We start from the raw sequence: 487,587 nt of genomic DNA, 5'->3' as shown, positions 1-487,587 counted from the left end.
TTGTCATTACCTGTCAACATGGCCAGCAGTATGTGTCAAGCCAGAAGACTGTGCCAGTCCTCCAGGTAGCTGCTGGCTATTCCATCACGTGCTACTTGTGGTCACCACGTAGAGCACCAAAGGAAAACAACCAGCAGCTGTCATTGTAGTAGAACCTCAGCAGCTCCAGTCACTTGGCCAACACAGCTCAGTCAGTGATTGACAGCTTTGGAGTCCGGAGACCACTTCCCAGCTCTCCAGCTTGCAGTCCATCGAACAATGTCACCCACAGAGCAGAGGCTGGCCACATCCCTGCTCTCCACACTTGTACAGAACTAAGTTTTCGACCTACCTTGCGACAGCTGCAGTGTGCTGTACAGTGGAGCTTGCCGGTTGATTCAGCGGGCTGGCTAACCACCAAAATTCATCACCAGGTAGTATTCGTGGTTGGCCTGCAATGTACAAATTATTGTCCTCTCCATTTCCAGACATGCACAGAATAGCAACATGACTGCGTGCCTTGAACCTCTGGGCTCCCTTACTTATACTGCTTTTCCTACACCTCTGGTGTATCCCCTCCACAGGGGATGACAAGAACAATCCTTTATAATAATAACATCAGCTTCTTCTAATCTGCTTCAGCCCGCACACATAGGTTGCTAGGTGGTGTTGTAATTCCAATGTATGGGTTTTTCATAGCACATCAGTGCCCTGTGTTGCACCTGATTTCTCCACACCCATCTCCACACTTATTTACAATGCCTGCCAGGCCATGCTTCCTCACCTGAGATCAGTGCCGTAAACCTGCTTTTCAGAACCGTTTTCTTAATATCAGTATTTCCAGTGCCCTCTTCCCAATGTGTCCATTGGTCCCTTAACTTCTACCTTCTGGCCATATCTGTGCAAAATTTTTCAAGGATTCCCCAAAACCTTGCCTATACTTATTCAAGGTGCAGCATACCTCCTCTGTCCCAAGAAGATTCACCATGAATCTTTCATATCGGGCTCTCACTAAACTACCTTTTAATTCTAATAATTTATATATCGAGGACAATCACCTCAATTCACAATAAAGTGCTTCCACATGGAACATCTCCTCACACTTGCATTGCCCCCTTAACTAATTACTATGTACCCCTATTGTACTCTAAATACTAATTAATACCTCAAAATTAATTGCTTCCCCAGCAAATGCTGGTCAACCATTCTACTGGTAATTGGTGTGTTGGCATATCTGCAGCCTGTGGCTGCTTGCATTTTTCCCAGAAACACAGTACGCAGAAGCCTGCTAAAAACATGCCACAATTGGTTGCCGATACTCTGTGCGCTGCTGTTGTTCCTGGAAATGGTGTACATACTGCCACATTTGTTTCATCGAAATTCTTATTTGTTGGGGCTCTATTAATTTGTCCTGAGAGCTCCTAACTTTTAGACTGAGTGCGTTGTTCAAGTAGGTTAAATTTTGAATGGGTAACACCCTCAGAGATCCTTCCAACCAATTCTACATATTCTGCGCAAGTGTCACAAAAGTTGAACCCCCGAGCATAACCAGATGATGAAAGTATTCCTGATCCTGGCAATAAGAACACACACTTCCTGATGCACTAGCCCCCCCCCCCCCCCCCCCCCACACACACACAAAAACACCAAAAAAATTACAGTCCTACAACTTACTTATGTGACCTTTACCCATAAGGCATATGATATGCCTTACGTTGTTCACCAATCTCGGGTCCCTTGTTTATATCCCTTGTAACCTTCTCCTCCTGGTTGGCTGCCGATGACTATGGTCTCCCTTCTATCATTTGTTTAAACAGCTTTATGCAACTGACATGTATAGCAGATGTTTTTGTGGGGAGCTGTATCTTCACATTGACTGATGGTATCATTTTCATAACTTGGTAACATCCCTGGTATGTAGTTACAAATTTCTTTGTTGTCCCATTTGTTGTATAGGGATTTGTGATAACCACCCACCATCCTACACAGTGCTGAGGCAGCTTGCCCATGCATTTGTTTGGCTGTTTCTGCTGTTGTAGCATCTTTATGTTTGCCTTCTTTATGTTCCTCCAAACTTCCCTTATTCATCTGGCAAACTTCCTTGTAAGCCTCACCATCCAGCCTTAATTTAGAGTCAAGATGTCACAAAAGGAGATGGCATTTTCCTGCCGTACACCACCTGAAATGGCGACAAGCCCAGTGCAATATGCATCTTCGAATTATAGGTGCCCATGACATAGAGGAGATAGGTATTCCAGTCATCGTACCTGGAATTAATGTACTGACTCAATAATTTTGCAGTTATCTTGTGCACATATTAGGTTTTCCTGTTGGTCTGTGGATGAAGTGGACTCATCTGCAACTTCTGTGAACACAACATGCAGCATGGTTGTTTCATTAAATCCAAGGCATACTTCATACCCTGATCCATAACCGATTTCAATATACAGTTGTTTACTAATGCCCACACCACAGTTCTAGCCCAGTCGTCTGTCATCAGTACCATCGCCAAAAATCCAGAAATAGGATTAGTGATCATGAGACCATACCTATTCCCTACAGGTGTTTCATTAAACAACATGAGGACATCCAACCTCAAAATAGAACTGGTAATCTCTGCAATGGCACTTTCTGATGCACAACGTCGGCCCTTTGTATGCATGCCACACAATTCCTAACACACTGCTCCATGTTCAACTTTCTGTTCCTCCACCTAAACTTCTCTGCTACATATCTATCCATCACATGTCATCCTCCATGATCTGACAACATGTGGTCATGAGTTTGCTGCAAAATTTCCTCCTGAAGAACTGCTTGAACCACCACATGTAGTCCACATCTCATGGTTCTACACAACAAACTGTCATACATAACAAAATGTGGCTGTGACTTAAATGCCTGGTGCTCCTTATCCTTTGCCTGTCCACATGTCATTCTTCCATGCTCTTCCATAAAATACTCAATGTTGCTGCCCTATGACTTAATGGATTTGCATTTGCTTGTTATCTTCCTGGCTTCTGGATTACCTCATACTCAAAAACACTAAGTTCACATGCCCTTTGAGTTAATCTACTAGATGGATCTTTAAACCAAGCAATCATTTCAATGAAGCAAGGTCTGTCATAACCTTAAACTTCCAACACCAAAAATACATAACACTATATATGACTACCATTGAATAATTACACTCTGCCTTATTTAACTGCCTCAAAGAGTGAGCTACTGAATGTTCTTGACCAACACTTTATCTGAAACTAATATTGCTTTTATGACATCCTGAGACCAATTGAATTTCGCCTTGTTTTTCAGTAGCTTGTACAAGGGTTTGGCTATTTTTACAAAGTCCCTCACAAACCGCCTATAATAATTACCAAGGCCGATGAACAACTCTACCTGGTTAGTTGTTTGTAGTGTCAGAAAATTTTGAGCTGTGTCAATTAGATAAGGATCGATCTGTACACCACTTTCACTAATCACATGCCTCATGTAGTTTACCTGAGTTTGTGCAAAATGTCATTTGTCCATAGTTAACATCAAATGTCTACTAAAGACATCCTCCAAATGTCTCACATGCTCTGGTAAATCCTTGGACTAGATAATTATGTCATCCAGATATGCGATAGAAGGTTTCAGTTTTAATCTTCTCGTTACCCTATTTATCAACCGCTAAAAAGTTGCCAGTGTGCTCTTTGCTCCAGACAGCATGTGCTTGTAATGAGAATGCCACCCAGTACTGTAAATGGTGTTTTTGGCCAATCCTCAGGAACCATTTCCAATAGATGGTGCCTACTGCATAGATCCATAGTTGTAAAGAACTAATGCTGACCCAGACTATCCACAGTTTTTGTGATGTTTGAATCTGAATAAGCATCCAAAATGGTTCCTGCATTTAGATATCTGTAGCCACAGCAAATTCTCTATTTCCTTGTTCCATCCTCCAATTTCTTTGGCACCACTACCATTTTCTCTCTCCTGGGACTAGTTCCCTTGCTATGTGGTATGGCTTCCTATAAATTGGTGTGCTATCCTCTGCCAGTATATGATGATGTGTTACTGAGGTTATTGGTAAACCTCCCTCTGTATAAAATAAAATAAAACTCTAAACATCAACAACAAGCTTTCCGTAACCCTTTAATCACTGCCTTCAAGTGATCCGCTTTCATTCATAACACTTCCTCTAGACTTGACCTATTGAAGGTCTCAACTTCCAAAACTTCGATGAGTGGCTATTGCTTCACTCTTTGACACAGCCACCTCCCCTCTGTGAAAGTTATCCAGACTAACTGGAATCATCCATTCCCTATTAATGTCACTCACACGTTCCTGCAGACAAAACAATGTGAAATATCCACCTTTTCATCACTTAAGAGATGTTCAAGCACACATGCTGTTTCTCTTGGCAATTCGGGATTCACTGAAACCCTCGTATCTTCCCTGCACCTGTTGGTATTTTATACTGCTGATTGATCTTTACTGAAAACGTACAGAGTTCACTTGGTTTCACCACCATGATCGGTGAACATTGTGCCATTGCCTCACTTGCAACTGTTTTCCCCAACCCGAATAAAGTCCCACTGAGAGGTTCTACTATGCATAGCATAAAGATCAGCCTCTGCATGATGTTTGTCAAGAAAGTCTATCCTGAGAATCACTGATACCTTCATCTACACATGGCAATACCTCCATGCTTTCACTGAACTTAGTTTTCCCATCTGAAGACTCCAGTACTGCCATACCCAATAATTCCACACAACTGTCGTAAATATCACGTAACCTATATGGTGGTGGCCCCAGTCAGATCTTTCCCATGAGGTCCAGGTTAACAACAGACACATGCGCCCCTGCATCTGCTTCCTGCCACTCACCAAGCCCACTAACCAGCAGGCCATCTGCGCACTAAACTGTGCTGCCTTTTAGCAGTTGAAACACTCCTGTTCAATGGCTGCTTCCCTTGCCACTGCTTCCCATCTTTCCTACTTCCACAATCAGAAGCCCGGTAGCCCACTCTGAGACATGCATGGCACACTGGTTGCCTTCACTGCATCCTTATATGTCCCTTGTGGCCATATCTGTAACACTTGATTTCAGAAGTGAACACCTGGTGGTCCAGTCTTTGCTTTTTTGCAACATCCACCTCCTCTATATGGGTTGCAATCCTCAGAAGTGAGAATAAGTGCTCCAGATTTTCCATTCATACCCTCTGTGAAATCACTGCCAGTATACCAAACAACAAATGTTCATGCTCTTTTTTCTGCCTCTGCAATGACATCCTATTAGCTTCTGCATTCTGGGTCTGTATGCATGTCTATGCATTCAGTTAATGGATTCTATCCTAGAATGCCCCCACAGACTTCTTGTGCTGCATTGATAAAGTACTTGTCCCCCCCCTCAAAAAAAAAAAAAAAAAAAAAAAAAAATAAATAAATAAATAAATAAATAAATAAAGAGCACACACTATTTTGCTTTTCGTGCTGCTGGCACAGTCCAGCGACCCACTCCTTTATGCTTTACTCAAGATCTCATGATTTGGTGTTCCCTGCCAAATGGATGTTAGTACCATGCAGGTTATTTCGAAGACCATCCGTGCACTTCTGCAACATCCTTAACACCCTTCATAAAAATTGGCACGTACTCTGTTACCTTTCCTGAGAAGGGATTAATTAATGCAACTACTGCCAGGCCGTATGGAAGAGAAAGCACTCTCAATCGATGCTTATTTTCGTCTGACTCCAACTGCAGCTTGACCTGACTCCCTTTCCCAGCTTCTACCTCACAATTAAGTTCAAAATTTCTCTGCCTTACAGGCTCCAATTATTCTGTTAATGTGTACACTTGCTAAGTTAAAGCAGCAACTAATGCCGCAGTAGTAGCAGCACGTGCTTCCACTGTTTTGCACACTCTATCTCTACTTGAATTCAACTGTTTAAAAAAAAGAACACCACACTCCTGTTTAATCACCCCACAGACAAAAAGTAACCAAACATTAATTCTTCTGATGAATCATCAAACACCTGCACTCAGTACAGATAGCCAGATGATCAGTTCACCTACACACAGAACAAGTAGCTGCCACAGCTCTGGTACATGGCAAGTCGTGTCCAGACAAATTACAAAATGGACACCTCACTAGCACTAAATTATCATGTCCACTATTACTTCTAACCAAAGATAAGTAACTCTAAAAATCCTGTACCCTGGCTCACACAGTTAACTCTGACATTGAGAGCAAAAACCAAACTTGACATAAATAAAACCAGATTCACCATATCACATTGTGCTGAGCTGATGTCACGAAACCCATGTCAAGTGCCACTGCCTCACTCACCGTTCACAGAAACCTGCTCTCTTACCAAACTGTAGTGCTGGATATGGATGAAGACTTTCTGACACAACATGTGTTGGGACGCACAAAGGATACTCTGACAAGAAATTGTTACAACCCCCTGGCCTCCGAATGACTGAGATGTATGGTTTGGAAGAGAGGAGTGAATCACACCAGGGCATGCAGAATTCCACAAGCAAGTTTGATGTTGACTTTATTCCATCAAAGAATACATAGTGGCTCTGCTGATGCAGACGAAGGTGGTGTGGCATGTGTCATTGCAAATGCTGCTTCGGAATCTGGCCACTCCATCCCTGTGATGTAACAGTTCCTGTCATCGCCTGGTGGTGTGGTGAGCAATGTGTGTCAGTTGAACCGGAAGTCCTGTGCCTGCCTCCGGTGTGTGGCTGGCTATTACCTCTAGCGCTGCTCGTGTTCACCATGTAGAGCACTGAAGTGAAGCAGTCAGTAGCTGTCATTGTAGTAGAGCCTCAGCAGCTCTAGTCACCCACCCAGGGCTAGCCCCAAGGTGGCTTGGTCGGTGAAGGACAGCCTTGAACTCCAGAGGCCGTGAGATCGTGCCCTGGCTCTGCCCTTGCAGACACCATCTTGCAGTCTGTCCGAGGCTGCACCCCTGCTCTGTACAACTGTGCATTGCCAAGTTTTGCACTGCCTTTCCATGGCTGTGGCACATCTGTACAGCACAGCTTGGCAGCTGATTCAATGGGCCAGCTGCCCAACAAACTTCATCATCAGATGGTTGTCATGGCTGGTCTGCAACTTAAAAAATCGTCATTCCTTCTGGTTCTAGATGCTGACATAGTGGTGACACAACTCCTTCCTTGAGACTCTGGCTCCCTTGTTTATACTACTTTTCCTATACCTCTGACATAGTCCCTCTGGAGGGTACAACTGGTGTGCTCCTTAATAATTATAATGTCAGCTTTTTCTAGCCTGCTTCAGCCCCCGCCTACAGGTTGCTGGGTGTTTTTGTAACTAAAAAGTACAAGTTTTTCATAGCATGCCAGTGCTCTGTGTTGCTCCACACACAGCTCAACTCTTGTTTAGAGCCCACCATACGTGCAAGTGGTGCCATAACTATGTCTCGCAGAAATGTTTACTTGATATTAACATTGCCAATGCCTGCTACCCTAAGTGTCCATTGATTCCTAACATCTACCTTCTCACCCTAGCTGCACAAAATTTTCAAGAAATACACAAATCCATATCTCTGAGAGACTCACACAAACTTCAGGTTCTTTCAATCTATCCAGATCCCACCTCCTTAATTTCCTACATTTATTTTGTTTTAGTCTGGTTTTCATAGCCAATAAATTGTGATCAGAGTTTATATCTGCTCCTGGAAATGTCTTACAGTTTAAAATCTGGTTTTGAAATCTCTGTCTTGGCATTATAGAATTAACCTGAAATCTTCAGGTGTTCTCTGTACTCTTCTACATATACAACCTTCTTTTGTGATTCTTAAACCAAGTGTTAGCAATGATTAAATTATACCTTGTGCAAAATTTTACCTGGCAGCTTTCCGTTTCACCCCTTCCTCCAGTCCATGTTCTCCTACTATTTTCCTTTCTCTTCTTTTTCCTACTACAGAATTCCAGTCACCCAACACAATTAAATTTTCATCTCCCTTAACTCTGTGAATCATTTCCTTTACCTCATCATACATTCTTTCGATCTCTCCTTTATCTGCTTTGCTGGGGGCATATTAACTTTAACTACTATTGTGGAAGTTCACTCTGTGTCTATTGTCTACGATAATGCATTCACTAGCTGTTCATATTTACTTACCTGCATTCCTATTTTATTATTCATTACTATTCCTATTCCGGCATTACTGGTATTTGATTTTGTGCTCATATCCCTGTACTCACTTGACCAGGTGGCCTGTTTTTCCTGCTGTTACACTTGTAAGAAACTGGTGTGGGGGAATAAATACTGAACAGTTAATTACCAAATGTAGTGGTACATGTTGCTAAAGCATAGCAACACATCTCACTTTCCTTTTACTGGATCGATGAAAGATGTGCATGTGAAAAATGTGACTTTAATTAGTAACAGCATAAAGAGCATCTACTGTGCCCAGGTTTGTTGGAATTTAGGAGCAAACATGAGAAAGAAAGATGCAGTCACAGTGCAGGAAGTGCTATGGACTCCAAAGAAGAAAGGAGCCTGACGACAATGGTCAAGCTTTACATAAAAATGAATGTTGTTATACAAAGTCTATGCCATGCAATCTGGAGTTAAGTACTAACTTACGGTTTTAATAAAGCACTGAAGCATCATGTATGAACATATTGCCTGAAAAGCTTTTGTTAATTATCAATTGTTGCAAGTTTATAACTTATTTGAATATAGAAGCATTATGGAACCAGTGTTTTGTGATTTCATAGTGAGTTATTTAAATGTAGAAGCTCTCTTGTAGCCCTTGCCCATTTACAGTCAGAAATGAAGCCTGTGGTTAAATACATGGCACTGCATAGCAGGACCACAGCTTCAAGAGAAAACAAGACAGCGACCGCAAAATTCAGAAAAGAATAGCATAGTATTATTATATGGGAACGAGCAAGACTTGGAATCTTGTAATATATAGATCACTTAAAGACAACCCACAAAAAGAAAAACGCCTCACACGTCACTAAATATGTTGGTCATTTGTAGAAGAAAATATGTCTATTCTCATACCACAGTTAGAGCAAATACAATTTATTGTCCTGAAACTTGTTCTTTACCACACAATGAATACAAACACACACTATTTCTGCTACTTCATTTAGTGTATGGATTCCTGTTTTAGCTTCTAACAATGACGGCATTTTATGTAGTTGCTAGTCACTGAAACAGGGTGACAACTAACTCTGAACACAGCCTCATTACCATACAGCTATACTTCCCTACTTACTAGTTCAGCACTCATACTATTCTAATACTTCAGAACTATTTGGCATGCTAGCCACAACCCCATATGACATCAGACACCATTTGACTACCACCAAACGTCACTGTAAGGCAAAGATGTCTTACACACTTCAGTAATTGCCACTGTATCTAACTTTAGCCTATCCATTTCCCAACTCCCCTGACCAGTACGATCTCCAGACTTGACCCCAATTGAGCACATGTGGAGTACGGTGGGATGAGAAATGACTCAGAAATGACTCATGTGACGTGTCAACCGACAACTCTTACAGAACTTCATGAGCGGGTTGACCAGGCATGGCATAATGTATCCCAGCACAGTAATAACCATCTGTATGATTGACTGGATGCCAGAGTCATCACCTACATAGCTGCCTATGGAGGCTACACCAGTAGCCAATATGAATGATTCAGTGTGGGTCAATACCTGGTACCTCAGAACTGCTTTGATATCTGTTCAGGTAATCATTTCATGTACTACATACATACTGTTGCAACAATAAAACCTGAGTAAACTGGAAATTTCTAAAATGGTGTACTAATTTTTTTCCAGCAGTGTACACGAAATGTATTTGCAGTTGCACTTGCGCGACCACCATCAGCTTTATAAGGAAATGATGACAATGAAAATTTTTGCTGGAGCAGAACTCAAACTTGGATTTCCCACTTCACGTGAGCGGTTGTCTTGACCGCTTAGGCTATCTATGCATGATCGATAACCAGTCCCAATCTCCCATATACTGTCGTTTAACACATTATGTAGTTCCCATACAGGGGAGGACATTTTAATTGAAAGTCACCACCCATTATCAGCAGATATAACTGTAAGTAGAGGGATATTAGCTAGAAAAGAAACATGGCTACACATACATATAAATAACTTTAAGTTCAAACAAACTCTGTTAGTAGTTAAAAATGTTACTTTACAAATACTATTAGGCATTGATTGGTTACTGACATATAATTTAAAATCACACTTTGATGTTTAAGTATTATACTGAAACAGTGGAATTTTTAAAATATGTGGTGCCATTTAAGATAAGTCATTTAGTAAATAACTCCACACATTACTTGATAAAATGCATTTAGTTGCTACTACCCAGATAGTGAGTAAAGAGGGATCCACAATGGGTGTTGATGAATTAAGTGAACAAATAAGGACTAAAGCTTACAAATCTAATCTGCTGACTGAAGAACAATGGCTTGATTTCTATATCATCTCACTGAAGTATAGAAGTGTGCTTTCTGATAAACCAGGACTGATTGGTGAGTATGTCTCTCAATTTAAAATAAAGGATAGTGTACTGTTCTTTTGTATGCCATATCCTATTCCAATAAGTTTAAGATCTGCAGTAAATGAAGAAATAAACAAAATAGCAGAAAATAACTTAATAGAAAGAAGTTTAAGCCTTTGTAACAATCCTGTACTAGTTGTAAAGCAAGCTGCAGGTGTCAATAGGCAGAAGAACACTTAATACATATACAGAAATGGAAAGAGACAGACCTACATGTGTAGACAAATTACTAGCTAAGTTTGAGCAAGGGAAGTATTTTAGCTCAACTGATTTGACTCCCATGTAGATGAAAATTCATGGAAGTATGCACCATTTTCATTTGATGGCAAGACATATCAGTTTAGGGTATTCCCCTTTGGACTGAATATTCCAGTCTCAGTGTTTATACAGACACTAGATGAAGCTTTAGATAAAGAGTTATTACAAGAGTAAATTATCGATATAGATGATATTTTACTAGTGTCCACGACATGGGAAGAAGACTGCATTTTCTTAACCAAAACAATACACAAGATTTGTGAAAAAGGCATTCCAATTAAGTTACCAAAATCATATTTTGGAAGAGGACAATTCAAGTCTTAGAACATCTAGTAAGAATTCATCAATAAGCTGATAATCATTCATCAATAACCTGATCTTTGGTGTGACGTCATACGCGCTTGACTGCGTGTGAGATCGCTCTCTAAGTTTTCATCTATTTTTAGGTTGCAGATATATATTTTAACGGTTTTTGTGTTACTATATAAGTGACTTATTAGTGGTTTCTTCATTCACCTCTGCCTTTCTTGTGTTGTGACCTGATATTTGTGAGTGTTTCGTATCGAGCAACTTAGCCTCTCACCCGTGTTTACATTTCGCGCTGACCAGTTGCAGCTGTAGTGGCGCATCGAAAGCTAAGTACTAATTAATTGTTTGTGTATAGTAGTTTATTTAGGAACTTTAGTAGTCTTCAACCGGTGTTCTTGGTGTTTTCCGGTGAAATAACTTCAGAAGAAATTTTTGCGAACTGCTTTCAGTTTCGTTACTGTCATTAGACGTTTGATTTTCTTTCTGTGTTAGTATTTTGTTATATTCTCATTTGTTGTTGATTAATACTGTCAATAATAGTAGTTACTTTCCTTGTGGAGCAAGTTTGTGATTATTGTAGTCAGTTTTTAACATCTTCTTATTGTAGTAGCGGAACTTAGATAAAGTTGTTTTCGTGTTTCAATAACTGTAAAATTTTACCATGAGTGAGAAGTGTGGGCTTTGCCGTAGGTTCGTGAGTAGTGGATTGTGGTGTGAGACTTGTTCGAAATATTTTCACTGGGGGGGGGGGGGGGGGGGGGGGGGATGCAGTGGGGAAGCCAGTGGGCATTCTGGTGAGATCCTCTCCTGGAACTGCAGGTTATGTAGCAAGAGTAAGTTGATAGAGGAGCAGGAGCGTAAGATCTGTGCCCTTCAGGTGCAGTTGAAAAACGCACTGGAGGAGCTTGATAGGATGAGGAGGGAGAAGGGGGTTGGGGAATGGGAGCTGGCTGTTGGCAAGAGATCTGCTAGGAGAAGGAGATTTTCAGTTAGTTTTACTATTGGTGTTTGTAATAGATTTGACCAACTGTCAGAGTCTAGTGGAGAGGAATCTCTAGTAGCTGTAGATGTAGGAAGTATGCAGCAGACCTCAGCAGTTACGGTGGCTAGGACAGTTGCAAAGTCTAAGAGAAAGGAGAAGGTTCTGCTGTTAGGTAGTTCTCATGGTAGAGGTGTAGGCCAGCAGTTGCAGGAACTTTTGGGGAGTGAGTACCAGGTCACCAGCATTGTGAAGCCTAATGCAGGATTGGCTCAGGTGACTTTTAACATAGGGGGGTTATGTAGGGATTTTACAAAAGAGGATCAGGTAGTGATTGTGGGTGGGGCTGGTAATAGTATTGATAGGGATGAGGAGTATGACATAGATGGTGACCTGGAAAAGATAGCCACTCAGACTGGCAACACGAATGTGCATTTCGTGGAACTGTTTCAGCGTCACGATCGGCCTCATCTTAATACAGCCGTCAGGCGTAATAACATGAGACTTGGGGGTGCGCTAATGAAAGAAGGCATGAGTCACATTTCAGTGGTGTCGGTGGAGTGTATCAGCAGGACGGGTTTCACTAGACATGGCCTGCACCTCAACAGGTATGGGATGGGGAGGTTGGCAAAGCTTATAGGTGACAGCATAGGTGGGGGTGGTGGGATCACTCATGGGAAAATTCCAGTAGTTGTGGGTGTTAGAGCTGTACCTTTTTTAGATTGAAGTCAGCTGACAGGTATTTCTGCTTAAGGGAAGTCTCTCTAACAAAGAAACCACTTTCGACAAAGCTTAGGTATCCGATTAATGAGGGAATTAGTATATTTCACCAAAACATACAAGGCATTAGAGATAAAGTTAGTGAACTACTTATAGATGTTGACTCTGAAATTATTGGTATATCTGAACACTTCTTAAATAAGGAGATAATTCAGAGGCTTCCTTTACCAGGATACAGGTTGGCTGGCAGCTTTTCTAGGAGCTCTTTGCGGTGTAGCCATGTATGTGAAAAACGGTATCCCATTTGAGTCAATTGATGTTTCAAAGTACTGCACTGAAAAGGTGTTTGAATGTTGTGCAGGTGTGGTTAAATTTAAAGGAGCTAAACTTCTTACTGTTGTTATTTATAGATTCCCAGACTCCGATTTCACAACGTTTTTGCTAAAGCTAGAGGAGGTTCTTGGTTCACTTTATAGGAAATACAAAAAGTTTGTTATATGTGGTGACTTCAATATAAATTGTATAAGTGATTGTGCAAGGAAAAGGATGCTGGTAGACCTCCTTAATTCATATAATCTTATGCAAACCGTATTCTTTCCAACGAGAGTGCAAGGGAACAGTAGAACAACCATAGACAATATTTTTGTTCATTTGTCATTACTAGAAGGGCATTCTGTTAGCAAAATGGTGAATGGCCTTTCAGATCATGATGCACAAATTTTAAGTCTAAAAGATTTTTGTGCTGCAACACAGGTTAAATATAGTTACCAACTTTTTAGGAAAGCTGATCCAGTTGCTGTAGAGACTTTTGTAAACCTTATCAAGGAACTAGAGTGGCAAGATGTTTATAGTGCTGATACAGTAGACGATAAATATAATGCTTTCCTCAAGACTTTTTTCGTGCTCTTTGAAAGTTGCTTTCCGTTAGAACGTTCAAAACAGGGTACTAGCACAAACAGGCAGCCTGGGTGGCTGACTAAAGGTATAGGAATATCTTGTAGAACAAAGTGGCAATTATGTTAAAACGTTAGAAACAGTCACAATCTACATGCAGTAGCCCATTACAAACAGTTTTGTAAGGTGCTTAAAAAAGTTATTAGGAAGGCAAAAAGTATGTGGTATGCAGATAGAATAGCTAAGTCTCAGGATAAAATTAAAACCATATGGTCAGTCGTAAAGGAAGTGGCTGGTCTGCAGAGACAGGTCGAGGATATAGAATCAGTGCGTTGTGGGAATGTCCGTGTTACTGGTAAGTCGCATATATGTACAGTATTTAATAATCACTTTCTGAATATAGCAGGTGAACTAAATAGAAACCTAGTCCCAACAGTGAATCATATAGCGCTTGTAGAAAAAAGTGTTCCGAGACTGTTACCTGAAATGCTCCTCCATGATACTGACAAGAGGGAGATTGAGTTAATACTTAAATCACTAAAGACCAAGAACTCTCATGGATATGACGGGGTATCTAGCAGAATACTGAAGTATTGTTCCATGTATGTTAGCCCAGTACTTAGCCATATCTGTAACTTTTCCTTTAGGAGTGGTCGGTTTCCTGACCGATTAAAGTACTCGGTAGTGAAGCCACTTTATAAAAAGGGAGACAGGGATAATGTTGATAATTATAGACCTATTTCTATGCCATCGGTGTTTGCTAAAGTTATCGAGAGGGTTGTATATACAAGGTTACTGCAGCATTTAAATTCACATAATTTGTTGTCAAATGTACAGTTTGGTTTTAGAAATGGCGTAACAACTGAAAATGCTATAGTCTCTTTTCTCTGTGAGGTTTTGGACGGATTAAATAAAAGGTTGCGAACGTTAGGTGTTTTCTCTGATTTAACGAAGGCTTTTGACTGTGTTGACCACAAAATATTACTGCAGAAGTTGGAACATTATGGAGTAAAGGGAGTAGCTTACAATTGGTTCGCCTCTTACTTTAAGAACAGAAAGCAGAAGGTAATTCTCCACAATATTGAGAGTGGTAATGATGTTCAGTCCCAATGGGGCACTGTTAAGTGGGGCGTTCCCCAAGGATCGGTGCTGGGGCCATTGCTGTTTCTTATTTATATAAATGATATGTCTTCAAGTATTACAGGTGATTCAAAAATATTTCTGTTTGCTGATGACACCAGCTTGGTAGTGAAGGATCTTGTGTGTAATATTGAAACATTATCAAATAATGTAGTTCATGAAATAAGTTCGTGGCTTGTGGAAAATAATTTGATGCTAAATCACAGTAAGACTCAGTTTTTACAGTTTCTAACTCACAATTCAACAAGAACTGATATTTTAATCAGACAGAATGGGCATGTTATAAGCGAGACGGAACAGTTCAAGTTCCTAGGCGTATGGATAGATAGTAAGCTGTTGTGGAAAGCCCATGTTCAGGATCTTGTTCAGAAACTAAATGCCGCTTTATTTACCATTAGAACAGTATCTGAAATAAGTGACATTTCAACACGAAAAGTAGTCTACTTCGCATATTTTCATATGCTTATGTCATATGGTATTATTTTTTAGGGTAATTCTTCTGATTCAAAAAGGGTATTTTTGGCTCAAAAACGGGCTGTTCGAGCTATGTGTGGTGTAAGTTCGAGAACCTCTTGTCGACCCCTATTCAATAGTCTGGGAATTCTGACATTGCCCTCACAGTATATATTTTCTTTAATGTTGTTTGCTGTTAGCAATATTAGCTTATTCCCAAGAGTTAGCAGCTTTCACTCAGTTAATACTAGGCAGAAATCAAATCTGCATGTGGAATGCACTTCCTTGACTCTTGTGCAGAAAGGAATGCAGTATTCTGCTGCATCCATTTTCAATAAGCTACCACAAGAACTCAAAAATCTTAGCAGTAGCCCAAACGCTTTTAAGTCTAAACTGAAGAGTTTCCTCATGGTTCACTTCTTCTATTCTGTCGAGGAGCTCCTGGAAGAGCTAAAAAATTAAGCAAATTCCAGTGTTACATTCTTGATTTTCTTTATTTAAACTAATGACGTGTTGCCTAAATATGTTTCTTATATTTCATTTTATCTGTTTCTACAATCGTGTTATAATTTCATGTATTGACTCGTTCCATGACCATGGAGACTTCTCCTTAATGTGGTCTCACGGAACAATAAATAAATAAATAAATAAATAAACACCAGATCCAGAAAGGATAAGAGCGATTACATACTGTCCTGAACTGAAAAATTTAAAACAATTATGCTCTTTCCTATGATTAGCTGGATTTTACCATTGCTACATACAGCATAACTTATGAACGCTACCAGAGTATTGTCATTATTAAAACAAAGAGCCAAAAGGATATGGAGTGAAGGAACATCTGAGGCTTTTAAAACATTAAGCTGGCTTTAGTGGATGCACCCATATTAAAACACCTTGTAATGAATGAAACACATAAATTAGCAACAAACACTTCTGAATATGATGTAGCTTGTGAACTGTTCCAAGTTGAATTGAATCCCGTGAGAGGGGAACATAACACCATAGCCTTCACTAGTAGTAGTTTAATATAAATGTTAACATAAATGTGTTCTCACCTATACAGCTACAGAAAAATAATTATTAGCTACTGCATGGAGCAAACAAAAGTTTGAAATGCTGATTTGGGGCTCTAAAATTATCATACATACACATCATTACACTTTAACGTCCCTTGTAGAAAGTAGGTTGCTACATAGCCAATTAATGTGATGGATATTGTCAAGTAGAATCGAATAGAAATTAACTATATAAAAGGTTCAGAAAATTAAATACCAGATGCACTGTCACGAATACTGCAAGGCATAAATGAAATGATGAGAATTGGGTGACAAGAGTTATTTTTTCCATCCATTTCTTAGCTTTAAGTATACCAATGAAGAAGTAAGGAGATTAGCCGCAAGAATAAAACAAGTTGTAAAGATAGATGAATATTTTAAAGAAAAGCAACAAAAATAAGAGCAGGCAGTAGTATTATCAGGAGAAAAGTCTATGTGGATGATAGGTAAAGGTGCTTATTTTGGAAGTTGTGAGAGGACAAAATCAAAGGGAAGTTACGTATGCCACAAAGAGTAGAATATCATTTAGAATTTCACATAGTTCATACCAAAAAGCCATGGGCATTTTGGTATATGCAAAAGATAAGTAAATTTTATTATTTTAAAAATTTATGTACAAAAGTAAGGAAGGTATTAAGACTGTGTGCAGAAGCATGTCAAACAGTTAAAAGAAGATATCACCCATACACCATACAAGCTGTACCCTATAATCTCAAAAGCTTGACTTTTTTGGCCAACTACCAAAAGGAAAAGAAGGGGTACCATATGATTTTTCCTTGTGGAATATTGATCTAAATATGTGGAACTATATCCAATCAAACAAGCAAATACGACCACCCTAATACACTGTTTAAGAAAATACTTTGTAAATATACGTAAGGCCCAAAAATTATTAACAAATAATGGAACACTATTAACAATTAACAGTTTCAAAAAATTGCCATGCTGCAAGTTCTGATTGCATCATTTAAAGTGATTAAACTGATGTCACTCCTGTGATCACAATCCTTCAAGCAACACTTCACGAGCCCGCAGGTGGAAAAACACTGTACTAATCTATTACAAGCTTCTATGCTGGAAAATAGGCTTGTCTTTGCTTTTCCTCATTTTTGTTTGTTGTAAGTATTTTTATTTTTTGTATATTTGTACAGTAAATAAAATATGTCCGAGTGGGTAAATGCTACCATAAGTTACTGTTAGAGGCTACAAAGAAAATATATTATTATTACTGAGTGAAGCTTTTACAGCTGATGTAACACTATGTGGAAATTGTTTGTTTCATATCTGCCACTGACGTTAACTAAATGTGAACTGATAGAAAATTGTGGACCATGCATATATGATCAGTCGGTTCTACCATGTTGGAACTGTGATGATACAAGGAGAATATGATCCTCATTTTGCAGAGCTCTTTTACGTTATGGATATTATCCAAAATTGATGTTTTTTTTTCAGTTTTCTCTCTGGGAAATTGCCAAATTACATTAAATTTTACATTACTTGCAAAAGAATCATCTGCATCAAGAAGACTCAATAGTTTCACTGCCATTCACATAATGTTATAAAAAGACTTTAATGTAAGCATAAAAATACCTCATATGTACAAAACCATACTTCTGTATGTACGGTGAAATCAATTACAGTTACATACACACACAAAAGTTCTGCCCCTACACTCCCTGCATTTACACTACATAAAATAGCCTTTAAAAATATATACAAAAGGAGTAAACTAACAAAGGAATCAATATTTTCTTTGAAAGATTAACTTTGGTTTTCATGTTACAAGAGCACTTGCCGTCAAATACCACTTACACACGCATGCATACACTGAACTTTCATTAATAAGCACTAGATGGCAAAGGATCATAATCTTCCTCTGTTGTCCTCTTTTTTCTGCCAACATTTTGTGACTGCGATGCAGTTACGCCTTTCCTCCTCTGACGCGATTTGTTAGGTCCCGCTGCAGTGCGATATGTGATACACTAAAGATAAAAATGACCAAAATAAGACATCTGTAAAAACAAAGATTATGCTTAAAAGATTAATAAATACATTTGGAAATTAATGGTGTTGGTAAAATGTCACTCAATTTAAAAAAACCCAACCATAAAGAATCACTGGAGCACAGTGAACATAACTGAATAAGATTATAAGTTTATGCCGTAAAACTGTCTTCATACAAACCTGAGAAGGATTAACAGAATCTTGAAATATGCCCTTATGTAAGTAATTGGGAAACATGATACTGTACTACTAAAACAGAAATTCAAAGCAGCAAAGAGTGGGAGAAGGAAAGAGACAAAACACTTGAAAGAATCTAATGTGGAAGATGAAGGAGAAACACTAGGGTGATGCTGAGTCACAGATATGCACAACAAAAAGACTGTCACAACTAAAGCTTTCAGCCAGTAAGGCCATCGTCAAAAATAGATGACATTCACACCCATGTGCTCACACACACACACACACACACACACACACACACACACACACACACACACACCCATGACTACACTCTCAGGCAACTTAAGCTTCAGTTGCCTGGGACTGCAGTCATGTGTGTGAGTTGCATTTGCGTGATTGCGTATGTGTGTGTTGTCGGCCTTACTGGTCAAAAGATATATTTGTGACAGTCTGTTTGCAATTCAGAATCTCTGCTATATGGCGAGTAACAATTTTCCTTTTCACAATATAGTTATATTCTATCCTGGATTCTCCATTGTTTGAAACAATAGGGTGACCTTTATACTTTGGAATAAAAAGGGGATAAAGGAATAAAGACAGTAAAGATTAGGTTTTGAAAGCACCTGAACAAAAACTTGATATAGAAAAACAATTTAACACTTATAATTTAACTTCAGTTGTGAAGTTTCTCATCAGAATTTTTTAGGTCAGTAACACGTAACCAAACATTTTAGTATGTGAGAACAAAATCAACAAAGTAATGTCAAGATAAACAAAAATATGCAACTCCTTTCATGTTATACTAAGTTTTGTTCTTTATTTCAAAAAAAGCCCTCAACCTTTACATATTGCTTCACTTTCTCAAGGATCTTTCCAGACAGACTAAAGTACACCACTGTTAGACCCTTCTTTAAAGAACAGTATTAGAGCAGGTATTAACCATTGACCATCACTATTAGTTTCCTTCTCAAAAGTTTTGTAAAGGGTAATATAGTTAAGAACGGTTGAGCACCCATGCAAATATGAGATTCTGAGCCAGTCACAATGTGGATTTCAGAAGAGGCTCTTCACTGAACATGTCGCCTAACATTTAATCAACTGTGTTTGAAAATATGCGAATGACAAAATTTCACCAACCTATGTTTTGTGCTCTATTTAAGGTATTAATATTTTTTGGGGAATATATAGAAAGGTGATTATTTGTCAAATTTTTCATGTTTTAACATTAGAAGATGACACACAATCAAACAATTGAAAATCCAGGATGGAATAATGACAATATAATGAAAAGGACAGATTGCTACACATCATATAGTGGAGATGCAGACAGGCACAACAAATAACTGCTAAACAAGTAAGCTTTCAGCCAAAAGGTCTTCTTCTGAATTACACACACACACACACACACACACACACACAGATATTCATATGAACGCAACTGATACACATATGACCACCGTCTCAGGTAGATGCATGTTTCTGCACGAAGGTGTGATGTCACTTGTTCTGAGCACAATTGGCTGTTGTTGGGTCTGTTGTTTCTATTATCCCATGGATGTAAATTTGATACACATCTTCTTCAGAAGCAAAACCCACTTACAGTTGGTGAAAACCATTAACTGACAGATTGTTGATTTTTGCATTTTTTCAGGTGATGCCCTTGACTCTCAGCACATCTGCTCTTGCTGCCAGAATGCTAAATTTTTAATTTCGAATTATTTACAAAGGAATTGAAATAAAACAAAACCACATACGAAATAAAGAAAAAAAATATAGATGGAAATAGCACATATGTATAAAACTAATGTGTTTTGGATATGGTATCCAATACTATATAAAAACAAAAGTGTGCACAATCACAGAACTTCATTATTGCTTACAAAAGTGGTTCCTTGGTTATCGCCTCAGTTCATGACAATGCACAGCATTTTACAATATGTCTTTTTATTGAGGAAGAAACCGGTTCTCTGTTGAAATTAGCATATTAAGTCAGTGATTTGTTTCGGAGAGTTATTGACTGTGGTAAGGAAGTTGTTTTATTATTTACCCTGCATTAAAAGCAATCCGCTAAAATTATAAAACTTAGCAGTACTGTGATGCGACAAATCAGTTGCATGAATGTGTGGTGTCTTTTCTTTCGGAAATGTCCAAAAAAAACAGACACCGCAGGATCCGCAGTTGTGATACAGAAAAAACACCACAAATTCATATAGTTGATTTGCCTCGATGGGCAATGAATCCAAAACCTTCAGTGCAGGTGCGCATTTACATACACCATCTAGTGTGAAACTAAAATTAGTGTGTATGGAGGACATTGATGGGAACTGCAGACAGATGGCGCTAGAGGTGGGAATTTGAGTCAGCTGGAGAAAGTGCCGAGATAGTCCACACTTTTGCGATAAACATTGTGTCCAAGTGTTACAGTGGTTAGTGCAACTGCCTTGTAAGCAGGAGATACTGGGTTCGAGGCGTTATCCAGCACACATTTTGCACTTGTCAGTGCTGATTCTTTACAACGTCCTGATGCACCTGATATAATTAGTTCCTTTCCTTTCTCCCTTCCCCTCCCCTTGAATTTACATAATACTTAATGTATGCTCTCCTGTAAATACAGAATGAGCAACAAGCAAGAACAATATTGAAACTTCCTGGCAGATTAAAACTGTGTGCCCGACTGACACTCGAACTCGGGACCTTTGCCTTTCCTGGGCAAGTGCTCTACCATCTGAGCTACCGAAGCACGACTCACGCCCGGTACTCACAGCTTTACTTCTGCCAGTACCTCGTCTCCTACCTTCCAAACTTTAGGTCCCGAGTTCAAGTCTCGGTCGGGCACACAGTTTCAATCTGCCAGGAAGTTTCATATCAGCGCACACTCCGCTGCAGAGTGAAAATCTCATTCAAGAACAATATTATGAGAAGGAAGCACAACAAAAAGACTCTCACAATTTTTTGTTGTGCCTACCTGCGACTCAGCATCTCCACTATATGGTGAGTAGCCATCATCATCATCATCATCATCATCATGAATACATTAATTTGAGCATCGCTTTGATCTTCTTAAACTGATTTAAAAATATTTTGTATCCAGAAACTTTGCTACTTCTCTGCAAGAATGCTAAAAAAATACAGCAGTCCAGTTGCCACAGGAACAACAGTACTTCTTCACACACTTGCCACACAATGGTTCTGATTGCTTACCAGAACACTCAGATAAATTATTGGAAGATGACAGAAGCAAGGATGTTGGATGCGATGGTCAACAAGTTTATGGTGGCCTACACACTGACAAGAAAAGGTAGTTTAAAGCCTGAGCCAATAATTGAAATAACAGCTTCAATAAAATTCTGAGAATACATGGACAAGCATATATTGAATATAAAAAATGTTAAAGTGGCAAAATTACTCATAACACTCCAAAAGAGATACGAACATTAGGCTCGACACACACTTTGAAGACATGTCAGAAATCCATTCAAAAAAAGTGTCATCAGTTTTCTGCTGGTGATGGGCACGCAGTATTTAACACAATCTGAGAAACTAAGTCATGAGATCAGAGCAGAATTTACATAATGAGTCTTGTGGACACAATTTCTACAAAACATCTAAGGAAGCTCTCTGGCAAATCCAGGATAAAAGGCACACTGATTTCTCTTTTGAGAAATGAGATGAAAAAACATTTCTCATTAGTCTTGGGATTCAAGAATGGACTGTATGATATTGGCTGGATAATTCCACCATGTTATGAGCCCTGATTCAGAATCAAAATGTTCTCCAGTAATACAAATGAAGAAAAAAGATGACAGAACCTTCATAAAAGAATTCATGGACTGCTTTCTGAAACTGGCATTGCATTACTGCATGAAATCCCCTCCAAACTATACCTTGAGCATATTCTATAATGCAAACAACAGGACTATGGACTTTCAAGGTAAAATGTAATGTGGAGAAGGTTGTGCCATTAAGTTAGGCCACCTTCAACTTGATTTCTTGATTTTCAGTGAGGGTACCTTAACTTACTTTCCCACCATAAAGACCAGTGTGATTTGTGTTGTATACATACAGGCAGCCGCAGCACACAGAATGGAAAGTGCATGCAAAGCTGCAAAATTATCTAGATGAGAAAGATCCCCAGCAGAAGTTCTGCTCAGTGTACACCATGGACTTGCAGGCCATGAAAGTAGCTCCATTTTTACATGCAAGGACATTTTACTGTAAAACTATACTGGCTGTTCGTAACTTTACAATGTCCAGTTTATAAAGTTGGCATGCCATGTGTTACTGGTTTGATGAAATGCAAGGTGAATTGGTTGTATCAACTTTTTCCTCACGTACCATGAACGCACTGTCAAAAGTGATGAAAGAAAATCCTGTCCAAGTCATTTTGCATTCCAATAGCTGCAAACAAAACATGATATTATCAAATGCTCTTTTAAGATTACCTTTAACACAGGAGTATTAATTACACTAAAGTTTTTGGAGAAAGGTCATACTTGGATGGAATGTGACTCAGTTCACAGTTCCATCGAGTGAATGTTTCCTAGCCAATACACTTTGATGTCTAAAGTGCCGAGACCTTTCTAAGTTGATTACTTAGATTGGTCCTATTGGAGCAACTATGCAGTAAAAAGTTTTTGTGGCTGTGTGACTCAATTAGGCCTGGAGAGCTGTAAATAGACAATAATATCTGATTTTGTTTGACTACACTTGACGCAATTAGTCACTGTACTCAGTCACAGCCAGCAAGTATTTGAAGTATCTATTCCCCAACAATTGAAGATGGAACAACAGCGTAAATCTAACTGTGGAAACAGAAGCCAGACATAATCTTTTGAAGAACCCTACCAAACTGTAATTCACTCGTAAAGGAAGCAAATTACAAAACCCTCATTTAATCATTTCTTGCTTACTGGCCAAGACAATTACTATGTCAGATGAATGGAGCAGATTGAGAAAATTTAGAGAACACATGTGGAATTTACTACAAGTGTGTTTAGTTAGTGCAAGAGCACTACAGAAATACTACAGTGGGATATATTACAAGAAGGCCATTGTGTTACTCGCAGTGTTACTGCACGGAGTGTTACTCGCAAGAGCCTATGTTCTTATGTAAAATAGGAAATATGTTTCTTCCTCCAAAGCTTGCATAATTTCCAAGAGAAACACATTTTTAAGATTCATGCATATGCAAAGAGATACAGATAATGTTTCTTTTTGTGAATCACTCACCTAACTTACAGGAAATCAAGTGAATGAAACAGATGGAAATTAAAATTGCATGAAGAATTCAGAGACAAGTAAGTTATTATCTCTTTTCTCTAATTAATGGGAATGTGAGACTTATTCAAACATTACATATGTCACGAGTAGCTTAAACTTCACACTGAATACCTCTACAGGAAGTGAATATCTCAGCAGATGAGTTTAGGCTACTCAACCACATTCCTGTGAATTATTCAAAAGATTAAAATTCATGAGCCCCCTTGACCACCTATGGTATAGAGATAGATTCTCTGATTAGTAAGCAAAACATCCTGAATCCCAAGTACGATCCCAGCCACTTCTTAAATTTTGAATAAAATCATCAACAATGGCAACTGAAGACTTCCGGTGTAAGGAGCCACTCTCATTCTACAAATGACCTTATCAAAGAAGGTGGAGGAGCAGACAGAGTTTCAGGGCAACCTCTTGCCCTTGGAGTGGGAAACTTCCCACAAAAGAGGTGGAAGAATCAGCAATGATCAACAGCACGAGGATGCAGAAGGCAATTAAAACTACTGCATTAAAGACAAACAGTGTACATCTACAGAACATATGGCCAATAATTTAAAAAAGTATCATAATGATCTATCCACTGGCAAAATAGTCTGGATTAATCCCCTGCTCAGATCTCCAAGAGCGGACTGCCGAGGGGGAGATGACCACCACCAAAAGATTGAATAAACAATGAAAGGGTAACGTTCTATAAGTTGGCACAGGAAATGTCGGAAGCCTTAATTGGGTAAGTAAGCTAATAAATCTGAAAACAGTAATGCAAAGTCCCAATCTAAATATTGCAGGGGCCAGTGGAATTAAATGGAAATAAGATAGGAGTTTCTAGTCAGATGGATATAACGTAATATTAACAGCAGCAGAACATGATATAATGGATACAGGATTCATTTTGAATAGGAAGGTTGGCCAGAGAATGAAAGTTAGTGTGAACAGTTCAGTGGCATGGTTGCACTCGTCAGAATCGACATCAAACCAACACTGACAACACCAGTTCAGGTATAATGCTAATGTCACAAGCAGAAAATGAAGAGAGAGAGAAAGTACCCGAGGATATTGAAAGGGTAATTCAGTACATAAGACATTTCCAGGGGCAGATGTGGACTCTGACCACAATCTATTGGTTAGGAACTGTAGATTAAAACTGAAGAGACTGCAAAAAGGTGGGAAATTAAGGAGATGGGATCTGGATAAACTGACTAAACCAGAGGATGTACAGAGTTTCAGGGATAGCATAAGGGAACAATTGAAAGGAAATGGGGGAAAGAAATACAATATACGAAGAATGGGTAGCTTTGAGGGATGAAATAGTGAAGGCAGCAGAGGATCAAATACGTAAAAAGACGAGGGTTAGTAGAAACCCTTGGGTAACAGAAGAAATATTGAATTTAATTGATGAAAGGAGAAAATACAAAAATGCAGTAAATGAAGCAGGCAAAAAGGAATACAAACGTCTCAAAAATGATATTGACAGGAAGTGCAAAATGGCCAAGCAGGGATGGCTAGAGGACAAATGTAAGGATGTAGACGCTTATCTCACTGGGGTTAAGATAGATACTGCCTACAGGAAAATTAAAGAGCCCTTTGGAGAAAGGAGAACCACTTGCATGAATATCAAGAGCTTTGAAGGAAACCCAGTTCTAAGCAAAAAAGGGTAAGCAGAAAGGTGGAAGGAGTATATAGAGGGTCTATACAAGAGCGATGTACTTGAGGACAATATTATGGAAATAGAAGAGGATGTAGATGAAGACGAAATGGAAGACATGATACTGCGTGAAGAGTTTGAAAGAGCACTGAAAGACCTGAGTCGAAACAAGGCCCCCCGGAGTAGACAACATTCCATTAGAACTACTGACAGCCTTGGGAGAGCCAGTCCTGACAAAACTCTACCATTTGGTGAGCAAGATGTATGAGACAGGTGAAATTCCCTCAGACTTCAAGAAGAATATAATAATTCCAATCCCAAAGAAACCAGGTGTCGACAGATGTGAAAATTACCGAACTATCAGTTTAATAAGTCACAGCTGCAAAATACTGCCGCGAATTCTTTACAGATGAATGGAAAAACTGATAGAAGCCGACCTTGGGGAAGATCAGTTTGGATTCCGTAGAAATGTTGGAACACGTGAGGCAATACTGACCTTACGACTTATCTTAGAAGAAAGATTAAGGAAAGGCAAACCTACGTTTCTAGCATTTGTAGACTTAGAGAAAGCTTTTGACAATGTTGATTAGAATACTCTCTTTCAAATTCTGAAGGTGGCAGGTGTAAAATACAGGGAGTGAAAGGCTATTTACAATTTGTACAGAAAGCAGATGGCAGTTATAAGAGTCGAGGGGTACGAAAGGGAAGCAGTGGTTGGGAAGGGAGTGAGACAGGGTTGTAGCAATCTGTATATTGAGCAAGCAATAAAGGAAACAAAAGAAAAGTTTGGAGTAGGTATTAAACTCCATGGAGAAGAAATAAAAACTTTGAGGTTCGCCAATGCCATTGTAATTCTGTCAGAGACAGCAAAGGACTTGGAAGAGCAGTTGAACGGAATGGACAGTGTCTTGAAAAGAGGGTATAAGATGAACATCAACAAAAGCAAAACAAGGATAATGGAATGTAGTCGAATTAAGTCGGGTGATGCTGAGGGAATTAGATTAGGAAATGAGACACTTAAAATAGTAAAGGAGTTTTGCTATTTGGGGAGCAAAATAACTGATGATGGTCAAAGTAGAGAGGATATAAAATGTAGACTGCCAATGGCAAGGGAAGTGTTTCTGAAGAAGAAAAATTTGTTAACATCGAGTATAGATTCAAATGTCAGGAAGTCGTTTCTGAAAGTATTTGTATGGAGTGTGGCCACATATGGAAGTGAAACATGGACGATAAATAGTTTAGACAAGAAGAAAATATAAGCTTTCGAAATGTGGTGCTACATAAGAATGCTGAAGATCAGTGAGTAGATCACATAACTAATGAGGAGGTATTGAACAGAACTGGGGAGAAGAGGAGCTTGTGGCACAACTTGACTAGAAGAAGGGATCGGTTGGTAGGACATGTCTGAGACATCGAGGGAGCACCAATTTATATTGGAGAGCAGCGTCGAGGGTAAAAATCGTAGAGGGAGACCAAGAGATGAATACACTAAACAGATTCAGTCAGTACTGGGAGATGAAAAAGCTTGCACAGGATAGAGAGTAGCATGGAGAGCTGTATCAAACCAGTCTCAGGACTGAAGACCACAATAACAACAACAATTCAGTACATAAAAGGAGATAATAATCTAATAATCACGGAAAATTGGGATACAGTAGTAGGGGAAAAAGTAGAAAAAAAGAGTTCAGAGAGAACATAGGCTTGGTAGCAGGAATGAGAGAGGAGAAAGGCTAATTGAGTTCTGCAAAAAAATTTTTGCTAGTAATAATGAATGCGCTGTCCAAAACAACACAAGAGGAGGTTGGAAAAGGCCTGAAGCCTTGAGAAGAATCCAGATGAATTAGATGGTCAGATAGATTCCGAAATCAGATAGTGGATTGTAAGGCATCGCCAGAAGAAATGAACTCAGATCACAATTTATTAATTATGAATAGCGGACTGAAGTTTAAGAGAACTGTCCAGAAGAATCAATGTGGAATACTGAAGTAATGAGGAATGATGAGATGTATTTGAAGTTGTCTAAGGCCATAGACACTGTGATAAAGGATGTCACACAATGCAGTTCAGTTGAAGAGGAATGGACAACATCCAAAAAAGGCAATTTTGCAAGTTGGACAGACAGACAAAGGCAAAAGGAGGGTAGAGATGAAGATATTTTGAGTAACAGAAGAAGTACTTCAACTGATCAACAAAAGGAGGACATTCTTGGAAAGACAGGAATACAACAATATAAGTCACTTAGAAATGAAGTAAACAGAAAGTGCAGGGAAACCAAGATGAAATGGCTGCTAGAAAAATGCGAAGAAACTGGAAAAGAAGTGGTCATTGAAAGGAGGGATTCAGCATACACAAAAGTCAAATACAATCTTAGTTGAAATTTAAAGCAAGGGTGGCAACATCAAGGGTGCAATGGGTATTCTGTTATTAAATATAGAGGAGAGACAGCAAACAGATGGAAAGAGCACATTCAAGGCCTCTACAAGGGTAAGGGCTGGTCTGATATGATAGAAGAAGAAACGGGGTGTATACAGAGTCTCCTGGAATGAATGGTCAGTTTTAAGGGATACAACAGCAAAAAAGCCTAGTAAACATGGGCTCTAAAACACACCTTAAGAGCTGTAAATGCTTGTTCAGTAGAAGAAATGTTTCTCAGTTACTTGTAGCTCTTAAGGTATGCATTTTAGAGCTGATGTTTACTAGATTCTTTTGCTCTGGATAATCATTCTTGTCACATTCCTGAATATTGACCATTCCTCCTGGAACACCCAGTGTGGAAGACATATAAGATCCAGTATCAGAGTCAGAGTTTAACACAATGTTGGAAGAGTTGCTGTTAAATACGTCAGGAGGGACAGATAACATTTCTTCAGAACTTCTAAAATCACTGAGGGAGGCAACAAACAACTATTCAAGTTGGTCTGTACAATCTATGAGACTGGAAACGTAACATCAGACTTCTGGGAAAATATTTTCCACAAAATCACAAAGATAGCAAGAGCATGTAAGTGTTAGAACTAGAGCAAGTCAGCTTAATAGCTCATGTATCCAAGTTGCTGATAAAAACAAAAAACAGGAAATGAGAGTTGAGGATCTTGAGATAATATTGTTACATTCCATCCTGGATGTTCCATTGTTAGAACTGAGGATAAGTTAGATGATGACCAGTTTAGCCTTCAGAAAGATAAATGAACCAGAGAGACAGTTCCAAAAATGCATTTCATAAAGGAAGAAAGACTTACAAATGATCACAACCAATTCACAAGATATCACAACCCAGAAAAAGCATTTATCAATGTAAAAATGGTGCAAAATGTTTGAAATTCTGACAAAAAAAGAGTAAGCTATAGGGAAAGATGTGTAACACACAATATGTACAAGAACAAAGGGGAAATAATAATAATGGAAGACCAAAAGTGCTCAGATTAAGAAGAGTTTAAGTCTTTCACCACTATAGTCCAATCTGTGTCTCAAAGAAGCAATGACAGAAATAAAAGAAACATTCGCATTTAACCAAATCAAAGAGATCAGTAATGTGTCAACTCCTATTAATCTTAAACAGTTGGAGTCATTACTGTGCCAAATCATGTACTAAGAGATGTTTATTCCACAAGTGGCAGCAAACTGCACATCTAAATCAGTTGTGCAATAAGGGTGACCAAATTTTCGTAGTCGGCTGCCTATCAACGTGTGTCTGCAGCACTCATCATTACTTTTATGTAAGTACCACTAGGAAATCCACTTTCATTCCACTGCCCAGCACACCAATGTAGTTGGCGAGTCCTGCCTTTCTACTGGCTGTGATGCACTAGGAATCGGTTAGTTTTGCCCTGGACCAACATCTAAAATAAACTGTGGACAAACTCCTGCAGACCTTACATGAGGTAGGCCAGGATATTGTCCCATGACCCGGCCCTGCAGAAAATTTTGTCTGTGATACAGAAGGGGTGAAAAGAGCATGCTTCCAGCCAACCTGACTTGGCCTTTTTCAATTATTTTGCATTGTGGTACTGGCTTAATGTCACAGAGTGTCTTAAAGTCAGCTACGGAGGTCTCTGAATGCCGGGTTGTTATTCCTCCCCCATTCCAGTCCTGCACCCTCCAGCTCCTTCATGCTTCCCAACGGAGAATGATGGGCATGAACACTTTGACATTGCGGCATGTCTACTGGCCTAGCAAAGATGCCAACATCGAATGCATGTGCATTCCTACTGTGCCTGCTCCTTCAATTAGGCAGACCCTGCACATTTCTCAACATGGCTCCACTCTGACGACTCATGGGAGAGGATCCGCATTGATTTTTCTGGGTCATTTCTGGAAGCTATGTATCTGCTAGAGGTTGATGCCCTCTTAAACTTCCCTTATGTGGTGTGGCTGCCATCCACTGTCACACCTGCTACCATCTGTGTACTCCTGACGATATTTGCCACTGAGAGCAGGTCATGCAACCTGATGTCAGAAAACGGTCCCCAATTCATGTCGTCATATTTTCAAGCCTTCTGTCACCACAACAATATCAAACACCTGACCAACACCCCATTTTGCCCCACCTACAAGGCGGAGCCCAAGGGGATGATCCATACTTTTAAAACACAGATGCAGAAGGCCTTGCAGACCTCATGTAGTAGGAGCCACTCCACAGCTCCCTCACCCCATATTGGGCCCCTCTTGTCAACCGAGTCTGTAAGGGTGAATTAGTGCATGGGCACGGGCATCATTCCCCGTTAGATCTCCTGCATTTCTTGCAGCATACCAAGCCTGTGTATAGGCCAGCCTATGTGTCTTGTCGGGCACATCTGACCAGTGTCTGGGGTGTACCCAAGGGGATCGTAGATCACAGGGAGGGCATCAGCTGTTTGATGTATTTCCTCCCCCCCTTCCCCCCCCCCTCCCTCCCGCTGCCTCTGACCATCGAACCAAACACCAGAGCCACCATTAGCCATGCCCCTCATCCTTCCACCACATTCTGGGAAACCTAAGCCCCCCGTAATCCTTGCCCTGGCCATCTGGGTTGTACAAACCAGAAACTGAGTCCATCCAGCTTAATCCATCAGCAGAAAAGTTCTAACACCCCTCCCATCTGCTTCTTAAAGGAACAGGCAGAAGCTTGGACATTTCCAGCCCTGTGTGCTGATTTCAGGGGGAAGGGATTATTTATCGATAATTCAGAGTCACCTAAAGATATTATTATCTAGACTGGACGCAGAGTATGCCACTCAATTCAGTGCCAAGAGACCACAATCAATTTTGAGGGCTATTTTGCAGATTTTGAGCTTCACTTCTCTGCCAGTCACTGGTATGATCTAAGTATGACCTCGGAGCTCAGATGACAGGCACCATTCATTCCACCTAAACCATAAAATACAGTTGGTTGCACCCTGTTCCTACAACAGCTCTCAAAACCGTTTCTTCGACACGCTGAATGAAGCCTACAAGAATATACACTGAGTGCACAAGATGATCCTTTCTATCCCTTGCTACCATTTTCCTAATGAGACAATGACCAATGTGAAGTATTTGAGACACATTGTGTTATTTTCCATTATTTTAATTACTAGAAAAGCAGATGACAATAACTTCTACAAGTTTCATTTCCCAAGCCTTATTACAAAAGAGAGAAGAAGAAGAAGAAGAAGAAGAAGAAGAAGAAGAAGATGATGATGATGATGATGATGACGACGATGATGATGATGATGATGGGATGATGGTGCTGGTGCTGCTAATGATGATGACTGGTTTGTGGGGCACTCAACTGCGCGATAATCAGTGTCCATATAAATTCCCAAACATTGCTTGGTCCAATCTCACTACTTTCATGAATGATGATGAAATGATGAGGACAACACAAACACCCAGTCATATCGAGGCAGGTGAAAATCCCTGAACCCGCTGGGAATTGGACCCGAGACCCCATGCAGGGGAAGCGAGAACGCGACTGTGAGACCACAAGCTGCGAACAAAAGGGAGAAGAGCTGTTTCTACCTAAGTGACACTCATTGTCAGTATGGAGCTGGGAAAACAGCACTTCTGTGCAACACCTTTTTATGACTTATCAAAAATCAGTTGCTATAAAGAACCTTTACTGCTGCTACTAATTTTGTCGAAGATCATCAGCCACCTGGGATATGTAAATGATCTGACCTTTGCAAAAGCATGAGACAAAAAGCTGTGCAATCTTCAAACTCAATAATGTACCTACAAGACCATTTGCAATGGCAGTATCTGAATGAACACATGCGTAATGTTCAGTCTCACTCTACATAATCCATAATGAACATAGGAACTTAGTACACAAAATTTCAACATTGTTCAGAAGAATCAATGTGTTGATATTACAATGTACACATCCAACTTTTTGATACTTATAAAATGTTGAACAACTTCACTGTTAAGACATCTGAAATGTTCGTGTTTAATAATTATGAATAATAATTATAGTTATTTATGGTTATGTACAATAATTATGTATTATTTATGGTTGTTCAAAGCAGAGATCCAACAGAAAAATATGTAAAGACTTATTATAGGTTAAGTGAACATTTTAGTGACTTTGACACGTTGAGCCACAATATTCAGAAGTGGCAGCAGTCGAACAAGCAGGCCGATGACCAGCAGACTGTGAGAAGCAGCAGTCAGCATTTCAACAGGTCAGTGAACAAGCAGATGGGCAATGCTTCCAAGGAGAACAATGAACAGCACAGTTTGTACATCAGCGGTCAATGCTCCAGGAACGGTTATTATACTGAACTCATGTGCTTGATGTATCTGGCGATGCGGAGGAGTACAACAGGGCCTTGTCCGACCATGCCAGCGTAGAGGTAAAACAAGGAAAACCGGCATAAGTGTCAACATTGGTCATGTTTCTGCCCAACATGAGAAGCAAAGATCAACGATCGAAGGGTCAGTCACCGCCCTAGAAACTTCGCAACATTGGCAAAAACACTGAATAAATACCTCCAACAAACGGGCACAAGGTGATCCTTTGAGGGGAGAAAGAAGAGATGAAGAAATGTCTTGGACCGATGGTTAGTCAGCGGACGTCATACTTTGCTGCAGGGACTTAGCCGCTACGCTGCTCGACAGAATAAAATGTCGGTACCATACCAATAGGTCAACAAGTAACATGCCATCCCAGATGTTACCAGAAAGAAGTTCATATGGTACTTACCCAGACGGCTGGTGAGGACAAAGGGACTGCGGCCTCACCAAATGGGTCACCTGTGAACCTAGACGTTAATGAACTCCGGCAGAATACACTAAATGTGAGGGTCACTGGCTAAATTCTGGGACAGAGCACTGCACCATACCATAGCCATTTGTTAATAATGCAAAGAGCGAGTTCACAAGGAAAGAACCCATTCCAACCACCCACAAAGTGTCGCTTCCCTCCCGCCATCCCTGCCAAAAAATTACCTTTACTCTCCTCTGTCACTGATGCTCAATATCTAGTGCCACAAAACCCTGACTTACTACAGAACTATAACCGACAGCACATGAACAGCTGTGCTTCATCATAATAAGTTCAATCTTTCATCTCAATACTGATAGTTATCAAACAAATAACCAATGCACAATAATACTATTTGTATTAACAATCTTGAAAACTGTACACATAACTTAGTTACAAGACCAAATCATCCAGCAGTATCTTTCACATTTAGTGCAATTTAAGTCGTCATATGGACAAACATACAAGATAATGTGTACATCTTATATCATGCAAATTGTGTTGTAACACATCACTTTGGCAAAGTATGCTGTTGCCCAAAATCTGCCTAACCAACGAATGATGACTGTGACAGTTAAAAGTATTTTTATTAGTTAAGTAATTTAGAATCCTAAACATTTTGGAAATTATTGTTATTGTTTGTGGGTGTAAAATGGTATGGATGGGTGCAGCATATCTTCAAGGTGGGATGTTGTTGTTGATGATGATGATGATGGCAGTTTTACTGAACACTGTGGTACTTGCTGATCTGGCAATCATTCCATACAGCAGTGTCCTAGCTTGGAGAAGCAGAGGGCGCCATCAAGTAAAGAGTGTACTGAGAATGAAGATGACATCATGTTAAAAACAAGATATACTATCATTCTCGATCAAATAAACGGTAGCATTTGGTGATTGTACCTCAAGCTGTCTGTGTGAGATTTCACACTGACCTACAAAGCGACAATACTATAAAGAATCACTGTATTTGAGAACATGAATACACATCACATTAACATGAGAAGTGTTGTACTTATGAGATATGCTCAAAAAATTTTGGAACATTTATAATTTTGTGCCAATGTTGTGTTGGAGCAGAATGCGGTTGGCATCCCTGCACACACCTGTGTTTAATGTATAACTGCCAGAAGTTCCATCATTGTATGTCTGTTAGCTATTGTTCAGTGCTGTACTGAGTAGAGCATTATCTCACACCGTTTGCAAATTTCGAAATAGTGGAGTTAGAGTAGCAATGTGTCTGCATTAAATTTTGGGTGAAATTCAAGAAGACCTTTACAGAGGCACTCCAAATGATGCAGGAAGCCCATGATGACAAAAGGTTAACCCATACTCGATGTTACAAATTGTTCATATGGTTTAGAAATGGCTGGACAAAAGTTAAAGATGACCCTTGTTCAGGACGTCCTTCAATGTCTACCGACAATGCTCCTCACAGGAATTTCTACGAAAGGGTGCGTGCCAATAGAGGTCAGGTCAAATGTCACAGCAATGCTGATAGTTTTCTTTGACTTTGAACAATTAGTTCATCATGAACTTGTGCCACAGGGACAAACTGTTAACCAATGTTATTATTAGGGTATGTTATGATGCGTGTGAGGAAATGTGAGAAGGAAACAGCCCGAAATGTGGTGAGACAATTCATGACTTTTGCATCAGTATAACGCACCCACAAATTCACCCCTTTTGGTGCGTGACTATTGCACAAAAAACGAAATCACTGTGCTGCCTCATCCTCCTACTCTCCAGACCTTGCCCCTGCAGACTTTTTTTTATTTCCAAAGTTGAAAACCCCAATGAAAGGACGAAGATTTGCAAAGATAGACGAGATAAAAGAAAATTTGTAGACAGTGCTTCGTGCTATCCAGCAAGAGGTGTACCAAGACTGCTTCCAGAAGTGGAAATGGCATTGGAAGCAGTGTATCAATTATGGAGGACAGTATTTTGAAGGAGACCATGCTCAATAAGTAAAAGGTAAGCGTAGAAAAAAACTGTGGAGAAAGTTCCGGAATTTTTTGTACAGACCTCTATTTCAAAATTAGATACTTGAATGTACTCTTGACCTCCTGTGACTAATGAAGTCCAAGCTTTTCAAAATAAGCAGTCATGAAGAAATAACATCAGCAAATTAACAGCCTGAAGTTAATAGCTCACAAACAGAATAGCTGGCTAAAACCAATGAGCGCTGCAAAAGACAGTGAGTACCTACCAAAATTTAAATTAAGAAGCTCAGTCCAAGTTGAATATAATATCTTCAACAAATAGATTAGGCCATGTTACAGAACAGATGAATGAAAAGGCAATAAAGTAGTTGGAAAGTATTCCATATGATACTACAGTCTGTTGCTGTGCTGTGATCTTCAGTTCGAATATGGGTTGACACAGCTCTTCAAGGTAATCTGTACTGTGCGAGTCTCTTTGTATAATTACTGCAATCTCCATCCATTTGAATGAGCTTACTATTATTGAGCCTTGGTTCCCCACCATAATTTTTACCATCCACAATGCTCTCCTGCACCCAGTTAACTAGCCTTTAAACATGGAGTATTAAGAATTATGCATGAAGAAATTATTTTCATATTGTTAAACAAAAACACACACAATAACAATGAGCTCTCTCAAATAGCCACACATGAATAAACCATGAAATCATTCCAATAATACAGGGATAAATAAAAGCAATCAAACTACAGTAGATGCAATTCCATTACACACATTTCATGTGTTTTTCATCACTTTCAGTGAAACATAACTAAAATAATGTTCAAAAGTCCATTACCACATAATTTGTGAGATTACTAGCCAGGAATTCACAGTTACATGAGAAGTTTTCACACGCATGTTACATTCCCTTTCACTCACAATCAAAATGAAAAATGAACCTGGAAACTGAGAACCCATTGACGGAGATTCCTGAGGTTAGTGAGCTCACCAGAGATAGCCACAACTGAGCAACAATCATAACAACAATAATTCAATCCACTTCTTCACCTTTCATTAACCAACTCATGATTGACTGTTTCTGAAGCAGAATCTCAGAGAGATTTGTAACAAAATGACACAGAACATTTATTTCCATCAACTAACAGTTCTATAGTTCCATTCCTCCTAATCTCTAAGACTGCCCTAAGATTACCCCGACTTTTCCAATACATTAAAGTTGAGAATCCCAATTTTTCAAGCTTCCTCACAAAATATATTAATTTGAAAAATGCCGAATTGTCCTGTGGCTGAGAGGCCACACTGAGCTATAGGTTCCCCTTTAACTGGCAGGGTAGGTCAGTTCAAAAGTTACAGAGAGCCAAGGCAATATCTTCTCCCATAGTACCATACCTAATAAAGACTGTGGTTTTCAAACCAATCTTCTTCTCAATGACAACTTTCTTTATCTTTGCTATTTAATACAATTAATCACCAATTAAATATTTACTTACCTGCTCATCCAAATAGTCCATTAAGTCATTCAACTTGAATTTAATTTTGTTAGCTTTCAGACCATTTTTGAGGTCATTTAACCATACTGGTTCATACATTAAAATCTTTTCATGAATTTCTGGATTATTTATTATGAAATTTTGAACAGCTGTTTGCAAGTCCACTGTAGAATAAAAACCACCAATGTTACCATCCAAATTCTATACCAATAAAATTGCTATGCTTTACATTTCATTAAGAAAATTTAAGGATCATACCTTCGTGCGAAGCTTCACTTCTATTTTCACTAGTAGCACTCTGTTCTTGAAATATTTCATCATCATCTACTAGAATACTATAATCCTTGGAATTGTGGTTGCTGTAAACATAAGGTAGTTGACAATATATGGTAAACTATCACTCATCTTCAGTTATCATTAGTTATTACTGAATAAAACAACTAATTTACAACAAACTAAATGAAGAAATTATTAAAGACTCAGTGCTTAAGTATGAATAATGATGGCGATGATGATGATGATGATGATGATGATGATGATGATTAGAAAGCAGAAGGGAACATTGTAAAACTATCACGTTTCACCTTTCTTTTGTAGACTGTCATGCACAAATCAATTAATTGCATGGCTTAAAGAGAAGCACACTTTGTTTGGCTTTCTAGTGACCCTGGTATCTTACATGAATCTCGCATAGATCAAAATTTCCTCTCTATCCTAGCTCAACTTCCAGTATTGCAAGTGTCTCTATGTTTGTACAGAAGGTCAACCACATATGACAGCATAGATTTCATGTGATGTTACAACCTCTTACAGCTTTGTGGGCACCCTGCTCAGTCTGCACGGATGCAGGGACGGGCATTATTTGAATAAATTTCTATCTAGGCAATTATATGAATAATCACATAACTATAAAAAAATTTATTTATGAATAAATTGTTTGCAAGTAGAGGAACTATTCCTCTCTGTGAATACAAGGAATTGTTATCCATTACTTCTAATTAATAAGAGCATAACTACACTTTTTGTTCAATTATTAATCAGTCTTCACTTATGTACAACCAGAGTTCCTGTGGTACAGATTAGTTTCTCTCTGATAAATAATTCATTAGTACTTTACACAGGAAGAGTTCAGGGGATAAATTCCAGACTAAAGCTCTAAATGTCTGTGGTTCAGTTTCCCAGTGATTCTAGGATTTTTTCCTTGTCACTTATAAATTCCAAGAATGATTTGTTAATTGGTACATACCACGACCAATATGGCCACACCTTGTAAAGAACTGCAGCATTCAAACTAACCTTTGAGTTGAGGACAGTTTTGCTTATTTAGTTTATAAATGCTTTATAGTCAAACAGCCACAGAACCTGAACTACCAACAGACCAATTCAACCGATTTTGCACTTCTCAATAATTCTGTTCTTCCTTCCTTCCTTCTTTCCTCCCACTGCCAACATCAAGCGGAAGCACTGTGCATAATAAGGTAAGCATAAGAAAGCAGCCAATAGAAATTTAAAGTCTTCAATACCTTTCTCAATTGTACCAAGATTGCTAATGTTATGGGATGTATGTCTTGATATAATTGTGCAGATAGATATTTGTATTGCTATAAAATAAATTAACAAACTAAGGGGTCAGTGGTTGGTAATAATCAACATCAACAGATTTTAATCTAAAGTCTCCTTAAACTACGACATCAAATGGCCTGTATGAATGTAGCTCACTTGAAAACGAGACACCATACTCACTCATTCTTACTGACAGCAAGTTTTTCACACTTTTCAAGTTCAACGAGGAAATTTTTTGTGTATAACCAGTCAGTCCAGAACATTTTGAAACTCGACTGATGGAAAATACAGAAAAATTGGTGGCTTCAATGCTTCATGTGTTCTCTTGCACACAATACACAGAACATTCATAAAATGGGAAATCCAGGATGGAGTAATGACAATGTTATGAAAACGATAGATTGCTACTCACCATATAGTAGAGATGCTGAGTCATGCAAACAGGCACAACAAAAAGACTACTAAACAAGTAAGCTTTTGGCCAAAAGGCCTTCTGCTTGAATACAGGGTAATATGCAAGACAGAGATTACTGCTAAAACATTGTGCATAAGTTAATAACAGTGAAAAGCTAAGTGCACTGTACGTAATAGAGGTGGGAGGCGGGTGACGAAAAATAGACAGGCCAGAAAATGAAAGTTGTAGAAAACTAAAATGGAGTGAAGAAATGCTGAGCTGGAAGAAATTAACATAAATTAATGCCAGGTGGGTGGCGAGAACCAAGGACTTCTTGTAGCACTAGTTCCCACCTGCAGAGTTCTGAGAAACTGGTGTCAGGGAAGTTCCTCATTTGTTTTATTTTGAAAGCAACTGTCCGTTCATTTAGGAAGCCAGTCGGTCAGGCTATAGCTCTCAGCTGATATATGAGTATGAGTAAACAACAGTGTTTATCCTTTCCTGTGTTTTCCTCTTACAATATATATTAAATTTTGTGCGTGTTTTGTGTAAGAGGTTTACTCTCATGTTTTTGCAAGTGTAAATTCATTCAGTCTGTAATGCAATAGCTGCTCACTGAACATACAGCTACATAGCTCGTTAACACATCAGCATCCATTCGTGACACATCAGGAGGGTAGCAAGTTGCGTATCTAGAATGCTGTCCACTTTTAGTGTTTGCTTCTTCAGTTAGTCTTGTTCGGATGGCTATGATGTGTGCATGCTGTGTGTGGAAGCATGAGGAGATGGCCTCAGTTCGCAAACAGCTAAATGTGTTTCTGGCTACAGTCAATCACCTTCATGCTGCTGCCTCGGGATGCAGCGGTGGAAAAGAATCTGGCGTGTCACATGGAACGTCTCAGGTGTCACATGTTTTGCTCACGAGTTCTGCTTCTGAGGCACTTTCTACTGTACTCAATGCGGTGGATCCACCCTCACAGCAGGGTGAGTGGCGGGTGGTAATGCGTTTGCATTGATTGAGGCAGAGGGTCAATGTGGAGACTGGCAACCTGGCCTTGCCCACTGTGAGTGGACAAGGTGGCTACTCCTTCAGCAGGGTCCGAGCAGGCACACAGGGAGAAGGGTTTACTAGTTATTGGGAGGTCCAATGTTAGTCACGTTAGGCCCCTTAGGCGGACAGCATACAGGGCTGGAAAAAAAGCCAATGTGCATTCGGTACATCTGCCGGCGGGCGTCATCTGAGATGTGGAGGCGGCCTTACCACAGGCTACCGAGCATGCAGGGTGCTGTTATCCGCAAGTTGTGGCTCATGTCTTCACCAACAACACCTGTCAATGGGTTCTGATGTGATCCTCAGTCCGTACAGATGGCTAGCGGAGGTGGTGAAGACTATGGGCCTTGCGTGCGGGGTGCAAACACAGCTCACAATTTGCAGCATCATTCCCAGAGTTGATCAAGGTCCTTTGGTTTGGAGCCGAGTGGAGGGTCTCAACCAAAGGCTTCATTTACACTGTGATGGTCTTGGCTGCAGATTTCTAGACCTGCATCATCGTGTGGAGACTTATAGGCTCCCCTTGTAGGTCAGGGTTCTACACAAAGGAAGCAACTTCTCAGGTAGCAGAGTACTTGTGGAGTACATATGAGGGTCTTTAGGCCAGGCAATAGTTTCAGGTCCTCTGATGAGCTGGAAAGTCAACTGAGTCGCCTTCTTAAATGAAGTATTAAAAGCAGTGGATGATAAACAACACGTATCTGGGATATTTCTGGATCTAAGTAAAGCCTTTGATGGAACTGAGCATGGCATTCTCTTGTGTAAATTAAGTAATTATGGACTCAGAGGACAGTCTAGAAAGTGGATCCAGTCGTACCTCAGTAGTCATCAGCAGATTTCAGAAATAAAACACAAAGATAATAAAACACAAAAAATTTTTAGTTTTTACAGTGATGAGCAGAATGTCAAGTATGAAGTCTCACAAGGGTCAGTTCTAGGACCTGTCCTATTTCTGCTGTATGTAAATGACTTGGTAAGTAAAATACATGATGGAACCACTGTACTGTTTGCAGATGAGACTAGGGTCATTCCATGTCAGTTCAATGAGGGGCTCCAGCTCATAGTCTCAGATTTGACTGAAATTCAGTACACTAATTCTACCATCCCCCCCCATGAACCAAGGACCTTGCCGTTGGTGGGGAGGCTTGCGTGCCTCAGCAATACAGATGGCCATAACGTAAGTGCAACCACAATGGAGGGGTATCTGTTGAGAGGCCAGAAAAACGTGTGGTTCCTGAAGAGGGGCAGCAGCCTTTTCAGTAGTTGCAGGGGCAACAGTCTGGATGATTGACTGATCTGGCCTGGTAACACTAACCAAAACGGCCTTGCTGTGCTAGTACTGTGAACGGCTGAAAGCAAGGGGATACTACAGCCATAATTTTTCCCGAGGGCATGCAGCTTTATTGTATGGTTAAATGGTGATAGTGTCCTCTTGGGTAAAATATTCCGGAGGTAAAATAATCCCCCATTCGGATCTCCAGGTGGGGACTACTCAAGAGGACACTGTTATTAGGAGAAAGAAAACTGGCATTCTACGGATCGGAGTGTGGAATGTCAGAGCTCTTAATTGGGCAGGTAGGTTAGAAAATTTAAAAAGGGAAATGGATAGGTTAAAGTTAGATATAGTGGGAATTAGTGAAGTTCGGTGGCACGAGGAACAAGACTTTTGGTCAGGTGAATACAGGGTTATAAATACAAAATCAAATAGTGGTAATGCAGGAGTAGGTTTAATAATGAATAATAAAATAGGAGTGTGGGTAAGCTACTACAAACAGCATAGTGAACGCATTATTATGGCCAAGATAGACATGAAGCCCATGCCTACTACAGTAGTACAAGTTTATATGCCAACTAGCTCTGCAGATGATGAAGAAATTGATGAAATGTATGATGAGATAAAAGAAAATATTCAGGTAGTGAAGGGAGATGAAAATTTAACAGTCATGGGTGACTGGAATTCAAGAGTAAGAAAAGGGAGAGAAGGAAACATAGTAGGTGAATATGGATTGGGGCTAAGATTAGATTAGATTAGATTAGATTTACTTTCATTCCAATTGATCCGTAGTGAGGAGGTCCTTCAGGATGTGGAACATGTCAGAAAAACAACAATACATGACAAATATTTACAACTAAAACAAATAAGCTAATGTACCATTCCACAGGTCCCAAGTGGAATGATCGTCATTTTTTAATGAACACTAAAAGTCATTTTACAAATACTAATGCACTGAATTTAAAATAAAAAAGTTTTTCATTTATTTATAAGGTAATAAACATGTAATACAACTACTGTAATACTTATTTACAATGAACACATTACTGCACTGAAATGGTGCAGAAGTTAGATTATACTTACACACACACACACAAATTTTCAATGAACACATTACTGCACTGAAATTGTGCAGAAGTTATGTTGTACTTATATACAAATCAGTTGGTTTTACTAAGAAATTCATCAATGGAGTAGAAGGAGTTGGCCACCAATAAATCCTTTAGGCTTCTCTTAAACTGAATTTCATTGGTTGTTAAGCTTTTTATGGCTGCTGGCAAGTTAGTGAAAATGTGTGTTCCTGAATAATGCACACCTTTTTGTACAAGACTAAGTGACTTTAAATCCTTGTGAAGATTATTCTTATTTCTAGTATTGATTCCATGAATTGAGCTGTTGGTTTGAAAAAGTGATATATTTTTAAAGACAAATTTCATTAAGGAATAAATATATTGAGAAGCTGTAGTTAGTATCCCTAGTTCCCTAAACAGGCTTCTGCAGGATGTTCTTGAGTTCACACCACATATAATTCTTACTGCACGTTTTTGTGCCCGGAAAACTTTAGCTTGGCTTGATGAATTACCCCAAAAAATAATCCCATATGACATTATGGAATGAAAGTAAGCATAGTATGCCAGCTTTTTCATTTTTATATCCCCTATGTCTGACAAAATTCGCATTGCAAACAGAGATTTGTTAAGACGCTTCAGCAGTTCTGTGGTGTGCTCCTCCCAGTTGAATTTATTATCAAGCTGTAATCCCAAGAATTTAACACTGTCCACTTCTTCTATCTTCTTGTCATCGTATGTTAGACATATACTCTTGGGACACCCCTTACAAGTTCTGAACTGCATGTAGTGTGTTTTTTCAAAGTTTAGTGACAAAGAATTGGCTAGGAACCAGTGATTAATGTCCACAAAGATTTTATTGGCTGATCTTTCTAAGACTACACTTGATTTGCTATTTATTGCAATGTTTGTGTCATCGGCAAACAAAACAAACTTGGCATCTGGTAATGTTACTGATGAGAGGTCATTGATACACACAAGAAAAAGTAAGGGCCCCAAAATGGAACCTTGTGGGACCCCACATGTAATTAGTTCCTAGTTGGATGATGCCTGATAGCTTGATACATGTCTCTTTCCTAATAACACCCTTTGTTTCCTGCCAGAGATATAAGATTTGAACCATTTTGCAGCATTTCCTGTTACACTATAATATTCTAGTTTACTTAAAAGGATATTGTGATTTACACAGTCAAATGCCTTTGACAGATCACAAAATATACCAGTTGCCTGCAATTTTTTGTCTAATGAATTAAGCACAGTTTCACTGTAAGTGAAGATAGCCTTCTCAATATCAGAATCTTTTAGAAATCCAAACTGTGACTTTGACAGTATGTTATTTGAGATAAGATGGTTATAAAGACGACTGTACATTACTTTTTCGAAAATTTTTGAGAATGCTGGCAGAAATGAAAGAGGAAGCCGCCTGGTAGAATTATGCGCAGAGCATAACTTAATCATAGCTAACACTTGGTTTAAGAATCATGAAAGAAGGTTGTAAACATGGAAGAACCCTGGAGGTACTAAAAGGTATCAGATAGATTATATAATAGTAAGACAGAGATTTAGGAACCAGGTTTTAAATTGTAAGACATTTCCAGGGGCAGATGTGGACTCTGACCACTATCTATTGGTTATGAACTGTAGATTAAAACTGAAGAAACTGCAAAAAGGTGGGAAATTAAGGAGATGGGACCTGGATAAACTGACTAAACCAGAGGTTGTACAGAGTTTCAGGGAGAGCATGAGGGAACAACTGACAGGAATGGGGGAAAGAAATACAGTAGAAGAAGAATGGGTAGCTCTGAGGGATGAAGTAGCGAAGGCAGCAGAGGATCAAGTAGGTAAAAAGACGAGGGCTAGTAGAAATCCTTGGGTAACAGAAGAAATATTGAATTTAATTGATGAAAGGAGGAAATATAAAAACGCAGTAAATGAAGCAGGCAAAAAGGAATACAAACGTCTCAAAAATGAGATCAACAGAAAGTGCAAAATGGCTAATCAGGGATGGCTAGCGGACAAATGTAAGGATGCAGAGGCTTATCTCATGAGGGGCAAGATAGATACTACCTACAGGAAAATTAAAGAGACCTTTGGAGAAAAGAGAGCCACTTGTATGAATACCAAGAGCTCAGATGGAAACCCAGTTCAAAGGGAAGAAGGGAAAGCAGAAAGGTGGAAGGAGTATATAGAGGGTCTATAAAAGTGTGATGTACTTGAGGACAATATTATGGAAATAGAAGAGGATGTAGATGAAGATGAAATGGGAGATACGATACTGCGTGAAGAGTTTGACAGAGCACTGGAAGACCTGAGTCGAAACAAGGCCCCGGGAGTAGACAACATTCCATTAGAACTACTGATGGCCTTGGGAGAGCCAATCCTGACAAAACTCTACCATCTGGTGGGCAAGATGTATGAGACAGGCGAAATACCCTCAGACTTCAAAAAGAATATAATAATTTCAATCCCAAAGACAGCAGGTGTTGACAGATGTGAAAATTACCGAACTATCAGTTTAATAAGTCACAGCTGCAAAATACTAACACGAATTCTTTACAGATGAATGGAAAAACTGGTAGAAGCTGACCTCGGGGAAGATCAGTTTGGATTCCGTAGAAATGTTGGAATATGTGAGGCAATACTGACCTTACGACTTATCTTAGAAGAAAGATTAAGGAAAGGCAAACCTACATTTCTAGCATTTGTAGACTTAGAGAAAGCTTTTGACAGAGTTGACTGGAACACTCTCTTTCAAATTCTAAAGGTGTCAGAGATAAGATACAGGGAGGAAAGGCTATTTACAATTTGTACAGAAACTAGATGGCAGTTGTAAGAGTCGAGGGGCACGAAAGGGAAACAGCGGTTGGGAAGGGAGTGAGACAGGGTTGTAGCCTCTCCCCGATGTTATTCAAACTGTATATTGAGCAAGCAGTAAAGGAAACAAAAGAAAAATTCGGAGTAGGTATTAAAATCCATGGAGAAGAAATAAAAATTTTGAGGTTCGCCAATGACATTGTAATTCTGTCAGAGACAGCAAAGGACTTGGAAGAGCAGTTGAATGGAATGGACAGTGTCTTGAAAGGAGGATATAAGATGAACAACAACAAAAGCAAAACGAGGATAATGGAATGTAGTCGAATTAAGTCGGGTGATGCTGAGAGAATTAGATTAGGAAATGAGACACTTAAAGAAGTAAAGGAGTTTTGCTATTTGGGGAGCAAAATAACTGATGATGGTCGAAGTAGAGAGGATATAAAATGTAGACTGGCAATGGGAAGGAAAGCATTTCTGAAGAAGAGTACTATGTTAACACCGAGTACAGATTTAAGTGTCAGGAAGTCGTTTCTGAAAGTATTTGTATGGAGTGTAGCCATGTATGGAAGTGAAACATGGATGATAAATAGTTTGGACAAGAAGAAAATAGAAGCTTTCAAAATGTGGTGCTACAGAAGAATGCTGAAGATTATATGGGTAGGTCACATAACTATTGAGGAGGTATTGAATAGAATTGGGGAGAAGAGGAGTTTGTGGCACAACTTGACAAGAAGAAGGGACCGGTGTGTAGGATATGTTCTGAGGCATCAGGGGATCACAAATTTAGCACTGGAGGGCAGCATGGAGGGTAAAAATCATAGAGGGAGATCAATAGATGAATACACTAAGCAGATTCAGAAGGATGTAGGTTGCAATAAGTACTGGGAGATGAGAAGGCTTCCACAGGATAGAGTAGCATGGAGAGCTGCATCAAACCAGTCTCCGGACTGAAGACCACAACAACAACAACAACAACAACAACAACAACAACAACAATTCTACCATGTGTGGAACACTTGTTTACAAAGTATTAGTTTCCCCTGCCAATTAGTTCCAGAATTATGACTTGTGAACGAAGGTGGCGTGACCTGGAAATTGCAACCCGCATATGGCAATCTATCTTCAGACCCAACCTCAGGTCTTAACTTTGGAACTATTCCGCACAGTCCAGTGAAATTTTTACAACCCAGTAACATCCATTTAGAGAACACATTCCATGAATCAAAACACCAACAACATATTTCTGAGGGAAAATAAAAAATTCCAAAATTTGATTAAAAAAATGTAATACGTTAAAAGGTACATATTGTAGGTGCCCTCTATGCCAAATATAATTCACTCAAAAAGGGTATAAATTTTTTTGTGGTAAGCTTAATGTGGCCTAAACACACACAGAACTCATCATGCCCATATCAGTCACAAAAACGGAGTTACATGCACATGAAAATTCAAAAATTTGAAAAATTACCTGAAAAACATAGATTTTCGAAGTGTGGAAGCACAAAAGGGACAAGTGGTATCCAAGCCAAATTTCACACACTGCATAAGTAGACCATAATGATATATATCTCAAAATTTCAGCACGTTACTGGAAGACATTTGTGTACAATGGAAGTTGACAGATGTATTTGGTGATGTGGCCATTGTTCCACAACACAATTTTGTAAAAACATTTCGTAAACTGTTCTGCCTCTTCTTATCCTCTCCCACAACTGTTTAATCACTAAGCAACAACATACACACAGATTAAAACAACCTAACATTAATGTTTACTGCACCTTAACTGCTAAAAACCAGTTGACTGTGCTTCGAACGGAAGTTCTCCCACTCTTTAGCTACTGTACTCTGTGCATTGAGTGGCAAATTGTACTGTCTTCCTGACACTGTGGTAGGAACTGTAACTGTCGTAAGAATATGTTCAAAAGGAATCCAACACCTGTCTGCCAAATGTGGCCAATGCTGGTCCTGCTGGTGCCATGAAGTTCACACATACATCACCTTCTGCTTCACAGCACTCTGCAACACATCCTAAGTACCATTTGTCATCATAAACAGCAATAACATAGCAACCTGGTTGTGTGTTGCTGCTTTTGCTTCTGAATCCTGAGTCAGACATACTGTGAAGACACATGTTGTGCAAGAACCTATAGTTATAACCGGACAGTGTGCTCACCTGCACATTGACAGAGTCCGCTGGAGAGAAGTGATGATGGCTCCTTGTGTCTGAAACAGTTTTAACATGTTCTAGTCTGCTTTTTAGCAACTCTTTGACTGATTTCACCTCATCTTTTGAAACATAAAATGATTGTATGCCAGAGATATTTTTCTGTACCCAGGTAAATAATTGAAGAGGTGTTAGAATGTGACCTTCTGTAGGTTGCTGCAGACTAGCTCGTGATGCCATGCGCTTAATGGTAGCACCAATACCATTACATACATTTTTACCATGACTTGTTGTGAAAAAATTCCATTCTGCGTGACTCTGAAAATCATGGTAATGCATGCATAAATTTTTGAGATTTTTACAGTTTTTGTACTGACTAGCTGCCCCATCACTGAAGTATTTCGCAAAATGTATATGAGGCAGCTTGTTTTTCACATATGCCATGACAGTGTGAATGTGGGCATGAACTGTAATGGCATCATGAATTAAACAGTCACTAAAAACGCACAGGTTCATGACAGACACATCACCTGATTCACCTCTATAGTAAATCGCAAATTGCTGGAGAGTTGCTTGACTGTTGTTCCTATGATATCCTTGGATGGCATCTTGAACTATAAATGCATAATTTTTGGAAAAGCCTAGTATTACTATAATTTCATCTTGTTTCAAATTATACTTACAAAACTGCAGATAAGCCGATTGTGCTGTTGCTGTGAAGCTGTGTGTGGTCAGTTTGTCCATTTTTTGACAACACATTTCAACAAAATCTTCCACTGTACTTCGCTTTGTTTCAGACTTGTGCGATCCATTGTTTACAAGAAACAAGTTCATCCTCATCCATAAGGAGTTCACCATACAGTTTGTTATTCATGTGTTCTGCAAGATTTGCCTTACCAGGACACTTTTTACACCTGTGTATCGTGCACTGATAGGAACTGATGTCACACACTAGCAGCTTCATTGCACCTTTGTAATACAGACCAGAGTCCTTTATAGCAGCAAACATCAGCTTAGCATTTTGATGGGTCTCACATACACAAACATTGTGTTTGCCCTTGCACTTACAGGCACAACCCATTTTGTCTGAAGATTGGAAAAAGATGATAAACCTACTTTGGTATTGAGATACTTTTCCTTGAATTCTACATATAGTTCTGATATGTTGCATAGCAACTTTTTGCATCTGTACACCAACATTTCCCATTTTCACCGTTACATAGTATTTTTTTTTTTTTCCAGGCATTATTCGGCTGTAGTCATTATTTTCATAAAACTCTGACATTAGCACCTGTATTTCTGAACTCAATTGCTTACCCTGAGCCTGTTGAAGTTGTGGAAGCACTCCTTGGGTTGCTTTTATTTTCCTAGCTTGCTTTACCATGTATGTAGAAACATTGAATTCCTTTGCAGTGTAGTCAATAGACCAGCTGGAAGGTGCAAGGGTAAGAATAGCTACTTTTTTCTGGCTTGTGGATATGGCACATTTTTCTTTCAAATCATGCACAATTTTGTCCAAATCAGAGCATTTCTGGCATGATTTCTGTTCCTTTGGAGCAGATAGTTCTTCCTCTTCCACCATTAGTGTGTCAGCTATTTTGTGTTTTAATTCCATTTGAGCTTCTTGCAGTTTTCTTCTATCATAGCTCAGCCTGTCCCTTTTCCCAACTTTGTGTGTCTTCGTGGGAGACAAACCAAGAGCAGTCACTCAAGTATTTCATTGCTCATCTGCTGTGGTTGTAGGTGGCTGATACTCATTGTCACTGTCATGTACATTATCACAATATTCTTCATTTTTTAGCAGTGTAACACACCTGGAACATAACTTTTGTCCTAGTTTTATGTTAAGTCCCATGCACTGATTCACTTTCAATACTGATTTTATATCAGTTTCTCTGCGACTACACTTCACTGTCTTCTTATGAATCCGAAATGGATCAAAACAACTTCTTTGTAGGAAAGAATACTTATCCAGAAACACTTTCATATGATGATAACAAACACTAAAGTTTCCTGGAACTGTACTTCTTGTGCCCACAGGGTGAACCCCGGATTTCCATAGCAACAAACCTTGGTCCGATTCATCCAGATCATACAGTACAAAGCGAATACCACATTTTGTTCCATATGTTGTTTTATGACAATCAGATGCTTGTGCTCTACCAATACTGCAACTTGTTTGAACAAAAGCACCACTAGTACACTTTTTTGCCTCCATACTGACTTTCCACAACAGTACTGACCAGTCTGAACTAGAATCTTAAAAACATGAGTAACCCGTAATTGTTGCTTGTTTCCTTTGTTGTTCCTGCCTAACAATGACTCATTCTGTCCCTGAAAACTACCATTGTTTAACTTTCTGTTGCCTAATGGTTCCCAACAATTGTTGCAGCTTTATCTGAAACAAGCTGTCTGCATCATCACTATTACTTGCTAAATCGTGTTAAAAGAAACATAACCAAATGCATCTCCGTCACCTTTTATTGTACACAAATGCCTGGCAACAACAAGTTGAAATTTTGCCACATATTATATTATGGTCTACTTATGCAGTGTTTGAAATTTGGCTTGGATATCACTTGTTCCTTTTGTGCTACCACATTTAGAAAATCCATGTTTTTCAGGTAATTTTTCAAATTTTTGTATTTTCGTGTGCATGTAACTCTGTTTGTGTGACTGATATGGGCAAGATGAGTTCTGTGTGTGTTTAGGCCACATTAAGCTTACCACAAAAAATTTATACCCTTTTTGAGTGAATTATATTTGGCATAGAGGGCACCTACAATATGTACCTTTTAACGTATTACATTTTTTTAATCACAATTTGGAATTTTTTATTTTCCCTCAGAAATATGTTGTTGGTGTTTTGATTCTCTAAGTGGATGTTACTAGGTTGTAAAAATTTCACTGGACTGTGCGGAATAGTTCCAAAGTAATTAAGACCTAAAGTTGGGTCTGAAGATAGATTGACGGATGTGGGTTGCAATTTCCGGGTCACGCCACCTTCTTTCAAAAGGCATAATTCTGGAACTAATTGGCAGGGGAACTTAAAATTTTGTACATGAGTGTTTCACACTTGGTAGCATTGGTGTGCTAAATTTCCGCCAAATCTGAGACTATCAGCTGGAACATTTTCTCAAATTGGTTGAATTGATATGGAATGACCCACTAATATACTAATTAAATCACAGAATGAGGAAAATCTGCAGGAGGCTGCAGTATCAGTTATGCGTACCTTAACACACTGGTTCACGACCAATAGGCTCATCATAAATTCTGAAAAAACTGTGGCAGTTATCTTCATACCACACACAACCTCCATCCTGCAAACCCTGTTTTCACTATCGAAGGAAAAAATGTGTTGAAGGTCAGTCATACAAAATTTCTAGGTGTACATGTACAGGCAGATCTGAAGTGGGAGGTACACCTGAACAATTTAAATAAGAGACTGAATTCACTAGCATATGCTGTCACTCAAAATACAAGCTGCTCAACAGTGCTGACAATGTATCACTGCAGTGATACAGTCGCTACTTATGTACGGAATAATTTTTTGGGGGAATTCCACAAATACTACAAAAACATTTAAAATACAGAAAAAGATTATCAGGGTGATAAAAAAAGCTAAATGTAAGAATTCCTGTAGACCCCTTTTTAAAACTATGAAAATATTGCCACTGCCTTGTTTGTATATATACAAAATACTAATTTTCACAAAAGGGAGCATCTTAAAAAAGGGAAAAATCTCTTCAAACACAACTATGATATACGCACATAATAAACTAGACGCAAGATGAGCCTACACAGGAACACAGTAAATACAAACTTATGCAAAAGAGGAGTGTATCATTCTGGAGCTATGTTATATAACGATATGCCTTCTTACCTAAAATGCATACAAACATTAAATGCATTTAAAATAAAGTTAAAACAGTTCTTGCTTGACCACTGCTTCTATTCTTTGTCTGAGTTTATGGAACAGCATAATAAGTAAACATCACGTACCAAATTTCACTAACTGTCAATTCATAATATAGTTTACATTGGGCTTATCATGTCATCTCACTTAATAACTGCTATCATCACATGTAGAAGCAATGTAGTACACCAACCTACATTATTACGCATTTTTATTATGTCAACAATGTAGTCAAAATGACTACTGTATTGTAAACTAACTAGGTTTACCACTGTCCTATATCACATGTACAAACAATGTACGAAACTGACTCTTGGACCAATAAATAAATAACACTCACCAGTCAATAGGCAGCAAGGGAAGTCAAATGGCGTTCACAATAAACACACTTCGATTGTCACAATTTTATCAGTAAACTGTCACAGTATTCGTAATAAAGTTCCTGAATTCACTGCCCTGCAGGAAAGATGTAGTGCTCAAACTGTTCCTGGGAGCGAAAGCTGGCTGAAATCCAAAGCAGACAGCTCTGAGATGGTTAGCGAGTTGTAGAACGTATACTGGAAGACTGATCAGAGGCCGCAGGAGGGGAGTGTTCATCACAGCTGACTAAAATATTGTCTCTTTTGAGATCGAAGTTGAGTGTGACAGTGAAGTCATCTGGTCGCATACAACAGGTGTAGGTGAAGCCAAGTTAATTGTTGGATGTTTTTACCAGCCACCCAATTCTGCTGTGACAGTTCTAGAGCCATTCAAAGAAAATCTACAGACAATAGCACGTAAACACCCAGATCATGCGATACTCATTGGAGGCGACTTTAACCTACCGAGTATAGATTTTGGGGGTCGGATGGGAGGGGAAGGGGGGGAGTACAGAGAGACAGTCAACTAGTGAAATACTTTTGAACATGTTTTCTGAAAACTCTTGAGCAGCTAGCTCGGCAGCCCACACACAATGGAAATATCTTAGATCTTGTAGTTACAAATAGGTCGGACCTAATCGACAATGTCAGTATAGAAATGGGTATTAGCGATCATGATGTCATTATAGTTAACTATGATTACAAAAATTAATAAATCAGTCACGAAGGCTAGGAGAGTGTTTCTGCTAGACAGAGCAGAAACGTAGTTATTAGCATCACACTTACACCATGAATTGGCATCACTTAGTTCCAGTAAGATGGATGTATTGGAATTAGGGGCAAAGTTTAATCAGATTGTAAATCGTGCCCTGGAGAGTTGTCCACCTAGTAAGTGGGTAGAGGACAGAAAAGACTTGCCACGGTTTAGTAACCAAATTTGGAGGTCGCTGAGGAAGCAGAATATGTTGAATTCTCGGTTCAAAAGGAAATGCACAGACGACGACAAGTGAAGGTGAGACAAGATTCACGCGTCTGTAAAAAGATCTATGCGTGAAGCATACAACATCTACTACTGTCACACCTTAGCAAAAGACATGGCAGAGAACTCGAGAAAATTCTGGTCTTAAGTAAAATCACTACGTGGATCTAAGGCTCCTATTCAGTTCTTTGTTGACCAGTCTCATGTGGCAGTTGAAGACACCATAATGAAAGCCGGAGTTTAAATTTCAGATTCAAGAAATCATTCACACAGGAGAATCATACAAATATACCCTCATTTGACCATCAGACGGACTTCCATATGGGCAACATAGTAATAAGCATCCCTGGAACAGAGAAACAACTGAAAGATTTGAAAGCAAATAAATCATCAGGTCCAGATGGAATCCCTGTTTGATTTAACAAAGAGTACTCAACAACACTGGCCCCATACCTAGCTTGCATTTATCAGGAATCCCTCTCCCATGACTGCAAAAGAGTGCATGTGACTCCAGTATATAAGAAGGGTAAAGGAACAGACCTGCAAAATTACAGACCAATATTCTTAACTTCTGTTTGCTGCAGAATCCTTGAGCATATTCTCAGTTCGAATATAATAAACTTTCTTGAGACAGAAAAACTAATGTCCATGAATCAGAATGGTTTAGAAAGTGTTTCTCATGCAAAACTCAACATGCCCTTTTGTCACATGATATACTGCGAACTCTGGATGAGAGGCAAGAGGCAGATTTCATTTTTCTAGATTTCCGATAAGCATTTGACATGCTGCCCCACTGCAGGCTGTTAACAAAGCATATGGAATAAATTAACAGGTAAGTGAGTGGCTCAATGACTTCTTAAACAACAAAACCCAGAATGTTGTCCTCAACAGCGAGCATGCATTAGAGACAAGGGTATCGTCAGAAGTGCCCCAGGGAAGTGTGATAGGATCACTGTTGTTCCCTTTGTACATAAATGATTTGGCGGACAGGGTGGACAGCAATCGCCAGTTGTTTGCTGCTGATAATGTGGTTCATGGTGAAGTGTTGAAGCTGAATTACTGTAGGAAGATACAAGATGACGTAGACAAAATTTCCAGTTGAAGTGATGAATGGCAGCTAGCCCTAAATGTGGAAAAATTTAAGTTGATGCAGATCAATAGGAAGATCAAACCTGTAATGTTCGGATACAGTATTACTAGTGTCCCGCCTGACATAGTTACATTGTTTAAATATCTGGACGTAATGTTGAAAAGTGATAAGAGATGGAACGGGCATGTGAGAACTGTGTTAGGGAAGGCAACTGCTTGATTTTGATTTATTGAGGGATTTTAGGAAAGATTGGTTCACCTGTAAAGGAGACTGTATATAGGACACCGATGCAACCTGTTCTTGAGTACTGCTCAGGTGTTTGGGATCCACACTAGGTCAGACTGAAAGAAGACATCGAAGCAATTCAGAAACGGGCAACTAGATTTGTTACCAGTATGTTCGAACAACACATAAGTGTTACAGAGATGCTTTGGGAACTCAAATGGGAATCCCTGGAAGGAAGGCAACATTCTTTTTGAGCAACTCCCTTGAGAACATTTAGTGATCCGGCATGTGAAAGTGACTGCTGACCAATTGTGCTGCCACCAACATACATTGCACGTAAGGACCCTGAAGATAAGATATAAGAAATTAAAGCTCATATGGTGGCATACAGACAGTCATTTTTCCCTCGCTCTATTTGCGTGTAAAACAGGAAACGAAATGACTAGTAGTGGTACAGGGTACCTTCCGCCACGCACTGTACACTGGCTCGCAGAATATCTCTGTAGATATAGATGTAGGTGTAGATGCAGATGTAGAATCCAGATGGTATTTGTGGTGAAGCAGGCACTGAGGTTACGACCATCATGTTGTACAGCATGTTCTGAAATGAGATATTTTGTGTCACCTGGGTATACACCCTCTGCCTACGGCCATTCATCCTATCTGATAACTTAGTGGTGGTCACGCAGATGTAAGAGATCAAACAGTGTTTACATAACAGCTGGTATATGAAATGTGTCTCTTCACAGGTGGCTCTCCCTTTGATAGTATAAGGTTTGCCTGTTACATGACTCATACAGATGGTGGTAGGAGGTTGCATAGAGCAAGTCTTGTGGTGTGGAAAGTCGCACGGGTAGGAGCCATGGGGCAGAGAGACAGGTGCAGAAAGTGCATAGGGTGTGACAAGGATATTGTGGAGACTGTAAAGTCAAAGAAAAGCTATTCTCCGTGCAGTGGGCAAAATCTCAGACAGAATGGATCTCATGTCAGAGCGTGGTTTTAGGTAGTCATGGTGGCCTTGTTGAAGTAGTCGATTAATACATTCAAGACCAGGATAATACTAAGTGACAAGTGTCGTGCTCCAAAATTGTTTTTTGAAGGGATCAACAGTACCAGGATTGGATACGATGACCTGGGAAATTTACTTTTGAACTAAGCTGGTTGGGAAATTATGTCCAATGAAGGGTGAGGTGAGAATGGTGGTGTTAGATTAGATTCAGTTTTTGTTCCATAGACCCAAAAAATGAGATGATTCTCGTGGGTGCGGAAAATGTCAGAAAGTATGACATAAAAACATAAAACATTTGAATATAATACTTACTACCCTGATCATTTGTCAGGAGACAGTCGAAAATAAACTAATACGATGCAGTAACCTGGGACAGCTAAAATTTACAGAATTAACACACTGTTATCCACTATTAATAAATTTATCATACGCAAAATACCTAATCTTGACTGTTGTGATGAAGTGTTATCAAAACTGAAATCTAACATATATTTACTTAAGCTGACTTAACAGTCTCTGTTAAGTATTCATCTATGGAGTAGAAGGAGTTGCCTATCAAAAAGTCTTTCAAACTCTGTTTAAACTGTGCTTTATCTGACACCAAGTTTTTAATGGTTGCTGGCAATTTATTAAAAATGTATGTTCCTGAATATTGGACCACTTTTTGGATCAAGGTAAGTGATTTTAGGCCTTTATATAGATTCTTCTTATTCCTAGTATTGATACTGTGTACTGGGCTATTGGGTGGAAATAGAGATGTAATACTTGCAACAAATTTCATTAAGGAATAAATATACTGAGAAGCAGTGGTTAGAATACAAAGTTCCTTGAGCCAACTTTTACAAGGTTTCATTTGACATTATTCTCATGGCAAATACAGACTTGTTTAGGCGCTTAAGCAATTCTGTGTTGTGCCCTTCCCAACTGAATTTATTATTGAGTTGTAATACCAGAAATTTAACACTGTCAACCTCTTCAATCTGCATGTCTTCATACGTTATACTTATGTTGGAAGGAAATCTCTTACAGGTTGTGAACTGCATATAGTCGGTCTTCTCAAAGTTTAATGACAAAGAATTAGCTTTAAACCACTTATTAATGTCAGTGAAAATTTGATTAGCAACTATTTCTAAATCTGTACTTGACTTTTTACTTAGTGCAATGTTTGTATCACCTGCAAACAAAACAAACTTAGAGTCTGGAAATGTAACAGATGAGAAGTCGTTAATATACACAACAAAAAGCAATGGATCCAAAATGGAACCTTGATGAACACCACATGTAATTAATTCCGTCAGATGAATACAGACTGTTTACTGCACAGGTATTTCACAACAATGCCCTTTGTTTCCTGTTAGATAGATAAGACTCAAACCATTTCGTAGCATTGCCAATGACACCATAATACTCTAATTTACTTAGGAGAATGCTGTGGTTCACACAGTCAAACGCTTTTGACAGGTCATAGAAAATGCCAGTAGCCTGTAATTTATTATCTAATGAATTAAGTACATTCTCACTGTAAGAGTAAATAGCTTTCTCTATATCAGAACCGTTCAGAAATCCAAACTGTGACTTGGACAATATATCATTTGCAGTCAGATGCTTAAGGAGACGCTTGAACACAACCTTTTCAAATATTTTTGAGAAAGCCAGCAAAAGTGAAATTGGTTGATAGTTTGATGGTATCTCTTTATCCCCCTTCTTGTAAAGAGGCTTAACTTCAGCATATTTTAGCCAGTCCGGAAATGTTTCGCTGATAAGAGATTGATTACACAATTAACTTAAGATAGAACTCAACTCGCATGAGCACTCTTTGATTAACTTTTTTGATATGTAATCACACCCACTGAAATACTTAAATTTTAAGGATTTTATGATGGATGTTACTTCCTTGGGAGATGGGAGTGTCATTTCCATTTCACTGAAGTTATTTTTAAAGACTGGTCTCAGATACTCCATTGCACTGTTCACCGAACCTGATAACCCCAAGCTGTCAGTAACAGAAATGAAGTAGTTGATTAAGAGGTTTGCAACACTAACTGTACTTGTTACAAAAGTTTCATTTATTTTTAGAGCTATCTGTTCATCTTCCTTTTTGGCCCCACCTGTCTCTATCTTCACAACATCCCACGCAGTTTTTATTTTGTTACCTGATGCAATTATCTTTTTCTCATAATAAAGCTGCTTCGATTTCTGGAGTACTTGCTTCAATATTTTGCAGTATTCTTTGTAATGTGTTACAATTCTAACCTCAGAGCTGTTCCTAGATAGTAGATCGAGTCTCCTTTTTGTCCCACATTATATCTTTACTCCTTGTGTAATCCACTGTTTATTTTTTGACTTGTGGGTGAGTTGAGTTACCTTTAGAGGAAAACAATTCTCAAAAGTAGAGGCAACTTTATTAATGAATGCTTTGCATTTGCCATTTGAGTCAGATGTGTTGTAAACAACTATCCAATCCATGTCTTTGAGCAATTTCCTGAATTTCTCAATTTTTGACTTATTTATTTATTTATTTATTATCCTCCTGTCTTGCTATAAAGAGACTGCAACCGGACCAACACATTTGTCTCGAATGCCAAGGCTGTATGGGAGGGAACTTTTGACATGGAATGGATGGTATCCATCAGAATGTAGGTACTGTTGTTTGTTAGTAGGTTTAATGTGGACAGAAGTGTGTAGTTGGCTGTCAGCGACGATGAGATCAACATCAATGAAAGTTGTTTGGGATTCAGAACAGGACCACAGTTGCTGGCTTCAATGCATACACCGAACATATATCTGCCTTAGTTGATCAATACATGCAACCCCTAGTACAAAACTTCCCTCCCATATTAAAGTCACCAACCATTTCCCAGATCATCTGAAATCCGTGCCTGTCCCACTCTCACCACACCTTGCTTGTCACCATCGATGCCGCCTCCCTCTAAACCAGCATCCCAAAGTACACAGGCTGTGTGCTGCTGAACATTTCCTCAGTCAGTGCCCACCTGATTCCAAACCTATGACATCTTTCCTGCACACCTTAATCAACTTCATACTTACCAACAACTGCTTAATCTTGGAGGGGCAGACATAGAAACAGATCAGTGACACAGCCATGGGATCAATGACAGCTCCTTCCTATGCCAACCTTTTTCTGGGTTGCTTGGAGAGGGCTTTCCAGGGATCCATAAGCCTTCAGCCCCTGTTTGGTTTAGATACATTGGCAACATCTTGCCATTGGACTTATGGTGAGGTGGACCCATTAAAATTCCTGGAATCTTTAAATACCTTCTCCCAGTTAAATTTCACATGGTCCTATTCCAAATCCCATGCCACTTTCCTTGATGTTGATGTCATCCTCGCCGAAGGCCAGCTACACATTTCCGTCCACATTAAATGTAATAACAAACAACTGTACTTACACTTCGACAGCTGCCATCCATTCCATGTCAAACGTTCCCTCCCATACAGCTTTGGCATTTGAGGCAAATGTATTTGTTCAGATCCAGACTCTTTACAGCAATACACCACCATTCTCACCTCAGCCTCCACTGGATGTAATTGTCCCACCAGACTAGTTTAAAAGTAGATTTCCAGGGCCATCACATCCACTCTTGGTATTGCTGATCCCTCCAAAAAATAACTTCGGAGCACACTACTTGTCACTCAGTATTATAATGGTCTTGGATGTATTAATCAGCTACTTCAACAAAGCCTTGCCTTCCAAAAATCACGCCCTGAAATGAGATCCATTCTGTCTGAGATTTTGCCTACCACACATATAACAGCTTTTTGTCACCATCCCAATCTCCAAAATATCCTTGTCAAGCGCTATGCTCCTTCTACACCCTATGGCTCCTACCCCTGTGACTGTCCCTCCTGCAAGACTTGTATATGCACCCTCCTACCACCATCTGTATCTGCCATGTAATTGGCAAAACACATACTGTCAAAGGGAGACTGTGAAACAGAATGTGTCATACAACAGCTGTTATGTAGACACTTTTTGGTCTTTTACATCAGTATCACCACCACTAAGTTAACATGAGGATGAATGGTTGTAGGCAGAGGGTGTATACCAGTAACACACAATATCCTGTTGCAAAGTATTCTCTACAACATAACAGTCGTGATCTACATGCCTGTTTCACCACACACACCATCTGGATTCTTCCCCCAGACACAAGTTTCTCAGAACTCTACAGGTGGGTACTAGTGCTAGAGCATGTCTTTGGTTCTCGCCACCCCCTGGCCTTAATTTATCTTAATTTCTTCCATCTCAACATTTCTTCACAGTAGGTACACCTTGCTTCACTCTATTCTAGTTTTCTACAGCTTTCATTTTCTGACCTGTCTATCTTTTGCTGCCCCACTCCCATCTCTGTTACATACAATGCACTTAGCTTTTCACTCTTATTAATTCATGCATGATGTTTTAACAGTAATCCTTGTCTTGTGTATTACTCTTTCTTTCACCTTTCAGCCCTCAAGTTTCCAAATCTCATCCGGTGTAGTCCCCAACATGCATTCTTTCCTTCTCATCTCGTCTCGTAAGTCTCCCCTGCCCCAGGGTTCAGGACAACTTTTCTGGACTGTACCTCTTTTCCTAAACCTCTCGAGTCCTTTTCCTTCCCCTTCAACCCTTCTGCCGGATGAAGGAGCCACTGGCTCCAAAAGCTTTCATATGTAAAACCTGTTTTATATGTGTGTTCTCCTGCCAATGCTTGAGGGATAGATTTTTTATCCATCCAATTATATTATATTGTCAAAAATTGATCATTTTCATTGTTACATGGACTTGGCCATTGTTTATATCATCGAAGTGTTGACCTTTCATGTGAAATTCTGCATTTTGTCATTTCATTGTAGGTTCATACTGATCACCAAGTCTTGTCACCCATAATACTTCTTTTTTTTCCAGAGGACAATTGTCCACATTTTGCATTTCAATCAAGTCGTGGCAGAAGCCCATTTGTGTCATTTTTGTTTGGAAGCTACAGTGTGTGTGACAAGGTTTGCTCTCATTTTTCTCTTCTTCAAAACAATCTGACAATGTCTTGAACACTTGACTCAGAGAGCTGCTCTATTGTGACTTGTTAAACTACAGTACTGACACACAATGGTCACACGTCCACTAGTCAACACTGTCTGCTCGCAACTGAATCTTACTTACATGCCAGGAATAAAATCAGTCTTGGATATCTTTGGATGGATGGTGTATGTATATGAGTTCCTCACCCAATATTATTTGAGTTAATAGAATTCCTACTTCAACATCAAACTTTTGAGTCACTTAAAATTAAAAGATGGCAAATGACTTGTTGAAGAATATCATGCATACATGAAGCAAAAGACACAAGGACAAGAAGATTTGGAACTGCCACAGTAAAAAATAAAGACAAACCGTCTTAAGAATGTTTTGCAACATACATTTGACAATGATACTGTTAAGTTTTCATCCAATTCATGATTCCACTGAATGAAGTTTAAGACTCAAATTTTATTGAAATGCTGAACAACAATCTAAACACATCAGATTACAGTACAAATGTAATTAGCCTTTTCAACATGAATAAGTTTCAGAAATAATATAATTACTGCCTGAAGTAAAGTGCATATGTATTATTGCGGATGTGTAGGCAATCTGGCAAAGGAGGGTTTTGTCTCATCGCATGTCAGATTTTCTGGAAGACATACTTAAAGGTCTATAGCTACAATGATACATGAAATTCATAGAGAATTCAGTTTAGATTGCAACTAATAACAGAGCCAATTTCATGAAAGTTTCAAGGACTTTTGTGTGACTATCAGTAGCTCAATGTAGTCAAAGAGTGAGGTAATAGTCAAGAGTGAGGTGAAGACATTACTCCAGAAGAAAACATAATGCTGATGACTATGACAAAGATGACTATTTAGAAGTGATACAGAATTTTCCAATCAGTGACAAACTGGACATCACAGATCATGCTATCAAGTTATTATCAGACTTTCAATCTGCCGCAAACACATTTTGTGCATTACGAGTGATGCTAATCATGTCCTCCAAAATCTTGTTGAAACTGGAGAATACACAGCACCAGCCAAAGATCACTACAAGTTATTTAGGAATAAAGGAGACGACTCACCGAAAGACAGAAGTGCTGTGTCATCGATAGGTACACAAAAAACAAGGTACAGAGCTTTGCTAGATTTCAGAATGAACTTCCTTTTTCAAGCTTGTAGGAAAAACATGCCCCACACACACACACACACACACACACACACACACACACACACCTGCCTGTCTCTCTACAATATGCTCAGTCAACTGCCAGCTCTTTCCTGGCCTACAGTAAATGTACTAGGGATAGGTAGGGATGTAGAGTGGCGTGGGGTGAGGGATGGAGAGAGGTGGGAGGCAGGGAAGGGATTGGGGGAAAGCATCTAGTGGCTCGTGGGAGAGTGGGAAACTGTCTGTGCACTAGTTAGGGGTGCAAGTAGAGGGGCAGGTGGCAGACGGCTAGGCACACAATATCACAGACTATCACAACAGTACTACACAAAAAGGCAGTGCTTTGCAGAATGCTACTGGACATCTAAATTCAATAAAAATAATTGAAAGTGTTAGAGGACAGACTCTGAATAAGTCTTGTGTTACAAAATTGGATAGTTTATTAAAAGGAGAACTGAGTTTGAATGGACAACAGAGTTTATAATGTGTTTTGGTCTTGCTGTTGAAACACAAAATATGCTGCATAGTGATAAAATTAAGTATTACAGATGTTTAACACAGTGATTGATGGTTCTACATAAAATGATGATAAAAACTAGAGGACAGTGCCCTTAAATACTGCAGCACACTGGTAACTTACTATCAAGAAAGAGTCAAGAGAGGATTTGGTTGATTCCTATCTGCTGGGGAAAGGCATTCATGAGCTGGCATAGTATACTCGTCCATTATTTTCTTGAAAAGCGAATCCATTGCCACAAGTTGGCATTTGGAGCAATGAACGGGTTGGATGTTGCCATCCCAGTACTGTACGCGACATCAACTCAGCCAATGAACACACCCATCAACTCCTATCCTTAATAAAAGTCCTCAATCTTTCCTCTCCCACATCCACACCGGCTGTTCAGAGCTTCCTTCTACAGGCCAACCGCAAATTAGAACAGCATGCCACCCTCCACCTCAAAAAACTATCCAATCTCCAGGTTTCCCACCTCTGGAAAGTCAACTCACTCACCCTTCACAACCTTTCCAGCAAACCTCAACCTCCTCGCATTGCACACAGACCCAGTCTCTCCCATCTACTCAATCTCCCACTTCCAGCTCCACTCCCCCCAAAACCTCAAAATTCTAATCAACACAATCTGGAACCAATACACCATAATTCAGTAGTTAACCTTTCCTCCAAACCTCTCTCCCAATCCGAAACCTCTGTCCTATCCAAAGGCCTCACCTTCAGCCCCACTCCCAGATTCAACCAAACAGCCCTCGTCAAAGATTTACTGTCCTACACTCGTACTCTCTGCTGGAAATATCACTTTGCCACAAAGAAAAATGATGCTAATCCTACTCCTAATGATCCAAATCCCCAAGACACTATCCAAATTGAACCCTGCCTGGAACAGTTCCGTCCTCCGTCACAGTGGGACCCACCTCCTCTTCCTCAAAATCACCCTCTCCAAACCTTCCAGGAATTTCTGACTTCCAGCCTTGCCTCTAAATCCTTCAAAAAAAACCTTAATCCTACTCCAAACATCACCACTGCTGATGCTCAGGCTATCCGTGATCTGAAGGCTGACCAATCCATCGTCATTCTTCCGGCAGACAAGGGTTCCATGACCGTGGTACTTGATCGTAGGGAGTATGTTGCTGAGGGACTGCGCCAGCTTTCAGACAACACTACATACAAAGTTTGCCAAGGTAATCCCATTCCTGATGTCCAGGTGGAGCTTCAAGGAATCCTCAGAACCTTAGGCCCCCTACAAAACCTTTCACCTGACTCCATCAACCTCCTGACCCCACCGACACCCCGCACCCCTACCTTCTACCTTCTTCCTAAAATTCACAAACCCAATCATCCCGGCCGCCCCATTGTAGCTGGTTACCAAGCCCCCACAGAACGTATCTCTGCCTACGTAGATCAACACCTTCAACCCATTACATGCAGTCTCCCATCCTTCATCAAAGACACCAACCACTTTCTCGAATGCCTGGAATCCTTACCCAATCTGTTATCCCTGGAAACCATCCTTGTAACCATTGATGCCACTTCCTTATATACAAATATTCCGCACATCCAGGGCCTCGCTGCGATGGAGCACTTCCTTTCACGCCGATCACCTGCCACCCTACCTAAAACCTCTTTCCTCTTTAGCTTAGCCAGCTTCCTCCTTACCCACAACTTCTTCACTTTTGAAGGCCAGACATACCAACAATTAAAGGGCACAGCCATGGGTACCAGGATGACCCCCTCATACGCCAACCTATTCATGGGTCGCTTAGTGGAAGCCTTCTTGGTTACCCAGGCCTGCCAACCCTAAGTTTGGTACAGATTTATTGATGACATCTTAACTGATGATGGTCAAAGTAGAGAGGATATAAAATGTAGACTGGCAATGGCAAGGAAAGCGTTTCTGAAGAAGAGAAATTTGTTAACATCGAGTATAGATTTAAGTGTCAGGAAGTCATTTCTGAAAGTATTTGTATGGAGTATAGCCATGTATGGAAGTGAAGCATGGACGGTAAATAGTTTAGACAAGAAGAGAATAGAAGCTTTCGAAATATGGTGCTACAAAAGAATGCTGAAGATTAGATGGGTAGATCACATAACTAATGAGGAAATATTGAATAGGATTGGGGAGAAGAGAAGTCTGTGGCACAACTTGACCAGAAGAAGGGATCGGTTGGTAGGACATGTTCTGAGGCATCAAGGGATCACCAATTTAGTATTGGAGGGCAGTGTGGAGGGTAAAAATCGTAGGGGGAGACCAAGAGATGAATACACTAAGCAGATTCAGAAGGATGTAGGTTGCAGTAGGTACTGGGAGATGAAGAAGCTTGCACAGGATGGAGTAGCATGGAGAGCTGCATCAAACCAGTCTCAGGACTGAAGACCACAACAACAACAACAACAACTTCTTCATGATCTGGACTCACAGTGAAGAAGAACTCCAGAATTTCCTCTCCAACCTCAACTCCTTTGGTTCCATCAAATTCACCTGGTCCTACTCCAAATCCCATGCCACTTTCCTTGACGCTGACCTCCATCTGTCCAATGGCCAGCTTCACACATCCGTCCACATCAAACCCACCAACAAACAACAGTACTTCTATTATGACAGCTGCCACCCATTCCACATCAAATGGTCCCTTCCCTACAGCCTAGGCCTTCGTGGCAAACGAATCTGCTCCAGTCCGGAATCCCTGAACCATTACACCAACAACCTGAAAACAGCTTTCGGATCCTACAAAACCCTCCCGACCTGGTACAAAAGCAAATAACCAGAACCACTTCCTCATCTGCTCAAACCCAGAACCTCCCACAGAAGAACCACAAAAGTGCCCCACTTGTGACAGGATACTTTCCGGGACTGGATCAGAGTCTGAATATGGCTCTCCAGCAGGGATACGACTTCCTCAAATCCTGCCCTGAAATGATATCCATCTTTCATGAAATCCTCCCCACTCCACCAAGAGTGTCTTTCCGCCGTCCACCTAACCTTCGTAACCTCTTAGTTCATCCCTATGAAATCCCCAAACCACCTTCCCTACCCTCTGGCTCCTACCCTTGTAACCTCCCCCGATGTAAAACCTGTCCCATGCACGCTCCCACCACCACCTACTCCAGTCCTGCAACCCGGAAGGTGTACACGATCAAAGGCAGAGCCACGTGTGAAAGCACCCACGTGATTTACCAACTGACCTGCCTACACTGTGAAGCGTTCTATGTGGGAATGACCAGCAACAAACTGTCCATTCGCATGAATGGACACAGGCAGACAGTGTTTGTTGGTAATGAGGATCACCCTGTGGCTAAACAAGCCTTGGTGCATGGCCAGCACATCTTGGCACAGTGTTACACCGTCCGGGTTATCTGGATACTTCCCACTAACACCAACCTGTCAGAACTCCGGAGATGGGAACTTGCCCTTCAGTATATCCTCTCTTCTCGTTATCCGCCAGGCCTCAATCTCCGCTAATTTCAAGTTGCCGCCACTCATAACTCACCTGTCTTTCAACATCTTTGCCTTTGTACTTTCGCCTTGACTGACATCTCTGCCCAAACTCTTTGCCTTTACAAATGTCTGCTTGTGTCTGTGTATGTGCAGATGGATGTGTGTGTGTGCGCGCGAGTGTATACCTGTCCTTTTTTTTCCCCCTAAGGTAAGTCTTTCTGCTCCCGGGATTGGAATGACTCCTTACCCTCTCCCTTAAAACCCACATCCTTTCATCTTTCCCTCTCCTTCCCTCTTTCCTGACGAAGCAACCAGGGGTTTGCTAAAGCTCGAATTTTGTGTGTATGTTTGTGTTTGTTTGTGTGTCTATCGACCTGCCAGCACTTTTGTTTGGTAAGTCTCATCATCTTTGTTTTTAGATATAGTTTTCCTACGTGGAATGTTTCCCTCTTGAGACTGGTTTGATGCAGCTCTCCATGCTACTCTATCCTGTGCAAGCTTCTTCATCTCCCAGTACCTACTGCAACCTACATCCTTCTTAATCTGCTTGGTGTATTCATCTCTTGGTCTCCCTCTACGAATTTTATCCTCCACGCTGCCCTCCAATACTAAACTGGTGATCCCTTGATGCCTTAGAACATGTCCTACCAACCGATCCCTTCTTCTTGTCAAGTTGTGCCACAAACTTCTCTTCTCCTCAATCCTATTCAACACCTCCTCATTAGTTATGTGATCTACGCATCTAATCTTCAGCATTCTTCTGTAGCACCATATTTCGCAAGGTTCTATTCTCTTCTCGTCCAAACTATTTACCGTCCATGTTTCACTGCCATACATGGCTACACTCCATACAAAGACTTTCAGAAACGGCTTCCTGACACTTAAATCTATACTCGATGTTAACAAATTTCTCTTCTTCAGAAACACTTTCCTTGCCATTGCCAGTCTACATTTTATATCCTCTCTACTTTGACCATCATCAGTTATTTTGCTCCCCAAATAGCAAAACTCCTTTACTACTTTAAGTGTCTCATTTCCTAATCTAATACCCTCAGCATCACCCGACTTAATTCGACTACATTCCATTATCGTCGTTTTGCTTCTGTTGATGTTCATCTTATATCATCCTCCTTTCAAGACACTGTCCATTCCATTCAACTGCTCTTCCAAGTCCTTTGCTGTCTCTGACAGAATTACAATGTCATCAGCGAACCTCAAAGTTTTTATTTCTTCTCCATGGATTTTAATACCTACTCCGAAATTTTCTTTTGTTTCCTTCACTGCTTGCTCAATATAAAGATTGAATAACATCGGGGAGAGGCTACAACCCTGTCTCACTCCCTTCCCAACCACTGCTTCCCTTTCGTGCCTCTCGACTCATATAACTGCCATCTGGTTTCTGTACAAATTGTAAATAGCCTTTCGCTCCCTGTATTTTACCCCTACCACCTTCAGAATTTGAAAGAGAGTATTCCAGTCAACATTGTCAAAAGCTTTCTCTAAGTCTACAAATGCTAGAAAGGTAGGTTTGCCTTTCCTTAATCTTTCTTCTAAGATAGGTCGTAGGGTCAGTATTGCCTCACGTGTTCCAACAGTTCTACGGAATCCAAACAGATCTTCCCCTGAGGTCGGCTTCTATCAGTTTTTCCATTCGTCTGTAAAGAATTCGCGTCAGTTTTTTGCGGCTGTGACTTATTAAACTGATAGTTCGGTAATTTTCACATCTGTCAACACCTGCTTTCTTTGGGATTGGGATTATTATATTCTTCTTGAAGTCTGAGGGTATTTCGCCTGTCTCATACATCTTGCTCACCAGATGGTAGAGTTTTGTCAGGACTGGCTCTCCCAAGGCCGTCAGTAGTTCTAATGGAATGTTGTCTACTCCTGGGGCCTTGTTTCGACTCAGGTCTTTCAGTGCTCTGTCAAACTCTCTATGCAGTATCATATCTCCCATTTCATCTTCATCTACATCCTCTTATACTTTGCATATGTCTGCTTGTGTCTGTATATGTGCAGATGGATGTGTGTGTGTGTGTGTGTGTGTGTGTGTGTGTGTGTGTGTGTGTGTGTGTGTGTGTGTGTGTGTACCTGTCCTTTTCTCCCCCTAAGGTAAGTCTTTACGCTCCCGGGATTGGAATGACTCCTTACCCTCTCCCTTAAAACCCACATCCTTTCGTCTTTCCCTCCCCTTCCCTCTTTCCTGATGAAGCTCGAATTTTGTGTTGTGTTTGTATTTGTTTGAGTGTCTGTCAACATACCAACGCTTTCGTTTGGTAAGTTACATCATCTTCGTTTTTAGATATATTTTTCCTACGTGGAATGTTTCCTGCTATGACCACTCTGTATAATGATGCCTATGACTGAAATTTTGTGTGACACACTTTACACAACTTTTAAATAACAGCAATTTTTAGACAGCTGCTCTAGGGAAAAAAAATGTACTACATATTTTATATAGCAATGTTTCACACTACTTCAACTACAAAATTTTATGGGAGTCGTGCCCAGAAGTGCCTTGCACATGAAGTTTCAACAAAGCTCACAGTCTGCAGAATTGTCCCCAGAACTGGTCGTAGCCCTCTGGTTCTAAGTCAAGTGGAAGGACTGAACCAGAGACTTTGAAGTTTCTGTGACAAGCTAGGTTGTGACCTCCTGGATTTGTGCCATAAGATTGAGAACTGTAGGGTCCCCATAAATGTGTCAGGTGTGCACTACACATCAGAGGCGCATATGTATGGGGCGCACAAAAGGATTTTTTCGATTAGACAGCTCTCCATCCAATCTAGATAACAATAGCTGTAGGAAACTCAGAGGTGTCAGTGTAAGCTCAAAACAAATGCCTCCCACAGTTGAGAGTATCAAAATCCTAATGGTAAACTGCTGAAGCAATTGCAACAATGTGCCAGAGTTTGAAGTACTCATAAAAAGCAGTGAAGCTCACATATAATACTAGGTACAGAAAGCTGGTTGAAACGAGAGATGGACAGCAGTGAGATTTTTGGGGAAAATTTAAGTGTATATCAAAAGGATAGGCAAATGGGAAACGGAGGTGCAGTATTTGTTGCAATACACAAGAAACTCAAATCCACCGAAATAGAAATTGAAGGTACATGTGAGATTGTTTGGGAAGGACTCAGTATAAGGGGTGGGCATAAAATGATAACCGGATCCTTCTATATACTGGACCTAATGGCAACAAAAAGACCTGACCTCTCTAAGGATGTCAACATCAAAACTGGTGTCAATGACCAAGACACAGTTGTGGCAACAATGATTATCAAAGTACAAAGGACAACTAAACAAAGTAGAAAGAAATATGTGTTCAGTAAACTAGATAAAAAATCGGTAGTGTCATGCCTCAACAAGGAACTTGAAACTTTCATCACAGGGCAGGTGCATGTAGAGGAACTATGGCTCTCAAGTTTAAAAAGAATAGCTGACCATGCACTGGTTAGATATGTACCCAGTAGAACAGTTCATAATGGGAGGAAACTTCCAAGGTATACAGTCACTGTAAAGAAACTTCTAAAGAAATAGAGATTATTGCATAATAGGTGTAAAACAAAGTGTAGAGCCTTACATAGAGAGGTACTGAATGAAATTCATTTGGCTGTCAAGAGAGCAATGCATGATGCCTTCAATGACTACTATAGCAGAATGATGCCCAATGATCTTTCACAAAACACAAAGAAATTCTGATCATATGTAAAGGCTGTTAGTGGCACCAAAGTTAGTGTTCAGTCCCTTGCAAATGAGAGAGGAACTGAAACTGAGGGTAGCAAAGCAAAAACTATGTTTTAAAACCCAGGACAATTGTCCCACTCTAATCCTCATACCACTGAAAAGATGAATGAAATAAGTATTAGTGTCAGTGGTGTTGAAAAACAGCTGAAATCATCAGAACTGAATAAAGCTCCAGGGCCCGATGCAATCCCTGTGCAACTCTATGCTGAATTTGTGGCTGAGTTAGCCCCTCTTGTAACTATAATCTATCGTAGATCTCTTGAACAAAAATCCATGCCCAGTTCTTGGAAAAAAAACACAGGTTATACCCGTCTACAAGAAGGGTCGTAGAATTGATCCACGAAACTACTGTCCAGTCTCCTTGACATCGATTTCTTCTAGAATCTTAGATACATTTTGAGCTCAAACATAATGAGGTACTTTTGAACAGAATGACCTCCTAAATGTCAACCAGCATGATTTTGAAAACACTGACCATGTGAAAATCAGCTCACGCTTTTCTCACACTACATATTGAAAGCTTTGGATTAAGGCAATCAGGTAGACGCAGTATTTTTTGATTTCCTAAAGGTGTTTGACTCAGAACCGAACATACGCTTGTTGTCAAAAGTATGATCATATGGTCTATCAAGTAAAATTTGTGACTGGATTGGGGACTTTTTGGTAGGGAGGACACAGCACGTTATCTTGGATGGTGGGTCATCATCAGATGTAGAAGTAACTTCGGATGTGCCCCTGGGAAGTGTGTTGGGATACTTGCTGTTCATGTTGTATATTAGTGACCTAGCAGACAATATTAACAATAAAATGAGGCTTTTTGCTGATGATGCAGTTATCTATAATGAAGTACTATCTGAAAGAAGCTGCATAAATACCTATTCTGTCGGATCTTGATAAGATTTCAAAGTGGTACAAAGATTGGCAACTTGGTTTAAATGTCCAGAAATGTAAAGTTGTGCACTTCACAAAACGAAAATACATAATATCCTGTGACTCATATCAATGAGTCACTGTTGGAATCAGTCAACTCATACAAATATCTAGATGTAACACTTTCTAGGGATATGATATGGAATGATCACTTAAAAGCTGGGAAAGTGCAGTCAGACTACAAAGGAGATTGCTTACTAATCACTTGTGCGAATGGTTCTAGAATATTACTCAAGTGTGTGGGACATGTACCAAATAGGATTAACAGGGGATACTGAATGTATGCAGAGAAGGGCAGCACGAATGATCACACATTTGTTTAATCCATTGGAGAGCATCACAGAGATTATGAAGGAACTGAACTGAACTGAAAGACCATTGAAGATGGGTGTAAACTGTGCCGAGAGGTCTATTAACAAAATTTCAAGAACTGGCTTTAAATTATGACTCTAGGAATATATTACAGTCCCCTATGTACAGCTCACATAGGGTTCAGGAGAACAAAATTACAATAATTACTGCGTGCACAGACACATTCAAACAACATTCTTCCTGAGCTCCATACATGAATGGAACAATAAGAAACCCTATTAAATGGCATAATGGGACATACCCACTGCCATGCATCTCTCGGTGGTTTCCAGAATACAGATGTGGACGTAGATGTAGTGCAGCTATTTTGTTGAAATTCACTGTTATGCATAAACTTGGGCTACAATGATTATTTTTGTCAATATTTCTGTAAACCATTACAAAATAGGTAACAGATATAGTAATTATCAGGAACTGAATGTGTGGATTTTTTAATTGCAAAAATTTAACACATCTCTACCACTGATGTTCAGCTCAGAGCCCAAAAAACACATCTCTACCACTGATGTTCAGCTCATAGCCCAAAACTAGTTTGATATTATTGATATATGATCAATATTCGAATTTGAAATGCGCTCTGCAATTGAAAATCCCACCAGTTGTGAGGTGCAGTCTGTGATACTGTTTTTGTTGGCAAAAAACCTAAAACCTATAGAAATTTATTATGAACTGTGTGAAATGTACGGAAACAACATAAATGTTGTGAATGTTCTGAATGTTGTGAATGTTCTGTCCGGCAATGGTACATTCGGTTTAAAAATGGCCGAACCAACATTCATGATAAAGAGAAGAGTGGACACCTGAGCATAGTGACTGACGATCTTGTTGCTAAAGTTGATGAAATGATTCGTGAAAACCATCGTTTTACAGTAATGGAACTTTTGCTTTCTTTTCCACAAGTTTCACAGACTTTGTTGTTTGAAATTTTCACTCAAATGCTAGGATACCACAATTTTGTGCACGATGGATGTCCAAAATGTTTACAGAGCACCACAAAGAACAGCAAAGGGAGCAATGTTGACATTTCTGGTGGCCTACCACAAACATGGTGATTCATTACTGGATCGAATCGTAACTGGTGACAAGACTTGGGTGAAACATCAATTGTGAGACAAAATTATAGTCCATGGAGTGGGGGCACACACACAAGGTCATCCCAAAAACCAAGAAATTGTTTGCAAACCTTGTCAGCAAGGAAGCTGATGGTGACAGTGTTTTGGGATAGGCAAGGTGTGCTTCTTATTGATTTTCTCAAACGTGGAGCAACCATAAATTCTGCCCAGTACTGTCAAACTTTGCACAGCCTTAGAAGAGCAGTTCAAAACAAATGCTGAGGAAAGCTGATGTACAAAATTTTGTTTTTGCACTACAATGCCCGAACTCACATGGCAAACCGCACTAAAGAACTCCTTAATTAATTCAAATGGTAAATTTTCCCTCATCCACCCTACAGCCCTGATTTTGCACCAAGCGACTTCGACTTGTTTCCCCAAGATGAAGAATTGGCTTGCAACGCAGCGCTTTGATGACGACGTGTAACTCCAGGCGGGCGCGACTCACTGGCTGAAGTCTCAGGCGGCAGAATTTTACGACAAAGGTCCTTCAAAGCTCAATGTGTTTGGTAACTGGAAAAGTAGTGTCGGTTGCTCTTTCGGATGTATATAATAAAATGTATTTCTTGTACTTAGTTTTTATTTTTTTAATACCAAAATGTTCCCTACTCTCTGAATAGCCCTCATAGCTCAATCATGCACTGTTACTGTTGTAGTATTTCTCGCAACTTTGACTGTGAGAGTAAGCCCTCCTTTTTGATCGCATAGTGGTGTTGTACTAATTTGTGTGTACACCAACATAAAACATGCAGCTGACTCACTAAACTTAAAATACTATGCTTGTTTAGTAGCATAATGAACCATGGACCTTGCTGTTGGGGGGGAGGCTTGCCTGCCTCAATGATACAGATAGCCGTACCGTAGGTGCAACCACAACGGAGGGGTATCTGTTGAGAGGCCAGACAAACGTGTGGTTCCTGAAGAGGGGCAGCAGCCTTTTCAGTAGTTACAAGGGCAACAGTCTGGATGATTGACTGATCTGGCCTTGTAACACTAACCAAAACGGCCTTTCTGTGCTGGTACTGCGAACGGCTGAAAGCAAGGGGAAACTACGGCCGTAATTTTTCCCAAGGGCATGCAGCTTTACTGTATGATTAAATGATGATGGCGTCCTCTTGGGTAAAATATTCCAGAGGTAAAATAGTCTCCCATATGGATCTCTGGGCGGGGACTACTCAAGAGGATGTCGTTATCTGGAGAAAGAAAACTGGCGTTCTACGGATCGGAGCGTGGAATGTCAGATCATTTAATCGGGCAGGTAGGTTAGAAAATTTAAAAAGGGAAATGGATAGGTTAAAGTTAGATATAGTGGGAATTAGTGAAGTTCGGTGGCAGGAGGAACAAGACTTCTGGTCAGGTGACTACAGGGATATAAACACAAAATCAAATAGGGGTAATGCAGGAGTAGGTTTAATAATGAATAGGAAAATAGGAATGCGGGTAAGCTACTACAAACAGCATAGTGAACGCATTATTGTGGCCAAGATAGATACGAAGCCCACACCTACTACAGTAGTACAAGTTTATATGCCAACTAGCTCTGCATATGGCGAAGAAATTGAAGAAATGTATGATGAAATAAAAGAAATTATTCAGATAGTGAAAGGTGACGAAAATTTAATAATCATGGGTGACTGGAATTCGGTAGTAGGAAAACGGAGAGAAGGAAACGTAGTAGGTGAATATGGATTGGGGCTAAGAAATGAAAGAGGAAGCTGCCTGGTAGAATTTTGCACAGAGCACAACTTAATCATGGCTAACACTTGGTTTAAGAATCATGAAAGAAGGTTGTATACATGGATAAATCCTGGAGATACTAGAAGGTATCAGATAGATTATATAATGGTAAGACAGAGATTTAGGAACCAGGTTTTAAATTGTAAGACATTTCCAGGGGCAGATGTGGACTCTGACCACAATCTATTGGTTATGAACTGTAGATTAAAACTGAAGAAACTCCAAAAAGGTGGGAATTTAAGGAGATGGGACCTGAATAAACTGAAAGAACCAGAGGTTGTACAGAGTTTCAGGGAGAGCATTAGGGAACAATTGACAGGAATGGGGGAAAGAAGTTCAGTATAAGAAGAATGGGTAGCTCTGAGGGATGAAGTAGTGAAGGCAGCAGAGTATCAAGTAGGTAAAAAGACGAGGGCTAGTAGAAATCCTTGGGTAACAGAAGAAATATTGAATTTAATTGATGAAAGGAGAAAATATAAAAATGCAGTAAATGAAGCAGGCAAAAACGAAAACAAACGTCTTAAAAATGAAATCGACAGGAAGTGCAAAATGGGTAGAGGACAAATGTAAGGATGTAGAGGCTTATCTCACTAGGGGTAAGATAGATACTGCCTACAGGAAAATTAAAGAGACCTTTGGAGAAAAGAGAGCCACTTGTATAAATATCAAGAGCTCAGATGGAAACCCAGTTCTAAGCAAAGAGGGGAACGCAGAAAGGTGGAAGGAGTATATAGAGGGTCTATACAAGGACGATGTACTTGAGGACAATATTATGGAAATGGAAGAGGATGTAGATGAAGATGAAATGGGAGATATGATACTGCGTGAAGAGTATGACAGAGCACTGGAAGACCTGAGTTGAAAAAAGGCCCCGGGAGTAGACATCATTCCATTAGAACTACTGACAGCCTTGGGAGAGCCAGTCCTGACAAAACTCTACCGCCTGATGAGCAAGATGTATGAGACAGGCGAAATACCCTCAGACTTCAAGAAGAATATAATAATTCCAATCTGTTGACAGATGTGAAAATTACCGAACTATCAGTTTAATAAGTCACAGCTGCAAAATACTAACACGAATTCTTTACAGAAGAATGAAAAAACTGGTAGAAGCCGACCTCGGGGAAGATCAGTTTGGATTCCGTAGAAATGTTGGAACACGTGAGGCGATACTGACCCTACGACTTATCTTAGAAGAAAGATTAAGGAAAGGCAAACCTACATTTCTAGCATTTGTAGACTTAGAGAAAGCTTTTGACAATGTTGATTGGAATACTCTCTTTCAAATTCTAAAGGTGGCAGGGGTAAAATACAGGGAGCGAAAGGCTTTTACAATTTGTAAGGAAAGCAGATGGCAGCTATAAGAATCGAGGGGTATGAAAGGGAAGCAGTGGTTGGGAAGGGAGTGAGACAGGGTTGTAGCCAATCCCCGATGTTATTCAATCTGTATATTGAGCAAGCAATAAAGGAAACAATAGAAAAGTTCGGAGTAGGTATTAAAATCCATGGAGAAGAAATAAAAACTTTGAGGTTCGCTGATGACATTGTAATTCTGTCAGAGACAGCAAAGGACTTGGAAGAGCAGTTGAATGGAATGGACAGTGTCTTGAAAGGAGGATGATATAAGATGAACATCAACAGAAGCAAAACGACGATAATGGAATGTAGTCGAATTAAGTCGGGTGATGCTGAGGGTATTAGATTAGGAAATGAGACACTTAAAGTAGTAAAGGAGTTTTGCTATTTGGGGAGCAAAATAACTGATGATGGTCAAAGTAGAGAGGATATAAAATGTAGACTGGCAATGGCAAGGAAAGTGTTTCTGAAGAAGAGAAATTTGTTAACATCGAGTATAGATTTAAGTGTCAGGAAGTCGTTTCTGAAAGTCTTTGTATGGAGTGTAGCCATGTATGGCAGTGAAACATGCACAGTAAATAGTTTGAACGAGAAGAGAATAGAACCTTGCGAAATATGGTGCTACAGAAGAATGCTGAAGATTAGATGCGTAGATCACATAACTAATGAGGAGGTGTTGAATAGGACTGAGGAGAAGAGAAGTTTGTGGCACAACTTGACAAGAAGAAGGGATCGGTTGGTAGGACATGTTCTAAGGCATCAAGGGATCACCAGTTTAGTATTGGAGGGCAGCGTGGAGGGTAAAAATCATAGAGGGAGACCAAGAGATGAATACACTAAGCAGATTCAGAAGGATGTAGGCTGCAGTAGGTACTGGGAGATGAAGAAGCTTGCACATGATAGAGTAGCATGGCGAGCTGCATCAAACCAGTCTCAGGATTGAAGACCACAACAACATCATCCACTAATTACATATGTGAATGGAACACGAACAGTTCTATCTTAGAACTACACTATTTACTTCTGTTGATTCTTCTGTCAGCATGATATACATGCTACAAATCTAGAAGTTATCAATAATTACAAATTTTGGCTTTTGGTTTGCCAGATTGTAACAAAAGTCTACCAGAGAATATGAGCTCATTAGCTACCTGAGTACCGACACGTGTGTGTGTGTGTGTGTGTGTGTGTGTGTGTGTGTGTGTGTGTGTGGTGTCTTAATTCTGATGAAGGCCTTTCTGGCTTAAAGCTTACTTGTTTGACAGTCTTTTTGTGGTGCCTGTCTGTGATTCACGCCCATCTCTGCTATATAGTGAGTAGTAATCTATCCTTTTCGTAATATGTTGTTAAAATCAAGTCCTAATATATTAAATAAATTGGCCAGTGGAATCTAATGCAAACACCTTGAGAAGTACAGCAGAAGCACTTGTGTATCCTGATGCTGAATATTGTTTGGACCAGAAGTAGTCATTTCAACAAAACAGACATCCATTCAAATGATGTAATGAGGATCATGGCAGGAACTCTTAAGGAGAGCTGGAATGATGAAAATGACAAAATTAACCTTTTTTGTTCTTTCATTATAAAATTATTTGGAGTTTTCTGAATAAAACAAATCAAGTTTCACCCTTCTAAGTGAATTCTAAGTGTGTTTTTTATCGCTGCAAAGTTGACGCACCGCGTGAACGGTTGTAGCGACTTAGTGTGTCACCTCTGACGGCGCCGCTCACTGGCTGCAAGCAAGGTATCTTTGCGGAATTAGACAGTGTTTTGTTTTCCAATGTTGTATGGCTTTATCTCTGTGACAAGTGACAGTTCATATCGGTAAACATGAACGCTATGCCGTGTGTGTTGACTTGTGGAGTTTGCTTTGTGTTGTTTAGCTGTTCAATTTTGCATATTTGACGAATTTTATTCGTACCTGTTTTACGTATATGGTTTGTGGATATCAGTATGCCCTGTTTCAGCAATCATGCGTTTAAGAACAGGCACAATGAGTGGAAGAAGAAATGTTTTGTTGTTTTGAAGGGAGATGCTGCTCAGACTGCTTCACCAACTACTCCAAATGAATGTGATAGAACTTCTTCCAGCAAGAAACTTTGTGACAGCAAAGAAAAATTTGAAAACTATGAAAGTGACAGTAATGATGTGAATGAAATAATTAACATTTCCCTGCTCTCTAATATTTTGAAACATAACTTATTATGCCAAGTTTGCAAAGAAGGAGGACTGCAATTGAAAATAACTTCACACATTGGTTTGGCATGTAAAATGTTATTGAAGTGTAACAAATGTGCTGCAGAAGTTTCGTTTTCTAATTCTAACAGTATTCCTCGTAGTGGTAATAGGGGAAAGAAGGTGTATGATATAAATGTTAGGCTAGTGTATGGCTTGTGTTGCATTGGAAAGGGCAGTGCTGCAGGGACAATGTTATGTGGAATTATGAACTTGCCAAAACCACCAACCAAGTTTGGATTTTATAATGAATTGGTGGTATCTCCTGCTGAAGATACTGCTCAAGCAACAATGAAGAAAGCAGTTGAAAAAGCTGTGACAGATAATGGGAACTGTAGAGATTTAACTGTTGCTTTAGGTGCATCATGGCAACGTAGAGGTCATTAATCTCTAAATGGAGTTGTGACAGCTACCAGTGAAGACAGTTGCAAAGTAATTGATGTTTCTGTTCTCTCAAAACAATGTAGATGTAAGGGCAATACCAAGGGCGAACATAGTGAAAGTTGCGAAGCAAATTTTCATGGCACAAGTGGAGCGATGGAAGTAGAGGGAGTAAAAGCAATTTTTTCCAGGTGACAGGAGTCGTATAATGTACAATATACTAACTATCTAGGAGATAGTGATTGTAAGGGATATAAAGCTGTAGAGGAACTCAAACCTTATGGCAATGAAATCCACATTAAAAAAAAACAGGAGTACATTGGACATGTGCAGAAGCACATGGGGGCTCACTTGCGCAAATTAAAGCAGACATTAGGATCCCAGAAGCTTAGTGATGGTAAGACCCTTGGAGGAAGAGGAAGATTGACAGATGAAGCAATTGATAGATTGCAGAGGTATTATGGGTGTGCAATTAGGCAAAATGCAAGAAGTATTGGGCATATGAGGAGAGCAGTATGGGCATTATTTTTTCATACTGCATCAACAAATGAGCACCCACAACATGGACTGTGCCCCACAGGTGATGACTCATGGTGTAAGTACCAATTAGGATAGGAATATGCCCATAAAAACAGTTTGCCAAATGCTGTAATTGATGTAATGAAGCCCATACTCAGAGATTTATCACAGCCAAGTTTATTGGAAAAGTGTTTACATGGGAAAACCCAAAATCCAAATGAAAGTGTAAATAATTTAATTTGGATTAGGATTCCCAAAAGTGTGTTTGTACAGATAAAAATATTGCATTTTGGAGTGTATGATGCAGTGGCAACATACAATGAAGGAAACATTATCAAATGTGATGTGCTGAAAAGTTTAGGTTTCCAACCAGGACACAACACCATTTCCACAATGTGCCTAATTGATGAAGAAAGACTAAGAGGTGCAGGAAGAAGAGGCAAAAGCCTACAACATGCAGCAAAAGGGAAGAAAAGACCAGTGAAAAGGAAACTAACACTGGAAAAAGAACAGGATGCTGATAATCCATCATATGGGGCAGGAATGCATTAAAAAACATTTCCCGTAACTTTAAAATTTTCATTTTTGAGGAACATTTTCTCAAAAACTGCAAATAGTATATCAATGAAATTTATAAACAATATTGTTTACTTCTTTTCCTTCATTTTTATAACAAACTGTAAAAAAATATTGTATAATTCAAGAGTTATAGAAGAAAAAGTGCAAAATTTTAGAGAAAAAAATAAGCATCTGTTTAAAAAAATTGTAAAACAAAAACCAATAAATATTTCTTAACATGGCATTATAACTTTGTAGAGAAATATTCACTGAACATGTTGTACAAATTTCTGAGCAATGTGTTTAATGGTTTTAGAAAAAATGTTCCTTCTATTTGCTAAAATTAACATGGAGGAGATGGATCATTCCGGCTCCCCTTAAATCCTCACCAGTACCCTGGCTGTCAGTATTCACCAATTTTGCTCAACCAAATCTCTGATGACAACAAGCAATGAAAAATGTATGACGAAACTCAAAAGATCACAAACTTGCCAATTCATGAAACACTGAACAGTTTATCATGCACCTGACTAAAATCTGGAGGAGCAATATGGGTAAACAATGGTGAACTTGCTCCAGAAAGTTATGATCTAAAAGAAGAATGAAGAAACCAGAGGATGCCCCATGAACAGTCATTAGAAGATATGTAAACTAGATTAGACCATCGAACTCTCAGGAGCGAACAGATCAACAAAAATATGAAGCTCTCTTAACTGTGTCAGATTTGTCCAAGACATGACTAAAGCAACACTACATAACTAGGAATGATTGATGATGACAAATGGGACTGCAGGACATCGGACCACATTTTGCATGACTGCTCAAAAAGAAAATTCATGAGTACCCAAAAAAAAAAAACTTTGCTAACACAAAACCTACACACCGATCAACTGGCTAGAGTCTTTGGATATTCAACCATGATGGGAAATGGCTATCTCAACCTCTTATAGCTATTCCCTGCTCTGCAGATTTCATTGTTTATATTTCCGATCATTATATACTGTAGCAGTTTAATGTATGTCCTTGTAAACTATAATTCTGTCAGCTAAACACTACATACATAATAAATACCCTTAAGAAGAAAAGAGGAAGGAAAGTTAGTGTTAAGTATACTACATACGCTATGATTGGGGAAGTATACAGAAGGAAATCAGTCATGTTCTTTTAATCTGAACCCTCTGAGCATTTCCTTAAACAATTTGGAGAAACCATAAAACACTTAAATCTGGATTATGTCCAGATGTGGATTTGAACCACCAGCCTCTTGAATGTAAGTCCAGTACTTTAATCACTGTTCCAACTTGTTTATTCCTGTTAGGGTATAAATGCATTGACATATGAGTGTAAGAATCTCAATGTGCCTGAAGATGCTTCTGCAGTATGTTCTGTCATCAACTTTACATAATATTATTACAGAATACTTCTGTAACATAAATACTTTCCAACCTTAGCTGCATTAGGCTAGATGAACTACATGATTTGCCAAAGGTTCTTTAGTTCAATTAACACTAATGAAAGTTGCTAAATGAAAAATATTGTATTTCAGGAAAATTATTAGTCTCAAAACTCCAACAGTCACAATTGCCAGTGGAGGCACTGAGTATTAGTAGCTCCTACAAATACACTGTGAAATAGTCATATGGTAAAAAATCAGATTCCTGTTATTTAAATTTTGCAAGTGGTATAGAACTAGTGATATTGATGGGGCTTGGAAATTTACATACGTGCAACATATAAAAACACTGTACATATTTAAGGAGAGTAACTTCATTTGTACCTTCCAAAAACCATTTCACTGTCACAGTCATCTTCACTGTTTTCTTTATCATGACTGGAACTTGCCTTTGCTGAATCTGACAAACTTTTTAATATATTTCTTTTTCGAGGACTTCTCATTGTAGGTACAAGTGGGTCACAATTTTTTAATTGTTTAGCAATATTTTCCCTTCCTTTTCTGCCCTCCAATACCAGTGATGATGTTGGTGATGATACTGCTTGTGTGGTTACAGTGTCGTTTGCTGGAACCCATGGATGTAGTTCATTGTATATATGCCTCAGAATTAATTTTGCTTGCTTTCTTTTCAATGGTTTCAATCCATATTTTTGCAGTTCTTTCTGAAACAACAAGTACACAATAAAATCAACATTACATGGGAGTCAATCATATTGTGAGAGCATTAAGAGCTATGGTGTATCCCATAGGACGACATTTAAATTTAGAAGTAAATTAAGAAATTATACCAATTAAATATTTCCATATTTTTAATATTTAATAAGTAAAACACCTGTGTGGTACAGTTATAAAGGGAATTTAAAAAATCTTATTATTATTGACAGTAAAAATATTGATTGGATATTTTTAGATTGAAAAAGAATAAACGTATTTACACTTTGGATTCATTAGTATGTTTATGATACACATACTACATATTTGTATAGTTGAAGCTCATGTAATTTTTCTAATACACATTTATGTAATATAAAGGAAAGACACCACTAATCTATAGCAGATATATGTGTGGAACATAGATACATATAACAGAAAACAGTAGTCACATTAGCGTTCAAGATCTTCCTATTTTTTAAGCAGAAGTACACACATTACACACACCATGCAAATGTACACCACCACAAGTCATCAACGATCAAAATTCACACAGTAGTATTTGACAAAAAGGGGATTCTAGAAAGTCATGCCATTTTTCAATGCAGTTTCTGTTTTAGTACAGTCAAATGATAATCTCTTGTCCCAGAGGCACATTCAGGGCTCTTCATGACATGTCTTATCTGAAAGACATCACTAATTCTATCATGACTGGTTCATATTCTTCCAGGAAGCAACCCAACTTCATGGCTTACTGAGTTTCAGCTGCTATTGCGCTTTATCTAATACTTTTTTTGTGTATGTACAAGTGAAGTCATAAGTGCCCATGTCATAACCTTAGAATACTACTAACAAGAGAACTCCCCTTTGCACTCCTTTCAGATTTAGTGGTCGGTTGGTTTAAAGAAGGGGAGGCCGGGGGGGGGGGGGGGGGGGGGGGGCGGCGGAAATGGACCAAACTGCGAGGTCATCGGACCCTTGTTCCCAGTAAAATAATTACACAAGGGAAAGAAGAAAAGAAAGGATACATACAGCACAATAACAGGAGAATGGAAGAACCAGAACAACAGATGGACAACCAACAATACTATGGACAAAACAGGAAAAGAAAATCACAGAGAGAAGCAAGAAAAAGATAGAAGGGATGACCGTGGCTGGCCGACCACGAGAATAAAAAGGAAACGCCAGCCACTCTGTGACACATTAAACCATCCAGCTTAAAAGCATTAGACTGGAGAACACAAAGGAGCAAAGGACATGCACGAAAACCTATAAAACGTAAAACTAAATTAGCCGATGAGGCATTGTCAGCTAAAATCAATGGTAACAAGTCTGGTAACTGGAGAGTCCATCGCAGGGCAGACAAAGATGGACAGCTCAGCTCAACAAGATATGGGCCACTGTCAGCCGGAAGCTGCATCAACACTAAGGTGGGTCATCACGATGCAGGAGGTAGCCGTGTGTCACCTAAGTGTGGCCAATGCGGAGCCGCTGCATCAACACTAAGGTGGGTCATCACGACGCAGGAGGTAGCCGTGTGTCACCTAAGTGTGGCCAATGCGGAGCCAACAGAGAACCACAGAGCCCGTGTGAGAGGCCCACATGAAGGTCTTCCACACATTCATAGTCTCCTTAATGGCATGTAGTTTGTTGTGCATACTGAGATTATGCCATTCTGTCTGCCATAGCTGCAAAACCTTGCAGCGAAGTACTGAACACAGGTCAGTTGCAGAGAAGACGATTTCCATAAGCGGTTTCCGTGTAGCCTGTTTTGGCCAGCCTGTCGGCACGTTCGTTACCTGGGGTTCCAATGTGATCTGGGGTCCAGACAAACACCACTGAACAACTAGGACCATTTCAGGGCATAGGTGGACTACTGGATAGTCGCTACCAAAGGATGACAAGGATAGCACTGGTTGATAGCTTGTAGGCTGCTCAAGGAGTCAGTTCACAGAAGAAATTACTCCCCAGGGCATGAACGCATGTGCTCAAGAGCATGAGATACAGCCACCAGCTCGGCAGTGAAAACACTGCAGCCATCGGGCGAGGAATGCTGTTCAATATGTCCTCCATGGACATACGCAAAGCCAACGTGATCATCAGCCATTGAGTCATCAGTGTAAACCACTTCATGGCCTTGGTACATGTCAAGAATCAACAGGAAGTGGCAGCAGAGAGCCGCAGGATTAACTGAATCCTTAGGTCCATGTGAAAGGTCCAGGCAAAGCCGCAGCCTAGGTGTACCCCATGGAGATGTATGTGAATGGTCCTCAAGTATAGGTGGTATAGGTATCACTCCAGTTCGGAAAGAAGGGATTGGACATGAACTGCAACTGGAAGCCCTGACCTGAGCCACCGATGCAGGAGATGAACCACCGTGGGTGGGAAAAGGAGACGGTAATTCGGAGAACTACAAAAATGCGCAATGTAACTGGTCAGCAGTTGTGCACGCCTACCCTGTAATGAAGGGACTCCGGCCTACACCAGGACACTGGTCACTGGACTCGTCCAAAAACTCCTGTCGCTAGGCGAATGCCACAATAAACGCAATGCTGAGGGTGTCGCTGAATCATAAACCAGACTCCCACAGTCAAGGCTGGATGAACAAGGGCTCTGTACAGCTGCAGCAACGTAGAGTGATCTGCACCCCAGTTAATGTTGCTCAGGCAGCGGAGGGCATTGAGATGCTGCCAGCACTTTCACTTAAGCTGATGAAGGTCAGGCAGCCATGTTAATCAGGCGTCAAAAACCAGTCCTAAGAATCGATATGTCTCCACTACAGTGAGTGGATCGTCATTAAGGTAAAGTTCTGGTTCTGGATGAGTGGTACGATGCCGACAGAAGTGCATAACAAATGACTTTGTGGCCGAAAACTGGTAACTGTGGGCTAGAGCCCATGACTGTGCCTTGTGGACGGCTCCCTGTAGGTGCTGCTCAGCAACACCAGTACTGGTGGAGCAGTACAAAATGCAGAAGCCATCTGCATACAGAGAAGGTGAGACAGATGGCCCTACAGCTGCTGCTAGACCATTAATGGCCACTAAAAATAGAGATACAGTCAATAAAGAGCCCTGCCGGACCCCATTCTCCTGGATATGGGGGGAACTATGAGAGGCACCAACTTGGACATGGAAAGTACCAATCAACAGGAAATTTTGGATAAAAATTGGGAGTGGGCCTTGGAGACCCCACTCATATAATGTGGCAAGGATATGATGTCACCAGGTCATGTCATACACTTTTTGTAAATCACAAAAGATGGTAACCAGGTGTTGGTGTCTGGAAAAGGCTGTTCGGATGGCAGACTCGAGGGACACAAGATTATCAGTGGTAGAGTGACCCTGGCAGAAGCCACCCTGACATGGAGCCAGTAGGCCACATGACTCCAGGACCCAACCCAACCACCTACACACCATACATTCCAGCAGCTTACAAAGAACGTTGGTGAGGCTGATGGGCTGATAGCTATCCACATCAAGTGGGTTTTTACTGGGTTTGAGCACCAAAATGATGGTGCTCTTCTGCCACTGGGATGGAAAGACGCCATTGCACCAGATCCAGTTGAAGATGATGAGAAGATGTCGCTTGTAGTCAGATGAGATATGTTTAATCATCTGACAGTGCATCCGATCTGGCCCAGGAGCACCAGCCGCCGTTTGAGAGTGCGAAAGGCTGGGAGGTAATTCTCCGATGCACAGGCACTAGCATAGTGCTCAGCAAAGTGCTCAGCAATCACAATTGCTTTGGTAGATAACGCGGCATTTATGTTAACACTGGGAACACCTGTTGGGGTCTGGTACCCGAAAACACGTTTGATCCTTGCCCAGACTTGGGAAGGTGACGTATGGCACCCAATGGTCAATGTATCTCTCCCAACACTCCTGCTTCCGGTGTTTGATAAGTTGGCGAACACAGGCACAGAGCCGTTTAAAGGCTATGAGGTGCTCCAGCGAAAGGTGCCGCTTATGCCGCTGTAGAGCTTGACGGCACTCCTTAATTGCTTCAGGGACTTCCGGCAACCATCAGAAAGGATTGTTGTAGTCACCTGCTCAACCATCATATCGATGTTCTCGTATTGGGGAGATTCAATGGTGACAGCAGAGGTGAAAGTTTCCCAGTCCACCTTGTTTAACCCTAGGATGCATATACAGGGCCTCCGAGGCCCTAGTATGTCTTCATTTTTAAAAAAAATTCTGTAATTTTTTGTTTGATTTCAAACTGCTTTCCAGTATCTTTCACTAACACTGTGACATTCCTCCTACCAAGTCTGAATGAGATACCTTTTTACGTTTTTTGTATAATTCAATACATTTACCTATACACCGTTAATGCATCAGCAGGGCTTCAGAAGCCCTCACACATTTATAAATGTTCTTTAGCCTATATTGTCTTCAACATTTGTTTGGGAGCAGTTATTAATTCAACAGTAACTGTAGTGGTATTTCCAGCAACAAGAGTGCCAACAGCAGCAGTAGGTGTAGTAGTAATAGTACAACTAAAAAGTATATCTAAAAACAAAGATGATGTGACTTACCAAACGAAAGCGTTAGCACGTCGATAGACACACAAACAAACACAAACATAAACACAAAATTCTAGCTTTCGCAACCAGTGGTTGCTTCGTCAGGAAAGAGGGAAGGAGAGGGAAAGACGAAAGGATGTGGGTTTTAAGGGAGAGGGTAAGGAGTCATTCCAATCCCGGGAGCGGAAAGACTTACCTTAGGGGGAAAAAAGGACGGGTATACACTCGCACACACACACATATCCATCCACACATATACAGACACAAGCAGACATATACAGAGGCAAAGAGTTTGGGTCTCCCTCTACGATTTTTATACTCCACGCTGCCCTCCAATACTAAATTGGTGATCCCTTGATGCCTTAGAACATGTCCTACCAACCGATCCCTTCTTGTTGTCAAGTTGTGCCACAAACTTCTCTTCTACTCAATCCTATTCAACACCTCCTCATTAGCTATGTGATCTGCCCAAACTCTTTGCCTCTGTATATGTCTGCTTGTGTCTGTATATGTGTGGATGGATATGTGTGTGTGTGTGCGCGAGTGTATACCCGTCCTTTTTTCCCCCTAAGGTAAGTCTTTCCGCTCCCGGGATTGGAATGACTCCTTACCCTCTCCCTTAAAACCCACATCCTTTCGTCTTTCCCTCTCCTTCCCTCTTTCCTGACGAAGCAGCCGTTGGTTGCGAAAGCTAGAATTTTGTGTGTATGTTTGTGTTTGTTTGTGTGTCTATCGATGTGCCAGCGCTTTTGTTTGGTAAGTCACATCATCTTTGTTTTTAGATATATTTTTCCCACGTGGAATGTTTCCCTCTATTATATTCATATAACTAAAAAGTAATACACACTACTTTCACACATTGGTGATGTCGGTGTATTATTGATCTTTTTGCTATCAGATGTTTTATTATTGCATAGTATTGTTATCCTGTGCTGGTTTTGTCAGCCTCGTTGTTACTGTAGTTTGTTTGTTGCTGCAAGGCCCATATTGTTACGAGTATGATTCGTTTAGTGCTGCACAAGCTGTTGTTCGAGAGACACGCCTTTTGCTATGGCTTCGACACGCAAAGAAAGAGAGTCAGTACTTGCAAATGCAGCTAATTTTGAAAGTTTTGTGGCTCAGTGGTTTGAAAAAGATGATTCTTGCGAGGAAGGAAATATTTTTGAAGATGCAAGTAGTGAAGAATCAGCCAATGAACCTGCAGATGTGAATATTGAGGCAGATGACAGTCCTTCCGATAATATTACTTCATCAGACTCTGAAAATGAAGAACCACCACAATAAGGTATAGAAGACGATACATACATTAGTCGGAATGGAACTATTTGGAAATTAGACCCTCCTGCAACTTTTCGTACGCCTGTCCATAATATCGTAAAGAAGGCACCTGGTCCAGCCCGTGGTTTGAAAACCTGTAAACCTAAGGATGCCTGGTACTATTTCATCTCCAAGGAAATACTAGAGGAAATCATCAACTGCACAAATATTGAAGGCAGAATAGTGGCTGCTTTACGTGGTAAAACGTGGAAAAACATTTCGCTTGCTGAAATGGAGGGTTTTCTTGGTCTTTTACTGCATTCTGGTGTTGAGAAGAGTTTGGATGTCCCTTTAGAGAATTATTCTTGGATGAAAAGGCAAATCTTATGTATAAGGCCACCATGTCAGTAAATAGATTCGAGGATATAAGGAGAATGATTAGATTTGATGACAGGCATACCCGTGAAGCTCAATCTGCAGATGACAAACTTGCAGCTGTTCGCTATGTATGAGAACTATTTCTTGACAAGTGTAGAAATAGAATGATTCCCAATGATTTGCTCACAGTTGACGAACAGCTAGTCCCTTTACGTGGAAGATGCAGCTTCACCCAGTATTTGCCCTATAAACCAGCCAAGTATGGCATAAAAATATTTTGGTTATGTGATGCTACATCTGCATATGCTTTATACGGAATTATTTACATGGGAAGGAAGCCCCATGAACCTATTCAGAAAAATCTTGGATTGAATGTGGTGAAAGATCTTGCTAAAAACATTGAAGGATCATCAAAAAATATTACTGTTGACAACTTCTTTACTAATGTGCAGCTGGCAGAAGAGATGCTTCAGAAGAAAATTACAGTGGTGGAAACAATCAAACAAAATAAACCAGAAATTCCTAATGAGATGAAACCATCTGCCTCAAGAGCGATTCATTCCTCTTTGTTTGCATTTAGAGGTGACATTACAATGGTGAGTTATGTTCCAAACAGAAAATGTCTGTAGTTCTCATTAGCACAATGTATCACGGCACAAACAATGGTGAAAATCATGCAAAAAAGAAACCAGATATAATACAGTTCTATAACTCTACGAAGGGTGGAGTAGATCAAATGGACCAGAAAATTTGTTATTAAACTTGCAAGAGACAAACAAGAAGATGGCCATTTGCATTATGGATGAATATGATGGACGTCGCAGCAATGAACAGTGAAATTTTATTTTCTGCCCGACAACTGACATACCATAGTGGAAGAAGTGATAAAAGGCGTTTGTTCCTAAGAGATTTATCAGAGGAAATGGTAAGACCACTAACAGTACTTCGTATTCAGATCCCTAATTTTCCAAAGAAAATCGTTGATGCCACGCAAAGGTGTGGTGTTTAAAAAGATGTCATATTGCCGAACCAACTACCTGTTTCAGGATAAAGAAGAAGATGCAATTATTGTCCATATAATAAACACAGGAAAAGTGCTATGACATGCATTAAGTGTAAAACCAACATTTGTAAGGAACATAGTGGCGTTCTTTGTGCTTCTCGTTTGTCACATGTTGAAAACTAAGAAAAATGCAAATTTGTGTGAACAATGAATAATAACTTTTTGTCAAAATATTGCCTATGTACATAATATTGTGAATAATGAGTATGTTTTAATTGAAGAAATTGGTTGTAATAAATGTTATAAAATGTAAACTGCAACTTATAAGTGAATTAATAAAATTATTTGTATGTGTTGTATGTAAATGGATGTAACTAATAAAAACTCACTCTTAGAGTTTTTTTAAAAAATTAATAAAATGTTAATCAGGCCCACCAGATCCTGTTACTGTATCTTAGGAATCTTTTAATATGACAGTAAATTTGACAGAAATAAATTTAACTTCAAAGAATGATTATATGAAAAGAGGAAAATTTTAAATTAGGGCAGGGCCTTGGAGGCCCTGCATACGCATTCATGTGTTTTCGGCACCATGCATCCTAGGGTTAAAGTGCATCTGGACAGGTGTCCGTGGGCCTGACACTGGGGCAGTGACAGGAAGATGGGGAAGTGGCCACTACCACACAGGTCGTCATGTGCTCTCCAGTAGATAGATGGGAGAAGTCCTGGGCTGCAAATTCATAAATCAATGGCTGAGTAAATACCATGAGCCACACTGAAATGTGTGGCGGCCCCAGTATTTAAGAGGCAGAGTTCGAACTGAGACAGTAAAGTTTCGACATCTCTGCCTCAGCCAGTAAGCACGGTGCCACCCCACAAGAGGTTATGGGTGTTAAAATCTCCCAAAAGTAGGAAAGGTTTAGGGAGTTGATCAATCAGTGCAGCTAATACATTCCAGAGTACTGCACCATCTGAAGGAAGATATACATTGCAGACAGTTATTTCCTGCGTCGTCCTTACTCTGACATCCACAGCTTCAAGGGGGGTTTGAAAGGGCACAGTTTCACTACAGATTGAATTTAGGACATAAACGCAAACTCCACCCGACACTCGATTATAGTCACTACGGTTCCTGTAACATATATCCATTGTGTCTGAGGGTCCGGTAAGATCTAGGTCCTCAGCGGACGCCAGAATCTACACCTCATCTGCAGACGTACAGCTTGTAGGTAGCGGTGGTGTGGGTGCCACCGCAATTCCCTTGGTCTTGGAAATCTTCTTTTTGGATTTCTCTCACTGTTCCTTGGGTTTCCCTGGCTGGGAGGACTTCACTGATTCAGTCTCCGGGGACTGAGGACGAGCGTGAAGCCCTACGACCAGCTGCTTTTGGGCTCTTCAGCCACTGGCGGGTGTCATCTTTCCCACTAACAGAAACCTGGGAATGGAGTGATCCAAGGGACCCTTCCTAGTGAGAGGAGCTGAAGAAGACTTACGCTTCTCCAGCATGGAAGTGGGGACTGATATCCCCGATGGTTGGGGGGGAGGGGGTGGGGGTGTTGCTCCTGAAGTAGGTGGTGCAGGAGCCACAGGGAGGGAAGTTCCCCCCACCATCAAGGGCACAGGTGTAGTTGTCAGGCTCTGAGAGGTGACTGGGGTTGGCGGAGCTGGTGGGGCTAGAACTGTTGTAGCAGCGGCTTAAGACGGTGTCATATGTACAGGATGTAGGCATTCAAATTTCCTCTTAGCCTCAGCACGGATCAATTGATCCAGGGTCTTGTATTCCATGATTTTCCTTTCTTTCTGGAGAATCCTGCAGTTAGGCGAGCAAGGCGAATGGTGCTCTCCACATTTGACATAGATGGGAGGTGGGGCACATGAAGTATTGGGATGTGACGGGTGTCCGCAATCTCGACATGTGACGCTGGAAGTACAGAAGGAAGATATATGGCCGAACTTCCAGCATTTAAAGCACCACATTGAGGGAGGGATATAGAGCTTTACATCACAGCGGTAGACCATCACCTTGACCTTCTCGGGTAATTTATCCCCCTCAAAGGTCAAAATGAAGGACCCATGGCAACCTGATTATCCCTCGGACCCTGGTGGACATGCCGTATGAAATGTACACCTAGCCACTCTAAATTGGGGCGCAGCTCATCGTCAGACTGCAAAAGAAGGCCCCTATGAAATAAGATACCCTGGACCATATTTAAGCTCTTATGGGGCGTGATGGTTACAGAGACATCTCCCAGCTTGTCACAAGCGAGTAACACCCATGACTGGGCAGAGGATGCTGTTTTGATCAAGACTGACCCAGATCTCAGTTTGGACAAGACCTCCACCTCCCCAGACTTGTCCTCTAAATGCTCAACAAAAAACTGAGACTTCATCATCATAAAAGATTCCCCATCAGCGAATAAGAGCTGCTGCTACCCTTAGCCCGACGTTTCTGCCATGGTGTGGCCAGGGAGGGGAATGATTTGGAGTCATACTTCTGTGCACTGAATTGAGCCCTTGAACACTTAGAGCCTGCTGGTGTTTGAACACCAGCAAGAGATGATGTACTATGCTTCATTGCATGTCATCCACCCTGATGCCACCCACTTCGACCAGAGGCCCTCCCCACGGGTGCCACCCAGCCGCAGCAAAGGCCACCTGGCAGGATGACCATTGCCGGGAGTCCAGGTGCCCCAGGGTGACGGGCATCTGCTCCTTGACATACATGGGGAGTTAACGGTGCATGCATCAGCAGAGCGATCCCTGTGTGGTAAGGGGGCTACAACCAACAGGGTACATGGCAGCCCCACCACAATGGACTGGCTACTGTGCTGGACATCAGGTGCAACCAAGCAAACAAGTCCATTATCATCATCTGCGTAGAAAATGATACTGCACAGTTGATGGAAAAATACACACCCAGGAGGGTGCCCTAGCCAAACAATTGGAGAATGCACAGAAGTGTAGATTCACATCGATGAAGGATGCGATAGGTCTCAGCGCATGATGGCCACGATGCACCATGTAAGGCGCCCTTCCCCAACTGGCTCTCTCTTCAGGAAAATTTTGAAAAATGGAGGTCAAACCCTACAGGTGACCATTACATAAATGCTGAAACATGTGAGACTACTTTTAGTTGCCTCTTACGACAGGTAGGAATACCTCAGACCTATTCTATCCCCCAGACCCGCAGGGGGACAGATTTAATGGTAAGATGGCCCAGTGGATAGCCCATAAAATACTGAACATATAGCTCAAGCATGAAAACAGGAAGAAGGCCTACAGAACTGTGAAAAAAAGCAAAATAGAAACAGATCATGGTCCAAGATTAACAAGTACAACATCGAACAACGTGAAAGATCTACGGTGTCGGGGTTACGTGGTCACAGTGTGGACGTGCCATGTCCAAAACTCTCCTCTCTTGTGCCATTTCTTCTTCTGTTGTTCCCCCCCCCCCCCCCCCCCCCCCCCCCCCCCCCCCCCCCCCCCCCCCCACATTACGAACTGTCCATCCGGTCACTGAAATGTAGTCTTGGTGGCTGTCATACTATACACTTGTTATAGAATATGAGTCATGTGGTGAGAATACATTGCTGTCACAAAGTAAATGTGATGAACAGTGAGAGCAGACGAGATCCACATAAACGTCTCAAAAAAAAAAAAAATAAAAATAAAAGGGTAAATGGGTGTGAACTATGTTACAACAGAGGCATTCAAGAGTCAAAACTTCCAAAACAGAATGCAAATTCAAAAATGTTAAAAACATATGTTTTGACAGAGCACAGAGAAACTCTGTGATTGTGAAACTCTTGCATTCATTTGTTGCAGCTTATGTGGAAGCTACGTTTTCATCAGTTCCTTGTGAATGATCACATTCAGATTCACACACACACACTTAACTCAGTCAAGGAGGCACCTCTCACTCACCAGGCGTACAAATTAGGTGTGTCAATAAGAGATTTCTATCATTATGACACACCAGACGTGTTTTCCGGTGGAGGATTCAATTGACTTGTCCCCTTGTCATCAAAAATTTGTGGTTACCATTTGAAAGCCATTTCCTTTCAACACAGACACAAATCTGAATACAATAAACAGTGGGAGGGTGGGTGGGGGGGGGGGGGGGGGGGGGGGGGGGGGACACGACACAAGACAGCTCTGAACAGGGCTCGCCTGCTTTGCAGTCCAACACTAAAACTACTTAACCCCAACACCATGGCTCTTCCATGGTGCTCTATATCGCTTTTCTTGTGCTTGAACTGTTCATTATTTCTATTTTGCTTTTTTTCCCCCCACAGTTCAGTACACATTCTTCCTGTTTTGATGTTTGATCTGTGTTCAGTTTTTGATGGGCTGCCCATGCCCTCTTACCATTAAATCTGAGGGGAATGCAATGGGAAGTTTTCCTTGTAAGTAATGTAAGTTAAAAGCAACTATGGATTTAGCCCAATCAATGGAAGGAAAGAGCTAAAAACAAGGACTTCTCCTAGGAGAAAGGTCCACAAAATATGCCTTAGAGATAGCGGTGCTCCCAAACCAAAGATTAAATGTCCTTCGCCATGTTGCTATGACAGATAAAAAGTAAAAGGCGATCAATAGCCCACACATCATTTGCTAAAACGGCCACTAACTCAGACAGCAAACATACACTGGAACATAAGTGGCTAAAAAAGGGCATTGGCTCAGGAAATGGTGAAATCTCAAAGGTTGATGACAATGAGCACAATGTGGTGAGGGATCACCGTGTAACAAATGGTGATGAGTAAAACGACAGTGTCCAATATGCAACCTAGCTAAAATGATCTCTTGACGAGAGGGCTGAGAGGAAGTCGGTCAAGTCACTGGGAAAAGTTTAATTCCCTCAAGTTCATTCCTGTGAAGAGATGACTAGTGGTGATGCCTAGTGACACCATCTGCCAACAGATGACAACTCAGAAATCACCCAAAGGAATGGAAGAGCTAGCAGGCCGAGGTAGGAGGATGACAGCCTTGGCAGTATCATTAGCGGCCTCATTTCTCGTCAGACTGACATGACCAGGAACCCACATGAACATCACAGTGGCTCCCTCAACAGTGAACAAGTGGAAGCTTTCTTGGACCTGTTGCGCCAAGGGATTGACTGTGTACAGCACAAAGAGGCTCTGAAGAGCACAGAGAGAATCACAGTATATGTTTAAATGAAAAAGCCTGTGTCGCGAGATGTACTGGGTGGCCCAACAGAGGTCGAAGAGCTCTACTATAAAAAAGAGCAGTGTTCTGGAAGACGATGCCAAAAATGGTCATTCGCCAATGACGAAGGCACACCCCACAGAGCAATCAGTGTACACAAAGGTGCTATCAATAAGACATGAGCGAAGATCGATAAACTTACAGTGATAGATCCACACTGGAGTAGTATCCTTAGGAAGCAAATTAAATACAAGATGGACACTGTACATTGCATGAAGCAAATGTGGTGAAGGGCTCACCCACCACCCCCAATCAGGAATGCGGCAGGTAGTGTGGATTTAAGCTGCCAGAGCAGTAACCAAAAGCAAACTCCAGGAGGTAACAGAGAAGCAGGGCGTGCGCCATACTGGCAGTCAAGGGAGTCATCAAAAAGGAGGGCATAGAATGGGTAACCGGGTTTGGCAGACAAATGGCATGCATATCCACTGAAGAGGACATACGCTGGTCATACAAGTGGTAGATCAGCAGCTTCTGCATACACACTCTCAAGCGGGCTAGTGTAAAATGTGTCAATACCGAAATGTCTTCCATGGTGGTAGATAGTGTTAAGACAGCGTATGATGGAAGGACATGCAGAGGAATAAATAAAGCACCCATAGTCTAGTTTTGAATGGACAGGGGATTGGTAAAAACAGAGGAGGTTGGTCCGATCTGCTCTCCAGGAAGTACTGCTTAGGACATGTAGGACAATGAGAACACTTATCTGCGGCTAGATAAAACACGTGGGAGGATGGAGAAAGTTTCCTATGAAGCGAGAGCCAAAGGAATTTCAATGTGTCAATGAACGGAAGAGCAACAAGCTCAAGATGTAAAGACAGTGGAAGAAATTCATACAAATGGTTTTGTCAGTGGAAAAGCAAAAGCCATTGTCAATTCTCCACAAACAAATATGATCAAGATATCGCTGAAGACACCACTCCACAAGTGCATGGAGAACTGCAACAGATCACAAAGGCGTTGACAAAAAGGGAGTCAGAGATGCCTTGCAGGAGACAGTCCATAATAGGGTTAATGGCTATAGCAAAGAGGACGACACTTAGGACAGGCATCCTGTTCTCTTGGAAAAAGGCCTGAAAACTCTGTCTTTTAAAAATTGCTGAAGGGAGTGGGGCAGGCAGCTTCGGAGGCCCCACATATATAGATACGGAGGATACTAGTCCTCCTGCAGGTGTTGTAGGCTTTCTCCAAATCAAAAAACATGGTCACAGTCTGGTATATCCGCAGAAAACTGTTCATAACTTGATTTGACAAAGTGACAAAATAGTCAACTGCAGAATGTTGCATTCAAAATCCACATTGTGCAGTGGTTAGTACATTGCAAGACTCGAGCTAACATACCAGCCGGCCATGTATCATATGTTCCATCACCTTACAAACACAGCTAGTGAAAGAAATGGGGCGGCAGCTACACAGCCTAGGTATAGGTAAAACAGTTACTTCATGCCAGCGTCTGGGAAACATGACATCTGTCCAAAGGCGACTGTATGTATGGTGGAGAAAGTACTTGCCACAAGAGAAAGATGGTGCAACATCTAAAATAAACATGTCCGGCCCTGGGGCAGATCAAGACACTGTGAGAGTATGGTCTATCTCCCTCATAGTAAAGGCGGAATTGTAGCATTCACAATCCTGAGAAGAGGAAGGTGGGATGATAGGGGGTGGAGCTCAAATTTTGCACAAAATAATGGCCCAAGGTGTTGGAGATAGCAATAGGGTCCATAATGACACTGTCTGCTATTGTCAGGCTGGAAATTGGAGAACGGACCTTCGTTCCAGAGAGGCGACAGGTTTCCCCACATGACGGAAGAGGTAGTGAAACTATGAAGAGAACTAGAAAATGAAATCCAGATAGTCCTTTTGCTATCCCAAAGAATGCTGCAACACTATGCATGCAACTGTTTATAATGAATACAGTTCGTCATCAGAGGACGATGGTAAAACGCAGAGAGCATTTGCCTCCACATGCAAATTGCACCACGGCACAACTCAATCCACCAGGGGACCGGGCCATGGCATGGTAAAGATGAAATGCAAGGTATGAAAGGTTCTGTGGCAGTAACGATAACGTTTGTAAGATACTTTACCTGGTCATCACAACAGGGAAAATATTGTTTTGTCGAAAGGGTCACCAGGGAGGAGTAAAACCTTCGGTTGGCCTTAGAATGCTGCCAATTGGGTTTACACTCAGATGGGATAGGAGTCAGCAAACGGATAGTGCACAGGAAATGGTCACTCAAGTATGTATCAGAGAGAATGGACCACTTGAGACAACAAGCAAGCTGGCAGTGCAGAATGAGAGGTCCAGATGGGAACAGGTATCTGAAAGGAATGTGGGTGCTCCAGTGTTAAGACAGATGAAGTTGAGTTGACTGAGAAAGTCAGTCAAGAGGTAACCTCTCAGACAAGTTCTCAAAGAGCCCCAAAGTGGATGGTGAGCACTAAAGACACCAAGCAACAGGGAGAGGTGAAGGAGCTGGAGTAAGTCTGTGCTGGTGACAGTAAATGCCAGAGGGACATAGACATTTCAAAGAGAAAATGTGAAATAAGGAAGAAAAGTGTGACTGCAATAGCTCGCAGCTGGGTGTTCAGCTGGATGGTTTGTCTATGAACAACATTCTGGATGAGCAGCATGACTCTCCCATAAGATGGAATATCTACCTTGGAGGGAAGGTCAAAGCAGACTGGAAGGAAACCTGAGATGTCAAAGTGGTAATAAGAACACAGTTTTGTTTCTTGGTGGCAGAAAACAAGTGTACACAGTTGTTCCACAAACAGTCTAATGTCTCCTTGTTGGGGATCTAATGCCACAAATGTTCCATTGGAGAAGACTCATAATGGGGACTGGGAAGGAGGGAATAAATGAAGGACAATCACCTCAGCGGCTGCCAAGTGCCAGGCTTTGAAGACTCACTGCTACAGGGTGTGGAGCCTGGAGGATCTTGTTCCATGACATGTCCAGAGGCGTCAACATTCTTCCTGGGTTGGCCTCTAGATTCCAAGGCAGAAAAATGGTACGAGGCACGCACTGGCAAAATAGAGGTTGGCTGGGTGTGGTATTATGCAGCGTCACTGTTGAAGAGGATTTTTGAGTCAGGGAAGGAGAAGACTGTTTGCCTTTGTTTAATTTCTTAGAGCCTTTACAGTTGCAGATGAAGACTCAGATGTTTGTTCACTGAAGGGACATAAAAAGTCTTCACAGAAGCATTCTTTTTGTCCTTCCTGGCCTGCCAGTTGTGTAGCAGATGATTTTCTCACTGGGTGTGAAGATCTGGCAACTTGTTGCACAGCTGTAGGAGAAGGGAATGGGCGATTTCAAACTGCAGTACTGAACTGGAGATCACAGGTCTACATGACCATGTTCTTCTTGGAGAGAGGCATAGCAAGAACTGTACTATATGTGCTGGATGGTAAAATGCAGGGCTTTCAACCAGCCAACAACTTAAAGAGTGACAGAGTAGGGTACCTTTTCCTTCACCCAAATCTTCTGGATGGTCTACTCATTGAGATACATGTGACTTTCATGGAATGAGGTGGCATGGTTGCCATTACAATTGATACAGCAGGAGGCAGGCAATCACCCTCGTGAGCAACTCCACCATAAGTAACACACTTGGCCGAGTTTTGAAAAGACATGCAAATCTGGTTATAGCAATGACACTGGTAGCAACACATCAGGTTTAGAATGTACGGTCAGACCATGCCTTAATCTTCAACGGGTGCACTATTCGATCAATGTGAGAAGAAGAGTGTGTGCAGGCACTAAGTTTGCATCAACCTTTTTCATTACCACATGGACCGCAGTGACACCCTGATCAGAGAGATAAGCTGGGCTTTACCCCTCAGTCACACCATCAAGCAGCTGAGTGTAAATAACACCATGTGAGGAATTCAGTGTACAATGGGCCTCAATACGAACATGATAGCTGTGGAGGAGTAAAGATGTAAGCAGTTGCTGGGCTTGAAAATCACAAAGTCCCATTATGTAATACTTTTCTGAATAATAAACGGATTAACCACAGAAAAGGATTGACCTTCAGTATGTGATACCAGAGCACGGCCTGTACCAGGCAGTACGTGTGAACTCTATCTGTCGACTCCTCATTGGAAATTGTGCATTACCCTGTCACCTGTTGTGTCGAATGCATGGGCCAGCCTTCAGGAATGCACAGGGCGGAAGAAGAAACAAAGAGAGAAATCATATGCCAAAGTGGAGGGAGAGGAGGAGATGGTGAATGAAGAAAGAAAGAAAAAACAGATGAGGGTCTGCTCCGATGCTGGGCTACCAAAACTTTAGCACAAATCCCCAAAACTATCCCAAGGTGCTCCAAAGGCTGGGGCCCCGTGGTAGCCAATCACGAACTCACCAAAGAGTGGTTATCCAATTGGGGATGGGGGTTATCATACTTCCATCTCCCTTTCCCTGTTTCCTCCTGGACATATGATTTCCACTCCCTGTGATAACTGAACTGAACTGTCCAGAATTTTATGGGTTGCCATTAAGGGATCACTAATTTTGTACCAGGCTCTAATGCTTCCTCCTCACTACCTCAGTTCTGGTGAACCATTGTTTGATAATGCATGGAGTCACAATAATGATGTGTGTTTTAAAAATCTAGTGACAGTTGCTGTCTGCTCTGTCAATTATCTGGCTACTCATAACATAAATCATTGTAAACAAGTACTGTGCTGGAGTTCAGAAAGAATGACTTGGAGCAGGGCCACCATACTGTTCTTGCCACTTTCCATATGATGATGATGATCTTATTTTGAGCCTTTGCCCAATGAACTGTGGCATGTATGATAAGGCCCGAGTTCACACAGTATGAGTGACACCAATATACTTTGAACAGTCACTGAACAGTTGATAAGAGACTGTTGAATATCATTTGCTACCCTTAGTATCTCACTGATTTTTTTTCTTCTGTGGTTGAACTGAATATCTCAAAGCATGCAATTTGTTGTTGGTTCACTCTGGCATATGCCCCTTGAACTAAGTCATCTCCAAAAATATTTCTGGAGAATAGCTACATCACAGCCTGGTATCGCAGGCTATTTCTGTTGATACATGTAGGAAAAACACCACCAAAGGAGAGAACAATAAACTTGGGTTTTCGTCTTTCTGTGGCACAATGTTTGGAAAGATTAGTTGGTTTCTGAAGAGAGACAACATCTCATCAGTTTTCAGGCCCCCAGAAAAAATATGACAGCTCAGGGGGCCTGTGAAGGATAATGTTGAAATGGGCAACATACCATGTCAGTGTGGTTGCTATGCCTCGGCCAAACAGTAAACACCATGGAGCAACACCAGGCAGACCACAAGAGGTGCTTACACCTATGTTATCCTGAAAAATCAGCCATGGGACAAAATGATTTAGAAAATACATATTGATTTCTGTTCAATGAAACATCTATCATTATGAGAACAAGGGATTTTGCGATAGCATTATAAAAGAAGCTGTAGAAATAAAATAGCTGAAAACACTCTCAATAAGGATGGCAGTTTGTAGCTCGGCACAGCCTGGGACCTAGCCATTGCAGGTGTGACAGACACAAGATGAAAACATTACCACATTTGGCAAGGAAAAGAGCACCAGTGGCAACACAGCCAGCAGCACAGCTTTCTAATAGTGAGGCCACAGCAACATGGCAGTCATTTACCATCTGACAATGGCCAAGAAGAGCTCAATCAAAAGCTAGTGGGATTTTAATCACTGAATGAGAAATACGCTATCAATATCTCTGTTACTAAAAGTGAAAAGAAAATTTGCTGTAACTCCAGCCTTAAAAAAGGCGAACATGTAGGAACATTGGCAAATTAAATAAGAATGTTACTTCTGGATCTTCCCTGCAACCTTTCTTTAACCTCCAGCACGTGGCATTTCATCCCCCTCTTCCATCAGTATCATATATTTCACTTTCCCTGATAATATGGTAATAGCTGAAATTCCATAACTTTGTTTTTTAAGTTCATGTATTTGCATAGGTGTCTCTGTGGTAAGTAGATATTGCCAGCTATAAGAAAAGGATAGATTGCTAATCACATCAGAGAGTAGATGCTGAATGGCAGACAGCCACACTGAATAAGATTAAACTAAACAAAGCTCCTCCCAAACAGGCCATGAAGGCCCAATGATACCGACCAGCCGCTAAGTCATCCTCAGCCCACAGGCGTCACTGGATGCGGTCAGCATACCGCTCTCCTGACAATATGTCAGTTTCTGAGACTGGAGCCACTACTTCTCAATCAAGTAGCTCCTCAGTTTGCCTCACAAGGGCCGAGTGCACCCCGCTCGCCAACAGTGCTCGGCAGACTGGATGGTCATCCATCCAAGTGCTACCCCAGCCCAACAGCGCTTAACTTCAGTGATCCGACGGGAAACAGTGTTACCACTGCAGCAAGGCCGTTGGCATTGAATAAAGATAGTTAGATATTATTTAGCTATTGGACTAAATCCTTTGTCAAACATAGACAAAACATACATAATAGTTGTGAATTCAGAGAAATCCTCTATTACCAAGACTGTGAAATTAAGATCTTTAAAATTATAATCGTGATCTTCACTAATAAAGGATTTGTCTGAATCCACAACTTTTAACACACACACATCACTTACCTCCAATTTGATTATGTGAACTAACAACAAAAACACTGACATTCACACATGCATAACTAACACACATATGACCACCAGTGCCTCTGGGTGCCAAGGCCAGACTATGACTGGATGTGAGGTAGGCAGGAATGTCAGCTACTGGCAATACAGAAGAGGTGTGGGCTAGGAAGGGACAGAGGTGGGGGAAGTTACTAGTGCCTCCTGTGGGAGTACGCAGAGACGTGGTAAGGTAAGGATAATGGGCTGCAAGGTGTAACATTGTGGGACTGTGCTGGAAACGGGGAAAGGGGGAGGGGGGGGGGAAGCAAAGGGGAAAAGAGAGAGGAGAGAAGTACACAAGGGCAAAGGACTACGTAGGTGCACTGGTGGGATGAAGGGATATGTAGAGTTGTAGGGATAGTAGGGAAGAGGAGCAAAGCAGGTGGAGAAGAGAGGCTAGTGAAGGTTGTGGCCACGCAGGGGTAATGGGAACGAATGATATGTTGCAAGGAGAGTTCCCACCTGTGCAATTCAGAAAAGCAAGAGTTGTGGGAAGATTCCAGGTGGCACTGGCTGTGAAACAGTCAAAGTCAAGCATTCCATGCTGGGAGCCATGCTCAGTAATTGGATGGACCAGCTGTCTCTTCATTGTGCACCAAGCACATCATAATCCCTTTACATCTGTTTCTGCTGTCTGAGAACAGGTAATAGACTCCCTGCAACATGCTTGTCATCCTGCACCACTGGAACGAGACTAGTAGCAGCTGGACTATGGAATTACGGTCTCATGCTTAGGCTGTCATTAACACCCCAGGGCAAACTGCTGTGTCTTGAGTGGTGTTGTGGTGGTGAAGCTTGGAAATTTATGAATGATGTCACAATGCACTCAGTGATGAATTGTGGTTTTGCACAACCCAGAATGATCATCATCAGTGAGTATGGAGGCAACCTGGGGAGAGGCCACATTCTTCCGATGTTTAGAAAACACGTAGCAATGTTAATCCTGATGACATGGTGTGGGGAGGCATCAGGTATGGCTTCAGGTCAAGGTTAGTAGTAATCTACATCAGCATCCACATACATAGTCTATAACCCAGCACACGGTGTGTGGAAGAGGGTACTATGCACCACTATTAGTCATTCTCCTTCCCGTTCCACTTTCAAATAGAGCAAGGAAAAAAAGCCTGGCTACAAGTCTCCGTACAAGCACTAATTTCTCTCATCTTATCTTTGTGGTCCTTACACGAAATACACAATGGCAGCAGTAGGATCATTCTGCATTTGACCTCAAATGCTGGTTCTCTAAATTTTTGCAACAGTGTCTTGCAAAAAGTGTCTCAACTGAGTTGCTGAAGCATCTGTGAAGTACTTGTGTGGTGATCGAAGCCACCAGTAACTAATCTAGCATCTCACCTCTGTACTGCTTATTTGTCTTCCTTTAACCTGATCTGGTGAGGACCCCAAACACAGGAGCAGTACTCAAGAATGGATCACATTAGTGTTCTATATGCTAACTCCTCCATAAATGAGCTACATTTTCTCAAAAACTGTCTCCATAAAACGAAATTGAGCATTCCCCTTCCCTGCTGCCAACCTGACAAGCTTATTCCATTTCTCATCACTATGCAAATTTACACCTAGATATTTAATCAATGTGACAGCAGCACACTACTAATACTGTATTTGAATGTTACAGGAATAAGCAAACAGCCATAAATTGCTGCTCATCCTATCAGTCAGATCATTTATGTATATAGAGAAGAAGAGCAGTCCTGTCACACTTCTCTGGGGCACTCCTGATGATACCCCTGTCTCTGATAAACACTCATTGTCAAGGACAATGTACTGAGTTATATTACTGTCTTTGAGCCACTCGCATATTTGGGAACCCAATCCATAACATGGACCTTCTTCAATAGTCTGCAGTGGAGCACCGTGTCAAACGCTTTCCAGAAATCTAAGAACATGGAAGCTACCTGTTGCCCTCCATCCATGGTTTGTAGGACATCGGTTTCGCATGAGTGATGCTTTCTAAAACTATGCTGTTTTGTGGACAGAAAATTTTCAGTCGCAAGGACATTTATTATATTCGAACTAAGAATGTGTTTATGAATCCTGAAGCACATCGATGTTAAGGATATTGGTCTATAATTCTGTGGGTCTGTCCTGTTATCTTTCCTATACACAGGAGTCACCTGCATTTTTTTCCAGCTGCTTGGGACTTTTTGCTGGGTGAGAGATTCATGATAATTGCAAGCTATGTAAGGGCCAATGTCGCAAGGTACTCTCTGTAAAACTGAATTGGTATTCCATCTGCACCTGGAGACTTATTTACCGTATTTACTCGAATCTAAGCCACACTCGAATCTAAGCTGCACCTGAAAAATGAGATTCGAAATAAAGGAAAAAAAAAAATCCCGAATCTAAGCCGCACCTGAAATCTGAGACTCGAAATTCAAGGGGAGAGAAAAGTTTTATGCCGCACCTCCAAATCGAAACAAAGTTGGTCCATTCTAATATGAGACACAATTTAGGTATAATGAATGACGATACAGCTACAGTAGCTTGGTTTGAGTCGTAAGCTTAGCAGTTAAGCTTTACCAGGTAGCCATTGCTATGCGTCAGGCGCTCCGTCCGTATTTATACGGGTACCCTTCCTTTTTCACGTGCTTCGTCTGGTTTGGATCGATTGCTTATTTTGCTTTGATCTGATAAGTACCGTTTTCTTTGTTATAGGTGTTTACGTCACTCTAAGCTGAAAATGCATTACTGTGCTGTGTCATACATTGTTTGTCGCATTCTGATAGTGCGTGTTTACGGCCTGTCGCCGCTCGCGGCATGGCTTGCTTTTGTGCACACTACCGCCGCTTACAATTAAAAAACGAGAGGAATCGTCTCATTAGCGAAACAATGTCAAAAGACTGCTATTTGTTGTTATTTACACTGCTGCTTTCTTTGATAATGATCAACAAGAACCAAATAATAGACTGCGTATGATAAAACATGTTCTGAACGAGAGTTAGGCAAAAATTTTTCTCCGTTTGAAAATCTTTGCGGCCGCTTCTTTAGTACGTCAAATTCTGCACAGAAATTAGAGTCGTCTTAGATTTTAAAATCTAGTCAGTTGCCGTGCTTCATTTCTGACTGTATCACTATTAGGCATAAGAATAATACAAATATAAACATGACACGATATGTATATTCTTCTGCGTTTGCTGTTGTCTCTAGTTTCGTAGTTTATTAGGTAGACAGGATTTAAATCAGATAGCAGGAAACACGAAAGAATACCTGGCAAAATGTTTATATTCGTATTACGCTTATGGTGAAGAGAATATTGCATGTGATTCACATTTCATCAGGTTCCTATTAGCAACCATCTCTTCTCACAGGTAGGAAAAAATTCAGAACGTAGAGTTGGCCATATTGACAAACATCCCAAACAGTCTTGCCAGTCGGATTTTCGTAGTACATTGAAATTGTGCATACCTTCGAAGATGAACAATACAGAATTTGTATTATTTTGTTGGATAATGTATGAAAATGCAGTGGTCGAAACTCGGGGCGGAGAAAAAAAGCTCGTCTTCCATCTTTTTAATTTATTTACTGACGCATTGGTTTTGGCGCCAGTATTTATCTTTGTGCCTATAAAGCATGCCTGTGTAGCGCTACATATATTCTACTGCAGAAGTTAGTAGTGGTGGCACCTACCAACATTTTTCAGAACTTCCGCTTGCTTTGCACTCGATTCTAAGCCGCAGGCGGTTTTTTGGATTACAAAAACTGGAAAAAAAGTGCGGCTTAGATTCGAGTAAATACGGTATTTATTTATTTATTTTCCAACTATTTCAGTTGCTTCTCTGTTCCAGGGAAGATTATTCCTATGTCCTCCACGCAGGAGTCTATGCGACAGACCACCGACAGTATTTTTGCACGATCCGTCTGCATGATTTCTTAAACATTAAATTTAAAACTTCTTCAGCTTTCCTTTTGCTGTGTTCTATTGCCACCCCAGACTCATTGATGAGTTAACTGGATAGAAGCCTTCGACACTCTTAATGATTTTACGTACGATCAGAATTTTCTCATGTTCTTGTAAACATCTTTCGCTATGGTACTATGGTGGAAGTAGTTGTATGCTTTGCTGACAGATCTTCTTACGGGCACATGAAGTTCTACTAACTTCTGCCTGTCGAAATTTGTGCTTTCTTTTGTGAAGCAGGAGTGCAATACCTCTGTGTCTTCAGCATTTTCTGAATTTGATTATTGAACTATGTAGGCTCTTTTCCATCCGTAATCCACTTACTTGGCGCATGTGTCCAGAGCATAATTTAAAATAAATTTAAACTTTTCCCATAACTCCTCATAAGTCCCTCCCCACCCAATAATTCAGGTACAGAAATCTGCAGCCATGATCATCACAGAATCAATGGAGCCTCTGGTTGAGAACCTCCTCTTGTCTCCAAACCAAAGGACACCGATCAATTCTGGGTGCGATGCTGCAAATTGTGAGCTCTGTTTGCACCCTGCGAGCGAGGCCAGCAGTCATCACCACTTCTGCCATCTGCCCATGAGAACTGAGGATGGGCTCAGAAACCAAGTGACAGTCATCACTGATGCCTACAGCAGCAACAACCTGCAGACTACTATAGCATGCACCCTCGTTACCAGCAGGCAGGGAGGGCTACCTCCACAGCTTGGATGACGCCCCCTCTGACAGCCATACCAAGCACACATTGGAATTCCTTTCAGCCAATGATGCTATTTCCTTCAGGTGCTCCATATGATGCATAACACTGAAGTGCCTGCTCAGACCCTGCTAAAGGAGTGGCCATCTGCCAACTCACAGAGTATATGAGCGAGGCCAATGGCCAGCCTCCATCACACTGATTCTCCATCTTCAGAAACACAACATTGTAACAACCTCCCACTATCCCGGCAGTAGGCATGGATCCCCCACTTCGGGTACACTGGAAGGTGCCTCTTTAGCAGAGCACATGTGTGAAACAAGCGACACCTGACATGTCCCATACAATGCACTGCTGCCACACCCTGGGACAGCAGCCTGCAGGCGGCTGACCACAGCCACAAGCACCTTTAGCTGTTTGCGAACTGCATCCAGCCCCTCCCACATCTGCACACACCCTATCCATCCTAGCATCACTAACTTAAGAATTACACAGACAACAATGAAAATAACAGAAAGAGCTAAATATATGACTTGCTAGTCTCCTGGTGCTTACCAACAAACGCTGATGGCTGACTGAGCTGGTTACAACTGACCTGACTTGATATCAGCATCCTCTCTGGCAAATTTCAAACTGTATAAAATCCAGTACTGCTTCATAGACTTCCCTGACCCAGAAATTCACAAATATGTCTGTCCTCATTCACTAAAAATATTTTTTCTGCCTATAGTGGATGATAAGGCAGTAATTGCAGATGGAACGAGAAATAGTTCATAAAGGGAATGGCACTGTGGTGTACTTGGTGACCTGGACATAATAGCCTCCTTGATTTGTGTCGCCAACATGCACTATGTTGAGCTGTTCTGGTGTCATGTGAGGCTGGAGATGGCAGTGGGAGGCTGGAGAAGGCAGTGATGGCAGCTGACTTTGTGCATATAACAGAAGTGTATCAGGACTATTAATAAGGTGTGTTAGGGTGTGTTAGTAAGGCAGAGTTAACGTAAAAGGGAATGCCATTAAAGTCAGATATGACCTTAACAGATACAGTGATGCTAAATATTTGGAAACATCGTACAATGAACTAGCAGAGCCCAGCATTTACAAGAAAATAAATTATGCATATCATTCTTCTACCAATCTCCCTGCAATATATTCCAACACGAAATGTGGTTACCTTTTCAGTAACTGTTGTTGGGAGCCCAGAGTGACACTCATCTTCAAGATTATTTATTTGATTAACTGAATCAAAGATAGATAGTGGCCATGGAAAAAGAATATTTTCCAAATCTCAAACACTGATTTAAAAAGGTAATTATTTTTAAATTGTATCATATTGTGTATAAAACTTTCCACAGTTATGATTTAGGATGATACTCAGCACAACAGAAATCCACCATTTCTAATATTCATTCTCTGTTGTTCACTTCTAACAATAGACTACACTAGCAGCTCCCCCTATGAAGACCAACTTTCATTGGTGTGGAAAAACTGAAGGTCATGTAAATCTTTACATGACGTGAGTGACAACCACATTGCTGTACATTACTTTTGTTTACATAAGGTAGATTTAATATAATAAGGAAACAGACACTCTCTCACACACACACACACACACACACACACACACACACACACACACACACAAAGCTAAGGAGCTGTAATAAAACAGATTGACAATACCCACCTTCAGCTGTGGTGTCTTCATTGTACTGTAGTCAGGCAAAGGTGTTAATTCTTCAGATATACTTGATTTGTTGACTGGAGTTATTGATTGGTATTCTGGATTTCCAGAATTCTCATCATTTATCTTGTTGTCATGTGTTTCAGTTCTATGAGATCCAGACGGGCTGTTTACGAATTCCTCCCTGAAAAATGAGTTATCTCGGATTTGGTCAACAAAAGAATCTTCCAGCATCATTTTTAAGGAATCCATACCTGTTTTCTTAAGTGTTTTTGGTGTGTCAGAATCATGAGTACTAGTGACATCTGAGGAAATCTGGTTGCATTCTACTTCATCATGTGCCAAAATAAGTGACTGTGTATCTTTGTCAACTAAATGAGACATCATCCGAGATAAACTACGCCTCATAGTTGCATCTGGAAACTGAGACAAACAACGAAGAGCCAGTGGGGTTCCAGATAATGGAGAATTGGCATGTGTTTCTTCTGTTATTTGATCTATAGGTTTCAATGTACTTTTTGGTGAAGCAAATGTCGTGATTCCATAATCTGGACTTTCTTCTGTTCTGCAAGACTCCAATGGACTAGTCAGCAATGAAGTATTTTCATGATTTTCTGGAACAGCAGTGGAATTGTCAGAACAATATGCATCATTTCCTTTACTAGTTTCTTCAGAACAGTTATTCAAATTATACTGAATTTCTTTATCTGATTTTCCTATTTCAAAAGAATGAATCTTTGAAGCTGCCAGACGGAGAGTCTCACATGAACTGCCATTAGTTCCTACAGCTCCACTATCTGATTGATTATTTTCTTCCATATTAGAGCTTATTGCACAATTTGGTTGATATGCTTCATTTTCATATGATCCATCACTCTTTTGTGTTAAATCTATTGTATCAATGAAAGAATCAGTTGGAATGCTCAAACCTTTAGTTGGATTTATGCTTTCTAATTGCAAGGGTGAACTGTCTCTCTCTTTGCAGATTTTTTTTGCTGGAGAATCACATTTGGATGGTGTCAAGATAGCGTCAGATAGTTTTCTCTTTGCAGGTGTTGGAGTGGTTGTTAATACACCAGCAAAATTAATGGAATGATACTCCTCAGGAGTTCCTGGTGCTAAATTACAAGAAACATTTTCATCTTCAGGCATCTCTGTTAAAGACTCATCTGGTACTTCTACTACTTTTGCTGGCTCACAGTCTGAAGTAAGATAGTCTTCTGGACTTCCTTGAGTTAAATCACAAACAGAATCTGCATCTTCATGCACATCTGTTACGGAATCATCTATATTTGTTGGCTCATGACCTGATGTAAGCTTACAAAGCATACTTGAGAGAATGTCAATATTATCACGCTGAATATCATTAGTTTTAATAGGTGTGTGTGATTCTGAAAATATATCTGGAGACGATCTATCACTTTTATCATCATTTTCGTTTATTTGTGACTTACTCAATATTTCCTCAAATCTTTGTGGGTTAGAGCTATATTCTGTGTAGTCAATATCACAGAAGTTATCAGCAGCAGAATCTTCACATTTACCAATTTCCTTACAATGCTGTAGGTTTCGTTGCTGAGGAAGATCAGCTGAATCTTCAATATCAAGTTCAGAATGTGACTGAAATGTATCGGACATTCTGCTTGTTCTTTCTGGTTTACTACTGTTATATTTCTCTCCTATTCTGCTATTCAAACATTCATCATGTAAGTGCTTCAAAGAACTACTACCCATGTTCTTCAACTTGTCAAGGTGGTTCAAAAGTTCAGACTTATTATATCTTACAGCTAATGATCGAATATCATTCACATCCTCTTGTAGTGAGCAAATTTCCTCTACACTCCCACAATAAATGTAATGCAGAAATGCTAAAGCTGAGCTGAATGACACATCTTTCCACTGCAGATGACCTTGTTCTCCTGGTTTTTCCGAAATATCACATAATATCGAAGGAGCCTGAGCAAAAAACACTAGTCTGTGTGCTGCAATTTCCACGTTGCCCTTGACATGAATTGTAACATCACTCATGGTTTTGTTATTAACCTGCAGTTTCCAGTTCTTTAGAATGCAGTCTTTTCTGAAAGAAAGTAATGATTCAGTTGGCAAGGGAGGTGAAGATGTAGAACAACTCAAAACATCTTGCTTTTCATTATCGTCATATGAAAAGTCAGTTTCTTCTTGGTTATCTAATGAATCAGAAGGTCCTTCAGGGATATACTTCACAGGTTTCAAATCAGACTGTTGATAATAGTCTTCTTGGTTGGTATCTGCTTTACTCTATAAGAAAAAGACAAAGAATGATGTAATAAGGTACACAATTGAGTACTATAAATATTATAAACCAAACAAACATACAATTAGATTTTTCTTTCATGAACTCTTACCACGGACCCCCTCACTGGTGTTTTTTCTCGGCATGGAATCTTCGATATATCTTTCAACTGACTACCAGTAACTACAGCAGAAGGAGTAATAAAAGTGTCCAAGTAACTGACGTAATAGGAATTTCTGTGGATGCCTTCAGGAGGTATCTGTGCCTTCATCCATAAGTAACACTCCTGTGAAATCATTTACACTACATATTAAAAATGGGTATCACATACTATTTCAAGAAAAACTTCATAAACAGGTGGCTATATAAGAGTAATTAAATGCTCTTAACTTCAGTAAAAGACCATTAGTATAAGTTAATTTCATTTTCTAAGACAAATATGCCTTACATTTTGTTCTGCATAATACTAAATAGAATAATACTGAAAATAATAATCAGATAATAAATATAAAAATAAAATTGCGTGCAGAACAAAGGATGAAAGTAACTTTAGCATAATGTATCAATGCCAGGTAACAGCTTGATGAAACTTGTACCATACATAGAAAAAAGTGCTACATTATAGTACAGAAGATAAAAAAGAAATATGCAATGAGACAAACACGTATGACAGCTTTATTCACAGTTAATAGCTACGTCATCAAAATTTATGCTGTGCTCCCGGACTTTACAAAATTTGGGACATGGTTCTTTATAGGATGTGTGATCACCACAGGCAACAGCGCCTACTCTGCCATGTGCTGCAATGCTAGCCACAAAGCTGACAAGAAGTTCCTGTGGTAAGGCATTCCATTCCTCCACCACCATGATTGACAACTGCTAGATGGTTATTGGTGCATGTGGATATACTGCAATATGTCTCCCGACCACATTCCAATGTGCCAGATGGGATTTAACTTGTGCAAACAGACAGGCCAATCCATTTGCAGAATATCCTCTTGTTCCAAGAGCTCCTCCACCTGTGCTGTTCGATGTGGCCACACACTGTCATCCATAAAAATTATGTCAGTGTTGAATTTGGTCAGTATGCCGATCCAACTTTATATACCACCTACATCATAACACCTGGACCAACAAAACAATCCTGTTTGATAATGCTGGATGTACCCTTATATGGTGAGAGGAGGGAATCTGTAATGCACCCAGCCTCTGGAAATGTAACAGATGAGAGGTCTTTAATGTACAAGAAAAAGCAATGGACCCAAGGAGGAACCTTGACAAACACCACATGTAATTAATTCCCAATCAGATGAAGACTGAGTGTTTACTGCACATGAGAGCTCACCAAGTCAACTTTTGCAGAAGACCTAATGAACAAAAACCATAACCCCAGTAATATTGAAAACAATCTACACATTCTGAAAAACAGCAACAGTCTATACCGACAACTAACAATAGAAGAAAATTAATACAAACAAAAGCTATAGTCAAAGGGAAAAATGTAATAAACAGAAACACAACACTTTGCAATAACACATTTACCGCTCTGAGAAAGCTGACACACAACAGAAAGCACACACAGGCAAAATAACCATTTCTCCACCAACACAAAGACATAAATAAGGAACAGAAGTAGTCATAACTCGTGCTACAGTTTTCACAGCCTTCTCGCAACATGTGATACACCTCTCGCAACACACGCGAACAGCAAGATGGAATAATATTCTTGATCATAACCAAAGTGCGAAAGTTTTGTTTTTCTGTGTATAGAATCAGCTACATACCATCCAACAAATGTGAGTACACGAATAACTAAGCAACAGCCCAGTACACACGAAATAACTGGATTCCACAACACTACTGAAACCCCAAGTGTATATTGCTGACGTACGAAGTTCACCCTCTAGTATTTCGTTTACTAACAGCCGCCCACCAGTTGCAGATGACATGATGTTCGCTGAGAAAAAACCGCAACAGAAAAAAAGCATAGAAAATATGTTGCAAACAGCGACAATAATTCTCAAAAAACATGCTACAATATACAATAAATAAGGTAGTATGAAAGTATCCATTTAAAAATATATTTCAAAAAATGAATAGTAAAAATGTAATAATGTGTCCCTGTGTTTGTATAACTATGCTATTTTCTGAATGTTTTAGATTTTAAAAAACACTGATGATCGTGATATTTGTCACTGAAACTAGTTTGGGAAAATAAACAAGTTAATAAACAATGTATTTTGCATCAAGGCAGACTCAATATCTGATATTGTTGTACTGCACAGGTATTTCCCATACTGCACAGGTATTTACCAACGACAACCTTTATTTCCTGTTAGTTAGATAAGACTCAAACCATTTTGCAACACTACTGCTGACACCACAAAATTCTAATTTACTCAAGAGAATGCTGTTTTTTTTTGTGGTTTTAGGGAGCAAAACTGCTAAGGTCATTAGCGCCCAGCCCGTGACTTAAGACAGTAAAAAACCGAATTTTAAAACCAGCAGCAATGGGAACAAAGTCAGAAAATTTGAGAAACTAAAAATAGAAGAATGCTTAAAAATCCACTACAGAAAGGGGGTGATTGTCCCCAAAAAAGGGTTCAAATGACTGACGCCATTTCACTGTCACTAATAAACTGGAGAACGCGGTCGGCGGAGCGCGTGTCATCTGCTAAAATCGACGATAGATCAGGCGATAGCTGTAGACGGGAGCGTAACTGATTAAAATAGGGGCATTCAATTAAAAGGTGTCTTACCGTCCACAGCTGAGAGCAGTGGGGACAGAGTGGGGGAGGATCGCCGCTTAAAAGATGTTGATGGCTAAAACGACAGTGCCCTATCCGGAGTCTAGCTAAAATTACCTCCTCCCGACGACGCGGTCGGGAGGAAGAGGTCCAAGCGCAAGGAAGGGCTTTCACTTCCCGCAATTTATTACAGGGAAGTGCCGACCAATGCGCATGCCATAAATGAGCAACTTGGCGACATAAACCGCTCCGTAGATCGGTGAAGGGAAGCGACCGAATAGCTGGCCGAGGAAGAGAGACTGCGGCCTTGGCCGCTATATCAGCCGCCTCATTCCCACAGATACCAGCGTGTCCCGGGAGCCAGAGGAACGCCACCGAGACGCCCCTCAGGTGGAGCAAGCGCAGACAGTCCTGAATCCGGTGGACCAGAGGGTGCACAGGGTAAAGAGCTTGGAGACTGAGGAGAGAGCTGAGAGAATCTGAGCAGATTACGTACTGTATCCGCTGATGGCGGCGGATGTAGTGGACAGCCTGGAGAACAGCGTAAAGCTCTGCAGTATAAACCGAACACTGGTCGGGAAGCCGAAATTGATTTGGGGTGTCGCCAACAATATAAGCACTCCCTACACCTAACGATGTTTTCGAGCCGTCGGTGTAAATAAATGTGGCCTCCGTCATTGCTGCACATAGAGCAGCAAATGCCCGACGATAAACAAGTGTAGGGGTACCATCCTTGGGAAATTGACAAAGGTCACGGAGCAGGCAGATCCGGGGACGGAGCCAAGGCGGTGCTGTACCCCAAGTTGTCCAGAAGGTTTTAGGAAAGCGGAAGGAAAGAGAATGGAGCAGTTGACGGAAGCGGACTCCCGGGGGTAGTAGGGAAGAGGAGCGGCCTGCATACCCTACATCAAAGGAGGCGTCGAAAAAAAGGTCATGGGCTGGATTAGTAGGCATGGAAGACAGATGGCTAGCATAACGACTCAGGAGTACTGCCCGCCGATTGGACAGCGGAGGTTCAGCAGTCTCAGCATAAAGGCTTTCCAGAGGGCTAGTGTAAAAAGCTCCAGACACTAAACGTAATCCACGGTGGTGGATAGAGTCGAGACGCCGAAGAATAGACGGCCGAGCAGAGGAGTAGACTATGCTTCCATAATCCAATTTCGAGCGCACTAAGGCGCGATAGAGGCGGAGAAGGACCACTCGGTCCGCTCCCCAGGAGGTACCATTCAGGACACGGAGGGTGTTAAGCGATCGCAGACAGCGAGCCGAAAGATAGGAAACGTGGGAGGACCAGCTTAGTTTTCTGTCAAAAATAAGACCCAAGAATTTAGCGACGTCTGAAAACGGAAGGTTGACAGGACCTAGATGTAAGGAGGGCGGAAGAAACTCCTTACGTCGCCAAAAATTGACACAAACGGTCTTACTGGGTGAGAAACGGAAGCCAGTTTCGATGCTCCACGAGTGGAGGCGATCGAGACATCCTTGAAGACGTCGTTCAAGAAGGCTGGTCCGTTGAGAGCTGTAGTAGATCGCAAAATCGTCCACAAAGAGGGAGCCCGAGACATCAGGAGGGAGACAATCCATAATTGGATTTATGGCGATGGCAAATAGTACAACACTCAGCACAGATCCCTGGGGTACCCCGTTTTCTTGGGAGAAAGTACGGGAGAGAGTAGTGTTCACCCGCACCCTAAAAGTGCGCTCTGCCATAAATTCGCGAAGAAAAAGGGGCAGCCGGCCTCGAAAGCCCCAAGAGAACAGTGTGCGGAGGATGCCTGTCCTCCAACAGGTATCGTATGCTCTCTCCAGATCAAAAAATATTGCTACCGTTTGGCGTTTCCGGAGAAAATTGTTCATGATATAAGTGGAGAGAGCAACAAGATGGTCAACGGCAGAACGATGCTTCCGAAATCCGCATTGGGCTGGTGTTAAAAGACTGCGGGATTCTAGCCACCAAGCTAAACGGTAATTCACCATACGCTCCAAAACCTTACAGACACTACTCGTGAGAGAAATGGGGCGATAGCTAGAGGGGAGATGTTTGTCCTTTCCAGGTTTCGGAACGGGAACGACAATAGCTTCCCGCCACCGTTTGGGAAAGGTACTGTCGGTCCAAATTCGATTATAAAGGCGAAGGAGGTAACGCAGACTAGGGGTTGATAAATGCAGCAACATTTGGACATGGATACCATCCGGTCCCGGGGCGGAGGAGCGAGAAGATGAGAGGGCATGTTGGAGTTCCCGCATGGAGAAAACAGTATTGTAGCTTTCGTGATTTGGAGAGGAGAAAGCAAGATGTCGCACTTCTGCTGCACGTTTCTTCGGGAGAAACGCTGGCGGGTAATTGGAAGAGCTCGAAATCTCAGCAAAGTGCTGACCCAACGAGTTAGAAATTGCGACGGGGTCCACTAAGGTATCATGCGCGACAGTGAGCCCAGAGACCGGGGAGAAACTAGGCGCGCCTGAGAACCGTCGAAGCCGACTCCAAACTTCCGAGGAGGGAGTGAAGGTGTTAAATGAGCTAATAAAGAATTTCCAGCTTGCCTTCTTGCTATCGCGGATGACGCGACGGCATCGCGCACGGAGCTGCTTATAGCGGATACAGTTGGCCAAAGTAGGATGGTGACGGAAAATGCGAAGAGCACGTCGCCGCTCACGTATTGCATCACGGCATGCCTCGTTCCACCAAGGAACTGGGGGGCGCCGGGGCAATTCGGAGGTGCGTGGTATTGAACGTTCCGCAGCTGTAAGGATAACGTCGGTAATATGTGTGACCTCATCGTCGACGCTGGGAAAGCGACGGTCATCGAATGTCGCGAGAGACGAAAAAAGTGTCCAATCGGCTTGGGCAAACTTCCAGCGTCGCGGGTGCATATATGGCAGTTGAGGCTGCAGTCTGAGGACACATGGAAAGTGGTCACTCGAGTGTGTATCATCAAGGGCGAACCATTCGAAGCGCCGAGCTAGCGGAACAGTACCGACCGCAAGGTCCAAATGAGATAAGGTTGTCGTGGAGGCAGACAAAAATGTGGGGACCCCAGTGTTGAGGCAAACTAGATCCGCTTGGTGGAAGACGTCTAGCAATATGGAGCCACGTGGACAAGGATGAGGAGATCCCCAAAGCGGGTGGTGGGCATTGAAGTCCCCAACCAGCAAATAGGGGGGTGGAAGCTGACCAAGAAGATGAAGGAGATCAGCTCGTGCCATTGGTGTGGATGATGGAATGTATACAGTACAAAGAGAGAACGTGTATCCAGAAAGGGAAAGACGGACGGCGACAGCTTGGAAGGAACTGTTTAAGGGGATTGGGTGATAATGGAGAGTATCATGGAGAAGAATCATGAGTCCTCCATGGGCTGGAGTGCCTTCAACAGAGGGGAGGTCATATCGGACGGACTGAAAGTGAGGGAGAACAAAGCGGTCATGGGGACGCAGCTTTGTTTCCTGAAGACAGAAGATGACCGGCGAGTAGGAGCGTAAGAGGACCGACAATTCATCCCGATTGGCTCGAATGCCGCGGATATTCCAGTGGATAATGGACATGGGGTGAAAGGAAAATGGAGGAATGTGACCAAAGTTGCTGTCAACTCAGAGACTGCTCGGAGCTAGCAACCGACAGCATGGAATGGCATTCAGCCGAAGGCAGAAGATCCTGATCCATAGGTTGGTCAGGAGCAGTCCCTGCCACCAGCGATCGGCCGGTTGACCGGCCACCAGCAGTGCGCCTCGGCGACACAGAAGATGGCCGAGGGCGATTTCCGCCAGGTGGTGCTGTAGAGGGGGCACGCCTTGGCGGAGAAGGAGAGGAACTGGGTTTCTTTGTAGCCTTCTTGGAAGAATGTGGTTTAGATGAAGAAGGAACCGATGGTTGTGAAGTTGCGGTACGTAAAAACTCTTCACGAGTATGCTCTTTTTTCGAAGACTTGGCGTCCGACTTTTGGGCTCGAGATGTAGCAGAACTCGACGAAGGGTGAGCCACAGAGTGGGCAGGCGAAAGTGGTGAGGTTGAACGAGCGATCTTTGCGCTGGCCGATCTGACGACCGTGGTACTAAAGGTGAGGTCGCAAGTCTGCGTGGCCGCCTCCTTTGTTGGCCGAGGAGAAGCAAGGACAGTGCTGTATTTTCCTGTCTGAGGCACGGTGGGCTTGCGACTGGCGAATAATTTTCGAGCAGCAAAGGTCGACACCTTTTCCTTCACCCTTATTTCCTGGATGAGCTTCTCGTCCTTAAAAACGGGGCAATCTCGAGAGGAAGCAGCGTGGTCACCCATACAGTTGATGCAGCGAGGGGATGGAGGTGGACAAGCACCCTCATGGGCATCCTTGCCACACGTAACACATTTGGCTGGATTGGAACAGGACTGGCTGGTGTGATTGAACCGCTGACATCGATAGCAACGCGTAGGGTTTGGGACGTAAGGGCGAACGGAAATTATCTCATAGCCTGCTTTGATTTGCGATGGGAGTTGAACTGTGTCAAATGTCAAGAAGACAGTGCGGGTTGGAATGATGTTCGTGTCAACCCGTTTCATTACTCTATGAACTGCCGTTACGCCCTGGTCAGACAGATAGTGCTGAATTTCTTTGTCAGACAATCCATCGAGGGAGCGTGTATAAACGACTCCACGCAAGGAATTTAAGGTACGGTGCGGTTCCACCCGGACAGGGAAGGTGTGGAGCAGAGAAGTACGCAGCAATTTTTGTGCCTGGAGGGCACTGTGTGTTTCTAACAACAGGGTGCCATTCCGTAATCTGGAACAAGACTTTACAGGACCTGCTATTGCGTCGACACCTTTCTGAATAATGAAAGGGTTGACCGTGGAGAAGTCGTGACCTTCATCAGACCGAGAAACAACAAGGAACTGTGGCAACGACGGAAGAATCGTCTGTGGCTGAGACTCAGTATACTTACGTTTGTGAGCAGACTTAGTGGAAGGTGAGGAAACCATTGCGGAAGAATCCCCCATGATTACCGGCGTCTCCGATGGCGCGTTCCTCCCTTGTGGGGGCCCTCTCTGAAGGCACTCCCGCCTTAGGTGATTGTTCACACCTCAGGTCACACCTCCCGACAAACGGACGGAGGGACCAATCGGCATTTTCGGAAGGTATCAGCTCGGGTAATCACCCCTCCCTGGGCCTGGCCGTTACCAGGGGGTACGTACGTGTCCTACCTGTCTACCCGGGGCGGGGAATTACGCGTTACCCCGTCACCGGCTACGCACGAAGGGCGTGGGTCGGCCTTCAGACACGCACAGGGAGGAAGAAAGAGAAAGGGAAAGGAAGGAAGAGAGGTCTCAAACGCCGCAGCGGAGAAAAGGGAAACAGAAGAGGTAAGGAAAAGAGAAGGACAAAGGAAGGAAGAAGACAAAAGCAAGGAAGGCGAAGAATGCAGTACATTTACGAGCGTCCGTCTCCGGACGTAGGCACAAACCATACTCCCAGATGGGGAGAAAGGGAAGGAAAGAGCCAGAGGTGAGGGGAGGAGGGGCGAAGATAGGGATGGGGAAGGATGCGGAAAGGGAAGGTATGCAGCCCGGAAAGGAAGGAAGGCCACATTAGCTCGGGGTCCCGTGCTCGCTACGCACGTATCCACAAAAGAGTTGTGGACCCCCTGGGGGGAAGAGAATGCTGTGATTCACAGTCAAATGCTTATGACAAGTCATAAAAAAAGCCATTATCCATGATATGTTTATTCCTTGTGTAATCCATGGTTTATTTTTAGACTTATGTTTGATTTAATTTACCTATAGGAGAAAATAATTTTCAAAAGAGGAAGTAACTTTATTAATGAATGCTTTGTATTTTCCATTTGAGTCAGAAGTATTATAAACATCTATCCAGTTCATGTCTTTGAGCAATCTCCTAAAATTCTCAATTTTTGACTGATTTATTACCAACCTGAACTCAAGATTTAATAGATTTTTTATTGTGACAAGTTTCAACATTTAACACAAGGTGTTGCTTGTCATGAATCAGATAGCTCATTTACTATCGTTTTTGTGGTATGACTTTTTTCCCTAGATTTGTCTACAAAGATATTGTCAAGAGCAGTCTCAGAGCATTTACATACCCTAAGTGCAAAAAAATATTACACCACTATTGTGGTTTTTTTTTTCATTCATAACGTATAACATATTTCACCAAGAACAAAGTACTTGGCTTATATTCAATCTACATCGAGCATACAATAAAATAAAATAAAATAAAATAAAAATATATACAGCTAGATTGAAAAAACCTGATGACCAGTAACAACAATTGAATTAATAAAGATGAACAAACATTATATAGTGGAAGAGTAAAGTGATGACTAGGCATGCAGGCAAGAACTTTAACATTTTAATTTTGCTTATGTGGCCACACAGTTCTTCAGAAAACACAGAGAAGACATAAAAGACACAGTGTCCCCACTGTACGACCTGAGTGGTGTGTAGTGTTTTTCCATGCAGAGTCTCTGAATTTGTTCAGCATCTGCTGTCATGCCTACTCAGTGGCTCTCTATGGTGCAACAGTACTCTAGAATTTATCACTTTTGCATATTGTATGTGATTTCGTTTAAGGATGCACCATGCTTTCCCAGATCTCTTCCAATAAATCTAAGTTTTTTTTCCATTTACCTACCTTGCTACATATTTTAAGTGTTTGTCCTATTTCAAGTCACTTCTTAGTACTACCCCCAAACATGTTTGCAGAGTGACATGTTTAAAATGTTCTTTAGTCATATCACGATCTACTACTTACTCCCCTCTTTGTTACAGGAGTTATCTGGCATTTATCATCATTTAAAAAGACCTCTCATTTATTACACAAAGTGAACATTTTTTAGAAGTCTTTCTGAACTTCTTCATAATAATACTTTCCTGTAGACAACAGCATGATCAGTGAAAAGTCTAATTATGCTTCTGCTCATATGTGATAAACTTTTTATTTGCACGGAGAACACTGAAGATCCTATTACACTTTACTGAGCCATACTCAACATTTCTTTCACCTCTGTTTAAACATTTGCCATTGAATACAACAAACTGCATTCTAGTGATCAAATATTCATCAAGCTATTTGCATATCTGTGAAGGTACTCTATATTACTGTATCTTGGTCATTAGTCAAAACTATGGTACAGGGTCAAGGAGTGCCTTTCAGAAATCTAAGAAGATGGAATAACGGCTTGTCGGAATGTAATACTTGTAAGATACCATGAGTGAATAAAGCAAGCTATGTTCCACATGAAGGGTTTATTCCTGAATCAATGCTGAGTTTTTAGTGAAGGTTCTTTTCTTCTAAGGCAACATCAAGATGTTGCAGCTTAGAATATGCTCTAAAAGCTTCAACAAGCATACATTAGCAAAATTGGCGTGCAATTCTCTGCACCCTCTTTTTGTAAACAGAAGCGAGGTATGCTATTTTCCAGTGGAGTGGGACTATTTTCAACATGAGAGATTACTCGTAAGTATAATATACACTCTCAAACAAAGAAAGATGCACTACAAAGAAAGTATTCGAACGGGACGAAAATTGGTAATGTGATGTACATATACAGACAAACAAATGATTACAATTTCAGAAAAATTGTACAATTCATTCAAGAGAAAAAGCTTCACAAATAGAGAAAGTCAATAATGCTTCGGTTCACCTCTGGCCCTAATGTAAGCAATTATTCGGCATGGCACTGATTGTCTGAGTTGCTGGATGTCCTCCTGTGGGATTACTGTGCCAAATTCTGTCTGATTGGTGAGTTAGATTGTCAAAATCTTGAGCTGGTTGGATGGCCCTGCCCATGATACTCCAAAAGTTCACAGTTGGGGAGAGAAACAGCAACCTTGCTGGACAAGGTACAGTTTGATAAGCAGGAAGACAAACAGCAGATGGCTGCTGAAATGTAACTGTTACAACTTCAAGTTTAACACATATATTTCCGAACGACACAACAACGCATATAAGTCACAGAGTAAGTTGACAAGTAAGACATGTGTACTCGTTAGCATTCGAATGAGCCCTGCGTCCCAGTCTAGCGGCCGCTGCTCAGCTGGCCGCTTAGGTGGCGCAGCTGCTGCATGGCTGGCAGACAGCACCGCACGTAGAGGACGCGCGTAATTGCGCGGCGGCACTTTGAATGATCGGCGAGTCGCAACACTTTTCCCCCCTTTGAAATTGTTGCATTGTTGTTTGACTCGCCGTAAAGTCTCGAGGAGGAGGCTTCCTGTACAGACGGAAGTGTCCCCGATGATAACGGTTCGAGATGACAGGAGACGTAGGGGTCGAATCTGCTGGGGCCCCATGCACCAATCTGCCCGTTGCAGCAAGTCCAGTTGATATGACAGGAGACATGGGCGATGTGTCGGCGTCCGTTGGAGGAGGAGGCGAGTAGATTTGCTCTGACAGAGGATGGCCCTCCGGTTCCTGCATGGGCACGTCTCCTGGTGGCGTCCGTTCTGATGCTGGCATCGCGATGACGGTGAGAGGGCTGCATTGTGAGTATTGAGAGATGCCAAGATCCCGAGCGTCAGGTAGAGCCAAAGGTGGTGTGGCAGCATTCGGAACAGGCGTTGCTGGCACCCGAGGCCGAAGCTGGTCCGAATGACTCACTGCAACACCCGTGTCCGTCTGGATTTCATACAGGCGTCTGCCACGGTGTCTTAATATGCGGCCCGGGCTCCATTTTGGCCGCCTGCCATATCCCCGTACCCAGACGAGGTCGTTGGCGGTGAACCGGCCAAGTGAAGGCACCTGCAACCGTGAGGTGGGAGGCCGCAGAAGATGAAGTAACGTGCGGGGCTGTCGGCCATGTAAGAGCTCAGCTGGGCTGTGGTCGCCCATGGGGGTGAAACGGTAAGACGCCAGAAACTGGAGAAGCGCATCATCAGCAGCAGAAGAAGTCAGAAGCTTCCGCATCTGAGCCTTAAATGTGCGGACCAGTCGTTCAGCCTCACCGTTGGATTGTGGATGGAATGGCGGGGCCGTGACATGCGTAACGCCGTGACGAGTACAAAAATCCGGAAATTCGGAAGAGACAAATTGCGGACCATTATCAGTAACAAGAGTAGAAGGGAGGCCTTCCAAAGAAAAAATGCGGGCGAGAGCACTGGTGGTTGCCGCGGTGGTAGGTGACGTTCAACGGACAATGAAAGTAAAGTTAGAGTAGGTGTCAATTACGAGGAGCCAGTAAGTACCTAAAAAGGGTCCCGCAAAGTCAGCATGAATGCGCTCCCAGGGCTTCTCAGGTGAAGGCCACGGTGACAAAGATGACTTCGGGGCAGCGGCCTGTGACGCACAAGGGCCGCAGGCAGCGACCATGTGTGCTATTTCAGAGTCGATGCCAGGCCAGTACACATGACAGCGCACCAGAGATTTTGTGCGAGACACACCCCAGTGCCCTTGGTGAAGGAGGCACAAGACCGAAGCACACAAAGACGCAGGTACCACAACACGCGGCGAAGCATTGTCAGTGGAGAGGAGGATAACACCATCCCCAGCCGTGAGGCGGCAGCGCAAAGTGTAGTAGTTCCGCAACGGATCAGAAGTCTTAGCAGACGGGCGATCTGGCCAACCCTTGTGAATACAGCGTAAAACCCGGGAGAGGGTAGGGTCAGAAACCGTAGCAGCCGCCAGCCTGTCCCCAGTGATGGGGAACCCGTCAACAACCCGCTGCTCGGCAACATCCAGGTGGAAACACAAAAGTTCGTCCCTATCGAATGCCTGATCAGGACCCATGGGAAGGCGAGACAGAGCATCAGCATTCGCAAGTTGAGCCGTTGGCCGGAAATGAATCTCATAATTGAAACTGGACAAGTAAAGAGCCCAACGCTGGAGGCTGTGTGCAGCCTTGTCGGGAAGTGACGTTGATGGATGAAACAAGGAAACAAGTGGTTTGTGATCCATAACAAGATGTAATTTTGAGCCATAGAGAAAAACACCAAACTTATGAAGAGCATAAATGATGGCCAAAGCTTCTTTCTCAATTTGAGAATACTTTTGTTGGGCATCCGTGAGCGTTTTGGAGGCATAAGCAATGGGTTGTTCCGAACCGTCAGAAAAACGGTGCGCAAGGACTGCACCGACCCCGTATTGAGAGGCGTCTGTGGCAAGAACAAGATGTTGGCCAGGTTGATAAGTAGCCAGGCACGGGGCCTGTTTCAGCATAGTCTTCAACTTCTGGAAAGCCGATTCACATGGTGCGGACCAGTGAAAAGGCACGTTTTTATGCTACAGGTGATGCAACGGCTGAGCCACCGAAGCCGCAGACGGTAAAAACTAGTGATAGTATGCTATTTTCCCCAAGAAGGCCTGCAGTTCCTTAACAGATGTAGGGCGAGGAAGGGCATCGATCGCAGCGACAGTTTGTTGAAGCGGACGAATACCATTCCGAGAGAGTTGAAAGCCCAAGTACGTGACAGATGCCTGAAAAAATTGTGATTTCTGAAGATTACACTTAAGACCGGCAGTTTGTAAGACATGAAAAAGTGTGCGGAGATTTTAAAGATGTTCTTCAGTGGTGGAGTCAGTGACAACAATGTCGTCCATGTAATTGATACACCCAGGGACAGGGAGCAATAATTGTTCCAAGAATCGCTGAAAGAGAGCAGGGGCGCTAGCAACCCTGAATGGCAAGCGTTGGTATTGATAGAGGCCGAAAGGCGTGTTAAGGACCAGAAACTGCCGGGAAGCAGCGTCGAAAGGAAGTTGTTGATAAGCTTCTGACAGGTCAATTTTAGAAAAATACTGGCCTCCAGCAAGTTTAGTGAACAGTTCTTCAGGACAGGGCACAGGGTAAGTGTCGATGAGGTATTGAGCATTTACTGTGGCTTTGAAATCGCCACAGAGACGGATATCACCATTTGGCTTAGCAACTACAACGACAGGAGAGGACCACTCACTGGAAGTGACAGGAAGCAAGACCCCTGAAGCAGTGAGACGATCCAACTCCCGTTTTACCCGATCACGAAGAGCCACAGGAATGGGCCGAGCCTGAAAAAAACTTTGGCCGAGCATTGGGTTTGAGCATGATATGAGCTTCAAAGTCGATTTGCACGGCCTAACCCAGGAGAAAAAAGGGACGAAAATGTCGTCAACAAGGAATCCAGTTGAGCATAAGGAATAGCATCAGAGACAATATTGACAGAGTCATCTATGGAGAACCCAAAAACGCGAAAGGCATCGAAACCAAAAAGATTTTCTGCATTGCTCTGGTCGACCACAAATATGGGAACAGTGCGATCGACGGATTTGTAAGATACCTCAGCATTAAACTGTCCCAATAGAGAAACCTTCTGTTTATTGTACGTCCGTAATTGCCGAGTGACGGGACAGGAGTGGAGAACCCAGCTGAAGATACATCTGAGAATTAATTATAGTGGCAGCAGAACTGGTATCCACTTGCATGCGAACATCTCGACCAAGGATTTGGTCAGTGAGGAATAACTTCCCTGAAAGGGAAGAAGTGCAATTGACAGACAACACAGAATCAGAATCAGTGTCATGTTCATGAACATCATGTATGCGGTCGGATTTGCAAACGGAAGACACATGACCTTTCTTTTTGCAATTGTGACACACAGCCCAACGTTGGGGGCAATCCTCGCGTGAATGTTTCGTAAAACACCGCGGACATGAAGGAAGTTGCCGGGGGTTTTGCTGCAGTTTCTTAGCGGGTTGTTTACGGCTAGGCCGAGGCTGCGCGTGGGAGCGCACTGCAGCCACGTCGGCCAGCGGGGACACGCTGCACGCGTCGTCTACAGCACACAGAAGTTGTATTTCCCCGACATCACCCCACGCCTCTATTTGTGCCCCAGCGGCGCAAGATAAGGATCCTTCAAAGGAGCCAATTGCGACAACAACCGATACATTTGAGGTGAAATCCAGGAAAGGAACAGAGACTTACATGGTTGTTCGTCCATGACATGAAATGCCAAGAAGTGCTGTCGAAGACGTTTTTCATAATCAGACCAGTCTTCCGCGGTCTCGTCGTAAGGAGGAAAGGGAGGTACAGCCAATGACGAGAAACGCCCCGCATTTGATGCCGTGACGAAATCACGAATCGCCGCTGTTAGAAGCATTTGCTGTTCAAGGAGATTTTCAATAGTTGCTCGACAGTAGCCATGGAACCCTGTGAGTCAATGGTGAAAAGGAAAAATCCACTACCTCATCGCCAGTTGTTAGAACTTCAAGTTTAACACATATATTTCGAAATGACACAACAACACATATAAGTCACAGAGCAAGTTGACAAGTAAGACATGTGTACTCGTTAGCATTTGAATGAGCCCTGCATCCCAGTCCAGCGGCCGCTGCTCGGCTGGCCGCTTAGGTGGCGCAGCTGCTGCAAGGCTGTCAGACAGCGTCGCATGTAGAGGACGCGCGTAATTGCGCGGCGGCACTTTGAATGATCGGCGAGTCACAACAGTAACAAAATGGGATATAGAATATTGTTGACATACTCATAGTAAAGTCTTCAAAAGAAGCACTTGAGAATTTATGACGTCCACAAACAGATGGCCCCAGTATGCCAATACTAATTATTTTTGAGAGGTGCATTGTGACCTGAAGATGGCATACTGAATTGCCGAAACTGGTAGTGAAAACAAAATAAAATAACTTCTCAAGTTCTAGAGTGAGACCAACTCCATGCCAATGTGCATTTAGTTGTCAGTTATAGGACTCTGTACTTCAACAGTTATTAGTTGTGTAATGTTCTTGTCATTACTTGTGTGCAGTTACCAGCCAACATAATTTTAATGTACATAGCGGTTGTCAAAAAAAGTGCAGATACAGCAGTTTTAGTGACAAGAATGGTACGTGGAGTTCACAGAAGTGCATAGTGTAAAGCCAGTCCTCTGCCACCAGCTCAACACTCCAGCAAGAGTTATATCATGCTGTTAATTCCGCAGCAACATTCCATTTTCAGGTTGACACTGGTCCTCTGTGCCCTTGTGAGCCTGGAAACATACCATCGAATGGCTCAACCTGCTCTCTCCTCCACAAATTGTCATTTGGTCTGTTATGGAAACCAGCCCATTCCTGTTCAAGGAGAAATCACGACTGATGTCGAGTATCAACTCATCACAAGGGCAATCATATCTTTGGCAGTAGTCAGAACAACTTTGATGAACATTTCTGGTCTCAATGCATTCATGGTCTTTGGGTTTCAAGACATGGTAGATTTTCTTTCTGACTCTGTTACATTCCAGGAACTGGATTATCTCTGCCATGAGTTTGGTGTCATGTTTTGGGCGCACATCACCCCCAAACCAAGAGCCATACCTACATTTTGTCATGTTCAATCTATTCCCTTCGCCCTGGGATCAGCTGTCAAGGAGGAACTTGATGGGTTGCATGGCCTGGTCATCGCTGCACTGGTCACCTCTAGCCATGGTCTATGCCACTGGTTGTCATTCACAAACCATCAATGGCACTTCATTCATGTGGAGATTTCAAATCCACCATTAATGCTAAGTCATTAGTGGATGCTTAACTGATCCCACAAACTGATGAAATCCTTGCGAAATTGGCAGATGGTAAGTGTTTATCAAAAATTGATTTGGCGGGGGCCATATTTACAGCTTTGTTTGGATTCCACTTCCCAACAGATTATTGTTACCAACACCTGTTCCCCAGAATTTTATAAAACAGAAGTTGTGTTTTCAGACTGATAATCAATTGCAGTATATGTTGTGTATGCTTCCAGTCAGAGCAAAGTGCGTACAGAAAGCCACTCAGTAAGAGCCAGTGTTCTGCAGGTGTCTCAATGTGAGTCGAAAGACTGTCCACAATTGCTGCCTGCTAAGGTGTCAGGCCTGCTTTGCAATTTTTTTCCTTTTTCATAATCAGCTGGCAGTGGTTGATGGAAAACTCCTCAGTAAGGACTTGGATGAAGTCTGTGTTCTCATCCCACCAGTCCTGCAGTTCCAGACTCTTGTGCTTCTCCACTAGGGCATATCCAACATGATAATGCTAGTGAGATATTTTGTTCACTGGCCTGACATTGATGCAGCAATTGAGAAGCTTGTCCACAGGTGCAAACAGTGTGCCGAGCATCACAGACAGCCCCCCCCCCCCCCCCCCTCACTCACTCACTAACTTTTGCTCTGAAGCTCACTCCCAATCAGCTGTGGCACTGCATCCACATTGATATTTTGTGGGTTCTTCACGTCATTCCATGTGGTTAATAGTGGTGGAGACACTGTCAAATTATCCATGTCAGGCTAATACGCTCCACTTTGGCAGAAGCTACTGTGAGTGCTTTATCGCAGATTTTTGAGATCAAAGAATTGACATGGACAATCATCTCCAATAACGGCCCACAACGGCCTCGTCATTGTTCCATAATTTAAGCATCCTGAACAGTATTACTCACCTCACATCCAAACCATTTCACTCCCAATGAAATGATGAGATGGAACACATGTTGTTTACATTTAAGACACAGTCAGCAAAGAGCTTAGCTGACTCGGCTGTTGATGCAACATTGCCTCTGTTCCTATATGTGTATAGGACATGAAACTTCCTGGCAGATTAAAACTGTGTGCCGGACCGAGACTCGAACTCGGGACCTTTGCCTTTCGCAGGCAAGTGCTCTACCAACTGAGCTACCCAAGCACGACTCACGCCCTGTCCTCACAGCTTTAATTCCGCCAGTACCTCGCGTCCTATCTTCCAAACTTCACAGAAGCTCTCCTGTGAACCTTGCAGAACTAGCACTCCTGGAAGAAAGGATATTGCGGAGACATGGCTTTGCCACAGCCTGATGGTTGTTTCTACATATAGGACATGTTGAATGGTCGCAGCACAGCCCATCAGAGGTTCTCCATGGCTAACCCCAGATGCTGTTACACCTGCTCCGGACTGTGACAAGGCCTCTGGCATGGCCGTGTCCTTCACAATATGCTGTGGGTGAATCAGCCTGGGCGTGAACCTCCATTTGGCAGTTGAGATGGGCCCAGCTAAGGTTTCGGAGATGCAAAGCCAGCAAACGTTCACCGTGGACACCGGTGGAGCATTACTCTACAGCCATTGAAATCAACTTCACCCTCAATGGGGCAATGACCCACTGCAGCTGCAGCAGTGCAGCAGACACTGGCGCAGAGGGCCCTCCTGCAGGCACTGCCCCCTCCCAGGGGCCATGCGACATGGGGGCTCCCCTTACCTGGATGTGGCGGTGGGCATCAACAACATCAAGATGGAACCATTGCCCATCCCAGCCCATCGACTGGCATCTGATGGTGGCTTCCCAGATACCGCCAGTTTATCGGAGCATCAGGCAGATGTTGCCCTGTTGTCACTGCCTCTGTCTCTTGCCACCACATAGGGTACAGAGCCCCCACATGTGAGAACACCACTGCAGCCAGTGCCCCACTAACCAGCTCATTTCAGCCTGTACACCCTGCTAGGCCAGAGACAGCTGATGGCCAATCCATGTGAAGGCGATGCCTCTTCAGATGCTATTGTGTTGCGGTGCGGCTTCTGTTGTGCTGCTGCTATCATTGCTGTTGTCACCACCAGGTCACCTGGGTGTATCAGACGGCTTCCTCACCTGCAACGATCTGACCAGTGTGATCTGCTTTTTTCACATGCCAGTGCCTGTGGCACTGGCTCCAAAGAACAGGGAAGGGATATGGCGGCGTGCCCATGCAATCTATCCAATGTTAGCAGTGGCTGGGCAAGGTAAGCATGCCACCGTCACCCACAGCCAGGGCCCCTGCCAAAAAATACGAACCCGTCAGACCGCTGCCAGTGGGGCCTCGTCCACTTGCACCTTCTCTGCCGCACGGAAATGTTCTTGAGAGAGACCTACTCCGTGCTGATGTGCACTTAGTTGTCAGTGATAGCACTCTGTATTTGGACAGTTAATAGTTGTGTTAATGTTCTTGTCATTAGTTCACATACAGTTATCAGCCATCGTAATTTGTGTGTATGTAGTGGCTGTCAATCAAAAGTGTAGGTACAGCACTTGGTGTACCTTATAAGTTTGCAACAGTAATGCCTACACTATTTGCAGAAAGACAGTACACTTCACAAACACACACACTTTAAGAACATGCATAGTCACTACTGATACATGTGTGTACTTTCAATACTAATGATGATTTTTTTTTCTAACATTTTAATGTCAATATTTGACAAATAGCTAAAAGAGCTAGATGTCCGTGTAAAAACAGAACATGTAACATAGTCTGTTGTCATTTTTGCTTTGCGCACAGAATAAAGGCCTATTTATCATTTTTAAGATATTTAATACAAACTGTGTAACAAAAGGGTTACATAGGACTTTTGGTTAAAAAATAATGACTTAATCTACAAGAAAGTTATGGTTTTGAAACTTAGCCACTTGATATTTTGTATCATCACTATCTGATTCATAAAAACTACCACAAACCTTATTCAAAAACTTGAGTAGGTATTTTGAGCTCAATGTTTGCTTTCTACATTTTGAATCAGATGATTTTTCAGATATTTGACAAGTTTCTGTTTCATCTTCTTTGCCCATCAATATAATTGCCACCTTTTCTGTTATTAATCTCTCACGTTCTTCTCTGCTTCTAGTCATAAGTATAGGGACACTGCATTTGGTTTTTTTTGGACCTGTTGGCAGAAAATTATGTTACAGGAAGACTGTTTACAAAAAAAAAAAAAAAACATAAATTTTGAACACTTCTTATAACTTTAAAGCTAGTGACCACTGTTTTCTGTTATACGTGCGTATGCATCACACATAAGTCTGCTACATGGGAGTCATTGCCTTTCCCTTTTTTACGCAATGCTAGGCACAGTTGGAAGTGGTATGTCTAGACCTGCCAAGTATAGACTTGGCTGTCTATGGATTCATTGTGGGGGTACAGATAGACGGTCATGCGAAATACTTTTGAACAATTTTTCTGAAAATTGTCTTGAGCTAGCTCGGCAGCCCACACATAATGCAAATATCTTAGACCTTGCAGCTACAAATAGGCCAGACCTTATCGACAATGTCAGTACAGAAGCGGGGATTAGCGATCACGATGTCATTATAGCAACTATGATAACAAAAGTCAATAAAACAGTCAAGAAGGCTAGGAGAGTGTTTGTGCTAGATAGAGCAGATGAACATCTCACTTAGATGGTGAATTGGCATCACATAGATCCAGTAAGATATATGGAGAGGAATTATGGGCAAAGTTTAAGCAGACTGTAAATTGTGGTCTGGAGAAGTATGTGCCTAGTAAGTGGTTAAAGGATGGAAAAGACCCACCATGGGTTAATAACGAAATTTAGCAGATGCTGAGGAAGCAGAGTCTGTTGCACTCTTGGTTTAAAAGGGAATGCATAAATGAAGACAAGCGAAGATAAGAGGAGATTCATGCGTCTGAAAATCTCTATGCACGATGCATACAACTACCGCCGCTGTCCCACCATAGCAAAAGATCTGGCAGAGAACCTGAGAAAATTCTGGTTGTATGTAAAATTGCTAAGCGGGTCTAAGGCTACCATTCAGTCCCTTGTTGACCAGTCTGGTGTGGCAGTTGAAGATAGCAAAACAAAAGTAGAAGTTTCAAATTTCCAAGTTCAAGAAATCATTCACACAGGACAATCCTACAAACATATCATCATTTGACCATCGGACAGATTCCCATATGGACGACATAGTAATAAGTGTACCTGGCATAGGGAAACAACTGAAAGATTTGAAAGCAAATAAATCACTAAGTCCAGATGGAATCCCAGTTCGATTTTACAAAGAGTACTCTATGGCACTGGCCCTTTACTTAGCTTGCATTTATCATGAATCTCTCACCCAGCACAAAGTCCCAAGCGATTGGACCAAAGCACAGGAGACTCTGGAATAACTTTCTTGAGACTGAGAAGCTTAGTTCATGATTCAGCATGGTTTCAGAAAGTGCCGCTCATGCGAATCTCAGCTTGTCCTTTTCTCACATGATAACTGAGAACTATGGATGAAGGGCAATGGGTGCATTCCATATTTCTGGAATTTGACACAGTGCCCCATTGCAGGCTGTTAATGAAGGTACGAGGATACAGAATAAGTTCACAGATATGTGAGTGACTCGAAGACTTCTTAAATAATAAGAACCCAGTATGTTGTCCTCAACGGTGAGTGTTCATCAGAGACAAGGGTACCATCAGGAGTGCCCCAGGGAAGTAGATAGGACCACTGTTCTTCTGTAAATACATAAATGATTTCACTGACAGGGTGGGTAGAAGTCTGTGGCTGTTTGCTGACGATGCCATGGTGTACAGTAAGGTGTCATAGTTGAGTGACTGTAGGAAGAGACAAGATGAGTTTGACAAAATTTCCAGTTGGTGTGATGAGTGGCAGCTAGCCCTACATATGGAAGTTAATGTAGATGAGTAGTAGATCAAACCCGTAATGTTCGGATACAATATTACTTGTGTCCTGCTTGGCACAGTCAAGTCATTCAAATATCTGGGCTTAATGATGTAAAGCGATATGAGATGGAGCGAGCACATGGGAACTGTGGTAGGGAAGGCAAATAGTCAACTTCAGTTTGTTGGGAGAATCGTAGGAAAGAGTGGTTCACCTGTAAAGGAGACCACATATAGGATGCTGGTGCGATCTATTCTTGAGTACTGCTTGAAAGTCTGGGATCCATATCAGGTCGGATTGAAGTAAGACATCGAAGCAATTCAGAGGACAGCTGCTAGCTTTGTTACCTGTAGGTTTGAAAAACACATGTTAAGGAGATGCTTCAGGAACTAAAATGGGAATTCCTGGAAGGAAGGCGACATTCTTTCGAGAAACACTATTTAGGAAATTTAGAGAACCGGCATTTGAAGCTGATTGCCAAATGATTCTACTGGCACCAACACACATTGCTCGTAAGGATCATGAAGAAAAAGATATGAGAAATTAGGGCTCACACGGAGGCATAGAGACAGTCATTTTTTCACTTGCTCTGTTTGTGAGTGGAATAGGAAATCAAATGACAAATAGTAGTACAGGATACCCTCTACCACATGCCATATGGTGGCTTGCGAAGTATCGATGTAGATGTAGATGTAGATGTAGAGCTATGTGAAATTAGCAAATAAACCTTGAAAATTTAGCATTTTGAAATTCTAATTAGCGTTTATATTTTTGACGTCTTTATACACTTAAACAATCCAACCAAATTTCTTATCATAAAATTTGATTTTTTCTTTTGCATTGTTCACTTATCGCGAATTAACAAAACATTACATCATATTGGTTAATTAACAGTGTGAATTTCCAGCTATCTGCCTGGTGAAAATACTCAAAAAGTAGCTTTACTTATATTTTAGAAAATCTTGGTCAATAATTATGAAAAATAAAGAGTAAAGAATACAGCAGATAACAGAAAAAACAGCCGTTTCAAAATTCAAGTAACCAACGCATATTTGTCACTATCATAACAAACATTTCTGTGTTTAGCGCAAGGATACTGTATTTATGTCTGTATAGGGAATCAGGCGAATAATAAAGGAGCAAAAAATTTATAGGCAGCAAATTAAAAAATTTTACACTACTATAATTCCACATGCAACAAAGAAAAAAAATGTACTGCCCTATTTTAAATCTAGTAAAGTTCTGTAATCCACAGATGGTGATTTTCTACTGTGTATCTCAGCTTCGATGCTTTTTTCTTGCCTCACTTTCATTTCTTCATTATTCTATCAGGTCTGAATAAAACGTTTGTGATTTAGTGTTCTCTTTTCAATGACGTGGATTATGACACAGGCATACTTGTTTTATATAATCCGTGGTAAATCAGTAGAGCGTAAATATATATTTGTTGGACAGGTTAGCAGAACATCCTATCTAGCACACATGTACAGTAGTTATGCAACATTTATTTGTTACAGTCATAATTTTTGCCCTTTTGTCATCTATATGTGGTCCCCCCCTGAACCAGGGACCTTGCCATTGGGGGGGGGGAGGCTTGCGTGCCTCAATGATACAGATAGCTGTACCATAGGTGCAACCACAACGGAGGGGTATCTGTTGAGAGGCCAGACAAACATGTGGTTCCTGAAGAGGGGCAGCAGCCTTTTCAGTAGTTGCAGGGGTAACAGTCTGGATGATTGACTGATCTGGCCTTGTAACACTAACCAAAATGGCCTTGCTGTGCTGGTACTGCGAACAGCTGAAAGCAAGGGGAAACTACGGTCGTAATTTTTCCCGAGGGCATGCAGCTTTACTGTATGGTTAAATGATGGCGTCCTCTGGGTAAAATATTCCGGAGGTAAAATAGTCACCCATTCGGATCTACGGGCAGGGACTGGTCAGAAGGACGTTATTATCAGGAGAAAGAAAACTGGCGTTCTACATAACGGAGTGTGGAATGTCAGATCCCTTAATTGGGAAGGCAGGTTAAAAAATTTAAAAAGGGAAATGGATTGGTTAAAGTTAGATATAGTGGGAATTAGCGCAGTTCGGTGGCTGGTCAGGTGAATACAAGGTTATAAATACAAAATCAAATAGGGGGAATGCAGGGGTAGGTTTAATAATGAATAAAAAAATAGGAGTGCGGGTAAGCTACAACAAACAGCATAGTGAACGCATTATTGTATCCAAGATAGACACAAAGCCCATGCCCACCACAGTAGCACAAGTTTATACACCAACTACCTCCACATATGACGAAGAGATTGATGAAATGTATGATGAGATAAAAGAAACTATTCAGATAGTGAAGGGAAATGAAAATGTAATAGTCACAGGTGACTGGAATTCGACAGTAGGAAAAGGAAGAAAAGGAAAAGTAGTAGGTGAATATGGAATGGGGGTAAGGAATGAAAGAGGAAGTCGCCTGGTAGAATTTTGCACAGAGCATAACTTAATCATAGCTAACACTTGGTTCAAGAATAATAAAAGAAGGTTGTATACATGAAGGAGGCCTGGCAACACTGGAAAGTTTCCGATAGATTATATAATGGTAAGACAGAGATTTAGGAACCAGGTTTTAAATAGTAAGACATTTCTAGGGGCAGATGTGGACTATGACCACAATCTATTGGTTATGATCTGTAGGTTAAAACTGAAGGAACTGCAAAAAGGTGGGAATTTAAGGAGATGGGACTTGAATAAACTGAAAGGACCAGAGGTTGTAGAGAGTTTCATAGAGAGCATTAGGGAACAATTGACAAGAAAGGAGGAAAGAAATACAGTAGAAGAAGAATGGGTAGCTTTGAGAGATGAAATGGCGAAGACAGCAGAAGACCAAGTAGGTAAAAAGACGAGGGCTAGTAGAAATCCTTGGGTAATAGAAGACATATTGAATTTAATTGATGAAAGGAGAAAATATAAAAATGCAGTAAATGAAGCAGGCAAAAAGGAATACAAATGTCTCACAAATGAGATCGACAGGATGTGCAAAATGGCTAAGCAGGGATGGCTAGAGGACAAATGTAAGGATGTAGAGGCTTATCTCACTAGGGGTAAGATAGATACTGCCTATACGAAAATTAAAGAGACCTTTGGAGAAAAGAGAAGCACTTGTATGAATATCTTGAGCTCAGATGGAAACCCTGTTCTAAGCAAAGAAGGGAAAGCAGAGAGGTGGAAGGAGTGCACTGAGGGTCTATACAAGGGCGATGTACTTGAGGATAATATCATGGAAATGGAAGGGGACATAGATGAAGATGAAATGGGGGATATGACACTGCGTGAGGAGTCTGACAGAGCACTGAAAGACCTCAGTCAAAACAAGGCCCCGGGAGTAGACAACATTCCATTAGAAATACTGATAGCCTTGGGAGAGCCAGTCCTGACAAAACTCTACCATCTGGTGAGCAAGATGTATGAGACAGGTGAAATACCCTCATACTTCAAGAAGAATATAATAATTCCAATCCCAAAGAAAGCAGGTGTTGACAGATGTGAAAATTACCGAACTATCAGTTTAATAAGTCACAGCTGCAAAATACTAACGCAAATTCTTTACAGATGAATGGAAAAACTGGTAGAAGCCGACCTCATGGAAGATCAGTTTGGATTCCGTAGAAATGTTGGAACACGTGAGGTAATACTGACCTTACAACTTATCTTAGAAGAAAGATTAGGGAAAGGCAAACCTACGTTTCTAGCATTCGTAGACTTAGAGAAAGCTAATGACAATGTTGACTGGAATACCCTCTTTCAAATTCTAAAGGTGGCAGGGGTCAATTACAAGGAGCAAAAGGCTATTTACAATTTGTACAGAAACCAGATGGCAGTTATAAGAGTCGAGGGACATGAGAGGGAAGCAGTGGTTGGGAAGGGAGTGAGACAGGGTTGTAGCCTCTCCCCAATGTTATTCAATCTGTATATTGGGCAAGCAGTAAAGTAAACAAAAGAAAATTTTGGAGTAGGAATTAAAATCAATGGAGACAGCAAAGGACCTGGAAGAGCAGTTGAATGGAACGGAATGTGTCTTGAAAGGAGGATATAAGATGAACATCAACAAAAGCAAGATGAGGAAAATAGAATGTAGTCAAATTAAATTGGGTGATGCTGAGGGAATTAGATTAGGACATGAGACACTTAAAGTAGTAGATGAGTTCTGTTATTTGGGGAGCAAATAACCTGATGATGGTCGAAGTAGAGAGGATATAAAATGTAGACTGGCAATGGCAAGGAAAGCGTTTCTGAATAAGAGATATTTGTTAACATCAAGTATAGGTTTAAGGGTCAGGAAGCCATTTCTGAAAGTATTTGTATGGAGTGTAACAAAGTATGGAAGTGAAACATGGACGATGAATAGTTTGGACAAGAAGAGAATAGAAGCTTTCGAAATGTGGTGCTACAGAAGAATGCTGAAGATTATATGGGTAGATCTTATAACTAATGAGGAGGTACTGAACAGAATAGGGGAGAAGAGGAATTTGTGGCACAACTTGACAAGAAGAAGGGATCAGTTGGTAGGACATGCTCTGAGGCATCAAGGGATCACCAATTTAGTATTGGAAGGCAGTGTGGAGGATAAAAATCATACAGGGAGACCAAAAGACGAATACACTAAGCAGATACAGAAGGATGTAGGTTGCAGTAGGTACTGGCAGATGAAGAAACTTGCACAGGATAGAGTAGCATGGAGAGCTGCATCAAACCAGTCTCTGGACTGAAGACCACCACCACCACCACCACCACCACCACAACAACAACGGTGAATTATACTAATTTTAGTATATTTAGCTGCACTATACCATTTGCATTTTATTGCACTTTGAAATTGCTCAAAAACTTGATGCATTATACCCAAGTAGCACTAGAGTAACCATGGTTTTTTCCTTCCAAACCACTTCACATTTATAGCATATGCAAATTTCACGTAGCTCTAGGAATGTCACTCCCTTCTTCCAACCTTCTAACTAACTTATCTAGCTAGATGTAGGGGGACCGATAGTTTAATGGGGACTCTGAACCTCCTTCCAACTCAGCATCAGTGATTAAAGAAAAAAAGAGAGAGAAATAACAGATTGATACAATAATTTTTATTAGTAATTATTGCTCCACTAACTGGGTATCTCTCATCCATTTCCCACATCTACTCCTTCCACTCTAGAAAATCACAAGGTGCTTTATTACACTTGTAAAATTATTCCTTGTTCAAAGTGCTGTCGACTCCAAAATTCACTGGTGTATTGATAGTGAGATATCCACTAACCCAGGTACCTACATGTCACACAACTGATGAAGAGCAAAACATAGTCAACAGGATGTAACAGTATTTTGTACTAGATATTACTATAAATAGTCTAGCACAACACACAGTTTTAAGTGGTACACTGGAAAACTACTGACTATAAAATCTGACAATGAGTCCAATTTCCAACAAACTAATTATTACATGTACATGCTGATGAGTTCTTGGACTCTGACTCAAATATAATAATTTCTTCAACTACCTCAACATCCACACTTTGCAAACCACTGTGAAGTGCATAGCAGAGTGTATGTCCCACTGCACTACAATTAGGACTTGCTCAAAATACATTCATGTATGGAGGGCGGAAATAATGACTGTTTGAATGTCTCTGTGTGTGCTATAACTACTCTAATCTTGTCCTCCTGATCCTTCCAGAAGTAACATGTAGGGGGTTGTACCATAATTATTCCAAGATTCATCATTTAGAGCTGGTAGGATTTCTCAGGATAGTTAGTGTCTATCTTCAAGGGTCTGCCTGTTCAGTTTATTCAGCATTAACTGTGAAAGACTCCCACGAGTCAAGCAAATCTGTGACCATTCATGCTGCCCTTCTCTGTATATAGTCAATATCCCCTGTTAGTCCTATCTAGATCCCACACACTTGAGCAATATTGTAGGATGGGTTACAGAGATTCGTAAGCAATCTCCTTCGTAAACTGACTGCATTTCCCTGGTACTTACCAATAAATCGAACTCTGCCACCTGCTTTACCTACAACTGAGCCTATGTGACTGTTCCATTTTGAATCTAAACAAAGTGTTAAGCCAAAATATGAGCACAAGTTGACTGAGTCCAACTATTAGTCACTGATGCTGTAGTCATAGGATACTAAATTTTCTTGTTTTGTGAAGTGGACAATTTTACACATTTTTTAACATTTAAAGCAAGTTGGCTATCTCCACACCACCATGAAATCTTATCAAAACCTAACAGAATATCTGTGCAGCTTCATTCAGACAGCACTTCATTGTAAGTAACTGCATCATCTGCAAAATGTCTCAGGTTACTATTAATATTACCTGCAAGGTCAGTAACATATAACATGAACAACAAGTGTCCCAAAACACTTCCCCGAGACACATCCAATGTTACTTCTACATCTGTCAATCACTCTCCATCCAAGATAACATGCTGCGTTCTCCCTACCAAAAACTCTTCAATTCAGATGCTAACTTCATTTGATACCCCACACAATCGTACTTTTGACAATAAGCATTATGTGGTATTGAGTCAAATGCTTTTTGGAAATTAAGAAATACTGCATCTACCTGACTACAAAGATCCATGGTTTTCAGGATGTCATGTGAGAATAGTGCAAGATGGGTTACATATGATCACATTTTCAGAACCGATGCTGCTTGGCATGGAACTCCGTTTGAGATATTTAATTACATTTGAGCTCAGAGTATGTTGGAAGATTCTGGAGGAAATGGGTGTCAGGGACACTGGATGGTAGTTTTGTGGATCACTTCTGCTACTCTTCTTCTAAATGTGCATGACCTGTGCTCTCTTCCAACTACCGGGCCTAGTTTTTGTTCACGTGATCTATGTTAGTATACAGTTGAAAGAGGGGCCTAACTCAGCCACAAATGTTGTGTAGAATCTGATATGAATTGCAATGGCCCATGGACCTTTGTCCAGTTTTAACGATATTAACCATTTCTCAACGCCAGTGGCATTAATACTTACATTATGTGACCAAAAGTATCCAGACACCCCTCAAAAACACACATTTTTCATATTAGTTGCAGTGTGATGCCACCTACTGCCAGGTACTCCATATCAGCGACCTCAGAAGTCATTAAACATTGTGAGAGAGCAGAATGGGGTGCTCCGCGGAACTCCTGGACTTCGAACATGGTCAGATGATTGGGTGTCACTTGTGTCATACAACTGGAAGTGAGATTTCCACACTCCTAAGCATCCCTAGGTCCATTGTTTCTGATGTGATAATGAAGTGGAAACATGAAGGGACACATACAGCACAAAAGCGTACAGGCTGACCTTGTCTGTTGACTGATAGAGACCGCCGACAGTTGAAGAGGGTCATAATGTGTAATAGGCAGACATCTATCCAGACCATCACACAGGAATTTCAAACTGCATCAGGATCCACTTCAAGTACTATGACAGTTAGGCAGGAGGTGAGAAAACTTGGATTTCATGGTCGAGTGGCTGCTCATAAGTCACACATCATGCCAGTAAATTCCAAACAACGCCTCACTTGCTGTAAGGAGCGTAAACATTGGACGACTGAACAGTGGAACAACGTTGTGTGGAGTGATGAATCATGGTACACAATGTGGCAATGCAATGGCAGGGAGTGGGTATGGCGAATGCCCAGTGAACGTCATCTGCTAGCGTGTGTAGTGTCAACATTAAAATTCAGAGGCGGGGTTGTTACGGTGTGGTTGTGTTTTTCAAGGAAGGGGCTTGCACCCCTTGTTGTTTTGCACGGCACTATCACAGCACAGGCCCACATTGATGTTTTAAGCACCTTCTTGCTTCCCACTGTTGAAGAGCAATTTGGGGATGGCGATTGCATCTTTCAACACGATCGAGCACTTGTTCATAATGCACGGCCTATGGCAGAGTGGTTTTTGTATGTAAATGGTCATCTGAAATCTGAGTTCACTGTCTCTGCATTTGCTTTGCCACTGTCAATTTATTTAAGTCTCTGCCTAGTCCATGATTATCTGGACACTAACTTTGCTACCACAAACAGCACCTATTTCTTTTAAAATGTTAATTGTGTTTGCATTCAGTGCTTATTTATTATGTATGTATTAAAATGTTCATATGTAATAATACAAAAAATTAGCTGTTACATATGTAAACGTAGACTTCCACAACCACTGTCACGGTCAATAAAATTCTTCTGGGTTTAAGGCCACATTGTATTGTTAGCAATACACCATAAGGAAGGCATCTTGCAATAGTCGCCGAATTTTATAGTTGACAATGCGGCCTCAAACCCAGAAGAATGTTATTGACAGCTGTTACATATGAGCAGAATATCTTTAGGTTTAGCGAAAGGTCCTTTGATAATATTCTGCTACCATGGCCACTGAAGGAACGGTGAGGGGACCGCAGCACCGGCTGCTTGCCACAGTGCCAGCAAGGTTACTCTTAACAATGTACACAGTAATACTTTGCATCTAGGGGCAAGTTAACATTGGCATCACACAGAGATAAATGAATATCTTTCAAATAGTGTTGATTTTCTCCGCTTTTGGCAGCATCAGTAAAATCGTCATGTTATTGCGAACAATTCATACATGCTCTTCTCCAGAGGTAAATACTTCGAGTTCCTTTTTGATATTCAACACTGATGGCTCTTTATATAGTTTGCTGAAAATATAAATCCTTCTACTTGTTTTAGTTGCCTTTTGCACTAAGGTAATCATTGTTGTTACAACTGTCTCATGGTCACTGGTACCAGTTTCTATGTGGATAAGAATGAAAGAGGTCAAGTCTATTGGCTGCTATTAAGTCCAATACATTTCCATCATGAGCAGGTTTCAGAACAATCTGTTTGATGTAGTTCTCAGAGAACACATTTAGAAAAGTTTTGCAGAACAAAACTGTAATCCTTCCAACTGATTATTAGATGACTGAAGTCTCCTTCAATGATGACAATTTAATTGGGGAATGTACATCTTAGTGAATTTACATTTTCTCTAAAGTTTTTAGTCACATCTGGATGTAACTCTGGGGGTCCATGGAAGTACCTGATTGAAGTTTATGGCCACCTTTCATACTGAGTCTTGCTAAGACTATCTCGCACGCAACTTCATTCTCTATCTCAGTGCATTTGAGTTTCTTGTCTACTGTGACAAATCCACCACCTCCATTTATCACTAGCCCACCATTTCGATATACGCTTAAATTTACCACAAAAATCTCACTGCCGTCAGTTCTGGGCTTTAACCAGCTTTATACTGAATGTCAAGCATTAGCTTTAACCAGCTTTCTGAACTTAGTGTAATGTGAGTTTTCAGCTTTTCAGGATGGGTTCTATTTATGCATGTATTTGAAAATGCCTCAATAGCAAAAACTGTACAACAATGGAATGAAAGTACAGTGAAAGTTAGTTCATCTAATGTAGAAAAATGTGATGGCTGTGGACCCTGTTGTAACCAAAATAATGATCACAATTTGTGTACCAGTCACCCAAACATCTGCACACACAGCTCACTACACTTGTGAGCAATAAATAAGAGGAGGTATCCCTTCCACATTATCTGCATGACTCCCCACACTTGTTATATGCTTCACAAAATGGCTAACCTTAAGCACATTGCCATCAGCAGTAAATATAATCCCAACATCATAGATGATTTGTATCAACAAAAAATCAATCCTGATGAATCAAACCTTCCATTACGTCTGTTACCCAAGAAAACCAGAGTTGTTAAAATACCTTTTGTAGGCACCTTATTGTATGGCCTTACAAATATATTTAGAAATAATGGTGTGGATGTCACCTTTTCATTGACAAACCAAGTCCAGCATCGAAACATCCATAATGAAATAGCTACTACAGACAAATACGCCGGATCCAGGGTTTACAGAAAAGAGTGCATCGATTGTGAAGTTTCATATGTGGGCCAGACTGGTATGAAGTTTCAAATCAGATTCAGTGAACTATTGCTTAACGAGTATGGACAAATTAAACATAAGTCGGTCTTTGCAGAGCACCTAAAATCTAGTGGGTACCGCTCCCTGACACTGAGCAATTTACATTTACTCCATACCACCAGTAAAGGGAAAAGGCTAAATCTTTTAGAGGAAATTGAAATTCTGAAACACTCCGGTACAGGGAAATGTATTTTGTTGAATGATCAACTGGTTAGCAGAAACCAGTCTTATTATGATATTATGGAACCCAATTTTCCAGCACACCAGTAGCTTTTACTGTGAATGCCACATGACTTTTTCACTTCTTACTCATCCTTTTACTGATTTTATTGGTTTGATCAATGTTTTAGTGTCTTTTATGATCTACTGCTTGACAGTTTTAAAAAATTTTATAGTTAATAGATTTCTTTTTACCATACCAATTTTGTGTTTTGGGTCTATTTCATTAATATTCTTGCACTAAATTCAATTTTAATAAGTCACTGTTTTACCTAATTTGTCTTCCGCAGATGTCATTTAGTTATGACAACGATGTTTGGTTTGTGGGGCACTCAACTGCGCGGTCATCATCAGCGCCCGTACAAAGTCCCAATTTTTACAAAGTCCCAATTTTTACAAAGTCCCAATTTTTACAAAGTCCCAATTTTTACAAAGTCCCAATTTTTACACAGTCCCAATTTTTTTTACCCAATCCAATCTAGCCACTGTCACAAACAATGATGATAACACAAACACCCTGTCCCCAGGCAGAGAAAATCCCCAACCCAGCCGGGAATCGAACTCAGGACCCCTGATCCAGAGTGATGCAGTCACTTTTTGTTAGCACGTCGGTTAGCCAACGCAATCTGCCTTTAATGTCTAGTATTATGGTCATAATGTTGACTCTACAGCTCTGTGTTTGTGTGGCCGGCTTGGAGGGCTGACATATCATGTTCTTGACCACATTGTCCGCTATTTGTCAGCTGTATGCAATGGTCCATGCTGTGTTTGCCGGAACGCAATTGGTTCCACGTTACATAATATTTCTTCATTTTTCTTGGTTTGTCACAGTTTTCCTGTCCAGCAGACAATGTAGTAATACTTGGCATTGTATTCCCAGTTCCACGTTCTGTAGTTATTTTGCTCATCCCATGACAATAAGGCGATGGTTCCTTACAAAATTAACTGTAGAGACGACTGCAAAGCCTGGAACTGTGTCTCTTTTTTGTTTTTGTTTTTATATTAATTCTATTTACCCATTTAGTGTCTCTTTTTTATATATATATTAACTGTATTTACCCATTTAATCTGCATATGCCTCACTATTGTCATGTTCACATTTACATTAATATGATGATGCCCCAAAAGCGTGAAACGTGTCATTTCCTGTAATTAAAAGAGATTCTGCAACTGAGGCTGTTTCATTTCAAGAAAATTTAATTTAAAGATATGCTTTAGACGTCAGTTAAGAGCAGCAGAAAAATCTTTACACAAATACTATTTTTACTTTAGCCCTCGCCAACCTCTGCGATCAAACAATATTATAGCAGCCATTGTTTCATTATTAACCTATTTTATTTTTAACATCATATTTGTGTGATAACTTATGTAAATTGCAGTAAACTATACCAATACCACACAGCCAATTTGTAAAGTGACGTCAACTTCAATGATATGAAACATATAGCAGTCACTAGCTTCCAACATCAGTTTGATCTCTGTATGAAGCATAAAACATGGGTTCCATTTCATTTGTTGGCAATATGAGTTATTTATGCCAGCAGCAGCAATGCTAATCCGATAGACTGTTGCTATATGAATCATGTCAATAAGAGACACCTGTCTGATAATATCTGTTCTTTATTATGTGGCTCGAACAGGAACAGCAGCAAAAATGACACCATGACAATGAAGAGATTATGTTTCTCCTTGGAAGTTACATCAGTAGGGAACAGGAGTCTTGGAACTTGCATTCCATCCCAACCACCACTTTGGATGCTCCACTGTTTAATAAAACAGCCTCCCAGTCCTTTTCCTTCCCCCTCAACCCTTCTGCTTGAAGAAGGAGCCACTGGCTGCAAAATCTTGCCAATCATAACAGTCTTTTGTGTGTGTGTTCTGGCGCCACTTGGTGAGTAGATTTTTTTTATCTACCCAAATAAATAATTTTACCACTGCGTAATAAGTATGATCCCACCCATGCAATTGTAGCTGAAAGCAATTTTGATGAGTCAGCAACAGAAATTTCATTTCTTTTTGCTGAATATGATAAAACATTTAGAAAGACCATTTACTTTATCTAGCAAGTAACTTACATCGGTCTGTACAACAAGAAGCAGAGAAGAGAGTGACACACAGTACTGATACTGAAGCAAATACACAGATGTGGAAAAAAAAACGCTGCACTGTTACTAATTATGAACTTTGTGCTGTTTATGTACAGAACATTGTCAGAGACGATATTGTTCATCAACAGTACTGCACGTTTAAAAGTAAAGGAAAGTGTTCATGATGATAAAGGGGTTAGCTGCCCACATAATACTTTACCAAACAAGTACAAAACTTATACATGTTAGTGTAACTATTCAGTGACAACCTCAAGCAAAACAAGGCAAGAAAATGGTTACATAAGTAGAAATATCTTGAAACATCAAGAATACCTCATTTTACTATATCAAACAAAGGCAAATCCAGGATGGAGTACTGACAATATTATGAAAAGGACAGATTGCTACTCACCATATATTCCTGCCATATGGTGAATAGCAATCTATCCTTTCCATAATATTGTCATTTTATTATATACGAGATGAAGTAATAGAATACAGATTTCAGGGTGCATGTGCAGTGAGAAATGGAAATGAGGTGGAATGATTATTTCCTACAAATAACACCTGTTGCAAGAGCTTCAGCAGGTACTACAAGTTAAACTGGCTAGAAGACTTGTTGATGTTCCAGCCAACTCACGAATAGTGGCTTCAGTCATGGGATTTACAATATGATAATAGTTATCCAGAATAATACTAACCACAGCTGACGAATTTTGCGCCAAAATAAAAATACCAGTTGAGAGGATCTAAACAAAGGAATGCAGTTCGACACTGATTTCTTCGCAAATGCACAGTATAAGAACTTGTTCAACAATGTTAGAAAATAGTGCGAAACATTTCAAGGGAGCCGATGGGAAGAGTTTACTCTAAGGAAAGGTAAGTACATAATTACTGAAGGAGGTACGGAAAATAATCAGGAGAGAAGATTGGTAGGGAGAAACTAGAGATGACTTGGGGGCAGCAAAGAACTAGCATAGGCTTGGAGCAGTGAGTAGTCATATGGTCAACAAACGGCACGACACTGGCCATTTCATCTATCTTAAATAAATGTGGGGGAAACACTGAATGTTCTGCGGTCAAGAGGGAAGTAGTAATAAGGACTCCAATAGCAGAGTTCAGTAGAATTAGGCTGTTAAGTTTCTGACAGCAGACTTGAGAAAGGCATGCTACTACTTAAATATTTTTCCTGTGGTAGGATAGCAATCGCAAATATGTCAAAAATTTAATGAACAATTTTTTTCTAACTGAAGATGCATTCTGTTTAACCGACACTGAATAAATGTTATTTTGCAGAATATTTATGTTCATATGTTCCCCTCTCATTAGTTAGCCAATCCTTGTGATTGGTTTACATGAGTATGTATATTTTGTTAAAATGTAAAAAATCTTATTTCAAAAATCGTATAATTGCTTAGGTGACGTACACATACAAAAATTAAAATATGATGACATACACATACAAAAATTAAAATATGATGACTAGACTAGTTTCAGATGTCAATGTAACCATTCTCAGATCACATTCATTTTAGACACAGTTTGAACAAAATCTGGATATACTAATAATAATCATATGCAATAACTTGCACTTGCATGAGGCAAGCTCAGTGAAACAAAGTTTAGTTGTAACAGCACAATAAAAATAAGACTGGGTCTACACTACGGGTAATAAAATTGTAGTGAAACATGAAATATAAAATGGCCAGGATTGACAAGTTTCAATACTTCCATAGTGTGGCCTCATGGAGAAAATAAATTAATGGAGTTCTTCATCGCCTCAATTCCATTCGTAACTGTTGAGACTCGCCGATCATTCAAGTGCCGCCGAGCAATTACGCACGTCCTCTACATGCGGCGCTGTCTGCCAGCCATGCAGCAGCTGTGCCACCTACGCGGCCAGCAGAGCAGATACCTCTAGACTGGGACTCAGTGCTCATTCGAATGCTGACGTGTACACATGTCTTACTTGTCAACTTACTCTGTGACTTATAAGTGTTGTATCGTTCTGAAATATATGTGTTAAACTTGAAGTTCTAACAATTGGCGACGAGGTAGTGGATTTTTCCTTTTCACCGTTGACTCACAGGGTCCCATGGCTACTGTCGAGCAACTATTGCAAAATCTCCTTGAACAGCAAACGCTTCTAACAGCGGCGATTCGCGATTTCGATGCGGCGTCAAATGCGGGGCGTTTCTCGTCGTTGGCTATACCTCCTTTTCCTCCTTATGACGAGACGGCGGAAGACTGGTCAAATTATGAAAAACGTCTTCGACAGCACTTCTTGGTATTTCATGTCACGGACGAACAACCATGTAAGTCTCTGTTCCATTCCTGGATTTCACCTCAAATGTATCGGTTGTTGTCCCAATTGGCTCCTTTGAAGGATCCTGCGTCTTTGTCCTTTGCTGAAATGTGCTCACTTCTGTCTGTCTATTTTCAAAAGCAAACGCATGTGGTAGCCTCTCGTGTTGCCTTTTATCGTTGTCAAAAACAGCCACATCAATCCTATCGCACTTGGGCTGCTGAACTTCATGGCCTCAGTCGAAAGCGTCAATTTGTTACTGACATTCACAAAGAATCCTATTCTGATTCCATGGTATGGGATGCTATTATCCGGTCGGCGCCCGACAAAGAAGTTCGGCAACGTGCCCTTCAGTTGGCGAATACGACTCTAGATGAAGTTCTCTTCATTGCGCAGTCTTTTGAAATTTCTCGCGCCGCTGGGGCACAAATAGAGGCGTGGGGTGATGTCGGGGAAATACAACCTCTGTGTGCTGTAGACGACGCGTGCAGCGCGTCCCCGCCGACCGACGTGGCTGCAGTGCGCTCCCATACGCAGCCTCGGCCTAGCCGTAAACAACCCACTAAGAAACTGCAGCAAAACCCCCGGCAACTTCCTTCATGTCCGCGGTGTTTTACAAAACATTCACGTGAGGATTGCCCCCAACGTTGGGCTGTGTGTCACAATTGCACATGACACTGATTCTGATTCTGTGTTGTCTGTCAATTGCACTTCTTCCCTTTCAGGGAAGTTATTCCTCACTGACCAAATCCTTGGTCGAGATGTTCGCATGCAAGTGGATATCGGTTCTGCTGCCACTATAATTAATTCTCAGACGTATCTTCAGTTGGGTTCTCCACTCCTGTCACCTGTCACTCGGCAATTAAGGACGTACAATAAACAGAAGATTTCTCTCTTGGGACAGTTTAATGCTGAGGTATCTTACAAATCCGTCGTTCGCACTGTTCCCATATTTGTGGTCGACCAGAGCAATGCAGAAAATCTTTTTGGTTTCGATGCCTTTCGCGTTTTTGGGTTCTCCATAGATGACTCTGTCAATATTGTCTCTGATGCTATTCCTTATGCTCAACTGGATTCCTTGTTGACGACATTTTCGTCCCTTTTTTCTCCTGGGTTAGGCCATGCAAATGACTTTGAAGCTCATATCACGTTCAAACCCAATGCTCGGCCTAAGTTTTTTCAGGCTCGGCCCATTCCTGTGGCCCTTCATGATCGGGTAAAACGGGAGTTGGATCGTCTCACTACTTCAGGGGTCTTGCTTCCTGTCATTTCCAGTGAGTGGTCCTCTCCTGTCGTTGTCATTGCTAAGCCAAACAGTGATATTCGTCTCTGTGGCGATTTCAAAGCCACTGTAAATGCTCAATGCCTCATCAACACTTACCCTATGCTCCGTCCTGAAGAACCGTTCACTAAACTTGCTGGAGGCCAGTATTTTTCTAAAATTGACCTGTCAGAAGCTTATCATCAACTTCCTCTCGACACTGCTTCCCGGCAGTTTCTGGTCCTTAACACGCCTTTCGGCCTCTATCAATACCAACGCTTGCCATTCAGGGTTGCTAGCGCCCCTGCTCTCTTTCAGCGATTCTTGGAACAATTATTGCTCCCTGTCCCTGGGTGTATCAATGACATGGAAGACATTGTTGTCACTGACTCCACCACTGAAGAACATCTTCAAAATCTCCGCACACTTTTTCATGTCTTACAAACTGCCGGTCTTAAGTGTAATCTTCAGAAATCACAATTTTTTCAGGCATCTATCACGTACCTGGGGTTTCAACTCTCTCGGAATGGTATTCGTCCGCTTCAACAAACTGTCGCTGCGATCGATGCCCTTCCTCGCCCTACATCTGTTAAGGAACTGCAGGCCTTCTTGGGGAAAATAGCATACTATCACTAGTTTTTACCGTCTGCGGCTTCAGTGGCCCAGCCGTTGCATCGCCTGTTGCATAAAAACGTGCCTTTTCACTGGTCCGCACCGTGTGAAGCGGCTTTCCAGAAGTTGAAGACTATGCTGAAACAGGCCCCGTGCCTGGCTACTTATCCACCTGGCCAACATCTTGTTCTTGCCACAGACGCCTCTCAATACGGGGTCGGTGCAGTCCTTGCGCACCGTTTTTCTGACAGTTCGGAACAACCCATTGCTTATGCCTCCAAAACGCTCACGGATGGCCAACAAAAGTATTCTCAAATTGAGAAAGAAGCTTTGGCTTTTTCTCTATGGCTCAAAATTTCATCTTGTTACGGATCACAAACCACTTGTTTCCTTGTTTCATCCATCAACATCACTTCCCGACAAGGCTGCACACAGCCTCCAGCGTTGGGCTCTTTACTTGTCCAGTTTCAATTATGAGATTCATTTCCGGCCAACGGCTCAACTTGTGAATGCTGATGCTCTGTCTCGCCTTCCCATGGGTCCTAATCAGGCATTCGATAGGGACAACTTTTGTGTTTCCACCTGGATGTTGCCGAGCAGCGGGTTGTGGACGGGTTCCCCATCATTGGGGATAGGCTGGCGGCTGCTACAGGTTCTGACCCTACCCTCTCCCGGGTTTTACGCTGTATTCAGAAGGGTTGGCCAGATCGCCCGTCCGCTAAGACTTCTGATCCATTGCGGAACTACTACACTTTGCGCTACCGCCTCACGGCTAGGGACGGTATTATCCTTTTTAGGTACTTATTGGCTCCTTGTAATTGACGCCTACTCTAACTTTCCTTTCATTGTCCGTTGCACGTCACCTACCACTGCGGCAACCACCAGTGCTCTCGCCCGCATTTTTTCTTTGAAAGGCCTCCCCTCTACTCTTGTTACTGATAATGGTCCGCAATTTGTCTCTTCCGAATTTCCGGATTTTTGTGCTCGTCACGGCGTTACGCATGTCACGGCCCCGCCATTCCATCCACAATCCAATGGTGAGGCTGAACGACTGGTTCGCACATTTAAGGCTCAGATGCGGAAACTTCTGACTTCTTCTGCTGCTGATGATGCGCTTCTCCAGTTTCTGGCGTCTTACCGTTTCACCCCCATGGGCGATCACAGCCCGGCTGAGCTCTTACATGGCCGACAGCCCTGCACGCTACTTCATCTTCTGTGGCCTTCCACCTCACGGCCACGGATGCCTTCATTTGGCCGGTTCACCGCCGACGACCTCATCTGGGTACGGGGATATGGCAGGCGGCCAAAATGGAGCCCGGGCCGCATCTTAAGACACCGTGGCAGACGCCTGTATGAAATCCAGATGGACACGGGTGTTGCAGTGCGCCATTCAGACCAGCTTCAGCCTCGGGTGCCAGCAACGCCTGTTCTGAATGCCGCCACACCACCCTTGGCTCTACCTGACGCTCGGGATCTTGGCATCTCTCAATGCTCACAACGCAGCCCTCTCACCGCTATCGCGATGCCAGCACAAGAACGGACTCCACCAGGAGACGTGCCCATGCAGGAACTGGAGGACCATCCTCTGTCAGAGCAAATCTACTCGCCTCCTCCTCCAACGGATGCCGACACATCGCCCATGTCTCCTGTCATATCAACTGGACTGGCCGCAACGGGCAGATTGGTGCATGGGGCCCCAGCAGATTTGACCCCTATGTCTCCTGTCATCTCGACCCGTTATCATCGGGGACACTTCCGTCCGTACGGGAAGCCTCCTCCTCGAGACTTTAGGGCGAGTCAAACAACGCCTATGGACGTTAGCCATCTCCAGGACACCTCCATCAAGACCAATGCAACAATTTCAAAGCGGAGAAAAGTGTTGTGACTCGCCGATCATTCAAAGTGCCGCCGCGCAATTACGCGCGTCCTTTACGTGCGGCGCTGTCTGCCAGCCATGCAGCAGCTGCGCCACCTAAGCGGCCAGCCGAGCAGCGGCCTTTAGACTGGGACTCAGTGCTCATTCGAATGCTAACGTGTACACATGTCTTACTTGTCAACTTCCTCTGTGACTTATATGTGTTGTGTCGTTCCAAAATATATGTGTTAGACTTGAAGTTCTAACAATAACAACATTCAGTTCACTATGGAAATAGAGGAAGATGATTAATTGTCTTTCTTGGATGTTCTAGTTGGATGGAAGAATGACGGTCCTCTGGGGTATTCAATTTATCATAAGCCTACTCATACTGATTTGTATTTGCAAGTATCAAATTGTCATCACCCGTTGCAAACTACGAGTGTGCGTAACACACTTGTATGCAGAGCTCACATAGTTTCAGATCTAGATAGTTTGCCTTAAGAGCTCACCCACTTAAAGACAGAATTCAGGCAAATTGGATATTCTACCCGGCAGATTAACAGGTCACTATCAATTAAAACCAAAAACCAGGAAGTGGATAAAGAGGAGAACATGCTGACAAAATCTTTAGCTTTTGTTCCTTCTATGTGCAACATTTTGTTTAAAATAGCAAGAATACTCCATAAATTTCAGGTGATAGTGGTTTTCTGTCCCCCACCTAAGACTGCAGACCTGGGATCACTGAATGACAGCTTGTTATTATGGAAGGCTGGAATTTACAAAATACTTTGCCAATGTGGTATGGCTTACGTAGGTCAGAACACACACAATGTGGAAGAACACTGCACTGAACACCAATGATGCAATCAACTTTTGCAACCAAGTAAGTCCACTATTGCTAAAAACTGTATTTCTTGTGGACATTTAACAGGGTATGAGAAAACAATGATCCTGACCAAAGCAACACCTTTCGGGACTCCATTGTTAAAGAATCCCTACGAGTCCACCTAGTGGAAAATTTGATGAACTGTGACAGCAATTAGCACTTAGACAGTGCGTGAAACTCCAACATCTCCATGATTTGCTCTAATCGAAGATGACAGAGTGAATCAATGGCTACAGTGATCGGTAAACCAGAGGACAGCTGAGTTCTGCAGTGTCACTAGCGAGAGGACTGCAATCGGGAAATGTGGTCTGTTTGTCAACTTGATTTTGACGCATGAACAGAATAGCCGCAGCATGCCATATATTGTGGATTGGAGGACATCTTGTCAGTCTTTGATGGCTCACATAAGGATAACTGGCAGGTGCCCAGTCAAAATGTCGTGGGATGTACTGAATGGCAACCAGCTGCAAGCCTGAAATTTGTTTAAACATTCAATTCAGTAGGAAAATTTTAAAATTTTCAACATGAATGGGCTCAAGAGGAATTTATAGTACTAACTGTTGGCTTTCACTAGTCACATAATGCTAAGAGCTACTGATTTCACTTCATGGAGTGCATTTTAAATTCCAATTCCCCCCCCCCCCCCCCCCCTAGACAAATTATACTTTTAATTTTTGTTGCATAAGAGAAACAAAATATTGTCTCATTCCCACTACAGCTGTAGTTTCTTTTACGGCACCAAGTTTAATTTTCTTTCCAGTAAATTTTTAAAGTTCTTGTGTGACAACTGTTTCCATATACTGCTGATACATCCATCTTTTACCTTCTTCTGCCTATAAATATACAAATTAAAGTCATCTGATGTGGTTTATGTCTGTATATTTGGGCTAATCTCAGGAACAACTTCAGAATTCCGATATGATTTTCACTAACAGACTGATTTCAGAGGAAGATTCGTGTGTATAATTTATAAACATTTTGTGCAAACTGGCTGAACTATGATGAATTAAAGTCCACTACTACTGTGAAAATTATGTCATTGTCATCCAGTGCTGAATGGCATAAATGCTAGGAATAACATAAAGCTACACGACTGCAGCACCAGGCCAGCAAAAACTACTGTTACCTGGAGGCAGTGCGAGCTTCTGCTACCAAGAGTCAGCGCAGGTTACCAATACTGGGAGGCCAGTGCAGCTTCCTACTGACTTCCAAATTGACCCGTAATGCAGGACGTATCAGATATTAAGCTGATAAGAGCAGTTTTAATGACCGTTACACCAGACAAGTTGTCCAGCTGTAGATACTTGGAGTTACCTATGTCAAGCCAGTATGGGTCACTAGTTTATTCACAACTGCACATCACAATCTCCACTTGCACTATTTAGCTAAAGTGCATTTTTTATATTAGTTTTGATTTCTTTGAGATACATATTTTACTTTAAGTTCATATTGTTTATCAATGTATCCACTACAGCTGTACGGCTTTTAAATGAGACACTCAACCTGTTTTCTTTCAAAGTAGCTTATATTTGAAGCTGTGTACAACAGTCTCCAGCTTCAATTTATTTATGACAAATATTTTTCTAGGTAGGAATACCAAAAATGTAGGAAAAGACAGGTTGTTACTTCCCCCCCCCCCCCCCCCCCCAGACACACACAAAAGCAATCACACCTCATGCACACACAGCTGCCAACGCCAGCTTCTCTGGCCAGAATGCATAGAGATGCTGGAGTTGGCGGGCGTGTGTGCTTGAGATGGGCTTGCTTTTGTGTGTGTGTGTGTGTGTGTGTGTGTGTGTGTGTGTGTGTGTGTGTGTGTGTGCGGGCACGCGTGTGTGTGTGTGTGCGCCTCTTTTACTGATGTAGGCCGAGACCAATAGCTTTATGTGAGCGTCTTTTAATTGTGCCTGTCTGCAGTTTGATGTGTGTTCTTTACGGTAAGTAGCAATCTGTCTTTTCCTACATTGTTGATATTCCTACCTGGAGTTTCCATGTTTGAAATATTTTTCTAGTTCACACTGTGTATTGTGATCTCCATTACGGCTGCATTTTTTTTTTGTTTTTTTGTTTTTTTGTTTTACGCCACTAAATTTGTTTCCTTGCAACAAATAGTTGTTCTCTATGTCAAGTCCTTTTTGGTTTACTAATAAAAACTACATCTGTGTAGCACAGTCTTTACTTGAGTTATATACATTTCTTCCCAATTCTAGCTATAATTTACTTATGATCAATATTTTTTTAGTTCAAACTGTGAGTCATGATGTCCATTACAGCTGCAGAACTTGTTTTTATGACACTCAATGTGCATTTACTTCCAAGAAACATTTATCTTATTTATATATATTTGATCATAATATTTGCAATTGAACTATTTTTTCCCAGTGTAGTAAATTTTCAACAATATGATGCCTTAGTTGCTGTGTTGTTTTCCATATCTGTCATATGTTCTTTTTGAGTGCTCTACCCTATTCAACAAATTTACTAAAATACTAACAAAGAGATAGAGGGGCTGGCCAGTACTTACCTCAGCTAAGTACAGCCGATAGATAAACATAAAACAGAACCGAAAATTTACGTTCCTAGCTTTCGGAACAAATGTTCCTTCATCGGGGAGGAGAGAGGGGAAGAAAGGGAAGAAGGGAAAGGAGATTCAGTTACTCACAACCCAGGTTATGAAGCAACAGGGAAAGGAAAATAGGGAGGGTAGCAAGGATGGAGGCATGGTTGTCAGAGGGAAGCCAAAGATATTCTACTGTAAGTACTGTGCCAGCTTCAAACCAAAGAGGATGCATACAGAAGTAAAGAGGTATATAGTATAAAGATAAACACAACTACGTAGGATGAAAAGATGTGTGAATGGCTAAAGAGGAAAGGAAAAGAGGAGAAGACTGAAGAGTGAATGGAAGTGAGGTTGTTTAATGTAGGTTCAGTCCAGGGGGATAGCGGGATGAAAGGATGTGTTGGAGTGCAAGTTCCCATCTCCGCAGTTCAGAGGGACTGGTGTTGGGTGGGAGAAGCCAAATGGCACATACGGTGTAGCAGGTTCCTAGGTCCCTAGAATTATGCTGGAGGGCATGCTCCGCTACTGGGTATTGGGCATCTCCTAGGCAGACAGTTCGTCTGTGTCCGTTCATGCGCTCAGCCAGTTTAGTTGTTGTCATGCCGATGTAAAAGGCTGTGCAGTGCAGGCATGTCAGTTGATAAATGACATGTGTAGTTTCACAGGTAGCCCTGCCTTGAATTGTGTATGTTTTACCAGTAGCGGGGCTGAAGTAGGTGGTTGTGGGGCCAGCTGCAAACTTGAGTTCCATGCCACACACCACCTGAAAAAACTATCCACAGTGCTAGTGCAACACCTAAGAAGTGGGGTCCCTCTCCCTATCCCTCACAAACACCAACCACAACAGAACCTTCAACAAACCCCCCTCATAGCCAACAAACCTAGCCTAGCCACCCTACTCAATCTCCCCATCCCAGCACATACCCCACACAGACCAAATCTCAACTATAACCACAGTCAAATCCCACATATCACCAGTCCCAATCTGTCCTAAACCTCTCATCCAGATCCCTCTCTCCTCCAGAGACATCTGTTCTATCAAAAGGCTTAACCTTTAGCCCCACACCTAAATTCAACCACACTGCCCTGGTTAAAGATCTCCTCTCATTCACCTGGAACCTCAACTGGAAATATCACTTCACTACCCAAACACAGCCCCCAAATACTAGACCCAGTGTTGAACCCTGTCTAGAACAGTTCCGACTGCCTTCTCAAAGGGATCCTCCTCCCCTCCCCCAAAACCATCCCTTGCAGACATTTCAGGAATTCCTCACATCCAGTGTTGCCTCCCAGTCCTCCTTGAAGAACATCCCGACAACCCCCAACATCACCCCAGCTGAATCCCGTGCCATTAAGGAGCTGAAAATAGACCGCTCTATTGTCATCCTCCCGGCGGATAAAGGCTCCACAACTGTCGTACTTGACCGTGTGGAGTATGTGGCAGAAGGACTGCGTCAACTCTCCGACACCTCAACCTACAAAGCTGTTACCCAGGACCCCATTCCCTCCATCCAGACTGAGCTGCAAAAAATCCTAAAAATCCAAAGTCCCTCACAAGGCCTCACAACGGCTTCCATAGACTTACTCACTCCACCTGAGCCATGTACCCCTACCTTCTACCTATTACCCAAAATCCACAAAGAGAACCATCCTGGCCGTCCCATTGTAGCAGGCTTCAAAGCCCCAACTGAACGTATCTCAGCTCTGGTAGACCAGCACCTACAACCTATCACCCGCAGACTCCCATCCTACATCAAAGACACAAACCACTTCCTAGAACGCCTCAAATCCATTCCCACTCCTCTCCCACCTGAAACCTTTCTTGTCACCATAGATGCTACATCCCTTTACACAAACATCCCACATACCCATGGTCTCTCTGCCCTTGAGCACTACCTCTCCCAACGCCCACCCGAAGATCTTCCAAAAACCTCGTTCCTTATCACACTTACAAACTTCATCCTCACCCATAATTACTTCACTTTTGAAGGCCAGACCTACAAACAAATCAGGGGAACGGCCATGGGAACCAGGATGGCTCCGTCCTATGCCAACCTCTTCATGGGCCGCTTGGAGGAGGCTTTCCTGAAGACCCAACAGCTGCTTCCCCTGGCCTGGTTTATAGATGACATCTTTGTGGTCCGGACTCATGGTGAAGAAACACTCCTTAATTTCCTCCATAACCTCAACTCCTTTTCGAATCTGAATTTCACCTGGTCCTTCTCCAAAACCCAAGCCACCTTCCTGGATGTTGACCTTCATCTTGTTGAAGCTCACATCCACACCTCTGTCCATATCAAACCCACAAACAAACAACAGTACCTTCACTTTGATAGCTGCCATCCTTTCCACAGCAAACGCTCCCTTCCCTACAGCCTAGGTATTCGTGGCAAACGTATCTGCTCCAGTGACGAATCCCTCAACAATTACACCAATAACCTGACCAGTGCTTTCCTCTCCCGCAACTATCCTGCAGACCTTGTCCACAAACAGATTTCCCGAGCAATACATTCCTCCCCATCCAACAACAATGTTCCTACACCCAGACCACACAGAAGCATCCCCCTTGTCACCCAATATTATCCTGGCCTCGAAAACATCAACAAATTACTCCACCAGGGATATGACTTTCTCAAGTCAACCCCTGAAATGAGATCATCCCTTGACAAAATTCTCCCCGCACCACCCAGAGTTGCCTTTCGTCGCCCCCCTAACCTCCGTAACATCCTTGTTAAACCCTACAATTTCCCCAGACTACCTTCTCTACCCAGCGGTTCATACCCCTGTAACCGACCCCACTGCAAAACCTGCCCCATGCATCCCCCCACAACCACCTACTCCAGCCCCGCTACTGGTAAAACATACACAATTCAAGGCAGGGCTACCTGTGAAGCTACACATGTCATTTATCAACTGACATGCCTGCACTGCACAGCCTTTTACATCGGCATGACAACAACTAAACTGGCTGAGCGCATGAACGGACACAGACGAACTGTCCGCCTAGGAGATGCCCAATACCCAGTAGCGGAGCATGCCCTCCAGCATAATTCTAGGGACCTAGGAACCTGCTTCACCGTATGTGCCATTTGGCTTCTCCCACCCAACACCAGTCCCTCTGAACTGCGGAGATGGGAACTTGCACTCCAACACATCCTTTCATCCCGCCATCCCCCTGGACTGAACCTACATTAAACAACCTCACTTCCATTCACTCTTCAGTCTTCTCCTCTTTCCCTTTCCTCTTTAGCCATTCACACATCTTTTCATCCTACGTAGTTGTGTTTATCTTTATACTATATACCTCTTTACTTCTGTATGCATCCTCTTTGGTTTGAAGCTGGCGCAGTACTTACAGTAGAATATCTTTGGCTTCTCTCTGACAACCATGCCTCCATCCTTGCTATCCTCCCTATTTTCCTTTCCCTGTTGCTTCATAACCTGGGTTGTGAGTAACTGAATCTCCTTTCCCTTCTTCCCTTTCTTCCCCTCTCCCCTCCCCGATGAAGGAACATTTGTTCCGAAAGCTAGGAACGTAAATTTTCGGTTCTGTTTTATGTTTATCTATCGGCTGTACTTAGCTGAGGTAAGTACTGGCCAGCCCCTCTATCTCTTTGTTAGTATTTGTTTCACATCTTTATATGAGATTTTCCATTAATCATTTAAATTTACTAAAATGTATAATATACAAAATATATAATACATTAAAACAAAATATGTCATACTTTGAGTGCTGTACATACAAGACAACAATTCTGACAGTGTTAGAACCCCAACACGAACTGTCTTAAGTTTCAACAAATAACTGAACAGAGTGCTAATAAGACTTAGTAAAAACATACAAAAAGTGGCATATTTTAGGTTTACAACAACACAACTTATTTTCAATGTTGTTATGTTTTGAATCTCTTTAAGTACTTCAGTGATTTAGTCTGAGTTGGACGGCTATAAGCACATCTGAAGATGAAATTGAATAATTTCAAAACAATAATGTGAACAATATACAGTACGCCTATAAAACAGCTGACTGGATTATCCAGTAACAATCTGCTCAACACAAATGAATACTCCAAAGATTCCATACATGAATATGAATCACATCAAAACAAAGTCACCTCTGTGGTAACCAGTATTAAGAAGTAATAATATTATAACGTTGAAGATAAGGCTTCCTGCCACTTTAGTTTTTCTATTGCACTTTAATTTTAATACAGTATTAATAACAAAGCTATACCATAAGATGCTACTGATGTATCGTACCTGCTCTGGGATTTGCAAGATCCAATGATGGTGGTTTTGAGCTTGTGAAACCAAATTTCTCTAATAAGCTTTTCTGCCTCTCCATTACTTCTTCTCCCAAACCAGCTTCAATTAATGCATCTTCTTCTTTCTCTAACTCTAATTGTTCTGCCTCTTTCATTGACACTGACAAAGCCAGTGCCAACTGTAGATTTTGATCCTTAGGCACACCAGTGCCCTAAGAAACAGAAACTCAAATTAAGCTTTAGAAACACACAGAAGCAATATATACCAGTGTCATATAAAACATAATGTACAGACATCCAAAGTCATGATGCCACCAGACTGCACATCGTAACAGCAACAGTTGATATGTCACTGAAGAATCGTGTTATCTGTGTTCTTATGGTGACACAACGTGAAAGTGAAAACCATGTGTAATTGAATCTGCATCAAAACAGTTTACAGTAAAATAAGTTTTAATGGAAAAAATGACTGAAAGTTACAGTACTTGCGAAAGCCTGTTGAGTATGAGTGGACCAAGTTCAAAGCCATCGTACAATATGCATTAGATGAGTATGTGCCAAGCAAGATCGTAAGAGATGGAAAAGAGCCACCGTGGTACAACAACCGAGTTAGAAAACTGCTGTGTAAGCAAAGAGAACTTCAAAGCAAACATGTTGTTTTTGTGGTCTTCAGTCCTGAGACTGGTTTGATGCAGCTCGCCATGCTACTCTATCCTGTGCAAGCTTCTTCATCTCCCAGTACCTACTGCATCCTACATCCTTCTGAATCTGCTTAGTGTATTCATCTCTTGGTCTCCCTGTATGATTTTTACCCTCCACGCTGCCCTCCAATACTAAATTGGTGATCCCTTGATGCCTCAGAACATGTCCTACCAACCGATCCCTTCTTCTAGTCAAGTTGTGTCACAAGCTCCTCTTCTCCCCAATTCTATTCAATACCTGCTCATTAGTTACGTGATCTACCCATCCAATCTTCAGCATTATTCTGTAGCACCACATTTCCAAAGCTTCTATTCTCTTCTTGTCTAAACTATTTATCGTCCACGTTTCACTTCCATACATGGCTACACTCCATACAAATACTTTCAGAAATGGCTTCCTGACACTTAAACCTATACTTGATGTTAACAAATATCTCTTATTCAGAAACGCTTTCCTTGCCATTGCCAGTCTACATTTTATATCCTCTCTACTTCGACCATCATCAGTTATTTTGCTCCCCAAATAGCAAAACTCCTTTACTACTTTAAGTGTCTCATTTCCTAATCTAATTCCCTCAGCATCACCCGACTTAATTCGACTACATTCCATTATCCTCATTTTCCTTTTGTTGATGTTCATCTTATACCCTCCTTTCAAGACACTGTCCATTCCGTTCAGCTGCTCTTCCAAGTCCTTTGCTATCTCTGACAGAATTACAATGTCATCGGCAAACCTCAAAGTTTTTATTTCTTCTCCATGGATTTTAATACCTACTCCGAACTTTTCTTTTGTTTCCTTTATTGCTTGCTCAATATACAGATTGAATAACATCGGGGATAGGCTACAACCCTGTATCACTCCCTTCCCAACCACTGCTTCCCTATCATGCCCCTCGACTCTTATAATTGCCATCTGGTTTCTGTACAAATTGTAAATAGCCTTTCGCTCCCTGTATTTTACCCCTGTCACCTTCAGAATTTGAGAGAGAGTATTCCAGTCAACATCGTCAAAAGCTTTCTCTAAGTCTACAAATGCTAGAAACGTAGGTTTGCCTTTCCTTAATCTTTCTTCTAAGATATGTCGTAGGGTCAGTATTGCCTCACGTGTTCCAACATTTCTACGGAATTCAAACTGATCTTCCCCGAGGTCGGCTTCTATCAGTTTTTCCATTAGTCTGTAAAGAATTCACGTTAGTATTTTGCAGCTGTGACTTAGTAAACTGATAGTTCGGTAATTTTCACATCTGTCAACACCTGCTTTCTTTGGGATTGGAATTATTCTATTCTTCTTGAAGTCTGAGGGTATTTCACCTGTCTCATACATCTTGCTCACCAGATGGTAGAGTTTTGTCAGGACTGGCTCACCCAAGGATGTCAGTAGTTCTAGTGGAATGTTGTCTACTCCCGGGGCCTTGTTTCGACTCAGGTCTTTCAGTGCTCTGTCAAACTCTCTATGCAGTATCATATCTCCCATTTCATCTTCATCTACATCCTCTTCCACTTCCATAATATTGTCCTCAAGTACGTTGCCCTTGTATAGACCCTCTATATACTTCTTCCATCTTTCTGCTTTCCCTTCTTTGCTTAGAACTGGGTTTCCATCTGAGATCTTGATATTCATGCAAGTGGTTCTCCTTTCTCCAAAGGTCTCTTTAATTTTCCTGTAAGCAGTATCTATTTTACCCCTAGTGAGATAAGCCTCTACATCCTTATATTTGTCCTCTAGCCATCCCTGCTTAGCCATTTTGCACTTCTTGTCGATCTCATTTTTGAGGCGTTTGTATTCCTTTTTGCCTGCTTCATTTACTGCATTTTTATATTTTCTCCTTTCATCAATTAAATTCAATATTTCTTCTGTTACCCAAGGGTTTCTACTAGCCCACATCTTTTTACCTACTTGGTCTTCTGCTGTCTTCGCCATTTCATCTCTCAAAGCTACCCATTCTTCTTCTACTGTATTTCTTTCCTCCTTTCTTGTCAATTGTTCCCTAATGCTCTCTATGAAACTCTCTACAACCTCTGGTCCTTTCAGTTTATTCAAGTCCCATCTCCTTAAATTCCCACCTTTTTGCTGTTTCTTCAGTTTTAATCTACAGTTCATAACCAATAGATTGTGCTCAGAATCCACATCTGCCCCTGGAAATGTCTTATAATTTAAAACCTGGTTCCTAAATCTCTGTCTTACCATTATATAATCTATCTGATACTTTTTAGTATCTCCAGGGTTCTTCCATGTATACAACTTTCTTTCATGATTCTTAAACCAAGTGTTAGCTATGATTAAGTTACGCTCTGCGCAAAATTCTACCAGACAGCTTCCTCTTTCACTTCTTAGCCCCAATCCATATTCACCTACTACGTTTCCTTCTCTCCCTTTTCCTACTGACGAATTCCAGTCACCCATGACTATTAAATTTTCGTCTTCCTTCACTACCTGAATAATTTCTTTTATCTCATCATACATTTCATAAATTTCTTCGTCATCTGCAGAGCTAGTTGGCATATAAACTTGTACTACTGTAGTAGGCGTTGGCTTTGTGTCTATCTTGGCCAAAATAATGTGTTCACTATGCTGTTTGTAGTAGCTTACCCGTACTCCTATTTTTTATTCATTATTAAACCTACTCCTGCATTACCCCTATTTGATTTTGTATTTATAACCTTGTATTCACCTGACCAAAAGTCTTGTTCCTCCTGCCACCGAACTTCACTAATTCCCACTATACCTAACTTTAACCTATCCAGTTCCCTTTTTAAATTTTCTACCCTACCTGCCCAATTAAGGGATCTGACATTCCATGCTCCGATCCGTAGAACGCCAGTTTTCTTTCTCCTGGTAACGACGTCCTCTTGAGTAGTCCCCGCCCGGAGATCCGAATGGGGGACTATTTTACCTCCGCAATATTTTACCCAAGAGGACGCCATCATCATTTAATCATACAGTAAAGCTGCATGCCCTCGGGAAAAATTACGGCTGTAGTTTCCCCTTGCTTTCAGCCGTTTGCAGTACCAGAACAGAAAGGCCATTTTGGTTAGTGTTACAAGGCCAGATCAGTCAATCATCCAGACTGTTACCCCTGCAACTACTGAAAAGGCTGCTGCCCCTCTTCAGGAACCACACGTTTGTCCGGTCTCTCAACAGATACCCCTCCGTTGTGGTTGCACCTACGGTACGGCTATCTGTATCGCTGAGGCACGCAAGCCTCTCCACCAACGGCAAGGTCCATGGTTCATGGGGGGGGGGGGCGGGGGGGGGGGGGGGGGGGGGGCAGCAAACATAAACATAGCCAAAGCCTTGCAGACAAACAAAAATTACGCGAAGCGAAATGTAGTGTAGTGTGAGGAGGGCTATGCGAGAGGCGTTCAATGAATTCGAAAGTAAAGTTCTATGTACTGACTTGGCAGAAAATCCTAAGAAATTCTGGTCGTATGTCAAACTGGTAGGTGGATCAAAACAAAATGTCCAAACATTCTGTGACCAAAATGGTACTGAAATAGAGGATGACAGACAAAAGGCTGAAATACTAAATGTCTTTTTTGAAAGCTGTTTCACAGAGGAAGACTGCACTGTAGTTCCTTCTCTAGATTGTCGCACAGGTGACAAAATGGTAGATATCGAAATAGATGACAGAGGGATAGAAAAACAATTAAAATCGCTCAAAAGAGGAAAGGCCGCTGGACCTGATGGGATACCAGTTCCATTTTACACAGAGTACGCGAAGGAACTTGCCCCCCCCTTCTCGCAGCAGTGAACTGTAGGTCTCTAGAAGAGTGTAGCGTACCAAAGGATTGGAAAAGGGCACAGGTCATCCCCGTTTTCAAGAAGGGACGTCGAACAGATGTGCAGAACTATAGACCTATATCTCTAATGTCAATCAGTTGTAGAATTTTGGAACATGTATTATGTTAGAGTATAATGACTTTTCTGGAGACTAGAAATCTACTCTGTAGGAATCAGCATGGGTTTTGAAAAAGACGATCATGTGAAACCCAGCTCGTGCTATTCGTCCACGAGACTCAGAGGGCCATAGACACGGGTTCCCAGGTAGATGCCATGTTTCTTGACTTCTGCAAGGCGTTCGATACAGTTCCCCACAGTTGTTTAATGAACAAAGTAAGAGCATATGGACTGTCAGACGAATTGTGTGATTGGATTGAAGAGTTCCTAGATAACAGAACGCAGCATGTCATTCTCAATGGAGAGAAGTCTTCCGAAGTAAGAGTGATTTCAGGTGTGCTGCAGGGGAGTGTCGTACAACCGTTGTTATTCACAATATACATAAACGATCTTGTGGAGAACATCAGTAGTTCACTGAGGCTTTTTGCAGATGACGCTGTAGTCCATCAAGAGGTTTGTAACAATGGAAAACTGTACTGAAATGCAGGAGGACCTGCAACAAATTGACGCATGGTGCAGGGAATGGCAATTGAATATCAATGTAGACAAGTGTAATGTGCTGCGAATACATAGAAAGAAAGATCCTTTAACATTTAGCTACAATATAGCAGGTCAGCAACTGGAAGCAGTTAATTCCATAAATTATCTTGGAGTAGGCATTAGGAGTGATTTAAAATGGAATGATCATATAAAGTTGATCGTCGGTAAAGCAGATGCCAGACTGAGATTCACTGGAAGAATCCTAAGGAAATGCAATCCGAAAACAAAGGAAGTAGGTTAGAGTACACTTGTTCACCCACGACTTGAATATTGCTCACCAGTGGGGGATCCGTACCGGATAGGGTTGATAGAAGAGAGAGAGAAGATCCAACGGAGAGCAGCGCGCTTCATTACAGGATCATTTAGTAATCGTGAAAGCGTTACGGAGATGACAGATAAAGTCCAGTGGAAGACTCTGCAGGAGAGACGCTAGTAGCTTGGTATGGGCTTTTGTTGAAGTTTCGAGAACATATCTTCACTGAGGAGTCAAGCAGTATATTGCTCCCTCCTACGTATATCTCGCGAAGAGACCATGAGGATAAAATCAAAGAGATTAGAGCCCACACAGAGGCATACCGACAATCTTTCTTTCCACGAACAATACAAGACTGGAATAGAATGGAGAATCGATAGAGGTACTCAAAGTACCCTCCGCCACACACCATCAGGTGGCTTGCGGAGTATGGATGTAGATGTAGTTATAACTAGACCAGAGACTGCGGTATATATCCCACTGGAAGCAATCTGTCTCAAGGGCGGAGCAAGTTAGCGCAAAGAATGCACTGAAAATAGGTAGCAGCATATATGCAGCAGTAGCTGGTGAAGGAGAAATATATGTTAGTAAGACATATATGTTAGTAAGACATATATGTTAGTAAGACATGCCAAAATTTCAACAGTGCACATACTCCACGTCTAGCAGCATATTACCTGGTAGCAGCTGCAAGTTGCCTGACTAACAGCTTCCAGGAGAAACAAAAATTTGATTTTCAATATTTCACTTGATTACTGATGAAATTAAAAAATTAAATTGCCATGATAATCTATTCATAGCTCATTATGAAGTATGATACTATGCTAAAAGTTTAACACATAAGTCGACTACTATGGTTAGAAATTGTAAACAATGTAACTGACGATGCACAAATATCAGCACTTTATTCATATCCAATATTTGAAAATGAGAGCCCTTAGATGCTTCCAGCAACCTTTACACATAATTTCAAACCCTTAGGAAACTTTTTCTCACTGACCACCCTCCCCCCTCGCCCCAACACATACAAACTCTTTTGTGCCTGGTTTTTGAGGATGGTGGAGGATTGGGGGAGGGGGGGGGGGGGGGGAATGGCATGGGAGATCTGCTTGCGGACTAGATCTCGGGGGGATAGTGTCTATCTGTGAAGACCTTGGTGAGACCCTCAGCATACTGAGCAAGACAGTTCTTGTCATTGCAGATATGCCGTCTCCTGTTGTCCAGGCTGTATGGGAAGGATTTTTTGGCGTAGAAGTAATGACAGCTGTTGAAATGCATGTACTGTTGGTGGTTGGTGGATTTAATGTGGACAGAGCTGCAGATGGAGCCATCAGAGAGGAGGTGGTCAACAATGCTCGGTTGGGGAGGACTACGTGAAGCGGATGGGAGAGACGATGTTGCGGTTGTGAATCAAAAAAGAAAGGCTTTCTTGGTCCTGAATCCAGATCATGAAGATATTGTCAATGAACCTGAACCAGACCGGAGTTTGGCATTGTGGGAGGCTAGGAATGTGTCCTCCAGATGGGCCATAAGAAGGTTGGCATACAAGGGTGCCATGCAGGTGCCCATGGCTGTGCTGTTGATCTGTTTGTATACCTTCCCTCAAAGAAGAAGTAGTTGTGAGTTAGGATAAAGTTAGTAAGCTGTATGAGGAATGAGTTCATGGGCTTGGATCCTGAAGGATGTAGGGAAAGGTATTGTTCAATGGTGGTAAGACCATGGACATGAGGGATGTTGGTGTATAGGGAGGTGGCGTCAACAGTGACAAGTAGGCTCCCCAAATCCACAAACCTGACAATCTTTGATGCCCCCTTTGTGGCTACTTATTGTGTCCCCACTGAAAGAGTTTTGTCTCTCATTGACCAACACCTCCAATCAATTGCTCGTTATCTAGCCTCCCATGTCAAAGACAACCCCACTTTCTTCACCGACTCTCCACCATCCCCACCCCTTCATCTCCTGGATCCCTACACATCACTGTTGATACCACCTCCCTATACACCAACATCCCTCATGCCTATCGTCTTACCGTCATTGAACACTAGCTTTCCCAACATCCTTCAGACTCCAAGCCCACTAACTCATTCCTCATATACCTTACTAACTTTATACTAACCCACAACTAATACTGCTTCAAGGCGGACCAGACAGAGTTCGTCTCTCTCCCCACCTGTGCATTACTATCCTTCCCCCTCCAAGCAGCTGCTTGCATCTCACATGATAGCTGCATTCCGGCCTGAGATGCTGGAGTTGGCGGTCATGTGTGCCTGAGGAGTGCTTTCTTGTGTGTATGAATGGTGCAAGTTTCTCTTTTGCTGATGAAGGCTGTGGCCAAAAGCTTTATGTAAGTGCCTTTTAATTGTGACTGTCTGCAACTTAGCATGTCTTCTTTATGGTAAGTAGCAATCTGTCTTTCCCTACATTATTACTTATCTTTAAGAAGTAGATTCAGAGGGTGGCTCATAGAGATGGGAGGAGAATCATTAATTCTGTCTCAGTAAGCATTAAGGAAACTGGCACAGTAATTCCCAATGTCCAAATCAGACATTCATACCACACTGTTGTTAGTAAGCATAAGGTAACTATTGATAAATTGTTCTACTGGAAAGAAATATGGATGGGCTGCTAATCAATCCACAATGCAGTCAGCGTGGTGAGGCATAGTTTGCTACCCTACAGTCTACGTGTACTATAAATTACACAAGGAATGACATACTCTTAAGTGACATAACAGAATTGATATCAGGCATGTGATTTGCTATGAAGCGTCATCTTTAATGTAAACAAATAAATTAAAAACAAAATTACATATACTGACATAATCTTGGGTAGAACAGCATGGCTTATTATAATAATAAATAAAAAATATTCCACTAGACTGATTCAAGTCTATTATTTCCGATGATGAGATAGACCTCTATAAATAAAAAAATAAAAAAAATTACAGATGACGACTAATGACAGAAAATCTCATTGCAAGTCAATAATCGCAGATTTCAAAGACAAAATATGATCAAAATTAAAAGAATGTTTCTTCAGTGGGAAACTTTTAATATGATATCAAGCGTAACAGGGGTCACATTTCAGCAGAATTTGCCAAGAAGGTCCATGTGTAAGAACTTAACATATAATGTCACAACAAAACAAACAGAAAATGGGCTTGGCAAGAACCAACAATTGGAACTAAAAATAAGACTCCCTATACATTATCAAACAAAACAGAAATTGTACAGGTTCTGACAGTCCTATGCCACTTTTAAAAAACAAGTAATTATGGACTCGTTCAATGAAGAGCTAAAATACATGAAATCAAAACGAAACAGATTCATCAGAAATGCAGAAAATATTTAAGAATGAGGAAGTGTATCACATTAAATTAAATAACAAGTTCAGCAGCTTAGAAAATGAAGTACAGACAAACAAAGGAACAATGGTCAATTCTTATGTAAAAAGTAAAAGATGTGACAGGTATGAATAAACTGAAAGAAATGAAATATCCAACAAAAAACCAGCAGTTATCAACGCGAAGGAAGGGTTTCAAGTAAACGATGATGGGAAGAAGTTAGATTATGCTGAATTGCATAACATTATTTGAGAGAAATCTGTGTTGGGGAGACATCACATTTCTACAGTTCAGATGTTGAGTGCCACAGTAACTTAAGAAAGTGATAAAACTTTACAAGCATTCCAAAATTTTTGTAAGCAGTGTAGTTCAAGTGATGAACAAGCTCTACTATATGGCTTATCCAGTTTACATTTTCGTCAATATGCACACCTAAGTTCTTCGAACTTTCTATCCTATTTATAACTGGCAAAGTACATTTATAGTAGAGGGAGTAGTTTTGCCAGTACAAATCTGTAAGACTTGAGCTTCATCAATGAAAAAGTGAGATGCCAAGAAGGGCTCCCCATCCAGCCGTAATCTGAGAAAAAACATCATTTCCTTGGTTTACAAATTGGAATAGAAGCAGGTGACTCATAACAACAATTACAACCATGCACCTAAATCATAGAATTTCCAAACCACCTGCTCTGAGTAGGTTTGAAGGAATAGGATTGAAGGAATCTACATTATGTGACATATGCAATGAAGGAGACATGAACCATTTACTACTATTGTGTACCAGATGCAAGACACAACAAAAATCTTTTATCCAAGCTATGGTTAATGTAAAGGTTCCCATACCAACAATGGCTGCAGTGTTGCTGTCGACCCGGAAGAGTGAACTATTATAAAATGTTGTTGTTGCTGGGTTCTTCAGTCCAGAGACTGGCTTGATGCAGCTCTCCATGCTACTCTATCCTGTGCAAGCTTCTTCATCTCCCAGTACCTACTGCAACCTACATCCTTCTGAATCTGTTTAGTGTATTGGTCTCCCTCTACAATTTTTCCCTCCACGCTGCCCTCCAATACTAAATTTATGATCCCTTGATGCCTCAGAATATGCCCTACCAACTGATGCCTTCTTCTAGTCAAATTGTGCAACAAATTTCTCTTCTCTACAATTCTATTCAATACCTCCTCATTAGTTGTCATCTACCCATCTAATCTTCAGCATTCTTCTGCAGCACCACATTTCGAAAGCTTCTATTCTCTTCTTGTCTAAACTATTTATCGTCCATGTTTCACTTCCATACATGGCTACACTCCATACAAATACTTTCAGAAACGACTTCCTGGCACTTAAAACTATACTCGATGTTAACAAATTTCTCTTCTTCAGAAACGCTTTCCTTGTCATTGCCAATATACATTTACATCCTCTTTACTTCGACCATCATCAGTTATTTTGCTCCCCAAATAGCAAAACTAATTTGCTACTTTAAGCCTCTCATTTCCTAATCTAATTCCCGCAGCATCACCCGATTTAATTCCACTACATTCCATTATCTTCGTTTTGCTTCTGTTGATGTTCATCTTATATCATCCTTCTTCAAAACACTGTCCATTCCGTTCGACTGCTCTTCCAGGTCCTTTGCTGTCTCAAACAGAATTACAATGTCATTGACGAACCTCAAAGTTTTTATTTCTTCTCCATGGATTTTAATTCCTACTCTGAATTTTTCTTTTGTTTCCTTTACTGCTTGCTCAATATACAGATTGAATAACATCAGGATAGGCTACAACCGTGTATCACTCCCTTACCCACCACTGCTTCCCTTTCATGTCCCTCGATTCTTATAACTGCCATCTGTTTCTGTACAAATTGTAAATAGCCTTTTGCTCCCTGTATTTTACCCCTGCCACCTTAGAATTTGAAAGAGAGTATTCCAGTCAACATTGTCAAAAGCTTTCTCAAGTCTACAAATGCTAGAAACGTAGGTTTGCCTTTCCTTAATCTTTCTTATTAGATGAGTCGTAAGGTCAGTATTGCCTCACGTGTTCCAATATTTCTTACAGAATCCAAACTGATCTTCCCTGAGGTCGGCTTCTATTAGTTTTTTCCATTAGTCTGTAAAGAATTTGTGTTAGTATTTTGCAGCTGTGGCTTATTAAACTGATAGTTCGGTAATTTTCACATCTGTCGACACCTGCTTTTTTCGGGATTGGAATTATTATGTATTATCAAATATGATGTTCAATCACTCAAATATGTGTGATCTAACTATCTAGGCAGACTGTATACAGGATATATAGTTTTTTTATTATGATTTGGTTTTCTTTTTTAATTATCATAGTATACTTACTTTGCGAGTAATCTCTAGTGGTGTCATTTATTCACGCCCTAATTTTTTTTGTAAATAGCAAATAAACGAAGTGCACAGCAGAATAACCACCAAGAATGAGACCATGTAAATGTGATGGATGGCTGTAGAGCGATGGCCCAAATGCCAGTAAAGAAAGGAAATAAAAACTGTATGGTGTATGTTTTTTCAGAGTTTAAAGCTAGTCCATTAATAACTTCAATAAAAAAAATTTCATTTACTATTTGCCTGTGGATGGTTCTTTTATCAGCTTGACAATAATGCCTTACCATCTTAAAAAGGATTAATTTTGCCTCCTGATTCAAATAAAATGTTAGATCATTAACAAAGTGCAACACTATTAGTATGTCCTGATTGTATTCTACAGAACAGCCCTCATGGTTTCTTCTCACATGGACAGGCACCAAAAAAATGTGTGCAGATAGTGCTAGTAAACTGGTGTATTTGAGATAAACCTCTCCATAATCAATACTACAACTGATCCTTCCATCACTTGCTTCAGCAGCTGCCTCTGGGATGTAATCTGTTCACTGGAACTGATTGTCATAAAAATACTCTTTTTATTAGGAAAAAAACAAACAATGAAAAATCCAGGATGGAATGTAACAATATTATGGAAAAGAAAGTTGCTACTCACCATACAGTGGAGGCGCTGAGTCGCAGAGAGGCACAACAAAGAGACTGTCAAAAATAAAGCTTTCGGCCATCAAGGCCTTCGTCAACAATAGATGACAGACACACGTCATCTATGACTGACGAAGGCCTTAATGGCCGAAAGCTTTATTTGTGACAGCTTTTTGTTGTGCCTATCTGCGACTAAGTATCTCCACTATATGGCGAGTAGCAACTTTCCCTTTCATAATATTAACAGAAAAAAAGTTCCATTCAATTCCTATTTATTTTTCATATCCTCCTACAGTTTCTGTATGTGTCTTGGGCAATATTACATTTGTTCTTAGTCATACAACATGTCATTCAATTTGTCATCCCTTTGAGTCTCATTCTTTAGCCCATCCTACAAAAAAATTACTTCCTCCACTCCTCCTTCAGCTTTGATCATATCCTAATGCTTTTTGAAGTATAAATCTCATAGTGTTTGATGGTTCTAAATATTCCATTTCACCACAGTTGATGCAGCACAAAGAATTCCAGTCCCACATTCTATCTTGTTTGTTGAAAAACACTCAGTGATGTTGGTGAATAATGAAATTAAATAAAAGAAAATCCAGGAAGAAAAATATGAATTAGAACAGTTGCCACCCACTACATACAGGATCCCGGCAGGCACATTTAAAAGTAGACTGTTGAATAAGTTACAAAATCCTTCAACAGATGAAAAAACACACACACATTCATACATACACAGCTCACATACACATGTCCACTGTCGTCTGGGTGCTTAGATGTTACTAGTGTGAGTAGTATTCTCAGCACGGATTGGTAGTGGGGATACAGAAGAGGCAATGGCCTGGAAGAGGGAGGGATAGTAGGGTAGGGGTTCGGGAAGATGATGGGAGTGTGCAAGGATGAGATGGGAACAGGTTGGTGGGTTGCTGGATGCAGCATAGGGAGGTCATGCTGAATGTAATAAAGAAGGAAAGCAGAGAAGGGTAAAGGACTGTGCAGGTGCATTGTGGGGTAAGTGTGTGTGAGGCTGAAGTGAAAGCAGGGAAGGGGATATGGCAAGTGAGGATAGGAACTAGGTTGTGAGAATAAAGGATATGTTGTAAGAACAGTTATTTTAAGTGAATTCAGAAAAGCTGAAGATACTGGGAAGAATCTGAATGGGATGGACCATGGAGCAGTCACTGAAGTCAATCAAATCTTGTTGGGCAGCATGCTCAGCAACTGGGTGGTCTGTCTGTCTCTTGGGCACAGTTCAGCAGTGTTCATTCATGTGGACAGACAGCTTGTCGGAGGTCGTGCCGATGCAGAATGCCATAAAGTGGTTGCAGCTCAGTTAGTAGACCACATAGCTTCTTTCACAGGTGGCCCTGCCTTTCAAGGGACAGGAAATGGCAGTGACAGGCCTGGAGTAGCTGACAGTGGTAGGATATGTGTGACAGAGCTTGCATCTAGGTCTTTTGCAGGATTGTAACAATATTGTGGAAAGGATAGTTGCTACTCACCATATAGCAGAGATGATGAGTCGCAGATAGACACGACAAAAAGACTGTCACAAATTAAGCTTTTGGTAAACAATGGCTTTTGTCAAAAATAGACACCCCCCCCCCCCCCCCACACACACACACACACACACAAGCAAACACAACTCTCACAGTTGCGTTTGCGTGAGTGTGTGTGTATCTGTCTGTCCACTATTAACTCAGCATCTCCGCTGTATGGTGAGTAGCAACTATCCTTTTCATAATATTGTTACATTCCATCCTGGATTTTCTACTGTTTGATTTTTTTTTTTTTTTTGGTGGAAATATGAGACATTTTGTAGCTGGGTTGGAATAGGGACAGAAAAGGATATTTTGTAGACTGGGTGGGCCACGAAGTATGACAGAGAGAGAGATGAGAAGGACAGTGGGGATTACATTTCTTATTTCCAAGCATGACGAGAGGAAGTCGAAACCCTGACAGATTCTATTTTTAGGTCCGCTGCTCAACACCTCCTACTCTATGTGGTGACTAGCTGTCTATCCTAATTTATACCATTATGTAATGCCAAATTATGTGTATAAATCCATTTAGGGGGGGGGGGGGGGGGGGGCAAGAAAGGAAAAACACTAGGACGTAATAGCATTTCAACAGAAAATCTATTCACAAATGTGGCAATGCATGCTTGTTCTACATCCTAAGAAAAGAAGAAGGCAACATACACTAAATTACGGACCTGGTAGCCTCCTCTCTACAAAGTAAAAAATCTTCTGAAGTAAAAAATATTTACTACAATTATCTTCTACCACAAAGTAAAGTTGTGATTTTGATTCGGCAATGAAGACAACTGGCTTTCAAACAGAATATACCAGAGTGGAACACTTTTAAGTCACAAATGAAATTACAGAATGGAGTAATGTGTTTACACTGATTTCGAGTCACTTTTATCTGCACTAACAGCTCTTGAGAAACAAGGCACTGGTACAACCTATATAAGTGTGCATAACAATATATTCCCTTTGTCAGAAAAGTTCCATGACAGACATTTTTATTTATGAGTTTGCAAGGAACAAACGTTGTTTTCATGTTACCTAGTATGTGTGTGTGTCCTTGAAATGACCTTTTTCATGTTTCTGCGCAGACTCACTAGGTGGCAGGGCTGGATTTAGCAACACACTATTTGGATTCTTGGCGCATTAGTTACGCTGATACAAAGGACGCTGATTGAGTGCAATGAGTAATATTAAGTTCTGTATTAAGCTCAGAAAAAGCCCCTAGTGAAACATGGACAAAGAATAAGCAAGCATATGCAGCTGAAGGACTTTCAAGAAGTTGTGTTTTTGAGTGGCACAAAAGATTTTATGAAGGCAAGACTCTGTGCAAGACAATCCCTGAGCTGGTTGCCCAACTACAGCACATACCGATGCAAACACTGAGCATGTAAGGCAGTTATTACAAGAAGATCATCATGTAACTGTGCATGTGACATCACAAGAACTTAAATCATGATGTGTGTGTGTGTGTGTGTGTGTGTCATAAGATTTTACGCAAAGATTTAGGAAACGGAAACTTATTGCAAAAACTCATCCTTCACATACTAGTAGACGAACAGCAAGAGGAAAGACGAATAATTTCTGCTAAAATACTGGACAGAGCAAGAGGTGATCCCAAACTTCTGTCAAAGATTATTGGTGGGGGATGAAAATTGGTGCTACCAGTATGACCCTCACATGAAGCATCAAAGTACTGAGTGGCAGATTTCTGGATCACCAGCCACAAAAAAAGTCTATCAACAACCTTCGAGAACAAAGACAGTGTTGACTGCATTCTCTTCACATCGAAGTCCTGAAAAGTTTGCGACAAGCAATCTGTCATCGCTGCCCTGATTTGTGGCATTCTTAGTACTGGATCTTACTGCATGACCCAATAATGCTTTATCTGTTACCAAGTAGATCACCAGTTTCTTGTTTCTGTGAATGAAATGGCATCTGAAAAGAAAGCTTCCTTAAAATATTGCAGACATCCAAGGGGCTGTGACAAATGAGCTTACAAGCTTCACAGCTGAAAATTGCCCTGCTTGTTCCTAAGGCCTCCAGAAACATTGGCAACTGTGTATAGATAGCGAAAGGGGACCACTTCGATAGAAGTTAGGATCATTACCTGGTAAGTGCAATTTTCTATATAAAGAGACACCTGTCCTAGAATTTTATGACAAAGGGAGTAAAAATCATAGATATGCTAAGGAAATTCCTTGCTGGATTTGATGAAATAATAAAAAGAGGTAGGTGATAACCCAATGGAAGGTGAGCAGATCGACATTAGAAAATATGCAGGAGCTACATGTATGCTTTTAGATGAAGACCATAGCACACTTTGAAACTCTACAGGTGGCCTTTATCCATCACTGGATCTCAAATAGCCAAACATCAATAGTATGGATTAAATTAAACTTTCTCAGAATAGTGAGACATTCAAAGTGGAAAGAAGAGTCAGGTATGTAGATTCCATTTCACATAAACTATCCTCAGACGTCCTAGAGGAAGTTTTCAGATCCCATGAATCGGAATAATGAAAACCAATGAGTGTTAATGGAACATATTTGAACCATTTTGATCTTACTGATGGTATTTTACTGTTCACCTCTACTGCAGATGAATTTCAGCGATGTATGGAAGAACTTTCTATAGCATTTTGAAAGTAGATTTGAATATAAATCATAAGAAGATTAAAATAATGTACAATCAACATATATAGAAAAGAAAACTGTGCAAATGAGCAATGATGCCACAGAACTAATGATCCGTCTTTGTATTTAAAGCAGCTGAAGACAATGGTAGTATGCATAGCAAAAGAAATAAACAGAAGATTAAAAATAGTCTGGAAGGCTTCTGATAACCTAAAGCTAATCTTCTGATGTATCGGAAATGGAAAATTTTCAGTCAGTTTGTGCTACCAATTTTCACTTATGGCAGTGACTGACAGAGTTTTAATATGAAAACCATTCAAGGATAGATGTACAGTGGAATTTACTTTGAGATACAGGGAAACAAAAAAGAAACAGACCAGCAAATAGACTAGAGTGAAACCACAACCTCAATAACAAATTAAATGAAGGTGTACAAGACATACAGCGAAGTGAATGGAATGTAGATAGATGGACCAAGGAAGTTCCTTGTCTCCCTGCCATCTCGCAACAACTGCGCCCCTCTCAAGTTGAGGTCTGGGTAACAAGCCCCTGCTTTCAAATCTTTCACAAACTAAGCCTATTTCCTCCATGAGCAAGGAACTAACACTTCCAAAAGTTAGGTATAGTTTCTTTTTTTCTCTACTTTTAAATTAGTCTTTTGTCAGTAGTTGAAATTTCAACATCTGAAGGTAAGTATTTACTAATCATCTGTTTCTTTGTAATTTTTTAGTTATTCCAGCAAATATCCCATTTGAAAATGGAAGTGCTTTTCTGGATTCCAAGGAAAGACCAAGATGATGACATAAAAAAAGGTGTGTAGGTGGTATTGGAAACTCACAGTATTCAAACGTGTAATACATGGAAAAGTTTAGAGGCAGCTTCGTCCAGTACTGGATATTGACCAATAAAATCATCACAATTTCTTGAGTCTCCTGCACATTAAACCAATAAATTAAATTTATCTAAAAAGAAAGATAATGAGACTTACCAAACAAAAGCGCTGGCAGGTCGATAGACACACAAACATACACACAAAATTCTAGCTTTCGCAACCAACGGCTGCTTCGTCAGGAAAGAGGGAAGGAGAGGGAAAGACGAAAGGATGTGGGTTTTAAGGGAGAGGGTAAGGAGTCATTCCAATCCCGGGAGCGGAAAGACTTACCTTAGGGGGAAAAAAGGACAGGTATACAATCGCACACACACATATCCATCCGCATATACACAGACACAAGCAGACAAATATATGTGTGTGTGCGAGTGTATACCCGTCCTTTTTTCCCCCTAAGGTAAGTCTTTCCGCTCCCGGGATTGGAATGACTCCTTACCCTCTCCCTTAAAACCCACATCCTTTCGTCTTTCCCTCTCCTTCCCTCTTTCCTGACGAAGCAGCCGTTGGTTGCGAAAGCTAGAATTTTGTGTGTATGTTTGTGCTTGTTTGTGTGTCTATCGACCTGCCAGCACTTTTGTTTGGTAAGTCTCATCATCTTTCTTTTTAGATATATTTTTCCCACGTGGAATGTTTCCCTCTATTATATTCAATAAATTAAATTCACGCATATATTAGGAATAAAATTCAACCTCTGAAGAACAGAGCAGAAACAGGAGTAATTTTCTATGAGACTACGGGTCTACTGGCACTTGTTCATGGGAATGAATGCCAAGTACCTACAAAAGAAGCTTTACACAAAGTAGAAACTGCTGACACGAAATTTCTGAGAGTAACAGGCTGGGTAGGAGAACACCACATTAGAAATAAATCAATGCCACTACAGGTAGAATTAGACGCACCTAAATGTAGGATAATTAAACAACCACATTACAAAAATACACAGATGATTGACAGTAAACAAATTGATACGCAAAGGAGATGCAGAACAATTTAAAGAGATGTGAGTAGACAATTTATACAGGCAGAGAATGCTTAAAGACTTATCCATGAAAACACAAAATGCATAAATAAGATGATATTTGTTAAAAGGACTTTTAAATGATTGGTACGTCCTTTATGAAACTGAGGAAAATGTATGATGACATTACTTAAAACTTCCGAAAAAACTGCCATCTGGAGGTCACAGAATGACAATAAGAAAGTGGTTTTACACTTTGTGCAAAAATATGATCGCTTACACACACCAAATAATAAAAATTATATCAAAATGCACAATAGTAAATAAATTTTTATTAACATACCTTGTTTTCTGCTGTATAATAATTCTAATTTAGTCAACAGCTACTTACAACCATTGACATACCAAGTAGAATTTATATCATATTAAACAACATAAACAGACAAAAAATTACATTAACGGAATACAGATAACTTTGCAGATGAACAACAACAAAATGACTCTCACAATTATAGCTTTTAGCCATTAAATCCATCAACAACAACAACAACAACAACAAACACACACACACACACACACACACACACATACACACGTGCAAAACCGCAACTCACACACACAACTGCGGTCTCAGGCAACTGAAACCACACTGCGAGCAGCAGCATCAGTGCATGATGGGAGTGGCGACTGTGTGGGGGTAAGGAGGAGGCTGGGTCAGGGAGGGGGGAGGGACAGTATGGTGGGTGTGGCAGACAGTGAAGGGCTGCAGCTTAGACAGAGGGCAGGGGAGAGGTGGGGAGGGGGTAAGTATTATTTGTTTGTGTGTGTGTGTGTGTGTGTGTGTGTGTGTGTGTGTTGCTGACAAAGGCCTTAATGGCCAAAAGCTATAAATGTGTCTTTTTGTTGTGCCTATCTGTGACTCAGCATCTCCACTATAAGGTGAGTAGCAACTTTCCTTCTCATAATATTGTTACATTCCATCCTGGATTTTCCACTGTTTGCTTTCATAAAAAAACAAAGGTACTTTCCCACTTTTGGGTGAGACTTCATCACTGATAGTAAACAGTGAGAGTAATAAATGATAACATTTCCTGCATACTGTCATACATTGAGATACGATCACAAAATTCTTTTCCCAGGTTCCTCTGTCAATAAAGAGCAATGCAACTAAATTTTATAAAATTGGGAAATGTTCAGAGAAGGCTTTTGACAATTGCTGTGTGTCTGCACAATTCAGGAGGAAAGATAGGCAAAGCTGTATAATTTGCCCACACTGTTTACAAAATTTTTCGTTCAGCCAATTGTCATTATTTCTGTTTAAAGCCAAAAACTTCATGTGTACTGTAAGAAATACTTGTTTCACAAGTTCTACAACTGTTGCAACTCTTCCCTTCAGTTCTGTTTGCAGATGATCCTTCTGTCTTAGCTGAAGATCAGGATTTGGAAAAAAATCCCAAATCTGTTATCAGAACCCTCAGCACCTTTGAAGCTTGGTTTCAGCTAAACGGGTTGAATCTGAACGTATCTGAGACTCGATGATGCAGTTGAAAACCAAACAGTCAAAATGTGAGCAGATTACGATTGTACACAACAATCAAGATACAGAAGAAGATGACTCTGTCAAATTCTTAGGTTTAAATGTAGATAAAAATTTGAGCTGGCAGGCACACATTGAATACATGACAAACAAACTGAGCAGCTTTGCATTTGCAATGCAAATATTATCAACTGCAACTGACTTGGACACATGAAAAGTAGTATATACAAGCTACTTTGAATCCATTATTAGGTACAGTATTGTTTTTTGGGTTAACTCGACAAACATAGTGTGGATACTAAAAATACAGAAAAAAATAATTTGAAATATGTGCACTGCAAATCACAAAGAACAATGTCAACCATCATTTAGAAAACTTAAAATATTAACTTTGCCATCTTTATACATATATGAGATTATTATATTTTTGTACACCAGGCATGAATTATTTGAGGGAAACCATTTTGTCCATTCACATGATACCAGAAACAATGAAAATTTTATGCTCCCCCACCCACCGCCTCAGACTGTATACCCAGGTACCTCAATACATGGGAATGAAAATTTGTAATAAATTAAAAGGAAACAAGTTGATGCAGATGAATTTAGGTTCACTTAAAAGAAAGCTATATGAGGTGCTGCCACTGAAGTGTTATTACTCAGTGGATGAATTCATGCAGGGCAAACTGGAAATTTGAGCTGGGTACAATGTGTTACATATTCCAAGAAACATCCTTAAAGTGTTATTATTTAGTGTAGTGCCATTATTTATTAATGTAAAAAAATCACTGTAACTGTATTATAAATTTCTGACATGTCTCCTGTACGCAGACCAAATGGATTGCAAATGTACATCATGAGAGGAATGAAACACAATTCACAATTCCCTTCCCAGCACTGGAAGATGCAATTCAGGACACCAACAACTGTTGAAGAATGAGAGAGATCTTGGGGTCCAGTGTCTTATTAAATGGTTAACTTTTTTGTGAACAATAAGTATGGGAGAGGAAGAAAACAATGGTTCATAAGTCATGTAGCAGCAAGTGGTCTTCTGAATATTTTTCCTTATTATGTCTCACCTTGTAGAGCGTCAGTACACAGTGCCTACTACACGTGAAATAGTCACCTATAGTGTGGAGGGCAGGTACACATTAGAGATCAGCAAGAAGTATGTTGCATAGTGGATGAAACACAAAAAAGTGTGGGGGGGGTGGGGAGGAGGGGGGAGGTGGTCAGGCATACTTAAATAGGTGTTCAGTTCATAGATTTTGTGCAGTGAACAACATTTGGCCACCTGATAGTTCAGTTCACTCTGTATATTTGCCAGTGGTTACCATTCACACAAATGGGAAGTTAATTGGGTATTGTTATGACCTCAAGGAATGCTGAGGAGCAGGTTTCACAATGGTAATGAATGGGCTTTTAGATTTTCACAGAAAATGAGGATTTTGAAAATTTCTAAGCTTTTTCACCCAGGTGGTGTCATCCAGAAGGCACGATATTTCAGCAAGCTGACTTCTTGCCATCTTCAGACAACCCTGGTGACTGACTGTCTTCTGCTGGATGTCAACTTTATAGCCTCTCCCCATGCCCAAGGCCTCTGGCCAGAAATCTAGGGTGCAAATGTGGTGCTGCAGTGGGAGAAGTGTGTTGCTGGGATGCAATCCAAGGCCCTCAGTACGCTGAGTGGACGCTGAATGGGTGCTGATTGGCACAAGTCTCTGCTGGCAAAATAACAATACATCCCCTTGTCTGTTCAGCTGGCACGACATGTGCAGATTTTCACGTAGGTTGCTGCTGTGCTTTGATCATGCTGAAGGCTGGGTCCCAAGCCATGCTTAGCTGAAAACTGCTGCCTTTATTTATTAGTTCCTCATGTAGCCAGATCTCTACAGCTCTTTTTCACTACAATCCAATAAGATGTTGGACTGTTGCATCAATTTGGGGTTGCTGTAATTGATGACATACCTGTGGGAGATGCAAGGCTGTGTCACAGTGAGCTTTGTCAGCTGTCCATTGTCAGTGCAGTCTTTAAGCTCAGCACATCTCTCCTGTACCATCCGGATAGCCTTGCCAACACAGATTTTCCCACACTGACAAGAGATGTTGCAGACTCCCAGTTTCTGGAGATCTTATGTGGAGAAGCAAGTCTTATGGCTACATGGCAACACGGCAACAGCAGCAAGCGAGTGAATTGGTCAGCAGTACATAATATGTGCACAAGCATTCAGACAATACTTTGCCAGATCATGTAAAACCATACCAATGTTATATACTTTGAGTTTCAGCATGATCCCACTGATTAGTTTCCACAAAAATCGAAAATTTCAAAAGTACAAAATATTATGAAAGATATAACATTGTAATTTTGGATTTAGATTCCACTTTGTGCAAAATCAAACTGCAGAGATTTTTATGACGTTACCTCTCTTATTTTTAAAGTTACTAAGTAAAAACTGATTTATGTACTAAAATTTGTAAAATCATGGTAGATTAAGGAGCCTTTAGAAGTAAGTCAGAATGAAAAAATTACAGCACCATGTTCATTAGAAGTAGTGATGAAGCTGTACCAAACTGAAAGATAATTATGTAACTTTACAGAGGTACAGCTGGTACAACAGACATAATTCAGAGGTCACAATCTACCCTCCGTTCCTTAGAGAAATTCTAGAAGTCTGAATTTAAAGCTATCCACTTGATATTTTTATGGATCATACACAGAGTACAGTATTCCTCATAGAAAACTTCAGGAACTTGTTAGTCTTCAACAAATAAATATATGTAAGATCTTATAGGCAGAAAGGGTGCAATTTGTACTGCAGGTGCTTATGGCATTCTAACTACAGGTGTTCTGTTGTTGCCATTCGGTGCAAAACCAAACCAACAGTATTAAAGCACCACCGTAGCAGTACATAGATTCATTTGATCATTGTCAGTCATCCGTCATGTATCTCGCTACATTTCAGGATGTGCTCTACTTCTATCCACGACCGCATATCTTAACCCTTGGATGGCACTGAAGACAACTGACTTAAGCGTTTATTGACCAAATCAGTTATCACACATTTTGTGCGAATGCGTAGGGGTGACTTTTCATGGATCGATAATTTCCTGGAAAGCCTGCATTTTAGTTCTGATGTTTTTATGTTGTGCACTGACCATAGTGTTGTTGAAAACCATGTGGCAGGTGGAGTAACTTATTCATGACTTTTACGGTGAGCAATTAACTGTACTTAATTAACAGACAGAGTGATAATTAGCCATACTTAGAACTTCCAAGGAGAGGTCATCTCTTAACTGTATCAAGTGATGATCACAAGTCATCTCTGAACTGTATCAAGTGCTGATCACAATAGAAAAACTTTAATGAATTTCAAAAAATACTTATTTGTGTTGTGAACTTTTCTCAAATGTACTGATTTGTTAAAAAGAGTAAACTTGCACTTATCACCAAAGTGCCTCACTCCTTGTGACTACAAATAGTGAGTTAGAACATTTTATTACAGTTCACTGAGCTAGGTTGTGTGGGCTGTAGATTGTGGGCAGAAGCTTTCTCAGTTACTTTCTGGCTGCCTGCACAAATAATTTTCGGGCTCTTATATACACCAGTGGTACTTAAAATCATTCACACACACACTAAATGCAATATAAACAAACAATACCTCATAAAGCTATAACAAAACTTTTAACTCTCCATCTTACTCTAGGTCATTCTTGAATGATACCAACAAGACTTACGTCTTGACTGGTGGGCAGATCACACACTTGAAGTTTTGTTATGGAGTATTCTTCTGATTTTTCCTGAAGCATTCCCAATGTATGAGATAATCACTGTCAAAACAGGTCTTGTTTCAGCCTCAGCAGACTGTGACGTTGGCTTTTGTGTCTTGTGGCACACTGCATTTGGCGGTAGTTATAACTGTTTGTATGGAACACAGCCTGTAGGTCCTGCAATTTGTCTGTCAGACTGTCTTGGTCCGAGATTCCATATACTTTGTGCACCAGTGTGCTTACACCACCTTGTTCTGAAGAGGCATGACAGCAGCAGACACACAAGTACAAGTCTGTATGCATCAGTTTACAGTAGAAGCTGTGTCCTAGTGTGCCTCTGACATTGTCTTCACTTGAAAAGCACATCCAGAAAAGGAAGTTGATTATTTTCTTCTATCTCTATTGTGAATTTGATGTTTTGGTGCAGCGAATTCAAGCACCACAGGGAGTCAGTAGGTACTGTCCATACAGTCAGATCTACATATTGGAAAAAAAGATGAAGGTTTCTGCACTGTTGATCTTAGGGCATCTTCCTCAAATGCCTCCATAAACTGGCCACAGCGGTGATCGTGGACAGCTCTACACTCCATCTGTTTGTTCATAGTAATTCCCACTGAATGGACAGTAGACTAATGTAGACACAAATTCAAACTGTTTCATTAGTGCTGTGTTAAGCTTTTCTCTTATGGCACTTAGGGAGTCTCTTAGAGGTACCCTTGTAAAGAGAGACATCACTTGCACTGAATTTCGTTTATGGTGCTGGCTGTCAGGTGGTGTGCTAATTCATATGTTGGTGTGCTTATGCTGCTAACAATAGGGCATATTGGCATTCCTTTCTTGTGGACTTTAGGTAATCCCTAAAGCCTACGGGTCGAGGCTGCTCGTGGACGAGATCACTTTACTGTGTTCATGTCTTGAAATGTGAGTTGGAGAAGCTCGGTGGTCTTCCTCTTCACTCGGTTGTAGAATTGTTTTCTATGCTCCTGCAGGCAATGCCCTCTAAGAGGTTGTACATTTTATACACACAGCATCAATCTATGTGGAAATCTGCTCCTGTCATGTCAACTGAGGAAGACAAGGACATACTGTGTCCACGCTGGCAGAGACCTTTGCCCAGTGGTGATGGCAGTGTGACTGATAGCCTCAGATCGCGTCCCAGCGAAATACTTCCCCCACCACTGTGTCAGGTGTGAGAGGGAATATAATGGCAGCATCAGGCTGATGTCAATCAATCATCAGGAACGCCTGAAGATGGCAAGAAGTCAGCTTGCCGAAACATTGCACTTTAAGGATAACATCACCCAACTGAATACCTAGGAAATACTCAAAATCTTCCTGTGCCAGAAAAATCTGAAGTCCCACATTAAGTATCTCTGCAAGGAGGAGATGCACTTCAAAATTAAGGAGCTTGACAAGCTTCAGAACAGGAAGGACAGGACACAATAACACCATCTTTCACAAAGGTCATGCATCGTATCACAATTCCAGCCACCAACCAGATCACAAAAAGAGCCAGCTTGGCCCCAGTCAGGGGGAGAATTTGCTACACTCGACGCAGATTTAGCAAGATCGCTCAAGAGAATGTTCACGCTCCACCTACAGTTGGCGTCAACATTCTCCCCTGAACTGGGAGAGTGGATAGATGCAGTTTGCTGTCTCAAGCAAAAACAGCTTGGCTGCTGAACACTTGCAGACAAGCAATTAAATATGAATGCCTCATGACTGAATCATTGCAAGAAGAACCTCAGAGAACTTTATCAATTATATAGATAAAATAATTGACAACTGTACTAGGAAAGGTGCTAAACTTCACACCCACATAAAAAACCCTAGCACCAGCTGAATTATCAGTGCAGTGGAACAGGTTGCCCTTGCACTCCCGCGGGGTAGAGGAAATAATACTTGAAACATGCCATACACTACCATGGCTGTCCACTGAAGCCAAACATTCCAAAAGGAAAGTACTTAAGTGGTTCTGAGAAGATTCTGAGACAGACATTCTCCCAGCAGATTAAAAATTTATGACCTATTAGGGGACAAAACCTACATGAGGACAGAAGATTATACTACTGCCCGAGTGAAGAGGAAGATCACTGAGCTTCTCCAACACACATTCCAAAACAAGAAGGCAATAGAGAGACTTTGTCCACAAGCAGCCATGACGCCTAGACTTTACCGAGTACTTAAAGCCCGCAAGGAAGGAATGCCACCCCATCCAATTATTTGGAACATAGGCACACCAACATATGAATTAGCAAAACACCCATCAGCGATGCTCAGCCCCTTTGCGAGCGAATGCCAGCACCACATATGGAATTCAATGCATTTCATCCAGTAGCTCCAGAACTTCAAACTGGCTCAAAGAATGCCTCACGGTGAGCTTCAATGTGATCTCTCTCTTTACAATGGTATCTCTAAGAGCCTCCCTAAGCCTTGTAGGAAAAAAAGTTTGGACTAGCACAAAAGAAATTGTTTGAATTCAAGCTTACATCAATCTATTTCTTTTTGACAGAAATTACGATGAACTTACAGACGGAAAGATGATGGGCTGCCCACTATCACCAGTGGTGGCCAGTATGTCTACAGAAGCATTTCAAGAAGCCCTGGAGTCACTCTCTAGAGGCTCTTGCTCTTATCTTTTTCCCGATATTTAGACAATAACTTCAAAATTTGGCCACGCGGATGAAATTACCTACAAGACTTCCTGCAAGACCTGAATTCTCTGCACCACAACATCTAACTTACAATGAAGGTAGAAGAAAGTAATCAACTCCATTTCTGGATGTGCTGGTCAAGCATAGACCAGCCGGCACACTAGGACACAGCATCTATTGTAAATTGACGCGTATAGATTTGTACTTGCATGTGGCAGCTGTCATGCCTCTTTACAACAAGGTGGCCTAAGCACACTGGTGCACAGAGCACACAAAATCTCGGACCAAGAGTCCAACAGCCGACTGCAGCACTCACAGGCTGTTTTCTGTATGAATGGATACAGCAGCCACAAGATACAATGAGCCACAAGACCAAATAAGCTGAGGTCACAGCCTGCTGAGAATGAAGCAAGACATGCTGCGACAGTGATATCCTATACATCGGGAACGCATCAGCAAAAATCTGAACAATACTTCAGAAACATAATTTTAAATGTGTGTTCCACCCAACACACTATGTGTACTATCTGAACAGTACAAGGGAGATGCCCTGAGCATAAACAAAGTCCGCTGTGGCAGGCCACTGCATCCTCTATGCACACTTCATGAATTACGTCATTATCGAGTTGTTGCAACCATCCAAGACCTTCTGGGAGTGTACTGTAAATGAAGCTGTAGAGATCAGGCTACATGAGGAACTAATAAATTAAGGCAGCAGTTTACAATGAAGCTAGACCTGGGACCCAGCCTCGAGCATAGTCAAAGTACAACGGCAATCTACACAGAAATCCACTCCTGTTAAGACAACTGAAGAAGATGAGGATGTATTGTCACCATGTTGGCAGAAAACTGTGTCCAGTGGTAACAGCAGTGTGACTGAGGGCCCGGATCGCGTACAAATGGCTTGCTTCCCCCAACACTGCACCAGGTCTGAGCCCATGGATGGCCAGCCAGGTGCATGGGCAGTGGAGAGGAGATAAAAAGGCAGTGCCCAGTAGGAACGGTATATGACGGTGGGAAATCGCTTGCCAAAACATCACACATTTTTGACAATGCCACCCGGGTGAATACCTGAGAAATATTCAAAATGGTAAGACCACAGGCTATAACATTATTATTACTATTATTTACTAAGTGAAATAAGAGTAAAATGTATCACATAATACAAAAATTTGTAATTCTGTGACCAACTCTTGTTACAGCTACCTTGTCATCACTAGGTGTATTTCAAAAAGCAAGATAAAATGTGGGAAGGAATTCCTCATGCTGTGTCAACTGTGGAGAAAAGGAACATTTGGCACTGTGATACATTATGAGATTTATACTTTAAAAGGCAGTATGGTATGATCAAAGGTGAAGAAGAAGGCGAAGTGGATGAAGTAATTTTTTGAAGGTAGGAGACTATGAAGTAAAAGACATGTTCTATGACTACGAATAGATATAATATTTGTCAAGACACATACAGAGACTGTAAAAGGATATGAAAAATAAGTAGGACACCCTACTGAGAAAGTGAGTGAAACATTTTTTTAATTAAAAAATAAGATTTTTTTTTTCCTTTGTGTCCATCTACATGGAGAGAAATCAAAATGAGGATTCTACAATGATGTGTCATCAGCTAATAAAGCTGAATAATAATTTATATTTGTGGGTAAAGTGGGCCTAGAACTGAGCCTTGTGGAACCCCTTGTAAATTTATTCAATCATTAAACTTTTTGTTCACAATCCACTGCAGTTGAAGAATAAGAGATATATTTACTAATACAATATCAGAAGTAAAAATGATCAGTATTTCCCTCTAATGAATTTATCTTTGACACAAAAAAGAGTGCAGCAGTCATATAAAACTCTTTGGTACACTTACCATTGAAATAAACTGTCTGTCAGGCAGTAGAAGTGTTTTCAAATGTAGATTAAAGTTTTCCTCCAGAACAACTAAACATGGTGCTAATCAAATAATTTGGCAACTTACTTCTTAACCAGGGCAAGTGAGTAGCATATTGGTAAACAGAATAGCAGCACCAATAATTACAGAGATAAGCACTCATTATGTCAGAATGGAGAAAGAAAATGTGAATACAGTACCAGTTAACTGCAGAATTGTTCATGGAAAGATCCCTGAGCTAGTCTCACATGTAAACAGCAAAACTGTCCACTTAGTACTACGGACAGGAAACTGAAAGAAACCTGATGTTACCAGCAATGAAATTCTAAATTCTTGTTGGAATATACATTGCAAAGGAAATGACGGGCACTGAGGGAAGAAGCATTTTTACATCTGTAAATGGTACAACAACATCTAGTGAGATTAGTACACACTCCACATGTGAAATAATTTAAGTGAAGATCATTGTTAAAGGTGAACCAAACATGGTAGTCAGATGGTTTCATAGCCCTTGCCTCAGAAAAAGTAGTGACGAAACATTTCATTTCAGGGAAAACCTGGAGAAAGACGCACGAAAATTTCCTGTTCTTGTTATAGTACTATGGGAATATTTCATGGTGAGTAGTAAGGACAGGGGATCATGAGAAATTGTTCTAAATGCATTGTGTAAAAATTACCTTAACCAGTTACTCAGAAAACTAACTCTTAACGGTAACATTTTAGATCTTCTGGTTACAAACTGGCTTGAACTTTTGGACTCTTGTTAGCATAGCTCAGGGAATCAGTGATCATAAGACTATTATAATATCAATGACTCTTCATAGTGAGTAAGTGAAGGAACAAATTGGTCACCTGAGGTGTCAACATGAAACATTCATGGTTCCATAGGCAATTGCAACATTTTTCCATTAAGGCACTGACTGTCTCGTCTCACAGTAGGATAAGTAGGATAAATGTACAGGGTGACAATTATTGAACTACATGAAAAAAAACATAAATTAGTTACAAACGATGGTGTGCACACACTTTATTCAACATGTAAACGTCACTACACATGAAACTTCCTGGCAGATTAAAACTGTGTGCCGGATCGAGACTCGAACTCGGGATAATTGCCTTTTGCTGGAAAGTTCTCTACCAACTGAGCTACCCAAGCACGAATCACATCCCGTCCTCACAGCTTTACTTCTGCCAGTAACTCATCTCCTACCATCCAAACTTCACAGAAGCTCTCTTGCGAAACAGTTTTAATCTGCCAGGAAGTTTCGCACACTCCGCTGCAGAGTGAAAATCTTATTCTGGAAACATCCCCAAGGCTGTGGCAAAACCATTTCTCCACAATATTCTTTCTTCCAGGAGCGCTACTTCTGCAAGTTTCACAGGAGGCAGGAGACGAGATACTGGTGGAAGTAAAGCTGTGAGGACGGTTCGTGAGTCGTGCTTGGATAGCTCAGTTGGCAGAGCACTTGCCCACTAAAGATAAAGGACCCGAGTTCGAGTCTCCATCTGGCACACAGTTTTAATCTGCCAGGAAGTTTCAAATCAGTGCACACTCCTCTGCAGAGTGAAAATTTCATTCTGCTCACTAGAGATATTCGGATTTTGGTTATGACACATTTGATAATGAATGCCATCATTGGTGATGATGTGGTGCAGATGAATAGTGAAATTCTGCATTACCCGCTGAAATGTTGGAACATCAATGTTGTTGATGATCTCCTGAATGGCTGTCTTCAGCTAAGCAATGGTTCTGGAGTTATTGCTGTACAGCTTGTCTTTAATAAACACCACAAAAAGGAGTCACATGTGTTCAGATCCGGAGAATATGGTGCCCAAACAAGGCTCATACCAGTGGCCTCTGGGTACCCCAGAGCCAGAATGCAGTCCCCAAAGTGCTCCTCCAGGATATCAAACACTCTCCTGCTTCGATGGGGTCGAGCTCCAACTAGCATGAACCACATCTTGTCAACACCAGGGCCACTTTGGATAATGGTGATGAAACCATCTTCTAAAACCTTCATGTATCATTCGGCAATCACCATATCATTAAGGTTATTCCGTGACTGGACATTGCGCACTACACAGTCACCCGTTGAGGGTGAAGAGACTTCTCAATTGCGAAATGCGGATTCTCAGTCCCCCAAATGGGCCAATTTTGCTTATTGATGAACCCATCCACATGAAAGTGGGCTTTGTCGTTAAACCATACCTGCACATACTAATTCCCATCATGCCCCGCGACCAACCATGCAGCTCGAACATCCTAACACAATCCATTCAGAAGTTATGGCGATTTTATTCCATATAGCTCCATAATTGTCACCCTGTATTAACAGTTATGATGATTCTTACTTCTTAGGGTTCCATACATTAATTGGTAAAAACATTCATTGTCCATCTATGACACTTTTTTTTCACGTATGTGTAGATGTATCAAAGACATTTATGTCACATACTAAAAACTATAGCGCCTTGGCAGTGTAAAAAACATAAGCTTCTAAGTCAATGCAATCAAAAGATATGGCCACTTATGTGACATTTCAATACTCGCAGCCACACACTAAAACGTATAGGGTATGCCCCGTAGACTTAAGAGTCTTGAACTTTGCCAGGAAACAAGGCATCACAGTGCAAGTAATGGAAAGAAATCAGAAAATTGTTAATTTGTAACCATAATCGTATCACATGAAAAAAATGTTTCTCTTGTCATTTGTTATCAAACTTAAAATTACAACATTCTGGAAAGTTTTGGAATTCCAGGGACCAATCTTTGCCAGTACCAATGTCAATAACAGGCAAAAATCTTCCAGATTCTTTAGTCCCAGGATAGATGAACTCTCTATACACTTATCTAAATTTGTACGGAACCCTCAGAGCACGAGTTCTACTCACACCTGGCCAATTTATTTTCTATCTGTCTCACTTTCATTTGACTGCCCCTTATCATGCGTGAAAAGAACATGAATGGAGATTAGAGAGGCACAGAGCTGACACAGAGACTTCCCAGCAATTGTTCATCCTGCACAACTTTCACAATTGGAATGGGAAAACTGAGGAGGTGCAGGTGGATGTGGGAGGGGAGACAATGATACACAAGGTACATTCTGCCATACACAATAATGTGGACAAACTACTGTTCCATCCCTCTGTTTTTAAGGTATTACGACATAACAAAACATCATTCTGCACTTCCATTAGAAATTTTAATTATGTTAGACATTTCAGCTTTTGGTACCTCTGCACATCATTTTTCCCACTGGTAACAATGGGCAAGAGAGACAGACCTGTCCCATCTGCACCACTCCTAGCCTCCCCCCACAGCAATCTACATGCACCATGAAGATCCTATGCTCCCTCCTCCCTTATCCACTTCTATAATCTGTCAATGAAAGCTGTAAAGACAGTATTTTTCATCCAGCCCACTGGTATGCAGGAATTAACAAGAAAATTGTTAAAGGATGGAATAATGATAATATTATGAAAAGGATAGATTTCTATTTGCCATATAGCAGAGATTTTAAGTCACAGACAGGCACAATAAGAAGACTAGTAAACACATAAGCTTTCAGTCAGAAGGCCTTCTACTGAAATAGACAACAAACACACACACATTCACACAAACACAGCTATCACACACATAACCACTGTCTCTGGCTGACGAGGCCAAACTGCATTTGTGTGAATGTGCATGTGCGAGTGCTGTCTAATTCAGAAGAACATCTTTTAGTCAAAAGCTTAAAAGCTTAAGTGTTTGGTAGCCCTTTGTTGTGCCTGTCCGAGGCTCAACATCTTCAATATATGGTGAGTATCAATCTATATTTTTCATAAAATTGGCAAGAAAACCATGAATTTACATGGCATATGGAGAGAATATAATTTTAGGAAGGTTGGGTGGGCTGCAGAGCATAACTATATCATGTAAGGTGATGGGACCTTTCGTGGTGGCAGAGGTAATAGCTTCTGAAATGGATGTTCCAAAGGTGGTTACTGAATGCAGATAGACTTCCATATGGTGACAATAGAGCACTACATGGTAGAAATAATAGAAGGTAACTTTCTGAATGTAAAAGAGCCTTATGAAAGTCTCGATCAGCTCATCAAAATGCCATCACTATTGCTGAACCTCTTGAGTTATTGGTTTATTTTTTCAGACGGCAAGAATTTATCTAAGTGATTCACAAAAAGAGTAGCAAGATTTATTTTTATGTCACCCAGGAAAAGTGTCGTCTGAGACAGATAAGGAGAGAGGCAGCACATTTGGTGTGCACACATTACTTTGTGGCAGTAGCTGAGGAGGGGAAAAAGAGAGAGAGAGAGAGAGAGAGAGAGAGAGAGAGAGAGAGAGAGATATGAGAACTACTCTTCTGACACTTCATCAACACAACCTGCCGTAATTTTGGTAACAGTCTCTTTACACACGGTGACATTCTGTTACAACTGAATGTCTGTTACTCATTTTTGACAGATATAAGAAAAAAATTAATAACTAATAATGTCACAATCAAACATACAATAAAAACAGAACATGTACTTACAATTGCTGGCGCTAACAGTTTTTATCCCTTCCATTTTCCATTATCCAACTTGTCCATATTCTAAATTATTAACATTTCATAACATATATGAGTGTCAGAATAATTCTTGTTATGAACAATAAAAATTGACTATGACTAGCTTTCTCTGAGAACTGAAATTCACAGAAAAATGTCCTATTTGAAATCAAGAAATAATGATGTTAGAATAATGCCACAAAGTTATGGCAAAAGCAACAAAAATTATTCTATGTGATCTTACAAACTTATTAATTTATATCTACAAAACATTAGAGAGAGAGTTGCTCCTCTGCGTTCCTGCTCCTGCCGCACGACCCCCCCCCCCCCCCCCCCCCGGGTAAAAAAAATTATATATATATGAGAGAGAGAGAGATTGCAATAGTAGTGTATAACAACTAAGAATTAAATTGATTTTTCAAATGCAGCAAAGAAATGCCTATAAACAATGACACCTGTAATACAAGTGATGCAATATGATCAGTACTTAATATCGTTATATATAATTCACATAATTAAATCTACCAACATACTTTTCTGGAGACATTCTTCCTAGCTGGCACTTGTGCTGCAACAACTGGTGTCTCAGGCAGTCCCAAAGCCTTCCTTTCAGCTGCTTGTTTACTCTGCAATGCAAGGGCATCTAAAAGCTGCTTTGTTGTGACATTATGACTAACAGCACACGATTTCATATGGGATGTCTGGGCACTTTTCTTGTCGAATTTCTTCCAACACAGAGGACATGTCAGATCAGAAGCACTAAAGTAAGGACTTAGCTGTTCATCATCTGCATCATGTACATTCCCTGCATCTCTTGAGGTAGTGTCTTGAAGCACACATGCATCTGCACCTTCTAAAGATGAATTAGTCACTTCACTTTTCAGCGAATGAACCAATTCCTGTTTCTGTTTTGATTCATTCACTAACCGGTATCCAGTTTTTTCTTCTTCTAACACAGAATTAGGTATTATTTTATGCACAGTACCATAAACATGATCTCGTCCATATTCTGTAGTTACATAACCCACTGCAAACTTATCTAAGGATGGCAACACAGGTAGGCTTCTGTCAGTCTCAGTACAATAGTTATTACATTTTGTGAGAGGTGTATTATTATCTGGGCTCTCTTCACTCACAGTTTGTGAGGAATGAAGACTAATAATATCATCATTTTCAACTTTGGACACTAATGAAATGTCATTAACGACCACTTCTTGATTTCTGATTTCTTCACAATCACCAGATTTGTCACGACAGTGCTTTGCTCTACTAGGAGTTTCAAAATTCTCAGCAAAGCTTTCATCTGACTCACAAGTGCTACCTTTAAGACATTTTACATCCGACAACTCAAATGATGTTTTACAAGGCAGACTTTTATCCAGTAACAATTTATAGTGGGGAGGCTGAGTTTGTGATTGTGGAGAATCTCTCACCTCATTACCTGAAGGCAAAAGATCAATAATGTTCACAGAATAAGTGTTTTTGCTCAAAAAATATGATTTTTCCTCTCCTGATGATGATGATGATGATGTCCCGTCTATCTCTTTGGAACTATAGAGCAAACAAGGGAGAAAATAAAGGTTGTGATTAAAAAGTTGGCAATATTTACATTTACATGATAAAGTTCTGGATGGAAAATAAACAATGATAACAGACAAAAACACATTTTAATTTTTATATGCCCTCTAACAAACACCTAAATGATTCAGACAATTCCTTGTTATGCTATCAAACTTTCATTTCTGTTCATAGCAAAAGTTTTTTTACGGCAAAGACTGATAAAAATCGTTGCATCCTGAGATGTAACTGTCAGTTTCTGGTAGTTAGGTAGGAAAGTGGGTAGAGTGTAGGAGGAGAAGATGGCAGATGACTCCACACAGAGCAAGGAGAGAGGAGAAATAGGGGAGGATAAGAACACATTATCAAGCAAAGCCACCTGCAGGATGGAGGGAAAATAGCAATGCAAATGGTAGTGGAAAAAACAGAGGGCAAGGAATAAGAAGGAACCCCTATGATGATAAGGAAGGTGGGTAGATTAAAGTTTAACAATGAGGTTATTACAAACATAGAAAAAATTGGAATGAAAGGAATGAGGAAGGAAATTTTTCGAAGGAACCATACTGGTATTTGTCTTGAACAGTTTTGGTAATCATGGAAAAGCTAAATCGAGATGGCACTGTGGGGATTTGATCAAGGATCCTTGTGCATTTAGTGTCTTACCATCACACTTACATATTTCATTTCCTTTTATTTGCAAAGCATCAACCATGGAAATTTTTTGTGGTCTTGTTATCCTGCGTGTGTCACCATGGAATTTCTCTCATTATCCCAATACAACAGGATGTCCTATCTTCAGTGTGTGTGTGAGCACATTTTACCTAAACACTTAACTTTCACTGTGTCTGATTTTAAAACATGTTGGTTACATATGTTTATTTTTGGTGATGATTCGTAAATAAAAGGAAGTGAAATTCATACGACATAAAAACAAATAACTCCAAGAAGATAATGATCATCATCAAGTAATAATAATAATAATAATAATAATAATAATAATATAGAATCAACTAAGGAACAACAGTAAAATAAAAATGATGATCAACAGAACAGAGATTATATGGAAGGTAAGTATCTGACAAGAGGGTGGGTTGGATAGTGAATAAAAAAAGTGGTGCAAAGGCAGGAGAATGGAAAAGTGGCAGATGGAGACAGAAGACAGGTGCTACTAAAGCGTGTAAGTATTATTTCAAATTTTCAACGTTATCTCTAGTGCGCTTACACTTGTGCTAGTGCGCTTTTGCTAAAAAGCAATATATTTTAGACACATCTATAATTATGCTTCATTAGCTACAGACAATAGTTTGTGCTTCTGATTGTATGGCCAAAAAATTCTTGACAGAGGGGGAACTAGAGCAGATCGTTTTGGAGGTGCCTGCGGAAGAAGATGACAGCAGAGATATTGATGATTTTTTTTTTTCTGATGGAGAGATGAAATAATATTACGGAGTGATCATGACAGTGACTCTGAAATTGAGTGTGATGAAAGATTAGCGTCCTTTGATACTGAAGGTGATATATTTATTGGTAGGAACAAACAAATAAAATGATGTAAACTGATATGCATAAAAAGACATCACATGTACCAACAAAAAATATTATAAAGACCTTTCCAGGCCTTAAAATGGAGCATGAGGTATTATAGAGGAAACTGAATCATTTCATAGAATCATCAGTACTATTGATACAAGAAACAATACATTTTACAACTGTGTACATTCACAGGAAAACACAAGGAGAAAATTATTCTAGAGGTAGGCATGCTGAGTTGACAGATCGTAATGAAATTTGTACAATATTAGACATTCTTTATTTGATTGGCCTCAAGGGTGGAAACCACAACACAAATGTATTGCAACTTCATTCAAATGATGGAATAGAAATGATTGTTTTGAGATCCAGCATGAGTTACAAGAGATTTTTATTGCTTCTCAGGTGGATTAGATTTGATGGTAAAAGAAAGGAATATGAGACATGAAAAAAGACAGGTTAGCAGCTATTACGATCTGTCTAGAAGCAGTTCAGAAAAACTGCATGAATAGTTACAATCCTGGAGAATTTGTTACTACTGATGAGAAACTAGAAGAAGTGATGCAGCTTCATACAATGCATTCCCAACAAACCTGTTAAATATGACGTCAAAATATTTGCCCTGTGTGATGGTAAGTCATTCTACACTGGTTTGTTGGAAGTGTACTGTGGCAAACAGCTAGAAGGACCATTTTGTTTTTCTAATAAGCCATCTAACAGTGTGCAGACTGACCGAGGCAATGAAAGGCACAAATATAAATATGACAACATATAACTTGTATACTAGCTATCCGTTGGCTTTCTCTGCTACAAAACAATTCCACTCATATTAGGAATCCTGAGAAAGGATAAAAAAGAAATACCACTTTGAGTTTTTGCCCAACAAGAAGAGAAGAATCGGTTTGATAGTTTGTAGCTACCAAAAAGACATTGCTGTGGTACCATATGTATCTAAATATAATAAATCTGTTGTACTCACTTCCACAATGCACAGCAAAGGAACAGCAGATGAGGCCACTTAAGACTCCTCATATTAGACTACATTACAATAAGACAAAGTGAGGTGTCAACACTGTTGACCAAATGTGCCACATTTAGTAATGCAAAAGACAAGAATATGGACATTGGCTACATGGTACACATTGCTGAAAATGGCTGGTATCAATGCGCAGATAAAAGCAAATAAAAATAACGAGAAACATCCATTTTGAGTTTTTCTAAAGAACATTTCTTTTCAACTGACAAACCACATCCTGTCAAAAGATCTGTGACAACAAGTTAACCAGCAGATGTTAGCATGTATCTGCAGCATTACAAAGTTCAAGGGATGCATATACAAGAGCAACCAATGAAGAAAAAATACAGATGCGGAATTTGTGGAAGGACAAATAACAGCTCCACAACACTAAGATGTAGCTCTTGTGATTTTGTCCACAAAAGTCATTATCAAAAAACAGTTCTCTGTGAAAAATGCAGTGTTTGTTCACCCAAAGTTGAAGACAATTAATTTGCAAGTAAATTGTCCCAACGTAACACATTAGCACCTATAACATGTATGGAACTATTGTTAAGCATAAGCCTAAATGTTACTTGTAAACACTATATGGCATAAATTACTGCAATAAATGATAAAGCAAATGTAACTTATTATCAATGTGTATATAGTACACAAACATCTGCTCCTGTATAATTAAAGAGTGCATCTGCGGTAGGATTAAGCTAATCAGTACAGAAAGTAAAAGGATGTCTCCAAGAGTCCTAAATGCCTTTTGTCTCTTTCTTCTGTTCAAATATTGGCTGCATCTTACAGCATTATCTACCATTTTTCATATGTGTCATCTGACCTTAAATAATGCAATGAACTTATAAACTGTTTCAAGCACAGTTATCTCCAAACACTGTCTGTCTTACACACTGGACACTGCATTACAAGTCAAAGAATCCATTATTTAAGAGATAAAATATGAAAAGGATAGAATGAGATTTTCACTCTGCAGCGGAGTGTGCGCTGATATGAAACTTCCTGGCAGATTAAAACTGTGTGCCCGACCGAGACTCGAACTCTGGACCTTTGCCTTTCGTGGGCAAGTGCTCTACCAACTGAGCTACCCACGCACGACTCACGCCCCGTCCTCACAGTTTTACTTCTGCCAGTATCTCGTCTCCTACCTTTCAAACTTTACAGAAGCTCTCCTGCGAACCTTGCAGATCTAGCACTCCTGAAAGGAGGATATTGCAGAGACATGGCTTAGCCACAGCCTGGGGGATGTTTTCAGAATAAGATTTTCACTCTGCAGTGGAGTGTGTACTGATATGAAACTTCCTGGCAGATTAAAACTGTGTGCCGGACCGAGACTCGAACTCAGGACCTTAGCCTTTCGCGGGCAAGTGCTCTACCAACTGAGCTTTCAGGAGTGCTAGTTCTGTAAGGTTCGCAGGAGAGCTTCTGTAAAGTTTGATAGGTAGGAGACGAGATACTGGCAGAAGTAAAGCTGTGAGGACGGTGAGTCATGCTTGGGTAGCTCATTTGGTAGAGCACTTGCCCACGAAAGGCAAAGGTCCCGAGTTCGAGTCTCGGTCTGGCACACAGTTTTAATCTGCCAGGAAGTTTCATACCAGCGCACGCTCTGCTGCAGAGTGCAAATCTCATTCTAGAAACATCCCCCATGCTGTGGCTAAGCCATGTCTCCGCAATATCCTTTCTTTCAGGAGTGCTAGTTCTGCAAGGTTCGCAGGAGAGCTTCTGTAAAGTTTGGAAGGTAGGAGACGAGATACTGGCAGAAGTAAAGCTGTGAGGACGGGGTGTGAGTCATGCTTGGGTAGCTCAGTTGGTAGAGCACTTGCCCGCGAAAGGCAAAGTTCCCGAGTTTGAGTCTCGGCCCGGCACACAGTTTTAATCTGCCAGGAAGTTTCATGAAAAGGATAGATTGCCACTTACCACATAGAGGAGGTGTAGAGTTGCAGATAAGCACAATGAAATGACTGCTAAACATTGAAGCTTTTGGACAAAAAAGTCCTTGTGAAAACACACACACACACACACACACACACACCTGTCGCCTCTGGCATGCATCTAGCTGGGTAGGAGTGGAGGAAGATGATGTACTGCTTGTGGGAGAATGCAAGGACATAGGAAGGACAGGATGAGCTGCTAGGTGAAGAGTCAGGAGGCTATGTTGAAGGAGGGGGTGGGGTGACGAGGAGGAAAGGGAGAGGGGAAAGGAGTGGCATAAAGAATGGAAAAAGACTGTTGGTGTGTTGGTGGAAGTTGTAGTGCTGGAGTGGGAGCAGGGAAGGGAATAAGAAGGGAGAGGACAGGGATTAGAGAAGGTTGAGGCAAGGTTACGGCAAGGAAACATATGTTGTAGGGATAGTTCCCACCGGCACAATCCAGAACAGCTGGTGTTGGTAGGAAAGATATAGATGGCACAGTTGCTGGAGTGAAGCACAACATATTGAGCACTATGTTCAGCAACTGGGTCTTCCACCTGTCTATTGCCCGTAATTTGGCTAAGGCTGTTCATGCAGACAGACACCTTGTCATTTGTCAAGCCCAAATGTCTTGTTAAGTAGTGGGTGGTCAGTTGTCTCCAGGCCACAATTTGGTGTGGCTACTCATGCCAACAGACAGCTTGTTAGCTGCCATGTCCATATAGAAAGCAGCACAGTGGTAGCAGCTTAATTTCTGGATCACGTGACTGCTTTCACAGGTAGCCCAGACTGTGATGGGCTAGGTCTATTGCCAGGATATGAGAGCCAGGAAACAAGGGGTTGAGAGCGGGAGGGGTGGGGAGATAAGAATGGACAAGGATATTGTGTATGTTCAATAGGCAGCAAAATACCACTGTTGGAGGGGTTGGGAGGACAGTGGGTAGGATATTCATTATTTCAGGGCAAAACAAGAGGTAGTCAGAGTTGTGGCAGAGAATATGATTCAGTTGCTTCAGTCCCAGGTGGAACTGAGTCACAAGAGGAGTGCTTGTTTGTGGTTACACAATGGGTATGTAGAATGTGGTAGGTGACTGCTGAGACAAGAAACAGGAGAATTGTTTCTAGACATGATTGGGAGGGTAATTTCGGTCTGTGAAGGTCTCAGTGAGACCCCTGGCATATTTGGACAGGGATTGATCATCACTACAGATGTGACAACCACAATTGGTAAGGCTGTATGTAAAAGACTTCTTAGTATGGAATGGGTGGCAGCTGTTTGAGTGGAGGTATTATTGGTGGATGGTAGGATTGATGTGGATGGGAAGTACGGCACACATCAGACACAAGCGAAGTCCAAAGTCAAGTCCCAGAGGCCAGTGAGAATTAGCTATGTGTGTGTGTGTTATGCTTGCATAAATGTGTGTGTGTGTGTGTGTGTGTGTGTGTGTGTGTTTTTTTTTTTTTTTTTTTACAAGCTGTGAGACAGAATACTACTACATGTGCCCAGTGCCCAGCATACTAAAAATACATAATCAAAATTCTGAAATCTATACACTTCCATGAATATTTGTTCACTGCTTGCAACATAGTCTATCAAATGCATATTGGTGGGATTTATTCAAATTAATTTTTTCTAACAGATATGATGTGGTTCATGGTGTGGGTTCCTGTAGTCATGTCCTAGTTCATGAACCACGGGCAACGTATGAATGGCCAAGTAAGTGTTCCCGACTGTCGGGATACCAGTTACTTTGGAATAAGGCTGGGCATCTCGGACATATTCTGAGTCGTGGTCACCTTTGTGCTCATACGGCAAAGACTACCAAATCCACCGGTTAGTCCCTCAGCCGTTAGGGGTACAACCCAATGGGACTCGGGGCAAGTAGGGCTAGCAACCTGCTTCCCTGGTACTTTAAATATGATGCTGGCAACAATCAGAGCAAAATGCCTCGGACCTTTGGAGGTGACGGGGTCCCACCTCTAACTGACAAACCAGGGACTCCTGAGATACGACTTGGCAAACAAATGGTAATGAGATGGGGAGCTATTAATATCCATGGGGGCTACTCTGGGAAGAAGGTAGAGCTGACAGAGGCTGCAAGTAAGATGAGGCTGGACGTTTTAGCTGTTAGTGACATTCGGGTAAGGGGTGAGAAAGAAGAGGAAGTGGGAGAATACAAGGTCTACCTGTCAGGAGTCAAAGCAGGAATAGCACAATGGGGTGTAGGGCTTTACATCAGGAAAGAAATGGAACCCAGCGTAGTTGCAATAAGGTATGTAAGCAAACGACTGATGTGGATACATTTGACAGTGTCTAGCAAGAAAATTAGGATTGTGTCAGTATATTCGCATTGTGAAGGGACAGATCAAGGTAAGATGGATAGTTTTTATGAGGCACTCAGTGATGTAGTTGTTAGAGTAAAGGACAAGGACAGTGTTCTGCTCATGGGTGACTTTAACGCCAGGATTGGAAATCGAACAGAAGGGTATGAAAAGGTTATGGGTAAATTTGGAGAGGATATGGAGGCCAACAGGAACGGGAAACAACTCTTGGATTTCTGTGCCAGTATGGGCTTAGTAATCACAAACTCCTTTTTTAAACATAAGAACATTCACCGGTATACTTGGGAAGGCAGGGGAACCAGATCTGTCATTGACTATATAATAACAGATCAGGAATTCAGGAAGGCTGTGAGGGACACACGTGTATTCAGGGGATTCTTTGATGACACTGATCATTATTTAATCTGCAGTGAAATTGGGATTGTGAGGCCGAAAGTGCAGGAGGTCAGGTCCATATGTAGGAGGATAAGAGTGGAGAAACTTCAGGATAAGGAAATCAGGCACAAGTACATAACAGCGATCTCAGAAAGGTACCAGTTAGTTGAATGTAGTCAATTACAGTCATTGGAAAAGGAATGGACAAGGTACAGGGACACAGTACTAGAAGTGGCTAAAGAATGTCTTGGAACAGTAGTGTGTAAAAGTAGGATGAAGCAAAGAGCTTGGTGGAATGATACAGTCAAGGCAGCCTGTAAAAGGAAAAAGAAGGCATATCAAAAATGGCTACATACCAGAACCCAGGTAGACAGAGAAAGTTATGTTGAAGAAAGAAACAAAGCCAAACAGATAATTGCAGCATCCAAGAAGAAATCGTGGGAAGACTTTGGAAACAGGTTGGAGACTATGGGTCAAGCTGCTGGAAAACCATTCTGGAGTGTAATTAGCAGTCTTCGAAAGGGAGGTAAAAAGGAAATGACAAGTATTTTGGACAGGTCAGGAAAACTGCTGGTGAATCCTGTGGATGCCTTGGGCAGATGGAGGGGATATTTTGAAGAGTTGCTCAATGTAGGTGAAAATGCGATCAGTAATGTTTCAGATTTCGAGGTAGAATGGGATAGGAATGATGATGGAAACAGGATCACATTTGAGGAAGTGGAAAAAATGGTCAATAGATTGCAGTGCAATAAAGCGGCTGGGGTGGATGAAATTAAGTCGGAACTAATCAAATACAGTGGAATGTCAGGTCTTAAAGGGCTACACAGGATAATTGAAATGGCCTGGGAGTTGGGACAGGTTCCATCAGACTGGACAAAAGCAGTAATCACACCAATCTTTAAGCATGGAAACAGAAAAGATTGTAACAACTACAGAGGTATCTCTTTAATCAGCGTTGTGGGTAAAATCTTCTCAGGTATTGTTGAAAGGAAAGTGCGAGTATTAGTTGAGGACCAATTGGATGAAAATCAGTGTGGGTTTAGGGCTCTTAGACATTGTCAGGACCAGATCTTTAGCTTACGGCAAATAATGGAGAAGTGTTATGAGTGGAACAGGGAATTGTATCTATGCTTTATAGATCTAGAAAAGGCATATGACCGGGTTCCTAGGAGGAAGTTATTGTCTGTTCTACAAGATTATGGAATACGAGGCAAACTTTTGCAAGCAATTAAAGGTCTTTACATGGATAGTCAGGCAGCAGTTAAGAGTTGACGGTAAATTGAGTTCATGGTTCAGAGTAGTTTCAGGGGTAAGACAAGGCTGCAACCTGTCTCCACTGTTGTTCATATTATTTATGGATCATATGTTGAAAACAATAGACTGGCTGGGTGAGATTAAGATATGTGAACACAAAATAAGCAGTCTTGCATATGCGGATGACTTAGTTGTGATGGCAGATTCGACTGAAAGTTTGCAAAGTAATATTTCAGAGCTAGATCAGAAATGTAAGGACTATGGTATGAAGATTAGCATCTCCAAAACGAAAGTAATGTCAGTGGGAAAGAAATATAAATGGATTGAGTGCCAAATAGGAGGAACAAAGTTAGGACAGGTGGACGGTTTCAAGTACTTAGGATGCATATTCTCACAGGATGGCAACATAGTGAAAGAACTGGAAGCGAGGTGTAGCAAAACTAATGCATTGAGCACTCAGTTACAATCTACTCTCTTCTGCAAGAAGGAAGTCAGTACCAAGACTAAGTTATCTGTGCACCGTTCAATCTTTCGACCAACTTTGTTGTATGGGAGCGAAAGCTGGGTGGATTCAGGTTACCTTATCAACAAGGTTGAGGTTACGGATATGAAAGTGGCTAGGATGATTGCAGGTACTAGTAGATGGGAACAATGGCAGGAGGGTGTCCACAATGAGGAAATCAAAGAAAAACTGGGAATGAACTCTATAGATGTAGCAGTCAGGGCGAACAGGCTTAGATGGTGGGGTCATGTTACACATATGGGAGAAGCAAGGTTACCCAAGAGACTCAGGGATTCAGCAGTAGAGGGTAGGAGGAGCCGGAGCAGACCAAGGAGAAGGTACCTGGATTCGGTTAAGAATGATTTTGAAGCAAAAGGTTTAACATCAGAAGACGCACCAATGTTAGCACTGAATAGGGGATCATGGAGGAACTGTATAAGGGGGGCTATGCTCCAGACTGAACGCTGAAAGGCATAATCAGTCTTAAATGATGATGATGATGATGATGGATGATATGGTATGGAAGTGTGATAGTTTTTAATTCTACAGACTTATTTTGGTGTGATAATAAATTATATCGTTTCTCAATAGTGCATGTATTATAGTGTAATATGCTGCATAAAATTATAATGTATGACGAATAGCAGTCTTTCTTGTTAAAGGCACAGTTACTATTAAGGGTACAATTTATCCACATATCAATAAGAGTAATACACAGAGCTGCACAAATTTCTTGTGTGATAACATTGGTAAGAAAAAATGGTGTACAGATTGTCAACGTAAGTCTTGGAAACATAAAAAATTATTATGCATCAAAACTTAGCAACCAAGTGGGCCACTCAAATCACTGCAACAAACACATATACATTGTGAGATTTCCGTTACAGTGTCTTTTACATGTTGCAGTGTCTTCCACAAAGAAGTAGGGCCCAGTAATGTCAGATGATGTCTTTCTGCATAATACAACATCTCTCTTGTAATACAAGTGTCTTTGATTAAGTTTACAAGGGTAACTTGCTGACTAACATCAGTCATTTTATGCCTTTACATTTCCTGAGACATGTGAAGGGAATCATTAGTAATGACAGGATTCCTTCAGCAAATGTAGATCCCCACCCAAAATAACTTATGCTGTTCCTGAATTTTTACAATTCATACATATGGTATTGGAGGTCTAAATATGAATTTTGGCTGGCATGTCTTAACATCTACAGCTACTTAGTGATGTTGACATGACATCATCATCTGGTGAAATCCTGAAATATCATGGAATATTTGTTTTCCAAGTCTTGGCAGCCTAACCACCTACCCGAACTTCATCTACCGTCAATGATATTAAATACTCAATTTGGACTAACAAATTAATCAACTGGCATTACAAAAACACCACTGTATTCTTGGCTGAATAGGTGTCCAGAAAACTGGCTCATATTTTTCAATCATATATGGTTACACAGCAACTGAAATGGCATCAAGTAACTCACTGCACCTGCACTAGCCTCAAATGCCTCATTCCATCCCGTATATCATGGAGAAGGAAAGTGGTTGTGCTCTTTCAAAGGAATCATCTCGGTATTTGCCGTAAAAGATTTAGGGAAATCATGAAAAACATAAATCAGGATAGCCGGATGTGAGGTTTGAACCATCGTCCTCCAGAATGCGAGTCCAGTGTGCTAACCACTGCACTATCCCACTCGGATACAAAAAAAACCTGATTAACTAGCTTTATATAATGCTGCATTGGCTGTTTCATTTAATTTCTGGTTGTTACTACCTTACCAAGGAATTTCTGTTCATTCAGATAATCATCTGTCACTTTCAACAAGTAACTGAAAACAGTTTAATTACAATACTGTGCACTCACTGCAATAGGTCACTGCAGTGTAATAATGAATAAAATCAATATGTAACCTGCACGCAGTAAAATAAATATGCAATAAGTAATAGATGTGGGAAACTGCCTGCAAGTAACTGCTTAATAACTGATGTAGAGAAGAGTCACAGATTAAAGTGTCATTCTAAATTATAGACAGAAAAGGTTTTTCACGGTATGCTATTCAAATGGACACAATACACACAGAACTTTGAAAATCAAGTTAGTTAAGTGAGAATAAAAACTGGGCAGAATCAGGACGCAGTGCCCATGACCCCTGAATACTGAATAACCTAATCCTATGAACTGTAAAAAGCTTTCAAATACATTGTGAATCAACTCTATCTTATACTATCATTAACAAGTAAATTCAAGACAGAAGACAAATAATATTGGTAGTCATGTGCTGTACTATGCAGGTCTGAAGGTACTCTGACTTCAATCCACTTGCAAATCATTACAAATTTAAAACTTCGAAACAGTTAGCATTATTATTATTATTATTTCAGTGTTTTGAGGAGGATGGTAAGTGTGAAATAGGCGGATGAGGGGATGAGTAGAAGGGGGAAGAAGATGAAGAAGGTGAGATGGAAAGATCAACAAGTATAATATTAACACTGAATAAAAACGTGTTATTCTTTAATCTCAAAAAATTATACACATTGGGAATAGCAAATCCTGTGACATTTTTCACATCTTATCAAACATATACACTGGAGAAACAATTCCATCCTGGACATCCCATTGTTTGATATACATTGGAAAAACTAGATGTAAAAATTAAATATTTGTAATAATTGACCTTTTTCTCACTACAGTTGAAATGAGGAACGGAACACAGCAAGAGAAACCTTCAACATAATTAATCTCTGCAGAGGAGTGCAAGAACTCATTAACAACATTGTCCTGATGGAACACTACCTAAGTTTAAACAAATATTGCTTACTTCCTAGAAGTTATTAAGAAAACTATCAGTGAAATTGGACTGAACAAACTGCTGTCCTCAAGTTCAGAACATTTATGAAAATGTCAAGTTAGTCTGACTTTGCTGAAACAGCTTTTTAAAATGACACAAACAAAAAATGAACTTGAAATAATAACAAAGAAAAGTAGTTGTTTATTGTTATTCAAAACATAAGAAGTGTAAAATGACCTACTCATCCAAACACTGATATATAATATTTCATATTGCTCTTCATAAAATTGAAACCACACAATTTATAAAGGTTTTCCACTCTACACAGTCAGTGCTGAATGACATCAAATTGAAATGGATGATAAACATAATGAAAACATGGAAACAGCATTAGTGATACAATCATTTCATTGCGAGCATCAGAAGTGCAAGTGAAACCACAAACCACTTTGTGATGCTGAACCTGTTTCACTATACACAAGTACCAGTTTGCATATTTTTATATTCAAAATTTAGGGCTGATGAAACAAATTTCTCATTATTCTTAGTCAACAGTATGTATGCAAAGTAATAAAGTATGAAGATATAGGTGGCATAATTCTACTATACCTCCTTCCATGTCAGAAAAGGAACATCCTGAATATTCAGCAAAACAACACAAATGGGAAAAAACCTTGAACACTGGCAGTTCCTTCATCAAACTAAAAGTCAGCTGCAAGTGATGTATCATTAATTACTGTCTTTGTCTTTGTGTAGCTATTTCCCACATCCCACATATATATATATATCTTTTCTCCAATTCTCCAAACTAAAACAGATCAATTTTCATGAATGAATTAAAAAATAAAACGAGTTAAATAACCGAAAAAGACCAGTGACAAAAATAATGCTTTAAAATTTTCAAATGACGATTTTCCTTAATTCTTGACTATCCTTTTCTACTAATGAAAGAGCTGACAGTACTGAAACCTAAGTGTTCGAAGTATTTTTCCATCAGTTTTTCAGTTACCAGTAACTGAGACTCTGTCTCAAATAGTCCATATTTTGGTTTTTGTTACACTTGTAGCTAGCATTACAATTTTGTTTGTTTAAAGAAATGTTATATATGTATACCTTTGCAAAGATAGAGCAAAGCTGCCAAAACCATCAAAACTGTCTTCTGCTGTTTTTGATTCTTGAGCACTCTTCTTAAGTGAGAGTTTTGTTAGCTTCGATGATACTACTTTTCTCTTCCTTTTTGGATCTCTAATGTCCATTTTAACACATGTAATCTACTGTCACAATGCATCTGCAGAGGACATCAGTGCCTACTACTTTAGTCAGTCACTTTCATCTCTGGAGTGTTTTGTTAAAAATTCTCTCATCATCTGCCTCTTAAATTTTGTTTCTTCTGCACTTTCCAAGAGCATCTCTTCAATCCAGGTTCTCAGCTTTTGTGCTCCATCAGATTTGCTAAAATTAAAACAGATCAATTTTCATGAATGAATTAAAAAATAAAAAATACCAGTGAACTGTCAAAGACAAAACACATTAGAATTCTCAAATGATGATTTTTGTTAATTCTAACACTGTAACATCACTTGGAAATATGAGAGCAACAATGTTGCAGTGAAACAAAGAAGGTCATTATCACAGGCAACATAAACAACTTGATAACTTTAAATCTGACATTTGGAGGGTGCAGGATTAGGCTCACCAATTTGGCTCAAACTGGGTGAATAGGAGCAGGTTGGTGCCCTTTTCAAGTTTCCAGAATATCTCGTGTAAGTGGGAAATAATAAAAGCCAAAAAGCACTCTAAGGATTTTCAGGTATAGTGTGTAGGATTTTTGAGCACTGATGATCAAGCACGTGGCATAGCGCAGTGGTCTAGTGCACCGGCTGTCAATTTGCTGTTTTGGGTTTGATTCCTGCTACAACCGTGACTTTTTCATTTATTTTTAATTCCTCATAATGTTATCGCCCATAATTGTAATGGCCTTGTGCTTCCTGAAATCTTTCCCATGAGTCGGAGTTAATGAATGCAATTCTGCCATTTCTAGCACTATCTTGTTCTATTTCTGTCTTCCAAATCAGAAGATCCCAGGTTCAGAATTGTGCTTTTAATTAGGGGAACTTCCATTCTGGATGAGCGTCAGCTGCTTAACAGCCACAGCCACCAAAGTACGAGAGTAATATTTTTTACAATCGCAATCATTGCCATTCAAGTCTGTACTTAAAGAAGGAACTGATTACAAATAAAATAGAATTGCATATCGTAAAAGTGTGTGTCCCATAGCTATTGCTACAGCAGCCAAAGACACAGGAGGGTTGTTGGTGATCATAGCTTTCTCTTCATAAGCTGAGAAAGCATAATGAAGAGCACTGGTGAAATTTTTTATCTTCATTAAAAGCTACAAATCGATGTTATCACAAATCGCTTCACTGGTAGAAAATTCTTGTTAGGCCTCTGTTTTCCAATAAAAAAAATAAGCTTTCTAGTCCATGTCTAAATAGATACTCTGCAACTCACACTTAAAGAGCCTGGCAGAGGGTTCACCGAACCACCTTCACAATAATTCTCTATTATTCCAATCTCGAATAGTGCGTGGAAAAAATGGACACCTACCTCTTTCCGTTAGAGCTCTGATTTCCTTTATTTTATTGTGATGAACATTTCTCCCTCTGTAGGTCAGCGTCAACAAAATATTTTTGCATTTGGATGAAAAAGTTGTTGATTGATATTTTGTGAGAAGATTCTGCCACAATGAAAAAGGCCTTTGTTTTAATGATGTCCACCCCAGATCCTTTATCATGTCAGTGACACTCTCCACCCTGTTTTGCAACAATACAAAACATGCTCCTCTTCTTTGAACTTTCTCAATGTACTCCGTTAATCCTATCTGGTACAGATCCCAGACCGCGCACCAGTACTCCGAAAGAGGACAGACAAGCATAGTGTAGACAGTCTCTTTAGTGCATTAGTAACATTTTCTAAGTGTTAAGTCAATAAAACACAGTCTTTGGTTTGTCTTCCCCATAACATTTTCTATGTGATCTTTCCAATTTAAGTCATTTGTAATTGTAATTTCTACGCATTTAGTTGAATTTACAGCCTTTAGATTTGACTGATTTTCATGTAACTGAAGTTTAACAGATTCCTTTTAGCACTCACGTGGATGACCTTACGCTTTTCATTATTTAGGGTCAATTACCAATTTTCACACCATACAAATATCTTTTCTAAATTGTTTTACAATTTGTTTTGATCTTCTGATGACTTTACTAGACGGTAAACAATAGCATCATCTGCAATCAACCTAAGATGGTTGCTCAGATTCGTCTCCTGAATCATTTATATAGATAAGGAACAGCAGAGGGCCTGTAACACTACCTTGGGGAATGCCAGAAATCACTTCTGTTTTACTCAATGACTTTCATAGAAAATCACCACAGATATGGTAAAACACTGTTCACAACTCTAGAGACCATTATAAACTGTTGGAAAACTGGTACAGTAAGGGCCAACTAGAGACGATTTAAAAACTGCCAGAGCCATGTGCTCTGAACGCACAAATGTCAACAAAGAAAAAGGAGTGACAGTGGGGATATGATAACAACAGAGTGTTGGATCACAAAGTATCAGTAATGTATTATTGAAAATTACATTAGCAATAAATTTAATTCCTTTTGTAACACTATTTTTCATTTTTCAGGAATTTTCCCTGCACAGACTTAAATATTCAGTTGGGAGGCCATTACACAATAAACGAACAAAAGACAAGAGATTTGTAATAGGCCCACCGTTAATGTTTTAACTTCAAAGTACAACACAGTAGTTGTCTATTTCTTTGAGCACAACTAACTGACAGTCTCATAGTTCAATTTTGTGAAAGATTCTTTGGTTGTCCAACCAATACATCTGACATAGGGGAAGGTGCTGACTATAATTCAGTACTGAGAAAAGCAGTGGACAGTGTAGATCATTGTATATTGCTAAATAAATTCGAATATAATGAAAACTTATCTAAGAAACTGTAATCAAATGGTTGTTTTACACTGTCACAGTAAGAAAATAATCTGAGTATAATAGAGGGAAACATTCCACGTGGGAAAAATATATCTAAAAACAAAGATGATGAACTCCGGAGATGGGAACTTGCCCTTCAATATATCCTCTCTTCCCGTTACCCACCAGGCCTCAACCCCCGCTAATTTCAAGTTGCCGCCGCTCACACCTCACCTGTCATTCAACTACATCTTTGCCTCTGTACTTACGCCTCGACTGACATCTCCGCCCAAACTCTTTGCCTTTACATATGTCTGCTTGTGTCTGTATATGTGCGGATGGATATGTGTGTGAGTGCGAGTGTATACCTGTCCCTTTTTCCCCCTAAGGTAAGTCTTTCCACTCCCGGGATTGGAATGACTCCTTACCCTCTCCCTTAAAACCCACATCCTTTCATCTTTCCCTCTCCTTTCCTCTTTCCTGATGAAGCAACTGTGGGTTGCGAAAGCTTGAATTTTGTGTGTGTGTTTGTGTTTGTTAGTGTCCCTATCAACATACCAACACTTTGGTTTGGTAAGTTAAATCATCTTTGTTTTTAGATATATAAGAAAATAATCTATCACACAACTGGGGTACTAAAATGTGAAGCATTCCACAGGGCTGCTTGCCAGAGCCATTTTTTCCTCCTAATACTTATAAATGAGTAGCCTCTGACTAAAGAAGACAATTATGAAGGCATTTTGTTTACAGGCAATTAAAGCATAGTTCTTACAGATTTGGGTCATGAACAGGTTAATACAGAAAAACATTTTCTTGGAATAAGCAAACTTATCTCATAACTAATAGACTGCAATTAAATGCAATTAAATACGGCACATCTTGTTTATTACACACATTTTACTTGCACTGACATTCCAATTTCTTGCATAGGCGACATGGTTAGTGAACTGGAAGATAGAAAACAGGAAACAGAATGTATGCTACCTTTGAAACACCCCCAACAGATGCTGAACATAGCAAGCTCTACAACTAATAAACTGTTTGCCTGAGATAATACTTTGGGGTGAATCATTTCAGGCAGCAAGGACATTTTTAACCCAAAAGTGAGCCATCTGGACCAGGAGTGGTGTCAATTCGTGAAGCTCATACAGGCCCCTCTTTAACATGGTGGAGTTCTTACACTGCTTCACAATACGCCTGTACAAGAACTAACAGCATCCTGGTGGTGAAAATAAGATAGATGAAGAATCTCTCTGTCTCTACAGTTACATTATACTCATCAAATCACTATGAAATGTGTGCTAGAGGGCACTTTTTCTTGTCATGGTATGATCACAACCACCACTACTGTTAAAAAAATTGACAATCCCTAACACACATTTTCAATAGGCTTTCACAAGAGTTGAAGGCTGTTAGGGACAAACTGCACGTTTTCATACTCAAGCTGAAAGACCTGTTACTGGTAGAGTCCTATTACCGGAAGGAATACTTTGGGCCTGAAACTTTGTGGCAAATTAAAACTATTTGCCAGACTGGGGCTTGAACTTCATAACTCTACCTTTTGCAGGCAAATCTTCTACCAACTCAGTTATTCAAGCATGATTCACAAGCTTTACTTGCACCAGTATCTCATCTCTTACCCCCTCCCCCTCCCCCCCAAACATCACAGTAGTTCACCTGCATACCTGGTGGGATTAGCACCCCTGGAAGAAAGGATAATCCGGAGACACAGCTTAGCAACAGCCAAGACCATGGCTGAGCCATGTCTCCACAACATTCTTTCTTCCAGGACAGCTAATCCTGCAAGGTATACAGATGAACTACTGTGAAGTTTGGAAAGTAAGACATGAGGTGCTGGTTCCAGTAAAGCTGTGAGGGCAGATCGTGAGTCATGCTTGAATAGCTCAGATAGTGTAGCACTTGCCTGCGAAAGGCAAGGGCCCCAGGTTTGAGTCCTGGTCCAGCACACTGTTTTAATCAGCTTGGAAGTTTCAAAGCAGCACACACTCTGCTGCAGAGTGAAAACTTGTTCTGGAAACAACCCCTTATGCTGTGGCTACACCACACCTCTGCAATATCCTTTCTTCCAGGAGTCTTAGTCCTGCTTGATATGCAGGAAAACTTCTGTGAAGTTTGGATGGTAGGAGATGAGGCACTGGCAGAAGTAAGACTGTCAGGGCAGGCTGTGAGTCACGCTTTGATAGCTCAGTTGGTGAAGCACTTGTTCACAATATGATTGTGTCCTGCTCTGGCACAGTTTTAATCTGCCAGGAATTTTCAAATTAGCACACTCTTCACTGCAGAGTGAAAATTTTCTACTCTGGGTCTACTTAACTATTTTATGTGGATCAGAAGGGTGTGACTTTCTCTAAAAAATTTCGATTACCTGAACCAAGTAAGATGTACTTGACAAGAAATATTCAAGAGAAAAAAGCAATGCTGGGAAGTGTAATGCTGTCAAGCTACATTTACTTATTTATTTATTTATAAGAACAATGCATCTTTTAGAAATACTATAATAAATTGAAGTCATTAGAAAGGCAGAGCAACTCAGACAGTATTTCACCTTGTGCTGAATGGCAGTTCTCTTTAAGTGTACATAAATGCAAGATACTGACCTTAATAATGAGAAAGAACTTGATAGAATTTAATTAAAAAACCAGTAGTATATTCTTGGAGTCACTGGAGGAGCACAGTTTCAGTACTGGTTACTGAACACACATAACGGTGCCTGCCTCCAGCAAAAAGCAGTAGATTAAATAATGTGTTCAGTCAGTAAGGGCAGGAAAAATAGCTATTTGTGGAAATTACTTAACCAACATTCTAAAGAAAAGCACAATGAAAGTTCTGTTTTTGAAACCTTCATCAAGAAGTTTATATATTTTGAACCAAAGTTCTGAGGCATTCATAAACCTGTAAGAATGTCCCGGAAGAAATGTTGGGAGATAAGATCATAACAAACAACTACATATGTACCAAAACATGGTGCCCAAACCTTTATAAAAACTATACATATAGTACATGATCCTAAATGAAATTTCTGAGATAAGGAACTAATGATCTGAAAGGAATCTTTCTGGCAGTATGAAATCTTCAGTGTGTAATCCATGTGAGGTACATGTTTCCAAACCAGTTATGGTATGTTTCTGTGCCATCTACACCAGGGGCATTATCCTGGAAAATAACATGCAATCAAACGTGAGGTTTCCACAGCGGATTTTTTTTCTATAGGGTTACAAGAATTCACTGGTATATGAACATCAATGGAAACTGAATAGGATCTGCTTCATAGGAACATAGCTACATATCTCAATTACAAGAGCAACAGGAATATGTGAAATAGTTGTAAAATTTTATGCACAGGTGTAATTCACATGTTGACACTAGTGGTCACCACTCTGACAGTTACAAGGAGCCCACTGAACATTATGACTGTTCAAATTACGTGTAATTTATTTCTGTAAGGTGTAAGCTGACTATTTTGATAAAGAAAACTAAATATTCATTTCCAACCATTAGTTCCTTAACCCTCAAAATACTCAACATAGAATACACTACTATTGGATACTTTGACCTTCAAAGTTAGTTGGTTATTTGGTTAGCTAGTTGGTCGGTTGAAGGATCAAAGGGACCAAACTACGAGGCCGTAGTCCCTCCTACCTGGAACAGCTAAGGCAACAAAACTACAGCTAAGGCAACAAAACTACATACCAAAGAAGAGCTCAGTGTGCGAACCCAAAGAAAGAAAATGTAAAGGTCTATCAAAGGTCAACAAACCCTTGATAACGGAACAAGGAAGAAGAAAAGGGGGATAGGAAGAAAAGCTGGTGAGGTGCCCCATCCATGGAGCAGCCAGAGGCCCTCACAGGCAGAAACTGTGATCGGGAACATACCCCACACCACTTACCAGAGGCACCACACCCAACAATACACAGTGAAGCCTGGCAACAAGGACAGTGCAACAGAAGCACAAGAAAACAGAGGAAGAACTCCAAACCAGACAGAACATGAGAAAAAGGGAAGAGTAGTAAAAGAAAGAGTAGGGCAAGGGCTGGGACAGACAATGCCCAGATACCCATTGCCCGGTCAGGGCAAAGGATGCTACAGGACGTCCTACCAACCCCCCAATGGGCCAACAAGGGTGAGGAACTCTCCCTTAGAGAGAGAGTGATAAAGAAACCCTTCATGAATAAATCTTAAAACGATGTCAGCCGCTGAGACATCACCTGCTAACACCAGGGGTAGAGAGTCAGGGAGATTAAGATTTCATGTAGGTTGGCAAGATTAGGACAGTCCAGCAAAATGTGGATCACTGTCAAACAGGCATCACAACATCAGTGGGGCAGATCCTTGTGATGGAGGAAATGACTATGAGTCAGCCAAGTACAGCCAATGCAGAGCTGGCAAAGGACAGAGGAGTCCTTGTGAGCAGCCCGCATGGAGGAACTCCACAAATTCGTGGTCTCCTTTATTGTCCGTAGTTTGTTTGGCAGTCAGAGTATGCGCTATTCCATATTCTAAATCCTTAGAACTTGACAGCGTAATACTGATCAAAGGTCCAGTGCCGGAATACCAATCTATAGAGGCATCTTGACAATAGCCAGTTTGACCAGCCTGCAAGTGAGTTCATTTCCTGGGATGCCAACGCAACCTGGAGTCCAGACACAGACCACCAAGCATCCACATTGTTTCAGGGTGAAAAAGGAATCCTGGATAATCAGAACCAAGGGATGGAGGGAATAACACTGTTCAGGAGCTTGTAAACTACCTAGCGATTTGCTATCGGTGAGAAAGGACTCATCTGTGCAGGAACAGATATGCTCAAGAGCATGAGAGATAGCTACCAACCCTGTAATGAAAAGTCTTTCGGACCTTGTGATAGGTCACGATAGAGTTGTGGACAGGGGATGCAATATGGAAGTGTAGATGAGCGAACCCGGAGAAGAGGTGGTAGAGTGGAAAGCTGAAATTCTGAAAATGGGACAGGATGTGGATAGCGATCATAACTCCAGACCTGGGCCGCCATTGCGGGAGGTGGATCTCTGTATCTGGAAAGAGGAGACAGTAGTTTAGGTGCTCCAGAGAGCAGTGTATACGTAATGCATAAGCGATCAACTGTTGTTGACGCAGAATGCACAACAGTGGGGCCCCTACCTCCACTTGGAGGCTGACCCTGGGCTAGTTCAAAATGCACCATTTGCCTGCCATACCTCACACTGGTGTATCGGGCCCAGCATCTGTAACATCGAAGGTGCCACTGAGCCATACATATTCTCATAATGTAGGCGTGACTGAAACAATGTTTTGTAGAGCCGTAGCAGAGTAGAGCAGTTCGTGCCCCAGTTGATACTGCTGAGGTATCAAAAAGCGTTGAGGTGCAACCAACATATCTGCTTTAGTAGACGAAGATTACGAAGATACATTAACCAGGCATCAAAGACGAGCCCCAAAAACCAATGCGAGTCCATCACATTGAGGGGCTCACCATCAAACTACAGATCCAAATGGGGTTGTGCCACCGGCGACGACAGAAATGTGCAATGCGTATATTTGCAGCCGAAAACTGGAAGTCAAGAGTGAGAGCCAAAGACTGATCTCTGTGCATTGATTGCTACAGTCTGTGTTCATCAATGCCCATTATGGATGAACAAAAATAAATGGAAAAATCATCAGCATACAAAGAGGGGGACACTGCACAGACCACAGCCACCACAAGACCATTGATAGCCACTAACAAGAGAGGTACACTCAAAACACAGCCCTGCAGTATCCCATTCTATGATGCATGGGAGGCACCAACCTGTACCTAACAAGTGTGACACAACAGAAAGTCTTGGATAAAAATCGAGGGCAGGCCACAGAGGTCCCACTCATGTAAGTTGGCAAGGATGTGGTGGTACCATTTGGTATCATAACCTTTATGCAGATCGCAGAAGACTGCAACAACATGCTGACACTGGCCATTTGGATAGCAGACAGACTCTATGTGGACTAAACTACTTGCAGTAGAGCAGCCTCAGTGAAAACCACCCTCTATTGAAGCCAAATGGTCCTGGGTTTCAAGGGTCCAATACAGCCTTCAACTCACCATATGTTCAAGTACTTGCAGAAGGCATTGGTTAAACTGATCGGATGATAGCTGTCTATCTGAAGAGGCAATTTATCCAATTTCAAAACTGGAATAATGACATTTCCTCGCCACTGGGAAGGAAATTTCCCCTTGTTCCAGAAATGGTGGAAAAGGACAAGTATATGACATTGGCTAGCCACCAATAGGTGTCGAAGCATTTGATTGTGCCCCCAGCCCTGTTTAGGAGCCATGTCAGGGCAGAGAGTAAGAGCGCTGGCAAATTTTCACACAGTAAACAGGGCATTATAAGGCTCCAAACGACAGTGGAGGAAAAATGGAGTCATACCAGATAGTGTTTGAGAAGATGGAAAGCTGGTGAAAAGTGGACTGACGCTAAGGTCTGGGCAAAAACCGAGTTCGAGTCTCGGTCGGGCACACAGTTTTAATCTGCCAGGAAGTTTCATATCAGCGCACACTCCGCTGAAGAGTGAAAATCTCATTCTGGAAACATCCCCCAGGCTGTGGCTAAGCCATGTCTCTGCTATATCTTTCAGGAGTGCTCGTTCTGCAAGGTTCGCAGGAGAGCTTCTGTAAAGTTTGGAAGGTAGGAGACGAGATACTGGCAGAAGTAAAGCTGTGAGTACCGGGCGTGAGTCGTGCTTCGGTAGCTCAGATGGTAGAGCACTTGCCCGCAAAAGGCAAAGGTCCCGAGTTCGAGTCTCGGTCGGGCACACAGTTTTAATCTGCCAGGAAGTTTCATATCAGCGCACACTCCGCTGCAGAGTGAAAATCTCATTCTGCAGAGCAAAATGTTTAGCAACTAAGTCCGGGCTGGTGAGGAAATTCCCAGAATATCTGTAGGACAATGGCAGCCAAAATGCACCTGACCTTTGCCCATACCTGCGAAGAGGGAGTAGGCAGCCCTATGGCAACGACATATCGTTCCCAATAAATCTGTTTCTCAAATTTAATTAGATAACAGGCCCGGGTATTACGCCGTCAGATATTCAGGTGGTGGTTGAGAGATGGGTGCTGTTTTCAGGGCTCGAGAGCAGAATGGCAGTCTTTAGTAGCTGCAGCAATTTCAGTGTCCACCAAGGGAAAGTCTTTTTCTGCTGGGGAGATCCCCACGAAGAGGTAATCGCTGAAGCAACTGCCGAAAGGATGGCATCAGTCACGTCAAAGCCATCGCGTGATGGAGTTGCTGAGATGGCAGCCAAGGGAAAGGCATTCCAATTCACATTAGTAAATGCCCACCTGGAAGGGTGACTGGGTGAGTGAGATTCCTGATATACAACACAAGCTACAGAGTAGAGAGAAAGAAGATATTGCAATTCCGGAAGGTGATGATAGTAACCATTACAGTTCCAATGGAGGACAGTAGTACAAGAGCCTGGATAGACACTGAATAGGCACAGTCGATCATTATGTTGAGTCAGTGTCCACCACCAATAAGGACGAAGTGACATCCATAAATGTAAGATCGGACCATGATTGAGAGGAAAGGGTCACACCCTTTGGGATGTCAGGGGGATCTCGTCCCATGACTTACACATCTTCTTCTTCTTCTCCTCCTTTGGAGGGCTAGAGAAGGTAAGTCAGGAAGAGAGCAAGTCGCAGCTATATCTGGATCCGAGAGTGAACAAACGACCTCGATGCCTACAGGGTGTGGATCCCATGTTCAACTCGAAGTAACAGGCTTCTTGTCCTGAAGACAGCAAATAGGAGCTGGGGGGGGGGGGGGGGGGCTCCTCAAGGGAGTCACATCCTCGGGGCGGGCACCAGAGGTGAAGGTTTCTTCTTTGGCCAAGGAGAATAAGCAGTTCCATGAGGGGAGGGAATGGAAATCGCCCAGGAGGAGTAAAGAGAACGGGGAAAGCACAGAGGTGAGGAGGAAGGGGGAAGGAGCAGAAGGGGGAAGAGGAGGAGGAGGAGGAGGAGGAGGAGGAGGAGGAAGGTGGAAGGAGCAGAAGGGGGAAGAGGAGGAGGAAGGTGGAAGGAGCAGAAGGGGGAAGAGGAGGAGGAAGGTGGAAGGAGCAGAAGAGGGAAGAGGAAGAGGAGGAGGGGGAGGAAGATGAGGTGGAGATGGGGAAGAGGAGGATGAGGAAGAGGAGGAGGAGATGGGGAAGAGGAGGAGAAGGAAACAACACAACAGAAGCAAAGGTTGATGTTGGAGATACCGGGTAGAGGGAGTTGAATTTCTGTCAGGCCTCTGAATAGGATATATGATCTAGTGATTTTAATTTCTGAATCCTCCTCTCCTTTTTATAGACTGTACAATCCAGCGAGTGAAGAGACAGTGAGTTAGAAAGGTCCACAATGTTGCATGGTGAGGTGCAACAGCTCCCCACATGGAGGGTTTGGGCACAGACCCCACAAATAGGATTTACATCATATCATGAAGACTTGTGACCAAACTGGAGACACTGGAAACAGCACACGGGAGGTGGGATACAGGACTTCATCTCGCAACCGTAAACCATAACGTTGACTTTTTCTGGGATGGTAGCCCTCAAAAGCCAAACTGGAAGTGCCAGTATCAACGTGACTGTCCTCAGGACCTCTTTGTACTCGCCTGATGAAATGACCACCACACTGTGTAAGATTAGTACTTAGTTCTTCTTCAGATTGAAGGAGGGAGTCCCATGGAAGATAATGCCCTGGGTCACATTTAAGGACTGGTGAGGAGTGATACTTACTGGGATGTCTCCTAAGTGCTCACAAGCACAAATGGAGACTAGCTGACAGGCAGAACATGTTTTAATCAGTCTTCACTCAATGGATTGCACTCAATGGATTGCGCAACCTATAAAAAGGAGTGGAAGATTCAGAAATTAAAATCTCTAGACCATACATCCTACTCTGAGGCCTGAAAGAAATTTGACTTCCTCTACTGCATCTTACTGAGCGAGTCTACATCACCAAATTTATCTTCTATGAGTTCGACAAAACAGAGCAGTTTTGTAGTGGTGAAAGTCTCCCTGTGTGTCCTGGAAAAAACAAAGTAAAGTGAAAAGAATTGTGCCCCAAGACTGTGGGCCTGCCTTCCTCCCGGTGGTGGCCAGGGAGGGGAAGACCGAGGAAGCAATAGTAGGAGCAGACAGAGAACCATTCCTTACTGATGAGACGGCTGTAGAAGAGTGGCCAGAAGTGTGGAGCTCAGCACAATTCATGGTCAGAGCATCCTCCCTAGTACCACCCAAACCTTTCAGGGTTTCACTCTTTCAGTGTCACCCAGCTGCAGCAAGGGCCACCTGGCACGCCAGTCGTTACTGGGACTTGCCAGGCCCCAAAAAGAGATGAGCAACCACTACTAGGCTTACATGAGGTTGTGAGAGCTCAGGTATAACACCCCACAACACTGACTTGTACCATGTCGGTGACCTAGTGGGGGAGGGAGAAGGAGAGCACACTACAGTGGGAAAGGAAGGGGGCAGGGGTTGTGGAGGGGGGAGGGAGGGAGGGAGGGAAGGTACCAATGCCAGTGACACTAGGGAGGGAGTTCTTCCCCAAATGGCTCACACTGTGGGTACAATTTAGAAACAGGTGTCAAATCCCAAGTGGGACCAGAAAATGTCAGGGAAAAAATGGGGAGAGTGCAATCACAAGACAAAATAGTGAAAGGGAATAGGGGAGTCGAGGGAGTAGGTGGGTCATCATCAAGGGAAACATCAAGGGAGAAAGAGGGAAGCAGGAGGGGGAGAAGCTAGGATGGGAAGGAGTGGATATGAGGGACAGAATGCAGTCCAGAAGAGAAGGAAGGCTGCAATAGCTCAGGGCCCCATGCACACCACACACATACCCATAATAGAGCTGTGGTCCTCCTTAGGGCCTCAGTCTTAGTGACCCCCTTATATGCACTATAGCAAAATCTCTGCCACAGTGTATTACATTGCGAAAGGTAAAACCAAAATTCAAGAGCATGAATATACATCAGAAATTATAAATGTAACAATTAAATTACATATTTTAGAGCCATACAGAGAAAGGTTAAAAATTAATATCAAGTATCATAAAATACAACACTACACAATACATATACATCTACATCTATATTCTACAAAGCACACTGAGATGCATGGCAGAGGATATGTCACATTGTACCAGTTAGTAGGGTTTCTACCTGTTCCATTCACATACGGAGTATGGGAAGAATGATCATTTGAATGCTCCTGTGTGTGTGGTAATTATTCTAATCTTATCTTTATGATCCCTAGAGTCTTTCAGTTCAGTTCCCTCAGTATCCCTGTGACACTCCCCCATGGACTGAACAAACCTGTGACCATTCATGCTGCCCTTCTCTGCAGACGCTCAACAATGTGGTATGAGTCCCACACACTTGAGCAATATTCTACAATGAATAATCAAAATGAATGATTTTTAAGCCATCTCCTTTGTAGATTGATTGTGCTTCCCCAGCATTCTACGAATAATCCTAAGTCTACCACCTTCTTTACCCATGATGGAATGTATGTGATAATTCCATTTCACATCCTTACAAAGTGTTACACCCACATAATTGTATGAGTTGGCCCATTCCAACAGTGACTCATTGACATTACAATCATAGGATACTACATTTTTTCGTTTTGTGGGCTGCTAAATTTTCTGAACATTTAAAGCAAGTTGCTCATTTCTGCACCACTTTGAAATCATATCAAGATCTGACTGAATATTTATGAAGCTTCTTTCAGATAGTACTCCATGATAGATAATTACATAATCTGCAAAAATCCTGACTTTACTATTAACATTGTCTGCAAGGCCATTAATATACAACATGAACAGTAAGAGTTCCAACACAGTTCCCTGGGGCACACCTAATGTAACTTCTACATCTGATGTTGACTCTCCATCCAAAATAACATGTTGCATCCTCCCTAACCACAAAGTCCTCAGTTCAGTCACAAATTTCATTTGATACCCCATATGATTGCACTTATGACAATAAGCGTAGGTGTGGTACTGAGTCAAGAAATACTGCATCTACTTGATTGCCTTGATCCAAAGTTGTCAGTAGGCCATGTGAGAAAAGTGCGAGTTGGGTTTCACATGATCAGTGTTTTCGTAATCCGTGCTGGTTGACACTGAGAAGGTCATGCTGTTCAAGATACCTCATTATGCTTTAACTCTGAATATGTCTAAAATTCTACAACAACTCGATATCAAGGAAACTGGACAGTAGTTTTGTTGGTCACTTCTACTACCCTTGTTGTAGACAGATGTGACCTGTGCCTTTTCCAAGAACTGGGCACGGTGTTTTGTTCAAGGAATCCATGATAGATCACAGTAAGAAGAAAGGCTAACTCAGCCGCAAATTCAGTATGGAATCTGACAGGGATTGCATCTAGCGCTGGAACTTTGTTCAATTTTAATTATTTCAGCTATTTCTCAATACCACTGACGCTAATACTTACTTCATTCATCTTTTCAGTGGTATGAGAATTAAATTGGGGCAATTCTCCTGTGCTTTCCTTTGTAAAGGGACATCTGAAAATGGAGTTTAGCATTTCAGCTTTTGCTTTGCTGCCCTCAATTTCAGTTCCTGTCTCATTCACTAGGGACTGAACACTAACTGTGGTGCCACTAACAGCCTTTACGTACGACCAGAACTTCTTTGGGTTCTATGAAAGCTCACTTGACAATATTCTGCTAGGGCAGTCACTGAATGCATCAAGCTTTGCTGTCTTGACAGCCAAACACGTTTCATTCAACATTTCTCTATCTATAACCCTAAGCTTTCTTTTACACCTATTATGCAGTAATTTCTCTTTGTTTAGAAATTTCTTTACAGTGACTGTATACTATGGAGGTTCCCTCCCATTATGAACTTTTCTACTATATACTATCTATATATCTATTCAGTGCATGGTCAACTGTTCTTTTAAACAGAAGCCAGAGTTCCTCTACATCTTTGGTTCCTAACCTGGGGAGTAAAAACTAAACTAGTTTAGTTTTTACTCCCCAGGTTGGGAGTTTCATCAAATTTGATTCTGCTACAGTCAGGAAATTAAATTATTTTCAAAAGATCAATACTATTATCACAATTTTGTAAGACTCTAATACTGGTTATGTAAGTTACCAATAATTACTTTTTCTCAATTAGTACCGTTAATGCGATGGAGGTTACAGCTTCCCCACATAGTCCACCCACTACACACGCTTTGTCCTATACGTCGTTGATGATAAAAGTAAGGCATATGCCTAACAAACGCTAAATATCTCCTCTAAGTTGTAGATAGTACCTGCAGCAGTACAGAAATTGCTTCATTACTTGCTTCGAAACAGATAAATGCATTAATTGACAGCACGACACAGCAGTAACTAAGTAAGGGCTATTATAATGCTGTACACAGTTTTATTTATTATTATTATTATTATTAATATTATTATTATTATTATTATTAATATTATTATTATTATTATTATTATTATTAGAGTGGTTAGACACAAAGCATTAACAGCCAGAAATCATCCAATTTCTGCCAGTTCAGAAGTAGGGAGTGTAGCAACGAAGTGATTTACGAACAGTCAGTATAGTGTCACATCTGCATTTGTTTGATTTTAAGTGGAGCTGCAGCATGCAGGTCAAGCAAGTGCTGCAATGGAGAGGAGTAATGCACGGGAAGCATGTTTTGCAACAAATTGTGGATAGTTAGCTTTCTTTTCTGAGGAGTTGTGTGAGCACTTGTGATACACCACAAATTCCTTCGTCATTCATTGTAACACACACACAAACTAAATATCATTCATCTTTTATCATTTTAAAAATAAAAGTGTCCCAAGAAAATTCTTTCATTCTATAGTTTAGTTAGTTGTTAAATTTGGTGACAATGTGGGGGAGCAGGGGGGGAGGGGGGGACTAGCTGATGTCTGATTGCACTCAAGGGTAATGGTGTAAGAACGGTTGGGAACCACTGCTCTACATGCTCCTGCCCTGTGCTGAAAGTTTCAAGTTCCTCACTGAGATACGACACTACCGATTTTTTATATAGTTTAGTGCTGCCGTAGTTCTATAAATGTTTATTATTTTCACCTCCAGTTATTTGCACTTTACAGCTGAAAGCTGACAATCATGTTGCTAGCTGTCGCTGATGTTCTTTCGCTGACTCTACTATAGTAGCAATGTTTTAGGTTTGCGTAGAAGGCAGGTTTCAGTTGACTTGTGGGTCTATCATTTGTGGTTGTCAAGCAACAGCAATACCAGTACACAAATATACCTACAGAACATACAACAAATTACATTTACTTGAGGAAATAAATGCCAACTGATTGAACATTCTTAGTAGGCCTACATAGTAGACAAATTACAATATAAGTGGGGAGGGGCATCTAAAGAGCATCATTCTGGAGCTTTAAATGGATTTGACAGAGTTTGTAACAGGTTCTGGCATATCAGAAGATTGCGATACCATGTGTCAGCTTTGACCCATCCAGCCATCAAGATGGAAGACACTCCTGTTTCAAGCTTGTACAATATGGTGACCATGCCATCATTCATTACATAAGTGAACAGGGTACTACGGAAGAATATGATTCCACCCATCTGCTTTGAACCATGATATCAATATGGCAGAAACAGCTACTTCAAGCGAATACAAAATGGCAACAATGACAGCACCACATATACATGCCAACAAACACAAACAAAAAATAAAAATGATACAATAATGTCTCACTCCAAAAGCACAATTATAGTGATGAGATAACTGTGGAAAAGTGGGGGTTTAGGATGGGAACAAGCTAAGCTAAATATAGAAAAGTAAAAAACACCACACCATCCCAAAACAAATAATATCCAAAAAAGAATTTAAATTACAACATCCTGCTACAACAACAAAACCACAGGAATCGGACACTTCTCTTGACCTTCATACCTCAACTGCACCTACCGATATCAAAGAACCAACATCTACAACACCGAAAAGTGTAAGCAAACATTTCCCTTGAGCTATATAGCTCAACTGCAGCTATCAACACCAAAAAGCCAACACCTACAACTCCAAAACGCAAAATCTCTTGACCTATACAGCTCAACTCCAGCTAACAATACCAAAGCACCAACACCTACAACTCCGAAAAGTGGAACCAAAACCCCAACAACTCAAAAACCCCAACTTCCCATATTCACTACATCTATTAAAACACAACTGATCTACTATAAATATACAACAGACAAAACATAACATTTACTGTAGAAAAAAACGAAACAAAAATTACTTTCCAACAAAAGCCTCTGGCAATACCATCAGGTTGACCACCACACGCACAGATGCATGCATGCGCACACACACACACACACACACACACACACACACACACACACACACACACACACACTTGGCCTACATCCTCTCCACAGTACAAAAAAAAACACGTGAAAAATACAAAAATTCTCAAGGCACTCTTCCACCAACAATACTCATCTCAGTGAGACTGCATGTTAGAAGAGCACCTCTTCCCCCTCCCTATAACTGATTTAATTGCACTCCAAAACCCCTCTGGCCTGGTAGTGCAAACCCCAGTGTCATATTCCTTAAACTCAATACTGTGGTTAAGATTGTAGCCCATCTTCCCCAAACTCCTGTAAGACAAATATGCATCAGAAATTACAGTACTACCCTCCTGAATATATTCCTCAATCAGACACACAGTTCCCTCTTACTACAACCCTGCAAAACTTGAAAAAAATAATCACCATGCACACCCCCTGAGATAATGGACACCCCCCCCCCCCCCACACACACACACCAATCCAACAACTGCCCCTCCCATACTTCCTCATACCAAAATGTGATTCATCAATTTCAACAACAGCCCCAACCCACCCAACTTCACCCTATACTTCATGTATTCCGAACAAACCTCTCAACAAAATGAAAACCAATCCAAGGCAGTTCTCTCACTCGCATCAGTCTCAAGCACACAAAAACTGACCGAGGACCAATAGCAAAAATAATAAGTAGGCCTAACCAAGACAATCTGCCTCATGGCCAACCTAGATTTATCAAACCAGGTACCACATCTTGTCAACCGCCAGATACTGCTGTGCTGACAATGCCACATATAAGTGTCCCTGGTCCGAGCTGACGGAACTCTAATCAACCTCATGTTGTTACCACAAATGTGAAACCTAACACACTCAGCATCAAGACCAAATATCTGCAGAAACTTTATGACGAACATTATATCACCACCCAATGCAGAATGTAATGATACACTCACAAACTTCACTGTCATATCCACACCTTACAAAAAGGCAATAAAAAGCATACTTCTTTCTGCACAACAAACCCCAAAGTAATCAGACGTAACAAAGACATAAAACACATAAACAAAAAAAACTTCATAACTCACTGAAAACATTTCCACAACTCAGGTTACTGCACCAACTACCTAAACTAAAAGCATAGTAACACGATGACAATCAAAACGCAAATGAACAACGTGTGGCATTCTATCCAGAGGGATTCCCGGTTTGGGAACTCTTAAACTGGCCATTCAACAGATTGTAATGACATGTTATTTTTGCTATTGCTAGATTTGTATGTTGACTGACTTTGTTTGGTAAGTATGTTTTTATGATTTTATTTTTTGGGTCAACTGAAGCTACTCATACCAGATGCCAGCTTTGTCCAGTATGTTAATGTTGGTGTAGAGTGGAACATCGTACATGTACAAACAAGAAGAAAACAGAACATTGCAATATTTGTTTCTCATCGTTATTAGTTATTGTGGTGACAGATTGGTCTGTAACAAAGCCCAGGCTCTATGTTAGAATGGAAGATGACAGTTAGGCTTTGTGTTGGTGAAGTCAACAAATGTGAATAAGAAATCTTAGACGCCATGACAAACTGATCCATAGCACAGCCAGACACAACAGATTGTCCTATGTGATTACCAAGTACTGTACCTCCACAATCACAATCTCTGTCTTTGTGGACCAATAACTTCAACCTCTTACTTGGAACATAACTCGTACATAAAAGACACTAACCATTTCCTCTACTGACTCTTCAGAGTTCCTGTAACTTTACCAAGCAGTTCCCTGATCATCACAGTCGTTCCCTCTACAATGACATCCCAAATGTCCGTGGCCTTCCCACCGTTCAACATTACCTTTCCCTACACCCGACTGACTCCTTCCTATATTCTCACCCCCCCAATTACTTCTCCTTTGAAGATATCACCAACAAACAAATTTTCAATACAATTATAGGCAGCCACATGGCACCATCCTGCTCATGGGTCACAAACAAAATTCTTCCTAGCCACCCAGAATCCCAAACCCCTCACCTGGCTTAGATTCACTGCTAGCATCTTCATGATTTGGACTGAGAGTTAGCAGAACCTATTTACCTCAGACCCTAAACACCTCCACCATTTGCTTCATCTGGTCATTCTCATATTACATCACTTTCTCAATATCGAACTGTGTTTTACAGATGTCTCCAGCAGGACCTCTATCCACATCAAACCTACCAACCAACTTCCATTTCAACAGCTGCTATCCATTCCAAACCAAGCACGTAGCCTAAGCACCCACAACCAATGCAGCTGCAGTAACGAACAGCCCCTCTTCAAATATGCCAAGGGCCAAATTGAGACCTTTGCAGGCTGAAATTACTCTCCCCACCTTATCCCCCGAGAAATTTTAAAAATTAGAAAGCCTCATTTAGGACTTCAAACACTGTATTTCAGACAATTGTTGTTGTTGTGGTCTTCAGTCCTGAGACTGGTTTGATGCAGCTCTCCATGCTACTCTATCCTGTGCAAGCTTCTTCATCTCCCAGTACCTACTGCAACCTACATCCTTCAGAATCTGCTTAGTGTATTCATCTCTTGGTCTCCCCCTACGATTTTTACCCTCCACACTGCCCTCCAATACTAAATTTGTGATCCCTTGATGCCTTAGAACATGTCCTACCAACCGATCCCTTCTTCTGGTCAAGCTGTGCCACAAACTTCTCTTCTCCCCAATCCTATTCAATACTTCCTCATTAGTTATGTGATCTACCCATCTAATCTTCAGCATTCTTCTGTAACACCACATTTCAAAAGCTTCTATTCTCTTCTTGTCCAAACTATTTACCGTCCATGTTTCACTTCCATACATGGCTACACTCCATACAAATACTTTCAGAAATGACTTCCTGACACTTAAATCTATACTCGATGTTAACAAATTTCTCTTCTTCAGAAATGCTTTCCTTGCCATTGCCAGTCTACATTTTATATCCTCTCTACTTCGACCATCATCAGTTATTTTGCTCCCCAAATAGCAAAACTCCTTTACTACTTTAAGTGTCTCATTTCCTAATCTAATTCCCTCAGCATCACCCGACTTAATTCCACTATATTCCATTATCCTCGTTTTGCTTTTGTTGATGTTCATCTTATATCCTCCCTTCAAGATACCATCCATTCCGTTCAACTGCTCTTCCAAGTCCTTTGCTGTCTCTGACAGAATTACAATGTCATCGACAAACCTCAAAGTTTTTATTTCTTCTCCATGGATTTTAATACCTACTCCAAATTTTTCTTTTGTTTCCTTTACTGCTTGCTCAATATACAGATTGAATAACATCGGGGAGAGGCTACAACACTGTCTCACTCCCTTCCCAACCACTGCTTCCCTTTCGTACCCCTCGACTCTTATAACTGCCATCTGGTTTCTGTACAAATTGTTTATAGCCTTTCGCTCCCTGTATTTTACCCCTGCCACCTTCAGAATTTGAAAGAGAGTATTCCAGTCAACATTGTCAAAAGCTTTCTCTAAGTCTACAAGTGCTAGAAACATAGGTTTGCCTTTCCTTAATCTTTCTTCTAAGATAAGTCGTAAGGTCAGTATTGCCTCACGTGTTCCAGTATTTCTACGGAATCCAAACTGATCTTCCCCGAGGTTGGCTTCTACTAGTTTTTCCATTTGTCTGTAAAGAATTCGTGTTAGTATTTTGCTTATTAAACTGATTGATTCAGACACTTAACACTCCTAAATAAAGAAGATTGCCTAGGAATAAAAACAACCGTAAATGAAGAAATTAGGTCAAGTGGAAAATGCTAAAAATTAGATTAGTAAATGTCAAGGATGATTTAGAAACACTTCTGTAATTCTCCAAAACAGATGCCTTGAACTTTGTGACATAACGTGGTTTGAAAGTAGTTTTATTTTAATCTTTAAGCTAAAACAAGCAGAATGAAAAATTTTCATCACTCAGCGTAACTCATCTTAGTAAGCCTTAGTGACAAAAATCATTCGCAGACAGGTTTACTATGTACTCAGGAAGGAAATCTATAAAAATTTTAGAGCATACGATTATAAAAATGTAAATAGTATCCATTATGATTTTTCTTTAAACAAAGAATTGTAATCATTCCATGTAGGCTTTCGCATCAGTAAACTCTTCCGGGCTAAGTTGCCGTGGTCGATCTGTAGAAGAAGTTCTACAGATCGACCACGGCAACTTAGCCCGGAAGAGTTTACTGATAAAGAATTGCAAATTGTCTATTTCCATAATTTTTTAGTTATTTCCCATAACTCCATAATTAAGGTGATAACTCAGTGACAGTTATGGACAAACCATAATAGGCCTAGTTGGCATTTCTGTCATTCAACCCCTGCTCCCAGCCCCTTGCCCCATGGCTCATATCCATAGACTTGATCCATACATCCTCCCCACTACCACCTATTCCAAGCCTGTAACAGGAATATTCGATACCAACAAACGGAGGGCCAGCTGGGAAAGCAGCTATGTGGTGTAGCAGCTTAGATGCAACCGCTGTGCGGCTTTCTATGTACACATGATCACTATCAAGCTGTCTGTCCACATGAAAGTCCAAACTGTGGCCAAGAGACAGCTGGATCACCCAGTTGCCAAGCATGCCACACAGCGTGGTGTGTTTTACTTTAACAACTTCAAGTGAGAATTCCTCTACAACACATCCTCGGAAATGCCCTGGCCACAGCTTTTGCTAGTCCTTGTCCCCAAACTGTCTATCCCCAGAGTACACCTTCATTGTCCTTTCCCCCTCTCTGGGTCTCTTCTCTCCTATAACCCCCACCCTTCCCTCCCCCTCAATGCCCACTTCCACATTCTTTCTGTGCCCACAAATATTCCTGCCTTTCTCCTTCTTTCTCCCTTCCACATCCCCCCTACACAGCCTCCCATTGGTACTCGTTATGTCTAACCACAAAAGTAATAAGCCCACCTTATCAAGTTTCTATCAGAAAGGGGATCCCAAACTATGATCTCCATAACTGTAATGAAAATTTGCTTGTAAATATGAAATAGTTTCAGATAAATTACATAGCTGTAAACAAATAATTTTTTTCTTCCTTCTTTCTTAACATCGCAGATCACAGTATGTACATCATGCTGCACACATAAATAAGTAACGTCCTGCCAGAGGATAGACTTACTACGTGGATCCAAAAGATTCATTAATACTTACCTTGTTCTCAATGTTTCTGAATAAAGTGTAATTTTCTACTTAAATAAACTTGTTGTTTGGGTTGATGGAAGCAAGAAATATAGCCATTCTCAAAAAACGGAAGGGGGATTAATAAATAAATAAATAAAAGTACACTAATGTATCAATACATATTTACAACTAGAAGTTTGAATGCGCGTGTTTATATATCTACAACAAAAAACACGAAAGATTTCGGCAGAATGACTGGCCATTATGGTCATATGTAAATATTAATAAAAAGACTCGGCAGACATCATGTAAATCACTGACCAAAACAAACAAATTGTCACTGTTTCATGAGAGAACTGGGCATAATTTATTGGACTTTCGTCTACGTTTCACTTAATAAAATTTTCATGTATACATAGTTACTTACTGAAACAAGAAACCGCTTACAAAAGCAACTCCCAAAACACTGAGAGCAAAGTAATTGCGTATTTTATATAGAGGTGTACCTCTCGTTCTTCTTGGTTTTTGCAGTTCACTAACCATTTCCTTCGGCTTACAGTGAATATTGTAAATTTTAAATGCACTATTATTAAAGGTTCTCCGATGAAACTTCACGATATCTTTACAGATGTCACGTAAAACACCCAATTCTTCTTTACTATACAATAAGACGTTAGGGTTTTTACAAATTTATTGTCCACTTCTTTCAAAATCTCCTGTTTGAACCTCGGCTGCCCTCCCACTACATTCGCACAAGCCTGCGTCAACAACTAGTAACAAAAGACACTCGAATGAGTTCCATCAGTTTGGATACCATCTTTGTTGTGTTTGTTTTCTATACAAAGTTGTGGATCATGTTTGTACGCAGTGTTTCACGAATTTTATCATTTTTGCCCGAACGAAGCACCTAGTCAAGAAAATGTTGTCGACATGTACGATTTGGTAATTACAATTTATATTTATGTGGGATAATTAAGAGTTGGTTTGTTGCGTTAGATTGTCTGGTACAGTAATTAATTATGAAAAGTAGCTTTGTATTGCGACGTAGCTTCAAATACAGTATATCTTGAACATTATTTATAAAACCAGGCGCAAATCGGCTAAGCTAAGTACAAGTTCTAATTGCTAGGCAGCGCTTCTCCCGATAATATTATTTGCTGACATATAAGCTTAAACCTCGCGAGTAGCAGGCTCATGTCATTTATAGATATTCGAAAACAGTCTTACCAATGAGTACTTATAAATTTAAGATAGCGCTGGAATCTTTTAACTCTGCAGTGCAGATTTTTTTTTACTGAAATCTGACAGTAAATTCATAATCCTAACACGCGTAGAACAGGTTTGCAGCAGCAGGCAGAAAATTAATAGCGGTTTACAATAACAGGCATACGACGACTTCTGGGTTATCCAACTTTCTCCATGTTAACGTAAAGGGAGTGTGTTTTCTTTTCTATATGAAATAGCCAGTTGAGACATATTTGTAATGAGGCATAGAGAACCACGAAGCAACATACCATAAGAATTCATGTGTCTAGGACACCGTGGCGAAAACCTGACATTATTGTATTACCTAGAAACCTATTTAACGCCCAAGTAATGTTTGTTATTGATGAATGTCGTTAAATTGTAAACTTGTATATTTATTGAGATGATGTCATCGCATTTTCACTCGCTCTGTTATTGACTCTTCCCAACACATGTAGGATGGCTTACAAATGACCAAACATAATAAAAATTTTGCTGTGTACTGATACCAGCAGTGACATATAGTGTCAAGTTACATCATTGTCATTAACTTCTAATGGCTTTGGCTTGTTCTTGCAACTGCCTTTCTATATTTTTATATCCACTACAATTTCCTATCTTAGCCTACTCTTTGATGCCTCCTGTATTTTTTCCATCAAATGTATTTGTTAATAACTTATTGCGTGTCAAGTTGAATTTCCTTTTTTCACCAGTTCCAGAGAGATTACAATGCTCATTAATTTCTTCAAAACTTTTTCATTAGGCTGGTTTTTTCCCCCCTAGAGTGATAGTGCTCCCTCCCCCAGAAATCGTGATGTTTATGACAGACCCATCTCTTGTGTTGACTGAGGTCTTGGTTAGGTGGGAAGATGATAATTTGGTTGACAGTTGGCAAAGACAATGAATGTGAATGTTAAATAAAGGTCGTGGTAACACATTAATCTGTAAGGTAACTTGTCTATGTTCACACCATATAAATGCACTTTCCATTACAAAAAACTAAAACAGCAAGGTAAATTTAGAAAACCTATATTACATAATTTACAGATTTCTCTTGAATGTTGTGGTATGTAGGCTACCTATGTTGTACATAAACCACAAAATATGCAAGATGGGTCCACTATGTAACTTATACCGATATTCTTTGTCTTGGATTGCTTCTCATTAGCCTTCGCTAAAGCCAAATTCCCATTATTACCAAGCCCATTTTGCTCGTCATCTACAGTGTCCAGCTTGCACAGTCATACAGAACACTCAAGGTGATAATCTCAACAAATAGGTTTTTTTCTTTTCCAATCTGAACATTTTACTTGTCCTTGTTTCATTGAAGTCACTTCTTGCTGTTGCACATCTTTTTAAAATTTCCATGTGACTTCTGCTGTTGTGTGCCAAATTACAAGATTCGTCAACTTTTACTATTTTATTTACTTCACTTTTGGCGTCATGTATCCTCATCTTTCATTTGCTTCCTATCACAATGTTGTTTGTCTGGTGTTTCTTCCCCTGTTACTTTTAAGTTCAAAACTTTTTCAGAATTGTTGCAAATCAGCTATTTGTGTAATAGCATCTTGCAAATCGTATGCAATGAGTGGAAATTCTATCCACCTTAACTTTAGATAATTTTGCAGGTTAATTGAAGCCTTCAATGCTGCTTCATCAACTGCCATAATCATGAGACTGTTGTGTGTGAATAAATTGATCATTACTGGGCCACTCCATGCTTACAGATGTCACATGTGGACATGTTTTCAATAATATATTTAGAATAATAAGTTACATATATTTTTATTAATAACCAGAACAGATTAACACTCAACAGTCCTTCCCACCAAAGAACCCACAAGAACAAATGTTAGTTGGTACAGAGATAATTAATTGCACATCTTCATTATGGATATGAGAAAAGTGAGCCCCATTTTGTCAGATGACAACTTCAATTTTCTGTGAAACTGAATAAGTACAGGCGGTTGCCCCAAGTATGTAATATACTAGAAACTGTGTGTGGCAACAGTATATGGAAAAGATAGGTTGTTAAACACCACATAGATGATGCATTGAGTTGCAGGTAGGCACAGCGAAAAGAATATTAGAAATAAATAAGCTTTTGGACAGACTCCCTCCTCAGACATAGACCCCTCACACATTATTTAGTTAGTTAGTTAGTTGGCTGGGCAGTGGAAGTCGGAGATAGGGAGGAGGTAGAGAAGGACACACGAGACGAGGAGGTAGTGGGATAGTGTGAGGCAGGTCTTCCCACAGATGACTCAGCAGCTGCACAGCAAGACAAAAATAGTTCAAAGGGTATTCACACAACAACTCATACATACGTGGCTACTCCCTCCTTACCGTATTGTTTTTATCCTGTCCTGGACTTTTGATTGTTTGATGTAGAAACTATACACAACTTTTATAAATAATACAAAAACAATATTTTACGCAAAGTAAAGGAAAAACTTACCTGTTGCTGACTGATGTGTGGCACATAGAAACACACTACAGAAAACTGTTCATACTTCCTTTCAAGCTTTTGTCTGTTTCTAGTAGAATTACACACATTCATACACACAACCCCACAGGCACCCGAACACAAATGTCTATGGCCAACTGTTCCTTATCAATAGCAGTTGGCTTGCGATGTAGGTAGGGAGGAGGTAGAGAAGGACACACAGCTGCACAGCAAGACAAAAATAGTTCAAAGGATAGAGCATATAAAAGGTAGAGAGAGGAGGTGAAACGGTAAGTAAGAAGAGGAAGGCAGAGATGAGATGGAGACAGTTAGAGACGAGAGAAAAGGAGAAGGGTGAAAAAGGGATAAGGGAAAGAGGAGAGGGAGAGAATGCTCACATGGTGGGAGGAGGGGGGGGGGAGAAGGCAATACATGATCTGGGTGGGGAAGGAGCTGTGTGACCGAAGAGACAAGGGAAAAGGTAGTGTGAGGCAGTGGAAACAGCGTATCAGAGGTGTAGACAGGGGGACTGCCTGAGTACAGGCTATTTTGCAGAGACAATTCCCACAAGTCTAGTTCAGAGAAACTAGTCATGGAAAGGGGGAATCCAAATGACTTGCATAGTGAAACATATGTTGAAGTCATTTGTGTTCTGGTGCGCAGCATGTTTGGCAATTGGATGATCAAGTTTTCAGTTTTCCATAGTTCCGCAGTGGTCATTCGTGCAAATAGACTGTGCTGTACAGCACTTGCAGCATAGCTGATATACAACATGGCTAATTTCACACATGGCCCTGCCTTTTACTGTGTAGGAGATTGTTATGACTGGATAGTAATAGGAGGTGGGGAGGGGTGGGGGGTATGTAGGACAGGTCTTACACCTGGGTCGTCTGCAAGAGAATGACGCATGGGTTGCAGCACTGGGAGCATGATTGGAATAGGGATGGACAAGAATATTCTGTAGATTGAGTGGACAGTGGAACACAGCTTAGGGTGATGTGGTGGTAAGATGTAGTCAAAAACCTGCTGAAGGATGTGGCTGAGCTTTTCAAGACCACAGTGATTAGAGGGATGCTGGTTGGTGGCTGGTTAATAGGTTTGCTGGTGTCCAATGCGGAGATGGCATGGGAGATTTGTTTATTGATGAGCTGGTAGGTTACTGTAAGGTTATCAGTATATTTTGACAACTCCTGTGTTCCACTGCAAATTCGGCATCCATGGTGGTGATGCTGTAAGGAAGAAACTTTTTAACATGGAACAGATGTGTTTATTGAGCCATCTGAGAGATGGAGATCCGTATCTGAGTAGGTGGCTCGTTGACTTGAGAAAAGGATCAGGGGAAGTGTATTTGGGAGTATATGTTGAGATTGTGAAGGAAAGAGCAACAATTTTCCGTGGCAAAAGTCCATATCATCAAAGTGTCAAGAGGGAATCTGAACTGGACAAGGGGGTTTAGGTGCTGACTGGAGTGGAAGAATTCCTCCAGATGGCCCATAAATATGTTGGCATAGAATGGTGCCATGAGAGCATCCGTGACGACACTGTAATGGATTTGGCGTTCGGAAATGAGATAGTTGTAGGTCAGAATGTAGTTGCTAAGAGGATTTGGGAATTGTGTTTCATTCCTCTCATGATGTACATTTGCAATCCATTTGGTCTGCGTACAGGAGACATGTCAGAAATTTATAATACAGTTACAGTGATTTTTTTACATTAATAAATAATAGCACTACAATAAATAATAACACTATAAGGATATTTCTTGGAATATGTAACACATTGTACCCATCTTAAATTTCCAGTTTGTGAATTCATCCACTGAGTAATAACACTTTAGTGGCAGCACCTCATACAGCTGTCTTTTAGGTGAACCTAAATCCATCTGCATCAACTTGTTTCCTTCTAATTTATTACACATTTTCATTCACATGTGTTGAGGTCCCTGGGTATACTGTCTGAGGCGGTGGGTGGGGAGCATAAAATTTTCATTGTTTCTGGTATCATGTGAATGGACAAAATGGTTTCCCTCAAATAATTCATGTCTGGTGTACAAAAATATAATAATCTCATATATGTATAAAGATGGCAGAGTTAATATTTTAAGTTTTCTAAATAATGGTCGACATTGTTCTTTGTGATTTGCAGTGCACATATTTCAAATTATTTTTTTCTGTATTTTTAGTATAGTAGGTGAATATGGATTGGGGGGAAGGAATGAAAGAGGAAGCCGCCTTGTAGAATTTTGCACAGAGCATAACTTAATCATAGCCAACACTTGGTTCAAGAATCATAAAAGAAGGTTGTATACCTGGAAGAATCCTGGAGATACTAAAAGGTATCAGATAGATTATATAATGGTAAGACAGATTTAAGAACCAGGTTTTAAATTGTAAGACATTTCCTGGGGCAGATGTGGATTCTGACCACAATCTATTGGTTATGAACTGCAGATTGAAACTGAAGAAACTGCAAAAAGGTGGGAATTTAAGGAGATGGGACCTGGATAAACTGAAAGAACCAGAGGTTGTAGAGAGTTTCAGGGAGAGCATAAGGGAACAATTGACAGGAATGGGGGAAAGAAATACAGTCGAAGAAGAATGGGTAGCTCTGAGGTATGAAGTAGTGAAGGCAGCAGAGGATCAAGTAGGTAAAAAGACGAGGGCTAATAGAAATCCTTGGGTAACAGAAGAAATATTGAATTTAATTGATGAAAGGAGAAAATATAAAAATGCAGTAAATGAAGCAGGCAAAAAGGAATACAAACGTCTCAAAAATGATATCGACAGGAAGTGCAAAATGGCTAAGCAGGGATGGCTAGAGGACAAATGTAAGGATGTAGAGGCTTGTCTCACTAGGGGTAAGATAGATACTGCCTACAGGAAAATTAAAGAGACCTTTGGAGAGAAGAGAACCACTTGTATGAATATCAAGAGCTCAGATGGCAACCCAGTTCTAAGCAAAGAAGGGAAGGCAGAAAGGTGGAAGGAGTATATAGAGGGTTTATACAAGGGCGATGTACTTGAGGACAATATTATGGAAATGGAAGAGGATGTAGATGAAGACGAAATGGGAGATAAGATACTGCGTGAAGAGTTTGACAGAGCACTGAAAGACCTGAGTCGAAACAAGGCCCCGGGAGTAGACAACATTCCATTTGAACTACTGATGGCCTCGGGAGAGCCAGTCATGACAAAACTCTACCATCTGGTGAGCACGATGTATGAGACAGGCGAAATACCCTCAGACTTCAAGAAGAATATAATAATTCCAATCCCAAAGAAAGCAGGTGTTGACAGATGTGAAAATTACCGAACTATCAGTTTAATAAGTCACAGCTGCAAAATACTAACGCGAATTCTTTACAGACGAATGGAAAAACTGGTAGAAGCCGACCTCGGGGGAGATCAGTTTGGATTTCGTAGAAATGTTGGAACACGGGAAGCAATACTGACCTTACGACTTATCTTAGAAGAAAGATTAAGAAAAGGCAAACCTACGTTTCTAGCATTTGTAGACTTAGAGAAAGCTTTTGACAATGTTAACTGGAATACTCTCTTTCAAATTCTGAAGGTGGCAGGGGTAAAATACAGGGAGCGAAAGGTTATTTACAGTTTGTACAGAAACCAGATGGCAGTTATAAGAGTGGAGGGGCATGAAAGGGAAGCAGTGGTTGGGAAAGGAGTAAGACAGGGTTGTAGTCTCTCCCCGATGTTATTCAATCTGTATATTGAGCAAGCAGTAAAGGAAACAAAAGAAAAATTCGGAATAGGTATTAAAATTCATGGAGAAGAAGTAAAAACTTTGAGGTTTGCCGATGACATTGTAATTCTGTCAGAGACAGCAAAGGACTTGGAAGAGCAGTTGAACGGAATGGACAGTGTCTTGAAAGGAGGATATAAGATGAACATCAACAAAAGCAAAACGAGGATAATGGAATGTAGCCAAATTAAGTCGGGTGATGCTGAGGGAATTAGATTAGGAAATGAGACACTTAAAGTAGTAAAGGAGTTTTGCTATTTAGGGAGTAAAATAACCGATGATGGTCGAAGTAGAGAGGATATAAAATGTAGACTGGCAGTGGCAAGGAAAGCGTTTCTCAAGAAGAGGAATTTGTAACATCGAGTATAGATTTAAGTGTCAGGAAGTCGTTTCTGAAAGTATTTGTATGGAGTGTAGCCATGTATGGAAGTGAAACATGGACGATAACTAGTTTGGACAAGAAGAGAATAGAAGCTTTCGAAATGTGGTGCTACAGAAGAATGCTGAAGATTAGATGGGTAGATCACATAACTAATGAGGAGGTATTGAATAGGATTGGGGAGAAGAGAAGTTTGTGGCACAACTTAACTAGAAGAAGGGATCGGTTGGTAGGGCATGTTTTGAGGCATCAAGGGATCACAAATTTAGCATTGGAGGGCAGTGTGGAGGGTAAAAATCGTAGAGGGAGACCAAGAGATGAATACACTAAGCAGATTCAGAAGGATGTAGGTTGCAGTAGATACTGGGAGATGAAGAAGCTTGCACAGGATAGAGTAGCATGGAGAGCTGCATCAAACCAGTCTCAGGACTGAAGACCAGAACAACAACAACATTTTTAGTATCCACACTATGTTTGTCGAGTTACCCCAAAAAACAATACCATAATAATGGATTCAAAGTAGCTTGTATATGCTACTTTTCGTGTGTCCAAGTCAGTTGCAGTTGATAATATTTGCAATGCAAACATAAAGCTGCTCAGTTTGTTTGTCAGGTATTCAATATGTGCTGCCAGTTCAAATTTTGATCTACATTTAAAACTAAGAATTTGACAGAGTCAACTTCTTCTGCATCTTGGTTGTTGTGCACAATCGTAATCTGCTCACATTTTGACTGTTTGGTTTTCAACTGCATCGTGTGAGTCTTAGATATCTTTAGATGCAATCCATATAGCTGAAACCAAGTTTCTAAGCTACTGAGGACACTGATCACAGATTTGGGAATTTTTTCCAAATCCTGATCTTCAACTAAGACAGAAGTATCATCTGCAAACAGAACTGATGGGGAGCTGATATTTAATTGTAAGTCATTAACAGAGAAATAGTTGTTGTTGTTGTTGTTGTTGTTGTGGTCTTCAGTCCTGAGACTGGTTTGATGCAGCTCTCCATGCTACTCTATCCTGTGCAAGCTTCTTCATCTCCCAGTACCTACTGCAACCTACATCCTTCTGAATCTGCTTAGTGTATTCATCTCTTGGTCTCCCCCTACGATTTTTACCCTCCACGCTGCCCTCCAGTACTAAATTGGTGATCCCTTGATGCCTCAGAACATGTCCTACTAACCGATCCCTTCTTCTGGTCAAGTTGTGCCACAAACTTCTCTTCTCCCCAATCCTATTCAATACTTCCTCATTAGTTACGTGATCTACCCATCTAATCTTCAGCATTCTTCTGTAGCACCACATTTCGAAAGCTTCTATTCTCTTCTTGTCCAAACTATTTACCGTCCATGTTTCACTTCCATACATGGCTACACTCCATACAAATACTTTCAGAAATGACTTCCTGACACTTAAATCTATACTCGATGTTAACAAATTTCTCTTCTTCAGAAACGCTTTCCTTGCCATTGCCAGTCTACATTTTATATCCTCTCTACTTCGACCATCATCAGTTATTTTGCTCCCCAAATACCAAAACTCCTTTACTACTTTAAGTGTCTCATTTTCTAATCTAATTCCCTCAGCATCACCTGACTTAATTCGACTACATTCCATTATCCTCGTTTTGCTTTTGTTGATGTTCATCTTATATTCTCCCTTCAAGACACCATCCATTCCGTTCAACTGCTCTTCCAAGTCCTTTGCTGTCTCTGACAGAATTACAATGTCATCGGCGAACCTCAAAGTTTTTATTTCTTCTCCATGGATTTTAATACCTACTCCAAATTTTTCTTTTGTTTCCTTTACTGCTTGCTCAATATACAGATTGAATAACATCGGGGAGAGGCTACAACCCTGTCTTACTCCCTTCCCAACCACTGCTTCCCTTTCATGTCCCTCGACTCTTATAACTGCCATCTGGTTTCTGTACAAATTGTTTATAGCCTTTCGCTCCCTGTATTTTACCCCTGCCACCTTTAGAATTTGAAATAGAGTATTCCAGTCAACATTGTCAAAAGCTTTCTCTAAGTCTACAAATGCTAGAAACGTAGGTTTGCCTTTCCTTAATCTTTCTTCTAAGATAAGTCGTAAGGTCAGTATTGCCTCACGTGTTCCAGTATTTCTACAGAATCCAAACTGATCTTCCCCGAGGTCGGCTTCTACTAGTTTTTCCATTCGTCTGTAAAGAATTCGTGTTAGTACTTTGCAGCTGTGGCTTATTAAGCTGATTGTTCGGTAATTTTCACATCTGTCAACACCTGTTTTCTTTGGGATTGGAATTATTATATTCTTCTTGAAGTCTGAGGGTATTTTGCCTGTTTCATACATCTTGATCACCATCTGGTAGAGTTTTGTCAAGACTGGCTCTCCCAAGGCCGTCAGTAGTTCCAATGGAATGTTGTCTACTCCAGGGGCCTTGTTTCGACTCAGGTCTTTCAGTGCTCTGTCAAACTCTTCACGCAGTATCATATCTCCCATTTCATCTTCATCTACATCCTCTTCCATTTCCATAATATTGTCCTCAAGTGCATCGCCCTTGTATAGATCCTCTATATACTCCTTCCACCTTTCTGCTTTCCCTTCTTTGCTTAGAACTGGGTTTCCATCTGAGCTCTTGATGTTCATACAAGTGGTTCTCTTATCTCCAAAGGTCTCTTTAATTTTCCTGTAGGCAGTATCTATCTTACCCCTAGTGAGACAAGCCTCTACATCCTTACATTTGTCCTCTAGCCATCCCTGCTTAGCCATTTTGCACTTCCTGTCGATCTCATTTTTGAGACGTTTGTATTCTTTTTTGCCTGCTTCATTTACTGCATTTTTATATTTTCTCCTTTCATCAATTAAATTCAATATTTCTTCTGTTACCCAAGGATTTCTACTAGCCCTCGTCTTTTTACCTACTTGATCCTCTGCTGCCTTCACTACTTCATCCCTCAAAGCTACCCATTCTTCTTCTACTGTATTTCTTTCCCCCATTCCTGTCAATTGTTCCCTTATGCTCTCCCTGAAACTCTGTACAACCTCTGGCTCTTTCAGTTTATCCAGGTCCCATCTCCTTAAATTCCCACCTTTGTGCAGTTTCTTCAGTTTTAATCTACAGGTCATAACCAATAAATTGTGGTCAGAGTCCACATCTGCCCCTGGAAATGTCTTACAATTTAAAACCTGGTTCCTAAATCTCTGTCTTACCATTATATAATCTATCTGATACCTTTTAGTATCTCCAGGGTTCTTCCATGTATACAACCTTCTATCATGATTCTTAAACCAAGTGTTAGCTATGATTAAGTTGTGCTCTGTGCAAAATTCTACCAGGTGGCTTCCTCTTTCATTTCTTAGCCCCAATCCATATTCACCTACTACGTTTCCTTCTCTCCCTTTTCCTACACTCGAATTCCAGTCACCCATGACTATTAAATTTTCGTCTCCCTTCACTATCTGAATAACTTATTTTATTTCATCATACATTTCTTCAATTTCTTCGTCATCTGCAGAGCTAGTTGGCATATAAACTTGTACTACTGTAGTAGGTGTGGGCTTCGTATCTATCTTGGCCACAATAATGCGTTCACTATGCTGTTTGTAGTAGCTTACCCACATTCCTATTTTCCTATTCATTATTAAACCTACTCCTGCATTACCCCTATTTGACTTTGTGTTTATAACCCTGTAGTCACCTGACCAGAAGCCTTGTTCCTCCTGCCACCGAACTTCACTAATTCCCACTATATCTAACTTTAACCTATCCATTTCCCTTTTTAAATTTTCTAACCTACCTGCCCGATTAAGGGATCTGACATTCCACGCTCCGATCCGTAGAACGCCAGTTTTCTTTCTCCTGATAACGACATCCTCTTGAGTAGTCCCCGCCCGGAGATCCGAATGGGGGACTATTTTACCTCCGGGAATATTTTACCCAAGAGGACGCCATCATCATTTAATCATACAGTAAAGCTGCATGCCCTCGGGAAAAATTACGGCCGTAGTTTCCCCTTGCTTTCAGCCGTTCGCAGTACCAGCACAGCAAGGCCGTTTTGGTTATTGTTACAAGGCCAGATCAGTCAATCATCCAGACTGTTGCCCTTGAAACTACTGAAAAGGCTGCTGCCCCTCTTCAGGAACCATACGTTTGTCTGGCCTCTCAACAGATACCCCTCCGTTGTGGTTGTACCTACGGTACGGCTATCTGTATCGCTGAGGCACGCAAGCCTCTCCACCAACGGCAAGGTCCATGGTTCATGGGGAGGAGAGAAATAGTACTGGGCCTAATATGGAGCCTTCTGGAACACCCTGAGTTATTTTTTTCCAGTCAGATAATAAGTTTGTAAACAAGGGTTAGGAAAGAGGTAGTATATCAAGAGGGCATTGTGAAAGATTGTGTTCCACAGCAGCAAGGCTAAGGGCAAGGAGGATGTTAGTGTAAAAGGACGTCGCATCTACAGTGACTATCAGTAAGTCTTGTAGTAATGCAACAGAAACTGTGGAAAGGCAGTGGAGGAAATGAGTGGTGTCCTGATGTAGGATGGGTTGTCGTGAGAAAACTATTCATACTAGCTGTCAAGCTCTTCTTCTTTCTCTAGTAGAAGTACATGCATTTACATAACCAACTACATAGACAGCCAAATTCTCATGCCTGTGACCACAGCAAGACTAACTGTTGCTTACCAATAGCAGCTGCCTAGGTGATTGAAGTCGGGAGGGAGTGGGAAGTACACGAGGCAAGGACATGGTAGTAGAATAATGTGAGGCAGGTATTTCCGCAGTGTCTGCACAACAAGATGAAAGTAGTCCAGAGGGTAGAGTGTATAAGAGGTAGGAGGGTGGTGACGGAGGGGGGGGGGGGGGGGAGGAGAGAGGGAGAGAGAGGAATTGTTGGAGAGAACAGTACATGAGCTGGATGGGGAGCAGTGTTGTGGATAAAAGGGAGAAAGGAAAAGGTAAAGTGAGGCAGTTGGAAACAGGTTAGCGAAGGTTTAGTTCAGGAAGATTCTGAGAGTGCAGGATATACTAGAGAGACAATTCCCACCGACATAGTTCAGAAGGGCTCCCATTCAACCCTGTGTCAGCAAAATCTGTTAAAATGATAAGACTTCATTCTTCAAGGCTTTTTTTCAATTGGCACAGGTGTCAGCTTTGATGCTTGGCAGTGGAGTGATGAACTGAAAGATTCAAAATTTTTATGACCAGTTCTTCAGTCAGTTCATCCATAGTCATCTGATTCATGTCAAGAATATCCCAATCCCCGTGAAACCACTGCCTGAAGACAACTGCGCTGTCAGGATCGTGTTCATTGAAAACTTGTTCCAAGAAAGTTTCCAGTAACAATTTTCCTGGGCAGTTTTCACAATGATGGAGCATACATTCCTTTGATTCTGGGATGCACACCATTTGTAGTCATCTTCAGTTGACTGGCTGCTAGCATTATCTTTAAATTTTGGTGGATAGTAGACACACATACAGAATGTATTCCATATGCACCAACTCTCACACACGATTTTGGGCATAATCTACAGAACTGTGAGCAGCCAATTTCAGATTCACTTTGCTCACGATATTCAACAAACACCACCTTCAAATTGCTGAGCGACAAGTATTTTTGCTTCTAGCTTTGGCTACATTTATTCAAGTGGAAATATGTTCTTTCTTTCCAGGACACATTCAGTCGCATTCTTCACCCTCAAAAAATTGTGTAACTCTTTCTCTTAGGAACAGGTAAAATTCCTTGTTCTCCTTTTTGAACCAAGTATTTAGTAACTTTGAACTGCTCCATTGTCATCTTTATAGACCAACCTTGTGGCACCAGTGTTAAGATTTGTATTTTTTCTGATTGATTCACTGTGTGTAGCTTCTGCTTCATGTCTTTGATGAGTTTATTGAGGTCTTTACAATTTGTGCATAGTTGTTTAGTACTTTGGTTCAACAGACTTTGACAATCAATATTGCAAGCTATGGCAAGCTGTTCAACAATAATTTCCTGTGCCTCACTAATCTTACGCTTCGCGTAGCTGCACTGATCCCGTGTGCTTATTCATTGAAACTGAAAAGATGCCTATGGCTAACAGAGTTGTGTTCATACTTTCAGAGACTTCCATACAGCAGTAGGGTCATCAGAATCTGTGGATCTGGTTTTGTTCAGTTGCTTCAGATGAAATTTCTTTCTGCAAAAAAGTACATAACTTCTGGCCAGGCCTAACACTAACTCTCAGCAGATCCAGCATCTTCTCTGCAGCAGCCACTGGAATTTGGTCACAAATCTTTTTCAAAATTCAGACTTGGTCAATAGCAAGGCCACAATATGAAGACATGTCCGTGATTTGTCATGTAAGTTTAGTTCACTTTGTCTTTATATCATTTTGATCTCCTGCACTATACTCCTTGAAAAACTTTGGAAAGTCCTTTGTGGAAGTGTAGGTTATCAGATGGCAGTCAGAAAAGTCATGCGGACAGCTGCCAGTAGCACGTGGCAAAAATTCAGCTAACATTCAAATTCAAATCAAATGCAGTTGAATATAATTACTTCAGATGAAATCTGCAATATGTAAATTGAAATGTATTATGAGTATTTAGGTTAATAAATACATGTATATATAAACAACAATGTGTGACCTACTTACCATATGTAAAATACCACAAAGATACAAACAGTTACACAAGAAATTCATAAAACAATAAGATATCCATAGTGAAAATGCGAGAACTGTAAAGTCTCTCATAAGATTCCTAGTCAGTGAAACATGAAATTTTACACTCCTTTAATATCCAAAGATGGCCAAATGTATTTACACTGTCACAGTAGCATATCTGTAGCACCAGGAACCTGAAACAATACTGACTACTTAGTGGAAACATGTGGATTCTGAATTTCTCTCAGAAATATTCTCGCGTATGAAGTTTCAAATTTTACCATTAGTTTTAATTACATTTTGCATGCAGTTATAGTCAGTTGATAACGAATCAGGTGGGGAAATCATAATTCATTTTTTTTTTGATACCACAGAAACTTATCTCATTTGTGGAGTCCTGCAGCCATCCTAGAAACTCAAACCCCAGTGTAAATAGACATTATTCATGTACTAAAAAACTTGCTCTTTGCAAAATAACACGACATATAGATCTTTTGCTGGTGAGTGGCTCGCCCTCAAAGTAGAGTCCAAATCTGTTGCGACAAAATTTGGTGGGAATTTCGCCATGAATTAACAACTGAACAGCCAAGTGTACTACTTTTTTGAATATACCTCTACACTTTATGCTAAAAATTGCCACGATGTGCCAGATTTCACTCTTATCTGGAACTAGGGTCAAAATTGGCTCTTTCTGCAGCAACGCACATTAACCAGATGATAACCTGTTAAACATAGGCCTATCACTTTTGAACTGAAGAACAATGAACCGTAAAATTTTGCACAGCTGCATTTTTGATTTGGGGCTACTTTACTGCAACATATCCAGAAATTTGGAGAGGGTCAAGTGGGAGCCTTCTATGAGTTTCTGGTGATTTGACGTGGAATGACCTGTGGGAGCATTGTACCCAGCCACACTGGGGCATCCAGTAGGGAGACGTGGGGCATTGGGTTTTTGGAGTAGGTAAAAGTTTGGAGTATGGGGATGGGGTGCCAAAGGAGGGTGCTGATGTGAAGAGAGAAGATGGTTTATTACCTCCAGAGTCGTAATCTTCATGACTTATGTAATTATGGTGATTTTGCATTGTCTTATCATGCACTGTTCTTCCTCATGTTACAACACGTTTTATTTACTAATTACTCTCTAGGGTTTGCCAACCTTACTGAGAAATCGAATTTGGCATGATGTCTTCATACACTTACATTATGCTTCATATGCTGGGATGGAGGGATTTAAGGCGGATGTAAGTCATAAAATTTTGAAATGTGCTTGTTTAGGTCTGGATTTTCAGAACACTATTCCCTGTCTGTGGCTCCTTAACTAACATGACATCTTTCGTCACATGTGATTTCCAACTGACATCATTTGTCAAATAAGACTCTCGTATTTTCGGTTTGCTTCTTCATTTATCTCAGTCCATGCATTCTCGGAGGTTTTTTGCTATAAAAGAATACATATTGCGTCAATCCACGTAGGTTTTTAATGAATTTAACAAGAGCCACCTTCTCTTACTTTGGTTCTTCAGCAGAACTTTCTGGATTCACTTAAGAGCTGTTGCCAAGTATAGTGTGCATTTGTAGGACACTAACGGAGATGACAGTTGATAAAAACAGAAAACACCTTCCTTCTTCGTTTCTCTGTATCTTCTCTGATGGTCAGCATGTTTTAGGTGTTGCATTGTAAATTTTATCTGTTCTGTCCTCTGTTTCCTCATTTTGTCTGGATCAGTCCTCAGTTTTTGCCTCTATTTCAGAACGTAATCCTTTGATTCCATTCTGCAAAAGTTAAATTTAATAATCAAACATGGTGGTTTTTATGTAATTTTTCGCTTAAGTGATCTTAAGATTTCTTGACAAATCAACTGTTCTCATTGCTGTCAGGTGTCCTCATCTGTGTGCAGTTGTTTTCAGAATATGATATTCAGACAGCATACCTTGTCGTCATCTTCGGGTGGCACCTGTAAAATGACTGTCTTAGCTACATCAGCCTCCTTTATACTCTTACCACTGTTCAACCCATTCTCTCACTACCTGGCTACACACCACATCGGGTGGAGTGGTGTGGGGTTGTGATGCAATCGCCAAATGGTGAGCGCGATCTCCTTTCTCTCATTGTTTCTCCTGACCCTATCAGGAGGGGATGTCGCCATCGGCTAATATGACTTCAGTTGGCTGAGAGCTGGGCCCCACCCGTTACTGAGAGGGCAGTCTTCGTCTGTATTGATCAAGCCATCAGCCGCTCACATTTCAGCAGCCTCCTTTAGAACACAGCTCAAAAGGACGAAGTCTGCCTTAGCACTTCCATTTGTTCATATTTAATTGAGACCCAGTAGCTACGCATTATTCCACATAAAAGATTTGATCAAGGGTGGCGCGTTTCCTGTGTTCCAAGCAACCTTCTTTGACTGTCTGCACATTCTGTCCAATACTGCTTTACCACATTTGCATGGAGTAGAGAAGTCACCTGGTTTACGGAAGGCCAAGTCATCTTTCTCTTACCTAATAGAGCACACATTTGTGAAGGTGAACAGAAAACACATTTAATGTTATGTTGAGCCAAGATTATGCCAATTTTGTTTAATAATTTGCTGTAGTACAGCGAATACGCCATTGTTTTATCCTTCTCATTGTGTTCTACTTGCTGGGCCTGTACCTTCTGCCTAAAAGTGTATCTGATTTGTCTATCACCTTATCCATTCGTCTTGAATATGTCCTTAAAATGACCAAGCTTTCAGCCCCACAGTGACTATCCTCTTTAAATCATTTTCGCATTTACATTTTCTCTCTTCAGGAGCCACTATTCTGAACAAAAATGTGAAATTGCCATGGGGTGCCTTTTGTCACTGGTTGAGGTAAAATTATGCATGGAGGATTTCAAGAGGAAGCTCTAAAAAAAGCTGCAGTGAAGTTCAAATGCTTTTTCAGATATATTTGTGAGACATTTGTGGTGTGGCCACACAGGAGTGGAAGGCTCAGGAGTTCCTCCAACAACTGAGCTCTCTGCACCCCATCATCGAATTCACTGTGGATGTGAAAGAGAATGCCGAGCTCCCTTTTTGGGTGTCCAGTCAAATGCAAAATGGACAGCACTATGGAACAAAGTGTGTAGGGAATAGTTACCCACACCGATTTGTATCTTCATGACTCCAGCTGCCATCATCCTTCACAGCTTGAGGATGTGCTGCGTACACTGGCCCACAGGGCCCATGCAAAATCTGTTGAAGAAAGCCAACCTGCCAAGGAAGCCCATCTGCCTTTAAAATAGCTGCACACATGACAGGCATGTATGGTCAAGTGTTTTGCTTAAGTCCTTAACGCATAAACGCATCCACACAGCTCAAGCATGCTTGTACAAGCATCAGTTCATACCTGACATACGTTGAACTCAGACAGCAATGCTGTCACTTGTCTGGTCTAAGAAAGCAAAAGATTTTACAATGATATGGAATTTCCTGCATGTTGCTGGCTGCAGTGATGTAAAGGATATTTCAGCTGCAAGTGGCTCATTTTATTTTAATTACAAACATACTCATAGAATGGTTCTACTTGCCACAGCAGATGTTAGTTATAGATTTATTGTATTCTATTTAAACACAGATGGCAGAATGGTGGTGGTCTTCAGAGCAGAGATTTTTTTGGGAGACTTTAACAAGTCACTGAGCATTCAAAATAGACTGAAGTCGCAAATAGTTCACAGAAACTGCTACATGTATTCGTGGAAGATGATGCTTTTACTTTGAGGACTGATATGTTAGAAACATTCACTCTGAGTGACTGTGTAGGAAAAAACATCACAGTGACTGTTTATGCAGAGGACATTTTATTAAGCATGTTTTGTCATTTTTGCAGCATTCTTTAGGATTTTCACACCATGAAAATCTGGAAGCAAGCCACATTGATAAAGTAAAAAAAGTAAAAAACTGTTGCTTTACATTATCATTTAATGACCACTATGGGTCAAACATATACTCCTTGTGGTTCTCTAAATTGTGATGACATGAAGTACAGCATAATAAATAAATGCTGGCATAAAATTAGATAATTTTGCGGGAGTATTTCACTTGATGCTAAACGCTTTAAACCGTTCATGAACTAATTTGTAAATGAAGATGAGGTTCCTCAGCCATAAAACTTTGTGCATTAATAAAACAAAATTACATATTAACATTCTGTATAAACAAATAAAGGCAAATATCTTTAATTCTAACAGTGCTATTGTAACTTAACTCCTGGCATTCTTGAATACTTATATAACTTTCTTCAAAATTAGTTGCAAATCATCTGGATGTCTCTTGCTCATACAGAAAGCTAAACAAATGAATATACCACAGCATTGGTTTGTATAGCTTGAGGTGCAGCAGCCCCTAATTCATAACTACTGTTCATTGCCCCCCCCCCCCCCAAAAAAAAAAAAAATGGTAATTTGATCTCAGTGAATTTATCTTTTTCATTACTATATCTTTCTCCACTGCGGAATAAATTGTCTTATATGTAACAAGAAGCTGATCATAGCAGCCTTCCTTTATCATGATATACCATTGATTTGATGTTCTACAGGGAAAGCTGCCATCCATAAGCACAAATCTTCCAGCAATTTGAAGTTGATACATTTCAGATTGCCCCACATGACCACTATGAAAATCATCTCACAACTGATGTATCCCTGTACAAGTGCCCCTATTTTTAGTACACACACTCAAATGTGCACATATTAGTATGCTTGTGCAAGCTTGCATACATGAAAGTCGATCAAACGATTTGAATGGCCATGATGCTTTCCCAAATTCATCGTACACATGCTCAAGCAAGCTTACATGAAACACTTGATTTTGTGTGCCTGCCAAGCATATAGTAATGTGTAGTCTGCTCTAGAGCATATTAAAGAAGAAAAAATATGGCATGAGATAAATCTGACCTCCTTTGAGGCAGAAGGTACAGATCCAGCAAATAGAACAAAACAAGTTGGGTAAGACAGTGGTATACAGTGTGCAGTATTAGATATGGTGGAAGATGACTTCGGGTTCTATTGAGCAAAATACCTGGAACACAGTAGACGTACCAATCTGAAACAGTCAACAAAATCTGCATTTGTGGAACACTGCATCGCTACAAAGAGTCAGTGATATATGAATAAATGGAAATAATAAGACAGACGTAACTGTTTTGGTATTGTGTTTTAAAGGAGTCTGTTGAAATACACATGTGGTGAATGGCCTAATCAATAGAGACAGTGGCTTCACTCTCAGTAAAGCGAGAGATGCAGCCATCAGCCAGTTGAAATTTCAATGTTGGCTGAAGATCACTTCCACCCTCTCTGTAACACACCACCTGATGTGGAGTGAGGGAAGAGGTAGAGAGCGATAAGAGTATAAAGAAGGCTGCAATATAACAAAGGTGCTCATTCTTAAGTATCACCTGGAATTGATGGCTAGGTACATGGTTGGAATATTTTGTTTTGGACACCTGAGAGCAATATAAACAGTAGATTCACGAGGAAAGCTTAAGATCTCACATAAGTTTTCTCAAATGGGATGAGTCTTACTGAGCTGGTTTCGCTTTGCAACAGGAAAGAATGTGTCGTCAACTCTCTTACTCTCTTGATGATCGCATTCAGGAGGACAATGGGTCAAACCATGTCCAGCCATCCTGATTTCGGTTTTCTATGATTTCCCTAAATTTCTTCAGGCAAATGCTGGGATGGTTCCTTTGCAAGGGCATGACTGACTTTCTTTGCCATTCTTTCCTAATCCGATGGGACCAATGACCTCGCTGTTTGGTCCCCTCCCCTCAAATCAACCAATCAACTAACTACATGATGAAGTACTGTGACAGGGTATAATGCAAACATTCCTGAGGATTGACCATCATATACAAGTAAATACCACTGGATTGTATGTAGAGCAAGTCTGGTTCCTGTAAGAGAAAGAATCCGGTAAACACATTGGCGACTGGTTACAACATATAATAATTGCCCACACTCCACTTAGCGATTGCTTGTTTACTGTTGTTTGATTGATTGGAGTTCGTTAATGCTGTCTCTTTGGCTCAGGTATACCACTCACAAATAGTGCTACAACCAAACAAGGCTCCATGTTCGAATGTCTGACAATAAAAGGGTAAGAGCTACAAGAAGAGCATCGATGAACCATAAGCAATATTTTGAGGAAAAAGGTCAATTACATGGCAAAATCGGTTTTAGAAAAGAGACCCTGTTTTGCTCCAACACCAACTGCTATACCTGTTTCAGATATCAGCAGTGTTATAGAATGAGGGCTTTCCGCCCTCCCCATCGACAATGCAGAAGAGTTACGTCATGAAACAGGCCAATGACCACCAATACCCTTCCTCCATAGACAAACATCCTGAAAGCAGAAAGAACTGCCATTTGAGAACTATGGAATGATCCTGAATTAGTCATTGCATGTGCAGACAAAGGAAATGCCACAGTACTACTCCTGCTGTTAGAGTAAAAGTGCAGTTGTACAATGTACTCGAGCTTCCAGCATACAAGGATTTCAAAGGAGGCAGAGTAAAGCAAATGATCATCGAGCTTCTGCACCAGTCACTTCCTAGGGAAGTCATCATAAAGTTTTGACAGTGAACTTCTACTCTATGGCGTACCAAAACTTCATACAAAAGACGTTTCTCTACAGTGTATTCTAAACAACATAGGTGCACTGACCAAACATCTAACAGCAGTATTAAGCCCCAACATTGGTAAATATCAGCACCACAACTCTGTACATTTCATTCGACAGCTGCAAGAACTATGCCTTCACAAGCAGGACCTTATGGTGAGCTTTGATGTGGTGTCCTTCCACACCAGTGCCATTTTCTGAATCCCTCGGCCTGATCAGGGAGAAATTCAGCCCCGCAATGACTAACCTCTTCGAATTGGTCCTCATATCTACAGTCTTTCTCTTCAGTGGTGACTATTATGAGTGAAACGAATGGCGTCCCCTTGGAGTAACTTCTGTGATTGATTATGTCAAACTCATTCATGTAGAACTGTGAAGAGAAAGCTTGGAAAAATCTGCAATGAAGTTCACGTGTTTTTTCAGATATCTAGATAACATAATTGTGGTGCGGCTTGACAGTAGTGGAAGACTCAAGAGCTCCTCCAAATCTGAATTCTCTGCACCCCACCATCAAATTCACCATGAAGGTGGGAGAGGATGGCAAATTCCACTTTTGGATATTGTAGTGAAGTACAAAGTGGACAGTACAATGGAATATAGTGTGTATAGAAAAGCCACCCTCACTGATTTATATCTCCATGCCTCCAGCTGCCCTTCACAGTACGAGGGTGTGCTGCGTACACTGGTCCACAGGGCCCTTGCAATATCACACAAAGAAAATCTACCGAGGAGGCTCAAGCAGCTCAAAAACATGGAGTCAACGAATAGAACACGATGAAGAGGATAAAGCAACGGTGTATATGATGTATGCCAACAAAGTACCAAACAAAATTGGCAAAATCTTGTCTCGACGTGGTATCATATGTGTTTTCTTTCTGCTGCCGAAAACGTGTACACTATTTTGTGTGGCGGCAGATGACTTGGGAGCCTAAACCAAATTCCGTGCAAATACATTAAGGCATACTTCGTGCAAACTGTAAAGACAGTCAAAGAAAGGTGCCATGAGCACAAGAGACACACCAGACTGAAGCAAACAACAAGATCTGCAGTTGACAAACACTGCATAGCTACAGGGGAGTTACTGAAATATGAACAAATGGAAGTGCTCAGACAAACCTTGTCATTTAGGAATTGTGTTCTAAAGGAAGTTCTTGAAATACAATTGGCTGATGGCCAGATCAGTAGAGGCAGTGACTTCATTGTCAGTATAGCGTGGGACTCAACACTCAGCCAGCTGAAATCACATCATCAACGGCTTCCGTGCCCTACATGCGTAACAAAAGGACTGAAGGTTCGGAATGTGTGCCTGACATTTGGCAATTGCATCCTGTCACCACTCCACCTGTTGCAGCATGCATATGGGTATTGTGAGAAGGGGTGGGGAGCAATAAATGTATAAAGGTGCTCATTCTACAGGCATCACTTGAGGATGACAGCAAGGTATGCTAGCTACAACTGCAACATACTTCACAAGCCAGCTAATGATGTGTGGCAATGGGTACTTCTGGTACCACTAACTGATCCCTCCTACCGTCCTCCGCTTGCAAATGGCACATGGTAAGAATGATTGTTGGTAAGCCTCTGTATTGGCTATTATTTCTTGAATTTTTCTGATTGTGGTCATTATGCGAGATGTTTGTGGGAGGAAGTAATATGTTGTCAGACTCTTCCAGGGAACTTTCAGTAGTAACCCTCTCCAAGATGCACATCATCTCTCTTGCAGTGTGTGCCACTGGAGTTGAGCATCTCTGAACACTCTAGCACCAACCAAAAAATCCTGTGATGATGAACATGCTGCTCTTCATTGGATCTTCTATATTATCTCTTCTATATTATCTGTCTACTTGCTAAGGAGCTCATATTGATGAACAATACTCAAGAATCGGGTGAACAAGAGCCTTATAAGCCACTTTCTTCGTTAAATTTCCTGAAAATTCTTCCTGTGAATCTCAGTCAGGCTTCTGCTTCTCCTACTATTTGTTTTATCTGGTCATTCTACTTAATGTCACTCTGTATAGTTACTGCTAGATATTTTACAATAGGTACTGTTTCCAGCAGTTTCTCGTCAATAGTGTGTTTGTACAGTAGTGGATTTCTTTTCCTATGTGTGCACAATATTGTATATTTATTTACATTGAAGGTCAATTGCCAGAGCCTGCAACATTCATTCATCAATCCTCTGTAGGTCATTCTGCAAATCGATACTGTCATCTTGCATTGTTACATCGTTATGGACAACCACATAGTCTACGAACAGTTTAAAGAGCATCTGACACTGTCTACTAGATCACTTACGTACATTGCAAATAGTATCGGTCCTATAACACTTTCTTGGGGTAGTCCAGAAATTACATCTGTTGATTTAGGACTGTTAAGAGTGACATGTCGAGTCTTGTAGTCAGTCTTGTATCCAGTCGCAAATCTGGTCAGATACTTAGTAAGCTCGTATTTTTTTCACGAAACGGCATTGCATGATGGTGTCAAATTCCTTCCTGAAGTCAAAGAACACGGCATTCCCCGAGTGCCATTGCCTACAATGCTATGGATCTTGTGGGGGAACAGAGCAAGCTGAATTTTGCAAGATCTCCATTTGTGGAAATGTTTTTGAAATTTTGTGTTTCATAATGACTCCACCTGAGAGCAATACAAACATTTTTACATTATGAGTATTACGGCATTTTAACAGATTATTTTACACTATTCCTAATATAGATTATAATATTCAATTGAATTTGTCTTTGGCAACTGGTTATGCTTAAGTTAACACTCATGTTAAAAGAAATCCTAATAGATTGATGTTTTAGTCTTAGGGGCGTGAAACATTTTATTTTTTCTATTATTTTTCTTATGGTTTTGACAAAGTATTTGAACTTGATTTATCAAGAAACTTACTTCTTTACTTGGATCGGAATAATAAAGTGGTTAATAGCTATATATATAAACAACAGCAACCATAGCACAACCAATCATGTAATTATCTCAGTTGTACCTTCTGTTCTGTTTAATATTGTCAGTATCACTCTGCTACCTCAAGTGCTAGTTATAACAGCCTTTGGCCAGTAACATAACCATGTGAAGCAGTTTTATTTGTATAGATTCTCTGTCTAGTGTGTTTATGTTATGCAACAGACTGTCTGAAAATTGTGGCAGAAGTTTGCAAGAAACTGCTAAGAATATTACCATCATGCCAAGCAAACTCAGGACTACTCGCTGACAGGGACAATGTGAGGGTGTCCAGAACTGAAGTGTACAACTGTTACTGCTGCAGCCATATTGTGCATGTTGGCAAAGGTGAGCCGCCAGTATTGATTTTCCCATGTTTGACTGACAGCCGATTTGTTATTTTGTTTGAGATATTATAAAACAACTTGTATGACAATAATCCCGATGCTTCAGAAAATATTCCCTCCATAACAACTATGCAGTACATGGTTGGAGGAAAGAGTAATTACTGCCAACATTTTATGAATAATATTCTAATGCATTATACACCTCAAAAATTTCTTCTGTTTGTAACATTTGTATATTCTGAAGTACTCCATGTTTTTTATAAATAAGAGCACATTCCATAGAGAAGTTCAGTTCTGTTCTGGCTGTATGTTGGTGTTCGTAAGAAACATGCTTTCAATGCTGAGTCTTGGGCTTTGTTGATGACCTTGCTTTTGGATTTGGACTCGAGTGTCGTTACGACAGGACATTGTTTGTTGGAGATGCTGGGTATTTTAGAAGATCTGCTCACCTTGGCTGCAACTTCGCAACATAAAAGCCATCACATACATGGATAGACAGCACATTGTTCCAAGGTCCATATATTCAGGATACCAGTGGATTGCAAAACAGCAACAAGTCAGTTAATATCAGGCATCCGTTTTCCAGAGGCACTGATCAGGATCCAATTAAACGCCTGAAAGGATTTGACTGGGTCACAAATACACTAGGTGAGATGACATGATGTGTTTGGCGAATGCATGCTTTTACAAGGATGGCACAGCCTGTCAGTGTTTCAAGAATGATCAACAGAAGATCAGTAGCTGGGACAAATTCCAGGTTGTACTCATGAAAACATTGGGTGACAATCAGTACAAAGTCAACTTAATGTAAGAACAATTGAAGAACAGGCCCCAGCATCGTGGGAATCAACACAGTCCTGCATATTGTCTGTTACAGTTCTATGCCACATTGTAAATCTGAATATGGCAGAAGCCAACAAAATCTCACACTTTATGGAAGGGATCACAGAAGATGCGTTCCAAATGCTTCTGATAGAGAATGCGACAAGAACCGAGGAGTTCATCAAGTGGTGCCAGCACATTGAGGAAATGCTACAGAAATGAGTCAGACAAAAGAAGTATGACCGACTCCTGAATATGGTTCCTAAGTTGTGGAAGACCACTACAGCCTTACCTCTGTCACCAGGTAGTGTGAGAAGAGAAACTGCAGTGTATGGCAACCAGAACTGTCAAACCAAGTAAGCAAGAGGTAGCAGTCATGAATGTTGACGTCATACATCAGGAGGTAATAGAGAATGTTGAAGAAGTAGTGTGTGTATCCGTAGCAGCAATCTCCACCACCAGTAAAACTTGCCAGGAACAATGGACTCAGCCAACACAGACTTATGCACAGCCGTGGAACAACAGTCCAAAACCCAACCAAAAGAGGTACATCCAACTCCTCCATCAAGTATGCTGCCCCAAAGAAGAACAGACATTTGGAGGGAGGAGGATACCTTTTTGACACATGTTACTGCAGGGAGAGAAGGTGAGTTTTTGACATCTACTATACCACCAGATGTCAACCATCACAACAGTTCTACATACACAAGTCAACTGCAGATGATTATAATTGATCTGGGGTACGAAGACCATCACCTGGAGAAAGTGGCTCCCCAACATGCCATAGCTGTTCCCTATAGACACAGATACCTGCCACTCACTCAGCCACTAAATTCAGAAAGCTAAATGAGGCAACCATCTTTGGATTTGTGGCTGCCACATATGAAAATCCTCTATAGATGACAGTTACCAGTATGTCAGCAAATCTCATATATGTCTAGACATCATCATCAATGAACAACCTGTCTGGGTGCACATCAACTTGAGGACTTCCTTTTGTATAATGTCAAAAGCTTATCATCGTCAGCTAAAGAATACTATGTTTCATGATATATAAGCAATTGTGCTGAATGTCACAAATGGGAAATACATCCAGCCAACAGTACACATCCCATATAATTTGTTATTTTAACAAAATGTAGTCATAATGTTCTTCTCAGAAGGGCCTCCTTGCAGGTATCACAAGCAGTCATTGACCGTACAAGACCATAGCTTCTGATGGAGCTATTCTAACAAGTGCATATAATAAAGATTGCCGTGGGCAGTCATTTGTCATTGAAGATGACGTTATTCCTCCATCATCAGCAAGACGAGTTTCTGTCAATAACGGAGGTGCACAGTTAAATTGTGAAACTTTCATCAGTTGAAAAAGGCTTCTCAGGCTCCTAAAAGAAATCTACATGACAGTGATGATCATAAACATTGGAGATGGTCAAAGAGAAGTTTGGATCAGTAATTGTCACAAGCAGCCATGACTCACCCCTAAAGATATGTGCATAGGGGCAGCTGAACCAGTCCAGGAAGGGCAGCTCAGTGCCATTCCCAAAGAATTATGCTTCATTACCACTACAGACACCACAGAGTAGGAAGCTATTGTCAAACTGCCAATAGGATCTGGTCTAACCGAGGAACAGTGTTGATGAGTGTTAGTCATTGTGCACCAGTTTTTGGATGCTTTCAAATATGGTGTGGAGGAAAGTTAAGACTAAGTGACCCATGGTAAAACACCTTTTCAACACTGGAGATCATCCACCAGTTAGCCGGCACTCATGTAGCGTGTGCCGATCTGAACAACTGGTAATCTGGGAGGAAGTGGAAGAGATGCTGCAAGATGACATCATTGAACCTTCAGAGTGTCCGAGGTCGTCTCCAGTGGTCCTTGTAAGGAAGAAGGATGACACATGGCCTTCCTGCATTTATTAAGACTGAACAACTGAAGGAAAAGGATGTCTACACATTGGTGTGCAGTTATGATATCCTAGACTGTTTGAAAGTAGCAAACTATTTTTCAACCATGGACATTCAAACAGGTTACTGCCTAATCGAGTTTGATGAGGCTGACAGGGCAAATACTGCCTGATTACACCTGACAGCATCTATGAGTTCAAAGTTATGCCATTTGGACTGTGTAATGCTGCAGCCAACTTTGAATGTATGACAGACAACCTTCTTCTGCCTCTTAAATGGGCCACATGTCTTTGCTAATTGGATGACATTGTCATTTTTTTTAAAGTCATTTCAAAAACATCCAAGCCACCAGACAACTATGTTGAAGTATGTTCATACTGCAGGCCCCTGCCTGAATCCAAGCACATGCTTCTTCCATGTCCAAAAAACAAAAATTTTGGGGGCTCTTAATTAATGCTGATGGAGTCTATCCTGATCCAGAGAGAGTAAGAGCCATCACATATTTTGTGACTCCTTAAAAGATTAGAGATGTGAAAAGCTTTCTCTGAATGTTGTCATATTACCAGCTGTTCATATAGGACTTCTGTACCAAGTCACGTTACTTGCAAGAACTACTGAAAAGAGACATCAAATTTTTCTGGAAAGAAGTACAAGAAAAATGTTTCCTTGTCCTGACGTAGTTTTTAACATCTCTACTCCTACCATAGTATGACGACAATGCCAAGACAGAACTTCACGCCAGCACTAGTGAAAATACAGAAAGGTGCTGAATATGTGATAGCTTATGTTTCCAAAGTACTCTCCAAGTCTGTGATAAACTACTCTAGAACCAAGAAAGAGTACCTAGCAGTTGTTCAGCCCATCAACAGATCGCTACCATATTTATTTGGCAACCCATTCATTGCTTTGACAGACCACCATTTCTGTGCTGGTTGACTAGCCTGCTCTAGCACTTGCCCGCGAAAGGCAAAGGTCCCGAGTTTGAGTCTCGGTCCGGCACACAGTTTTAATCTGCCAGGAAGTTTCATATCAGCGCACACTCTGCTGCAGAGTGAAAATCTCATTCTGGAAACATCCCCCAGGCTGTGGCAAAGCCGTGTCTCTGCAATATCCTTTTTTTCAGGAGTGCTAGTTCTGCAAGGTTCGCAGGAGAGCTTCTGTAAAGTTTGGAAGGTAGGAGACGAGGTACTGGCAGAAGTAAAGCTGTGAGGACGGGGCTTGAATCGTGCTTGGGTAGCTCAGTTGGTAAAGCACTTGCCTGCGAAAGGCAAAGGTCCCGAGTTCGAGTCTCGGTCCGGCACACAGTTTTAATCTGCCAGGAAGTTACATCATCATCATAATTGATATGCAGGATAATCACATGAAACCTCTCTGCTTTCCAAATGGTGGATACTTGCAGTTTGCAGAATCATGTACAGTAACCTAACAAGTTTTGTACAAAAAATTAATACACTTCTACATGGGTTCATTTCATAAACTGTAAAATATCTGGAGAGTACTCTACCTCAACCCATATCTACGGTGATGGAGGCTATTGCATGTGCAATTCTTCTGTAGAGGTTGCCAATGTCACAGACTGGTGAGGCATACACAATGTCGATACATAATATCTTTCACATAACCTACAGTAATAAATGCAGAGGGGTTGTGTCTAGACATCATGGTGGTCAGTTGGTTGGACCGGCACATTACCATGAAAATGTTCATTTGAGGAAGTCATGAATACGTAAACTCTAGTGAAGTGGTGCACCACCCTGTTAGAAGACCATCTTTGGCTGAAGGGAAGAAGCTGATGGACAGCAGATTTCCCAAGTATGTTTTCTGTTACTGCATGCTTGATGAAGAAAATCGTACAAGTATGCTGTCTTCCAGCAGCAGCGCGTGCGCACTCGCACGCACATATATGTTCACCTGTTTGCTGTATCTGACACACTCCGAAAAACTATAGTGGTTTTCCGAATCCGAGATGTGAGTGTTGTTCTGATTAATCTTCCCACATGTGTGGAAGGTTGCTTCATAAGATAAAGTGACATTTCCAAGACTGTTACAGTTTTGCTCAACTGGTCCAACATCTCAGTGGCAAATTCATGGCAAAGATGCAAGTCATTTTGCTTTAATACTTGCACAATTGAAACTTTGCAAGTGCACAATCAAAGTTGTTTGTGCAGCTAACAAGGGATATGTAGCTCTTGTGATGCTCGATGAACTGACTTTGCTGGGCTTATTTGAAAAATATCTCTGATCGTCTCTACCATTTCATCAGATATGTGTTTTCTGCCATAACCTGACTGTCTGTTTACACTTCCAGTGGCTAGGAGCTTCTCGTACCAAGCCTTAATGATCTTCATGTCTGGAGGCTTCCTTTGAAATCATATCAAAAATTTCTTTGGACAGCAGATTGTGATTTTGTTTCTGCATACCACACCACACATTGGACTCTCTCATTGGGCTCTTTCTTGAGGTGTAATCATTTCTGGTAATTATTTAACATGTGAAGCAATACAAAAGAAATCATTTAGGAAAAAATAAGTGCAAAACTTTTCGACTTGCTTTGCATGATGAAGTAATCCACATGGATTATAAGTGTGGTGTCATCCATGAGAATGCGCTGCGAAAGAGCAATACTGTGAACTTCCAATAGAGCCTACCATGGGCGAGAGCCTATTTAAGTCCTGCCGTGCTACACTCATGCTCAGCTATCATGTTATTAGTGCTTGCATACATTTGCCTTATCTTATTGTGCTCGGTGTATGTTATGGTGATAGGTGTACGTGCCATAGTCTAATAAAGTTGTGCTAACATTCCTGGTTGTGTTATGTGTCCAAGTTACAACACATGCTGCCGCAAATTGTAAGTATGTGTGTCTCTTGTCTTTTTTTCCAATTGTATTTGGAAATCAGGGACTTTTATTTCTGCCTTCGCTGTTTACATTTACTCTGCAGCTCACTTTTCAAGCATATTCCCCTTGCAAAATCAGCTAGTTCCAGAATAAGTGACTTCTTCCAAACACACTCACATGATCCAATACTGGCATGATTTGGAACACATTGACCAGTTTCCTTACAAGTTTCTGAAACTGTACCAGAAAAACGATCCTACTTCTCACTATCTGCAGTAACATTTTGTTACCTCCAAGCCATGAGACTTTGTTCCTTTTCAAACCATTATTTCCTTGCAAAATGGTTCAATCACATTGTACGATCTGTCTTTTGCATAATCTTACCTAACCCAATTCTATTACAAGTAACTTGGTTAATCAGTAAGGGAAGCCACCTGTGAGGCTTCCCATATTATGCAGCAGCTAATTTGCAAACAATATTCACATTATTGTGTCAGCATAATGATTAACAAGCTACTAGTGAGAATGAATGCAACTGATAGAGAATTCATTCTGATAACACGCCATATATTGTCACAGAACAGGTTCCCACTTCTTCACTCGTGTGATATTGATTGTTCTTTCCAGCACCAGCATATTAGTAGTCTCCAGATGCTAACTGGCTCTGCGGCATGTACATGTGCATGTGCTTCATTCCCAGCTACTACCACACCTGCACCTTCCATAATACTACCAACCAAAGTGGGGCATTGGTTAACTACATTTGAGAGGATGTGTTTTAAATGTCCTTCTGCCCATCCAGTTTAGGTTTTCCATTATTCCCCTAAATCCATTAAGGTATGTTCCAGAATCATTCCTTTGAGAGGGACATGACCTATTTCTATTCCCAGTCAGAGCTGATGACCTTGCTTTTGATGTGACATGAAACCTTAATTCTCCTTCTATAATTCTCTCTCAGATTTTAAAAGAGTCACATAATAGAAAAACCATTCAACTTGCTCTCTTTTTTTACTGTACAATTACCTTTCATTATCTCACCCCTTTGAAAATTAAGTGATCATTTGTTCTTTTTCATTAACTCATCTCATAATGTACGTAATTACAATACCAGAAGGAAAAATGACATTTGTTACACCACATTAAAGTTGTCTTTAGTACAGAAAGGGGTGCATAGTGCTGCAACCAAAAATTTTGATCATTTACTCTGGTACGTAAAATGTTTGCCACACACCAAAGTAAAATCTGAAAACAAACTGAGAAAGTATCTCCTTGATAACTCCTTCTGTTCCATAGAATAATTTGTATTACTGTAAAGTGTAAAAGGTGGTGAGTAGGAATTACTAACTCACATCTGTATACCTTTTTTTCCTTTTGGAAAAAAACGAAAAAAACACCTTAGAAATGTTCAGAATGTGACCGTATGTAAAAATTAGTTTGCGATTTGCGATGTGAATGTAAAATGACTTGCTCCATATTGTTACAATGTATTGTGGAAAAGATCCATGGAACATGCAACAATAACAATATTCCAACTCATAATTATCATTTTTTAAACCAAATTTAGCCTTTGTTTCTCTGTTGGTTACTGAAAGCACATTAGAATTTTATAATTGCTGTGCCCATTGAAACAAAATAATATTTCATGCCTACCATCACTATCCTCCTGGGAACAACCAAATACTTTTATCAAATGTCTGCACAGTTCGTACTTTACTTAGATAACCTTGTTTGTTGCAGATTTGTTCAACTTTAATGTAGCACAAAATAGTATGTATGTATACGACCTTTGCTAGGTAATAAACATTCTTGTTCTTCTCTCAATCATGTCACCTATTTCTTTGTGTCCTTTACAAAGTTCCTTAACTATATACTGGAGTGCTGTTATGGGGAATGGAAAGGAAGTCCCATGCGTCTTGACAGAGTTAGGGAAACAATGCAGCAGACCCGCACTGCCGCACTAGGCAAGGTCCTAATGGAGATGGTTTGCCGTTTGCCTTCCTCCGACTGTAATTTGGATGAATGATGATGATGAAGATGATACAACAACATCCAGGTGAAAATCCCTGACCCCTCTGGGACCCCGTGCTCGGGAAGCGAGAACGCTATCACGAGACCATGAGCAGCGGACTGCTATTATAACAACAGATTCTTTTTAACAATGGTGATGTTGCCTACCCAGCTCCTTTTGTGCAATGCCTAACTTGATGCACTCCATAAATGCTTTCCCAGTCCGCTCCCTTAAAATGTACTTTATAGTTCTGAAACTCTAGTAAATTTATGCAAATATTATCCAGCAACTTACCTGGCTCAGTTTGCATCTTTTCCAGTGTTTCAGATATTGATTCGTAATCTAATGAAAGGTCTCTTAGCAAAAGGTAATTTGCTGTCTGCTTAACAGCCATAAATCATACTGCAAAAAAGCTGCACTCTGAGAGCTGTAATAGTAAATAAATGTATATTGGTTAAGAATACTAAAAGTAACATCCTTAGATGTGACTCTTCAAGCTTTCCCAGCAGATATGTTGTAAATAGTCTTCACGGGTTTGCCGCCGGATCACATTTTGCAAATTGCACAATATTTCTCGGAGCAACCTAGCGACCAGCAAGGTTGAACCACCTGAAGATGTTGGACAGTTGCTCCGAGGAAATATTGTGGAATTTGCACAACATGATCCGGCGGCAAACCCATGAAGACTATTTACAACATCCTTGAACGTCTGCAGACAGGTGATTATCCTAATAAACTGCACTGCAACTAAAAACAGATTCATAGTGGAGAATTGAGTGTCACTACAATGTGTGACAAAACAGAGATAAATTGAAGCTTAAAAATGCCTCTGACACTGCGGACCTTAGAGATAGAGCACTAGCTCAGCTGTAGAAAGTTGGAGATGAAAGTTGACTCCGTTCTCATTGGAGGAACAGCCTGGCATTTGCCTCAAAGATTTTAGAAACTCTGGAAAACCTGAATCAAAATGAGTAGACAGTGGTTTGAACCCAGCTGCTCCTTACATAATTTCAGTGTTTGGAAATGCTGTTTGTGTCAACTGTCCTCTAATTCTTGACTGAGGTTAAACAGTGAATCCTATAAGAGTCTGTACTATTAACTAAGTATATCATGTGAGAATTGGTTAGCTTGACAAGAAGTACTTGCTCTTTATGTTAGCAACATGATTGGTATGGAATCATACAGGGGCTTTTTCTAATAAATTTTCTCTAATGATCGTAGTGTTTTATTTATATTCTAACTGAGATTTCTTGCTGGTGAATCCTTCAATTTAAGAGTGTGGTCATCCCTTTTTTTCATGATGATTAAGAAGTGGGAGATTCTTTAAGGCACAGGATGCCAGTGACATAGCTGGAAACCCTGTACAACAGTGCAATATTTGTGTTGGTTCAGTTCATTTGTTTGAGTTTCACATGATCATGGAAGTTCTTTTGTCAATAATTCATCCATCTCTAGCTACTCAAGCGACTTGAACGACTCTCAGTTTTAACAAACTTTCAAGCAGGGCGGGTGTGCCACTAAATGATCAGTATTACTCTGCACTGTCAAAAAAAGAGTTGGAGAACAGTGTCACTGAACAGAAAATTACAAGACTTTGGCTGTAAAAGAATTGATTCATCAACTTGAAATGCATGTGTAGTAGTTTGTAAGAATGGGTTACGGGCAACCTGTAATCCTGGTTGAGAGTGAACAAATTGCAATGAAAATGTTAAAATTGGCTTCATCTGTCTTAAAGTGAAAATCTTGTCCCAGTCAGTACACACACACACACACACACACACACACACACACACACACACACACACACACACACACACCATAGAGGTATGCGAAGGGAAAGATACAAACTAGGTTTCATCTCTTATGACAAGGCATGGTCCGATGGTAACTGCGTATGGAGCTCTGACAGTCACCAGGTGTTGAGCTCTGGTGCTCAACTTGTGTGGAGCAGGGGGTGTGACTTCATTAAAAAATAAATAAAGAAGTAAAAGAAATGGAAAACTTATTTTATCTTAATATAGCCCTTAAAATTTTGTTCATATTTTGCATAAAGACCGGTGATATATTTTATAAAGACAAGATCTTCTTGTTTCAGTAGATAATTGTACCTGTCACATGGTACTGCTTAGTACTGCCTCTACGTTTAAACTGGAAACAGTAATGAAAGGCAAATTTTATCGAGATGGGCATGCGCTTTTCCGAGAGTTAATAACCTTGTATTTTTACTGTTATGTAGGCCACAGAGAAGATGAGAACTAGAAAGGTAAAGAAATTGCATAATATTTGTTCCTAAAAATTTGTGATCCTCTTCAAATAAACAACAAGGAAGAGGTCAGTTGCAGTCAGAGATGTGCTGTAAGGCACTAGGTTTGAGAAAGTGATATTGGTGTGCACTTGCAACATACTTGAAGAGAGATGAGATTTAGCTTGGAAAACAGTACTCAGTAAATTTAATGAATCAGTATTTAAAATGTGTCATGAAACAGCTTACTCCATCATACATTCAACTTGAAGCATACAAGACGATTAGAGCACACACAAAGGCCTGTGGGCATTCAATCCACACTCATAGATCAAACAAGTAAAGAGCATAACCAATAATAGTTGAGAAAGTTTGTTCATCATGCAGTATTCAGTGGCTCCCAAGGAGAGAAATGTGGTATTAAATAGAGGCCACGTAGCAGAGGGCTCCGGTACTTCAACAGAATGGAGGACTCAAATGGAGGAAATTAAGCTTCAGTGCTGAAGGGAACCACATTTGTATGTTTAGAAATGTCTATTTGAAAGGTTTGAAAGGCACAGGGTTCCTTCTTAAAAACAATTTTGTAGAAACAACATGTAAGTTCCCAGAATGTAAGTTTACTGACCTGATTCTTCACCTTCGGTAATCTCACAACCTGTTGTCTTGAGTTGTCATCATGCTATTGATGGGTTTGACTGACATTTACCAAATAAAGCACACAACACTGTAACAATGATTTTCGATCACTTCATGTTCTTTGTCCATAAGGTTCTCTTTTTGTTGATCAGCTTCGAAATATGCTGGAGTCTCAATATTAAATACAGATCAGTAAGATACTCTAATTAACAAACATTCATAAAATTCACTGGTCGCAGATGAGTTTAATACTTTACATTACTCTGATTGATCTATTGGTTTCTGATTGATCTAGTGGTTTCACATTTTATCATTTTGGCACTGATGCAGGTTGACGTGAGAATAATGTAGATGTTGACATTTTGAATACTGACTGATCTTATGTAATGATATTGTCACATCTATTTGTACATTTTGCTAGTTAAACACCGACTGATTGGCGTTTTTGTGTGCCACGCCTATTTATAGACGTGCTTAATACAGGAACCACAAAATGGTAAAATACACATTTATTACACGTTAAATAATAAAATAAAAACCTGGAAATTTAAAAGAGACAAAGACACATCAGACAGTGACATAAATTTTTAATTAATATTAGTGTAATTAGTGCATTGCCAAAGGGTAGTTGCTATTTTGTGGGAGAGCAATATTTACAAAACGTGGATTCCCAAAGTTCTATTAAAACCGTAAGAAAGCATAATTTTCGAAATTGAGTAATTAACAAACTAACATGTTAATTTAATGAAAGGAGACATTTTTGGAATTAGAAAACTCAGGGCTGCAAAACTATGTTACTGAGTTTTGGATATAATCACAATTTAAGATTGGAGCATTCTAGAACAAGAAATTTTTAATATGAATAATTTTTGAAATGAAGTTTTAGGAAAAGTAAAACTTTCATTGAAAAGAAGAAAATGAGGGCTTTCAAATGAACAATACCAATTTAGAAATAAACAACTATTAGCTGATAAAAAATATCATGATGACTGGTTAGCATGTATAGTAAATCATGAATATTTCATTAAAAATAACATTATTACCAGTAATTGAGAACTCACACTGTGAGTAATAAAGTTTTAAGAACCACTGCTTAAATAAGAAATTAGATATTTTGAGTGACTGTTGTGTATATACTATTAACAAAATAAGATCAAATAAGGGAAAAAATTCTATTGAAGTCAGGAGTGGCATAAGAACAAATAGTAAGATAATCCCACGTTGCTCTATTACAAACAGTTGTGATGCCTGTTAAGTCAGCAGGCAGAGTGCTGTATTAGGAATGTACACAACCTAACACAAACACACACACACACACACACACACACACCTGCAAGCCATGCTCTCAACTGAAATGCCTATGATTCTCAGATAGATGTCACCAAGAGAGTCCTTTGCGACATGAGACAAGTGTGTTTTCTCTCATAGTGAGTGAGTGCTAGACTTGCAAATTTATCTGACATCCACAGGAGATGCTTTTTGAGGCAAAAGAAGGCTCCTTAGCTCTCAAGTTATAGGATTTTTATGTTCCTACTTTAACAAACATCTTAGAAGTGTAATATAATGTGCAATTCCTGTTTTATGTGGACTGCCTCAGATGGTCTGCTGCTTGTGTGGGAATTAGTAAGCAAAAATATGAGATAGTCAGAAAAGACCCTTTAATGGCCCTGACACACTGACGACCATACGTGATCCAGGCATTAGCAAACATATCTACATCTACATCCATACTCCACAAGCCACCTGACGGTGTGTGGCGGAGGGTACTTTGAGTACCTCTATTGGTTCTCCCTTCTACTCCGGTCTCGTATTGTTCGTGGAAAGAAAGATTGTCGGTATGCCTCTGTGTGGGCTCTAATCTCTCTGATTTTATCCTCATGGTCTCTTCGCAAGATATACGTAGGAGGGAGCAATATACTGCTTGACTCCTCGGTGAAGGTATGTTCTCGAAACTTCAACTAAAGCCCATACCGCGCTACTGAGCGTCTCTCCTGCAGCGTCTTCCACTGGAGTTTATCTATCATGTCCATAACGCTTTTGCAATTACTAAATGATCCTGTAATGAAGCGCGCTGCTCTCCGTTGGATCTTCTCTATCTCTTCTATCAACCCTATCTGGTACGGATCCCACACTGGTGAGTAATATTCAAGCATTGGGCGAACAAGTGTACTGTAACCTACTTCCTTTGTTTTCAGATTGCATTTCCTTAGGATTCTTCCAATGAATCTCATTCTGGCATCCACTTTACCGACGATCAACTTTATATGATCATTCCATTTTAAATCACTCCTAATACCTACTCCCAGATAATTCACGGAATTAACTGCTGCCAGTTGCTGACCTGCTATATTGTAGCTAAATGATAAAGGATCTTTCTTTCTATGTATTCGCAGCACATTACACTTGTCTACATTGAGATTCAATTGCCATTCCCTGCACCATGTGTCAATTCGTTGCAGATCCTCCTGCATTTCCGTACAATTTTCCATTGTTACAACCTCTTGATATACCACAGCATCATCTGCAAAAAGCCTCAGTGAATTTCCGATGTTATACACAAGGTCATTTATGTATATTGTGAATAGCAACGGTCCTACGACACTCCCCTGCGGCACACCTGAAATCACCCTTACTTCGGAAGACTTCTCTCCATTGAGAATGACATGCTGCGTTCAATAGATTTCTGTCTCGCTCCAGTAGAGTCTGATATTCTGTGATGACAATGAAATTTCAGTTGCAGTGATCAGGGAGGTTATAACAACCTCCAGCATGAGTCTAGCAACTATCATTCCACCTCTTATGTTGGATTTGTACTCGTATTTGGGAGAAGTGAAATTAAAAATCCCTGTCTGGCCACACTGACTTCACTTTTCTGTGATTTCTCAAATTCATCTGAGGTGGATGCTAGGGTAGTTTCTTAAGTAATAGCATTGCTGATTTCCTTTCTCACCTGTGTCCAATCCAAGATTTTACTCCTTCTCTAATGAGCTGAACATTGACAGGATGTTTTTTCCCAAACCTTTACTCCTCCATCTGTGGTAACCAAACTCTTCTGGAGAAGGGGTGCAACTATTTGAGGTTATTTATTATTTTTTCAGCGATTTCTCCCTTGATGATTAGCAGTTGTTTGATCAAGGTGGTGACTTAGTTCAAGACTGTTTCAATTTAGGGAATAGCTGTATTCTATGAGGTTGGCATAACATTCCACCCACCTGTCTCATGTTTATGAGAGAGTCATTTATTCCCTGTACTTTTTCCTGACTTATAGCAACTTCCTAATAATGATGACCAACAAAGAAATGTGTGTATAGATAAAAAAGATAGCTAGAAGTCACTAGTTTCATATTGTTACATAAGGAAACAATTTTCATTGCTGCCTCCAGACTGATGAGGCTCTTAGCTATAGCCGTGATGATTAACTAACTTGTATGCAACTTAATGGGGCTTAAAAGTTCATTTCATGAAAGGCCTAGTAAAAGGACCATTTCTGCCTGCTGCAGCTATAGATCTGGTTCACCAAGGCTGCGAGTATGATGATTATTTATAGTATAATCAGTCCTTTCAAAATCATGGCACCTTTAATAATAGAATTTATATTAGTGATCAAAATTTCTTACATTCAGGCTCAATATGTCAATCAGAATCAAGTTTACATGATATGAGCAGAAAAATTATATCTATGTATTTGCAATGTGTTGGTTCCAAGTTTTCTGTATCAAAAGGAGGATTGAAGAAAACTGTAAAATTATGAGAAGACAGAATAGTCAGTCAGTACTTAACTCCAGAAGACAACATTTCTGTACTGCCATAAGACAGTACAAAAATGAAAAACTGCTCCTAGCTTTTGGAACTGTCTTTAACATTGAGACCCCTCTTTGTTTCATCTTGTTCACACAACAGGCGCGTCACTCTCAATCTGGGACCTGAGTGAACTGCCCCTCCTTCCCAACCTTCCCCAACCCACCCCATTTTCCCTCCAGAGGAAGGAACTAAAAGTTCAGAAAGCTATGAACAACTTCTTCATTTTTAAAAGTATCTACCGGTAGTAATAAATGTCACCCACTAGAAATAAGTTCTGGCCAGCTATTCCGCCTGTTTGGAATTTTACAGTGAAAGCTTGGTAGTAAAGTGCCAGACCAAATCCAAAGATCTTGGGTTTGATTACCTGGTCATTCCTTGGATTTTTATCTGTCACTTTTCACGTAATTCAAATATGGCAATGTTTATTAATAAGAAAAATGCAATAGTGCACTGTGGTTCAGAATCCCAGTTCAACTGTAAGTCCTGGTGAGGTAAATCAGTTCAAAGATTGGAGAAGGCCAACAGCATACCAGGACCGTGCCTAGTAAAGCTCTTTGTGGTATTCAACCCAACCTTATAGTTGATGACAGCTTCATCTTTTTCACAAGTTTTAAGTAATGAAAAGCAGCTCCAGTTAGAAGTACAATTTATTAGACAGAACCAGTTTCAAACCTGGCTGTTTCTCTGAACAAAGAGAGGAGGATTTCTAAGTTTTGTTTTTGGTTTACAGAATTACACTTTTAGAACCAGTTTCCTAAGTATCTTCTGACTGGTTAAGACAAGGTAAAGTATGTACATATATAATTAAAGTTGCTGTTTGAAAATGCTGCATGAAAAAAGAAAGAAAGAACTGCTGCTCAGAATGATGTCGAATTTGAACTGAATATTATTGAATAAGTGGAAAATGTTATGGAACCATAAAGAATTTAATAAAAATGTTTCCACTATATGGTGTGTAAACATCATAATGTAAATAGATTCCACTACAAATGACAGATGAATCACAATATGATGGCTATGGTGTGAGTTACACATGAAACCAGTCGTACCATGCAATGTGCATGACCACACAAGTTTGGTACAGCTAGTTAGCTCATACCACATCGGATGGGAAAAATCAGTTTTTGATTGTCCTGAGGCCAAAAATTACGTAAAAAGGAACAATGAAATTGACTTTAAATTGTCATGAGACTGGTGTAACACAAATTCAATATTCTGTCGATCGTTTTCAGCCACAAGTTGAAATCGAGAAACAGAATGTTCCACAACAGATAGAAATGTCTTGGGGATAATGTTCAGAATGTGTTGCTCAGTGTGTGCCTCCAGTTCAGCTGTATTTGTAATCAGAGTACATAACACAGCATCTTTCTGATAAACCCACTGCCGGAAGTCGTAGTGATTAAGATCAGGTGATCTGGATGGCCACAGCAAAGGGAAATGATGGCTGATTATTCTAGCAGTTCCAAAATGTCTCTGCAGCAGCTGCTTTACTAGCTATGCAATGTGTCAAGGAGTGCCATCTTGCACAAAAATGATCCTACCCACACATGCATGCTGCTGAAGGGCTGGAATGACATTGGTGCATGGAAGGCTCTCAGAGCATTTACTAGTGATGGTACAGGCAACAGGACTCATCTCCTCAGAAAAATATGTCCCTACTATAAACGATGCCGTCAACCTGTGCTATACAATTACCTTTGCAGAATGAAGTGGTAACAGTGGATATGCGAGCAGATTTTCTGTTGCCAATGTTCTGCTGTTCTGTGTATTGACATCTTTCAATAAACCTGGGAAAAAAAAAAATTATCCAGTTCCAGACAACCCACAAAAACCCAAAGGAAATAGTTATCACACAGAATGATCAGATGGTAAAGCAAGTGTACTTATCAAAATTCCTAGGCGTATACGTGGACAGTAGGCTGAACTGGGAACATCACGTTCTACAAACACTAAAACGGCTGACGTCGGCAACATTTGCTTTACGAATTTTGTCACGCTTCAATGACATTACCATCTCAAAGTCAGCTTACTTTGGCTATTTTCATTCAGTCATGTGTTATGGCATCATCTTCTGGGGCAATACACCTGCCGCAAAGAAAATCCTCACAGCACAAAAAAGAGCAATAAGAATCATTTGTGGTGCACCCCCACGAACCTCATGTCGAAATCTTTTTAAACAACTTGAAATACTGACAGCAACATCTCAGTACATATATTCACTGATGTGCTTCGTAATAAATAACCCCACTCTGTATGAAACGAATTGCCTACATCATGAACATAACACCAGAAGAAAAGAGGATTTCCACTGTGAGTTAAAGAACTTGACACTTATTCAGAAAGGGGTAAAGTACGCTGGAACGAAAATTTTCAATTCCCTACCCAACAGCATCAAAAGTATAAGGAGTAGTACATCAGTATTTAAACATAGCTTGAAAAATTATTTACTTGAGACCTCACTTTATTCACTAGAGGAATTCTTTCAGAGAAATAAGTAAAACCCAGATTGGAAAGATGTTTTTAAATTTTTTGACACTGTTTACTGTTAAACTAATGTAATAATGCCCTAATGTAAAAATTCCTGTTTTTCTCATTTCCATTTTTGGGTCACTTTTAAACCCAAAGTGGGAAGTTTTGATTACTGTTCAAGGTTAAAATAGATGCAATAATGCCCTAAATATGAAACTGCTATCTTCACATTTATGTTGACTAGTTTTTAAGCTAATAAGTATGACTTTTGTGCACTGTTATTAATACTATAACAATGTCTTTATTCTATGTACTTTATTATGTACATTGACACGTTCCACATCTGAGTGACTTACTCACATGTACAGATCTATGGAACAAGTATATAAATAAATAAATAAATAAATAAAAATAAATCTCCTTGCAGATAGAAACGGGCTTCATCTGCCCTCAGAATGTTGCATGGCCTTTAATTGTCGACTTCCATGTGAGCAAGAAATTCTAGAACAACTGTTAGCATTACTGCAGGTCGGCATGAAGCAGCACCTGAAAATGAGTAAATTTTTCGTGAATTCCAATGCAGAATGTTTCGTAGAATTTTATGCACCATGCTCACAAGCATGTCCCAAGTTCAGGAAATTCCCCTTGCACTGAATGTTTGCGCACCACCATTTGACCCCTCCTGCAAATCTGACACCAGATCAGTTGTTGTCCTCCATCTACCACCCTGCACTTCAAAACAGACTTTCTTTTCAAATTTCATAATCTTTTTCTCCAAACCCTGGGCAAACATCGGACCAACCCCTGAGTGTTCAGAACTTCTGCACAGCTAATGGCACTCAGTCACTGTTCTTGTGAAGTACTTCACCAGCACTATGCAATACTGCATTGAGACAGTCATGCTGAGAATCTCAGATGCAAACTGAGGAAAGACCGTGCACCCCTCATCTTCTATTTAGCGTATTCTGCCCCTATAGCACCACATAGTGCATTATTATTATTTCTTTCCTTTCTCAAACGTTACGTCTGGCTAAAAGTGGAAAGTGACGCGGACCTTGATCAAGCGTGACTTCCTTTTAACTGTACGGTATATGTTACATTGCATTTAGTAACTTTCGGGTAATTGAACATGTATCAATAATTACAGATTTCTGTAGTTGTATCTATATATATGTTTGGATGTAGCTGTATTGCGTTGATGTACTGGTGGATATTGTGTGGTATGACTCCTGTAGTTGATAGCATAATTGGTATAATGTCAACTTTATCCTGATGCCACATGTCCTTGACTTCCTCAGCCAGTTGGATGTATTTTTCAATTTTTTCTCCTGCTTTCTTCTGTATATTTGTTGTATAGGGTATGGATATTTCGATAAGTTGTGTTAATTTCTTCTTTTTATTGGTGAGTATGATGTCAGGTTTGTTATGTGGTTTTGTTTTATCTGTTATAATGATTTTGTTCCAGTATAATTTGTATTCATCATTCTCCAGTACATTTTGTGGTGCATACTTGTATGTGGGAACATGTTGTTTTATTAGTTTATATTATATGGCAAGTTGTTGATGTATTATTTTTGCTACATTGTCATGTCTTCTGGGGTATTCTGTATTTGCTAGTATTGTACATCCGCTTGTGATGTGATTTACTGTTTCTATTTGTTGTTTGCAAAGTCTGCATTTATCTGTTGTGGTATTGGGATCTTTAATAATATGTTTGCTGTAGTATCTGGTGTTTATTGTTTGATCTTTTATTGCAATCATGAATCCTTCCGTCTCACTGTATATATTGCCTTTTCTTAGCCATGTGTTGGATGCGTCTTGATCGAAGTGTGGCTGTATTAGATGATACGGGTGCTTGCCATGTAGTGTTTTCTTTTTCCAATTTACTTTCTTTGTATCTGTTGATGTTATATGATCTAAAGGGTTGTAGAAGTGGTTATGAAATTGCAATGGTGTAGCCGATGTATTTATATGACTGATTGCTTTGTGTATTTTGCTAGTTTCTGCTCTTTCTATAAAGATTTTCTTAGATTGTCTACCTGTCCATAATGTAGGTTTTTTATGTCGATAAATCCCTTTCCTCCTTCCTTTCTGCTTAATGTGAATCTTTCAGTTGCTGAATGTATGTGATGTATTCTATATTTGTGGCATTGTGATTGTGTAAGTGTATTGAGTGCTTCTAGTTCTGTGTTCTCCATTTCACTACTCCAAATGAATAGGTCAGTATTGGTATAGCATAAGTATTTATAGTTTTTGTCTTGTTTCTTGCTGTCAATTCTGTTTTCAGTATTTTTGTTAGTCTTTGTCTATATTTTTCTTTTAGTTCTTCTTTAATATTTGTATTATCTATTCCTATTTTTTGTCTGTATCCTAGATATTTACAGGCATCTGTTTTTTTCCATCGCTTCTATGCAGTCGCTGTGGTTATCCAATATGTAATCTTCTTGTTTAGTGTGTTTTCCCTTGACTATGCTATTTTTCTTACATTTGTCTGCTCCGAAAGCCATATTTATATCATTGCTGAATACTTCTGTTATCTTTAGTAATTGGTTGAGTTGTTGATTTGTTGCTGTCAGTAGTTTTAGATCATCCATGTATAGCGAATTATTATTATTATTATTATTATTATTATTATTATTATTATTATTCTTTCTTTCTTTTCTCAGACATTATGTCTGGTCAAAAATGGAAAGTGACGCAGACCTTGATCAAGCGTGACTTCCTTTTAACTGTACGGTATATGTTATATTGCATTTAGGAACTCTTGGGTGATTGAACATGTATCAATAATTATGGATTTCTGTAGTTGTATATATAAGTTTGGATGTAGCTGTATTGCATTGTTGTACTGGTGGATATTGTGTTGTATGACTCCTGTAGTTGATAGTATAATTTATTATTATTATTATTTTCACCCCCTCATAATGTTTCTGTCTTCTTCAGTAATATTCCATTCAAATTTGTTGTCATTCTGAACAGTGGTTCTTTCAATTTTGAAACTGGAACTTCAGTTATAATCCCTGTACAATAAAGTTAATATTTGCACTTTTCATTGATGAGTCGTCAGTGACATTTCTTGATCTTGCATAAAATGATTACAAATTTATGTGTTTGTGAAGAGGAGCAAAATACAAGGAGAGATGGTAATATTTTAAAGGATAATTTTGTTTATCTTTAAGTCATCTGTATTTTACAGGTAGTGGTAGTTTTGATTGCCCTCTAGATCCTTAAAATGTTTTAGGATTTGTAAATAATCAATTGGTAATTTCACCTTTGTCTATCTTTTTCAGAGACTGCAGTGCATAACATGGGGTGTATTTCCAGCAAAACTGACATCAATGACCTTCACCCCAATGTTTTTCAGGTAAATGATGACTTCGTGTTATAGTGGTGCAATGACATGAAAGCCAGACCCATTCTTTCCCAATAAGAAATGTCACTAGTTTTACAATTAATAAGACAAAAAAATGTACCAAGCTTCTATGACATCTCTGCTATCCCCACTTGGACATAAATGAAACTTTTAAAACTTCAGTTTCCTGTTACTTTGCCATGTTCTCCAATTGGTTTAATCCAGGCCCTTACCATTTAGTCTTTTTTTGTCTGTGCTGTAAGCAAAAAAATGTTCGTCTGTTGTATGGTAATGCTTAATCAGAAAATGATGTTCCTCTTCCTTTGTATTAATATATAATTGCCACATACATCATATTACTGTTTTTTTCCCATAGTTCCTTTTTAACAAAAACTAGCAGTGTATAACACTTTGAAAGCAGTTTCACCCCTATATTAATTTCCTTTTCCCTCAATACCTTCATTCAGCATAGTAAAAGTGTTATACATTTTTTTTTAATAATTACTTAGTTTTGCTTATTTATGTTGTGTAGAAGATTCACTTACGCCAAATGGCAACACAGAACCGACCAGAAAAGATGTGATACATAGATTTCATAGTGATGTGAAAAAATCAGCTGTGCTTTCATATTTTTTGGTACAGTAGCTTTTTAAACTATCTTTATTCATACAAATTTCCATTTTGTTTATACTTTTCTTATTTACAAAATGACATGGTGCATTTGTTAAGGAAACAGGGTACTTTTCCGCCTCAATATTACATAAAAATCATCACCTATTTCTTTCAGGCACTGTTTATAATGTGTATGTTTTACAAATTTTTTGTTGATATCAGGTAATGCAGCACACTTTCTACAAAAATTAGAAGTACTTTGAATATTTTTGAACCTGCTTAGGGTTACTAAAAAAATTACAAAGAAACTGATGCAATTTTTTTCCAAAATGCTTCCTCAAATTGAGGTACCATTTAATCCAATGTTATACATTTGAAGGGGAGACAATTTTTACCAGACTTGCATGACATGGTGGCTGAGGTACTAAACCTATTTAATTCCACATATTATGTATATTACAAGGATAAAAAATATTACTTCTTACATTTTAATTTTTATAATTTTTTCCCAATAAAAATGTTATTTTTGCTATAATTTAGTTATTTCTGCAATAAAGCTTAGGTCTACTACATAAGTATGGACTATTGCAAGTTACAGAAAAAAATTAGAGTAATACTTTATAAACTTTAGGAAATATTTGTACCTGAATTCTGAAAAATACAACTTGGGGGAAACTGCGAATGAAGATACAAGTCCATTAAACTGTGCCTCAGAACATTCCTGAAGCATAGTCTTCATCCTACAGCATTTCTTCACCTTCAGTCTTCCTCTTGGCATTCCTTTTAGCACTTCTTGGTTCCTTGATAACTTGAAGAGCGAATCTTTCAGCTTTATGCGCCCATTGTCTGTCACACGCATACAATTGATCTTCCGTATTAGAGCCACATTTAAGCCTAAACTTCTCAGGGCTTCCAACCTTCCTATCAATCCATCACTGAAACATATTACTGCATCTGAAACCAACTTTTAATGTATTTAGTCCTACAAAAACATTCTTGGGTAATCTTTCCCGTATGCAGTGGTTCAAACTTTCATTTGTATTCTGAGTGCCCCCATGAAGACATATACTAAGCAAAACAGTGTCACTCAGGTCTCTAAAAATTGGTGTTATTTCATTCATAACAGGCTCAGGAAGAGAATGCTTATGATAGTGTATTTGACCAATTTCTTTCTATTTTTGGTAACCCCAGCAAGAATCTGCTCCTTTGGGACAAAGTCCATGAGCAGGGTGGTCATCTGTGGACAACTTATGAAATTAGGTGGCCCATACAGCTTTTTTTCTCATTGCTGTAACATCATTCAGAGGTGCAGTTCGTCTAATAGCCAGTCCATAATAACTCTGAAGAAGCTCTATTTCAGTTTCTGTCAGTCTGCTTCGGCAAGACAGAGATTTTACCTCAGATAGCAACTTTCCTTTCATTTCTCTTCTTAGCTTCCTCAATCTAGCACCCATCCTCTTTTGCACATGTCCACAACACTCCAGTTTTGTTACCATGGTATCACTATAAACATTGAACTGATTAATTTTATTTAAAGCTTTAGAGTCCCCATCACCTATGTACTTCATATATCTAATGTTATAAACAGGCACCGACCTCTGAAATATTTCTAGAGCTCCATCACACTCCATACCTCCACTGTAACCATCATAATTCTTAGAACACTGATTTTCAATATGTCTTTCAGTGTTACCATGGCAAGTATGGCAGTACTTAGATAAGCACTCAGCATCAACAACTTTCCCATTCTCCAGAGAAGTAGCACTTACACTACCATTCAGGGAACGATGTCCTCGATGTTGCCATGTCCCATCAAGTGAAACAGCAATGTTCCTGGTTCCACTAATATTTACAGTTTCTTCTACTGCCCATTTCATAGATGCCTTAGACGCAACTGTCAAGGCACCTAAAAGTATTTTTATGTACTTGCTGAACCTACTGGGAGGAGGAGGAAGGTCCGTCAAACCGTAGAACGTTTGAGCAGCCTTTTTTCCTTTTCCTATTGCCCGCATTGCATACACTTAACTTCAAATTCACATCATATGAATTAGGCACAATGTTCGAAGTCATTTTCGAGGTAGATTTATTGCAGGATCTACACAGAACAACTAATTTTGATGCTAAACCATTCCTGCTACTTTGCTGTTCAATTATTTTTAGACAGCCTACACCATCACATTGTTTACATTTTGCCACTTCCTTTATCAAAGAAGAGAAGATGCCCACATCAACAACAACAAATCCCATACAAACAGTGTCATTGTTAACACCAAAATTTGAATCACCAGGAGGCATGCCATGTGGAAGTTTCTTTCTTGAAGAACTGATACGTGGCTTGCTTTGTTTGTGAACTGGTTACCAGGAAATTTCCTTTTATTGAATTTCTTGGTGCGTGGCATAGTTCATATTTATTGCATACTAAAGGATATGTACTTCCACAAATATATGTAGCACTTGGGCAACAAACATTCAGTAACATGTGAACAAACTGCTGCAGCGAAACAAAAGTAACTACTAGCAAAGATAATCATTTACAGACACTAGAAACCTGCACTGTTACCGTTACAATGTATCATACATATAATCGCTGCAAACAGAAGGTTCACAGTTCTCTTCGAAATTATACTGGTTTCTGTAACAGAAATAAAGGGGACGCGGCGGCATATGTGATCGTAACTTTAAAATTTGGTATATATAGGTCATTTTTCATTTGATACCCTACAATGTATACATCAATGTAATCAGGAAAGACTATAGAATTTAATCAAGTCATAAAAAATTTCAATTTTTCCACCATTTATAAGTACCCTGTATCCTTAAGACACGATTTACATTCCAGAGGATCGGGATGCAAATCCTTGTTAAGCCATCCACATTTAAATACTCTATGATTTCTCTAAACCAGTTTTAGTCTTCTATGGTTTTCCTAAATCAATTAGGTAAATTCTGGGGTAGTTCCTTTGGAAAGGACACAGCTATTTTTTTCCCATCCAAGCATGTATCCTGTCTTTAATTATCTAGTTGTCAGTGTCAGTGGAGCATTAAACTCTAATCTTTATTAATTTTTGCTGTACTCTCTCCCCTTGATGAATTTTAATCCACCAGCACTGAGTCACAAACACTCTGATTTGGCTGGCCACTCACCACATTTTCCTGTTTATTTGCTCCTCTCACCCCCCCCCCCCCCTCCCCCAATTTCGCAATGGCTTCCACTTCTTTTCGCACTGTCTCATGTTGAGCGTGTTAACGTTCTGAAAGTGCTGTCAGTTGACCAGCATTTCTACATTCTACACCAGGTCCTCCTTTACCAGTAAAGCAATATATGTAGTATCCATTTAATGTGACATCTCTTCCTGCAAACATATATGTTATCTTGTTTATCATTCTGTTCTTCACAAAGCAGTTGTATTTCAGCAGTACTCTCAGCTGAATATTTAGCTATTGAGTGATACTATACCTGTTTTGGAACTGTTTACAAAATAATTAGTATTTGTTTCATTAGCAGTCAAACATCCGTGGGTATTTTGTTCTAGGACCATCCTAAAGCATTCAATGAGGAGGTACCCAAAAGCAACTAAACTTTTTTTAAACTTATTTATTCACATTTTAAGCACAAACTTTTAGTTCCCTTCAAAGTACTCTCCACTTATGCTAAAACACTTTTGTAGTATTTTATTCCATTTGCAAAACATTGTTTAAATTCATCTCATGTTATTCTTGACAGTGCCTCTGTCTGTTTTTTATTCACCTCAGCAAACATCAGCAAAATCTTCCCTTTCATGTTTCTTTTCATTCTAGGAAATAAAAAAAAATTGCCCGTGGCATGGTCGGTGAGTATGGGGGATAAGGAACAGGATCATGCCATTTTTGGTCAATCGACTGCCCCGAATCAAGGCTGCATCCACCACACACTGTTGCACATTCTATTCAAAACTCCCAAGTAGAAAGAATGGTTCATTGTCTGACCCTCAGGAACAAACTCTGAATGGATAACTCTTCTCACATTTAATTAAAAAAAAAAAAAAAAAAAAATCAGCATTGTTTTAATGTTTGATTTCACCTGCCGGGCTTTCTTGGGGTGAGGGGAACTTGATTGTCGTTTTGATTGAGTATTGTAAGCATAGCTTCAGTTTTTGTCACCAGTGATAATTTTTGAAAAAAAAAGTTTGGGCCATTTAGGGACTCTTTTTTTTTTTAAAGCACAGCAATGGCACAGTTATGGCATGAATTCGGCAGCCACCCTTTTCGTTCTCAAATCTTCTGTCACAATTCACTGCACTGAACTCCAAGTCACTCCCAACAGCTCCACAATTCTCAACATTTTCGTTTGTTTGGTCCGTGGAAGGACGACTAGAATGAAGTTTGTCATCAGTTGACATTTCACCATTTTTGAAATGGGAAAACGCCTAAAACGCTTGAGTTTTCCCTATAGCATCATCCTATACGCCGTTTTAACATTTCAAGGTTTTCTGTTCCCTTTTTCCCTAGCAGAAAGCAGAACTTCACTGCCACACACTGTTCATGGAAATCAGCCGTTGCAAACACGACAATCACACAAAACAATTGTCAGTATAAACGCTGCTAAACCTAATCCTGACCTCCTTCAGCAGTGGTGCTCTGCTTACTGACCCTGGAATGTTTGCTCTATGTGCACCTAGCAGCAAAATGCGGTACTACAGAAACTCTGTCCACCAAAAAATTAGTCTGTTTTGTTCTTGGGGTGGGGGGATGGTATATCGTCATGTAATTGCTATGTGGTGTTGGCCACAGGCAGGTGTGTTCTAAAACTTTGTCCAATCATGGCACAAAATATTTAAGGAATCTGTGTAATGCACTTTATAATATAGCACCATAGACTTATTTAAATTTGTGTATTATTTTACTGGTGAAGAAATGTAATCAATCAATTACATTTCAAAGTGTCCACTTATCTTATTATCATGTGCCACTGCTTTCAATTTGTTGCATGTCATCATCAGTTTCAACTAGTTTTCGTTGATAAATAATCTCTGATAAGATTTACCTATCAATTTAAATGTTTTTGTATGTTACTTCACAGGTGATAAATGTGGATGAAGCTGGTAACAGATTAAGCTCAGGTCAGTTGGAAATTACAGAGAGTCACCTCATATTTTATCAGCGGAAGAAGGAACCAATAAAATGGCCTCTTCGTAGTCTGCGCCGTTACGGCTTCGACGCAGAACTCTTCAGCTTTGAATCGGGCCGTCGTTGTCCCACTGGTGCTGGAATTTACGCATTTCGTTGTCAGCGAGCAGAACAACTCTTCAATCTCCTGCAGGCTAAAATCCTCATGCGCAACAATGCCAGTGAAGATACTGTATCCAGAGAGTTTCCTGTTGCCTCTAACCCAGGCCCAATTTTTCCGACACGTATCAATGTACCATCATCAGACGGAAACTACCTCGATCCTGCTCCAGTGCGAAGGGGAAGTCGCACAGGACAGCCGACAAGTATAAGATTTGTGTCACAAAATAGTGGAGTGTCTACAAGATTGAGCAGTGTTGGAAGCAGTAGTAATGGTCCCATAAGCCCACAGGGCACAGCATCTCCTTCTCCTCCCCCTGTTCCTATACCTATTCCTCATCCACTTCCACCGACACCAGTAAGCAATTCTGCAAGTGCAACATATGTTAATGAAGAGTTATTTTCTTCTGCAACAGATAACTTTGCCATTCCTTCAGTTCTAGAAAGTAATAAGAAATTAGCAGCTCGGCCTCTGTTTCTTATAAATGGAACAACTCCAGTAAAACTGTCACCAGCTGTAGAGTGTGACCCTAGGATGCCCCACCTTCTTCCCAGCACAATTTCCTCGTGCGAGATTAGCACAACGGTCACCACAACCCCTTCTGATGCTGTAAAACACCCTCAGAGTAATTCATCAGGATCCTATGTAAATATTGATGTTAGTAATGTACCTTCATTATTGGCAGGTAGTGTAACAGAAGACACAAATTACGCACAGCTTGATTTGTCAGAGGCTCAACAAGGACACCTGTATATGAATGTTATTCCTGGCACTGACATTCTCAAAGCTACAGAAGCAAATAATGGCAGCTCGTGGAATAAAACTACGTTCCCTAATTGTATTGTATCCATGCAACAAAGTGAAATGGATGTGGATGAACCTAGACATTGTTATGCAAACCTTGAACCTGGCAGTATTGAAGTTCCTTTGTCCCTTTTACCAAAAATGCCAGTTCAGCCACTTACCCAAATTCCAGCAGTTGATAAAGCATCTTCAGCTCAGAACCATCAATCTCACTCGATAACACCAACACTGGGCCAGTATCGACAAGTTAACTATATTGTCCTTGACCTGGATCAGAGTAAAGATTCTTCTGCAAGCAGTGCTTTACAGCAGCAGCAAACATCTCCATCTAGTTCTACTAGCCCTGCAACAGGATCAGTATCAACAGAATCTCCACACCGTGGCTCGGAAGGCTATGCCACAATAGATTTCAATAAAACTGTTGCACTTTCACATTCTGTAAATCCTAGCATAGACAATGACAGTGAAAGTTCTCGTAAAACGAGGCACAATTCAACTATTAGCGATTTAGTATCAGCTCCTGCAATAAATAGCCCCACAGAGTAAAAGAAATGTATTTTCTTTTTCCATCGATGATATTTTGAGAAGAAATTAGGAAATTATTCCTTTTTTCGCGGGTGTATAATTAGTCCAAAGATTGACTGTACCAAAGATATTTTTAGACTTAATGAGGATTTTGAAGCATATTATTGAATGAGCCTATTGGAATGTGTCCAACATGAAGTTCATACATCGAATTGTTTACATTGTACAATAAGAAATATAACATATATATACATATATATTTTTTGCATGATAGCCCAAAGTGTAAATAATGCCAAAGAGATAATAATGCAATGTCTAGCCCCACTTTGGGGTAATTTTTAACTGCAGTGCTATATATACAGATATACACACATACATATACATATAGTTACATGTAAATTTGAGAGATATTGTGTGCCTGATTATATATTACATGTTGTGTGTTATACAAAATAAATGTGTATATTAAACTAACACCATAATTGTTTCACAACTTGCATCCCTCATATATTGGCATTTGGGTCATTGTTGGTGTCAGTTAAAAATTTGTGTCTATGAATTGTATTATCCATGATTCTGCAAGGTGCCTAGTTTTATACCGGGTACTTGCAAGTATAAAGAACAGCTGTTTGATCTGGTATTATTCCTGTACATATTCACACAAGCTGAACCACAAGTTGCAGTATAATAATATTATGAGTCACAGAACGTTTCTAACAAGGAAACCCTTGAGTGCGAGGTTGCAGAAGGCCAATGATGTTTACGTTGTTCGACACCCCACATATTGTCTACCATGCAACCACAGTATTTGCTGCTAAATGGTGAAAGGGGCAGGACTGGAGGTATCCAAAGGTGAGCACAGTATTACGCTACAGAGGTAGTTGAACTGCTTAGTCAACAAGTAACTCACAACATCGTTAGTGGTGTTGATACAAAACAAAGCAATGGCAATGATCTACAATAACAGTTGCCAGAGTTGACATTTCATAAGAAAGGAATCCAAGGAGTGTCACAGATTGATGAAGAAGTGGTGGATGAAGTATTAGCGTTTCTGCAAGCTGAGTCAGTGGAATGTGTAGTGTCATTTACACTCGACTGTGCAGACAGTGTACATGAGGACCCTTGTAGTTCATCATACTTGTTGGACAGAGAGCCACAAATCCCATCTCCAGGTAAATGTAGTAAAGAACAATATTTGTCCAAGGAAGTGGTACTGAACATAACTACATACATGGCAGATCATCCACAGTATAGTAAAAAAAAAATAATTATGAACATTTTGAATAAGTCCACAGCAATATGACCATGTAATACATAAGAAAACTATGGATGTTCAAGGGAGGACAAGGCACATCTGTTACGAAAACTGGTGTTTGCACGTTTAAAGGAAACTTGATGCAGTTTACAAGATGTGGGCGATAGTGACGTGCTATGTTATGCACAATAAATTGCACGCAACATAGATTATAGTGATTTCAAGGGGAGCAGTAGATGGTTGCATAACTTCAGACCTCAAACAGGGCCACAGAATAGGAAGACAGAACACAACAAAATTTCCAACAAAGCATAAACTTGATGATGCAGAGCAGACTGCGGAATTGGCCTGAAAATTTGTAGATGAGATAAACAAACTTATCCCATATTTCAGTAAGGAACTTGTTTTCAACTCTGACCAATCGGGATTTGGAGACGAAATGCTTATGAATGGAACTCTAGAAATTAGAGGTACCAAGAGAGTTGTACCAAGATTAACTAACATCAATGCCTTGTCACATTCATACATAATTACGCCAACTGTTAATCTCGATGGTAAATTGGGATTTTGCAGGGGCAGTAGGGAATATTTACGTAACAGCAAGTAAGAGTGGGAAAATGGGTGTAAAAGAACTACAACTGTGGTATGAGCACTGTTTTGGGCAAATAGCTGGTCAAAATAGCTTGCTTTTGCTTGATTCGTGGTCTGCATATAAAAATCATACTCCTTTAGAACGCACTATTCCTCCTGCAAAGTGTCTGACATTGCAACTCATATCACCTGGAACCACTGGACAAATTCTGCCTCTGGCTGTTTGTTTTTTTCCATGCCTATAACACATATTATTGGACTATCTGCAGCTATACCTTGAAGGGTAGCAAGTTTCACAGTAAGCTCTATGACAAACTGTTTCGCATTTGGTTGCATGCCGTCACATCCCTGTGTTACACCAGTGTGATTCTGTATGCATTTCTCAAGAATGGCTACCAGGCTTAACCTCCTCCACAGTTTGTAACTCCCAAGGAGTTTCCCTTCAATCTTGATGGTGCAAACCTTTGTGATCACTGTGGAGTGCCATTTTTCATTCAGTTTTCGTAATGCCTCTTAATGGTTTGTTTTGAACATTTTTTGAATGTCGACTGTTTCGGAAACTCATTTTCTGCCACCCTCCTGATGCACATGGTGAGTCATTAGCATCCAATATTTTTCCTGTCCTCATCATTAAACAACAGTTTCAAATGAGCTGTACTAAAGATTGAACTTACAACCTCATACTCAAGGGGTTCCTTGTAAATTAAATTTTCCTTGTGCCATTTCCTTACAGGAAAGACAGACAGATGTGTGGGGTTGGAAGTGTTACACCATTCGTATCCAGGTAAATATGATAAGTATGTAACAAAGATGTCCAACGTAAGAGATGGCACATATTGTAAAGCTAGAGAAGATCTGATCAGAATTAGTGTAGATAACTATTTTGAATTGACAGCTGTTGGACTAACAAAGCTAGACATCCATAAGAAGGCAGTCATTCTGTGCTTGTACTGCTCAGTTATGCTAGTGTGGACACTTTCTTCAACATATCAACTGACATCATAGAAAGAGTCTCAATAACATATGGAGACAAGAATATTAACACAGTTGTTGTCGGTGTAATTAGTACTCTATATTATAAGACAGCTAGGCCAGGACACGGACCCAGTTACATGTTCCCTATCTAATGACTTCCAGAGGCAACAAAAATTGGATTTTCAGTATTTCATATAGTTATTGACCAAATTTAAAAATTAAAGCTGCTGTCATAATCTATGCATTAAGAGCTATTATCTTATGTCAAAGGTTTAACAATTCTTCTTCTTTCGCTTATGCCTTGTCCTGCAGCCTTCGCAGGATCGGCATTGTTACAGTCGGATTTGGCACAGTTAATCGAAAGGGTTGACCGGATGCCCTTCCTGCCGCCACCCCTTACCCCTCTGGGACGGAATCAGTGTACCCCAGCTGTCTGCGTGTAGTGTAAATCATGGAATAGTGCAAACATGTACCAAATGTCTGCGAGTCATGTAATGGAGCCGGGACGTGGGGACCTGCCCGGTATTCACCTAGTAGGATGTGGAAAACCGCCTAAAAACCACATCCAAGCTGGCCAGCACTCCTGCCCTCGTCGCTAATCTGCCGGGCGGATTCAGTCTGGGGCCGGCGTGCCTACCAAAGTCCAGGAAGCAGCACATTAGCGCTCTTGGCTAACCTGGTGGGTGTTAAAGGCTTAACACTACAAATCAAGTATTACAGTTAGGAACTATGTATATCTCTTTAGGCAGCGTAACTTGCGGTTTGCAAATTACCAGATTATATTCATCCAGTACACACACACACACACAAAGATAAATAGATGAAAGGACTAAAATTTATCTCCTGCTACAGCTTCGCTGTTCGTGCAGTAAGACTGCAGCATCACTCATGATATTTGAATTTATTACTTCTTTACTACAAACACTATTCACAACACATTTTGGATAAAATATCCAAATATACCACAGAATGTGCCTGTAGAATTATATCATTGTACAACACATTGAGTTTGTCAAAAACTAACTTTTGCTTAAAACAGAGTGCAAGTTACCCAGACTGTACTTATCCAGTATTTGATAATGAAGCAGTTAGGGACTTTTAACAAACTTTACACATAATTTCAAAACTACTCTAAATTTTTTCTCACTTACATGCATAACATCAAGTATTTAATTCATTAACTCATTTGTAAAGTAATCAGATGTTTGAAGCTGTTATGTACATTAGAGTTTGAATCTGTAAAGAATCTGTGGTGGGGGGTTTACTTCGTGAACATCTGGAACACTTTTGGCGTGATACAAATGGTAAATGCTGCTACTATGGTATTAAAGATTTCAGCACCAGCCTTGAACTGTGTACTTACATATATCAATGGGGGCAGTTGTAAAGTATGTATAAATATCTTGGCCTCTCTGATCATTACTGTCAGAAAATAAAGCTAAAGACAAGCTTGATAAAACCCACAAGACTGCAAGTCTAAAAAAAGATCTTGGAATGTAAAATACATAATTTTCTAGGGCATTAGCAAATCATACCTGGGATTAAGTGCATATGGAAAACAATGTAAATGCTAACTTCTTTAAATTCTGCGCAATGTTTAACTTCATTTTTCAGGAAGCCTATCCAAAAGTCGATACTTCAACAGCAGCAGCCAAGGAAAATAGATGGATATCTGCAGGTATTAGGAAATCCTCCGAGACATTTAAATTTCTCAGTTTTCACAAACCCACTACCTAATCCACAGTTTCTAGATAAGTAACAGGTATATAAAAATATACAGGAGGGTAATGTTTGCTGCAAAAAGTCATTCAGTGATTAAGTAATACATAATGCAAAAAATAAAATCAAAGTACCAGTAGTATGGGATGGCATAAACCATGAAACTGGAAAAGGCAGTCACAAGTATAATAAAATACAAATCAAATATTTGGTATTGTAAATATGAAGTAGAGTGCAACAACAGTTTATTGCTGTAAAATTTCAAAGCTGCAGGTCAGGGTAACAGTAATGTATAAATTGTGGCACTCTTTGAGTGATACAAGCCTTGGATGAAGTGTTTTGTTGAATGTGGGAACGCAGCTCAACAGGTATCGAAGTTTGGATCTTTCATCAATTTTCTTAGCTTCACTCAATTTAGGAAACTTTTCTTCCAAATGATTGAAGGCCTAACTTCCTTTTTTCATAGCTTTTACCAAGTTCTTCAGAAGAAAAAAAAAAGAAAGAAGAAGAAGAAAAGCAGTATTTCATGAACCCATCCTGTAAACATGTAAGGAGTGCAAAAACTTTTAAATCACAGCAAAGCTGCCATCCATGGTCTTTATAGGTGATAACTTCTAGCTGCTAAGCTACGGTTTCATAAGTTTCTTTCACGTCTACTGTGTAAACCAAAGATGCCAATGGGAATGTTTTGCCATTATGAGGTAGTACTTCTTTTGAGATGTTTTTATTGGAGTCAGTAAAAGTTGCCCTTCTTGTGGCATATGTTGTACACACAGCTGTATCATCTGACCATTGACATTTTTGTAACTCACAGCAAATTCTGCACGTGGAAATTTTGAGGAAAGGAAGTATGTCTTGATCTAAAATAGGAAATTATTGTCCCTGGGGCTAGAAGGTTCCATTGTTTCAGTCTCAACCCCAAGAGCTCAGCTGGCCATTTTGCAAGGTTTAGATCACAAACCAAATTGTTTTCAATTAAAGAGCTGAGGCTAAGTATCATGAGATAGAGAGTACCTTCTGTTTCGTTTGAAGTTGGGTCTGATACTGTATCTAGCAAGGTACAGACAGGAACAAGCAATTCCTCATCTCAAGAGCATAGACGAGTGCACTGAAGATGCATTTGGATACTATGTATAGTTTTGCTTAAATGCCCTGCAATGTTATTGATACAGAAGTAACAGTCCGAAAAATGCCCTTTTAGTCTCTCACAACACCATTGGAAAAGCAAAGTGGCATGGCTCAGCATTTTCGTTTCAGCCATTCTGTTAAAGTGGTTGTACAGCTTATACAGGCAATATTAGGAGCATTTTTTTTAATCTTTATCACCAACAGGACAATCAAAATACAGTTTATATGCCTTTTTGGTTTTCTTTGTCATTTTTGGGTGAATTTCCCAGATATATAGCAAACATTGCTGGGGTGGTTTAGACAACAACATTTGCTAGTTGCCAGTTTTACTAAATATAAATTTTAAACAACACAACATTCCTCTATGTGTCAGAGGAATACCTACTGTGGTAACAAAAACTCACAATACACTGTTGGACAGGGGTAAGTACTATGAGAATTGCACTACAGTATTTCAACATGCACTAGATCGTAAAGTCTCTTTTGCACTATGGACTGTCTTGTCATCAGGTAAGTAAACTTTAGAATCTTTATCACATCAGCCATCTAATAACAATTTGTGGATCTTCTAACAGTCATGTGAAAAAAAAATTAATTTAAAAAATAAGAAAAATTTAGACATCCATTCAAAAGAAGAAGTAAACAGCAAAACAAATAAGATAAACAGAGACAATCCTTAAAAACTCCAAAATCTTAGGTACTAGAAAGATAGATTCAGATTCTACACACCAAAGCAAAGACGCAAATTTATATATCACATCATTGTTGCAGAATGGCTGATCAGTAGTTAATTTGCTTAAGAGACAAGAGTCTGGCAAATGAACCCCATGAGCAGTCAACCAAGGTGATGTTTGATTATTATCACAGCGATCCTTGTAGCGTTAGCTTGTTCAAGGATGCTGATGTTGCTTTGTCAGTTTTGCCATTTGTTTTAATTATTTATGGACTCCAATACAATGATGACAGTGTTGTTTTGGCCAAATCGGAAAGTGATCTACAGGCAGTTCTGAATGTAGGTGGTATTAGGAGGATGTATGGGACCCCTACTCGAGTCCAGTCACTAACATCACCTATCCCATCAAAGGCAGTCATGTGATTTACAAGCTAAGCTGCAACCACTGTGCTGCATTCTATGTAGACATGACAACCAACAAGCTGTCTGTGCGCATGAACGGCCACCGACAAACTGAGGCCAAAAAACAAGTGGACCACCATGTTGCTGAACACGCTGCTAAACATGATGTCCCTCATCTCAATGACTGCTTCACAGCCTGTGCCATATGGATCCTTCCCACCAACACCAGCTTTTCTGAATTGTGCAGGTGGGAACTTTCCCTGGAATACATCCTACGTCCCGTAACCCTCCTGGCCTCAACCTTCATTAGTCACTGTCCTCACCCATCCAGCCCCCTCCCTGTTCCCATTCCAGCACTATACAGCCGTCATTTCACTGCCACACCCAGTCTTTTAATTTCTTTTTATTTCTCTCCTTTCCTCTACTTACCCCCTCCCCACTCCGCACCTTCTCTCCTGCCCTCCGTCCAAACTGCAACACCTCACTGTCTGCCACTCCCACCATAGCATCACTCCCCCTCCCCACCCCAGCCTCCTCCTTATCCCCACACAGTCGCCACTCCCATCATGCACTGATGCTGCTGCTCGCAGTGTGGTTTCAGTTCTCTGAGACTGCAGACATGTGTGCAAGTTGCATTTGCGTGAGAGAGAGAGAGACAGTGTGTGTGTGTGTGTGTGTGTGTGTGTGTCTGTCTACTGCTGACAAAGGCCTTAATGGCCGAAAGCTGTAATTGTGTGAATCTTTTTGTTGTGCCTATAGCGACTCAGTATCTCCGCTATATGGTGAGTAGCAACTTTCCTTCTCTGGTATTGTAAACTTTAATTGTGTAATATCCATTACATATGAAGAACCATTTACCTGACTTTTTAAACAAATGTAGTTGAGTAATATATTTCATATCCTTTGGCAATTTACTGTACGTACAGATTATACATTATAGATTATACATCCCTATCTGTGCTTCAGAATGGAGTTTTATACTCTTGTGCAAGGTTGCCAGTAGACATCAAGTAGGAAATTGAAAGTCCCCAGCTATTAAAAAACTTCAAGTAATCAGAGTACCTTATTAGCCATTCATTCTATAATTTATCAGAATGTCTAGACGCAGGAATATAAATTCCTCTTACCTCTTGTGTTCATACAGGATATGACATTTCCAGTATGCTGTATAAACAACTGACAGTGTTCTGTAAAACCTTACATAATGCTTTAATTGAAGTATAGTGATAAAAAAGCCAGCTGTGTAGTCTGTGTGGCCCAAGGCAGATAGGCCAAAGAGAAAGAGAAGTGGTGAGGGCATGGGGTTCCTTATTCTTGACAGACAACAAGGATTAGACACTTTCCACATTTCAAAACAATAGAAAGTGTTACTGCTGACAACTACGAGGTTCATTTGGGCACAGTACATCATCTCATACGTTTATAGCATTACCACTGAAGTACAGTAATGGTGCAGTCTGGAGGAAAGCATTCATTGCAGTCGAGCATTGTTCAAGTCAGTGTATTCAAGAAGATTAAATCCCATTGGCTGCTGGCAGCTAGTAGAGATGGATGTGCAGAAGGTTCTGGGTTGCCTTAGGATGTGACATGCTGTACAGCAGTATGTAATACACCCTTTCACCGTGACAACGATGACAGCATCCATAAGATGCGAAAAGCATTTGGGAGCCATCTTTATTCATGACCACTCAAACAGGCCCACAGCTCACAGAGGTCTGTCAGAACTTAGTTTGAGGGAATGCATCGTAGTTGAAGGGATCCCAGGGCAAATAGTTGGCAGAGGTGAACATGTCATTTAGTAGTTTCTGTATCCTGTAGTGAAAACGAGGTTCTCATCGCTATGAATTTTCTCTAGCGGCTGTCCACATTAAATATGCAAGTGATTTACTGTGTGGTGATCCACTTATAAATTGTTAAAATCCACAATTATTGGTCATCATATTGCTCTCCACGGCCCACTTACTCATTATTGCAATCCACACCCATCGTCATACTGTTTCCCATAGGCCACCTAGCCATTTTTGCTAGCCACAATTATATGTGACTCCTGTTGTCATGTTGTTCCCCCTGACATCTGATTCTGACAGTGGCAGTTTTCTCCAAGTCAACACATGGTAGTGACATGGCTGGGACAATGCCCTGGGACCCTCAGGGATGAGTGACCCAGCTGACACCTAAAAGAAGGAAGGAAAAAAGTAAAGAATTAAAGTGGATATGCAAAGCAGAAAAATAGAAAAATGTCATGCATCAGTTTCCACCTTTATAGAAAGACTTGAGTGGGTAAGTGTGAAGCACTTCTGTCTGAAAAGAAAGCATAACAAGTAATTTCTTGCAAAATAGGCAGTTGTATAGGAAATGGCGTGAGGAGGATAGTGTGTATGTGTGTGTGTGTGTGTGTGTGTGTGTGTGTGTGTGGATGGAAAAAATAAAAGAGGTGAATTCTCAGACCAGCAGAATCTCTCCAGCCACTTAATCTTTACTTGGTGTGGCAGCCATTTCATTCGTGTGTTGCTAGCAGTGACCTCTGTATTTCCTAGTTTTCATTGTACTTGTCTTTGCTGACTTCTCACATAGTCCTTTACTGACAAGAGTTTGTTTAAAGACATAAGCACTTCCACTGACATAATTCTGGAAATTGATTGAATAATTTAGATTTCATACAGATTCATTGGATTATTGAGGAAATTTCTTATTAAGGAACTGTGCTGCAGCTCATTATTGTAATTAAATACAGGGAGTTCCATTGATAGTGACTGGGCCAAATATTTCACAAAATAAGCATCAAACAAAAAAACTACAAAGAACGAGACTCATCTAGCTTGAAGGGGGAAACCAGATGGCGCTATGGTTTACCCGCTAGATGGCGCTGCCATAGGTCAAACGGATATCAACTGTGTTTTTTAAAATAAGAACCCCCATTTTTTATTACATATTCATGTAGTACGTAAAGAAATAGGAATCTTTTAGTTGGACCACTTTTTTCGCTTTGTGATAGATGGCGCTGTAATAGTCACAAATGTATAAGTACATGGTATGAATATAATATAATATAATAAATATATATAAGTACATGGTATCGCGTAACATTATTTGCTTCGTGATACATTACCCGTGTTAAAATGAACCGTTTACCAATTGCGAAAAGGTTGATATCGTGTTGATGTATTGCTATTGTGATCAAAATGCCCAACAGGCGTGTGCTATGTATGCTGCTCGGTATCCTGGACAAGATCATCCAAGTGTCCAGACCGTTCGCCGGATAGTTACGTTATTTAAGGAAACAGGAAGTGTTCAGGCACATGTGAAACGTCAACCACGACCTGCAACAAATGATGATGCCCAAATAGGTGTTTTAGCTGCTAATCCGCACATCAGTAGCAGACAAATTGTGCGAGAATCGGGAATCTCAAAAACATTGGTGTTGAGAATGCTACATCAACAACGATTGCACCCATACCATATTTTTATGCACCAGGAATTGCATGTCAACGACTTTGAATGTCATGTACAGTTCTGCCATTGGGCACAAGAGAAATTACGGGACGATGACAGATTTTTTGCACGCATTCTATTTAGCGATGAAGCATCATTCACCAATAGCGGTAACATAAACCGGCATAATATGCACTAATGGGCAACGGAAAATCCACGATGGCTGCGACAAGTGGAACATCAGCGACCTTGGTGGGTTAATGTATGGTGCGGCATTATGGGAGGAAGGATAATTGGCCCCCATTTTATCGATGGCAATCTAAATAATGCAATGTATGCTGATTTCCTACATAATATTCTACCGATGTTACTACAAGATGTTTCACTGCATGACAGAATGGTGATGTACTTCCAACATGATGGATGTCCGGCACATAGCTTGCGTGCGGTTGAAGCGGTATTGAATAGCATATTTCGTGACACGTGGATTGGTCGTCAAAGCACCATACCGTGGCCCGCACGTTCACCGGATCTGACGTGCCCGGTTTTGTTTCTGTGGGGAAAGTTGAAGGATATTTGCTATCGTGATCCACCGACAACGCCTGACAACATGCGTCAGCCCATTGTCAATGCATGTGCGAACATTACGGAAGGCGAACTACTCGCTGTTGAGAGGAAAGTTGTTACAGGTATTGCCAAATGCATTGAGGTTGATGGACATCATTTTGAGCATTTATTGCATTACTGTGGTATTCAAAGCTAATCACACTGTAACAGCATGCGTTCTCAGAAATTATAAGTTCACAAAGGTACATGTATTACATTGGAACAACTGAAATAAAATGTTCAAACGTACCTATGTCCTGTATTTTAATTTAAAAAACCTACCAGTTACCAACTGTTCGTCTAAAATTGTGAGCCATATGTTTGTGACTATTACAGCGCCATCTATCACAAAGCTAAAGAAGTGGTCCAACTAAAACATTCATATTTCTTTATGCACTACACGAATATGTAATAAAAAATGGGGGTTCCTATTTTTTTAAAAAAACGCAGTTGATATCCGTTTGGCTTATGGCAGTGCCATCTAGCGGGCCAACCATAGCGCCATCTGGTTCCCCCCTTCAAGCTAGACGAGTTTCGTTCTTTGTAGTTTTTTCGTTTGATGCTTATTTCGCAAGATATTTGGCCCGGTCACTATCAATGGACCACCCTGTATACTTACAAGTATGAAAGGAACGTACCAAACTGATGAAGACACACACAGAGAGAAAAAATAAACAGGGACACATATACATTCTTCCTCATGATCAACATTGGTGAGTCTACCGATAGGAAAGAAAAACTCAAGGACCACTATTATTATGTCCACGTGTAAGGATTATTTTAATCAGTTTGTTACTACAGATGTACAAAGTAAGCTTCAACTGAAATGATTTTTAGTCTCAACTGAGACCAAAACCAAAATCAATTCTCAGCCATATCCTAGACACAGACACAACAGAATGTGAAGAAACCTGGGGAAAATACATAAGTTTTCATAAAATCTGTTCAACAACAGTTCTGCTAGATAGCTTAATGATAATAACATTCAATTTGGTAAAATATTCTGGAGGTAAGACCTCATCTCTGGGCAAGGACTAATCAGGACAATGAAACTCCATTTTGGGTTCAGGAGCAAAGGACAGCAGCTGGTTTGTGAAATGTAATAATACTGTACAAACAATCATTATTTTGATATTGTTTTATTGGCCAGCCGGCTTCAATGCTCCAGCAGCTGCTGTTATGTGTGAAGAGCACACATGCTCATGAAGTTCGGATGTCTATGGAACCAGATATGAATGAATATTGGTGCCTTGTCTTATACATGCACGAGTGGTAGTTGGTGTTTCATGCAACAGACCTGAAGATGATGTGACTGGAATGTCGAACCTAGTTGCCTAATAAAACAATGTCAAAATAATGACTGTTTGTACAGTATTATTATATTTTTACTCAGGAGAATTTCATTATCAGGAAAAGTTAGATCCCATAACTGGGTAGGTGGGTTAAAGAACTTGAAAAGTGAAATGGGGAGGTTCAAGTTAGATATAGTGGGAATCAGTAAAGTACAGCGGCAGAAGGAACAAGATTTCTGGCTAGATCAATAGAAAGTTATCAACACAAAATGAAATGGGGAGTGATGTAGGATTTTGCGTAGTAATGAAAAAATAAGAACAGGGTTGTGAATAAGCTTCTATGAAGACCATAGTGAACACATTATAGCAACCAGTATTGATATGAAGCCAACACCCACCACAGTAGTACATGCTTTTAAGCCGATTCACTCTGGAGATGAAGAGGAGACCGAAAGAATGTACGATGAGACAGAGGAAATTACTCGGACAGTTAAAATTAAAAAAAAAAAAAAAAATATTGTGATAGGTGACTGAAATTTGATAATAGAAGAAGGAAGAGAAGGAAAAATAGTAGGAGAACATGGACTTGGGGAAAGGAATGAAATAGGAAGTCATCTGATAGTATTTTGCTTAAGAATCATGAAAGAAGATTGGTTGTATATGTGGAAAAGTCCTGGAGACACTGGAAAGTTTTAGATTGGTCCTATAATGGTAAGACAGAGATTTGACAGACAATGCAGAATGGCTAGAAGACAAATGCAAAGCTGTAGGAGCAGGCATGACTAGGGAAGATGTCACTAGTAGGAAAATTAAGCAAACATGGAGAAAAGATAAACAACTGTATGAATATCAACAGCTCAGATGGCAAGTCAGTACAAAGCAGAGTAGGGAAAGCGGAAAGGTGGAAAGAATGTATAGAGGGTTTATATAAGGGAAACGAACTTGAGGACAACATTACAAAAAAAGAGCAGGAAGTAGATGAAGATGAAACAGGAGATATGATACTATAAAAAGAATTTGACAGGCACTGAAAGATCTAAGTGAAAACAAAGCCCCAGAAGTAGATGATACTCCCTCAGAATTATTGAGATCCTTGGAAAATCCAGCTATAGCAAAATTGTAACTCTTCAGGCTTTCCCAGTGAGATCTTGACATGTGGACTAATCGGGTCTACTGCCGGATGTTTGTGTCGCTCTGGCACAATATTTCAGCCACATAACTCATTGCCTTCTTCAGGTGCTACCTGAGACTGCCGTATTGGAGGATCTTGTCCAGTATTTATGCCCAGAGGGCGCTGGGTGCTCTCTCTGTTATCTGCGCCTGCCTGGCGCTGCTTGCAATGTCTTGTGTCTTCCCCGGTGCTCCCTCTGATGTCCGCGCCCGACTTGGACGCCATCTGTGGCAGCTGTCTGAGGCCCGTCCTGTATCGGGCGTTCTGTTCGCGGTCCGCACCCGCCTGGTGCTGCTCCTGAGGTTTTAGCCCTTCCCTGGTGCTCCCACGGATGTCTGCACCTGGCTCGTCCACCATCTGTGGTCGGGGCAGCTGTCTGGAGCCAGACCCGCGTTTGGCATTCTGTTCGTGGTCCGCGTCCACTTGGCGCTGCTCCTGAGGTGTTGGCACTTCCCTGGTGCTCTAACATCGCAGGAGCAGCCCCAGGTGGGTGCGGACTGCGAACGCAACTCTCGACGCGGACGGGCCTCTGACAGCCGCCGCGACCACACATGATGGACGAGCCGAGTGCGAACGACCGTCAGAGCACCAGGGAAGTGCCAACACCTCAGGAGTAGCACCAAGTGGGTGCAGACCACAAACGGAATGCCAAACGCGGGTCCAGCCCAGACAGCTGCCACGACCACAGATGGTGGACGAGCCAGATGCGGACATCCGTGGAAGCACCAGGGAAGGGCCAAAACCTCAGGAGCAGCACCAGGCGAGCGTGGACCGCGAACAGAACGCCTGACACAGGACGGGCCTCAGACAGCTGCCACAGGTGGCGACCAAGTCGGGCACGGACGTCCGAGGGAGCACCGGGGAAGAAACAACACGTTGCAAGCAGTGCCAGGCGGGTGTGGACTGCAGAGAGAGCACCCAGTGCCCTCGGGCATAAATACTGGACAAGATCCTCCAATATGGCAGTCTCAGGTAGCACTTGAAGAAGGCAATGAGTCACATGGCCGAAATATTGTGGCAGAGCGACACAAACATCCGGCAGTAGACCCGATTATTCCACATGTCAATAGCAAAATTATTCTACCTGTTGCGCTAGGTGGATGGAACAGGGAAAGTAATCTGAGCCTGCAAGAAGAATACAGTAATTCCAGTTCCAAAGGAGGCAGTTGCTGTAAGATGTGAATGCTACCGAACTAACAGTTTAATACACTATGGTTACAAAATATTGCTGTTAATTATGTATGGAAGAATGAAAAAACTGGTAGAAGCATGACCACGTCAAAATCAGTTTGGGTTCCGGAGAAATGTACGAACGTGCAGTCAATACTGCCCTCTATTTTATCTAAGAAGATAGGTTGAAGAAAGTAGATTTAGAGAAAGCATTTGACAGTGTTGACTGGACTACACTCTTTGAAATTTTGAATGCAGCAGGGGTAAAATCCATGAAGTGAAAGGTTATGTAATTTGTGCAGAAGCCAGACTGAAATGGTGAGATTTAGTGAACGTGAAAGGGTAGCAGTGGTTGAGAAAGGAGTGTGATTGGATTGTAGCCTATTCCTGATGTTATTTGATTTGCACATTGAGCCAGCAATGAAGAAAAGCAAGGACAAATTTCGAAAGGGAACTAAAATTCGTGGAAGAAGAAATAAAATCTTTTAAGCTTGCTGATGACATGCTAATTATATCAGAGATAGTAAAGGACTTGGAAGATCAATTGAATGGGGAGGATAGTATCTTGAAAAAAGATTATAAATTGAACATCAACAATGGCAAAACAAGGATAATGGGGTGTAGTAAAATTAAATCAGGTGATGGTGAAGAAATTATATTAGGAAATAAGACACTAAAACCAGTAGATTTGTTTTGCTATTTGCAAAATGACAGTTGACAGCTGAAGTAGAGAGGATATAAAATGTAGACTAGCTTTAGCAAAAATTAAATAAATTTAAATGTTAGAAAGTCTTTTCTGAAGGTATTTATCTGGAGTATAACCTTCTACAGAAATGAAACCTGTGGCAGATAGTCTGTGGTGGTTGTTTGGTTTACTGGTACTCTTATTGCAGTTGACAACAATCCAGGCAGATGAGTATATTTTCAAAATTGTTTTACTTGTTCATTTACCATTCTAGCTCTTATCTCTTGGCAACGGACATTGGCAGTTATTCCAATAGAATCACCTACAGTTTTGCAGAGTTCACGTTTGTTAGATGCAGAACTGAAGAAGGGATCTGAAATAGAATGAGATATGCTGCCTGCTTTATTCAAAAATTGATAAGAAAATCTGAAATGGAAAAGGGCAACCACTAATGCAATGGATGTGGAACATGTAAATTGATGAATACTGTACATAAATTTTACTTTAATTTTGAGTGCGCTCTGAAGAAACAAAGCGTGTTGCATAATTATGTTGTGAAATTTTGGACTGCTAGTAAACTCAAAATTGTGGAAGTTAAACTCTAAATTGGAACAAAATACATTGGTAGGAAAAAATTTAGGATTTACACTAGAGGAAATAGAATCTTTTTGAAAATATAGAAAACCCGATGGCAGAATATCGAGGCAGAATGGTGGAAGGACTTGTCACATGTGGGAACACTGCATTGACAAATAGCAACACTGCTATTCGACTGGAGCCCAGGCAGACATTTCCGACAATCAGTCTGGTTTATGACTTTCTTGTGTTCAGTTGTTTGCCTTGTGTATGCTCTGCTCCATAATAAGAGTATTCTACATTGTATCCTGGTTGTGTACTTATTCATCATTGTCATTGTCTATATCCTGTAGAACTATGTTAGTGAGCCCATACAGTTATGTTTGCAAGTAATTTCATCATTTCTAACTATTGCTCAGTTACAATGTTGCCGTCTCTCCCCCAGTGTCCCACTCAGTTTATGCCTGGGGACAATGTTTTTCACACCACGATGTTCGGATGCTACGTATGCAGCTCTTGTGTTATTTTTAAGTGGCAATGACACTCTCCTGGACAGGGCTACGTTAGTGTGGAACACCACCAAACAGTGGAATAAACCAAACAATGTACTTTGTAATCACACATGGGACACTCCTCCCCTCACAACATAGGCCACACCCAGGCCACTGCAATCCATCTGGTTGGATTGGTGCCCACTAACTTTCAAAGAGACAGCAACCGCTTCGCGCGCAAACCTGGTCGTTCTGGAGCTCATGCAGCTGGCTGCATCACTTCTGCGTTGTCTTCAACACATGTTTCTGACAAACAATGCTTGCTTGGCTGTTCTTCCACTATGAACATTGTTTTGGCAGCCTACCAGCCGCAAGAGATATCTCAAACTACCACCATTCTGCCACACTATCCAGTGTTATGGTTCACCATTGTGACAGCATCTTTGCATCAAGTGACGTCATCAGGGATGGCACGAAATTTATTAATTCCCTAAGCCACTTGTGGGAAAGTACAGACACAATAAGTAGTATCATTTTTGGCCCCCATCTCCAGCAGAAAAGTTTGAGACTGTGAAAGCAGCTCTGCTCTGCCACCTCACCTGCGCTTCGTCATGTCATTTACATCAAAGTTTCAAGTGGCAAGAGTCCATTGCAATTATAGTGATGCCTCTGTACACAGACTGACCTTCACCTCAGGCCTGACCATACATTATGGACCCTGTAGGTTGTGGCAGTCTCCGCTTCCCCACAAGTCAACTAGCTGTTGTCGCAAATGAGCATGAAACGTTGGATGTATGCCTTCAACTCGCTGATCAAATGTACTCCATCATACAGCTCAGACAGCACATTAATAATGCCGACAACAGTGGTGGTGGGCATAACTCGCAACCTCAACAGCAGTATGAGCATTTACCCACCAACAGCGTGCCATTCTGACCCCACCCAACATCCACTGAGGCTGACGTCACCATGCCTGAACAGTGTGATGATCATCATATGGCATCAGCATATCTGCACTTCCCGGCAATCCATGCCATGTCTGCAGTTGTGCAGCATGTGGCCAACCGCATCAGATCGATACCTGCACTACACGCTGCTGATCACACTGCACATGCACAGAACCGCTTTTGTTGGTATTGTGCAACGTGTGCTGACTCCACCCATAACTGCCATCCTCCACGCAATTTCTCAAACTACACACACAGTTTGCTGGCAGCACACTGGACCATGTAGGATATGTACGTTGCATCAGTTTCCACAGCAACAAAATGGATTGAAACCATCTTGTCTCCTTCACAATAACAGACTTTTTGTACATGAATAGAACAGCGACCAGCTGTACCTCGTTGACACAGGCTTGGAGGTCAATACTTCACTACCTTCCTCGCCAGTCCAAACAGCATCCCACACACCAATTCAACTCTGTGGAGCAAATGATTCAACAATCAGAGTCTATGGTTCACAAGTCCATACACGATATCATGGCCCCAACGATTTTACTTGGACATTTAGCATTGCAGATGTAGTAAAATGAGTTAATGGCACAGGCTTTCTTTGCCACTTCCAGTTGGTTTTGGACCTAGCTAACAGCATGGTAACTTACATGACCAGTGGCTGCTCCCCTTCTGGTGTACTTGACCACAACAGCTCAGCAGTCCGGGACCATGCCACAGCTCGCCCCGTGCCCCTAACTGTTGATATATCTGATAGTCACTGCCTACAAACCATCAATCATATTCAACACATCCAGAACTCCATTTCAACACGTGCCTAATAAACCTTCACTTACAATGTCCCAATGACGTCATCAGACACAAGATCCAAGATGTCAAATGTGAACTCCATGCAACACAGCAGATTCTCAACCAGCTATGTCAACAGCCTCCATTCGTCACACCTATGTTGCTGACAGATGGAACAGTCCATGAGATCATCACCACACCCATCGCCCCAGAACATCACAGAACACATCGACTACCACCAGACCTACTTAGGGCCGCCAAGCAGCACTGGACAAGATCTTACAACCAGGGTTAGTTCATCACTCTAAAAGTTCGTGTGCTACCATAACATTGGTTCCCAAAAACAATGGATCTCTCAGGTTGAGCACTGATTACAGAGTCCTCAATGCTTATATGGACGGCTACTTAGTACCAAAAATCTAGAACTTAACCCACTATTTGACAAATGCCTCTGTTTTTTAGTGTTATTGATTGTAACATGGCATACCTACAGATACCTATTTTTCCAGATAAACATTCACAAAGCTGCCATTATTATGCCTTTCAGTTTGTTTGAAATCATTTTCATGTTGTATGGACTTAAAAATGTGGCACAAACATGACAATGTTCCATTTATGGTTTACTCTTCAAATTCCCAGTCTGTTATGCTTATCTTAATGGTATTTTAATTTTCTCACTAGATGAGGACTCTCACAATAACCAATTCAGACAAGTTTTCGACAGCCTCTCTCACAACGAGATTGCAGTCAATGAAGAAATATGTCAACTTTGACTCTAAGAAGTCATCTTCCTTTGACATCCATCCATCAGTGCATCAGGCATCTGTTCCACACCACAATGTGTAGAGATATCCAAAAGCTGCCGTAACCCCAACACTATCAAAAACTAGGTTCGTAGGCACAATAATTTTCTACAAAACGTACCTTCCACAGGCAGACTCTCTGCAAGTGCTGCTAATGCAAGCTCTCGCCAGCAAGAATACCACCAGCAAACACAAACTCACATGAACGAGCACACTGCACTCTGCTTAGAAAACATTAAGGAGTGCCTCATCCAGGCCCTCACCTTGCCACACCCACTCCCTGACACACATCTCACCATAGCATCAGGTGCGAGAGACACCACTGTCAGAACTGTGCCACTCCATTTCTTCTCACACGAGGTCATATCAACAAGTGGTCTGCATATGATAAGGTGTTACTGGCACTTTACGTAGCAGTACTCTACTTCAGGCAGGACATAAAAGGTCCACCTTCCAATTACCTACAACAATCATAGCCCACTTGCTGACTCAATTTGAAACTAAGGACACTTGCCCCCACCGGTTTCTTCATTTAGATTACACGGCCCAGTTTTCATACCGTGGACATTATCACCTCAAAGACATGGAGAATGTTGTGGCAGATTATTTTTTATGCATCAATGCTTTGTCATGTACTGTTGAGTATTAGCAGTTTGCTGAGGGACAACAACACGATGACAATTGGTCCAAGAACCCACGGATTGAATCTCGTCCTATCTTAGGGTGACCCTCCTATACTCTGCGACATTTCGCAAAATAGGACATGTCCTTTCTTACCTCAACAATTCTGCCTCATCGTATCACAATTTGGCATATCTGTGCAGTGTGCAAGCATTCATCTAGTGACAGACAGGTTCATGTGGCCTAATGTAACAAAATACTGTGAGCTTTGGGCTTGTGCATGTGTCCTGTGTCACAAGAGCAACATCTCACATCACATGCAGTCACCTGTAAGCTGTTCTGAAATCCCCAAAGGGCACTTTCAGCTCGTACATATCGACCTCATCAGCCCACTATCCGTCTCTGATGGTTACCACTATATTCTCTCAGTAAACGAACAGATCATATGATGCGTTGAAACGACACCATTAAAAGAGATAACAACTGAATCTACTGTCAAAGCATTCTTTGATATGTGGACCTTACACTTCAGCTGCCCCATATCCACACAACATACCAGAGCAGGAAATTCGAATCTGTAATCTTCTCCATACTGTGCAATACGACAGGCACTAAGTGATTTAAAACGACAGCATACCATCCTCGAAGTTATGATCTGGTCGAACTATGACATCACAAGTTAAAGGTGACCCTGACATACCACAGAGGACTATGGACTGAGGTACTCCTATGGTAGCTGGTGTTCATACTGTGCAAAAACGTGACGTCAGAGCCTCACCAGCTGAAATTCTAGATGGTGAGACATTACCTCTGCCGACAGACATTATACTTCGAGAACCGTCATGTAAGCCTCCAGACCTTCCAGACTTAGTTGCACATGTAAAGAACCACGTAGCAAGCCTAAAGTCTCTGTTCATAAAGCTTTCCGAGACTGTGAGTTCATAATGTTAAGAGATGACACATTTCAAGGTGCCCTAAGCCTCTCCCCCCATCAGGCCCCCACAAATTGCTCTGACTGAATGATCGAACTTTCCACATATTATGAAAAAGAAAACCAATAACTTTGCCCATCAACTGACTCAACCCCATGTGGACGCTACAAGATACTTCACAGGCCAAACATCTCCACCTCCAGCACATGCTGACCCTTCTGTTATCAATGCCGTACTGTTGACCTTCAACTTACGACTGCTTGTTTGCAACTTCCTTGCCAAGGACCTCATCAAGCTCATAGACAGTGACCCCCATCATTAAAGTTGAACATGCCAATTGACAGACAGCCAGTGGTTCCATCACAAGGTACTTCCACAAGACTGTCAAATCACCATAAGACATCGGTGTCGCTGCCCTCATGTCCCATGTTTCTAGCAAAGCTACCCTCACAATCATGGGTGTTGTCATCAGGTGACTCACCTTGTAATGTCCATATGTGTTTGCATTGTTTGACAGACACTTCTGTCGATTTTATGTTTAATAATATGTGGAAAGTTTGATCATCTCTTCAGAACACTGTCATCTCTTATCATTATGAAGTCACAGTCTGCCAGTGCTTTGTGAACAAAAGCTTTTGGTGCCAAGTGTGGGAGGGGCAGTTGTATACACAGGCGTGCTATGTGGTTCTTTCCACTCGCAACTATGTGTAGTAGGTTTGGGGACGTAGGTGATGGTTCTTGGAACATGTAGTCTGTTGGCAGGGAAGATTCTCACTGCGTAGAATTTCGGCCAGTGAGGCTCTGAGGTCAGCTTTTTGTGCTGTGTGAATTCTGAGCAGGATCCATGGGAGCACCTCGGTCCACACCGCTCCTCCATGACACATCAGAGTCAAATTTAAAGTGCTGTGCCACCATTCGACCAAACCATTACTTTGTGGATGGTGTGCTGTGGTTCTGGATGGCTTACTACCTGTCGTATTGCATAGTTTGAGGAAGAATGCAGATTCATACTGTGTGCCCTGGTCTGTTGTGTTGGATATGGGGTAACTAAAATGTGAGATCCACATTTCAGTGACTCAGCCATTATCTCCTACAGTGCAGTTGCTTCAACCCATCATGTGACCTGATCGAATGCTGAGAGAATATAGCAGTAGCAATTGCAGACAAGTAGTGGGCCAATGAGATCTGTGTGTGTGTGTGTGTGTGTGTGTGTGTGTGTGTGTGTGTGTGTTGAAAGTTCCCTTTAAGGAATATGAAATGGCCTAAGGGCAGTTGCACGTAATGTAAGTCTTTGGTCTTCTGTGAAGGGACACACACATGACGTCAAAGTTAGTAGTTTTTCTTTATGTTAGTCAACACAAACCTGTCCATCACTAGATAGGTGATTGGGTGAATGCCTAGGTGTACCAAATTGTGCAGCTGAAAAAATATGACATGGCGAAGTTATTGAGATATATGAGGGTGTGTCCAATTTTGCGAACTGCTGCAGAGTACAGGACAGGTTGACTTAAGGATAGGACAAGATTAAATCCATAGGTTCATGGATGGGTCATGAATGAGGGTTTTAAACTGTTCATTGTGTTGCTGTGCTTCAACAAACGGATCATATTCGACGGTACATGACAAAGTGCTGATGTGTGAAAAATAATCTGGCACAATGATCTCTGCATCTTTGAGGTGGTAGCTGTCCATGGTAGCCTGAGCTTAGTATTCTAAATGTTGAAACTGTCAGGGGAATGAGTCCTTGGGTGCATTTCAAATGAAGTCGGGAAGTGGGCAATGATCGGCGTAGATAATCAGGGGTTGCCCTTCCGTGTTCTGCCTGAAGTGGTGCACTGCTTCATAAGGTGCTAGTAACTCCCTTTCATACACAACCACTTGCTTTGTGATGTGAAGAAACAGAGTGGCTGCTGCATGCCCCCCACATCTTTTTGTAGCACAGCTCTGATAGCAGTAGCCCTCACGTCTTCTGTTTTGATGAGCTGTGCGTCAGGCAAGGGTTGTGCCAAGGTGACGACCTGGGTAAGGCAGTCCTTAATGCTTTCAAAAGCTGATTCCATCTCACTCATCCATGTGAGTTTGCATTTGTTGGTGGTAATGTTGCTAGTGGGAGCTTGTGTTAGCAGCACTTGCAGATAGACTGCCCTCTACAGAAATTTATCTTGCCTGAGAGCCAATGTAGTTCTTGATAGTCTTGTGGTGGAGGCACTTGTTGGATAGTCTCTACACATTGTGGTATGGGATGGATGTCTGATGCATTGATAATTTGTTCAAGGAAAACAATTTCTTTGAGTCAAAATTAATATTTCTCTTCGTTGATTATGGAGTCATTGTGAGAGAGGGTGTCGAAAACTGGTTTGAGGTGGTTATTTTGAGAGCCATTGCCCAGTGAGAAATTTAAAATGTCATGAAGATAAGTACAACCATAGATGAAGCATTGCCGTGTTTGTGCCGCCTTTTTAAGTCCGTACAGCATGAGCATGAATTCGAACAAACCAAAAGGTGTAATAATGGCAGCTCTGTATATGTTGTCATGACACATAGATATATGTAGGTATGCCATGTCACAATCAATAACACTAAGAACAGAGGTGTTTGCCAAACAGCTGGTGAAGCTCTGGATATTTGGTACTGGGTAGCTGCCCATAATGATACGAGCACTGAGGATTCTATAATCACTTACAACCTAAGATATCTGTTTGCCTTTTTTTCTTAAAAAAAAGCAGAGAGAGAGAGACACCACGAGCTTGTCTATTGCCACTTTGGGGGCCATAAGGAGGTCTGGCAGCAGCCAATGTGGCCTGTGATGTACTGGGGAGATAGCTGTGGTGATGATCTTGTGGACTGTTCCACTAGAAATAGCACACTAATTGAACCTTTCTGGGAGGAGGGGGGGGGGGGATCATATGAAGTCTCAGTATAGGGTGGACAACCGAGCAATTCGGAACTGACCTTTTTTGGAGTAGGTGGGAATGGTGTTGTGAGCTTGTTCTTGACTGACAGAGGTGCTGGGTCAGCTTAGTGTAGAAATGTCAGCAAGGTGGAGGTGACGGATGGAGGCTGTAGACATCATTGTTGTGGTCTTCAGTCCAGAGACTGGTTTGATGCAGCTCTCCATGCTACTCTGTCCTGTGCAAGCTCCTTCTTCATCTCCCAGTACCTACTGCAACCTACATCCTTCTGAATCTGCTTAGTGTATTCATCTCTTGGTCTCCCTCTATGATTTTTGCCCTCCAATACTAAATTGGTGATCCCTTGATGCCTCAGAACATGTCCTATCAAACGATTCCTTCTTCTAGTCAAGTTGTGCCACAAATTTCTCTTCTCCCCAATTCTATTCAATACCTGCTCATTAGTTATGTGATCTACCCATCTAATCTTCAGCATTCTTCTGTAGCACCACATTTCCAAAGCTTCTATTCTCTTCTTGTCTAAACTATTTATCATCCGTGTTTCACTTCCATGCATGGCTACACTCCATACAAATACTTTCAGAAACGACTTCCTGACACTTAAATCTGTACTCGATGTTAACAAATTTCTCTTCTACAGAAACTCTTCCCTTGCCATTGCCAGTCTACATTTTATATATTCTCTGTTTCGACCATCATCAGTTATTTTGCTCCCCAAATAGCAAAACTCATTTACTACTTTAAGTGTCTCATTTCCTAATCTAATTCCCTCAGCATCACCCGATTGAATTCGACTATTCCATTATCCTCGTTTTGCTTTTTTTTTATGTTCATGTTATATCTTCTTTTCAAGACACTGTCCATTCCATTCAACTGCTCTTCCAGGTCCTTTGCTGTCTCTGACAGAATTACAATGTCTTTGGCGAACCTCAAAGTTTTTATTTCTTCTTCATAGATATAAAAACTGTAGACATACCAGTTGATAATCTATTTTGTTGCATGCAGTTCGTGTCTGACATCTTGGGTCTTGTGTCTGATAACATCTTTGTCACACTGCATGTGAAGCTTCATTTCATGCATGTTGAAATCAAGTTTTGGATGTGATGAATACAGCTAATGGTATGGAGACATTCCTGGAGATCCTAATTACTGTCCAGTGTCTCTGCAAGAGGCAGTGGTAGAGGTGCAGAGTGAGCTGTGGTGTTGTGCTGGGCTGCCAAGGGGGTGTGGCCCAGCTCACCAATTGACGACACTTCTTCTGTTGTATCTTTAGTAGAAGCAGTGCTTTCCCAGTCCAAGAAGCTTATGACCATTACTGACTCACTAAACAGGATCCCTGTGGGCCTTCACATAGACACTGCCTCATTAGCCACCATCATTTATTTGACAACCTACCAGAAACTGAAGATGCCACAATTACATCCTTTTGACACTCCTCTCTGAACTTTCAGTAACGATTTCATATTGGGCTCAGGGGTTTTCTATGCCAGGGTTCAATATGGAGCCATAACCCTGACGCACCAGATTTTGTTAGTTGCTGCCCCAAGAGCCTGCAGTTTATTGGAACTGGATCTTTCTAATATAATCTGATTGGAAATTCATGGCACCACAGAGGTCATTCGTGCAGTTGTCAAACCACTGACATATCAGGTTTGCTGAACGAATTTCCACCTGTTTTCGCAGATTCACCCACAGGTGAATTGTGAGGTGCACATCAGTTTCTGCCTATGGCATACCAAAGTTCTTTAAGGTGTGTAATGCACTTGAAGGTAAGTTCACTTTGAGTTGCAGCCCTTACAATATCAGGTGATATTCACTCTTGTGGTGGAAAAACCAAACAGAGCACTTCACATCTGTGCGAACTTTAAGGTTATGTTTATTTCTCAATCTGTAGTGGACTCATATTCCATTCCAAAAATGGAAGAAATTATGTCAAAAGTAGCATGTAGTCGACTGTTTGCCAAAGTGGATCTTAAAGATGCTACTTAAAGTTAACATTAGAGAAGGCATCACGCAGTATCCTGGTAATAAATACATCTCAACTACATCATAACAATCGGTTGTCTTTGACATAGCCAGTGTGCCAGCAGTCTCCCAGAGATATCTCGTATATTTGATTAAGGACATTCCAAGAATGGTAAATTATCCTGACGATGTACTGGTCACTGGCACAGGCACCTCTGACCTCACTAAGAACTTGGAACACCTCTTTTAACTGTCTGAGCATGTGGACATTCATTGTAACAAAGAGAAGTGTGAAGTCTTTGTGCAGTAGATCGAATTTTTAGGCCACACATTTAGTGATTCGGGCATCCATCCTATGCCATGTTTGTGGAGGTGATTCAGAAACTATGTGCACCAAAGTACAAGTCCCAGCTCAAGTCCATCCTGGGACAACTAAGTTATTACTGTCATTTCATCCCACACACTATGGCAACTGCAGAACCCCTGCATCAACTACTTTGCAAAAACGTGCTTTGGAAATGGTCTTTGGCATGTGACAAAGCATTTTGGGACTTAAAAAGTGCACTCCTTCGACTGATATCTCTCATTGCTTACCATCCCAACCATTGGCTCATGTTAGCAGCTGATGCCTCAGACTATGGCATAGTGGCAGTGCTTTCCCATGTGATAAACAGAGTGGAATGACCCACTGCATTCATATCAAAGACTTTGAATATCACTCAATGAAATTATAGTCAAATCGAAAATGAGGCTCTTGCAATTTTTGTGATCAAAAAATTCCACATCAATGTCTATGGGCACAAATTCGTCTAATTCATGGATCATAAGCCATTCCTGTCATTGTTTAAGCCTTCAGCAGCCATTCCAATCAAGATGACAAGGCATCTACAGCATTGGGCTTTGTTTTTGTTGGCTTATGTATATGATATACAGTTCTGCTCAGCCACATGCATGCCAATGCTAACCTCTTATTGGAATGAGATTTTCACTCTGCAGCGGATTGTGCGCTGATATGAAACCTCCCGGCAGATGAAAACTGTGTGCTGGACTGAGATTCGAACTCCGGACCTTTGCCTTTCAAGGGCAAATGCTCTATCATCTGAGCTACCCAAGCATGAAAAGTGACTGTCCTCACAGCTTCAATTCTACCAGTACCTCGTCTCCTACCTTCCAAACTTCACAGAAGCTCTCTTGCGAACTTTGCAGAACTAGCACTCCTGGAAGAAAGAATATTGTGGAGAAATGGTTTCATAGGAGAGCTTCTTTGAAGTTTGGAAGGTAGGAGATGAGGTACTGGCAGAATTGGAGCTGTGAGGACAGGTCATGAGTCGTGCTTGGGTAGAGCACTTGCCCACGAAAGGCAAACGTCCCGAGTTTGAGACTCGGTCTGGCACACAGTTTTAATCTGCCGAAGTTTCAAACCTCTTTTGCTACCTACCCATTGGTCAAGATCTAGACTTAGATACAGACCCCAAAATGTGTTTTCAAGTAGACACCTCCACCGAGGAATCTGTAGCCAGATTTCTGTTGGACACCCAACTTGTTAAACACCACACTGCATACAACCCGATACTGCAGGAGGTCATCCAGTATTTCAGCAGGGGTTGGCCAGCAGCAAACAAGAAGACACTCTAGCAGCCAGATCTGCAGGCCTTCTGAGCAGAATGGTATGAGCTCTTGGTCATGCAAGGCAGCTTCCTCCTACAAGTTGATAACAGGCGCACTAGCAGGCCCTGGATTTGCTGCACAAAGTGTGCTGGCAGGTGGTGCTCACAAAGTTGATGGCAGGACAGCACATCTACTGGTGGGGTATGGACACTGATATTTCCTCCACAATCGCCGTGTGCTCCAGTTGCCAAAGCAAACAATCTATCCCATGACAGCATTACTTCCTGTGGCCTACTACTTCAGTCCCATGATCCCATACTCATCTCAGCTCTTTTCTGGGTGGCACTCAGTTCAACACAGTAGACGTGGTTACTGGATTCCCGTCAATTCTTTGGCTACTTCTTTGGCCCAGACTGTACAAGCATTGGCAAAAAATTTTGCCCTTGAGGAGTTTCCTGAGTCACAGACAATGGACCTCAATTTATCTCTGCTGAATTTCAAATCTTTTGCCAAACCAATGGCATCTGTTTAATCCACAAGGCGCCATTTCACCCAACCTCAAATGTGTTGGCAGAAACATTTGTCTACACTTTAAGACCCAACTGGCTAAACTCTGTCACCACTACCCACTGGAGGAAATGGTTTCCCCATGGACTGGAGGACAGGGTATGCCCCAAGATGGTTCCTCCCCAGCAGATAAGCTCCATGTCTACCCTACTGTTCCATGCTTCAAACATCTAATCACCACTTCATCAGAAATCTCTGACAGATGTTTGTCAATTATGTTACAGACATCTGATTTCATTGCTTTGCTGGATGGGCTGTATTTTCGTCATAAACAGATTTCATTTCGAAATCAGGATGAAATCTACATGCACGTATATGGCATGGAAGACTCCAGTTTTAATGGCACATTTGTTAATGATTGGAGGGACTGCCATGCATAGCATCACTGTACTTAAATAGTACAGACTGACATTTGGAAACTAGCTGACAGTACTTCACTAATAACTTTTTTTGTACACTTTGCATTCCACATTTATAGCATGCAACACCTGTTGGAGTAGGTACACCATCTTGCATTGAACTTCCATTGATATTACAATGATTGAGTGACCAAAATAATGAACAGCACATCTCCATCTCAAAGTTCCCACTGTCTTAAGCAAAACAATACCGCAGATCTAGTCTTGCTCCACTGTAGCTCATACTCCTCGTGCAGACCATGTGTCTTCATGGCACTTTGTTGCTTTAGAAATACATCATGTGATGCCTCTCAAGATGTTAATTTTAAAGTAGCAACACCAAGCACTAGCACTGCTGCTGTCGAAATCGGGAATTCTGAGACAGAATGTGTTGTACTTAGCTGTCAACTGCCCCTCAACATGTGTGTAAATTTGCTGCACAGCTTCCTCCACAATATTTGAACAAGCCCCACCTTCATAACTCACTATACATTCTCAATTTGCACTACAACTTTGAGGTCAGCGTCAGTTGCTATCCCAACATTAACACTCGTAGACCTGTTTGTGGTTCAGTGATATGTACTGGTGAACAGTAACATTGACACGACACTCAACACTGCATAGTCACTGTTTACCAATCCTGTGAGCCCACATCTGTTCATATTATGTGACTGATCTGTGAAGCAAAAGCATCATATGAATGCTGCTACGATCGTATATGTTGGCATACTCCATTTGAATATGTGACAGAAAGAAAAATCTCTGGGAAATATGACATATTTCCCTCAGAGATATGGGTGTGGATTAGGGTATGTTTGGACGTATAAAGGCAATTTTTTACTCAGTCAGCTTGAGAGATTGGGATGGAAGTGGAACCAATAATACTGGTGTAACATACCCTCCACCATGCACTGTACAGCCGCTTGCAGTGTATTTGTTTTAGATGTGAGATGTTCATAGGTCATGGAGTTGTCTCAAGTATGCAGTTGGTTGTTGACCTAAATGTACCTAAATCTATTCCACATTAATGGAACTAAAAATTCTGTACACTATCACCAGAAGCATTAATTGCCATAAAATACCTAGCATTAAGCATATGGGGCAAGCTGAAGTAGGAACTGACAACTCAGTGAGCTAAAGCAGAAAAGTGCGTCAGGCTCAAATTCATTTGCGTGGATTTTTAAGGGAGGTGTGATCCATCAACTAAGAAGTGACTGTTTAGGGGGCGAGTGAGCGCCAATCCTGTCGGTATTTCATCTAGGGACTGTGGTGCTTCAGTTCAGATCAAGGTGTACAAAGTAGTAGGATGACTGTTGTTGCTGGAGGAAACATTGACATTGATTTGTTTCAGCTTGTACTTGTTTGATAATTGGCTTCTGCTCTAGACGGAATACACCATCGTAATCAGTTCATTATTAAACAGTGTCGGGGTAAAAAATAAGCAATGCTGTGACTAAGTCCTGAATCTCCCTCTACTTTTGCAGTAGCTCTGAATTATGCATGGAGGTGTGAGGTTGTTGCAGCATTGTTTATGATTCAATGGATAGTAATACTGTTAAATTTGTATTAGGGAGATGCTCCATTTGAAAAAAATGTAGTGTATTTCTCGCAAAATATTATGCTGCCAACAAAGACTCTGGAACTATTATACTGCCGTATTTCTAGCATAGTAATCATAGAAATAATGTATAGTCTATGAGATACTGTTGTACACGATTTCCACGATACTTTAGCAACATGAAAACGTGTTTGCTCAGTTGCTATGAATACAGGGTGGGTATATATATTTGGGAAGGGGTGCTCAGCAGACAGGTATTTTCAGGTATTTTGCTATTGTTCACAAGGCAGGGATGTTTGTTTGCACAGAGAATTTTCCCTCAGTGCTATGGAATGTCTTAAAAGCCATAATGCTTAATGGTTCATGATGCATCCTAGAAAGGAATTTTGTTTATGAATAACTGTTTGGTTTCAATACGTATTACCTCTCTCTCTCTCTCTCTCTCTCTCTCTCACTCACTCTCTCTCTACTGAGAAAGCTTTTAGCAATAACAGCAGAATGCTCTGGAAATAGCTGTATTATGGGAGGTGGCTGTTGTAAGTTTTGACAACAGGGAGGAGGGAGGTTAGAGAGGTGTATCTCAGAAAGAACTTTGTCTGTGAAATGATCAACAGAGTCCATTATTTACCAATAGAGAGGACCACTAGCCTTATACCACACACACACACACACACACACACACACACACACACACACACAGGTTCTAGACCTGCGACACTTCTGTTTTCTCTCATCTACCTATACATGTGAGGCTGAGTGTATATTTGTGTTTGGATCTTGCAGAATGGACCATGTCGCTCTTGTGAAATTATAACAGGATTCCGCATGCCATCTCACTAGGCAGTTGAGGACATGTTCACCAGTCACTGCTGTGGACTCGGGCTGGCCAGCTATGCAAGCATTTACTGTGTAATTTTTGTGCACCATAACTAGCATGTTTAGTAACAAGTTTTAAGTGAACTCTGTTGTAAAATTAATGTGGACTAGGTTGTACAGCAATGCAGTGTTCCCATCAACCGTTTTGAAAGCAGTATTGTGAAGGTCTCTCATGTGACACTAGATCCAATAAATCACAGACCACAAAAGTTTCCAGCAGGAATAAGTATGAAGGTATCAGCAATGAGAAACATCAAAGAGTGACTTTAACCAGTCTGACACACTAGCTGAGGGGATGAAGAGAAATTGTTCTTGAAAACCTTATGAAAGGTATGTTGGTGAAGAATCTGATTGGAGATTGGTGCTCGTGATAAAGGTGTCCATAGAAACAAGATATTTGCTAACATGGGAGGTGGGAAGACGGTATCTGGATGTACATGAAGAAAAACCTTTGATGTTTAGAAGAAGTGAGTTGCCGGATCTGCACATTTATGATAATTGAATAAATATTAAATAAATAACTTTGCCATATTTATCTGTTGCATAACAGATAGCAGTAGGACATAAAATGGAAGTTTGTGAAGGAATATGTAAGCATGTGCTCTGGTAAAAATATCATGTTTATTCAAGAACAGCTGAACAAACTAATAAGCTAACCAACTAATAAAAGGGTGATGTTTGCTGTTCTTCATAACACTCTCGGCTGAGTTACAAAATTACAATTACAACTGCATCTTGGGGAGCCCAGCACAATTTATCGTTAATTATTAATTATGGAAGGGTCAGAGGAATCTTTCAGTGGTGACATTCACTCACACATACAAATATAATAGATGTTGTTGTTGTTGTGGTCTTCAGTCCTGAGACTGGTTTGATGCAGCTCTCCATGCTACCCTATCCTGTGCAAGCTTCTTCATCTCCCAGTACCTACTGCAACCTACATCCTTCTGAATCTGCTTAGTGTATTCATCTCTTGGCCTCCCTCTACGATTTTTACCCTCCACGCTGCCCTCCAATACTAAATTGGTGATCCCTTGATGCCTCAGAACATGTCCTACCAACCGATCCCTTCTTCTAGTCAAGTTGTGCCACAAGCTTCTCTTCTCCCCAATCCTATTCAACACCTCCTCATTAGTTATGTGATCTACCCATCTAATCTTCAGCATTCTTCTGTAGCACCACATTTCGAAAGCTTCTATTCTCTTCTTGTCTAAACTATTTATCGTCCATGTTTCACTTCCATACATGGCTACACTCCATACAAATACTTTTAGAAACGACTTCCTGACACTTAAATCTACACCCGATGTTAACAAATTTTTCTTCTTCAGAAATGCTTTCCTTGCCATTGCTAGTCTACATTTTATATCCTCTCTACTTTGACCATCATCAGTTATTTTGCTCCCCAAATAGCAAAACTCCTTCACTACTTTAAGTGTCTCATTTCCTAATCTAATACCCTCAGCATCACTCAACTTAATATGACTACATTCCATTATCCTCGTTTTGCTTTTGTTGATGTTCATCTTATATCCTCCTTTCAAGACAGTATCCATTCCGTTCAACTGCTCTTCCAAGTTCTTTGCTGTCTCTGACAGGATTACAATGTCATCGGTGAACCTCAAAGTTTTTATTTCTTCTCCATGGATTTTAATACCTATTCCGAATTTTCCTTTTGTTTCCTTCACTGCTTGCTCAATATACAGATTGAATAACATCGGGGAGAGGCTACAAACCTGTCTCACTCCCTTCCCAACCACTGCTTCCCTTTCATGCCCCTCAACTCTTATAACTGCCATTTGGTTTCTATACACATTGTAAATAGCCTTTCGCTCCCTATATTTTACCCCTGCCACCTTCAGAATTTGAAAGAGAGTATTCCAGTCAACATTGTCAAAAGCTTTCTCTAAGTCTACAAATGCTATAAACGTAGGTTTGCCTTTCCTTAATCTAGCTTCTAAGATAAGCCGTAGGGTTAGTATTGACTCATGTGTTCCAATATTTCTACGGAATCCAAACTGATCTTCCCCGAGGTCGGCTTCTATCAGTTTTTCCAATCATCTGTAAAGAATTCATGTAATTCTGTAAAGAATAATAGATATTCAGTACAAATACAAGAATAAAGAAAAAACTTCAACAGTACGTACATGTTCTAATAATTTCCGGGTATGCAGCCGGATCCCGTCGACATTCTGCCACGATATTTCGGCCCAGAGACATCCGGCCGGACGTCTCTGGGCCGAAATATCGTGGCAGAATGTCGACGGGATCCGGCTGCATACCCGGAAATTATTAGAAGAAGAAATACGCCGGGAAAATTTCAGAAGTCACAGTACGTACATGGTTGGCAAATGAGTGTTCACTTGCCTTGAGTGCACGAAGCAAATGAACAAGAATTCATTGATAAGAATAAACTGTTATTAGTTGCACCATAGAAGAAATTCTGAAACTGATGTGGAAGTTTTACCCCGAGAATCAGTAACTGTCACATGTAATGATTCTCACAATCTGTGAGAATCTGGTCGTCACAAACAAAAATTCTGCATAAAATGAGTAGTAACATTCAGAATAGCTGACCAAATTAGACAGGATATTTTACCATGAGTCACAATCTGTAAACTTAAGGCTCTCAGATCTGCACTTAACATGTGCTGAGACAATGAAGACATGTGGAAACTAGATGCCAAACTGAAATCAAAATTAGTGACATTTCAGAAATCTATTCAGTTATTCTATACTCGTGAAATCACCAACGAACTAAATCAGACAGAAATGAGAAGATACACCACGAGTCCACATGTTTGAACAGAGGTAGAGCAGTACAATCGCTTGAATGCGTGGCCAAGTGCATTTGGTTATAATGCTTTGAAATTACTCAGAAAAATTACATATACCATGTAACGGAACTGAAATGATGGTGGGCTGACAGTAATTTGGAGCCCGCGCGTCTGAAACGGGCGCGCTTGTGTGAGACTGCCAGGGAGTGCACCCTGATGCCATCTATTGGCGAAACTGGGAATAGCGCTGCCTGTCAGACAATGCACTAAGCTCTCAGAGTCAAATGTATTCTTTTTCTTGGTAATTATAAGTTATTACTGTATAATTTAATGTTGTAAAGCGCTAGTAGTAAATTATTATGACTGGTATGGACTCCAGGGTAGTAAATATAAATATTCTTAAATACTAAATGATTTCGGTAAAAAGGTGGTAGGGGAACGCCCCCACTCTTGGTGATACGAGCGTAGCTAGAGGTAGCTGGAGACACAGGGACTGAACAATGGAATGGCCTGGGGAGTGTTGACGTGATCGGACGTGCGTAACTGTGCTCATGCAAAAGTGATTGTGCAACAGCGAAGAGGCGAATATCGTCGCCGTTCGTGGAGTAGAACGCGACGAATGGTTGTCGAAGCCGCCTCTATGCCACGGGGGCTGATTGTAAAAGTTCCTGCGCCCAGAATTTATGGCGGACGTGCAGTAGCTTATACGAGTGCTACAGCTCGTAGTTCCAGCCGCCATTAAGGGCATGAGGCGTGAAGAGCTGCGTTAGCCACGTGCATCTCACCACCAGCACCGACACGTCTACCCAAGGCAAGACTGCTTGCAATTGTTAAGTCGAACTTTGTATACATGTAAAAGGAGAATACCAGTTTTCTTTTATGCAAGTGCAGAGGACAGAATATAGTAATGAGTAAAATTACGACGCATGTTGTTCATTGTAAAGTGTAGTAACCTCAAACATAGTATAGTGAAATCAGACTGAGGCCACCATCGCCTCTTTCATTTACAATTCTTTTGGTTGTAGAATACTTTAGCGTATAAGAATGTTGAAAAGAGCAATGGTCACACCAGAATGAGTCGCCTATTTACAGTTACTTAAATTTTTCTCAGCAACCTTTCAAGTAAAGTCACTTAACTGATTCTGTATCAATGGTCCAAAGAGTAATATCCAAAATCATTAAATAAGTTGAAGGATAGAATTTTGTTAACCGAAGTTGCATAACCTGTCTTGGTAGTAATTACCAAGCCACCTCACAGAAATTGAGAGAGTATTTGCTTTGTAGAATCATCTAGAATGATCAGAAATAGTAATATTCAGAATTAAGTTTAAATTCAACTCAAGCCATTTCACTTTGAAACGAGCCCAAAAATTGATTTATTCTTTTGCTCCTTCAGAGCTGGCGACCGTAGTTATAAGTATTTTCAGGAGGATTCGACGGTAAGTCTGCTGCTCTCGTCGTGCTGATAGGATTATCCACTGCTGCTAGCAGTGGTGATTGGATACATAAGCTCACTACCAAGTTAAGTGGGTCAGGTAGGCAGTGTTACCGTGTGAACTGTAGGGCACTGTAGGCCGTGGATCGAACCCGTTCAATCATCACAGCTCTTAGGGAAATAGTCCAGTTAGGAGTGTACTATTCATTAGGTAAATACTGGCGAGTAATGGTCAAAAATGTATACGCAAGTGAATTTAGCAAGGTCCACGTAGCACCTAGTTAATGTGGTGCAATGGCGAGGGTAGGAGTGGAGTAAAACTGAGCTGAGCTTGTGGCAGCTGTGCTGGATTCAAATATTAACTACGTGAATTCACTACTGCCTCTTACCATTGGGACTGAGCTATTTACAGTTAAAATACGTAGCAGTAAGCGCAAAGGCGTGACAGCTACAAGTCCGTATTGGTTTTATACATACGGAATTGGGAAGTGGGTCATTCCGTCAGTGGAGGGGGTTAAAACAACCGAGTCAGTGGAGAACATACCCCATTTACTGATGGAAAGATTCAGCGGTTCGGTCGCAACCACTCAACAAGCAATGAGAGTAAGACATTAATTTTGACTGGACCTGAATTCTACAAAAATAAGATAATGAATTAACTGTGAATAGTCACATTCATACTTAGTTGGTGTCGCCTGTCTCACGACTCCTGGAGCACTGCCGAGCGAACCCTTTTGGAACCCACACATACCGTTCTGCTGGAAGTGCCCAGAGAGTTCCCTATCGTGTGATGCCAACGTGTACAAGAGCTTCGTCCAAGGCGAACTGAAACATCTTGCTAGCTGATACATGGTTTACAGGGTTGGCTATTCTGCCACAGTAGCAGACTACTTTTATTCCCAGAGATCTAGATACTGCATTTACCTTGTACAGTACACTCTTATTTATGCTTTTCATTTATCAAGAGAGAGGAGGAGATGATGATGATGATGATGATGATGATGATGATGATAATGATGATGTTTGGTTTGTGAGGCACTCAACAGCACGGTCATCAGTGCCCCTACAAAGTCCCAGTTTCTACACAGTCCATTTTCTTCACAGTCCACTTTAGCCACTATCATGAATGATGATGAAATGATGAGGATAACAAAAACACCCAGTCCCCGGGCAGAGAAAAGCCCCAACCCAGCTGGGAATTGAACCCGGGACCCCATGGCCCAGAAGCAGCAATGCCACTAGTCCACAAGCTGTGGACTGGAGGAGGAAAGGATGTATATACTGACATATTGCACATAGCTGTACTAAATGTGTGTGTGGGGCTCCAATAATTACTAAAAATCTTAGTAAAATGTGAGGTGAAATAAAGGTAATGTACCTTGTGACCACTATAGTCGCACTCAGCTGCACAGGTTTTTATTTTTTTATTTTTTACTGGATGTTGTTGTGGCATTTTCATCATCATCATTATTCCCCATTGCTACATTAAGTTAAATGTTAAACAAAATGCTGAAGAGGCTCATGTAGAGGCCCTTCTTACACTTCTTTTTTCTAGCCTGTCTAATGTTCTACGATTACTTGACACTGGAGTCTGCGCTGTTTTGTTTAGGAAACAGCCTCTTTGATCTTACTGGGCAGTTCCTTGTACACTCCTGGAAATTGAAATAAGAACACCATGAATTCATTGTCCCAGGAAGGGGAAACTTTATTGACACATTCCTGGGGTCAGATACATCACATGATCACACTGACAGAACCACAGGCACATAGACACAGGCAACAGAGCATGCACAATGTCGGCACTAGTACAGTGTATATCCACCTTTCGCAGCAATGCAGGCTGCTATTCTCCCATGGAGACGATCGTAGAGATGCTGGATGTAGTCCTGTGGAACGGCTTGCCATGCCATTTCCACCTGGCACCTCAGTTGGACCAGCGTTCGTGCTGGACGTGCAGACCACGTGAGACGACGCTTCATCCAGTCCCAAACATGCTCAATGGGGGACAGATCCGGAGATCTTGCTGGCCAGGGTAGTTGACTTACATCTTCTAGAGCACGTTGGGTGGCACGGGATACATGCGGATGTGCATTGTCCTGTTGGAACAGCAAGTTCCCTTGCCGGTCTAGGAATGGTAGAACGATGGGTTCGATGACGGTTTGGATGTACCGTGCACTATTCAGTGTCCCCTCGACGATCACCAGTGGTGTACGGCCAGTGTAGGAGATCGCTCCCCACACCATGATGCCGGGTGTTGGCCCTGTGTGCCTCGGTCGTATGCAGTCCTGATTGTGGCGCTCACCTGCATGGCACCAAACACGCATACGACCATCATTGGCACCAAGGCAGAAGCGACTCTCATCGCTGAAGACGACACGTCTCCATTCGTCCCTCCATTCACGCCTGTCGCGACACCACTGGAGGCGGGCTGCACGATGTTGGGGCGTGAGCAGAAGACGGCCTAACGGTGTGCGGGACCGTAGCCCAGCTTCATGGAGACGGTTGCGAATGGTCCTCGCCGATACCCCAGGAGCAACAGTGTCCCTAATTTGCTGGGAAGTGGCGGTGCGGTCCCCTACGGCACTGCGTAGGATCCTACGGTCTTGGCGTGCATCCGTGCGTCGCTGCGGTCCGGTCCCAGGTCGACGGGCACGTGCACCTTCCGCCGACCACTGGCGACAACATCGATGTACTGTGGAGACCTCACGCCCCACGTGTTGAGCAATTCGGCGGTACGTCCACCCGGCCTCCCGCATGCCCACTATACGCCCTCGCTCAAAGTCCGTCAACTGCACATACGGTTCACGTCCACACTGTCGCGGCACGCTACCAGTGTTAAAGACTGCGATGGAGCTCCGTATGCCACGGCAAACTGGCTGACCTGACGGCGGCGGTGCACAAATGCTGCGCAGCTAGCGCCATTCGACGGCCAACACCGCGGTTCCTGGTGTGTCCGCTGTGCCGTGCGTGTGATCATTGCTTGTACAGCCCTCTCGCAGTGTCCGGAGCAAGTATGGTGGGTCTGACACACCGGTGTCAATGTGTTCTTTTTTCCATTTCCAGGAGTGTATTTCAGTACTAAGATCAGGGGTGGCATGGTCAATGAACGTGACAGTTCAGTGACTATGCCCTGAAACGATTTGAGATGCGTGTCCCAGGTTCTGTGATTCCTGTGACAGTAAATCTTGCATAGTCTTACAAGTGCCCTTATCACGCTTTCCATGGGGTTACAGCTCAGTTGGAACACTGAAATGAGAATCGTCTTTCTTTCCGACACCCCAGCATTTGCAACCACTCTTTCAACCAATACTGTGATCCATTGTCTGAAATTACCCATTTCACCTGTCCTACTTCTTGCAAGAAGTTGTTACCAAAAGCCATCGTCACAGTTTTGCCAGTTGCTATCCACAGCGATGTAAAGGAAACAAACTTGGACGTTAGTTCCACAGCCATCAACACATCAGCAAAGCCTGACCTAGTACAGGTTACTGGCCCAAACAAGTTGGCAGCAGCGATGTCACACAGTTTTGTGGAGAGTACTGGGCGGAGAGGTTCAGCGTAGGTCACTGCGGTTGCTTTGGCTCACTGGCATGGCCCGCATGTACTCTAATGAAATGGCGTACTCGTCTGAGCATGTCTCATGGAGTTTTTTGAAGCACTTTTTTGCGCTGAAATGCCCGTAACTTAGGTGTATGTACCATTGTATTGTATTGTATTGTATGTTAACCGGGGGCCTAGAAACGATGAAGAGGCTTCGTCCCCGCCACATCCACTGTGGCCCACAATCCCACGATGACTACCGCAGTCCACTTCAACTCTCCGCCACACCAGATCAAATCACTCTTTCAGCATTATAGTGCAGTTCGGCCCCCAGTGGACCCCCTCAAGGAACATCTCACACCAGATGAGTATAACCCCTATGTTTGCGTGGTAGAGTAATGTTGGTCTATGTGTACATGGAGAACGTAGTTGCGCAGCAATCGCAGACATAGTGTAGCTGAGGCGGAATAATGGGAACCAGCCGGCATTTGCTAAAGCAGGTGGAAAACCTCCTAAAAACCATCCACAGACTGGCCGGCTCACCGGACCTTGACACAAGTCTGCCAGACGGATTCGTGCCGAGCAGCAGGCGCTCTTTCCCAATCCGGAGAGCCATACGTTAGACCGCACCTGCGGGCTGTATGTACCATACTAATTTGTCTACGAGTACATCTGGAATTGCGAGTAGCCAGCGTGTACCATCTGGACCACGTCTTTTAAAGAGAACGCCGTCTTTTACTAAGCAGAAATGATGAATTGCAGCATTGTGACAATCGTCTCATTTTTCTTTAATGTCTCTCAACACCTCATCTCTGTCCTGCTCGTGTGCAATGTTCCTGACAGAGGTTGTATTTTTCCAGCCACCCCTTTTAGATACAGGATACTGAAGCCGCTGTCTCCAGGATCACCATTTCTGCACGTACTAATCCTACAGGTACACGTGAGAGGGCATCTGAAATGGTGTTTTTGTCCTCGGAAATGTACTCCACTGTAAACCGGAATTCTTGGAGGTACAATGGCCACTGCGCCAGTCTCTTGTGGGATAACTTAGCGGTCATTGAAAATTGCAGAGTTCGGTGGTCGGTAAATGCTCTTGTCGGTCGACCAAAAATTTAGTTTCGGAATGTGGTAAACACCCACAGAATTGCAAGCACCTCCAATTCCGTGACCGAGTAATTTCTTTCACAGCGAGTGAGCACCCAGCAGAAATCTTGCGACAGTTCGGAGTGTGCAAGAATCAGTGCTTTGGCTAATGCCACTTTAAGTTTCGCGAAGTCACCTTGTGCCTGCTGGTCCCAGATCCGTGGAGCATTTTTTCCAGTCAAGACACAAAGACATGGTGTGGAGGTCAAGTTTAGATTCACAGAGAGCTTGTAGAAATTACGTAGTCAGAAAAAACAGCGCAATTGTTTTTTTACTGGCTGGAATTTCGCATTCCGCAGTCGCACTAATCTGTCCGGGTCGGGTCGTATGCCATCTGCAGATTCGATGTGTCCCGGGAATCTCCATTTCTTTTCTGCCGAATTGCGACTTGTATAAGTTCACAGTCACTCCCGCCTGTTCACAGGCTTCGAATAAACGACGCTGCACTTCATGGTGGTCAGCCCATGACTTCCCTGCCACGAGAATGTCGTCCACATAGAGCGTTACGCGTGATCGACAGAGAAATGCAGTGTACGGCCTCCAGGGAGGGGGGGAGAGGGGAGGGGGGGGGGGGGGGGAAGAATTACGTGCCGGAAGTTTGCGCGTAAATCAATTGACGACAAAACTTTTACGCCATGGAAACGTTGTAGAAGCTCGTCTAAGCTCTGAGGTCTATCTGTTTCCGGTATAACAATGGTGTTCAGCTGTCTTGCGTCCAACACTAACCGCACAGACACGTGGAACTACCAGTAGGGGTGAACTGTACGAGGTCACCGCCCGTCAGTCACGCCTTGGCTCAGCACGTCGTTGATTTAATTTTCAACTTGAGTTTTGTATATCAGCGGAATCGGGTATGGCTTCACAAAAAATGGATTACTCTCACGCACGCTAATCTGATAGACGAAACCTTGGGTCGCGCAGGGCTTGTCCGAAAATACCCGCGCGTGACTCCGTAAAATCTGGTACAATCTCTGTCGGTCAGCTTCCACTGCTTCGACGCTGGCAGTAGGTCTCTCCGCAATCTTTGCGAGAACGGCATCTTTTTGACGCTCGTCAGACAGAGAAGCTTATGTCACTAACGTAATTCACAAGGAACTGCAGTTGGGGTTCCGATCTGGATCGAGTACGAAATTTTAAGCAGCACTCCTCCTACTCCTCGCTCAGGACGCATTCAGCAGAAACACCAGAGCGGGGCCTTCGCCAATTTTAACCGTCATGGTTCCTCCACCCAGTCAGTTACCGCCTGGTGGGTATACAAAAAATCGGTCCCCAGGATTGCTTCTACATTTAGCAAGGGCACGATTAGGAAATTCCATTCGAATTCTCTCTCTTGACACACAAATACACTACTGGCCATGAAAATTGCTACACCAAGAAGAAATGCAGATGATAAACGGGTATTCATTGGAAAAATATATTATACTAGAACTGACATGTGATTACATTTTGCTGGCCGAAGTGGCCGAGCGGTTCTAGGCGCTACAGTTTGGAACCGTACGACCGCTACGGTCACAGGTTCGAATCCTGCCTCGGGCATGGATGTGTGTGAAGTCCTTAGGTTAGTTAGGTTTAAGTAGTTCTAAGTTCTATGGGACTGATGACCTAAGAAGTTAAGTCCCGTAGTGCTCAGAGCCATTTGACCCACTTTTTTAATTACATTTTCACACAATTTGGGTGCATAGATCCTGAGAAATCAGTACCTAGAACAACCACCTCTGGCCGTAATAACGGCCTTCATACGCCTGGGCATTGAGTCAAACAGAGCTTGGATGGCGTGTACAGGTACAGCTGCCCATGCAGCTTCAACACGATACCGCAGTTCATCGAGAGTAGTGACTGGCGTATTGTGCTCGGCTACCATCGACCAGACGTTTTCAATTGGTGAGAGATCTGGAGAATGTGCTGGCCAGGGCAGCAGTCGAACATTTTCTGTATCCAGAAAGGCCCGTACAGGACCTGCAACATGCGGTCATGCATTATCCTGCTGTAATGTAGGGTTTCGCAAGGATCGAATGAAGGGTAGAGCCACGGGTCGTAACACATCTGAAATGTAACGTCCACTGTTCAAAGTGCCGTCAATGCGAACAAGAGGTGACCGAGACGTGTAACCAATGGCACCCCATAGCATCGCGCCAGGTGATACGCCAATATGGCAATGACGAATACACGCTTCCAACGTGCGTTCACCGCGATGTCGCCAAACACGGATGCGACCATCATGATGCTGTAAACAGAACCTGGATTCATCCGAAAAAATGACGTTTCGCCATTCGTGCACCCAGGTACGTTGTCGAGTACACCATTGCAGGCGCTCCTGTCTGTGATGCAGCGTCAAGGGTAACCGCAGCCACGGTCTCTGAGCTGATAGTCCATGCTGCTGGAAACGTCGTCGAACTGTTCGTGCAGATGGTTATTGCCTTGCAAACGTCCCGATCTGTTGACTCAGGAATCGAGACGTGGCTGCAGGATCCGTTACAGCCATGCGGATAAGATGCCTGTCATCTCGACTGCTAGTGATACGAGGCCGTGGGGATCCAGCACGGTGTTCCATATTACCATCCTGAACCCACCGATTCCATATTCTGCTAACAGCCATTGGATCTCGACCAACGCGAGCAGCAATGTCGCGATACGATACACCACAATCGCGATAGGCTACAATCCAACCTTTATCAAAGTCGGAAACGTGATGGTACGCATTTCTCCTCCTCACACGAGCCGACACAGCAACGTTTCACCAGGCAACGCCGGTCAACTGCTGTGTGTGTATGAGAAATCGGTTGGAAACTTTCCTCATGTCAGCACGTTGTAGGTGTCGCCACCGGCGCCAACCTTGTGTGAATGCTCTGGAAAGCTAATCATTTGCATATCACAGCATCATCTTCCTGTCGGTTAAATTTCGCGTCTGTAGCACCTCATCTTCGTGGTGTAGCCATTTTAATGGTGAGTAGTGTATAATGCGAGTCCACTTCTTGATTTCAATACTCTTTCCACAGATTGCTACACTGGCCGTCATTCCATATAACGGAAGAGGGAGCTAAGCTGCCGTCTCCACACATCTGCGAAACGCAGACAGAATCCGGCCTGCCGCTGCGACGGACGGCGCAGCGGTGGGCCGGGCCCGTCAGCGGCCAGGGACGCCACAGTGGCAACGGCCGGCCGCAGCGACTCTCACGCGGTGGAAGGGGCCGAACCCCATTATTAAGCTTGCATGCGTAGCGCGATTGTCTTGGCGTTAGACGATTTGGAATTCTCACGCAGGACGCGTTATCTTTGTGCGAGTTTATTTATTTATTTTAATTGCAGAAATGAGTAGCTCGCACTAGCGATACGAAATGGCACCAAGAAGAGGAGATGTTGGGTGCACGACATTAATAGCAAGAGAGAAAGCTTAGGAGAATACCATCGTCTGTGTATTGATCTAAGAGTCTGACGAAGATAGGTTCTTCAAATATTTTCGTGTGTCGCGAGAATGTTTCGAGGAAATGCATCGCCTGATAAAAAGGTAGCACCGAGAAGTGCACAACGAACTGGAGAAAGCCAATTGATACAAGGCACAGGCTAACCATTTGTTTGAGGTACGTTTTACCGTTTGTGGCCTCTTTGTGCTTCAAACAGAAGTCATATAAATTTTTCCATTTCAGTTTTGCTGTATCATATGAAAGGTTCGGCGGAAGAAAGTTCTATCTCACAACACAATTACGAGTGGAGTGATAAATTTATTTGCAGTGTTTACGAATACAGCAAACGATAGTAACATCTAGTTCCGTATGTCCCGCTAGAGAGACCTTTCTACTTAATAGATTGTTTTGTTTCATTGTATTCATATCATTGTCATTGAATTTAAACAAACATATCTTTGGTCGTTAACTTATCCATTCGTTCTATCGGCATAACAGATTTTAATCTTTTCCAGATACTTGACTACAGGCGACAGTCACCAGACCATAGGTTTTTCTTTTCGGTTAGGACGTTCAACAGTCTCAGATATTGTGAAATAAGTGTGCCAGGCAATATGGACTGTTCTACAGCCCAAGTATTTATTTACATACTCCTACAACAGAGATGTGGAAGAAATCTGAAGAAGGATTTCTAGAACTTTGGGGGTTTCCGGACTGCCTTGGAAGCATAGACGGAAAGCCTATCAGGTTAAAATGCCCGAAGGATAGTGGATCCCAGTTGTTCTGTTACAAACAGTTCTTTCAGCTAGTTCTCTTGGCGATCGTTGATCCATACTACGGAGTTTACAGTAGTTGATATTGGAAGTTATGGACGTCACAGTGACAACACTATTTCTGAGAATTCAGCTTTCTATCAAGAGTATATCGAGGGCAAAAGTATTCTACCTCCAAATCAGGATCGTGTGTATCATACAAAAAGTTGTATTCTCTCACCTCCTCTGTAAGTCTTTGTGTTGTCATGATGCATGCACTACGAGCTGCAAGACAAAAACCGCCTCACGCCGCTGCTTCCAGTGTGACAGCAGAGCAGTTGAGTGCGCCAACAGAGGCAAGCAGCCGCTCCGGCTTGCGGCGAATCTGTAACCTGTGACAACCCACCGGCGGCCGGTGCGGCAGGCCGTATGCCTGTGCGGCAGAGCCGCACTCTGTGTGACCGCCGCCATACAGTAACGAGCGATTCAACAGTGCGGCCTGCCGGCTGCGGTTCAAGGTCACAGGCCGGACGGCCAGGCCGCATTCTGTCTGGCCAGGCCTTTAGAAAGCTGAAGGGGAGCCCAGTGCCGATTACGCACATAAGTAACACTTTTTTAATAGAGATGGTAACCACCGGGTTAACGGCTGAGATTACCTTGTTAGCTTCGCGCAGTAATTCTTCTCTCACGCCTTCCTGTAAGCCTACATTGCAGATTTCCGGTATGTCGTAGTGACGACGCCCTCCGCATTTGACAAGTGTCATTGCTGCGTGTGCGGTCTGCAGTTTGGCCGATTGTGGCGGGGATTGCCTGACGGTATTTCAGCTTCAGGTCCCGGAGACACGTGGTTCTGTTGCTCGCCACGGCCATTGGGGAAACGGTCTCGATTACCGTAACTGGCTTTGTTGCTGTTCGGTGCGTTACGTTCGTCGCGCCTATTGTTCCTCGTGTCAGCTTTCCATCATTGCTGCCACTTCGATGCCGATAGTTTCAGTGCGGCTGTTGTCGCTTGTCATGCCGGTCTTCCCGCCGCCAGCGGCTTCCCCTCGTTCTACTACGACCGCGACTGTTATCGCGCGGGGGTGGCCCGTAATTATTTCGTGGGGCTTGCCCACTGTTCCGCGGTCACTCGCGTCGTATTCTAGCTCTTGTAGTAGATTTTTCAGTGATTCTAGGTCATCTTTGCATCTACTTTCTAGGAGTATGTGACGAAGATGCGATGGCAACTTCGTGACACAGATGCATTGAGCTACGCTGCTCCGTACGGGTTGTACTGGAATTGGTAAGGACCGGAAAAATTCGCATTTTGCGTTAAATGCGGAATTCTGCCTCAAAATGCGAAAACGCGAAATAAGTTAATAGAAGCTGTTTCATAACGAATTGCATCCAGATGAGCTATTTATCAGAGATAGTTTGAAATAACTTGATTTTCAGGATACGATATCGAAAATGTAAGCAGTTGCTTACATGTTTGTTATTCAATCTGTATATTGAGCAAGCAGTAAAGGAAACAAAAGAAAAATTCGGAGTAGGTATTAAAATCCATGGAGAGGAAATAAAAACTAGAGGTTTGCCGATGACATTGTAATTCTGCCAGAGACAGCAAAGGACTTGGAAGAGCAGTTGAACGGAATGGACAGTGTCTTGAAAGGAGGATATAAGATGAACATCACAAAAGCAAAACGAGGATAATGGAATGTAGTCGAATTGAGTCGGGTGGTGCTGAGAGAATTAGAGTAGGAAATGAGACACTTAAAGTAGTAAAGGAGTTTTGCTATTTGGGGAGCAAAATAACTGATGATCGTCGAAGTAGAGAGGATATAAAATGTAGACTGGCAATGGCAAGGAAGGCGTTTCTGAAGAAGAAAAATTTGTTAACATCGAGTATAGATTTAAGTGTCAGGGAGTCGTTTCTGAAAGTATTTGTATGGAGTGTAGCCATGTATGGAAGTGAAACATGGATGATAAATAGTTTGGACAAGAAGAAAATAGAAGCTTTCGAAATGTGGTGCTACAGAAGAATGCTGAAGATTAGATGGGTAGATCACATAACTAATGAGGAGGTATTGAATAGAGTTGGGGAGAAGAGGAGTTTGTGGCACAACCTGACAAGAAGAAGGGACCGCTTGGTAGGACATGTTCTGAGGCATCAAGGGATCACAAATTTAGCATTGGAGGGCAGCGTGGAGGGTAAAAATCGTAGAGGGAGACCAAGAGATGAATACACTAAGCAAATTCAGAAGGATGTAGGCTGCAGTACGTACTGGGAGATGAAGCAGCTTGCACAGGATAGAGTATCATGGAGAGCTGCATCAAACCAGTCTCAGGACTGAAGACCACAACAACATCAACAAGCAGTTGCTAGTATTGTACGTCATCTGGCGAAGCCCAATTTGGAAAGATAATGTGCGCAAGAACCTATTTGCAGAATAAAATGTACGTATTAATGCGTTCAATGATCTGGTGCCATGCCAATTGTGGGCGGCTGAATTGTCTGCTTGCTGGTAATGCAACGTAGTACTCAGCCGTAGGAATTAGCACTTTATAAGAAAGAAACACGTACGTTTGTTTGTTAGCTAAAGCTCAAAAGATAGGATAATGCGGACAGTTTTAACGTGGCAAATTAGGTGGCGGATGTTTCGAACTGTAGTTGCATCGAATACTACCAGAGGTGGGGCTGAACTACTTCGTCAACAGTACTCTGTTTATTTCAACAAGCAATCGCTCTTACCCGTCCCCAAATGCTTTGTGCTGTGCGTTGCTCGTTGTTTTATGTTCTTACTTGCTGGCACCAGACTTGCCCTCCAATAGATACTCGTTAAAGGATTGAAAGTGCACTCATTCCGATTACGGGGCCTCGGATGAGTCCCGTATCGTTATTTTTCGTCACCACCTCCACGTGCCGGGAGTGGGTAATTTGCGCGCCTGCTGCCTTCCTTGGATGTGGTAGCCGTTTCGCAGGCTCCCTCTCCGAAATCGAACCACGATTCCCCGTTACCCGTTACAACCACGGTAGGCGCAGAACCTACCATCGACAGTTGATGAGGCAGACTTTTGAAAGATGCGTCGCCGGTACGGAGGACTGTGCCATCAGCCCAAAGTCATTCAGAGTCACCAAGGCAAACGGACCGGACGAGGCGACCGATTGGTTTTGATTTAATAAAAGCGTCCCTTCCATCTCTGGTCGGGACTGTGTTTGCATATATTAGCTCTAGAATTACCACAGTTATCCAAGTAACGTGGGTACGATGTGGGTACGATTTAATAAGCCATTCGCGGTTTCACCTTAATGCGGCTTGTACTGAGGCATGCATGGCTTAATCTTTGAGACAAGCATATGACTACTGGCAGGATCAACCAAAGAGTGAAAAAAAAGAAGTGACTAATCCTGGTCCTTCGCGGATTTCGATTACGACCCTTACAACGCCAGAAGAGAGAGGCTAACCCTGTGACAATGTGTTAGCCATGTTGTAGGCTGCTGCCCATCGAAATGGAGACGGGGTCTGTTTCCGCGCACTGCTCCTTCCACTGTGGCGGTCAAAATTCTTGTCTGTTTATGCTCGCGGCCATCTGCGACTATAGCCTATAGCGCCCGCCCTCCGCACTATAGCGACTGGAAAACAAAATCTGTAACTTTTTTCGACGGCGGCGCCGAAATTTGCCTAACATTAAAATCGAGCTGTCGTACGTTCGGTTCTACTTCTACGCTAAGTGCCCCGTCAGTTCTATCTGTAGCATCGTCAAGCATATGTGGTAGGGTTAGGAATGACCACGAAAAGTCGAAATTACTAGTCTGCAGATTTTTTTAAATCTTCAAATTGGGTGGGAAAAGACAAATAATGTCCAGAAACACCTTATGTCGGAGACGCATTCACCTAACTGGCAGGAAAATGCTACTGCTTTTCAACAGAACAATCATTTTTGAAAACTTGAATACAGCCAAACGAAGAAAACAAAGGCTTTTTCGGAAGGAGAAGGTGTTGAAGTTTTTGCAAAAGCGAACATTCCAGTCAAAAAGTTCCCAATGAGCACTTTTTTTTAACAGGCAATTTCAAAGAACTAATAATTTGTTTGTCTTCACTCATGTAACGTGACAGCCTTTTAAATTCGTGCGTCTAATCATTTACAAACAAAGAAAATAGATGCGAATTACGACAAAAATAGACGCGAATTTTGCCAAAAAAGATGCGAATTTAGCCACAAATAGATGCTACTTTTTCCGGTCCCTAGGAATTGGTTTCTCTGCACCGTGTTGTCGAAAAAGCGCGCGGAACTCGTGAAGCCGGACAGGTTCATGTGTGGTAGCATTGTTACGCCACGTCTGACTTGTTCCTTGATCGCTTCTGACTAATAGGCCGAAAGGAATGCATCAAGAAATTAGTAAACTGTGTTGCAGTTTCGCGTAAGTGGCCGCAATCGGAATACAGGTCTCGTTCTATACTCCATTCACCGAAACAAGGGACGTACTGTAAACACGGCAAGGTGCGTGACCACAGCTCTGCCGTCGAGGGGTGTACAAGGCAGGGGCGTCAGAAATTTAAAAAATGAAAGTCGTGTTTTTTATAATTTGGCACCCGAACATCATAAAGTGATCCGAGAACTACCTTCCGACACCTTTTTTAACATTACATTAAAATTTATTGTCACTGAAAAAGACAAATATTTAAGCTTTCAGGAAAAGTTGTTTTTTCGCGTTACTCTATATTTATAACGCCACATTTCCTAAACTGTGTGTTGCACAGGCAAAATAATTTTATAATTGCCTCCATTACTGTATGTTGATGACGTCTGCAAATTTTCTGCCCAATAGAGTCAGTAATAGTGAAGTAATAAATTAAAATCTCACGTCTGATGCAGAACTTTTACCAAATCATCATCCGAAATATAGTAAGCGACAAACTTTTCCGCTTTAAATTTTTTTGTGGGAGTTTAAGCGAGAAAAGTTTCAGAAAGGTTTGAATTTAATTTTGTAGTTTGTTCGAATGCGATGGGTGCAACCGTTTGTCCTTTATGAGCGATGCATTGTGCGGTTCGCAGGCGCGGCGCTCAGCCAGTGTGGCCGTCTCAGTTGCAGGTGTGAGCTCGTTAGTGGGTGTTGTACAGCGGCGATTTCAGGATATCTTAAGTTCATCTGTAAAGACGCTTGAAATACAAGTTGTTGATTATTAGAGTAAGTATATGTGTTTGTAGTCACGCTGAGCATTCACTGTTTATGTGCGCATCCAATAGCATCGCAAGGTTTCTTAGTTTATATATTCACTTATTTCATTAGCATCACATACGGCTGTCCTCATTATGTCATCCACGGATTCAGCGAGCGAGGTCGACTTGTCAGTTCTGAGTCCACCAAAGAAACGAGCAAAGAAGAAATCATTAAGTTTTTCTGAGAAGCACATGGTGCTTAATGTGTATAAAACGGAACTGTTACATCCAGAGCAGTCGATGAGTGACATTGTTTCGAAAACAGCTGCAGCTACACGTGTTGGACGTTCTTCAGTGTATCGTGTGACAAGTGGGTACAAGGACACACACTCTTTGAAGTCTCCCAAGAACGAAAAATTACGACAGTAACTTTCTGAAAGTGTTGATGACTTCGATAGAAATGCGATGCGAAGGGAAAGTACACGAATTTTTTTTTCGTAACGAATTGCCAACAATTGACAAAGTGCTTACAGTCGTGAACGAAGATGCAGATCTGCACAATTTTCGGAGAACTACATTTTATAAGTTATTGAGAGAAATGAATTTCAGATATGTCCGGTGTGGGCGTGATAGCATGCTAATAGACAGGGATGACATCATTTTATGGAGGTGGCGTTATCTTCGAACCATTAAACGGTTGATAGATGAAGGCAGACCCATTTACTATTTGGACGTGGGTGAACGCAGGACATACCCGAAGTTACGTCTGGGTAGATGACACTATAAATTCCTCAAAACAAGCGTTTCTGTCCGGATTATCCACCGGAAGCAAGGGCCCATGAGGTAAAGGGAAACGTCTGATTATCGTACACATTGGCAGCAAAGCAGGGTTCGTTGAAGGATGTTTGTGGACTTTCTAATCCAAGAAAAGTGGAGCTTATCATGAGGCGATGTGCGCCGGAACATTCGAGAAGTGGTTTCAAGATGTTCTTCCTCGGCTTCAGGAAAATCCAGTTATTGTTCTTGATAACGCGTCGCACCATTCTCGGAGAAAAGAAAAAGTTCCCAATGCGAATTCCAATAAGCATGAAATATCAGAGTGGCTAAAATCTAAAAACATCGATTTCGAAGATGGTATGTTGAAGAAAGAACTTTTAGATATAGTTAAAAATGACAGAACAGCGCACAACGAATACGTAATAGATGAAATGGCGAAGAATGCAGGGAAAACTGTTCTCAGAATTCCTCCGTACCACTGTGAATTAAACGCCATCGAGTTAGTGTGGGCCAGAATCAAAGACTATGTTGCAGCGAAAAACAAAACATACAAAATGCTAGTACTGCTAGAAGAAGCAGTAAGAACAGTGACTGCAGAGGATTGGAACAAGTGCGTCCTCCATGTTGTAGAAAAAGTGGAAATTCAAATGTGGAAATTAGGCTGCATTATAGAGGAGAGAGAGGAGCGGTTGGTTATAAACCTCAATGAAAACAGTTCAAGTTCGACAGAATGAACCTTGTTTCGTCCTTTATCGTCATTATTACTGGTATTGTTATTAAAATTAACAATTAATTGTGTTTGAATGGAGCGTTTTGTTAGCAACCTGAACGAAAATAAATCTGCCTCGACAGAATGAACCCAGTTTAACATTATTTTAACATTATTGTTAAATTTATTTTGTACATTGTTGCCCAGGTTTCTCACGGTCCGCTGTGACAGCTCGGCGGCCAGCCGAACGCCGCCAGCTGCAAAGCGTGCACCAAGGATTTTCCACACCCTTACGTATCACGTGAACACCGAATGCTTTCTCTGGAAACGAGCGTAGTCGCTCACGTGACACCGTTCATGTTTCGTCCCAGCTCTCGGTGAATAGACTTTAGATAGCCGCACCCAAATTGGATCTTATGTGCGCGAGACCACGAGGGAGATAAGGAAAACTGAAATTGGTCAGCCCAGGCTCGAGGGTGAATTCCATTCTTTTCGTCTCTGAAGACCTCAAATCGCCTGACCTCGAGGAAATGTTTTCAGTCACAGTCGTTCGATTCCCGTCTCGGGGAACGGTCGCGAAAATGTCTGAGGTTCGTTCTCCCATGTACCATTTCGCTTCCGTGCCTGGGGTCAATGTCGTCCTCATCACCTGAGTCGTATCGCACATCTTTATCGTTGCGCTTATCTCTCGTATTATTGCATTTGAGGTGGTTCTCCAATAAAGATCGCGCTCATCTAGGTCCTAAGTGGTTCCTCTCTTTCTCCTGTTAACTTCGCATTGTCCTTCTTGGAATCTTAACAGGGACCGCACTTCCGCAGTTTCGTGCGCAGCCCTTGGCAAGGTGTGTACACTACCCAAATGTGCGTTTAAATTACCCAAGCTCTCTTCAAGCTTCAGAAGGTCGCGCTTCACTTTAGAATTTTCCTTCTCGCAATTTAGTTTAAGTTGTTTGAAACTTTCTTCGAATGAGGAAATGGCCATAATATTGATTTCTATTTTGGTATCCGTAAACCTATTGTCGGCTGCCCTCTAGCTTTCCACTAACACTAGGACAAATCCTGCTCTATTCTGTCGCTGCGTTCTTCGGTCGCCTTAGTCACCCGTGGCTGAGTCGCTTCCATTGTGTTGAGTTGCTATTCGATGCACTCAAACTTTGGGCCAGATTCGGCGACGATAGCTTCTTTAATGTTTCTTGCTTCGTCTCGTAATTCGCTTTGAACATTGCCATTTGTTCCCTTAGTTGTTCGTTGTAGGTGGTGATCCTCGCCTGTATGTGTTCGTTGTTGGCGGCCATGCGCGCCTCTAATTGTTCGTTATTGGCGGTCATTTGCGTTCCTAAAATTTTCAATTTTTGCGTTGGACGCAATCATATGCGCATTGCTCGCGACCGTTAGCGCCTCAAATCGTGCCATGAACTGCGCCCTAGGTGCTACACACACCATGCCGTTAGCGGATGTAGCAAGTCTGTTGTCTGCACTTTGGGAACTCTGTGTTGTACGCAGGACGATACGCTTGGGTCGCTAACACTCTGTGAGGCAGGTACATTGTTTACGTTAGTATTCGTGTTCTGTGAATTGTGAAGTGAAACTTCTGCTGATGGCACGGTATCTACAATTTCGTTGCGTCTCGAACTGCTCTTAGAGCGGCTACGCATGCCCATCCTTATAGCTGATGTCTGACTAATATTTGGAGACGCGCCTAGCACGAAAATTACTGCACGTTATGCACAGATAGAAACGGTCCAACGCTAATAATATCTTCCACACGCAAAACACAATTAACAATTTCCTACACTTACGAAAAAAGCTTCGCCAAAAATTCCAAATGTTCAATAATCCTACTTATTGGAATATGAATTAACTGACAGACAAAAAATTTAAACACATGGATTTAGAAACAGTACAAAAGGAACAACGTGGTACACAACACAACACTGTTTGCACGTTGATGGATACTTGAAACAGCGCATAAGTTGTTCGAGTGCAAAATGGAAAGAACTTTTGGTTAGTACATTTACACATCCTGCAGAATAAAACTTGTTCACAGAAAATTCCTAGGAAGAGCGTACTCAAAGGTCAGGGTCGCCGTATGAAAGGTTGTCGGTGAAGGATCAGGTTCGGGATCGGTGCCTGTGATGAAGGTGTCCATAAAAATAAGGTATCTGTCAACATGGAAGGTGGGAAGATGGTATCTGGATGTACACGAAAGAAAAGTCTTTGATGTTTGGATGAACTTAGTTACCGGATTTGCACATTTGTGATAGTTGAGTATGTATTAAATAAAGAACTTGGCCATATTTATCTAATGCACAACAGACAGCAGAAGAACGTAAATTGGTAGTTTGCGAGGGAATACGTAAGCATGTCCTCTGGTAAAAATGTCACATTTAATCAAGAACAGCTGAACAAACAAATAAGCTAAATGGGTGATGTTTGCTGATCTTCATAACACTCTCAGCTGAGTTACAAAATTACAATTGCAACTGCATCTTAGGGAGCCCAGCACAATTTATCATTAATTATTAATTATGGAAGGGTCAGAGGAATCTTTCATTGGTGACATTCACTCACATATACACATATAATAGATATTCAGGACAAATACAAGAATAAAGAAAAAACTTCACCAGTACGTACATGGTTGGCAAATGGTCGTTCCCTTGACTTGAGTGCACGAAGCAAATGAATGAGAATTCATCAATAAGAATAAACTGTTAATACACTCCTGGAAATGGAAAAAAGAACACATTGACACTGGTGTGTCAGACCCACCATACTTGCTCTGGACACTGCGAGAGGGCTGTACAAGCAATGATCACACGCACGGCACAGCGGACACACCAGGAACCGCGGTGTTGGCCGTCGAACGGCGCTAGCTGCGCAGCATTTGTGCACCGCCGCCGTCAGTGTCAGCCAGTTTGCCGTGGCATACGGAGCTCCATCGCAGTCTTTAACACTGGTAGCATGCCGCGACAGCGTGGACGTGAACCGTATGTGCAGTTGACGGACTTTGAGCGAGGGCGTATAGTGGGCATGCGGGAGGCCGGGTGGACGTACCGCTGAATTGCTCAACACGTGGGGCGTGAGGTCTCCACAGTACATCGATGTTGTCGCCAGTGGTCGGCGGAAGGTGCACGTGCCCGTCGACCTGGGACCGGACCGCAGCGACGCACGGATGCACGCCAAGACCGTAGGATCCTACGCAGTGCCGTAGGGGACCGCACCGCCACTTCCCAGCAAATTAGGGACACTGTTGCTCCTGGGGTATCGGCGAGGACCATTCGCAACTGTCTCCATGAAGCTGGGCTACGGTCCCGCACACCGTTAGGCCGTCTTCCGCTCATGCCCCAACATCGTGCAGCCCGCCTCCAGTGGTGTCGCGACAGGCGTGAATGGAGGGACGAATGGAGACGTGTCGTCTTCAGCGATGAGAGTCGCTTCTGCCTTGGTGCCAATGATGGTCGTATGCGTGTTTGGCGCCGTGCAGGTGAGCGCCACAATCAGGACTGCATACGACCGAGGCACACAGGGCCAACACCCGGCATCATGGTGTGGGGAGCGATCTCCTACACTGGCCGTACACCACTGGTGATCGTCGAGGGGACGCTGAATAGTGCACGGTACATCCAAACCGTCATCGAACCCATCGTTCTACCATTCCTAGACCGGCAAGGGAACTTGCTGTTCCAACAGGACAATGCACGTCCGCATGTATCCCGTGCCACCCAACGTGCTCTAGAAGGTGTAAGTCAACTACCCTGGCCAGCAAGATCTCCGGATCTGTCCCCCATTGAGCATGTTTGGGACTGGATGAAGCGTCGTCTCACGCGGTCTGCACGTCCAGCACGAACGCTGGTCCAACTGAGGCACCAGGTGGAAATGGCATGGCAAGCCGTTCCACAGGACTACATCCAGCATCTCTACAATCGTCTCCATGGGAGAATAGCAGCCTGCATTGCTGCGAAAGGTGGATATACACTGTACTAGTGCCGACATTGTGCATGCTCTGTTGCCTGTGTCTATGTGCCTGTGGTTCTGTCAGTGTGATCATGTGATGTATCTGACCCCAGGAATGTGTCAATAAAGTTTCCCCTTCCTGGGACAATGAATTCACGGTGTTCTTATTTCAATTTCCAGGAGTGTAGTTGCACCATGGAATAAATTCTGAAACTGATTTGGAAGTTTTACCCCAAGAATCAATAACTGTGACATGTAACGATTCTCACAATCTGCGAACATCTGGTCGTCACAAACAAAAATTCTGCGTGAAATGTGTAGTAACATTCAGAATAGCTGACTAAATTGGACAGGATACTTTACTGTGACTCACAATCTGTGAACTTAAGGCTCTCAGATCTGTACTTAACACGTGCCGAGACAACAAAGACATGGGGAAACTAGATTCTGAACTGAAATCGAAATTAGCGACATTTCAGAAATCTATTCTGTTATACTATACTCGTGAGATAACCAACTAACTAAATCAGACTGAAATGAGAAGATACATCACGAGTCCACATGTTTGAAACAGAGGTAGAGCAGAACAATGGTTTACATGCTTGGCTAAGTGCAACTGGTTATAAAGTTCCGAAATTAACCAGAAAAATTCCGTATACCGCTCGATGAGCAATGAGCGATGAGACCAAGACGTTAATTTTGACTGGAGCTGAAATCTACAAAAATAAGATAATGAATTAACTATGAATAGATGCATTCACATTTAGTCGGTGTCGCCCTTCCCGCGTCTGCTCGAACACTGCCGAGTGAACCCTTTTGGAACGCACACGTCCCGATCCTCCAGAAGAGCCCAGAGAGCTCTCTACTGTGTGGCGCCAGCCTGCACAAGAGCTTCGTCCAATGCGTAAAGAAACGTCTTGCTAGCTGGTACATGGTTTATAGGGTTGGCTATTCTGCCACAGTAGCAGACTACTTTTACTCCCGCAGATCTAGATCCTTCTTCTTGCGTTACGGCCTCCGTAGGACCACGGGTAGCCCCTTTGTGGACTGCATTCTCCTCTTCTGCTCCCAGAACCTCTTCATTCTTTCTCTTCTTCTCTCCCGCTCTTCTTCCGAGATCTTCAGTGTCCTTTTCTCCTGTTGGCTCCACTGGTGACACTCTAATCTTTTTCTGTATTCTTCTCTGTCATTGACCTCTGGCATATTGGTCGGTGTATATTTGTTCCTGCAATTTTCCTTTCCTTCGACCTTGATCCCCGATTCCAACCAGTCCTTCTGAAGTTCAACAACCCACTTGGTTCCTGTCTTTCCCATTGTCCTCCCTGTTGTTTTCCACACTCTCTTCGTCATTCTGTCCATACTCATCCTAACTATATGTCCAGCAAACCTTGCCCTTTTGAGTCTGATTTCCCCAGATATTGTTCTCATGTACCGGTACAGTTCTTCCCTAGGTCTTCGCATCCACCTCTCTCAACCTCTTTTGGGACCTAGTATTTTTCTCTCTTCTTTCTCTAGTTGTTCTGCCCCATTTCTTCCTAGTGCCATCGCCTCAGCAGCATATAATACTGCATTTCTCACCGTTGCCTTGTAGTGGCTTATCTTTGCCTCTGTGGATTTATTCTTTTTATTATATATCTCTCTCATCATGCAGAAGGCTGACCTCATCTTCTTTATCCTCTCTGTTATTTCCTCCTTGCTCCTGTTCCTTCCTGTTATAAATTCTCCCAGGTATTTAAATTTGTCCACCATTGCCACAGTGCCTTCTGGTGTTTACCAGTCTGCAGTGGTATTTAATGTCTTTGTCTTGTTATAGGCTGTCCTCAGTCCCACCTTTCTGGCTACCTTACTTAAGTTGTCGAGTTGTGTCTTTGCGTCTTCTCCCGTCTCACTTACTATTGCTATGTCGTCTGCAAAGGCTAGGCAGTCCACTTGACCCCTGTTGTCCTTTTTGTCCCCCACATTGGTCTTTGGTATTCCCATTTCCTCGTTTATTTCTCTCCACTGCCTGATCACTTAGTCCTGCGCTATATTGAACAACAATGGTGACAATCCATCTCCCTGTTTAACACCAGTCTTGATCTTAAATTCTTCTGACAGTGCTCCTCTGAATCTCACCCTTGCTTTTGTGTCTGTCAGAATTTCTTTTATGAGTTCTTGTGTAGTTCCATCAAGTCCTCTGTTCTTCAGGATCATAACAAGAGTCTCCACGAAGGTTATTACTGTCTTTTTTCTTTTTAAGGCCCTATGTTCTATCAGTTGCTTCAGGATAAATATCTGTTCTATACAACCTCTTCCCTTCCTGAATCCCGCTTGGTAGTCGCCAACTGTACTTTCTACCTGTTCTTCTACTCTCTTGAGCAATAGTTTTGACAGCACCTTGTATCCGACCTCTAGTAGCGATATTCCTCTGTAGTTGTTTGCATCTCTCTTCTCCCCCTTCTTGTCTATTGGTGCTACAATTGCATTCTTCCATCCTTTTGGCAACTTCTTTATTCTCCAGATCTGGTGAATTATGTTGGTCATGTTGTCTATTGCTTTGTTGCCTCCCCACTTTATCATCTCGGCTGCTATAACATCTTCTCCAGTTGGCTTATTATTCTTTAGATCGCTTATGGCATGTGCGACTTCCTCCCTGGTTGGAAGGCGTGGCTCTCTCTCTTCTGTGTCAGTCCCCAGTTCCAGCTCTTCTTCAGGTGGTTCACAGTTCTGCAGATCGTGAAAGTGCTCTGCAAAAATCCGACAGTTCTCCTTCGCACTAACAGCCAGCTCCCCTTTCTTATCTCTTATAAACAGTTCTCTACCCTTGTATCCAATCAGACTCTTTTTTAATTTCCCGAAAAAGTGTCTGCTTTTGTTTTTCCTGAAGTTGGTCTCAATCTCTTCTTCTGTCTTCTGGTCCATCTTATTGTTCGGGCCGCTTCCTTTCTTGCTCCTAAGAAAATTTCCCATTTTTCCGGGTCCTTCTTGCTGCTCCAGTCTCTACAGGCTTTCCTACGAGTCTCTACCGCTTCCTAACATTCCTTGTTCCACCACCAGTGCTTCCGTTTCTTTTCTTCCTTTCCCCATAGTTCAGCCTGTTTCGCCATATTTCGCTTCATGTCATCCCATTCATTGGATGATTCAATTCCTTCCTCATATCTGAATCGATTGTGTCTTAATTTGTATCTGTCTACCTGTATGTTTTCTGTTCTTCTATTCGTCTGTGGCAGTCTGTCCCTATTTGGAATCCAAAGGCACTTAACTTCTGTAAGATAGTGATCCGATTCTATTCTTGTTCAAAATGTTCAAATGTGTGTGAAAACTTATGGGACTTAACCGCTAAGGTCATCAGTCCCTGGGCTTACACACTACTTAACCTAAATTATCCTAAGGACAAACACACACACCCATGCCAGAGGGAGGACTCGAACCTCCGCCAGGACCAGCCGCACAGTCAATGACTGCAGCGCCTTATACCGCTCGGCTAATCCCGCGCGGCTTTTATTCTTGTGTTCTTCCTGACCTTTGTGTTCATGATCTCTTTAGCGTTTGTCCAGCTGATTGCTATATGGTCGATTTGGAATTCGCCAAGGTGGGCGCATAGGTTTGCCCATGTCTTTTTTTTTTTACATGGTTTGGCCCTGAAGTGTGTTGTCATCAATCTCATTTTGTGTTCAGTTAGTCTTTCTCCATTTTTGTTTGTCCGATGGTGTGCAGGGTACTCGCCCACTACCCCTTAATGTTGCTTCTCTCTTCCAATCTGTGCATTATAATCTCCTACAAGTATCTTTACATGTCCATATGGTATGTTTTTCAGTGTATCATCTAGCTCTTCCCAGAAACTATCTGCAACTTTCTTGTCTTTCCTGTTCTTGTCATTTGTAGGTGCATGTCCATTTATTATTGTATACTTTTTGTTCCCTGCCTGCAATGTCAGTGTTGATATTCTTTCTGATCTGCTCTCCATTTCAGTTATGCCATCCTCGTATCTCGTGTCTACTATGAACCCTGTACCAAAGCATCTGGGTGCATGTCTTTCCTTTCCCACTCTAACTCCTGGTTTCCTCTTCAGTATTATGAAGCCTTCTGACTACACTATATCTTCGTCAGTGTATCTTGTTTCTTGCATCGCTGATATTCCAATGCTTCTCTCTTTCATCTCATCTATTACCTGTTTAAGTTTACTCGTCTTAATCATTGTCTGTACATTTATGGTTCCAATTCTGAAAGTCTTTTTAGATTTAATCTAGATACTGCATTTACCTTGTACACTCTCATTCAAACTTTTCATTCATCAGATGCGAGGAAGAAAGGGCGTATGTACTGACGTACTGCACATACATGTATTGTACACTCCTGGAAATGGAAAAAAGAACACATTGACACCGGTGTGTCAGACCCACCATACTTGCTCCGGACACTGCGAGAGGGCTGTACAAGCAATGATCACACGCACGGCACAGCGGACACACCAGGAACCGCGGTGTTGGCCGTCGAATGGCGCTAGCTGCGCAGCATTTGTGCACCGCCGCCGTCAGTGTCAGCCAGTTTGCCGTGGCATACGGAGCTCCATCGCAGTCTTTAACACTGGTAGCATGCCGCGACAGCGTGGACGTGAACCGTATGTGCAGTTGACGGACTTTGAGCGAGGGCGTATACTGGGCATGCGGGAGGCCGGGTGGACGTACCGCCGAATTGCTCAACACGTGGGGCGTGAGGTCTCCACAGTACATCGATGTTGTCGCCAGTGGTCGGCGGAAGGTGCACGTGCCCGTCGACCTGGGACTGGACCGCAGCGACGCACGGATGCACGCCAAGACCGTAGGATCCTACGCAGTGCCGTAGGGGACCGCACCACCACTTCCCAGCAAATTAGGGACACTGTTGCTCCTGGGGTATCGGCGAGGACCATTCGCAACCGTCTCCATGAAGCAGGGCTACGGTCCCGCACACCGTTAGGCCGTCTTCCGCTCACGCCCCAACATCGTGCAGCCCGCCTCCAGTGGTGTCGCGACAGGCGTGAATGGAGGGACGAATGGAGACGTGTCGTCTTCAGCGATGAGAGTCGCTTCTGACTTGGTGCCGATGATGGTCGTATGCGTGTTTGGCGCCGTGCAGGTGAGCGCCACAATCAGGACTGCATACGACCGAGGCACACAGGGCCAACACCCGGCATCATGGTGTGGGGAGCGATCTCCTACACTGGCCGCACACCACTGGTGAGCGTCGAGGGGACACTGAATAGTGCACGGTACATCCAAACCGTCATCGAACCCATCGTTCTACCATTCCTAGACCGGCAAGGGAACTTGCTGTTCCAACAGGACAATGCACGTCCGCATGTATCCCGTGCCACCCAACGTGCTCTAGAAGGTGTAAGTCAACTACCCTGGCCAGCAAGATCTCCGGATCTGTCCCCCCATTGAGCATGTTTGGCACTGGATGAAGCGTCGTCTCACGCGGTCTGCACGTCCAGCACGAACGCTGGTCCAACTGAGGCGCCAGGTGGAAATGGCATGGCAAGCCGTTCCACAGGACTACATCCAGCATCTCTACGATCGTCTCCATGGGAGAATAGCAGCCTGCATTGCTGCGAAAGGTGGATATACACTGTACTAGTGCCGACATTGTGCATGCTCTGTTGCCTGTGTCTATGTGCCTGTGGTTCTGTCAGTGTGATCATGTGATGTATCTGACCCCAGGAATGTGTCAATAAAGTTTCCCCTTCCTGGGACAATGAATTCACGGTGTTCTTATTTCAATTTCCAGGAGTGTATATGCACGTGGGTTCTGATAATTACCATAAATCTTTGTTAGTAAAATGTAAGGTGAAATAAAGTCAGTATACCTTGTGGCCACTATAGACACTCTCAGCTGGTCAGTCTTTTTTTATATAGTTTATAGTTTGGGCCCAGAATTACGGTGGCGGAGGTGAGTACATTAAGTTAAATGTTACCCAAAACAATGAAGAGGCTCATGTAAAGACCCTTCACTTAACACAAAATAACACTCTTTTAATGTCTAATACTAAATCTGACGAACGGGAATACTCTCAGGAGGCCATATTTCAGTGCTAAAGGTATGAGCAGTGAGAAGCATGAAACAGAAACTTTGGCCAGCCTAACGTTTTTCCTACATGAGTCTAATTGTACTTAGCTGAGGACCACTTTCAGACAGTGATGGCACATCCAGAACGTTTGAAAACACACCGCTGTTGACCGTTCAGTTCTTCATCTGTAACGAATAGTCAGTTATTTCGCTTTTGTTCCAGGGGCCAGTCTTTCGAGAAATATGTTTAACGGCTTGCAGGAAGCGTCCTGCTCTTGAGTCTTTTATCCATCTGTGATTTATTTCTGCAGACTGGAAACAGAGGCCTCTTGTTCGACTGTGAGTTAGTGTGATCATTGTTGTCTCACTTCTTTGGGTGGGCTGTAGTGAGACAAGTCGTCACAAGTCTCTTTTTGTCCGTCCAGCAGGTCAAGGAGTTCCAGAAACCTCTTGTTCGAATATGAGGTATACTGCCTTTCTACACATTTCTTGTCTTTATTTGGTTGAGAGAACATCGATTGTGTAATGTTGTTTCCATCGGGATTGTGAAACACCGATGGAAGAGACGTTTGCTGGTTCTCTAGACATAAGAAACAAATATGATTATGGGCATTAAAACCTATGTTGACTTTGTAAAGTATGAGGGCTGTTCAATAAAGAATGATCATATGTTTTTGACAACATACCTTTACTCATCCTTATAATTTTAATGGTCCTTTTCAAAGTAGTCTCCCATGAATGCGATGCCCTTGTCCCAGCGTTTCTGCCTGTCTTGAAATACATGCTGGAAACCATTTTTTGAGAGGTCCTTCAAAATTGCCTCCACAGCCTTCACCACTGCTTCTGATGATTGATAATGCCTCCCACGAAGGCGTTTCTTCATGTTATGAAATAGAAAAAAGCCACATGGGACTAAATCCGGACTATAGAGAAGGTGAGGAATGCACTTCGCGTTTATTTTTGCAAGATATTCAGCAATATCGTTGGCAATATTCGGCCGCGCATTTTCGTGGTGCAGCATCCAGCCCGCTTCACGGAAATGTGGTCTTTTGCGCCTGATATGGACTTGCAATGTTTTCAGGACATTCCTGTAGTATTGTCCGCCTACTGATGTGTGTGCAGGTACAACATGCTGATAAACCATTCCATGAATATCAAAGAATAAGATGACCATAACTTTCCCAATAGAAGCAACCACTTTTGCTTCCTTTAGGACTTGGTTATGAAGGAGATTTCCACACTGAGCTTTGCTGTTTGCTCTCAGGATCTAAATGATGTAGCCACGTTTCATCATCAGTGATTAAATTTGAAAGAAACTCCGTATTTTCCTCTAACTTCAACTTTAACTGCATGCAGATCTGCACGCGAATGTCCTTTTGTTCGAGAATCAACAGTCTTGGAACCCATCGCGCACAAACTGTGTGATGTTTAATTTTTCTGTCACCAACGTGTGGGTGGCACCCAATGAAATGTTCAGTATTTCAGAAAGTGATCTTAAAGTAATTCGTCGACCCTCTTTCACAATGACAGCAGTCGTGCTGATGTTTTCTTCCTTAAGAGCAGTAACTGGAGCACTGGGTCCACCTTCCTTTGAAACTGATTGTCTCCTCTCTTTTAAACATTTTAAACCATCTTAGAACTCTGCTGTAGGGAAGAACAGACTCTCCATAGGCCTCCTATAACATTTTATAGGCCTCAGCTGAAAATTTGTTGAGACGAAAGCAGAATTTCAAATCCGCATATTGTTCCTCGCATGTTACCTCCATTGCGGCGGTAGGCGATACTGAACATGTCTGACCTTGCCTGCCTCTCACAGGCGGGAACCAGGAGTCCCAACAATGAAACTACTACGGCGTGTTTGTTTCACATTAAGCTAACAGAATATCATAAGATTAAATTTTAGCGCGAGAAATTATGACTATAAAAAACTATGATCCTTCTTTATTGAACAGCCCTTGTACAAGGATGAGCTGGAATCTGTTATATCATTGATATTGGTATTATTTAAAAATGTGAGTGGAAGTACCAGCTTCCCCTGTTCTCGAGTTCTCACGTAAAAATCTTCACAGACAAGAGAAGTTTCTACACAGAAGCGCCAAAGAGACTGATATAGGCATGCGCATTCAAATAGAGAGATATGTAAACAGGCAGAATATGGCGCTGCAGTCGGCAACGCTTATATAAGACAAGAACTGTTCGGCGCAGTTGTTAGATCGGTTTCTGCTGCAATGGCAGGTTATCAAGATTTAAGTGAGTTTGAACGTGCTGTTATTGTCGGCGCACGAGCGATGTGACACAGCATCTCTGACGTAGCGATGAATTGGGGATTTTCCCGTGCGACCATTTCACGAGTGTACCGTGAATATCAGGAATTTGGTAAAACATCAAAACTCCGACATCGCTGTGGTCGGAAAAAGATCCTTCAAGAACGAGACTAACGACGACTGAAGAGAATCGTTCAACATGAGAGAAGTGCAACCCTTCTGCAAATTGCTGCATATTTCCATGCTGGGTGACCAAAAAGTGTCAGCGTGAGAATCATTCAGCGAAACATCATCGATATGGGCTTTCAGAGCCGAAGGCCCATTCGTGTACCCTTGATGACTGCACGACGCAAAACTTTACGCCTCGTCTGGGCCCATCAACACCGACGTTGGACTGTTGATGACTGGAAACATGTTGCCTGGTCAGACGAGTCTCGTTTCAAATTGTATCGAGTGGATGGACGTGCGCAGGTATGGAGACAACCTCATGAATCCATGGGCCCTGCATGTCAGCAGGGAGACTGTTCAAGCTGTTGGAGGCTGTAATGGTATGCGGCGTGTGCAGTTGAATGATATGGGACCCCTGATGTGTCTAAATACAACTCTGATAGGTGACACGTACGTAAGCATCCCGTCTGATCACTTGGATCCTTTCATGTCCATTAAGCATTCCGACGAACTTGGACAATTTCAACAGCTCAATGCGACAACCTATACGTCAAGAATTGCTACTGAGTTGCTTCAGGTGCACTCTTCTGAGTTTAAACACTTCCGCTGGCCACCAAACTCCCCAGACATGAACATTATTGAGCATATCTGGGATGCCTTGCAACGTGCTGTTCAGAAGAGGTCTCCACTCCCTCGTACTCTTGCGGATTTATGGACAGCCCTGCAGGATTCATGTGTCAGTTCCCTCCAGCACTAATTCAGACATCAGTAGAGTCCGTGCCACACCGTGCTGCGACACTTCTGCATCCTCGCGGCGGCCATACACGATGTTTGGCACACGTGCCAGTTTCTTTGTTTCTTCAATGTAGTTACTCAGTTATTTCCAGCACATCCCACGTAATGACCTCGTTAAAGCTTCGGCTCTGTAAACATGTAATTTCCAGTCTCTATCTTCAGAATTATACTGTGCAGGCGATCGGTAGCATACTGCTAGGCGGTTGATGCCAGAACAGTCGCGTAAATGACATGATATTCCGGCAAACCACGTGAAAATATGTGAAATTCTGGAAATTTTCATATCCTACTAGATTATTTCAGCATAAGAGTGTCACAAACATCGTCGTTCTCTGGCGTGTAAAATCTGATATCACAGCCGATGCTGGTTTCGTGATCGGAAAATTAGTTCACGATTGACGAAGCATTTCTCATTGATAAAGCTCAGAAAGTAAATATTCTTGTAACCCCAGATTCTGGAAATCGTCGCAACTCGTTGCAGAAACCATGGCAGCAAGCAGGCCAGACCGGAAATAGTACCATTAGAGGATGCGTTCGCATGGGAGGAACCAGCCAAGCCTTTGTACACCAGTTTGGGGAGTGGCTACTGTCCACAATAGGCGCCCCAATTACCCATCAAGCCAGTGCATACGAGGGCAGTTGCCTCATGACCATTGTCTGTGGTGGATGACTGACTGACATCATGGGAGATGTGACTATACACGATGCATGCGATTTTTTTAATTTATTTATTTATTTTTTACTATCTGTACGTATTCGCGGTATATGTAGGAGTGTCTGTTGGTCGATAGCTATATGCAGCGTGCTGAATCGATGACTTTGTATGGTGCAGGATATGAATTGTGTTTACACAGCGACTTAGCGATCTGGCATGGTGCTGCAATCGTTTGTGGTGATATAGTCTGTTTGGATATCGGTTTCATGCCGAAAAATTCAAGCTTTCCTCGACAGTGCAGAGCAGTGTAACTGACTAAGTGTCTTTGTCAATCGTTTCTGTATTTTTGATCTGTAGACCACTTTTGCAGGGTTTAACTGTCAGTGCAAGGGATCTGGTATGTTGGCAAGTCTGGTGGAGTATACTCCTGCGCGTGAGACGAAAGTGATGTACGCAGACTGTTTTACCTCCATGGTTATCAGTAACATGCTGAAACTAGTGGTCGTAACGCTTATTGTTACTATGCTTTGTCGTCTATTGTCATGGTATTTTTGAATATATCGCAACATTTTCCACTTGGAAATTTTGCCCTGCTGAGATGCTTTAGGTGCTGAAGTTACGAAAGTTGAAGCTACTAATTTATATATTTCGGAGGAAGGAGTTTGTGCATTTCTTTCTGTTGATGGAAGTGAACCGGTGGCTATGATGAGAATGTGAATTTTATGGCTATGATGAAAATATGAATTTTGAGCAGATATTGAAGGATGAATGTTAAAATTAAGTGTCAGATGGTAGATCAGAATGCAAAGTGTCGCAGGAATCTGGTAGGAGAGAAAATGTAAAGGGGAAAGGGTCGGATCCTAATGTGGAAGACTTCACGTGTACTGCGAATTCTAACGTGAAGCGGTGCAGTAGCAGCAGTTTATATGGTGCATGGCTGGAGATTAACGGAGCTACTGGTGGTGATTTCTGTAATGTATCATCGGATGTGATGGATGCTTTAAGTGACGAATCTTCTGAATTATCGGCAGATATTAATAGAGTTTCTTGTGATAAAGTTTGTAGTGATTTGTCGGAAATAAATGAGGATCTGTTTAAGAGAGATGAAGTCTTAAGTTGTGTGGTTAATTGTGAGCAAGTTGTTAGTTCAGAGGATGCTAACGAGAATGAAGAAACGACGCATTTAGAAGATGATATGAATGCTATGGATGATTTAGAGGTAGATCAGGAGGATATAGGAATGTATAATGGGGAAAATATTCTACATCTACATACATACTCCGCAATCCACCATACGGTGCATGGCGGAGGGTACCTCGTACCACAACTAGCATCTTCTCTCCCTGCCCCACTCCCAAGCAGAACGAGGGAAAAATGACTGCCTATATGCCTCTGTACAAGCCTTAATCTCTCTTATCTTATCTTTGTGGTCCTTCCGCGAAATATAAGTTGGCGGCAGTAAAATTCTACTGCAGTCAGCCTCAAATGCTGGTTCTCTAAATTTTCTCAGTAGCGATTCACGAAAAGAACGCCGCCTTTCCTCCAGGGACTCCCACCCGAGTTCCTGAAGCATTTCCGTAACACTCGCGTGATGATCAAACCTACCAGTAACAAGTCCAGCAGCCTGCCTCTGAATTGCTTCTATGTCCTCCCTCAATCCGACCTGATAGGGATCCCAAACGCTCGAGCAGTACTCAAGAATAGGTCGTATTAGTGTTTTATAAGCGGTCTCCTTTACAGATAAACCACATCTTCCCAAAATTCTACCAATGAACTGAAGACGACTATCCGCCTTCCCCACAACTGCCATTACATGCTTGTTCCACTTCATATCGCTCTGCAATGTTACGCCCAAATATTTAATCGATGTGACTATGTCAAGTGCTACACCATTAATGGAGTATTCAAACATTATGGGATTCTTTTTCCTATTCATCTGCATTATTTTACATTTATCTATATTTGGAGTTAGCTGTCATTCTTTACACCAATCACAAATCCTGTCCAAGTCATCTTGTATCCTCCTACAGTCACTCAACGATGACACCTTCCCGTACACCACAGCATCATCAGCAAACAGCCGCACATTGCTATCCACCCTATCCAAAAGATTATTTATGTAGACAGAAAACAATAGCAGACCTACCACACTTCCTTGGGGCACTCCAGATGACACCCTCACATCCGATGAACACTCACGATCGAGGACAACGTACTGGGTTCTATTACTTAAGAAGTCTTCGAGCCACTCACATATTTGGGAACCAATCCCATATGCTCGTGCCTTAGTTAGGAGTCTGCAGTGGGGCACCGAATCAAACGCTTTCTGGAAGCCAAGGAATATGGTATTTGTCTGATACCCTTCATCCATGATTCGCAAGATATCATGTGAAAAAAGGGCGAGTTGCGTTTCGCAGGAGCGATGCTTTCTAAAGCAGTGCTGATGCATGAACAGGAACTTCTCTGTCTCAAGGAAATTCATTATATCCTAACTGAGATTATGTTCGAGAAACCCGCAACAAACCAATGTTAAGGATATTGGTCTGTAATTTTGAGGATCTGTCCTTCTACCCTTCTTATATATACAGGCATCACCTGCGCTTTTTTCCAGTCGCTCGGGACTTTACGTTGCATAAGAGATTCGCGATAAATGCAAGCTAAGTAATATTTGTTCACAGGATTTTGTTAGTACAGAATGGTAGGGTAAGGTAGAAAGTGAATATTCTATTAATTATTGAAAATGGTATAGAAAAGTATTGAAGTCATTACAGCCTCACTGGTGGGAACAGGAGAAATATAACATACACGAGGCATTGAAGGGCGGAAGGATGAAACTGGGATGAAAGAAGTGCATAATGAATTGTTTGATGACGATAATGAAGTTGAAGGTTGGTCTGATGTAATGTGCACAATATATATGGAGAAGAAAGGAAGGGATATTGAAAATGATCTTTTGAGGGAGCAGTGTTCAGAGAAGGAAGAAATAATCAGTGAGCAACCTATATTATAAATCAAGGTGGGTAATGAAAAAATAAGTACACTTTTACTTTCCAGAAGTAATGTGTTGGCCATATAAGACCAGTCTGTAAACAGAAATAGCAATAAGAAATTTGTATTTTTTCAGTAAACAGTGTTAAGATTAAGACTGCAGCTGGTAGCCTAAATAGACCCATAAAACGAGAACTGCAGTTAGAGTTTAAGTGTAACAGTCAATGTTTTAGTATGAGATGTGTTATAGTGAATGATACTGTTAACAATATATCCATCCGGGATACAGATTTCCTGTATAAATATAAAAATTCTTTGAATTGTGATGAGGAACACTTGAATTTGAAATAAAAAGTAAGAGAAAGAAAGCAAAATTCAAAAATCTGTTAACTGGAGACAAATGAATTACTTATACAGTAATTACCATTGTAATTCTATATATGACCAAATAAAAGAAACTACAGATGTACTTGAAGATCTTTTGAATGCGGAAAAGAAGGAATTGTGTAATTTGTTGAGTCTCAGACAAGCCTGGTAGGGTGGTGGACTTTGAATATTCAGATAAGATGAGGCCACACAAGCCTATCAGATCAAAACCATTAGTGATTGCTGTTGCTGATTGGGAGGTAGTGAAGGCTAGATTAAAGCAGTTGTTAGAATGGGGTAGTGTGGAACAATGTATGCATGATTACTGCCATCCGATAGTAATTGTCATAAGGAAGAACAAGAGTTTTGGATACTCACATGTTGAACAAGGTTGTAGTAAGAGAACTAAATCAGCCAGGCGTGGAAGAACTCTTACAAACTTTTCATTATATAAAAGCTGGTCGGAGTGGCCGAGCGGTTCTAGGCGCCACAGTCTGGAACCGCGTGACCACTACGGTTTCAGGTTCGAATCCTGCCTCGCGCATGGTTGTGTGTGATGTCCTTAGGTTAGTTACGTTTAAATAGTTCTAGGGGACTGGTGACCTCAGCAGTTAAGTCCCATAGTGCTCAGAGCAATTTGAATCATTTGAACCATTATATAAAACTGATATCAAGTGTCGATTTGTACTCTGGCTTTTGGCAAATTCCGTTGACTGAATGGAATTGTTGATATGTTGCTCTCCTATTCGAAGGGCGATGAGAGCACTAAGTCATTTACTGGGAGATTGATCAATGAGCAAACTTATAGTCTATGTGAATCATATTTTGACTGCCACAAAATCTTGGCGCAAACGTTGCGAGCTCTTGGAGGAAGTGATCTTAGTCTTAAGAAAGGGAGAAATGACTTTAAAACTCCCAAAGTGTGAATTTGTTAGAGTGGAAATTCAGTTTTTGGATCACAAACTCTCATCTGAGGTATATTGCCAAGCATTGAGAAATGTAACGCTGTTTCAGAGTGCAAGAGGCCAACTTCCAGTAAACGACCTAAAACATACCTAGGACCGTGCTGTTTTTGCTGAAAATTTCTAGATAATGGGGGAATGAATATTCCAAACCTATGTGAACTATTAAAGAAGAACTCGCCATGGATACAAGGTGGCGAGTGTGAGAGAGAACTCTTAGCCATGAAGAACAACTTATGCAGTAGTAAAATGTTATACTATCCCAAAATGTGCTGCCATTCTGCCTAGCTATGGACAGTTAGATTAAGGCACTGAATGTTAGGTGTTTCAGGAAAAGCTTGTAAGAGAATAGATAGAATATAGCAGTGCAGCCTTTGGCAGCTGTATGTCAAATAAACATGAGCGCGACACAGCATTCCTGAAAAAAGTGACTCGCTGTTGTGTATGTGTTCAAAAAGTTCTGGCTGTATCTGGAGGGCTGCGAGGTGACCGTGCTTTCAGATCATACAGCTCTTAGTTTTCTGCAGGATAGTAGATCGCTGAACGGTATGTGCTGGGCAACGTTTTTGCAGCAATTCAACTATTGCATAAAATGTATAAAAAGAACTGAAAATCACGTGGCTGCTGCACTGTCACAGCTGCCTTTTGTGAAGAGGGAAGTGATGAAGAAGAAGCAAATGAAGCGTTTCGACTGTTATACATGAAATGAGTAAGGAGTGGGGGGTGGAGAGATTCGTGTTGGCTGCAAAGACATGCAATGAGCGCAAAATGACGACCCTGAGCTGAAAAATATAAAACAAATGTTGGCAGCAACGGTTACGAAAAGATCCCTCTTAAATATAAAATTCACAAGGGCATTTTATTTCGTAGGAAAGACGAGAAAACGGAGCTGTGGAGACTGTGCTTTCTGAAAAAGTATGTTGAGTGGCTGATACACTATGTCCACTTAACTTACAGCCATTACAGGGCCCACAATTGTGTGGAAATCATAAAAGTGTAGGAGGTTTGGTTTCAAACAGTGGGCCATATTCTGTTCTCAAAACAATTTCTGTTACCATATGTCAGTGTATGAAGGAAAACCGAAGGATACAAGTGATGTTTCAGTTCTGGGACTTCGTGGACCAGTTGTGTTGAATATGTTTTCTTTTCTGCAGACTCCCGAACTTCACAAAATATGTTTTGATAACTTTTGCAAGAGCTTCCGTTTGATGAAAGAACTCTCAGAAATGAGAGTAAGGGCAGCTGGAACTGTCTGTATGAAGCGAATGAAGAGCTGTCAAATAGAATCTGAGAACAGCATGAAGAAGAAACGAAGAGGAGCGTATGACTATAGATTTGACATGAATATACAGATACTGGCAGTAATATGGAAGGATAACAATTGTGTAAAGCTCTTGTCAAACCATGAGACAGTGCATCCAGTAAGTCGAGTAAGGAGGTGGAGCAAGCTCAGAAAAAAGGAGTGCAAGTTTCAAAGCCAAGAATGATTTCAGAATATAATAATCATATGGGAGGTGTGAACAAACTGGACTAGAATGTGGACAAATATTATGTGAGAATTCTAGGTAAGAAATGGTACTTCCCATTGTTCACGAATGCATTAGATGTAGCACTGGTCAGTGCACACGTCATCTGCTGCCTCTCGAATGAATGTATCCCACTGCTTCAATTCTGGAGGATGGTGGGAAGGGCATATCTTGTTCAGTCGTCTGCTGCTTCTGATCCGAAAAGTGCAGGACGCCCATTGTACGCAAAATCATCCCTTTCATGCTTCCAATTGAACCCAGGACTTCTGGAAATGGACATGTGATTAAATGCACAACACTGTGGAAACAAAGAAAATGTGTAATTTGCAAGAAAAAGTGAGGAAACAGTTTTCTATGTGCAATGTGGACCTCCATATTGATTGTCTTGTTGTCTCGCAGAAAAAACTTACAGAAAATGTAAAAAGAGAGTGGCAAGTGCCATAATCCCCATTTGGGGGTCGATAAACATAAATCAACTATTTCAAGGTTACTGCATTTTTTGTTTTATATTCCTTTTCCTCAACTTTGTTAATCAGGCAACAAAGAAATAAATGTAGATCAAAGAAAATATATTTACTACTAAATGGGTTAAGGCCAAGAGCACTTCCTCCAATAACATGAAATGTTCACGCCAAGATTCTGTCGCATTCAAAATATAATTGACATGGACTATAATGTTGCTCCTTAAATGATCTCCCCATATGTGAATTAGTGTTCTCCTGAAAACAGCAACAGATGTTGTTAATCCAAATCGCGATAACTTCTCCCCTCAAATAGGAAAGCAGTCTATCGCCTACTCCCTTCAGTCAATAGAATTTGCCAAAACCTTGAGGCCAAATCGACACTCGACATCAGTATAAACTACGAAAATTCTCTAAGAGTTCTTCCATGTTGCCTGGCTGATCTAGTTCTCTTACTACAACCTTATTCAATAAGTGAGCATCCAAAACAATTCTAACTGAGTTATCTTTCTTGTAACAATTACTATCAGTTATTATGTATACACTGTTCCACAATATCCCATTCTAACATCTGCTTTAACTCTAGCCTGCACTGCTTCCCAATCACGAATGGTTTCGATCTGAAAGAAGCCAGATGAAATCATGAAAGAAGAATGGTCGTATTCTGATATACAGAGACAGATCTAAGTGATAATGAATAATGGAAAACGTGCCTACATTACAGTAACGAATCACATGCAAGTTAGTGCATAATATTTGGCAGAAACGAAGACTTGTGTACAACAAACTGCAAATGACTAAAAAGAATGATGGAAAACATGCAATCATCACAGTAACGAATCACATACAAGTTAGTGCGTAATATTTGGCAGAAACGAAGACTTGTGTACAACAAACTGTAAACTTGTCATCAAATGATTGCGTTTATAAGAGATAGGGCTAATGGTTTTGCAAGAAATCAGGCATATAATACTATATGCTCTCTAAAAGATTCACTTGACCAGCTAACCAGCTCAATCTCATACTGCACTTTATAGTAAACAAATAAAGACCAGTTCACATTGGCCATCATGGTACCATCACATCACATCACCATCATAGAAGAGTGTATTCACACTGTTTGTCACGTCAGAGCATGTCAAGTCAGTTCAAGTAACGTGATATCAACTTACATGGCTGTCCACATTTTTTTTTTTTTGAGGTAATTGCGATATTCACAAGGCGATTTTCAACTGCTTGTATGCATGAAGTGGACATACACAACATGCTAGTTTATATACATGGATGCTAGGAACCACATTTGTACGAAAATGACATTTATTGGACTCAAATGGTTTGCAGCTTCCAGGGATAAAGCGTATATTAGAGAAGGAAGACAGAAGTGAAAAACAATACAAAAAAGGGCGAGGGTATGAAAAACGTCATTACATGGTACAGAAAGGAAATTTCACACACTATACAAGAAGCTCGTGGGAGAGAAACCATTTACATTTCAGAAAGTTGAAGCATCAGTTTTCATTTGTTACATCAAACTGCACCCAGAATCACATCCTGTGAAAAATTACTTTGCTTAAAGCTATGTTAAGTTGCTAGTTCAGTACAATTTTTTGTGCAATAGCCATATCTTCCTCAATACCTCTCCCTTCAAGATTTATAGGCTTTCTTTGAGTTTTGTTTTTGGCTTTTAACAGCTCAAGTGCCTTATTTGTATTGTGATTAGATAGTGAAATCACATAAATATTGACCACTGATGCTTGCAAAACCGTTTCACATACAATCCAGAGAGCTACTTGACAATAAATAAGCCCACCACAAACATACATTTACACAAACAACTTGCAGTCTCTGAAGGTTACAGTCAATTTCTTTACGAAATGCTACAAATACTTTACACCATACAAATAAATTCTATCTGCTAATGAATCTGGTTCTATTCACGATATGTTTTTCACTTTCAGTTGCAGCCAGAATGCAATGCATTTCATTGTAAAATATTAAATACTGGACAAAAAATGTATAAAAATTCACTTTATAAATGTAGAGGTGGGCAAGTCTTTTAGTACACTCATGTCATACATTTCAGATTGATGCCTCACTGCTTCAATTAATCATTCGTCGTTTATTATAAATTTTAATAAAATAAATAACGAAACACAACGATTTATAACAAATAACAAACAGAAAACAACTGATATTAAATACAAAAACCACAAGGAAACGAAATTTGGAAATCAGCACATTGCTGTATACTGGGAGGAAATGAGCTTGGATGTCATGTGATCAATAATGGATGCATGCTGTCAACCATCAAAACGTACTTCCCAAAAAACCCTGATGATGCTATGCTGTGATCTGGTGGATGGGATGGCCAGTGTGGATGGCATAATTTGAAAAGCTTTGCAGAATGTTTTGGTGGGACAGGATGTGACATGACAACCAGTATGAACTGGCCTTAAGTTCTGAAAGCTAATAATGGCTTTAAAAGCATATATATTCAATCTCATATCGATCATCAACCTAAGCAGTTTAGATGGAAAGTCTTATACAACTCATGGGTTTCTCCTGAAACTAAGAAAGGAGAAAACATTGCTAGTAAGTACATCATTGACTGTCTTGCTGTGAGGGAGGCCATTGTAATATGGCCAAAATATCAGTTCTATAGTTTATGTTTTAAAATACTTTTACGTTTTTTTACTATGGTGTGTACTACACCCAGAAGAATTTTAATCCTAGGACGCAATCAAGTAAAATAAAATAATAATTTTTTACAGGCTGGAAAATATTTTTATCAGTATATCATATGAAACAAGGGAATTGCATCAAAATGATTTTAAAATTTTATAGAGTCAGGGCTGGAAAATATCGTTCTATAATACAAATTACTTTATACGTAATGAAAAAAGATATTTTATCGTAAATGTTACTGTTAAGAAATTGAGGTGCTACTTGTGGCAAACAGTTTAACTTATCCACAGCTTGTGGTCTAGTGGCTAACGTTGCTGCCTCTGGATCATGAGGTCCCAGGTTTGATTCCTGGCCAGATTGAGGATTTTCTCTGCCTGGGGACTGGGCGTTTGTGCTGTCCTCATCGTTTCATCATCATCGTCATCATCATCATTCATGACAGTGGCAAGATTAGATTATGTAAGTACTCGACTGTGAAAAAATTGGGACTTTGTAGGGGCGCCGTTGACCACGCAGTTGAGCGCCCCACAAACCAAACATAATCATCATCAAACAGCTTAACTTGTAGTCTATGTAACTAATGTAATAAAACAAGCTATGTGATGAGTAGTAGGTAAGTAATATTCATGTAATAATATTGATATTTGTATACCATTTGTATAATTATCCATTTACTGACAGTATCTTATAGAACATCACAGTTGTTTAGAGGGAAAGAAAAGAATTTGACTTTTGAACTTAAAAATTCTTAATAAATAAATAATGGCCTGAGGCAGTTGTTGTCCTTAGGGATTTTCTCATTATTGAATGAATGCTCAGATTAGCTAGTACATAAATTTATGTTCTTAAAAAAACGAGTATACAGCAATATAGATAGAAAGGCACTAAACCTAATTGTATATTTTAAAATTTCTTCAGTAGGCCTATCCTCATTCAAAACTATCGTTCTCTCATTTCATTGCATAATTATGTGCGAAACAGGTTATTTTTGAGAATTTTCAGAAGATTACAAAGTTATTGGTATGAGTGTTTTGGATACTAATCCATTTTGTAGCAAATTAGCATTTGTGATTCATAGTTACTCCCAAAGACCAAAGACTCCTGGTCTTCACTGTATGTCAACCCAAGTAAAGGTGCATTTTTCAGAATTTTCGGAAGGTACCATTGTCCTTTACATAATCTATGAGTAATCTGTAGTAAACAAGCATGAGTGATTTACTTACAGTAGCATGTATTCTAACTAACATTTTGTGTTACGTCTAGCTTTCCCTTAAAGAGGAGTAGCCCTATGTAATATCTGTATTTATCGTAATATAATTTTCGTGTTTGCTAACAACTATAATTAAGCTCGAACATTTTAGGAAACTAATGATTTTCCCATAGGTTTTTGTGTTGCCGTAATAAAAATCTCTTTTTGTGTATTTGCTTCAACTCTTGTAGAAAATTAGCAACTTTTTAGCTCAGCAGATTCAAAGGTAATAAGCAGGCTTAATTTGAAATTATTTGTGCACTTCCTTGTAATATACTGCACCAGCCAAAGTGCGGCACCACTGTAAATGGTGTTCTCGAACACGGATGGTGGTTGATGTTTGTAAGCAACTGTCAAACGATTGGCAGCTGCTGCGAATTGGTGTGTTCGAAGAACTCCTGAGAGTCATGAACCCATGATACAGGTACAAGATGTATCTCAAGTACTATCTTCTCCTGTAGATCCTGTCTGCTCTACAGAAAGTACAGGATCTGTCATTACTCATCCACATGAGTGGTGTGTCAATGGTAGATCTAGGTGTCCTGTCAGTGTGGACTGGGACGAGGGAGGACTCAGCGTGTTGTACCAATCCCCCTAATCAACAAGTCTGAGGTTGTGTCTTTCACTGAAACTGAAGCTGAGCCAGTGGGACTCACTTCACCTGTTTTGGGGAAAAAAGTTTTGTCTGGTGTCAAGAGGAGTCAAATGCAAATGGGTAGGGGTCTATTAACTGTCGGCAGTTGAAACACATGGCGAATGACGGTATCCTTTAGGGAAATGGCAGTAAGTGACAGGAAAGGACTCCAGATGCACTGCCTGTATGCCTGAGTCACTTAACTTGTTGAAGGGGCTATTCTTGCAGCCATTGAGGAAACAGGATGCAATCTACTGCAGATTGTGGCGCACGTTGGAACAAATTATACCTGCTGCTTAGGCTCTGAGGCTATACATGGGCCATTCCAGCGACTGGCAGAGCCTTGTGCATAGAGTTTCAGTGAAGCTCACAATTTGTAGCACTGTGCCCAGAATTGATCATGGTCCTTTGGCTCCAAGTCGAGTGGAAGGACTGAACCAGAGACTTAGAAGGCTCTGTGACAAGCCAGGCTGCAACTTTCAGGACCTGCACCATTTGGTTGAGAGCTGTAGGGACCCCCTAAATAGGCAAGGCGTGCCTTCACATCAGAGGCTGCTACTCAGGTAGCATACTGTATTTGGGGTGCACACAAGGGCTTTTTAGATTAGACGACTCTCCCTACAACCCAGATAACAACAGCTGTTGGAAACCTGAAACTATCAATGTAAGATTGAAAGAAATGTCTCCAATAGATGAGAGTATTAGAATCCTAATGGTGAACAACCTGAGCATTCGCAGCAAAGTGCCAGAGCTTAAAAAGCTCATGAAAAACAGTAAAAGTCACATAATACAAGAGAGAGAAAGATGGTTGAAACCTGAAATTAATAGCAGTGATATTTTAGGTAAAATTTATGTGTATGTCGAAAAGTTAGGCAAATGGGAAATGGAGGTGGAGTAATTGTCGCAGTAGACAAGAAAGTCAAATCCACCAAGATAGAAACTGAAGCTGAATGTGTGATTGTTTGGGCAAGACTCAGAAGCAGGATGCCCGCAATGTAACCAAAAACTTTACAGAAAACCTCTGTTCACTTGTACATAAGTTACCCACTCATACTGTAATCATTGGTGCAATCTTTAATCATCCAACAGTTAAGTGGGAGGATTATACTTTCATTAGTGGTGGACGTGATAAGTCGTCCTGTGAAACAATACTAAATGCATCTCTGAAAACTACCTAGAACACACAGTTAGGAACCTTTCTCATAATGGAAACATTTATTTATTTATTATTTACATAGTTTACACCCACATTGGAGCACTAAAATCAAATATACTACAACAGAGTCTACAATTATTAAGTTTAGGACTTAGCAGTCAGCAATTTCTTCGTTTCACAAAATTTCTTCGTTTGCTGTGATCTGGCTGCTCGTTCTTCTGCAGATATGACATACTTCTTCCGTTCTGATGGTCTGAATGTCATCTGTGTGTATTTGTTCTTCAGAAGCAGTTTCTCTTCTCTTTGTTGAATTTGGTGTGTTGTGATGTTCAATTCCTCCAGATCACTTTGTACTTCTTTAAACCAGATGTTTTTGGTTTTACTGTTCCAGAAGTAGTCAAAAAGTTGCTTCAGGGTTCTACTATTTGGTAGCTGAGATATGTTGCCGAAAAATGCTTCCTTCTTTTCCACAATGTATCAATAATGGATTGACTTTCTTTATGCACTACTGAATTGGGAAAAAGTCTCCACTGCCCATTAATTTGACGTTTTTTACTGATAGCTGTTCTGAGTATTCTTCAATCAACTTTCTGAAATTTGTCAGTTGTTGCTTGAATATTTAGTTGGAATAGTGTTTCACTTGCATATGTTGCTTCTAGTTTAACGACAGAGGTGTAATGTCGAAATTTATTGGATCTAATGCCAAAAAAATGATCTGACCTCCTTAAGGATGTCCACATCGACAGTGACTGTGATGGAGATGTTGCAACAGTGATTACCAAAGTACAAAGGACAACTAAATCGAGAAGAAATATATATATTTCCGATTTCCGGTCAACTAGATAAAAAAATCAGTAGTTTCATATCTCAATAAGGAACTTTCACCACAGGGCAGGAGCATGTAGAGAATCTATGGCTCAAGTTTAAAAGAACAGCCGACAATCCACTGGATGGATATGTACCCAGTAGAATAGCTCATAATGGGAGGGAATCTCCATGGTATACAATCACTGTACAGAAACTTATAAGGAAACACGGCTGTTGGATAATAGGGGCAAAACAAAGCGTAGAGCTATAGACAGAGAGATGCTGAATAAAACGCGTTTGGCTGTCAAGAAAGCAATGAGTGATGCCTTCAATAACTACCGTAGCCAAATATTGCCAAATGATATATCAAAAAACCCAAAGAAATTCTTGTTTCATGTAAAGGCTGTCAATGGAACCACAGTTAGTGACCAGTCCCTATCGAATGAGATAGAAACTGAAATTGAGGGTAGCAAAACAAAAGCTGAAATGCTTAACTCCTTCTTCAAATGTTCCTTTACAAGGGAAACCCCAGAAGAATTGTCTCAATTAGTCCTTGTATCACTGAAAAGATGAATGAAATAAATATTAGCGTCAGTGGCCCTGAGTAACAACTGGAATCGTTGAAATTGAACCAAGCGCCAGGGCCCAGGGAAAACAATGCCAGATTCTACTATGAATTTGCAGCTGAGTTAGTCTGTCTTCCAACTATAACATGTCATAGATCCCTGAACAAAAAACCGTCCCAGTTCTTGGCAAAGGTCACACCTGTCTACAAGAATGGTAGTAGAAACAATCCACAAAACTATCACTCAAACCCAGGACATCCATTTGTTGTAGAATCTTAGAAAGTATTCTGAACTCAAACATAATGATGTATCTTGAACAGAATGACCTCCTCAATGCCAACCAGCATGGATTCCGAAAATATCGATCATGTGAAACCTAACTCGTACTTTTCTCACATGACATGCTGAAAGCTTTCGATCAAGGCAGTGAGGTAGATGCAGTATTTCTTGATTTCTGAAAAGCATTTGATTCAGTATAACACCTACGTTTATTATCAAAAGGACAATCACGTGGGGTGTCAAGTGACTGGATTGAGGACTGTTTGGTGAGGAGGACACAGACTGTTATCTTGGATGAAGAGTCATCATCATATGTAGAAGTAACTTCAAGTGTGCCCCAGGGTAATGTGTTGGGACCCATGCTGTTCCTGCTATATCCTGATGACCTTACAGGCAATGTTAATAGTAACATTAGACATTCTGTAGATGATGCAGTTATCTGTAATGAGGTACTGTCTGGAAGAAGCTGCATAAATATTGTCTGATCTTCATAAGGTTTCAAAATGGCGCAAGGTTTGGCAACTTGCTTTTTAAGTTCAGAAACATAAAATTGTGCATTTCAGAAAACGAGTAAACATAATATCGTATGACTATAATATCAATTTATCACTGTTGGAGTTGACCAACTCATACAAATGCCTGGGTAGCAATATGAAATGGAATGATCACATGAGCTCAGTCGCGGGTAAAACAGGTGGCAGATTTCGGTGTATAGATAGACTCCCACTAGACTGAGTCTAGAGTATTGCACAAGAGTGTGGGATGCTTACCAAACAGGACTATCAGGGGAGATTGGATGTATACAGAGAATGGCAGCACAAATAGTCGTAGAATTGTCTGATCCATGGGAGAGTGTCACAAAGAAGTTGTAGGAAGTGAATTATAAGACTCTTGAAGATGACATAAACTGTCCCAAGAAAGTCCATTAAGAAGATTTCAAGAACATGCTTTAAATGATGATTCTGGGAATATATTACACTCTCTTATTTATCACTCACATATGGATCATGAGGATAAGATTAGAATAACTACTGCACACCCAGAGGAATTCAACAATTATACTTTCTGCACTCAATACATGAATGGAATGGGAAAAAACCCTAATAACTGGTCCACTGGGATGTACCCTCTGCCATGAACTTCGTGGTGGTTTAAAGAGTACAGATGTAGATGTACACATAGAATAAAATACATTTTGCTGTCTAAATGGCAATGTGACAAGTTTTCAATGACTGCTGTAGCAGAATGTTTTGAATGGTCCCTGACAGTAGCTAAACAAATACTTACTGTATGAAAAATCCACCAGACACTCAAGCTTGGTAAAGGAACTGAAACTGAGGGTAACGAAACCAAAGCAGAATTGCTTACATCCACACTCAGAGTTTTTTTACAGAAGATGTTGTGTGTAGTTGAATCATTAAAATTATGTTAATTCAGTTTCAATATTTAAGTATTATTTATGCTCCTGTGGTTTCCACTGACTCTTGCCCATTTATTGTATGAACTCCTATAAGAGCCCATCTAACATGGATCCCTGAGTAAGACTACATCAGTCTAACACCTTCTCATTTTATCAGTACATTTTCTTAATAAACAATCTTCCATCGTAATTCTCACTGCTGCTTGCTCAAAAGGACCCCTTCAGGGTCTGTGAATTGGTGGAAACCCCATGAGTTACGTGTTGTCACGTAAAGGCATCTTCTGCATGCTGACCCGGAAGTACTTCAAACAAATAACAATGTATCACAAACAAATATTTGTACTAACACAGCGAAACCTATGCAAAAATGCGGATCTGAGCACTATTGAAACATTCATTTTTAGACAACTTCATAAACCACAAAATTACTCATTTGTTTATGACAATGAGGGTACAGAAGACTTAACACCTCTGACTCATGAGAGAAATATCCCATATATATAAAAATTCTTTACTCTCACAAGTGCTGAACTGTATAAATGAGTAAGAATGTCACTATTTCTTAAATACTTCTAACTCAAACATTCCTGTACAGTATATATTAAACATAAATAATTAGATACCCATTTACTTAAAATATTCATATTATTTTGACTTGCTTCTTAAAAGCTGCTAGTTGAAATTTCAATATGTAAATACACAAGTATACTTTTGGTGAATCATCATTATTATAATGTCTAATGCTTCTTGCGAAATTATGTAATAATATATGCTTAAAAAAGGATTTTGTTAATTGATTCAGTTAGGTTAATGTAATAATATTCCCATATATAGGAATTATCAGTTTTAATACAATATTTAACTACTCATTTACCTTCATCATTGAAACCTAAAGAGCACCAATGCAGCTAGATCCTACTTTGAGGTACCTGTCATATTCAAACCATCACAGCTTTTTACTTGCTATAATAACTTACTTTATTGGCCCATGCTGAAGAGTCAAATGGTTCAAATGGCTCTGAGCACCATGGGACTCAATATCTGAGGTCAACAGCCCCTAACTAACCTAAGGACATCACACATATTCATGCCTGAGGCAGGATTCGAACCTGCGACCGTAGCATTTCATGACTGAAATGCCTAGAACCACTCGCGAACCAAGGCAAGCTGCTGAAGAGTCACATAGTATATTGGCATAATCATTTACTCTCACACACTGAGTAAGTAGCAGGGAAAACGTTGTTTATGTGCACAGTATAAAAAAAGGTACAAAGACCATATAATTATCACCCTAAATTGGTACTTCCCAGTAATAATGGAAGAAACATGTCTTCCTTGTACACAGGACAAAGGGCACTAAGACCATGGTAAATATTGGTAGACTCTCGATGAGTTCCTGTCCTTCACACTATATTCACTACATTGATATACACCACATAGGTTCTCATCTCTTAAAAGGTGAAAGGAAACTGATTCCTAGACTAACATGTAAGTCAATGCTATGATTTCTCATGAATATTCACATTTTCTAGCCCTTGCAGCCCCTCTGGCTACAGTTGTGTATATTAACTTTTACTGTGCCTTACGTGTAACAGAAGTATTTTTTCCAGTGGAAACCTCAGGTATACAATTGTGAATGTTCGACCTTTTCATCATGCACAAGTGCTACCAACTGTTGGTCACTACTTTGAAAATATCAGCAAGTCAATGTAGCAGTGCACAGCAGCTTGCGACAGTGTGCAGTAGCTTGTGACTGCACATGGATGAGGATGGCTCACTGTATTCAACCGTATAATTGCATATTTGTATAAATATTGCATCTAAAATCACTAAAAAATCACCTAAGAGTATTACCATATAAATTAAAATTTTCCTTGCTCCAGAAAATAATTCGGGTCTGAGTTAATCTGTCACAATACATCCTAATAGATGCTACCCCTTAGCCAGGGGACAAAAGGTCGTCAGGCTACTTCATTTCTCTATTCATACTTATCAATATCTGCACACCATAATACGCACTGCCTTCTAGCAGGGTCAAGAAGGTCCTTAGACCATACCACATTTATATTTGTACTTACGCATATAATTCTGTACATTAATAAAAGTCCTTCCACATACTGCTAACTAGTTTTCACAGCCCTCTTACTATTATTATTCAATTAGTGTTTCTTGTTCCATAACAATCCAGCACACTTAAAAAATACAAACATTGTTATCTATGATACTTTCTTAAAGATATCATCTTCAACTGTTGCAATGCCAAATGTTTTACTCCTCCTTCGACTGACCATAGTTTGAAGATACTCAAGATACTTTAGTACACTAAATTTTGAAATTAATCATATTCATCGCTTGCTGGCCCTTTCTTGATGATTGTCACACTTTGTTACATTTTTTAAACATTCCTGTTTCATGTTCATTAATAATCATTAATATTGCTATGTCATATACTGTAATAATTTCTGTGGCTACGCCACACAAATGCATGCCAGAGGTAATGCCCACCATTCTCTTCAACTAAAAGGTTGTGAATCAAATCAGTCCACAGTCAGAAAATCCAAAATTGCCTCTGGTCTCATTAAATACAAGAAATTAGATGCACTTCATTTTCATTTTCTGATGTACTAAATGTTCTCACTGTTCTTTTCACAATATAAATCATAATATCAAGATAACAATATCTGCACTTGATAATGGTCTAAGGCCGAAATTGCAATAGTATAATAAAAACTTGTAACAGTCACTGATGTAAAGATGATGTCCTTCAGAAAATATATTATTATTTTGAACACAGTCTTCTTGTGTCCAAAATGTAATTTCACTGTATACTTACCTCACAATGAACACAATCAAAAATGAATTAAGTGTCTGGAGCTTCATTATGTGTAATAATATTCCCATTTCTGTAGTTAATTAATGAGGAAACAATCTGTCTACTAACGTATTATCTATCTTAGAAATTATATTATCTATATGTGAAATTTTATCAAATATTTGAGCAAAATTTTCAGTCATTTCTGTTTTGGAATCAGTCGATTAGTGTAGAAATGCCTGTTTTAATTTGTCATCCATTTCATTCATGTGTGTTTATTGCTATAAAACTGCTCCCATGAAATCTATTGATCGCTGAACTCTCATTTGAATTAATGTTCCTTAACTAATATTTTCCCTTATGAGAGCCAACGTGTCAATCTTCTAACAATAGCTAACGTAAAAGTCACAAAAAATGTTATGATAAACTACCAATAATAAATTATTTATTTTATCTAGCGGTCATCTTTTGGTTTCTTTTCTTTTAAATTGAACTGTGTTTAACAAATCGACTTTTTCACTGGGTTTTCGTGTGAGACCCCCTGCCTGTCGATTTACAAAGTTAACTGGAAGTGAGAAATCACTTCGCAGTGCATTAAGTTCTAAAAGAATAGAACCCACCACATTTTAATAAAGTGGACACCTCTGTGAAGTCCATTGTGAAGCGCTGATTGCATCTGATCCTCTCATAATGTATTGCACCCTGGACTGCTGTTTCTGGATGTCATATACATTATTGACTCACCTGTGGATACCGATACTGTCTGCAGACTGCTTATCAATTCGGTGCTCGTAGTGTGGTTGCTGTGTGATAGCTGCTTATTGCGCCATTTGGCACTGTTGTGTACAGATTGAAGGGTCAATTGGCATTAATTTAGTAGAGCATGGCTACTAAATACTTTGATGATGACTTTTTGAACTAATTTTGTTGCAGATACAGCATTTCTTTGATTCACTTGCAAAGCAAGTGACATGTGAATTTTTTTTATTTCTTTTTGACTTGCTGTGTTGGACTAAATTCATAAGAGCGATCTATAATTGCTTTATTATATTTAAAATTTTCTTTATAATTTCTAATTAATGTCAAAGTCATCTGGTTGCTTGAGAAACACCTGTTGATTTCTATGTGTAAAGAAAATTTCACTTGTACTTATTCTTTGGATATGATAAGAAGTACTTAAAAATTGTTTTCTGCCCTTGAAGTATACGGTGTTGAATTATTTATTGATATAGTAAGTAAACATTTATATTACCTGTATAGAGGTTGTCTCTGAAGGAATGGCCAGTATTCAGGAATACAACAGGAATTCGAAGCATACAAGTCTAGTAAACATGGTCTCTAAAACGCATACTTTAAGAATTAGCGTCCCCTTATTTGTATTTACATGATGAGTGGATTTTGTAAAGCTCCTATTTGGGTTTTTTTGTATTATAACCACAATATAACATACTTACACTCTATAAATAAATGTTACTCCAAAACACTAGCACATTGAGGTTCTCTCGAAAAGGTACAGTTTATTGATATTAAATGTCTGATAATGAGTTATAGGCGTTTAGAGGTTTCACGAGCCATGTGTGTGTGTGTGGGGCAAAGATATATGTCTCATGTTATCACTGGGCTGTAGTGGGTAACATCGTCAAACATGACAAAGTTATATGCTTCATAGTATCACTGTGGTGTGGGGGGGGGGGTAAAATCGTCACTTGAGTGTACATATGGTTAGTGTCCTGCCATCTGCAAATATTTTATTATTCACCTTCGCGTTTCAGAGAACTTGAGGGACTTGTAATTGCCAATAATATATAAATTAAGCAGGAAAACCGGAAACGGGAGTGAATATTCAAAACACGTTGATTATCTGATAAGAACAAACTACCAACGTTAATCAGAACAAAGAACAGAAAAAATGACTGACACATGGCAAGGTATTAAAAGGTGACTTTTTCACTGTCAGCCACTTATAATGGGTAAAAGAAAATTTACAAGATAGTTATTTTAGGAGACTTCTTATCCAAACAAGAACATCTTCAAATGAAGGACATACGCAGGCGAAATATATTCTGACACTGATGCAGCCATATTTCTGCTGGTGTTTCGGTTACTTTCAAGAGCAATGGAAAAAGTTTAATTTCCTGTCACCTAATTGTAATTTTTTGAACAAAGTAGAACATCTTCCGAGGAGATCACGAATGTAAAATTAGAGAGATTAGAACGCGCATGGAAGCTTTCAGAAAGTCGTTCTTCCCGCGAACTATACGCGACTGGAACAGGAAAGGGAGGTAATGACAGTGGCACGTAAAGTGCCCTCCGCCACACGCCGTTGGGTGGCTTGCGGAGTATAAATGTAGATGTAGAACATACTTCACGCAACCAGCACATTCATTTAGCGGTGAGGGTGCTTCTGCACTAATACCACTAAGTAAACAACGAGAATGTAGTTGACAGGTAATCGCTTTCAAAGAAAAAATACAGCAATGGTTGTAATTCTTCGCACAAATTAGGATACCCTTCACACAACCTGCACATTTATTCATACTACATACTGTTACATAAACAATGAGTGTGAAGTGGGTAGGTAGTCACTTTCAAAGAAAAAAACAGCAATAGATTCCAAATTTGCAGTGAATGAACCAGCTGAACATATAAACTGATTCTGCTTTAATTTATCTGCTAGAATGGCTGTCACAGTTATAACGATACCTTCACAAGATCAGGTTCATTTGAGCAGTTGCCAGAGAGTGCCAGAAAAGAAGCGTTACTGCACATGCGCAGGTACGATGATGAAGGAATCCCATGCTTGTTGTTTGCTCTGCTAATACGCTTTTCGTCGCATTTCTGTTTGGAATTTTGTGCATGTTGAGTCATCACATGGCCATGTGCAGCACTGCAGCATGTTGTTGAGAGGAGACATATGGAGCTGTACTTGGAGCAATTGTTTTATAATAGCCTATACAGATAAGGAATGCAAAATAAGGAAGTAGTTCTTGGCATAATATTCATTTCTAAACTAGACTCTACAGCTCAAAGTGTGCTAACACTTGGTAATGTTGTGACTTTAACATAGATACTGTATTTTTTATTTATACTCTCCACTATTTTCTAGGATTTCCAATCAGTTTTACATCTACAGAGTACAGCAAAACGCTAGTAAGAAGGCGTACAAATTTGCTGCAAAAATTTAAAAAAATACATTTCTTTGTGTCGTTTACACCAGAACAAAGGACAATACATTACTTCATGACTATTTCAAAATGTATAAAAAATTAACAAGGCTATCTCTGAGGCAAAGAAACTGTATGACTGACAGTTTATATTCTACTCTAGGAATAAATATAAATCCGCATAGGGAGTTAAAATGATAAAACATGGTGTACTGCCACTCTAAAATTTAACATAGAATGGCATTCCTTACAATGTCATAAAAGAAACATGACATTAGAGACAACTCCAAGAGCAACAGAACTTTGTAAACCACACTAAAATACAGAATTAGGCTTAAAGTGCGTGGTTTGAAAAGTTCTCGAAACAGAACAGAAAAAAACTACTTACATCACTGAAGCTTTTTTATTTTTCAATAAAGTCTCCTTGTAGATTAATGCACTTGGTCCAACGATGTTCCAGCGCCTTGATTACATCTCGACAATGAGCTTCCTCCAGGCCTGCAAAATAGTTGTCAACTCCGGCTATCAATTCTTCGTTTGAAGTGAATCTTCGTCCACCAAGAAAAATTTTCAGTTTTTGGAAGAGACGGAAGCCTGGCAGAGCCATATCAGGCGAATAATATGGGTGTGGCAACATTTCATACCTTAGTTAATGTAATTTTGCCATGGCGACATGTGCGCGGGCGCGCATTGTCTTGTTGCGGTGCCCATCTTGCAGATAATTTTTTCATTTCTAATCTTCAGTTAAAATGTGATATACCCTTTCAGATGACATCTGGCAAGCGAGAGCAATTTCTCGCACTTTCAATCGGCGATCCTCCATGACCATTTTGTTCACTTTTGGAATTATATCTGGAGCAGTGACACATTTTGGCCGACCAGTTCGCATATCATCAACTAAGCTCTCCTGACCAAATTTAAATTTAATTTTTCCGCTTGGAAACAGTTCAACAGGAAGTGGCAGAATCACCCATTGTAATCTGGAAAACGCCATGAATGTCCTTTGCTTTCATACCTTTCTTTACGAACTACTTAATCACTGATTGAATCCCGATTTTTTTATCTTTGCAAATCACTACGCTGGACCACAACAGAGCCACGTCACTGCTGCAGCTCTCTTCCAAGAGCACTGACGTAGCATGAGTTTACAGGCAACAGTCCAGTGAATATCACATAAACAACTCTGTGCGCTAGTGCTGACCTCTCTTGGTGATTCCGAGAACTTCTCAAACCACCCTCGTATTTATATCCAGATTCACACAGAAGTACCTGATATTAAGCTTTTCCGTGTGCTTTTCTGGACGGAAATTTTCTTATAGTACCAGTATGTATTATCTCATGTTTGGTTGTTAATTTTGATTCAATGCCACACATGACAGAAAATGAAGAGGTGATCTTGGAATTGAACGAACAGTTGAAACAAGCCAATACTGTGGAATGATAACTTTGTTTAAAATAAACTAACAGCCTTGGCGGAAAAGATTGATAGAAGAAAATTTCCTTAGCAAAACGACAAAAACAACTTCATTAGTCTGCAAGACGGAGACAGCTGATGCTACCGGAGTGGCCATCTTGGTAATAACTGTATAGTATCTATATAAATATTCACTTCGAGAAAACTTGCTAGTGTGCTGTAAGTAAATATTTCGATATCAGTTTGAAGTATGATGTTGCCATTTCATACCTACAGCAATCACCGATACAAATTACTAAATTCCATTGTACGATTCGTTTTCTATCTTTTGTCTCTTCCCTTTGGCTTCTCTCTCTTGCAGCTGTTTAGTATGTAAACATCCTTGTAATTACAACCAAGAAGTTTGGTAATCATAATAGTAATGACTGTTTCTGTCTATGTTTCATTAGCAGATCACTGTTTTACCTTACGTCACTAATAACATAAAAAGTTTCACTATCTCAATGTCATTGAAGTTAGAAGGAGACCGGTTTGATGATGCAGCGATTTGTGCACCCACCACATGCCATTATTTGCAGATTTGCATCCTACAGAAAAGCCAAACCTTTACAATTTAAATTTGTTTTATGAAGTTTGATTCGCGTTATTTAACATAATGCAAAATTATTTATTGTATGGTATTTGATACTAACATGGTGCACCATCACCTAACTTATCTGCTCACTAACAGTGATTTGGAGCCTGACAACTAGCACAGTATGTAACCACATTAATTATAATGGACCATTCATGGAATAACTTGTAATGCTTCGATATAACTCGATCCAGCTATGGTTTCCTTATTTAATTTCTGTGGTGGTCACAGTGATTTATCCTGATTTCCGAACAATTAACGTTTGGAAGAATACTAAATCAGCAATTTTCTCAATCCTTAAAAAATTTAAGAAACAGTTCAGTTTCTCTATCTCTGTTTTTATTGGGTGAGTTACAGTACACATTATTGCCAAATAACATAACTGGAAAGAAATTTTTAACATGCTCAATAATTTTTTTAATAAATCATATCAATATGAATGATTCTATCGATATTTGTGCAAATGAGGCACAGGCAATGATTATTAAAATAGCAGGAGCAGTACCATTAAAAAAATGTAAAGCACTTAACTGCATTTCCAGCCATTGTGTCTTGCACAGGCAAGCACTCGCATAAAGAAGATTCTGCCCAGTCTAAAACTGGTTCTTGACGAAGCAGTAAAAATAGTGAATTACGTTAAATCAACTCCACTTCAGTACCAGTTGTTTTCAATAATGTGTGAAGATTACTGGGAGAAGACATAAAACACCACTGCTCCACCCTGAGGCTAGATGGTTATCTGAGGGTAAGATGAAGACAAGATTATTCGAACTAAGATGTGAATTACGTTTTTATGACTGACATTTCTTTTAAGATACTGTTAAAACAATGTGACTTGGTTATTCAGACTAACTTTTTTGGCAGATATATTCGGAAAAATTAATGAAGCAAATCTGTTTTTACTAGGAAAACAGACAAAAAATTTCAGTACTAATAACAAAATAATAAATTTCAAAAATTTTGTTTATTGGGTTGTTTGTGATGGCAAGAGATAACTAGAAACACTGAACATGTTTATTGATGAGACAGAAGAATTACCAAATGAAATGTTTGAGGGATTAGTCCAATTTCTCCAAGACATGCATGTATCTTTTGAGGCATATTTTCATGAAGAGCCGGATAAAAAACTGAAAATGAATTCATGGGTCAGAATCCTTTTGCGCCAAATTTGAAGAAGCTAGAAAAAATGTCAAACGAAACCTATGAAGCCTTTTTAGAAGTGATATCAGACTCAAGCAAAGCATCCTTGTTCAAAACATACCACTTGATGATTTTATCGTTCTTTTCTTTTCTTATATATAAGCTATATCTAAACTGAATGACTTATAGACACTGCTGAATGTATATTAACGAGTTGTTTTCTGTCAAGGATAATGTTTTGCTACATCATTAAATATCTGTATGAAACAAAGTAAGAAACACGCTCTTCAATTTATTAACTCATGTATCTTCACCCTTTTGTTTCGGGATCTGGTAGCATATGGATGTATGTTTGGATCCATTGTACCAGCATTGTTAAAAATGTGTATTTTAACCATTCATTAAAAGTATTATAAAAAGTTATTAGAAAATGAATATTTATTTGCACAGTTATAAGGTCAACTCCTATCCGTTCATCATTTCACTCAGTGCTGAGATCCTGCATCAAGAGGTTTGGTGCACACAAGAATAATTTACACAGTATCCAGAGGAGCATTCCTGCATTGACATGGTCACAATCAAGACTAGACACAATGGAATTACTGTGAAGGTAATGACTCAGACTTGATAGGCACCTATTGAAGTTGAAGCAGCAGTATGTAATGCAAATTATGTTCATTGACCTTGAATGTACTGATATTAAAGGTTTGTTGATACTGGTATCGGTTTAAGTTCAACCAAGATTGTGCACAGATTCATAAATTACCTTCAAAATTTTTTTCAAGTATTCTTTCCAATCCATTTTTCCAATTATTCAAGCAATTAGTAATCATTGTAATTTCCACATCCGTATTTGACAGCGGCCGTTCAAAGTATGGGGCCAAGCAAAATAAGAACAGACCTTTCAATTGTTGAGATAAAAAATTTTGACATAAATTATTCATGTTATTGCCACAAGGAACTAATGAAACTTTAACTGTATTTGTTACATGTTGACGAGATTGGGAATGCTAAAAACATTGAATTAACAAATTAAAATTAAATTCTGCCTACAAACGAGACTAGCCTGAATGGTGATTTCAGAGGTAATGATAGGAAGGCTACAGTGTATGATTATGCAGCCGCGCTTGGTGCCATCTCTCTGGCAGTAGATAATCTCTTTTTCTTCCAATTAATACCCTTTTGGAATGTGCATTTCTACAGAAAAGACGAAAATTTCTACAAACTCTTCATTAAAGTGAAAGATAAGTCATTTAAATTCTGTAAGACTGTGTCAGATAACAATTAGTTTCATTAGTGAATACGCAACTAAACCTACTTTAATTGAAAAGTACTGATACAGACAAAATTTCTTTTTTGAAAAAATTTTATTCATAATTTTGTTAAAAAATATTCACAATGGAGTCAAAGGAAATGGCCATTGTTGAAAAATAATTTTAAGATGCAATGTGCCAAAATGTCGGAAATCCGAGCCTGGCAACAGTTGAAAGTAACGCGCCAACTCGTGAACAGGCACATAGAAACCATAACAACGAGGTAGACGTCCCACTATCAATAACTGATGACACTGGCAATATGACTAATCATATGTTACTTTTATTATTCTTGATGAGACAATTTCTCAGTTATCACTGGGAAACATTTTTTTTTCAAATAGTGAAACTGAAGTGCATGGCATCGAAAATTCCTTTGATTTCTGGCTGACGACATCGCGAACGCAAGAACAAGAAAAAGTTCGTAAAAACAATGTAAATACCAGTGAGACACACAATTTGACACAATTCATGCAACAAATAACACAACAACTTAAGGGTATGACACAGCAGTTCACAAAACATCAGTAAAATATAGGACAACAGTTTACACAGCAAAATCAGGCACTTAACGATTTCAAGAATAGTATTAGACAACAGTTCCGTGAGGTGAGCAAAACTATATGCACTGAATTACCTGGTGAACTAGGGGAAAGTTGACAGAGCTAGATGAACAACTAAAATAAGAAATAATTACCGGCATATGCCACAGTATAAAAACGTTAATGGAAAGAGTATCATCCGTAGATGATAAACAGGAACAACTTGCAGGTGAGTTACAAAACCTTAGTGAAGTGTATTCTTAAATTCAGGAGACGCAATCCCAGGTGGATGCGTCAGTAAAATGTTTGACGGACGTAGTCAGCGAGCTGCAAGACATATGGAAAAACTTACCTACGGAAGTACAAAAGTTAAGTCTAAGAGTGGTACAGTTAAGTTTAGAGCCAAATTTGGCAAAAAAAGAGAGATAAGATATGTGCGGATATAAGGGAAATAACTGAAGAAGCTGAAGCCAGGATGCTGGATAAGGGCAGCACTCTGTAAAAGTAGTCTCAGAGAGCAAAATTTATTTAGATACAGTAGAAGAAGCTCTAAAAGAGAAAGGAAGTCAATTTCTACTTAAAATAATTTCAGGTTTAAAGGAAGCAGAGGAAGGGTTACGAGGCAGTACTGTTAAAACTACTGACATTCCAAAAAAACCTTTGACAGAAAAGAAATCCATGCTTTTAGAGCAGTTAGATATTTTCAACGTTTACCCATAATACGTGGCTACCCATCGAAGGTAAATAGCGAAGGTTGCAGAATGCAACAATACTTGCTGGCAGCTGCAAGTGTCGAGCAAGTACAGTCGCCATGCGCTGCACCACAAGCGAACATAAACACGCCTCTCACTGACAACGCAGTGTGTTTGTCAGCATTACTTACAGATGAAGGATTACTTAGGCATCGACAGTTTCTGGTATTTACCTCTGAAGGGAAAAGAAGAAACCCAGGGGTTTTTATCAGAGCATTTGGAAACGTTTTACCTTGTGCTGGACTGAAGCCCAGAAAACTAGATTTGTATTCGGATACACACAGGGTGATGTTCTACTATGGTCTACGGAGATGGCAAAACGTTGCCACTTCTATGTACAGTTTGAGAGAGCCTTTCTGGATAAATATTAGTCTGAGGCCATGCGAGAGAGGTTCAGACGGCGAAGTATTCAACCCAGCTGCATTCTCAAGTAGATGTGCTGAAAATTTTAAAGAGCCATCCATCTACCTGCCCACACTAGGGAAAAACTCGTAACGATTCTGGAACACGAGACCGAATACTTTCTATCTGTATTGGACTCAACAGATTTGATATATGAAGAAAGACCAGTACAACACAAACATGTTAATATGAAGATAGTGACAGGGATTTAGAGACCAACAAGTGAACGACGGATGCATAGTACAACACGGATGGCAACCTACCCCAAACAGACCTATGGTAATGGTAACAGTAATCACAACAGCAATGGCAAAAGCCATAAATTCATGGGCGGATATAAAAGAAATGGGCAAAAATTTTACAGAAACAACTGCAAGAGGCAAGCTCAGTATGGCCAGCCTGTACAACATGTACAAGTTACCGGCAATAATCAGCCGATCGCTTGGGAAACACAAAACAATACTAGACAGCCAAATAATCCACAGACAGCGGAATTCGGCCAGAAAAGTAACGCACATATACCGAAGAACACGCAAAGACAAAGAGAATTTCAGTTGAGAGCCTCGCAGGTACTAACTGGCGTAATCAAACACAAACAGCGCATATAGTAAAAGTTACACCTATCTCAGAGACCGATGCCACTATGACGCCGAAAAACTTGAACCGGTCACAGTAGGCCCCCATTCTGTGATCTGGGAGGAGAGTGGGGGCACGAGTTTAATCGACACTTCCTTTATCAGATACGATCAAGGTAGTGAAGTGAAAGATTATGTGTATCAAAGCAATGAGGATACACAGGAAAACCTGACAGAGCGCAAGGTACAAGCTACTATTTAAGCCAAAATATTTGACCTTGGTGTACCCACTGTGCTTGACACAGCTGCTATGGCTAATTAGATGTCATAGGAATTATTTCAAGAATTGAAGAAACTTGTGCATATACACACACTGCCGGTAAAAAATTGCGTGGTACAAACTGCGATTGGTCAGAAATTGAAAGGAGTCAAATTACAAGCTTTAATTCCCACCCAATTAGGACAGTTTTCTGTAGGATGAGGGGTAGAGAAATTAATAGTCGATTATTTAATTGGTATCGGTACATTTAGGACGTACCAAGTATAAATTGATATAGGCAAGGGCCAATGCATTTCACTGTAAATAACCAAGTATTTGCAGTAGACATGATCAGGGGAAGTTACTCACGACTTTGGGGTTCTATTGGTAAATCCCATAGCAATGTTTGTCAACAAATACAACAACAAACAGAAGGCAGCAGAAGAGGTAAACGTCGACACAATAAACATGATGGTAAGGGAATCAAAGTGCATGTCTCAAGAACAGCAAGGCGAACTTAGGGAACTGGCACTTGCTTATATACATGTATTTGAAAGAAAGACCAGGTATCATTAAGGATTTTGTGTACAAAATGGATTATATCCTCACGAAACATTTTGTTCTTCCTCATACCCTATATCATGGACAAAGAGGGAAGCAGTAAGACAGGAGATTAGCAGGATTCTTGAATGGGTCATAATACAACCATCATTTTCCCCTTATTGTAGTCCTATTTTGGCCATGAGTAAGCTATATGGCAAAGTGCACCTGGTCCTTGATGCACGTAACATTAATACCAGTAATTGTACCAGTATGAACACATCGAGACAATATAGAGGAGCAGCTTATGAAATTCCTCGATGCTAAATTTCTTACTATAATCTCCGGTCCTCATATTGGCAAATAAAACTACATGAAGCAACTTGGAAGTACACCACTTTTGTATGTGGGGGCAGGAGATACGAATTTCAAGTATTACCATTTCGACTGAACCGTAAGTGGCAACTACTATCCCCAGGAGCATGCAGATTGGTACACACAAATATAGGTAAATACAAGGGCCTTTATCCACACAAAGACTTGAGAACATTTATAATTGTTGTTAGTTCTTAAAGAAAATTTGCCTGTGTGTGTTTTTTTATATGTCAGATGTGAAAAACGATAAGATGAGTGGTTGCAACAAGGAATAATTTCACTTTTATGTGTCTAGAGACGACGATACGCTAAATACAACGCTTTGACTTGCACGTAGCCCAGTTGTAAACAAATAAATAAACTTGTAAAATGCGCGGTAGTGTGCAGTGCAATACACAACTCACTGTGACGCAAGTGGTATCAGAGCAATGCACCACATGTGCATTGGGGAGCAAGCTAGTCAACAAACCACAAGTCTGTCTGCGCCAGACAGCCACAGCTGGAAGTGTTGGGGTTTACAAAACAAACAAGCCTGATGAGCTGCGCTAGCATTCGTCAAGCTGATTGAATAAACAGAAACATAACAGATTAAGAGAGAGTCTATATTACAACTATGACTATCTTTGGAATACACACACACACACACACACACACACACACACACACACACACAAAGATAAGCAAAGGAATTATATACACAGGAAAGGGACTTTAACTACAAGATATTTACGTTGCTACTATATACATTATATCTATAAATGTACAATATTTACACAATTGCAAGTGCACACACTAATCATAGATAAGAAAAGTCTTGCTGAAGGTAATCAAGTGAGTACAGTATAAGTGCCAAACTGAATTACAGGTCGCACCACACCTCTAATATCCTTTATGTTTCAGATTTATACATTCATGACATGAAATAAGTTTTGTGATAACACAACTGCACACTGAAGTGAATGAATACACAGTTAAATATATGAAGAAAGTATTAGTAGCCATCGAGCCACTATACACTTATCTATGAAGAATATGTTTTAAGTTAGTATTGAATTTTTTCTTCCAGGGAACGATGCATCAACATGTCCTAAAGTGAAGAAAGATAAATGCTTGTAGAGTGTTAGGTACCATATAAACATAAGAAGGCTTGCACTGCAAGTAAATATAGTTGTACATTTATGGTATGTATGAATTTGATAGAGTGACAGTATGTGAAGGAGAAAACAGTTGCAGTACATCACATATCACGATGCTAAACTGAGGTTGAGTACTACCAAATAATCAAGGGGTCAAAACCTACCTACTGTGAGCATCGACTACTCATGAAAGCGTCAAACACCTGAATTACATTGAAATTTTTATGCACATTTGTTACTTATGTAAACATTGTTTTATGCTCATTATACATGACATATCGTTCTGATGATGCAGCTCTGTAAATCTGAGCACATGAAAAGGTTATCCTTTATACAATGAACATAACAGGTAAATATGGAGCTGCAATTTTGAACACTTGATAAGTATTGGATACGATTGGTATCATCAGATTTGAGTTGTGCTCAGAAACAACAAACTATTTTGTTCTTGGGATCACAGTTGAGTCTATTACCGATTCGTAACTGAGCACATGAATGCCTTTCCTTGGAATTTTCACAAGTCTGTAGTGTATAGATCCTCTCTGGAGAATGCTAGAGAGGCGAGACCACGTGTAGTTATGTGAGTGGCACGTAGTATCTATTGTAGCGATTATTGTTTACTTATTTGGTTCTTTTTGAACTGCTAAACATGAATATATTGTAAATTGAAATGAAATTATGTCAGTTTATGCTATAAATGAATATAGAATCTATTATTGTATGAATGTTATATGAAGCATGTATAACCAAACAAGAGTAAAATATGTACTTATCTAATAGGAATAGAATAATGTAACGTAAATTAAATCTGACAAAATGTACTAAAACCAAATGTGGAGAGAATATTTTACAGACAACAACGTATATGAGCGACTACAATGGCATATCAGCAAATGAATAGGATAAGTGCATTTTGTAATTATATTTGTGGTTTATTATGTTATGTGTACAGTATGTGGACAGAACACTTTATGTAATGCAACTTTACGTAATGCAACTGTATGAAACATGCTCAAAAACAAAGCGCAAAACATACTACACCTGGCTGCAAAGTGTTAAGTGTATGTGCGTTAAAACTGTACATGGGCGTGGATGTGATAAACTAAAAATGGCAATACTTCATGCAACATGAATTTTCTGTGTTCGGCAACATCGTAAAAGCAGCAAGAAACTCATCTTGTCGACAGTTGTCAGATGTATGGCTGGTCTCCCCACTGAATAAGGCAGAGCAACGAGTGGAAATATATTCCTCGGGTCGCTGATATGGAAACCAGTTGTCATCGCATCGAAGATTTCACAAAGGATCACATCGCTGAGCACGAGCTTCACGAATTTGTGCAGTGAAAGCCACTGTAAACGGACGTCACAGACACTCTGGCTTCGTTCTGGACATCTGAGAGCGAACTGTGACGATAACGGACGTTGGGCTGTGTGCGCGTACTTTCCAAGCTAAACACTGCGCAGATGCTGACCGACAGTTATCAGACTATATGGTTACAGCATGTACTTTGTTAGGAGAGAAAACTTACATATGTATGTGTTAAAAGAAGGTGACATGCCCATATAAATTGATAACCATTCAGGATAACCGAAAATAAACGCTGTGCCCATAGCAGCCATGATTATCAAACCACAAAAAGGGAAATAAGTTCAGACCCTGTGGACCTCCATATGACGTCAGTGAATCATATTATTTTTCGTTCTTTTCTTATATATAAGCTATATCTAAACTGAATGAGTTATAGACACCGCCAAAGATATATTAACGAGTTGTTTTCTGGCAAGGATAATGTTTTGATACATCGTTAAATATCTGTAAGAAACAAAGTAAGAAACAAGCTGTTCAGTTTATTATTTCATGTATCTTTACCCTTTTGTTTTGGGAAGTGATAGCGTATGGACATATGCTTGGATCTGTCGTACCAGCTTCGTTGAGAATTTGTATTTTAACCATTCATTAAAGGTATTATAAGAAGTTATTAGAAAAGGAATATTTATTTGCACAGTTATAAGGTCAACTCTCATCTGTTCATCATTTCACTCTGTGCCGAGATCCTGCAACAACAGGTTTTGGTGCAGACAAGAATAGTTTATATAGTATCTGGAGGAGCGTTCCTGCATTGACAATGTCACAATCAAGACTAATCACCAAGGAATGAATGTGCTTCGTGTGAAAGATCGGCAGTTTCAATGGCTGCGGTGATTATTCGGTACAACTGGAAGAATCAGTATGTAATGTAAACTATGTTTATTGACTTTGAATTTAATGTTATTAAAGTTCTGTTGATATTGGAAGTAGTCACATTTCAACCAAGATTGTGCACAGATTCATAAATTACCATCAAAAAATTTTTCAATTATTCTTTCTAACCCATTTTTCTAATTATTTAAGGAATTAATAATCCATTCCCATTTCCACATCCCTGTTCAGACTTCATGATGAATGTCCACAATTTTCCACACAGGCTCTAACTGTTCTTCTCCCATTTCGAACAACATACTATTGTGAAATGGGATTTTCAGCATATGTTGCTACAAAGAAACAATACTGCAATAGACTGGATGCTGAACCTGGCATGCAACTCCCTTCTATCTTAGGTAAAATAGTTGGTCAGAAATTAAAAACAACTATAGACCTTACATTAAAGGAAACAGTTTTATCTTTGTTGGTTTTTCTGTACACTGTAAAAGTCAGTAGTGTATAATGTATACATTTTTGTATGATTTTCGTTAAATGATTATAATTAAAGAATGAACATAAACCAGGTTTCGCTTATTTTAGGGCTCGGTAAAATATTTAATAATTAATACTCTACCCTGTGCAATCTTCTTCATCTCCCAGTACTTACTGCTTAGTGTATTCATCTCTTGGTCTCCCTCTACGATTTTTACCCTCCATGCTGCCCTCCAGGGCTAAATTTGTGATCCCTTGTGGCATAACTTGATGCCAACCGGTCCCTTCTTCTTGTCAAGTTATGCCACAAACTCCTCTTCTCCCCAATTCTATTCAATACCTCCTCATTATTTATGTGATCTACCCATCTAATCTTCAGCATTCTTCTGTAGCACCACATTTCGAAAGCTTCTATTCTCTTCTTTTCCAAACTATTTATCGTCCATGTTTCACTTCCATACATGGCTACACTCCATACAAATACTTTCAGAAACGACTTCCTGACACTTAAATCTATACTCGATGTTAACAAATTTCTCTTTTTCAGGAACGCTTTTCTTGCCATTGCCAGTCTACATTTTATATTCTCTCTACTTCGACCATCATCAGTTATTTTGCTCCCCAAATAGCAAAACTCCTTTACTACTTTAAGTGTCTCATTTCCTAATCTAATTCCCTCAACATCACCCGACTGAATCTGACTACATTCCATTATCCTCATTTTGCTTTTGTTGATGTTCATCTTGTATCCTCCTTTCGAGACACTGTCCATTCCGTTCAACTGCTCTTCCAAGTCCTTTGCTGTCTCTGACAGAATTACAATGTCATCGGCGAACCTCAAGGTTTTTATTTCTTCTCCATGGATTTTAATACCTACTCCGAATTTTTCTTTTGTTTCCTTTACTGCTTGCTCAATATACAGATTGAATAATATCAGAGAGAGGCTACAACCCTGTCTTACTCCCTTCCCAACCACTGCTTCCCTTTCATGCCCCTCAACTCTTATAACTGCCATCTGGTTTCTGTACAAATTGTAAATAGCCTTTCGCTCCCTGTATTTTACCCCTGCCACCTTTAGAATTTGAAAGAGAGTATTCCAGTAAACATTGTCAAAAGCTTACTCTAAGTCTACAAATGCTAGAAATCTTTCTTCTAAGGTGAGTCGTAAGGTCAGTATTGCCTCACGTGTTCTGATATTTCTACGGAATCCAAACTGATCTTTCCTGAGGTCGGCTTCTACCAGTTTTTCCATTCGTCTGTAAAGAATTCGCGTTAGTATTTTGCAGCTGTGACTTATTAAACTGATAGTTCAGTAATTTTCACATCTGTCAACACGTGCTTTCTTTGGAATTGAAATTATTATATGCTTCTTGAAGTCTGAGGGTATTTCGCCTGTTTCATACATCTTGCTCACCAGATGAGAGAGTTTTGTGAGGACTGGTTCTCCCAAGGCCGTCAGTAGTTCTAATGGAATGTTGTCTACTCCAGGGGCCTTGTTTTGACTCAGGTCTTTCAGTGCTCTGTCAAACTCTTCACGCAGTACTGTATCTCCCATTTCATCTTCATCAACATCCTCTTCCATTTCCATAATATTGTCCTCAAGAACATCGCCCTGTATAGACCCTCTATATACTCCTTCCACTTTTCTGCTCTCCCTTCTTTGCTTAGAACTGGGTTTCCATCTGAGCTCTTGATATTCATACAAGTGGTTCTCTTTCCTCCAAAGGTCTCTTTAATTTTCCTGTAGGCAGTATCCATCTTACCCCTAGTGAGATAAGCCTCTACATCCTTAGATTTGTCCTCTAGCCATCCCTGCTTAGCCATTTTGCACTTCCTGTCGATCTCATCTTTGAGATGTTTGTATTCCTTTTTGCCTGCTTCATTTACTGCATTTTTGTATTCCTTTTTGCCTGCTTCATTTACTGCATTTTTGTATTCTGTCATTTCATCAATTAAATTCAGTATCTCTTCTGTTATGCAAGGATTTCTACTAGCCCTCGTCTTTTTACCTACTTGATCCTATGCTGCCTTCACTACTTCATCTCTCAAAGCTACCCATTCTTCTTCTACTGTATTTCTTTCCCCCATTCCTGTCAATTGTTCCCTTATGCTCTCCCTGAAATTCTGTACAAGCTCTGGTTTAGTCAGTTTATCCAGGTCCCATCTCCTTAAATTCCCACCTTTTTGCAGTTTCTCCAGTTTTAATCTACAGTTCACAACAAATAGATTGTGGTCAGAGTCCACATCTGCCCCTGGAAATGTCTTACAATTTAAAACCTGGCTCCTAAATCTCTGTCTTACCATTATATACTCTATCTGAAACCTTCTATAATCTCCAGGATTCTTCCATGTATACAACCTTCTTTTATGATTCTTGAACCAAGTGTTAGCTATGATTAAGTTATGCTCTGAGCAAAATTCTACCAGGCAGCTTCCTCTTTCATTTCTTAGCCCCAATCCATATTCACCTACTACGTTTCCTTATCTTCCTTTTCCTACTGTCGAATTCCAGTCAACCATGACTGTTAAATTTTCGTCTCCCTTCACTACCTGAATAATTTCTTTTATCTCATCATACATTTCATCAATTTCTTCGTCATCTGCAGAGCTAGTTGGCATATAAACTTGTAGGCGTGGGATTCGTATCTATCTCTGCCACAATAACGCGTTCACTATGCTGTTTGTAGTAGCTTACCCGCACTCCTATTTTTTATTCATTATTTAGCCTATTCCTGCTCTACCCCTATTTGATTTTGTATTTATAACCCTGCATTCACCTGACCAAAAGTCTTGTTGCTCCTGCCACCGAACTTCACTAATTCCCACTTAATCTAACTTTAACCTATCCATTTCCCTTTTCTAACCTACCTGCCCGATTAAGGGATCTGTTATTCCACGCTCCAGTCCGTAGAACGCCAGTTTTCTTTCTCCTGATAACAACGTCCTCCTGAGTATTCCCCACCCGGAGTTCCAAATGGGGGACTATTTTACCTCCAGAATATTTTACCCAAGAGGACGCCATCATCATTTAATCATACAGTAAAGCTATAGGTATTTAAATGGACTGCCTTTGCATCTCTAGCATTATTACCGTATCTGAACCTAATATATAATGCTGTCTGGAAGAACCGTCGATTCACTCTTTAAGTCAGGCATGAGTCCTTAAAATGAGTTCGTTACAATGTCTTTCGGTTGAACGCTCGGTTTGGTTGTGGTGACAGACTGATCTGAAACTCGAGGACTAGGTTAGGCAGGAAGGAGAAAATTTGGTTGTGAGTTGGAAGCCAACGAATACGAATACCAACACAATCTAACATAACAGTCGCGATACTCACTGCTGTAAAACTTGTTACTGTTTAACAGCTGGAGCTACACTAGCGCTCCAAGCGGCGAGAAAGAAGAACGTCAGATGCATTGTAAGCATAATGTTTGTTTCACATCTCTTTCCTACCTGATTTACGAAATATCTGAATGATCTTTTTGCCTCCAAGACTTGTACTCTTAGAACATCTATGTCTTCTGGTATTACAATACCAGAAGACATAGATGTTCTAAGAGTTATTCTACACTACTGGCCATTGAAGTTGCTACACCAAGAAGCAATGCAGATGATAAATAGGCATTCATTGGCCAAATATATTATACTAGAACTGACATGTGATTACATTTTCACCCAATTTGGGTGCATAGTTCCTGAGAAATCAGTACCCAGAACAACCACCTCTGTCATAATAACGGCCTTGATACGCCTGGGCATTGATTCAAACAGAGCTTGGATGGCGTGTACAGGTAAGGCTGCCCATTCAGCTTCAACACGATACCACAGTTCATCAAGAGTAGTGACTGGTGAATAGTGATGAGCCAGTTGCTCGTCCTCCATTGACCAGACTTTTCAAATGGCGAGAGATCTGGAGAATGTGCTGGCCACGGCAGCAGTCGAACATTTTCTGTATCCAGAAAGGCCCGTACAGGACCTGCAACATGCGGTCGTGCATTATCCTGCTGAAATGTAGGGTTTTGCAGGGATCGAATGAATGGTAGAGCCACGGGTCGTAACACATCTGAAATGTAACGTCCACTGTTCACAGTGCCATCAATGTGAAGAAGAGGTGACCGAGACGAGTAACGAATGGCAGCCCATACCATCACGCCGGATGATACGCCAGTATGGCAATGACGAATACACGCTTCTAATGTGCGTTCACCACGATGTCGCCAAACATGGATGTGACCATCATGATGCTGTGAACACAACCTGGATTCATCGGTAAAAATGACGTTTTGCCATTCGTGCACCCAGGTTCGTCGTTGAGTACACCATTGCAGGAGCTCCTGTCTGTGATGCAGCGTCAAGGGTAACTGCAGCCATGGTCTCCGGGCTGATAGTCCATGCTGCTGCAAACGTCGTCGAACTCTTTGTGCAGATGGTTATTGGCTTGCAAAGGTCCCATCTGTTGACTCAGGGATCGAGACGTGGCTGCACGATCCGTTACAGCCATGCGGATAAGATGCCTGTCATCTCGACTGCTAATGATACGAGGCCGTTGGGATCCAGCACGGCATTCCGTATTACCATCCTGAACCCACCAATTCCACATTCTGCTAACAGTCATTGGACCTTGACCAAAGCGAGCAGCAATGTCGCGATACTATAAACCGCAATCGCGATACTCTACAATCCGACCGTTATCAAAGTCGGAAACGTGATGGTACGCATTTCTCCTCCTTACACGAGGCATCAAAACAACGTTTCACCAGGCAACGCTTGTCAACTGCTGTTTGTGTATGAGAAATCGGTTGGAAACTTTCGTGATGTCAGCACGTTGTAGGTGTCGCCACCGGCACCAACCTTGTGTGAATGCTCTGAAAGGCTAATCGTTTGCATATCACAGCATCTTCTCCCTGTCGGTTAAATTCCATGTCTGTAGCACGTCATCTTCATGGTGTAGCAGTTTTAATGGCCAGTAGTGTACAATAAGCGCAAGTAGAGGTAAAAATCATGAGTCCAATGGCAAGCTACAACACATTCGTGAAGAAACACTTGTGACGTTGGATAGAACTGCAGCTTACCACGTTGATATCAAAGGAATATCAACTTGCAGATTCACACTTAAGATGCACAGACGTGTATTACACGCGCAAACAAAGTTGAAACTCGGCGCGGTGGCTGATGGGAGCGACCGTAAAGGCATTTCCCACTTACAGTCGCTCCCATCAGCCACCCTGCCGAGTGTCAACTTTGTTTGTGCGAGTAATATCTCTATTTGCAAAAGGGATCGGCACCTCATTTGTTGTTGCCACAAGTACGATCTTCATATTTATATTATTATAAGTGGGACAAGCAACTGCCAGATAGGGGAGAAATATGCTGTGCATGTAAACCACAAGTCCTCAAAGCCAATAACAATGTCAGAAGTGCTGTCATATGTTAAAAGTGGCCGTAGAGACTTTTTTTATCCAATGACATACCTTCTAGTTTGTCAGTATTAGAGAAATGGTATACCTTCTGCTCTAAAGGTGGAATATGTTGTCACTCATCCAATATTTTATTCGTATAACTTCCACATACCTCTGTAATGTATGCACTGATGGAAACATAAAACAACATGACAATCCCAGTATGTCTGAATTCTGTAATATAATAAATTAGGAGTAAACACCTTGGTTTCATCCTTCCACCTTGCAGGACGTTTCTGCTTCAATGGTATGCTAATCTAAATAATTTTGAAAAATCTGCCTCGATTGCATAAACTACCTGGTGTTTACCTAGGTTTCAGCATGGGTAACCAAGCCTTCTTCAGAACAAATATAAAACAGCTTGCCTAAATAGGCATAGTCAAAGGCTAAAATCAACCCCTATAGCAGCAAGGCCACATAAAATTATATTTTTACTGATACACGGTACATATGTACCAAGTCAATAATATTACTTATCTCAACCCTGTGTGTACTGCCTCGCCCCAGCCAACATATCATGGTCACAGGCTCTCCACCGAACTGAGGCACTGCAGGCTGCTCACATGCACGGCTATCGAAATCACTGCACATGCGCTTGGCCAGGAAACGCTGAAACCTAGGTAAACACCAGGTAGGGTATGCAATCGAGGCGGATTTTTCATAATTATTTCGATACTTACGATTGCTGACGCGCTTCAATGCTGAAAGTTCTTAAATTCTTACCAGCATGCTAATCTGCTTAACAACAAGTCAAGGCCATCCTTTCTTTAAATATCGGAATCCTATAATCTTCAAAATCTGTTTGTTGTTCTTCACTTGATCCTTCTGATACAGTTTCTGTTACTGCCTGTACTTAGTTAGAATGACAGGCACTTTCCTTGTCCCGTAACACTTTATCACGATCTCTAGCGATCTGCACACGCTTTTGCAAGACACGAATAACTACACTTAATCTAACCACTTCATCGTGAAAGCAGGTCTCTGTTGACGATTCAGATAAACCTGGGACTGGAGAGTTGTTCTGGTTGCTTCTGTGCCGCAGGAATGTTTTACAGCTTTAGACGGATTGTCGAAAATTTGTGGCAGTTTCCTCATCATCGTCAGTTCAGGTGGCTAATTAGGAATGTCAAACAGTGTGGGTACTACATTCCACACGAGTTTATTACTGTCTGCATTCATGAACTGGTGTAGCGAACAAAACTTAACATTATTATCAAGGTAAATTAGGGTATTTTTTCATAAGATCTTCTTGTCTGCTATTCACTAGCCATTTTCTGCTCCTAAAACGAAACATTAATCATTAATACACATGTAGTTTGCAAGAGAATCCTGGCGATACACTTTAGTAACATTACGTTATATACCTCTCACGGTCTATAGGAAACCTAAAAAAGACGAAACCAAAATAAACAACTACTATTCCCTTTCGCTTTCACAATCGCGCCGCACTCAACCGTGTTACTTACTGGCCGCTTGGCACGCTGCTTACGCCGTAGGCAACAAAACTGAGGCGAAGTGTCGCGACTGTTATGTTAGACTGTGGTTTTGGTGACTTAATGACTTTTCCAAGTCCACTTTTTGACATTCGTGCCATAATTTAATCGGTCGATTTCAGCCGAACGCCAGTTGGATTGTACTCAGTTTAGTTGCGCGTGAACCTGGCCGTAAATAGGTATATCTTTCTTGTGACTTAACCCACCTTTGACAGCTAGAGAGCCTTCAGTCTTTCAATCAGTGTGTTCGGTTGGATGGAGTGGAGATGTGGAAGTTGCGTGTGTATGTGATTTTTAAATGGAAACTTCGACAAAATCATGCATTGTAAACATTTTGGTTTAAAACGGACCGAAGACGATGAAAACATCGTGTATTTAAGGATTATACTTCACAATGTTGATTGTCGCTCTTAATCTGGAAGAAATCCGGTGTGCAACAAGTAAAATAATTTTTCCTTTCTTTGCACTTAATGTTTGAGAAGGGTAAGAGTTTACACTGAAACCTACAGTATGGATGGTATTGTGGAATACCTAAAAAGCCCAAGCTTGGTAGCCAAAATTCAGTTGTATTTTGGCGTGTTTCCGAAGAAAGTACTCCATGACAAGTGCGAATTAAACGGACTGACGAAGTCACTTAGCACCTTGCAATCAAAAAGTGCCTGTAATATTCATAATAGAGTGGGAAACCAATGTTCTGGTGTTGTTAGTAACGGCCGCTCTGATTCAGAAGGCCTAATAGGTACAGAAAGTAAACAAGACTGTCCGGAAACAGACGTGGATGATGAAACAGTTTCTTCGGAATCTGAAACCGAAGCTAGTGATTATGTCGTTACTAAATTGTTCTGGCATTATTTGTTCATTGTTGGGACGGCATTAGGTGACGAAATATTTTATGCCTCCTTTATTCCCTTTTGGTTTTGGAACATTGATGGTGCTGTCGGGAGACGAGTTGTTTTAGTGTGGGCAATTATAATGTACATTGGTGAGTGTTTCGGGCATAATAATATGCATGTTATAGAAAATGTGTACATTCGTTTGATACATCCTAATTTTCAGGCCAAAGTATTAAGGATGTTGTTCGCTGGCCTCGTCCATCATACCCGGCCATCAGATTGCAAAAAAAGTGGGCACAAGAATATGGAATGCCATCGACTCACGCAATGGTTGGTGTTTCCATACCATTTTCTGTTATCCTGTACACAATGAACCGGTATCAGGTACGATTGACGTACTTCAGGCAAGTACTGTAGGCTAATTAAATTTGAAGCGATAATTTACAACATATACTTTTCTTTCCAGTATTCAGTCGCTCTAGGACTCATAGTTGCTGTCGTCTGGTGTACAGTTATATGTGTTAGCCGGCTGTACTTGGGAATGCACTCCGTTCTAGTAAGAGACTATTACACTTTATTTCAGACTCTTTTTGTGAGTTAAATATTAACAAAAATAAACTGGGAAGTTCTCTCAGCAACATCTCACAGCACTATATTCCTATTTCAGGATATTGTTGTCGGTCTTATGTTAGCCATAGCCTTGATGTTTCCCGTAGTTCCCATTGTGGACACTTTAGACCATTATCTTCTTACAAATAAATGGTCGCCAGGATTTGTCATGCTGGTGTCCATATTGGTGATGGTGTTTTATCCAAGCAGTGACAGATGGACACCAACTCGGTAAGTGCATAACAAATGTTTAATACGTAGACACACATCAGCCATATAACTTAAATCATTCTTATTGGAGTCTGATCAGTTTTTTTCATATTGAAAAGTTTGGCTGCCTTGTTATTTAAATATAGTGTGTTATATTTTGATTTATGAATAACATCCAAACCTAATAAAGTCCTGTATGTTCTCTGCAGTATTAAAAAAAAAAAAAAAAAAAATAATTCAGAAAATGATGGCCTGGCTTTCGCACTCTTGAGTTCTTTGGTGGCATTCATCATTATATAGTAATTTCTCTTTAATGCTAAACTCCTAACACATAAGCACAGTTGAGTTTTGTGTGCAAGTGAAATTGTCAGATTGCCAGTACCTTTATATGTATTATGCCTTTGTTAGTAGGAGCCGTATCTCTAAAGAAGCTACAGCTCGTGCATAATAGTTGTAAAACAAAGCTTAGTGCTATAGACAGAGATAGTTAATTATGTCTTAGGCTGTCCAAATGATGATGGTGAAGCACTAGACTGCTGTGGTAGGATCTTATCAAAAGATATCGGCATTAGGGAAGTGTCGGATTCCACCTGTCTGCTCTGACCCATATCATCGTCAGTACGGCAGAAGTGCCTACTTCCAGCATATACAAAATTGACATTGTCACTGCATACAAATGCTAACAATCATAAAAACTACCCAAGAATGTCTCGCTCCAACAGTAAAATGAAACTGACGGGGCAGCTGCGGGAAATAGAGGGTTTAGGGTGGGGCAATCTAAATGTATGACAGTACAAAACATCACACCATCCCAAAACAAGTATTATAAAAAAATCCCAACTTATGACATAACAGTACAGCCCCAAAACCAACAGGAATTGTACACTTCACTCAACCTATACAGCTCAAAAAAACCAATATCTGCATTTCTGAAAACTGGAATTGGATGTCCATTAGACCAGTATAGCTTAAATGAAGCCCTCATTGGCAAAAAACCAACACCCTCAACTGTGTAAAGTGGAATCGGACATTTCCCTTGACCTATGTAGCTCAAATGCAGTTTTCCCTACCTACTGACAAAAAAAACCCTACAAACTTCATCCACCTATGTAACACAAAACACCATCAAAACTGCCATAGTCACTAGATCAATTAAAACACAACAGAAATTCTGTAACTATAAATGTCACAGTTACCATAGACAGAAAAAAAAAACACACACACACACATACACACACACCAGAGGCCACTATCAAATACAACAACCCGACTAATCAAAATCACTGCACCATAGTGCAGTCACACACCACCATTAATCAAAGCAGGTGGGTGGAATCAGAGGCTTCCAATGACCCCAGATATCTCTTAAAACAAAAATAAATTCTCATTGTATCTTAAGGGTTTCAGTGTTGGGAAAGTTAGTGCCCAAACATTTGTGGATCAAAAAAGAGCTGAAATTGGGGGTATCAAAGTGAAGCAGAGTGTTGCAAAGGAAGCCCTGGAAGTACTGTCCAAGTTTAATTCTTGCACAAGTGCAGAGATGTGAGACTGTGGCATTGAGAAACAGCTGAAATCACTAAAATTGAACAAGGCACCAGAGCCTGATGGAGTCCTTGTGAGATTGTGTGCAGAATTTGCAACTGGGTTACAGCCTCACTTGATTGTAATATACTACTTTGGGAGGGAACAGGTACCCAGTTGCAGTTATGTGTACTGCAGTGCAGTCTAAAAAAGGCTGCACTAGTATCCAGTCAAATCTTGATTGATTTCAAATTCATAAATAGCCTGGCAACTTCCTTTAAATGTTCACAAATGTAAAACTAGACGCTTCACAAAGTACAGAAATGTAGCCTAATGTTCTGAGAGTGTAGTGAATGAGTCACAGTTGGAATTGTGCAAATACGTGGGTCTGCTGATTTGTGGGGAAGTGAAAGCTAATAATCACAGTAGGTTGTCACAGGTGGCAGACTTCAGTTCATTGGTAATGGAAATACAGTAAGCCAATATTGACTCCTTACAGACCATTGGTCAACTGTTGTAGACTAGTTCTCTGGTTTGTCAGATGTATACTAGACAGGAATTAGATAATACATTGAAAACACAAAAAGGACAGGATGAATAGTTGCTGCTTGGTTTGACTCATAAGGGACCATCACAGAAATCCTGAAAAACCTGAATCCCCTGTGTATCACTCCCTCAGGGAACACAAGGACACCAAGCGTGGTGGCGCAGTGGTTAGCACACTAGACTCGCATTCAGGAGGACAGTGGTTCAATCCCGCGTCTGCCCATCCTGATTTAGGTTTTTCTGTTATTTCCCTAAATCTTTCCAGGCAAATGTCAGGACGGTTCCATCAAAAGGGCACAGCCGACTTCCTTCCCCATCCTTCCCTAATCCGATGAGACCAATAACCTCGCTGTTTGGTCTTTTCCCCCCCCCCCAAGCAACCCAACCACAAGGACAAAATTAGACTAATTGCTGTGTTCACAGAGGTGTTTCAGCAGTCATTCTATTTGCACTCCATATGTGAATGGAACAGGAAGAAACCCTTACATGCACTTTATAGTGGTTTGCAGTGGGTGTAAATCTTTTGTTCTGGATGCATTCACAGGTTTCCATTTTAATGTGCGGTATTGAGTTCGCTTTGCAAGATAGTAATAACTTAGTCCGGTTTTACACACTTTAGCTGCTTGCATTGTAGAGTCTGTTTCATAAAATGTGATGCACAGAGGAATAAAGCACACAGTGAAAACAAATTACATTAGTTGTGGTACCAGCCACAAGTACCATCCACAGCAGACTGTTGTAACCAGCATTTCTAGCAGTCTGATAACAGTGAACAGAAGGCTCAACCAACCACATTCTCTGGTTGTGAGTACGGTAGGTTTCCTCTAAATAATTAGCGGTCAACCTTTTTATTCTGATCTAAGTATGTGCAGCACTTATATTTGACTTGCTTCCCATGTGTCAGAGTAAAATAGCTATAGTGTTTTTGTTTTCAAGCCACAGACAGAATTTTTCCCTAGCGGTCTGTATATGTTGTCTGGCAGAGGATGTGACTAATGTTGCTACTGACCAGTATGGCAGTATGACATATTATCATGCGTATTTTTACTATTGAAGTATCAACACGCCTGGTGAGCAGTGGTCATTTTTGGGTCGGAATGCTAATGTTTTAATACCTACAAAGATATTAAAAAACGTGAGAGTATAAGACTATGGCACCACTATCCAGTGGTCACTTCAATTTGACCACTGACAAACAATGTACGATGTTGGGCTCTTCGAAGAGCCAACTGGTAGTTGTGTACCTTTGCTTCCATCTTTGTCTCCTCTGTCACACTGCATTGATGAGATTGTGGGGATATCTCTGTGATCACTCACACCTCATTTCCGTGAGCCCATTCTGCAGCCAGCTGGTTCTGTAGAGGACCAGAACCATCGCAACAGCTATTCGTTATCATTGGAGGGCCTGGAAACATCTTAAATGGCTTCTTTACAGACAATCATCATCACCTTCAAGTTCGTTAGTGTTAAGGCTAATTATTAAATTAATTGCAGTAAGAAGAAAGGCTGGTAGCACTATGCCTCTCCTTGGGAACATATCTCTCTTCATCACAGGTATGGGCAAAGCTCTGTATTCTGATGGGTCTCTAAAGATTAATTGTCCCATGTTGCCTCTTTCACGGTGATACATCTACTGACGTGTAAATTTTTGCCAAACATCTTACAACCCATTTTGCAACTGCACTGGTGTCCTCTTCTTACACACCTGTCTTTCACACACATAAGAACACCAACTTGAAGACTCCACCGAATCATTGTTGTCAGCTGTATTTGACTTAGATATTTTTCATCCACAATGGTGAGATAGTATCATTGTTCCAGTCTTTAAACTATGCAGAAACCCAGCGTCCATAGACAGCCGATGACTGATTAGCCTCACCGACGTGCTCTGCAATCTGTTTGAAACGGTGGTAACTGGGCCCTTGCCGACAGAAGTGCACGACACATGTCTTTGTGGTTGAAAACTGGAAGCCGTGGGTTAGAGACCACGACTGCGCCTTGTGTATGGCTCCCTGGAGGCACCGCTCAGCAACAACAGTACTGGAGCAGCAGTACGAAATGCAGAAGTCGACTGCTTACAGAGAAGGTGAAACGGAGGGCCGGACAGCTGCTGCTAGGCCGTTAATGGCCACTAAAAATAGACACACACTCAATACAGAGCCCTGCAGGAGTCCATTCTCCTGGATATGGATGGAACTATGAGAGTCACCAACTTGGACACAGCAAGTACAGGGTGGCAGGAAGTTTTGGCTAAAAACGGGGAGTGGTCTCTAGAGACCCCACTCATACAGTGTGGCAAAGATATGATGTCACCAAATCGTGTCGTATGCTTTATGCAACTCAAAAAAAAACGGCAATCTGGTGGTGTTGCTGTCTGGAAACGGCTGTTTGGATGGCATACTCGATGGACACAAGGTTATCAGTAGTAGAGGGCGGAAGCCGTCCTGACATGGAGACAGCGAGCCACGTGACTCCAAGACCCAACCCAACCGCCGACATACCATACGTTCCAGCAGCTTACAAAGAATGTTGGTGAGGCTGATGGGCCAATAGCTATCCACATCAAGCGGGTTTTTACCGGGTTTGAGCACCGGAATGATGGTGCTCTCCCGCCATTGCGATGGAAAGACACCATCCCACCAGAGCCGGTTGAAGATGACAAGATGATGTCACTTGTAGTCAGATGAGAAATGTTTAATCATCTGGCTGTGGATGTGATCAGGCCCAGGAGCTGTGTCGGGGCAATGTGCAAGGGCACTGAGGAGCTCCAGTTCTGTAAATGGGGAGTTATAGGATTCACTGCAGCATGTAGTGAATGAGAGGACCCATTCCAGCCGCCGTTTGAGTGTGCGAAAAGTTGGGGGGTAATTCTCCGACGCAGGGTCTCCAGCAAAGTGCTCAGCAATCGCATTTGTGTCGGTACATAACTCGCCATTTATGGTAACACCGGGGATGGCTGTTGGGGCCTGGTACCCAAAAAGACGTTTGATCTTTGCCCAGACTTGGGAAGGTGACGTGTGGCACCCAATGGTGGAGACGTATCTCTCCCAACACTCCTCCTTCCATTGTTTGATAAGGTAGCAAACACGGGCACGGAGCCGTTTAAAGGCTATGAGGTGCTCCAGGGAAGGGTGTCGCTGTAGAGCTGGCCGACACTCCTTAATTGCTTCAGCAACTTCCAGCGACCACCAAGGGACTGCCTTAAGCCTCGGGCACCCTAAAGAGCGAAGGATCACGTTTCCTGCCACAGAAGCGATTGTGCTAGTCACTTGCTCAACCATCACATCAATGTTACCGTGTGGGAGAGATTCAGCGGTGACAGTAGAGGTGAAAGTTTACCACTCCATCTTGTTCAAAGCCCATCTGGGTAGGTGTCAGTGTGCCTGATGTTGGGGCAGTGACAGGAAGAGGGGGAAGTGGTCACTACCACACAGATTGTCATGTGTCCTCCAGTGGATAGATGGGAGAAGTCCTGGGTTGCAAATTGATAAATCAATGGCAGAGTCACTACCATGAGCCACACTGAAATGTGTGGCAGCCCCAGTATTTAAGAAGCAGATGTCGAATTGCGACAGTAAAGTTTTGACATCTCTGCCTCGGCCAGTAAGCGTGGTACCACCCCACAAGGGGTTATTGGCATTAAAATCTCTCAGAAGTAGGAAAGGTTTAGGGAGTTGATCAAATAGTGCAGCTAATACATTCAGGGGTACTGCACCATCTGAGGAAAGATATACACTGCAGACAGTTATTTCCTGCGTCGTCCTTATTCTGACAGCCACAACTTCAAGAGGGGTTTGAAGGGGCACACGTTCACTACAGGCAGAGTTTAGGACATAAACGCAAACACCACCTGACACTCGATTATAGTCGCTACGGTTCCTGTGATATCCCTTATAGCTGCGGAGAGCAGGGGTCCGCCTTGCTGGGAACCAGTTTTTCTGGAGGGCAATGCAGATAGCAGGTACAAAGCTTAACAGATGCCATAGCTCAGCCAGGCGGTGGAAAAAACAACCGCTGTTCCACTGGAGGATGACATGATTGTGAGACTGGGAAGGCATGGAACATTCTGTGAGGCAGTTTACGCCTCAGTCACCTGCTGCCACTGATTTATTGCCTGATCAGTGTATATCCATTGTGTCTGAGGGTCTGGCGAGATCTAGGTCCTCAGTGGACGCCAAAATCTCCACCCCATCCTCAGCTGCAGAGCTTGTAGGTAGCGGTGGCGTGGGTGCCACTGCAATTTCCTTGGTCTTAGGGGTTTTCTTTTTGGATTTCTCTCGCTGCTTCTTGGGTTTCCCTGGCTGGGAGGACTTCACTGGCTCAGTCTCCGGGACTGAGGATGAGCATGAAGCCCTACAACCAGCTGCTTTCGGGCTCTTCAGCCACTGGAGGGGGTCGTCTTTCCCACTAGAAGAAACCTGGGAAGGGAGTGACCCAAGGGACCCCTTCCTAGCGAGAGTAGCCGAAGAAGACTTACACTTCTCCGGCTTAGAATTGGGGACGGATGTCCCCAATGGTTGGGGTGTGTTGCTCCTGAAGTACATGGTGCAGGAGTAACAGGGAGGGAAATGACCCCCCCTTCCCCAGTTCCGCCATCAAGGGGGCAGGTGTAGTCTTCCAGCTCTGAGAGGTGACCTGTGTTGGCGGAGCTGATTATGCCAGAACTGTTGGAGTGGCGGTGTAAGACAATGTCATACGCACAGGATGCAGGAGTTCAAATTTTCTCTTAGCCTCAGTGTAGGTCCGTCGGTCCAGGGTCTTGTACGCCATGATTTTTCTTTTTTTCTGGAGAATCCTGCAGTCAGGCGAGCAAGGCGAATGGTGCTCTCTGCAGTTGACACAGATGGGAGTTGGGGAACATGGAGTATTGGGATGTGATGGGTGTCCGCAATCTCGGCATGTGACGCTGGAAATACAGCAGGAAGACATATGGCCGAACTTCCAGCACTTAAAGCACCGCGTCGGGGGAGGGATATAGGGCTTTACATCATACTGGTAGACCATCACCTTGACCTTCTCGGGCAATTTATCACCCTCAAAGGCCAAGATCAACGCACCGGTGGCAACCTGATTATCCTTCGGAACCCCATGGACATGCTGGATGAAATGTACACCTCGCCGCTCTATATTGGCGTGCAGCTCATCGTCAGACTGCAAAAATGGTCTCTCTGAAATATGATACCCTGGACCAAATTTAAGCTCTTCTGTGGCGTGATCGTTACAGAAACATTCCCCAGCTTGTCACAAGCGAGTAACGCCCGTGAATGGGCGGAAGACGCTGTTTTTATAAAGACTGACCCAGATTTCATTTTGGACAAGCCCTCCACCTCCCCGAACTTGTCCTCTAAATGCTCAACAAAAAACTGAGGCTTCATCGTCATGAAAGATTCCCCATCAGCTCTCGAACATACAAGGTACCAGAGCGAATAAGATCCGCTGCCATCCTTAGCCTGACGTTCCTCCTGTGGTGTGGCCAGGGACGGGAATGATTTGGGGTCATACTCCTGTGCGTTGAATTGAGCTCGTGTTCGCTTAGAGACTGCTGGTGTTTCATCAATAGCGAGAGATGATGAACTACGCTTCATCGCGTGTCATCCGCCCTGATGCCACCCGCTTCAACTAGGGGCCCTCCTCACGGGTGCCACCCAGCCGCTGCAAAGGCCACCTGGCAGGATGGCCATTGCCAGGAGTCCTGATGCCCCAGGGTGATGGGCATCTACCCCTTGGCATACGTGGAGAGTTAACGGTGCAGGCATCAGCAGAGTGATCCCTGTGTGGTCACAGGCCTACAACCAACAGGGTACATGGCGGCCCCACCACAACTGACTGGCTACCGTGCTGGATATCAGGTGCAAAGAAGTCCACGGTCATCGTCGATGCAGAAATCGACACTGCATAGTGCATGGTGGAAAATGCACCCAGGAAAGTGTTCTCGCCAAAGAGATGGAGAATAGGCATGACTGCAATGCGATGACGAGAAAGTGGGCTAAAGATCTCAATGCACGAAGGACACGATGCACCTTGTAAGGTGCCCTTCCCCAATTAGCTCGCCCTTCAGGAACATTTTGAAGAATGGAGGTCAAACCCTACAGGGGACCATCACATAAAGGCTGAAAAATGATCAGTTGGAGACCACCTGTCCGGTAAGCCGTACTGGTAATGAGACAAAAGGTCCTGAGATTCAAGGACTCAAATACCTTGGAGCCAAATCAGTTAACACCTGGAGGAGATAGTGGTGTTATGGGCAACTGAAGTGTTGAAGCAATCGGTTATGGGCGGAATTGGGGCCAGGAGGTGAATCACGGGAAGAAAAGATGGCCAGAAGAAGCTCCCATTCAGTAAAAAGCTCATTGTAGGATTTCACCTCACAAGGGGTAAAACATAAGTGGGAAGCTTCAGCCCATTGTTTCCAGAGGAAGTGGAAGGCAGATGAGTAAGAGGGTTACACCGATGCTTTTGTAAAATACGTTGCGTGGTGTTCCACAAGAACTGATGGATCTGGCCATCTGGAAGGGCAGAATGGAAGACTGCTGCTGACAGCCTTGGAGGGTATGGAGTGTAGCCTGCATCTGTGACAAAGGGACAGAAGAACCTACAGAGGAGACAAAGAGTTCCCAATACACCTGTTTGCTCTATTTTATTAAGTAATGGGCTTTGGTGCAAAGGTGTTTAAAGGTAATAAGACTGGTGTAGGACGGGTGCCAGTTACGATGTTGTAAGGTGTGACGATCATGGGTAACGGTGGCAATGGCATGCTCCACCAAGGAAGTGGCAGATGGTGAACTGGGCCTGTGAAGTGGGGAATGGCAATGCCAGCATTGTGAATTATCTTACTGGACACATCACGGATAACTTCATCAATACAACCTGCCAAAGAAGGTGGAAGGTATATGGAGGTCAATGAGCATGATGGATGGCCCAGTGGGGTAACATGGTCAAAAGGAAGCATGAAGGGAACTCGAGGGTCAACGAATAGTGGTCACTAATTCATCGCATGCAGCCAGGGTAAGGAAGGAAGAAGGGGAGGGGAAGAGTGAGAGATCAATGACAGAAAAGTGCCTTATGAAACAGTAAAATGAATAGGGAAACCATCATTAGAAAGGCATAGGTCGTGGTCCGCAAGAAAGTGGCAAGTGAGGAGCCCCCCAATTAGATGAAGAAGCACTGCCCCACAAAGGTTGATGGGCATTAAAATCTCCAAGGGAGAGGAAAGGAGGGGGGAGCTTTTGGAGGAGGACAGGTAGGGCAGCTGATGTAGATGTCCTGCCAGGAGGGAGACAGAGATTGCAGACTGTGTCGGCAGAGTCCAAGTGGAATCCCTATACTAACAATATCCGTATGGAGTAATGTGCAAACACCACCAGAAGCTCTCAAAGGGCTGACCCAGTTCTGACAACAAGCAAGACACCCAAGAAGGGTCACTGAGTGAGCCATCAGCAAAATGAGATTCTTGGAGAATGAGAAGTTGCCGAGTAAAGGCAATAAGGGATTGCAACTCTAAGAGGTGATAGTAGTATCCATTACAGTTCCACTGAATAATCACAGGTTGCAGCCAATCATGACACTGGTTCACCATCTGTCACAAATGATGATGGGGTGACATCCATAAATAAGATGTCAGACTCAGATTGCGAAGGCAGAGATGGCATCTCTGGTGGCACTGAGGAGAGCCTTGTCCTGGGATTTACGTTTCTTCTACTTCTTTCATAGGCTGAGGAGGGCAGGGCACAAACGGACAGCAGGCTTCTGCAAGCTCCAGAATCTAAAGAGAGCAGGCGACTTTGGGGCGCACAGACTGTATCCACAGCAAACAAAGGCTTTGTGGGTATGAATGTGTCCCCAGTCCATCCTAATGCAGACCAGGAAGCAGGGAAAGTGTTTCACCCAAGCTAGTGAGCCTGGCCCTCCTCCCAGGGTTCAGCCTGGGAAGGGAAGGCTGAAGGATCAACAGTCAATGATCCGTTACCAGTAGGAGAGAGAGTTGTAGGAGAACAGCCAGATTTTTTGAGCTTGTTATGCTTCATGCACAGAGCATCTGCCCCAATATCAGCCACTCGATTCAGGAGCTCTTACCGTGGTCTCCACCCAGCTACGGCAAGCTTTGTACTTATTCATAGCTTGTAATAATTGCTAATTGCACGTGAGGCATAAATGGTACATTCCACACATTACGCAACAAGCTGTATCTGTTACGTATTCTCGCCGACATTGAGTCGTATCAGTTTTCTTAACTTGAAAGATTTATAAAGGTAGTTATTTTCCCTTTCCGTTTTTAGCGATAGGTATCTTAAAGTTCGTAAAGGAAATATTAATTATTTTCCCAGCTAGTAAACAGTTATGTGAAACCAGCAATTTTAACTATACATTGCTTTCAATTCCCTCAAACAATTCGCTGTTAGATAGTAAAAACTGTTTGAAAACTCTTATAGGTAAAGCTGAAAATAGTCACTTTAACTTCATGCTATGTTATTTTCTTTTAACTATCACTGGTTCTATATTTCTCTATCCAGTCTACAAAGCACTGCTTGGTATTCTTTATTTAATTTCAGTTTGTAGGGGAAGACTTTATCTTATGTGAAATGAAGTTTCCGTCTTATATCTGCATCTGCGTGGCGGAGGGTATATCCCAATGTACCAGTTATTAGGGTTTCGTCCCATTCCATTCATGTCTGCAGCGCTAGAAGAATGTTTGTTTGAATGCCTCTGTGTGTACAGTAATTATTCTAATCTTATCCATATTGGTCTTAGCTGTGTAGTTCACTTTCATAAATGATCGGGCACACAGTTTAAATGAATCTGGTATATGTTGTTAAACACTTCTTTTTACTTACAAATTACATAAGCAATCACCTACAGAGCTTATTCAGATTAGAGTTGGTCTAATACTGAACAGAACCGGACAAAACAGTGTATAATGATTTTCCTTGGCTTATGGTATATACATGAAAGAATCTAAAATAGGAAGCTATAGCTTTCTAAACTTTGCAGTTTTTGCCTGTTTTCTTCCCCTTTGTATTACATTTATATTGAAAATTTCCAAATATTTTCTCAAAAGAACCAACTAACCTAAGCTTTATTTAACTTACAAAAAAATGAGTGAGTGGTTACAGTATGTTCCACCCTAGGAGCAAAAGTCATTGAAGACCACTGAGAAACCCACTTTTGGAAAGTCACTTGTTTCAGCAATGAAGCTATCTGTTCTGAAGACCAGTGTAACGTTAAGCCATAGACTGTTACTGAAAACACAAAAACATATACCTTGACAAACAATTTTTTATCTGTGCTACAGAGCACACAATCATAGATGACTAGAATGTAACTGTCAGTGAGAGTAGAATGTAATGTTAACAAAAGTAACATTTCCTTGTCAAGCAGACAAAAAGAAGAAATCATTTTGCACCTGATTACAGTCTCACTTCTGTGTCCAAAGACAACTCATGGTATAAAGAATAGCAAGAAATCTCTCAGATCCATATAACTAACAATCAATATAACCTCGATTTTATCTGAGGGATCTGATAACTGTTATACACATAGTATGGATGTCAACTTCCTCTTGAGGGAACCACCAAATGCTTAAAGTAAAGGCTGAGGAGAGAACCTGTTACATCATGCCCTCAGAATAAATCCTCCTCCCAGGGGGCTTGCAGTTCTTTTGTGAGTTCATGCATGGTGCACCTGAGGCCCAAGCTGTTGTGGCCTATTCTTCCTTCCTGGTCTCCATTTCCTTCACTGTGCCCCTGCCTTCCCATCCTCACTCCTTCCCACCTGCCCCCTCCTTCCCCTCTCTTGGTGTTCTGATTTCTGCAACCTGGCTATCTGCCTGGTTCCCCCTTGGGGTCTAACTTCCACTTCTAAATTTTCTGTCTTTAGTGTGAGCCGTTTGAGGAAGAACTCCCTCTCTGGTGTCTATGGAGTGGATTCCTCCCCCCCCCCCTTCCCCTTCCTTCCCCTGTTCCTTCCCAGCCGTAGCCCCCTTCTGTCTCACTAGGTCACAAATATGTGTAGCCAGTCCATGGGGTGTGGCTGATATGTACCCATCTGGCTGAGTTCCATGACAACACAGGGATCACACAAGATACCTGATTTGTTGCACCTCCCCATGTAGACCATTCTGGAGCATTGGGAGTCCCGGCAATTGCTGCCATGCCAGATGGCCCTCGCTGTGGCTGGATGGCTCCCATGGGGAGAGCCCCTGATTGGAGAGGGTGGTATCAGGGTGGATGCTTGGTGCATGATGCATATCAAGCTGCAAGAATCTGGCCATTCTCAAATGGCTGTCTTTTCAAGTGGTAAAGGATCATTGACTGGTGCTTCATACGACTCTGCCATCTGCTATCTGCCCTCTCCACGGGAGGGTGGGGAGATGGACTGTTCCGGTCCCTGGGATAGCATCTGGAGGTGTCTGCACTTTGGTTTGCATCAATGTTATTAGTGACTGCATCCCCCTTTGTACCGCCCTGGAAGTACCCACATTGGGCATTCCGCAGAGCCAGTTCCTTTATATGCGTCTGCTGTGCACTTCTGTACCTCCCTTGGATTGCATTGATGCGGTTGTGCAAGATGTATCTGACACTATTCTTCACGCTGCTGGCACTGCTGTCACCCTATCCACAGGTCCCCCTCATTGTCGACCGAAACCATGGTGGACTGAGGACATAGCAGTCACTATCCAGAACCGCTGACAGACACAACAATTTAAATGACATCTTTCACAGACTAATCTTATCACTTTTAAGCATCTCCATGCTAAGTCTCGCTACCTTATTGAGCAGAGTAAAAAGGAATATTGGGAGTGCTACGTTTCCTCCCTGGGGACGTATGCCACTTCATCATAGGTTTCATCCAGACTCTGTAGCCATCTGGCCTGCCAGCGACAATTAACTGTCCAGGGTCTTCTCGTACAGCATGCTCTTTGTACTGATCCATTAGTCCTTACTGAACGCTTGGCAGCAGCATTGGTGTCCCCTCCTGTTCTGCTACCTTTCTCCGGCAGCATCGACGAGTTGAAACTCCCCTATCTTTCAGTCCTCACCAAGCTGAAGCCTACAATGAACCCTCCACTGAATGGGAATTCTTGCAGGCTTTTACCTCTTCACATGACTCAGCCCCAGGCTCAGATTCCATCCACAACCAGATGATCCAACACTTGGATGTTACCCAGAGGCAACATTTACTTAGGGTCTTCAACCGCATTTGGCTCATTGGGTGTCTTCCCCTCGTAATGGTGAGACAGCATAGGGATACAGAGCAACATCTCTTGACAGCTACTGACTGATTAGCCTCACCGACTTACTTTGTAAACTGCGTGAGAAGATGGTTAGCTTCTCATTATGTTGGGTACTTGAATCTCGGGGCCTGTTGTCTCCATATCAGTGTGGCTTCCAGGAAGGACAATCTACAATGGACCATTTTCTTACTTTGGAAACAGAAATCTGATGGGCCTTTGTAAACTCTGATACCTTGTCCCAGTCTTCTTTGACCTACCTAAGGTATATGACATGGCTTGGTGCCATCACATTTTTGTTACCATCCATGACTGGGCCTTTCATGGCTCCCTTCACATTTTTAATCTTCCAGGTTAGAGTTGGCACTTCACTTCCAGGAAAACAGTATCCCACAGGATTCTGTATTAAGTGGCACTTTCACCATCAGTGAGCTTGTAACTTCTGTTGGACCTCTGATTACCCCAGCATTGTATGATGACAGATTTTTGCATCTGGTGCAGCTCTCACTTGGTGGCATCTGCTGAACGCCAGCTCCAAGGCACCATCTGGCAGCCCTCTGTGTGGGCAATTTCCCATGGCTTCCAGTTTTCTCCCTGAAACCCCCAGTACACCCTAATTAATGCTCTCTGTCTCTTGGTCTCTTAGACGATTGCCATTTGATTTCCTGACCATCCCTTGTACCCCTTCCTCTTTGCAAACAAGGGATGTCTCCTTCCTGATACCTGCCCATGGGTAGGATTGCTGGTTGGAATGCGTCTCACTTCCCTCTGTCGGGATCTCCATTTCCAGTTGCTGGAATGTGCTCCATATATTTCCTCCCACCCATGGATGTTGCCTAGATTAGGACCAACCTATTCCAGTATTCTAATGTCGCTGTTACCCCTATGATATTTAAGTGCCTTGTATATTCCGTCCTCGAAGAGTTCCAGGGTGGTACCATCTTCTACACTGATGGTGCTAAACTATAGGAAAGACAGGATATGCTGTTACATCTCCTGCTGGCATGGAACACCAATTACAGCCAGGGTCGTGTAGTGTGTTCACAGCAGAGTTGCTAGCCACTAACAGAAGCCTCAATTTTGTTGCTCAGCCCTCCCTTCACAGTGTTTTAATATGTACCAACTCTGTGAGCAGCCTGCAGGTTATAGACCAATGCTGCTCGCGTCACCCTTTGGTCTGTGCTATCCGTGACCTCTCTGCCCTTAGCTGTGCCGCCTGCTCAGTTGTCTTTCTCTGGGTCTCAAGTCATGTGGGCATCCCAGGGAATGAAGTGGCTGACCATTTGGCTAGAGGTGCAGAAACTTGTGCCCCATTTCCTTTCATGATTCCAGGTGCACATATAGGGATACAAATTAAATCTCACTTTGCACAAAAGTGGAATGACATCTGGTGTGCTACTGCTCTTAGTAGTAAACTCCGCACAATTGAGGTGACTACTGCAGGTTGGCACTCATCCTTCCACTCATCTCAGAAGGAGCTCACTGTCTTATGCCATCTATGCATCAGTCATATGGATGCACTCATTGTTTTCTCTTGTGTAACAAGCCACACTCACAATGTGACTGTGGAGTCAGACTCACGGTATCCCATATATTGGTGAAATGTCCCCTTCTTTTGGCACTTCGTACTAAGTACAGCATTCCAGATTTCTTGTCTTTAATATTAGCAGACAATTCACAGATGGTTGAACTGCTCTTCAGTTTCCTATGTGAAAGTGGTTTTTATTTTCAGTTAAAAGGTTTTGCGTTACTCCTGGAGCAGAGCAGGATGGTTATGGTTGGGGCTTCTGTTCCAGTTTTCTGGGTGTAGGACCCATGACACTCCCCCTTGCAAAGACTGCTCATTTATCCTTCTGTTTTCCAGTTTTTAGATTTGACCTACCCTTTTATGCCTTCTACTGTTAGTGTTTTTAGCTTCCTCGATTTAGAGATTGACCTTTGTGACTGGATCTGCCCTCTGTTTGCAGACATGTCTATCTTATGCAAGTAATTTTTTAATCGCAGGACCGATGACCTTGCCATTTAGATCCGTGACCCCTCCTCGATCAATCAGAATAAATCCAGTTGTATAGGCATTTCCAGTGGTGTCAGGTTATCTATGGATGTTGAAACAGTATGGTGACCTCAGAAACGTTTGTAAGTGGACTGAACAGTTTAAACTGGGCAAGTGTGTATTTGTGTGATATTCAGAGCACAGGGTGACTAGTTGAAGTCAGGATTTCTGTGCAACCAAATCCCACGCATTGCCTTATTAGTACAGTGGACATACAAAAATTCTGATACTTACAGATTTATGTAATTGTAGTGGTGGAATGGGCAGTCACTTATGAAAAATGTTAGATGGGTTCTAAGACAGTTGAACAAAGTTAACAAATACCTCAGTATTTGCATTTGTTTTGTACTTGGACAGTGGTTTTTAATGGAAGGTAATCCCTTTTTAGACCTGTTATAACATACAATGAGACTTGGTCGTCAATGTACACTGAACCCAAATGCCAAATCTTGAATGGAGACATCAGTATTCACCCACTAAGAAAAAAATTAAATATTAACCATATACCTGTAAAGTATTTTAAGTCCTTTCAAATTTTTTTTGTGATTATTTAGAATAGAACCATACAGCAAATAGTACAGGCTGCTCCAACCTGAAGTTATAAAAAAGATGTGGTTCTACTGTAGAATTATGACACCTGCACTGCCTAGAAAACTTGAGGTGATCAAAAATTTTAATTGAAAGATGTTGCCACATTGTTCCATATTGATGTCACATCCAATTTTCATATGGTCATGCTGCTTAGTTTTTAAGAGGCAGCAAGTTGTGCATGCCTCCGGCATTAGTGAAGTTTCTTTCAGTTAATTAATTTAGGGGCTCAGAAGTATGAGAGCCAGATGGTTTCATAGCTTCTTTTGAGTGTCTTGCTATTGTGTTTTCTTTGTTTCTCAATATGTTGTGTTTTTTGCCTTGATATTCAGTAAAGTGATCATAGATATCACAGTTTGAAGAAAGACATAAGAAGCATTTTATTATAAAAAACCATGCATACAACATTCAGTACAAACATATAAACAAGAATAAAAAGCATCTGTGGAAAAATTAACGGCAGAGACCATATATAACAGCAGAGGCATAGATCCTCATTTCGAACATTCCCACCAGAATCAGTGGGGGGAAAAGAAATTGTAGTATTAGTCCACATTCCGTAATCATTTGATGTTGTCTTGTTCTTACGAGTGACTTAGTTAACATACCAGCGAGTATTTTCTCCTTTGGGATTTGTTCCATTGCGTCTTCAGCTGAGTCTATCTTTTCTCTAACAAAATTATTTATGATGTCAATATGTTTTTTCCTCCACTGTAGCCCGTTGTTTTAGATAATTCAACAGCACCTTTATTATCACAATAAAGTCTGTGGATCAATTTCAGGGCAGGGGGAGAGTGCCTTTTGACAAGCTGACACCAGGGCCATGTATTCAGCTTTACTAGCTATTGGGTTGTTTCTTGCTGCTCCAGGAAATAACAGCTCCTTATGATTTAAACAGAAAATCAGTGAGTGTCTTCCTGAGTTTTTTAATTGCCTAATTCATGAGTTTTTTAACTGCCTCCCAATAAGACGTGCCTGGCTCATTGTTGAAATTACTTAAAACTGCAATTGTGTATTCAGGATAGTCTGGTTCCCAGCTGTGCATACATCATACCGCCTATAGCCTCACTGTAGGGAACATTTCTCATGGCCCTCCCTCCCACCCCCCCCCCCCCCACCCCCACCCCCTGTGGGTTCATATCGTGTGACATAATGAGGTAGATCCATCCATATAGTCCCTGTTTAAGATCTCTTGTTATTATGCCCAAGCAATTTGTCACTTCGCTTGTTCTTAGTTTCTTTTTGAAGCTTTCCTTTTGTTATTGGGTATTACCAAAAATTGACAGGTCATCACCATAAGTTGTAACAATCAGTATGTTGTTTCCATTATTTTCCTGATAAGCACATGGATCTGCTGTACTTGTAAAGTTACAATTTGAGTGCTTTATTTAGCTTAATATTCCAGTTGTGACTATTGTGTTTTAATCCATAAACTGTTTTTTGAAATCTTATGATGCATTTGTCCTTAACAATTAAGCAACGTTAAAAGCAGTCTCTGGGATCTTTACATAAATTTACTCTTTCGAGTCACCCTGCAGGAATGCTGTGACAATGTCTAAGTGATCTATGTCTAGGTCATGTTTAATAGCTAAACCAAACGGATATCTTAATGGATTATAATAGATCACTGGGGCACAAGTCTCTTCATAGTTTACACCCTTTGTCTGAGCACATCCTATAACTACTAGCCATGCTTTGTATCTAAAAATGTGTCCTTTGAGATTCTTTTTAGTCTTAAAAATCCAGTTTGTAATTATTGGATTTATATCTGAAGGTCTGTTTTTGAGCATACAACTGCAACTTTTCTTTAATAGCTTAAACCCGTTGGTGTGATTCAACGCTTTGTAAAGCATGTTCTAGTGACAGTGGACCTGAATTCTCTCTGTAGAGTAGTAGGTCAAGTATCCATTCACTTTTATTGAGTTCTGAATTCTTGATCATCTTCTGAGCATTTGGCTTTGCTGTGAGGAATCAGAGTTTTTATTTGCATCTGATCAATTTGAATCCTCTGAGCTGCTTTGAGCAGGTAAAATACATCTTGAGTCATCTTTATCCTCATTGAAATAGGCTCAGATTTAACTGTTTGTTTCATCGTGCTTAAATGTGGGAATAATCATTGGCTCCTGAAACTTTCTAAACACTGTTTTATCATAAATCTTCTGAACAGTATTTTCTTTAAATATCACATCTCTCACTTTTATTAATTTTTGTTGATTGGGTTCAAAGAAATGACACGCTTTGCTCTGTTCACAATATCCTACAAATATGCAGTCAGTGCTCGTCTTATCCCATTTACATCTGCTTGCTTTAGGTACATGAATGAAGGTCTTACTGCCAAATATTCTTATATTCTTGTGGGAAATGTGCATCAAATAATTGTTGTTGTTGTTGTTGTTGTTGTTGTTGTTGTTGTTGTCTTCAGTCCAGAGACTGGTTTGATGCAGCTCTCCACGCTACTCTATCCTGTGCAAGCTTCTTCATCTCCCAGTACCTACTGCAACCTACATCATTCTGTATCTGTTTAGTGTATTCATCTCTTGGTCTGCCTCAACGATTTTTACCCTCCACACTGCCCTCCAATGCTAAATTTGTGAGCCCTTGGTGCCTCAGAACATGTCCTACCAACCAGTCCCTTCTTCTTGTCAAATTGTGCCACAAACTCCTCTTCTCCCCAATTCTATTCAATACCTCCTCATTAGTTATGTGATCTACCCATCTAATCTTCAGCATTCTTCTGTAGCATCACATTTCAAAAGCTTCTCTTCTCGTCCAAACTATTTATCGTCCATGTTTCACTTCCATACATGGCTACACTCCATACAAATACTTTCAGAAAAGACTTCCTGACATTTAAATCTATACTCGATGTTAACAAATTTTTCTTCAGAAACGCTTTCCTTGCCATTGCCAGTCTACATTTTATATTCTCTCTACTTCGACCATCATCAGTTATTTTGCTCCCCAAATAGCAAAACTCCTTTACTACTTTAAGTGTCTCATTTCCTAATCTAATACCCTCAGCATCACCCGATTGAATTTGTCTACATTCCATTATCCTCGTTTTGCTTTTGTTAATGTTCATTTTATAACCTCCTTTCAAGACACTGTCCATTCCGTTCAACTGCTCTTCCAAGTCCTTTGCTGTCTCTGACAGAATTACTATGTCATCGGTGAACCTCAAGGTTTTTATTTCTTCTCCATGGATTTTAATACCTACTCCGAATTTTTCTTTTGTTTCCTTTACTGCTTGCTCAATATACAGATTGAATAATATCGGAGAGAGGCTACAACCCTGTCTCACTCCCTTCCCAACCACTGCTTCCCTTTCATGCCCCTCAACTCTTATAACTGCCATTTGGTTTGTGTACAAATTGTAAATAGCCTTTCACTCCCTGTATTTTACCCCTGCCACCTTTAGAATTTGAAAGAGTATTCCAGTCAACATTGTCAAAAGCTTACTCTAAGTCTACAAATGCTAGGAACCTTTCTTCTAAGGTGAGTCGTAAGGTGAGTATTGCCTCACGTGTTCTGATATTTCTACGGAATCCAAACTGATCTTTCCTGAGGTTGGCTTCTAGCAGTTTTTCCATTCGTCTGTAAAGAATTCGCGTTAGTATTTTGCAGCTGTGACTTATTAAACTGATAGTTCAGTAATTTTCACATCTGTCAACACCTGCTTTCTTTGGGATTGAAATTATTATATTCTTCTTGAAGTCTGAGGGTATTTCGCCTGTCTCATACATCTTGCTCACCAGATGGTGGAGTTTTGTCAGGACTGGTTCTCCCAAGGCCGTCAGTAGTTCTAATGGAATGTTGTCTACTCCCGGGGCCTTGTTTTGACTCAGGTATTTCAGTGCTCTGTCAAACTCTTCACGCAGTATCATATCTTCCATTTCATCTTCATCAACATCCTCTTCCATTTCCATAATATTGTCCTCAAGTACATCGCCCTTTTATAGACCCTCTGTATACTCCTTCCACCTTTCTGCTTTCCCTTCTTTGCTTAGAACTGGGTTTCCATCTGAGCTCTTGATATTCATACAAGTGGTTCTCCTCTCTGCAAAGGTCTCTCTAATTTTCCTGTAGGCAGTATCTATCTTATCCCTAGTGAGATAAGCCTCTACATCCTTACATTTGTCCTCTAGCCATCCCTGCTTAGCCATTTTGCACTTCCTGTCGATCTCATCAAATGGTAAGCATCTGGTTTTGTTCTGTTATACCTTTCTGCTACTCTCTTTTGTTCTGGTGTGTGTGTTACCAGTGTTTGACGAATTACTCCTTCGTTCTGTAAGAAGTTTACTAGTTCTTGATTCATGTATTCCCTCCCATTGTCTGTGTGCAAGATATGAATGTTGCAACCAGCTTGTTTATCCATTAGCTTCCTAAAATTTCTGATGACTTAAGATACTTGTTTTTTGTCTTGTAGTGTGTACAAAAATATCTTCAATATCTTCCTTAGAAATGATCTATTAGACTTACAAAATACCTGGCACCTCCAAATGATCTTGTTTCCATCGGTCCACACAAGTCTGAATGTATTAATTCAGGGATACCTTGTGCTCTTAACTCAGAATTTTGTAAGGGTAAAGTTGTCTGTTTCCCTTTGAAGCGCATAACTCACAGAGTCAGTTGTTCCCTTTTAATTAATGCCACCGGCCATACCTTTCTGCAAAGCTTACATTCTGTCGGAGTTTATATGTCCTAATCTCCTGTGCCACACTGACAGAGCCAACTCCTTATTTCTTATGCAGTCGCTATACACCAATTCCCTGACCATCTTGTGTACCCTGTGCTCTTTGCCAACGAGGTATGTCTCCCTCCTAACACCCACCCACGGGTGGGATTGCCATCTCCACTGTCTTTCTTTCCATACGTCCCTTGGATGGTGCCTAGACCACAGATAAGGACCTATCATATTCCAGGGTCCTAAGATCTGTCACTCCTATGGTTTTCTGGTGTCTTGTATGTGCCATCCTTGAAGAGTTCCAGGGTGCCACCATCTTTTACACTGACGGTTCTAAGACAATCGATAAGGTGGGATATGCTTTCATGTCTCCTAGTGGTTTCGAACATCATTTATTGCCAGGATCATGTAGTGTGTTCACGACAGAGCTTCTAGCCATTCACAGGGCCCTCCTTTTTGTTTCTCAGGCTTCCCTCCACATTATTTTGATTTGTTCGGGCTCAATGAGCAGCCTACAGGCTGTCGACCGGTGCTACTCTCACCACCCTTTGGTCTCTGCTATCCGTGACCACCTCTCTGCCTTTGAATGTGCCGCCTGTTCAGTTGTCTTTCTCTGGGCCCAATCGTGTGGACATCCCAGGGAGTGAACTGGCTGAGAGTTTGACTAGAGATGCAGATACTTACCCCTAATTTCCTTTCATGATTCCAGCTGGGATATGCGGATCTGTGTCAAATCTCACTTTACCTAAAAGTGGATGCCATCTGGAGCTCTAGTGCTCATAGTATTAACTCCGCACAATCAAGGAGTCAACTGCAGTTTGGCACTCTTCCTTTCGCTCCTCTCGGAAAGAGTCCACTGTTTTATGCCGTTTAAGCATTAATCATACCTGACTCACCCATTGTTTCCTCCTATGTAATGACCCATCCTCACAATGTGGTTTTTGAGCCGGACTGACATTATCCCACATACTGGTGAAACGTCCCTTTCTTTCGGCCCTCTGTGTTAAGTATAGTCTTCCTGATTCCTTAAATTTAATGTTAGCAGACGATCCATGGATGCTTGAACTGGCTCTCAGTTTCATCTGTCAAGTGGTTTATATTTCCAGATATAAAGTTCTACTTCAGTCGTGGAGCAGGGGCAGGTTGGTTGTGGTTGGAACTTCTTTTCCAGTCTTCTTGGTCTGTAACCCCATAACCACCCCCACTTTTCCAGTTTTTAGATTTGGTCTTACTTTTTATGCCTTTTACTGTGTGTGTTTAATGTTTATTATTATATAATGTGACTCCTCTGATTGGATCTGTCCACTTTTAGCGGACTGTCTTTCTTCTGTGACTAATTTCAGAACTGCGGGACTGATGACCTCACCGTTTGGTCCCATAACCCCTCTCAATTAATCAACCAGTCAGTCCTGTGCCATAAGTTTGCCTCATTTAATAGTGGTACTGAATTGGCTTTAATGAAACAATTATCTGGTTGGTCCATTTCATAGATGCCATTATCAAGTGTGCTTTTGCAAATAGATTCTTTTTCGTATTGTAAATATGACAGCCTCATTTATCACAAATTTTCTGTGCTGTGTCACTATTCATGAAGTGGTAATGCTTTTCATCCTTCACTTCTTGAAGCATTTGTGTTTAATAGTCTCCAGTTATTGGCATATTGGAATTCTTGAAGCACATAATCATTGATTTGTAGTGATCCAGTAATCCATTCAGTAGAATGCACCCTACCCACTGATCTTTCACTTTGAAATTCAAAGTATTTAACTTATTGGAAATGAAAATTATTTTGGATGCATATTGTTCTACTAATTTGCAATTCTTCATTAAAGTTTTAAGGAGTGCATCCAGCAAACCAGTTCTTAAGTAAAGTACAGAATCTTTATGTACCTGTTTTAATTTTCCCCTTATGCTGTTGTTGTGTTCTGCAGGTGCATGTAAATTGCTGACTCAACTTATATTATTTCCACTCTAATATCACACACTTTTGACTCGCCCTTTATTTCACCTGAGATGTGGTCCCATAGCTTCACATGCTGAAGATATGATTTGATAGCAGTTTGCCATGTATTGTAATTCTCTCTTCCTTTCAGTTTCTTTGTAAACTGTAATGAATTCAGTCCCATAATTCCAGTTTCAAATAGATCACTGATCTTCATTTTGTTTTGTGATTTTATCAAACTGCATTTACTGTGTATGCTGGGCCCGTAACCTGTGTTTTTTTGCTTCGATACTCAGTAAAGCAATTGAAGAAAGCGATAAAAGTTTGAAGAAAAATGTAACAACCATTTTATTGTAAAAAATATGTGCACACAATATTCAGAATGAACAGATAACATAGAATAAAAAGCTTACATGGAAAAATTAACAGCTAAGAGCATATACGAGGGTTGGAAATTTAATAGTGGCAACTATTTATTTACAGCTCATACAAAGTAGATACATGTTTCAAAGTTTTACTGACCTTCAAAGTAGTCACCATCATTGTGTATAATCCATTGCCAGTGATGTGAAAGTCGTAGGATGTTCTTAGCAGTGCCTGTTGTGTTGATAGTTCGAGCGGCATGGTCTATTGCCCGACGAATTTGTAGCAGTTCTGAAGCAAATGCTGTGAAGTTTTTCCTTCCATTTAGAAATCTAGTTGAACTTATGAGGACTTAAGTCAGAGGAGTGCAGTAGGTGGTACAGCACTTAGCAGCCCCATCAATCAAACAAATCAGTAACAGGTTACACTGTACATGCTTGAGCATTGTCCTGCAAAATGATGGTCGGGTCCTGCAGAAAGTGTCATCACTTCTGTCTATATGCTGTTCGTTTTTGGAACGCAACCTACAACCACCTTTATTGATAGTAACACATTAATATCTTTTTATACATTTCAGTGTGAAATATAATACACTGTGTACAAAATCAAATGAAAGTCTTTTAGTGAAACAGCTGAGATAATTGTAATGTATGTGAGATTCAAAACGTTTTTTGGGATCAGCTATTTCTATAAGGAAAGGTAATGTCAGAGGAGGGTGTCCCATTACAATATCCCCCTCACAAAATTTGAAAACAGTGTGTTTACAATATTTTGTGAGACTATAAAGTTTGTCAAACGGTGTACAAATTGATGCCAAAAGGTAGATTATAGATGTATAGAAGTATCCAATACATAATATATTATGGAAAACACAAGAAAAATATCTAGTCAAGTCATAATCTATACATATATCAGGATATGGCATTCAGATTTTCAGATCTGGATCTGTGGAACATACTGTCAAAAGACATAACACAAGGTCAAAACTACAACATTGCAACACAAAACTATAGAAATAAATACAGAGATAATGTGAATTACTAGAATTACAATTTGCAAGTTTACATACATAAAATCACTTGTTCAAAATCTTCAAAAGAGAAGAGAGAAATTTCAGAGCCTAAGTGTATGACGAGTGAGCAGACTCGAAAACTCATGACGATGGGTACAGAGCAGAAGAATATACCCACAGTCTTGTGTAGGAATCAATCGGACACATAAACCATAGTATTTAAGGATATGTTGATTCATTAAAGGACAAAATAATGAAAAAATATTAGGGCCTAAGTTTGGGGATCAACCCATGAATCCAAACTACACCGGGTACAAACCAGTAAAACATGTTTCGACACAACAAACTGAATAAAGCTCATAATCAATCAGTAAGTTCAATTATGTGATGTATGTAGCCTCAATCAATGGTTGTAAGCTCTACTATACTAGAGTGTGTACACACACACACACACACACCCACACACACACACACACACACACACACACACACACACACACACACACACACAAAAATCGCAATGATCAGGGGTACCCAAAACAGAGTTAATCATAAACCTGCCCACAACTCAAGTTCCAATCAGATGCAATATTGTAATACTCAGGATAAATACAGGCAAAGTTAGCTTTGAATGATGACATAATTGAGTAGCCCGAGGACCAAACTCAGTGTATGAAAGCAGACATGTACACATCTTGTTATATTGTCTATACTAGTAAATGTCTTCCACACTATTTGCTAATCGTCCATACAAACTAACCTACATACATAAAAGCCTAGAAGGTTCATTTACAATTGATAAAAAAATAAAATACATGCCGATTTAAAGTTACATGATGTATTGGAAAGTCAATCCCCCTACTTGAAAAAATATGCATTAATGCAGAATAACACTGTCTTTGGTAGTCTTGGCTAATAATTCACAAATATGTCACAGTATGTTGTTAAAGATGCTTGAGTACATTACCCAGCACCTATGATCTCTTGTAAGTGGACTGGTACAGCCATTCAGCAGTGGGGGGAGAGGATCCGCCCACATCTCTCATTTTCCACCTCAGAGTTCTCATCACATGCTCCAACGAGTAAGCAACTTCCTGCCTAGCATTCACATCAAATTCTGAAACGTGTTTTGTGTACTAAATACACTATTCAATACCTTTTCACATCACACAAGGTATGCTCTCCCTATTCCTTTTTCAAGTAGACCTTCTTTTGCATGGTTCAGGCCTTCTGCTATGTGTAAGGCTTGAGGGCATATCTCTGTCTGATAATGTCTTACTTTCGTAGTGGTTGAAAGATTCTTTGTGTTTTGGATGGTTGTAGTGAGTGAGTGCGTGCGCTATATTAGTGTTATTTATTTGTGCTCCTATAGCTGCTGCGTCTGTCAGACCAGGTTTAACCATTTAAGTTTAATCTATTTGCCTTCTGATGTCATCCCGCTAGAAGTTGTTTTTGTTATTTTGTTTTCTCAATTCCCTTTGTGCACAAAATTAAATACACAATGTTTTGATTGTGGTAATGTGTGTAAATTGCTTTTAAAATCTTTTAGAGTATGTATAATTACTGACTGGTTGACATTTTCTTTTCCAGTGGTGATACAACTATTGTCGTAAGTGTTTCTACTGGAATTCTGATTGGAGCATGGTTAAATTATCAGCTTGGCAATCTGTATGAATCATCTTTGTCACCTCCATACACCATCATTTGGCCTTCATATGAGATGTTGGGATTGGCAACACTGAGAACTGCTATTGGGTTTTGTTGCTTGATAGCTACAAGAGCTGTGGGGAAATCTGCTTCATATGCCACGGTCTGTGCCTTACTTCGCCTCAGTTCTAAAGAAATCAGAGAATCGCAGTACAGCATTGAAAACAAGCAGAAGATTTTTGTCGAAATAAGTTATAAATATATCACTTACTTTTTGATGGGAATTAACACAGCATATTTGTTACCAAATGTTTTTCGCTTGATAGGAATAGAAAGGCCAACATTTTATACAGAAATATAGATTTTTCATGTTCCTTTGTGTACATCACAGATCTCAAAAATAATCTTTTATGCATATGATAATGTTTTGTTGTCTCTATCATTTCTGTGACAAGATACATAAAATTCAGTTATATTTATAATCCTCAGATTCTCTTTGAATAATACTAATCATACTTGTTTTTGCCTCAAAAATTTGCATAGAAGACTGTAGAAACAATTTTCTGTGATTGGCACAGTTAGATCTTCACAATGTTTGTGAAAGGCTTTCCTTTTTTTAGTCTTTATTGGCAGTTAGGAACCGTAATCCTAGTCATTAAATTATAGACATAATGAAGCTCCAAAAAATTCAAATTTCTGTTAACATACTGTCTGTATGCCTGCTGTTTAATCAACTGCTTGTTTATTGGTGCATTTATCTGCCAGTGGTAATGTTGTTGTTGTTTTTTTGGAGCATGTATTTACAGAACAAGAATTGCCTCAGTTCACAAGTAACAAGTTGATTATTTGTACTAATCTGTATGAAGGAATATTAACATCTTATTCGATGAACAATGAGTATTAAAGCTAGGTTAAATATTAAATGTTATAGACTATAATGACATGATGAATCACTGATTTTCCTTTATATGTAGTCCAGTTTTTTGTAATTATTTGCAACCATTTGACACAGATGGTGTATTTAGATTAATTTGTCAGAATCTTGCCTCAGGAGCTATAGCTGATTGTTAAAACTGTGATGCTAATGCATTTAAATATGTTGTATAGATTTTGCTGTAATGACTAAGTTATTTATTTTTTACCTTGTAAGTATTGGTGCAATGTGATCTTATTGAAGGTGCCAACATGAACAGTGTGGGGGATGGTTTCTTTTTGTCAGCCTTTTGCTTTTTGACAGCAACCTCTACAGTTAATCCAGCTTCTGTCGTAGATTACAGATCATTCTCCAGAGAAGACACCTGTTCCTCTAGTTCAGTTTGTATGACCTGCGATGCTTCCAATTCAGATTTCAGGAGCATGACCACTTATCAGGATCAAATGAGGATGTCCGTATAGAACTGAATTCTTCTTCTTCTGCATTTCTTTCAGTGGGGAATTTTCTGCTTTTAAACAGAGTAACTGCTTTTCTAATTTAAAAATGTTTTACTTTAATGAAATGTACCATGGCTTTTTTTTTTTAATGTGAAACTATAACCGGGAATTCCAAAACACAGCCAGTGACGGTTGCTGTTATTATCATACACAAAGCATTATCAGATAATACTTCATACGTCTTTCCAGTTCCATCATTTCTGTGAATGTCTTGTGCACTGTCCTCAGACATAGTATTCTCTTGTAGTTTTGGTTCACTTGGTAGCAGGCCAGACTATCCACCAGTTTATCCTAGTTAGACAGACAGATGATTAAGACATCCCAGTGAAGTCACTTCCAATTGACTCACAAACATCTGCCTTGTGACCAATCTGATCTGGGTCAACTGCCACATGATATACTACCTCTTCCAATGATTGGTCCCTATGCCAGGGAGAAGGTACTTGCACAATATCTTCAGAACCCAATTTCTCTTTGTTTTGCATTTCTTCCCCTTCAAACTATTTTCTTCGAGAAACACCATCAGTTTCTCCTTCTGTGACTGAAGAAGCAAAACCAAGATTGGATGTGCTATTAAGTGTTGAAAGAACTGATTCTGATAGCTTTGCAAAGAAACCATCTTTTGTCTCTTTCCTTAAGTCCCTCTTTTGATGCCAAAGTTTCTTGAAACTGAATACCTTGACTTTCTGCACATCAGTTAAGTGAAATTCTAAGCTAATCCTTACTTCTGTTACTCATTTAACCTGAACTGATTGTTATCTTTTCCACTAGGAAAATCTACATGATACTGTTAAATAGCCATAGGTAACTTTGCTATATCACCTTTTGGTAAATTTCCTTCTTTTAATAAAAAAATATTTTCTTCATTGTAATTGTCAGAGTTGCCACTGCATCTGAATCAAATTCTCCAGCAATGTTTGTGATAGTAACATTCTTTGAATCTTCAGTTCTGTCAACTTCCAGTAGTTCTTAGGAACTTTCTTATCTTTTAAAACATAGAAAATTTCATATATAAAACTTTTATTATATATTACTATATGTATCAATGAAAAATATTGTGAATTATATTCATGGCATTTGAAAGAAGTACCTGATACTTTAAAGTTTGTATTTATCATTTCACATGTGGTTGTGTGGTGTATCAATGATTTACAGGCTTTAAACATTTTATACAATAAAATATTTATGGTGATTATGTTGTAATTGTTAGTTTTATTGAGGACAACCTGCAAATATGACAATCATAATCATGCAAAGTTAGTAACGTGTAAAGCTTTAGAAGCTACATATGAAATATTAAGATATGGCTGATTTACACCAGTTACACATTAGAATATACACTTTAGTACACAGGATTGTACATTCCTATTGTGTCGAGTGATGTGGGCATGGAGTAGCATATGCCTAATTACAGTCTGCTCACAGTCCCAGGCTTTGAAAGTATAGTGGAAGATGTCTTGAGTGTTCGCAGTACTAAAAGACAACTCAACAAGTAAGAGGCTGTTTTATAAATATGGTTAAAAATCAAATTATGTTAAAAACACTTTTTCTCAGCAGTCCCCATTACTCTACATTTAAAGCACTTTATTTTCAACTTCTTCATTCTGTCAGAATGTGTGATGCCTGGCTTTTACCACTGAAGCAGGCCCATATTTCCCATTTTCACATCTAATGTGTGTAAAATACACTAGTTTGCAAGATTCATAGTACTGAATATCTTTAATATGCATTAGGACTTTTGTCTTAGTGACAAGTCAGGCAGAGTTTACATTTTGCATTATACAGTGTCAAAGAACCATTCTTCACTCAGCAGAAAGAGTGGATGGTAAAACATTGATAAAATAGGTCATCAGTTGTCTGGCTTTAAGAGTGTTACATCTACGTTATGTGCAAAAGGTAATTACACGCAAAATGTAATGTCCTAGATTCAGGCTATGTCCAACACATATGTTTGATCTGTCGGTAACTTTTACGACAGTGCATATTCTTCTGTATAGTGAAAGATTAGTTCTGATAAATGTGGAACATGAGTCACATTATAAAAAGTACGAATTTCAGATGGACAGTAACTTAAGCTGAATCTAATTTCAGTGAATTCTGCTGAAGTGCCAAGATTTCAAGAGTTTGTGGATTGTTGTCTAATGTATGTACCACTTTTACTAGCAAAAAAAAGTAAAATGACAGCTGGTTAGCATGACATTGCAGTAATGGTTTCTGTTCTTTGTGCCATTAGTCATATAATATTAACAAATAACAGTTGCTGTCTCTCTCATATAAAGAAAAAATGGGGCAGTGTAAGGGTATTAGAAACTACCTAAAGGAATAATGTGATGATACAAATAGAAGATTATGTACAACATTCTTGGAATATTTGAAACCAGTGAAGAGACCAGAAAGTAGCTACCCCTGTAAGTTGAGAACGGCAGATGAATGGTCAGAATTCAAGAAAACTGTTGCAGTTATTCTATGTGAAACAAAGAGCTGAATGTGAGAAAAAGAATCATCATGGTTGAACAGATTTAAGCTAGAGGGAAAGGAGTTGAAATGTGTGTTACAGGAAAGGGGAAAGGTTTAAGAAGAAATGAGATAACCTGCAGAACTTTCTATCTTTACAAACTGCAGGATATTAACACTCCTGGTAAAGAAAACTAGTTATATTTTATCCAGAAATAGTAATAGTTATGTCAATTGGTAATGAGTACTGAAATAAACTTTACATCTCTGAGAGAAAAAAGGTGTGAACATAAATTTTGAAGTCAGAGGGTTGTACTGTGAGGTGGAATAGTGAGTTGGTGCAGTGAAAGCTGCTTGAATGAACCCAATGGCAGCAAGTAACAGGAAAAACTTCTTAAAGATGTAGAGCCCCACCTAAATGGAAACAAGTTTAAAAACCCCTACAGAACAGGCACAGATTGTGTTTTAGGACTATGATGGCAGCTGAAATCTGAGGACATGTCCATTTAGCAACAACAGCTGGACATGATTTATTCTGTCTTCTATTGCATTGTGCACATATTACATGCCCATATGGCTAAACTATCCAGGCAAATATATCTTGTGGTAATCTAATAGTGTAAGTATGAGAATGTGTATAAAGTGTATGTTTATATATTAAGAATAGGAAATTCCAGGTAGGAATATAAACAGTGTAGGAAAAGATAGTGCTAGTTACCATCAAGGTGACACATTAGGTTGTACACAGCACAGTTAAGACTTCACAAAGTTTTCGGCCACAGCCTTCATCAACAAAAGAGAAACACACACCATTCATACACATAAGCAGTCACACCTCTAATACACAACTGGCAGCTCAAGTCTGAATACAATTATGTGGGATTGAAGCAGCAGTCTGGAGCGTAAGGGAAAGGGATAGTAGTTTACAGGATGAGGGGGAAGAGGAACCCTGTCTGGTGGAGTGTGCAGGGCTAAAATACCAACACTTATAGTGTCAGGAGGTTGTAGGGCAGGGAGGTGGGGAATGAGCAAAAAGTGAGGAATGGGAAAGATGGGCAGGTGTGTTGGCAGAGGATGACAGGTTGGGAGATGATAGGGCAGAGAGGGTGGAAACTGTTCAGTGGAGGGTGTGGGGACAGTGTTACCATAGGTTGAGGCTGGGATAATTACGGGAGTGGACAGAATGTTTTAAGGATAGCTCCCATTTGTGCACTTCAGAAAAGCTGGTGGTGGAGAGAACGATCCAGATGGCTTGGGTAGTGAAGCAGCCATCGAAATCAAGCATGTTATGATCAGCTCTATGTTGTGCCACAGGATGGTCTACTTTGCTCTTGGCCACGATGTAGCAGTGGCCGTTCATCGTGGTGGACACGTGGTTGGTAGCCGTACAAATATAAAGAACTGTGCAATGATTGCAGCAGAGCTGGTAAATTACATAACTACTTTAACAGGTGGCCTGGCCCCTGATGAGGTACGTAGGATAAACCTATGACAGGACTGGAATAGAAAGTGTTGTGTGGGTAGGTTGGGCAGTCTTGTACCTGGGTCTTCCACAGGGATATGATCCTTATGGCAAGGGGTTGGGAATGGGAGTGGCATAGATATGGACTAGGATGTTGTGGAGGTTGGGAGGGCAATGGAACACCACTTTAGTAGGGCTGGGAAGGACCTCGGATAGGGTGTCCCTCATTTCAGGGCATAATGATAGGCAATCAGAGACACGGTTTAAGTATAAAACTACATTGTAATTAACATTATCTAGTGTCATAACAGTTTCCAAATTGACACCAGCTCATGTCTGCTGTAGTCTTCTTGGTATCAGAAGCAAGATGTGTTCCTTTTATAAGCAAGGAGCATATGTAACCCATAGGTTGTGAAACAACTGCAATGGAGGACCACAATTTAATGGACATAAGATTGCTGACAATTGGAAGATGGAATGAAGCTCTTGGAGGTGTGATAACGAGATTCATTTGTGAAAAACTGCATTTAAAATCACCAGTGGATATGGGAGTACATTTCACTGGATTAAGAGGATGAAGGAGATGCTGGCGTATTCAAACCAGTTAAATGTATCTTCCCACGCCCGGGTTCCCGGGTTCGATTCCCGGCGGGGTGAGGGATTTTCTCTGCCTCGTGATGGCTGGGTGTTGTGTGCTGTCCTTAGGTTAGTTAGGTTTAAGTAGTTCTAAGTTCTAGGGGACTGATGACCATAGCTGTTAAGTCCCATAGTCCCCCTGCGGGTCCGGGGTAAGAATAGGCCCGAGGTATTCCTGCCTGTCGTACGAGGCGACTAAAAGGAGTTCAACCGTTTCGGCCTTCCATGTGATGGTCCCCCTTGGGGTTTGACCTCCATTTTTCTAAATTTCTACAGAAGTACGAGCCTTTTGGGGAAGGACACCTTACGTGGTGTACCACTGGTCCTAAGTGCACTCAGACCTTGGCACTCAGCATTGCACCGGCGTTGTAACCATACCCACTATTGCTCAAATTGGGCCTAAACGCCTTTTGGGTTGTCCCAGTTACGCCCATAGTGCGTCTCCATCTGCACCAGCGATCATGATGGACTTTCCATGGCACCAGAAATCCAGCACGGTAGCCAGCCCGTTGTGGTGGGGTCGTCATGTACCCTCTAGGTTGTAGCCCCCTGACAACACAGGGATCGTACTGCCGATACCTGAGCTGCACCCTCCCCACGTTGGCCAAGGAGTAGATGCCCGTCTCCTTGGGGCATCAGGACTCCCGGCAATGGTCATCCTGCCAGGTGGCCCTTGCTGCGGCTGGGTGGCGCCCGTGGGGAGAGCCCCTGGTCGGAGTGGGTGGTATCGGGGCGGACGTTTCGCAGATGAAACGTCACCACGTATCGGGTCGCTCTGCGGCCGAGTCTTTTAAAAGGAAAAGTACCGTTTCTGGTTCTGGTTCTCCTGCCCCTTCCCCCTTGGCCACTCCATGGGAGGAGGGACAGGCCCGCCGGCTTGGAGCGAAGTACTTCCCCCGCTATTTAGTCTGTTCTCGGACCGATGGGGGGACATTCGCCACCTCCAAGCCCATGTTCTTTGTTCAGCACATTGAGGACATCTTCGGGGAAATCGAGGCTCTCAGCAAGATGCGTTCAGGGTCCGTACTTATCAAGACCACGTCCGCCACACAGTCGGCGGCGCTCCAGGCGTGCGACCGCCTAGGGGACATCCCAGTCTCCATTGTCCCACATCTGGCACTCAATAGGACGCAGGGGGTTATTTTTCATCGTGACCTCCTGCTACAATCTGATGAGGAGCTCAGGGCCAACCTGGAGCGCCGAGGCGTGCATTTCGTCCGGCGAGTCCAGCGCGGCCCCAAAGACCGTCGCATCGACACTGGGGCCTTTATCCTCGCCTTCGAGGGGGACGTTCTCCCAGAGAAGGTAAAGGTAATGTGCTACCGGTGTGACGTGCGACCCTACGTTCCGCCTCCTATGCGCTGTTTTCGGTGTTTGCGCTTTGGGCACATGTCGTCACGGTGTGAGGCTGAGCCCCTCTGTGGCGATTGTGGCCGTCCTCTTCGTGAGGAACATACATGCACCCCACCACCTCGGTGCGTTAATTGTCCTGGCGTCCACTCGCCTAGATCCTCAGACTGCCCCGCATATCAGAAGGAGAAGAAAATACAAGAAATCAAAACTTTGGATCGGCTGTCTTATTCTGAGGCCAGGAAGAAGTACGACCGCCTCCATCCCGTGCCATTGACCACTTCATTTGCCTCAGTTGTGTCCACTCCTTCCGCGGTATCCTCACCCCTCTCCTATCCCCCCTCCGCCTCCTCCGCCCATCAGGGGGCTCTGCCTCCGCCTCCCAAATCCCTCCCTTCCAAATCCTCCTCCCCCGTGGCCCCCACCCCCTCTGCCCCAGGGGCCATCCTTCCTCCTCCTTCCCCCCACACGCCACCTGAGAAGCGATCCTCTTCTCAGGCGTCCATCGGGGAAACGTTCCGGACCCCGGCTTCCGAGGTCCGGCGTTCCAAAACGGACCCCGCGCGTGAGGACCTTCTTCGGGTCCAGCCCACCGTCCCTGTGCCTCCTCGGCCTTCCAAGAAGGCCTCCAAGAAGAAATCTTTATCCCCCTCTCCACCCCGGCGCGTTTCGACTGACGCTCCATCCGTGAGTCGCCGCTCCCGGCCGTCCTCAGTTTCGCCGGGACGCTCTGCTGCCAGGCGCTCAGCTGGCCTTTCGTCGGCAAATGATGCTGCCCCTCCTACACAACCAGGGACAGCGGCCGCAGCTGGCGACCAGTCGATGGAACCGGATCCGCCTCCCGTCGGTTGTAGCGTTGTTCCCTCGCAACCTGGCCCTCCGCGGCCGTCGAGGTGACCAGCTCTTCCCCCGTCTCGTTCCCACAACTTTTTGACTAGCGATGGCGTTGTTTCATTGGAACATAAGAGGTATTCGATCTCATCGGGAGGAATTACAACTGCTCCTCCGCCTGCACTGTCCGCTCGTCCTTGGACTCCAGGAAACCAAGTTACGCCCGACTGACCGTATTGCCTTTACCCACTATACCTCGGAGCGGTATGACCTTACCCCTGTGGACGGTGTCCCAGCTCATGGTGGGGTCATGTTGCTCATTCGGGACGACGTCTATTACCATCCCATCCCATTGACCACCCCACTCCAAGCAATAGCTGTCCGCCTTACTCTTTCTGCTTTTACTTTTTCAGTTTGTACCATCTACACTCCACCGTCGTCTGCCGTTAGTCGGGCTGACATGATGCACCTGATCGTTCAGCTTCCCCCGCCGTTTTTATTGTTTGGCGACTTCAATGCCCATCATCCCCTTTGGGGCTCTCCTGCATCCTGTCCAAGAGGCTCACTCTTGGCAGATGTCTTCAACCATCTCAATCTTGTCTGCCTCAATACCGGCGCCCCGACTTTCCTCTCGGACTCCACTCATACCTTCTCCCACTTGGACCTCTCAATATGTTCTACCACTCTTGCCCGTCGGTTCGAGTGGTATGTCCTTTCTGACACCTATTCGAGCGACCACTTCCCCTGTGTCGTTCGTCTCCTGCACCACACCCCATCCCCACGTCCTTCGAGCTGGAACATACTGAAAGCTGACTGGGGACTTTACTCATCCCTGGCAACCTTTCCAGACCACGATTTTCCCAGTTGTGACAGTCAGGTCGAATACCTCTCGGCTGTTATCATCCATGCTGCCGAACGTTCCATTCCTCGTACTACTTCTTCACGTCGCGTTTCCGTCCCCTGGTGGAACGAGGCTTGTAGGGACGCTATCCGTGCTCGACGACGTGCTTTACGCACCTTTCGCCGCCATCCTACGTTGGCGAATTGTATTGAATACAAACGACTCCGAGCGCAATGCCGTAGAGTCATCAAAGACAGCAAAAAAGCTTGTTGGGCCTCTTTCACCGGCTCCTTTAACAGTTTTACTCCTTCTTCCGTCGTTTGGGGTAGCCTGCGCCGGCTGTCGGGCATTAAGGCCCACTCCTCGGTACCTGGCCTGACCTCAGGTAATGCGGTCCTTGTTGATCCGGTGGCTGTCGCCAACGCCTTTGGCCGCTTTTTCGAGGAGGTTTCAAGCTCCGCCCATTACCATCCTGCCTTCCTTCCCAGGAAAGAGGCAGAAGAGGCTCGGCGACCTTCCTTCCACTCGCTGAATCTGGAAAACTATAATGCCCCCTTTACTATGCGGGAACTCGAACGTGCGCTTGCACTGTCCCGGTCCTCTGCTCCGGGGCCGGATGCCATTCACGTTCAGATGCTGGCACACCTTTCTCCGGCGGGCAAAAGCTTCCTTCTCCGTACCTACAATCGCGTCTGGACCGAAGGTCAAGTCCCCATGCGTTGGCGTGACGCCGTTGTTGTTCCTATACCCAAACCCGGGAAGGATAGACACCTTCCTTCTAGTTACCGCCCCATTTCTCTTACAAGCTGTGTCTGTAAGGTGATGGAGCGCATGGTTAATGCTCGGTTAGTCTGGATTCTTGAATCTCGACGGCTCCTTACTAATGTCCAATGTGGCTTTCGTCGCCGCCGCTCCGCTGTTGACCACCTCGTGACCTTGTCGACATTCATCATGAACAACTTTTTGCGAAGGCGCCAAACGGTAGCCGTGTTCTTCGACTTGGAGAAGGCTTATGACACCTGTTGGAGAGGAGGTATCCTCCGCACTATGCACAGGTGGGGCCTACGCGGTCGCCTGCCCCTTTTTATTGATTCCTTTTTAACGGAACGAAAGTTTAGGGTACGTGTGGGCTCCGTATTGTCCGACGTCTTCCTCCAGGAGAACGGAGTGCCTCAGGGCTCCGTCTTGAGCGTAGCCCTTTTTGCCATCGCGATCAATCCCATTATGGATTGCATTCCACCTAATGTCTCAGGCTCTCTCTTTGTCGATGACTTCGCGATCTACTGCAGTGCCCAGAGAACATGCCTCCTGGAGCGCTGCCTTCAGCGTTGTCTAGACAGCCTCTACTCATGGAGCGTGGCAAATGGCTTCCGGTTCTCCGAAGAAAAGACGGTTTGTATCAACTTTTGGCGATATAAAGCGTTCCTTCCGCCATCCTTACATCTCGGTCCCGTTGTTCTCCGATTCGTGGACACAACTAAGTTTCTAGGGCTCACGTTGGACAGGAAACTGTGTTGGTCTCCACACGTCTCTTATTTGGCGGCCCGTTGTACACGTTCCCTTAATGTCCTCAGAGTTCTTAGCGGTTCATCTTGGGGAGCGGATCGCACTGTCCTGCTTCGCTTGTATCGGTCCATAGTCCGATCGAAGCTGGATTATGGGAGCTTCGTCTACTCGTCCGCTCGGCCGTCCCTCTTACGCCGGCTCAACTCCATCCACCATCGGGGGTTACGTCTTGCGACCGGAGCCTTCTACACTAGTCCTGTCGAGAGTCTTTATGCTGAAGCTGCCGAGTTACCGTTGACCTACCGGCGCGACGTACTGCTGTGTCGGTATGCCTGCCGGCTGTCGTCTATGCCCGACCACCCCTCTTACAAGTCCTTCTTCGCCGATTCTCTCGACCGTCAGTACGGGTTGTATGTGTCTGCCCTGCTGCCCCCCGGAGTCCGCTTCCGTCGCCTGCTTCGACAATTGGATTTTGCCCTCCCTACCACCTTCAGAGAGGGTGAGAGCCCGACACCACCTTGGCTCCAGGCTCCGGTTCATATTTATCTCGACCTCAGCTCACTCCCGAAGGATGGTACTCCGGCTGCAATGTATTGCTCACGGTTTGCCGAACTTCGTGCTCGACTTGCCGGTCACACCTTTATTTACACCGATGGCTCCAAAACTGACGATGGTGTCGGCTGTGCCTTTGTCGTCGGGGCCGCCACATTTAAATACAGGCTCCTCGACCAGTGTTCCAGCTTTACGGCCGAGCTTTTTGCTCTCCATCAGGCCGTTCAGTATGCCCGCCGCCACCACCATTCATCATATGTACTGTGCTCTGACTCACTCAGTGCTCTTCAGAGCCTTGGAGCTCCCTATCCGGTCCATCCCTTGATACAACGGATACAGCAGTCCCTCCATTCTTTGGCTGATAATGGTGGTTCTGTCAGCTTTCTGTGGGTTCCCGGACATGTGGGAGTGCCTGGGAATGAGGCTGCGGATGCTGCAGCCAGGGCTGCAGTCCTCCTGCCTCGGCCAGCCTCCCATTGTGTCCCGTCATCCGACGTTCGTGGGGATGTATGTAAGAGGCTTGTGTCGTTGTGGTGGGATGCTTGGTCATCCCTCCAAGGAAACAAGCTCCGGGCAGTAAAACCGCTACCAACTGCTTGGACAACATCCTCCCGACCATCTCGGCGCGAGGAGGTCCTTCTGACCAGGTTGCGGATTGGGCATTGCCGGTTTAGCCACCGCTACCTGCTCTCCGGTGACCCAGCCCCGCAGTGCCCTTGTGGTCAGGCATTAACAGTGCGCCATGTTTTATTGTCGTGTCCCCGCTTTAGTCAATTTCGTGTTGTCCTGTCCCTGCCATCTACTTTACCAGATGTTTTAGCTGATGACGCTCGAGCAGCTGCTCGTATTCTGCGTTTTATAACTTTAACTGGCTTGTCCAAGGACATTTAATCTTTTTACTTATTTTGTCTGCATCTTTGTCGGGTCCTTCTGGTGTCCCCTCCATCCCCTTGAGTTTTACCAGATTCCATGTGCTCAAACAACAGTGACTGGGCGCTAATGACCTCAGCAGTTGAGCGCCCTTAAACCCAACCAAAAAAAAAAAAGTCCCATAGTGCTCAGAGCCATTTGAACCAGTTAAATGTATCACTTTTCCCACCACAGACTGCATTGGCATCATTCATATTGAGATTACCAAAATGGAAAAAAAAATTAAACAAATCTGATTTATGTCCATGAAATAAATCATTGGCAAACTTTTAAGTTCTCCAACATTGTAAAGGACTTAACCAAATTGGAATCCAATAGATGTCTGTGTGCACAGCGACCGTTGAATATTCAAATTTAAAGGAAGACAGTAGTCAGACATAAAAACCTGTAATTTTTAGCAGGTCTAGGTTTAGACTATAACATCATCATCGGTGCATTACCAGAAGAGTCATATAGGTACCAACATGTCAAAAGTTTATGCTCTGACATATTGATACCGATATGATTCTTCTGGTAATGCACCAATGGTGACTAAGTTGTAGTCAAAATATAGATCTGCAATAAATTATGGATTTTTTGCAACTGACTCCTGTCCTCCTTTAAATTCGTAGAGAAGTTACTTCGTGTACAGAAAAGTGTAGGGGTATGTGTCCCCCAGTGTTCCTCCGGTGCATGCAAAAATGGAAAGCAGTGAGATGGACTTCAGATCCAACAATTGTGAGTCATAAGCTGCAGTTTCTCCATGTGGGAGCTGAATTTGGCACTGTCAGAGGTTCGTGATACTGCTCCCAGTCACAAAAAATCCCATTCACCATGCTGCAAAACTTGCAGATAATATTAAAGGAAATCCCCCCCCCCCCGGAGGTTTTAGTTAAATATGGCTGACAAGACAGTTTTCCAGCTCATGGAGAGAGGCAACTTCAACACTGGTTCTTAAACTGGGAAAGGACCAAATGTGTCCCAGTAGTTACCAGTTTGTTGCCTTAACAAGCAACAATACAGTATGCACATGAGGAGTCTGCCATCATCTGGTCTGGACATCGGAGACCGGGAAGCTCCCTAGCCACTCTGTGTAGATTCAGATGACGTCGATCCACTGTCGACAACCTGACCTCGCTAGAGACGCTTATCCGGTAGGCTTTCCTACATAAAACATCATTGTATCGGGATGTTTTTTGTCATTGGTAAGGTATAAGACACTACTTAGAGGTACAATATTGTAAGACCACTACACCAATGGGCCTTTTGTAGCCACCTCCCCATATTCATTCGGTCCTTTCATATTAATGCTTTTTTAGGTACCAACTTTGTGACATGCTGTTGAAAGGTTTTGAGCAGGAGAATGGTGTTCCCCAGGAAAATATTGCACTCATTGCCGTAGCAATAAACAGCATAACATCTATGTAAGGAGGCCTGTGCAGGGCTCCTTATTTGTGGAAAATTTTGGAATTTTTACTCCTCCTCCAATACCACAACAGTGACTTGTTCTTCAGAGCTGTCGTGAGACTGCAGCTAGACAGTGGATCAGTGTGCGAATAAGTGAGACCTTTTCACCTGAAAATCTGTGACACTGTGCACCATGAGGGTATCAGGCTGGCCACAGGTGCTGAGAGGAGCAGCAGCATACCCAGTCTCTGTGCTGGATAACCATCACTCACCATCCAGTGGCAACTCCTCATGTGCATACTACATTGTTGCTCAGCTATGGAATGTCTTTTCTCAAATCTTCCACAAGTTAAAAGTCAGTCTGGGATCTGTGTGAAGTGTGAACTGATGTCACAAGGTGTGGTGCGAGTACAAACCCAAATTCAGGATTGGAACCAACTGCTTCCCGGATTATTACAGAGGGACAGAGTAATTTTAGATTTTTTGGCATACAGAAGAGGCTTCACTCATGCCTATGTTTTTAGTACAGTATTTTACTTCAATTTAAATGAGCATCTCAACTATGTAGCTATATTCACAGGTGGGTCTAAACAGGGGGCACGTGGGGATTAAGGGGAAGGAAATAACAGATGTAGGGGCCGAGGAGGTGTGGTCTAATAATGATAGTTCAGTATGCTATCCCATACACCATATCACTTCACTGTTGAGGTATAGTCATGCATAGAAGAGAAAGAGGGGTGACTGGCAGTGACAAACAATGAACTGCATTTATTAAACTCAGCTGCATATCTCTTCCCAGCCACACAGCCACAGCTCACTCGTCTTTTTGTAGGACAAGCCGTATAATGCATGGCTTTTTGCTCTGACAGGAAGACCCTCCAATTTGTGGTGCTTGAGGTGCACAGATCATAAGGCTCCACATTTTAACAGACACTGTTTTATATTCAGACAAGAGGAGAGCAACTAATTTACATACAGGTTTGTCCTCTATTTTAACTTACAATGACACATACGTGGTTTGACTTCAAGGTTCTGTGAAATATCCGACTCATTTCCTAAAATTTTAGGGAAAAGTTTGTTTTAGTATTATCTGGGTGACTGGCTCAGCCAAGCTTTTTTATAAGTAATTAGACAGCCACATTTCTCTGTGTAATTATTTTAGCTTTGCTCTTGTATTACTTGAGTTGTAATTGACAATTGTAGAGTATCAGACTATTTTTTGCTATCTTACAGGATATGAGATAGTGTGATTGTGTGGGTGAAATTGGGAGAGGAAGTACAATTTTATTTCAGATTGCCTCTTACTTGTTTCATAACATTTTCGACATTTTAACCATATTTGTTTCTATTAATTTTCATAAGGGTACTGATAGCATTTCTGTTGAGCATCCCTAAATGCCCCCCCCCCCCACACACACACACACACACACACACACACACACACAGAGGCAGTGGCAGTGGCAGGGGGGGGGGGGTGACACTATAGCCCCCCACAACCCAATGGAGTATCATATTACACTGGATAAAATGACATCAGAAATCAGCGAATATATTACTTCAACAGATTCAATCATTTTTTTTATAATTATGTAGCAATATAGAATGCACTGTATTTCAAACACATTTTAACAAAAGAAAAAAGTGGCAAATAGCTTACTGTCTAAACCAATAAATATCATTTAACTTAAAATGGGCGTCTCATTATTTATTAATATATATTGGATGTATATTAATGTACCACTCACTATAATCAAGAAAGCTAAATATGCTCTTGCAAATATCCATAAAGAAAGAGATATGGACATTGAAAATATCATTGACATATTCAGTAAAAAGAATCGGAGACGAATGAGCATGATAAATTGGGCAGAAGACGGAAATATCCAGTGAATTTTGTTACAGAATTTTTTTGTATTAATGTCAAGTTCATGTTTTTACATTCATGTCATCTTCTGTATCCAGAAAATTAATGAAAACTTATTTGTTGTAAGTTGACCTTTTTATGGTTTATGTAATTTATAAAATCTTCCATGTTAAAGTAAGTTTTTTTTACCCTGAACTCCAAAACAGTTAAAACCTCCCCCCCCCTCCCCCCCTTCCCCCCTCTCCCCCAACTGACTTCTAGAATCGTCCCTGGTCACTCCTGAATCTTAGCAGGGGTGTTACTGAGGCAAGTAGATCCTAATCATTTGTGTGTAATCGTTTGTTTGTTTGTTTGTTTTGCGTGGGGGGGGGGAGGGGTGCATGTGCATGTGCATGCTGGTTTTAATGATCGTTGTGTTGTCAGTTCTGCATGATGTGGGCATATTACTAGAGTGCAATTTGTAAGAAGACTTAAGAGTGCTTACCATCTAGACCTAGGGTTTTCCTCGACATCAGCCCTGCCATTGCTGCCAAGATCTCTCTTCCCAAAAACAGCCTAGATATTTTATATTTGTAGTGTTGCTGGTGTTCATTAGTGTTGGTTGTAGTGTGTGTTTTAATTCATCTGTTTGCTTGTAAACATTTGAAAGGAGCTCATTCAGCAGTTATTCTGCAGTGCTTCTCCGTCCCTGTGTCATTGTTCCATTTGCTTGCAAGTTTGGACAAAGTTTGTGGACATTTCAATCTTTTTTAGTTAGGTGCTTGTGAGCCACATCATGTGTTGTCCCAGCATCTTTCAGTCTCCAACAATGCTGTCCTAAAAACTACTTCAGTCTGGTTTATGTCCATAGCTGTTATAGTTTTCTGGTAAAGTTTAGATTTGTCTCCTTTGCTGGTTTAGTCTGCACTCCACAGTGCACTATGTATCACTTGTGTTCAGTACAATAATGATTAGCATGTGTGCTCTGTAATCTGTACTGCGATGTATTGTACATCTCATTTAGTCCAAGTCATCTTTTTGTAATAGAATTAGTGTTTCTCCTGTATGATGACTGAGTCCTATGTAGTGCTGTTTCCGATGATTGATATTATGATCAGTGGTTTTAAGAGCAGGTTACTGACTCATCTATGATGTGCTGTAATACACATATCTACATATGTTGCCTTCAACACTGACCTGACCGCTGCAGGTTGTTGGTGGAACTTTCCTATTCACAACACAGAGGTTTTGATGTTGGAAGATAGCAATATGGCTCTACCGTATGTGTGTGTTGTACATAAATAGATGCTTCTATGCGTAAATCATTGAACCAACGTAGTTAAACAGTTACAACATATTGGTCACACAATTTATTAGTTTTCCACTCTATTCTTAATTATTATTCCTGCTACAGGAAGGTGCTGACCTACTATAAACTTCTCACATTTCTTGAGCTTAATGCAATTACAGAATATTTTTCATCACACACATTTCACTTTTATTTCTAAATCATCTTCTGTGATCATTGTGGAAATATGGATACATAATATACAGTATGTCTGTAAACAATGGAAAATTGAGGATGCAATAATGACAGTAGTATGAAAAGGATTGTTGCTATTCACCATATAGAAGAGATGCTGAGTCGCAGGTGGTCACGAAAAAAAGACTGTCTAACAAAGCTTTCGGCCAAACGCATTCAGAATAGACAACATATACACATTCATGCAAACGTAATTCACACATTTAGTCCCAGTCACCTTTTTGTAATAGAAGTATTGTTTCTCCTGTATGATGATTGAATCCTATGTAGTGCTAGTTCTGATGACTGATATTATGATCAGTCTCAGGCTGCTAAGGACTGGGCAATCAGTGACTGTGGTCATGTGTGTGAGCTGCGTGTGTGTATGTTGTCTATTCTGATGAAGGCCTATTAGACTAAAAACTTTGTTTGTCATTATTTTATTCTTTTTATTGAGCCTCTCTGTGACTCAGCATCTCCACTATATGAGTAGCAACTGTCCTTTTCATAATGTTGGCAGTACGTCTACATTTTGGCTAGGATAGGTTAGGTAAAGTTTAAGACAGAAAAGCTAATAATATGTACTTTATATAAAGACCAGGTCTTTGTTTACCATTGTTACCAAGAATCTCAAAAAGTTCTTGACCAGTTTACTGCAAATTCATGCACAGAGCTCTAACAAACATTCAGACGGACATGGGCAATATATTTTTAATACTACCTCAACAGTGGTGTTTCCCTTCCCGTTACTTCTGCAGCTCCCTAAACAGCCACACCACCAGCCACCACTCCTCTTCTACAAACCGAGTGTGGCCAACCCCCTTAACATCCTCCAGACTTAACCACTACTTTCCAGACTGACGAGAACCAGTCACAACAGTACAGTGTTCTCAACCTGTCGTCTAAAGCCCTTTCTCTTCCTGAATTATCTGTATTATCCAACAATCTCACTTTCAGCCCTAAACCTCCATTTAACCATGCTGCTTTGGTGAAGGACCTACTTTTGTCCACACATAATGTCAGCTGGAAATATCACTTTGCAACCCAGTCCCAAAACCTTCCAACAGTAGAACCTGACATTGAACCCTGCCTTGAACAGTTCCGACCATGATCCTAACTTGATCCACCACCAATACCTCAAAATTATCCCTTACAAGCCTTCCAAGAATTCCTCGCAAAATTCCTCAGGTCCCTACAACACGACCCTAACCTGTCCTCTGCAGAACTCCAGGCTCTTTGTTCCCTAATAGCTGATGACACCATCATTATCCTCCCAGCAGATAAGGGATTTACCACTGTGGTACTTGAAGGACACAAATATGTAAATGAAGGTCTGCTCCAGCTGTCTGACACCTCTACATAGAGCATCTGCTATCAACATCCCATCCCTGGGATTCAAACTGACCTGCAGTCCCTCATTAAAATTTCAGGATCCTCATAAGGACTTAACACTTAGGTCCGTAGACGTTCTTACCCCACCAAAACCATGCACATCCACCTTTTATCTTCTTCCTGAAAGCCACAAACCGTATCATACTGGCCCTTCCATAGTTGCTGAAGCACCCACCAAACGGATATCTGCCTTAGTTTATCAACATCAGCAACCCATAGTACAAAGATTTCCCTCCTATATTAAAGACACCTACCATTTCCTAAACCATATGAAATCTGTTCCCGTCCCACTCCCACCGCACACCTTGCTTATCACCACTGATTCCACCTCCCTATATACCAACATCCCCAAGAACATGGTCTGTCAGCTACAGAACATTTCCTCAGTCGGCACCCACCTGATTCCAAACCTATGACAGCTTTCCTGCTCACCTTAATCGACTTCATACTTACTAATAACTACTTCACCTTTGAGGTACAAACCAACAAACACATCAGAGATATGGCCATTGGACCCAGGATGGCTCCTTCCTGTGCTAACCTTTTCATGCGTTGCTTTGAGAGGGCTTTCCTGGGATCCACAAGCCTTCAGCTCCTGGTTTGGTTTAGATACATTGATGACATCTTTGCCATATGGACTCATGGTGAGGCTGACTTGTTAAAATTCCTGGAATATCTAAATACCTTCTCCCAATTAAATTTCACATGGTCCTATTCCAAATCCCATGCCACTTTCCCTGCTGTAGATCTCATCCTCACCTAAGTCCAGCTACACGCTTCCTTCCACATTAAACTTACTAGCAAACAACATTACTTAATATTGGCAGTTGCCTTTCTTCCCATGTCAAATGTTCCCTCCCATATAGCCTCAGTATTAGAGGCCTTCACTGGACGTAATTACCCCACCAGCCTAGTTTAGAAGCAGATTTCCTGGGCCATCACATCCAGTCCTGCTGATTCCTCCAAAAACATTTTAGGACTACACCACTTGTCACCCAGTATTAATCAGCTACTTTGAAAAGGGCATGACATGACATCATAAAATCGTGCTCTGAAATGAGATCCATTCTGTCTGAGATTTTGCCCACCACACCTAGAATAGTGTTCCATTGCCCTCCCAATCTCCGCAATATCCATGCCAGACCCAATGCTCATCTTGCACCCATCTTCCTACACTATGACTTCTACTCCTGTGACCATCCCCACTGCAAGATCTGCCCTATGCACCCTCCTGCCACCATCTATACCAGCCCTGTAACGGGCAAAACATATACTACCAAGGGAAACGTTGCATGTCATATACCAGCTATTATGTAAATAATGTTCGGCCTTTTTCATCAGTATGACTAACACCAAGTTGTCAGTTAGGATGAATGGGCATAGGCAGAGGGTGTACTGGCAACACAGAATCCTGTTGCGGAGCATGCACTACAGCATAACAGTTATGACCTCGATGCCTATTTCACCACATGCGCCATGTGCATTCTTCTCCCAGATGCCAGTTTCTCAGAACTCTACAGGTGGGAGCTGGTGCTACAACAAGTCTCAGATCTCGCCACCCATCTGGCCTTAATTCACATTAATTTCTTTGGTCTCAGCATTTCTTGATAGTAACCATTCCTTTCTTCACTTCATTTTAGTTTTAATACGTCTTTCACATTCTAACCTGTCTGTTTTTCGCTGTCCCCTCTGTTGCATACAGTGCACTTAGCTTTTCACTCTTACTAATTCATGCATGATGTTTTAGCAGTAATCTCTGTTGTGCATATTACCCTGTCTTTCACCTTTAAGCTCTCAGTTTTTCAAATCTCGCCCGGTGTTGCCCCCCAACAATCAGTCTTTCCTTCTCATCCCCTTCACAAGTCTCCCCTGACCCTGGGTTCTGGGTGAACTTTTCAGACTCTTCCCCTTTTCCTAAAACTCACAAGTTTGTTTCCTTCAGCCCTTCTGCCAGGAGGAGGCACTGGCTCCAAAAGCCTGCAAACATAATACTTTTTATATGTGTGTTTTCCTGCCACTGCTTTGTGAGTAGATTTTTTATCCATCCAACTACATTGCATTATATTTTTAATATATGTAAAGGGGAAAGGTTATCAGCGAAAATCTCAAAAAGTTCTTAACCCTTTTGCTTCAAATTTTTACACATTACTGAATTAAATATTCAGATTGACATAGGCTATATATTTTCAGTCCGTATAATATGTAAAGGGGAACAGTTGTTAGCAAAAATCTTGAGAAGTTCTTGATCAATACTACAATTTTTATACTGTACTCTAATAAAGATATATAAGTTTTTAAACAACTATGTACAGGTTCCCTGTTAAAACCAAATAAAATGCTATTCTGTGCTGTGAAAATGTGCGGCTTTGTTTTCTTTCACAGAGTCAGTTTTAACTACAAAAGCAGAGGATTACACAAATCATGCCTCCCATATATATTTTTCCTCCTTATATCAAACAATGGAACATAACGATATTATGAGAAGGAAAGTTGCTACTCACCATATAGAGGAGATCCTGAGTCGCAGATAGGCACAACAAAAAGATTTTCACACTTAAAGCTTTCAGCCAATGGCCTTTGTCAACAACTCTCTCTCTCTCTCTCTCTCTCTCTCTCTCTCTCTCTCTCTCTCTCTCTCTCTCTCAAAAGCAATTCGCACACACTTCCTCCTTATATATAATTTCAAACAAAAATTGTGTATACAACAGTATGCTGGTTTGTTTTCTTCCTCACAGATGCCTTTCACAGAAAAGACGAATGTTGTGTTTATGGCTAACTTTGTAATCCTACCCGTACACAGCATAAAACTATACAAGATATTCTCATTGAAGCTACTATCCTCACAGAGCCAGCAGCTGAAGAGACCGTCATACTCCGTGACCAGTGATCCCAAATGATTTACCCATTCATTTAAGTGACTTCAAGGCCCAATCGAGGTTCCGTTTGCAAAAACAATGAACAGGGCTCAGGGTCAGAGAGGAGGGCAAGGGGATGAGCAGAGAGGGGGGATCGAAATGGGTATAGAGAGGGGGAGGGACTGAAAGAGGCGGGAGGAAAAAAGAGAGAGAGTGGGGGAAGGAGGAGATGGATAGAGATGGGGCGGGGGAGGAGGAGGGAGAGGAAGAGATGGTGATGGAGATGGACAGAGATAGGAGGAGGAGATTAGGATGTACAGTATATCCACACATACTTAGCAATTGCAAAGCACTGCCAGATTCATTAGTAATTGATGTATAATAGCTGCTGCGGAATATGTCTGTAGAGAACAGTATTATTATCTTGTTCCATATAAGTCTTACAGGCACATAACATCTGCACTTAGACCTTCCATGGCTTTTAATTAAACATTAATTAGTCCACTACTCATCTAATCTAATTGAATTACCTTAAGGGATGCTTTGCAAAAACCAGAAAACTGATCCCTACCACTTCTTAATGTGAACAGGACCGTACACCCATTCTAAGACTGTACATACTTTTTCTAGGTTAAAGTTATCAGATCTCCTTGTGCAGGCTTTTCATAGGATGATGGTGTATAAGAAAGTGTGGTTTTAGATCCTTATATAAGTGGATGATTTTATTTTTCTTGTCCATCATTTTCCCGTGTCTCTTTGGCACCTTGTTAGAACAAACTAACAGTAATAAAAATCAAAACTCTTTAAGCTATTTGCTGTTGAAGAACACATGTGGAAATTATTTATTATCTTGTGGTCTTTTATATCACAGCGCATACAAAACTGCTAGAGATCTTATCATATTATCGAACAGTTTCTGTTTGTTTGACATATGGTACAAAGTAAACAGTTCCATTTAATAGATGACAGCAACGCTTGTCTGAAATGCATAAAACAGTTTTAAATTGTTAAGAATGGGTTTTTATAAAATTAAAGATCTACAGTTGGGCATTTATGTTTTTTCAGTGTGATACACAATGTTATCCAGACACCTGGCTGAAAATGACTTACAAGTTCGTGGCCCACGCCATCAGTAATGCTGGAATTCAGTGTGGTGTTGGCCCACCCTTAGCCTTGATGACAGCTTCCACTCTCACAGGCATACATTCAGTCAGGTGCTGGAAGGTTCCTTGGGTAATGGCAGCCCATTCTTATGGAGTGCTGCACTGAGGACAGGTATCGATGTCGGTTGGTGAGGCCTGGCACAAAGTTGGTGTTCCAAAACATCCCAAAGGTGTTCTGTAGGATTCACACCAGGACTCTGTTCAGGCCAGTCCATTACAGGGATGTTATTGCTGTGTAACCACTCCACCACAGGCCGTGTATTACGAACAGGTGCTCGATCGTGTTAAAAGATGCAATCAGCATCCCCGAATTGCTCTTCAACAGTGGGAAGCAAGAAAGTGCTTAAAACATCAATGTAGGCCTGCGCTGTGATAGTGCCACCCATAACAACAAGGGGTGCAAGCTCCCTCCGTGAAAAACACAACCACACCATAACACCCCCACCTCAAAATTTCACTGTTGGCACTACACACGCTGGCAGATGACATTCACTGGGCATTCGCCATACCGACACCCTGCCATCGGTTCGCTGCATTGTGTACTGTGATTTGTCACTCCACACAACGTTTTTCCACTGTTCAGTCGTCCAGTGTTTACACTCCTTACACTAAGTGAGGCGTCATTTGGCATTTACCAGTGTGATGTGTGGCTTATGAGCAGCTGCTCGACCATGAAATCCAAGTTTTCTCACCTCCAGCCTAACTGTCATAGTACCTGTGGTTGATCCTGATGCAGTTTGGAATTACCGTGTGATGGTCTGGATAGATGTCTGTCTATTACACATTACGACCCTCTACAACTGTCAGCGGTCTCTGTCAGTCAACAGACGAGGTCAGCCTGTACGCTCCCGTGCTGTATGTGTCCCTTCACGTTTCCACTTCACTATCACACTGGAAACAGTGGACCTAGGGATGTTCAGGAGTGTGGAAATCTCACGTACAGACATGTGACTCGAGTGACACCCAATCACCTGACCACGTTTGAAGTCCGTGAGTTCCGCCGAGTGCCTCATTCTGCTCTCTCGTGATGTTCAGTGACTTCTGAGGTCGCTGATATGGAGTACCTGGCAGAAGGTGCCAGCACAATGCACCTAATATGAAAAATGTATGTTTTTTGGAGTGTCCAGATACTTTTGATCACATAGTGTAGGTATGACTAGGGACAGCAAAATATCACGAAACCAATAATGCAAAATTGACAGTATTTAGGTATCTAATGCAACATTGACAGGTTTTATGAAATGGTACAAAATCTTGCATTTTCCTCAAAATAATGTTATAAATTTGAAGATAGAAGTTACTTTATATTTGTGATTGATAGCCGCTGAAATTGGATTTTGACTTCTTTTTTCCACAAAGGTAGGATTTGCGTATAACCTAAAAATGACCTTTCATTTCCTGCATATTGAACCATGATGTGGCTTCAAACTAAAATACTCTACTGCTAACAGACCTCATTCCAGTAACAGTTTTAATCACTGACCTCACATTTCATGAGACTTTTGCACAACAAACAATACAGAAAATGACACATCTTGTAGATAACTTTGACGTGGTGCATCAGTAACATTGCATACACGATTATAAATAAGAAAAAACTTCCAAATACAGCACTTTAGTTTTGCAAACATGTAAACTGACATGGTATCTGTTTATTTTGCTTGTACCAGCCTATCGACAACAGGATATAAGTGGTCCCACGAACATCAGTCTTCACATATGACTGACAAAAGAATTTAAATCATGCTGCAGTAGTAGGAGAATTGTTCACTTCATATGGAATCACACTGAATATTGAATAATATATTAAAAAGACAGATGATGAGACTTACCGAACAAAAGTGCTGGCAGGTCGATAGACACACAAACAAACACAAACATACACACAAAATTCTAGCTTTCGCAACCAACGGTTGCCTCGTCAGGAAAGAGGGAAGGAGAAGGGTTTTAAGGGAGAGGGTAAGGAGTCATTCCAATCCCGGGAGCGGAAAGACTTACCTTAGGGGGAAAAAAGGACAGGTATACACTCGCACACACACACATATCCATCCACACATACACAGACACAAGCAGACATTTGTAAAGGCAAAGAGTTTGGGCAGAGATGTCAGTCGGGACGGAAGTACAGAGGCAAAGATGATGTTGAAAGACAGGTGAGGTATGAGCGGCGGCAGATTGAAATTAGAAATTAGCAGAGATTGAGGCCTGGCGGATAGCGAGAAGAGAGGATATGCTGAAGGGCAAGTTCCCATCTCCGGAGTTCTGACAGGTTGGTGTTAGTGGGAAGTATCCAGATAACCCGGACGGTGTAACACTGTGCCAAGATGTGCTGGCCGTGCACCAAGGCATGTTTAGCCACAGGGTGATCCTCATTACCAACAAACACTGTCTGCCTGTGTCCATTCATGCGAATGGACAGTTTGTTGCTGGTCATTCCCACATAGAACGCTTCACAGTGTAGGCAGGTCAGTTGGTAAATCACGTGGGTGCTTTCACACGTGGCTCTGCCTTTGATCGTGTACACCTTCCGGGTTACAGGACTGGAATTAGGTGGTGGTGGGAGGGTGCATGGGACAGGTTTTACACCGGGGGCGGTTACAGGGGTAGGAGCCAGAGGGTAGGGAAGGTGGTTTGGGGATTTCATAGGGATGAACTAAGAGGTTACGAAGGTTAGGTGGACGGCGGAAAGACACTCTTGGTGGAGTGGGGAGGATTTCATGAAGGATGGATCTCATTTCAGGGCAGGATTTGAGGAAGTCGTATCCCTGCTGGAGAGCCACATTCAGAATCTGATCCAGTCCCGGAAAGTATCCTGTCACAAGTGGGGCACTTTTGGGGTTCTTCTGTGGAAGGTTCCGGGTTTGAGGAGATGAGGAAGTGGCTCTGGTTATTTGCTTCTGTACCAGGTCGGGAGGGTAGTTACGGGATGCAAAAGCTGTTTTCAGGTTGTTGGTGTAATGGTTCAAGGATTCCGGACTGGAGCAGATTCGTTTGCCACGAAGACCTAGGCTGTAGGGAAGGGACCGTTTGATGTGGAATGGGTGGCAGCTGTCATAATGGAGGTACTGTTGCTTGTTGGTGGGTTTGATGTGGACGGACGTGTGAAGCTGGCCATTGGACAGGTGGAGGTCAACGTCAAGGAAAGTGGCATGGGATTTAGAGTAGGACCAGGTGAATCTGATGGAACCAAAGGAGTTGAGGTTGGAGAGGAAATTCTGGAGTTCTTCTTCACTGTGAGTCCAGATCATGAAAATGTCATCAATAAATCTGTACCAAACTTTGGGTTGGCAGGCCTGGGTAACCAAGAAGGCTTCCTCTAAGCGACCCATGAATAGGTTGGCATACGAGGGGGCCATCCTGGTACCCACTAACACCAACCTGTCAGAACTCCGGAGATGGGAACTTGCCCTTCAGCATATCCTCTCTTCTCGCTATCCGCCAGGCCTCAATCTCCGCTAATTTCTAATTTCAATCTGCCGCCGCTCATACCTCACCTGTCTTTCAACATCATCTTTGCCTCTGTACTTCCATCCCGACTGACATCTCTGCCCAAACTCTTTGCCTTTACAAATGTCTGCTTGTGTCTGTGTATGTGTGGATGGATATGTGTGTGTGTGTGCGAGTGTATACCTGTCCTTTTTTCCCCCTAAGGTAAGTCTTTCCGCTCCCGGGATTGGAATGACTCCTTACCCTCTCCCTTAAAACCCATATCCTTTTGTCTTTCCTTCTCCTTCCCTCTTTCCTGACGAGGCAACCGTTGGTTGCAAAAGCTAGAATTTTGTGTGTATGTTTGTGTTTGTTTGTGTGTCTATCGACCTGCCAGCGCTTTTGTTCGGTAAGTCTCATCATCTGTCTTTTTAAATATATTTTTCCCACGTGGAATGTTTCCCTCTAGAATATTGAATAAATATTGAAATAAACATTCTCAGTGATCTGATTTACTACCCAAAACACAACTGAATTATTTCACATGTCGGATAATACTTCGCGGCATTGGCTCGAGCAGGCGTAGAGAGATGGACAGCCAGTTACAAAATTCCAATGGCAAGCACTGTAATATTGCTACCTCTGCATCATGTACTCTGCAAACTGCCTAGAACAGGCTGGGTTGTTTCACACCCATTGCTGGGCAGCAATTTTCAGGTGTATGAGACAGCAAGCAGAGCTTTTTGTCACAACAACGCTGCTCGGACGAGTGTAGCTGTGCCTACAGCACTGCCAAAGATCACTTGCACTGGGGGCATGTCTCACATCACCTGACATTATTAGGCCTGTCCTGTCCTCTCCTAATGTCAAACTGGCCTCCTGACATGACCACCACTGGCATCCTGCTGGTCTTAACTTCGACTGCAGCCTCAGCATTATCCAGTCACTGGTGTGTTAGCACCAGCTAGCCTGATGCTCTTGGGCATCAAACTGGATTTACTGTAGTGGGGCCTTCAGCGCACCACACCACAAGCACCTACCACACCATCATATCTGGAAATTATGGATTCAACCCAAGCTACGTTGAGTCCGGCTTGCCATTCCTCCATGCCGAGGCTTTGCTGACAACTCCTACCTCACCAAGGCCAGCCCAGTTGGCTGCTGCCACCACTACAGATGTCGTATTCCACCACTGCAGTCAGTCCTGGTTACAGGCAGTGGCTGACTTTGCGGTATAGAATGAGCTACCAGTAAAAGCTGTTTAATCTTCCTGCCAGTATTTTTCTGCTATCACCACCATGGACCACTAGGTTTTTGGCGTCAGAAGTGAGATTGATAAAAGTGCTATGGTCATCAGCAATGTGAGTAGAAGCATGTGTGTTTTATAACCGCTAGTGGGGTCCTAGTGTCTATTGTTCCTTGAATTTGACCTCCTGATGCCCTGTCTTTCAATGTGTCTGGTATAGACTTAGTTTTGGTATCTGGGAAGCCCAAGGAATGAGCCAGTGATGCCAGTTGCATATACACAGAGTAACGTACTGGGTCATGCAACCCTCTGCACTGAATCTCGCAGTGTGGTATGTTGTGTACATCCGAAGAAAGGGAATTTCGCCACGTGTGATTGAGGCTGTGGGTGCCAAGGGAACACAACTCAGTGCTGATAGTAGACAGTTGTAAGTATATTCTTGTGAATAATGTTGATAAGTAAATTAAGAATTTAGGAGTTCCCCAGGGGTCTTTGGTAGTAGATATGTGATCTAAAGTCCACAGAGTGCCTGAGTTGTGTGCAGAGGTTTCCTTTGCTTTTTCCATTCTTGTCTGCACTCCTATTACTTAGTCTATTTCGTAGTCAGGTAAGTGTAAACTGTAAGCACTGATAAATTGAAACATAGATCTGTCTCGCAATAGTATCGTATGGTTTGGGTGTTTATTTTTTTTTTTTTTTTTTTTTTTTTTTTTTTTTTTTTAATTGGCTTAAAGCAGCATCGAGGTACAAGAATTCCAAGGAAGCCAGATGGTTATTAGCATGACATCTTTGTTACACCAGTCAAGGCCCTTGAGTACTGTAGTGCTCGAGAGCAGAAAATCCACCTAGAATAACTGGCATGGCCATTGCAGGGCATAGTGGGAGAACATATAAGGTTTTAGGGGGTTATGATGAGGAAGAATTATGGAGTATTGTTGAGTGGTACTAAGGGACACAGGTTGTAGCTGGGAAAGTGCCTGAGGTTAAATACATCATTGGGATGGTAGGGCTCATGATATACAGGATGTGTGTCTTAGGGTGAGAGGTAAAAATTATGGTTTATGTGATAGTTCTCCAGTTCTTATGGGCATTTTGACTGTAGTCACTCTACCACAGATTACATTTTTTTTTTTTTTTTGTAAATAGTTCAGGTCACGCTGTTGTTTTCAAATATATATATATCTCTGTGTGTGTGTGTGTGTGTGTGTGTGTGTGTGTGTGTGTGTGTGTGTGTGTGTCTTGGGAATTTCTGTGAAGGCATGCTGAGATTCAAATCATGGAAGTGGAATGTAAAGGAGACATTTTGATGTTGTTGAAGTATGTAATGAGGTAATACATTAAAGGAACTTCTGGGTGATATCTCTCTTTACAGGTATTGTGTAATGTTTAGTTTAGTTTAGTTTTGTATGTTTAGTTTAGTCTGGCAATATTTTAATCATTTTGTGAAATGCAAAGGTTAAGATGACTAGGTTATAGAAGATAACAGAACAATTTTAAGATAAAGTATGAGAGTAAATGAGGATAGCACTTGAGCCAGGAGGGGTACAAAGCTTGCAAAGTTTTGTAATGGGTAGGATTCCTCCCAGAACTCCACACTCCTATCCTTTTGATATGGTTGGCATTGCTGCCAAATGAGCAGGCTGAAGAAAGAGACACTATGCTGTAAATGGTGACTGAGACCAAGAATAATAAAAGACTGACTGTTGGTTAGAGTGTGAGCAGCACTCGCTTCACTCCTGGTGCAGAAGCATATTCCCAGCAGTTTCCTCGCTTGCCACCACGCGGCCTCACGTGCACTGAGAGCAGGGCAACAGGCAAATGGCCCTGACATGCAGCTAACAAAACGCGGCCTCTATACAGCTTCATCACAACACAGGGGCACTAATAGGTCTGGCAAACATTGGAACGCATTTAGAATTATAATTTTTTTTTGGCTTTCTATTTTCTATGTTTTCTTTATATGAAATGCGTGCTATGTACCTGACATCCATCAAGGATTACCACAAAAACTGGGTATGATTATGTATATTGAAAATTCAAGTTAAAAATGAATATTGACTTTTATTGAAAGTCATTGATTTAGCTGTGAAACTGTAAATCCATGTGAATGAACAACTAATGAAATAATGCTTGCATTCAGTCTGCAGCTCAAATTGCACTGACACATATTTTAGATAGAACATGTTGAGGAGTGTGACAACTATTTGTGATTGTCAATTTTTTTAACAAAAACGCCTCACTCAAGCTATACTCTAGGCTCTCTTAAGTAAGTTGAGCATATGAACTATTAGGACTTGTTACAGTTGATAATATTAACTTCTATGAGCACAAAGAGGGAAAAAGTGCAAGACAAGCAGAGATGGACATTATACAAACAAATTTCTATCTGGATAATTATTTGAATAAGTAGATCATTCACACAAACTGATTCACAAGTAAGTTATTTGTAGCTTAAATAATGAATAATGTGGAATGCCAGTGTATTTTATTTGTTTATATCTTATACAGTATTGTATAACTAGGGTTTGTTGCATTGGATCAGTGCAGTTACTGGGTAATAAATAATTTATTAAAGGTGTGTTCAGATATGTGCCTCGGTGGCTTAGTGAGTTGCTCAGACTACAAACCTAAGGTCTGGGATTCGATCCTCTGTAGGCCCTATAGAATTTTTGTTGCCTTTGCTTATTTCATCTTTAATAATGAGAAAAATGCCAAGTCTAGTTCCACAGTGTTACGGAGTACATATTGAACTATGAATCACTTTGTACCTGGTTGTATAATTCAGTTCAGAAGTGGGAGGAAGTCAAGGACACACCATCACACCCAGCAAAACACTGCAGTGTTTAACTAGGCAAACAGCTGATGGTTTTGGGTGAATGTTCATCACCAATGCATTGATGTTTGGCCTCTCATCCTTACCAAACCAATGGTTGGAGCCAAAGAATTCAGCCATGTGGGACCACAGTAGGCTCTTGATAACTTGTTGAGGTTGACCTGTTTTGTTATTGTTATAAAGTATGGTAACATTTTAATTACAATTTCACTAACCAATTTTAGGAGGGAAGAAGAGGATTTAGTGGTTGTCACATGTGCAGCATATATTTCACTGCAAGAAGCTGATTGTCAGAAAATGAAGGAGCAATGCTGGTGGACAACTTCTCTTTTAAAAGGTGGATAGCAGTGTTGGGAAACAAAATTGTCTGACCTTAAAACTGAATTGGAATATGCTTATCAGCTTTAATGCTGCTTCCACATTCCGCTACACACTCCAGTATTTTAAGTGTAAGAAAAATACACTGGTTACACTCATGCAAGGACACCCATGCACACACACGCACGCGCGCGCGCGCCCACACACACACACACACACACACACACACACACACACACACACACACACACTCTCTCTCTCTCTCTCTCTCTCTCTCTCTCTACTGAACCAACAAACATTTGACACCACAAGGGGTGTCCCAAGGCCAACCAACTGCCAACATTTTGATGTTACCACCAGCAAACTGAACTGCAGCTGAAGCCAACCACTTCATTGGCTCAGATTTGCCACCCATATGTACTAAGCAAATATCAGTCAATAAAATGGTTCATTGTCATTTGTTGGCCAATTGTGTGGGCCTTAAACCAAACTCTGAGTTGCTGTACAGTGTAACAAATGAAACATAAAAATACTTCATAGGTGGACAGCCATAGCAGTTACATTACTGATGCAGCCCAGTCCAATGCCTCCTTCCTCTGTTCACATGTGGAAGTACTCTACATAAGTAGCCAAAGATAAGAATGCAGCCAAAAAAACTTAATCACAACACCTTCCTGCATTGTACCAAGATCACTGACATTATCACATATGGGTGTCGCATTGATATAATTATGCACTTCATTCATGTATGTACTCTCTGCCCCCCTTGTAGCTGAGTGGTCAGCGCGACAAAATGTCAATCCTCAGGGCCCGGTTTCAATTCCCGGCTGGGTTGGAGGTTTTCTCTGCTCAGGGACTGGGTGTTGTGTTGTCCTAATCATCATCATTTCATCCCCATCGATGTACAAGTCGCTGAAGTGGCATCAAATCGAAAGACTTGCACCTGGCGAACGGTCTCCCCAACGAGAGGCCCTAGTCACACGACATTTACATTTTATCATTTTATGTACTGCCACAAAATGAGTGTACAAAGCAAGAACTCAGTATTTGCTAATGACTAACATCAACATTCTTTAGTAGATTTGAACTCTCCTATAATGTTTATGGAATGCTCCTGGATGTTTCCGCGTCATATGAAAGCATTTCGGGATTGACCCCAAATAAGCTTTCTGTTAGTGAATGAATAGTTTTTTGATTCAATAATGGTCTTTGCAGCTACATAGGGCAATGAGATTGAAAACTTTCAGAAGGGACCCTGGGTTTGGTTAGATAAGAGTTCACAATTTTTTTGTTTCTTTATCGAGTTGAGCCTCTATGGAGTGTGTGGTAACAACGAATTTCATTTTAGTGTCTAGGTCTTGTTCTTGTTCCAACTTTGACTTCCTGCCAGTATCTTCTGAGCCCATCAAGAAGTGTCTGTTTATGCTCTTTGCACAAAGGTCCTCTCTGTTTTTTGGATATGGATGACATTTTAAAACCATGGTAGTTGCTCACCAAACCTCTAAATTTTTTCCTGTCAGGAATTTCTCTCTCTGAGATACCACTCTATCTAAGATCTTTTTCACATTCTTCAAACGATCTTGGCCTTGTTTTATTAGATTGGATGAAACTCCATATTCTTTTTGTTAGTCGACCAGCGTCCATCCTCATGAGATGACCGTAAAATAACAATTGTCTCTTCTTAATGGATGCTGTGATAGGTTCTGTCTTGCTGTAAAAGTCCTCATTTGCTTTCATTCACCATTTTCCATCAACCCATCTATTACCTAGGATTTTCCTTAATATCCTATGCTCTCACTTTTCCAGCCACTCAGCTTGACCTTGCCTATTCATGGCCATAGTTTCAGATGCATATAAGCCCTCAGGTTTTACAACTGTATTATTATGTCAGAACTTGGCCCCTATACTCATAGACTTTTTGATATAGGTATTTTTTATCAGTTGGTATGCCTGGTCTAACACCCTCATCCTGACATTAATTGCTTATTCTTCTAATACATTCTGCTGGATGACTTCACCAAGATACTTGAAATTCTTAATTTGTCCAATTTTTCCAAGATTGGTGATTATCAATTCAGGTCCATCCCAGATGTTCGTCATATATTTTGTCTTTTGAATAGAGGTCTGGAGTCCAGCTTTTTCAGCAATTTCTGACAGCCTATTGATCTTGTTGACTGCTGACTCTATGTTGTTAGCAAAAATGGGAAGATCATCCGCAAAGACCAAACAATCAATGTAGACCCCTTAGTTCTTAGGACCAAGTCTGAACTGCTCTTCATTTGTTTCTTCTTGGGATAACAACTTTCTCCACTCTCGAATGACCTTTTCCAAGAAGCAGTTGAAAAATAGTGGGGATAGTCCATCTCCTTGTCTTATGCCTGTTTTGATTATAAAGGATTCTGAAATCTCACCCATAAATTTTATTTTTGACACTGTGTTAGTGAGAGTTTGTTCGATCAGCTTTCTTGGTGTATCATCCACCCCAAGCACTTCCAAAATATTCATGAATGCCTCATGGTTGATGGAGTCATATGCCTTCTGAAAATCAACAAACATGACTGTGTAGTTATTTCTTCCAGTTTTTTTGTACCTGATTATGTTCTTCAGGTTAAAGATGTGTTCCGGGCAAGAACGGTCCTTTTGGAAACCAGCTTGATACTCCCCAATCAATTGGTCAAGATGACCTTCTATTCTGTATTGTTTTGGAAAGAACCTTATGTGAAACAGATACCAATGAGATGGCCCTATAGTTACTGACATTCTTTTTATCACCTTTTTTGTGTAGAAGATGGATTAAAGCTGACTGCCATTCAGTTGGTATCATCTCAGTTCTCCAGATCTCCTAAAAATGTTGGACTAGTACATCTAGAGTTTCATTATTTGTCAGCTTCAGTAGTTTCACAGCTATTGAATCCTCTCCAGCTGCCTTTTTAATCTTAAGGCTGTTGATGATCTCTTTGAGCTCCTCTTTACCAGGTGGAGATGAGGTGGGTAGTTTGTGGATTGGGGCACATACAGGGAATCTTTCTTGCGGTTCATCACATTATTAGGTAGGTTTTCAAAACGAGACATGCAGTATTCTTTGTTGGTCAGGCCGAGCTTTCCATTTTCATCTCTAAAACAAAGACTAGGGGCTTGGTATCCTTTCAAATTCAACTTGAATGTCTAATAGAAGTCTCTGGCATTGTTTTTTCGGAAATCCTGATCGATCTGTTCTAACTGCTGTTTCTCATACAATCGTTTAGCCCTTTGTAAAGTTCTGGCTGCATATAATATTGTAGCATAGTGACAACTTTTTTTTATCAAGAAAGTGTTGATACATTCAGAAGACTTTTTTAGCCTTCATACACCAACTGCAGTTATTGCAGCAGTGTCTTGCACATCATTTAAAAACAGGTAGTTCACCTGCATTGCTGTCCTCGACTAAGGGAGGCTTACAAGAAACTAATGACATATAATAGCCAAAGAAATGTCAAAACATCTGGTCATGAGTTTCAATTGATGTGATGTTAAAATAAAATTCTATTTTCAATGTAATTGATGATTTCTCAGTTTTTTCTGAAGAAGATTGTGAGCTGAAAATTTATCAATGACCTGAAATAAAGAAAATATCAGGAGGTATAACACACACTGATATCCTCTTTGCATGTGCAAAATGTATTTTCTTTAGTGTGTCACAATGACAAATCTTCAAAAATCAAATAAACTTTGTGATAAGATGTTTGGGGAAAAAATTAATTCTGTAAACTATTTCAAAAGCAACAAAAAGAACATTTCTTCAATAAATGACAGAGAATTGGAGCTACAAGTTTCATTGGATCTCAAATTTATCTATTAGTCTTAATGCTGTTTTATTCACAGATTTCAAGTAAATGACTAATAATAATTCAAATAAATATTTTTATTGATCATGAATAACAAACAACTATTTTATTCATTATTGTTCATTCAAATAAATTTTGCCCAACTTTGGTTGTAAGCATAGTGCATGTGCAGTACAAAATTGTAACCTGTGTACAAGTGTGTATGAGTGCATGCCAGATGTATGGCCATGGGCAAGCACTCACTAGACTGTGCCATGTGCATGACTATGGACATGCACTCAATTTGCTGTCATTAAGTGAGGCAGCATCAGTCACCTTCTGTGACTTCTGCAAGCCTACAAGTAGTGTATTCGGGCACGCTCTCTTGCAAATCACAGCTGCATGAAGACCACTCTGATGGACTACTTGCCTCCAGGGCTCTACTGTACGTAATAGGTGTGGGAAGGTAGAGGTGTAGAAATGTAAATATGATGGACTCACGTCATAGTAAGTTGACAGGTTCAGCAGCAGAATAGAATTCAGAGCAGCAAAGTCACCCCAAGAGGGGAGTAATTGTTGTGGCAGTGGCTCGAGCTGGCCACAACAGGCAGGCAAATGGCCCACCGTTTACTAAAATCTAGTGGCAAGCATGTAATATTGCTATCTCAGCATCTCAGACAGATGTAAGTAACAAGTGGGGTTTTTTGTCACATTACCACCTCCCAGTATATTTAGACCTCCAGCCCAGCTGAAGATCACTCGCACTGTGAGCTCGCCTCTCGTCACCTGACATTAGATAAGTCCTGTGCTGGTATTAGATTGAGCATTTCATGTGACTACTGCCAGCACTGTGCTGTGCTTCGCTTCAGCTTCAGTCCCATCTTCGACTGCTGTCTCTGCACTGATGCAGTACCCACTCCAGTCAGTGGACTCCACCATCTGTACCACCTGATACTAGATGTGGCCACAGGCCTCCTAGTGCCAGCTAGCTTTATGCTCTCAGGCATCAAAATGGGACCATTCTGGTGAGGGTGGCCAGTGCACATCAGCCCACTTCAGCAAACAGCCCTCCATCATCTCTGAAGATCCTGGGTTCGGCTCGGGCCATGCCGAGTCCAGCTTGCCACCTCCTGGATTGCTGACAGCACCAGCTGCTGGCCACTTCTTCACAGCGGGTCTGTGCTAACACCTCTTACCTCAGCAAGGCTGTCCAAACTGGCTGCTGCCAGTGTTGTAGGTGACACGTTCTGCCGCATTAGCAGTTCCCGACTATAAGCACTGGCTGACTTTGCTGTCTAGAATGATCTGCCAAAAGAAGCTGTTTATCTTCTGAAAGAATTCTCTGGCTTCGCCATTGCCTTGGAACAAGCTTTACACAATCCCCAAATTACTCGGCATCCAGGCAACCACCCTGTTGTCCTTGGGTGCCAGTGTAGCAACCCTGACCTCTGCAGCCATGATTCACCGATGGAAGCAAACTGAACAGATGCCATCTTAATTTACATGATTGAGCTAAAGTGCATATTTGATGGGTTTCAATTTCGCATTTGCATAATACAAAAATATACTCTGTATTTGATGCATTACATTAAGGATCTCTCCAGACAGCAAGGTTTTTGGTTCAATTTGTTGTCAAAACTATTGGGAATTGTGACTGTGACTGTGACTGAATAAAACTATTCCAGACTGAAAGATTCATTCATTATTGTGGGAACAGAAATTTTTGCTGATGAAAGCAGCAAACTTCTGAAAATCATAAAAGGACAAATACGTCAGGCACAGCAGAAGGAAACTTATATGAAATGCACTTGATTGCAGCTTCAAACCAGACTAACTACTCCCGTGACCACAGATTCATGCAAGTCTACGTAAGTTCTTGTGTCAACCTTAAGAGAATGATGATGATGATGATCTGAGTAAGGCCAATAAGGCAAAGTGCCCACTAAATGTGCCTGGAAAGAAAAGTCTCGGCCATGCAGATATTCTAAATAGTGTAGGCAGTCGCAGTGGTCCCAGTCGCCTACGGTGGACTGGATGGCCGAGCGGTGACCTCTCCAGTTGTCAGGATGCTAGGAAATGGCTGTAGAAGCGTCAGAAACGCCAAAGAAACATTATTAATTCATAACAAATTTATTCCTCCTGAGTACAATGTGGCTTGGTGATATCAACGACCTTCCCCGAGTCCTTGCTGACTCGTAGCGATGACACCAGATCCGGGCCGCACCAGTCTTGCTAGCGCAGCGCCGCATGCTGTGACGTAGCGGAGGAATGCCCTTACTTCGGCCGCGCATGGCTGGCAGCGCTTGGCTGCCCGGCCGGCTCAGCGGCAGACAGCAAGCCGTTGCACGTAGAGGCTCTGAGTTGGAGTCCCGACACTGTCGGCCCAAGAGGCGTTCTCGTAGTGCGGAGTGTACTCTATCCCACCCCGTCTTCTTCCCTGCTCCTCCTGGTGGCTCGTCCACGGTGGATGGGTGCCACTGGCTGCAGTCCCCCAGTGTCGTCGGCTCACCCGGTTGTGACGGCGGATGCACAGGGCCTAGGCCCCGCACGATCTCGACGACGACTCACTGATGTGGTCAACATTGGCGGCGAACGAGTCTGCCGTGATGTCTGCTAGTCCTGGGCTGATGATTGACAGCGGCAGCAGAGAGGACCAGAGCTAGTACTGTCCCCTCACGTCTGCTGCTGGATGGGCTGCCCTTACTGCAACATCTCGGTAATAAAGATTTACATGTCGATCACCGAGCTGAGCCCTAAGCAGTGACCCAGTACACATCTAACTGCAAGTCTAACTGCGAGTCTAACTGTGAGTGCCTTGTTGCTATCAAAGCTGGCGTATTTAAAGGAAGCACGAGCGACGTCCTGACGTCATGCTCGTTTGTAATGACTGCATTCGTTCCATTTATACTGCTGATTCTTCTGTCGTATTCGCCGCTTAGGTGTTCTTGCGACAGAGTTACGTGTTGTTGCGGCAGACTTACGTGAAGTTGTGAAATGCAGTACAGCTGACGCTATACCTCTGTCTTACACTCTACGAAAGTCTCCGTCTAACACAAACCTGCGTGCTAAGCAATTCTCTCTCGCGTGCTGTGCGTAACCAGGCCATTGCCCCTGTGTGATGACACATTCCATACATGTGCAATCCTCTTAGCTCTTGCCTAATCTACTGCCTCTGGCTCTTGGCATAGGCAACGAAACTTTGACAATATTCCACGTTTCCATCTCTTTACTATTCCGCGACACTACACATCCCTCTCCTTTAAGAAAATTCGTCCCGAATTTTACAATTCTGGACTTACTGGTTGTGCACGCCATACTTCCTTATACTCTACAGGTATCTTACAACTACTCTTTCATCACTGTCAAACTTTCCTTATCCACTAATAATCTATTTACACTTAATACTGATTCCAATTTTATCATTGGTCATCTATTTATATTACGTTCCACTATTCCCGATGCATCCCATAGGTATTTGATGTACGGTTGTTATTTCAGAACGAGACATCTTTTTCCGTATACAAAAGTAAGTTGCACAAATAAACACTAGAACTAAGATTATGCTAGTCATTGACACACCACATATAATTGTGTTTTGCTTACGTTTCTCCCAATATTGCTGCACGTGCTGCTGTAGTTGATTAACTGAGATCTGCTCTTTTTCTGAGATAATCAGGCTATCTAAAGATTGTAGCAATGTGGGTTCCAATGACTCGTTAATAAAAGTTAGGTTCTGGTGAGGCACGATATGTGGTGGTTCCTCTGGATAATACAAGATAGGCTGTGTCACATTAATCATTGTTGTACTCGTGAAAGTGGCTGGTAGGTGAAAATGCTTCCCCACTATTTCGCATCCAATGCCATTAAGCAATAACCCACTGCCCTGCAATTCAAGCTTGATATATCTGTCAATCTACCATTTCTGTAACAAGCGGCAACTACGATCTCTAGTTCGAACACAGAGTAAATCCATTGTTCGTATGTGAGCTTCCATTCCTGATACTCATTCCGTATGTCTTGAAACAATCCCTCCTTCTCCGTGGGTGCCTGTAGCACTGTAAACCTATCCTGAAGTGTCCGTACATCATTCCTCACTTCCCACATATTATACGTGAACACAATTGTCCACCTGCGGCTTGACAATACCACATCTAATTGTCTTGCAAACAAAATTCCCTTATCTAGTGGTTGCACCTGCACCACCTCTGCTCTGCAACAGTGTAGCAGTACCAGACTGACAAAAAGTTTCCTGGTCCACATCCTGGCACAGCACCTGAAGGAAAAGGAAGTCATGTCAATCTCTTCCTTCCTTACCACATCTAAAACACACAAATGACAAGTAAAAACTACACATACCCTACTACCTAATAACAATAAATACAACATGTTCCTTCCCGAGGACACTTAATCTACTTATCCCTAGACCTAAGTGCGTAAGGAACGTTCCTCTGCTGTTCTTTTAGCTTCGGTACCCTCACACCCTTTGTTAATGCTGGAGGAATCTGCGGTAACACATCCACTGTGCCCTTAAACAGCTTAATCCTACTCACATGAACTACTGACGACTTGGTTGGTAACTGTAACTTTACGTTCACTGGAGACACTATTTCATTTACCTGATACCGTCCAGAATATTTCGTCAAAAACTTCTTCATTTTACCCTTCGGAACATAAGGATTAGCCAACAATACCCATTGACCAATTCTGTATTGCGGCAGTTTACCTGTTCTTTGCCCAATACTCTCTTGTTTCTCCAAAGCTTTAGTATTAGCATGCCATACCCTTTGCCAAATCTCTCTCAATTTCTTGGCGAAATTCTTCACTGACTCTTCCTGTGAACCTACCTTAGATCTGAACACATCAAATGGTGATGGCATTTTCCGACCATAAATTACCTCATACAGAGAGAGCCCCATTCCTGTATGAACTTTCGCGTTATATGCGCTTGTCAATAGATTTAAATACATGTCCCAATTCATGTGTTCTGAATTTACGTAATGACTAATCATCTTAACTAACGTCCTATGAACCCGTTCTGTTCGTCCATTCGACTGAGGAGATAGAGAAGATCCAAAGAAGAGCGGCGTGTTTCGTCACAGGGTTATTTGGTAACCGTGATAGCGTTACGGAGATGTTTAGCAAACTCAAGTGGCAGACTCTGCAAGAGAGACGCTCTGCATCGCGGTGTAGCTTGCTCGCCAGGTTTCTAGAGGGTGCGTTTCTGGATGAGGTATCGAATATATTGCTTCCCCCTACTTATACCTCCCGAGGTGATCACGAATGTAAAATTAGAGAGATTAGAGCGCGCACGGAGGCTTTCAGACAGTCGTTCTTCCCACGTACCATACGCGACTGGAACAGGAAAGGGAGGTAATGACAGTGGCACGTAAAGTGCCCTCCGCCACACACCGTTGGGTGGCTTGCGGAGTATGAATGTAGATGTAGATGTAGATGTAGAAATGGGCTTGTCCGCAATTTCTTAACTTTCAATAAACGGCATAACTGCTTCATCAGCTCCGACATAAAGTTACTACCCTGATCTGTAATTATAGTATCAGGCACACCATACTTCAGCAACCAGTTATTTACTAAGGCTTGTGCAACAGTGCTTGCCTTCTGATCTGGAATAGCTACCATTACCAGGTATTGGGAAAAATAATCTAATATTGTTAAGATGTATCGATTACCCGCTTGGGTCTTGTTAAATGCCCCGATTATGTCTAATCCTATGAATGCGAACAGACGATCCGCTTCAGGTAGTCTCTGTAACTGAATTTTCTGATGACCTACATCTGCTCTCTGCGCACACGGTATACAATTTTGCACATACTGCTCTACATCATTGCGACGTGTCTTCCACCAAAACCTTTCAGCTACCCGTCTATCAGTTGTTATTTTGCCACCATGACCAGACAATACATGGTAGTGCGTTTGTTTCAACACTTCTTCCCTCAGTGACTCCGGTACTACGACGCGTAGTCCACACTTCGTCTTCCTGCAAAGCAACCCATCCTGCATTTCAAACTGTGGTTGCATTCGGAACAATTGGCACTCTCTGTCAGTGGCTTGCGCCTTTATCCACTCCTTCTCACTTATGACCACAACTTGTACAGCTGCTATTTTTATACTAAGTGTATCTGCATTCGTATGTTTTACCCCTGGTTTGTGAATTACCTTGTTGTCAAATTCACTTAGTTTCAGTGCCCATCTCATTAAACAACTTGAAGGATCTTTCAACCCCAACAACCATTTCAATGCTGCATGATCTGTAATCACCTTGAACTTACGCCCATATAAATAACAGCGAAAATACGAGATACCGTAAATCACTGCTAACATTTCTTTCTCTGTAGTTGAATAATTCTTCTCTGCCTTATTCAGTTGCCTGGAAGCATAAGCCACTGGGTGTTCCTGTCCATTAACCCTCTGAGAAAGATGAGAAAGAATACAACCTACAGCAATATTACTAGCATCACAAGATAGTAAGAACTCTTGTTTGAAATCAGGAAGTATCAACACTGGGTCTGATGTTAGTATCTGTTTGAGCTTCTCGAATGCCTCCTGACACTGTGCTGTCCATTGAAACTTAACACCTTTCTTTAACAATCTCGTTAATGGATGTGCAATTTCCGTGAACCCCTTTACATATCATATGTAGTAGTTACATAAACCGACATATTGCTGAACTTGTTTAGTGGTCTGTGGTACTGGAAAATCATGCACAGCCGATGTTAGATGAGGATCCATTTTTACCCCATCCTGACTGATAATATGCCCAAGATAAGTCACTTGCGTCTGAGAAAACTGACATTTCTCGACATTAAGTGTAAGATTTGCCACTCTTAGCCTACTAAATACTTCGTTCAGTCGTTCCACATGCTCTTCTATATTACGCGAAAAAGTAACAATATCATTGGGTATACCATAGCAATCTTCGGTTTCAGTTCCCGAAGCACACCATCTAACAGACACTGGAAAGTAGCAGGAGCATTTTTCAATCCAAATGGCATTCTGCGATACTGAAAGTGACCAAGACTTGTTGTAAAGGCTGTCTTCGGTCTATCCTCGGGACTTACTTCTATTTGATGGTACCCACTCTTTAGATCTAGTGTTGAAAAATATTTACACCGACCTAGGTTGTCCAATGTTTCTGTGATGTTCGGTATTGGATATGCATCTGTTACAGTTCGTGCGTTCAAAAAACGATAGTCACAACAAAACCTATACTTTTTAGTACTGTCCAATGACTTCTTAGGAACTACCACTATGTTGGCAGACCACGGGCTTTCTCTCGTTCTCTGTAATACCGTCCCTTAACTGTTGATTAATAATTTCTTCCACTAGTGGTTGTAGGTGTTTCGCTATCCTGTATGGCTTTCTATAGACCGGCGGACTATCACCAGTCGGTATACGGTGCTGTGAAATAGGAGTTGCTGATAATGGACCTCCTGAATTAAACAAATCTAAATTCTCTAATAACAAAGCTTCCATAGCTTTCCGATCACCATTCCCCAAATGATGAATCTTATCACGTAGTACAGATGCCTTGATGGTTTGCTTGACGTTATAATCACCTTGGGATTCACCTATATCCTCATTGTCGAGTATTTCCAAACTCGCTACCACTAAACCTTTTGGGAGATCCACTTCATCTGTCCCAAAATTATCTACACTGACCGGAATCATCAGTTCCCCATTTATATCCGTTATGCACGCAATGCTCCTTCTAATAAAACAATGCATTTCATCCAATGCTTCATTGATCTGCAGTGGCTCCACCACACGTAGTCTCTGCTGTGGTACATCGGTACTTACTGACAACCAAACTAACTTCCCTGTACCCAAAGGTAATTTGACATGCGTAATCATCTTTAATGCCCTTGTACGCGGTTCAATTGGTGACATCTTAGCAAAGGATGCACCTCGCAACATAGAAACATTTACAGCTGTTGTACTCATTGAAAACAAGTTTCCACTAAGTTCAACTGTACGCTGTGAAAGATTAATTTTGGCATGGTGTTTATCGAGGAAGTCCAGTCCGACAATCACAGAATACCCTTGTCCCACAGTTGGCAACACTTCCATTTGCTCTCCGAACTCTACAGTTCCAATCTTAAAAACGAGCTGTGTTGTACCCAATGATTGCAACTCATTATTCCCTACTCCACATAATCTATACCTAGCAGTACCTAGTCTTCTCCTACCCACGAGGCCTAGACTAGCAACAGATACATGTGCCCCTGTATCAATCAAAAACTTACATCTGTTATTCCTTACAACACCCATCAAGCAACAATCCATCTCTGTACTAGTTTTCACCATACTTCTGCTTACTGGAAATGTCTTCCGACGGACGAAACACTCCCGTTCCCGTTTAACGCTTTTTCCTGTTTATTCTCATTACCATTCTGCTTACTACGACACTCATTCACCTTGGGACTGTAGCGTTAACAAGCATAGCACTGCGGCTGTCTGCATTGAGCCTTCACGTGACCTTTTCTCCCACAACGGTAACAATTCCTCTCTGATGCAAAGATGCGTTTATCATTGTGAACCCTTGTTGCAATGTCTATCTCCTGCAGATGCGTTGCAATACACAGTGCTGCAGCTAAATCCCCAGGATTCTCCATCCTAACCCTACGAGAATTCCCCTGAGGAATACATCGAGGGCTCTGTTTTCTGCCTCTTGTAGGAACACATGATCCGCATCAGGATTACCCGATAATTCATAGGTCTGCGAATTAATTTTCCGTATCCTATCTGAAAACGACTCCACTGTCTCATTGACCTTCTATGTCAAATTAACTAACTTCTCCCTAGAAAATCTTGCACTATTCTGCTTATGATATCTTTGTCGTAACCCATCTGCCAATTCTTCAAATGTGCTCGCCTTACTTAGCATCTCATGGTACATCACGAACATCTTGGCTTCCCCTGCAAGTCGCAAATTTGCCATACGTAACGTAGTTACGCCCGACCAATTGCTCATTGCAGCTGTTGCCAAAACATCGTTAATGAACACTGTGACATCCTCTGTTGTTTTATTCGAGAAAGGCGTGATCAGGTTAGCTACTGAAGGATATATTGCAAGGTTGGACATTGCTACTGACTTGCACTCACTTGAACCCGTTTGTGACTCTTGCGCCGAACGCAAGGTCTCAATTTGCGTCATTAGTTCTAGATGACGTAACTTATGCTGAGCATTCTCTTCTAACAATTTTGAGACTTGCTCCGTCAGAGCAGCTATACTCACTTCAGTACTATCGGATCTTGTTTCCGGCATGATTTGTGCAAATTACCAACAACTTACTCTATACTGAATTTACTTCTCAGAACAATAACTACACTAGCTACTCAACTCCTTTGTCACAGTTGAGCACTACACACAAGAAGACAAACAAGACTCACAATGTGCAACTAAACAAAATTAATCCTTCCGACTTGTTATTGCCCAGCAACACTCTCTACAATTGTGCACTGCGTGACCAAACCGTCTACAAATTGAACATTCTACTGGTACAAACTTCATGCATGGCTCCCCATGCCCCGTTAAATTACACACAGTACAACTGACTGGTACCAAGTACGCTTCCCAACTGTTTCCCTTAAACTCAGATAAATCTGCTGTTTCCGCAGGTCTTACAAAGTGCATTCCCAACAAAGAACGTGCATCCATAGTTATTAACAAAAATCGCCTCGTGCACTTACTACTACACCAAATCTGTAGGCAGTGGGCGCGAGGACATCTCCAACGCAAAATCTGTAGGCAGTTGGCGCGACCACTTCTGACACTAAATCTGTAGGCAGTCCCGGTGGTCCCAGTCGCCTACGGTGGACTGGATGGCCGAGCGGTGACCTCTCCAGTTGTCAGGATGCTAGGAGATGGCTGTAGAAGCGTCAGAAACGCCAAAGAAACATTATTAATTCATAACAACTTTATTCCTGCCGAGTACAATGTGCCCTTACTTCAGCCGCACATGGCTGACAGCGCTCGGCTGCCTGGCTGGCTCGGTGGCAGACAGCAAGCCGTTGCGCGTAGAGGCTCTGGGTTGGAGTCCCGACACTGTCGGCACAAGAGGCGTTCTCGTAGTGCGGAGTGTACTCTATCCCACCCCGTCTTCTTCCCTGCTCCTCCTGGTGGCTCATCCGTGGTGGATGGATGGAACAGGCGTCGTCGGCTCACCCGGTTGTGACGGTGGATGCACAGGGCCTAGGCCCCACACGATCTCGATTACGGCTCACTGACGTGGTCAACATTGGCGGCGAGCGAGTCTGCCATGATGTCTGCTAGTCCTGGGTTGATGATTGACAGCGGCAGCAGAGAGGACCAGAGCTAGTACTGTCCCCTCACGTCTGCTGCTGGATGGGCTGCCCTTACCGCAACATCTCAGTAATAAAGATTTACATGCCGATCACCGAGCTGAGCGCTATGCAGCGACCCAGTACACATCTAACTGCAAGTCTAACTGCGAGTCTAACTGTGAGTGCCTTGTTGCTATCAAAGCTGGCATATTTAAAGGAAGCACGAGCGACGTCCTGACGTCATGCTCGTTTGTAATGACTGCATTCATTCCACTTATACTGCTGATTCATCTGTCGTATTCACCCCTTAGGTGTTCTTGCAACAGAGTTACGTGTTGTTGCGGCAGACTTACGTGAAGTTGTGAAATGCAGTACAGCTGACGCTATACCTCTGTCTTACACTCTACAAAAGTCTCCGTCTAACACAAAGCCGCGTGCTAAGCAATTCTCTCTCGCCTGCTGTGCATAACCAGGCCATTGCCCCTGCGTGACGACACATTCCATACATGTGCAATCCTCTTAGCTCTTGCCTAACCTACTGCCTCTGGCACTTGGCATAGGCAACGAAACTTTGACAATATTCCACGTTTCCAGCTCTTTACTATTCCGTGACACTACAATAGTAGTAATTTGTAATTTATTGGAAAAGTAACTTCCCATGCCAACAGGAAATGTGGATATTGTCAAATGTCTTGTGTTGTGCTGAAAGCGTCGTGTAGAATACAGGTGGGAGTTCCCAAACTACAGTGAATTGTTGATGTATTTGCAGCATAATATTTCCAAAAAGAACTTAGAAGTTATGACGCTTTCTCTTGAAAAACTTTTGATGGTTTGTGATTGCTGAGCTAACATTCCTTTAATTGATTAGACTGAATGGGTTTAATGTAAATGATATCTTTTTTCAGTAATTTAAATAATCATAATCTGTGTTGAAATTTTCACTCTACAGCAGTGTGTGCACTGATATGAAACTTCTTGGCAGATTGAAACTGTGCCAGACTGAGACTCAAGATGAGATACAGTCAGAAGTAAAGCTGTGAGGACAGGTCACGAGTTGTGCTTGGGTGGCTTAGTCAGCAGAGTACTTGCCTGCAAAAGACAGAGATCCTGAGTTTTAGTCTTCTTCTGGCCTATAGTTTTAATCTGCCAGGATGTTTTGTAATGTGTGATGTCAATAAATATGATGTAATTGACAGGTATACTCTAATTTTCAATATAATACTGCAAAACAATTAAATGTGACAAAAATAAGGAACTTAATGGTACTTCAAAAATAACCTGATACCAAAAACTGCATCAAAATCCACAGATAACAGCAAACTTGGCAAAATTGATAGCAGCACCAAAATTGGTCATAGAACACGTTTTTCCCTCTCCTTAAGTAAGATTTATTGGTAGGCATCCTGCTTCCCGAGTTGTGTTTGTCAGAGCTGTTAGCAATAATACTGGTTGTACTGTCTGCCTTGACTCCAGCTAGGATGTAAGGCAACACCCATATTGTGCCCCTTTTACAGTTGCAGCAAACAATATTACTTTTAAGAGCATGTGATAAGACAGCAGAAGAGATAGTCAAAATAATGTGTAACATGAAACAAGCAATCTCTCTAGATGCCTAAGAAATGTCCAATTAATTAAATATCTCTCCAGCTACCTTTTTGCTACACAGTTAATTTCAAGAATTTTATTAGTACACTTATCAGTAAATAATAAAGGCGTCAAAAAACTGTTTAATGTGTTTGGTAGTCATGGACCAACTAATGATTATCACTGGCCAAAGTATTTAATTTTCTCTTTTCTTGAATTTATTATTACTACTGTACAGCCTGTTAATCTGGCATCTGCCTTTTGTTGTTGTTGTATTCAGCAAACGCTGTTGGTGTCAAGCATAATGTGGCAGGAAGAGAACTCCTTACCATCAAAAGTTGTTGCAGTTAAGAGAGAGCTTATTGCACACAGCAACTACAGAGCCTCATTGCTGGGACAAATGTGGCTAGGCAACACCTGTGGAAAAAATGATGGCAACACAGATTACCAACAATTTTCCATAACTTATTAATAGAAACTGTGCAAATACTTCACTGTAGTATGAAAACAGTGCATGGCAGTGGTTCAGTGTTCAATTGCACTCATCAGTCTTTTAACCCCTGGTCTAGTCTTGAATCCAGTGAACTATGATCACTTGTAGAATATTCAGATGGCTCTACTTGCTAGTGACTGTAGTAGAGTCCTGATACTGTCTTGAGATACTATTGATACTGAGTGGAGCCATGTACCAGCTTATATCCGCATTTGGCAAATGATGCCCACTTGAGAACCATTTTTGTGATGTTAGGTGGATGCATAAACAGCCCTTGGCTCATGCACCCTCTGTTCGAGGCTAACCTTAACTCAGTTGGCTCTGAATATTGGGAAGATATGTATGCACATGATATGGCTTCATTTGTCTTCTGTGTCATATTGTGACTCAATTACTAGTATGGACTCTGCACATTGTTTCCAAGCTGTTGTATCACTTTGGCCAGTACTTATGATTTCTGTGAAAAACTGTTTTCTGCTTGGTGGGAGGAGCTTTAGTATTGATATCAGTGTATATCATGGTCTTCCATGCATTTTGCCACTGGTGATTTTGTGTCATTTGGAGTGGCTCTGAATTATGGAAAAAAAAATCAGTACTGTATTATCCCTATTGTACTGCAGTGTTAGCTTTGTTATATCAGATCTGAATGTCCTTACTAATCTTCCAGTGAGTCCATTTGCTCAGTTTTGCAGTTTTGAAATGCAACACCCCATTTTGGTCACTGGAAAGTTTGAACTCCTGGAATGAAAACTGAGTGCTGTTGACTTTAACTATCAGTGTTGCAACATTTTGATTGCGAAAATTCTCGACAAAGCTTGGATTGTTTTCATAGAAGTTGTAGACAACATTTGTATTGCATGGAAATTTTGAAAATGCATCTATGACAAGCAGCCAGTAGCTTCCAAAAACAGTCCAGAATAATTGATGTATAAACATGAGCAGGGTCTGATGTATGTAACTACAGAAAATATTTTCATGGTGGAGATGACTGGTATTTCTAGCATATATAACAAACAACGGAAAATCCAGGATAGAATAATGACAATATTATGAAAAGGCTAGTAGCTACTCACCATACAGTGGAGATGCTGAGTTGCAGATAGGCACAACAAAAAGACTGTCAAACAAAGCTTTCAGCCAAATGGTCCTTCATCAGAATCAGACAAAACACTCTCTCTCTCTCTCTCTCTCTCTCTCTCTCTCGTCTCTCTCTTTCTGTTTCTCTCTCTCTCTCTCTCTCTCTCTCTGTGTGTGTGTGTGTGTGTGTGTGTGTGTGTGTGTGTGTGTGTGTGTGTGTGTGACTGTGTTTGTCTAATTCTGATGAAGGCCTGATTGGCTGAAAGCTTTGTGTGACAGTCTTTTTATTGTGCTTATCTGTGACTCAGCATCTCCACTATATGGTGAGTAGCGACTGGCATATGTATTCCAATAGCAATGCTCTTAGACAAACCATTTAATAAACACACTGTCCCAGTGGCACTGACATAGTGTTTGAAGTTGTAGCAGTTCCACCTGCTTTATTTATCTCTTTGTTTGATGTCCACTGTGTCGAAGTACTGCATTGCTATACTGGCTGAAAAATGGGTCATAGATTCCAACACTGACTACTGTAAATAATGTAGCCGACAGGTGCACAGTTGCATTTCACAGTACTTTAATTTTACTGTCCACAACCCTCTAATAATACATAGTTATATGGCCAGTGCGCTATTGTTTAACTTTCGTTAAGCCTCATTAATAGTTAGCAGGCGAACCTCCACATACTGCTACAATAGTTTACTGTTGAACATCTACAAGCAGTAAAACCATAACCACATAATTCACAGTTCTTTTGGAATAATCAGGTACGTATGGAAACAGACACTGTCATTGCTTTAATGCACGGCCTATTGGTGTAACACTTATTTCATTGTTAAGGTGTTGCACTGTTGTTGTCTAACCAACACAGGTTTCTCATCTGAAACTCGGCCGTGGACTGACTGTCACAAGACCAAAAATCGGGCCCTTGTATATCATCTCAATAATAGGCCCTGAAACTACACATGTTTCAAAGTTAAATTTGCAGAAATTACAATTAAAACTTAACTCATTGAATTAATTGAATACATTAAAAAAAAATTGTGTCTTTTTAACAGTTTCTTCTACTGCAAGAGTTAGACCGAATTATTTGTTTAAATCATGAAATTAACATATATCGCTATGAAAACAATACTTTTGACAAAACTGTTAATTACTTTGGAGTTAATTAAGGGCTGGCTTTACTAACATGTTTTCGAATATAGCCAAATAGATACTTTAGGATTACTAGTATTTCGTCTTCAAATGTTTATAATTAGTACAGTGCGCTATTACACTATTGTTTAACTTTCGTTAAACTGCTACAATAGTTTACTGTTGAACATCTACAAGCAGTAAAACCATAACCACATAATTCACAGTTCTTTTGGAATAATCAGGTACGTATGGAAACAGACACTGTCATTGCTTTAATGCATGGCCTATTAGTGTAACACTTATTTCACTGTTAAGGTGATGCACTGTTGTTGTTCTAACCAACACAGGTTTCTCATCTGAAACTCGGCCGTGGACTGACTGTCACAAGACCAAAAATCGGGCCCTTGTATATCATCTCAATAATAGGCCCTGAAACTACACATGTTTCAAAGTTAATTTTGCAGAAATTACAATTAAAACTTAACTCATTTAATTAATTGAATACATAAAAAAAATTGTGTCTTTTTAACAGTTTCTTCTACTGCAAGAGTTAGGCCGAATTATTTGTTTAAATTATGAAATTGACATATATCGCTATGGAAACAATACTTTTGACAAAACTGTTAATTACTTTGGAGTTAATTAAGGGCTGGCTTTACTAACATGTTTTCGAATATAGCCAAATAGATACTTTAGGATTACTAGTATTTCGTCTTCAAATGTTTATAATTAGTACAGAATTTATATTTTTTATATGTCAACAATAGAATTTAAGTTACGAAACAATTACTGATTTCAACTTGCTTATGTTGATGGTAATTAATTCAAAAATGAAATTTAAGGAGGCAGATGCCAAAAAAATAGGGGAAGTAAAAATATCCTAGCTTGCTTCGTCACAAAGTGTTTTTTAGTTTTAGCACTTCTGGAATCACCACTTACACTATGTGATCAAAAGTACCTGGACATCCCCAAAAACATACATTATTCATATTAGGTGCATTGTGCTGCCACCTTTTGCCAGCTACTCCATATCAGTGTCTTCAGTAGTCATTAGATATCATGAGAGAGAAGAATGGATCACTCAGAGGAACTCACGGACTTCAAACGTGGTTAGGTGATTGGGTGTCACTTGTGTCATATGTCTGTATGCGAGATTTCCACACTCCTATACATCCCTAGATCCAGTGTTTCCAATGTGATAGTGAAGCAGAAATGTGAAGGGGCCACGTACAGCACAAAAGCATACAGGCTGACCTTGTCTGTTGACTGACAGAGGCCATCAACAGTTGAAGAGGGTCGTAATGTGTAATAGGCAGACATCTATCCAGACCATCATACAGGAATTCCAAACTGCATCAGGATCCACTGCAAGTACTATGGCAGTTAGGTGGGAGGTGAGAAATCTCGGATTTCATAGTCGAGCAGCTGCTCATAAGCCACGTATCACGCTGGTAAATGCCATACGACGCCTTGCTTGGTGTAAGGGGCATAAACATCGGATGATTGAACAGTGGAAAAATATTGAGTGGAGTGAAGAATCACAGTACACAATGTGGCACTCTGATGGCATGGTGTGAATATGGCGAATGCCCTGTGAACGTCATCTGCCAGTGTGTGTAGTGCCAACAGTAAAATTCGGAGGCGGTGGTGCTATGGTGTGGTCATGTTTTTCAAGGAGGGGTTTTCAGCCCTTGTTGTTGTGCATGGCTTCCCACTGTTGAAGAGCTTTTTGGGGATGGCAACTGCATCTTTCAACACGATCAAGCACCTGTTCATACTGCACGGCCTGTGACGGAATGGTTACATGGCAGTAATGGACTGGCCTGCACAGAGTCCTGTCCTGATTCCTATAGAACACCTTTGGGATGTTTCGGAACACCAACTTCATGCCAGGCCTCATCGACCGACATCAGTACCTGTCCTCAGTGCAGCACTCCCTGAAGAATAGGCTGTCGTTCCCCAAGAAACTTGCCAGCACCTGATTGAACATATGCCTGCAAGAGTGGAAGTTGTCACCAAGGCTAAAGTTGGGCCAACACCATATTGAATTCCAGCATTATCGATGGAGATAGCCATGAACTTGTACATGAGACCTTTTTAGACAGTTAGAGATCTCTTATGTGTCAGTATGATTTAATTTTTAGTTGATTGACAAACTTTTTATTGAAAGGTCATTCTAATTATTTTATTTTAGATAATACTGAATCCTCTGGCACAAGTTTTACTATCAGACTGGTATTTAATGAAAAATGTTCAACAGTATTGTGACTGATCACATATAATGCAACAGATACATCATCAGAAGAATCAAAATTTTTATCTTACTCTGATGGCATTTGTGATATCAATTTGATAAAAGCACTGTGCCATTCTGGAAGGGACAGTATTATGTGGTCCAAAAAAATATACTGATGGCTGTTGATCTGTAAGTAGAATAAATATTTGCCATCAGTGTGTTTATGGAACTTGTTGACAACAAAGATAACAGCAAGAACTTTCTTTTCAATTTGGCTGTAAATCTTCTGAGCAATTCTCACTGTTTTAGGTATAAACACAATTGGCCTTTCCAAGCCATTTTGTGTATGTGAAAAGATAGCTCCAATTCCAAATTCAGAAGCATCTGCTGAAATAGTTAGCGTTTTATTTGAAACATACGTCATGAGGAATTTTTCATCTAGTAACCTTCGTTTTAATTTGTTAAGTACACATTGGCATTCATAGTCACAGATCCATGTTATTCCCTTTCATATCAGATTGTAAAGTGGTTCACTGATGAATGGTGCATGTGGAATGAATTATCTGTACTAATTGATCATCCCTAGAACAGCACATAATTGGTTGAGATCTTTGGGAGCCAGAAGTTTAGCCAGAAGTTTCTTAATTGCCTCAATGTGTTGCAATGTTGACATAATGTCTTATTGACAGAATGTGTCCTAAGTATTGGACTCCTTGATAGAAAAATGTAATTCCCCATGTTAAATTTGAAATTAGTTTCTTGTCAAATCTTTAATATACATTCAAAAATATTCAATAGCTTTTCAGCAGTGTTCCCTGAGACAGTCCCATCCAGGTAGTTCACAGCATTAGGTGCTTTCCTAATCAATTGTTCTAAGTATCACTGGAACAAACTTGGTGCACTGGCAGTCTGAAATGGCACTCTCTTTTACTGATAAAGTTGAAATGGAGTACTGAAGACCAATAATTTCTGTTTTCTCATCAAGAAGTATTTGTAAGCAGCTGTCCTTAAAATCTAGTTTTGTGGAGTATACACTGCTAGCTAATTTAGGCATCAATTATTTCAGTTTTTGAAATAGATATGAATTAGTTATTGATTCCACACAGCTACAAATCATCAGTGTTCCATTAGATTTTTTTGTACCACAATGATTTGAGTTGCCCACTGGCCACTGGTAATTGATTCTATAATACCGTTCAGTTGAAGGCAATCTAGTTCCTGTTTCACTTTGTCCTTTAATGCAAATGGAATATTGTGTGCAGTGCAGAGCTTTGGCACAGGATTAAGCTTCATTGTGAAGTGTGCTTGTAATTTTTACCTCTGCATGTTGTTTCGGAAAAGAAATGGTATAATTTTAGCAGCTCTGTGTTAGGTACATCATTGAGATTCTGACATGGCCCCTTCATGGATTTGTGAAGCCTAGGTTATTGATTAAATAAAGATACAATAAATTTGTTTCTTTCTGAGAATTTACTACAATAAGTCTAGCCTGTTTCATAAATTGTTTGTAAGAAATATCCATTATGAATGGGCCGTTGATTGGTATTTGTCAGTAGCTACAGCTAAATAGTGGACCCTGAAACTTAGTTAATTTCAGCAATTCCAATTTTTTGTATGCTTGCAGATTAATTAAAGCAATGGGAGAGCATGTATACATTTGAAACGTCAGAGGTACTTTAGTTACTTCGGAGTATCACAGGTAAAGCCTTGTCATTACTAAGAAGATAACATTCATTTTATTTTTTACCTTTGAAATTTTATTAGTGTGCATATGTTCAGCTTGAACATTATTTTGATTAAAGTATTCTTATAATAAATTACTTTCATGTGCTTTAGTGTCTTGTTAAGTTGCCTAATTTGCTTTGTGCTGCACACTTCATATTTATGACAATTCTTTTTGCAGTATGTGCATCATGTTTTTGTGAAGAAGCAGCCTTTGCTCATGCAATTAATACCATAGTGTGTAAGTGAAGATAATTTTCTCTATGGGATCTGTTTATGAAGTGCAGTTGTCTGTTAGTGCAAAATGACTATCTTACACAGCCACACTATGGTCTGCCGAGTGGGCTGTTGTTGATGCATCATGACAAACTAGTGTCTTCGAATTGAAGTGAGTTAACGGACATAAGCATCTCACCATGTGCCCAGATTAAAGGCAAACATTCTCGCAATGATGGATTAGTCAAAGGAGGTCTTTCTTCAACTTGTGAGGAGAGTGCGTAATGAGCATGTCACAAATGAGAGAATTGGTGTGAAACTTTCTGCATTTCTCATCTTCACACAAAAATTTGTACTATCTAGTAAGCCCTGTAACTGTGTTATCCCTCCTTTGTAACCCTGATTGGGATTTTAAAACACTAGAAAACTGTATGCCTAGCTGCTGCTATGTGTATTTGAGATTCAGGATAAGATTGTAGCTTATCTTTAATTTTTGTATATGAAAATGTCACTAGATCTGCTTCAGCAGATAGCTTTTGAATCAACGGAAAAATTTCCACTCCAGCATTAACAAGAAGAAAAGCATTGCACTCAACAGCACATGGTAATTTGTGCATGATGAAATGTTGCTCCAATCTTGATACATAATTTGGCCAGGATCAACAGCCGAAATGGTGGTGATGGCGTCTTGAAGATTTCTTGAACATCTTTCTTCTCTGCTTCTGTTTTTGATAGCTGTGCACCAAAAGTTCTTTGCTGTGAAGAGTTGTTGTACCAGCACAAGCATGAGTTACAATAAGTCTAATCGAGATATTTTTGAAAAATAAAATTGTGAACAGTATACAAAATTCTGAGTTCTATCCTAAAAGAAAATGAGGTTAGCAGCCAAAGCAGTATAAGCATGTGTTGCCAGAAAAATTTCTCTTTCTCTTGTTTTTCTCATTCCAGGGTTTTAAACCTTTTATCCCAATTGCCAAGTTCATACTCTTTTTCCCTCATTGCCAGGATCTATATCAATCTTTTTTTTTACTGATCGCCAGGTTTTTGTGTTGTATACACAAAATATGTTTAGTCTCAAATGTAACAAGGTGGCAGGAAGAAAACCCCTTACAACTGAAAGTAGTTGTTTACACACAACAACTACGCAGCCTCATAAAAGCTTAATATGGCTGGGCAATATCTATGGAAAAAATGACGCCAACACAGATTAGCAACAGTTCACAGTAATTTATTAACAGGACCTTTGAAAATTTGCCATCCCTGAAAACTGGAAATGGTAAATAAAATATTAAAAAGAATCAACTGTAGCCGATTATTATTACAACAATATGTATCTGATACAACTTGTTGAGGCTACAGAATAGCATACAAATAAATACTTTACAAATACTTAACGTATGAAGATAGTGCATGGCAATAGCTTGATGTTCACTTATACTAATTTGTCTTTAACTCTGGTCTAGTTCTGAATCCACCAAACGCTATCTTTGATCCCTTGTAGAATATCCAGTTTGGCTCTTCTTGGCAGTGTTTTTAGTGAGTCCTGATGCTGTCTTGGAGTACTGTTAATACTAACTGAATGGAGCAGTGAGTCAGCTTATATCTGTGTTTGGTGGAAGGAGTCTGCTTCAGAACTACGTGTGTGACATCAAGCAGATACAAAAGTAGTACTTGCCTCATGCACATTCTGTTTGAGGTTAGTCTTAACTCGGTTGCAACTGAGTACTAGGCAGCTCATCACTCATCTGTGTATGACTGTGTGCTGTTTCTTCTGGAGGACACAGCCATTATGAAGGAACGTCTCTAATAGTGCAATTGATATCATTAAAAACAATGTCAGAGAAATGGTGTAATTGTTCTTGTTCAATTTTATCAAAATTTTATTTGCTGTGTGAACATAGGCTCTCAGTAAAGAAGTACCAGGTGATTATAATTAGAATGCAACCACACAGAGGTCCAGTGTGGGCCCTAATTACAGTATGGCAGATATGCATTGGTAGATATGCTAATGTGTTAATGCGGAACCAATTTATGCTAGAAAAAAAATTAGTTCCAATTTTGGACACCAGGTGCAGATCTAATGCTGTGTGCCAGAAAGATGAATAGAAATGTTTCCATATGTAATGTGTAAAGAATGGGACATGAGCAGAAAAGTTCAAACAAACAAGAAAGGCATAATGTTGATTTTATTATTAACATATGCTTACACAATCTGTTCAGTATGACCACCGGAGATGTCAATGAGATGCTGCATCTGTGAAATGACATGATCGACAGTTGTTCACAGCGGTTCCAGTGGAACCTGAACAATGTGTTCCTGTTACTGGCCTTCAGACCAGGCAGAGACTAAACATGTCCTTGGTAAATCCCCAGAGTAAAATTTCACATGGATTCAAATCTGGTGATCTTGCAGGACATGTATCTGGAAAACCTCTAGATATAACACATTGTGGTAGGTTGCAAGCAGATTTTCCACTGGGCCAGCAGCATTAGGTGTTGCTCCATCTTGAATGAAAACAGTGGTTTCCCCACAGTTGTGCTATTCCAAATCTGGAATCACAAACTGTACAAGGAAGTCTCAGTGACATACAGATGTCACGGTACACCAGACTGGCCCTTTGGGTATATTCTTCAAAAAAGAATGGACCGAGAATAAAGGTGCTTGTGAATCCACACCACACAGCCACATATGGAGAGTGCAATGGCTCTTTGTGCACAACACTTGGTTTAACAGTACCCCAAATTCAACAGTTCTGTATATTCACTGCACCGTATTGTGCAAAATGTGTGTCATCACTCAACAGAATATTACCTGGCCATGTGTCATCAACTTCAATCCATGCCAGAAACTTAATAGCAGATTCAGAATGTTGCTGCGGATCATGAGGTTTCACTTGCTGCATCATCTGAATCATATACAGGCACCATTGTAAAACAAACCACAAAACTTTCCATACTGTTTACCATGGGATGGACAATTCTTGTGACACTGCATCAATACTAGCACTATCCAGAGCAAGTGCTACAGGGTCAATTACAGCAACAGCAACCTCATTACTAACTTCCACTGGGACAGGACGTCATCATCTTTAAAGGATTTAATGACATCAGACCTCTCCTCAGTCCTTTCAGTCTGCTATACTCTTTCAATGAAGTGCTTTAATTGTTGCCATTCACATAAAATAGTTTCACTAACAGTGCACAGTCTCTCTTCTCAATAGCCATATTTTCCACTCACGTTATGGCTTGTCAAATGACAGTGTGGATGTCATACCATCATACAAACAGTGTACAGCACCAGATTTGCTCCTAGTGGGCACAAATGGAACTATTTTTTCCAGCATAAATCAGCCCCACATTAACATATTAGCGTATCTACCGAGTTTCACTGCCATATGATAATGGAACTCCATAAGATGCTGCACTTTAATTATAACCACCTGGTATTTATCAAGTCGGCATTGTATTTCATTATTTTGCTGGATACTTATTTGTAACCAGAAGGATTACTGTTTTACACTACAAGGTTTTTCTGATCTCTCTATTGTACTGTTGCAACTGAAGTCAGTGACTTACTGTCATATGTCTTTGCTAAATAGTCTGGTGTATGTGTGTTTGTAATCAAACTTTCTGCAACTATTAGGAATTACTGAATTTGATGAGCAGAATTCATTCTGCTGTCTCTATCTGTGAACTAAATCACATCTTCATGACACTGTTTGTTTTCTTTCATGATAATTTGCCAGAACATTCTTGTACTGGTATTTGAGTTAATCAAGTTAATCTTGTACTGGTATTTCAGTTAATCGAGTTAATTGTATACAGGCTATTTATTTCACTTTTTGCATTATTTGTTCTTTTTATTTATCTTGATGAAGCATTCATAGACTTGACAGTTATGATCATAACACAGCTTCACCTCCTGATTGCAATTAGTCATATTAGTCTTATTGTTGTTGTTGTTGTTGTGGTCCTCAGTCCAAAGACTGGTTTGATGCAGCTCTCCATGCTACTCTGTCCTCTCCAAGCCTCTTCATCTCCAAGTAACTATTGCAACCTACATCCTTCTGAATCTGCTCACTGTATTCATCTCTTGGTCTCCCTCTGCAATTTTTAACCCCCACACTTCCCTCTAGTATTAAATTGGTGATTCCTTGATGCCCCAGAATGTGTCCTACCAACTGACCCCTTCTTCTAGTCTGGTTGTACCACTGATTTCTCTTCTCTCCAATTCTGTTCACTGCCTTCTCATTAGTTACATGATTTACCCATCTAATCTTCAGCATTATTCTGTGGCACGACATTTTAAATGCTTCTATTCTCTTCTTGTCTAAACCATTTATTGTTCATGTTTCACTTCCATACATGGCTACACTCCATACAAATACTTTCAGAAAGCAGTTTCTGGCACTTAAATCTATAATCGGTGTTAACAAATTCCTCTTCTTCAGAAACGCTTTCCTTGCCATTGCCAGTCTACATTTTATATCCTCCATACTTCAATCATCCTCATTTATTTTGCTTCCCAAACAGCAAAACTCATCTACTGCTTTAAATGCCTAATTTCCACAGCATCACCTGGTTTACTTGGACTACATTCCATTATCCTCATTATGCTTTTGTTTACGTTCATTTTACATCCTCCATTCAGGACACTATCCATTCAGTTCAACTGCTCTTCCAAGTCCTTACAATGTCACTGGAAAAACTCAAAGTTTTTGTTTATGCTCCCTGGACTTTAACTCCTACTTCAAATTTTTCTTTTGTTTCTTTTACGGCTTGTTCAAAATACAAAGTGAATAACATCACGGATAGGCTACAACCCTGTCTCACTCCATTCTCAACCACTGCTTCCCTTTTGTGCCCCTCGACTCTTATTACTGCTGTCTGGTTTCTGTACAGGTTGTAAATAGCCTTTTGTTTCCTGTATTTTACCACTGACACCTTTAAAATTTGAAAGAGAGTATTCCCATCAACATTGTCAAAAGCTTTCTCTAAATCTACAAATGCTATATATATAGGTTTGCCTTTCCTTAACCTACCTTCTATGAGAAGTCGTAGGGTCAGTATTGCCTCACGTGTTCCTACATTTCTCCGGAATCCAAACTGATCTTCCCCAAGGTTGGCTTCTGCCAGTTTTTCCATTCTTCTGTAAAGGATTCATATCAGTGTTTTGCAACCCTGACTTATTAAACTGATAGTTCAGTAATTTTTACACCTGTCAACATCTGCTTTCTTTGGGATTGGAATTATTATATTCTTCTCAAAGTCTGAGGGTATTTTGCCTATCTTATACATCTTGCTCAGCAGATGGTACAGTTTTGTCATCGCTGGCTCTCCCAAGCCTGTCAGTAGTTCCAACGGTATGCTGTCTACTCCTGGCGCCTTGTTTTGACCTAAGTCTTTAAGTGCTTTCTCAAATTCTTCTCAGAGCTTGTATCCCCTTCTCATCTCCATCTACATCCTCTTCCGTTTCCATAATATTGCCCTGAAGTACATTTCCATTTTATAGACCCTTTATATACTCCTTCCACATTTCTGCTTTCCATTCTTTTTTTAGGACTGGATTTCCATCTGAGCTCTCGATATTCATACAGATGGTTCTCTTTTCTCCAAAGGTCTCTTTAATTTTCCTGTAGACAGCATCTATCTTACCCCTAGCGAAATATGCTTCTACATCCCTACATTTGTTTTCTAGCCGTTCCTGCTTAGCCATTTTGGACTTCCTGTCAGTCTCATTTTTTAGACATTTGTATTCCCTGTTGCCTGCTTCATCTATTGCATTTTTATGTTTTCCCCTTTCATCAATTAAATTCAACATCTCTTGTGTTACCCAAGGATTTCTACTAGCCCTTGTTTTTTTTACCTCTTTGATCCTCTGTTGCCTTCACTATGTCATCTCTCAAAGCTACCCAATCTTCTTCTACTGTATTCCTTTCCCTTGTTTTTGTCAGTCATTCCCTATTGCTCCATCTATCTATCTAACTATCCAGTTACAGTTGTTCAATGTAAGTGTGCCAAAGGTACAATTGTACTAAGAGCATCTCATTTCTTTCACTCTCTTTAAAATTTGCCCTTTTCAGGGAAGTTTCTGGATATGTGATTGACTTTGCTGCAGTTTTAACAAACAAAAGTAGCTTTTTGTGTCACTTCTTTCATTGTTTGTTCCTGTCCTTTGTCACATTGTTCCGGAAGTGCTGTGTTTTGGTACTTCTGATTGCAGATATTAGCCTTCAAAGATAATGCAAACATTTATCTTCATTATATTCATGACTCATAACATCTTCAGGAAGCAGATGCCTTGTAATTGTAGTGCCTGGCATGTAGTACAAAGCTGTAACTACTGCATCCCATGCACATGCAAGCCCTCTTATGATAGTCATTGCTAGATCTCCACCTCTGGTTTCCTCACCAGTGTTCATCAGATCTGCTGCCATTTTATCATTCATAGATAATTTTGCATAGATTCACAGTTCTTAATTTTCAATTAATATAATTTTCATCTCAGTTTCACAGTGTGAAATTTTCTATCCTTTGGGGCATATAAGTTCTGAAGTTCTTCCCATACTGTTTTTGGATTTGTCAAATTTCATACATGAATTTGGTGCTCAGTACAGATTAAAAACACAATTCTTGCTAGTGCCTTGCATTGACTTATATACAGGGTGTTTCAAAAATGACCGGTATATTTGAAACGGCAATAAAAACTAAACGAGCAGCGATAGAAATACACCGTTTGTTGCAATATGCTTGGGACAACAGTACATTTTCAGGCAGACAAACTTTCGAAATTACAGTAGTTACAATTTTCAACAACAGATGGCGCTGCGGTCTGGGAAACTCTATAGTACGATATTTTCCACATATCCACCATGCGTAGCAATAATATGGCGTAGTCTCTGAATGAAATTACCCGAAAACTTTAACAACGTGTCTGGCGGAATGGTTTCACATGCAGATGAGATGTACTGCTTCAGCTGTTCAATTGTTTCTGGATTCTGGCGGTACACCTGGTCTTTCAAGTGTCCCCACAGAAAGAAGTCACAGGGGTTCATGTCTGGCGAATAGGGAGGCCAATCCACGCCACCTCCTGTATGTTTCGGATAGCCCAAAGCAATCACACGATCATCGAAATATTCATTCAGGAAATTAAAGACGTTGGCCATGCGATGTGGCCGGGCACCATCTTGCATAAACCACGAGGTGTTCGCAGTGTCGTCTAAGGCAGTTTGTACTGCCACAAATTCACGAAGAATGTCCAGATAGCGTGATGCAGTAATCGTTTTGGATCTGAAAAATGGGCCAATGATTCCTTTGGAAGAAATGGCGGCCCAGACCATTACTTTTTGAGGATTCAGGGACGATGGGACTGCAACATGGGGCTTTTCGGTTCCCCATATGCGCCAGTTCTGTTTATTGACAAAGCCGTCCAGGTAAAAATAAGCTTCGTCAGTAAACCAAATGCTGCCCACATGCATATCGCCATCATCAATCCTGTGCACTATATCATTAGCGAATGTCTCTCGTGCAGCAATGGTAGCGGCACTGAGGGGTTGCCGTGTTTGAATTTTGTACGGATATAGGTGTAAACTCTGGTGCATGAGACGATACGTGGACGTTGGCGTCATTTGGACCGCAGCTGCAACACGGCGAACGGAAAGCCGAGGCCGCTGTCGGATCACCTGCTGCACTAGCTGCGCGTTGCCCTCTGTGGTTGCCGTACGCGGTCGCCCTACCTTTCCAGCACGTTCATCTGTCACGTTCCCAGTCCGTTGAAATTTTTCAAACAGATCCTTTATTGTATCGCTTTTCGGTCCTTTGGTTACATTAAACCTCCGTTGAAAACTTCGTCTTGTTGCAACAACACTGTGTTCTAGGCGGTGGAATTCCAACACCAGAAAAATCCTCTGTTCTAAGGAATAAACCATGTTGTCTACAGCACACTTGCATGTTGTGAACAGCACACGCTTACAGCAGAAAGACGACGTACAGAATGGCGCACCCACAGACTGCGTTGTCTCCTATATCTTTCACATCACTTGCAGCGCCATCTGTTGTTGAAAATTGTAACTACTGTAATTTCGAAAGTTTGTCCGCCTGAAAATATACTGTTGTCCCAAGCATATTGCAACAAACGGTGTATTTCTACCGCTGCTCGTTTAGTTTTTATTGCCGTTTCAAATATGCCGGTCATTTTTGAAACACCCTGTATATATACCTTTCTATCAGCAACTGCTGCAGTTTTGCTAGATCCCATCTCACCAGGCCCAATTATAGTCTCCAAATCAGAGTCTATTAGAATCATTTTCATTTCTTATGATGAGGAAGCACAGTTCACCCCATGTAGTTTCTCAATGTCCTCCTTCATCTCTATAAATTTCCCTAATCATCTTACTGTTGTTAAAAGAACCCTTTTTCTTTCCTGTGAGATTCATGAAGACAGCTCGGTGTCAGTTAACATTTTCCAAATGTGTCGCACAAAAATACTCAGGCAGTATTGCCAAATGTTTCATCTCTGCCACATGTACAAGTTTTATATCAGCATTAATTAACACTAATGCAGCTTTATTAGCACTTATTGATGCATAATCATTGTTGGAGTAGAATAAAATGATCATATAGCATATATGAATATTTTTTGAAAGAAAATACTATGTATACCAGGTCCGACCAAGGCGTGCCATACTGCATGTGAGCATGATGTGCTACATTCATACAGCCAAGGCTTAGCTTGTCTCGGCTTTGCTCAGTTCTTCTCGGAAGAACATGGTACAGTGCAACATTTCATTTAGCATCACAGTGTGGCATTTTTCAATCGGCATGATATTCTTCAGTTCAGCAGAATCGTATGTCAGCAATGGTTACCTTTTGCTATTTGTTCTTGGTGTAAGAGAAGATTACAGACAAAGCTAGTTAAAAAACATTTTTCATCACAAACTACTTATCACTTGCTGTCCCCCCTCTCCTTCCTTTGACTGTGTACTATTTAATGCTTGTCAGTTTTTTATGCTGTGATATGCACTATATAGAAATCTTGCACTTGGGAACCCCAGGCATCCCCCTCTATTCAGTGCCCCAAGTGGTTGCTACTGCTTGTATTATGTCCTGTCCAGAAATCTTACAGTTGTGGTGCCACTTCTGAGCTTGGCGTCCTAAGCATTGGTTTGTATTGCTTGTGCCTTAAACCAGCCCTGATCTCGTGTCCAGTGGCTGTGGGCACAAAAAGAGTCAGTTTAGTGATCTGTTGTCACAAGCCTTTAAAAATGAATGGGAATGACTTAAGAGAAGGATGAGAATTCTCAACAGCTCTTATGAAGTTGCATAATTGATGAGTAGCACAAATTTGCTATGAATCAACATTACAACACCATGCAGAAAGGATTTAAAGATTTAGTTTGATGACGAAAGACCAAAAAATTATAACATGCGACAGATGGGATTTATTGTTCTGTACATCAAGAAGCACTTTTGCTAAATTTGCAGGCAGGGAGCACATAACGAAATTGATGGTATAAATAGTAAATTTTCAGAAGTTGCGCATATTATTACACTGTTGGTGACAATAGTTTCTGATGGAATTGAACGAAGAATACAGGGACTTTGTATGTTATTGCAAAGTATGTTGGTTAAGTTAAGGGCATACCTGGAATAATTTTTTTTATTTAAAACTTACTATTGTTGAATTTACGGAGGAAAAAGGAAAGCAGGAGTGAAAATTAGAACATCCTGAATGGATTGCAGGCCTCAGATTTTAAGTGAAATTCTCTGTATGTCCATCTTTTTAGAGGTGGTTGTGGGACTCAGCTGTTCAATACAGGATCCCAAATTAAATACCGTTCAGCTGTCTAGTTTCCAAACATATTTTATTTGGCTACCAGTTGCAGTGTTTTACCACACCATCATTGGCAGATGATTACTATAGCAAGCAGAAATCTTCTAATACCAGTATTGCTGGCCCCTGTTTTGATCAGGACCGAGGTAGAATCTTCCTACACGTTGGGCAGAGGCCTGAAGATGGCAAAGTAAAATGCTGAAACTGGAAGCCAGATAAAATAAGTTTGGAAACTAGACAGCTGAAAGGTATTTAATTTGACATTCTGTTTAATTGAAATTGACTGCACAGTGCCCACAGTAAGATTTGCAAGGTAATAAATAATTTATTTATGATTTGATGGGGACGCATCTTTAAAGAGAATTGCTCTGTGGGAGGGACAGATTCTAAGAAAACACACTGTCCATTTCCCTAAGCTCACTGCCATTAAACAAAATGCAATTTTAGAAGAGTTCATTGTGGTTCTGAAAGAATTAAAAGGATAGTTTTCTAACTGTTTAGAGGACACTGCCAATCTTGCATATGTTTTCAAGCTGATTTTGAGAATATTTGCTGTTTCCATTGAAAGTATCCCTGTGCATGTGCAGATGAAACTGATTGAGCTGCGGTGTAATTCCCACTTAAAAGATGAATTATCTTAGGTTAAAACTGTCCAGGAAGTCTGTGTTGTTTCGCTCAGGAAGAATTTCCATGTCTTCGTTCGGAGGTTTCAAGCATGATAAAATATTTTAATAAATATATGTGTGTGAAAGGTATTTTTTGTTTACGAAATTAAATAAGCCACAGTTACATGACAACCTGGGTGCAAAAAATCTGTGACGTTGTTTGTGGTTATCCATATGTTGACAGTTTGTACAAGATAAAAATTATTCGTGTCTTCAGTGCCACAAAAACAATATGCTGATCTATGTTGTTGCGAAATGTGAAATATGAAATCAGTTCATATGCAGTGCACCTATATTGCCATCTAAATGTGGCATGCTCACAGTTTCCCCCTGTTCCCCCTCATGTTGAGAAAGTGTGGTGTGGTGATGAGGGGCAGTGTGCAGCCAAGCGGAAGAGCTTTGCAAGTGTATAAGAGCATTGCTCATTTGCCAAATTCTTGGGTACCCCTGCCAGACACTGTTACAGTAGAGAAAACTAAATTTCTTTTTAACAGAACAAATGCTTTGTAATTCTTCATTGTCTTTTCATCGTCAGACATAATAAAGTTGTGTCACTAAAATGGGATAAATAAAGGAGTTCTTGTCCACTTTTTAATCTCTGAACACTTATTTGCCAATATCTTTGAAATGTCATTAATTTTGTTATTAGCTACCTGTATTTCAGGTAGATTTCTTCAGTTATACTAACATATAAGTAAAACTTGAACTTACTGAAAATTTTTTTGTCTCTGTTGATAGTTGCCTACTGTGCCATCTGCCATTTTTAACTGATCAAATATGATGACTGCCCAAATAAGTTTGCTTTCTTTTATTCCTACTGTTTTTGCTTTCAGCTGCTTCTCTTATTTAATATTATGTCACAGGGGTTCCACAGTAATGGCCAATACTCAAGAATTGGTTGAACAAGGATTCTGTGAGTGTTCTCTTATGTGAATGAAAGACATTTCCTTAGGATACTCCCAATGACTCCATATGGTGTTCATATTCTGGCATCTGCCTTACCTACATCTGTTCTGTTGTCATTCCACTTTAGGAAAATGTCACTCTAGTGCAGCTGTGGCTACGGTCAGGCTTGTGGCTGGTCTAATGCAGCCAAGTTTACATGGAACGCAATTGTGCAGTGTGCATGCAGCCAAATTGTAGACAGACAACCAGCTGTCTGCCCAGTATTTTGTATGTGACCAGCCTACAGCCAGTGAACAGTTGCAGTCCAAGTTGTATGCAATTACATAGGACAGTGCAATGCTTGACATGCAGTGTGCAGCAATCCATTTATGTAGTTCCAGCCATGTATTTTATTTTTACATTTCCTTATTTGTTTCTGTTGTTTTCACAAAGGATCTTTCTATTATCATAGACTTCAATATAGAGAAATTTGTTATAGAGAGAGGTCTGCTTTGTGCGACTTGCTATTTGAGGAATATGCAGATAAAAACCTGAAAGCTTCAGATTCTTTATTGTCGTTGGCCACATACAGTAGAACAGGCTTTTCCAGTGATAGCAAGTTGCAGTTGCAATCTCAAAATATTGGCTCTGAGCACTATGGGACTCAACATCTTAGGTCATAAGTCCCCTAGAACTTAGAACTACTTAAACCTAACTAACCTAAGGACATCACACACACCCATGCCCGAGGCAGGATTCGAACCTGCGACCGTAGCAGTCCCGCGGTTCTGGACTGCAGCGCCAGAACCGCTAGACCACTGCGGCCGGCAAAGTATTAATATTAATATTCATATTACATGTAAAAATCAAGTATCTTGTATACAGGTATTATCTTAAATATTAATATGAGTGTTGACCATATCATAAAACTCCTTTATGTTGTAACATTGATTTTTTGTTAACCAATTATATAATTTGAATGTGAACTTTTTAAATGGCAAGGATTGAGCAGTGAGGGGAAACTTGTTAAAATTTTTGAGGGCACTATTTCTAGTGTCGTGTTCGTGAATTGTTTCCCTGGTAACACAGTCTCTATTTTTGTTCTTGAGAAAGAGGCCAACTCATAGATGTACAGGTTCACCACTGTTAGTATCCCAAGCCTGGTAAGAAGAGGATGGTGGTACTCTTCAGGACCAGCCTTGCATATTACACAGACAATTTTTTTCTTTATTTCTTTCCTTCCTTTTTTTTTTAAATGTTACTTAAATGAGGAGAATGTCCTCATATGAGTAGGCCATATGATATATCTGACTGAAACAGCATGAAATATGTCATATGGAGATAGTTATTGCTCACCATGTCTTTCAGTTTCAACATGAGGTATGGCACTTGTCAAATCTTTTTATAGACTAGGTTGATACGTTCTTCTCAAGTGATTCTGGCATCAGTGTGTATTCCTAAGGGTTTGACATGTTTATTAACTACATTCTTAGACAGTCCTAGCATATGCTTTTGGTTTATGCCTGAATTATTGGTTGCAAACAAATTTAATGAAGAGTCAAGAGTTTCCTGTATAATCTTATCAAGATCTGGGATGTCGTGATGTGAAGTAAGTAAATTTGTATCATCAGCAGAGCAGATAACTGACTGTGATACACAATGTTGCATGTCATTGACAGCCACAATGAAAAAGAAGCGACCAAGGACAGAGCCCTGTGGAAGACCTGTACCAATTTCTACTAAGGGGGAGTATCTATTTCTTATTGAGGTAAACTTTCTTCTATAGTTTAGGTGGGAAGAAATTATTGCTAATGTAGATTTTTGTATACCATAATATTCTAATTTTGTTAGCAGTACATTAAAAGGAATGCAATTGAATGCTGCACTTAGATCACATAATGCAAGTGGCACTGTTGTCTTATTCTCAAAAGCTGTTAAAGTCTGATCAGCAATTTCCAGAAAAACTGCATTGGTATTTTACCCCGTTGAGATCTGTACTGAGTGTTCCTAAGGTCATGGTTTTCAAAATAATTGCTTAATTGAATGTACATTAGTGATTCAAATATTTGTGAGAATATCAGCACAATAGAAACTGGTCAGTAGTTTTTCCAGGAGTTGTTTTCACTCTTTTTGAAAATGGGAATAACTTTCAAGATTTTGAGTTAATCCAGAAAAACTTCATATTCTAAAAATTTATTAACGATAAAATTCAGTGGCTTACTTATCAAGTGAACTACTCATTTAACAACATAATTAGACATATAATAGTAGTCCATATTTTTTGGATTAGATAATTTGGAACCAGTTTTATAGAATTCTTTATAAATTGGCAAAGTCTGATACCAATGTAAAAGGTTATCACAACAAAGTAAATCCCTGTGACCTCAATGAAAACTGTGAACACATTCAAATTTTTTTTAAGTGTCTCCGAAGGATATAGAAAATGCAGTCCTAACACTAATAAACAAAAATTTTGTGGGTTGGGACAGAATATCCACTATTGTTATTAAAGCAGTACACAACATAATTACAAACCCGCTACCACAAATAATGAATCAATGTTTTGAAGAGGGCTGCTTCCCAGAAGTATTTAAATGTGCTGAAGTTAAACCACTTTTCAAAACAGAAACAAAAGAAGTCTTGGGAAATTATCACCTTATCACAATTCTCCCAGTCAAAAGGTCTGAAAAAGTTGCTGTTAATCAAATCCAAAACTTTATTGCAAAGTATTCTGTTGTCCTAAACAATCAATTTGGTTTTCAACAAGAGAAAAACTCCTCAGATGCAGAAAACAGTTTCGTTGAGAAAATAAGTACATCATTAGACAACAGCAAAGGTGTTTGATTCCATAAAACATGCACTTCTTATTTACAAAATTGAGAAGTACGGCATAGGGGCATTGCCTTGTAATGGCTTAAATCCTACTTATCAGACAGAAAGCAGAGAGTTAGCATTTCTGTAAATGGAGCAAATTATTGTTCTGACTGGAAAACAATAGGTCAGGATGATCCACAAGGTTCCCTACTAGGCCAAGTCTTGTTTTTCTTCCGTGTTAATGACATACCATTAAATATCAGCTCTTCATCAGTTCTGTTTGCAGTTCATACTTCTGTGTTATTTGAAAATCAGACTCAGAAAAAATTCCTGAATCTCTGACCAGCTCTTAAAAATTTTGTTTCAGCTAAACAGGTTGAATCTAAACATATTTAAGACTCACAGATGCAGCTCAAAACTAAACATTAAAAATTTGAGCAGATTAAAATTATTCACAACAACCAAGATACAGAAGAAGTTGACTCAGTCAAATTCTTAGGATTAAAATACTTTGAATCCATTGGGTATGGTATTGTTTTTTGGAGTAACTCAACAAGCATAGTGCATGTACTAAAAATACAGAAAAAATTGTTAAAAATATGTGCGCTGTAAATCATCCACCCATTGTCTCAAACTGAATGCCCAGGGAACAAAAATTTGTAATAAATTAAAAGGGAACAAGTTAGTGACGATTAATTTAGATTCACTTGAAAGAAAGCTATAAGAGGAACTGACACTGAAATGGTATTACTCAGGGAATGAATTCTTGCAGGTTAAACTGGGAATTTAAGCTGGATGCAATGTGTTATATATCTCAGTAAATATCTATTTAGTGTTACATTGTTATTTATTAGTATAATAATCATTGTAACTGTATTGTAAATCTTTGACTTGCCCTTGTATGCAAACCAAGTGGATTGCATGCCATGAGTTGAATAAACAACAGTTTCACAAAAGATAGAATGTGAGAGAAAATGACTAAGGCATTTGGTGGCAGGGAACAAACAATGCTACAGGAACCTAACACGTAAGCTATTTTAGCTTTATTTCAGTTTAATTAATGCAACAATTATATATGATGTACTGTATATAATCCAAATGACATGACAGAGCATCTTCATCTACAAAGTAATCTGTAAATCTTGTCACATCCTTACGACAATCAAGTCCAAATATGAAACTAGTATCATCAGTGAAGTATATTTGGAGAGGAAAGCACATTTATGACAAATGCACATGTACACAGTGAACAGAAATGATGTCTTGAAGGAAAGTGCTGCTGTTTATACATGCACTGAATATTCCATTATACACATACATTACAAACATAAGACAATTCAAGAACCTTACAGACAGTATAAATGCTAAATAACAAATAATTGCTGGTGATCAGGTTTGTCTGAAAACATGCACCACATCAGGCAGTGACTGTAATGGCTATGCCCACTGTATGAAGTGCTGCCCACAGCATTGTTCTCTCGTTTGGAGAAACAGAAACCTGTTGTTTCAGAAGTTCTCATTGGAGCTGACTATAGCACTCTAATCTAGATCTTGTCGATGATCCTCTATATGACAACACTGGCAGTTCCTCACATTCTAGTCACATCCCCTCCACTGTGGAGGTAGTCTCTCCCATTGAAACTGTGTGTTATTGGACCACGTCTTCAGTTTCCTTGAACGAGAGGCCCCCATCATTAATATGCACCTCAGGACTATAATAAGGTTTCATATTGGGGATATGGACAGTGTCTCTGCACTTTTGTCTTTTTGATGAAGAGTCATAGTACTGAAATTTGACTGTGACTTCCGACTAGTGACAAAGGACACATTATGGGCTAAGGTAGCACTTTAATGACTTTTCTGATGGTCCCACTTTCTGAAAAGTCATAAAAGTCCATACCGAGTCTCCGGGGCTGTATCTCACTGGCCAGTACTTGGTGTTATAGTGCTGACAGTCCTTCTGCTGGGCTTCCAGAGTCTGTATGCAAGCCAAATGTCTGCTTCTTCAGTCCTGATGATGAGGTTTTACATAGGCATCTTGAGTACTGCCCAGTTAAAATGGGACTAGTATTTCTATTGCCATTTTGGGCTTGCAACCGTGAAGCAGAAATAATGATGTGAAGCTTGTAGTGTCTTGCTTCGCTGATTTATATCCGACTATCACAAGGGCAGTAATGTATCCCACTATCTCTTTTTGACATCAACATTGAGAAAATATCTGCTAACATCTTATTAAACATTCAGTGAGGCCATTTGTCTGTGGGTAGTAGCCAGTTGTCATCCTATTGATGACGTTGCAATGTGAATTTTTTCATAATCAGAGATCATCATGCAGGGTGCTTCAAAATGATGTCTTCTACAAGGAACTTCGTATATTCTAGAGCTTTGGATTCAGCACACCTTTGGTAACAGCATAGCAAGTGAGGCAGTAAGTACAGACTATTATCCACTGAGTCCCATTTGTTGGCTCTGAGAACGTGCCCAAGGGTTGATTCCAATCTGATGGAGTGGTACTGCTGCAGGAAGAATTAGTACCAGATGTCATGGAGGTAATTGTGACCCGTGCTTCCACTGGTGATGTTCCTTTCGATGGCTCACATAGTGTGTAACAAATCAGTAGACACCTGGTCAGTGATACACTTTGTCTGATTCTGTCATAATTGCCAAATAAATAAGGCTGTATTTTGTTGATAACCCAAACTACTGCAAGTTCATCTAGGATTTGGAGAGTACTCTGGCAGCATAAGCAATCAGTTTTTCAGTTCCAAATTTGTACTAGACCTGCACCCATCCAATAATGTCTAGGTCTCAGCTGATGCTCTGTCTTGACATTCTTGTCATAAAATGCTGGTACTGGAGAACATATTAACTCCTCCTTAAGGACAAGTAAAATTCTTTCCTGCACCTCAACCCAGAGAAGCTTGACGTTTCCCTGCAGTAGTTCTTGAAAGGGACATGCCTTGGCACAGAAACCTTTATGAATTGCCAGTAGTACAAGTGCATTCCAAGAAATATTCTCACATCATGAATCTGTGAGTTGTCAGAAAATTTATGACTGCTCTTATTTCCTCTGGATCAGGACCGACTTCATCATCCTTCATGTGGTGCCCCAAGCTTTTTATTTCTTTGGTGCTGAAAAGGCACTTTTTTGGATTTGGTCAGAGGCCTGCAGTTGGAACACACTTCAGTGTGGTTGTCAGTTGGCTTAGATGTTCTTCAAACATCTTTGAAAAAATGATGATGTCATCCAGATAGCAAAACATTGAAGATGTCAAAGAATGTTGTCCGTAATACACTCAATGGTGGCTGGAACATTACATAGTCCCAGCGGCATAGCTTTGAACTCACAGAGGCCATAAGGTCTTATGAAAGCAGCCTCCACAACTTCAGTTTGCCAGTAGCCTCTCTGCAGGTCTACAGTTAAGAAATACTTTGCTCCTTTCAAGTAGTCTAGGGTGTCATCAATGCACAACAATGGACAGACAGCTTTCTTCATGATTTTGTTTTGTCATTGTTAGTCTATGTAGAAATGTTATATGCTGTCATTCTTCTCAAGGGCTGCAGGAGCAGACCAAGGACTCTCTGAAGGTTCAGTGACATCACCTTGCAGCAGCCTCTCTACTGCCTCCCGAATAATGTGTCATTCATCTGGTGAAACACTATACAAGTGCTGAATAATTGTCAATTGGTCCCCAGTGTTGATACCATGTTTTACCATGGGCTGCTTGGTCTGTCTTTTCTCCATTCCCTGTTCCTTGCTGAGACCAGAATCTACTGGCACTTTCACAGTAGCTTCCTCTCTGGCACTGTCTGTATGGGTAGTTCAGCTGTCCTTACACATGTACCAATAGGTATGAGTTGTTGTTACTTGCGACTGTTCTCCTTGACCACCTGAAGTACTTATGATCTTCACTAGTACAGGGTGACACATGGGAGACGGACGGTTTTTAATGAAATAATACTCAGCCAACTTTAAAACTAATTCATGTTTATTTACACAAAATCAAAGCTCATTATTTGCCATTTTAGTTAACAAAGTTATTTGTGGAAAACAATGTCGTCAAGGTGATGTCCATCATTTCAAATGCAGGACTCAAGCCTCTTCTCAAAATCCTCCATCACACAGACTAAAATCTCTGCAGGGATGGCAGCAATTTCTTGAATGATTGCATTCTTCAACTCGTCCAAATTTTGTGGTTTGTGGTTATAGACACAGTTCTTAAGGTACCCCCACAGAAAAAAGTCACATACTGACAAGTCGGGAGACCTGGGAGGCCAAGGAACATTACCAAAACATGAGATAATCCGGCCAGGAAACACGCGTCTAAGAACTGTCATTGAAGTGTTTGCAGTGTGTGATGTTGTCCCATCCTGCTGGAACCAAACGCATTTTAAAGGGATTCGTCATCTTCTTAGTTCTGGTTTCAAGAATGTTTCAAGCATATGAATGTAACAAACTGAGTTAACAGTAACTGTGGCTCCGTTCTCTTCAAAAAATAAGGTCCAATAATGCCAACAGAGCCAAGAACACTCCAGACTGTTACTTTTTCTGAGTGTAGAGGACGCTGGTGGATAAGGTGTGGATGCTCTGGAGCCCAGTAACGTAGGTTTTGCTTATTCATGGCCCTGTTTAAATGAAAATGAGCTTCATCGCTCATCAATAAAATTTCATTTTCATTTGATCCCAAAATCACTTGCATTCTGTAAGCGAAGTCTTCTCGTACAGCAAAATCAGTTTCCTTAAGTTGTTGGACAATGAACATTTTGTAGGGATGGAATTTTAATTCTTTATACAAAATTCATCTAACCAATTCACGATTGATTCATAACTCACAAGCATGACGTCTAGCTGACTGTCTTGGGCTTCTGACTGCCGCTTGCCTTACCCTTTCAACATTTTCTGGTGTTACTCTGCATCTTGGGCCAGAAAGCTTCTTATCCAGTATGTTTCCAGTTGATCTAAAGTTTTCCACCCATCTGAACATTGTGTTACGGGTCGGAACAGCTCCATGTCGACCAACATTCAACCATGCACGAAACAATCGCTGTGTAGCAATAACAGACTCACCACTTTTCACGAAACTGCCATAGACAAACACTCGATGTTGCAAGTCCCACTGCTCCATAGTGACTGAGTAAATGAAATGATGTATTGTGTAGACCAGAACTATCCCCTCCACGACCACCTCCCACCACCGCATCCTCAGTACTACACAGTTCAAAGCCGTCCATCTCCCATGTGTCATCCTGTATGTAGTGTTCCTTTGTGAGCCTGAGTAGATTTTTGCAATCAACAAAAATTTCACAGTTTAATTAAGTATCTAGACTTATGACTAAAACTGGTCTTGTTGATGATGGCATGATAACAATGCCTTCAACAGCAAATAACCAGCCAGAGAATTTTTGTTATGTGAGCTTGTTGGAATAGCTTTGTTAGTCTGAAGCTTACTTTGAAACATGTCCCTAATTTTTAACTGTCACAACAATGATATGCAACGGTGGCATGCTTTATCAAGCAACTGCTTAGCTAATGGCTGTAAGCATTCGACATTATAGAAAAAGAATCCCCAGAGTTGACTAGCACCTGGACAGGATGGTTCTTGATAAGATTTCCTTACAGCCTCCAACTGTTGTCGTTGAGGGTTTTCATCTGTGATGGCCTCACCTCCATGGTTGGTCACCTTGCTTAGTTTTCCTGATGTCAGCAGCTAGTTGAGTAGCTCGTACCTGTGAATGGTAACAGGAAACAGGTATCAAGTGCTGGGGAGCAGGGCTTTGTCCCATGGGTTAAGTATAATCATCTGCAGTTGACTGATATGAATAGAATGTCTTGTGGTAACGTAGTCATTGAACACTTGTCTTCTTTCTCTGTCGTAGCGAACAACGTATCCAGAGCATCCACAATGAAAAGATACCCAGTGTCTCCACCAAACAATGTCAAATCTGAAACAGGGTTGTCGATGAAGTATAGCACTTAGCACTGAAACAACATTTATCATGAACACCAATGAACAGACAGAACAGAACACCAACATACAGATAGAATAGAACTGACTCCTGGACGGAGAGTGCTACTATTTTTACAAAATCAAATAGTCCAGAATATACAAACATAATAAACTTCAAGAACATTTTGGAGGTGATATATACTGAACCATAAATACTAATTATTGGTGGCTGGGTTTGTCCGCTGACTGGAAGCAAACCAGCCAGTGACACTAACAAATACATAACACTGCATGCAGCATAGCTCAAGGCAATATGTTTTTGTTCTGTGAGTTCCAACAAGCCTCTGCATATTCATTGTGCATATCTTCATGACTTGGAGGATATCTGTACAATGTATCTAGAAATTGGTCTACCTTCACTGATTTGTACATAGGCATGTGGGATACAGCACCCCTTAATGGTGTCTGCAACAAAATCAATGTCTACATTTAGAGTCCTGTGAAAAATTTTCCACCTAATTTCCACAGTCCTGAACATACATCATACAGAATGTCTTGCTTGACAGTGATGATAATCGAATGTTTTGTTTTCCATATCAGGTAGCAGACTGACGTAAGGACACAGAAATCTGTGTGACTGTGGAAATGCATCGTCAATAACAAACTCATTATACAATACATTGCCCTTTGTTCGTATGTGAAATATGTTTGTCTTCAGGAATATTCATTTTATTAGACAGTATTCCCTAATAGAACACTGTTCCGCAAATGAATAGCACATTTTACTATACGACTCTATGTCTATAGTGACAGTTTATGACTCTATATCTACAGTGACAGTTTTATAGTTTGCATCACAGACAGCCATTAATATGATAGAGTAGTATTCCTTATAGTCAACATATTGACTGTCATGAGGTGGCCAGTGACCCCAGCAAACAGCTCTGCTGGGGCTGGTGGCAGCCTCATAATTGTTGACATGTTAAGGAACATTCATGCATTGTTTGCTAGTTTCACTAGTCACACACTGTTTCCAACAAATGCAGTGAGACAGTTTGAGAATCTGGCCTTAGTTTCAAAAACTTTTCCTACTACTTGCAGCCAATCATCTTTTATTAGTTCTGACAAACATTTATGTTTTTTTTACTAAAAAACCTTTGATACAGTTTGTAACAAAAAATGAGAAGGAAAGTTGCTACTCACCATGTAGCAGACATGCTGAGTCGCAGATAGGCACAACAAAAAGACTATCACAATTAAAGCTTTCAAACGTTAGAGCCTTCATCAACAACAGGTGACACACACACACACACACACACACACACACACACACGAACATGACTTACACACATGACTGCAGTCTCAGGCAACTGAAACCACACTGTTTGATTGTTGTTACTCCCAGTTCAAAAGCATGATGCAAATCAAAAAACATACACTAGACTCTCCCTAATCCACCCATTCCTGTCACATACGGGTGCCAGATTAGTGGATGTGCTGCGTTATTGAGTGTCTGAAATTTATTTTATTCATTTATTTTGTTTTTTATTTATTTTGAAAACATATGGGATATAGTGTACTGTACTTTATTAAACCGAAGGATACAATTTTAAAACATATAGGATATACTTTATTAACTCCAAAAATACATTAATTTTCAAAGAAAACTTAGTCCTTGAGTGTGTACTGTACATAATTATACATTTGTATCACTTACTTTGAAACATGTCCCTAATTTTTAACTGTCACAATAATGATATGCAGCGGTGGCATGCTTTATCAAGCAACTGATTTACATGCACTACATCGGTACTGCATGTATCTGGTTGGCACATAATGCACTCCATGAAGACACTCGGCAGCTTCAGCACCAGCAGTGTGAGACATCTTCATGCTCTCTCCTCCTGTGTCCTCTTCTTCGTCACTTTCATCATTACTTCCTTGTATGCTTTTGATTATTTCTTCATCTGTTTAAGTTTGGTCCATATCACAGTTTTCCTCATTCAGCCACTTAGTAACATCTTCATCATCAGTTTCTTCTCCTCTTGGAAGGTTATGGAACATGTCAGTGTACAAAGTAATTGACAATTCCGAACTGACTGGCTCATCGCTGTCACTCACTATTGGATCCAACTTGGCATCAATGGATGGCCACAATTTTCTCCAGCTCTTGATAATGGTAGTGCTCTCCACTTTATCCCATGCTTTGGCTGCTTGGAAAACATCACATATGTTAATTGCTTTTCACGCCTTCATCATAGACTCGATAGAGTTGTTTTCACTTTCGTTCAGCTAGGAGCTGAGAAGTGAATGTCGATAATGACATGTAATTGATTCCAAAATTCCCTGGTCCATGGGCTGAATTAGGGCTCTCACAATGGGTGGGAGAAAGAGTGCTTGTACATTGTATACCATTGGACTCTAGAGAAACATCTGAAAGATGACTGGGAGCATTGTCAATTATAAGGATAGCTTTCAATGGAAGCTTTTTCTTCTTTAGCCCTTTTCTCACTGCTGGTACAAACATTTCATGGAACCACCAGGAGAATATTTGTCTGTCCATCCACACTTTCTTCTGAGCGCAATATGCACTCACAGAGTATTTATGTCAGTGTGTTGATAACAATGTGGATGTTGGGATTTTCCAATCACCATAAGCGGTGGTTTATGACCTCCACTTTCATTACAACATGCCATTAATGTTACACGCTGTTTCTGTTGTTTGTTAACCGTGAGCTTCCTTCTCGTCTTGGCAGCTAATGTTTCTGATAGAAGCATCTTGTAAAAGAGTCCTGTTTCATCAGCATTATACAAGGCATCAGTAGTTAAATCTTCTTCCTCTATTATCTTCTGTATCTTGCTTACAAACTCATCAGCATCCTTATTGTTAGCTGAGCAACTTTCCCCAGTGACTGTCAACTGCCGAATGCCATGTCGTTTTTTCCAGTTTGATGGCTAACCTTCGCTTGCTGCAAACAAGTTACTGCCACCAAGTTGTTTGTTAGATGCAGCTGCCTTTTCCTTTATAATCAGGTCACTGACCAGAATTCCTTTTCTGCGTTGTCATATGAACCATCTATAAACAGCTACGTCCAGTTCTTCATTCTCACTCTTTCGCATAACCTTCTGTTTCCCCAACTCACTATCCATTTATGTTGGGTACTGTCGGATAACCTCTTCTTTCATTTTGATGTCACAAATAGTTGCTCGTCCAACAATGAACTCAGTAGCAATGGCTTTCTGTGAAGAAACTCAATTTAACTTATCTAAAATTTTGAGTTTCTGCTTGAGGTCTGATGTAATGTGTATTCTTTTAGACGACATGATTCCGAACTGAAAAGAAAGCTACAATTTCATATGCATTGTTTACCTAAGCATTGTTGTGCACAATTATTCATTGTGTACGTTTTTGGATGTGTGCCGGATTACTGAGAGGCCAGACTACTGGAGGCCAGATTAGTGAGAGTCTAGTGTATTTCCTATTGCAAAGACACCATGTTCATGTTCACACAGCAGCATATTATGTGAAAACACCAAGACATAGGCTTCACAAGAAAGCGAAGTTTCAAGTGTCCTGTACCACATTCTAGAGATGAATAAGAAAAGGAAGAAATAAGCAAAAAACTGTAGGCAGCTAGTCAGTCCACTGCTGAATCTACACGGCAGCTGGAGACACAAATGATGGCAGATGATAACTATTTTTTATTTTATATTTGGTTAATGACTTCAAGAACATATCCCAATTGTCTGTAAAATGATAGATCTTAAGTGTTATGTCCAAATCATTCTTTCCCAGAGAACTACCCACAGCACTGTTTTCAACCTAAACAATCATCTGGATATTCCACACATCACCACCCTCTAGCTGCACTGTTATCTACTGATCCAGCACCATATTATCTTCTTCTTCACAAACTAATACCTCATCCCAGTCTCCACTAAAAACAACTGTTGAAGGCAGTACTGACAGTAGTGTGTCACCTCATCACTTCTGAGATGTTTCAATGAATCAGGCTAATAATATAAGGTGTTTTTGATAAAACTGGATTTTAATAAAACTTACCTTAATGTGAGTGGCATTTTCTCTTCTTTTCCTAAGTATTGCTGCATTACTATGTCTGTACCCCTTGAGAGACAGACAGAGAGAGAGATTACAGAGACATGCAGTCATAGCTGTCTCCATAGCCTCCATCACACCACTAAGCTGCGGCCAGTTGACCACAGTCTTGGCTATAGAAGCTGTGGCTGTAGGCTGTAGCCACCCATTGTTCGTGGCTGCATTAGTTCATCACCGATCTCAAATCACTGAGAACACATGCTCTTAGATATTTAGTTGATTGCCAATTGTATAATTAAACATTACCAAATCTTTTTTATCTATTTATCTGCAATACATTACATGTTGTTGCGTAGTGTGTAAATAACCATTTCCTGTGCCCAGCTTTGATTCACTGCAGGACTTTCTGCATTTTACTAGATTTCTGATGTCATGGCTTTTGCCATTGTCATTATTCTTGAACAGCCTTATGGAAGTTTAAAACATTATCTACTTGATTATATCTAAAAAGAAAGATGATGAGACTTACCAAACAAAAGCGCTGGCAGGTCGATAGACACACAAACAAACACAAACAAACACACAAAATTCTGCTTTCGCAACCAACGGTTGCCTCGTCAGGAAAGAGGGAAGGAGAGGGAAAGACAAAAGGATTTGGGTTTTAAGGGAGAGGGTAAGGAGTCATTCCAATCCCGGGAGCGGAAAGACTTACCTTAGGGGGAAAAAAGGACAGTCTTTCCGCTCTCGGGATTGGAATGACTCCTTACCCTCTCCCTTAAAACCCAAATCCTTTTGTCTTTCCCTCTCCTTCCCTCTTTCAAGCCAGAATTTTGTGTGTATGTTTGTGTTTGTTTGTGTGTCTATCGACCTGCCAGCGCTTTTGTTTGGTAAGTCTCATCATCTTTCTTTTTAGATATATTTTTCCCACGTGGAATGTTTCCCTCTATTATATTCATATCTACTTGATTATTTATATATGAACAATAACTGTCCTTTAACACTCCCTTGCGGTACACTTGATGATACTTCCACGTGTCTGGTACTACATTCAGATGTAACAATTTTCCCATTAAGAACTTGATGTATTCAATGTACTATAAAATCCTGAAACCAATCACAAAGCAGGTCTGAATCTTGCAAGTCCATCTCATGTTTAAAGACAATTGTGCAGAATAGAGGCAAATGATCTCTGGAAATTGAGGAACATGGCAGCAGCATTAATTCTTTTATCTGCTGACTTCTGGAGCTAGTGAGTGAACGTAGTTTTACAAAATTGCTGTTTGTGGAAGCCACATTGATGCATGCAAAGGAAATTTCCAACCTCCAAAAAGGTTGTACTATGCAAGAATAAAATGTTCCATAATTGTACTATAATATGGGCCTACAGATGTGTGTGATTACCTGACAACCCTTCCTGAAGATGGGAATGAGCTGAGACTTTTTCCATTTGCTACAGTTGTGTGTGGTTACCTGACAACCCTTCCTGAAGAATGGAATGAGCTGAGACTTTTTCCATTTGCTTGGAAGTCTTTGTTGCTCCAGTAACCTACAAGAAGTTTGCATTTGTGTTTGAGTGTGTGGTGTGTGTGTGTGTGTATGTGTGTGTGTGTGTGTGTGTGTGTGTGTGTGTGTGTGTGTGTGTGTGTCGCCTATTGTTGATGAAGGCTTTAACGGCTGAAAGCTTTAATTGTGAGAGTTTTTTTGTTTTGCCTACCTGCGACACAGCATCTCCGCTATATGGTGAGTAGCAACTTTCCTTTTGACAATATTGTCACATATCCTATAGGTACTAATAGCCTATACCTAGATTTATGTAGGTGTCCTGTAGGGTCTGGTAGGCTAACCTTTGTTGTGTGATTTTAATTTAATTTTCTTTTCCTTGATAAATTATACAAATCTGGTATTGTTGTGGAGACTGGAAGGAGGAATGAACAGTATTATGGTCTTAGGGATATAAGAACTAAAGAATACCAAATCCAGTACTGTAGCCTTTTATGAATTTGTTCTCCATTTTAATGCCAGTATCATCATAGAGCAACAGTATATATAACTTCAATCCAGTTACTGACAGTACGTAAGAGTAGAAGTTTTTAGGAACTGTCTTCACATCAGTAGACAAAATACTGCTTATGAATTAATTGAATGTTTTTATGTTGCTTCTCTTATGCCCATTGTAATTTGTTCATTTCTGTTTGTTAATAAGGCTTCAACATAGTTTAAATCTGTAATAAGGCTTACTTTTGGAATCCAAAATTTAAGTTCACACATACACACACACACACACACACACACACACACACACACACATTAGTGAGTGATAATCATGCATAAAAATCTCATTTGGCAGAACATTTATTAAACAGATGACCTTACAGCATGCCAATGTTTACTCTTCGTTTACTGCCTTATCTTAGATCAGAACTGTTTGATCTAATTCTATTTTGCATCACCCAAAGAAAATTTTGTATTTAGTTTCTTCTTTTATAATAAACCAAAAATAATCATTTATATATTGATACATGTTTTCAGTAGAGCTCTTATCATGTGTGTTGGTGTGTGTGGGCTGGTTTAAACAATATCATTTAAATTTTGTATATTGATTATAGGACATAGCTCAGAGGTTACATAGATATTGTGTTTGATTTATAAATTAAAAAGGAACTGTATTATGAATTATGGAACATAAACAATATGTTTATCACATACAAATAAAATGAGATAATTTAAAACTACAGCAGCCAATACAGAAAAATATCAGACTAGTGTACATGTCTCTCGTAAATAACTTTGTCTAAAGAATAAAAGCTATCCACAGCAAAAACTCCTTTAGCTTGCTTTTAAATAAATTATTATATTTTCACAGGGACTTAACATCTTCCTGAAATGAGTTCAAATTTTTGATACTAGTGCATATCACATCTTTTGTGCGAGAGAGAGTCCACAGGTCATAATGTTTGTTAAATTTACTTATTCGTTGTGTCTATACTGTTTAGTTCCTTTCAAATGGAGAATAACTGTCAGTATTCAAATACTGATTGAATAAATAGATTGTCAGGTAGCACTAAGTAAAAATTCATGCTTAGAAAGACTGACAGATGGTTCTTGATGGCATTCTGCATGTAACTCTGTCGATGTTTCCTAAATAATAAAGATTTTTTCATACTGGTTAATCACTCTTGAAAATAATTTTATAACCCATAAGTGAACAGAAATAAATGAAATAAAATAGGAAATGTGTAGCTTAACTATTCAATGAAAGACAGCACCTTAAAAATGACAACTTCTGTGTTCCCATTGTGAAACTTCAGCAGTCTTGACTTCAGGGGCTCCTAAAGTCCAGTTACAGCATATAGAGAGATAAGCATTTGTGGAATAGGCATCTACACACAAAATTTGTACAGAATTCAAAGTAGTAACGTGGGAACCACTAAATCATTTGGCTTGGAATAACCCATTGAAACAATTGGGATCAATCTTGCTATGTATCATCCTCTCAGATTGTTTTGATTTTCTTATTAAAATTAATAGTGTAAAGTTGAAACAAGAACATTTAGTTTATTTGATAACTATACTTAGTATTTTACAATATTTTTGTAGTGTTTTAAAAATCAGTATTGCCTGGGTTGTTTGATGTAGTATGCAGATATTGCTTTCTTTCGCATGATATGTTTACACCAGTGATGGTCCATGTTTTTTGTTGGACTTTCTGTCATATAAATTCCTTGAGGAAAAGTGATTCCAAATATTAGTGCCACTTAGTTGTCGAATAAATTGTACTTTGAAGGTCTCTTATCTGCTCCTTGGAGACATAACTTAATGGCCAGCATAGTTTTTCCATTTATTGTCCTAATTACTTTCCAATGGGGCTTAGTCTCTGTTTTATGAAAGTTTAGGCTATTAATAGTGAGTTGTAGTTTATCATGATCAGAGATGCAAATCAGAACTTGACTAATACTGATATCAGCTAATTTTCAATTAATTTGCTTGCATATGGAGCTATTGTTAGCGGAAAACTGATCACAGCAGGAAGATTCTATAATTTCTGTCCAGAAAGTTTGTTGACTGATGTCATACTGCTGACAGTCATAACAGTGTGCCACTACTGAATCCCACATAGAACAGGTCAAGACATACCTTAACAAGTTCCTACATGGCAGTACTGTGACGGTGCTTCTCATGTGTAAACAGCACATTGTACGGTGGTGGTGTAGTGTTTACAGTCAAAACCCAAAATGGAACAGTGAACAAATATGCTGTTCTGTTTCAGACTTGGATAACCGATGAAAGAAATTTATGAAATAATGAAGATGGTTTATGAAGAACATGCTATCACCTTGAAGAGTGTTTATAAGTGGTTTAAACACTTTTGAGAAGGGCAGAACACTGTGGAAGATGCCCACTAAATTGGCTGGCCTATAAGTACATTCACACCAGACAATGTACAGAAAGTGAAGGAATTTTTGTCCCGGGATCATATTGTGACAGTGCGAAAGGTAGCAAAGGAAGTGGAAATTAGTTGCGAGACAGTCCACCTGATAGTAATCTGTGATTTGGGTGAATCTTGTATTACTCCCAACTGATGCCCCATGCTTTGACACTGGAAGAAATGCAACTTCAGCTTGACACATGTGGAGACTTCATTGACATGGCAGATCAAGACCCAAATTTCCTGAAAACTGTTTCACAATTGATGAGAACTAATGTCTGAAGCATGACCTGAAGACAAGCATGAATGTGTGAAGTGGTGGGGTCCAGGGTAACCAAAATGCAGGAAGATGTACAGCAAGAAATCTCACATCAAGACAATTCTTGTGGTTTTCTTCAACTCTTAAGGGTCTCATCCATAAAGAATTCCTCCCTGGGGGCATCACCATTAAATGCCATTACGCATGTGGAAATACGGAAATGTCTGCTGCAACAAATCATCAGTTATGTTGTATGCAACCCAGTCTCTCTGTTTATTTTTTATATGAAATTATCTTGCTAACTTATAATTTCTGACTACAAGTTTTTCTTTACCAAAGGTAACTCAGTACTCACTTGAACACAGAATATGGGCACACTCTATATATTTCTGCTCACCTGTATTGACCACTAATTCATTTAGATAACTGCATATGCCATTAATATTTTTATGAAAAATTCCTAGTTTTTTATATTCAGAAGCAGTTACAGTAATTGCCCAAAAAAATCTGTTAACTGATGATTTGAGGGAGGCATCTTTAATCTGTATTTTAATTGCTCATTTGTATAAGGTTCTCTGTGTGCATGCATCATAGGACTCTTTAGAATCGTCTTCATCCTGCTTTTTCCCGGCCGTCTGTGCAAGGTATCCTGCTTATATCCACTGCCTTTCTTGCAGCAACCTTTTGGTTTTGTGAGATATTGTTCATACCTGTTGCCTTGTAAAAAGGTGTAGGTCACACCTGTCTACAAGAAGGGAAGTAGAAATTATCTACACAACTACCATCCAATATCCTTGACATTAGTTTGTTGTAGAATCTTGGAACACATTCTGAGCTCAAACGTAATGATGTATCGTGAACAGAATGAACTTCTCAATGCCAACCAGAATGGATTTTGAAAACATTGATCATGTGAAACCCAACTAGCACTTTTCTCACATGACATATTGAAAGCTTTGGATCAAGGCAGCC

The 487,587-nt window shown here is 41.0% G+C and overlaps 3 protein-coding genes across 8 annotated transcripts; 2 read left to right on the top strand and 1 right to left on the bottom strand.

The window, feature by feature from the left end:
• Positions 1 to 17,898: 17,898 nt before the first annotated feature.
• Positions 17,899 to 223,589, bottom strand: LOC126092530 (uncharacterized). Of its 2 annotated transcripts, none has more exons than XM_049908158.1 (11): positions 223,322 to 223,589; positions 200,450 to 200,788; positions 186,589 to 187,606; positions 153,917 to 154,133; positions 125,940 to 126,145; positions 106,937 to 107,110; positions 104,556 to 106,829; positions 78,881 to 79,218; positions 36,362 to 36,462; positions 36,104 to 36,267; positions 17,899 to 18,329 (listed from the first exon to the last, which is right to left on the bottom strand). In XM_049908158.1, exons 2-11 carry the CDS (start codon positions 200,590 to 200,592, stop codon positions 18,186 to 18,188), a joined length of 4,779 nt encoding a protein of 1,592 aa, XP_049764115.1. In that variant the 5' UTR covers positions 200,593 to 200,788; positions 223,322 to 223,589; the 3' UTR covers positions 17,899 to 18,185. The 2 variants fall into 2 exon arrangements, with proteins under 2 accessions (XP_049764115.1, XP_049764114.1); XM_049908157.1 differs by having other exon boundaries at positions 223,243 to 223,381.
• Positions 223,590 to 223,619: 30 nt separating this feature from the next.
• LOC126092531 (fibroblast growth factor receptor substrate 2) lies at positions 223,620 to 274,950 on the top strand. Of its 5 annotated transcripts, XM_049908161.1 has the most exons (5): positions 223,633 to 223,757; positions 236,727 to 236,965; positions 247,032 to 247,193; positions 267,208 to 267,281; positions 272,941 to 274,950. In XM_049908161.1, exons 4-5 carry the CDS (start codon positions 267,225 to 267,227, stop codon positions 274,495 to 274,497), a joined length of 1,614 nt encoding a protein of 537 aa, XP_049764118.1. In that variant the 5' UTR covers positions 223,633 to 223,757; positions 236,727 to 236,965; positions 247,032 to 247,193; positions 267,208 to 267,224; the 3' UTR covers positions 274,498 to 274,950. The 5 variants fall into 5 exon arrangements, with proteins under 5 accessions (XP_049764117.1, XP_049764116.1, XP_049764119.1 ...); XM_049908159.1 differs by lacking the exon at positions 236,727 to 236,965 and having other exon boundaries at positions 223,627 to 223,757; XM_049908162.1 differs by lacking the exon at positions 236,727 to 236,965 and having other exon boundaries at positions 223,630 to 223,757; positions 247,053 to 247,193.
• A 103,191-nt stretch (positions 274,951 to 378,141) lies between these two features.
• On the top strand, positions 378,142 to 406,695 carry LOC126092183 (sphingosine-1-phosphate phosphatase 2-like). Its single transcript, XM_049907659.1, has 5 exons — positions 378,142 to 378,929; positions 379,004 to 379,164; positions 379,247 to 379,336; positions 379,448 to 379,620; positions 405,126 to 406,695. The coding sequence occupies exons 1-5, from the start codon at positions 378,458 to 378,460 to the stop codon at positions 405,541 to 405,543; spliced, it is 1,314 nt and encodes a 437-aa protein (XP_049763616.1). The 5' UTR covers positions 378,142 to 378,457; the 3' UTR covers positions 405,544 to 406,695.
• The last annotated feature ends 80,892 nt before the right edge of the window (positions 406,696 to 487,587 follow it).

This window comes from Schistocerca cancellata, chromosome 7 (assembly GCF_023864275.1).
Source record: "Schistocerca cancellata isolate TAMUIC-IGC-003103 chromosome 7, iqSchCanc2.1, whole genome shotgun sequence".
Lineage (NCBI taxonomy): Eukaryota > Metazoa > Arthropoda > Insecta > Orthoptera > Acrididae > Schistocerca > Schistocerca cancellata.
The sequence above is the reverse complement of the archived record's forward strand: the minus strand, read 5'-3'. Positions and strand labels throughout refer to the sequence as shown.

What these genes read in the sequence shown, in the direction of transcription:
- LOC126092530 (XM_049908158.1), bottom strand. Translation starts at nt 200,592, where the DNA reads ATGGACATTAGAGATCCAAAAAGGAAGAGAAAAGTAGTATCATCGAAG. An exon ending in CACCAGTGAGGGGGTCCGTG is followed by an intron (nt 106,830 to 106,936) that starts GTAAGAGTTCAT and finishes TTTTTCTTATAG; the next exon opens with AGTAAAGCAGATACCAACCA. An exon ending in AAGTGAAGCTTCGCACGAAG is followed by an intron (nt 36,268 to 36,361) that starts GTATGATCCTTA and finishes TTTATTCTACAG; the next exon opens with TGGACTTGCAAACAGCTGTT.
- LOC126092531 (XM_049908160.1), top strand. Translation starts at nt 267,225, where the DNA reads ATGGGGTGTATTTCCAGCAAAACTGACATCAATGACCTTCACCCCAAT. An exon ending in TTCACCCCAATGTTTTTCAG is followed by an intron (nt 267,282 to 272,940) that starts GTAAATGATGAC and finishes GTTACTTCACAG; the next exon opens with GTGATAAATGTGGATGAAGC.
- LOC126092183 (XM_049907659.1), top strand. Translation starts at nt 378,458, where the DNA reads ATGGATGGTATTGTGGAATACCTAAAAAGCCCAAGCTTGGTAGCCAAA. An exon ending in ACACAATGAACCGGTATCAG is followed by an intron (nt 379,165 to 379,246) that starts GTACGATTGACG and finishes TTTTCTTTCCAG; the next exon opens with TATTCAGTCGCTCTAGGACT. An exon ending in GACAGATGGACACCAACTCG is followed by an intron (nt 379,621 to 405,125) that starts GTAAGTGCATAA and finishes TTTCTTTTCCAG; the next exon opens with TGGTGATACAACTATTGTCG.